Raw genomic sequence first — 576,716 nt, forward strand, 5'->3', positions numbered from 1 at the left:
CTTGTACCCCAATGTTTATAGCAGCACTCTCAACAATAGCCAAATTATGGAAAGAGCCTAAATGTCCATCAATTGATGAATGGATAAAGAAATTGTGGTTTATATACACAATGGAGTACTATGTGGCAATGAGAAAGAATGAAATACGGCCCTTTGTAGCAACGTGGATGGAACTGGAGAGTGTGATGCTAAGTGAAATAAGCCATACAGAGAAAAACAGATACCATATGTTTTCAGTCTTACGTGGATCCTGAGAAACTTAACAGAAACCCATGGGGGAGGGGAAAGAAAAAAAAAAAAAGAGGTTAGAGTGGGAGAGACCCAAAGCATAAGAGACTCTTAAAAACTGAGAACAGGGGCGCCTGGGTGGCGCAGTCGGTTAAGCGTCCGACTTCAGCCAGGTCACGATCTCGCGGTCCGTGAGTTCGAGCCCCGGTCGGGCTCTGGGCCGATGGCTCGGAGCCTGGAGCCTGTTTCCGATTCTGTATCTCCCTCTCTCTCTGCCCCTCCCCCGTTCATGCTCTGTCTCTCTCTGTCCCAAAAATAAAATTAAAAAAAAAAAAAAACAAACAAAAAAAAAAACTGAGAACAAACTGAGGGTTGATGGGGGATGGGAGGGAGGGGAGGATAGGTGATGGGCACTGAGGAGGGTATCTTTTGGAATGAGCACTGGGTGTTGTATGGAAACCAATTTGACAATAAATTTCATATATTAAAAAAATAAAAATAAAAAATAAAATAAAGTACACAATAGGTTAGAGATAATTAGAAGCTGGTCAACATTATCTAGCTTATGAAATGTTTTGATTTTTAGTATTGTCAAATCTTATCTCCCTAGATAGGTTAACAATCGTTCAGCTAATGCGGTTTTAGAACTCATTTAATCCTCACAACAACTAGAAGATGAGAATTATGATCTTAATTTTACAAATGAGGACACTTGGGCTCCAAGAAGTAAACCAAATTCCCAGGGGACAGAGTCATCATTTGGACTTAGGTGTATCTTTCCCAAGGTTTGACCTCCTAAACAGTCCAAGGCTTTTTATGTGCCTTCTTCTTCCTACCAAAGCACAAGCCTTACACATAATCTGACTTTATATGTCTCCAAGCAGTGCTGGGGGTATCCAAGTCTAGACACAGACCAGTTTCTGTCACAGATGAACAACAATACCAGACATTCAGCAAAAGGCACTCACAGAAGAGATGAATACTTAGACCATCACTTTGACAATCCAAAAACATTTTAAATATTAAGTGCATTCTGATGCGCAGATGAATCATACTCTTGGCTTCGTATTAAAGTTAAATATCTTATCTTTGCATGATTTGTTCCAAAATTAATATGCTGATGATTCACAATCCTTTATAATATCACCTCTGGCCTACCATTTTTCACCACTGTATTATAATAGAAATGGTCTCTCTGGGTTAAATCATGTAAGTGTGGAGGAAGATTGTTATGGTCTGCATAAATAGCACTCAGTTATTTTTGAAGAATTATTTTTCTCCATCTGTTCAAATCTATGTTTGTTACTCTCAAAGAGGTAACATTACCTACCAGAATTCCTGCCTTTAAGGGACTTACTTAGTTCCCTCCCTGACCCTTTATTAAATGATCTGGATCTGTTTTACTGCTTTAACAAGTTTTGTCTGACTGTTGTTTTAGTCACCCAAAAAATTATAAACGAAGATTTTTTTAAATACTGTACAGATTGCACATGGGGAGGCTGGCAGTCTTCCACACAGTGTTCATTCTCTGCAGCACAAATTGTCACCACAATAGAGAGCCTAAAACAAAAGCCAAATGCTGCATGAGGAGTGCTTTTCCTCCTGAAAAAATTCCAACATTGGGGAGCATACTTTCCTATGGATGCACACATATAATTTCCATTATTGTTAATGGGAGCTATACATGCATAACACCCATTACTGCTAATGGGAGCTAAGTGCACACACAAGGGTAGAATACAGTGAAATCTGTCTTAGAAAATCACCCAAGAGACTAGCAAAAATCAGTTGCCTGGTAGAGAATGGTTTTAAATTAAAAGCAGAACAGAACTGAACTTGAAACCACAGGGGAACTATTTAAACTTCAGGGAGCAGTGGGAATTGGCTTCTCTCTCTCTTGCTCTATTCCAGTATCTTGTTTTCTTCATCCATGTTCTTGATGAGAGCCAATGACCTTGTGATCTCCTAAAGAGATTATCTGAAAATGAATTTCACACCTCCATTGATTCAAATGGTAGACTTGGGAATCTTTTGGTGGGGGAAAGAATACAGCTTCTAGATGATTACATCACAGCACATGCAAAATACAAGTCACATGGTATCTTTAATGACAGTTAATGAACCAGGATGAAAACAGTAAAGCAATATTATTATGGAAATTTATATCGATCATTCATTAAACATCAAAAACATCTGTTCTACTATAATGCTATTGTAAAAGTCAATGAAAGATAAACCAGAAAGTGATTTCCATCTACCCAAGTGGCCTTACCACATTGCAGGGCTTTGGAAACAGACTATTCCTATGGTATCTTAAAATCAAAGGATTTTTTCCTAGTCTAGTCTCTTCATTTTGCAGATAAGGAAATTGCAGAAGAAGCAAGTGTTTTTCCCAAGGTCACAGAGTACTAAAGACAGATCTTAGACCCAGAATTCAGAATTTTTCTGACTCCAGATCCAGTGGTTTTAATGTTCAGTAGCCTAAAGATTCCCAAAAACTTTCATCTCTTTTGGTTTTGCATTCATCTCTGGGGACCAAATGCACAGATGGGTAGATGAGTTGCAAACCCCAAAAGGGATGATTGGGAGCTCTGGAGAGATGGGGACTAAATGTTCTTCTGCATGTTACTCAAGTGATTGTATGCTCCAGTTATTTCCAAAAATAGTTTCAAATACAACTCTCAACAAGTGCTTTATTTTAAAGAGGGAGAAACAAAATAGGCAGAAGTGGAAGGTTCATTACTTCATGTTTAGAAAAGAAGAATGGGGGGCGCCTGGGTGGCGCAGTCGGTTAAGCGTCCGACTTCAGCCAGGTCACGATCTCGCGGTCCGTGAGTTCGAGCCCCGCGTCAGGCTCTGGGCTGATGGCTCGGAGCCTGGAGCCTGTTTCCGATTCTGTGTCTCCCTCTCTCTCTGCCCCTCCCCCGTTCATGCTCTGTCTCTCTCTGTCCCAAAAATAAAAAAAAAATAAATAAAAAATGTTGAAAAAAAAAAATTTAAGAAAAGAAGAATGGGAATATTGTGCTTAGAATGACTTCTGTTCAATCTCCCACTTCCTAGCTATTCTTCTAAGACTGTAATTACAGAGCATCAGCAGTAAAGTCATTCTCACATCATCTGTGTCCCATACGAGACACATATAATTTTTGTTATTCTTCCTACACAGATGTTCCCAGTTGGCCTTGTTTTGACCTGATTCTCCCACAAATGGGCAGGAGCAGATAGAAAACAACATTGGGAACTGCTTGCAAGAGCTGTCAATTTATAAAGACACATAACTTCTCTCCTGCTCTCTCCCAATGAGGGTGTTCTCTGCTGCCTTGGCTGCCAGTCCCCTGCCCCTCACAGTTTGCATATTAGGCGTAAGAAAATCAACTGCCCAGTGTAAGACCCAGAAATTATTGAATTTCCATTCCAACCCAGATATTCTACATACACTGGTTTATGATTTTACAATGAATACAATCTTTTCTGTATACTTCTTTCAGATCAAGAGCCCTGCTGATCTAAGCCACTAAAGAGGGGCAGCTTGATCAGGGGGGTCTTCCCACAGCTGGCTAGTGTCAGTCTAGTGATAAATTTCAAGCAGGAGGGATAAAAAAGAGGCAGAAGAGGATGAAAGAAAAAGGAAGGGCAGGCAAAGAATGTGAAATGGAGAGTGGAGGGAGGAAGGAAAAGATGGGGCAGGAAGACAAAGGATAAAGAGAAAGAAAGGAGAATAGAAAAAAGGGAAAGCAGAGAGCAAGGCACCATAGTGTTTGAGATGGCCCTGCATGAAGCTGGTGGGCGGGAGTGAAAACAGCAAAGATTTTGGAGCCTGAAATGACTGGGTTTTACTCTCAGCTTGGCCTTTATTCTACATGTGATGTTGAACAATCTAAGTAAACATGCTGTTTCTCAGCTTCCCCATCTGTCAGAGAAGGACAAAAGGCTGCCCATCCTATTTTGCAGGGTTGTTGTATGATGAAATAATGTATGAAAATGCTTCATAAACCATAAAGAGCTGTGATACAGGAATCCTATGATTCTGACTGTTTAATAAAACAGATGATCAGAGAAAAAAGTCATACTAAAGGGACCACCTTTGTCCAAGTATGAGAATATATCTTGATGGTCTTTGAATATCAGCCTAACTTTCTCTGAGCACCTTCACCCCTACTCTGTCTTTATTCTATGACAAAAGCAACCAAATGGAGACTGAAAACTTGATGCAAAAAAAAAAAAAATCAGTCCACCCTACCATGCTAATGGCATGCAATTTGACAGAACTCTTTCAAAAGTCATATGGAAGGAAAGATCCTCAGCTAAAACTAAGGGTCTTGGATATGAATAGAAGCTATTTCTGATGACTCTACAAGAAACCAATTTTAGTTCTACGGAGACATGATTACAGGCAGGGACATACAAAGGGCCATGACTCAACCCAGTAGTTGATGCAGAGAACCAAAAAGCTGTTCTAAAGGTGCATAATTCTCACTGACTTCCTTCAGATCTTTGCAGAAAAAGAAGAAAGGTAATTCATTCTCTGGAATCCTGAAATGATATGTTTTTGTTATATTTGTGACCTATATTATAAACTAAATTTTATTGAAATTCTTTTGTGTACACGATATATTTTCATTGTGTATTCATTTTCTTTTCCCTCCAGCTAACTGTAATCTCTCTGAGGGCAATAACTGTGTCTTTTTTTGTTGTTGTTGTTGCTATTAATCTCTGGGTCCTCACATAGTACAAGGCATATAAGGAGTTCAATAAATATTTCCTTAATTTTTACATATGTATTTATTTACCTACCTTCAATAGATTACAAAATCATGTAGACATAAACCAACTTATATATGCATAAACCTGCACATAGCTTACATATTAAAAGAGTTGTATAGGGGCGCCTGGGTGGCGCAGTCGGTTAAGCGTCCGACTTCAGCCAGGTCACGATCTCACGGTCTGTGAGTTCGAGCCCCGCGTCAGGCTCTGGGCTGATGGCTCGGAGCCTGGAGCCTGTTTCCGATTCTGTGTCTCCCTCTCTCTCTGTCCCTCCCCCGTTCATGCTCTGTCTCTCTCTGTCCCAAAAAATAAAATAAACGTTGAAAAAAAAAATTAAAAAAAAAAAAAGAGTTGTATAATTGATTGGTTGTATAATTAATTAATCTGAGTATAAAAAAATGTCCACAAAGCCAACTACAAAGAATAATTTATGCTAAACAAGCACAAATTCAGGCCAAACAGTTCTAGAACATCTAATAATCATGTTCCTAAAATTCATCTTATAACTCTTCAAAAAGACAAAGAAACAGTGGTTTGGTCTTTACACACATATTTGGGGATAATATCTTGTGAAGAAATGTTGAGATAATTGTCTTGTTTCTAAGAAACATTGTTTCTTGCGATTCTGTTTAATGGTTTACTTTCCATAATTTGAAGTTGACATTTTTCCTTTCATTAATATTAACACTGCATAAACTATGTGACTGCTATTTATTCACCTATTTTAGAGAAATTAAAAATAAATGTTCTCTTCTTGTAGGAAGACAGCATTATTGCTTCGCTCTTAGCTTAACATGGTTTAGTGAAAGGACTACTAGTTAAAAATCAAAAAACTTGGATTTGGGTCCCAGCTTTAATGTTTTGTTCACATGTAACTTGACAAGTTGTCAATTTTGCTAATCTTGCTGACCCTCCACTTCTTATCTGTAAAATGGTGGAGGGGGAGGTTGCAAGAATCTAATCAAATATCTGATGTGACTGTTTTCCACCACAAAATACCACGAAAAGGTTCATTAGTAATGGTTATTAGCAAAGATACTATTTGCATATACTTACTGGAAAGTTAGGAATTCAGCATCCAATATTTCTCATGCTTATAAAAATTATGCATTTTAGGTGTTTTTATTCCCCATTCAATAGATGAGGAAAATGAGGTTTAAGGAAATTAGTTAAGTAACTTGTCCAGGATCAAACAGCGATAAAAGGGAGGAACCAGCGAGCTATTCACAGAAATTTGCAGTCAATTTGCTTACATTTGTGCCCTGCCCTTATTTTTTCCCTTATCAATATGGTCTCTAATAAAGTTCATTTTTCTAACTTTGGTGAGGGCCATCTGGCGATAATCTGCATTGATTTGTGCCTCATCTTTTAAGGTTTATCTTCATTCTTCCCTCATGTGATACATAGTATTTACATAATGTTGCTGTTCATCTCATCTACTTTCCATTTACTGGACATTGGGAAGGACACATACAGATACTAGCAATATGGAAAGTGACAAGAGGTTAGGAATGCTCAGATCCATGAGGGGAATTTCCCAAGTATTTTGGTTAGACACTGTCATAAAATGACAAAAGGCCACAATAAGAAGATAAAATTACTGGATGCTACTTCTAAGGACAAACATTTGCAAGTTGAGAATGAACGTCACATTTACAAGTTCACTTTCCCCAGATCTTTTGATAAAGTTCTTATCATTTGTCATGGGATGTGACTTAGTAAGGTGTGGGGAAATAAGCTGAAGTGTAAAAGATAAAGAAATAATTTAGCTGGGTAAGGAGTTTTAGTGTACATAAATCTCTATTCAAAGTTGCTTCTTCAAAAAGGGTCTTTACAATAAAGAAATCTGATAGATACAAATATCAACAATGGGACAAATCGGCATAATATAGCTCCTTATATAATATACCTTGAAGGATGCACCATCTATGTAATATTAACTAATTGTGAAGAAACATTTAGGCAAATCTAAATTGAATATCACTCTATGGAACAACTGGACTTGGCACTTCGAAAATGAGAATTCCGTAAAAGACCAAAAAGGGTGGGGGTGAGGGGTGCAGGGGAAATAATTAAAGAATACTAAAGAGACAAGCAGCAAAATTCAGTGTATTTTTTATTAGATCTCAAATTTTTTAAAAAAGGATATTTTGAGACAATTGGGGAAACTTGAAGGTGGATTGTATATTAGAGATACTATAACAATATTAAATATTTGGAGTATCATAATTATGTGGTGCTTTGCTGTTATTAAGTGAAAATTATTGTACTTGGGAAATACATGGTAAAGTATTTTAGGGTGAGCTATCTGGAGATCTGCAACTAGCTTTCAAATAGCTGAGTTAAAAATATATACATCTGACCCGTGAACAACACTGGGGTTAGGGACACTGATCCACCTACCACCCCATGCATTCATATAGAAATCCATACGTAGGGGCACCTGGGAGGCTCAGTCGGTTGAGTATCTGATGTCAGCTCAGGCTATGAACTCGCAGGTTGTGAATTTGAGCCCCACGTCAGGCTTGCTGCTGGCAGCACAGAGCCCGCTTTGGATCCTCTATCCCCTTCTCTCTCTGTCCTTCCCCCACTCGTTCTCTCTCTCTCTCTCTCTCCTTCTCTCTTTTTCTCTCTCTCAAAAATAAACATTAAAAAAAAGAAATCCATATACAACTTGTGACTATATAAAACTGAACTACTAACAGCCTGCTGTTGACGAGAAGCCTTACTAAGAAAATAAACAGTTAACACATATTTTGTATGTTGTATATATACTACATTCTTACAAAAAGCAAGCTAGAGAATGTATACACACACACACACACACACACACACACACACACACACATATGCACATATATATGTGGAAACATACAAACAGGCACACCAGGGTGGCTCAGTTTGTTAAACAACCAACTCTTTATATCAGCTCAAGTCATGATCCCAGGGTTGTGGGATTGAGCCCCATGTCGGGCTCTGCACTGACAGCATGGAGCCTGCTTGGGATTCTCTCTTTCCCTCTCTCTCTCTACCCCCACTCATTCTCTATCTATGTCTCTCAAAATAAAGAAATAAAGTTAAAAAAAAAAAGCCTTCCAAACAAATATGTGTGTGTGTCTCACACACACACACACACACAAATGGATATGTATAAAATGATCCAATTTTACAAAAATTGTACATACACACATTTGCACACAAAGAAAACAAACAATAGAAATCCTTGGAAACAGTGGTGGTCAAATGAATCAGGCTGTAAAGTTAGTTGTCAATATACATAAAGGCATCTCATTCCTTTGCTTTTGATTATGCTTTATAAAAATTCTAAACAGATGAGTCAGAAGTAGCAGGATCATAACCTGTTGTAGGTCAGGTTCTTCAGGAAACAGATTTGGAGATGAGGTATAGGGTGCAGGATGTTTATGGTGGTATGCCACGGATTAACACCCATAGAACACAGGAGAAGGAAGCCAGACTGTGGACCCAAAGACAGCTTCAGCCAATGCCACAGAGAACTCTGGAGTTAAAATGACCCATGGGAGCTGTCACATGCTGTGTTGAAATGGCAATCACTTAATATCCTTACCCCAATCAGTCTTTGGGTATTGCCTGCTTTGGGAAGCATATAACCTTGGGCATCGGGCTCTCTATGGCCAAAGCAGTACCTGCAGGGGCAGACCTCTGAAGTTCGCCTGCAAAAAGTATTCCCAGCAGCGTGGCGACAAGCTCTTCCTTGTAAGAGGAGAGATGGCACATCTCTATGTTCATCACACAATTTACCTTCTTTGGCTTCACCAGTTATATATTTGTTTTTTTTAAATTTGGTTTAGGGACACCAGGGTGGCTCAGTCAGTTAAGCAACCAACTCTTGATTTTCATGCAGTTCATAATCCCATTGTGGTCAGATCAAGCCCCACATGGGGCTTGAGAGTCTCTCCCTCTGTTTTCCTCTGCCCCTCCTCTGCTTGTGCATGCACACGTGCACACACACACACACACACACACACACACATTCTCTCTCTCAAAAAACAATTAAAATTAAAATTAAATAAAATTTGGTTTAGTTGGATTTGGGATTCTAATTTCAACCACTCAGTAACAAAATCTGTAGGTTTATATGAGCTCCACCCTCTTCATTCATTCCCCCGTTATTGCAACAGGCTGTACATTTATTCTTAAGTTCTAATAATACCTCCTAGTCTTTCTTAGGGCCTGCTTTGAACTGAAGTCTGTCTCCCCAAAATTCATATGTTGAAGCCCTAATCCCCCAATGTGACTGTATTTGGAGATAGAGACTTAAGGAGGTAATTAAGATTAAATGAGGTCATAAAAGTGAGACTCTAACCCAAAAGGACTGGTGGACTTATAGAAAAAGAGACAGATCTCTCTCTCTCTCTCTCTCTCTCTCTCTCTCTCTCTCTCTCTCTCTCTTTCTTTCTTTCTCAGAACATTCAAAGGAAAGTCCAAGTAAGGACAAAGCTGTCATCTACAAGCCAGGAAAAAAAAGCTCTCACCAGAAACCAAACCCTTCCAGAAACTTGATTGTGGACTTTCCAGCCTTCAGAACTATGTGAAAATAAATTTCTGTTGTTTAAGACATGTTTTCTGTGGTATGTATACGTGTGTGTGTGTGTGTGTGTGTGTGTGTGTGTGTGTGTGTGTGTGTGTAAATGACAGTCCAAGCAGAATACAGGGCCAAAATTGAAGGTCAGATCTAAAACCTACCAAGGAATTAGGCTCTGTAATTTATAGTTCTTTGATTGGCATAGTTTAATGCATGGCACCATTGAATTCCAATAATAAGAATCTGTGCTATATAGAAGACATATCATGTTCCTCCTCCTCTCTCTTTCTCTGTCCCTAAGTACTCCCATAACTGTCCTACTTGTACTTTACATTTAGTTATTGTTTAATTTTGCATTCTTTTCTATTTAAGTAAATCATTGAAAATATCTTATGGAAAAAATGTTTGCCTTTGAATTAGGTTTAATTTGTTTTATGTTGCTTGTTTTTGTGATCCTGGTGTCATCATGAACACTATAAAGTTCTCTAGGATTCTATGAGCCAGAGTGGTCCATTTTTCTTTACCTAACCCTGGGTCTAAGGAAACTAAGAAAGGGTTTTGGTGGTAGTAATAATTCTCTCGGCCAGGCTGCTTTGCTTCATTATTATTATTATTTTTTTTCAGAAGGAAAAAAATGGCCTGGAAGAAAAAAAAAAATCTATCCATGCTCAGTTTTGTTTTTTTGTCTTTCTTTCTTTTCTTTTTTTACCACAATTGAAAAAGGGCTAGCCAAAGTGTGGACATGGACAAGACATATCTTTTATGTTCTGTTCAGTGAATACCAATTGTCTTTTATGGGATCACATCCATGGTTTGGGGTTTATTATCATTGGGCCTTAAGGAGGAGAGCTAACCAGCCCAAGAGAGTAAATTTGGGAGATGTCATTAATTGAAGGGTATAAAGCAAAAGCATGTCCAAATGTAAGTTAATGTATTACATCCTTAGGCAGAAATCAGAATATGTGCTTTTTCAGATGTAACATTTTAATTGGCCTACCTGATAGAAGGTTACATAAAATGTACACTAAACCTCATTATTACTCAATTGTCAAATACCCTCCGTGAAACCTGACTAAAACTAGTAGTTAGTGGGTACAACGCGGAATTATGAGAGACCTAAAAGTTCTCTTTAGCAACAGTATTTGCAGCACAGAATTGTAAATGACCCCATTAGACAAACTATACTCTTACTACTTTATCCAAGAGTTTAAGTACAGAAATGAGTATCTGAAAATTTCTTTTCCATATAATAATCCATATCAAATGCCCTCCTGGAAATTATCTGTGATAGTACATTTCTTTTTTTTTTTTTTTTAATTTTTTTTTTCAACATTTTTTATTTATTTTTGGGACAGAGAGAGACAGAGCATGAACGGGGGAGGGGCAGAGAGAGAGGGAGACACAGAATCGGAAACAGGCTCCAGGCTCCGAGCCATCAGCCCAGAGCCTGACGCGGGGCTCGAACTCACGGACCGCGAGATCGTGACCTGGCTGAAGTCGGACGCTTAACCGACTGCGCCACCCAGGCGCCCCTGTGATAGTACATTTCTAATAAAACACCACTGTTGAATGAAGCCTAAACACCTGGCACAAAAACAAAATACTACATGATATTTGAATATCTTTCTGGCATAAAATGATTTCAGAAACAAGAGATTATCTTCCCTTACCCATCCCCCTCCAAAAAAAAAAAAAAAAAAGACCAATACCATAAAACAATCATGTAAAGAATCATCCCATTCATAACAAAGATAGGTGTACAAAGATGAATGTCATAGAATATCAGAAGCTATTAAAACTCCTCAAAATAAAGATGATATTCAAATGAAGGTAAAATTTGCCATGATTATATTTCTTGATTCTCTTCCATGTTATGGTAAATGAGTTGCCCATATTTCTTCTTTATTTCTTCAAGTTAATTATCTGCCAACTGGTGGTTCCAACCATCTATGCCTCTCTACAATCAGTAAAGAGAAAAACCATAGCAATTGTCACTGTGCTAGTGAAATGCCTTACATCAACAACTATTTATTGAGACTCTACTTTAGGGATAACCCAAGTATCTCTAGGGTCCTCTAGGGATAACCCAGTGAAAAAGACAACTCTTGTCCTTAACAAACTCATTGTCTAGTGTGGTAGAGCACAGAAACAAACAATGCCAATAGAGTGTGGTAAGAATTAAAATGATGGAAATCCAAGATGCAATGGAAAAATATAAAAGGGATATCTGACTGAGTCTTGAAGGAAAGGTCAAGTTACAAGTTCATAGAGGAGCAACTAAATTAAAACCTGAAATGGAGGAAAGAACAGGTTTTAAAAAGGTAAAAGCTATAGCAAGTGCAAGGACTGTGTGGTAGGACCAGGTGTAGCAAATCTGTGGAAATTCAATTGACTCCCACCTTAGTTTTCAAGATGAGATGGTAAGCATTGATGAGAAATAAATCAAGAAAGGTAAGCTTACAAGATAATGGAAAACTTGCAAGCTGCTTTACAGACTCTGAGCTTTATTTTAAAGGCAATGTGGAGCACGAAAAGATTTTAAACTGGGAAGTCATGTTGGCATTTGGAAAAATCATTCTGGCTGAGATACAAAGAACAGATTGGATTGAGGTACAACTGGAGGCCAAATGGCTGGTTATAAAAAGACTATTGCAACAACCCAGTGGCAGTAGGATGAAAAAAAAGAGATGAATTTGAGAAATATTTAGGTGGTAGTTTTGACAGGTCCTCGTGATTGTCTAATGTGGAAAATGAGGAAAAATGACAAATCAGAGAATGAAATTTCTATTATAAGAAATTGGATACATTGGGTAAGAAAACGATGAGAGGGAAGGGGCATGGAATCATGGAGGATTGGCTTTAAAACAGGATTTGCTTTTCTACTTTCACTGAAAGATACAAGAACAAAGAATAACTAGTTGACTGCAGGAAGTCTGTCGGTGAGGTGGCAGAACTTTGAAGTGGAGTCTCTTTTTTTTTTATGAAGTCAGAGGCAGAGTCATCTGCTGAAAGGAAGAGACAGGAAATATGGATGTTTGAAGAGAGTGGAAACATTTTGAAAAGTTGGTGTTCAGAATGGAAGAAAAAATGAAGAGGCATCCATAGAGGAAATTTTAGGTGGTATTGATCCATTTGAATTTGTAGATCATGAAATTAATTGGTATCAATACCAATTAAATAGCATTAACTTTCAGAATTGTGTGATGAATATTTTTTCTTAGTAATGCTCAGCATCTTGGATAAGGAGAAGAGGCAAAAAAAAGAAAGAAAGACAGACAGACAGACAGAAAGAAAGAAAGAAAGAAAGAGAAAGAAAGAGAAAAAAAGAAAAGAGAGAAAAATTAGATTGATCAAAAATTGAAGATTTTCCAGATGGCTGAGACCTAAGAAAACAGGACAAGGGATTTGAGATCACAGCCCTCTTCCCTCTGCCCCCAAAATGCTTGAAGTAATAGACAATAGGATTTAAGCTAGGGACGGAAGTGACCATGGGAGGGAGCTGACAGAGGAAAAGTAAAAGGATCAACGGATTAGCAGTGCTAGGAATTTGGGCAAATCTAATGATGATAACAGAGGAAGAGACAAAGACAGGAAGAGATGGAAAGATGTGGTCAGAGGTTAGAGTGTTTTAAATTAATATTTCAGAATTGAGGCAGTGAATGACAGCAGGTGCTGCCAAGCTCTAGAATGAGGAAATGAAGGTAAAGTTCCCCGAAGTTGAGAGAGGCTGAAACGGATATACTATCTTTGAGTATATTGAAGTTACTCGGAAAGGTGGAGAGAAAGACTAAAAAGCCAATGTTGATTTCTTCAAGGAGTGAGGGGAAGTAACTGTTAGGTGATGACGCTGACAGTTTGGGGTAAAGGATGGAGTGAGCCTCAGTGAACAGATTTTGTCTGAAAGTGAGAGTAATGTTCTGGAATAAAAATTGAGAAGTGAAAACTATCTATGCACCAGAAACCCTGAGGCATGTCAGGGACAGGATGTAGAGGGCAGTGGCCTTCTTTTCTGTGACTACCTCTCAATCCCCTTCTCTACAATTCTAAAGAGGACTGCTCTCTGTGGATTCATTCAAATTTAATCACCATTTTGAATTGAGCTTATTGTATTTATATTCATGGATAACACATCCTTTTCTCTCTCTCTTTTCAAGACTAGCTGGATTTCCATGGCAAGAATATTTGGGACCCTACATCACAGCTGTTGCACATCAATCTTTCATGAACCCTAACAAAAAAAAAGTGCATGTGCCAGCAGAAGGTAAGGACCACACTGGGTTTTCCCATCCAGGGATGGTCACCCTGATGTGTAATCAATCAACAGGAAAGGTGTGCCTTTTGCAAAGAAACTCTACGAGGTCACTTTCCTAGGTGTGATCAATCTCCCCCATGCTGATCATGTTACAGTGATTACCACTCCACTCTAACAGCTTCTTCTCGAGGGAGAAACAAAACTGTGTCTGTGAATGTTTAGTATGGTTGTCTTGTCAGGTTAAATTACCTTGTAACATAACTCACAAATTCACCTCATAAGTAAAAAGCAATTGGAGATTTTTTAAAACACCATCAAAAAGCATTCTTTTGGGGGGTAGAATTATGTTGTGCAATTACAAATGAACCATGCCTATGACCCTCATCATCAGCAAGAGACTCAGAATTTCTTTAGTTCAGCACATAAGGAGAAAAAAAAAATCCCCCATGTTCATGGCCTGGAACGTTCTTGGTAGGCCCAGAAAGTAATATTTGTTTTTATGACCTTTGAAAGAGTGAGAAAGAAAGCTGGAATTTAATGAGCATCTAATATATGTTAGGCTAATGCTTTATGCATGTTGTGTTACCTCCTCTGGGAAGCCTTCCTTGACCACCTTCAAAATCAGCATATGATGGTTAATTTTTATGTGTCAACTTGACTGTGCCAAGGGATGCCTAGATTTTTGATAAACATTGTACTGAGTGTGTCTGTCACAATATTTCTGGGTAAGATTAACAGATATATCGGGAGACTGATGAAGCACCTTGCCCTCCCAAATGTGGGTGGGCCCCATCCAAACTGGTGAAGGCATGAATAGAATGAAAAGGCTGAATAGGGGAGAATTAATTCTCTCTGCCTGTTTTTGAGCTGAGCTGGAACATCTGTCTTATCCTGCCTTCAGACTCAGACTCAGACTACAACTTATACTGTTGGCTCTCCTGCTTCTCAGGCCTTTGAACTCAGAGTGGAACTATACTGTCAGCTCTTTTCCAGCTTACTGGCTACAGGTCTTGAACTTCTTATCCTCCACAATCAGATGAGTCAATTCCTTATAATAATAAATCTTATAATAGTTATTGTAAATATTATATATAATATTTAATATAACTAATATATAAATATTACAATGTTCATTATAATAAGTCTTATAACAAATAGGGTAACATATATCCTATTGGTTTTGTTTCTCTGGAGCACCCTAATACACGAGGTTAGGACCCCATTATCTGTGGTCTTTATCTGTCCTGTGCCATATAGTTACAATCTCCTTTGTCTTACTGTATACCAGCTGTTTTTGCTTCTAGACTATAGCTATTTAAGTATTACTTATTTCAATATTGTGAGTATCCAGAATAGTATCTAGTACAGAATAGGTGTTCAATGAATGGGATTAATTAAGTGAAGAATACTCACTACTATTATTTTTCTTAGGAAACTAAAATTCAGGGTCATCAGATAATTTACACAAAGCTACACAGCTAGTCAGTGGCAGAGTTGAGATTTGAACCTGGGAATGTCTAACTTCAAAATTTTCTCAGATTTTTTTTATACTGCCTTTTGTGTTTCCCCTTTCAAACCAGAATTCCTGAATAATTCAAATATCCTTTGAGAATTACTCCCATTAGAATATTAGAAAGGCAGTGCATGGGATTAAAGAACTTCTGCTATGGAAATAGACTGCCTGACTTTGAATTCTAGATCCTCTGCTTACTTAGCAACACTTAACAAATTACCTAGCCTTTCTGTGCCTCAATTTCCTTATCCATTAAATAGGAATAACACATAATATTACCTATGCATATCAGTAGCCCTTTGCCACAATAATGCTGCCAAAGGAACCACTCTTAAACTTAGTAGCTTAGAGAAAAATCATTCTTACAGATCTGCATATAGGCTGGGGTCTAGCTGATCTGTGCTGGGCTCGGCTTGAAGGTAAGAGTGGTTCTTTATTTCTCTTTCATCAATGGGGGCAGCTCTGCTTTTGACTGTAAGTCTCTTCATCGACAGGGGCAGCTATGCCTGGAGCATTCTTCCTCCTTGCCACACAAGCTTCTCTTATGGCAATGGCAGAGGTGCAGGAGGAAGAATAGAAACATATAAGGCCTTGTAAGGCCTATGTTTGGGGACAGCACACTGGTCCACATATAAATGGGCAAATAGGTTACATGGCCAAGCTAAGGAGTGGAGGAATAGGTTTCTCCCACGATGAGGCCATGGCAAAGACATGAAGAAGCAGACAGGGAGGAGACAAGAATCAGGACAAAATTTCAGCCTACCATCCTACTTCTGAGGGTTGTCATAAAGATGTAATAAATTAATATATGTATCATACATAGAAGAGACCCTGGCATATGTTAAGAGCTGAAGAAATGTTCTGAATGTTCTGTCTATATATTAAAAATGAGGTAGCTCTGTCATTAACTAGCTGTGAGATTATGCAAAGTCACAATGCTTCCCTGGGACTTTTTTTTTTTTTTCTTTAAACCTACCACTTGAGCTTATAATAGCTGCCTCACTTTCTTCATTGTGTTCCTAAAAGGATCAAATAACATATGGTGGCTGATCATGTTTCAAAAAAGCATAAAACATCCTAGGAATGCAAAGTATAATACGTGGCTAATTCTAGATAACCATTTGGTTAAGGTCAGTAAATCCCTCCAATTTTAAGTTATAGGAAGCAATAGTTCTTATTTTATAAGATGAAGTAAATGCTTCAAGGAACTAAAGTACTTCTTTTCTGGCCATAAATCCAAATCTTGGCTGAAAAGGGATAGAATTAATGTTTCCTAACTTCCAGATGTTAGCTGGGTCAGAAACTGAACACTGATGCTAAAGTTTATCATCTTGCAACATGAGGTGGTTCACATTCAAATTCTAGAGGTTTGGAGGGGTGGGGGGAGGAAATCTCCAAGCAGTTATGTAGTCTTCTCCACTTATTCAGCTAATAAATCCCTAGGAGCTAGGGATACAAGGATAAAAAGTCCCAGTGCCTGTCCTTAGAGACTTAACAACTAAGGACTAAGAGACATGAGAACCACCATGGATCTCTGAGTACAAACTAATTATCCTGGTTTCATCAGATGTCCACAGCCCATATTCTGTCCTCTGTCTACCCCCACTGATGGGTAGAAGAAGAGGAAATAAGATAATTATCATGGAAATCATATTCAGAGAGAATGGGGTGGGCTGAAGGTGGCAGGAGAAGGGGTTTCTGAGCAGGGAATGAAGACAAGTTCTGAGACCACATGTACACTTGATTCTAAATCCAGGGCCAAAGCTCTGGAGTACTGAAAGCACTTCCTCCTTTGTGCATACTATTTAGAGGCACAAGTAACTGATTGCTCAAGCACTTTCTTGACAGTTCTTTCTCCATAGAACCTTGGAGTCATGACAGAATCCACAGGAATGATGGAGACCGCTGAGGCACAGAGCTGAAAAGAGCCCCCATTAACAGCCCAGAGGGCAAATAGGCACAAACACGGTGTTACAATACAATGCAGAGTACTTTCTATACAGTGCGAACACCAGAAGAGAGTGCCCTAATCAGATGCTTCATAGAGGGCAGCGAGTCTTCTGAGATTTAACAATGAATAGGAGTTGGCCAAGCAGACTAGCAGATCTAAGGCATCTCAAACAGAGGTAACAGGTATAAAGGCACAGCACATGAGAAAATAGAAGCTGTGTGAGAAAGGATTGCCATAACTTGTTTATGGACAGTATCTGCGTACAATGTAGAAAGCAATTCAAGGGTCCTGTTAGCTCTCTCACTAGAGCCTAGGATCTGGAGCACTTATTAGTGTAAGAATAGAGAGCTGGACCCACAAAAAATAATGATAATACCACTTAATACATGCTAAAGTGAAAATATATACAAAAGGTGGTAGCATAGAGAGAAGAGGCCTTGAAGTATGCCTGGGCAATCAGAAATGCTCCTTCCGTCTCTCAGCACTGTTGCTGACTTTTCCATCACAGCACATTCCTCTTAACTCATACAAACCTTTCTTTCCATGAGCCTGACACTACCTTCCATTTAGCTTTCCCTCCCCCTGTTATTCTACCACATTAAATACCTCTGAAACCCATTTCCTATGGACAGGTATCAAGGTCTTTCCCATGGGACTCATAGAACTTGGAAACCAGGGAGTTTGACTAGATATCAGGAAGGAAATCACCTTAATAGATCCACTATTTATTCTTTCCATACATAGTTGTGTATTGATCACATGATCTGTGTCAGGTATTAAGCTAGGAATTGGGGACACAGCAGTAGCATAACGAACTTTTCAAGCTCTATGAGGTATACATTACAACATCTCAGTATCTCAGCTCTACTCCTCTAATCCAGCTAAAGACTCAGATAAAAGAGGTATGATTGAAAAAAAATCCAGAGTTAAGAACAGTGGGGGTTATTAGGAGGTTAGGAGAGAAAAGTACACCTCCTAGAGAACCACCATTTAGAATGTATTTCCAGATAACGGGCCAATGAGGTGTAATCATGTGGATTAGGATATTTGCATTGTCTTTCTCTCCTCATTTTCTCTGTTCCGACTCCTCATCTCTTGATTTGTTTTCCCCTAATCCCTGTTCAAGAAAGTAAGAAGTGAATTAAGACCTGTGCTTTCTTCCACATTTTATTGTAAAATAGCATTGTTTACATTCTTATCCCTGGTGTTTTATCTTGGAAAGCAGAGTCTGTTTGGTAGCTAATTCTTTGTGTCTGTTTAGTTTCTGAATTTATCATATTAATCATCAAAAGAGCTTTAGCTGATTGCTAGGAAATGTGGTTGTAATCCATTCCAGGTCCCAAGCATACCACACCTCCCAATATATGCCCATAAAGTGGAACCGTTTATGACTCCATTACATTTGGTCTTTACATACAAATAGAGTCACATCTTATGCATATTTAAGTTGCACTTACTTAACTTCAGTCCCAACAGAGAAAGACAGAGAGAAGTTAACCAGTGCAGGTAATTCCACTTACAATTCCACTCAAGGAGCACATGCCCTAAATTAATTGTGAAAACAGGAGTTATGTTCTTTTCTCAGTCTCAGGTCTCATGTGCTTCTCAAAGAATGAATGTGATTCCAATGTTTAAAGACAGCATGTTTTCATACAACATCACCCCCCAAATGCAAGCCAACCACTTCATCTGCTCAACTGCAGAGACAGCTCTTTCCAATGCTTAACATAAACCTGGGAGTTGGATCTATTGAGAAACTGTATGCCAGTGTACAAAATGACATCGTCCTAATGTATTTCCAAAGGAAATCCTTCTTTCTGTAACATTTGCCCTATATTCTGTGTTAACCTCAGTCTAAAATATTATTTCATGCTACTGCCAAAGTAAGATTGATCCAAGATCTTTGAACTGTATATCTCTGACCTCTTGTAGCAGATGCCATTAGTGTCCTCCCATAAGCTCTCTGCATTCACCATTTCTGTATACACCTTCCAAACACCACTGTCAGCAGCTGCAAATAACTGAGAGCTTTCTCTGGCTACTAAGGCCTGTTCTTTACATGCATTCAGCAGGCCAGAAGTGTATGGATATTAATAAGCTCTAGAAGCAGCCTATAACCAATGACTGACAAGAGTATACAAGGGAGACCTAACTCTGAAGTGCCCATTTCAGCGTCTCCCAGAGACGACCAACTAGATTAAGGTAGAGTTGCTCAGAGGAGTAACTGGCTTAATGAATGAAGCAATTTATTGACTGTCTCTCATTCCCTGTCCTTTCCCACTCTTACATACGTGTTTCCTGGAATCCCTCCTGAGAAACTAATTGCCCTTGAAGCCTCAGGGTCTACTTCTGAAGGAACCCAAACCATGACACCCAAAATCCTTGCCCTCAGCATCAGACTCTAAAAAATAATCATAATGAATATGGGTGAAGAATGTCCAATTTCTGAAGACACATCTCATGCCATCTTATACATGCCGCTTGAGCTGGTCTCTGTTCCAGTGAATACAGCCTGAAATGTGTTTCTTGTATGGATCTCACTCCTACACAGCTCCAATCATCAGTTCTTTGGGAATAAGATCCTAGTTTTACATAATCTTTGCAACATTCCCAACCTCTATGCCTAGAAAAATAGGTACATGTGAGAGTGTTTGGTACAAAATTTGATCTGAACCAAATGAACCAATTCTAATTGGATACTTGATACCATTTACTCACATGAAGAAAAAAAGGCAACCTACTGAATGGGAGAAGATATTTGCAAATGGTATATCCATTAATATCCAAAATATATAAAGAACTTACACAACTCAACACCAAAACCAAACAATCCAATTAAAAAATGAGCAGAGGACCTATATAAACATTTTTCCAAAGAAGACATACAGATGACTAACAGACACATGAAAAGATGCTGAACATCACTCATCACCAGGGAAATGCAAATTAAAACCACAATGAGATATTACTTTATACCTGTCAGAATGGCCAAAATAAAAAACACAAGAAATAACAAGTGTTGGTGAGGAGATGGATAAAAAGGAACCCTCATGCACAGTTGGTAGGAATACAAATTGGTACAGTCACTGTGGAAAACAGTATGGAGGTTTTTTCAAAAAATTAAAAATAGAATTAGCATATGATTCACTAACTCAAAAAGATATATGCACCCCTATGTTCACTGCAGCATTATTTACAATAGTCAAGATACAGAAGCAACCCAAGTGCCCATCTATAGATGAATGGATAAAGAGGTGGTGTGTGTGTATGTGTGTGTGTGTGTGTGTGTGTGTGTGTGTGTGTGTGTGTATATATATATATATATATATATATATATATATATATATATAGGAATATTACTCAGCCATAAGAAAAGAATGAAATCTTGCCATTTGTAACAACATGGATGGAGCTAGTGAATATAATGCTAAGTGAAATAAATCAGTCAGAGGAAGATAAATACCATATGATTTCAGTACTATGTAGAATTTAAGAAACAAAACCAACCAACCAACCAACCAAGAAAAAAGGAGACAAACAAAAAAATAGACTCTTAAATACAGAGAAAAAACTGGTGATTACCAGAGGGCAGGTGAGTGGGATGATGGGTGAAATACACAAAAGACATTAAGAGTGCACGTATCTTGATGAGCACTGAGAAATGTATAGAATTGTTGAATCATTATACTGTACACCTGACACTAATATAGCACTGTTAATTACACTTGAAGATTCATTTTTTTTTATTTTTTAAAAAGAAAATTCTGGAGCTTCCTTAGCTATATCTCTGTGCTTAGGGAGATACTTGGACCTTTCAGCAAGAGCATTACTGTCTATGCTGACTCTTTATCCCAAAGTTTATCCCTTGGTATTGAGTTTGAATAACAGTTGATAGAATTCACCTGTATGAACTAAATTATTTTAAGTTAATACTTGTGACTTCCATTGGGGCTGGGGACCTTCAAATATTGTGCATATACTCACATAAACCAAAGAGATAAATTAGTAAACCTCTATATTAAATGAAGAAAATAGTTTCTGTTATTCCTAAATAGGACAAATCCATGATTGCATAAAATTTCACTCTCAAAAAGACAGGTATTTTCATAGTTATCTTCCTGGAATAAAACCTGAGACTAAAAGGTTGAGGCAGAAATACAGAGGAAATATATTACATTTTAGGGCAAGCAGAAATATAATACTCTCCTATAATGCTGTTAAATGTTGTCTGAGAGTCTGTGTATTTTTATTGTAAAGGAAAAAGATTAAAGAAGTGTATTTCTCAACAGTGCTTTTGACCACGTTTCCCCTTGAGTTGTATTTGAAGGCAAATTTTCCAGTGGAAGTTTAAGATTTTAAGATGTGTACATGTTCATTTCGAAATGTTGTAGCGAATTGAGGTGAAACAGTATTTGCTGCCTCTCTTTATGGTTCTTAACAAATATTTCATTAATGGGTGGGAGTCTCTAAAATCTGTATATTTTATAAGAGCTATCTCCTTTTGTCCCTGATGGGGTGGGAAAGCTCTTCCCTTACCCCTCCTCCGTGCTGAAACATTTTCTATGCCAACTGACGTGGAGTGTTCTTGGCAGCCTCAGGACCCCGAATGACTGACTCTGGAATACATTGTATTTTTCCAGCAGTGACATTGGGCCTCTAGCTTGTTCCCTGGCTGGGGTCTGAGAGCAGTCCACACACAGGGATGCCTTAGGCTGAGACAGAGTTGGCTTGTTGAGTTTGTACCTCTAAACGTTATTTATCACAGATTCTCTATGGATGACCAGCAATTGTTCATTTTCATTTAAAAAAAAATGAAACAAAATCATCTGCTCTGTGTATTTCAGGAAAATAATAAAAACACTAAAGTCTGACCACATTGATTTTATGCAGACTCTAAATCCTTTTTTCTAGAAAGGAATTATTTCATGGTCAGATTAATATGATGCAAAAAATAATCTGTAATACTCATACTCAGTGGAGACATAACCTGTCTCATTAAAATTACAGAAAATAATTTCTAAATCATGGTAAATCATATGATTATATGCATAGAAAACACTGAAAAGGTCTTTCTCTATTCTCTAACGTTTCACCCATGCAGGATTGGATCTCATTTCTTTGAGAACAACCCTTTGGTGCTTATTACTGTGCTGTCTTTGAGAGCCAGATCTCCTGATTTCTGTTATAATGAGCCCTAAAGAGAGAGAGAGACACACACACACAAAGGATTTTAATGGGAGGATATCTTGTTGTTAGAACAATAAAGCTAAAACAGCCCTAGAATGATAAATTATTTTAAGTTTCATCATTTTCAGAACAACATTTGAAGAATATGCCAACATCTTCTTAAAACGCAGTTCTTTCTTTCTGCTTATAATGCCAAGCAGAAGTCTTCAGATATTGTGAAAGCACATTCACATTTCATTACCACAGCTGCCCAGGCAGCTGTATAGAAACCTATCAGTTGTTGATGTTTTTGAAGCACTGACAGGCAGTCTGCAGGGAAAATCAAGTAAAAAGAGCTAACCCTGAATTAAAAGGTATGCAGATCACTCTCATTTTTATGATGAATAAAATTCAAATAAAATTCAAACAAAAGTACCAATAAGACACACACACACACACACGTACACACTCACACACATGTTTTTCAGTGAATACTAGCAAAAGTACAGTAAAACTCTCTGAGACTAGTTTGGTACACTGGCAAAAATAAATAGACTGGCCCTAGAGATTATACAACAGCAGCATGGCACCAGAATATTTGTTTCTCTGACTGGCAAAGAGTCAGTTGAACCCTAAATTTGCAGTCTCCTCATGGGATTATGGTCCATTAGAGCCTATTATTTTTTAAATATAATTTATTGTCAAATTGGCTTCCATACAACACCCAGGGCTCATCCCAACAAGTGCCCTCCTCAATGCCCATCACCCACTTTCCCCTCTCCCCCACACCCCATCAACCCTCAGTTTGTTCTCTGTATTTAAGAGTCTCGTATGGTTTGCCTCCCTCCCTCTCTGTAATTTTTTCCCCTTCCCCTCCCCCACGGTTTTCTGTTAAGTTTCTCAAGATCCACATATGAGTGAAAACATATGGTATCTGTCTTTCTCTGGCTGACTTACTTCACTTAGCATAATACCCTCCAGTTCCATCCATGTTGCTACAAATGGCAGGATTTCATTCTTCCTCATTGCCAAGTAATATTCCATTGTATCTATAAACGGCATCTTCTTTACCCATTCATTTTAATTAACTTCATAGTCAATATCCATCAGTGAGATGGCATTTGGTGTAATGATCAAAGTCTAGTCATTAAAACCAAAATACATGGCCTCAAGTAAAAAAAGATTAGATTTCTAGGATACTCATGGGGAAAAAAAATACTCCCTCTCCAATATTGTGCCCCATTTCTTGGGTCTCCAACTTCAAAGAAAATGCCTTACTCACATGGCAGAAAGGAGTGAGGTCAAATGGCAACTGATTGATAAAACAAGCTAAAGTATCAAGAGTAATGAACCAAGATTGATGAATAGGCTACAATAATTCATCTTAGAAAGAGATAAATGAAAATCTTAGTAAAGAAAACCTATGCTTTAAATGTTTAAACCTATAAATTAAGTCTGTGAAAAGAATAAATCTACATAAGATGAGTGAATTCATATGCAAACTTTGACTTTTGTTTCCAAACACCTTTACACCAAGGGAGAGTAAGAACTGCTATGCCCAGTCTCTGAAGAAATGCACTCTCATAACTATCTCCCCATGCCCTGCTCCCAATCCCCTTTTTTCCTCTACATACAGAAACAGGGAGTGTTGAATATACACCAAAGGTATTATTTAGAATGTTTGTGACTTAATCCAAATGAAAAGCTATTGGAGTATTAAAGCACATTTTCTTTCCAAGAATGTGAATAATTCTGGCTCAAATAAATCCAGGGAATGCATAATGATTTTTGTCACTGATCATGACACCAAGTATTCTATGAATTGAGAAACTGGGTAATTGTTATTTCCTAGAATAACAATTTCCTAGTCCATACTCCTACTGTTCCACTTGTTCTCTGGAGAGGACTATCTCTCCAATGATTTGGATTAAGTGTATGATAGGGTTTTGTGTTCTGGTACACAAAACTGAAATATGGTCTTCAATCTCACACATAGTGATTGCATATGGCAGATTAATGTCAAAGATGCTTTGAACAACCTAGGTTCATCATCAGAATTTTCCTCCAGTACTGAGTTATGACCTAATGTGTTTCCCTGCAGTGTCCCAAAGAGATGAGAAAAAATGGTTGGAAATATTATATAGTGCTCATAAAAGAGGTGTTCTTTCCCATCATTCAGGAAAAAGCAAGGAAAAGATTTGCTAAACCATCATCTCCAGATAGCAGTCTATTGTGTGACCACTGAAACTCACCTAAATTATTTTAAAGTAGTTCATACTTTGAATGTCATGTTAACATATTGATATGATCAGATATACATATTAGCAAGGCCTCAAACCACTTACTCACTTTGTATGTAGCCATCACATATAGTGACCTAAGAGTTTTGTGGGTAAGAACAGAATATAAGTGATGCCACAGTTATGGTTTTGATTTCTATATGAACCATATAGCTCAGTTTTCTCACAGGACCAAAGACTATATTCATTATAGTGACAAATTTCATGCTGTTGATGTCAAGATGAACCAATGTAGGTGGCTTAGTATAGGCTCAATATGTGGTTCCTTCATCTGGTTGTGCCTCAAATTTGCTGTTATTTTTATTTTTCCTTTTCTGTTCTTTAGTCCATCTACTCTTCTGAATTTTAATCTCTGAGATGACTCTAAAACAGACATTTATGAACACTTGAGAAATGTTGGACTAGACTGATCCTCAACTAGGTAGGGGGAAAAACCCAAATACTACAGTGCGGTAAGTCAGTGAAGCTATCTTCAGACCCCATGTGCTGCCCCATCAAATAATGATGCTTTCTGTTCCTAGGTTAGTAACACAGCTCCTGGGAGAATTTTCAAGCAAGAAATAGCTCATTGTTAAGAAATCATTAAGACCCTCCCTAACTAAGCTAAGTGGCCCTTATCTGCACCCTGAGCATAATTCTATCATTAAATTTGTTAAAATGCATTATAATATTCTATTAATGTTTCTGATTCTTCAACGATCTTCCAAAATCCTTGAGAATAAGGATATTTTTTAATTTTATTTGGGGTCTACCACAGAATTTTGTACATGTTCTCTAGATGGATATATAATAGATAAATAGATAGATAATAGATAGATAGATAGACAGATAGATGATAGATTTGTTGTTTTTATTCTAAAACGAGCTAGAATACTGAAATAAGACTCATGTTCACACGCTAGCTTTTCTACCTGAAGCAAAACTTCTTTGGTCATCAATTTCTGAAGGTGATGTGCTAAAGGATTTCTCTCACTTTTTCCAGGTTTATTCCCTTGGGTACTGTATATTTACATATAATGAATTGATAAAGGCTGGACGAGTAAGACTCTATTCTTAAGGAAACAAGGATGTCTTGACTTGTTAATCCATTTGTTTGATACAAGGTCTGATCTACTTAGTTCAGCCACAGAACTGACCAATTTCCTAGGAAACTTGTGTTCCATATGCCAGGAATCTCAAATACTTGTGTCAACTTTAGAATCTGTTGGAAGCATGAATTATACATATTATCTTCCACTTAATGTTGATCAACCATCCATTTGGTTTTATTGGTGTGCATCTTACCAGAAGTGTTCCAAAGGATCTGGAATCTTAATATTGAGAAGAAAAAAAGGGTAATTCAAAAAACCTTGCCAAAAACTTTATGGCTGAAATTATATCCTAATGAGATTTTTAAAAACCCTTCAGTGTCCCTTTCTGATTTTAAGCAGATGCAACCTAAAATTGCTCAAATATTTACATTTATGTCAATGACTTTAATCCATTTTGTCACTTAATTGTATAAAGCTATCTTCTACAAAATAGTATACTGGTATTTTGAAATAAATTGATTTTTAAAAATGGACATGGATAAAAAAGCTACAGATGGGGTTTTTATATACAGTTGTTTGCTCGGTAGATGGAATATTGAATCCTTCACCCATTAAATGTATCCTCACCACAGATTTGCTGCACCTGCTATTTTACATCTCAGTATATTTCATACTGAATATTTATGGTCCTTTCAAAATAATATGGAGACAGATTGAACAGTCAGAAACAGCCCAATGCTGACATCTACTGGATACACAAAAGGATGCATTTGACTATCAAAAAAAAAAAAAAAATCCCTATATTCTACTTTTAAAGTAGAAAGTAAAAGTATAATAAACAAACAAAAAAAACTTATTTTGCTTTACTTAATAAAAATATCACTGGTTCTCTCTAAATTCATGTTCATATTCTAAATTAAAATACCACTTTATTTCAAAATGGCCAATATTGGGAGGTTGACACTATTGGACTCAGAGACCTAAGAAGAAGGGGGAAGAAACTGTGATGTTCCGAAGGGGGGTGAGCTCAGGAATAATGCTTTTCAGCCACTGATAATGTCCCTCAATCCCTAATTTACCTTTTCAGTAAATGGTGCTTTCCCTGTGTGTAAACAGGAAAGGTAGCTCCAACTCTCTCCTCTTTGGTCTTGAAGAATTGTGCGAATCCTGCTTTGTTCTTTTCCACACCAGTGTGGCTTCTTTGGCAGATTTTTCTTGGCATCTATGAGCCTATTATGAATTATATCTTTCTTTCGCCAAGATATATTCAATTGCTAGATAAGTTGTTACAATGGGGAGTCACACACCCTTGGGCTCAATTTCTGACTCAGCGTTTTATATATGTATCTGAGTCAATTGGGGGAATTTATTAAAATGCAAATAAATTATTGCACTATTATCAAAAAAATTGATGGCAGTATATGTAAAACACACAGCCTTGTCTGAAAAGTAGATGTTAAGTAGTGGTTATTGTTATTATTTTCACTAACCTTATAGAATATATCCCAAACTGAGATGCCACTATAATGTGAAATCCTTGAAGACAGGGGCCATGGCTTATTTATATTTGTATCCACTGCACCTGATATAGGACAAACACAAATAGGTTCAATAAATATTTGTTAATCTGAGCTCTATTTCTGAAATGAGTTTTATTAGGAGTTTGCCTTGCATTCCACAAAGATTGCACAAGACTAAAATATGTGGCTATACACTTAGTTAAAAATATCACAAACAGGGAACAGTAATAAATTGGGAGAGAGGATAACCAGAAAACCACTGTCAATTTCCTGAGCTAATACGATGAGAACCCGCTGTCTCTATCATACTGCAGGAGGGCTTAAACTCGTGGTATTTTGATGTATCATTATCCTAGCCAATTGCATAGCAAGAGGGTTGGTGCAGGGAAGCTTCTACCATACTGGAGCAGAGAAACTGGTATCCAGGCACAGAACTGCCCGCTAGAAGACATAACACATTTACAGTTCATGACCTTTGCCCTGCATGGTTTCCTATTCACAGTTGTTCCTGCCAGTAATCACTGACTGTCTCCCATTTCAGCCCTGATATGTGTTCTAGACACTAAAATTTATAAATTTTACACCTGCAAAAATTTGTAAAACTGAGCCTTAAAAATAAAATTAAGACCCTTTGGGGCGCCTGGGTGGCTCAATCGGTTAAGCATCTGACTCTTGATTTTGGCTCAGGTCATGATCTCACAGTTTGTGAGATTGACCCCTTGTTGGTCTCTGTGCCAACAGCTTGGAGCCTACTTAGGACTGTCTCTCTCCCTCTCTCTCTGCCCCTCCCCATGTATGTGCTGTCTCTTCCTCTCTCAAAATAAAAAAGAAAACATTAAAAAAGTTTTTTTTGATAAAGTTAAGAACCTCAGAATTAGGGCTGTTTCTCCAAATCACATAATCAAAGCACACATATCAAGACCCAGTGATAAGAGGAATTTGATGGAGAAGGATCATCAAGGAGAGGCACCCTGTCACATGCCATGTATTACAAGCTTGCAATTTAATTGCATCATAGGGGCTAATAATTAACATATTATAAATCCAGCTACATGAAAAATATGGGTTCTTTATTTTTTATGACTGACCTTATCTTGCTCTCAAGTCCCCCATTTTACTGGGCAGTGGGAAAATTTAAGCTTCTCATGTTAAATAACTCAGTCATGTTTACATTAAATGACCTGACTAACCTAATCTCCTGTGGTACTTGCAAAATCATTCAAGGGTTCTTTAATCTTGCTTTCTCCAAGCCAACATTGCCTCTGGATATAAATAATATCACAAAATCTTAAATGTCCTAATGGCAGAGGGAATAAAGATCCCTAAATCAGAGAGCTGTCTCTTGTTCCTTCCTCTAGAACATTGTTGGCCTCCTTAAAAATGTTCCTTGACCCTTATGGTTATATATATCCCTCTGGTATATGCTACTGAAATTCATGGCTGGTGAATCTTGGTTATTTTCTTAGCATGATTGGTAAATCTCCATGCCCACTCTGATGACTTGGCCCATGCTGGCTTCCATTCATAGTTCAGATTATCTAAAATCTCAGTTACATTCTCCATTTGGCCCCTGCCCAAAGCAGGCCTTCTGGCTCTCTACTCTTAGCTCTCTCTGCGTCATCTCCTCTGACTATACAAGGACATTCTGCATCTTTCCTATATGGGAGCTAAGGGAAACTTCTGGTAGCAGAGTTCTCTCTTCATAAACATATCATACCATCATTCTCTTCAGCCCAGCACCCATACAAATACCAGTGCTAATGTTGGTGATTCTGTTAGCTCATAGAAACTCAAAGAGGAAGTGGGCACAGACTCTTCTTATTTCCATTTCTTCCTCTACATTTTGTGTTTATATACTTTGTCCCCACCTTTCAAGGATGACCTGGGTGAGGCAGGTGGGGCACATACATAGAAATGAATAACATCTGGGGATGCCTGTGGCTACTCGGCTACGTGTCTAACTCTTGATTTCAGTTCAGGTTATAACCTCATGGTTCGTGAGTTTGAGCCCATGTCAGGCTCTGTGCTGATGGCACAGAGTCTGCTTGGGATTGTCTCTCTTCCTCTTTCTCTCTGCCCCTCCCCTGCTCGTGCTCTCACGCTCTCTCTCAAAAATAAACACTTAAAAAGATAAATTATTAATATCTGATCTATTCCCTCTCATCTTCCATCTATCCCTCTGTCTCCCATTCCTGTCTGGCAGACACTTTCTCTATATCATAACATACCTTTCTATTTTCTTTCCTAAGGTCTTAAAACTAAAAGTCTATAGTCGAAGAAGCCATGGTATTGAGGAGGAAGAACACATAGGGAAGCATTTTCAAATGATAACACCCATTACCTGAGGAAAACCTTTTCTCTCAGAGGCAGTTAAGATGGTTACTTTGATTTTAGTCATTAGATGAAAATTTGTCTACATAGTCCTGGAAAGAATGTGTTAACTTAAAAAGGACATAAGGATTAAGGCTTAACTCTTTGAAAATTCCACCCAGCTTGTACCCCTATTCAGAAAGAAAGGGCTAAGGAGAGAATCTAGTAATTCTTCAAGAAAAAGTTCCTTTACTAAGATTTCTTCTTTGTCAAGAGCTTAAATTGAGCACACCTATATTCACACTTCTCTTTCCCAATACCATAATTTAAAGTTGTCAGATGTCCTGGAGTTCAAATTCCTGTACCTTCTCAAATGGACCAAGACAATGATTAATTAATTCTAGATCCTACCTTTCAGTAAGTCTGAGGCTGTTCATATTGGACTACCTACTCAGAATTAGATTGAAAATTCAGTGGGGCAAAGGGCATACAAGTAAAAGACATTAGGTAGGGAAAGCAGGACTTACATGAGAACTTCCACAATGGATGAACCAAAGGGAGAAAGGAAAAGCCCTGTTCACGATTGGCAGCCTTTTGTCTTTTGCTCCTCATCTTCATGGTCAAAATATGTCCATCACTTAGAAGCAACACAGTCAACACTGAGCCAAGAGAAGAGGGACTTCCACATGTCATAGTCAAAGGACAGGTCAGGTTAGTGCAGCATTAATCCATTATTTAGCACTAGGGACTCTCAGAGTGAGCACTGTTAAGCCATGAAATCTCTGCCTAGTGTAAATGCACATAATGCACTAAATGTTAACATTTACTACAACCTCTTTCAGGAGAGTTGAGAAGTCCTTTTCAGCTGACAATGTTTTTACTCCACCAGCTTTTATTTTATTTTATTTATTTATTTTAACATTTATTTTATTTTGAGACAGAGAGAAAGCATGAACAGGGGAGGGTCAGAGAAAGAGGGAGACACAGAATCCGAAACAGGCTCCAGGCTCTGAGCTGTCAGCACAGAGCTCGACGCGGGGCTCGAACCCACGGACCGCGAGATCATGACCTGAGCCAAAGTTGGACGCTTAACCGACTGAGCCACCCAGGTGTCCCTCCACCAGATTTTAAACAGGCATCTATAAGTGAGATATAAAGTAGCACAAAATAAAAAATGTTTTACCCAGAATATCAACCACATCCAACTATATTCTGCCATTAGAGTTTTACTCTTTGCTCAGAAGTTTGCTCAGAAGTTTGAATGGCAGTGTTAGAAGAACATGAAAAAGTGACATCAGCAACATGGCGACATAGGAATTTCCAAGCCTTGTCCCGTCACAGAAACATCAACAACAACTATCCATGAATGAAAATATCTTCACAAGCACTAAGGATTCCAGGTGAGAACTTACAGAAGCTGAGTAGAACACAAAAGTAAGAAAAGATGCATTAAAGACAATAGGAAAGACAGGGGCACCTGTGTGGCTCAGTTGGTTAAGCATCCGACTTCTGCTCAGGTCATGATTTCATGGTTGGTGGGTTCGAGCCCCGAGTTGGGCTCTGTGCTGACAGCTCAGAGCCTGGAGCCTGCTTCGGATTCTGTGTGTGTGTGTCTCTCTCTCTGCCCCTCCCCTGCTCATGCTCTGTCTCTCTCTGTCTCAAAAATAAATAAAACATTAAAAAAAAAAAAAAGACAATAGGAAAGACAGTTTCACATTACCCCTGTCACTCTTCTCCCAAGTCTGTTTAGCCTAGTGCAGAGAGAGATACCCTCTTTGTAGGGGAGACAGAGTGAAATGAGTACCCCACTTCACCATAGATCCTAGTACCAGGCCCACCCCAGCACCAGGCTGGCCCCACCGACCCATTAGCCAAGGCCCCCAGTGGTCCCTGGCACCTGGCTGGCCAGATTCAGGATCAGGGCCCACCAGAATAGACCCAGGTCTCAGGCCCACTCAGTCACCAGGTCTGCCCTATGGATGTAGGCACCAGGCTGCCCACTTGCTGACACAGGTACCAGGTCTATCTGCCCAAGGACATTAGTGGCAAGTCTGCCCATGGACACCACAAGACAGCCCACCCAGAATCTCTGGACAGGCTAACTAGTAAATGACATTCCCTTTGTTTCCCAGAAACAAGACTGTTTTCATTATGTTAGAGGAATGGTGAGAAATACATGAAGCAAGGCAGGCAAGGAGGAAATGAGGAGAAGCTGAGATTAGAGAAGAAACAGTTCTAGATCCAAAATTTGTTTTGTTGGCAACATGAAGGATTTGGGGGTTTACTCTAAGAGGGGAAACCATCTTATTTAGAGCAGAGCAATAATATGATTTTGAATTCTGTTTTTAAAGGGTCACTCTGGCGAATGTGTTGAGAACAGACAATGGGGGAGGGGAAAAAACAGAAGCTAGGAAAATAATTTATAAGCTATTGAAATGATCCAGGCAAGAAATAGTCCAGGGCAGTAATTGTGGAGTTGGTGAGAAGTTATCAAATTCTGGATATGTTTTAAAAGCAGAGCTGACAAGAGTTGCTAATGTCAAGTGTGAGAGGAAGAGAAGAATCAAAGATAAGGCCAAGGTTTTGACCTATACGACAGGAAGTTTAGAGTTGTCATTTACTGAGATGAGTTAGATTATAGTGGAAACTGATTTTAGAAACTGGGGAGTGATGTTTTAGGCATGTTATATTTGAGATGCCTCTAGGATATTCAAGTAAAGATGTTACATAGGCAGCTAGACACAGTTGGTCGGGCAATAGAAGGAGGGTGGGTTAGAAATATTAACTGAAGAGTCATCAGCTTAGAAGCTATTTAAAGCCAGGAGACCAGCTGACATTACAAACAGAGTGATGGAACATATACAAGAGGACAAAGAAGTAAAATGTGAAACACTAACAACAGCCTTATGAATTGATTATTGTCCCAATTTTACTGTTGAGGAAACAGAGGCTTAGGCATGGTAAATAGCCTAACAAGATCATATAAGCTTCAGAGACAAATAAGGAACAAGGACTGCCCAAAGCCATTGTACTACAATGTAGATGGTGGTGAAAGATCTGAAATCTGGCAATGAAAGTAGCAACCCCAGCAATACATTCCCCAATGATACTCTAGGTCACTGTATCCCAAATGCCTTTAAACACACCAAATGCTTCCTGGAGAATTTGTAAAAATTAGAGTTTGAGTCCCCACTTCCTAAGCTTTCTCATTTGGTCGATCTAAAGACGAATCCATGAAAGATTTTTTTAAAGTTACCTAAAATGATTTCACAGCCAGGTTTGAGACAATTCATTTGAAAGATATCAGACAAAAAAAAAGTGTAAATCAAAGGGGGAAATTAAATCTGCATATCTCCCCAAAGCCTCACGTAGAGACACCATCAACTCTGAGCTGAGTAAGTGGACAGAGCTGAGGAAAAGGCTGGGCTGGCTCCAACTCCACACCAGTCCAAGAATAGAAGGAATGTAGTTTCTCAAAAAAACATAATTTATGGATTATTCACATAGAAGAAGATCCTTCTGCTAATGCTACCTAAAATCAAATGACCTTTTCTATTGCCACAGGTGCCAACTATTGAGCCTATTGCCAGTAGTTCCCAGCCTGCAATGCACCTAGAAATAATCAGAGTTCTTTTATAAAATATACATTCCTAAGCTCAGCCCAGACCGAATGATACAGAATCTCAGAGATCTAGGAATCTGTCTTTTTGCAAGTTTCCTAGAAGATACTTAAGTACCCAGTCAGTATCAGTTTCTAAAGCCATATATTAAGACCACTGTTGTAGAGAATTAGATTCCACAGGTCTTTTTCATGTGTCCTTATGTTAAGCTGTAAATCCCTCGTTGAATGGTGCACATATGCTTTAAGTCTTTTTGGACATAAATACAGATTTATCATTACATGGTTCAGGATGATAGCCACTAGGAATTTGTGGCCACTAAGTCCTTGAACTGTAGCTAGTCCAAACTGGTATGTGCTGTAAGTGTAAAACACACACTTCAAAACTCAGTAGAAAAAAAGAAGTGTTAATAACCTCTTTAATAGCTTTATATCTATTAAATGTTGAAATAATATTTTACATATATTGGATTAAATAAAATGTTATTAAAGTTATGTTCACCTGTTTCTTTTTACTCTTTTCTATGCACTTCCTAAAATGCTAAAATTATATATTTTAATTATTACTTGCATTATTTATTATTGGATAACACTGATTATCATGTATCCCTATTGATTTTCTCATTGTTTGTTAATCACACTACCTTCTGAATTCCCACAGCCCTGGGGCACCTGGGTGGTTCATTTGGTTAAGTGTCTGACTTGGGCTCAGGCCGTGATCTCATGGTTTGTGAGCCTGAGCCCTGCCTCAGGCTCTGTACTGACAGCTCAGAGCCTGGAGCCTGCTTCATTAAAAAAATTTTTTTTCAAAAGATGATTGGAATATCTTATGAAACATCTCTTATACAGTTATAAGCAAAGGGCGGTGATAATTCATTTTTTTCAATAGAAATTTTTTATATAATTTATTGTCAAATTGGTTTCCATACAACACCCAGTGCTCATCCCAACAGGTGCCTTCCGCAATGCCCATCACCCACTTTCCCCACTCCCCCAACCTCCATCAACCCTCAGTTTGTTCTCAATATATAAGAGTCTCTTATGGTTTGCCTCCTTCCCTCTCTGTAACTCCCCTCCCTTTCTCTCCCCCCTGGTCTTCTGTTAAGTTTCTCAGGATCCACATATGAGTGAAAACATATGGTATCTGTCTTTCTCTGCCTGACTTATTTCACTTAGCATAATACCCTCCAGTTCCATCCACATTGCTACAAATGACCAGATTTCATTCTTCCTCATTGCCAAGTAGTATTCCATTGTATGTATAAACCACATCTTCTTTATCCATTCATCAGTTAATGGACATTTAGGCTCTTTCCATAATCTGGCTATTGTTGAAAGTGCTGCTATAAACATTGGAGTATAAATGCCCCTATGTATCAGCACTCCTGTATCCCTTGGCTAAATTCCTAGCAGTGCTATTGCTGGGTTATAAGGTAGATCTATTTTTAATTTTTTGAGGAACCTCCACACTGTTTTCCAAAGCAGCTGCACCAGTTTGCATTCCCACCAACAGTGTAAGAGGGTTCCCGTTTCTCCACATCCTTACCAGCATCTATACTCTCCTGATTTGTTCATTTTAGCCACTCTGACCCTTGTGAGGTGGTATCTCAGCATGGTTTTGATCTGTATTTCCCTGATGAGGACTGACGTCGAGCATCTTTTCAAGTGCCTGTTGGCCATCTGGATGTCTTCTTTAGAAAAGTGTCTATTCATGTCTTCTGCCCATTTCTTCTTCTTGGATTATTTGTTTTTTGGGTGTGGAGTTTGGTGAGTTCTTTAGAGATTTTAGATGCTAGGGCTGTAAGAATTCAAATTTTTTTTTAATGTTTATTCATTTTTGAAAGAGAGAGAGACAGAGTGCTAGCAGGGGAGTGGCAGAGAGAGAGGGAGACACAGAATCCAAAGCAGGCTCCAGGCTCTGAGCTGTCAGCACAGAGACCGAAGTGAGGCTGGAACTCACAAACCGTGAGATCATGACCTGAGCTGAAGTTGGATGCTTAACCAACTGAGCCACCCAGGCACCCCCCAATGCTATTTTTATACATCAGTCTCTGCCACTAGACTGTGAGTGGTTACAGGACACAGCTGCACCAATATGCACCTGTCTCCTCTGGATCTAGCACCATGCATGGCACCCGATGTTCACAAACAGCTGATTTCTTCACCTTCCTTGCCCAGAGCCACACAGCTTGTTGATTGCAGAGCAGGGACTCTAACTCAGGTCACTTGACTTCTGCTCTAATCTCCTGCTCTAGTGCTATCTATGACATCTCGCTGTCTTACACCCTTTCTCAAAAGATTAGCACACGAAGCAAATTGAAGTTAAACTCAAATCAGTCCAATTTACTACTCATTAACAGTTTTTATGAAGACTGGTTATAGAAGAGATTGAAACTCAAAGCTAATGTGACATTTTGAATTATCTCAAGTTGTCACTTTTCCATGCTGTGCTTCACTCTCATTAGGAAAAGTAATCAAGAGCTGGGCCTATTATTATACTATGTCCCTCCCTGTTATTAAAGCTTAGCACTTGGAGGTATCTAATACTCAGGTTAATGCTACACTTTCTTACTGGCACAAAATGTTATCTGTTCATTTTTCCCTGATTAATGTTTTGGGGAGTTTCCCCTTTTTCAGACCACTTCTTCAGCCTGCCAATTAGATATACATATTAATTTTCTCTGGAAGCATTTGCTGCATAATTTGATAGATACATTTAGGTTCCTTGCAAGGGAGATATCCTGTGATGCCTTTAGTTTCCTATGCTAACACCAGGGAAGACCTAGATTATTCAGGGTCTCTAAAGAAAAAAGTTTTATATATAGTATAAACAATTTGACTCTAGAATGTATTTAAAAATTCACAAGCCCATGTTAGCTATAGTGAAATACCTGAATAAAGATTCAGAATAGTGAGTAGAGAAGAAATATTTATATATTTTATTATCTATCTAATCAGTGCATGTTAAGATTCTTTTTTTTTTTAATGTTTATTTTTGAGAGAGAGAGAGAGAGAGCGTGAGCAGGGGAGGGGCAGAAAGAGAGCAAGACACAGAATCTGTAGTAGGCTCCAGGCTCTGAGCTGTCAGTGCAGAGCCCAACGCAGGGCTCAAACTCTAAACCGCCAGATCATGACCTGAGCCAAAGTCAGATGCTTAACCAACTGAGCCACCCAGGCGCCCCAAGATTCCTTATAGTGTCCAACTATCGTCTCTTTCTCTTCAGGTCCAGAAATCATCTGTTTGTGTTCTTTGTTGTCAAGTGCTCTATTTCTGGTTAATTTCATATCTCTTGCTAAGAGAAAAATGTAGCAGTGCTGTTATTACTCACAATGCTATGGTTCTTTGAAACCTGTTGTAATGAAACATGATAGATATTCTTGCCTCTGTGGTTCTTTAACACCATTTGTTTAATGCTGGTTGCATCATTATTTATATAATAGTGTAATCATTCATTGTGCCACCCGTGAATATTGGCTTCCGATGGCTGTTTCAAAGGTTGTTGCCGTGTTTCATTGATGATAACCCCAAATGCAGGTCTTATCCAAAGTATTGAGAAAAAATATGACTAATAATTCATTTTATGATTGCTAATATTTATCATTTAAATTTTTATAACCTAAATGTAGGAAAATACCCTACATTTCCAACCCTCTCTTCTTTTGAACTCTGTCATATTCTGTTTGGGCTGCTAAAATAGCATGTAATAGACCAGGTGGTTTATAAACACCAGAAATTGATTTCATCAGTGTAATAAATACTCTTGCACATCCACTTGAATTCTTGTGCTGAAATCTGTTTTGGGGATTTGAAATGTTTTCTCTTCCCAAAAGCACCTTAGGCTCTCATGAAAATTTGTACACACCTACTCCAATAACCTCCAGGGTTCTAAAGGTGGGGCTAGTACTTGTCAAAATGCATCTTATTTTACATTAGATTCTATGAATACTCCTTATACTCAGCCTAATAAAAGTATATAATGCTGGGCAAGCATTAATAAAAAAATTGTAATGTTGCCAAATTTGTATCAACTTTTTCTCTCCTAGGCAATATGGTAGAGCAGTAAAAGCATGAATTTTGAGCTCTTTTAGAACAAGGTTCAAATCCTGTCCTCATGATGTATAAACTTTCAAACATTAGCAAGTTATTTTATCTCTCCAAGTTTTGATTTTTTTCTCCTACAAAATAGGGTTAACAACATCTGCTTAGTAGGGTAAATGTAAAGATTAAATAGCCTAATGCATGTAAAGTCTTTGGCTAATGAAAGGCAAGAGGTACACACTGGTTAACTGCCATCTTACTCTACTCTGTCAGTGGCTTGTGGTTCCTAGGTCTAAGCAAGTATGCACCTGACCACCTTGTGCCCATTGATTCAGTGTCTTAGCTCCAGATGAGTCCGTGCTCACATTTCTGACTTCATACTCTTCCCTTCCAAAGGAATTTGCTGCATTTGATTCTGTTGGGAATTTTCCGTTCATGACAATGGCAAGAATAAAGGGTTCATTGAGAGGTTAGCCAGATTCCAACCTAGGCTGGAAGTAAGGTCTGGCTGTACCACTGATAGGTGGAAAAGCAGGCATATAAAAAAGGCACCACTCTATATTAATCCCATCCTATTTTCACATAGCTTCCTCTAATAGCTTTAGATCATAGTCTTCAGTGTCAAGTCACCATTCTACCTTTAAAATATTGTTGTCAAGCTTTTTCTGAAAGTTTACAGAGCAATACTTTCCTTATACCATGGAAGATCTTTCCTACACTTTTAAACTTTAGACTTTTACATACCAATGTTGGCTAAATTTTGTTACAAATGGTCATTGTGGGTATATAATCCAATACTGTGACCAAATCTAAGGCTTTGAGCATACAGCTTTGTTCAGTTACAGAATCTAGAGATAAATGAACATTTTGCATTGGCAAAAATAAATCAGTAAGATAAAAAATGCAAAGATTGAAAATAGAAATAACTTCAAAAAGAAAGTAGTTAAGGTTTTACCATGTAATTGCTTCTTCTTAATGAGTAAAATTTTAACGCATTAATTTGCTTGTTAGTGGTTAAACACCTGTGTGCATATGTATGTATGTATGTGCACATATGACCTTTAATTAAAAGCAACTTTTAGTCCATATAAGAGTTCAAAAACAAAATTAATCATTGTAGAGGATGATGAAATGAAGAATTTGGGCTACTTTCTAAAGACAACAATTCTTGCATTCTTGCATTTCTCATTTCATAACAGATATCCATTCATTCATTCAACAAATATTGCACACTTACTATATATCATAAGCTAAAACGGCTCTTGTGATATTTACAAGTTGTGGGGAGGGGCAGATTTAAAAAGGTATCTAATAAAATGTCAAGTAGAAACCAGTTCTGTGAAGAAAAATAAAGCAGCATAAGAAATGCCTTATTTTCAATAGGATAATAAGGGAGCGTTTCACTGAGAAGGTGGCACTGAACAGACTTGAAAAACAGTGAGGGAGTTCAAGTGGTTATTTGGAGGAAGCCATCAAAAGCCTGAAGCAGGAGCATGGGGTCTGAGGGACATTCAGGATGGCATTGCTGATTCAGAGAGGCAAGGCAGAGAGTGGTCAGAGAGTAGATCAAAGAGGTAGCCAGAACCTACTTCTTGTGAACAGTGATTCCCAACAAAAGGGAAGGAGAGACTTCACTCCTCTCCCCCCTACTCAGGACATCTGGCAGTGTGTGGAGATATTTTTGTTTGTTAAAACTTGCAGGAAGTGCTATTGGCATCTAGAGGCCAGGGATCCTGCTAAATATCCTACAGCGGACAGGACAGCACCCCTCCAACAAATTATCCCACGAGAATGTCAATAGTGCAGAGACTGAGAAAACCTGATTTGGAACAATGATTCCCAATCCTGCATGCACAATAGAATGATCTGGAGAGTTTCTAAAAATACAATGCCTATGGCTTTACCTAGAAAGTCTAGTTGGCTTTAGGGCTTAGGCATCAGTAATTTTTCAAATGTAGGGAAAGATTTAGAACTGATGTTGGATATGATAAGTACTCCTCTTACTCACAGACCGTGAAGTGTCTAAATGCTCCTTCCTTCTAGACTGTAAGTTGCATGGGGCCAGGGACCCTGATAACCTTGTTCTCAGTGGTGTCTCTGTCTAGCCTAGCAACTGACACACAGGAAGAACTTAAAAAAAAAAAAAAAAGGAAATTCAAACTGAAATGTGAACTTGAACCACCACAAATGATAGTTTTACGATCCTCATCATCAGCCTTGTGAATAACTTTAATCAGAATGGCCAAAGGGGGAGTTACTTAGAATTTCTTACTTAAGCCACCAAAAAATTTTGGCATCCAAATCATTCCAGTTAAAACTTATTACCTATTTTCTCCCAGGACAAAGCAATGTCACAACCCTACACCAGCTCCAAGTTCTTATACTTAGTAAACATGGTCTCCTGACTATATCTAGCACTCCTTCTATCCTAAAATGTTTTGCCTTCATGGTTCCCTTAGTTGCTATAAAGGATATGATATTTATGGATTTGTTAAATCATTGATGTGGGGAACCAAGCAATATCTTTGAAGCAAGATTTCAAGTAAAGCTTCAAGAAGCATGAGAGGGTATAAAAAGTCCAAAGAACGTAAGAATGCACAAGAAAAAGAGGAAAAGGAAGACCTCCAAGGGAAAGCATCCACTAATTAGCCAGCCTTCTTCCTCTGTCTCCTTCTTGTGGGTTTTTAGCAAGTTTTGACCTTTCATATAGCAGCCAATGTGATCATTTTAAAATAGTACTACCCTGCAAAAAAGCTCTGATTACTTCCCATAGAATTACAATAAAATCCAAGCTCTTTAACATGCCTTGCAAAGCCTTAGAGGATGTGACTGCTGCCTATCTCTCTCATATCAACTCTTATCTTTCTTCCTCTTGCCCAGAACTCTTCAGTCATCCTGGTCGTCTTAGGTCCTCTAGTCTAACAACACATGTTCATTCTAGCCCTTAGGGACTCTGCCCTGCCAGGAATCTGTCCCTCTACGACACACATTGCTCACTGCTGTTTGTTATTCAGCTAGAATTTAAATATTGCCTCCTTGAAGAAGCCTTACTGATCATCTAAAGTAGGTCCAGTCACTCCCTATTACATCATTCCATTTTAACCCTGTGCATAACACTTAACTTGATATTTTTCTTCTTTACTTGCAAAGATTTTTGTGTGTCTTCCCACCCCATCAGAATATACACTTCACGAGAGTCTGGACTTTGTCTGCCCTGTTCATCATCATCTCCCCTGTGCCTCAAAGAATTCCTATCACATAGTAGGCACTCAGTTAAATTTATTAGATGCATGAATTAAGACTGAATCTATAATTCTGAATCTGGTTCCCAAAGTCACTTTCCAAACCACAGAGAGAAGAGCCTATAAAAACTAAAGTTGAGTTTACTATCAGGTTATCAAGCAAGAAACCAATCATTGGCCTTCAGAAAAAATATGGATATCTTTGTTTTTAAAAAGACAAGGCCAGAGATATGCTAATAAGGCAAAAAATTTTCCTTCGAGTTTAAACTACATTGTATTGAATTAAAGTTAATGTTTTCTTTTTTTGTTTTGTTTTGTTTTGGAGGGTTCACTGGTAGCCTGAAGTTCTCATGATTGATAAGGCTGAGCTAGAATTGGAGGGCTCAGGGATATCGTTGCTCTCGGCCCCTCCCGGGCTCCAGCAAGAAGGAGTCCTCAACCATTTCAGAAGGAACAGTCATGATTTTTGATGATGAAGTAGAGATCTATATTCCTCAAGACATAGAAGACATGTACAAGACAGGAAAGGCAAAAGGCCATCCCAAGGACAGCGCACAATAGAGGGACACACAAAATAAGAAGTTTTAACTGAGGCCAAATTTCATTAAGTTTCAAATTTTATTTGGAGGCAGTCCTAAATTATTATTTAGCTTTTTAATCTACCTCCTAATATAGGCATCTCTTCATTCCCAATATATCTCAAGAAATTTAAAAAAAATCCCCAAATTACTATTCAGGGATTTAAATGAAAAGATTAAAATACCATAAATGTGCAAGCTGGAGAGAATACTATGCCAATTTTTGCATGGAATTTATTTGCAAAAGTAAATGTCAACTTTAAGATCCCAAAATGGAATATAAGACGATACTACTGTATTTAATTCATAATCACATTCAAAAATGCTACAGTGAGACACATTACCAAATTGCAAATGATTTCAGGTTTTGTACATATAGATGGATCTTGCCTAAGGTGTTTAAGTGCTAAGAGTCAATAGGTTAAAACAAATATACTCTACATGACATTAATTCAAGTTAAAAGTTTTAAAACGGAAAGTGCTCTTCCACTAAATGGTAATGTTGTTCCTTCACAAACTGCCAAAGCATGCCCTTGTCAAGAGAAATAAGTGGAATAACAAAAGATGTGCCCCCAAGTGCCTGAGAGGCAGAGTGTAGCATATTAACTAAGTCAGGTCTTTCAAACTATGTGGTTCCTCCCTCCTTCAAGGCAGCACAGATGAGCATCACGGTGCCATCCATGCAGTCCCTATACCTACACAGCTCAGCACAGGTACAAGGCTACAACAGGAGGGGCCAGAGCTCCGCACATGTACACAGGAACAAAAGGTCATACAGCATCTCCTCCTCTGAAGATAGCAGGGATGCCTCTTAAGTCCTTTAAGATACAACCTGATCTACTGCATTGAACTCCTAAGAGTGAGAATAGAAGAGAATGGAAAAGAGTGCAGTGCCCAGACTTCTTGTTCACTGTATATCAATCACGTAAGAGCATTGTCCTTACAGGAGACGTTCCTAGAGTACATTTCTTTCATCGCCATCATGGAATATTTCCATTATTAATTGGCCCTCTTTCTGATTTAAGCTACAAACATACACCTTCCTTAAAGACCCAGTGCTTCCCCAGCATTGCAGACCTCTTCCCTGCCCCCACAGAAGGCTTATCAAATGGATAAAAATGATATCAAAACTGATGCTTGATCTTATTACAGGTGGATTTCCAATGAAAACTTCAAGATGTGGAGAGTTTCTCTAAGAAGAAAAGAAAGGTGTTAATTAATATTCATATTCAAGGAGGAAGCCCAGTCAGGAACATTCTGGTTTTCACTTCTAAGAATGGCAAAGGCTTTAGAATGACTTCTCTAACAAGCTTCCAGGAGGATGTTTGTGACTTGTTTTGTTTGGTGGCTGAGATCAGCATAAACAGAACCTTCCTTTGAGCACCAGGCATATTGACACAGCCATGAGATCTTTAATGTGACATGGAGGAAGTAAAAATGGGTGGTGCAGAAAAATTTATATTGAGTCAGAAGACCTGCATTCTAGTTGTGCTATTAATCAGTCATCTTCTTTAGCCTCAATTACTTAATATCTATAAGCCCCATTTACATCCCCTATAAAGCTAAGATGTTAATGCCTAGCTTACAAAGGTGTTGTATTGTTTTATTTTCTTTTGTTTTCACACAACAGTTAGTGTCTGTGTTCTAAGTGCTGGAAATGAAAAAAAAAAAAAAAAAAAAAAAGGAACCTAGGCATTGTTAACCTTTACCCATAGGAATGAGACCAAACATGGAAACAGATAATTGAGTAGTAAGATAATATGTCACCCTGACAGATTCTGACAACTGAGACCAGATGGACACAATCCCTCAGGACACTGCAGAAACATTACCACCACTAGGACCATTCAACCAGAACTTGTAGAGAAGAAGGAAGAGATGTGATGGTAAAAATCCCAAATTGGTTGAGATTAAATCTGAAGTTTCAACGTTTACTCAGAATTCAATTAGACAAATGTTTTTGTAATCAAACAAAATGGACTTGAAAGGGAGATTAAGTAAGTCTTAGGCCGAGATCCTCAGTAGATCCTGAGGCAAGGAGTCCTATGCAAGTGAATTATTGGGGAAGTACTCCTGAGAGAAACCAAGAAGGGAGAAGGGCAGGCAGAGTATGGAGGGGAAAAAAAGGCAAGTAAGAGTTCAAGCAAAGTCCCACAGACTTCAGCCTACCTCTCAGGGTGGAGAGTGCTCCTGTCCTTGGGTGCACTCCCTGGCCATTCAGGCTTTGGCTGAGAGCCACCCTGGAGGGATGTGATTCCCAGGCACCTCCAGCTCTCTGGCCTTCTGGGAGAAGCAGCTCCATAGTCTGAAGGTAGTCCCCCAAAGAAGAATCACAGATGTAGCCTGAGGGAAGCAAAGGCACACTGACATCAGGTGAAGAATACACAAAAGTCATAAAAGGGATATGAAAGGGCTCTGGGAGCGACACTGACAGTGTCTGATAGAAGGTCCAATAGACATGGAGTAATAGAAGTGCTAGGTTATACTCCTCACACCCGAGAATGTGCTCTGAAATATTATAGTATCTATAACTGCAATATAGAAATACTATAATAGAGGTACGCATACAGAATGACCACAGGAGCCTCAAGAGATAGTGACCAATTCTGTCTGAGAAAAAAATAGGAAGATATTTAACAGAATGTATGATCCCTCCTTTGAGGGACATCAGATGTATAGGGGTTTCCTGAAAGCTGACTGAGTCTGGGGTCAAGGCTTCATCCTGTGTGGTAGTTGCATGGCAAGCTTAGGGACAAAGTCAGAGGTAAAACCCGATCTAAAAACTAGTAGTAAGAACCAAGTCATAGAATCTAACTCCATTTTTAGAAAGAAAACATTGGGAGCTAAATAAGAAACATGTCAGTGGCCAGGAGCCAGATGAAAATTAGGCACAAGAGTCCTAGTCTGTTTCATCATGAGCAGGACAGAGTTGTCCTGGGTGACACAATGGTAGACGGTTACGGACACTGTAAGAGTGTAAGAGTGTAAGGAATCATGTCAGGGTCAGGTCTTAATGGAATGTATGGGTTTGTAAATATGGAAGGAGGAAGTGACATTGAGGAAAGAGCCACAAACATGTGCAGAGGTGTGGAGGCCAAAAAGTTGCTGTGATGTGAATTGAGAGGACATGGTGAATTGATGAGAGAGGGAGATGAAGCAGAGAGGTTGTTCTCAGCTAACTTGTCGAAAGCTCTGTAAGCCATTCGGAAACAATTTTCATTTAATCCAGTGGCCACTATTTTTTTTTTTTTTCAATTTTTGGAAGGTCATGTAGAGAGAGGATAAATTAGAGTGAAGACAGAGAGAGAGGAAGAGAGACAAGTCTGAAGGTTGCAAGGACCAGGTGAGAGATAATGTACAATGTAATTAATATACACCCCAAAGAGATTTTGTAGACCAGGGAACTAGCCCAGAGAAAAATATACCACGTTTTTCTTAAAAGATCTGTATCTCTTTGCATGCTATTTATGCAATGGTAATTGCTAAGAAAAAAAAGAAAAAGACAAAAAAATAAATAAATAAACCTCCTCTATTTTTTAAAACTCTGAAAAAGACTTGATCCTGAAAGCATCTTGTTCTTGCAGAAGAATATTACTGCAATAAAATAGGAACTGGATTTTTTCCTAGCAAATAGAAGACAGAAAGCTAGCTCAAGAAACAAAATCCTGGCTCAGGCCTGGGATATTGGTGAAATAACAGTAATGAAATGATTGAAACATCTCCAACTGCAGAGAATGCTGGTTGGTATAAGCTACCAGCAGCCTGTTCAAAGAGTAACTTTTAGCAAGTGAAAATCCTTAAAGGATGATAAGACAATAGAAAATGAACACCTACTTACAGATGTTAAACTAAAGCAGTGAAAGTGAGATTAGACATCAGAGACAAGAGTAGAGAGCCATCAAAGGCTAGAATCAGGAGAACTGCGTGCAGATCAGACATGGGAGAAGAAGAAGCCTGGAGAATCCGCCACTGGGCTTAGAGATTGCAACTGGAGCAACTGGGGATTAGTGAGGCAGATGGGGAATTCCATGTTGCCTGTGCTCAACATCTGAGTTGGAGGTGCCCGGTAGGTGGTTGGAAATATGTATTCAACTCAGGGAAAAGGTAGCCATGGAGATACAGATGTAAGATCCATTTCTATCTAGATTGAGGACGAGCCCTAGAAATAAGTGAGAGAGATTTTAAAGGGAGAAAACAAGCATTTCAAGAATAAAACCCTGGGAAACCAATATTCAAGAACCAACCCATGCAAAGAAGAAGCTCTAAGAAAGCATATTAGGAAGGAGTGAGCAGAAAGATTAGGAGGAGTTTCCCATCTTTTTGGGACTAGTGTGCTCTAAGTCCAAAGAGAAAAGAGTGCTCAGAATGAAAATACGACCATGATTACCTTGGCCTGCCTACCTTGATGTGTGACTACTCACTTTGTACCTCAGTTTCCTCACCTGTCAATTGGGGATAATAGCATCCACTTCATGGAGCTGTTGTTAGGACTGAATAATTTAATATATGAAAAGTGATTAGAGCAGGGCTTGGCAGAGAGCAAATGCTATATTCATGTTTAAAAAAAGAACAAAGTTCTACAGAGACATCCCTTTGGGTAAGTTGGTTGATGCCTGAAAACAGTTCATTGGTCATTGTTATTGGTGACAAGTGCTGTCTATGAAAGCACAACACATAATAATTATCATTTAAAACTTTTTTTCCTACTTGCTATTATTTAGAGTTTGCGAATATAAGAGAGAAAATGATGCCAATGTCTTTATAGGAACAAATACAAAGGCTAATATGTGCACCAAAAATATACCAAAGACTAGATTAATGGTGAATGTAGCACAGCAAACTAAAGTATGGAATTATCACCCACACGAAAGGAAAAGACACATGGAGTTTTTATTAATAACAATATTAGGTGTCTGAAATCTCACTAGAATTATTTTAGAAACACAGATGATCAAACAGATGTATGCTGTATATGAATATGTGAATAGTAAGTGACACAAATTGTAGCTGGGATAGTCACCTTAAGCTTATACATCTTTCTGATTATGACATTTGATGAAAAATGAGTTTCAGCTCCAAAGAATACAAATTTTTTATTTATTAGCACTGGTATGTGTAAGTATCATATTGCACAATTTTATACCCAGAAATTATTGCTATCCTTTATATTTTACACCTATTGAGTGTTTATTATGTGCCAGGCACTACTGAGTATGTTATATTATTCATCCATTTAAACTTCACAGAAACCCAATGGGGTAGTTATTAACATCTTCATTTCACATGCGAGGAAGCCAAGATACAGAGGAATCAAAGCAACGTGCCTTCGGTTACACATCCAGTGAGTAGCATAGCAAAGATTGGATTCAAGTGGGCTGATTCCAGAGCCCTTGCTCTTGGTTGTTATGCTACATTACTTCTTACTTAAGAAGGAGAAAATGAAGATAAATAAGATGGAAAGGAAAAGCCTATTCTGCCTTTTGGAGAACTGTAACATTTTGTTATAGACTAAATTGTGTTCCCTTAAAATTTGTATGTGGATGCTCTAGCCCCCAGTACTCAGAATGTGACTGTGCTTGGAGATGGGGTCTTTAAAAATAAAGGTTAGGGGCGCCTGGGTGGCGCAGTCGGTTAAGCGTCCGACTTCAGCCAGGTCACGATCTCGCGGTCCCTGAGTTCGAGCCCCACGTCAGGCTCTGGGCTGATGGCTCGGAGCCTGGAGCCTGTTTCCGATTCTGTGTCTCCCTCTCTCTCTGCCCCTCCCCCGTTCATGCTCTGTCTCTCTCTGTCCCAAAAATAAATAATAAAAATAAAAAAAACGTTAAAAAAAAAAAAATAAATAATAAATAAAGGTTAAATGAGGTCATATGGGTGGGCCTTAATCCAATCTGACTAGTGTCCTTAGAAGAGGAAATTGGACGCACAGACATCAGGGACAGGAATGAATGGAGGAAAGCCGTCCTGAGGACACAGCAAGTAGGCAACCATTTGAAAGTCAAGGAAAGTGGCCTCAGAAGAAACCCAAACCTGCCAGACATCTTGATCTCGGGCTTCTAGTTTTGAGAACTGTGCAGAAATTCATTTCTGTTGGTTAAGCCACCCAGTCTGTTGTATTTTGTTATGGCAGCCCTAGCAAACTAATACACATTTTAAATATCAGAGGTGAGTTATTAAAACTACATGCTCAGGCATTATTTCCTCTAGGAAGTCCTCCTGAGCTTATTTGAATCCTGTTTCTACACTTAGCTGTTCTTATGGAGGCCTGTTTATGTAAATGTATTCCCCATCCACCTAGTTTCGGGCAGGAACTATTTCTTCATCATCTTTACATCCCTACAAGGCACATAGGTGCCTAGCTCAACACACTTTGTTTACTTTCTTACTTGGCACCTAATATTGCTACTGTTTCTGTGCGTTTGTTTTCAAGACCAATCCTTATCTCTCCCTTATTCCTACAGCTGCCACCCAAGTCCCTCCATCCAGAGATTATCTCTGATTCACATATATACACTCCAAGAATTTTATCTATCTTCCTTAAATAAATAGTAAATACTTTTCAAAACAAAAGTTTTTCATGCAATGATGAAACAGAGCCTGGGGGAAAAAAAAGTGGTGTTCCTCTTTAAAATACTGGGGGTCAGAATGGGGTGCCTGAGTGGCTCAGTTGGTTAAGCATCTGACTGGCTCAGGTCATGATCTCATGGTCCATGGGTTCAAGCCCCACACTGGGCTCTGTGCTGACAGCTCGGAGCCTGGAGCCTGCTTCAGATTCTGTGTTTCCTTTTCTCTCTGCCCCTCCCCCACTTGCACTCTGTGTGTGTCTCTCTCTCTCTCTCTCTCTCTCTCAAAAATGAATGAACATTAAAAAAAAAATTTTTAATATTGGGGGTCAGGCTTTTGAAATTCCAGGAATTCTGCAACAAGTCATATGTTCATATCCTAATTAAATTCTGGATAAAGAGGCCATCATGTACTGGAGAGTGTGATGCTAAGTGAAATAAGCCATACAGAGAAAGACAGATACCATATGGTTTCACTCTTATGTGGATCCTGAAAAACTTAACAGAAACCCATGGGGGAGGGGAAGAAAAAAAAAAAAAAGAGAGAGGTTAGAGCAGGAGAGAGCCAAAGCATAAGAGACTGTTAAAAACTGAGAACAAACTGAGGGTTGATGGGGGGTGGGAGGGAGGAGAGGGTGGGTGATGGTATTGAGGAGGGCACCTTTTGGGATGAGCACTGGGTGTTGTATGGAAACCAATTTGACAATAAATTTCATATATTAAAAAAAAAAAAGAAGAAGCCATCATGTGTTTGTGTTAGCTGGGGGCGGTTAATCAGGATTCCTAGGAGCTTCTGTTTTCAGGTGAGTAAACTCTCTTCTGGCTCCCTGAAAGCTCTGTCTAATCACCCCTCACAAAGCCTCAAAAACATCTTTACAATGAGACTTATTACCTCTTCATGCTTTCTGAGGTGAGTGGAAATGATCAAGCCCTTTGTAGACCTTAATAGCAGTCTATTTGGTTTGGGTTGGCCTACAAAGAAGTAAATCATGATGGTGGCTTCATAGTAAATACAATTCTAGTGAATGAAAAAAAGGGGGGGATATAAAATGAAAGAAAGTGGAATCCATCTCAAGACAAACCATTTCAATTCATGACATTTTTGGAAACAACATTGCCAAGATAGAGATGGATAGAAAGTTATAATTCAAGGATGTTCTGCCTAAATGAAGCAAGTTTATATAAAGAACACAGTATTTACAGTATAACTTCTGATTTGTTAGCTATTTGAGGTGGTACAAAGCAACATTAGTTTCCCCATTTTCCTTTTGAAGGGTACAGTGTGTGGTTGGCTACATAGAACTTACCTATGAGAAAAGCTGTTTTGACACCTATTTGATTGTTTTCTATTACTGCAAAGCTATACATTGTAAGACTCAGCATATTTTAAGAATTCTCCTACCTCCCTATCTTATGTCATTTAAAAATATATTATTTTATGGTACGTTTGCCATACTCTGAAAAAATTGTAACACTGCAAATTTGGCCAGGCAGAAAAGCACTTCAGGTATGAACTACAGAAATGATATTGGCATACAGGATAGACTTCTGCCAACTAAGAAGGAAATGAGGTCAGCAGCCTATTGACAGCAGAGCAGAGTGATGGCATTGCACATCTGGTGAGCCTGGGAGTCAAGAGACTTGGACTGTATCTCAGCCAGGCTATTGGTTCACAGAGTGACCTTGAGCAAGTCAATTAGCCTCTGTGCCAAGTTCCCCACCTGTAGAGTTGAGATAAGAATATTCTTAATTCATAGGAATGTGTCAGGATTAATGGTTTGTTATGATGGAAACTGGTGAAATAAGAATCTGGCCAGGTAGAAGCCGGCAAAGAACACCCCCCACCCACACCAGAAGTTTTTTCTATCTGATATAATATTTCAGGAGAATCCAGTTTTTTAAAAATTACAATGGAGTCTAATTAATATACTTGCCTCAGAAATTCTAATAGTACAAGGGGCCCAAGACCATCCAAATAACTTGTAGATCAAGCAATGTTGAGTTAATGAAACCCTACCACAACAAGGAACAAAATAACCTTGAGAATTTTAGCAGGGCTCAGAAGGGGAAGGTGAGAGGAGAATATAAATATAGTTACAGATATGTGGGGCGCCTGGATGACTCAGTCAGTTAAGCATCCAACTTCGGCTCAGGTCATGATCTCATGGTTTATGAGTTCAAGCCCTGTGTTGGGCTCTGTGCTGACAGCTCAGAGCCTGAAGCCTGCTTAGGATTCTGTGTCTCCCTCTCTCTCTTCCCTCTCCCACTCACACTATTTCCGTCTCTGTCTCTGTCTCTCAAAAAATGAATAAACATTGAAATGATTTTAAATGTAATTATAGATATAGAGGATATATATGATTTGGAGGTCAAGGTTTAAATCAGCAAGGCTTTCAAGGTAAGGAACTGATTAGGATTGGGCAAATTAACTAATAGTAGTCCGTGATTGACAAACATATCAAGACAAGAGTTCTAAAGCAAATCTTCATAAGAAAGTTCTTGTTGCATAAGCAAGCTCTTTGCCTAGGTAGGACATCAGTTTTCCAGTTAGGAATTTCCTGAAACAGTGAAGTCACTTACTAGTTTATAAGCCATATCTTCCTAGATAAGCATTTCCTAGTACAAATAGATAAATCATTTTAAGACAGGCATTCTCAAATCTTGGTCCTGATAGTTAAGATTTGTGGCTACAGAGGATCTTAATTGTCACAGAAATTGATTCTAAAAAGTGGAGATGCTGCTGTAAAAATAATAATAATAATGATGATAATACCTTCAAATGTGGAAATGGCTTTGTAACTGGGTAAGGGCAGAGGCTGGAAGAGTTTTGAAGTACATGCTAGAAAAAGCTTACATTGTCATAAATGGATCATTAATGGTGATTCTGGGGTATGTTTAGAAAGAAAAGAGGAGAGCCGTATAGAAAACCTCCATCTTAGAGAGTAAATCACTATGAACAGAATCTTGGTAGAATTAGGAACAAGGCCATTCTGAGGTCTCAGACAGAAGTGAGGACCATGGTATTGGACAATGGAGATCCTTGTTACAAAGTGGCAGAGAACTTGGCTCAATTGTGTTCATGTTCTAGTGTATTGTGGAAGTTACAACTTAGGAGCAATGAAATGGGATATTTACCTAAGGAAATTCCTAAGCAAAGGTACAGCCTGGTCTGACTGCTTATATTAAAAATGTGAGAAGAAAGAAAAGATTTGAAGATGGAATTTTATCAACCAAAAGAAACTAGAAATGAAAGATTTGGAAAATTCCCAGCCTATCCATTTTACAAAAAATGAGAAAGCATATTGGAAAGAGAACTAAGGATGTAACAAAGTGACCATGAACATTTAATAGATTAGGATAGCTGTGAACAATGAACTTAATCAGCCACCCTGGCAGTAAAACTGCTAGTTTGAACTGAAGAGGAAAAGACAGGAAGGAGTGAAAGAAGGTATTGAGCTTGGATTTTATAGGATAGGATAGTAAAACTATTCTGCTGTGAACACACACCAGTAAAGACCCTCAAGGCAATCTCAAGATCATCAGGGCTGCCTCCTTAGGTTCAAAAGGGTGGACCATCACCTTGCTTTTAACAGGACAGATAACCTCTGTCCAAAACTGTAGGGATAGGGCCACCAAAAGCCTTGGGGGGCCAACCCCTGCCTAGCAAAACTGCAGGGGCAGGACTTCCCACCACAGGTGGGCCCTTTGCATCAATGGGTTTAGAAGATAGGACTTGGAGGCCAGAAGGGCAGAACATTGAACCAAAGAGGATTATTCTAGAGCCTTAAAATCTCATGGAGTTTAAGCCTTGAAATTTGGACTACTTAGAACCTACTACCCCTTTCTTTTGTATTTCTCTCCTTTGGAATGGAAATATCTGCCTCATGCCTGTCCCACTGCCATATTTTGGAAGCCTGTAACAGGTTGAGAGCTAGTGAGGAATTTCCCTAAGGATGAATTGTACCTTGAGTTTCATCCATATCTAATGTCAATGATATTTAGAAAAGACTTTGGATTTGAGATTTCAGAGCTGTGCTGGAATGAGTTAAGACTTTTTGGGGCTATCGGGACATAAGTGTATGAAGGGAAGGAAAAATTCTTCTCTCACCCCTCAAGGTCCTCCAGCTGGACTAAGAATTAAATTTACATGAGACAGATTAGCAGGAGGGAAAAAAACCCACAAAATTTTATTATGTGTACACAGAGGCCCAATAATAAAATTGAGACCAAGGAAATGACCAAGACAGGCAGTTATATATTTTAGGCAAAGAGATAATTTGTGAGGAGTTTATAGGATAAGGAAAATAACAAGGTTCATTTCTGCAGCTTTTTGGACTTTAAAGTCACTCTCTGGTGATAAAAAATGTTCTTTTACTTCTTACTATAGGGAGGATATTTTTCATATAGGATACTTGTTTCCTGCTTTTAGATATACAGAGGAGGGTTTGAGTATCATTGCACTGGCTGTTTCTTAAGTAACTTTTTTTAAAAATTTCTTTATTTTTGAGAAAGAGATACAGAGGAAGCAGGGGAGGGGCAGAGGAAGAGGGAGACAGAATCCCAAGCAGGCTCCACGCTGCCAGTACAGAGCCCGATCAGGGGCCTGAACTCACAAACTGTGAGACAATGACCTGAGCCAAAATCAAGAGTCAGACACCCAATCAACTGAGCCACCCAGGTGCCCCTTTTAAGTAACTTTTAAAAAAATAATCAGTATGCCAAGGTGGCACATTTTGGGAGCCTTCCCTTTGCCCCTACATGTATTCTGCATGCAAGAAGGAGATGAACTGGGGAGGGGGCAGGAACGCGATGCTATAGATGGAATGTTTGTGTTCCCCCAAATTAATATGTTGAATTCTAACCCAAATTTGGTGGTATTTGGAGATGGGGCTATTGGGAGTTCATGAGAGCAGTCTTCATAAATGGGATTAATGCCCTTTCATGAAGACAGACCTTACAAAAGAGACCCCAGAGAGCTCCCTAGCTCCTTCCACCATGTGAGGACAGAGTGAAAAGTAGTCCATCTATGAACTAGGAAGGAGGCTCTTACCAGACAAATCTGCTTGCATCTGATCTTGGAATTCCCAGCCTCCAGAAATGTGAGAAATAAATTCCTTTGTTTATAAGCCACCCAGGCTATGGAGTTCTGTTATAGAAGCCCAAATAGAATAAAATAGTCATATTAAGAGGGGTATTCTCAAATCGTGGTTCTGATAGTTAACATATATGGTCGCACAGAATCTTAGTTTTCACAATATAACATATTCTAGTCACCTTAATGGGAGTCTCTGAGAAAGCAACAAACATTTTAAAATATGCTGAAAAAGGAGAGATACTGAGAAAGGAAAGAAAATGAAAAAATAGTGTATGGTTTTCCAATAACAAAACTGAATGGGTGCAGGAGCCAAATACAACTGCCTCTGTCAGAGAAGTCTTTCATTATTACCAAGGGTGTTGTAGCAAGGTGGAGATTACATTTTTTCCATGCAAATCGAGAAACATATAATAATGAATGGGGGTGGTCAAATAAGGCTTTAACTTATTTACAGCTGGTATACCAGGATTCCAGGCAAACCTATGGTCATCCAAGTTAGAGTTTAACAAGCAAGCTCTAGTATAAAACTTAGCACAATAGATGAAATTACTGTGTGGACTTCAGTTTCAGATCTGACGTGTAAAGAGCTTGAAAGTCACTCCCATTCTTACCACAAGAAAAAAGGTGAACAAATAAAAAATCAACAACTTCTCTTGGATTTTCTTATCAAAGAATTGAGATCTCAGGGCAAACCACCAGTGTAAAATCTGGAGAGACAATTGAATAGAGGGAATCACAGCTCTGTGGGTTTTTGCCTACGTTGAGCAGTTCTCCAGCACCAGCTGTGTGTCCTACAATTCAATTCAATTCTCACCATTAAACTGGAGTTAGCATCAAATCTCTCTTTTTTTTTATTTTTAAAAAATTTTAAATGTCTATTTATCTTTGAGAGAGAGAGAAGAGAGAGAAGGAGCATGCACACACATGAGTGAGGGAGAGGCAGAGAGAGGGAGAAAGAGGATCTGAAGCAGGCTCTATGCTGACATCAGAGAGCCTGATGTGGGGCTTGAACTCACAGAACTGTGAGATCTGACCTGAGCTGAAGTCAGACACTTAACTGACTGAGCCACCCAGGTGCCCCAGGATCTCTTAAGTCAAGGGCTCAGTTCCACAAGAGGGCTCCTACCTCATTCATAAAACCAGGCCTTCCATACTTCTGACCAAGGTTCCCCAGGACCACTATTCACATTCAGTATTTGCTAGAATGACTTGCAGAACTCAGGAATACACTTAGCTACATTTACCAGTTTATTCTATAATAGAAGATATGATAAAGGATACAAACAGCCAGATAAAGAGGTATGTAAAACAAGGTCTGAAGAAGTCCTGAGTGTAGAAGCTTCTGTCCCCTTGGAGTTGAAGTATGCCATCCTTCCAACATGCAATGTGTCCATTAAACTGGAAACTCTCCAAACCCCTTCAGTTAGGGTTTTTTTATGAACGTTTTATCACATAGGCATGATAGATTATCAACTCAATCCCTCGCCCCTCTCTCTTCTCTGGAGGACAGGGGTGGAACTGGAAGTTCTAACCCTCTAACCAAGCTTTGGTCTTTTTGGCAACCAGACCCCATCCTGAAGCTACCTATGGGCCCCCAACTACCAGTCATCTCATTAGTATACAAAAAGACACCCTTGTCGCTCCAGAGATCCCAAGGGTCTTAGAAGGTCTTTGTCAAGACCAGGGGCAGAGACCAAAGATAAATTTGTTATTATGTCATAGTCCACCCCCTGATCACTGGTCATGGACCCTTTATGGCAAAAAGATCATAAAAGTCAAAAGGTAATGTCTCATTACTAGAACTCCACTCAGTCATTAATAATTAGTCCAGTCCATCACCATATTATGCGAAAATGTCTCTCAGGACAAGAACATTCAGGTTTTCAGGCTTCTATTCAATCTTGTCAGGTTCCAAAAGCAGGAGTGGTCTCAGCAATATATGAGTTCACCATTTATGAAATCTGGAATAATTGAGCTAAAAGATAATATCATCTGCTCTGAGCCTCTTCTAAAGCATGAATATATCTGATTTCCCTCATTAATTAACTCATTTATTCATTTCTTTATCCTCAGCTGCTATACCTCCTTCTCTTCATTTTGTAGTCAAATGTTTCCACCCTTGGGGGGTACATGAGATTCAGCCACTGTGTTGGTCTGAATGCAGGCAACAATACTAGCCTGGCAAGGATCTCCCCTTCAGTCTACTCTCATCCACACAGATAGGTTTACAGAGGTGCAGATCTAGGGGGCTGTTTTTACCATGAGGCAATACAGCCATGCCCATTGTTAACCCTAATTTTACCAGATGGGGTGAAGGCACAACCCACCCATCAGGCCCAGGCTCTTAGGAATTCTGACATAAAGGTTTAAAAATATAGTTATAGTTTCTCACTTAGGAATCACCCCTGCTTCCAACATTTTTAATTGAAGCCTTGGTCCTGTGACTACTGCATGAAGGAAAAAACAAAATTGAGATGATGTGGGGAAGAAAGAAAAGTATAGTCATTATACAAGCATCCTCCAAGTTTGGCAAGAATTGTATAGTCATACAAGCATCCTCCTCCACTCACTCTTCCCCGGATCGACCAGAAACACAGAGGGATCTATCCAGTGGCAACACTCCTACAGACCCCCTTCTGTTGATTGTGAGCACTCCTCTTGATTGTGAGCACACTAGGAAGGTGTGTAAGCTAGCCCTTCATGTCTAGATCTTCCCCCCCCCCCATCTTAGATGACTGATGTTTTAATTGCCCATCCCAATTCTCTATTAAACTATTACTCAGAAGAAAATATTTATCTGCTGATTGTTGGTGATTTTAAGCTGTAAAGTGTATTCCTTGGGCTGAAGAATATGACTCAGAGGTCCAAATCAGTGCAGTATCTTCTGTTCCAGTTCTTTTATAGCACTCTGAGCATTTGCATCTACCACCCGGTGAGCAAAGCCCCATCCAGAGTCAGTGTCTATTCTTGTCAAAACCCATTTGTAGCCCCCAGGACTACTAGCATCAATCTGACTCGCCAGGAATGTTCAGGGTCTTCCTACCAGGGAATCTGCCACATAGCCATCTGCAGTCTCTATCTCTTCTGCTGGCAGACAGAACACTTCTTATTGGCATTTTGTGCCTCACGGGGTACAAGAGGACTATGTCTAGATCCAACCCATCTTTGCATTGCTGCAATACTCTCACATCCACTCATTCCATGTACCTTGGTAGCCTTCTTAAGCAAGCACATGAGAATACTGCTTAATGATTTCAATCACTTTCCGACCCTGGAAAGGAGTTCTGATGGGCATCAATATGTCCTACATTAATACACCGCTCAGATACCCATTATGATTTCCATAGGGATGGGACTCATGTGGGAATTCCTTGAAAAGGCTAGGTTTCCATTGCCCTCCTGTCTGCTCATATGGCCAGACCAGTGAGTCTGGCCCAAGCATAGAGATTTTTACCACAGTTCAATCCTTCCATCACTGCTAGGAAAACAGCATGGAATTCAGCCCATCAAGCTAATTCATTTTACCGAATTCTTTGATCAGTGTGGCAGCTTTGCCAAGCAAGATGTTGTCTGTTTACTTTGGAACTGCCATCCATAAACCAAGCAGTTCTTTGTTGGTCAGTCAAGAGCCGTTTATAGGACACTAAACAAATGACAATAGAATCCAGCAACTCTTCACGGTCAGTCCTAGGGGAAAAGAGGTTCCCGGCTTTCGAGTGTCTCTTCCTTGCATTCCCTGGTTAACATGATCTTGCATCCACCACTGTCATCCCCATTAGAGTGTTTCTTCTGACATCACTTAAGACGTCATGGGTGTTTCAGGTTTCAAGTTTATTTTATGTCTTTGAGTTACAGTGGCAGTTTCAATTAATGCCCAATAGCAAGCTAGTCATTGCTCTCAAATGGAAATTCTCTAGTCCAAAACCCCGGTTGTCACCACAGGAGGGCACTCACAGTCTCTTGCCATAATCCCCATCTATGATCCATATGGGGGTATGACACAAAGTATTTGTCCATACCAGTACTCCAGCTTCTAGTCCATACTGTGTGGGCTCATGGAATCTTACTAGTTCCCATTTAGCATGTCCAAGTAATACTGCTTGAAAGGCAGATTTGCATAGCTTCTGTTTTATAGTACTAGGTAGGGGGAAAGTTTCCCAGTCAGATACAGTGTCCATCTCCATAATACGATCAAGTCAAGTAGATGCAGTCACTTCACAAAGCCTGTTCAAACATACCAATTCTTCCACAAACTTTTACCTTGACTCCATCAACCTCTGCATTCCAAACTATAGCCTCCATTAGGATTCCACCAACAGATTGTGGTTTTACAATACTAGGCAGCAGAATTATTCCCCAGCTAGATGTAATATCCATCCCCATAAAACATTAAGGTAAAGGAGACACAACTTTACATAAAGTCTGTTTAAAGGTTCCAACTTTCAAAGTCCTGTCAACCTTTACATTTTTATGTTCACTGAGCCTCACTGTAGCCTGAGTCATGGCTTCACTGGTGGGTTTTGGTGTCACAGTGGGAGTGGGGGGCTCTTCTATCAAGGAGGCCCAAGAATTTCCCTTCTTTACCCTCCCCAACCATTTTGTCCACTTGTGTGTGTGAGAAAGGCTTGGGATCCCCAGCAGGGAGTCTAGTCAAAGAACCCCAATCCTTTTGTCAGTCCTTAAGTTGACTAAATTATCAGCCTGTTGACCCAAGGGATTGTAGTTTAGGTTTCTCATTGCAATCTTTGTCTTCTGGATTTTTAACTTTTTCCAAATTGTGATAAATTTTGTGGGGCTAGCTGGGGGTCCCTTTGGCCCACTCAACTTTAAGAATGTTGTATTTAGACTTTTATTTTAATAACATTTTAAAATTAATTTAGCAAAGAGGCCATTAGACTGAGGTGGATTTAATGCCTTGGTAGTAAGCAAACCAAAATCCAAGGCTATAATGCTTCAAAGGTTAAGAAATTAAAACCTGAGGACAACTAATCGTCAACAGTCCATCAGCCTTTCCCAAATAAGGCAGTCACTTAGGCTGTAGCCAATCAAATAATTTCCTTGCTTTGCTTCTGCACCTTCTCTATAAAAGTTTTTCCCCTAAAAAAAAAAAAAAAAAAAAAAAAAAAAAGCCTTTCCCCTAGCTCTTGTCAGTGGAGCAGTGGAGTGCTCCTAACATTTCTGGCTTGGGACTGATCAATTCAAATCAGGTTTTGCTCATATAAACTTGAAATTTTTGATATGTCTCAGTTTATCTTTTAACACCTCAAGGCCCATTTTATTCAACGCATTCTTTTTTTTTTTTTAAGGTATATTTATTTATTTATTTTGAGAGAGGTCGGGGGGGGGGGGGGGGAGGGGCAGAGAGAGATGGAGCAAGAGAATCCCAAGCAGGCTCCACACTGTCCACATGAAGCCTGATGCAGGGCTGGATCTCACCAACCCTGAGATCATGACCTGAGCTGAAATCAAGAGTCAGACACTTAACCAACTGAGACACCCATTCTTAATACCCATCCACCTGTTGGGACAAGTCCTGTGACTCTCACTCCCTTTATTTTCCCTCTTTTTTTCCCTTCTATCAACATTTGCTCTACCCCATTTCTTAATAACAGTTTAAAATTTTTCACTTTCCTGGGAGGAGTCCCTTGATTCTCCCTCCTGCCTCCCTGAATTCTCTTGTTAATTGACCTAATTTTTTTTTTTTTAAGCATCTGTAAGACCCATAAGAGGAAACTGAGTAAATTCTATAAGGCTGTTGCTTGACTTTGCAGCAGTAAAGTTATATTGGGTGCCCATCCAAAAGAGCCCCCTTTATCACAGCATTAACCATAACCTGGGTAACAGGGATATTCGGTAGGTAAATATCGTAACTATCACAAAGCCAGTCTTCCATGACTTGTATATGAAGTATATCAACTACTTCATCTGCAGCATTCCACTTTGCATTTAGGGGGCAATTGGGCAGACCCCTCCTCAATGTAAACAGACCTTACAGTGGCTTTTACCCAGGTCACCAGGCTAGTTGTTCCCTCAGGAATAACTTCCTGTGTATCTGAATTATGAACAGTCATCTGTGATTGTTCAGCTGTGAGCTGTGGGTCCTGTATCGATCCAAACATCCTCTCCCACCCTGCAGTATTCACATCCAAAGACAAGGTCCCTAAATTAGTTACTCTCACATCCATTTTAGTAAAAGTTCTCAGGGAACTGATGATAACAATCTACAAAATGAAATACCCCCTTCACACTATAGCATTCAGTAGTTTTTTTGGTTTTGCCCTCCTCCCATGGTAACTACCTTCTTGGTGACCAAAAGTCTTAGAGGTGCTTTCTGCTGTCCAAGCATAATGTTTACCTTCGTGGGCAGCTTTGAAGCTAGTGGCAGAAATTAGGTAGGACTCAAATCTGAGCTTCATCTAGCATCAAGGTCCAACCCGGCATTTTCTTTCACTGTAACTATTACAGGTAACAATAATCAATATTTCATTTTTTTCTTGTTAATTTGCACTTCCTTACGCATTCAGTGAACCAACTCCTCATTGATTGGTTGTCTACCATTGGTAATTTTTATCTTTAGTAACTGACCACAATACAGCTATTGCTCCATACCATGGGTGATTATGTAGCTACCCAGCAATCAAAAGTTCATCATGCCCTACTCTTTCATACTTTCCCTTCCTAAACTACATATTTACATTAAAAAAAAACATAGAGTAAGTTTAATGAGTAGTAAATAGTTTAAAAGCATTAGTGGATACTGATTCAACTACATCATAATCTTTAAATGTGAATGATATTCACTTTAAATGTGATATTCACTTTAAATGTGAATAACATATTTACCTCATTAATGTATTTATATCATTAATATATGATTCAAAAGACAGTTTATCAGAATAGATAAAAAATAACAGGATCCAACTCTATATTATCTACAAGAAATCCACTCTAAGTATAAACAGATTAAAAGTAAAAGGATGGAGAAAACGCTAACACTAAATAAAAGAAAGCTGGAATAGCTATATGAAAACAGACTTCATACAAGGAAAATTATCATGAATAAATAGGAATATTACATAATGAGTAAGGGGTCAATTCTCCAAGAAGAATTGTATATACAATCTTGTATGCATCTAACAACAGAGCACCAAAATACATAAAGACCAATAAAACTGCAAGTAGAAATAGATCCACTATTAAAATTGAAGACTTCAACACCCCTCTTTCATCATATAGTAAGTAGATCAAGAAGGCAAAAAATCTTTTAGGATATACTTGACCTGAATGGCACCATTAATTATATCTAATTAATGTTTATATAATCCTCATCCAACAGCAATAGAATACACATTCTTTTCAAGCTCTCATGAAACATTCACCAAGATAGACCACATTCTTGGCCATAAAAATTTTAAAAAGAAGTCATACAAAGTGTGTTCTCAGACCATAACTCCAAATTAATAACAGAAAAATAGCTGGAGAATCACAAAATATTTGAAGACTAAAAAACATACTACCAAGTAGCACATGGATCAAAGAATAATTCTCAACAGAAATTTAAATAACTAAATTTAAATAAATGAAAAAAAATGCAATTAATAAAAATTTGTGGGTGCAGCAAAAGCAGGGCTTAAAGGGAAATTTATAGCATTAAATTAATATATGAGAAACAATGTCTGTATAAATAATCTAAGTTTCCATTTTATAAAACTAGAAAAAGGAGCTCAACTTAATCTTATATCAAGAAAAAAGAAAGAAAGAAAGAAAGAAAGAAAGAAAGAAAGAAAGAAAGAAAACAATAAAAATTAGAGCAGAAAGCAATGAAATCTAAAACAGGAAGACAATAGTGAAAATTAACAAAGACAAAAAATGGTTCTTTGAAAAGATCAATAAAATTGATAAACCTCTAGCCATACTAGGATAAAAAGAGAGATCACAAATTACTAATATCAGAAATTAAAGGGAGATCATCATGACAGATACCACGGGCATCTAAAGGATAATAATGGAATACCTTGAACAACTCTATGCCCACAGATTTGATAACTTAGGTGAAATACATTAATTCCTTGAAGGACACAAGCTACCAAAACTCAGATAAGAAAAAATAGATAATCTTAATAGGCCTATCTACACCTATTAATAGAAATTGAATCAATAATAATCCTTCCAAAAATGCAAGCACATAGGCCAGATGGTTTCATTGGTGAATCTACCAAGCATTTCATAAAGGAATTATATCAATTCTCTACAATCTCTTCCAAAAAAACAGAAGCAGATGGAACACTTCCTCACTTATTCTATGAAGCCAGCCTTTCCCTAATACCAAAATCAAATAAAGACATTACAATAAAGGAAAATTTCATGCCAATATCTCCCACAGATGCTAAAATCCTCAACAAAATATTAGCAAATTTAATCCAACAATGAATAAAAAAAAATTTAACCATAATCAAGGTTTGCAAAGGTTTCTTCCAGGTATGCAAAGGTTTTTTCAACATTTGAAAATCAGTTAATGTAATCCATCACATAAACAGGTTACAGAAGAAAATTATATGATCATACCAATTGATGCAGAAAAAGTATTTGACATAATCCAACACCAATTCATTGTAAAGCCCTCAACACAGTAGGGATAGAAGAGAACTTCCTCAACCTGATAAAGAACATCCACAGCTAACATCTGACAACTTAATGGTGAGAAACTGGATGTTTTCCCTGCTAAGACTGGAATAAAGGCAATCATGTTCCCTCTCACCATTCCTACCAACATCATACTTGAAGACCCAACTAGTGCAACCAGACAAGAAAAGAGATTTTCTTGTGTACAAATTGAGAAGAAAAAATAAAATTGCCTTTATTCAGGGGTGATGTAATTTTCTGTGAAGAAAATCTCAAAGAATCAGCAACAACAACAGCCTCCTAGAACTAATAAGTGGTGGTTACATACAGCAAGGTTACAGGTTAATACACAAAAATCAATTGCTTTCCTACATACCAGCAAAAAACAATTGGAATTTAAAGTTAAAAACACATTGCACTTAGACTAACACCCCCTAAAATGATGTATTCAAGGCTCAGTCTAACAAATCTGTATGGAGAAAACTGTAAAACTCTAATAAAAGAAATTAAAGGTCTACTTACTATATTTGAATTATTCTCTTCCATTAAGGAAGATGAATACAATGCTGGAACTAATTGTTTGAACATCTATCATATGCCAAATATTATGTAAAGCACTACTTAGATCATTACTTTTACATTTACAAAAAACCCTCTACCTGGATATGACTATTACTTTTGGATGGTTGAAGAAACTAAAATTCAGACAATCGTTCAGACAACTTCTCCCTGAAGTTCAGGGAGATAGTAACAACCTTATAAGAAAATATTATGCAGCCATTAACAATAATCTTTCAGGAAAACATGGTTAATAACATGGTTATGTTATATGGTTAAGTAAAAAGAAATTCAAAGAGCAAATTTCAAGTTTCTGAATACCATGAGACAAATTTTATTAAGAATTATAAAATTTTTGGGGCGCCTGGGTGGCGCAGTCGGTTAAGCGTCCAACTTCAGCCAGGTCACGATCTCGCGGTCCGTGAGTTCGAGCCCCGCGTCAGGCTCTGGGCTGATGGCTCGGAGCCTGGAGCCTGTTTCCGATTCTGTGTCTCCCTCTCTCTCTGCCCCTCCCCCGTTCATGCTCTGTCTCTCTCTGTCCCAAAAATAAAATAAAAAATGTTGAAAAAAAATTTTTAAAAAAAGAATTATAAAATTTTTAAAATAAAATGGGAGATATTGCTGCATAATTCTGTGAACAATATTAGTATGTGGATCAACAGGAATGCTCATACACTGCTGTTGAGAGTTTAATTGGTACAACCACACTGGGAAACTATTTGAAAATATCTATAAATTTGCACATATCCATGTTCTAAAGCCTGGCAATCCCATTCCTAGGTATGTATCTGACAGGCATATATATTCTGTTCATCAAAAGACATATACAAGAATGTTTATAGCAATCCTATTTTTAATAACCCAATGCTAGAAATAACTCGATAACCATACATAGTAAAACAGACAAATGAATGTTGGCATATTCATACAATAGGAAACTGTAAAACAATAATGATGAATGAACTAGAACTGCATGCAACATGGATGAAACTTGCAAAGGTATTTTTGAACTGAAGGAACTAGATGCAAAGTAAATAGTTCCATCTATGAATTTCAAAAATGGACAAACTAAGTGCTGGTGTTACTGACTAGAGAGGCTTACTGCTTATAAAGGGGGAGAAGACATGCTTCTGGAGTGCTAACTAATGTTCTGGTTCATTAGCTCAGTTATAGTTGTATGGGTATATTCACTTTGTGAAAATTCATTGTCTTGTACAACTATGATTTTGCATTTTCTGCAGTATTCAATTCTTCAAATAAAAGTTTACGAAAAATATCGTGGTTACATTGATAAGAAATGAATTTTCATCTTTATAGCTTTTTGTATATTCCAAATTATTTACGATAAATAAGCATTCCTTTTTTTAAAATAGCTTTATTAAAGCATAACTTACATAGATAAAATTAACTTGTTTTTTTTTTTTTTTTTTTAATTTTTTTTTTTCAACGTTTTTTTATTTATTTTTTTTTGGGACAGAGAGAGACAGAGCATGAACGGGGGAGGGGCAGAGAGAGAGGGAGACACAGAATCGGAAGCAGGCTCCAGGCTCTGAGCCATGGGCCCAGAGCCTGACGCGGGGCTCGAACTCACGGACCGCGAGATCGTGACCTGGCTGAAGTTGGACGCTTAACCGACTGCGCCACCCAGGCGCCCCAAAATTAACTTGTTTTAAGAGTACAGCTCAGTGAAGTTTGGCAAATGTATATAAAGCTGTGTAACTACCACCATACTCAAGATAGGGAATATTTTCCATTTCCCCAAAAGTTCCCTAAGACCCTTTTGAAGTAAATGCCCAACCCAGTTTGATCTCGGGTCTGCTTTCTGTTACTATAGCTTTGCCTTTTCTGAACATTTTATATAAATGAGCTCATACAAAATGAAGTTTATTGCATCTCTCTTTTTTCAGCTGGAGTGGTGTTTTTAAGATGGAGCCATATTATTGTGTATATCAGTAGATCCCCCCCCCCCTTTCTGTTGCTGAGTAGGACCCCATTGTATGGAAATGACACAATTTGTTTATCTATGCAGTAGCTAATGGCCATTTGGGTTCTTTTCTTTTCTTTTCTTTTCTTTTCTTTTCTTTTCTTTTCTTTTCTTTTTGATATTTTGAATAAAGTGGCTAAGAGCATTTGCATACACTTATCTTTCTCTTGGGTAAATAACTAGGAGTGGAATTTCTAAGCTTTATGGTAAGTAAATGTTTAATTTTATAAGAAATTGCCAGACGCTTTCCCAAATGGTTGTGCTCTTTCGTATCCCAGCAGCAGGCCTGTGAGAGCTCCAGGTGCTCTGCCTCCTCACCAACAGTTAGTATTATTGGTCATTTTCATTGTATGTAGTAGTATCTCATTGTGATTTTCATTTGCATTATCCTAATGACTAGTAATCCATTTGCATATTTTTTCAGTGAAGTATCTGATCTAACATCTTGCTCATTTTTTTATTGTATTGTGTGTCTTTGCATTGCTGAGATGTAATGGATCTTTATATATTTTGGACACAAGTCCTTCGTCAGATATACGTGGCCTGCCTTTTCAGCTTCTTAATGATATCTTTCAATGAGCAAATGTGTTTTCATTTGGTGAAGTTCAATTTATCACTTTTTTAATGATCTGTGCCATTTGTACAACATTCTCCTTATAGAAAAAACACATACAAAAAGGAGCCGACAATAACCAAAAGGTTAATGAGATAGAATCAATCAGTCTAACTAAAGCAATTCAAATCTAGAGATTTAAACCATCTATTTCTATGGTTGAAATGGGCTGAAGAATAATTAGTGTGAATACAAAAAAGGTCGTACAACCTTGCTCGTCATGCATGACTGAAATAGTATTTGGTTTAAGGTATAGGGGGAAAGAAAAAGATCAATTCTATAATAAAACTTACTATTTTAAGATAGTTTACGTTCAGTTTAGAGAAGTGAAGCCAAACATGCTTATCTTTGGTAAAATCCTCCTTAAAAATAAGTCCAAAGCTACAGGGAATCAGCTTTTAATGAATTAAGAGTACTAATGGGAGAAAAATTATTTCTAAAGAAAAAAGTAGGGGAAATAATAGGAAGTGGAAGTTGGAGAATGGCTTAGCTGAAATATTAAGGCATATTCTGGATAAGAATAGAAAAAGATGTGTTTTTAAAATGAAAACACAAATTTAATTCCAACACAAAATCAAGTTTGGATTATATGTAAAATAAACAAAAATACCTAACTACTGTTAGAGGGAGACAACTTTCAAGAATGGGTTTTTCTATGTTGTATCTTTTAATACCCTGTATTAGTCAATAAGCCAACATTCCACATCCCCCTGGAGGTCCCACGGAGATCTCCCCTGAGCCCACCAGACTTCTGGTCAACGGGTCGTATCTGATTCCGATCGATCGGTAAGCCGGCTCTAACGTTCTTCCTTTTCTCTGATCTGTGTTTCTTCTCTGGAGAACCGGTTCTGTCTGGAAGCTGGTGTGACCCTGGCGGACGCGCTATAGGGCACCCAGCCAGGGTCAGTTGGAGACGTCCACTGACACAGGGGGCCTTTCTGGCCCATCGGGGGGGGCCTTTTTGGCCCATCAGGACTCTTTTCTGTGGGCCACTCACGCCCAACGCGCTTGCGAGTTAACCACTTTCACTTTCTCTATGGACTTCCAGTTTCTCTGTATAAATTAGTCCAGAGTGCTAAATCTCTAGGCGCCTGAAAAACCAGTAGGCATGCCCATTGTTACCCATGTTCTGATGTGATGTGTGTCTGTGTGTCTGTCTGTTAAATTGACTGGAATGATTGTTGGGAGTCAGGGGCACGCGCCTGACTTACCCTATGTGTAGTCCCACGGCGTAAGCTTCGGGATTCGAGTGGGCTCTAACCCGATTTCCGCGGTGATCCTCATATGGCTTAAGGCGGTCAAAATTTTTGATCCAAGCAGGGGGTTTATACCTGCCCGCCTATGCTAAGAGGCACCGAAGTTCCCGCGAGGGACGCGGACGGGCGAGTACGAGAGTACTTCTGTGTCAGTCTAAATGTATTGTCACCCCTGGGCCCTTGTAATTACCGCCATCCTAATCATAATTTTCTCTGTGGGGATGGCCGAAACGGCACCAGAAAGTTGGAACCGCTGCGAAAGATTCTTGTTAGTTTGTGTTTTTCTTTCATGGGTCGGATGCTTTATTGGAATTAAGTGTTTTCTCGGCTAATCAGAATTAATTATTCCATCCTTTGTTCCTCTCTTCTCCTTTGTTCCTCTCAGCTCCCTGCGGCTTTTCCTCCCACCCCTCCGCCCCGGGGCCCAGCCAAGCCGCCGGGAGTCTCACCCTCAAAGGTCGCCTGCATGAACTCCTCCACTGCTAGTTTCAGCCGCTTCAGGGCCCCCTCCGTGCCACCCCTGGCCAGCGGCAACCCCCCCCCCCCGCATCCGTGCTGCCCGTGCCCCCTTCCCTTCTCCTCTTCCTCAGAATCATAACATGGGCCAAACGCAGAGCACCCCTCTTTCCCTCCTCCTCACCAACTTCAAGGATGTAAGAGCTAGAGGACACAGCTTAAGCCTAGACATTCACAAAAGAAAATTGATCACCTACTGCCACTCTGAATAGCCCACCTTTGGGGTCAATTGGCCTACAGAGGGAACCTTCTGCCTCCCTGTGGTCCTTAAAGTAAAATCAAGGATTTTCCTACCAGGGAAAGAAGGTCATCCGGATCAGATTCCCTATATTCTGGTATGGCAAGATTTAGTGGAAAATCCACCTGTTTGGATGGCCTTTTTCTTAACAGCAGGGTCATGCCAAATCCTAGCGGCTAAACCTATCAACCCTCCCAAGCCGCTAACTCCAACTGCACCCCCTGTCCTCCCCGACAGCCAAGATTTACTTTCTCTCGACCCTCCCCCTTACCAGATTCCCCCCCTTATTCCACAAGCTGCCCCCATCCCTGCTCCTGACCCCACTCCCCCTGCGCCGGCAGAGCCTCCCATAGCCCAGCCGATGGAAGAACTAGAGAATAGGGAAGCTCAACCCGGGCTCATGCCTAATGGGGGCGAAATCCAAGGGCCAGCTGGACGCACCCGTAGGCGGGCCCCACATGAGCCAGGACTCTGCCTTCCTGACTCCACCGTAGCTTTACCCTTACGGGAAATAGGGCCTCCCGATGATACGGGGAACCCCCGACTTCAATACTGGCCCTTCTCTCTACCAGTGACCTGTATAACTGGAAAACCCAGAATGCCCGATTTTCTGATAACCCTAAAGATTTAATAGCTCTCCTGGACAGCATTATGTTCACCCACCAACCCACCTGAGATGATTGTCAGCAACTCCTCCGAATCCTGTTCACCACCGAGGAGCGAGAAAGAATTCAATTGGAAGCAAGAAAGCTGGTGCCTGGAGATGACAGCCAACCCACTGCTAACCTTGATCTCATTAATGCAGCTTTTCCCTTGACCCGACCCCCACAGGATGGCTGGGACTACAACACGGCAGAAGGTAGGGGACGGCTGTGCATTTATCGCCAGACTCTAATGGCGGGTCTCCGGGCTGCTGCACGCAAGCCCACTAATTTGGCAAAAGTGTATTCAGTAATACAAGGTAAGACAGAGAGCCCTGCCACTTATTTAGAAAGATTAATGGAAACCTTCAGACAGTATACCCCCATGAACCCCGAGGCCCCCGAGAATCAAGCTGCTGTTGTAATGGCCTTTGTAAATCAGGCAGCCACTGATATTAAAAAGAAACTCCAGAAACTAGAGGACCTGGAGGGAAAACAGATTCAGGACTTACTCCGCATTGCCCAGCGTGTCTATAATAATAGAGAGACTCCAGAGGACAGGCAACTTAAAGCTACCGAAAAAATGACCAAAGTCCTGGCCACTGTTGTCCAAAAGCCCCTAGATAAAGACCAATGTGCCTATTGCAAAGAAAAAGGCCATTGGGCCCGAGAATGCCCTAAAAAGAAAAAGCCACGTCATAATCAAAAACTGTGGCAGCCAAAAACCACACCCGCCCTCGTCACTCAAGATGCAGAATAGGGAAGACGGGGTTCGGATCCCCTCCCCGAACCTAGGGTAACGCTACAAGTGGAGGGGAACCCAGTGCAATTCCTAGTCGACACAGGGGCACAACATTCGGTCTTGATCAGACCCCATGGAAAAATTTCTGAAAAATCTTCCTGGGTCCAAGGGGCTACCGGAATAAAAAAATATCCCTGGACCACCCAGAGGACTGTGGACCTAGGAAATGGAAAGGTCACCCATTCCTTCCTAGTCATCCCCGACAGCCCCTGCCCCTTATTAGGAAGAGACTTACTCACTAAAATGGGGGCCCAGATTCATTTTACGCCAGGGGGCCCCCAAGTGACTAGCCCTCACAACCAACCCATGACCATACTTACTCTAAGATTAGAAGATGAATATCAACTCCATCAGGAGCCACCCTCGCAAAGTCAAACCATAGAGCCCTGGCTCCAGCAGTTTCCAGAAGCATGGGCTGAAACCGGGGGTTTGGGGTTGGCTAAACATCGCCCAGCTCTATTCATAGAGCTGAAACCGGGGGCAGATCCAGTTCGGGTCCGACAATACCCGACGTCAATGGAGGCCAGAAATGGCATCATGCCACATATCCGTCGCCTCCTAGACTTAGGCATCTTGCGTCCCTGCCATTCAGCCTGGAACACCCCCCTGCTGCCTGTACGAAAACCTAACAGTGCGGACTACCATCCAGTACAAGATCTAAGAGAAGTTAACCACTGAGTCATGGACATACACCCAACAGTACCCAACCCCTATACCCTCCTAAGTGCCCTCAGCCCAGAAAGACAATGGTATACTGTCCTTGATTTAAAAGATGCTTTTTTCAGCCTGCCTATGGCCCCCAAAAGCCAAGAGCTCTTCGCCTTCGAGTGGTCCAACCCTGAGAGGGGCATAAATGGACAACTCACCTGGACCCGGCTCCCCCAAGGATTTAAAAACTCACCCACCTTATTCGATGAGGCACTTCACAAGGATCTGGGTGAGTACCGGAATCAAAACCCCGAAGTGACTCTCTTGCAGTACATCGACGATCTTTTAATTGCCGCTGAAACTGCCGAAGCTTGCTTGCAAGGCACCAGGAACCTCCTCCGGACACTTGGTGCCCTGGGGTACCGGGCTTCAGCAAAGAAGGCCCAAATTTGCAGGTCCGAGGTAACCTACTTGGGGTATCTGTTAAGAGGAGGCCAGCGGTGGCTCACTGGTGCACGGAAGGAAACCGTCCTCTGCATCCCCTGACCCACAACGCGAAGGCAGGTGAGAGAATTCCTGGGATCGGCCGGGTTCTGCCGCATGTGGATACCTCGGTTCGCCGAGATGGCTAAGCCTCTTTACCTGGTCACCCGAGAACAGGCGCCCTTTGAATGGACCGAGGAAACTGAGCAGGCTTTCCAACAAATTAAACTCGCCCTGTTGTCAGCACCAGCCTTAGGGCTCCCCGATGTCTCCAAACCCTTCCATCTCTTCGTAGATGAAAACAAGGGGGTAGCCAAAGCAGTGCTGACGCAACTCCTTGGCCCACGGCCCAGGCCCGTTGCCTATCTTTCAAAAAGACTAGACCCAGTAGCGGCTGGCTGGCCCCCTTGCCTCCGTATGATCACTGCTATAGCTCTAATGGTAAAGGATGCTGATAAGTTAACTATGGGACAAGAGTTACATGTTACAACCCCTCATGCCATCGAAGGGGTCCTCAAACAACCTCCTGACCGATGGATAAGTAACGCCCGACTAGTTCACTACCAGGGACTATTATTAAATCCCCTCAGAATCATTTATGCCCCCCCCCAAACACTGAACCCTGCCTCCCTGCTACCAGACCCGGACTTAGATACCCCTCTCCATGACTGCGCTGAGATATTGGCACAGGTTCATGGAGTTCGGGAAGATTTACAGGATCACCCTCTACCAGACGCTGAGGTTACCTGGTTCACTGACGGTAGTAGCTTTGTACATCAGGGTCAAAGGTACGCAGGGGCAGCAGTCACAACTGAAACTGAGACTGTTTGGGCAGAGCCTTTGCCAGCTGGCACCTCTGCCCATTGGGCTGAACTTGTGGCCTTAACCAAAGCACTGACTCTGGGAAAAGACAAGAGACTAAACGTGTATACCGATAGCAGATATGCTTTTGCTACGGCCCACATACATGGAGCTATATAGAGAGAGAGGGGACTGTTAACTGCAGAGGGGAAAACTATCAAAAACAAAGAAGAAATATTGGCTCTTTTAAAGGCACTCTGGCTGCCTAAACAGCCATCATACATTGCCCAGGCCACCAAAAATTGATCACACCGGAGGCCATAGGAAATAATTTGGCTGACCAGGTGGCTCGAGAGGCAGCCTTACAGGTGGACTGTGCTTTAATTACCACCCTACCAGACCCCAGTTCAGCTAGTTTACCAGAAAATCCCGCCTACACTAAGGAAGACCTAAACTGGATCCAAAAATTACCTTTAACTCAGTGCCTTAACGGATGGTGGAGAGCAGCAGACTGTAGCATAATTCTCCCAGAAGAAATGGGAAATAAAGTCTTATCCAAGATGCACCGAGCCACTCATATGGGCACCAGAAAAATGCAGGACTTAATAAGACATGCTAGGATCACCATTAGAGACTCCAGGACAAAAATTGAACAGATAGTTGCTAGCTGTAAAGCTTGCCAACTAACTAACACTACCAACCACAGGAAAAACCCTGGCTCCAGAACCCGCGGAACCAGGCTGGGAGCCTATTGGGAAGTAGACTTCACCGAGGTAAAGCCTGGAAAATATGGATATAAATATTTGTTAGTGTTTATAGATACCTTTTCAGGATGGACAGAGGCCTTCCCCACCAAGCATGAAACTGCGCAGGTAGCAGCAAAGAAAATGTTGGAAGACATCATGCCCAGGTACGGATTCCCTACCCTAATAGGATCAGACAACGGACCAGCATTCATTTCAAAGGTAATATAAGGGATAGCTCAGTTTATTGGGGCTGATTGGAAACTACATTGTGCATATAGACCCCAAAGCTCAGGGCAGGTAGAAAGAATGAATAGAACTCTAAAAGAGACCTTAACTAAATTGACCATGGAAACTGGCGCTAATTGGGTAGTCTTACTCCCCTACGCTCTGTTCAGGGTGTGGAACTCCCCTTACAAACTGGGATTAACCCCCTTTGAAATCATGTATGGAGTGCCCCCCTCCTATAATTCCCAACCTACAGTCTAATGTGTTAACTGAATTTGATGATCATAAACTTCTTATTTCCCTGAGGGAACTCCAGCACACCCACAAGGAAGTTTGGCCCAGACTGAGAGCCATTTATGAGACCGCCCCCTGAGCCCCATCACTACCAACCCGGAGACTGGGTATACGTGCGGAGACATAAGCAAGAGACCCTCCAGCCACGGTGGAAGGGACCCTACATTGTGATCCTGACTACGCCCACCGCTCTCAAGGTCGACGGGATTGCTACCTGGATCCCGCCCGACCAGCTGATCCCTTTGCAGTTCGAGAAGACTTCGTGCCGGAAGCCAACACAGCCTGGACAGTTGACCAGAGTAAGACCCATCCTTTAAAATTAACTCTGCGCCGAAGACCCAGGCCAGCTCCTGACCCATAATGACCAAAAAAAGAACACTCATCAGCATACTCCTACTCACTTTCTACGGACTGATAAGTATTGCGGGCAACCCTCATATCCCCTATACCTTAACGTGGGAAATTATTAATTTAGAAACTCATGAAGTCTATAATACCACCACTAAATCAGATACCCCCTTAAATTCTTGGTGGCCCGACCTATATTTCAACCTAGAAGATGTAGCTGTCTCCATGGGATTACTCCCTCCTCCCCCAGGGAAACACCAAAGCCAAGCCCCTACACGCGTATATGGGTATACACCTGGGGAACGAGGAACTCTAAGCCAGAGGGGATTTTATGCATGCCCAGGGTTCGGATCAAACGCTGACACCACATGTGGAGGAATTTTAAGCTACTACTGTAAGTCCTGGAGTTGCATCACTACCAATGACGGAAACTCGAAATGGAACGTAAAACCCCATTATATTGACATGAAATTTGCTAGCCCCTGCCCCAAACGTAAGCTAGCGGGCCTAACATTTGGAACAGGTCCCTGTAACCTTGTCTGCATTAAATTTCTAGAAGACGGAAGAAAAGATACTAGATGGACCTCTGGATTTAGTTGGGGAATCTATTTATATCGAGGGCCACCCTACTATGCAACTGTTATTCAGATAAAACTAAAAGTAAAACCCAAGGTTCCACCAATGCTAGTAGGACCGAATCCAGTAGTAAGGGCCACAAGTAAGCCTACTACTAGGGCCACAAGTAAGCCTACTACTACTACTCCAGGGCCCACAAATAAGCCTACTAATACCACAAGCAAGAGTACTAGCTCTTCGGCCACTCAGGTGACCACAGTAACCAGGACCCCAAGAAAACCCCAAAAAATCCAAATCCCATTCAAAGATGACCCCTTATGGGTAATGATAAATTCCACTTATCAGGCCTTAAACCATACTAACCCTAAGGAGACAGAAGCTTGTTGGTTACGCTATTCTATACAACCTCCATTTTACGAGTCAGTAGCAATAGTAGGAAACTATAGCACCGCAGACAACTCAGACTCTTGCAATTGGGGACAGAGGAAACCCGGCCTCACACTACCTGTACTTTCAGGAAATGGGACATGTATAGGAACAGTGCCAACAAAATATAGCAACTTATGCATAGATAACAGAAATACATTCAATACTTCAAAAAATTGGATTATTCCACCAGATAACTCATGGTGGCTTTGTTCTCATGCGGGATTAACTCCTTGCCTCTATAAAGATACGTTCAGTCAGTCAGAATTCTGTATAATGGTAATTGTGTTCCCAGAAATCATATACCACACAACTGAGTATGTAGACCAGACATGGATAGCACCCAAAAGAGTAACTAAGAGAGAACTCATCACTGCAGGGGCTCTAACTCTAGCCACCATATTTGGACTCGGGGCCATCGGAACAGGGACAGGGATCTCAGCCTTAACAATACAAAACAAGGGATTTAGTATACTTAGAGAAGCAGTTGATAAAGATATAGAAAGAATAGAGACTGCCATCACTTCCCTTGAAAAGTCCCTAACCTCCCTCTCGGAAGTAGTTTTACAAAACAGGAGAGGATTAGACCTGCTGTTCCTACAGCAAGGTGGTCTCTGTGCAGCACTAGGAGAAGAGTGTTGCTTCTATGCTGACCACACAGGAATAGTAAGAGATTCTATGGCCAAGGTCCGAGAAGGGCTAGCCAAATGAAAAAGAGAAAGAGAACGGGAGGCAGGGTGGTTTGAATCCTGGTTCAATGCGTCCCCATGGTTAACTACCCTGCTCTCCGCTTTACTCGGGCCTCTGGCCATCCTGCTTCTCGCTCTCACATTAGGCCCCTGCATCATAAACAAAATTATTAATTTTATCCAAGACAGTTTCAATGCTATACAATTAATGGTCTTACGAACTCAGTACCAACCGCTCGAGACATTACAAATAGAAAACTAAAGATCCAAGATTGGCTCTTTAGGCACAAGAGAAAGGGGGGAATGAAAAGAACAGCCCTGCCTTAGTTTAAAGCTAAGTTCTCTTTTCTGCTTATTATGGATCTTTGATAAAAAATACAATTGCTGAGAAGTCTGTTTTGCTTGCTGTTTGCTACAAGCATTGTGAAACCTTTCCTGAACGTAACTCACTATGTAATAAAGTTGTAAAACTTCCTAAATGTAGTCTGGTGTGTAATAGAATAAGTGACTGTACATGAACTAACCGGCATTTCTCGCTTCTGTAAACCTGCTTTCTTAACACATCCCTCCCCTTCCCCCTTTCCCCTTTTTCTTCCCGCCACAAGTAACGGACAAAGCCTTCCTGCCAAAGGACAGACAAAGGACGCCCAATCAGAGAACAACAAATGTCCTTACTTTAAAACCAACTAATCAGGCCCCTCATAATTTGAAACCTCCCCTGTGCTATTTGTCTCTGTCTATAAAAACGCTGTACCAACCCTGATCGGGGCCTCTTAGCGACACCGGCAACGAGTGCGCAGAGGTCCAGGTTCGAACCTGCAATAAACGACCCTTGCCACTTGGCTTTGACTTACGACTCTGGTGGTCTTTTGTGGGAGGTTTCAGAACTTCGGGCATAACACCCCCAAACATGTGTAGGCAAAGTAACTGCGTCCTTCATTGCTATTAATTCATGTTGTAAAATCCAAGGAAATATAATTTCTAAAACCATAAAACATTAGTAGGCTTTACAAATAAATTAAAAATAAATGAAAGGCTGATGTTTTTCTAGTATTCTTACTGTGTTCAAAAATACTGTATTATATCACAAGTACAAAACCAATTGCCCAAATTTAAAGATAGATAAGATTTAAAATAAGCCCCCCTCCCATAAATAAATAAACAAACAAACTCCCCCTTGAAATTGTAACTTCAATAAAAAATTGAGGGTTTCCCCCTCCTTCAGCTAGGAACTGTATAAGGATAATGTATTCATCTCTAAGAGAGAAATTAATTGGCTTAATGCATGTGGTAATGTTATTTCATAGGAAAAGTAGATGCTAAAAGAAAATGCCTACAAACTCAATATTTGATACTTTCAATGTAGTTGTGATTCAGATAGGGAATGCATTTTTAATGTTGCCTTTTCAACATATTGAGTTGTTTTTTTTTTTTTTTTTAAGACAGAAAAGCTTTCCTAAATTAGATTTTCTTTTAATTCTCCAGGATACTAAGAAAACAAGGGAACAGCTTGCCTTCGATAAGAATCTTTCTTTTAAATGTGACAGAGAGAGATCCAATTTTCCTAGCTAACCAGATTAGAGTAATCCTAAATAATTTAGCCTCCATTTACAGTTTGGGCAAGTTCATTACATGTGAACTCCCAGCATCTCTTTCCTTTAAACTCTTTTTGATCAATTAATGCACACTTTTAAGTAGGAAATGTACAAAATCTCCATAGACTTGCTCCAAGTATTTTTCCTTATAATTTTATTCATGTCTTTATGCTAAGAAAGAGAACTAAGTTTATTGAGGGCGGGAATATAAACTCCTCAAGAGTATGTCAGTGTCTTACTAGACATAAGTTCCTCAGTAGAATGGAACCTTCCTGAGGGCAAGAATTTTGTGAATTTTGTCTTGTTCATTATTATAGCCCCAGATCTAAGAACAGAAGCTGGGATATAGTAGGCATGTTCAATAAAAGTGTATGTATCTGTCTGCCTGCTACACAACAGAAGAGTATTAAGCACTCCAATACATCATTTAGTACACTAATAGCCACAAAAGAATGAAGAAATTAGTACTACTCCTTTTCTTGGATGAAAAACTGATTCTCAAAGAAATAGGTAACTTACCCAAAATTTTTCAACTGTTAAGTAATGTTAACTTATCCAAATCCAGGCCTTATAAACTCCCAAGCATGGTTCTGACAGCTGGGTTATATAAACCAAATGCAAATTCAGCTAGCTCTCAGAGATATATTTTGTTGATCTTTCTCTCCATGCCCACCATATTTTTGGCTCCATACTCTTTGAATGCTTCTTCAAATAACAACGATTTTTCTAATGCTATTTTATAGAAAGAAAATAGAATGGTAATTCAGATTTGCCTCCAGCAGAGCTGACTTAATTTTTTATTATTGATAGCTTAATGATCTCTTTCATATTCACAACTTGGTATCATTATGTTAATGTTTGAAATTTTTGTCAAAGTGGGAAATCTTACATGGTAGACTGCAAAGTGACCGTAAATTCTTTGTGGCAACTCTCACCTCAAGGTGATGCCTAGCTCCTCACTTTTTTTTTTAATGATTATTTTTCAGGGGGTGGAGGGGCAGAGACAGAGGGAGACAAAGAATCGGACGCAGGTGCTAGGTTCTGACCTGTCAAGCACAGAGCCTGAAGTGGACAAACCACAGGGTCATGACCTGAGCCAAAGTCAGATGCTTAACCGACTGAGGTGCCCCGTCTCCCCACTTCTTGAATCTGGGCTGGCCTTGTATCTTTCTTTGATTAATAGAAACACATTGTCTGAGTTATGAGCCTAAGCCTCAAGAGACCATGCTTATGCTCTCACTCTGAAATCGAACAAACCTTTGCCTTGTGGAGGATGCAGTATTGTGAGGGGAGAAGAAAAAGCACCAGCCACCACAGCTGAGATCTCAGGCTTAAGCGCACGTCCAGCAAAAACCATGTGGAGTAAGATAAGCCATCTTAGAAAAGCCCAAGCCAAATTGCCAACAATGGAATAGTGATTTTTGTTTTAGGCCAGTAAGCTTGGGGAAGTTTGATATGTGATAGTAAATAGCTGATGTACCCCCTCTAAAGTTTCTTTTGTATATGGTTATTATAATCATCATTTGTGGAAATACCACACATGTGCCCTACAAATACAGCATTCTGACAAATTCTTTTTCATATAATTTCCACCCAAAAAAGACAAAAATGTGACTAATTTACATGCTGTATCATTAAATATATTCCTGACTGGTAAGAATATTGATAGAAACCAAATCTTCCAATTACAAAAATTTTCTACATACTAGCTTCTGGCTCCATGTACTTCAAGCCTAGTTTTTGTTCCACTACACATACACTTCAGATGCTAGGCACCTTAAAACATATTCATATTGCTTTGGCCACATAGCCATGAGTCATAACATCAGTCAGATTGGTAGAATGGACAAAAGGAAGATTCCTGGAAGCTATTCTTATTCTAGAACAAGGCAGTAGTACTAACTTAAATATATGGGAAGTGATGATATGCACTACATAAATATATTTCACTAAACTAAAACAAAATGTATTATACATTCAAATTTTCTTAGCTAGATCTCCAACAATGTCTGGGGTCTCTCCAAAACCACCAAAAGAAGGAAGAATTTAATGGAAGAGAAGTCAGAGTAGGAACAGACAGCAGAATTAATTGACTGCAGTTAAATATCATGCACAAATTTTACAAAAGCAGGCTGTGTGAACATATTGCTAGGGTCCCTATCAAGGCCTTGGAATGATCTTCATCCTGTAAGGAACACTGAAGCTTAAGCGTCATTAGCTTCAGGTGGATCCACATCCTATCTACCCCCTTCTGCCTGGTTTCCTTCCCTCTCTCAGTCTTAGAAGTAGCAGCTGATTCTCCCACCCCCCCATCCCAATTCAAGTCCCTTTGGAATCTTACATTTCTAACCTAAGCACTTTTCCAATTTATGGTTACATCCATATTGCTTTCTCTTTCTCTTTGCCTCCCCACTCAAAAACCTGAATTTCAGGGCAGTGCAAGCCACCAGAAAAGATAATTGCTTGAGTGTGATAATGGTGACTGACAATTTCATCTCCAAACTATTTATCAGTTCACACTCCATGTATCAGGAATCAAGAGAACATGACACTTCTTGTCAGTAAAACAAAAGAATCTTGTGACAGCATTTCAATTGAATTTTTCACCTGGTACTCACCACATTAGCACTCAGTTAAAATAACTCCATTCATTATTCCAAAACAAGAAAAAAGCAAAACACAAAAATGGATGCTCTGGGCAAGGTAAATGAAATTATATGCATATATAAAAAACCTGATACTTCACCTGATCCCAGATTTTTGCTGCCTTCAAATAACCTGTCTTGGTTTATTATAACTTTTTTTGTTTCTGACAATAAGCCAATCCCAGGTCATTCTTTTATACAAGTGAATTATTCTTTTCAGCAGAGAATGACTATTGTGCAGAACAGTAAACAAAATATGTCAATCTCAAAGTTCAACCTAGAGTGTCTCTTAGTTACTTCTAAACCTCAGTAAAGGTGTCAGTCCAAAACTCTAGGTAAATGCTCAATTGACCTGCCACTATCATAAAATCTTAAGCTCATATTTCAGATCATTTGGGTAACCTCCCAAAAATTGTCTGTAATGTAGGCCATCCCAGGTCCCCAAGGTTCCCTGCTTTTTTATTCTGAAGAACATTTCTTAGCTTTCAGGAGACAATGGAGTGTAGTGGTCAAGGTCATAGGCTAGACTAGGGAGTGTTCTGTTCCCATTTCAGCTCTGCAGTTACTGGTGGCGGGACTTAGGCAAATTGCTGAAATCCTCTGAGCTTGTTTCTAGTTTATAAATTGCAGATAATAATACTGTATTTTATATACAGTAATTGTGTGGATAAAATGAACTGATATACATAACTTAGCACGTTGACTGGCAAGAAAGTACAATCCCTTCCCATTATTTTTTCCCATTTGTACTTCTCATTATAATTGTCATTTTGCTCTGAGAAAGAGCATTGGAGAGGGGCATAATGAGAATGGGAAAACAGTTCAACCTGTCCTAAGATTGATCCGAGTTTCCTATTTCATCCAGCTAGGATGGGTCACTCCAAAGCAAGTGCTTTCTATCACTCTTCCTTGGGTACCACTTTAGTTCGAAAGACATGGCCTCTGTCTCTGCAGTTCTTCATATATATCTTCTTCCAAATACATGTTCTTCTAAAAGAATAAGTGCAAAGGCAAAAAATAAATTTAGCCCATCAAGCTGTATTGAAAATGCTAAATCAATTTTTTAAGAAAGAAAAATACTGAGAAAAACTTTCAAAATACAGATCTGAAGATAGTTTTCATTTAAAAAAATGTATTCTGGTAAAGCCCTAATGAATCTAAATAATATCCTTCATACACTATGCAACTTCTTCCTCATCATCAAACATTTATTGAACGCCTACTCAATGCCAAACACTGTTGGATTCTGGAAATACAAAAAGGTAATTGACCTGCTCCACAGGAGTACATTGTCCGATTGAGGACACAGGGCTAAGCATGAAAAGATACCCAAAAGTCTAGAAAATATGAAATGAACAAGACAGACAAAAAGTGCCTCAGCAGATGAGAAGGTAAAACAATTCCAGGGCCATCAGTATAATTTTTACACAGCAAGTATAAAACATGAAGATTCAAAACCTCAGACTTTTAAAGTATCCATAGTGACCACTTCCAAGACTGACATCAGTCCAATGGTCTTGGGGGCCTCTTGGAGGAGTTGAAGGTTTCATTCACTCCTGCTATCTCCCCCTCCCCCCACCCCCCCACCCCCACCGCCTACCTCATCCCAGTACTGACCTGGATGGTCAGACTGGTCTCTAAACTGGATCACAATGGAGCATTCACAGAGGTAAATTTTACCCACTTGTGTGATCTTACCCTTCTACTTCTTCTTCTAAGATGTGTTAATGGTAGTAAGGGAAGGAAAAGGTTAGCTAACTCTCCCTCAATGTTTGCCTCTCTGGACTTTCTCACTTGCAAGAGTGTGGTGAAATAAGGCTAAGCTTGGGACCTGCTTTCCCCAGGAGAAAGCTTGTCCATCTCTCTTCTCTTCCTTCTCTTTTCTTTCTTTATCTGTTCTCTCTGTCTTCCACAAGGCAGCTTACAGACAGTCCAGGCAGGTCCAGGGAGGGCACATTTAAGGCATTGGGTCAGACCATCTATCTCCAGCTGTCCTTGTGGTCCTGCCCTTGGCTCTAGTAAGTGGAATTTTCACCACATGAGAATGGTGCGATTCAAATATGGATTGGGTATTAGGGTAGAAATGATCAGAACACGTTTTTTGGCCTTCTTTGCTTCCAGACCATATTAAGCCAGCCCAGTGCACATAGATTGGAGATTTTCTGTGGAGTCCTGGTTAGTTCCCTCTTGTCCTGCTTTGGAGTTTGGGAGCAAAGTCCTAGCAGCTGTTATAGTATGATGCCACTATGCTATATTGGTCAGTATATCCTGCACATACACTTTCTTTGAGGATTTCTCAGGAAAGGATGGCCAAGGCAGGAAAGAATTTGAACCTTTATGAATCCCCTGGCCAAATGACATCCAAATATCATATTGACATCAATTCTTAACAGCACGCATTTCTTTATTTTGAATAGCTCTGCTTAGATGGCATAAAAACAACTAAATAGGAATACTATATTCTGTCATAAATGTGTCTTTTCTTTGACTTTTCAAAACATGAGCAAATAGTTGGGGGTTGATTCCCAGTTGAATTCCCAGTCTCTCTGATAGGAGGAGCACAGGAGCCAACAGACAGACACATTTTTATTTTCAATGATTACACATTGGCCAAACAGGAATTTCTTCACCTTCAATTTTAGCAACAAAAATAGCCAGGTTCCCCTGAAAGACCATGTTTGCTTTAATATACAAGCTAAAAAAAGAAAAAGAAAAGTGTCTAGTCATTCATTCTAGTCAGGACAAAAAGAAAAGTGAGAAGCAGGGGTAGGTTGGTGGTCATAGATCCAGTCTAGCTCTATCTTAGCTGTCCCTGGGGGTGGTTTCTGAACCAATTCTGGCTGCCTTCACAGCAGTCTTTAGAATGTGAGGAATTTAACATCTCTTGTGCTCAGTTTTTGGCCTAAACTGGAAATCTGAGACAATGGGAAAAGTCTTATTAACAACCTATTAAATTTGTGCACTTGCTCCAAATTCTGTAAAATGTCAGCAAAACCAGCAATGTCTAAGATAAGCGCTGGAAATGCCAAAATAATCAATGAAATATCATAATCATTAAAGTTTTCTTCACAGTTAGAAAATTATCAAACCTTTTTGCCACAAGCAGTTCTGACTTTATTCTCAAAGGCCTTTGACTATTAGAAATATGTATAGAGAATATATTTGTAGCCGTGCATCACGCTCAGAGGATATGCCAAATAGATAATATGCCTCCCCAGAAAAATGATAAGATTCACAAGTCAGTTATTGACTTTCCCTTTAAACCCTCTGGGCTGGCTATTTGTCATTTGGCTCTCAGCATTCTGGAATCTCCTCTGTATGGCAGGATGGCTGGGAGCCTGTACACCACATCTCACAGACTTCCTTGCCAGCTGCTTTCTAGTGGGTTCTGCCAATGGGAGGCACTGTTGGGGGCCTGATTTTTTTTTTTTTTTCTGTTTCTGATGGTGCAAGGAAGCATCAAGGAGAGGGGCAGGGCAAGTGCAGGCTGTGGAGTCCCACTCAGGCAGTGCAATCGTTCAGCCCAGGCAGTGATGGCGCTGCCCGTGCCTCAGCAGTGCAGTGTTCATGAGCTATGGCTCCGGTAGCAGCAGCTGCTACAGCCTCTGAAGCAGGAGACTGTGGGCCCCTGGGTTCCTGCAGCATCTGCGCCGTGTGGGCTCCTAGCTGCCCACAAAGGGTGGTGACTGATGGTTGTAACACCAGAGCACCAGTAGTACCACAACATGCTTCTCAGCACAGGAATCCTGGGCTCTGGGCAACCCCATTTCCTCTGCCGCTCCTCCAGCCAGCTGGGTGGTAGGTGGATAACTGTACCCTTCCCTTTTCACTCCTTCTGTCTTTCCAACAATTTCATAACCAGTTCTTTTTTTTTTTTAATGTTTATTCATCTTTGAGAGAGAAAGGGTGAGCAGGGGAGGGGTGCAGAGAGGAGGAACAGAGGATCCGAAGCAGGCTCAACACACTGACAGAAAGGAGCCCAAGCCCAAGCCTGATATGGAGCTGGAACTCACAAACCATGAGATCATGACTTGACCCACAGTCTGATGCTCAACTGACTGAGCCACCCAGAAGCCCCCATAGCCAATTCTTTATGTTTTCCTAGTTCTCCTGAATGAACACTTAATAATACACTTCCAACTCTCTTAATACCAAAGAATAAAAAGAAAACAGAAACATGTATTTCTATTAATTTCTGTTAATGTATCTGACGAATGCTGAAAAATCATACAATTTAAAAATAACTTAAGAGGGCAGAAGTAGTACCTCTGAAGTGAAAAACATTAGAAAGTTGTAGAATTCAGGTTAAACATGATTGAGTAAACACATACATTATGCCCTGACGTACCACCAAAACAAGAGTAAGGAAGTAAAAAATGTATAAAACCACAAGGACAAAAAAAAAAAAAAAAACAGAGGAGGGAATGAGACAGCGAGGACTGTAGACAAAGATGAAAAACACCATTTTATAAGATGGAAGAGACATGACTAGTGGAACCTGATTAACAGCACTCAGAAAGCTGAAACCAAAGATTCAGGTAGCAAATCATCAAAAAGTCTCAGCAATATATAAAAAACCAGAAATCCAAGTAGCTTTAGACGTAAAATTGTAACAACGAATCAACAGAAATCAGAAATTTAGAAATGCTTTCTAAATTCTAAGGGAAAGTTATTTCTAACCTAAAACTCTACCTTCAGCTATAATTTAATCAAATGTAAAGGTAGAATTAAAATATTCTTGACATGTAAGATCTCCAAAAAATTTTTTGCATGTAGCCTTTGTTAAGAAAGAAAGAAAGAAAGAAAGAAAGAAAGAAAGAAAGAAAGAAAGAAAGAAAGAGAAAGAAAGAGAGAAAGTCAGTCAGTCCTGGAAAATGTGCTCCATCAAGACAAAAATAAAAAAAAAAAAATAGACCAAGAAAAAGGAAGACAAAATCTAAGAAAAAAGAAATTTAATTCAGGGGGAAAGAAAAAGAAAGAAAATTCCCAGCAATGATTGCCTGGGATATCAGCTAGGGTCCTTGGCCTAGAAAACAATGAATCAGATTGGCACAGGAGGATAGTGGGTTCCAGAACAGAAGGGGATGGTGGGGGGAGAGAGAGAAAAGGAGGAAAGAGAGAGGGAGATGGAGAGGGGGAGGGAGAGGAAGGAAGAAAGGAAAGAAGGAAGGAAAGAAGGAAGGAAGGATGGGAGGGAGAAAGGAACCTAGAAATTATATGTTCAAAGCCGTGAGCTTTATTGAAAGCTGTTTTATAGTTCTGCAAAAAAGTTTAGGGCTAAGTCATAGGGCCCTAGATAACAAAGCAAATGACATAACACAAATTTGTAAAAGAAGAGAAATGTAATCATAGTATAATACAAATTTAAACTATAAGTACTGATGTATCAGAAAGCATGATATATCTACGGTGGAAGAATAGGAAGAAAAACAGGTGTATGCATTGATATTAGGGCTGAGGAGGCAGTATAAAAGAGATAATCCTAAACTTTCATAGAAGGAAGCTAATAGATATTATCTAAAATTAAAAACGAAAATACAGAACTACCAATAAAGTATAGTATTAGAGATTGGGATATAAATACCAGAATAAACAGCTAAAAAAGATTGAAAACAAATGTTTGCCTAAATAGAATGAGAAGGGGACAGGGGTTTGTTTCTAGCTGTTTGCTTGTTTGTTTGTTTTTAGCCTTGTAGTACTATTGAGATTTCAAATTGAAGCACAAGTATTACTTTAAGAATATAATTAAATTTTTAAAAGTTAAATAAAAGATAAGGGCTTGGGTAATGTCATTTACATGCAGTACTCTAAACAACGATAAATTGGAACATATGAGAATCAAGCTATATTTTCTTTAATGAAATTAAACATTAACTGTTCAATATATTCCCTGCCATCTTTATGCACTATTAATGTACTTTGCGATTTTCACCACATGAAAAAATAAATTTCATTAGATATCAGGGAACACTTCTGTAAATTTTGAATTGACTAGACATCAAATTATTTTTGTTACTAAGGTATTCTCTTAGGTCTTGTTCTGATAATTATTACCACATAATTAATCATCCCAAAACATAGTAGCTTAAAGCAATGATAATAATTTTGTTATTATCTTTCTTGGTTTTGGGGGTCTTGCTTGAGGTCTTTCATGCGGTCACATTCAGATAACCAGGGTGTCTGAAGTTAGAGTAATCTGAAAGGCTCCCTCACACACAGACGTGTGGCTGTTGATGTTGGCTGTTGTCTGGGACCTCAAACAAGGCTGTCAGCCAAAATACCTACTCACAGCCTTTCCATGTCGTCAGGCTTCCTCACAGCATGGAAACTGGGTTTTAAGAGTGAACATTCCAAGGTGACAGACAGAAACTTTATCAACTTTTATGACCTAGCCTCAGAAATCACAGAGCATTATTTCCTCAATAGTCGCAATCCTCCCAAAATCCAAAGGAATGGAAAATAGATCCCCACTTCTCAATAACAGGAGTGTCAATGTCAGATTGTAAGAAGATCTTGTGGGAAAGGGGATTTTTTTTTTGCAGCTATTTTAGAATACACAATCTACCATAGGTCTCTTTGTTCCAATATAGAAAAATCTACATTCACATAATATTGAATAACCAGTAACTGTCTTCAAAAGGAGACATGCTTACACCATCAGATTTTTAACTGGGACATGTGTGCTTTGGGGGTATGAATAATTTTCAGGAAATAATTTTCAAATACCAAGCATCACATGTACTCTTTCCAAAATTTGACTGCCTGAGACTATTCATGCTAGTTGTTCCTTTTAAAAAAGAGAGGCATGCCATCATCCATCTTACGTCTTACTATATAGTACATTGACCCTGAGTGTAAAAATCTCCAGGGTTCCAAACAATAGGACAATTCAAAATATTGGTGTTGGTATTGAGAAAGTAAATGACTAATAACTGAGTCATAAAATCTGGAATCGGTTTCAATTCTTTGCCTTTAACAAAACTGAAAGAAGACCTAATTAAGATGACAGCTGGTAGATCATTAAAAATAATTTTTGATGATAGATAACTATGTGATTTTGGCATATATCTTGGAAGGAGTTCAAATATTTGAATGACATTGCTAAAACAAAACTCTTTCCATTCTCATCTACTTATTTATGGGAATATGTTTTCTCAGATCTTACATCCATAAAAACAGAAATAGAACAGACTGATCCTGAGTTTTGTCTTATTCCAGCAATAAGTAATATGCATCCACAGATACATACACTTATTGAACAAAAAATAGCCCAACCATTTGAATAATTGATATATTTTTAATAAATTTCATCTATATCTAAATAAATAATTGTTTATGTTGTTTAGGTTAATTTTGCATTTATTTGTATAATGAAATATCAACTCAGAATAAATGTTAACACTTGGAGTCTTATGGTCACAAATTTTTAATTACTTTTCAATCGATATAACTGTTTTTATGGCAGGAAAAAGTGATCACTAAAAGACTTTCAGGCAGAGAAAAATGTATTAAAGCAGATAAAATTTTATTGGAAAAGTGGCATAGAAATAGGAGTTCAGAGAGGAAAAAATAAATGAAGAATTTCTGACTGCTAAAATGAGTTTGTTCATGTATTTTTATGTGGATTATGACAGGAATCAAACTGATACATTTCAAAGACTAATGAAATTTTTATGTCAGTGTTCACAATTTTCTGTAAACTATGTATTTTACAACTATTTAAGCTTATGATGAGAAATTTTAGAGGTCAACAAAAATTTGTGAGAAGGATATGTTTCATTAATTGTAATCTTAAAATAGCCTCCAAAATAATATGAAAGCTGAAGCTAACTTAACAGCAGGTATTTTACAGAGTAATTTTTGTTAGCTGAAAGGAGCCTCTGAGCATTTTCATATTCTATTCAACTACACCATTGTTTTTATTGTACATTATGTATGTAACTATGAGGCAAGTCTGTAGCAACACAAAAGAAGAAAATCTTGTTTTATTAAATTGGTATGGTTGAACTTTATTATTATGTCAAAGACTAATCAATTAGAGGTGAGATTTCTGGTTTACCAAGAACTTTTTTTTATCTACATGAAGGAACATACCTAGAATTAAACATCTACATTGTTACATTTTTGAAAGGTATGGAGCAGATAGAAATACAGAAATAAATGCTTGTCCATTTCTTTTGAGGATTATTGGTGATATGTATTGAATATAGGATGTGGAAATCCAGATATGTACTCCTTGCTCTTTTTCCAGTGCCTCAGTACCCACCAATAGCAAGTCTGAAATAATCTTAATGGTATCATATATCCTAATGCTCATCATGGTGCCTGGCACAGTATAGATGTTCAATATCTGTTTGTTGAATTATTGAGTGGATGAAAGAACTGGGATTCCTTCATTTAATGAGTTGGTCAGCAAGCCTTTTCCAATTTCAGAAATTTTTTATTGAAGTGCAAATTTACATTTGAGTTGTTCCCAAAAGTCAGCCTGTAATCTGACTGCGTCAGTGTCACCCAGAGGATGTGTTATAAATTTAACTTCCTGTACCCCCAACTCATATTACTAAATTACATACTTGAGGGTGGTGAGGTCTGGGATTCTTCATTTTTAATAGGCTCCCCAGTTGATTGTCATATACATAACTGACAGGACGTGGGAGAATCAGTTTTGGAAACAAGAAAAACCCAGGTAGATTCATTCAGAGAATAAGAAAGCAGGAAACACAGGCAGTCTCAGGGGGAAAAAAATGGTCTGGTCAGGGCACCAGTGCTAGAAATGAAACAACAAACATTTGTCACCGTGCTCAACATTGAAATTTGAGGGAGAGAGTGACTGCAGGTCTACCTTGGGTCATGCTGGTATCCCATATAGGGTGGAGTCAGTCAGGGCTATGATTAGTAGTTCCATTAGGCTGCATATAATAGAGAAGAGAGTTTTTCATAAACATAAATCAAAACACTGCTAGAAATCAGGAAAGTTGTTTTGGCAGCCAAAAAAAATTTACAAATGCAAGGTACTACACAATAGAATGGGGTGGCTCATAAAGTAACATTACCATGTCAACGGAGAACCAAACACTAGATTAACACTCAACCTGAACATTATAGAAATAATTCCTATTATCACAAGCAACTGGATAACTTTGAAATTTTTTCCCATTCTGAGTTTGTGGCTCTGTAGTACTAATTGAATTCCAAAATCATCCAACTCAGCTTTTAAAAATCAAACACTGTTTAGAATCTTCTAGAAAAATTAATAACTCACTACCTTTGTAACTTTTTGATGTTACATATTTTAAATTGTGTTTAATGACAGAATACTAGGTAAAGTCAATTGTAGGGAAGAATAATCAATAATCACCCTTAGCTCCTGGCTAAGGCTAATCATGCTTAGCTCCTGGCCCCTTTAGCCATCCTGACCCCTTCCACTCATGTGTCCACTGTTCTATAAAGAAGAACCTCAATCATCTTATTCCCTAGCTATGGCAAATGAAGTTGTCAAGGAACCTCCTGCTCATTACCAATGGCTTTTGCTTTTTTCCGATCTTATTTTTTGGCTAAACATCTTTTGGCCGAATTTTTGGCTGTGCAAATCTAATGTTCTTTCTTTCCCTTGACCTCTATAGATTTAAAGTTTATATCTGCCAATTCCTTTGGCTCACAGAATCCTTATAGTCTTCAGTAAGAACTGCCTACTTCTCATCATTCTGTAACCTAATTAATAACTCTCTTCTCCAACTTTGTTCATGTTGGCTGGATCACTCTCCAATGCCTGCAGAAGCAGGGAAGTTTATGTTCATAAATCTGTTACACGGCTGAATATAAAGATGCTCACTGGTTAGCCAGGAAGTAAGCATTGACAAAATATCCAAATAATTAAATAAATGCACACCCACATCATTTTTCAGGAATTTAAATGTATATGTGTTCAGCTTTTCTGACTCATGTCATTATTCTCTCAGTGATAGAATGGACAGGGTACACTGCTCTGTGAAGAATACCTCATTACCTTTCACAGTTCTCTGAATTTCATAGTGTTGCCTAAAAATATCTTTTCACTAAAAAGTCTAGAAGAACAGCACTCAGGAGAGTTGTGTTTTCCATTACATTGATCTTAGTCAGTAGACTCCAATGCGTGATTGAGTTGCATGCTGCTAATAAATTAACAAACATTACATCTGTTCTCACCTGCATTTTAGTCTTTCCTCTGGGTGCAGACTGATACTTAACATTAAGTTAATACAAGAGTTGCTTTTTCTCTCTTTGGTCTATTTTGGATTATTTTCTTTAATACATTTACCAATGACCAATCCGTTCAAAAATTCAGACATTCTGATGAGCTATATAATATAACCAGGAAAATAAATTTATTTCTATCAAGAAAAATATTATATACACAGTGACTCAGTTCTTAGACTATGAAAACCAACTTTTTGACAATATAATCAGGCTATCATTGACTGCTTTGATTAGTACCCCAAAGAAGTCAAATGTAAGATAGATCCATGATAAAAGTTTACTGGCTATTCATCTAAACCCTATTCACACAGCAGGAAGATATTGGTTAAAGCAAATGAAAAAAGATAAAAGGTAAATTCTCATGCCTGAAGATTAACTCCTGAATTTACGCTGGTTCTGATGCAGGCTGGCTGAGTCCAAGAACCCAGAGGGGGTCCCACTGGACCAGCCATGAGGATTCTTGGCTTCAGTGCAGGATAGAAATCAAACTTGAGCTGAGAGGAAATGAAAGCAGAGTTTATCGAAGATGTAGAGAGAGTGCAGATACAGACAGAGCATCTGGAGATTTGGAAAAGGAAAGAAGAGTGAGTCTTGTCTTTGCCTGGGTTCTGGAGTTTTTATTGAGGATGGTGGTCTGGTGTACATGTCCTCTCAGGCATCCAAGAAGTGGTCAGAGCAAGGACAAGTGCTTGAGTGTCCTCCAAAAGTCACTTATGCCCTGGAGCCAGGGGTCTGGAGTCAGTGGCATTAGAAAACATACATGACTACATGACAACCCTGCCTGGTTGTTTATTAAATGTTTCTATTGTGCTGGAAGACTCCAAAGAAATCATTAACTACTTGACCTTTACAAAGAGGACACACATTAAAGCATGTGTAAGGTGGAAGTGCAGGTCCCAGCAAAAACAGAGGCAGCAAAAGAGCTGTCTTCATAGGGTCCCTTCATGGGATCCCTTCAGTTCCCCTATCTCAGTTCCAGGCAGTAAATTAACCCGGTAATTTTGAGAATTGCTGATGTTTTAATGCTAACGTCTATTTATGCAATATACAGATAATCCTCACCTGGCAAGAATATATTTCATGACTAACAGTTGAAGGATAACAGGAAAATCGATAGCTAGACACAAAAGGTAATCAGGGCAGAGGCACTGCAAAAGGTCACTGTATTGGTCAGGGTTCTTCAGAGAAGCTAAATCAAGAAGATAATGAGATGTATTACAAGGAATAGGCTCACATGATAATGGAGGCTAAGAAGCCCCACCATTTGCAGTTTATAAACTGGAGACCCAGGAAAGCCAGTGGTATGAATTCTAGCATGAGTCTAAAGGCCTGCTGAGAACCAGGAGCACTGATGGTGTAAGTCTCAGTCAGTCCAAGAGCAGGAGATGACTGATGACTCAGCCCCAACAGGCAGAGAGTGAATTTGCCCTTCTTCCATCCTTTTGATCTATTCAGGCCCTCAGCAGATTGGATGATGCCCCCCCACATTAGGAATGGCAATCTACTTTACTCAGTCCTCCAATTCAAATGCTGATCTCTTCCAGGCACACCCAGAAGCAATGTTTAAGCAGATATCTGGGCATCCTATGGTCCAGTCAAATTGACACACAAAATTAATTAACCATCACAGGCACTGATCTGATTTAAAGTCCTGGCTGTGACACTATGTATGACCTTGAGCCTAGTTTTCTTCATCTGAAAAATGAAAATAACACCTCACTCACAAGATGGTGGGTAAAGGAAAATAAAGTATATGCAAATGCTCCTTGAAAATTTTAAAGTGGTCTAGAAATATAAGGTACTATTACTTCTGTTTCCTGTTAGTGCCACACTGTAAGCTATTGAGATACAGTAACAGGCTTGGAAAGTACACGTTTAAGACAAATCCTTTGTGAAGTGATTTCACTGAAGGAAACACTATAAATAAACTTAATAAGTCATCTTAAGCTTTTGGATACAATGGCCGGTAAAATATTACCAAAGATATAAAATAAAAACCTCTGCTAAAGAAGCTGTGTGCAAACACACATACAGCCTATGAGATCCATTCAGTAGCAATGCATATAGATAGGCCAACACAGCAATGCCTGAACTGTTATGCAAGCAAACTGTCTCAAATTTTTAAATAATCTGGAGCACCTGGGTGGCTCAGCTGGTTGAGCATCTGGCTCTTGATTTCGGTGGCTCAGGTCATGATATTGAGGTTCATAAGATCAAGCCCTGCATCGGGCTCTGAGCTGACATCCTGGAGCCAGTTTGAGTTTCTCTCTCTCCAGATCTCTCTGCCTCTCCCCCACTCACACACACACCCACACACCCACATACACACACTCTCTCTCTCTCAAAATAAATAAATAAACTTTAAAAACTTTTAAATAATCAATTGGAGTTACTACCTCAATACCAGTACACGTGAATGTAGTGGAGTGCTGGTCCTGGAGCATTTACATGTTTGCCATATCTCTGTGAATACCCAATTAAACAGAGAATTGTATTGCAAAAACAGAAGAAGCAATTGCTTATGTCAGTGATAGAAACAAATGTCTAGAGAGAAAGAAAGAATTAGTGATGGAAGTGAGCACACAGAATAGCTCCTGCTTTAAAAGCTATGTGGACTTAGGCTTCCCAGAAGTCCCAGACCTGTCACTTTCCTAGCTACTATCACTCCTTACACCAAAGCTGTCAGGTTTGAATAATAGAAAACCTTCTGTTGCTTCCTCTGGATACTGAGTTCACAGAGGAGGCAATTTAACTATCCCACCACAGCCCTGGTTCTTTCTTGCCCGACAGAGCCAACTTCTACTGAGAGGGATCTTCCAATGATAAGAAATGAGAGTTGGGAAAAAAGTTCATCATAGCTTTAAACTACGAGTCTGGTAAAGACCTCAATAAGGTAAATGATAGATTTTGAGTAAAAATGATCTCCCCCAAACCATAATTGTCTCCCAATCCTTCTTGAGTTGGTTAAGATTCTACCAATGTTTTGTCAGTCGCTTAAGCTCAAGCATGTGCTCCTCTTCAGCCACCCTGCCTTTGCCTGCACTGTTTATTAATTGCCAAATCTTACTGTTTATAGGCACACACTACAGTAGTATCTCTCGTCTCTTCCAATTTAGCCCCTCTATTAATACTCCAGTTTATTTTCACATTGTTTTTATGAAATCACTAAAACAGCGTTCCAACTGGCCTCCCTCTTCATGTCTTTCTCTTGCTCACTAATCTATGCAATGCTACCAGTGTAGCTCTCCTCTTCACACCACTTTCCAGCTGAAAATCCTTCAGTGGCTCACCCCTGCATACAAAATTAAGTTTAGATGTCCTAGGCTAAGGATTAAAAGTCTGAAAATAACCAAGTGCTGGAGAGGTTATGAAGCAACGAGAACTCTTATATTCCGCTGGTGGAAGTGTATGGATAGAACCATTTTGGGAAGTTGATTCTCAGAATTTGCTAGAGCTAAACACATGGACATCCTATAACCCCCAAATTCCACATAAACAGTCACTTTGAAAAATAAATAGTGGTGTATTCATACACTGGAGTACTTATAAAGCAATGAAAATTAATAAACTATAGATGCATTCAACAGCATGTACAAATCTCATCAATAATACTTAATGAAAGAGGTTAGACACAAAGTAATTTATGCAATCTAATGACATTTATACAGAATGCAAAAACAGGCAGCACTAATCCATGGTGTTAGAAGTCAGTGTAGTTTTCTTCAGGGAGAAAGAAAGGTATCGTGTTAGATCTTTCCCAACTTTCCTCCAATCCTCATGTCTCCATTCAATCCCCTAGAGCCTCATGTTCTGTGTCTTTTTACCTCTGTTCCCTTCTTTTTTCAGAGGTCAATACTGATACAGAACCAAAAAGATGTGTGTGTGTGTTGGGCAGGAGGAATTTATTATAAGAAACTGGCTTGTGTGATTATGGATGCTAACAAGTCCCAAGATCAGCAGTTGGCAAACTGGAGGCCCAGGAGAGCTGATGGTGTAAGTCCCAGCCCCAAAGCTGGCAAGCTCAAGACCCTATAAGGGAAAAAATTCATAACAGATGTAGAAATTGATACCAGAAGTAGGGTGTTATAAGTGACAAATCCTACAATGTAAAAGTGACTGACTCTAGGTAGGTAGATAGTGGGAAACTGAGAATCCCCTGAGGACACAGTAATCGGATTAAGGATGTGCATACAGATACTGACATGTGAGGAGACAGAGCTAAAGCTTATGGAGAAAAGCTTTGCGTCTTCAAATAGATTTGATAGTATAAAAATACAATATGTGAATCCACAAAAAGAAAGCCTGGCTGAGGTGGAGACACCCCAAGGGAAGCATAGCCACGAGATTGCTCCCGATAATAAATTTTGAGCCCTGAGAAAAATTATATCAGTCTGGTCCAATGAGGTGATAGAAACTACATAGAAACATAAACAATGGAAAATTTAATATCAAGGAGTATTAAACTGTGACAAGAGAGGCACTATGATATATAAGGAAATTTTATATAGTACCCTAGGGCTGAGGAAGGATACCCTAAGAAGGACAAACTTGGAAGGAGACCCCCTTACCAATGCTGGTGTTCAGACTTCCTTGGAGAAGGTGGAGTTTATCTCCACCATTGGAGAGTCCAGAAATTTAATTTAATTGGTTTCCCAGACATAGGCTGTTCTGTAGTTGCTAGGCCATTAGGAAGCAACCCCGTGGACTGCAGGTGGGGAGCAGGCAATCAGCAATCTGTACTAGGTAGAAACCTTCTGGATGGCAGGCAAAGCATGCGAGGCTTTTACAGGTAGTGGAAGTGGGCTTGGTGGGGATTCTCTGGGACATAGGCAGCTTGCACAGGGATCTACAAAAGGGAAATGGGGCACTGGTGCAGACAGAAAGACTCTGGAGTGCTAATCTATGTCAAGTATATAGCACAGTGGTCACTTCCAGCCTGAAAAGTTGCCCAAGGACCACGTTCCGGGGCACAAGGTCACCAGATGGCCTTACACCTGCACTGCTGGCCCACCAAGCAGCAGCCAGACAAGTAAGGAAAGCTCCTTCCTCCTCCAAGTTCCATCCAGCAGCCTCCACTAAGAATGCTTTAATGTGAAAGTCTCACGTCAAAGGAAAAACACTAAACAGATTGTCTGTTACCATGGAACATATACTGAAGGGTGAATTTGGAGCCCAGAGGCAATAAGCTGATAAATGCCTCACAAGCTATAAGTACTGGTCATGAGAACCAATAAATTCCCTTCTGGTTTTAGATATTTTCTGCTGGATTTTCTGAATGTTGTAACTGAAAAATCGTTAACTGATACAAGACCTGGCCCACATACCATCTGTAGGCAAGTGGTATTGCTTTTTAATTTTTTTAATGTTTATTTTTATTTTTGAGAGAGAGTGCACAGACAAATGGGGGAATGACAGAGAGAAGGAGAAAGAGAATCCAAAGCAGGCTCCAGGCTCTGAGCTGTCAGCACAGAGCCCAACGTGGGGCTTGAATTCACAAACTGTGAGATCACGACCTGAACTGAAGTTGGATGCTCAACCTACTGTGCCACCCAGGCACCTCTAAGCAAAGTCTTTCATTGAGCATCACTTGCTTCCTTGACAGCCTGTCTGCCACATTTGCCATCCAAAATCTTTCTGTCCATATCTCTCTCTTTTAATTAAAAAACAATATTTTTAATGTTTATTTTTGAGAGAGAGAGAGAGAGCACAAGCAGGGGAGGGGCAGAGAGAGAGAAGGAGACAGAGAATCCAAAGCAGGCTCCAGACTCTGAGCTGTCAGCACAGAGCCCATCGCAGGGCTTCAACTCACAAACTGTGAGATCGTGACCTGAGCCGAAGTAGAATGCTTAACTGACTGAGCCACCCAGGTGCCCCTCCTCCATTTTTTTTTTTCAATTTTATTAGAATCGTACTTATTACTTCAAAGAGCCAATGTTTCAGTTCAAGTCCAAAGTCAGGAAAAGACTGATATCCCATCTCAGCAGTCAGGCAGGACGTGACTCTCCTTATCCATGGAGAGTCATCCCATTTGTCTTCATTTGGGCCTTCAACTGATGAAATAAGACTCACCCACATTAGGGAGAGTCTACTGATTGAAATGTTAATATTCTCCAAAATTACCCTCACAGATACACCCAGAATAATGTTTGACCAAATATCTGGGCACCTCATGGCCCACTCAGATCAATACATAAAATGAACCACCACAATTGACTTGCCAGCTTTTCACCTTTATTTCTGGCAAAAAGTACTCTATTGATCCTTTAGAGAATTTACATATCTTTATTCTCAAATATATGATTTGTATGGGATTGAACACCTTCCCCTAAAACTCTACAAGAGGGTTTAAACTATCCAGATACTCTGTTTGACCACAATGCTTGGTATAGAGATGGACAAGTAGCACAAACTTAAGGGGATAGTAATAATAGCTAACATAACAAATACTACTGCACTTAACCATCACAGTAGCCCATTCGAACATATGCTCCTGGAGAAGATAAGCTTGGACTTTCAAGTGGAATTAATAAAGATGTGATGAACTGGAATTGCCTTATCCATTATGCTCGCAAGGAAAGTCAACCTGATAATGGAAGCAACCCAGAGAGGTCTCTTAATGATGTGAGCTCTACAGTAAGCTGCATGTGAAGCTAAGGCTCACCTGTGGACTTTTCCGTTACGAGTTAGAGATTTCTTATTTTGAGTTAAGCTAGTTTGAGTTGGGTTTATGTCACTTGCAACAGCAAAACTGGGGGGCTATCAAACCTGCCTGGTCATTCTAGAATTCTCCATCATCAGGGCACCTGAATGGCTCAGTCGGTTAAGCGCCTAACTGGTTCAGATCAAGAGATCACAGTTTGTGAGTTTCGAGCCCCACATTGTGCTCACTGCTCTCAGCTCAGAGCCCACTTCAGACCCTCACTCTGCCGCTCCCCACCCCCAAATAAACTAAAGCATTTTTTTAAAAAAGAGAATTCTCCATTGGCAACAAAACATGGCTTAACAAGGAAAGGTTTGTTTTCAGTAAGAGAAAATAGAAATCTAATCAAGAAACCATAATAGTCATAGAATAGGTAAAAACACAATTGCTTTAGAGGCTTTTTTTTCTCTCTCTTTTTAAAGAAACAGAACTATCAGGGAGTGGAATTAAGGAAGTGAAAATTTTACTCAATACTCTTGGTGATTAAAGCAATTACTTTATGGAGTAGATTCGTAAGGAATTTATAAATTATAAAATTCCCCAATTAGATGATACTGCCCCTTTGAAAAGTTTTACTTTTTAAGATTTAGGCTAATATCTTTTCTAAACTCCTCACTAGTCTTGTCTATACAATGGTAAAGCTGTTCATTTTTATTTGTTTATAAGTGTTTCCTAGTCCTAGGGCTTTATAACCACAAAGTTTATTATTAAAAAGTTTTAGTTCACTTCAAATACTTTCTGTGCTATTTGGAAAAAGTATCTAGGGGAAAATTCATGTAAGAAGAGTAAATCCAATTTAACGGAAAACATGAAAAATTGTTGATGAAGTGCTTTATGTGTGCGTGTGTTTGGCCCAAAGGAAGCATCGGACTGGCTCTGGGAGTGGGAGGCAGAGTGAAAAGATACAGTATCTCCTCCTTTGCCTGCTTGTGTTGGATAAATGGATCATTTTATTGTCAGGCTGGTTGAGACTGAATGTCAACATTATACAGGAAGGTCCCAAAGGTATGCAGTACACGGGATGCTATTCTAGCTTCTTTCGCTTGATGCCATTAAATGAGCTCACATTCCATAAGATAAAAGTCAGATGAATTGAAGGCCAATAAGTACCTAGTTTTATAGCAGTGGTTTAAGTTCAAACTCGTCAGGAGTTTATGTGTGTTTCCATGGAAAGACCACATCCAAAACAGCACTTTAACAGATGAAATTTCCAGAGAAAACAAACAAAATTTACCTGTGAATTGCAGTACTAATTTGTGGAGTTTTTTTTTTTCTTTCAATAACAATAGCGCAGCAGTCATTTAGAATGTGTAAACACTCTGAGCCCTAACAATGGATGGTATTTTTAATTTGAAATATCAGAAATACACTCTATGTTCATTTATAAAATTCTGGCTGGGTTACATATAAGAAACATTCATCCATTCATTTCATAAAAATATATTGATTATTCTGGGCCAAGAAACTCTGATTCCTATCTTCCTAAATATACTATCTTCCTAGTATATGAGAAAGTTTTGTTGTTCTAAAAATCTGTGATTATCATGTATTAAATGGGCACCATAATTCAAGAGAGATGTAATAAAAAGTAATTTTATATGGTATAATATAATATAGTATATAATTTTTTATCTATTTTATATATGCAATATCAATAATACTAATAACACTCAGTATGTTTAGCCATTGGTACAACACAGGCTCCAACAAACTAAAATGCAAATAGAGTAACATTGATTTTGTAAGAAATCTGTGGAGTACAGAATCAGCCATTATGTCCACTTGCATGTGTGGTTTGCAAGTTCCATTATGCCAGTGGCAGAACCTTAAAATGGAATCTGTCCCTCACCTCTTACTATAAGTAAAATGAGGGCTAAAAAGAGAACATAATATCGGCAATTAGAAATTGATCATCAACACATATGTTACATGCATATCTAACACATGCATACCATGTGTTAGAAACTGCTAGGCATTTGATCAAGACATAAGTCAAATTGCAGGCTGCTGAGGAGTAAATTTGAAATAAGAAAGAATCATCAGGGAGTACAGTGAGAGATTATGGATTGCAGAGGCAGCAAGGCTGAAGAAAATGATAGGATTAAGAACATTTATTTTCATGTGTTAGGCTGAGGAGAAAGTTTTGGGAAGAGACAGATTGAAAAAGCAAGTAAGGACATAGTTATTAGAGCAAGAGCTTGCAAGAGGTAGAAGGCTTGGGGTATGAGCATAGGTGAAGGAAAGGAGGAAACATGAGTGTGGAAGGAAGGAAGGAAGGAAGGAAGGAAGGAAGGAAGGAAGCAAGGAAGGAAGGAAGGAAGATAAAAGTGGATGAGAACTGTAAACCAATTCAGAGGTGTAGGAGAAGTAAAAGAAGTCCCAGGAAGATGACAGGAATTTGGAAGGAAAGGAAGGGGCTGATCCAGGAGAAAGAATAAGTGAACTTCAAAGAGATGACATGAAAAAAGTTTTTCACAGCTATAACAGCTATTTCCTCTGTGAAATAGTCAAGGTAATCTGCTAAGGGGAGCTAGTGCAGCATTAAATGCAAAACTTAAAAAGACTGGTAAGGAATGACCAGCATAAGGAATGGGCAAGGGTATATAAAAATTGCTAGGCAATATTAAGAGCCCAACAGAGGTTAGAAATCATAAATGTATAAGGCAGGCCATCAACATGGCTATGTGATTTGCTCTAGTATTATTCAATACCTGGTACTAAGATCAGAACAAATGGATAGGTTATTCTAAAATTGAAGTTTAGGAAAATAGAATGAAAAGAAGGTCATGAGAGTGTTGGGCTGGTAACAGAGGTTTAAGTGAATACTATGAGTTGTAGGTTGGATTGAATGAGGAAAGAAAGCCAAAGGCTTATTGATCAAGAACACACAAAGCCTGCAAAGTAGAAGAATCAATGAGAGTAAAGAGCAGCTGCTCCCCTATATAAAACCTCTTTAAGGGCATTCTGCAGACTTTATCTGGAAGGTAAATTTCAATTTACTTCTTACAACAAGGCTTTCCATAATCTTGGTTGTATTTCTCATTCCTTCCCACAAATGCTCATGGGCATTCCACATATCCTGGCAAGCCAAATGACTATGTTGCTTCCTGCCTTCATGTCACTGCTGTTCTTCCTGAAGAGATCCTCTTCTAACCCCCCATTAACCTGATGAACTTCTCAGCTTTTGAGACTCATCTCAAGCATCTCTTCCGTTTTAAAGTCTCCTGTGGTAATTTGTCTGTTAAAAACAAAATTGGCTGCTGAATTTTTATCCCATCCTTACAACACTTATGCCATTACTCCCGCAAAAAGAGCCTTGATTCAGAGCAAGCCAACAGAATGCTATAGAATTGGCACCGTGCCGGTTCCAATGTAACCCAACTACCATGCCCTAAAGAAGTTTGAGCTATTGTGTCTGAAGTGTATCATGTGGAGAGAAAGGCCACAGGGAGTGAGAATTAGCCTACAGCACCTATACCCCATAGTGTGGGTAAAACCTTCTTGGCTCTTCCTACCTACCCCAACCATGAGTTGAATGTAGGGGGAGCCCAGTCAACCCACAGAATTGTGAGAAATAATAAATCGTGGCCATTTTAAGCCTCTAAGTTTAAGAGTATAGTTAGGCAATTATTGATAAATAACATGTCTCCCATTTCCAACTCAAGTGCAACTGCTCAAAGTTTCCATCATACACGCTACTGTTCCTATAATACACCTCTGTCTTTTTAGTTATCGCACCCAGATGGCAAAAAAATGTTTACATATCTGCTACCTTCCTATTTAGTGAAATTCTTAAGATTAAGGGCAATGTCTCAGTGCTAAGATCTATAGCTACAGATACAGATCTAGATACAGATGGAGATAGAAAGATAGATATAGACATAGATATAGATATATATCCTGATATAGACATAGATAGATATAGATATAGATATAGATATAGATATAGATATAGATATAGATCCTAAATCCTAGCACACAACATATGATACATACTCAATAAGTGATGTGAACAAAGTTGAATCTGAATTCAGTTAGTGGGAAAGAGACAGGAAGACCCTATGCTCAGTCATTGGAATTTCATGGTTAAATATTTCACAAGCAGAGCAATCCCTGGAACAATATGCAAACATATTGGAGGTAAAGTTGGCTCAAGCACAGTCTAGAAATTGAGGTGAGAGCAGGCACATCCATCATCGTCAAAGATGTGGATTCACAGTCTAGTATGATGATGGGAATTTGTGTGAGGTAGAAGATGGTGACCCTGAATCGGAAGAGATTGTGAACTTCAGGAAAAAAAAAGAGACTACGAGTGACAATTTTTCAGTTGTAAGGATGCTCTTAATGCAATAATGGACAATTAAGTAGACAATGGTTCAACCTTCTATCCAATGTATACTCAAAGGAAAACAGTTAGGTCTTCACTTAACAGACTTATGTGGAAGATGTATTATGCTAGTTTCCCTTTAGGTCACTTGAGTGCTCCTTCTCAGTCTCCTTCCCTGACTCTTTGTTCCACTGCCACTGTAAGCTTTTTGCTCAATCCTCTTCCCTATGCCTATTCATTGGGCCATTGAGTCACTCTTATACTCTTAGTCACTGATATCTCCCAAATCTGAACTTTCTGACTCCACATCTTTCATGAGCTTCAGGACTGTAATTTCCAATACTCTTGGGAATATCTCCACTGTCTGGCCTTTCAAACTCAAGGTGTTAAAGGTCAAACTGATTATCTTCTATTCACAACTTTTTCTTTTTTATTTCCCAGTCTGGTAAATGGTATCACTGCCCACTCAATAAGTACAGGAAGAAATAGTCAGCATGGTGGTTAAGAAGTTGGCTTCTGGGATTAGTTGCACAGAATATGCTCGAATCTGGTCTCCATAAATTACTACCTATATGGTAACCTTATCAAATTAGTTAACTTTTTAAAACTTCAGTATTTCTCATCTGCTATAACCTTCAAAAGTTTGTGAAGAGGATTAATAAGTGCCTGTCCAAATCCTCAAACCTAATCCTGCCAGCTACACTTCTTAAAGTCATCCACTTTTCCCTTTCCTGTAGCACCTGCCTCTCCCAAGCAACTGACCACCAAGTTCAATGTCTTTCTCTCTTTCTTTGTCTTTCTTTCTTTTTCTTTCTTTCTTTCTTTCTTTCTTTCTTTCTTTCTTTCTTTCTTTCTTTCTTTCTTTCTTTCTTTTCCTTCCTTCCTTCCTTCCTTCCTTCCTTCCTTCCTTCCTTCCTTCCTTCCTTCCTTCCTTCCTTTTGAGAGTGAGCAGGGGAGGGACAGAGGGAGAGAGAGAGAGAGAGAGAGAGAGAGAGAGAGAGAGAGAGAGAATCTTAAGCAGGCTCCATGAGCATGCAGTGTGATGTGAGACTCAGTCCTAGGACTGTGAGATCAAGACCTGAGCCAAAATCAAGAGTTGAAGCTTAATTGACTGAGCCATCCAAGTGCCCTGAGTTCAGTCAATTTCTAAAACATATCTTAATATATATACCTTTGTCCATTGTCACTTCCACTGTCCAAGTAAAACACCAAAACATACTTCAACATATCTATTACAAACCTAGTTTTTAAAAAATATAAATCAGATCATATCCTTATCTTCACTTTCACATTTTTTCAATTGTCCTATTTAGAATCTGATATTTGCAGTCTTTCCTTTAATTAACTTTCCAAGTCTGACTATCACTTCCCAACATTCCCTACATTTCACACACTCACCCTCCAAACATACTTTTCTGCCTTCATGCCTATTTCCTTTCTTAGATCCTCAGCCTCCACTTCTCCTCTGAGAACTCCTGCTCCAGCTCAAATGTGATTTCCTGTCTGTTGTCTTTGAAAAACCCTCAGGTGACACAGATTGCTCCCTCATCTGTTTTCCCACACAATTGTCTACCTATCATAGCCTTTATCACACTACAATATAGTTATTAATTTGTCTATCTTCCCAGCTATACTCTGACTTCCTCCTCAGGGACAGAAATAGCAAAATATTTATTCTTGCATTAACAGTCTCTAACATAATTCCTGGAACATACCAGTTATGTGTGATGCTCAATAAATATCTGTTGAGAGAATGAATGAGTGAAGAAACCATGTTCATTACATTCACAACCTGCTTGTTATTTATTATTTGAATGGTGCTTGCTATTTATTATTTGAATATTAATTAAATTAAAATCTTACAGGGATATATATATAGAAAGAAAATCCTTAAAAGTAGGTATTAATTTGAAACAGGAGACCTCACAGTCTCCCTCCCAACTTCAAAATTCTATGATCCTAGTGTAAACTAAACTAATGCTTTTCTCCAGGCACGTAGGGTTAGAATCTTGTCTGCAGACAAATTTGTAGAACAGGACCTAGTGGGTTGTTTGGGGTATATTTCCAATTAATTCTGTCATATTAACTTTAATAAATTATATTTTGTGAAGTTTATACTTTTCAATTAAGCAAAATTGAATTATGTGCAATTATGTGCAGTTCATTTTTCAAAATGGTAACATGGTGACAAAAGTGTTTTTTCCTAGAACCTTGTCAGCTTGAGTGACATGTGAGTACCCAGCACTAAGCATCTGTTAGGGAAATCTTATTACTCTGTGTCTGTCACTAGAAAATTAGAACAAACGTTACAAGACCTACACACTTACAATGTTATGATGTGTTTTTAAAACTGCTTTCCACAGAAGGCCCTTTATTTTATTAGAAAATTATAAGCAAACAAGTCTTGTTTAATGGCTTTCAAAGTATAAGCACATTTCATGTCAAAATTGTATCATTCTCAACTGCTTAGTTGTGTGAGAAATCTGTCAAGCCCTGGTGCCCAAGAAAATAGGGTACCATGGCAGAAGATTTCTTGCTGAAGGATATAATGTATGCTCAATTAAACCAATAGAGCGCGTGTAATGGTCTGATTCCATTGTAGGAAGAACTGTCAGCTTTCCATTCTGGGATCAGAATTTTTTAAATGCCTGGACTTTTGGTGAATTCCATGTGACAGACAAGTGATACAATCTTGAACTTGTAACTCAGGAAAGGTTGGGTTCTTATTTCTTCTCCTTTTCACATTCAAAAATTTTTGGAAATTTTACCTTCCCTTCCTAATATCTTCTCTGTCTCTGCTCCCTTTCCACACCTCTCTTAGTTTCCTAAATATTTTAACTAACAATTAAAGAACCATCCATGAAATGCTAAAATTACATCCGGGTTTTCAGAGGAATCAATTGTTGGTTGTGGTGTTATTTTACTTGAGAGTAATTCCCAAGTTTTATTGCTTCAAATAAAAAAAAAAAATCTTTATGTGCTCCAAAATGAATGAGATGCTAATAAAATGTGGTGTAAAAATCCCAGAGCACCCCAATGTCCCTTTTATATTCTGTACTATTTGACAAGTTTATAAGAATTCTGTTTCTCTAAGCCAACAGAGATCACACACAGAACTTTTCCCAGAAAAGATGACAATAAATATATAAAACAGAAGATGCATATTTTTTACATATTCTTTTAAAAAAAAATGACTTCTAAACATGACAAAACGATATTGGATGTTACTAAACTGCCATCTACTGTACTTGTTCACCCAGTACACAATATCATTGTTTATAGGCTTGCCTTTTTCAATGAATACATGATTTCTTTTTTCCAGCTGTTTCTCGACGTTTTCTTTCCCTTGTTCTAGCCATGTGTACTCCTAAAGACCAAGAAAAAAATAGTTTCAACTAATTATAGTCCTACCAAAGCCTTTCACATCATTTAAGGCTTAGATTGATTATTCACAGTGCCATGAAGACGTGTCAGTTTGAGACAAGAAGAGGTTTAGAGAGGTTTACGCTTTGCAGAGTGCCACCTGTCTCCAAAGGGCACATTCATTAAAAAGCTCCAGGTGCAAGTTGTGGGAGCAAAACAGCATAATGAAGTCCTTTGCCTCCTCATGCACCTTTTGATTAATAACATTCTCCTTCAGTTCTAGCAGATTGTGCACCATGTTCGCTGTAAGAAACTTGAAATACCAGCCCACTTTTCTATCCTTCTCTGAACAGAGCAAATCGCCATTTATCTGTGACCTGAATCAAACGAATATACAAAAACAGGGTATTTCTGGCACAATCTTCTTTAATAAGAAAGAACAGCTAATAAGCCAACTGAATGGTCTAAATGATATTTATTCAATAAACAACACTTAGTATGTGTCACTGATCAAATTTTACCTGATCCTCTCTGTCCTATAACCGCACATGTAGAAATCCAATTGATATTTATACTGATAACCTTAAGGCATTGTAAAGTTCTGAGTTGTCTCCTGAATCATAAAAATGGGAAAGAAAAGTGGCATTTATGAAATATCTCCTATTTACTAGACATTTTCACTGGCATTATCACATTTTATCCACATACCAGTCTGATCAGGTAGACACTTACATCCTCATTTTTACCATTGAAAGTGATTGAGGCTCACAGCAATAATAAGCTAATGTTTATTGCCTGCTTACTATTTTTCTGGCATCGTGTTTATTATTTTAGAGGCATCGCCTCAATTAATCCTCAGAGCTACATTATCAAGCAGACACTGTCATTAATCTCATTTTATTAGAGGCGACCCATAGAAGTTAAGTAACTTGCCCAAGATCACACAAGTAATATGTAGTAGAGCTGAGATCTGAACCCAGGCAAACTGGTTTCCATGCCTATGACATTAACTCCAACATTACACTACTTAAGAGTGTGCAAGTACACTTTAATGAGTCCTATTATTGTTTTGTTTTTGAAAGTTGGTAACACATGTTTGGTGCACATGCTAACTTCCAATTAATCTAACTACATCCTAATAATAGCTATTAATACTTGCTCTGTATTGTGCATTTACTGTCAACAATTTTACATGCATTATCTTATTTGCAATTTACCCACAGATGTAATTTTATACCCATTTTACCATTATAAAAGTGAGGCTTGGAGAACAACAATAAGAATAATCACAGCAAACACATGGCACTTACTGTGTGCTAGACACTCTTTTTCCACAGTTTTAAACATAGTACTTATTTAATATTGACAACAACCTTATGATATATTTTTATTCCTATTACACAGATGAGGAAACTGAGACACAGCACTTTGACCTAGGTTACAAAGCTAGCAGACAACAGAGCAGGAATTCTAGTTCCAAAGCCTGTGATTTTAACCACTACTCTAAACTGTGGAACAATTTAGGGTAGTTACTCCTTGCTCACCAGCATGCCTTAACTATGAAAGTATTCATCATAAGCTAACAGTTTGGTGCATACCAAGTAATATAATTATGCACATTTGGTAGGGAGTGGGAAGGAACCAAGCCCATGCAATTTCCCCTTGGTCACGCCTGTGCATAGTTTCAATGATGGCAAAAATAAAACCCCTCTCTTCCTTTGTTCTACAAATACTGAGCACTAACTGTGTTTCAGGTGCTGAGGTTGAGGAAATAAATAAGACTTATCTCCTATCTGTAAGGAATTGGGAATATATAAAACAAATAGGTAGTTACAACATAAAGCGACAATTTCTAAAACAGAGCTTTGCTTCCTAAGCCAAAGCCAAAGCTGGAAAACACTGTCTTACTTGGTCACGGTGAACAGCTGGGAAAAGAAAAGGAAGGCAGAAGAGTGTGCCTCCATACTGCTCAGGATAAAGTGGTTAAAAATATTGTTGTAAGAGTTGCAATCTTATTTAGTCCTTCAATAATGTTTATGTGTGAACCAGGGGTGGAAGTTCTCAATAGTTTTATGATATGTATTTTGTTTCTTATCCGATTTTTATCTCTGAGAACTACTCTTTCCTGGAAGACTCATCTGTTTCTGAGCTCTCAGTTCTTCCTCCTAGTCTGGTCCGTACCAAATTCCAGCTAGAATATTAGTCAGAATTTGTGGGTGCAAGTGGCAGAAGCCCAGTATAATCTAGTTTAAGTAAAAGAAGAATGTATTGACTTGGCTTATGTAGGAAGTCCAGGGGATTCAGGAGTTTCGAACAGAAAAAATTCAGAGATTCAAATGCTATATTTAGAATTCACTCTCTCTTCCTATCTCTTACTACTGCTTTTTTTAATCTTTATTTATTTTTTGAGAGAGAGACAGACAGAGACAGAGCATGAGCAAGAGAGGGGCAGAGAGAGAGGGAGACACAGAATCGGAAGCAGGCTCCAGGCTCCCAGCTGTCAGCACAGAGCCCGATGTGGGGCTCGAACTCCCGGACCGCGAGATCATGACCTGAGCCGAAGTCGGATGCCCAACCGACTGAACCACCCAGGAGCCCCCTCTCTCTTTAAGTGTCTCCATCCATCAGTTCTTAGTGTGTCTGTTTGGCTTCCTTTTGTGGGTGAGCTCTCTCTCTGCGTTGTGTCTCACTCCCACATTTACAAGCTTAAGAACTCCAATAGAGAGAGAACTTTTCTCTCCCAAATGAATTCCTAAATGAATCCTAGGGAACATTCTGATCAGTCTTTCCTGGTTCGCATATTCATTCATTCTTCAACCAATTACCATGGCCAGTCGAAATAACACACAGAATTGGATTACCAAATCAGTCTCACAACAATCAGATTTTTCCCAGCATCAAGCTTTACTAAAAATTAAAAGGGCATAGGAAATCAAGAGACAAAGACAAAGCAGAGAAAGGTCTGGAACATTTTTACAAGGCCCTTTTTATCCACCAGCCCAGAGCAATAGATGACGTTTCTGTGTGAGGTTTTGTCGATTGTTACCTCACAGAATGGGAAGTATTTTATTTATAAAACATCTTCATTTTATACCTCCAAGAGTTGTGTAGTTTATATGAAATTCTCCTGGGAAGCTATGTCCCATAAATCAATAGATTCCAGGTTTATTTACTGTAAGCAGTTTTTATCAAGGGACACCTGCTAAAGGGCATTCTGTATGAAAGGCTTCCTCCTCCTGTCTAAAATCATTATTCTATTTACCTGAAGTTCAGTTGACAAGGAATTAGACCACATCACTTCTCTTCTTCTCTTTCCCCTAGTGGTGTCCTTCTGATAAAGGAAGTGAATGGATCACAGCCTGGCTGCTTTACTCCTTCCTCCCTTTCAAGGGACTGGGTATTCTGATTGGACAGCCTGGGACAAGATCCCAAACTGTGCTGGAGTTAAGGGGAGCACCATGATTGACAGTCCCTTCAGAGGCACCTGCAGTTTCCTGGTAAAAGGAAAGCACACTGGGTATATTTGACTACTCTTATCTACTATACACTTCGGTCTAGACAAGAGACTCTTAAGAGTTCTAGGGATATGGTAACTTTCCTTTTCCCTAAATGTTATCTATTTCTCTCTAGTTTCTAGCTGTGAAAAACTTTCCAGCTATGTCTTGTGGCTCATGAAATACAGGTAAGACAATAAGCTGCGGCAGCAGAGTAGGATAACTAGGCCAGATCTTGGGGTCTGTGGGAAAGAAAGCCAAAGAAATGTTTAATAAGGCCTCACAAGGAAAGTTTAATTGAAGAAAGAATACCCCCCCCCAGTAGGTATTTTCCATCCAATTCTCGTTATGTCCTTACACCATTTGCCTAAAGAAATTCTAACATAGCAACTAAATTTCTTTAACCTTTGGCAGGAGACACAAACAGCTACTCTACTGATCTAATAATCCAGCAGGTACTTTCTGTTTGTCCAAAACAGTATATATTTTTAGGTTGAATTTGAAGGTCCTTGAATAGCCCATCACAATCTCCCTCATTGCCTGGCATCTTATGCAGGCCTGCTACTCTCTGGCCCTGCAAACATTTGAGGTTTTGAACCATGGTTTAAGGGCTTGATGATATTTCTGCTAAACTGAAAATTCTTTTAAAGAATGTGTAGTTTAAATTTTTAGTTATTTACATCAGTGTGAATGAGTTTCTCAATTGTTTTTCATTAGGAAGAAAACTAGGGGAAAAAGTGTTGACTAAGGATAAGACCAAAGGGAAAAACAGGACCAAGGCTTCAGTGTGCAGCTGCCTACCCCCAAAATTTAAGGAGACACTCTCAGGTGACACACCCAGGCCCAGCAACTGTGACAACACCCCTTGAAATTTCATGCCCCATGTGACCGGCTTGCCTCCCTCTGGTCCTAGCACTGAAGGATAAAGTTTTACTATATTTGGTTTCTGTGACTTGTGATGAACTAACCCGGATGGATTTCCCTTCCCTACCTGTGAACTGGGAGAGCTGTTCCACCTAGAAATGCCCACAATATTCTCTGATTATGACTGTCCTACACTTATGACATTTTTCTTTTTCTATCTCTTTACACATCCATATTCACCAGCATTCTGTGAGCACTAGGCTAGGATATTGTCCTCTTTGTAGCTATAATATCTAGCCTGGTCCTGTTGTGTGAGTGCGTGAATGAGTGAATGAATGTGCTATTAGCATCAAGCATCTCATTCCTCCTGTGGCATGGGACACCTGTGCAGTTTCATGTCAGCTAAAATATTTTGTCTTTGCCATAGATTGATGGCAAATTTCAATAAATGTGTATGCTAATTATGTGATTTTTCCATAAATATGCAGGTAATTTCAGTATTGTTCCCTTTTCTAACATACGTGTTCAAAAAAGCACTGCATTAGATTTGCAACTGACACCTTATACATGCTTCACCTTTCAGTCTCCAGCAGAACCAGCCTCCTTGACCCAATTAGACTTCTCCACTCCCACAGGGCTAGTAAATACAATAATTAATTTATAAAGAACTCTGAAACACCAGCTGGCAAAAATTCCCTATTAATAGTTTGCACTGAAAAAAGGAGAATTTAAGTTGTAGGCAATATGTGAACTGTATGTGTGTATATATACTCACATCATTTAATCCACTGAATTTCTAAGAATGTCAAACTGTAAGTGTACTAAATAAATGTTTAATAATTTCTTGTCCCTGAATTGTAGAAAAAGAATTCTGTGTGACAAAATATTCCCAGAGATGTATATTTCCGGTACCTGAGACTTGAATGTCTATGAATATTCATATATTCATAGTTTACAATGAATATATTGTAAACTATGTTGTTCTTTTTTTTTCTAAGTTTATTTATTTTGAGAAACAGCAAGAGTGTGAGGCAGGGAGGGGTAGACAGTGAGGGAGAGAGAATCCCAGGCAGGCTCTGTCCTGTCAGCACAGAGCCTAACATGGAGCTAGCTCTATCTCATAAACCCTGAGATCATGACCTGAGCCGAAATCAAGAGTCGGATGCTCAGCTGACTGAGCCACCCAGGTGCCCCTTAAACTATGTTTTTCTTTCTTTCTTTCTTCTTTCTTTCTTTCTTTCTTTCTTTCTTTCTTTCTTTCTTTCTTTCTTTCTTTCTTTCTTTCTTTCTTTTTTTCTTTCTATGTCTATTTATTCTGGAAGGAGAGAAATACAGAGTGTGATTGAGGAGGAGCAGAGAAACAGACACAGAATCCAAAGCAGGTCCCAGGCTCCAAGCTGTCAGCACAGAGCCCAATGCAGGACTCAAACCCACAAACTGCAAGATCATGACCTGAGGTGAAGTAGGACACTTAACTGACTGAGCCACCCAGGCACCACTAAACTGCTGTTCTTAAGAGAATAAGGAGGACAGACAGTTTAAATATTTCTCAGTGCTTTAAGATAGAGGCAACTGTAGTGGCCATCTTTAAGAGCCATGGTAGACAGAATTTTAGGATGGCTCCTAAGATTCTTCCTCCTGGTGTACATGTATTATGCCCTCCCTTTGAGTGTGGGCAGGACCTGTGAATATGATGGGATGCCACTCTTTTGATCTGGTTCCATTACGTGACAAAGGTGATGGATTAATTTCTCCTTTGATTCCATTACGTTATATAAGCCTACAGTAGTGGTAGTGGTGGTGGTAGTAAATAATAATAAAAGTAACGGTGATAGCAGCAGCAGCAGCAGCAGGAATAGACTGTAGAGAAATTCTCTTTCAGGCTTTGGAGAAGTAAACTCCATGCTGTAAGAAGAGAGTCATATGATTAGGACCTAAGGGCAGTCTCTAGGAGCTGGCCCTGGCTGACATCTGGCAAGAAAATGAGACTCTGAGTTGCAAGGAACTGAATTCTGTCAATAGCCTGTATGAGCTTGGAAGATGATTCAGAGCCTCAGATGGAATTGTCTCCCCAGTGGATAACTTAATTGTTGTCTGGTGAGATGCTAGGCAGAAAATAAACCATGCTCAGACCTCTGACCAACAGATACTGAGAGATAATAAAATACATTGCTTTAAGCTGCTAGGTTTGTGGTCATTTGTTACATAGCACTAGAAAACTAACACAAAAAACAACTGTGTTTTCTTTTCTCTGGGTGCTATCCTTTTCCCTTTTCATCCTAGCAGTCAGGGTTGTACATTACATCATGCCCTTGACCACCTGACATGGCTGATTGGACCAAGTTAGCACAGCCAGAGCCTTTGTCTGAAAATTTGAAGTTGGGGCCAAGAGATTCCAGTTGAGAATCTCTGGAATGGAAAAGAGATACAAAGGTAGAAGCTTTCTTAACACTATCTTCTGTCCAGTACTCCCTCTAAGGTATACAAGGCCCTGGGAAAATATGTGGGCGTGTGCAGGGTAGAAGCCATCAATAGCAACAATTTGATTTTAAAAGTAATTACAAAAATCATGGGCTCATGTGAGGTATAGTGGTTTATTGATTAAAATTTAGGGCAAGAAAAAGGTACCAACACAGATGTTTATTGTCCAATCAATGCACATGAAAACTTTTCCTAGTTTGCAGGATCCACTTCTTTGTGTTATTTATTGTCAAAGATACCATTCTTGGCTAATTTCATATATCCCACTGTAAGGAAAATGTACCCACACTATTACTATTCACAATGCTATGGCTCTTTGGAACCTTTTAAAATTGAAACAGTATAGATCTTCTGGCCTCTGCACTTTCCTAATGTCATTTATTGAATTCTGATACATCATCACTCATCTCATGGCAACACCCATTGTAATGTCCTTGAATAATGGTTTCCAATGACTCTCAAATATTGTTAATGTGCTTTGTTGATGATGACCACAAATGCAAGTCTTACCCAGAGGATGCAGGAAAATGAAAACAATTATTCTGTTTTATGGTCATGTTAAATTTATCATTTAGAAGTTTATAGTGTTTATTTATGGAATTTAAAGCATTAACATAGAACAACACATCTTCCAACCATGTCTTCTCTTGAACTAAGCCTTGATCACACTGCACTGCTAGAACATGACTTTTTTAATGTTGATCTCTACCCTGCCTTCCACATACCAGTTACCAGTAGTGGGGATTGATGAGGGGCCCTGGGCAGAGCAAGAAGAGAAGTCCCATTCAGGTAAGCCATATCTATCACATGCTCCACAGGGCTTGAGACCAATCCAGGACAACAAAATGTTACCACATTGATAAAAGGCAAAAAATGACTGACAGAAAGGGGACATTGACTTTGCAGTACTACAGTCTGGAAAGTTCTGGGAGGGGACAAGAATGGCCATGACCAGAATTACCTGACATATAACACATAGCTTGCAAAAGGGTGGTGTGACTGCCCTGGGCACCAACGCCGGGGTGGTGGGGAGGACCCCAGTATAAAAGACACGTGGGCTACCCGTACTTCTCTCAGTAGCTCCTCAGGAGGAGGCTCCTGGATCTGAACACAGACAGGTAAGGTGCCCATGTACCAGCTCACACAGGCAGCCCAAAGAGGACAGTGGGTAGCCACGGTCCTCAACTTGTCCTCTGTCGGTGTTACTGAAAATCATCCCCAAATCAGTGAATCAGCCCTGTTCTGGCAGCTAAATTTGGTGCAGTCTCATGAAAGAAATACTGCCCTGGCCAGTGGGAGCTTTGGCTCACCAGCAACAGGCAAAGGGCCATGCAACCTGAGCCCATACCCACTGGTGTTAGTCCCAGTCCTCAGCACCTGGTGGACCCCGGGCAGTGTGAGTGGGTTATTGTCGAGAGGACTCTGCAAGGGAGAAACAGGGACTGAGGCCAATAAGGTCCAGGTCCAGGTTTAGAGCATCCCACCCAGAAGGGCCTGTTGACCAGGCCAAACCCCACCACCAGCAACAACAGAACATTCCAGGGCTTCCATTGCCAAGATCCACACAGGACTAAGTTCCGGCTCCAGGGCACCAGAGGGGACCTAGAACATTTGAAGAAGTTTCTCCAAAGGGCGGGCCTCCCAGGGGTACAGGGTTCATTGAGAGCCCCACTTACTCAGGTCTAAAGTCAGTATGTACTACTTCTGTTTGTCCTATGAATGTCCTATGATAGGGAAAGCCGGTCTATAGATAGAAAAGAATGATGTGTAAGCAGAGAGGTAGTGGCAAGAGACTGCCGAAAGAGTGCAAGCATGCTTCTTTCAGTCTCCTGAATCTGCTTTGCACTCTTGCCCTGCTATTCCATCAAACGCCTTCTCTTTATAATATTAACTCCCTCCCCTTCTTGCTGTTTAAGACATTTTATTGTGATTTTTGTTACTTGTAAGCATAAAGAGCTGTAGTACAATATCCAAAGCCAGATTCTTAGCTTTGTAGGTTCAGGGACTCAACTTTATCATTTCCACCAGTGTTAATTAACCTCTTGGGGATCAACATGTTAAGAGGACCCATACGAAAGTGATATGCACCTCAGAATGTCAATTTATCAATCTACAAAGACAGCTAAATCTAAAAGAATACTGAGTATGGAGAATTCATTCTGGGTATTTTGCTGTGGTGGTTTAAATGTACTCAGGAGAGAAAATGATCAGTCAGAGGTTGTCTGGTGAGTGTGTAATTAGAAGAAAGAGAATGGGTAGTCTTAAGGGAGTTTTCTTTCAAGTTGGATAGAAATTCCTTTTCTATTTTAGAACTACTTCTCTTTGAAAATTAGTTGTAATCCTTGAACTCAAATAGCCTTCTCTTTTGGTCATTACCAGATATATTCTTATGTTTTGTTCACTGTTACCAAACCATTTTTCTGACGACATATGATTCTCCCAGAAAATTTTTACTAACTACAGTTGATTGAATTTGGTACATTAACTGGATATTATTCACTAGCTCTAACATCCATTACTGTGAGCCTCTAATTTAATAATAACCATTATTTATTGACTTCTGTTTATCAAGCACCTTAAGTGAGTTATTTCGCTTAATCCTTTGAGCAATTCTAAAGTACAGGTACTATTATCATCATCTTTATTTCCTCCGTGAAAAAACAAAACACAGATTAAGTAATTTGTCTGAGGTCACATAGTTGACAGGCAATAGAACTGGGACTGGAAACCAAGAAATCTGACTCCAGAGTCACCGTATGTTACATTTTATAGCATTTCACAAGGTACTTACACTTTCTAAACCTTGATTTCTTATCTGTAAACAAAGCTAACAATATCTTTCCTAAAGATTGATGGGATTCTAAATGTGATAATGGATGTAAAGCTCTTAGCACACTACTGAATATATAGTGATTAATAAATGGTAGCTATTATTACCTGTTACAAGAATTCCTTCAAAAACACAGACTGGATATAGGAGATTTTTGTGCACCTTACAAATCAGATGTTAGCATGAGTTAATTCTATTTTCAGATGGCTGATCTACTTAATTGCATGCTAATCCTTCCAACCTCAAATGACGGTATTTTATTACCATTTCCAAATTCCGAGTACCTTTCTGGAGGTTATCGCCACCCTGACCCTCCATCCTGGAATATCTGCACATATTGCACTAAGCACTGCCACAAATTCAGACTCCACAACATTGCCTAAGGTCACTACTGTCCTCATGACCTAAGAAGTAAATTTTACTTTCCACAAGCTCCTAGATTAAAACTAGGGAATTTCTGGGGCGCCTGGGTGGCGCAGTCGGTTAGGCGTCCGACTTCAGCCAGGTCACGATCTCGCAGTCCGTGAGTTCGAGCCCCGCATCAGGCTCTGGGCTGATGGCTCGGAGCCTGGAGCCTGTTTCTGATTCTGTGTCTCCCTCTCTCTCTGCCCCTCCCCCGTTCATGCTCTGTCTCTCTCTGTCCCAAAAATAAATAAAAAATGTTGAAAAAAAAAATTAAAAAAAAAAAAATAAATAAATAAAACTAGGGAATTTCTTAGGCATGAGTGTTAAATTCACTGACTACCTTATTTATTTATTTAAATTCCTTGTTCTTTTGTTTAAAACTATTTATTTCAAGAGCAAACTTTTTTATGGTTGCTTGTTAAGTCACAATTTCACATATTTTATAATACAAGGATTTATGTACCATAATTAGGGAAACAATTCTGATCAACTAAAAAAAAATACTATATCTCAATGATGACTCTTGCAGTGAATTTATGATTTGGAACTTTATAAAAAGTTATTTTTCATTGTTTTTGAGTAGCGAGGTTTCTTTTTTTTTTTCCCCGAATGTGACTGAACATGCAAAAACAAAATGTGCTTGATTTATCTGTACTTTAAGAAAATTCTCCTTGAATCTACAAATGTAAACCTCAGAGACTGGATCATTGCCACCTTAAACTCTCAGTTAACTCTAGAACCAACAAAAGATTTTTTTTCTTAATAGCCATGTAATATGCCTTAATATGAGTTATGGTAGACTCAATATCACAACTATAAGAAAGCTCATTCACCATTAGGGCCACAAGGTATTCACTAGTGATACTCACCATGTCATAAGCAGGTCTGTGATCACTCTCTTTGTCCCTGAAGTTGGTATAATATTTAGCAAGCATCTATTGAATGAGGGGATAGGTGGGATATGGTGAGATGGATAAATATAAGTATTTTTAAAACTTCTTCTTTTAAAAAATGCCCAAATCAAAGTGTGCAGCTCAATGAAATTTTATAAAATGAAGATCATCTATGTAGCCAGAACCCAAATCATGACAAAGAATATTACCAGGATCCCAAAAGACCCCCATGTTGCTATTTTCTCTCCATGTCCTAAGGTAACTATTATCCTAGATTAGTTATGCCTGCTTTTGAACTTCATGTAAATGTACTAGTTTGTGTCTGGCCTTTTCTTTTTTTTTAATGTTTATTTATTTATTTATTTTGAGAGAGAGAGAGAGAAAGAGAGAGAGAGAGAGAGCATGCAAGCTAAGAAGGAACAGAGAGAAAGAGGGAAAGAGAATCCCAAGCAGGCTCTGTGCTGTCGGTACAGAGCCCAACATGGGGCTCAATCTAATGAACAGTGAGATCATGACCTGAGCCAAAATCAAGAGTTAGATGCTTAAGCAACTGACTCACCCAGGCATCCTGTATCTGGCTTTTTCAATTCAATATTACACTTTTGAGTGACAGCCACACTGTTTAATGTGGTTGCAATTTATTTTCATTACTATATATGGTATTCCAGTGTATGAATATATGACAATTTATTTATCCAGGCTATCATATATAAGCAATGGGGAATTTCTAGTTTGGAGCCATTAGGAATGTGTAGTGATGAACATTATTATATACATCTTTGGTGAACATATGTGCATTTCTGTTGGGAGTATACTCAGGAGTGGATTTTCAGCATCATAAGGTATGCAGGTGTTCAGATTTAATAGACTCTGACAAAATGTTCTCCAAAGAAGATACATCAATTGACACTTCCACTATGTATAAGAATATATAAGAATTTGTTGTACCACACCCTGTCCAACACTTGAAATTGTCTGAACTTTTCATTTTAATCATTCTGATGGATATGTAGCAGTAATTTGCATTCCTTGGATTTGCACTGCCAGTCAAGATGATTACACTACTCTTTCCTACTGATTACAACTAAAAGTTCAGGACAAAATACAAAAAAGCAACTACCTGAGGGCTCTGAAAAGTAAATTAAAAATGGCAGATTGGTGAGAATCAAAAGTTGGAGAAATGCCCTGTTTGTTTTTCCTATTTTCTCTCACAGCTTTGACGTGAGGCCTGACATCTAGTAAAACTAATGGTAGCACAGGCATTAAAAATTAAGAGAAATCCTATGTTTCTAGCAAGATGAATGGAGAAAAGGAGCTTCTGTGGGAGAATACCTGGCTTTTTTCCCCCTCCTTTTCTCCCTCTGGGCTTTGACCTGAGAGTTGAGGCCTAGGCTTGGACCAAGAGAACGCCTATGTTTCTAAAGAAGGGAGCTGGGAAAGGAGGCCTCTGTGATCTGAAGAGTACAGAGGGAATCACATTTTTTTCTCTCACCTCTTTGCCCCAGTGCGGGCCCTAGTCAGCTATTGCAACTATGGAAGGCAGCTAAAACTCCCAAGAAAAACCTCTTATTTCTGGCAGAAGGATTAATAAAAGGGGACACTGCAAAAAAGAGCATGAATGGAATATCACAAGGGGAGAATGTAGAAGGGGATCCCCCTAATTCTATGCAGAAACCCACATAAATTCTGTTCTCACACATGAACTAAGCATCTTTAGCAAAGACACAAGCTCTATGGCAAAAGACATGTGAACGGAACTGCAATTTAAACTACAGTAGTCTCTCTCCCCTTATCCATAGGAAATATGACCAAGACCTCCAGTGGATGCCTGAGACTACAGATAAAACCCAATATATACTGTTTTTTCCTATACATACATTCCTATAATTTATAGCTTAACTTATAAATTAGGCAACAAGACCTAATAGTGAAATAGAACAATTACAACAATATACTGTAATAAATGTTGTTAATGTGGTCTCTCCCTCACTCTCAAAATATATTTTTGTACTGTGATGTTGTGAGATGGTAAAATGCTTACAGGACGAGATGAAGTGAGGTGAACGACAGGCATTTATAACACTGTTAAGCTAATGACCTTCTGAGGATAAGGAGGATCATCTGCTTCTCACAGTTGATCACAGGTAACTGAAACAAGGCAAAACTGCAGATAAGGGGGACTACTGTACTGCCCAAGTTCTAAAGTAATCGCTGAGGGTTGTATGTACAGGACAGACTCAAAGCAGAATAACAAAGCCTTTGAAAACTGAACTCATAGGGACCAGCACCCACAGAAGGTGAGACTGAACTTGTGTATCTGAATCAAACTGGACTGATTGACTCCTGAAACAAAACAAAATGATCAACTTACCCCAAAGGCTTTGAATAGGACCCAGAGTCTATGCAACATAACAATATACAAAGAAGTGGGAAAATATAACCAGTTTTCGAGGAAAAACAAAATCACCAGCTGCCAAATCCTAGATGACTAAGATGTTATAATTATTAAAGACTTTAAGACAGATATCATAACTAGAAAGTAGTTGAAAAATGGTCTTTCTAGATATATATTGTACTCTGAAAAATCCTTACATTCTGGTAACTGAATCCGTGCATTCTAAGAAGGTTCATACCGACGTTGTTTGTAATGACAAACCTGCTAAATAAAAGGGATAAACTGTCACACATAGAAATTTTACCAGTATATTGCAGTGAAATTGGGGAACTACAGCTACATGCAAATATATGTGACACCCTAAAACGAATTTGGAAGCATACTGTTGAGGGGGTAGGGGGGAAGCTGCAAATTACTTAACAACCAACTATCCCTGTAAAGCTCAACAGTTTTTAAGTTAAACATACATAAACTAAATTTTCAAAAAGCAAAAGATTAAACCTCAAACAGAGGAGAATGTTACCGCTGGAGGAATGCAAGGGGTAAAAGGCACAGGTAATTTTTTAACAATATTGGCAATACCCTACTTCTAAAATTACTGGTTTCCCACGTGTACATTGCCTATTTGTTACATCTAAGTATGTATCAAAAAAGAGTACGTTTCTAAATGACACCCGTGTACCAAGTGCATAATTAAAGAACAGAGTTCCCAATCCTTTATTAAAATAACTTCTACAGGGGCACCTGGATGGCTCAGTCGGTTAAGCGGCCGACTTCGGCTCAGGTCATGATTTCGCGGCCTGTGAGTTCGAGACCCCCGTCGGGCTCTGTGCTGACAGCTCAGAGCCTGGAGCCTGTTTCAGATTCTGTGTCTCCCTCTCTCTGACCCTCCCCCTTCATGCTCTGTCTCCCTGTGTCTCAAAAATAAATAAGCGTTAAAAAAAATTTTTTTTAAATAAAATAAAATAAAATAACTTCTACAAATACTTCACTAGTCCACCATACCTCACCCCCTAAACCTAGCCTAAGCAGCGCGCCATCCCAAACTCAAACCTGATTACAGCCACTTCCCCCTCGGCTCCCTAGCTCCGCCCACCTGAGCGGAAGTATTTTCTTTTCGGGTCCTCCCGCCTGTAGGGGGCTCTCCGAGGCTTCCAGTGCCACGAAGGCCTCCCGCTTTGGCTGTCCCTGCGGCGCCTGTTAGTTTAGCTCCAGAGAATACATTTGTACTATAATTCCTTCGGCCAGGAAACAGTCGCACAAGCATTTTACTTTAGACAATAACGTTGACACTCAATCCCGGCCGAGTGTCCTCATTATCAAGCCTGGTGCAGTGGTGCGTCAGAATCAGGCGTCTTGGAGACAGCCCCAGAGTGCCGAAAGTCCCCTGCCCGCTTCCTCCTGCGAAGACGTAGCTGCGGGTGGCTGTGGTGGCGGCGTCCAAGATGTCGACTAAGAATTTCCGAGTCAGTGACGGTGACTGGATTTGCCCTGACAAAAAGTGAGTTCATGAAGGGTCCCGAATTGGGGCAGGGTTTAACGGTGGAGGCTTTCTCGGGTTGTTTCGGCGTTTTCCGTTTTTATGGTCTCCAGTACCTCAGGCCGGGTTGAGAAGGCGAACCGCCGGCCCCCAGGCGGGAAGGAGGCTCCAGCCTCTTCTCGATGAGGTATTTCGGGAGCCTTTGTTTTGAGAATGTCTCCCAAGTTTCCTCGACATTAACTCTCCAAGACAGCCCCTCTTTTTCGAGAGCGAGATGGCCTACCTTTTGCCCCCACACCCCACCCCCGCCTCGGCCAGGTTTCAGCGATAAGGAAATCTACAGAGTCGTACCCAGCTTGCTATTGGATCTGCCCCACGTGACTTTTTCCTGCAGAACTTTTACTTTTGTTCGCGGGAAGCTGCTTTCTCGAACTCGTTTTTTGTTTTTTCATAATTCGCCTTGTTGTGGTTTTTTTGTTTGTTTGTTTGTTTGCTTTTTAATTTCCGTTTTCTCCCGTACTGTTTATACTTGCCCCTAAACGCTACCCTTCTTGGATTTAGGAGATTCTGACTTTTTTCTCTAGTAATCTTTAATTTCCCCACGAGAATCGAACGTTTCGCCTGCTTAGAGCCGAAAGGCAGGAGGCCTGTGTTTCTGCTTGCCTGGAGATGCCTGCAGCAGAGAAGCACGTGTTTAGTGGCTCAGCCTTTTGACATTGCTGAAGTCTGTGTGCTCTATTAAATTGCTAGATTATTTTGGAGGGTGCTCAGATACATGTACCTGTTTGGAAATACATGGAAAGTAGTTGTCCAAAAATTGAATGCACAACTCACGTTCAAATAAAAGTCTCAGATTTCTTGTCCTTAGGCTAGCCAAAGATAAAAATTCACAGAGAAACTTTTAAGCAAACAAATGTGGGTTTAATTCCAGTTCCCTTGCTTACAGATATGTAACTTTAAGTAGGTTATTTAACTGTACTAAAAAAAAAAATGGTATAGAATAGCTCCCTTTCAATGAATATAGGATAGCATAGTGTGTAGAGCAATGAAATACAGCAGATACTCTTAATTGGTAGCTATTGGTTTTAGTTTAAGAGAATTAAATCATCTAATGTCTGTAACGGAGATTAAGTCCACATTTCCTCGGTATTTGACTTCTGACCACCTTGTAAGTAGTTTAAATGAAATACTGTGTTTATTTCATAACAAATTGATCGCCTATTTGCATAAAGATTAGGATGTTCTGAAGGATCAGGTGTATCTGACAGTATTGAATGGGACCAATTCATATGCTATGAATACCATTGCTCAGTGGTAAATACTGTTGAAACCATTCAAAAGGTATAGCACAACTTCTGATTTTAATGTTACTGATTGATTACTTGTACAATGATTTACCTTTGACAGTGTCATTAATGACAGCATACACAAATATTTGAAGTAGGTGTCTAAGTGCATTCAACTCAATTACAAAGATATGGATACAATATTTCTACAATGTGTATATTCAGATATGTATTTTCAAAGAAAAGTAATCAATTTTTTAAAATTTAAGCTTTGTATATCACTCAGCATTTAACATGGTTTTACCAATATGCAGATGCACTATCAAGACCATGTAAATGAACTTGATAAGTTTTTTGTTTACTTAAGTTTGCTGAATATAAACATAAAGTGACACTGTGTTACTCCATATGTTGTGTTTATTGGTTGTGGTTGTTACTTTTTTCAACTAGGTTTCAGAGGTTTGGTAAATGCCCCTACACAACTCCCATTTCCTTATAGTTATTGAACCTGTGTATGTTTTTAGTCCATATAACCTATCATCTTTCCTTACCATTCTATCTTCTGCTTGTAAAAAGAGCATTTTATCAAGACCCATGAAGCTATATTCTCCCCACTGGTCCATCCTTAGGATTATGTATTTCTTATCATACTTAACACATTTTTGTATGTATTTCCTTATTTTCTATACTAGGAATTACTTTGAAGTTGTTTTGGTTTTGTTTCTAACTCTCTGGTGCCTCCTCAGTAATTGCTAAAGTGGATATCTCACTTCAGCTTTGCCAAGGGGATTTTGTTGTGATCGATCACATGTGCTAATAGAACACTGAAACACAGAAATCTTAAGCGACTTACTAGGATCACGTAACTAGATAGTGAAAGATTGGAGTTTCTTATCCTGGACTTTTGACTTAAATTTTATATTTATCTTTCATTTTTTCCACCTAAATTGTGATGATTTTTTTTTTCGTAGTTAACATTGACATAACATGACTGAGATGGTGTTAGAGAAGTTCTGGATGTAGGTGTATAGTAAGGAATCATTAAAAAGTTGTGTATAGAGAATTTTAAAAATTCTTCAGTTTTAAATCTCTTTCTAAATATTTTTTACTTTATTTTCAGATGTGGAAATGTAAACTTTGCTAGAAGAACCAGCTGTAATAGATGTGGTCGGGGTAAGCATTTAAGGAAGCTTCTTTTAAGACTGTATACAGATCATTTTTAAAATTTCCCCAGATTAATCATGTATCATTTTCCTGTTTTCAGAGAAAACAACTGAGGCTAAGATGATGAAAGCTGGGGGTACTGAAATAGGAAAGACACTTGCAGAAAAGAGCCGGGGCCTTTTTAGTGCTAATGACTGGCAGTGCAAAACGTATGTGTTTTAAATTATCCACTTTTTCTTCCATAATAACATATCTAGCCACTACTTATTAATATTTCCGATTCTTTGTCACATTGGCAAACTTGAGGAAACCTAAGTCAAAGATCTGTGTACTGTTTAGTCTGTATCTGAAGTATAGAAGTTTAGTCTGTATAGAAGTATAAAGAACTTTTAAAAATTCTATTTTTTTAATGGTAGTATTAGTTTATACTATGATGGATTATGTATACCAGAAATGAATGCTTAAGGTGAGCTTGCATTTCAAAAAAAGGATGAAGGGCTATTTAAAATCATCAAAGCCTACTTCTTTCTATTAAAAAATATGAAAACTTTTAGCTTCTATCATTAATGTGAAATACACTTAAAATTCATTTTACCTGTTTACAGAGTAATTTTAGAATCATAAGTTGTGTGTCATAAATATCTGTAATTAGGCATTCTTAATATGTTTGATTTTCAAGTTCTGTATAGATATTTTTTTCCAACTTCCATCTTTTCTGTTGTGCAGATGAATCAAATATATAAAAAAGGACTGAATCAGAAGAGGGTCATAAAATAAATTTCTGATCCTATATGGATTAAAATTGTACTGGAAAATTTTTTGTCAACAGATTAGGTCACTGGATTTGGTATGCTGTGAAATTTTGTGCTTGAACTGATTCCTCAAAAAAAATATTTTTTTTTGATGTTATTTGGAAGGTATAACTTTGCTGTCTTTTGAGGTAAATTTGGAGACTGAGAAATTAGTAAAACCTTTAATTTAAAAGGTGATTTTTCCCTCTAAGACATCAAAATCTGTGTATATATAATTTGTCTCCTATTTTTGAAAAAATGACAAAGGCACTCTTCATACTGTTTAGCTTTTGCTTCTGCTTAAATAGTTGTCTTTTGTTGGAATCCATATTTTCTCTTAGAAAATGTGCACTAATACATTTTCTTTGTTTACATTACCCTTAATAAATATTTCTTTATGGCAGTGGTTTTATCCTAGTTTTTATTTTAAAATTCTAAACTATCTAGAAATTAACTCTCTTTCTTGTGTTATAGTCTACTAATTTGGTATTTTTCCCTTCCAAAGGTGCAGTAACGTGAATTGGGCCAGAAGATCAGAGTGTAACATGTGTAATACTCCAAAGTATGCTAAGTTAGAAGAAAGAACAGGTAAAATTCAATCACATTCTAACGAAGTGACTTTAATATTTTTAATGTTTATTTATTTTGAGAAAGAGAAAGAATCCCAAGCAGTCTCCGTGCTGCCAGCACAGAGCCCAATCTGGTACTCCATCTCATGAACCTGGAGATCATAACCTGTGCCAAATCAAGAGTCAGATGCTTAACACACTGAGCTACTCAGGTGCCCCTAAGTGATCTTAAAAGAAATAAAATTTGAATTAGCAGTTCTGTCACCTTCTTATAAGAGTACAGTAATTGAGGATTCTGTCTGTTCTGCCCTTAGGTTTTTTTACCTTAATGTTTTTCTGCCATACACAAAGTCATTTTCTGTTTAACAGTATCACAGTTTACAGAGTATAGCATTAGAGAGCTCTGTGCTAACAAATAGTGAACATTAATAAGGGCAGAGGGAAGACTCACTAGCCCTTTAAGAATCATCTGGACTTGGCCCTTCTAGACTTTAGCAAATTCTTGTTTTCTTCCCCTCGTTCTTTTTTTAATTTTAATTTTTTGTGATACTGTCACATGTGAGAACATTATAACCTAATGTCCTAGATATTTTTCCTTTTGTAATCCTCAAATCCCACCCTACTCTTCTCATTCTGAGCCTTTGTACTTATTGGACAGGTTGAGGCCTTCTGATAAGAGTCTCCTTTCTTTCATTCACCTCTTAAGGTATATATCTTATGTTTTTTTCATCTTTTTTCTGATAGTTTATTTTGTGTCCTTTTTAGAGCCATCCCCTTCTACCTGACCACAGAATGTTGGGGTTCTTCAAGACCCAGTCCCTCAGTTTTCTTTCTAAGTCCTAACTTTAAGTAACTTCAGCACACCATGATACCCAAATGTGTGTCTTCAGCTGAGACTTCTTTGACCCATATATCCAGCTGTCTATTCAACATCACCAAGTAAATGTCAAACTTATTATATCCAAACCGAACTCATGAGTTTCCCCCAGGACCTGGCCCTCTTCTACTGATCTCTTTCTCATGATTAGTACCACGCACCATATGCTTGTTGCATAAGACAGAAACGTAAATGTCCTTCTTAGTAACTCCTTATCTCTCCTCTACTCCCCTCAAAATTCTTTTCCATGACTACCCTAGATAAGGATACCACTATATCTTGTCTTAGTTTCTGTCTGTACATATTCCCCTCCTGCCCAGTTGCAGCCAGAGATATTTTATTTTGTTTTCCAAACTAAAAGCTCCATATGTTTAAAACAGTTTTCGGGTGCCTGGGAGGCTTAGTCGGTTGAGTGTTCAGCTCTTAATTTCGTTTTAGGTAATGATCCCAGGGTCCTGGCATCTGGCTCCACATCACGCTCTATGCTGAGCGTGGGCCCTGCTTAAGATTGTCTGTCTCTCCCTCTGCCCTTCTCCCCTGCTTGCTTGCTCACTCTCTAAAATAAAAATAAATAAAACTTTTGTTTTTAGGATAAAGTCCAGAATCTTTAAGTTTTTTAAATTGTATTTCCAAAAAGCCTTTTATCTACTCATATTCTCTGTCCTATTTTGTGATTTCTTCTTTAAAGTTGCACTATTGTAAGAGCAGTAGTGTAATAACTAAAGTCCTCGAAGTTTGATGCCTTCTCACTTTTTCTTTACTCATTCTTTTTTTTTTTTTTTTTTTTTTCTCTCTGTGATTCTGTTGTCTTGAGCCATTCCCACTTCCCTGGCTATAACCAGTTGTCTTTGCTGGTCGCAGTTGAAGTTGTGAAATAACCTAGTGTCTCTACTATTTTTAGTAAGGAAGTCCAGGGTTCTGGAGAACATTTCCTAAGCGTGGGATAGTTTGTGAATAAAAGAAAACTTGATGCACTACTGAAAGATTGCTGACTTTGCATTATCACATTAAATATTGTACAGATAATTTTGTACAATTCTTTTTTTTTTTTTTAATGTTTATTTTGAGAGAGATCATGTGCACAAATGGGGGAGGGGCAGAGATAGAGGGAAAGAGAATCCTAAGCAGGCTCCATGCTGTGAGCTTGGAGCTCCAGGCAGGGCTCAAACCCGGGAACTGAACCGTGAGATCCTGACTTGAGCTGAAATCAGGAATTGGACACTTAACCAACTGAGCCACCCAAACGCACCTCTTCTCCTATTTTTTGAATAGTTATATGTTAGCAACGTCCTTGTTAAATTACTAGGTTTTTTTTTTTTTTTTCTGTAGCCCGTATGAGATGAGAATAGCTTTATATTTGCTATGATATTTATTTTAAAGTAATTGTCCTTACGTACCTATGCAAAATTATGTGTAACAGTTAACGTCAAAATCTTGCCATAATTTATTTGCTGTATCATTTTTCAAGTATAGATTACTAAATGTGAACAGAGAACTCTTAAAAGTCTGTTGGTGTTAAGTAGGGTTGTTTTAATATTTTCACATGTTCCGCATATTAACAGTCTAGTTTATTCAGGCATTTTTCTGTACTACTGGCCTAAGGACAATCATGCTGTTGCATTGTATTTGTTCACTTTGCTTTTTTTTTTTCGCTATGTGAATTATTTTCCATCTAGATCCTGTGGATTTTTTTTTTAAGTTTTTCTCCTACTTTTAAGTATTTTGATGCTTATTAGATCTTTAGTTATCTCTTAAAATTTGTTGTTTGTCAGAGTATTCATATCTTAATCTCAGGACATGTTGATGTAATAACTTTCCACAGAGTTTCTAATCTATAATTAGCGTTAAATGTGTGAGCTGTTTTCTTGAGGTTCAGCGTATACCCATTTGTACTTGTTTTTGGTTTTTTATATTTGATTTCTGAAAAACTGGAGCCAAGATTTTGCTAAAGAAAGTTGTAACTGTATTTAATACATTTCTCATTCGTATGTCATCCTTACAGAAACAAAAGAAAATTCTTGTATATTACAATTAAAATCCATATGGTCTCTGAAATAAGGTAGGAGGAGCAGGCAAGGAGTCGTATTGCAGTTATTTGAGAGATAAATACCGACACATTGCAGTTTTCGCTGGTACAAAGTATAGTGAAAACAAGATTAATGTGATTTTTTTTTAAGTTAAATTTATTACATTATTTTGTTCAGACAGTTAATGTGCTTTCTATTTGTGACTGTCAGAAAAAGATGATAGGGTAAGTGATCATTTTTTAAATGCCTGTGATTAGTAAATTTAAAGTCATACATCCTAAATTCTTTAAGAATACTTTTTTGTTTATAAATGTATTTAGCATTTTGCTGGTTCATGAAATCCTTAAATCCCAGAAACACTGACTTTATGTGCTGGTACTGCTCTGCAGTATGTGCAATAGTTAGATTATGTTGCTTTTGCCCACATACCTCTCTATTTTTTCAGTGGGAGATTTAGTTCAAAATTCCCTCACTTTCTCTAAAATTAACTTCACCTTCTCTTAAGCTTATATGAAAAATCGCAATCCTAATTGTAGATGTTGGTTGTGACGTGAAAGAATAGTGGTTTGCTGAACTTGATTATTTTTTAATAGAATATTTTCACTTTAAAAGTTTACTGGTTGGGGCGCCTGGGTGGCCAGTCGGTTAAGCGTCCGACTTTGGCTCAGGTCATGATCTCGCAGTCTGTGAGTTCAAGCCCTGTGTCGGGCTCTGTGCTGACTGCTCAGATCCTGGAGCCTGTTTCAGATTCTGTGTCTCCCTCTCTCTCTGACCCTCCCCCGTTCATGTTCTGTCTCTCTCTGTCTCAAAAATAAATAAACATTAAAAAAAATTTTTTAAATAAAAAAATAAAAGTTTACTGGTTAATTCAGAGAACCTGAGTGACTTTTAACAATAGATTAAAAACAATTGTATTAAAACCAATTTGGATGCCCTCTATTATGTCATTGTATTTGTATAATTAGGAATATTCCAAGCCCTAGCTACATTTTAGCCCAGCAAAATTTCAATACATCAAAAGATTTCAGACTATCTGCAACTGGTAATCTGTGAAATTTTGAGTCTGTGTTCTTAGCACACTCTTCCCGGAAGAATTTTGATGAACTACAGAAGAAAGTCATTATGAAACTTGGTTATGGCAGAGATATGAATAGATGTTTTCCACCCATGTATTCCATGCATAAGCTAAGTAATACAGGACATTTTGAAATTGAGAATGAGAAGAACTAGAAGTGTAGCAATAGGGCTTTTTCAGCTAAGGTATCTAACTTTGACACTGTTTTCTGTAGTGAGGTTTTTTAATACGCTTTTTTTTAAACTAGTAATTTATTAGATAGGCAAATGTCATTGATGAGATTTTTCTTTTTCTCTGTTGCTTGGAGGTGATGTTGGATATATATATTTTCGTTATTTTAATGAATTGTCCTAGGATAATAGTTTATGCCCCTCCCCTTTTAGGTTATGGTGGTGGTTTTAATGAAAGAGAAAATGTTGAATATATAGAAAGAGAAGAATCTGATGGTGAATATGATGAGGTAAGCTATACATTAATGTGCAGGTTGAACACAAATTAGAAAACCTGTTCAAAAATATTTTAACTGAGAAGGAATAATACTAAATGTGTCTTATTTTTTATAAGTGTACTTTGAATCTTCTAAAGCAGCTTACCATTTTTTAAGTCATAATTGACTTAAATATATAATTGTTGTTAAAATTAACTTAAAAAAATACATATTGACCTAAACATATAAAAGTAACTTCTTAGGAAAAAATAGTGATTTTAAACATTTTCAGCTGACAGCAATATCATGAAATTTTTTTCTCTAGTTTGGACGTAAAAAGAAAAAATACAGGGGGAAGGCAGTTGGTCCTGCATCTATTTTAAAGGAAGTTGAAGATAAAGAATCTGAGGGAGAAGAAGAGGATGAGGATGAAGATCTTTCTAAATATAAATTAGATGAGGTAAATGATTTCCTTGTCTTATTTGTTCTTAGTCTTATTGGAGCTATGTTATAACATGAATCCTTTTGACGATCTTTGTCCCATAGTGAAGATTATGTTCTGTGTATTCATTAGTTCTCACAAGGGTTTTGAGCATCCACTCTGCCAAGCACTATTCTAGCTCTGGAGATAGAGTAATAATTAAGAGCCACCCTTCTTTTAATGGAACTTAAATTCTAGAGGGGAAAGACATAAATGAACAAGATAATTTAGAAAGCAGTTATGTTATAAAGACACGTGGTAACGGATCATGAAAAGAGCTCCTTTGGTTTCAGTGGATGGGGGATTTTTGAGGAGGTGAAATTTGAGCTGAGATTTGAATGATAGAATGATATTAGTTGCTGGCTACAAGAGCTGTGGTCAGAACACTTTCAGGCAGAGAACGTAAATACAGGTCACTTAATAGGAAACAAACCAGCAATGTTAAAAAAAATCATACATAAGCCAGTGTGGTTAGAGCAGAGGGGAGAATGGTAAGGGGCACCACCATCAGGTGGTATTTATTCTCTGAGTCCAAAGTGTAAAGTTTTATGGCCTTATGTGTAGATCCAGATTGAGGGTACACACTTTGAGGTCTGATCATAAGAGGCCCTCAAATGCAACTAAACAAATCAGCGTGGAACAATTTTGAAAGCTTGTAAGAAACAAATGAGGTATGTTTATCTGACCTGGTTCAGGGGGGTGACTGTCAATATGTTGAGATGTAGGGGAGGCAGAATGGATTTCTAGAGTTAGGAAGACCACCTAAAGGTTATACTGTAATACATGGTAAAGGGGTTAAAATGGAAAATTCTTGACTGCTTACCTGGTAATACATTGTGACAGAAAAAGAGGAAATAAGTGTGATTTCTAGGATTACTTCTTTGGAATGTCTGAAATAACCAGTCTATTTAGTTGAGATGAGGAATATAGTAGGCAGATTTTTAGGATTGAGGATTTGCTGAGATGTTGATGACATCACATATCCATATGGAGGTGTCCAATACACAGGACTGTTTATCATTCCTCGTAGATAGCATTAATATCCAAATGTCTAAATAATTGACTGAATTTTTGTTAGGATGAGGATGAAGATGATGCTGATCTCTCAAAGTATAATCTTGATGCCAGTGAAGAAGAAGATAGTAATAAAAAGAAATCTAACAGACGAAGTCGCTCAAAGTCTCGATCTTCACATTCACGATCTTCATCACGCTCATCCTCCCCCTCAAGTTCAAGGTCTAGGTCCAGGTAAACGGGTACAGGTCAAGGGTAACACCAGTCAAAATGTCAGTATCTAACTTCTTTATTTATAAATTTTGTTTTTCTTGACTGAATAAGCTTTCCTTTTTATTTGAGATTTCATTCAAGTCAACTTTTATAAAATAATTTTTTCTTAGTGCCATGAAGTTATTGTCCAATATTTTCAGAAATGCAGAGTTTTAATATGAACCTTCCCTTGGTCCATTTTTATCACCATGCTTTTTATTAAAATAGATTTTAAAAAATTCATTTAAATTATATATAGTGCTACTTGATTAAATAGGTAGTTTACATTTAGAAATTTGTAAGTAAATTTAAGATTTATATTTTTACTAATGATGTTAAAGGCTAGTGTAGGAATTTTCTAGACCCTAATTAAATCATTGCTTGCTATACAATATTTTAATGATTTAATAGAGGTATTCCGAATAAAGGAGCCGATTCAGCCATATTAGTTATATTGGCTTAATGCTCATTATCTTGAGATGTCCAGGAAAAAGAAGATTTAGTTGGTGTTGTACTTGAATATTATTTTGTTAGTAATGTAAAATTTTCATATTACCTGGTTGTGTAGTCCACAATGAAAATTCAAGTGAGCAAAAGCAGTATCCTTGTGTAAACAATGTTCCCATGAACAATTCCTGTTCATGATCCAGTGAAATCATGGGCAGTGGATTTTAATGGTTTTTAAGGGTCAAAATATTAGCTAATTGAGCACTTAACAGTTAGATAATTTGGGGGACACCTGGGTGTCTTAGTCCGCTGAATGTCTGACTCTTGATTTTGGCTCAGGTCATAATCCCAGGGTTGTGGGATGGAGCCCTGCGTTGGGCTCTACACTTAGAGCCTGCTTAAGATATTCTCATTCTCATTCATTCATTCATTCTCTCTCTCTCCCCCCCTCTCTCCCCCTCCCTCCCTCCTCCTCCCCCTCCCCTCCCTTATCTCCCCCTCCCCCCATCTCCCTGCCCCCCGCCCCTATCCTGCACCATCCCCCGCTTGAGTGCACATGCATACCCATTCTCTAGAAAAGAAAAATTAGATAATTTTTTATTTGAGCACTATAAAGCCTGAAAGCTTACAAAAGTAATTATAAAGATAGTAATTTTAAGATGTCAATAGTAATCTTTTTCTACAAAGTATTATTTTAAGGGGTAAGTTAAAGGTAATATAATTACCTCCTAAGACAGGATTGTTAATGTATTTTCTCTTTAATTCTTTAACCTTTGAGTAGATAGAAAAACAGTTAAACATATACATGTCATCATACTTACAGTATCATACTAGCTAGAGACTGAGGAAACAAGGAATTTTCTAAGGGAAATTGATAGAGATGTATCAGAGAAGTTAAATTATAAACAGCATTCAAAATTCCTGGATGTGTAAGTCCTAGGTTGCTTTAAAAATTGTGAACAGAAAGTATTCAGTGTTAATGAAGTGAGATAATGCTTAGTGTTTTTATTTGTACAATTTTGAGTGATTTTTAGAGCAATTTAGTCAAACTTGGGAAGTGATGGTTTTCTTTTTAAATGTTAGTTTAAGTTTTGGCATAAGTATTTAAGTAATATTACCTTAAAATATTTTGTTCTGAAAATGTGTATCTCAAATAGTTGTCTTTTTATATGAAAATGAACTCTAATATACATTTTTCTTTCAGTGTTCATATCACAAAGTTCATTTAAGTGGTCCTGGAAAAAAAAATCCTTCCATGTTGTTCCAGGTCCCGTTCAAGAAGCTCTTCCAGTTCGCAGTCAAGATCTCGTTCCAGTTCCAGAGAACGTTCGAGATCTCGTGGGTCGAAATCAAGGTGAATGAGGTAGCATCTCTCTGTAAAGCAGAGAGAAAAAATATTTAAGGCTGCAGAAGGCGTTGCTGCTTTTTTTCCTCTTATTTTGCTTCTACTTGTCAATTTTATTTTAGCATTAGAAACTAATGCACTTGCCTCGGCTTAATTTTCTCACCATGAGATGTTTCCATTGCCAGCAGTGTGCCAAGACATTCCCATGATTGAATTAAGGCTGCTATTTTGCATTATGCAAGGTTTGTTATTTTTGTACTAGCTAAAATGTGATGAAATAGGAAGATGGAGCAGAGTCTTATCACCAGATCTCTAATAAAGTTATGTTTGCAGTAATTCAAATAAAATTACAGATATGCAGAGAAAAAGTTCACTGTGTTTTTGAAAGGAAGAAAATTAACCTTGCCTCAAAACAGATTGTTTTGTAGGGCAGTTGTTTCAATATTTGCAGAAACTATTTTGTCATTTATATCAGATAAAGTTTCTGGAATGTCTTGTACCCATTTCTATTTTTTTGTAATATTAACACTATTATAAAAATTATAAATATAAAATTTTACACAAACACTATGTCTAGAACAAGCACTCCTCTTGAATTCTACAGACTAAATAAGGAAGTATGGTTGGTTAGGTAGGATGTGGTCTTAGGTAATCGTTACTGTTAACTTCAGGTTGCATTTAGTTTGACCGGTAGAGGGAAGCAGTTTGTGAAGAAGCAAATGAGACACTAGTCTACTTCCTTAAAAGTGTTTTTTTAACCTTAGTAAAAATATGCTGCCTTTTTTTTAAGTTTTGATTTATTATTTAAAGCATCTAACAAGAATAAGAAAATGACTAAAATTCCACTTCTGTGGAAATTTACCCTGAATCATAATGGTAGTTCTTTTGGTAAAAATGCTATTTAATAGAGCCAAATCTGTAGCATTAGAGCACAACTGCAGTTTAACATTAAAGGAAGAATGATATGCAAACTTGTATTAAGCCAGTACAAAATGGAGAGCAAATGAGTTTATTGTTATTGTGTATTATCATTGTGTTAGTACGTTTATTTGAGTGCTTCTTAGGTGAAGATCTTTAAGTCCTAGTTCCATTTGGGAAGTACTAGAATTAAGATTTACAGAACAGCCTTCATATTCTTCCCAAACATTTTTTTCATTGCTTATAACTTTCCAAAGAATTCTCCTTTTGGGCTTTCTGATTTTATTTTAAGCCCAAAGGTGAATTTTTTGGGAAGTTTGAGCTAAATTCCTTCAACCAAAATATGTAAACGAAGAAAAAAATTTGCATTTAAACATTTGCACATTTACTTCTACCTGAAACATGTGAATGTCAACACTTCATACTTCATGAATAGTATTTCTTCATAAAAATATTGTTAATATAAATCAAAGTTTTAAAGTTACTCATTTTATTTTATTTTTTTGATTATTTGGCAATTGAATACTGTTTTCTCATTTCTGTCCCCTATCCTTGCCTTTTCTAGAGCAACTTAATAAGTTGCTTAATTCCACAAGGAATTGTAATGTTTATTTTCCTCGGGAATTTGTATATAACCTACATATTTTTTTCCCAAATGGGAGAATGTGTTTTCTAGTCATAAAGTCATGCAAATGCAATTACCTTTTGGTTTTGCTATTTATGTATACTTTAAAATGATAGCCTCGAGTTAAAAAAATTCTGCTTTAGTTGTAAGTGATAAACACTTAGAATGTTAAAAAAATGATGTTAAAGTAATTGTACTTAAGTAGAATTGTTTTCGTGATTGAACCAGAAGTCTTCTGTTGAGTATGCAGTAAGTATTCCTTCTTACAAAATTTTCAGTTATAAATCCTATTTGTTTATTTTTGGAGCTGTTAGCTGAACGATCTGCCTCATTTCTTCTTTTAATGAAATGTTTGATTTGTTTCTCAATCAATGAAGATCCAGCTCCAGGTCCCACAGGGGCTCTTCTTCCCCACGAAAAAGATCTTATTCAAGTTCATCATCTTCTCCTGAGAGGAACAGAAAGAGAAGTCGTTCTAGATCTTCTTCACCTGGTGATCGCAAAAAAAGACGAACAAGATCACGGTCACCCGAAAGGTTTGGGTTTCTGTAGAAATAAGAATGGGTGTTCTTAAGTGTGTTTAATAGATTAAACTTTCTAGTCAAGGATTAGATTTTCATTAACTCCTTTGTTCCAATTTTAAATTACACTTTTCAACTTTGAACTTCAAAACATTGATTACTTTGTTTATCGTGTGTGCTTTGATCAGGTTGCTTAGAAAAGTTGTAGATCAAACCACTCTTCCACTATCTGATTATTTTATTGTTTAAATTTTTATTTTTGCATATGATTATTATAGCCAACTCTCGGTTATTTCTGTCTTTTAAGATTATAATTCAGAGGCTGTATGTTGAAGTAATTTAGAAGTTAACTTTTAAACGTATTTATGATTTTGATTTTTCATTAAATATAAATAGAAATCTGGGGCCTCTAGTAAAAAAAATTAACCTTGTCAGATCATTGGAAATCTATTCTCAAATATGTATAAATGCGTTTCCACGGCAAATTATTGTTTTATGCCCTTTATAAAGATATAAGGAAGTTGTTCTTGTAGCTAATACATTTTTCATCTTGGCATTCCAAATCTTTTCTACCTTTTTTTAAGAGAAAGACCTCTACTAGATCACTTTATCGGTATTGACATCTTTAAAATTTGTAGAGTGCAGATGTCACCTGTCCGCCTTTTTTGCAACAGGCTAATTACTCAGTTTTTAACTTTCTCTACATTCTCAGTATCTAATTATGTAGGCACTTAACGATTTATTTTTGTAATCTTTGCCAATTTTCCATATCCTTTCAACTTGTGAAAATAAGGATTAAGTAGTCTCATTATTGCTGGGTTCAGTGGTAGGATTACCTCATGATTCCTTCTTGTACAGAATTATTAATTCTCCACATTTTGAAGTTTAGATATTAAGGTTACACACAACTAGTGTTGTTTATGTGCGTTTGTTCTTTTGTAAGACAATTATTCTGTACTTGAGTGAAACTCATTCTGTTGCTTTCTTACCACTCTGCAAATTTTTATCTTAGCCACATATAATCCCCCTAGTTTGTTGTCATCTAAACTTAATGAACATGTTCTCTATTCCATAAGCCAGGTGATTGGTGAAAACACTAAACAACCCTGAGCCCAGGGCCAACCCCTCGGAACACCACTACTTTACCCAGGTTGATATATTGACTTATTCATATTAGCTGCATGAATATAACCCTATAACTAATTGTACAATCATCTTGTGTGACCTAGATTTCCAAAACGTAATTATTTATGAATATATAGTCTCATACACAGAAGCCTTGCTGTATTTGTTTTACATATAGACTTACCACACTATATAGTGTATCACAAGGATTGATTTTAGTCACACTTCCATTACCAAGTTTATATGCCTTTGTTATATATTATCTGTAATTTTACACATTTTTGCAAGGCTTTCCTTCATTATCTTAAATAATTGAGAGGTGGCTATATCTTGAAGGGAGAAGATACTTGTAAAATATAGAGAATTTTAAATTACAGTTATGCTATTACTGGGCTCACATCCAACGTCTGAACACTAGTTAATTTTATGTGTATAAGTTTGTATCTTATATTTTAATTATTCTTTCTGTCAGCATAATGAGGTTTTATTTTTTATATTCTCACAGTTTTATGAATGAATGCTGATAACAGCTCTAGCTTACTAGATTATCTGCTTTTTCCATTATGTCTTACAGGCACCACAGGTCATCTTCTGGATCATCCCATTCTGGTTCCCGTTCAAGTTCAAAAAAGAAATAATGTATTAAAATTTACATCTAAAAAAAAAAAAACAGTACAGTGCATGAAGCATATTTTTTAAGGAGTTGGTGTCTTACTTGGTCAGAAGTGCTAAAACTGCTAGTAGAGGTGCATGCCTTTCATTGCTTTTCACAACAATGCAGCTGTGTTTATTTGTGAAATTAAAAGTAAATAGTATTTTAAGCCATAATGTCCTAAAATAGATACTCTATTTATCATTCATTATTTACAACTATTTCATTTAAAACCATTTCAGCTGTGACAGAGTACTGTGTTTCCTAATTTGAACTCTAATTTTTTCATTTCGGAATATGAACTGTCTATTGACTGAAGACAGGATAACCTAGGCTTGTCTGAACTTTGGGCATGGAGGCAAGACTGTGGTAAAGTAGTTGGAAACAATCTGTTTATGTTAATTGGGAAAAGGAGTCAACCTGTTCCTATGAATCTATGTCAAAGGGATTCCTATCACAAAAAGTAAAACTAGTTGAAAACAGCCAACCGGAAACTTTCTCATTTTGAAATTCCCTATGTTGAGGGTGCCTTAGAATCTTTGTCTCTCTTTTATCCAGTTTTACTTTTTTGTACCACCACATTTAATGAAGAAAACAAATCTTGTGAATTGCAGAAGGAAAGGGGTGTTATTCATTTTCCCTTTACTGACAATAATTTTGAGCAAAAATGTCAAACAGGTTCCTCTCTTTACTGATATTGATGAGAAAAACATCCGTTTCAAAATGTTTTTATCTTAATATTTTAAGAAGCTTCATGTGATATCTTTTAAAAACCCGGTTATCACATATGGTAGTATCGATGAAGTTAAGTCGTAGTTAATGAGGAACAAATTGAAGTATATTTCTTTGGGTGAAAGATCAGCAGAGAGATTGTGAATTTAAATGAACATTTATTTGCCTTGAGATGTTCAAACACTGCATAAAATTTTCTTCTGAGTAACAAATGAATGCTTATTTCTGCATGACATGCAGAAATACTTATTGTTCCTATTCACTTGAAATTACTTATGGCTTAAAATACAGAGTTCGTTTTATTTCTCAAAATCTGGTCACTTGAGCTACATTTTGTCCTCTGGTTTAAAAACAAAAAGGTTTCTTCTCTTAACAGTATCTTCAGTGACAATGCAAGGTAAGTATGTTAAGGGAAATCGACAAATTGTGCTTGGGGACTTTTTGTCATGGGGATCAGTACCCACATTTTGTTTTTGTTTTCCTTAATTTTAAATTATTGTCTACTGCAATTAAAAATTTTAAAGTTTTAAGGTTATCTAGTAGACAGACCAAACAAAATTATTTGTTTTTTACTTTAAAATGAGTGATTTTTCTCTTCAGCTGATCTAAAGATGAAAGCAAAATATCTTATGTAGAAGTATTTTGATAATATTTTTACAATGAACTTCCCCTTGTTTGTTTTTTTATGTCTTAATTTTCTTTGCTGCGTTTACTGTAGGTTGCACAAGAACTTTTACTCTCTTGTATTGTGCCTCAGACTTCTTGAAAGTCCACCTTCTAAATTTGCCCAGATGATCTTCTAGAGTCTACATGTTACCATTGGTTTATTCTTGTGCTTTCTGTATTTGAAACTTTGGCTGTACTAAGCAAATGCAAGGTTATAAATTTAGCTGATAGTTTACAGACAATTCAGATGATTATGATTTCATTTGGTTTAACTAAGCTGTACTAGTTCATTTCATGAAGAAATGATGCTGTAGACAAATGTAAATAAAGCTGTGAATCAAGCATCAAGTGGCATTTGTGAGAAATAAATTAGAATTTTTAAGCTCTGAGTTAATCTTTATTTTTAAGCAGATCAGTCTTGTTACATTTGAGTATGCATTGTAAATTCTTTATATTCACTTATCTTTCTGTAACATCACGTTATATTTAGGAGTTCTTGGTTTAAAACATTCCAAAGCTATGATCAGTTATAGCCATGGATACTCGAAATTCTTGTGACTTTTTTTAATTGAGAATACCCAAATTGAATGTTTCCTATCAACAACATCCCACACTTCATTTCATGTGGTAAAATAACACTCCATAGTGTGCTTCTTGAATTCTTTGTAAAACTGTGACTTTATAACACTCAGTAACTTTTAATTAGTAAGTTTTCTTAAGTTCTCATTTAGAATCCTTTCATTTAAATAATATGTGCATGGTATCTGGTAATGTTTACCTTCAGGGCAAGCTCTAAAATGTAAGAAAAACCATCTCTTGGTGCAATTATAAAGGTAAAAAAGTCTTTGTTTCACATCTCATCTTTTGTATTCTGGCATCCACAGCCATTGTTGTAGATAGATATTGATAAGAAGGCAGGGAATTTCTCCACTCAGCCCTGTTTTTTGATACAGTCCTGAGATGTTTTCACATTACCTTTTAGCATTCCTGAACTCAAAATTTTATTATTTCTGGAAAATAGAGTGGATGGTTTCAGTTAAGACAGTTTAGGGTATGTAATAAATGTACAGGCATTATATGATTCTTCCTGCCACTTTTAGACATGGTTGTGTATCTTGTATTTTACAAAAAGGAAGGTTACAACTTAAGGACATTTAAAACTTGCCCATGGGAACCGCAGAAGTTGCTAAATAGGAATTTACTTTCAAGTCTGATGGCAAATTTCAGTATTCTCTCTCATAACCAAAGCCAAAATGGTTAGATGTTTTTTAATCTAGTGATGTGGTAAGATGGTATTAATTTCAGTCATTATTTGTAGGTAGGCAGATCAGATAGACACCAATTTTATAACTAGATTTACAGAAAAAAGCTGCAGAAATTGTACAGTTCCAATATACCCCCACCCAGTTTTCACCATCATTAACACATTACCACACACTTTTGACAAAACTAAGAAACCAATATTGAATTATTACTATTAATTACAATCCAGATTTCATGTGAATTTCACCATTTCCCATTACTCTGTTTAGGATTCAGTCCAGGGTACCACAATGCACTTAGTTGTCCTATCTCTGCAGTCACCTGTGGTTTGACAGCTTTTCATTCTAACTTGACAGTCTTGAGGAGTATTGGCTGGATGTCCTGGTGAATATTCCCCTATTCTAAATTAGTCTGGTTTTTTTCTTGTGATTAGAATGGGGGAGTTGGAAAGAATATCAGGGAAAGTTACTTTCTCATCAAATATCTGGTACATAATATCCAGATTTGCCCAAATTCATCATTGTAGTTAGTATTTTTCCCTTACCTACTCCATCCTTTGGAAGCAAGTTACCAGGTACAGCCCACCTTCAGAGTAGGGATCAGGGAACTGAACTCCACATCCTGTTGGGGAGGGCTGTCCTCTCACTTGGAATTTGTTTGTAAAAAAAAAAAAAAAACCTCATTTATATTTGTATGGATTCATGCATATTTCTTTTATACTTTAGGTCATAGGCTAATGCTATGTTATTGCTCAAATCGTTCCAAGCTTTGGCCTTGGGAAGTTTTTTGAGACTGGGTTTTTGTTGGTATGCTTCCATTCTCCAATAGAACAGAAAGTAAATGATGGAGGAGGGAGGGAAGAAGTGTTGGAAAGGTATCATCAAATAGGTGAGGGGATGGGATCTAGATCCATCATGGTGGGGTGAGGGTGGGAGGACTTGACCTTAAAAAAGAGTTTTGACAATTATAGTATCAGGAGGGATGGATCCAGGTAACATTAAGGCAAATTTGTAGTCATTGAGAGTGACTAGTAAACAGTATGGTTTCTTTTCATAACATTTGCACACATTTGTAAAAAACATTTATAATAAGTAATAGTTCTTAAATGTATGTATTTAGCAAAATAAAAGGTACTAGTGTAAGAAAAATATTTACAATAACTAGGTAAATTCCTAAGTACTTGAATGATTAAAATATATCTAGGAAGCTTAGGAGGAAAGTTACATAGTATTCAAGGATGTAAAAATACCTGGGTTTGAAGCTAAAAGGATATAGGACAGCCCTTTTCCCATTACCTTAATTTAGTGGGGGAGTACTTATAAAATATTTTATGGTAGAAATAAAGTCTGATAAAAATGGGAAGAATCAGTCTTGCCTGGATGAAAGCAAAATGCTTTACAGGAATTGACTTCAGTAGTCCTGAAGGAAGGAGATGGTTTGTAGATGAATGTGAGCTAAATGGTGAAGGCTCAAGTTTTGATCATGTTTTTAGAGGACCAAAAGTAACCATGGCTGTGAGAAACCTTGGAGAGAAGGAACCTCTTGATCTGTCAGGATTAAACTGGACCACATTGAACATTGACTGAAAACAGTGAGTTACAGTGATGTACTGAGAGCAAGGATTTTGTATTTACCCCCAAAGATGAAACAGTCATAGCCTATTATCAACCTCATCACAAAGGCTGGGTATCTCCCACCTGGATGTAATAGGAAGTAAAGTTGAATGGGTGTGATCCAGGGGTAGAATTGACAATGAGATTTGATGTTTATCTTCTGGAGTGAAACTTCCTGATTTGAATTTTTACTTTATGGTAGCTGTATCACCCTGGGAATGTTCATTGTGCCTGGTACATGAGTACACAGCGAATACTGGCATTTGTGAGTCTGGTAAGCCAATTAGGTAGCAAATAAGTAGCAACTGTTTCCTCTGCATTTGAAAGATTTGATGTCTTATATGAGCAAAAGTGGAAAGAAAAGGAAATGTCAGGATTTATAAGGAATTTACATGTAAAAAATCTTGTTCAAGGATTACAAAGACTGATATTTAACACATTGAAAATTTTAGGCACACCATTAGACTTTTGTCATTAGTGCCATTTTGATTGCATTTGCTGGGACTTTTTGAATCAATATGATCTCTTCATTTTAAGGTCCCTAATTTTTTTTCATCATTGGATGAGTTAGCACAGACCTTTTAGAGGGTAATTTGTCAGTATCAATATTTAGAATATAGCCAAAGAATTGTGTTATTCAGTTATTTACATATGTTGATTGAGTCTGCTGCATGCCTGACAGTGAACTAACTAGTTAATGACTAGATGGTAAAACAGCAAGGTATTCTAGTGAATCTATCAAAACTAAGAAAACAGAATAATTACAAATTTTGATGAGTACCATAAAGTAAATGAGTGGTGGGTAGAAGACCTAAAGGTCAGAGAGAATTGGGAGAATAATTCCTGAAAGATCTATACCAGAGTTGCTAAGTCTGTGCTAAGATGATAACCTTAAGGCTGGTGTAAGGCATAATGAGTAAAAAAAATGAAGTGGTAGGGGTAGACACTCTTATCATGCAAAGCCGCTAGGCCATAGAAGATAATTTAAAGAGATTCTACAAACAGTTGGGAAATACTGAAAGGTTTGAAATAGTTCTAGTTAGCTTTAAGCAAATTTGGCTACTTCTTGGAGAACGGATTAGAAAGACCTACTTTATGGGAAAAGAATAGAAGGCTTGCTTAAGCAGATTACAGCATTTGTGTAATCAGTGTAGTCCTAAATTTGGAGTTACGTGAGCAATGTATTGGGGTTAGAACATGGAAGTAAGATTACAACATTAACACAAAAGGAAGACGGTAAGTGATTTATTTATTTTTTTATATTAGACTGTGCATGCACATGAGTAGGGGAGGGGCAGAAAGAAAGGGAGGGAATCCTAAGCAGGCCCTGTGCTATCAGTGAGGAGCTTAATCTGCGTTTTGATCTCGAGCTAAAATCAAAAGCGGGATGCTTAACTGAACCATCCAGGTGCCCCCAAGAAGGTAAGTGATTTAAACCATTAAAAGATTCATTCCTCAAGAAATAGTAAAAGTACTAATTTAAGGTAAACTTTCACAGTCAAGAAAGCATTTCAATTTCCACAATAACCCCAAAAGGTACAAGAAGTTAGTAACAGGATAATAAAACTTTAATAATTCTAAAAGAGGTTTTCTTAAAGAGAAAAACATGAAATACAACAATAGGCTAGCTAAACTACCTGTAGTTAATTGAAAATGGATTATACACCCCAATTATATGTTGTCACACTGGATTAAAATCCACAAAAACCCCATTATAGCTATAAGTTATGCATTCAGAGTAAGAACACAGGTTGAAAATAAGGTGGAAAAAAGTTACCAAGCAAATACCAGTATGTGGCAATATTAATACAAACACAACAGACTAAGCTAGTGAGTATTAGAACAGGAACTGTATAGTGGTAAGAGTCCATATAACACTAATGTCATAAACTTGGAAGTGCACTTCAGCCCTGGTTTCTCTAAAAGCATTCCATATCAACGTCTAATAACTTCAAAATGTTAGGACTGACAGGGTGAGTAGATCTGTGTATTTGAAAATCATAATACCTTTCTCTCTGAAGAAAAAGGTATGAATAAACATGATCAAGTAGACCTACTTGGTAATTGTAAAACCTCACATCTGACAACTGCACATAGAATATTTACACGTAGGCTATTGAGCCATACAACAGTTCTCAAAGGATTTATAGTACAAAATGCATTCATTGACCAGTGGAATTAAACGAACTCAATAGCAAAACCAGAAAATAATTAGGATTTAACATCCCCATATAGCAAGGAACAAGTGATGGAAATTTAAGATATTCTGAATGGTAATGAAAATATCCTCGAGATTCAGCTAAAGCACTACTTAGAGGGAAATGTGTAATTTTGAAACCATGTATTAGGAAAGAAGCTACACCAATATCTACTACGTTTCCATGTCAAGAACATAAAAAACATCAAACATAAAGTAGAAAACAAAACTAAGCAGAGAACTTTTGCTTCATGACAAGATTTATCCTTCTACCCAAAACCACACAATATATTAAAACAGGGTTTTTCAGTACACTGAACTAGGAAGACAGTGATAATCTGATAAAGGGAAACAAGGCTAACCCTATTGAATGCGACCTTACTCCCTTGAGAAGATTTCTGAGATACATCACAGGAGTTCCCTAGATGGAGATTTGCAATTTTCCCTGAGTTGAGATGGAGTAGGAAGGACAAGGCCACTAAGATATGGCAAGTAACAGGAGAGGTGTATGCATGTGGAGATCCTTGGTTGGTCCTCCAAGTCTTCAGGTGAGTCATGGTCAGCATATGTCTGAAAGGAGACTGCGATGAGTCCAAGAAGCTCTTAAGAACCCCAAGCATAGAAACAAAATTACAGCAAATCTACCCCATATGATAGCCCATCAAAAAGTAAGTTAAACTTCAACCTTGTTACCATCTGCTAAAAAGTAAAAAAGTAATCTATTTTAAAGATAATACTGGAGGGAAAATATTTCAGAATGTAACTTAGGTGTATGAATCAAGGGGAGACCTTAACTTTAAGAATTCCCAAAAACAAAAAGGAAAAGTTTATTATTTTTTTCTGAATAAATGGTTTACGTAAGATAATCCAGACACAAAAAGTAAAAAAGGCAAATAACAAGGTAGGAAAATGAGAAATCGGTGGTATCTCTAACAGTACAAAGAGCTCCTACAAATTAATAGCATATGACAATCCAATAAAAGTACAAAGCAAAGAGGAAGTTAATCCAATAGAAAATGTAAAAGCAATTAAAGAAGTTAATACACATGGAAATAGATTTAACTTCCTTAATGAAGTTGGATTTAAGTTCACTAGTATTTATGGAAATCCAATTTAACAAAATATATTTTACCCATCAGATTGTAAATATTCTAAACAGCAATACTAGTTCAGGGCTGGCAAATGCAGAAGCAGAAATTCATGGACTTTGAGTGGAAATATCTTTGTGTAAGCATAGAAAAAAATTGGAAAAAATATACCTCAATCTGTTAATACTGGTTTTGGGAGTGAAAGGAGAAGTGAAGATACTATTAGCATCTTAAAATATAATTAAAGGCTTTAAACTTGTTTTAGCTCAATTTGTGATAATAAAATTTTTAATTACAAAATCCAGGCAATTTAAAAACTATTGTGGTAGATTAAGTAAAAGGTGGTAGTGATCTGAACCAGGTGGTAGATGTGGAGATGGAGACAAGTGAATGTAGATGAAATGTATTTTGAATTAGAATGTTACTGGATGATACGCTGGAAAACATGGTAGAGAGGGAAGACTCAAGGATGGTTATTGGAATTCTGGCTTCAGTAAGTGGATGGTATATTGTATTCTGAGATGGGGAAGACGAGTAGAACAAGGAGTGGGGAAAATTTGAAGTTCCATTTAAATGGGATGAAGTTCTATCTAAATGGCATGACAGTCAATTGGATATATGAAACGAGTTCAAAAAAGACGTAGACTGCAGATGTAAATTTGGGGGTCATCAGTGTACAGCAGCTCACTTCTGAGGATCTGTCATGTAAAATAAGTCTTACAAGTATGCACACCAATATACACAAGAATATTTGTTGCACCATTGCTTCTGACAGCAAAAATTACAAATAGTCCAAAGAGAAAGAATTTGGATTATTCATGGTATTTAAGAAGAATGAAGAATTTATATGCATACTGACAGAGAATCATGTTAAATGTTAAAAGACAAGTTGGAGAGTACTTCCAGTAATGATGGGAGACTAAAGAAATCATTAATTTTTCTCCCATTTTAATCTAGAATATTAAGCATAATTACATGTAATCTACAGTCCATTTTGTGTGGTATGAGAAGGTTTATGTCCATTTTTATTTTCATACAGGTATCCATTTTTTTCAGTGCCTTTGTTGAAAAGACTTTATTATCTTAACATTTGCTGAAAATTAATTGAACATGTATGGACGGATGTGTGTGTATACCTATCTTTTATCTGTATATCTGTAACCCCCCCCCCCGCTGTGTGTCTGTATAGCCATAAATATCTACCTATTTAGATATAAGTAGATATAGTATTCTGTTCCATTGAACAGATATGTCTGTCTATGCTATTATCACACTGCCCTACAGATAACAATGAAAATCTGGTTAAAAATTAAAAAAAAAAAACTAAAACTCACTGGAAAGCATTCAAAAGCATAACAGAAATTGGCGAAGAGTTTAATCTCAAAACTACAACTAAAAGGGGTAAGAATTAAGGGTTACTGGCCTTTTGGACTGAGAGAGATGCCCAACCCTCATGACTATATCTGTGGGAAATCAGTGATGGGAAAAATCAGTCTCACTGGCAAAAAGTGCCAGAGATTGGAGTTCAAGGCTGAAAAGACCACTGCAAATTTAAATAGGAAATCCAGGTGATAAGAACCTTAAAAAGAATGAGATAGAATTTCTGCCCAAATATATGTTTGACAGCTAAACCGTGCGTGAAAGAGAATCCCCCTGAAGCCTGGTGAAAAAGCAAGCAGAGACCAGAGTGGAACCTAGTCTTAGAAGATAAAACTACTCAAGACCTATGTCCATGACTTTGATGCTTTCCTTAAACGAGTTTATTCTCCACCCTGAGCACCTTAGGTGGCAAATAGTTGAAATTTGACAAGCTTGAAATGTAGGGCACAACCCAAAGCTGGCAGAGCAGCTGGAAATTAGAGGAGAATCCGCAGAAGAAAACCACAGACATGGTGGTCCCCATCACTGACCAACAAATTATGCAGTATAGGGTAGATCCATCCACAGAGCAGCCATGAGAAATCATGACAACAGAGCAGAGATAGAAAAGCAGCTGTATACCACAAAAGGAAATGTTGGCAGTCTGAATCCAGGCAAGTTAACTACCTGGTGGATGACCACATCACCTGCACCCCCAGCCCCCACCTGGCCCCAGGCCAAATCAATAATCCTCATGGAAAATAATAGAAACCATAGTCACTACAGTATATTAACTAGTCCAGTTTTCAACTAAAGACTATCAGGCATGCAAAGAAACAGGAAGAAAAGTTTGAAGAAAATGCAATCAATACAAAGGGATTCAGTATACCCAGATGTTTGATTTAGCAAAAACTTCAAGCATCTCCTTTATTTCGTTGAAATACTAATTATATTGGTTGATGTTTGGGTGTTTAAATCTACTTTGGGTTCCTGAAATAAATCCCATTTGATAAAACTACGTATTTTTCCATTTTTCATGAAAATTGTACATGAATTTTTAAATTGGATTTTATATAAGAACTTGCCTCCATGGCAAATAACAAAAGCCACTGAAATTAGCATTCCTTTCTTCTGTTATTTCAGATTTTAAAAATCAAGAATTTTGCACTAAAACATAAGCTCCATAAATGTAGGGATATCTGTGTGTTTCTTTTATATCTCTAACAACTAGCACAGTATCTGACAGAATAGATGCTCAATAAATATTTTTTGAATGAATGGATGGATGACTAAGAAATATGCTGGGGGCACCTGGGTGGCTCCTCTCAGGTCATGATCTTGTGGTCTGTGAGTTCGAGCCCTACGTCGGGCTCTGACAGCTCAAAGCCTGGAGCCTGCTTTGGATTCTGTGCCTCCCTCTCTCTGTCCCTCCCCCTCTTGCGTTCTCTCTCTCTCTCTCTCTCTCTCTCTCTCTCTCTCTCTCAAAAACAAACATTTTTAAAAATATGCTGAAATTAGCAATTGGATCAATGGAATAAGAATTATAGATATTTTCCATCCATAATGAAGGAATGCAAAATAGTTACTGATCTTGTTTTGTAACCAAGTCTATTTTAAGATTTCTTAATGCAAGTTCAATAGAAGTGGCAGAATATATTCATCAATGCTAGCTAAATATTGATATATGTTGTGAATTTTAAAAGGTAAGATATTTACATATTAAAATGTAAATTATTTTTAGAGAATAGTTTAAGGTAAGAATAGATCATGGGTGAGGGGCGCCTAGGTGGCTCAGTCAGTTAAGCCTCTGACTTTCTCTCAGGTCATAATCATGGTTTGTGGGTTTGTGGGTTCGAGCCCCGCATTGGGCTCTGCACTGACAGCTCAGAGCCTGGAGCCTGCTTCGGATTCTGTGTCTCCCTCTCTCTCTGCCCTTCCCCCGCTCACGCGTGGTTTCTCTGTGTCTCCCAAAAATGAATAAACATTAATTTTTTTAATTAAATAGATAATGGGTGATTATATACTTTTAAATTTTTAAAAAAAACATTTGAATATGTGGTCTTTTCAATGATCTGACTCTAATACTCCACTGGTCTGTTGATTAGACATGATAGTTTGTGCACTCCAAGGAAAACAAAATGACCATAGTTATGTATTAATTATTACACCCCTAAGAAAGATATCAGAGTTTCCTTAAGCAAAACATATTTGTCATTTAGAAATTCTCTTTAATATACTGTACAGCATGTTATTAGGTTGGTCACTAGAGGGTGCTGGTGTTTCAGACCAACACAATTCAGGCTATTTCTGCCTTGACACTAAAAAGTGCCAACCAGAATCCATCTGGCAGCATCCTATTCCATGGCTCCTCAGATTCCCTAAATCATTGTTTACAAGGTAAGTAACTAAAAAGCTGACAACTTAGAATAAGATGAAGCAAATCACTGAAAGGAGGAAAATGGTATACAAAAGATCTGAAATGCAACATATTTAGTGCATTGGTATAGAGGTGAGTAAAGAGTCTAACATTAACTCTGTTACTGTTACAAAGTCAAGTTAGCTACAGCATACACTGCAATGGCGGAAGTAAAATTTCAAAGAAGTCAAATATTCATAAAAATGAGAATAATTTTTGATATAACTGGAGAGACATTCAGCTTTGATGTTTGCTGTATGAATCATGACAAATTAAGTTTTTAAATAAAATACATAATTACATTAGAGTCTCATTACTGAAAAATTTAATTTGATAAATACTTTCATCCAATATCCATTAAAGTATATATATGATAATATTAAATATTATCTTTTAAATGAGATTTTAGAAAAAACTTTCATAAGTATGAGTTTCAGATTAATTCAAATTAATAAGACAAAAGTTTGGAGAAGATTTAAAAAGTAAACCACTTGAGTATTCCTTCCTAGCTGTCATTCTCATTAGAAACATGACATTTTAAAAGAAAATTCAAAAGTGTAAAAAAATTTTAATGACTGCAAAACAATGTCATTAATGCATGTTAAAATGGAGTTGAAATTACATTTTTGCTCTTTCTCCTTTAAAAACTATATAAGGCTTATAAGCATTTTTTTTTTCAAGCTCTCATACAGAGAGTTAATACAACAGCACAGAAAGAATGTGGGATCATCTCCTGCCACTCATTTACACCCCCAAAAGATACCAACTAAGCTAGGAAAGGTAAAGAAACTAAGTACAGGACTTCCTCCTGAAGTCAATCTGAAGCCTGAGTAATGGTATTCATACTGCTATATGATCAGGTTTAATTTCTTAAATGAGGGGAAAAAACGAAGTCTACAAATTATTTTCAAAACCTTTTCATTTCCTGGACAATGTGAAGAGGCAGAAAAGCCAGACCCTTCCAAAATGTGGGAACAAAGTTACTGTTGTTTCTCAACTGCTAAGAGTAATTATGGTATGGACGCAAACAAGACTAAAGATGCAGACTGCAGAATTGCTGGAAGAACTTGGGCACATCCTTTAACTTCAAGGATCCTCAGCTCACCGTCAAAGGGGAGTAATAGGAACAAGACCTTGGAGGATCTGATAAAACGGGAAACTGTGAAAAAACACTAAATATTCGCTTAGTAAAAGATATTAGGCAATTTTGCCCATTTTCACTAAGTATGAAGACCTTCCTAACATCTAACTACAGTTTCTAGTCCTAATTGAGAATAGGCTGGCGGCAGTTTTTCATTATCTCAGATATGCAAGCGGCTGCCACCTGCCTCTAGCCACTTTAGCCGTAGCTTTTTTTTCTTTCTTTCTTTTTTTTTTTTCTTTTACGGGGAGACGGATAGAATTTAGGTGGAGAGCGGTAGTTGAGATTTCATCTTCGAATTCGGCACTCTGATTTTACTTTGTTTCCTTTATACGTATTCCCTTAAGTCTCTATGAGGCAGTATGAGTATTATATTATCAGGGTGACCCCCGGGAACAGAGCTGCTTGGTCCCAAAGTATAAAAAGGGAGAAAAGTTCACATTCAGCAATGCAAAGGAGTGTGGTTGACCCGGATTGCTTAGAAACAGGTGAGTTGCACTTGCCAGGGTTACAGAAGAGCTACGGAAGGAGGATCCGGCCCCTGCATTAAGCGTTGGCGGATGGGTAAGGAGCGGGGCGGCCGTTCGGGTCTGCCTTGGCGACTTGCCTGTGGTCGGGAAGCACGGGGAGACATTTTAGCCCGGGCCGCCCACGCTCCTCTGGCAGAGGAGAGGAGGAGGCGCGGCTCAGCGAAGGGCGGACTGGCTGGGCGTCCCGTCTGGCCAGGAGTCGGGGCAAGAGAAGTCCTCCTGAGAGTTTCCAGCCCTGGCGGCCAGGGCAGCGGTCACGCAGCAGCCGGGGGACGCGCGCAGTTGCTACTCCAGCCCCCCGCCCCCGCCCCGGCGCGCTTCGGCCCACACCCCCGGGCGCCCCGCCCTCCGCGGCCTTATAGAAGGGGCCGGCACCTCGCGCGCCTCGGAGCTGCAGGCTTCCCAGAGCCGACGGCGCGGCTGCCTGAAAGCCCAGGCGCCGTGGCCAGAGGAGAGAAGTGAGGCGGCGGCTACGCCCCGCATCATGGAGGGCAGCCCGGCCCCAGCCTCAGTCCGCGTGGACACCGACCTTCGCCGCCGCCCGCGCCCCTTCCGCCAGCTCCCGCTGCTGCTCTCCGGGCGCCGTCCTCTCCTCACCTCGAAGCCAACATGAAGGAGACCCGGGGCGACGGGAGCGCCCCTTTCTGCACCCGCCTCAACCACTCGTACCCGGGCATGTGGGCGCCCGAGCGCTCCGCCGCGGCGCGGGGCAACCTCACGCGTCCCCGCGAGCCCGGCGAGGACTGCGGCTCGGTGTCCGTAGCCTTCCCGATCACCATGCTCATCACGGGCTTCGTGGGCAACGCGCTGGCCATGCTGCTCGTGTCGCGGAGCTACCGGCGCCGGGAGAGCAAGCGCAAGAAGTCGTTCCTGCTGTGCATCGGCTGGCTGGCGCTCACAGACCTGGTCGGGCAACTGCTCACCAGCCCGGTGGTCATCGTCGTGTACCTGTCCAAGCAGCGCTGGGAGCAGCTCGACCCGTCGGGGAGGCTGTGCACCTTCTTCGGTCTGACCATGACTGTCTTTGGGCTCTCCTCGCTCTTCATCGCCAGCGCCATGGCCGTCGAGCGGGCGCTGGCCATCCGGGCGCCGCACTGGTACGCGAGCCACATGAAGACGCGCGCCACCCGCGCCGTGCTGCTCGGCGTGTGGCTCGCGGTGCTCGCCTTCGCCCTGCTGCCGGTGCTGGGCGTAGGCCAGTACACTATCCAGTGGCCCGGGACGTGGTGCTTCATTAGCACCGGGGGAGGGGGCAACGGGACTAGCTCTTCGCACAACTGGGGCAACCTCTTCTTCGCCTCCACCTTTGCCTTCCTGGGGCTCTCAGCGCTGGCCGTCACCTTCGCCTGCAACCTGGCCACCATCAAGGCCCTGGTGTCCCGCTGCCGGGCCAAGGCCACGGCGTCACAGTCCGGCGCCCAGTGGGGTCGGATCACCACCGAGACGGCCATCCAACTCATGGGGATCATGTGCGTGCTGTCTGTCTGCTGGTCGCCCTTACTGGTACGTAGTTCCTGCGTGTGTGCAGAGGTCTGGGCGGGCGGGCGCACCGGCGGGCCAGGAAGGCCTCTTGATGCGGCAGCACTTGCAGGGGTGTGTTGGCAACCACAGAGGACTGGAGAGGCCTGTGGCCCGCTATCTTGGTTGTGGCTTCAGAGTTGAGCTCCTCCTTTACTTGCTGGGCACCTTCCAAGTGCCAGGCATCGCGTTAGGCTTTGTTTATGCAAGCGTGGAGGCCACGGGGCTGCTCCCATCCTAATTGGAGGGAGTAGGAGGATGCCCAGGTGTCATTCCAGTGCGTGTACAGAGACACAGATTTCTAGTGGGTGCACTAGGGGCAGAATGGCTGTGACAACTGTAGCCTGCTGCTGTGCGTTTTCTCATTTCAGGCATCTCTTGCATGTTGAGATGATTTTCAGTCTGTAGAAATATTCTACCTGCAACAGCAGGCGGGCACAGCCCTCTTGCAGCTTCTGACACACTGCGTGCCCTCCCAGCACAGCCAGGCTAACCTTCCCTGCAGGTTCACTCTTGATGGAAGCAAGAGAGTGAAGGAAGACCCCTTTTGCCGCTGCAGCCTGCCTCAGCCCTTTGGAATGGTGCTGTACCCTCTAGGGAGTGCTTGAACCCACATTCAGTCAATGGGACCCCAAGGCCTGGGAACTCTGACCGGCCTTTGGACTGGAGCAAGACCGTCCTGAGATAGGAAGATAGGGGTTCCTGCACTGCCTAGCTCCTCGCAGAGGGGCACAGCCTGGGAGCAAGTGATGTTTACACATGCTCCTTGTGTGGCACCACACACTAACCTGGTGCTTTCCAGATTTTCCTCTGTGGTACTTTTAGCTGGAGATTTCTATGAGTAAGTGTTGTTTATGAGTACCTGATGAATGGGTGTTCATTTAGGTTCCAAGCAGCCTGGCTTAATAGGAAGCATTGCAGCAAGCGTGACCTGGTCACTGGCAGAGTTATAGCAGATTATATACTGGACTTGGACATTTAACAGACCGTCGTGCAAAACTTCTGAAATCCATGAACACAGTTTTCAGAACCCACTCCCACATGGTTTTTCTTTTAGTTTTTTTATGTTCTACATCACATGAAATTTACCATTTTTAAGTGTGCAGTTCAGTGGTGTTAAGTATATTGCCATTGCTGTGCACCATGTTTACTTTTAATCCCTTGTATTTAAAAACAGAACCTTGGTGCCTTTCCCCGTCCCACACTCCCCTGCATTTGACAAAGCAGATAGCCTAGAATACCTGTGTTTAACTGGTACAGTATATTTAGAGCACAGGTCTTGGCTCCAAATCAGTGACATGTGGGCACAAGGAGTTATGCTGGGACCTCGCTGCCCATAAGTGGCTGTGTGGTCACAGATCTCTGTTCCAGGAACTAGAACTCAGGCTAATGTCATCACCGTACCTTATCAAACCCAGCATCAATTTTAGACACCTTTACTCCTGTGGTTGAAGAATGAGGTATACAGGTGGTCAAACAGAAGGGGAAAAGAGTTCTAAAAAAATAAACACTTAATTAAAGTGTGGTAATTAACATAACTTTAAAGGCAAACAGAATATCTGAATTTTTCATAGTTGACATTTAAGACCCACATCTTTGAGTCTGCTCTTACCACACACTTTATATCCTAAAAGAAATGCAGTTAAATCGTATGAATAAAATGCTTACCTATACAGTTAACCGGATGAAGAGAAACCGTGTAGTGTTTTTATTTCAAAACTTTGATTCTAATGTGACGGGCCTGGTAGCCTTAAGAATTGAGATCAGTTTTGAAAATTGTAAGCTAGGATGGTCAAACTCACTCTCTTAAAAAAGACATATTTGGAACTAGTCTTATTTAGTTCCTGCATTCAAAAAATATTAACTGGTTTGCATCATTTTATCGGACACTGTGTTGATTCAGTTCTTATAAAAACATTGCATTTAAAATGAAGTAAATTTAACACATGGTCATATCAAAGAGGAGAGATTCACGGTTTCCAAAGTAGGTACTTGATAAACTTGATAAAGAAGTGCTTCTGTCTTCTGTTTTGTGCACCATCGAAGTTAAATCTTCAGATATCTTCAGAAAGATCTGCAGTAAAAAGTTGGAATTATCTCAAAGAAACTGGCAAAACAGCTCTTTTAATAAGTTAGGGAACTATAAGAATAAAGACACTAGAACTTAGTGACTTGTATTTTCAGTGTATTAATGTTGAAGTGAGAGAACCTTTTTACACCTGTTTTCTAACTACAGGTAAAATATAGATTCCCTATTAGCCTTTGTTGAGTTGGGCATAGGATACCAATGTAATTATTCAAACTCCTTACTTAAAAGGACCCTGAATATATCTTATTTTGGAGACTATCACAATTATAATAATATTCAGTTGTTGCTGCCAGAAAATTTAGCAGAGATACCATAATAAGAAAATGACTGGCAACAAGTTCCTGCTACAAAATACTTACAGGTTTATCTATGGTGCAAAACAAAACCTTCTTTACATTTTCTCTTTCCCAGAAACTTTACAAAACACAACGTGAGGGGTGCCTGGGTGGCTCAGTTGGTTAAGCGTCTGACCTCAGCTCTGGTCATGGTCTCACGGTTCGTGTTTTCGAGCCCTGCATCATGTTCTGAGCTGACAGTGTGGAGCCTGCTTGGGATTCTTTCTGTTTCCTTCTCTCTCTGCCCCTCCCCCACTTGCGCTTTCTCTCTCTCTTTCTCTCTCTTTCTCTCTCTCAAAAACAAGTAAAAACAAACTTAAAAAAATATGATGTGAGATGTGAAATTGAGAATACAGTGGAAAGTGATGTCACCATGATAGACGATCTAAAATTTGTAGTCACCGTAGGTTTATGAGGCATCAAATCCTATTGGAATCCACCAGTTGACTCAGCAGTGCAAATCTGTTAGACTTTTTATTATTATTTCATTTTTTATGGACCAAATTCACCGAATCATCCAGTTATTATACCTGATAGCCAAGTTTCCAGAAATAGGAATAACCTTAGGCTGTTGTTCACAAAAAGCCATGAGTACCTTTTGTATTTTTGTAAACCTTACACTCCCCAGACAGGTGGAGTGTGGCTAACATTGTAGCTATCTTAAAAATAGCAACTATAAGGCTAACATTGTGAAAAGTAAGGTCTGAGGAACAGAATTCCTCATCTACAACTTCGGACTTGGATAAAAGCAGCCTTAGAAACTTTTGCCTTTAAGCTTGAACCAGCAAATTCTGCTCAATATCCACAAATGCAAAGAGAGATGCTTCAATTCAAGAAGATATTTCCCGGGGCACCTGGGTGGCTCAGTCAGTTAAGCATCCGACTTCAGCTCGGGTCATGACCTCATGGTTTGTGAGTTCGGGCCCCACATCGGGCTCTGTGCTGACAGCTCAGAGCCTGGAGCCTACTTCAGATTCTGTGTCTCCTTCTTTCTCTGCCCCTCCTCCACTTGTGCTCTGTCTCACTCTATCTCTCAAAAATAAATAAATGTAAAAAAAAATATAAAAAGATATTTCACAATGTGGATGTGACTTTATTTAAATCTAAGGAATCCCTGATATATCTTGACAAATGAGACTTGCCTTAAGTACACTACATGTGGTAAAAATATGCAATAGATTGTTTTACAGAGGTAATCCTGTTTCACGGTATAAAAAAGTATTAGGCAATTGGTGATCTTCTCTGCCTATAAATTTCTGCCTTATTTAGGATGTTGCTCCAAGGAAAATGATTATATAAAAACCTTCCATAATTTGTTTTTATGAGAATTGAGATTACTTGGAATTCTTTACTTTTTATTGTTTACTACTTTATTTGTTTAGGCACTGTGGAAGGGATATTAAGTAGACTTTTTAAAAGCTGGGGGCGCCTGGGTGGCGCAGTCGGTTAAGCGTCCGACTTCAGCCAGGTCACGATCTCGCGGTCCGTGAGTTTGAGCCCCGCGTCAGGCTCTGGGCTGATGGCTCGGAGCCTGGAGCCTGTTTCCGATTCTGTGTCTCCCTCTCTCTCTGCCCCTCCCCCGTTCATGCTCTGTCTCTCTCTGTCCCAAAAAATAAAAAAAATAAAAAAAATAAAAAAAATAAAAGCTGGTCAAAGGGGCGCCTGGGTGGCTCAGTCAGTTAAGCGTCCGACTTCAGCTCAGGTCACGATCTCGCGGTCCGTGAGTTTGAGCCCCGCGTCGGGCTCTGGGCTGATGGCTCAGAGCCTGGAGCCTGCTTCTGATTCTGTGTCTCCCTCTCTCTCTGTCCCTTCCCCGTTCATGCTCTGTCTCTGTCTCAAAAATAAATAAAACGTTAAAATAAATAAATAAATAAATAGCTGGTCAAAGAATTATAATCTGCTCAGTGGAGCCCCACATTTATGAGTGAAACAATTGGAGAACAATACCAGATTTGATATAATTAGTATTGCCTTGGGCTCTGGGAAGACCATCCACCTGACTTTACCAGAGTGGACTTCAGGGAAGAGGTGGGATGGCATAGCTTGACCTTGTGGCTGAGCATGAGCGTGTCCAGGAACCAGAACAGAGCGTGTACACTAGAACCATGGGAAAATTCTTTGAAAAGGTGTATGGAATCAGATCGAGGTTGTTAGGACGAACGTGGGATAAGGACCATGTTCTTTGCCAGTAGACTACAGATCTCTATTTTGAGTTTTAGAATAGGGGGAGGGTTTTTAAAAGATTGACAAGGCTATGGTTTACAGATAGATTTGGGCTGGAAAATGGGAAAGTGAGATTGGTTATGACTTACTTTCATGAGTCATTTAGGACTTTGGGTAAGACAGTGGGAAGAGATGAGTCAGGAAGAAAGGTGATAAAGAACTGAAGTTATTAGAAATGGTTGATTTAAGGGTGATGGCTTAACAAACATTTCTTGTGCCTCTATCCTCTTCACCATGTAAATATTTTCACATCTGTTATCTCATTTAATTGCATCCTGTAAATTTGCCACTATTTTCTACATCATTCAGACAAAGAACTCAAGTGTAAAGACTATTAGAACCAGATTTATAATTCAGGGTGTGTGATCGCATTTATTTTCAGTTTTGTTGTTGTTGTTGATTTGTTTATTTTGCTTAAATATAGGCCAGGAATTATCGCTCTAATAATGGGCCTTGGGCAAGTTAAATATCCTCTTATCTGTAAAGTATGGAGGTAGGACTACTAGACATTTAAGGGCTTTTTTTTTTTTTCCAATTTATGTTATTCTCAGGTTCTCTTATTGGTGAGAATGATGGTTCAATGATGATTTCAACCGTGAAAGTTTCCAAGGGTTCAGGAAATTTGGAAAGGAGACTGTGTGGCTGAATTTATTTATTTATTTATTTATTTATTTATTTATTTATTTATTTATTTTTTGCAACAACAAGGCTCCTGAGTGACTGGGGCTTTTGGACAGAGTACATATGGTGATGGTGGATTATCTAAATGATATATTCAGAAGCCAATATAACTTGAAGATTAATGAGATAAATCAAGGTTAAAAGAATGCAGATTTTTTTATTTTGGGTTTAACAGAGAGAGCCAAGAATTAAACAGTTCTTAAACTGTTCTATTTAAAGAAGTTCAGATGGTCTAGAATTGTAGAATAATTGTGACTCATTGGCCTTTCTCTTTTGAAAAAGGTGTAAAGGTCAAGAATTCAATTATGAAAGTTTCCACGGGTTCAGTTTTCTGGGAATAACATTCAGGAGTATATGCTGCACACATTTGTAATAGACGTGATTCATCTGAGGGTGCTGAAGGGTGGTAGTGAGGGATTCTGGGTCATATTGTCATTTTCCAGTTCTGGCCTTGCATTGCAAGGAAGCTGGGAGGGAAGTCCTCCCTAAAACTCATTATATTTGTGTAGTATTTTTATTTTATTTTATTTTTTTTTAATTTTTTTATTTTATTTATTTTATTTTTTTTTCAACTTTTTTTTGTTTTTTTTTTGTTTTTTTTTTTGTTATTTTTGGGACAGAGAGAGACAGAGCATGAACGGGGGAGGGGCAGAGAGAGAGGGAGACACAGAATCGGAAACAGGCTCCAGGCTCCCAGCCATCAGCCCAGAGCCTGACGCGGGGCTCGAACTCACAGACCGCGAGATTGTGACCTGGCTGAAGTCGGACGCTTAACCGACTGCGCCACCCAGGCGCCCCTTGTGTAGTATTTTTTATAATTCACCAGTGTTCTGCAGTTATCTCATTCATGCCTTAAGATCCAGAGGTCTACAACTGTAACATGTCAAATTTTGAATCCCCCATTTTTCTCAATTCTCAATCATAGACAGAAGTAGGAAATTTGTATTTCAACTCCCACCATACTTCTTGAAGACTATTAGATGGCCTCTCAAGTACCCCTTTTCCTTAGAAAATTCCAACTCTCATAGGTTAAAGAAGATAACCAAAGAAGAAGCCTGGTTGTCCTTGGGGTTCTCCTTCTATCCTGACCCCTAGTATATGTCAATATTTTACAGTAAGCATGGTATCAGAAATGACAGGTGGACGATGTGTGACTTCTTTAGCAAGAAGGACACACACACAAACTAAGGAATAGCACTATGGAGTGGAAGAAATTATCTCTGCTCTTTATTGAGAACGTTTGTCTCTCCATTTTTTCATTTGCCACTTCACCCTCAGTCACTCAACAATAACTACAGAGCAATCACCCCTCCTGGATTGCCTCAGGTCTCAAGTTAGAAGTCACTTTATTTGAGAAGACTTCCTTGATTCTCTCTCTCTAGGCCAGATTGCGTGCTCTGGCCCTTTGGTTCCATAGCACCTACCTTGCATTTCCCAGTCATAGTCTGAGTCACACTTCATTGGACATATTGCTTAATTGACCTCCTGAGGCCAGGTACAGTGTCTGTCTTGTGCATTGTTCTTCCGAGGAATGGTCATGATTTCATGCCATATAAGGTATACCCAATACATGGTTCTTGTTTGAGTATCTAAGCACCCAAATCAGAAGACACTATCTGGTCCCCATTACATAAGCAATTAATTGTGTGATTTTAGACAATTCACTTGATATCCTTGTGAACTATTTGCTTTTCTTTTGTAAAGTAGGAATAAAAACACCTACCCAACCCATTTCACAGCGTGGTAATGAAAACCAACATAAATCTATGTGGGAATAATTGGGAATATCCTTCAATAGTAGGGACACTACTAGGATGTTTTACTGGATGATAGTGTTGACTTCTTAGTGTTCAGATAGACCTTTTCCTTAGGAAACTGAAGAAAAGACACAAGTGATGTTTCACAGCTTGATTAGTTATAGTTTACTGGGGGCAAAAATGTGTGGTGGAGAGTGGAACTTTTCAGAAAAAAATAAAACATTAAAAATTATAAATCTCAAGTGCATAAATTTTTACAAGGTGTTATAATTCATCCCTCCCCCCTGCCACCATCTCTCTTCTGCATTCTTTCAGCTCTGGAATCCTTTCTGCCTCATGGCTGCCAGTGAATTAACTCTCTAAATCTAAAACCTGCTGGGTCCCATTTCCCTTTCCCTAAACCTGGAGGAGTAAGCATGACCTCATCTTCTGAAGACCACTGCCACAGGTAGAGAATGTGTTGCCTGTTTCTCCAGTCAGGGGCTTCATTGTGTACTCAGACCTATCCTCGCATAAATGTGTAAGTCAAATTAATTTTGCATCTAGTTATTGTCATTGGTCAGACTTCTTAAGGGTGGAGCTCATTACTCAGTTGTCCTCATCAGAACAGGGGATCACCAATGTTGAGGCTGAATAGAATTTCTACCACTGACTCCAAGCCTAAAACTGAACTTATGTTATCCTTAGATGAGACCCAAGAGTGAGAATCACAGAGTTGTAAATCGCCTCACAATTTGGCCAGCTCCTGACAGAACATTAATATCATTTGTAGTCTACAGATAACACAGAGTGATTTTCCCATCCAGTGACCCTCCTAGGCAGTCTCCTGGGCAACATTCACAAGGAAGACATTTCATCGGGTGATCTTGGCACTTATTAAAATGTATATACAGTATTACTTTTATAAGTACTGATTTTTATGATAGGCATTTGAAGAACCATAGATCTAAAAATGAAATATAGTGGCAGAGATGAAGGGGAGGCTTGATTTTTCGCACCTTAATTCTGCTAGAAAGAAGATTAGCTACTAGTTTAGGTAAAAGTTATGTAACAGAAGTACAAATAGCATTACTATTTTTAAAAATCTTGAAAACACAAAAACAGGAGGTCAAGTTAGAGCTGGAATCCTCCTTGTTTTAAGCAATTATTGACCCTCCAGGAAATCAAGTGTAACTTAAAAAAAATATACTTTTCGCCAATCTTTTGATATTTCTGAAAAGTATTTGATTCCTGAAAGTAGATTTGATCTTTCTGTCCTACTTTCTGAATATTTTATAAGTGTCGCTTTCTGTGGTTGAGAATATGCTGCTGTTGGTGTGATTCATGCAAATTTAGAAAAAGAAATATGTTGTTAATGTTGAAAATGCTGAAAGGAAAAAAAAGAAGGAAAAGAAAAAGAAAGATTGTAAAACATAAGATGCATTTGGGGGAATTCACCAGACAATAGGGTGGAGCTTTCACCACGGTCTTGATGTCTGTGCAATTACCCCGATAATGTCTCACTACCAACCACCTTGTGTGGGGTTGGGAGAACACGCACGTCTGCATTCCTGTGCCTCAGCTGTCCTAAGGTAAGAGTGGCAGTTAGTGATGAAGTAACCCCTGACTTGTGAGCACTCCTCTCTGCTCCATGAGAACAAAAGAAATTGACGGGAGAAGGAAGTGAGGGCCACAGAGAAAAGAAGGCACTGGGAAGCGAAAGACGGGGATTCTCATCTAGGCTCTGCCACCACGTGATAGAAGTCACTTTATCTTTTTTTTTTTTTCCAATATATGAAATTTATTGTCAGATTGGTTTCAATATTTCACCCAGTGCTCATCCCAAAAGGTGCCCTCCTCAATACCCATCACCCACCCTCCCCTCCCTCCCACCCCCCATCAACCCTCAGTTTGTTCTCAGTTTTTAACAGTCTCTTATGCTTTGGCTCTCTCCCACTCTAACCTCTTTTTATTTTTTTCTTCCCCTCCCCCATGGGTTTCTGTTAAGTTTCTCAGGATCCACATAAGAGTGAAACCATATGGTATCTGTCTTTCTCTGTATGGCTTATTTTACTTAGCATCACACTCTCCAGTTCCATCCACGTTGCTACAAAAGGCCATATTTCATTCTTTCTCATTGCCACGTAGTATTCCATTGTGTATATAAACCACAATTTCTTTATCCATTCATCAGTTGATGGACATTTAGGCTCTTTCCATAATTTGACTATTGTTGACAGTGCTGCTATAAACGAAGTCACTTTATCTTTATGGTTTTCCTTTCCTCGTCAACAAATTTAAACAATTATCACCTCTAAGCTTCCTTTCAGTTCCGACTTCCTGTAGCTTGAAATAGATAAAATCGTCCCTGGTGGACGTACTATACTAGATGCATGAGGGAAAACACCCAAAGACTTCCTCAAAAGGGGCATAGAAATGTATGCAAATGGACCAAGTAGACCACACATTCTTTTATACAATCATCTATAAATATCATTTGAGGGCTTGCTATATACCCGCTACTCTGCTCACCCTGGTGGTGCAGTGGTGATGAGCGCTGACTCATGACTGCACGTGTTGGGCAGTTATGGGCTCATTCTAGGGGGCGCACTGCACTGTTCACATTATATTCTATGTGAATGACACTTTTTGTTGAGCAGTGTGCAATCTGTGCTCTGCAGTCTTCTTTCATGAAGCTTTCAACCTACTGAGGTAGCAGTCAGTGAACACTCATTCCGATAAACAAATGTCACCAGTCTGACAGGTCATTACCATGGTTGCTCTCACTGGCACATGGTGCCTGCTGCGGATGGACCTTGTCTGGGCAGAAGGGCAGTGCTGCTCTTCTACTGCTGCTGTGAGGCCCTGCGGTAGCGTGTCCCTGTCCAGGCTATAGTAGGTCTGTACTTGGGCACTATCATTAGAAAGCACATTAATTCATACCCATAACTCTAGCCATAGAACTCAGCAGTAATTACCCAGAGGACAACCACTGTGCTACAGTTTATGGACACAGAGGGCAGCTGGCCTCAGATCACATACTGTCTGGAATCAGCCTTCCTGGGCCCTTAGTCTCTATGTTGTACTCACATCACCTCCTGACAGGTTTGCCTTTCTCTTCCAATGAATTTTCTTCTAAGACTTTCCATGTCTTCTCCCTCTACTGAATGTAGCCAGAGTCACTCTACTCCAAGTTTATTAGCTTTAAATCTTGGGAGAAGAGGTTAGGTTTCTCAGCCACCTCCCTTTTTCCCCCAGAAAGCATGATGGTCTACCTCTTCCGAAGTGATCAGTGGCATGTACCAGGAGTGTTGTGTGAATTTTCTTATGATACCACACCGATTTCCACTATGTAAACCTACTCATTCTACATTTACCAAAGTCATTGCTTCTTATTATTCCGTGACGTCTGCTCCAATGTGGCTTGCTCTGTCCACCTGAGTAGAGAAGGGGGATGGCTCCTGCACCCCATTATGTACATCACTAAAACAATGAGCATGTTATGAAGGGAAGATAAAAATGCTTTGAGAGATGTCAAAGAGTACCCCCTCCTGATTCCATGGTGAGGTGTGGGGTGTTAAGGAGGGTCTGTTCAGAAAATGTCACTTAATGATGAATCTTGAGGGATGATACTTTGAGGAAGAAATCAGCATGTGAAGCCATCAATGTGGGAAAGAGCAGAAGCATCAGAGTAACTGACAGAAAGCCAGTGGACAGACCGGAGTGAGTAGGAGGGAGAGTGCCTTCAAGGTGAGGCCAAGGATGTGGGCGGGGCCAACTGTGCAGAACCCTGTCGTTTTTGTTTGGGAGTTTATATTTTTATCTTAAGTATGATGGAAAGCAACTAAAAGCAGTGTGTGAGGGCACAGTGAGTTGATCAGCTTTATGTATGAAGAATATTCTGCAGGTTGTTGCTTCCTGAATTAGAGAGGTGGGGCATCAGAGTCTGTGAATGCTGAGGTCTGATGGAGTTGTAGAGTTGTTAGTGAAGAAAAAATTTTCCCCCTGTGTATTGCTTGAAGAGAAGGGAGAGACATAGTTTGGCACAGTGGGGAGGGAGTGTGTGCAGACACACAGAGGAAAAAATTGAAGCAGGTGTGCTGGGAATGGCGTGCAAATCTGTTTCTGTTGAAGTATGTTTGAGAATGCTGAGCAATGTTATGAGTCAAATAGGGATTGAAGGATGAGGGAAAGGGTGCAGAGTGCATTGATAGATTGCCTTGAAGATTAGAAATAAGAATTTCCTTTTTATCTTGGGCAAGTTGTATTGCTTTTCTACACTCCTGTTCTGTATTTGTAAAATAAGACAGTTCACATTATAAAATCTCTTGGCTTCTGAGGGTCATTTAGTAAAACAACCCATTTAGTGTTTGATATCTTTTTAGAATATTCTTGGTGAGATTGTTTAAGCTTACTTACAGGAAATTTGTTGCTTTTCATGGGGCACAAAGAATTCTCTTAGAGCCAAGTACTGTGTTGGCCTCTATCTTACAATTAGTTGTGTGTGTGTGCATTTTTTTTTTAATTTACTAAAATAACCCTAAGAGGAAGGCATTGTTGGCTCCAATTTATAGATAATGAAGAAACTAAAGTTGAAAGAAGTTGACTGATTCATTTAAGGTAACAGAGCTAGTAAGAGGCCAAGCTGGGAGTCAAAGGCCAAGCTCTTTTCTCTAAGCCACGGTGCCTCTGAGTCACCCAATTCATCTTGAGTTGGTGTTTCTAATATAAAAATTTCAGTTCTCTTATGTTGGTTGATAATGCTCATCCTTGGTTTATGTGGAACAATACTTAATTTAACTAGAGACAGTTTTTTTTTTAAGTTTTATGATACTATACTTCTGTATAAAGTATCAAGAACTTCCACTAAATTTATGAACAACAAAATTACATGCAGTTATCTTGACAATGTGAGGGGCAGGAGTCATGATGTATCAACTCATTTAAGTGACACTTAATTGAATATCAGTTGTACGCCAGGCACTATTAAAACCTGACAGAATGATGACATGGCCTTTTCCTCAAGGAACGTGATATGTAGTGAGTGATTCCCTGGAGAGACTTGAGGTTGTGACTAAAAAAAACAATATTATTTTCCATTGTCAGTACTGAACATAGGATCACACCTGAGGGCCATTTAGAATTTATTTACCCATTCATGCTTTCAGTGGTTGGTTATTGAGTATCTACTATCCATCAGGCACAGTTCCAGATGCTGGAAATATAGTAATGACATAGACTAGTTTCCTGTTCTCAGGGAACATGCATTCTAGTAGAAGAAGATAGCCTACAAATCAGATTGTCATGAACACTGTTAAGAAAATAAAGCAGTGTGATGTGATAGAGGAAGCCTCAGAAACTGTTGTAGATTGAGTTGTCAGGGAAAAACGCCTCAGAGAGGTAACATTTAAGTTGAGACCTGAGTGAAGGAAAGAACCAGGTATAGATAACCTATAGGAACGGCATTCTAGGCAGAGGGAACAGCAAAGGGCTCACCAAGTGTGTTCAAGGGAGAGAGAGAAGGCTTGTGTGGCTGAAGTGAAGTGAGAAGGAAAGAGTGGAGTGCTGTGAAGTGAGGTCAGAGACAGTGCTGGGGGCCAGATTGTATTTGTATAAGGCCATACTAAGGAGTTTCAATGTTGTTTTAAGAGAACACTGGAAGGTTTGAATCAGGGGAGTAACATTATTGGATTTATGTTTTTAAAAGATCCTGGATTGCAGAAAGGCAAGACTAGGTGCAGGGAGAACAGATAGAAGGTGCTGAAGTTTTCCAGGTGAGAGACAATGACGGCTGGTATTAGGGTGGAGAAGTGGATGTATTCACACAAAGAGATTTGAAGACCGAGTTCATAAGACGTTCTGAAATATCTCTAATCCCTGCCCTGCGATTATGACAAGAAATAGGGTCCTCCCTCTCTGGGCCTCTGGTAGTAAGGTGGCTAGCTGTCCACCAAAGGCATTCCCTTGGTTCCTTAACAAGGAAGTGACTGCTGCAAGCTTACACAGCTAATAATGGGCAGAGCCAGGATTAAGTTCTATCTAATGGGTGCTATTTTTTTCTCTGAGACATAAACTGGGACAGTCACCCAGAGAAAGAGAAGTAAGCAAGTTTGTTTATGAAATAATAGGATGTCCTAAGAATCATGATGCCCAGGAGAAGATCCAGACCAAGCTAAGCTTAAAAGTAGAGGGGTAGGGGAGGGGGAGGGGGAGGTTTGCTTGATTTACATAAATTGCAGGAGTGTCAAGGTTGGAGGTGGCCCTCTGGAAGACTAAAGCCAGGACTCTCTCTTTCTGTATCTCTCACTTTGATTTCTTGCCATATGTCAGTTCAGGCTCTTCTTCTAAGCAATCAGTTTATGACATAGCTTTGCAGCTCATTGCAGATCCTATGGTGTTTTTGTTGTTGTTGCTGTTGTTGTTGTTGTTTTTGTTGTTTCCCAAAGCTTTTGGTTAATAGGTTTATATTTACAATGGGTTTTAATTTTGCTCTTATAACAATACAATATTTCAGTGATGATGTCATCTTGAAGCAGTTTCAACATCTTTCTTTCTTCTTTATTGTAACTTTTTTGTTCTGTGAATACAAGAAACCGTTATACACGACATTGACTCCGGGGACCCCATTTCATTTTCAAAGACTAATGTGAATTTTAAGCCACAATTAAAGATTTAGGGTCAGAGGATTGTCCAGAAGTGAGTTAAGAGTGTGATGTAAGGTTTACAATGGAACAGAGGTAGCCATATGAGGCCCTGTAAGCTCACAAATACTATTAACACCATAGTGAGATGACCAGAGAAGAAAACTCCATAAAGGGCGAGTTGTAGTCTGGGTTTGATGTTAATCTGACAATTTTCTCTGTATAAATCAGTGGATGTGCTAACAGCCAACACGCTGGGTAGCAGATTTTTGAATTTATTAATGGTAGTAATTTCCTCCAAGAATAGACTGAGGATTTGCCTGGATCCAGAAGTAAATTTTTCTTTCTTTCTTTCTTTCTTTCTTTCTTTCTTTCTTTCTTTCTTTCTTCCTTCCTTCCTTCCTTCCTTCCTTCCTTCCTTCCTTCCTTCCTCCAACCCTCCCTCTTTTGTTCTTTTTTAATTTTTTTAATGTTTATTTATTTTTGAGAGAGAGAGACAGAGACAGAGACAGAGACAGAGCATGAGCAAGAGAGGGGGCTGAGAGAGAGTGAGACACAGAATCCAAAGCAGGCTTCAGGCCCTGAGCTATCAGCACAAAGCCCAATTTGGGGCTTGAACTCACAAACTGTGAGATCATGACCTCAGCAGAAGTCGGATGTTTAACTGACTGAGCCACCCAGGTGCCCCAAAAGTAAATTTCTAAAAAGTAGCTTTTGTTCTATAAAAGACATTAGGGAACATTAAAAAAAAATACTTTTTCTCTAGTATTTATTTCTAATTAAGTTATGTTGTAGATCAGTTTCAGGAAGTATAGGAATATCTTCTGACTTCAGAGCTCTAATCTCCTCCCTCAACTTGGTTCTTGGTCACAAACAACAGAATCTGACTCCAAGCCTATAGGGCATATGTCAAAAGGATATCAGTGGTTCACAGGGTCCATAAGAAGCTACCAGGCCAGGTTTAAAAGACAGACAGGGCCCAGGCTTTTCTGAAAGCTGGCCACACTGCAAGATAGTTTGCATGTCGCTGAGATGAAACTGCCATCTCAGAGCTCCCTTCTTTGTGTCACTCTCTCAAGATTCAAAGTCCTGGGTGCAGATGACCACTTTAGCTTGGGGTTTTTACCCCCTGGCTATATCAAGGGGTCACCAGAAGAAGGATCTTATTCCTGCAGCATCTTATTATATTTTTTAATGTTTATTTATTTTTAATTTTTTTGTTTGAGAGAGAGAGAAAGAGAGAGACTGCAAGCAGGGGATGGGCAGAGAGAGAGAGATTGAGAGAGAGATGGAGACATAGAATCCAAAGCAGACTCCAGGCTCCGAGATGCCAGCACAGAGCCCAACACAGAGCTTGAACTCATGAGCCACAAGAGCCCTAGGTGAGACTCAAACCCATAAACCATGAGATCATGACCTGAGCCAAAGTCAGATGCTTAATGACTGAGCCACCCAGGTGCTCCTGCAGCATCTTATTTTTGAGGTAGGGGGTAATAGTGGGAAATAAGTGCTGGAATTTCTCTCCCACCTAGAATATGAAGAAATAGTTCTACAAACTCGAGGTGATAGTTATAAGAGGTGGGAGTTCGTTGTTACCACCAAATTCAGTTTTAGAAACATTACAACAGTAATGTGTGTGTGTATGTCTGCATGCACATGCGTTCACATCCCTTATTGAGTTGGAGTGGAAACGAGACTCAAGGAGAGGAAGCTAAAGAGATGCACAAAACAAAAAGACATCTTTCCTGAATGCCTACTACATGCATGTACTTGAGAATTGCTGTGTGAAGCCCTTTAATAGATCATCTAGTTTAATCTTCACAACAGTTTATCAGTTTGGTGTTTTTCATCCCTGTTTTTCAGTTCCACATTCTAAGATTCAAAAAATTATACAACTTCCCCCAGTCACACCCCTAGAGAGTGGCATCCATGAAGCTTTTTTATGCCATAACGTTCAGTTTCATAGTGGTTGTCTCTACTTTTCTTGGTTTACTAAAGCGCTGTCATATTACTTTATTGAAAATGTACAAAAAGAACAGATTGAGTGAAAATACCTAAAAATAACACAAACTGGCTGGGTCAGATAATCACATGGGTTAAAGAAGATTTCCTGCAGAATCTCATTGATCCATTCAATGACAGGCCTTAATAGGACCTTGGGTTTATAGAGAATATGTCATGTAAATCCCTGTAGAAGGTGACAAGAATTTTCACTTGTCCTACAATAAACCGTTAAAGGATTCCATTCAACATGATACCTACAATTTAGGAGGTATTTTCTGTAAAGGTGGGACCTCCATTTCATCCAGTTGTCTGTCTTTTCAGGCGTAGAACACTCACATACAGTGGTAAAAAGTTTTATTAGGCAAACATTTTCCAGCTAGTACAATTCACAAATATTATTCTTTTCACTGAACTATTTATAAAACAAATAAAACTGTTTATTGAGTTCTCTTTGCCTAGTGGGAAAGTGTTTGACTACAGTCAAAATTAGAAAATTTGTTTTGACAGTTTTAAAACTTGCAGCATGATATAGTACAATTGGGATTCTTGCAGACCTGCTTTCATCTTTTTTTTCTTATAACTGTAGAGAAAGAGCTGTAGTGAACAAACCTCAGTGTGCTGACAGTGACTCTCTCACAAAGAATTCAGGCATGTTACTATCTAGCGCCCTCTCACCCAGGCTTCAGATTCCTTAGTTTAATTCTTAAGATCCTGGATTTGGCCACATGTCCTACTCATTTTCCATCCTTCCCCCAGCATCCTTACCTTCTGTCATAAAGATCAATTTGTAGCTCCTAGGATGATTCACACAATTTCCCACTCAGCAGTAGGAACTCTTTGTCTTCCAAAACTTTCCAGAAACATCCGCTATTTAGGGGGCCATGCTTTCCTGATCCTGGAGACAGATTTGAAAGCCCTCCCTTATACTCCACAGTGCCTGTGTATACCCTGATCACTTAATTATGCACAGTTGTATTTACGGTTGTCATAATATTTATTATGGCAATGAGGACGATGGTCCACAGTAGACAAATGCTTACTTTATAGTAGGCACTATGCTAAGCATTTCACAGACATAATCTCATTTCATTCTGTCAACAACACTCTGAAAGGATACTGCTATCTCCTTTTTCAGCTGAGGAAATTAGTTTTGGTATGTTAAGTAGCTTTCCCAAATCACAAGGCTAACACAAAGCAGAGCTGACTTTCAAATCCAGATTTGTCTGATTTTATGGCCTATGTGATAAATGGTTAAACTGTATGGCCTCCCTCTGGTTAATATTCATTTGTTTGTCTGATTCACTGTGCACTGTAAACTGCTTAAGAACAGAGACTTTGCCTTATTAGTCTATGAGTTTTCCTGGCCCATAGAAGCCACTCACTAAGTGACTATGGGACGAATGAAAAAAAAAAAAATGTTGTAATAAAGTGAAAAAGACACTAGATTTGGAACCACAAAATTGATGTATAAATCCTGGCCTTAAGAGTTTTACATATATTACATGGTTTTTAATCTTCACATAAACATTGGAGGTGGATGATATCTTTTATTTTCCTTTACTTTTTCATTTGCTGGGTAAGCAACTTGCTTTAAGGTTCAGAGTTTGTAAATGATATTGAGCAAATCAAACCCAAATGTTTTGTTTTTAATGTTTATTTTTGAGAGAGAGAGAGAAAGAGAGAGAGAGACAGAGTGCTAGCGGGGGAGGGGCAGAGAGAGAAGGAGGCATAGAATCTGAAGCAGGCTCCAGGCTCTGAGCTGTCAGTACAGAGCCCGACATGGGGCTCGGACTCAAGAACCACGAGATCACCACCTGAGCTGAAATTGGACACTTAACCAACTGAGCCACCCAGACGCCCCAAACCCAAATGTTTTTGATGCCAAAGCCACCAATATAGCTTGTGTCTAATGAATACTGTGTACTATGTATGCAGTCAAACTTGTGACCATTTTTAAAAACATTTCTTTTCCTTTGTTACTTTTATTGTTTCCATGTTGTTGTTAGTAATAAAAATTCTCAGATTAAAAAATACTTTTAGTGTAGACAAGAATGGGAGACACAACATTGTTTCTGTAATGGAAGAAAAGTTAATTGGAAGCAGAGGGTGGAAACACTAGAAAACAGCTACTCCAATGCCTGGTGTTCAAAGAAACAAACAAACAAGATGTTTAGGAAGGTGCCCTGGGGATAACAATTAAACAATGAGGGATTTTAGCAACAATAGGGAAACAGTAAAAATAACAAAGAGAAAAACAGTGCTTCGAAAGATGCTCAAAAGTTTCAGTATAATTATGTTTCCCTCAGTTGTTATTAGAGATGATATAGTATATTGGCTTCAGAGTAAAAAAAAAAAAACCACATAACTGCAAATCCAGAGTTAGGACAGCCTTCAGGGCTGGTTAATCCCCAAGTTTAGCATTGTCATCAAGGACCAAAGCTTGTCCTGTCTTTTGCAGTCTACTGTGTTGGCCTCATCCTATCAATGGCTTGTTCCCCTCAGATTTTGGGATGGTTGGTAGTATAGAAACCTTTCCCTGACCTCCATCCACAGATTCACTTTCCACAGTTCCAGTTACTTGGCGGTCAACCATGGTCCAGAAGCAGATGATCCTCCTTCTGATGTATTGTCAGAAGGTCCGTAGTAGCCTGTCACCATGCTTACATCATTTACCTCACTTCATCTCGTCATGTAGGCACTTTATCACCTCACATCATCACAAGAAGGGTGAGTAAGGTGTAGTAGATATTTTGAGAGACCACATTCACATTACTTTTATTATAATATGTTGTGATAATTGTTGCATTTCATTATTAGTTATTGTTAATCTCTTACTGTGCCTAGTTTACAAATTAAATTTTATCATAGGTATGTATACATAAGAAAAAAGATAGTATATGTGGGGTTTGGTACTATCTGTGGTTTCAGATATTCACTGGGTGTCTCAGAATGTACCCCTTATTTATTATTGGAGACTAGTATACATGCTTCCTAGTTCACGTCTAGCTGTGTAAGAAGCTGTGTTTTTCTCTGGTTCCCTCCAGAGGAGGGAGAGAAACTTTCCCCCAGATATCAAGGGAAGGGAACTTCCTCTTGTTGCTTCATATGAGATCTTGTTGCTTCATATGGGATCACATCATCACCCCTGATCCAGACACGTTCTAGTATTTAGGGATGAGATCAGCTCTGGGGTGCTTAGACTCCCATGAAAATAGATGTATGGATGAGAAGGGGAGATGGAAGAATGGGTGTTGGGTAGGCAGCCAACAGCTGACACTATAGTGATGATATGTATGCAGTTTAATTGAGGAAATATATGCGATAGGCCCTCAAAAAGTGTAAAGCCCGAGACCTTTGTCCGGTGTGGTAGCCACTAGCCACATGTGGTTACATGTGGTTACATTTGAAAGGTGATAATTCCAAATTAAGAGTGTAAAATACATATATAAGTGTAAAATACTCATCAGATTTTGGGCATTATGTAAAAAAATAATGTAAAATATCTCAATCTTTATATTGATAACATGTTGAAATAGTATTTCAGATATATTTGGTAAATTAAAATGTATTACTAATATCAATTCTACATGTTTCTTTGCTTCTTTTAAGTGTAGTTACTATAAACCTTAAAAGCATACATATGGCTCTCATTTGTGGCTTGAATTATATTTCTTTTGGACAGAGCTGCATTAAACCAATGACTTTCAAATCGTTTTAACTGGAGAAACTATTTCAATAAATATTTTTAGAGAAATGGACAAAAACAGAAGTGTTTTGGCCCAGTGGGGTAGGAACTGGATATTTACAAATCCTAATGACATCTATTCACCAATTCCTGCAAAAACATTTATGAAAATGCTAACATTAAATATAGATTTAAAAATGAAATCAATAAAATTCTCTAAGATAGTAATAGGAATAATTTTATAAATTACTCACTTAAGGTCCTCCTTGGGAAGCCATATAGTGCAGTAAAAATGCCTTCAGGGAACTCACACCTTAAGGAGAGAGGAGCTAATGGATTCAGTTGTTGGGATTTGACTATCTTCTCTTAGGAGCCTATAGTCTTTATAGGAGTTTGGCTTCTGAGTCATGGGAAAAATCGGTTTCTTCCTCGTGTTTGCTTTCTTCTAGCTCCTATTAGTTAATCTGCTGTTGGACCAAATGGTATGAATCCAACTAAACCAACAGATGAGACAAAAAGCAGCCTAAGGGGAAAAACATAGAATATGAATAGGTTACAAGTTTCCATTTTCCTACATCCCATGTTGTGTGAATTCGATCTTGTTTAAACTTTCTTCAAACCTGGTACAAAATTGTAACTGCTAACTGTAATTTAAGTGGTTTTGTAAAGTCTGATTTTCTGAAAATGAAAAGCACAATCTTTTCAGAAGAGCATTTTGAAAACTAAAGTTTATCATTTGCAATGTAAATAACACAAGGCACTCAATAGTTTTCACCTGCTGCATATGTGGTACATGAAAGGAAGGCATGATTGTGAAGGCGTTTTACAAAGCTGCTACATAAATTTTAAGGGATAAATTACAAAGGGACCTGTGTCTCTATGGACATAGCAAGTTACAATTCTGTGGTAAGTCATAGCCACAGTCTATTAGAATCTGTGTACTGAGGAGGCAACAGTGAGGGGATCTTTTTTTAAATATATAATGACTTTTTTAAAAAGTTTATTTATTTTGAGAGAGACAGCATGCACACACACAAGTGGGGGGAGGAGCAGAGAGAAAGGGAAAAAGAGAGAGAGAGAGAGAGAGAGAGAGAGAGAGAGAGAGAGAGAGAGAGAATCCCAAGCAGGCTCCATGCTGTCAGTGCAGAACCAGTTGCAGGGCTGGATCTCAGGAACCGTGAGATCATGATCTGTGCTGAACATGACCAAGAGTTGGACGCTCAGCTAACTGAGCCACCCAGGTGCCCCATTGAGAGGATCTTTTATGCTTCCTTTTGTTATACTTAACGTCTGAAGAAGAACAAAAATAAAAACAAATAATATTTACATAAGTCTGAGTATTTTACTGTTTACTATAAACTTTTGTACCTGTTAAAACAGCACAGTGAGCTGAGTGGGATGCAGGAATCAATGTCTTCAGTGCGGCTACTTGGTAGACCCAAAAGGTGAAAGAGTCAGCAGAAGTGTTTAATTGCGGCTTTCTCACACGAGCAGCAAAAATGCAGGTTTAACTTAGTGAACACAGTTCTCTTCAGAAAGGTTGAGGCATTGGAGACTGACCATCCTGTCATGATTGGGAAATCACAGAATGTTCTTCTTAATGTCAAAGAAAAAAGTGACACCAACGCAAGACACCTTAACCCCCTCCCATTGTGGGTTTGGCACTGCACAATTACTTAGCCCCTATTTACAGTCCACACAACAAGAGTTAACTATAGAAAAAGCTGGTGAATTTTACGAGGATGTGTTTTGTATTGGGAAAAAGAAAATGAATTACGTGAAATGTTAGGAAGTTCCTATGCTAACGCTGACTAGAAGCCTAACATTGACAGAGAATTTTACAAATAAATTAAACTATTATTTATGTGTTATCTGTTATACTCTGAAGGGTATTTTAAATGTTTAATAAAATATAGGTATAAGATATCATTTCATACTTGTGGGCAAGAATTGTTTAAGCAAGGAACACTAGAATCCTATATAACATTTTTTTTTTAACAATGGAAGAACTTTTGACTTACTATAAATTATAAATTTGATAGTAAATATCCTTCTTAAAGACCGTGTTGTTATGCACGTCTTATTGTGGGTTTTGTCTTGAGCTATATTTCTGGAAAAAAAATGTTATTAAATACATAAGAGTTCTTTCTTTCTTATTGATTCAACATGTTTTACTTTAAATATTTGCTTCTCCTATTGATTCTCCAGCGCAGCTTTCCAGTTTCTTCCAGGTTACTACTGTAGCTGTGAACATTCTACTTAAAATCATGAGTGATGAGAAGATGTATGTACCTAAAGTCCTTTAGCACCTAAATTGAAGCTGTTATTCTGAGTAATTATAATAGCAGAAACACAACAACAACAACAACAACAAAAACAAGACCAGAGTCTTGAATAGGGATAGATATTGGTGGATTTGTACATTAGGTAAAAAGTCTAAAATCCTGTACCCCCATATGGGTAGGGGGTACTCGTCCTACCATTCATTCATTGGTTAATTCAAAATTATTTATGAATATACACTGTAATGTATTCTGTGCTAGCTGCTTCCTCAGGTAAACCTAAAAGGACAGAAATAATCCCTGCTCTTGTAATAATGTTAATGTATTAAGAGAGACTGATAATTAAAAACAAGCAACAATACGAAATGTTTAGTGGTGATAAAGCAAGTAGAGAATTTGGGGAGTCCATATTAAAACTTTTCTCCTGGGCTTTCGTCAAGGGAGACACCAAATAAATTGACATTTCAAGCCTACACAAAAAAAATAAATTGGGACTGGTCAAGTAAAGATGGGAATGGCAGTTGAAGGACCTGGGGGTCCATATTGTAAAAGTACAGAAGCAAGAGGGACTGGCCCTTTTAAAGAACTCAAAGAGGTTCAAGATGATTGGAATATAAATGTGAGGGTAAAGAGTGGTGATGTGAGCTCAACAGGGGCTGAGTGGTGATGGGCCTTGCACGTTCATTTAAAGACTTCAGACTTTGCTATTGCAGAACTTTTCAAAGGGAAATAGCAGTAACATTCCCGTTTTAGGAGTATCCTGTGTAAGCAGGATGGAGGGACTCGGAATGGAAGCTAACAAATCCTGTAATAGACTTTTATGGTAGTTCAGACAGGAGATGGTGGTGGTCTGGGTTTAGGGTCAATAGGAATGAAGATGAAAGAAGTGAAAGATTAAACAAATATTAGGAAGTTAATGGGAGACTTCGTGATTGGATGTAAGGAATATGGATAATGAGGTGGCATGGAGGGAGAAGCAGACAGGAATGAATCGAGATGAATCACGGATAACTCTTAGGTTTCTGTTTTAGGGAATTGGGTTCACTGAAATAAGGAAGATTGGTGGAGAAGCAGCTTTGAAGAAGATAATAATATTACTTTTGAGCCTGTTGAGTTTGAAGTAAGACGTCTAGGCAGAGCTGTGCTACAGGCAGATAATCGGTCTGGAGCTCAGAGAAGAGGTATAGCCTATAGCGCATAGATGGATTCTGAAGTCATCAGGGTAGAAGAGGTCACCCACTGAGTTTATGCACAGCAAGAAGAGGAGGCAGCCTCCCATTATTTAAGATAAGACCCCAAAATGCTAACATTTTCAGGATGGGTAGGGAAACGGGAGCCATAAAAGAGACTGCAAAGGATCACCCAGAGAGGTAGCAGGAAAATAAGTAAGAAAATCAAATCAACTCAAATGGCAACTTGAATATTTGGGCATATTTGGGAAATGCCAACCAGTACATTTGGGAACCTGAATCTTAGAGAAGAGAGTGTTTCAAGAAAGACTTGTAAGTGTCTGGTGGATTTTGAAGCCTTGTTGGTAGACTTGGGAACAGTGCTTCTTGAGTATTTGTGGGCACTAAGGCCAGGCTATTATAGGTTTAAGAATAAACGTAAGGAAGATAGACACTCTTTTGAGAAGTTCAACTGTAACTTCAGCAGTATGTGCAGGGATGTGAGAATTCTGCAGAAGGTTTTATTTTCTCAAGGTAGGAGAAATTTAGATATGTTAATATGATACTGGGAAAAAGCCAAAAGTTAAAGGTAAAGAAGAAGGAGATAATTGAAGAAGTAAGGTCTTTGACATTCATGATGGATAAGATCCGGGGCACAGATAGAACGTTAGTCTTAGGTAGGAGATGGAACACCTCTTCTCTTTGAACAAGAGGAAAGGAGGAATGGTTAGCAAAAGATGCTGAACTTGATGGCAAGAAGGTGAAAGGCCTCCAAAGAGCTGTTTCCTCTGTGAGGTGAAGGACAGTGGAAGATGTGTGAATGATTCTGTATCACAGAATTATTCTCATTCACTGTGGAGAATGAGAGAGAGAGAGAGAGAGAGAGAGAGAGAGAGAGGTGACTAGGGAGTGAAATAAGTTTGGGGACCATGAATTCAGAGAGACCCCAATATGTCCATATTCACCCAGTGTCCATCCCACATACAAGATGTGTCTCTGTGGACACCCTGTGAGATGAAGTGCTCTCACAGCATGGATCGAGAAGACAGTATCATTTTGACATGAAATAAAGTTAAATGAGAATTTATCATATCAGGTTAGAACCACAGTCAGTCTGCATTGCATACAGGCTGTGTGACACAAGGAGGGATATGTTTACATGTACTGTCCATGAATCACAGAAGCCAGTAATTGACCACTAAACATCACATTCTCTCTAATAAGCCGTAATGAATTTGATGATTAAGTTAAATGTTTTGATCAATTATAGAGTGTCACACTGTTTACCTATTGGTTGTTAAATTATGCACATATCGACTACCTAAGAATTCAAACTGAAATGACCATGTGGTGGTTCCAGGATGGATTATGACACTAACATCTTATCAATAAATTATTTAATATGTTATTATTTATACAGAAGCTACCAACTACTCTAAATTCAATGCTTTTCTTTTGCGAGTGTGCAAATAACACATTTATTGCAGAGACTTTGGAAAACAAAGAAAAAAATAGAGAAGAAAATATAAATCTCCGTAATTCCCACCTGGAGATATTTTTGTTTTACTTTTATTTTTAGTTAAGCATTTATTCATTTTTGAGAGACAGAGCCTAAGTGAGGGAGGGGCAGAGAGAGAGGGAGACACAGAATCTGAAGCAGAATCCAGGCTCTGAGCTGTCAGAAGCCGACATGGGGCTCGAACTCATGGACCATAAGCTCATGACCTGAGCCAAAGTTGGACACTTAACCGACTGAGCCACCCAGGCACCCCACCACTTGGAGATGTTTTGAAAATTCGATTATACTATGTAATAAACATTTGTTTTTACTTTTAACATCCTGAATATTTCCTCATTATTACATTTTTTTCAAAAACATCATTTTAAATGGCAGCATTGAAATACATATGTATTATGCATATCTCATATATAGTATGCAAATCAGTGGATATCACAGACTTTAAACTGTGCCTTACTGTTGGCCTTTTAAGTTTTCCTAATTTTCTTTTGAGGTAAATATCCCTGCACACAAAATTTAGTCCACGTCTCTGATTCCTTCTTTAATCAGTTGACTGCTGTTTAAAAAATTTTAGTAGGATTGACACACAACGTTGCATTAGTTTCAGATGTACACCATAGTGATTAGACAAGTTTATATGTTATGCTGTGCTCACTACAAGTATAGGTACTGTCACCATACACCACTATAATTGTCATTAATACTGTGGTTCTCTGAGTGGGTAATAGGACTCAGCAATTCTGGGTTTAAATGCAACACCGTATTTTGGCAGAAAAAAGGAAACTGTTTTAGATCTAAATATTTGCAAGGATGAATGTTTTTAAAACCTTGACAAAGACATATTTTCTAGACTTTTCTCTTGACAACTGAGATGTAAAGGTTTGAAATGTAATGAAGGTAGCTCTTCTGACATGTGTATCACAAAGTTAATTTATCACCCATAATCTAAGGAATACATACTTTTAGTGCAGAGTTTGCTTTTCCCTTTTCAGCCAGAATTTGAATACTTAGTTACCGACATGTTTTTTACTGTTCTAATAGAAAGGTATTTATCTAGACATAACATATGCAATGGGCTATACTGACCCAAATCACACAGAATTTACAATTCATGCAACTTGACAGGAAATGGTAATTCTTAGGTACCAAATAAAGTGGTGACAGAATGCAGCCTTCTTTAAGATTTGGAGGTCTTCCTGTGCAGTGATTTGTTAATGGTTCTGCATTACCAAACACCTTTGAAGTTCAAATTTTTTTCCTTCAAAAAAAAACAAAAACAAAAAACAAACCACTCAGGTAGAAATGTAAGGAAAGCAGACATACAGATAATGCATTCATTTCCTAGTATTCCTCAAGCATCCACTCTTCTATCCCTGATCGTCAGAGGATTCTCTTCTGGAAGCATATGCAATAGTGCAATAGCGTGGGGCTTGGGAAGAGGTATTCATTATAAATCAAAGACCTTAATTATTCTCATCTCATTTTAATTTTTGCAACTGCACTACTAGATGGAGAAGATCTTCAGCAAGCATGTATTAATCATGTTTTAGAGAAGGGAGAACTTAAGACCCAAAGTTAGTTAACTGGTCCCCAACCTAGACACAGAGCTGAGTCAGATTCATGGCGGGTCTCTAACTCTTGGTCAGTGTTTGACAAAGTCAGTTACTTCTAAAAAAATCTTCCCCTAAAGCTTTATGAATCTAGTTCCTTGTACTATTCAGTTGTCCATTTTCTAACTTTGTAATTTTCCTCTCTCCGCTGTTTTCCAAAAGACACATATGGGGTTTTCCTGAAGAGTAATTTTATCTTTTGTTTACATATTTTACCTTTTGGCTTCTTTTCTTCTTCACATTAACTCCTTATTCATGTTCCAGCTCTGCCGCAGAACTGCTAAGAAAAAACTTAACCATGGAGGTATATGGAAGATGCCTTCCAGGCCAGCCCTTTGGTTTCCTAGTGAGTTTATTAAAGCATAGAGAGTAAATGGCTTGCCTAAAATCACACATGGTGGCCAGGCCAGCAGTAGAATTTATTTCTTCTGATTCTTCATTTGTCATTATTTTGAAGAATTTTATAAAATTACATAATAGTAAAGATGCAATAACCTGACTTCTAGTAACTTTTTAAACATTTATGAGCTCTTTGTTTTCAGTTTTCAGATTAGATAAGGCAGGAGAAACTTCTGAAACAGTAGAGTCTAGAATGCTGAGGAGATTTGGCAACTGGAGAACAGAGTTGTAACCAGACTGGAAAGTCTGCAATTATTTCTTAAGTCTCTAGTGAAGCTTCTTCCCATGATAATCCTTCAAATTATTTAATTAAGTGATTTAAAGGGCCCAGACAGGTTTCACTGTATTATAACGTAGTACATTTATTAAACGATAGAGGGAATTTCCAGTAGAGCAGGTTATCCTCCATAGCCTAACAACAGAGGATTATGGAAAACAAAACATCATAGATAAAAATTGGCTGTGAGGAAAGTTCTCTCACACAATTTTATTCCCTCCCCTACAAGTTAATTTTTCTGGGTTTACTCATTTATCATCTTCAATAGATATTTATGACCTATAACCCAAGGCATTTTTGAATCAAGCAGTGAAGTATCAAAGATTTTTAAACGTGTAGTTATAAATCCTGCTTCAATAAAACAAAATCCAAATGCAGCATATTAAAAACCGTCTCCTTGGTTAGTGCTTTACACATTGAAAAGGTCATTATCACTGGGAAAGAGATTTTTTTTTATTTAGATGGAGCAAAGCAGTTGCCCTTGACCCTAGGCAGGGATGGAGAAATTAGGGGATGCTGATATAGTTGGGTTTCTGGTTATTGCGGGCACAAAAAGAGCGCTCTATTCCTGCTGATAAACGGGGAGATGCAAGAAGCCTGGGAGGGTCACGTGGAGCCTGGGGAAGATGCTGGCAGAAAAGCTGCTCTCAGGGCCCCCAGAATTAGTCTTAACCGCTCCCTTGACCAGATCATTACAAGAGGCTGTTCAGACAGAGCAGTCTTGCAGATTATCCATGCATTTGCCAAAAAAAGTAGACTGTGCTGTCTAAGCACCCTGGTTTTTATTTGTCCCTTTTTCCTTGTAAGGAATTGAATTGGACTAATAGGAAAAATGAATTCTACTAGAAATCTACATATTCATGTCAAAGGTTTTCTTCCAAAGTCTGAATGTCTGAAAAATATTTGCAAAAATTGTAATCACTGTTTAGCTCCTGAAATACAGGGAAATCAACAGATGGATGCTAATTTGCATTTGTGTTCAAAATAAGATGGATTTGGGAGTCCTACTTCCATCCCTGCTGCCATTTGGAAATGACAATATCATGCTTTCTGTCCCTAATTGTAGTTATTGTCATATTGCGCATCTCATGATTTCTGGGAAAAGCTGGAGTGTCTCTCCCCATGCGCCAGCTATTGCTTACAGAGCTTGGTTTCATAATTTCATAATCACTGAATTGTCCGTAGTAAATTAAGGGAAATTACAGGGGACTAACCAATATAAGGCATATGAAACCTATAATAGTCTAATAATAATTTATATTTTTAAGCCCCATAAAAACTTAAAATAATCAAGGAGGGCTGTGTAAAATGACTGAAATCCCACTTTAATGAGTAATTTTGTAAATTTTCCTGATTATAAGAAGTTGGACAATTTCTATTTTATATTAAAATATATTTTATTTTATATTTGAAAAAATGAAAATGTAATTGAAGTGAATTTTTAGATCATTCTAGATCAGGCCCAGAGAACTTCCTGAAAGATGGTAGGTGGTCAAATATATTTAATTATTGGATGAGGTGAGGGGTTAAAAGAGCTAGATATAACCTTTCCAGTAGTTTATAAAGGGAGAAAAAAGAAATAGTAGATGTAAGTTTTTCTTAAAAACAACCTAATTGAAAATAAAATTTTATCCCTTTTAATCAAACACATTGAAATCTGATAGAATAACAAGAATTCATTTTTACATGTTACAGTCTTAGAAATTTAGGTAATTTAAATAAGAGGATGAAGTTTACTTTTACTTTATGTTAAAAAAAAGTTTCCTAATAAAAGTGAACAAAGTAAACAAGCTTGCTGAGATGTTTTATCTATCAGAGACAGTAAATCATTTTCAAGCAACTTCCTCCCCATCCCTTCTCCACCTCTTTTGAGAGCTCACTCTGTGGGTGTATTAGATTTCTACTGCAGTACTCTAACAAATTAATATAAACTTAGGGGCTTAAAACAAGACCGACTTCTCTTACAATTCTGTATGTTAGAACCCTGACATGAGTCTTACTGGGTTACTCTCAAGGTGTCCATTGGGCTCCATTCCTTTCTAGAAGCTCTGAAGGAGCTCGGAGAATTATGTCCTTACCTTTTTCAGTTTCTAGAAGCCATCCCCATTCCTTAACTCACCTCATGGCTCCCTTCCTCTATGTTCAAAACTGGCAATGTTGTATCTCACTGACAATTCTCTGTACACACATCTCCCTCTCCCCACAGCTGGATAAAATTCTCAGATTTTAAGGACCGTGTGATTACACTGAACACACCCAGGTAGTCCCAGAGAATCTCCCCATCTCAAGACCCTTATCATGAATCACATCTGCAAAGTCCTTTTGTCATGTGTGAAAACATATTTGCAGGTTCTAGGAAATGGGACATAGATATCTTTGGGGGACATCTGTGTATGCAGTGAGAGGTAGTGTTCAGTTCACAAGACTATGAGCCAGCATCAGAAGACACTGACATAGATTTACTTATTTAAAAAAAAAATTGGTGTATAATAATTCCTGCTTATTAATGAAGGCAGTTATCATCAACTTCCTTTAAAAGAATTTCATAAATTGTTTGAAATGTTTTTATGTACATACAACTTTTAAAATAATTTAATAATTATTTAATGGTAAATTATTGCTTAATAGTAATAATTCCATTGCCTTCCACAAGTCTATGTATTTCACAGAATCTAATTATAATAACAATATAGCTTTATATACATAATCTACTTTATATTCTGTTTTCACCTAATTCTTACATATACTTGTATACAAATAATATTTTATTAAACTTTACTCCTGATGTTAGAAATTTATGTGTTTAGTTTCTTACTAATATAGATAATGCTTCGCTAAATATTGACTTATTTATACAGCTGTTTTTGCTTTTATTGTATAAATCCCTTGGAAACAAATCCTTTGAAAGAAATTACAGAGTAAGAATATATGACTATCTGTGGGTTGTCTACCCATTCCCCTGTTCTTATTTGCTTATATCACCATAATTTGCTCAGGTATTAGGTGGTAATGTGGTCAAGGACCATGATTTAAGCCCCAGGGGATGAATTTGTCCTAAACAAAACCTGGAAGTTTCTGTCTCTTTTGCCAGTGATTGGTTTAAGAATCTGTGGGTCAAATTTGTCCACTTAAACCAAGTTGAAGTTTTTATAGCTGGTGCGGGTTTGATCGGAGCTAGAATTTAGTTAAGATGATGAATCTGTCATGTGCTGACATTTGTATGCACCATCTGGGTGTCTATTGTTACCATAGTTCAGATGACAGAAGGAGCTGAAGTAGGATGAGATTGGAACAAGAGCAAAAGGCACTAAAGAGGATGAGACAAAGGAAAGATTTGAAGAAAACTGACATGACTGTATAAGGGAGCAGGTGCCGTTGCTGGGATTGTGGGTTTGTGGTCCAGAGTGTTTTAGATGTTCAGAGATGTTGACCTCAATTTGAGATATATGACCTAAGGACAGACATCCAAATAAGTGTGGGCTTCACAAGAAACCTTGGGTCCAATAGAATGGACTGTGAGCAACAAATGAAAGCCTCATATATAATTTTAAATTTTCTAGTAGTGACATTTTTAAAAAGTAAAAAAAAAGTAATGTTGATTTTAATACATTTTATTTGACACAATATAGCAAAATGTTATCATTTCACTATAAAATCATTACATATTCCAACATCTCAGTTTGTCCTGGCCGCATTTCAAGTGCTTAAGAGTCGTGCAGCACAATTAGAAAGATGAATTCAGGAGTCACTTATAAAGTCAGCACCTTTCTTTGTCTGCTAATGTGAACCTGTGTTTGGGTTGTTTCTGTGTTTTGTTTGTTCGTTTGTTTGTTTGTTTTTTGCTGTTGTGAATAACACTGTAATGAACAGTCCTATGCACAACTCCCGGGGCAGGAATTCAGGATGGTATATCCCTAGGAGTAGGATTGCTTGCAGGTAGCGGAGGAAATAGTGCTTGTTTCTTCAGGAAACAAGATTCTTCAAATCTTTCGTTTGTCTCATCCTCTTCAGTGCCTTTATTTTCCACAGTGGGTGTTCCAGTTCACTTTTCCAGATAATGGTTTGTAAAAGCGTCCTCATTTCTCCACATCCATACTAACATTTGTGAAAGTCTCATTTTTTCATTTTTGTCAAACTAGTGGGTGTAAAATGGTTCTTATATTCTCATTATTTGCACTTTTCTGATTATTAATGAGCTTGAATATCTTTTCAGAGGTATATGAACCTTCATTCTTTTCTCTTCTATGGAAATCACAAATATCTATTCATTCATATATAAATATATTTATATGATATATGTCATATAATATTATATTCATATATATGTCATATTACCTATTTATTCGCAAATATTTATTGAGCACTGTTTATTAAGTATTGGTTTAGGTACTGGCAATATATTAGTGGGGAAAACAATAGTCCCAAATCCTGCCCTCCGGAAGTTTACATTCCAGTGTGTGTATATGGTGAGACGGGAGAGATAAAAAAAACAAAGCCCTATAGGTCAAGTGGTATTAGGAAACCTCGTTGAAGTCTGGCTCAGCCATTTTACATCGTTAAACCTTGGCAGCAACTGTAAAAAGGAAACTGTAATGCTATCTCTCTTAATTTTTTATTAAATGCATATAAAGAACTTGATGGAGTCCTGGCAAATTGTATGGATTCAGAAAATGCTAAGAATAAGTATTATTTCCTCCTTTCTTGCTTCTACTTTTTTTTTCTGTAATTTGCTTCAGTTAGGACTACTGAAGTTTAAGAGTAAATTTGTTTTGGTTTGTTGAAGTGTTGGCTTTCATTAGGGTGTCAACCCATTGGTACTTTCTGCATCAAGACAGATGACTTTGGCTAATTTTGAGATGTGTTTTTGAGATTTCAAGCTTCTTAAATACCAAGGATCAAGATCCTGAGAACATGTACTTTTTAAAAGGCTGCATTAGGTCAAATGCCAAAAATGAGGGGAAATCTGTAGGAATGTCTTGTATTCATTCAGGGCTGTGTCCTGTGAATATAAATTTTTCCTGAATTAATCATTTCAGTCCAACAACCAATTTGCTGTAAGCTATGTGCAAAGTATTGTGCAGAGGAGATACATGTGACTTTGTTAATCTTTGGAACAATTATTTGTCCCTCTTTCTTAGATAATGATGTTGAAAATGATCTTCAATCAGACATCTGTTGAGCACTGCAAGACACACACTGAAAAGCTGAAAGAATGCAACTTCTTCTTAATAGCTGTTCGCCTGGCTTCACTGAACCAGATCTTGGATCCCTGGGTTTATCTGCTGCTAAGAAAGATCCTTCTTCGAAAGTTTTGCCAGGTAGCAAATGCTGTCTCCAGCTGCTCTAATGATGGACAGAAAGGGCAGCCTATCTCATTATCCAATGAAATAATACAGACAGGAGCATGAAAGAGAACACCTAATCAACTTGCATGTTCACAGCTTTTGGCAACAAATAGCCCTAAACCTTACTGTGAATTTAGGCATCTCTGGCATGCCACCATTTATGCATTGAAGGAGAATTTTGATATAAGGCTAAATGGTCTCAGAAGCATAGATAATCCCCCTGTGTGCCAAAAGTATTGAAATACAAACAAAGGAAAATATATTAGTGACAGTCTAATGTTTTTGGGTCTCTGCCATTTGTAGCTGAATATGTGATTATTTATGAGATGAACACATTTTTTATAAATGATCTTGGTCTGTGGTGGGGATGGGATAGGAAAAGTTAATATTCCAGTATACTGAGTACTTGGGGGATTGAATGCATAGATCGTCAAAGATAGGCAAAGATTTGCTTTTGTTCAAAGACCTTGGTCTTCTGTATTCTCTTTCTTTCTCTCCATGTCACTCTTTTCCCCGTATATTTTTTTAAAAAGTTGCATTAGGATAAAAACATATAATGTGTACAATATTTGGTGGTACTGATGTAAATATTGCTCAATCTATAAATTACCTGCTGAACGTATAAAGTTTAAGTTTTGGTTGTATTGGTAATTAGGTTTACTCATTATCTAAATGACAGCCAATTCCATTTATTTCAAATATGGTGGGATTTGTGACTATCCAAATACTAAATGTTCTTCTTTTTTAATACATTTTTAATTCCTACAAGCCTGGATAAGATTCATGAATCTGATCTTGAGAATCAATGTAGTAGTTTTTCAAAATGCTATTTAAGAACTGATTGGAGAACTAAATATAGGTACTGTGCTTAATTATCTTCCTTGATTTTTCCACCAAAAGTATTCTCTAGTCTTTTGGAATATCTAAATACTAACTCTGATTCTAAGACCAATAAATATTTTGAAGGGTCCATAAATAATTTGGCCTATTTATAGAATAAGAAAATTAATAAGGTTGACCCCTCACAGCGCTTTCTCTGTTCCTCTTTACCTGAATATTTATTATTAATATATTTTTCTTATAGTCTACATGTGTACAAACCTTGATGGCTAAGGTTGATATATTTTTTGGCACAAGTAGATCATTACGTTAAGTTTTGAGAGTTGCACTTAAAAAAAAGAATCTCCCCAACAAACACAATAATCTTTTAATTTGGACCCGCACAAAATGCTCTTTGTTTTCTTTGGAGCATTCATTTTGCAAACTCATTAACATTTTCTCATGAAGATCTTAATTTACAGCTTACCTTATTGTATTCCTAGTTAAAAAAGATTAAAATTTATTTTATACTTCTTTATAGTACTACTTTTTCCCCTGTGTTTAGTAAGCATTTGAGAAGAATTGATTTCAACAGGTACAATATATGCATTAGGTTAATATGTAAACCATCCCAGGTCAATCAGGAATAATCAATTTAAAGCAAAGTGTTAAGCTGAGTGAGAAACAAGATCTGCTGAGAGTGCCTATGTAATTCATGGCGGTTGTACTGCCTATGTTTTAGAAAAAATGATGGTAAATAACCTAATACTAAAGCCCCATTGTAAAATCTCTCTATGGTATAGAATTGGGTTTCCCACAGGTCACCTCATGAAGAATTAGACAAAACTACCTCCTTTTTCAAGAAAAAAAAGTGCACTTAAATGACCTTATAGTAAAGAAGCTTTACCTCTTGAGTGGTCCTCTGGTCCTGGGTTATAATCAGATACACACACACGCACACACAGAATGAATTTAACTGGTATGAGTGTCATTGGGCTATTCCTTCCAGCACCTAGTCCAACACTTGAAACATAGAAAGCGTTCAGAATGTATTCAGTGAATGAATGAATAAATGTCTGCCAAAACTCAGTGCATATCGGTGAGGCACCTGCCATATGATTGAAGTGCTTCATGCCATTACAGTCCATAAAACTGATAAAGTGAATGATCTCTGCCTATTTAATTACAGAAATATGAATTTATCTTCAAATGTGTAGTATCATATTGCTGTACAACAAAGTGCTTTATTTGTGTTAATAATTTAAGAGACTGATACTTCCAAATGGTAATGGAGATTACTGTCAAAGAAATATCACTTTTCTTCAAAGCACAGAAATACATAAAGACAAAACAGCCTCAAACTTATCCTTAATGACAAAATAAATATCTTCCCAGCGATACATGGTAGGAGTGGACAAATGGCAGCTTTTGAACAAGGTTGAAAAGGAAGTAGAGAAGGAAAAATTACATAAGTGGTGTGTTTTTGTTATCTAGGCAACCATTTGTTCATCCAGAGAAAACCAGATAAGAAATGTAAGTCCCAAATGATTTCAGCCTTTGGATGGTAGTTGAGATTAGATTTCAGAGATGTGTGCAAAGGCCCTAGATGTGGTTAGGAAGCAGGCATCTAAAGTCACTGTAGAAAAACCTCTGTTTCCAAATTTAAGTTTATTGACCTTTAAATTCATTCTCATATACTTAATTGATCTATATATATATCTGAGCAGGAAAAGAAAATGTGTGCATAAATTGTGACAATTCCTAACTTGACAATATTGGTTAAAAATAATAGAGGTCTAGAAAACCACATGGGAAGAAGTGACTGAGTGCAATGTAGAAATATATGTAAAATCGTCTATTGTAGATTTTATAAAGCAGTGCTGATTTTCTAAACGATGAGTTTATACAGTATTCTGTGTTGTAGAAGAAAATGATGGCATGCTATCTGGTAAGAACATTTTACTTTTCAGATAAAATTAGTGTGGTGGATATCTTAAAACTATTTAAATGGAGGAAACAAAATGTGTTAATATTTATGAAATTTACGTAATGCTGTATCTCAAGATATTCTAAGTAACTGTGTTTAATTGTGACAGTTTTAAATGGCTATGAATCAAAAAGTGAACATATATTTCTACTTAACACTTCTTTATTGCATAAAAGATCTCTTGACCACGTTATAGAATAGAATTGAGTAAGCTCATGTAAAAGTTAGCTGAAAGAGACCCCGGGGCCATGTTGATGTTGAGTAATGGACTGACTAGAAACTCTGACAAATCACTGTTTTTAAAAGGTGGTCAATCTGTGGCAATATTCTAATAATAGATTTTCAAGTGAATTAGACCTTTTATTTATTGATACTTTTTATATTTTTGTTGTTTTTGACTCCTAATTTGTGATTAACTTTCAATCTCCCCATGTCAACAATCACTTAATAGTTCTTTGGTATTGGGATTAAACCAGAGACATAAAGTAGAAACATTTTGATCTTTGAAACTGTAGGCATATATATTGCCTGTTTATTTTTTAATCCTTTAACCTTGAAAGCTTTTCTTGAGATAAACAGGATACCAGAAGATGAGTGACACAGAAAGACTACAGAGTAATTATTCGTACGAACAGATAAAAGTTTAATGTGGAAAAACTAAAATTTCTACGATTTACCCATGTGAAACGTTCAGATGATCAATCATGCCAAATATGCAGTGATGCTGTTTCTTGCTGGTTTTGTGCTTGCATATTTCTCAAAGTCTGCTAAAATTGAGGTTTAAATAAAAGTGCAGAATTATTCAATGAATGAGATTATATCATTTTAAAAAATGAAGACTCTTTAATACTGTGGCTACATCCAGAGGACTGTTTTCTGAGTTGCAATAAAATTCTCATAAGAGGTGGTACATAGCTGTGATGTTTCCTAACATAGGTTTTGATAGAGCCAATTTACAAACTTTGAGAATCAGCCTAAAGCTCACATGCACATTTGTTAAAAACTGTATCAGCTCAGTATTCTATTCTAACGAACAGGCAGTGATTACTGAAGCATGAAACAGAGAATTGGGGGAAATTGTAAAATTAAAACTCCATTATATTGGCATTTACGTGGATACTAATTTCATGAGAAAGTTCATATTCAGCTGAATTACTCCTACCCAAAAAGTTTCAGTTTCGATGTTACAAGGAATTCGTATCTACAGTGATCAAGTAAAACCTTTCACATGTCCTCCCTGAATGCCTCTTTTGGATTGAGTCCACCTTGAATAAAACTGAAGAAAGTAAAAAGAATAGTGCAGGGTGGCCTTACTCTCAAAGTGAAAAAAGAGAAAACTGAGACTATGCCTATCTCTGAAAGACTTGAACAAGTCTAGAATCAAAGAATTTTTGTCTCACAAGGAGATCAACAATTCATTTTAAAGTCAGATGGAAAGATATCTTCACTCCACACTACTTAACACGTCCTTTCTCACTGTCCCTGTTCTCTACTCTTTTAAGGAATGAAATAAAACAGCATTTTTACTTTATATATTCTCTATTTTATAATTCCTTAAACAAAGATTCTATTTAAAGGTTTATAATTCATACAAGGTGAATTGTAAACCATTACATTATGATACCATAAGCTGAGTATATTTTGATTCTCTAGAAAAACAATTCAATCAGATACAAACCATATTCATTTATATGTCTCTCATTTTCTTCATTGAGAATGAAAATTATTTGATTTTCATAAGTTTTAAATCAATGAGTTGCATATTCTCAACAACCCAAATATTTACTGGATTCTATATTTTTTCATTAAGAATGAGACTGTCACCCTAAGCCTTGCCTCCAGTTTATTCATTTTCTCAGCAGAAGGAATGTAACAAATATTTACTGTTGGTAAAACTGGGATTGTTTTTAAGAGGACAGAGAACAGGTGTGTACTTTTAGTATGCTTCTGCCCTAATACATGAAATGGATCTGAGTCTCTTTTTTACTAAGTCTGTTTTGATGGAAAAATGTTATTATGGGAGTAAAGGTAGGAAGGAAAGAGATCATCATGAGAAACAAAATCAGATTTTTCAAGCTTTTTGAACATTTGGGAGATGATTCTACCTCTAAAGTTATTTTCATAAGTGCAGCTCTTAAATTCCTTTGTCAATTGCTTTAGAAACAAAGTATGTTGGCCTTTTAAATTAAAGTGAATCAGATATCTAGACAAAAGGCAGCCAATCACCAAACTTTAATAGTTATTTAAAAATAGTTTCTTGATATGTTTTCAGTTTGTGTAGAAATAAAAGCTGCAATGTTAGGCAGAGAAAAATGCACATGACTTATACTCCAGTGTTCTTTTGACTACTGAAAAGGTACTTATGTGGAGTAGGGAAGGATTGGAGGTGGGGTAGAGAACGTAAGGAAAGACATGGAGGAAACATACATTTCCAACTTGTTAAAATCCTTCATTCTTTTAGTCCATTCCTCAGAATCAACGAAAGGAAGGGACTGCATTTATCTTCATACAGTTGAGTGTCAGTAAGACAAAGCAAAGATGGCCAGTGTTCTTTTCTGTAAGAGCAGGTGTTCAGTTCACTTAGTCAGTCATCACTGACAGCTAAATTCTCTTCCTTTCATATATATATATATATATATATATATATATATATATATATATATGAAATATATTTATACATATTTATTCATATAAATATATGAAATATTTTATTTTCTCCCTCTTTTACCAAATGTTCATGTACAGATAAAGTTGAACATTTCTTTACACAAACAAATTAAAAATAGGCACTGATTATCTTTATCTGTTTACAATAAATGAGTGTAAGTACTACTTATGTGGTATATTTAAGTAAGAACTGAAATCATTGGCACTTTTAATCATAATGGGAAGCTCAGTATAGAAAGCATATGTTTCTCCATCTGTCCTACTCAGCATCCTATCCCTACACACTTGGTTAAGTGGGAACATATACTTTTGTCATCTCTGTGTAAAGTTTTTTGGAGATACCTAAGTATAGTTAAACATATCTTCCAGTATATTTTAAAGGCTGGTATTCAGTATTGTGGAGAGTAAAAGAGACTATGAAAACTACATCAAAGTTTTGATGGCATTCAAGTCATAGTTAGTCTGTGTATTTAATAAATGTATGTTTTTTATGTTGTGTTTGTCAATGAAAAATAAAGTGGAATGTTCTGAAATGTTCCTGTCTTTTTTTCCTGATGCCAACTCATGTCAGGAATATTTTATTTATAATTGTGTTAAGTGTTTTTCTGAAATCCTATTTGATGTGCTTTGTCAAATAAAAGCACAATGTAATATGCAACAGCATTATGCTAACTGGATGATTATACCATTTTGTTTTATATTCCATAATCACGTACAGTACAGAGTATCATTGATTTACTGTAGATCTGAGGTGCTCTTTTCCCACTTTCAACATGATATCCATTCATGTTATAATCCCAGATTTTTTGTCTTTAATACAAAAGCATATTTATAAATTATTCTCAATTTAGTTCATCCCCTTTTTGTGTGTATTCTAGTGTAATCTACACATAGCCAACCAAAGAATTGTCTTTGTAGTCAGACCCTTTGATAGATTTGTACCTGGGTATTGGTGTCAGCTGATTATTGGTAGAAACAAATGTTGGGCTGCCCCTGTGCTATGTGCTAATTCAGGTCAATCACCTCATCCTTCTTGAGTGAAGGGAGATGTTCTGTGGAATATAGGCTGTTAAGCCAAACTCATAAAAGTAGCGCATCAGATTTGCCTTCCTTCCTCTTAGGAAAGGTATTTAGGGAGAGCTCTGTCCATGATTTCTCCCAGGGGGTCCTAGGCTTCCAACCAGGTCTTATGGTCTCTATAGTCTTTACTCTGTTACCTTCTGTTAATCAAGAAATTAACCACCAGAAATTAAACCATCACAATGTAGAACCTCATGCCATAAAATGAGTCATTGCCCAGTCAGACATGGGGTCAGACATCCTTAGATATCCTTGGAGGTTGTTGTGTTCACCATAACAGTTTTGAATAAACCCAGTTTGGAGGTTGGGTACTCAGAATCCAAGCCAGTCCTCTGGTCTTATTCCTTCCTTCAACACATGTTTGTTGTTGTACCAGTTATGTGCCAAGAATTCTGGTAGGTGTTAAGACACAAGGATTTTTTTTTCTGAAAAATCAGCTATCAATGAGTTTATAATATAGTAGAGAAATAGGAAATAATTTGATCAGAGCTGCTATTAGAGTAAGCATAAGAGGGAGGTGATGCTAAAATAGGAGATCATGTCCTGTAGGAGATGACATTTAACTTGTGTTTTGGAGAAAGGAGTTGATGTTAGTTGGGAAGGGGAGGGCATTTTGCCCCAAATTGCAATTTCCAAAGCATTCAAACTAACTAAATTCTAGTGGCCCTGTGAGTAGTATAGGTCTAAATAGAGCATAAGTCTATAACTTCCTCTCAGAATGGGCAAAAGTGGCATGAGCTTATGACAGGATTTCTCCACCTCAGCCTCTCAGCACATTGGACCAAATAATTCTTTGTTTTGGGGGCTGTCCTGTGCATTGCAGGGTGTTTGGCAGTATCCCTGCCCTCTACCCACTAGATACTAGGAATACTTTTCTAGCTGTGACAATCAGAAATCAGGCATTGCCAAATACACTAATTGCTCCCAGATGAGAACCTCTGCTTTAGGGCAAGGGCCATGACCATTGAGACACATGGCTATGGATCTGAGGGTTTGCAGGACAAGGCCATCTGTGGGATCTTGGATCTGAAAGGCATCGTTCGGGCATTTCCCAAAGTGGCAGGCACTGGAATGCCAGTTTGTGTCTGACTGCACAAAAATGTGGTGCTACCACTACAACAATGCCTGGATCACCATGGGCCCTGATCCACTTCCATAATCGCATAAACCTATTCACAAATAAGGAGGTACAATTTCTTAGAAAGTATCATCTTTCTATTGATGCCTCCAATCCTTATTTTGCTCTTGATAAGAGGCCCTGGGGTTGTATGTCTCTCAAAGGGCTATCTAAAGAGAATGAGTCCATTTCTCCCAAGACCTTTAAAGTCTGTGATAATTCCTCTTAAGTTCACACTTCCAGACACTTGCCTTGGTAAGAAAGAACTAATTTACCAAACTCTGTCTTTTATGGGATTTTTGCATATTTGGTCTGTGTACAGAGCCGTAGCAGCTTTATTTAATCTGAAAATGATTTTTATCAAAAAAGCAGTCCAGCTCTGGGCAAATGTCTCTTTGTTGGCCTGTGTTTTTTCTGAGTTCATGCCAGTCTGTAGTACCCCAATCATAGAGCTATTACCACACATTTTGAAGACAAAGTTCAGGTCATACTCTCTATGACTAACACTTAACCCTTTGGTTTGTATGGAATGGGAGGTTGAAAATCTTAAAGTCCAAATCTGAGCAAAAAAAAAAAAAAATTAGAACAAGAGTACTCATTAGTCTACTGGAAATTTCTGAGGCCAAGTAAAGGAGGTCTGTAGATAATCAGTGTTTATGTCTAATATTCTTACACAATATTGGAAAGAAGGCTTTGAATATAATATATAAGATTTTTTCAATTTTATTTCGAAAAGAACATTGGAGGAACATAATTCTGAAACCATTACCACCGATTAGAGCCTTTAAAAATAAGATTTAAGTAGAGTATAGCTGATAGAACACTGGCTTTTAACCACTTTGGGATCAGAGGCCCCTCTGATAATAAGATGAAAGGAATGGATCCCCTCCTCACAAAAAGCACAGAGAATTTTTACATTGTGTCAGAGACTGTACAGCCCTCCTGAATTCTGTCCGTGGACATCTTGGAAATTTATGGACACAGGTTAGGAATTCTCACTGTGAGAGAGTCTTTATGATTCAAGGAACCTCATGACTTTCCATGTTTGGTTAGAAAGCTAAAATCTAACACTGGAGCTAAGTCAATAGAATTACTTCCCTGTGAATGCCAAAATTGCCTGACATCTCATTATATGCCCGTAATAGTGAAACAACATAATAAGGGATAGAATTACTAAAAGAGGAGCTGCAGTCATTTTAAAATATTGCCATCACATGGGTAAAAGAAAATAACCCAATCCTGACCGGAAGAGGGGCAGCACAGACTACTCACCAAAACCAGGTTGAAAGTAAAAGGATTATTATTATTTTAATTACAAGCAATTCATTCAGTGATGCATTTGTCTTACAACAAAGATCTTGCTTCTGTTTTCCTTTGTGCTGACCCAGCAAGAAAGATTTAAAATGAAGCTATTTAAAAGTCAATAAAAGGATTTACTCCACCTGAAAAGTACAATATGCTATACACAAATGAGCTAAATGGTTAGAATATACCTTTCTGTTATTTTCTATTATGTAACTTTATGTTATTATGTTACATATGTGTGTGGATGCATACATATTTACACTTCTGCATGTACTACACCTTTGCCTTGCAACTTAGAACCAAAGCAGCAAGGATGACCTTAATGATTGAATCTTTTCAGTGAAAATGCAAGGCATACACTCACAGATCTTGTTACAAATGTAAAATTAATGATGCTTTAAGCCAACACTTTAAGCTATTAGTAAAATGCTCTATTGATGTTTATAGCTTGTATTTCTCTACAGGGAAAAGTCTGGAGCAACTAATGACATTTATCTTTGCATTTTTCTAGCCTTATTGAGGAAGATGGAAATGAGATCTTAAAACACTAAAGTATTTGTCTGTTGGAAGCCACTCTTTCATACCAAACCAGCCTCCATTCTGGATGTGTGTACATGAATTGGATAGCAGTATGAGGTGTATAAAATTGCAAGTGGATTTTCATGAATCAGTGGTTTGGAATCTTCTCCCTTAGAAGATCCTTTGAAAGCCATTTTTAGAGGAAAAGCTATTTATATTTTCAACAATCCTTGACTATTGAAACATTTTTTTTTTTTTGCCTAGAATTTTCAAGAATTGTTGTGACAAAATCAATTTTTAGTTCAAAATTTTGGAGAAGTAATATTGATTCATTGACAAGCTCTGAAGAGGAATCACTGCCTTAAAGGTTGTGTAGCCCTAATTAGATACGCATGGCCTTATCCTTATCCCAGATTTTGTCTTCACCATGGTAATTTTGAATATTCCTGTTACTCTCCCTTCAGCAGGATTTTCATTGAAAACTGAAATAACTAATTTGCTAATTTTATTAATATTTACCACTGCTAAGATATTAGATATGTAATTTGAAATATTTTAAAGTATATTTTAAACAAAATCATTTCACCAAAATGCTCTACAAAAAATTTTAAGTCATAATGAAAAAGAAAAATTTCCAACATTAAGAAAGGAGTCAGAACACTTAAGCCTAATTATCTGATATGCTATTCACTGGTTATTTGCCCTTGACAATTCAGTAAACGTCTCTGAATTGAATTTTCTCATCAGCACAACATTAGTAGGATTAAATAAGATAAGGACACTTTTGAAAGCACTATACAAGTAGTTGATGGTTACTATTACTTTATTATCCCCATTCATTGATGAAACATTGAAAATATACTCTCATCTCAAGCAACTTTAGTACCATCTTGCTAATTTAGTATTGGGCATTCACCAGAACACACAAGTGATATTAGAAGACTAGCTCTGGTCCCACATAGGGTGTGTGTGTTTGAGAAAAACATATGGCTTCTTTTAAGTTTAGTTGCCTCATCTGTACGATCAGAGTTGGTCTATCTATGTGGTATCTTCTAACTGAAAAACATGATTCTCCTTTTTCTATAGAATGTCATGCAGCTAATTTTGTCAGCTAAACACACGCAAGTTTTTTTCTTCTGAATCTTGAAAAATAGCTCATAGGAAACCTCTAGGAGACATAGGTAGGAAGGCCCATACAATGTTTCTGTTCCCTTTTTCTCTAAAAAGAATTTTTAGGTTCCTGTTCTCCCTCTCCTTTAAGATTGTTCTCTTTTTCTCAACCAAATCACGAGTTCCTTGAATACAGGGGCCAAGTCTTCCTTTTATTAAGGTTTTCTGCTTGCTTTCACCTTGCTCTTCATTCAAACTACCAAATCCTAGTTTGTGTTGTTAGGTATCTTATTTACTTCTTTATTTTTGGCTCATGAGATATCACAAAGATTAAGTCATGTAGATTTTCATACACGGGCTTATCAGTGTGTGTTTGTGTGTGTCTATGTATGTGATATCCCTTACATCTCAAATGTGTATTTCCTTTTTAAAAATTTTTGTTAAGTGTTTTGTTTTAATTCCAGGATAGTTAACATACAGTATTATCTTAGTTTCAGGTGTACAATATAATGATTCAACAATTCTACATATCATTCAGTGCTCATCATCATAAGTGTACTCTTAATCCCCATCACCTATTTCACCCATCCCCTCGCCTACCTCCCGTCTGATAACCGTCAGTTTATTCTCTATAGTTAAGAGTCTGTTTCTTGGTTTGTCTCTCTCTTTTTTCTCCTTTGTTGTTGTTTTAATTTGTTTTGTTTCTTAAACTTCACAGATGAGTGAAATCATATGGCATTTGTCTTTCTCTGACCGACTTACTTCGCTTAGCATAATACCCTCTAGCTCTATCCATGATGTTGTAAATGGCAAGATTTCATTCTTTTTTTATGGCTGAATAATATTCCATTGTGTATATGTATATATATATATATATATATATATATATATATATATATATAAATGGACACTTGGGCTGCTCCCATAATTAGGTTTTTGTAAATAATGTTGCAATAAACATAAAGATGTGTATATCTGCTTGAAGTAGCGTTCTGTATTCTTTGGGTAAATACCTAGTAGTGGAATTACTGGATCATGGGGTAGTTCTATTTTTTAATTTTTTGAGGAATGTTCATACTGTTTTCCACAATGGCTGCATTAGTTTGCATTCCTACCGACGGTGCACAAGGGTTCCTTTTCTCCACATCATCCCTAACACTTGCTTCTTTTGTTGTTGATTTTAGTCATTCTGACAGGTGTGAGGTGGTATCTCATTGTAACCTATCTGGTAGTCTTTACCCCCTTTAGAATCCTGGGTTTCTCTGCCATTGATCCTTTTGCCTCTTTTTTTTTTTTTTTTTTTTTTTTTTTTTTAGATATCCTGTTTTCTAGATCCTATATCTGGAATTATTTCTGGAGTTATTCACTCATTTTGAACACACCTTTTTAAAAACGGGCTTCTGATAGATTCTTCTAGGAATCAAATTAGGAAAGGAAAGAGAATGATTTTAAGTAAACATGAATACTAACAATAATGGTGATAATAACAATAGGGGCAGATGTCATTTTATGAGCTACTATACTTTGCATATGATATCAGATGCTCATGCCAATACCACATGGTAGGTGTTCTTATCACCACTCAGCAGATGAAAAGACGGCTCAGGAAGGGTGAATCACTCCACCAAGTCCACAGAGTTAGTGAGAAGTGAAGCTGGGGTTCTTACCTGCTTTCAGGTTAGAATACATTTGGCAAACATATTCTGAGCAAAGAATTACTACTGTGATTATTTTCCAAAGCTTCAAGTTTACCTTTGAGGGCTCCGCTAAGGCCCCGTGAGAGAAAGATTTTGACTGTCATGATGCCTGGGCATTTTCAAACAGCCACAAACAATTTTGGGCAGCAGTGGACAGGCAGCTTTTCCAACAGGACCGATTAGAATCAGCTCACAAGATTCTTAGCAAACATTTGGAAGTCTATATGCCCCACCTGGGCGTTCACACACTACTGTAAATATTCTGACCCTTCCTTGTTGGATACAGAATTGCTTCTGCAGAGGAGTGGGTGTCAGCAGCCCAGCCATACATGGTTTCACACAAAGGCCACATTGCCACTTCCTGTCCAGGTCTAGGGGTTTGCAGGATGCTGAGTTTATCACGATTCAGGTTACTAACTGTACATCTCTTTTCAGCCCCTTTGTTTTTTGTTGTTGGTGCTGTTGTTGCTTTTCCTTTCACACTTCCTCTCCTGCTTAACGCAGGAGCAGGTTTACTGAGAACTGAAAAGCAGTTAAGTACTTTTGCTAATTACAGAGGGACTCCTGGGAGAAAATGCAAAATTCAAGATGGAAGAGAGGGAGAACAGGCCTTTAACAGCAAGAAAACCCTTCTGTCTATTGTCTCCCCTGCTTAATTTTGAAATTTGCTCAAACTTCTTGCAAAATACAGTTCAGTTCTAGAATGGAGAATATTTTATCTTTAAGAAACAGAAAAACTGTTCCCTGTTTTTGAGTCTTTCTTTCCTTGTTGCTAGCAGGTAGAATCGGTTATGTATATCTGACATTTTATTCATTCACCAGTATTCTCTTTTCAACTAGCTGCTCTGTTTTCCACAGAACTTATCAGACTGATAAGAACAGTGAGGAACATATTGTTCAAGGGAATAACATCTTGGCATCTCCAAAACTTGAATTCTGTTATCAGGAAATGGATTCAAATGACAAGCCACCAATAGCTGTATAACATGAAAAATCGATACATCTTAGAGTTTAGCTTTGGTCTAATTTTGCATATTATCTCTACTATTTCAATATAATTACAGGAGTCAACAATTCTCAGGTATCTCAGGGATCAATTAACATTTATTCAGAATGGGCTCAACCCAATTACATGTAAATCTTTTCTTAATTTTTTTTTTTTTTTACTAATCAGCAGTTAATTAAGCCAAATCAAATGAGTCAATGCTTAGGGCAAATGTTTGAAAGGCAAATTTCCATTTGTCTGCTGGCTCCTATGTAATTTGCATGAGAAATGGAGTCTGAAGATTTTCATAATGGTTTATTAATAATAATAATATAATTTAAAAAAATAATGTAGTAATTTATGGACCTAATTTTATGGGAGTAAGTTTTAATATGAGAACATGTTCAGAAAAAAATTAAAATAACAATGAATGATTATACGTGTTACTTGATGTTCCTTAATGAGAAACACCATTCTCCATTCACTGGATGAAGAATGGTCCTCTCAAACTTAGGGGCTCTTTTTCAACTGCCCAACACAACCATTTGGAAGGGAGGGAGGGATATTCTTGGAGAAAGGAAAGAAGCAACTGATGTGCCAGGTAGATAAGCAGTATCTTTTTTTGGGGAAAAGTGTCATGGTCAGGTTATCATTAAGGATGTGAAAATATGTGTTTTGGAGTCAGACCTGGGATCAAACTTTGGCGTAAAAGCTGTGGACCTTGAAGATAATTCCTTCAACTCTTTAAGATTTTTGTATATGAAGAATTGGGATTTTTGCACTTACTTTATAGGGTAGCCATGAGGATTAAATATGTAAATATTCTAGAAGAGTTACGGGTACAATAAATATGTAGGAGGTATTGTTATTAGTGTTGTATTAGTAGTGATATCAGTAGCCACAGTAGCAATATTGATTGCTTCAGGAGTCCATAACCATATTGGTAAAGTGGCAAGAGACATCCTGATCTCTGTATTCATTTATCTATTTCACTTAGCATAATGTTTGCAAGGTTCATCCATGTTGTCGCAAGTGGCAGGATTTCCTGCTTTTAGGTATGAATAAACTCTTCCATTATATATATGGAAACAACACTTAAATGGTTTGTAAATAATGCTGCCATGAACATGGGCATGCAAATCCTATCACTTTGTGATAGTGACTTTGTTTCCTTCAGATATAAACCCAGAAATGGAATTGCTGGATTACATGGGAGTTCTGTTTATTTATTTTTTCTGAGGAACCCAGAAGAGGTATTTTGAAAAGTCCCTATAACAACTTTGTCAAGTGAAATCCGGGAAAAATAAATAATAAGGCATATAAGCAAATAGGCGAATTTCAGTATGGCAGTTCTTGTCTGAAAAGCAATAAATAGGATCTGGTCAAATTAGTCAATGCTTTCTACCACTATCTAATAGAGACTAGTATAACACATTCCTGCTCCCTCAATTTCCTGATCTATAAAGGACTATGGGGATAATAATTTCTAGTTTATAGGGTAGCTGCAAATCTTAGAAGAGGTAACATATGCAAACCACTTGGTATTGTTGACCTTAAAAATGAAACGGTCAGCTATTTACCAGCAAAAAATGGGTTTATTTGGGAATAGCAGAGATTTGCAATTCAGGGCAAGCAAGGGATGGCAAAACCATAGCATACTCTAACAAAGGAGAGGAATGTTATTTTATGGAAAAGTTGGGAGGGGTTTCTTTGAAGAAAAGTCCATTAGACAAAGGCAAGAGTTCAGGGTGGTGATGGTTCTTCATTCTCTGAATTGCTGGGGTAGTCAGATTTTTGTAGGAGACGCAAAGTACGTCTCTTCCTGTTGGGACCTGTGACTGTTGATTCTTTCCTGTTGACCTCTCTTCAGTTGGGGTCCCTAATGGACAATTCTTGACCCTGAGTGGTATGGCCTGAGAGTTCTCCCTTCTGGCCTCCCTACTCCATTTTAGTGAGGCTTCCCCTTATTAATTTTCACAGTATGCATGCCATGTTCCATCATCATTATCACCATATTATTTAATGTACAAAATTCTCAGAGATTTACCATGGTTCAAACAGAACAGTAATTTACTTCTGGGTGCCTTAATGTCCTTTGTTTTTCTCTAGCTATAAAATCAGCAGAAAACAGAACTACTAGAGACTTTTTGGAAATCTGATACATTGAGGAACACACAGAATTGAAAAAGACATTAAATCAGTTTAAATTAGGATGCAGGTGTTCTTTTTCCTCTTAGTACTTGGATTGAGAACAATAACAACTTGGTTGTTAGTACCATGACTGCTCTGGTGATGACTATATCTCCAAGAAAGATATGAGAATCAGACTATTTGTGTTGGATTTTGATAGTTTGATCACTGATTAAATGAATAATTTCTGCATTTATTTAGTCACTGATGCATCTTTAATGAATCCCTACGATGTAGGTCCGGAGGAGACTGAGGTTTATCACGCACAGATTCCAGATTTAAGATTCTCTGATTCTTCAAAGCGAAGTATCAATTTATATCCATTACATTTAGGACTTTAATGTTTTTCCCAAAATGTAAATGGCTTTACTTTTTCTTTTCATTCTAATTAGAATATGTATTCATGTGTAAAATTCAAGCAATGAAGAACACAAAAACCAAAGAAAAATTCCTTATATTCTACCACTCAAAGTTAAACACTATAAATGTTTTGATTATTATTCTTTCAAATATTTGTCTTGGCAAGTTTCTCCTCATCTCTGGCTTCATCCAAGGATAATGATGCGATTCTCTCAAATGCTTCAAGGAGTACCACATGAAATATGATGGTATGTCCTATAGGCTGGAACTAAGGTTTATGGGGAGAAGCTACAGAGAGAAAAATTTTGACCCCATGTAAAAAGAAGCAAAATCGGTGGTGCCTAAGGTGGAAAGGCCTATCTTAGAAAGTAATGAGTTTTCTGTGACTGCAAATGCTCGGGCAAATACTAAGAAACCACAAGGGAGTTTGCTGTAAAAGCAGGAACTGCAAATATCTTTTGGAAGACTTCTTCCAACCCATGATTCTATGGTTTTATACATAAAACCAGTTGTAAAAATGGCCACAGTATTTGAAATGGTGTGTAAAGATGGCTGAATTTAAAGGTTGAACTTAGTTCCCTGCTTTAAAACCCTTTATATGTGGTTTATATTCTGCGCCATGTGACACTAACTGAATTGTTGTTGGATCTAATCTCAAAGCTAACCTTCAAGGTCTCTATGTTCATCTTACCAGTTTACAACTTTTTTGGAAAACTCTTCTCAAAAAAACACCAAAAATGTTATCAAAAAGAGCTACAGCAATTATTTTCCAGCAATTAAATCAGAATAGCTGGTGTCCATTAATATCAATGACTTTATTAGCTGCCATCATTGAATATAAAAGGCCACCAAGAATGTGAATTTGGTCAAACTCAGATCACTTTTAACTATGCATAAAGCATATATTGTAGGAGAATAAACCAAATATGAATAATATTTATCAAATTTTTATACATTACCCACCCTATTTTTTAAATTTTATGAACAAGAGGGGCGCCTGGGTGGCGCAGTCGGTTAAGCGTCCGACTTCAGCCAGGTCACTATCTCGCGGTCCGTGAGTTCGAGCCCCGCGTCAGGCTCTGGGCTGATGGCTCGGAGCCTGGAGACTGTTTCCGATTCTGTGTCTCCCTCTCTCTCTGCCCCTCCCCCGTTCATGCTCTGTCTCTCTCTGTCCCAAAAATAAATTAAAAACGTTGAAAAAAAAATTAAATTTTATGAACAAGAGAAATGTACTTTAAAATATGGAAACAAATGATTCAGTAAATGTTTAAGGAAGCTTTTAAAATTTCAAATAACTGTAAGGAACCAATACCATTACATAAATAGTGAGGGGCTTTTATTTGTTTTTGTTTTTGTTTTTTTAATCAATAGTGCAATTACTCTTTAAGAAAGACATTTTTTTTCATTTCACTGGGTGGGGCAAAATAGGTCATGTTTTCCAGTTAAAGTAAGCCTAAAGAAAACATACGACGTATTTATACAACATGATCCTTAACAGGGTTAGATATAGTTACATCTCTTCTAAGACACAGAATCAGATACTGACATCCTTGTTGGAAGTGTTGAAATCGTTGGCATCATTCATTGCTCTCTGACGAGCAACCATTATTACCAGAGAGGTTTTAACATCATCAGTGGGAAGGCCACGTGGGGTAGCCTTGTGGAAGAGTCTGGGGGATTTAAAGACATAGATTTGCAACCTGGTTCTTGACTTACTAGCTGTATGAGTGGGAAGTTTTTAAATCTTTTTCTGCCTCTGTTTACTGATTTATAAATTGATGCTAATGATACCTATTTCACCAGTAAGTGAAAGGAAATAATACATGTACAAATCACAGTAGAAACTTCATCATTTATAGCCAGTATTAAAATTAAATAACTCTACTTCCCTTTGCAAAAATACATTTATACCACCTTCAGGAGTAACATTAGTTGTAAACGTGATAAATTAAAATCTAAACAATCAACACTTATAGAATTATTTTATAATTTCCAAGGCATTTTAGTATCTGTAGTTTTATTTGATCAAACTGTTCAAGTAGGGAGGGAAGAATTGTTATTATCCAAATTTTGTAGATAAAAAGCTAAGGCTAAGATTAGGTGGATGCAAACTTGCAATTGTCAAATAAGAAAGTTGTATGGATGTCACGGACAGCATGGTGACTACAGTTAATAATACTGTATTGCCTCTTTGAAACTTGCTAAGACAGTAGATCTCAAAAATTCTCATCACAAGAAAAAAAAAACTTGTAACTATACATGGATGGTGGATGTTAACTGGATTTACTGTGGTGATCATTTCACAATATGTATATATCAAATCATTATGTTGTACACCCAAAACTAATATAATAGTATGTGCTAATTATATCTCAAAAAGAAAAAGAAAACTAGGTATAACATTTGGACTTTGGTGTTAAACTTTAGCTCTACGCTTGGCCTAGAAATGAGTTTCTTCTCTTTCTAAGCCTCAGTTATCTCCTTTGGAGAGTGGAGATAGTAATGGTGTCCCCAGAAATGCCTGGTGTTTTCCCAGTGCCCATCGTGCAAACCCTGAATGCTTCACATATTCAAAACTGTACCATTCCAGTGTTATCTGACAATAAGATACCAGCCTTTGGGAAATTTCTTTCCTCAAACACCTTATGCACATTCACAATTCTGTTCCTACTGTTTTCTTTGCTTGAATGTTCTTCTTAATTGAGAAAGTCCCACTTTCTCATTAAGGTGCATTGTAATTATACCTATTTAAGAATTCTTAACTGATGCCCGATTCGGAATTAACAACTACCCCCTTTGTGCATCCATGATAATTTATTTATGCCTCTGTGATTACCTCTCATTGTTTGAGCTATATGATAGTCAGCTGCACTTGTTTCTGGCTCCCCCACTAGATTCCTTGAATGAGACCACATCTTTTTAATCTTAGTGTCCCATACCCTCCCATTTCCTCTCCTTCCCCCAGCCTCCAAGACAGTGAAGACTGTAATATAGACACATAGTAGACATACAAACATGGTTTAAATTTATTTTAATGACTGCAGTACAAATGAGATGAATAAAAAATGTGAGGATATCCAAGAAGGGGTTTTAGTTGAAAAAGAAATTAAGCCTTACAGAGCTTACCACAATGCTAGATATACAGTACATGTTTCAGCAAATAGTTGTTAACTACAATTAGGGACTGAAATTAGAGATGATGGTATCCAAACTTTTGCACATACATGTCACTCAGAATGCCTCTAATCCCTTCCCAGTGAAGGTTCCTTGGTGCCATCATTGGAAAAAGTATTAAATTGGATGGAATATTAAATTAGTAATTGAAAAGTATTATATTAGTCTCATTGAGTGCAACGCTTCTTACAGTCATGTTAAGTTTCTAAGGTAATGTGAAGGGAAAACCTTGTCTGTGTTGATTCATATGTCTATGGAATGGCCTTAGGTAGAGGATGGGTAGTCCCGGAGGTGACCTTCCAGGCTGGCAGGGAGGAGAGCAGCTGTGGTTAGCAGGATGGTGTGAGGAGCAGAACAGCCTTTGGCCACAAGGTCTGAATAGTGTGAACTTGGGATCTAGCATGCTTTCTCCAGGGCCCCTTCAGCAACCCTGCTATGGAGTCAGAGGCTGATAGAGTAGAAAAAATACTTCCCTTCCCAAAGCTGAGAACATTCAAGAGAAGCAAATTCTGACACCTCCTTTTGACATGTAAGGAAGCTGAACAGAGAACTATCAGCCAGCACAGCTCCAGTGCTTTGATAGGTTAATATTTGGTATCACTTTTCTGCTTCCTGTCAGGTGCTCTTATCACTGGACCACAGTTACCCCATTAGTTGTAGTTATCGTTCACTCAATCTTCCACTCACTCACTCAACCCATTTGTGTTTGGCTGCTCTGTCTGCCTGTTACTGTGCTGAGCCACACAGGGATACAAAGTGCCCTCCAGGAGCAAAGCATGCAACGTAACACATTTCAAAGACCGAAAAACTCAAAAGCACACCTGAGCAGGCCTCCCCAAGTCACTCTGACTCTCCTCTGAGCCCTTCAGAGCCTACAGATCTTACTTTCACAAATGGCCCTGAGCATCACCCCAGGTTTAATGCACTGCAGAAGGAGGGGAATCTAACATGTGGGATATTTTAGACTAAGTTACAAAATGTAGATTTCTGCCTACATCAGTTCACTTTTTGGCATATAGTGAATTTCTAAGAAAGTGAGCAGAGCAATAGGATCCTCTAGCTCAGGTACCCAGAGTCCCCTGTCACAGAAGAATGTTCACCAGTGTCCCGTGTGCAGGCAGGTGCATTACAGAGGAGGCCAAAGACTGGAGGATCTTTCTTGGTCTCTCTAGACCCTTAAGAAGGACATCATCTCTTATCCCTTGTACTTTGGAGGGGAATGCATATCAAAGGTGGGACAATAATGTGGAAAAGTAAATGAATTAAAAATGAATGTGTTCCACTGTGCAGAAAAGAGAGGATGAGGTTTTTAAGAGATTATCTGGAGGTGGGAAGGAAGTAAGCATGTCTAACTCTACTACCCGCATCCAGTGTTAGAAGAGGGAAGAATTTAACATTGAGTAACCTCAAATAAAACTGACTTTTATTTAAGTCAGAGGGAAAATAAGGTCCATGGAATTTATTTTTCAAGTATATAATGGGATTAGTCTCAAAGAGTTCTGCCCAGGATAAAGTAGTTATATACATTGTGAGTCTCAGACATTTTTTGCTATTATATTCAATTCAGCCTCAATGATCATTCATCAGATGCTTCCGAGATGCCAGTCACTGTGCTAAGTGCTTAGAACCTGTACTTCTCATTTCTGCTTGTCTGAGGGAGAGTCACAGCATAGGGTGAGGATTTTAAATAGTATTTCCATATTTGCTTGAGCCCTAAAAGAAATCAAGTGCAAGGATGACTTGTTTCCTTGCTCTTTTTGTCTGACTCTAAGCTTAGCTATTTCCACTTGAGAGCATAGACGAGAGGAGAGCATATTTTGATATTTTATCCCTGGGTGTCTCTAAACAACTGATTATGTAGAATCCTACTGCTGGAAGAGGCTGTAGGGACCATTGAGTCAAGAGGTCTATTGGGTTCAATAGAGCCTTATCTGCAGGAGCTGCTGCTGCTGCTGCTGCTGCTGGTGTGTGTGTGTGTAGTGGAATTAGGGACAAGGATAATGGGTTGGATTTTGAACAGCTCAAGGCCAGCTATTATTATAGCCTCAGCTCAAGATCTCTCTTTTATCTGTCCTGTATATCAGGCTTCTAACTGGAATTTCATTGAAAGTAATGGTTCTGCTTTTAAAAGAAAAACACTATTTCTTCGACACCCTACTCTTCACACTTCTGACATAAAACATGTGGGGTTTTTCCCACACCCACCAATCCTTCAACAACAGCTGGATGCCCTACAATTCAATTAGATGCTGACTATTCAGAGTTAATGCAGACCCCCCAGGTTACTGACTCAGTTACTGCCCCCACCCCACTTCAGATGCCAATCATAAGTGCATGCTTCCCAGACTTCTGACAAACAGACCATATATCAGAGGTTCCCAGGACCTTCATCTTGGGTTCAGTAATTTGCATGAATGACTCACAAAACTCAGGAAAACAATTTACTTACTAGATACCAGTTTATTATAAAAAGATACAATTCAGGAACAGCCAGATGGAAGAGGTGTGTAGGACAAGGTGTGTGGAAGAGGTGCAGAGTGTCTGTGTCCTCTGTGGGTACACCTCCCTCAAAGTACCTCAATGTGTTCATTAGTCTGGAAGCCCTCTGATCCCCCCTCTGATCCCCCCTCTGAACCCCCATAAGGGTTTCATATGGAGGCTTCAGTACATAGGCATGATTGATTACATCATTGACCATTAGTGATTGACTCATCTCCAGTTCCTCTTTTCTCCCCAGAGGTCAGAGGGTGGGATTAAAAGTGCCAAGCCTCTAATCATATGGTTAGTTTCCCTGGCAACAAGACCCCCCATCTTAGGGGTTTTTCAAAAGTCACCTCATTAACATAAACTCAGTTGAGGTTGAAAGGGGCTTCTTATGAATAACAAAAGATGCTCCTTTCACCTCTATCCTTCCTGAGCTTTTTCAGGAACTGAGGACAAAAACCAAATATCATAATGACACCTTTATCATTCAGAACTATTTCAGTAGGTAGGGATGAAGACTAAAATATATGTATTTTTTATTATATCACAATATCACTGTATCCAAAAATTATAAGAACATAAACCACAAATTTAGTTCAGCTGATACTCAGAGTTGAAGTAACTTGTCCAAGGTCACACAAGTCCTTAGAGGGAGAGCCAAGACTAGCTAGCATTCGTGCCTTCTTCCCAAGCTAATTTCAACCGTGGTGGTTTTTCAGACTGCCATCTAGATTGTTGGAAGCAAGGTTTCTGGAGCCACACTACTTGGGTTCAAATCCTAGTTCAACTACTTACTAGCTGCATGACTGTAGGTAAAGTTCTTGCCCTCTTTGTACCTCAGTATCTTCATCTGTAAAGTCAAGATATTAGTAGACCCTTTCCTCTAGGATTGTTATGAGCAGCAAATGAGCTAAAATATGTAAAGCACCTAGAAAGGTGCTTGACATTTAGTAAAAAATTGTGTGTGAGCTATTATTATTATTTTTTAAAGATTTAAAAAATCTATAGCAACCCCCCTAAGATCTAAAATTCTAGAATTGGTATTCCTTTAAGTACGGACTTTCTCATAGAAAGTAAATGCATTATGTGGGTAAAAAATAACACAGTAAAGCACTGCCAGTCTCTAATATCCCCAAAATAATTATTACCATTAGCTCTAGCCACTTAGTAGGGCCTTATAAGAATGGGACATAGAATAATAGTTCAGCTTTGGTGATGAATTGGGATAGGATTTATTTATAGAAGCCAAGGAAAAACGTGAAAGCTGAAAGAGGGACAAATCTGAAAGGACGGTACTGGTAGGATAAAACATACCTGAAACAAAAGTGGCCCCATTCAAAATTCTCTTCGGTGCCCATGTCAGAGGCTGAGGCATGGAATGAATCTCCACTCCGTCCCTGGAAAGAACTGATACCAGGGTCTCCTCATACTCCTGTCCTATGCATTTCTTTCCTCCCTTCTTACTCCATGTACATACTGATTCTCTCGCCTTCTGGCTAAGATAATATGTTGAAGGGGCGCCTGGGTGGCGCAGTCGGTTAAGTGTCCGACTTCAGCCAGGTCACGATCTCGCGGTCCGTGAGTTCGAGCCCCGCGTCAGGCTCTGGGCTGATGGCTCGGAGCCTGGAGCCTGTTTCCGATTCTGTGTCTCCCTCTCTCTCTGCCCCTCCCCCGTTCATGCTCTGTCTCTCTCTGTCCCAAAAATAAATAAAAAATGTTAAAAAAAAAAAAAAAAAAAAAAAGATAATATGTTGAAAATGGCAGTGAAAAGGAAGAAAAATCAAGCAAGTGTATAAGGGAAGACTGAGACTGTAGAAGGGACAGAAGAGAGGATGTCCCGCCAGTCAGCCTTGCTGACAAGAGCTGCAGGTGAGTGGGGTTGTTAAGAAGGGAGCAGTGAGAAAAGAGTCTGGCATCCATCAAGACAGTTTCTCTTCTCCCACAGGTTTCCTTGTACCATCAGCTCTACAATGTGAGGCCAGAGCCAAGCCTCACGTTCACGTCCTTGTAGAGCATCTCATTTTAGAATCATACTGGAGAAGCAAGTTCTAATGGTGCATGTGTGTGCATGTAAGTGAGAGAGAGAGAGAGAGAGAGAGAGAGAGAGAGAATCGAGTGAGAATGACAGAGAGAGAGGGAGAAAGAGAACTTTCACTACTAACCACATGGCAGCTCCTGGTCACTTAGATATGAGTCAGAAGGTTGCCTATGAAATGAATCCCAACCCAGAAGGCAATTCTTATCTATCTATCTATCTATCTATCTATTTGTTTATTTATTTATATTTATTTATTTTTTAAGTGAACTCTACCCCCCAACATGGGACTTGAGCTCCTGACCCCGAGATCAAGAGTTGCATTCTCGGGGTACCTGGGTGGCTTGTCGGTTAAGCGTCCGACTTCAGCTCAGGTCATGATCTCACGGTCCGTGAGTTCGAGCCCCGCGTCGGGCTCTGTGCTGACAGCTCAGAGCCTGGAGCCTGTTTCAGATTCTGTGTCTCCCTCTCTCTCTGACCCTCCCCTGTTCATGCTCTGTCTCTCTCTGTCTCAAAAATAAATAAACGCTAAAAAAAATTTTTAAAAAAAGAAAAAAGAGTTGCATTCTCTACCAGTTGAGCCAGCCAGGTGCCCCAGAAAGCCATTCTTTTTTTCATTACTTTGAGAGAGGCTGAGAGAGTACCAGCAGGGTGTGGGGGCTGGGGGTACAGGAAGAGGGAAAGAAAGAGAGAATCCAGCATAGAGCCCAACATGGGGCTTGATCCCATGACTGTGAGATCATGACCTGAGCTGAAATCAAGACTCACATCCTTAACCGACTGAGCCATCCAAGTGCCCCTAGAAAGCCATCTTACCAATGAAATTCAAATAACCTACTTTCTTTTGAGCAAGAAGTTCAATCTCACCTTTGCTATCTGTAAAATGTAATTACAGCCTTTGTTGTTCTGTTCCAGGTAGACATTTCTCAGCTAATCTAGTGTTTTTATTGCTATGAACCTACCTGTTATAAAGAAGACTGTGATATGGTACACTGCCGTTAGTGAAATAATTTGGTTCCATTACTGATGATATGTCTTTGATAATTTAGAATATGCAACAGTGCTGTGTAGGTCCAGAGTCATTTTTATGACCACTGATAATTGTTCAATTCTGTGAAAATAAATTCTGCTGGATCCTTAATTCCAGGTTAAAGGAATTTGCTACACACAGCATTTATAGTTCAGTCAGTGAGTAACATATTCCAACAGTATAATCTAACATAGTTAATAAGTTTATTTTCAGGGTCTGTCCACATGTTTCTCCTATGCTGGTTACAAAAGAAGCAGCTGTAATTTAGCCAAATACCCATTTCCAATGGTATTCTTTTAGCCTAAATACTTGAATACATGTAGCTCATAAAAACTCAGAAAACTGAAAACTAAGTGCCTCTCCCAGTGAAACATAAGTGGAGACACCAAAATGATGTTAACAACATTGGTAACACTTTGATATATATTTACTTCATTTGATTATCCTCACTTCCTTATGAAAGGAAATGGAGCGAAATGCTATCATTTTCCGCGTATCATAGACAAAGTAATTGAAATTTATAAAATTTAAACAAGCTTGTCCAGGTTTAAAGTGAATTAAGATTCAAGTCCAGCTTTAAGATCAATTTCTGAGCTGTGTTGTAAACCCAGTATGGGGAGAAAGCAGATTTGTATTATACAGTGGTTTGATGCTATTACACTTCTCTTTGATCATGTGGAAATGCTGTACAAATTTTGAGAAAATTATATGCAGACAATTTGAAGTCATCTTCAACTTTTGGGCATGATCTATGTAAGGGCCCCCAAACCAGTCTCCTTATGTCAAATCCTAAAGCCTCAAGGATTGTGCTTTTTTGTTACTTGATTCATTTTAAGCTAGACATGATGAAAACACCATTAGTTTCCTTTTATCAGTATGGTTTTCTCTGTATTACTTTAGGTGTTCTCTTGACAACTGCCCAGAATTTATTCTAGCTTGATGGGACGATTTATCAGTGTGTTAGGTTTGGTCAGATGCCAAAAAAAATCCAAAATGACAACGGCTACAAGATGATAGAAGGCCATTTCTTTCCAACTTATACAAATTCTACATGTAGGCGGTCCATGGCTGATCTGGGCCATTTCTGATCATAAGAGTTTGAAGCTATTGTTAGCCATTCTTAATGTACCGCTTCATGGTCCAGTATGGCTGCTTGAGATCCAGCCATTAATTTGGCTCCGTTCAGGGGAAGGAGAATGGATTAAATAAAGAAGAATGTTCTCCTTCCCTTTCAGCAATTTTCCAGAAGTGTCATCACTTTTCTTTTATATATAATTGGCCAGAATTTAGTCACACAGCCACACGTAACTGGGAGAGTGCTGGAAATGCGGTGTTTTAATTGGAATCAGCTAATAATCAGATAAAGAAAGACAGAATGGGTACTAGAAAGCAAATGGCAATCTCTGCTGTAGTCAAAGAATAGTTCCTTATTTTATGTACCGTTTTTAGTATTGAAATATATTTCACATATAACATTATGTAAATTTAAAGTACATAACATGTTAATTTGATACATTTATATTTTCATATGATTGCCATTGAAGTGATAATTAGCACCCCTATCACATTACATAATTATCATTTCCTTTTAGTGGTTGGAATAATTAAATTCTAGTCTCTCAGCAAGTTTGTCTTTCAACAGAATTGCTGTCTAGAGTCACTCTACTGTGCATGAGCTCTCTAGGGTTTACCTACTACTTGTTGCCAGTTTGTACTCTAAACAGCATCTTCCCTATACCTCCAACCCCCATCCCCTGGTGCACCACCGTTCCACTCTCTGTTTCTATGAGTTTGGCTTTTTTAGATTACACATATAACTGATATTATATCCCATTTGTCTTTCTCTGTCTGACATCCCACTTAGCATAATGTCTTCAAGTGCCATCCATGTTGTTGCAAATGGCAGGTTGTCCTTTCTCATAGCTGTATTGCATGACATTTTAAATGTCTTTTATGGGTAAGGGGCTATTTTATGTCAGAGAATCTATTCAGTTTTTGCCTGAGGATCATAGTTATTATATTATTACACACTGTATTACTATTATATTACTAAGAATAAGGGAACCTGAATAATATATGTTTTGCTACATTATTTCGTATTTAAATAACTGACTTCTAAATTTTTGTAGAAAATCTAGACTCCAAAATGTGAGTAATGGGACTATCATCATTATTCTTTGTCCTTGTCACTTACAGAAATGGGAATGCATTGAGGATTTAGATTTTTCATTACCATTAAATATATATACAACATAACGAATACTATTTAATTGTATACAGTTTATAACATTTTTACTGGTGATGAGTCAAGATTTTGTGCTAATGCCTCGCACAGTGTCTTCCACATAAAAGATAGGTAATCAATGAATGCTAAATTGAATTGACCTCCGCTACTCAGGTTAATCTATTTGCCTGATAAAGGACCCTTGATAGCTGCTGCTAGTATTCAACCATTAATCTGATGACAGTGTTACACTGGCTCTGATTCAGTCTGATTATATGGGTGGTTGTGGGTTATTGGTAAGGATAGATGGGATGACAGGGAATCAAGTTACCTCCTAGCTATGGAAGCCTTTTGCCTCAGACAGTGGTCACAGCTGTGCCCTCAGGGACGAGGAAATCCTCCAGCAACCAATGTGCATACAGATCAGAAAAATCAGCTCTGAGTTGGAGGATAAGGATTAATTTATCATGAAATTCATTACTCAGTGCAATTACTATATTTACCATAATCTTTAATCTTACTCAGTCCTCCAACTATTGATTTGGTAATATACTATAAGAGTGCATTTGATCATTTTCTTGTTATCTGAGCTGTATGTCCTGTGTTAACCTTTTAAAGCCTGGACATAAAATCACAGTAAGACCCTCCACTGACTGTCTCTGACTATAAGTTATACAACAGAACAAATCTTACACCTATTATAAGGTTTAATTTGTTCTTAGACACATACTCCTAACTTGTTTGCTATTAGGATGGCCTTCTTTTATTAGTCATCTTGGGCACTGTCTCATTTTCCTTCCTGGTCACTTTTATAATGTATTGAACTGAAAAATTAAAAGCTCATATTCAGATTTATAAAGGTAGTCCCCACATTTATTTAGTGCTATTAGCATCTGTTTGGCTATTAAGAGTCTCCACTTTTGTTAATGGCTGGGGTGAAAACTGTACAGTGTACAACTTAGGTATTTTTAAATTTTCTTTTTAAAAATTTTGTATGTAGAACAAAAATTCATCATGAATCTATGTTCTCTGATGGCTGGGACAGAGGCTGTGAGGTAGAGCAGTAGAGGATGGGTTTTTAAACTTACGCTTGAAAGTATGTTGTCTATCTATTGTTTTTTGGGGTGTTTTTTTTTCCCACTTTGCATTAACCAGTCTCTTTGAGGGAAATGCTCTGACTTCATGGTTTCTCCCACCTCCCCCCTTCTCTTAGCCAAGATGGCATCTGAAGGAGAAAGCTTATGTCCTGTCATGATAATGGGGCAGACAAGGAGAGGTCACTTGTCTACACAGAGTCCTGATCCTGTCTGTGGGATCCTCCCCATTCTCCCTAGAGTTGATTTTGATCTTCCTTGTTGCTAGGTAGCTGCTGGCATCCCCGTTGACTCAAGGATGTGAATCTGGTGTTTTCAGAGCACATTTTGAGCATTGTGGTTCTTCTTTGCTGACTTGGTCCCGTTATTTTCTCTCTGACACAACAGACTCTTAAGGCTTTGCCACTTCTTTTCTCTAGACACTGGCTTTGGCTGTCTAACCGTAGGGAAGACTCTGGCCCTAAACATAGCAGCTCCATTGCAATCCTTCTGGCGTTCAGCTTTCCTTTCTCTTCCATGGACCCCAGGGCGACTCTGGGGGGCCTTCTCCACCATGTGGAGTCTGGGGATACTCCGAGAATTATGAGGGCCTCCTCTCTGCCATTTCCCTGCTCTGGAAGTGTCCACACGTAAGTGCCGGGCCAACCGGTGAGGCCGTGTCCTCAAAAGCTCGTAGCCATTTGTTTTTTCTATTTGGGCTTTCTATTTTTTTGTCATCCTCCCACATGTGGGATTTGATGCTGAGGCATTTGTGGAGCACTAAGGACATTGTCCACTCCTTCCAGCACTAGAACGGCTTTTGTCTGCTGTGGTCCCTCCGTGCATTTCTTCCTTCTAGTTGGGCCTCACTCTCCCATTTCCCTGGGGCTATAATGATAGGTGGGTTGCCGTGGGTGTGGGGAGGGGACCAAAACAATACTATTAGCAATCCAAAAAGTATTTAGGAGGTGTTTAGATATTTAAAGAATATGGGGCACCTGGATGGCTCAGTCGGTTAAATGTCTGACTTTTGATCTCAGGTCTTGACCTCAGGGTAGTGCGTTAAAGCCCTGTGTTGGGCCCTGTGTTGGGCCCTGTGCTGGGCGTGAAGCCTATTTAAAAAAAAATATTTTTTTTCCTCTAAATTGATAAGTAGTGTGTGAGTTCTTAAACTACCCTTATTCTTTTACTAGTAGCGTAATTTTGAATAGTTGAAATAATTTTGTTATTTTGATCCATCCAAAGAATATTATTGAAATCAATGTAAGCAGCATAACAAATAGCTACAATAGCTAAGCCATATGTGCTGTACATCTAGTAACAACACGTATTCATTACTCAGCCCACTAATTATGGACACTAATAGGCATCTGGCTAGTTCAAGTTTTCCATGATGATAATCCCTGCTGTGCAGGATTTTTTTTTTTTTAAGTAGGCTTCACACCCAGAGTGGACCCCAGTGTGAGGCTCAGACTCACGACCATGAGATCGAGACCTGAGCCAAGATCAAGAGTCGGATGCTCAACTGACTGTGCTGCTTAGGTGCCCTTATAGATCTCTTAGGAACTAGGCTAAGGCTAAAGTCCACTTCTGGGGATAGGGCTGCACCCTCCTGGTTCTGAGATCCAGGAAACTCCAGATGTGGAACAAACCAACCAAATCCAGTGAGTCAGACAGCAGCAAAGATGGTGCAGGAAAGGGTTGGTCTCTAGTGTGCTTCTCTGTTGATACCAATCAACTATTCTTTCTTTTGCATGGTTTACTTTTACACAGAGGGAGTGCTTAAAAGATAAGGCAGGCTGCGAATTTGACCAGGGGTGCATGGTTATCACTAAGATTAAAAAAATCTCCCTTCTCACTCTATATATAGTACATCATAAATCCCAGCCCCCAAATACTAACTGGTGCCATTCTGTATCAGACATCGTTCTGGGCTCTTTGGAGTTAGAGAGTATTTACAATACGGTCCCTGATTTTAAAGCTAGAGTCTTGCTGGAAAGATCATTCATTCATTTGGAAATATGTATTAAGTTCATCCTTTGTGCCAGGCACTGTAATATTTGGGCATAGGGCAGAAATGAAATAGATAGGAACCCTGCTTCCACAGAGCTTACAATCAGGTGATATTCATATTCAGTAAGTGAGTCTGGCTGTAACCAAATATCCCCAATTCTAGCCTCATGGTGTTCCTTTCCTTTCCTATCAAATAAAAGAATTCAAGCACATTCTTGGGGCACCTGCGTGGCTCAGTTGGTTGGGCGGCCGACTTCGGCTCATGTCATGATCTCGCAGTCTGTGAGTTCGAGCCCCTTCTTGGGCTCTATGACAGCTCAGAGCCTGGAGCCTGCTTCGCATTCTGTTTCTCCCTCTGTCTCTGCCCCTCCCCCATTCGGACTCTCTTTCTCTCTCAAAAATAAAATAAACATTAAAAAAGAAAAAGAAAAAATAAAAAAATAGAAGAATTCAAGCACATTCTCGGTAGCCTCAGCAGACACAGTCCCTCCTGAACCCTCTATGACTCCAAGTGTCCTTCATGCTCCACTGTCATTTGGCAGGTCTCACTCTGGACAGGTGCCCTGCATTCCTAATGAGCCCTTCCGCTTTCTCTGTTCTGCTTGTCTAGGCAGTTTCCTCTCCCCGTGGTGTTCATCTCCAGACTGTGATCCTCTCCCTTCTTTCTCTGAGGCCTCACCCTCATAATTCTTTATAAGACTCTCTACTGAGAGCTTCACCTGAGGCTGGGGTGAGTGGGGAGGGAGGAAGTGAAAAGAAAAAAAAACAAAGTAAAATTTAAAATCACAGATGTGAAATGCTTAATGCACAGGAACAGTGGTATGTACTGATATTTTCCCACACATTTAAAACTACTCCCTAACGTTCATTGGCTGTTCCAGTTCCTAGCTGTTCACAAATGGATGCCATCTACCTCAGCTTCACTGATGTTTCTTACGTCGGTCATATTCAGACTATTCAGAGTCCCAGGACTATAAATCCCCAGACCTGCTCTAGCTCTCAACCAATCCTTCCTCACAAAAAAAGGAAGCCAAGAAAAAACATTACCTCTCAGCTCCCTCTTTCCACCAGGAAGGCAGTCCTTGACAGTGGTCTGCTGAGCAACTTGGTGCCTCTATACAAACCATTCCCTTCCTAGGCCATGGGCTTCACCTTCACAAAATCCAAAGGGCTCATTAAAGTATTTCCCCAAACAAAAACAGCTGAATTCCCCCAAAGGTGAATTCCACTGCTACCTCTGTATCACAGAAATGCCTTCACTTTGCTGTGTTCCGCTCACAAGTAAGGGGAGGCCAGGAATGATGTGGGAACATATAATGTGGTACCCTCCTTCTGTGGGGGCCAATACCAGAAGGATGAATGAAGTCTTCTAGAGGAATAAGTAGCTGGATGGTGCGAGGTAGGCATATGAGGAGCAGCATTCAGACATAGGGAACAACATGGGCAGAATCCCCGAGTTTCCAGGAGGCACAACATTCAAAGAACAACAATGCAGGTACTGGTGAGGCATGGAGAAGGAAGGAGAGAGATGAATGAAGTCTGAGAGGTAGATTAGAGTCTTGTATGCCATGAAATCGATTTTGGTCTTTACTCTAAAGATCATATAAAAATTTGCATATGCAATTTAATAAAGCATATGTGTGGGCATATCTGTGAATGTATGTGGATAGTGACAAGGTTTGCTTTATCAGCATCTGTATTGAGAATGGCTTAGTTAGCAATATCAAGTGGCATTTGCTAGATGCTAACTGAGCAGGAGCAGTGGTTGGTACTGACATTTATCCATGCAATTGTAGATCTCTTAGACATCAAAAATTTCTTCCCAAGGCCCCAGGAAGAAGGAATACTGCAGCCCAGTCACAGATGATGTTCCCAAAGTGGGAGGCAAAATATAATACTGTGATAATTTATCTAGCAGGTCTGTGTGATTATACACATTGCTATAAAAGTACCTGGTAGGGGCGCCTGGGTGGCTCAGTCGGTTAAGCATCCGACTTCGGCTCAGGTCATGATCTCGCGGTTCGTGAGTTCAAGCCCTGCGTCGGGCTCTGTGCTGACAGCTCAGAACCTGGAGCCTGTTTCAGATTCTGTGTCTCCCTCTCTCTCTGACCCTCCCCCATTCATGCTCTGTCTCTCTCTGTCTCAAAAATAAATAAACGTTAAAAAAATAAAAAATAAAAAAAAAGTACCTGGTAGGATAATTTTATGGAGGAAAAGTTCCTCCTGAGTTGGCATCAAAGGCAGATAGACATAGGGTGATGCTAATGAAACTCAAGCTTCAAAGCCCCTCCCTCGCACAGATCTTTCCTAGACCTTCGCCCTGCTTTCATATTCACTTTATTAAAGAAAGTTTTGTACTTTTCAGGTTCCTCAAAACCTGGATCCACTTCTGGTGGATACCACTGGTATGATACCCAGGCATTCATGGAGAAAGTGGGATCTGAACTAGCCCTTGAAAGAAAATTAAGCTGGGCATATGCCAATAGAAGTGGAGCTCATTTGGGATGAGGAGGTCTGTAGGGACAGTGTTTGGGGTGAATTGTAGGGCAGTGAGTTGATTGGTCAATGGCATCCAGTTCCCCAACTCATCATCTAGGGTGTCCACAGAGCCATTGTTTAGTTATTAGGGATAACTAAACATTATTAGCTAAACATTAATAACTAAATATTATTACCTAAATGCTGTTTACGTTCTTTGGGATATAAGAAATGGAGTACCTCTCAGGTTAGCTCAAGCAAGTGGTTTATTGTAATGGAATATTGCGGGCTGGAACATGTAGTCTGGAGTTAAAGGATAGATCAGAATCAAGAGAATCAACACTTGGAACAAATAGAATTCCACACTAGTCTTCCACCAACATTGGACCTAGCTATTTTCTACCTGCCTGACTGTGTTTCCATTATCAACTACCAAGTTTCTCTCTCTGCTGTCAATATAAGTTCTTAACTTAATGATTTGTGCTTGCATACAATATCTGCTTCTCTACGGCTCTGGCCCCGCTCTGGTCCTCATTTGCTCAACATTTCAAAATTCAGGTTCTTAAGAGAAATCTCTGTCATGTCACCTCATTGTTCCTTGACTGGCAAAGTCAGACATCAGTGGCCAGCCTATGCCTTGGGATGGCATACTTTTTCCAATTGGGTATGCCTGGGATGTATAGAATCTTTGTACAAAATATGGCAGCCCATAGCTTCCCCTTCAGCAGGGGTCGTGCAGAGGAATTTCTCTTACAAACGTCTATAGATGTGACTGGCTATTCAGTATAGCTGAAATAGTACTAGCTAATAAGTCCCGAAAGCTCCCTCTGTGTCCCTGTTTCTGTTCTAAGTGTTTCCTATATATTAACCCTTTTAATCCTACCAACAGTCTTATGGGGTATTAACTACCATTGTCCCCATTTAGCTGAGGAGGAAACTGATGCCCAGTAAGTTCCAGTAACTTACTCAGGATCACACAGCTAATAACTAGTGGAACCAGGATTCTAGCCAGGTAGTAGTTTTAAAGTCCATTGTCTTCTACACCACATGTGAGATTTTCTGTGAGATTTTCGGAAGGCTGGCGTGTAGCAGAGACTAGAGGCAGAGAAATCACTTAGGGGACTAATTTGGGTTGCACTGATGAAGTGCGTGGACAATACAGGAGGAACTAAGAAAAATGCAGAAAGGATAGGGAAGAAAGGATTTTCCAGACACACACACACAAATAAGAGTCATTTGGATTTGATGATAAGTGGGAACAGGGATTTCAAAATAAATATTCAAGTGAAACACATTGTACATCCCCTGCTAATGAAAAAACAGGTTGGAGAATACATTTTAAATTTCTTAGCAGTGGGAAAATGACTAATTGGTTATCTGAAAATACAGTGTTTAAAGGCTTTTATCAAATGCTATGTAAGAAACTGTTATATTCTTTCTTACAGAGAAGTATTATACAGTGAAAATTTCCCTGCCTCTAGATATCCCCCACAAAAGGCTGGTTAGACTTCTAGGTTACTGGGAAACGCTGGTTTTTCTAATTTTGCACAGCGTTTTGAAGGGAAAACATTTCCCCCTTAGGGTGTAGCATGAAATAAAGAAAATTTGTGGGTGAGCTATATCTTCAGTGTTGGTATTCAAGCTTCTCAGAGTCCCCTGGGGAGCTGCATGTGAGAGCAAATATGCCAGGCACTGTAAAAGATGTGGTAAAAGTGTGGACAATAGTCCATGAGAGCCAGCGAATAAAGCCCTTTTTGCTGTCTGTGGAGCCTTGGACACTGTTCCCCAGAAGACAGTGTTTAACATTTGATCCTTCGTCCTGCGTTTGGTTGCTGGCTGCCAGTCATCCGTTTGTAATTCCAAAAATTGTGTCAAAGCTTAGACTTCTTGGAGTGGATAGCTGTCCAGGCTCCCCAACTGCTGTGCAGCTCTACCCAATATTAGCCCCACAGTGAGCTGCACATTACAGCCAGCTGAGTTTGCTCTTTCTTACTCTTGTAAATTCAGGCCTGTGTTCAAGCTTTCCCCTCCTCCCCACCAGTTCTTTTCACACCTGATATCTCTTGATGAAAAGTCAAACCCCTCCTGATTCACTTTAATTTCCCTTTTCTCTGAATTCTTGGGGTGTTTACAACCTGTGCTATTGCGAGGAAGCTAGTGTTACCTGCATTTAAGTTATCTTGTCTTTAGAATATATTTTATTTTATTTTTTAACTTTTTAAAGTTTATTTATTTATTTTGAGAGAGAGAAAGAGAGAGAGAAATAGCGTATGCACAAGAGTGAGCAAGAGGGAAGGGCAGAGAGAGAGAGGGAGAGAGAGAATCCCAAGCAGGCTCTGTGATGTCAGCACACAGCCCAATGTGGGGCTCAAACTCACGAACTTGTGAGATCATGACCTGAGCCGAAATCAAGAGTTGGAGGCTTAACCAGTTGAGCCACCCAGGCGCCCCTCCACCCTATTTCTTTATTTTTCAACTGGTATAACCACTTTTTAATGGTTTTTATGACATTATTTTTTAATTTAAATCCAAGTTAGTTAACATATCGTATAATAATGATTTCAGGAATAGAATTTAGTGATTCATCACTTACATATAATACCCACTGTAGAATATATTTTAATGTTTTAGACAGGAAAAGAGATAGAATGCCTCCAACAGGCCAGGTTTAAATCAAAGCATTAGAGGTCACCTAGCCTAGTTACAGTGTAATTTTTTGTTGGCCAGTGAGGCTCCAAAAACCCAAAAGATGTAGGTCCTCTGATGAGAAGATCATAAGACGTTAGAGCCTTTAGTATAGTTCTAGCTGCTCAAGATCTCATGGAGAGCCATGAAAACAATCATTAGAAGAAGAGATGCTGGGTCTACCTCTTTTGTTTCTCTGAGAAAAGAGCAGGAAAGGAAGGAAAGCTTTGGAGAGTAAGAAGAGAGAACTGTTTCTTCTTGTTGGTAGTGTGAAATAGCAGGACAAGGAGTAGACACGACTACGACCAGCATGCACATGACACTAGATAATCCACCAGCTGTATGCATTTCTTTAGAATTTTACTGAAGGTTATGGGGGCACTTAGTTGACTCAGTTGGTTGAGTGTCTGGCTCTTAATTTTGGTTCAGGTCATGATCTCGCGGTTGTGAGATCGAGCCCCGCATTGGGCTCTGTGCTGAGCATGGAGTCTACTTGGGATTCTCTCCCTCCCTCTCCTTCTGCCTCTCCCCAGCTTGCATGCATTCTCTCTCAAAAATAAATAAACAGGGGCGCCTGGGTGGCGCAGTCGGTTAAGCGTCCGACTTCAGCCAGGTCACGATCTCGCGGTCCGTGAGTTCGAGCCCCGCGTCAGGCTCTGGGCTGATGGCTCGGAGCCTGGAGCCTGTTTCCGATTCTGTGTCTCCCTCTCTCTCTGCCCCTCCCCCGTTCATGCTCTGTCTCTCTCTGTCCCAAAAAATAAATAAAAAACGTTGAAAAAAAATTAAAAAAAAATAAATAAATAAACATTAAAAAAAAAAGATTTGCTGGTTTATGTATCTACATTTCTTATACAAAATAATTAACTAATTGATTTATCAGAAAGCAATATTTTTATAGTCAGGTAATGAATTAAAAGCAAAAGGTCTAGTTTCTAGTCCTAGTCTACACTTGAGCAAGTCACATTACTGAGCTTTAATTTTTTTCACCTATGAAATGGAAATAATGTCAATCTACTTAGAGACACTCTATGTAAATCATTCATTTAGACATCAAATAGTAATTAAGCTGCACTGTGGAAACCTCTAGACTAGTCACTAGGAGCGCACCAATGAACAAAAGCAGATAAAAATCTCTGTGGGGCTCATTGACTAGTATAACGGGCCAGACTTCCTTCCTTCCTTCCTTCCTTCCTTCCTTCCTTCCTTCCTTCCTTCCTTCCTTCTTTCCTTCCTTCCCTCCTTCCTTCCTTCTTTCCTTCCTTCCTTCCTTCATTCCTTCCTTCCTTCCTTCCCTCCCTCCTTCCTTCCTTCCTTCCTTCCTTCCTTCCTTCCTTCTTTCCTTCCTTCCCTCCTTCTTTCTTTCCTTCCTTCCTTCCCTCCTTCTTTCTTTCCTTCCTTCCTTCCTTCCTTCCTTCCTTCCTTCCTTCCCTCCTTCTTTCTTTCCTTCCTTCCTTCCTTCCTTCCTTCCTTCCTTCCTTCCTTCCTTCTTTCCTTCCTTCCTTCCTTCCTTCCTTCCTTCCTTCCTTCCTTTCTTTATTCCTCTTTCTCTCTCTCTCTCTTTCTTTCTTAGTTATTTGCTGAATAACTGTTATATACTATAGTGATATTTACAAGTGGATCAAATCTGCAAATTAATTATCGGGCTTTGTGATGGAACAGAAACAAGGAAGCTGAATTTTAGGTGAGACATGGCTGCAAACTAGCTCTGTGACTATAAAAAGTAATGTTCCCTCATATCTTCATCTGTAAATAAGAGGGTTGGACTGTGTGATCTCTTTAGCTTTAAAATGTGCAGTTTTGTTTATTTCTTCAGGGATCACTACCATGCTTGCCTAAGAAGAACTCCCGTATCAAGATATGTGTTACAAATTACAACAAATAAGATGATGGCAGAAGTCACCAGGTTATACTCTGGAGTGTGATTTTATGCTGTTTTCTGTAATTTTCTTGTTATTTCAATTGTCTCTGTACCAGATTATGCCAAGGCAGTAATCAAGAAATGCATAACATATCTTATTGCCTCGATTAGGTAAAACCCATTTGATATCAGAAGCCTAGAATTACATTTCATCATTCTAAAATTATCTCCATTTTCCCCTCTCAAGTAGGTCAAATTCTGCCCCTATTGACTTACATGCTTTACTTTTTACTTTGACCAATGACTCCCTTTTTATCTATCATAAAAATATAAAATTTGGAAAAAATTACATTTAGTGCAGCTCCCATCAGAATAATTTATTCATTCTAGATCTATGACATTTTATTATACTTGTGTAACAAGAGAGGGACAATCTTGTAAATATTAAGTCTTACTATGCGGTACAGGTAGATGTAGCCCAAGTATTACCATACCAGAGATTATGATAAATAACCAAAATTTCCAAGACGCTACTTTCACTGTCATGGGGGTTGGACTCAGTGAGGCAGTGTAGGTTGTAGTTAGCATGTATTCTGGAACCAGACTATCTGCATTTGAGTCCAAACTCTGCCACTGACTGGTGGGTGACCTTGAACAAGTTGCTTAATGTCTCGGTGCCTCAGTTTTCTCATTTGTCAAGAGAAGATGATAATAGTGCCAACTTCGAAGAATGAAATACATTAATATTTATAAAATGTTTAGAACAGTGCCTGACAAAACAGAAAGTACTTTATAACTGTGGGCTATTATTTAGGAGACCTTTGAAGGGAGAGGAAGTACAAGTAGTAGATGTACCACATAGAAAGCTGGTGGTGAAAGGGGAGGTGACAAATTGGACCACACGTACAGAAAGGGGAAAGTTCAGGCAGTCAAGCACATGTGTTTCTGTGTGTTTTATTTCTAGAGATAAGGGAAGTTTAGGAATATCTGAAGATGGATGAAACATAGCCAGTGAACAGAAAGATGGGAGAAAAGAGGGCTAGCTGTGGGGGAGGATGATCTGTACCAAGGACACAGGTCATTAGAAGTGATAGGAGATAAGTACTTATTGAACAGTTTTCTACATCCTTCAGAAAGCCAGAGGGCCTTTACAATATGTTTTGAATCTGGCGTTGCAATTCTGAAGAAAACAATGCAGATTACCATACCTCTCAGCTCTTCAGGATCAGGCAGCGGATGAGAAGTTAGTGAGCTAATGTGGAGTTCAGCCGGGTTATTCTGGAAGGAGCCTCCCAGACAAACACAGTATTCAACAGACAGAGGCAGAGTGGCTCTGGGAACACAGGCGTCAGGCATCTGCAGCTAAACCACAGATGGCCCAGGGGCCACCAACAAGCTATGGCAGTAGACAAAACAACCCGGCTGTGTTCAGGTGTCTGTCGAGTGGCCACTTATGCATCAATATTTCTACCACAATTTCCACAAGGAAAATAATTTGGTCCAAAAGTCAAATTCAGATTCAAGATCACACACACACACACACACACACACACACACACACACCGAGTCTTTTCTGTTTTCTATCTTAACTGGAATATTTAAAAATTTTCTGTAGTATGGCTTAGAAAATAAGTTTGCTTTAACTGAAATCTTTGGGCTGTCATATCCAGAGAGGACCAGCAATGTGGGCAAAGGGGGTATTGTACATGTTTGGCAATTTGGGGGTAAAAAACCCCCAAATTGAGCTTAGCTCAAACGAGAGAAAGAGGACTTATCTTGAGCAGGAAGATGTTGGGCAGCATAAAGGATACCATCTTCATGGTGACAAGCAGTAAAATGTCTAAGAGAGGCCCTTCAGTGCCTGCACATCCTACACTCTCAGAAGGACCCATACTTGAGTGCGTATGGAAGCCAAGGTACAAAATATTACACTTAATTACACCTACAAATTTGGCCCTGCCTGACCTATGGTGGGTTCTACATAAGTGTTTTTTACCTCTTCTCTCTTCCACACAAGGTAATTCTCTTTTTAAATATAGTTTCTCCATATAGATTTAAAAGTTTTGACCCAGCTAAAGGGATCCTAGGCATCAGTAGCAGGAGTGGAGAAGACAATTGTCTATAGGACACCTTCCCAGAGTTCTCCAATCTCTGCATATGGCAGCCCCCGCCATATGCTAAGTGTGTGGCTGGTAGTACATCCCACATAATTGGAGTCCTACCCAGAACCTCTTAGATCCCATACAGCAGTTCTATATATTCACCCCCAACTTCTGCTTGTTTTGCTGATAACTGCTCACACTCTCACCTTCAAAGGCAAGGGAAAAGCCAGAGGGCCTGGGGGTCTCGTTCCCCCAAAGAAGCACTGACTGATGGATGTGGGAGTAGAGAAGCCCAGATTCTTTGTTTATAAATGAGACAAACTTTGAAATTGTAATTTATACTCCAGAGTTTCCCACAAGTTCAGGCTGAGGCTGGAATCACTTAAAATTGCACTCCTTGCCTGGTTTCTTCCGTGTCCTACTTTCCCACTTCCTTACTGGTTTTTCTCTGGGAGTACATTCTTAATAAGTCACTTGAATACAAATCCTTGGCTTAGGTTCTGCTTCTGGGAGTACTCAGCCTAAGACAGTTCTTACTTATTATTCATTCATTCATTTAAAAATGTGCACTGAGTGTCTGAGTGCTTTCTTCCCAGTTCTGGGAAGAAAAGCCGTACACAGGTAAAATGTAAGGATAGATATTCTCAGGGGAAATGTGAAGCATATGGAGACTATGTGTTTCTAAACCAAGGGAATCTTTTAAAGTATGAGCATACCATCACACCTGAAAAAGTGACTTACACGTAGTAGGTTCTTTGTGTGCTGAAAAATTTGATCAGTCCTTGTCTCACAATGTTGATCAAGAGGAAAGCCAATCATTTACTTAGAAATCAATTTATTCACAAAGTTATTGAGTTCCTACTGTGAATCAGAGTGAGAAACTGACAAAGTACAATTTAAATAATGTGTACAATGGTATAGAAGGACAATAATAGGACCAATACTTTGCCAAGAAAATGAAAGGCTGGGTCTTGAAGGAGAAGTAGAATTAATTCTGGACGGAAATAGAGAGAGGCATTTTAGAAAGGCAATAGCAAACTCCACAGTAAGGGCGAAAAAGCATTGGCCAGTCTCAGACTGCATAGTTTAGGGACTGAAGCAAGGCTCTGGTGAAAGGCAAGAGATTAACCTGGAGATGCAAGTTGGGAGTCACTCAGTGGTGGGTCTTCAGAACTTTATCCTGTAGCCATGGGGAACATTCAAAGATATTTAGGATTGGCCAAGGTTTGCTTTAGAAATAATATGAAGGATGCGTTCAAGAGGAGAAAAATTTGGGTCAGAACACTGGTTAGTTAAAAGGCTGTTACTAAGTTAAATCATAAATAATTTCCAACATCCAACCATTTTTGATCCAACAAAACTGTCAGTTTCATATAGGTCAAACTGATTCACTAACCAGGAAGACAAGGGCACAAAGACTGGAGAGACCGGGTAAAATAAGAGATACATAGGAACGAAAATAGACATGAAATGAATGAGCCACTGGCTGCTGGGCCAGAGTAAGTTGCAGAAATTAGGTGTGACAGAAAGGCAAAGTTTTCTGAGAATGATGGAGCGAATCATGGAGTGTTTGTAAGGGAAATAGGGCTCAATGGAGAGGAGTGGTTTAGAGAGTGCAACAGGGAACCATACCATGCTTCCAAGCTCCCAGTTCTTCCCATGTTACCTTGCGGTGCCTCATTTCTTCAGTTCCTCCTCCTTCTCCTCCTCCTCTTTCTTCTTTTTTAATGTTTGTTTATTTTTGAGAGACACAGCATGAGCAGGGGAGGGACAGAGAGAGAGGGGAACAGAGAATCTGAAGCGGTCTCCATGCTGACATGGTTCAAACCCACAAACCATGACCTGAGCCAAAACCAAGTGGGGCACTCAACCGACTGAGTCACCCAGGCACCCCTTCCGTTCTTTCTTTTTAAAAATGGTTTTTTAAAATAATCTCTACACCCAATATGAGGCTTGAATTTACAACCCCAGATCAAGAGTCACATGCTCCACTGACTGAGCCAGCCAGGTACCCCATCAGTTCCTTCTTTTTCTGTTACTTGACATTGGACAAACATGATATTCAAACGCCTACAGTTGTATCTTTTCCTCAAGTTAAGCCAACAAATAACGCAACCCCAAGTACTTTACTTAGTTAAAGCAGGCTTCCAAACAATAAACTATGTAGTATAAGAGCAGGAAGAAAAAACCTAGGGGTCCAGTAGTTAGGTATCCAATCTAACTGGATTGATTATTCTTTACAAAGGCACATAGGCAATTCTGAAAGGCTCAGAAAATAAATAGAAAATCCTGTACTTTTTTCTCTACTCTGACCTCAACTCTGACCACTCTTCCAGAGCCACAATATTTCTATTACAAGTGCCATTAAACTTCTATTTGTGCTGAAATAGATATTGGTCAAAGTGTTTATTCGGTTTGCAAAGAAGACATATCTTTTTATTGTCCTTCAAATAATACTGCCTTCCTAAAACAGAAATTATATATTTGCTTAACACAGTCAGGAATTGGAGAACTACATGTCTGTAATAAAGAGAATTACATCTTATGTAGTTTATGCTACATGAAATGGGCATGCTGTTTAAAATGATCTTAACTAAACCTTTGAGAAAAAAATACCTAAGGAACACAATAAAAAATACTGACTAAGGAAACACTGGATTTCATTTATTTCTTCTTTTCTTGTAATACTATTTTTGGTAAGAATTTAATTTTTCAGCCATTTCTTATAAGAGAATTACTAACAAATGTATACAGAGGAAGTATTTCTTTCTTAGTAGTTTTTATTGAATCCAGTGAATTTAAGCTATTATTTGTAGAACATTGTTCAGCTATTATTTGGAGAATCCAGTGAATTTAAGCTATTATTTGGAGAATCCTATTTAATCGTGCCACAAATACTTAACTGTCCATGACCTATGTGTCAGGCACTGTGGTAGCTGGTGGAGACACAGGGGTAAGGAAAACTAGGCATGAAACTTGTAGCCTAGAGATAGCAACAAATATTAAACAATACTCACAAAAGTGACTTTTGTTTCCAAGCTACAATGAGCTCTTGAAAAAAAGATAGTGGGTATCACATAGTGGGGGACCAGTCCTGGTCAATATTCAGAATATTCTCTGAAGAAGTGATTTTCCAAGTTGAGATCTGAAGGACAAGTAGGAATCAGCCAGATGATGAGGGAATTGGAAGAGCATTCTAGGCAGAGGAAGCTTCAAGTGCAAAGGCCCTGAGGTAGGAAGGAGGATGATGCTATTCATGATATTCACAGATGGCTAGTGTGGTCTCAACAGGCAAAGCTGGAGTTGCAGACAGAGGCTAGATCAAAAAGGACCTTTGAGGTCATGTGAAGAATTATGGTCTGTCCTAGGAGTAACAGAAAGTCACGGAAAGCTAGAAAGTGGTAGAATTGGATTTACCTACACCAATCATTTGAGTCCAGTGGGGTTTTTCTTTTTTTAAGTTTATTTTTTTCTTTTTTTCTTTTTTCTTTTTTTGAGTTGAGGAGGGGCAGAGAGAGAGGGAGAAAGAGAATTCCAAGCTGGGCTGGCAGCACGAAGCCTGATGTGGGGCTTGATCCCACAAATCATGAGATCATGACCTCAGCAGAAATCAAGAGTTGGACACTTAACCGAATGAGCCATCCAGGCACCCTCGAAGCCAGTGAGTTTTCATTCAGCATTTAACAAGTGGTATGATAGCTGCTCTATGGATTTAGAAGTCGTATTAGGTGTGGTCTCTACTCAAGTAATATATGGTGTGAAACTATAGGAGGAAATAGAAGGTGGGTCAAAGCTTGGAGGCAGAAATGAAGCAGTCTTGGGAAGATAAGATCTAAAATATTTTTGTTTAGTTGGCTACAGCTAAGCAAATTGATGTATAGATTTTTGGGTCTGCTTTTCTATAAAATGTTCAAGGAACAGTCATCTGACAAAAGGGATCATCATCAATGATTCTGTCCACTGAAACCCTCTGTCTGTTCACAGATCAGGCACCACACAAACAACTATGCATCCAGCTCCACCTCCTTACCCCACCAGTGCTCCTCAACCTTGATGTGGAGTGACCAGTTGGAAAGGTGAGATGTAGAAGCTGTCTAGATTACAGTATAGCCTTCCCCTATCTCTGTTCTGATCGCGTTCATGCTACGAGGACGAAATATCCCTAAGAATTAAAGTGCAGTTTAAGCACACACATCTGACTAAGGAGGACTAGATTCCTTAGAGGAGCTGTTGCTGTTTTTACAACTTCACTTAAATTTCCTCCAACTAAGAACTTTCTGAGACTGGTTCCAAGCTGATCTTGTGACTAGTCAACTCTCATGCAGTAAAAGAGCCTGCATGTCACTGATTTTTCACACTAAGAACACCCTCTAGGAGTATTTTAAGGCTAAGCCACTCTGTTTTGATTAGACATCAGAACTCAGTGTGCTCGCCACATGGTTAGCACACCCCTGCTTGCCCTTTTGAATAGATTTATTTTGTATAAAACACGTACTTCAAAGAATGGATACTCTAGAAAGCAGATCATAATGCCGAATACAATGCATAGTCATATTAAATTTCAAGCATTAGCTTCCTTCCTAAAACACCTTATTTCAATATTTCAATATTTCTGACTGTAGGGTTAAATGAATGAATAATCTTCTGGGTATTACTCCATTATGTGATCTTTTTTGTTTTAATGAAAGAATGTGAAAAGTTTTAATTTTTTTTTTCAAACATAGCACACTTGGCTTTTCAAATAAGTTGAACTCGCTATTGTAATGGAAAGTCAGCACGTTCATTTTATTTCATTCCCTGGGTGAGGCTGGGTACAATGACTCCATCATTCCATGTAAGTTGTTAGGATGGATATGGACCTTTAAGCAGCTCAAAGTCTTTGGCCATTTGTTCTCTCATGGCTGAAGTTACTGAAAGGTAATCACTTCTGTTCCTCAGGGGAAGATCAAAATGTGTTTTCCAATAGAGATATAGTGTGCAACAATGCCTAAAGTATACCAATAAGCTGGTTCATTCTGGAATGTAGCTTCAAAGTCAATAAAGTTTTTATTCAACTCATCTTCATCGTCCTACAGCCTTTCCTTAAATATCTGCATGTAATACATCTATTCTGGGCACTTTTTTTTTTTGCCATAAATGCAGAATTCTTTGGAAAACAAGTGAAGGGAAAAGAAGGGAGATCCCCAGTTCCCATCTCTTTATTAGTAGGCTCACTCTAATTTCATTTTTAATTTTTTAAAGTAAATCCCATTGTCCTTTCCCTTCATTATGAAAATAAACCAAGCTTTCTGTAGAAACTTAGAAAAACACAGAAAATTAGAAAGAAAAGCAGCTTGCTAAACTTTACTTCCACTCCCCAGGAAAAATTCGCCGTCATTTTAGTAAATTTCTTTCTCATCTTTTCCCCCTGTCCTTTCCTTGATTTTGTTTTACATACTTAGGATAATATTACATGTGCTCTACCATATTTTGTTGTTTTTTTTTTTACCATATCTTGTTTTTATCTAACTTAACATAAAATAAACATTCCCCAGACTATTTACAAATTATTTTAAAAGTAATTTTAATATTTATGATAGTCTATTAAAAGGTGCACTGTAGTTTACTTATCATAATCTGTGTTCAAATTTGGCCCCACAATGAATAGAACTATATCATTACCTAAAGACAGAAATATAGTTCTAAAAAATTTGTGATTGTTTTATCATAACTATACTTTAAGAAATAATTAATATGCCAATTTTTAATATTCTTTAAAGATGCACATAGTCTGACTGCTTTTCAAAAAAATTATAAAGATTCAAAATTTCATCAGCAGTGTGGTAGAGTTTCTGCTTTACTTCATCCTAACCAGCACTGTATATTATTTTAAAACATACACACACACACACACACACACACACACACACACAAATACTTTGTTGGTTTGATAGGAGAAAAATTGTATTTCATGGTTATTTAGATTTGCATTCATCCTTATATCTTTTTAGGGTATTGTTAGACACTGATTGGGACTTGTTTTTACAACAAGATTATTCAATGTGACTACAACTGATACAGTGTTATGATTTGATTATTCTACTGGACTTATAAACTTGGGAACCAGAAAAATTACTCATAAAAAGCATATACTTAGCATAATTAAATCATTCAGAAGCTTAAGTGATCCAAAATCCCAGAGTTATTTAAATTGTTTTTATTTACAAAACACACATGTAATTACTTCAAATAGGAATGTTTCATGCAGAGTGAGTGACTCTGCAGCCGGCCAAGATACAATTATGGAAACATTTATAAAGGTTGTGTGACCTACAAAATAAACTTCCTAAATATTTTTTAAAAACTCAAAAAAAAAAAGAATGTTTCAAAGTCTAAATATTTCTCACTTATACCCTCTCTTCATGCCAGACAAAAACAGTCCCCCTACCCATGCTTATTACATCTTTCTCTCTCTATTCTAACAGATAATGAAAGAACGGAGCTGAACTTTTTTTTGAAATTCCTGCTTCCCTGAGTTTGTGTATTTCTTCCCACCTGAGAAGGAGAATTTATGTTTGATTTGGATTATTTCTTCATTTTCATCTTTAAAAAAAATTAATGTTTTTTTGTCGTCAGTAATACCCACTGAAACCAGGTTTATTATCGTAAAGTGTGCCTGTGAGTGCTAAATTGCATCCTGGAACTGGATTTTGGGTACATATTTAAGAAGTTGAGCCCGATTTCACAGAGAATGATTGGTGAAAAAGTGAGAAAATGAAAAACCCATTTTTCAGTGTTCCCCCAACTTCAAGCCATTGCCTGAGTCTCAACCAGTATGGACATCTTTACATTTTATGGTAGTTTTGATTTGATGAGTTTGAAAAATCAGTGTAAGTTTTCAAAAGTCAAAAGTCAACATTTTGAGGACAGGAATTCAATTACTAGGACATAAACTTTAATGAGATAGAAGAGGGTGCCAAATGGAGGCAGGAAGGCACCATGGCAAAAGATATTTATGCCAAATGTGTGATGAATGTGTTGGAGATGTGTTCCTCTGCACTAAGCTTGGAACTAAAAGTCCTTAGGTCTGTATTCTGGTTATATGCCACTTTGTAACTCAGGAATCAGTTTAAGTGCTATTTCTCTGTCTTTGAAGATTAAAAGGAGTGGGTGCAGCTAAGGGCTCTTCTGAGGTGTCACAGAAAACAATAGTGAGGCTACATGATTAACCATAGTGTTAGAGCAATAAAAAATCCGGGCATAGCCTTTTGATTTACCACTATCGGTTCAGGATTTCTTAAAATTTCTTCCCAGGTGACATACAAAAGGCAAAATTAGTAAGTGATATAGCTACCAAATATCAAATTTTGTTACTTTTTATGAAATAAAGGAATCTATTTTGTCTGAATTGAAATTAGAAATTCTATGAGCTTTTAAAAAATACTTTTGAAGGGCACCTGGGTGGCTCAGTTGTTTAAGCATCTGACTCTTGATTTCGGCTCAGGGCATGATCTCACGGTTTGTGAGTTCGAGCCCTGCATTAAGCTCTGTGCTGATATGGAGTCTGCTTGGGATTCTTTCTCTCTCCCTCTTTCTTTGCACCCCCTCTGACCTGTGCTTTGTGAGTCTTCCTCTGTCTCAAAATAAATAAATAAACTAAAAAAAAAAAAACACTTCTGAGTCACTGAATATCTTTCAGCTTATGTCCTTACCTGCTTGTAAATTCAACCAGTCTTTCTTTCTCTCATACTTTCCCCCTCTCTTCCTCTTTCCCTTCCCCCCTCATTCACTCAGTTCAAAACATATTTATTGAGTGTCCCTCCTTTAGCCACTGTGCTAAGGATTATGATTTCACCTACTAGGACATCTAAGGAAGCCATGATAAAATGTATCAGCAGTTTTGTCTTAGGAGCCTATACTGTGACTCCATTGTCCTCTCTGTCGACTAAATTAAACCAAAGCAGTGAGTCATTCCTTTAAATAGTTGAACCAGTTGTGGATTAGCTGTAAAACACAATTATTTTCATTCACACTTGTATTTTAAATGGCTTTATGTAACTTGCTGTACACACAGAGAAAAATATGAAATTATTTTATTTTTGCAAAAGAGGCCCAAGTTTACAGAGGGCTTGCCCAATGTCTCATGGGTAATATAAGTAAGAATTTAGATCCAACTGTAAGTTCTTTGATTCCAAGTTTATTGTTCTTCTTACAGTAGAGTGGGATGTGAGATTGGTTTCCATGATATTCCATTTACAAGACAATAATAGAAGCATGGGTTTTGGAATCAAATTTGGATTTAAATGTGGCTGTGCCATGCACTAGCTCTGTGAGCTTGACACATTTAATTAATTTCATTGAATTTCAATGAATTAATCTACAAATTAAAGAAAATGATACTTACCTGTAATGGGGTATTGTGATAATGTATGTAAAGTGAGCCTTACACAGTAGATACTCAACAAGTATTAACTGTGATTAATTCTTTATCCAGACTTATCTCCAGCTCTAGAATATGACTTCTCAGTTTCAACTATACAAACTGTATTCCTGACTATGTAGGTTTAAATGTCATGGACAGAATAAACTTCAAATCTCTTCGTGCTATTCTCGTTTATAATACTTCATGATTATTTTTCCCCACGCAAAACCTACCCATCTCCCAAATGTGCAATCTCACCTTGTCCTTAGGCCTTGAAATTTAAGTTTCTTTGTTTTCTTCCTATCCCACTCTGAAGTTATATAGTGTTCTTTTTGATGATTTCTATATTATTCTTGAAATATTTTCATTATATATGTCTTTTCCCCTTAACAAAATTCTATTTCATGGTGGACAGGATCCTTTTCTTACATTTTCTCCATAGGTCTCTTAACACTAGTGCAGTATTTGAGACCAAGAAAGATGGTCCTTAATTGGTAAATTCTCAACAAAGGCAACGTTTACGTACAATATTAGCAGTTGCAAATATAAATGAATGTTATAGAAAGAAAGCTCTTTGTTTCCATGTTGCTATTCAACTCGGGAAATTTTATGTTAAACTTTCCTGATTTAAAAACGCTACATTCAGGGGCGCCTGGGTGGTTCAGTTGGTTGAGCATCTGACTCCTGGTTTCCACTCAGGTTGTGATGCCACGGTCATGGAATCAGCCCTGCGTCAGGCTCCATGCTGAGCGTGGAACCTGCTTAAGACTCTCTCTCTCTCTCTCTCTCTCTCTCTCTCTCTCTCTCTCTCTCTCTCTCCCTCTGCCTCTCCCTTGCTTGCACACTCTACTCTCCCCTCCCCTCCCCCAAGCTACATCCAGGCAGAATAATCACATGCAGTTTAATACAATAATGTTTATTAAAACGCTATATGTGAAAGTCATCAAGTAATAAAATGATTGGAAAAGTTTGAAAAATCATGACTATTTGGTAAAGAGTTCTCACACAATTAGAAATGATTTCTGTCAAATTAGTTTGAAATCTAATGGAGAGATGGTATATGCCAGTGTAAAAATACTTTTGATACTTTCATTTTTAATCCACAGAAATATATCCATTTCATACTAAATTCACCCTAAATAAGTTCTGTAACAGATGTTCTCAAATATTCTGGATCATGATTCAGCAACACACTTACTGACTTTTAACAAGGGCTTTCATCTTCCTTTTTAAAATTATCTTCCAGAAACATGGATTCTCATAATTATGTAATGAGATTACGCTGAGAATAGAATTAGCCTTCAGAATAAAATAAATTTCTGCCAAAGAGGTCACGTGTGGAGAAATGGAGCTTGATCTACAGTTTTATTGTAATTATAGTACCTACTGTGAAGCTCTGTGGAAAACATATGCAAACAAACCTGTGATGTTAAAATGCTTTACAGGTGACTTGTATAGACTTGGTTCCTGACTACGTATAATATATTCTGTGTAATTTTAGACCTATGACGTTTGCTTTGGAACAATGAACTCGTGCCTATGCCCGCCTCCATCCTATTGCAGAACCAGTGCTTTAGTACAGCACCACTGCAGCCCAGTGTGAAACAAACAAACAAACAAACAAACAAACAAAAACAAGCAAACACCCAGCTCTTCTGCTCCAGAAGGGGTTGGGCTCGGTAGTCTGAAGAGGAATGGCATAGGGCCAGGGTGAGCTATGGAAACAGGGCATGTTAGGATTAGATGATTGGGCTTCCATCAGAAGCTATGTTTATCCAAATTCTCCCAAGGAAGGAGGAGAAAATTAGAGTCATTATCTTTTATATGTAAATGTGTATATGTGTCTTATAGTTATAAGGGGACTTTGGTCCATAAAAGATATGAAAATTCAGTAAGAGTTGAATTAATCCACATTTTTACTGTCTATAAGAATGATTTTTAAAAATGAAATAAATAATAAAACCCAGGTTATAAAGGAACCATATAAACCAAGAGAACAAAAGTTTTTTTCAACATTCTCAGTAGTTGGAAGGACATTCAAAAGAAATGTATTGTAAAGATAATGGTAATTATTCAGGTACTTTAAACATCTGTATAAAATATACCTAGCTTGATATACTCTTAATTACTATCATTACTTAAATGTTTAATTGTTGTCCTAAAAATATTTGTGCTTATATTTTCATTAATCTAGCATTTACTGAATATTTTGTTAATTCAAAATATCTCTAGGCTCATCCATGGATAAAAATGTGGCTGCATTTCATTCAGGTTCTAAGGCTTTTCTTTTTAATTATCTGAAGTGCTTTTTTATGTAAAAATAGTTTGTACAAAATGTATTTTTAAGAGCTTTTATAGTTTGTTTAACAAAACTCCCAACCACATTGTAAGCTCCTTGTGGGCAGGACCCGTGTTTTATGTATCTCTTGTATCTACAGAGCCTAGCACAGAGCAAAGCTCATAGAATTTACTCAATAAAAACTTGATGGAGAGGCTAAGTGACGAGACTGCAATCTGTGTAAGTAATGCTTAGGACAACTAGGTATGCACACTATGGGTAAGGGTGGCATTTAGCAGACAGTTGTTTCTCCATTTACTTTTCCTCTTTGATGTTATGCCATTCAAAAATAATTAATCCCAATATAGGTAACATATAGTGTTATATTAGTTTCAGGTGTACAATATAGTGATTCAACAATTCTATACATTACTCCATGCTCATTATTTTAAGTGTACTCTTAATCCCATTGACTTTTTTCGCCCATCCCCTCACCACCCCTCTGGTAACCACAGTTTGTTCTCTATAGTTAAAAGTCTATGTTATGCCATTTGAGGTAGTCTTTAAATTTGAGTGATACAAGGGAGTCTTTTAGATTTCTTGAAGAAAACAACTATAAATATTTAAAAATATTTATTTATTTTATTTTTGAGACAGAGAGAGAGAGAGAGAGAGAGAGAGAGAGAGAAAGAATCTGAAGCAGGCTCCAGGCTCTAAGCTGTTCAGCACAGAGCTTGACAAAGGGCTCAAACTCATGAACTGCAAGATCATGACCTGAGCCAAAGTCAGGTGCTTAACTGACTGAGCCACCCAGGTGCCCTGAAAACAACTGTAAATATTTGTTGAGTGTAGAATTATTACTTTTAGAAAAAGAATAAATAAGATAAATATAAGCCTGCATTTAAAATAACTTGTCTTGGGATGCCTGGATTGCTCAGTCGGTTGAGCATCCGACTTTGGCTCAGGTCATGATCTTGGGGTTCTTGAGTTCAAGTCCCACATTGGGCTCTCTGCTGTCAGTACAGAGCCCACTTCAGATCTTCTGTCCCCCTCTCTTTCTCTACGCAGCCCCTGCTGGTGAGGGGGAGGGGTAGAGAAAAGGAGAGAGAAAGAATCCCAAGTAGGCTTCAAGTTGTCAGCAGGGGAGCCCAATGTGGGACTCAAACTCACAAACTGTGAGTTCATGACCTGAGTCACCCATGTGTCCCAAAATAACTTCCCTTCTAGTTAACTATGTCATTTCTTACCGTGGTACAGGAGCTGAATTTTAACTTTGTATCTTGAGATATATAGCCTGTGGAATAAAATGAGTATAATTTACACATATGAGGATCTAAAAAAATTCATCTTGTGAATTCTTTGAGCAAAGTATAGTGCTATTTATTTATTTATTGGAAATAAGTACACCAGAGCCTAAGCAAATGAATAACAATCTTTAGTCGCTTTCTTAATGAAAGTTAAGTAGTTAATGTTTTCTTAATGAAAGTTAAGTTAACTTACTAATGAAAGTAGTTGCCGATTATGGTTTTTATCAGTTTATTGATTTAACTTACAACTTAAATGTTAAATCCTTTTAAATGCTTTAAAAATGGACTAGAAATATTTGTGCAGCATTGTCTTGAGTAAATAATTTTTAAAAATGTGGGTGTACAGAGAAAATTTAAGCACTGAAATACTATGGCACAGGAAGGGAAGAAAAAATTACACACTAAGAAAACACAATGCCTTTGGGGCACCTGGGTGGCTTAGTCAATTGAGCATCTGACTTTTGACTTTGGCTCAAGTTATGATTCCAGGGTCATTGATTGGAGCCTTGCACTGGGCTCCACGTTGAGTTTGGCGCCTGCTTAAGATTCTCTCTCTCTCTCTCTCTCTCTCCCACTTCCCCTCTCCCTCTCTCACATGCTATCTCAAATTAAAAAGAAAAAAAGAGGGGCGCCTGGGTGGCGCAGTCGGTTAAGCGTCCAACTTCAGCCAGGTCACGATCTCGCGGTCCGTGAGTTCGAGCCCCGCGTCAGGCTCTGGGCTGATGGCTCGGAGCCTGGAGCCTGTTTCCGATTCTGTGTCTCCCTCTGTCTCTGCCCCTCCCCCGTTCATGCTCTGTCTCTCTCTGTCCCAAAAATAAATTAAAAACGTTGAAAAAAAAAATTTTAAAGAAAAAAAGAAAGGAAAACACAGTCCACTAAAAATACAGGATTAAACCAAACAGAGACTACTAATAGAAATTCAGGAATAAAAGAGAGGATTATAAATTTGTTACAAGATTGGACAAAGTATGATTTAGTAATATGTGCTCCATAAATACTTGCTGACTGCTGGGTTGGTGGTAGTGGGTGATAATGCTTCTGGTAGTTGTGAAGAATAAGAGATATTCAAGCAAAATTAAGTGAACATTATACCAAGAAAATAAACAGAGAATGGGGAAAAGACAGTAATATATTCTTAGTAAGACTTTGGAATAAAGGAAAACAAATGGCTGAGTTAACCTCCTTTCTGTAAGTTTTGTTTTGTTTTGTTTTCATTTTATTTCTTTTAGAGAGTGAGAGGGAGCATGAGCTAAGCGGAGGGGTAGAGGGAGAATCTATTTTTTTTAATGTTTATTTATTTAAAAAAATTTTTAATCTTTATTTATTTTTGAGAGAGAGAGAGAGACAGAGCATGAGCAGGGGAGGAGCAGAGAGAGAGGGAGACACAGAATCCTAAGCAAGCTCCAGGCTCTGAGCTGTCAGCACAGAACCCGACGTGGGGCTTGAACTCACAAACTGTGAGATCATGACCTGAGCCGAAGTCGGACCCTCAACCAACTGAGCCACCCAGGCACCCCAAGTGTTTATTTTTGAGAGAGAGAGAGAATGAGAGAGAGGGAAACACAGAATGTGAAGCAGGCTCCAAGCTCTGAGCTGTCAGCACAGAGCCCAATGTGGGGCTTGAACCCACAAACCATGAGATCATGACCTGAGCTGAAGTCAGACGTTTAAACAACTGAGCCACCCAGGTGCCCAACCTCTTTATAGATCTAACCATCCTTTAAGGTCTGTTAGTTCAACAAGTATTTCTTAATTCTGTCTCTCCATCTTCACACCCATGGTCTAAATCTAGGCTTCCATCATTTCCCATCTTACTTACCCCAGTAACTGGTGTCCTGTGTCCGGTCTTGGGACCTCCAGTTATCCTCCACATTTTCTGTCACTGTGAAATTTTGTTAATGAAATGAAAATCTGTTCATGTTGTTTTCATTCTTAACATCCTTAATGTTTTCCTATGGCCTTCAGGGTAAGGTTAAGAAAACTTAACTTAGTCCAGAGAACTTTCTACAATCTAGTCTCTGCTGAGCCTCTGTTGTCTTCTTCCACATCAGCCTATTTTCCAGCAATGCTAAACTAAAATCCCATGCCTTTATGCTTTGCCCATGCTGTTCCTTCTATGCTAGATATTCCCTTCTCTTCTCAATATGATTAACCATAACTCGGCTTTCATGAGTTTCAGCTCAAGTTTCACTTCTTGTAGGACATCTTAATGATAAAATAATTGTCTGTGCTTTAATTTGTTGGTTTATTTGCCCATCTTCTTTGCATAGCCAAGGCAGGGAATATGTTTTTCATCTCCATGTCTGGTGTATGACATAGACTTGGCATTCAACAAGTCCTTGCTGGTGAAAGAAAGTTTCAGCAAAGTTTGAGCTGAGTTTGAGCAAAAGCAATCATTCAAGATTATTCAAGGCCCAAACTGTCTATATGTTACTTAAGGCAGGCAGTTAGCCACACTTTCAGAATAACCATTCAGTGGTTGGCTTTCTAGGCACATAACTAGTTTAAATTTACACTTGGCATTGGCAGAGATTCTGTGGAGGTAACAGACAAAGCTGAGAAAGAGTGCCACAACCTTATCTCACTTGACAAAAATTTAAATGCAATCTTAGAAACTCAAGGAGAAATAACAAACTGAAATATTGCTCTCTAACTGGATCCAGCATTTCTTCAAAGGCAGAATAGTGCAAGCTTGTAGAGATAGCTCAGACTTTAAGGTTGGACAGTCCTAGATTTGAATCCTGACTTACACTAGGTAATTATGTGACCTTGGAGACTCTATATTTAATTTCCCTTAGCCTCAGTTTCATTATTTATAAATCAGGGTAAGTAACACCTACCTTGTAGGGTTGCTGCAAAGATTAGAGATGATACATGTGAAGCCATTATTCCTAAGACCACTATAAATCCCCAGAGGTAAAATATGGCCCCAAGAAAGGCATTTTTGAGTAAGTGGCTGGAATCTGGATCTGATAAGAATTACATGTGTGCCAAAGCAACACATGATCGTAATAGGTTCCCAAGAAAGGCATTTACAGGATGCTTCAATTTTGAGTAAGTGGCTGGAATCTGGATCTGATAGGAATTACATGTGTGCCAAAGCAACACACGATCGTAATAGGGCCCCAAGAAATTTTGCTACAAGCTCTTTGCAAATCTCCAACTGTCCTCTAAGAAGTTAACTTGAATTGCCATCAGTAGTTTGACAACTACACATATCAAATGTGGCTCAAAGATCTGGAAGCTGGGAATGTAGTGGTAGTAGGAAATTTGCCTAGTCCAAATTCTTCTAGGACTAGGAAAGTCAAGGTTTCAATCCAGGTGCTGACTACTGATCTTCCCTTGATATTACTACCTCCTTTTCTATTTTATAAGCAGTAGTTTGTTTTTGTGGATCTTATTTGGTTTCCCAAATGATGAAAGCCATGGCCTTCTCTCCTTCTTGATAGCAAAGATACTTCATTGTTTATTTTCTTACTTGAAATCCTTCCGTTGCTTAGCTCCCACCTTAAAGACGTTAGTTGAATGCCCAATTGGCTGCACTTATGATTGATGCTCATAGTTCTATCAGAATGTTTTTCACTATTAGTATGTACCCAGTGGGCTGCTACAATATTTTTTAAAGGAAGGTATAAGAAGAAGACAAAGTGTCTTGCTTTCCTTCCAAGTCTCACCATTTTTCATCTTTTGGAAGGTCAAAGGAATGCTTAGAGATATCCATTTTAAAAATAGCCATCATTTTGAAGATAACTCCTGGGATCACTGGTAACATGCACATATTCCCGTTTAATACACAGGAGCAGGGGTGAAAAAGGAGTCACTAATGAGATTATTCACTGGCACACTAGTGAAGAAGGTGTGTTAGTTTCCTAGGCTTCCATAACAAAGAACCACTGACTGGGTGGCTTACACAACAGACATTTATTTCTTGCAGTTTTGGAGACTGAAAGACCAAGGAGTTGGTAGGGTTGGTTCCTTCTCTGAGCATCAGGGAGAATCTGTTCCATGCTACCCTCCCAGTTTCTGGTGGTTTGCTAACTATGTTTGGCATTCCCTGGCTTGTAGACATATCACCCCACATAGTGTGTGTCTTATATCCAATTTTCTCCTTTTTATAAGAACACCAGTCATAGTGGACCAGTCTATTCCAGTATGACCTCATGTTAACTAACTGCATCTGCAATGACCCTATTTTCAAATAAGATCACATTTTGATATACTGGGGGTTAGAACTGCAACATAGGAATTTGATTGGGGTAAAGGACACAATTCAACCCATAACAGATGTGTTGGTTGATTTAGAGAGGAGGCTACATGTAAACTCCAAAATAATAAGACCTAAAATGATGCAGCTTCTGTATGTAATGGGTTTAGGGACTGAATCAAAATCTCAATGATGCATGCCAGCCCTGGCTCCAGTTAGGAAAGACAATTCAAAAGTGATCATATTTCTGACATTAAAATACCTGGAAATTTTTCCAGTAAATAAATAAACAACATAAAGCTCATAAACAAGTGTTGGGAAAGATATTTGTGTTGTTTGTAGCAGATTATAAATGCCCCAATTAGACTAAAGTTAAATTGCTCTATGTTGGAAAGAGTAGGAGGTTGTAGGAATTCCTGTACATAAGTTATCAACTTAAGTTGATTTCACTGTTTTGAACAGTCAGGTTTCTTCCCTGGTAGTTTCCAAATAAAAGCAATATATTCACTTAGAGGTTGAAGGTTTAAGGAATGCTAGATGCTACCCATTTAAAAGAAGATAATGAAGGATTTACAAAGTCATTTGAAGGAGGCATTCAAACAGCAATATGATGCTAGTAGTGAGCACTGAGGGTAATAGTAGTCCAGCCATTGCCTTCTTGAGTTAGATTTGGTTATTTGGAGATTTTTAATTACAATTTTGTGTTGTACATGGATAAGCCTTCAAAAAAACATAACAAGCATTTGCATCTCTGTTTTGTCTGCTAATTAAAGTCTCATCTTGGGGGTGCCTGAATGGCTCAGTTGGTTAAGCATCCCAACTCTTGGTTTGGTTCAGGTCATGATCTCATGGTTTGTGAGATCAAGCCCCAAGACAGGCTCTGCGCTGATAGCATGGAGCCTGCTTGGGATTCTCTCTCTGCCTCTTCTTCTCTCTCTCTCTCTCTCTCTCTCTCTCTATATATATATATATATGTAAATAAACATAAAAAAAAAAACTTCTTTAAAGTCTCATCTTGGGGCGCCTGGGTGGCTTGGTCGGTTAAGCGTCTGACTTCGGCTCAGGTCATGATCTCACGGTCCGTGAGTTCGAGCCCCGCATCGGGCTCTGTGCTGACAGCTCAGAGCCTGGAGCCTGTTTCAGATTCTGTGTCTCCCTCTCTCTCTGCCCCTCCCCTGTTCATGCTCTGTCTCTCTCGGTCTCAAAAATAAAAAAAATAAAAAAAAAATAAAGTCTCATCTTGGGTTGAGGGTCAAATGCCTCTCTAGTCTTTTTAATGTCAATGTCCAACGGTTGACACCAGTTCATGTTGGAACTTTGGAGGCCTCTAAATGCTATTCATGATCACACAGAACATTGCCCAGCCTTTGCTTTTGATGCACATATTGTGACTCTGATCCTGAGCTACAGGTTGTGCCAATAAAATCCCATTGGCTGTACTTTTTTAAAAGAAAAATAGAGGTTCATGAGACATGTAATTATGTTCCTAGGAAGTGATGCAATTGTTTTTGGCAAAATAATGGAACTTTCAGCATAGTTCTAAAGTTCTCTTTGTATCAACATGCCTTGCTGTGTTTTCATTTGGGTGGGAGATTTGGCCAACAATCTGGTTCACAGCTGACTAAATCATTTTCTTGAAATGGTTCCCCATCAAAACCTAATTATAAATGCCTACAATTACCCAGGGTATCTGTCCAAATACTAATGGTTGTAGGAAATAGAGGAACTGCATTGATATGTTCCATTTGACAACACCTACCATGTACTTAATCTCACATTTCACATTTAAGACTCTGAAACTATAAAAGAAACTAGTCCTTCTTTAGGGTGGAGACAGCTGCCCAAACCTATAGATGTTCTCCTCCAAGATGAGGAAGAAATCGCTACCGGAAGTAGCACAAAGAGCAAGGGTTTAGTTAAGACCAATCTTAGACTGGGCATTGGAAAATTCCTCTGTCTCTTAGATTTACATTAGAAACCTGGTCAGTTGTCTGAAACATAAATGTATAATTTTGTACAGGGATGAGATCAGTGGCCCTAAAATATATTTCTGTAACAATTCCAGTGGTGAATAAATGACAAAATCAAACGGAGCTAAAAGTCTTTCAAGCAGGATGTTCTGCTTCATGAACAAATGACCAATTTCTCATGATATTATCAGAAGCGTTACAAAAAGTTTTTATATCTCTTACTTATGTGACTACTGGGGAAAGAGGACAAGGGCAGGATAACTCCAAGTGCTTCCAATCTCTGCTGACAGAACAATAACAGACCATTCAGAGAAGGAAAATATCTCCACTTCATTTTAGAACTGTTGTCCTTAAAGATTTTTCTTTCTCTTCCTCCCTCCCTTCTTCCCTCCTTAAGGTGATCATACGATTTTTATCTTTTCATTTTGTCAGTGTGGTGCATTTCATTGATTGGCTTGCAGATATTAAACCCTCTTGCATCCCTAGAATAAATCTCACTTTTTCATGGTGCATGATTCTTTTAATGTACTGTTGAATTTGGTCTGCTAATATTTTGTTGAGGATTTTTGCATCTATGTTAATCAGGGATATTGGCCTGCAATTTTCCTTTCTTCCTTCCATCTTTCCTTTCCTCTTTCTTTCTTCCTCTTTCTTTCTTTCTTTCTCTCCTTCTTTCAAATATCTATTAAATCAATAAAATCCACTTGATTGTGTGTTACTTGGGAATAAAAATTACAGAACTATATGATGCAAAAGGAAAGGAGAAGTAACATTTAAAAATTTTTCAATATATAAGTGATTTATACTCACTATCTCATACAATACTCACTGCTGTTCTATGAGATTGTTACTGTAAACTTCTATTTTAGAGATGAGAAGCTTGAGGCCCATCTCTAGAGTGGGGCTTAATTAACTCACTTTCCCAAGGTCTATAACTTTAGATGATGGAATTAGTATTCAAACCCAGGTTTGTTTGGCTACAAATCTTGTCTTTTCACTGTAACCTTTAAGATGTTTCCAATGTTTAAAACAGTTTGCAAATAGATAAGATGTTAGAAATTATATTAGCTACCAGAAAACAATGATAGTTTCTTAGAAAAATGATGGGACTTAAAAATGTAGTATCCTTCCCCATTTCCTTCTGTCTTTCTTCATGTAGGAGAAGATGAAAATGACCTGAAGCAGTGGGATTTTTTTTTTTTTTTTTTTTTTTAGCTAGAACACGTGGCTGTACAGGATACCTCAACTTAATTTCATATTCAAGAGTACATTTGTAGTTTTTTTTTTAACTCTCATTCTTTTCCCCCCTCTCTTTTAGTTATCTTATAAATGTAGAAAACATAATTTCATGTTACCATCTACTACTAAAAAGAGATATCTGCATTCTGTGATAGCATATGCTATTAAGATCAAGAGACAACATTGCATTTACTCCTCCAGAGGCAGAAAGCTGTGTTGGTTAAGGGAAAGAGGGGATTAGCCTGGAAATCAGAGTTGCTGGTTTGGGATACATCTTCCTCTACTCTCCATCTATGTGAACTTGGGAAATGACTGTAAAAGTTTACGCTTCAGTTCATCATCTGTAACAAAGTTCTTAACACCCTTTTGCAGAATTGCTGTGAGGCTTAGTATGAAGACAATACAGAAGGCCCCTGTCCATTTCAAGAGTCATGCAAACACAGTGCTAGCACTGCTGGTCCTGAGACCACAGAAGACCCTGCCAAACTGTCGTACTTTTCCCAGCACACTCTGGACAGCTTCATGAAAGTCTTGTCTAAAGACTAACCAGGAAACCCACCCAGCTTAGTGGACCTAACAAGCTAGAGGCATCCTCTCTGTCGTCCTGGGTTCAGGTGAAAAGTTTCCCATTGCTGTCTTTCACCTAAGGCCAAAAATACTATGTTGGAGCTTTAGTCTTGTAACAAAAGTTAAGTCTTGGGGAAACGTGGTTACTTTAATGAACGATTTGACGAGTGGTGTGCATTGTTCCCTGGGAGCAGTTTGTGACAGAGGAGTTGGAGGAGGGCAGAGAGCATCAGGTACACAGAAAGGGACAAAAAGGTGCACTTGTGACTAGGGAGAAGCTTCCAGGGATAGGAGGGGAATGAGGGGATAAATGGCCATTTTTCTGCCATTTTTGCAGTCTCTTCAGATTCAGTCGGAAGTACATGGGTATATATCCCTCTAGATTTTTAGTCTATTAACCACTACTCTTCTCAAGGATGCCTATTCTCATTTTAACCATCATCTATGGTTTGACATCCTGCTAGGCACTTGACAAACCATCATACCGCACTTACATGATGGTAAGTGCGCTTACCATCGCTTTTTACAGCTGAGAAAAAAGAGGGGTCAGTGAGCAGGCAAAGTGCAAAGAATGATTAAAAACAGATTATCTGAATGCAGACTTCCTGACTTTCTGCCAACTATACTGCCTGTCAAACTTCCCTAATTTGGAGATTTGTATTTCCTTCACCTAAAGAATGTGAAGAAAACGAGGGCATCCATTAGCAGCAGCAACAACAATAAAACCCAAAATCTTAGTTTCTTGAAACAACAAAAGTTTGTTTGCCCTCACCTAGCCTGCCTGTGGGGGGTTGGGTGTGGAGACCGGGCCTCAGGTCATCTCCATCAGAGACTCGGGCTAACCGAGGCTCCCAACATGGCTGGGCCCGTGGTAGCAAAAGGCAGAGCCTTAGAGAGGCACCCACTCGCTTCTAGAGCAAGTAGCATGCTGAGCCAATTGAAGAGGAAAATAATCTCACCACATTCTGAGAAAAAGGAGAAATGGAAGTACTAGCAATCAGCACTAATATATCCCCCAGAATCTCAACAGTAAGGACAGAATAAAAATGAAGAAATTAAGTGCAGAAGTACTGAGTTTAGAGAGCAAAGTCCTTTTCGGCTCAATTTTTTAGACCAAATGCTTATTTTAAACCTTTTTCTTGTGTTGACTTACTTGGCATGGTCGGAGATTTTCAGCAACCAGGGCCATTTTAAATATGGGAGGATACAGGCGTATTTTTAGCAAAGATGAAAAAATGGGTTGGTCACTGAAATTACCCAGTTTAGACTTAACAGCATATGGTTCACAATTGCTACAAATTGCTGCTTTAGTCAATGGAAAAATTTTCATATACATGGTGTTAACACTGCACATCCCTGGAAGAAATGCAAAGTGTTTTGGTATTTTGTGCAGAACAACTATATCTGGAGAGCTTGTAGAACTTGGTGCCTTTTTTAGATGAAATGAAGTTATGGATTTGTGAACTAAAAATCTGTATGCTGTCCAGGTTATTAAAGCATATTTGAACTCAGAATCATTAGACTGGCAAAAGCTTCTACTTTTAGGATTCTGTAAACCTGCATTGACCTTGAATTAATAAAGCTAGGAAGTACGATGCATGGAAAGGACTTTAAGGAAGGCAGCGTTCATAACCCCCATCCTGAAGTTATTTCCTGTAAGACCCATGGTTAATCTCCTAACTTTTTAGGTTATTTCTCATCTGTTAAAGTAGGGGATATTAAGAAGCCCATGTGGTTGGGGCGCCTGGGTGTCTCAGTCGGTTAAGCGGCCGACTTCGGCTCAGGTCATGATCTCGCGGTCCGCGAGTTCAAGCCCCGCGTCGGGCTCTGTGCTGACAGCTCGGAGCCTGGGGCCTGTTGCGGATTCTGTGTCTCCCTCTCTCTGATCCTCCCCCATTCATGCTCTGTCTCTCTCTGTCTCAAAAATAAATAAACATTAAAAAAATTTTTTTTAAATAAAAAAAATAAAAAAAAAGAAGCCCATGTGACAAGTACTACTGTAAAATATATCTTACCTCCAAAATATGTCTCGATACTGTTCACTATACTTCATCTTGAGTACTGCTATTCTAATCCACACAAAACTTGTCTCTCAGCAAGGTCACTACTGATGGCCTCCTAATGATTTTTCTTCTTCTTTCCCCAGCTTATTCATTTCTCAGTAGACATAGGGTTCTTTCTCACCCCAGGACTTTTGTACATGCTATTCCACTTTTTTTTTCTCAATTTCCTGCATATATAGTTCTGTTTCTTCCTTTGGTTACCGGCTTAAATACTTTTTCAAAGCTCTCTTTCTTATGCTTCCTATCTGTGGTAGTTTTCTCTTATTATTTTCTACCTTATCTAATTTGTTTCCTTTACAGTGCCTATCCTAATTTGTAACTTGTTTTTGCTTCTTTGTTTACTTCTTTCTTTGTTTTCTGAATTAGAATATGAGTTTCACCAGAGCAGAGACTGGCTTGATCTTATCCATCCTTGTCTTTACCAAGCACAGAACCTGGCACATTGCAGATGCCGAAGAAATACTTTTGTGATGAGCCAAGGGGCTGTTGTGAAGAGTGAGATAATTCACTGCATCTTTAAGCACATAGGCGGTGCTCAGTAAATATCAGTATTCTGCTACTTTTCTTTACCAGAGCTGCCCAATCATCTTCAACTCTTCTCTACATCTCCCTGCTCAAGGTACACTGGTGTGATTCTCCATCACATAGAAATATTCAAGGAATCTAAACTAAAGGGCAAATTGTAGTGAAATAGAGTGAACGGAAGGGGCTACTCTTGGCTTTGATACATTTGTCTTTTCTATGTCTGTGTTTTTGTGAATTATGCATTGGCACCATTATTATGCATGTCCTTTCCTATGCCAAATTTGGAGATTTATAATCAGCTAATAAACATTTATTTCTTACTATGTCTTCCTATAGGCTATGGAGTATCTCTAAATTTGTCTTGAGCAAATGTAGTTTTGCAAAATTTTTTGACCATTTTATTGTGATTTTCTCTTATTATTTAAAAAATGAGACTGGGTGGCTCAGTAGGTTAAGCATCTGACTTTGGCTCAGGTCATGATCTTACCACTTGTGTGTTTGAGCCCCGTGTCAGGCTCTGTGCTGACAGTTCAGAGGCTGGAGCCTGCTTTAGATTCTGTATCTTCCTCTCTCTGCCCCTCCCTTACTCACACTGTCTATCTCTCTGTCCTTCAAAAAAAATAACCACTAAAAGAATAAAAAATGAGTGGAAAATGAAAATATAAATATGCATAAACTAGTGGAAAAAAGGGTGAAAATAAGACAAAGGTGAAAACAATTAAGCGTGTAATGGATGGTTAACATTTAGTTGTTTGGGGCACACTGACATTAAATTAATTGTATCTTTATGAAAGAAAAGAATAAATTTAAAGAACAGCATGAAGTGCTAGAATTTATTATCCAGTATTATGTGTGAAAGGTTAGGCATAATTATCAAATTTATATCAGTTCCTCTCTGTGGAACAGAATTCCACTCTAAAATACATCTCTTGCATGTTTGACTTTCTTATGTGTTTTCAGTCTGATTTTGTCTGAAGTAGTGGCTCACTAATGGAGCATGCTCATTTCCCGCCTGGAAGAGGGACACTCCCTGAATTTACTTACGAGGAACTTCTGAGTCAGTGAGGTGAAGAAACTAGTCCCACAAACCTGCTTCAGTCCTTCCTCATCAGTTGCCTGAATAATTTTAGAGTCTAGGTCTGCAGACAAAGAAACCAGTATTTATTTAAAAGTAACTCTTCATAGGGGTGCCTGGGTGGCTTGGATGGTTAAGCGTCCAACTTTGGCTCAGGTCATGATCTCACGGTTCATGAGTTCGAGCCCCACATCAGGCTCTGTGCTGACACTTCAGAGCCTGGAGCCTGCTTCAGATTCTGTGTCTCCCTCTCTCTTGCCCCTCTTCCACTCATGTTCTGTCTCTCTCAAAAATAAAAATAAACATTAAAGAAAAAAATAACTCTTCATAGTTTTGGACTAATATTCATTTATAAATGGTGGCCATTTTGTGATGGCAAATATTTACATTTCTAGAAGCCCAAGAAGAAAGACCTTCAAGGCGTCTTTTGCTTTGTTTCTTCTTGGTTAATTAATTAATCTCTCCACAGACTGTAGGGTGTTGATTTCAGTCTGTTTCTTTTTAAGAACAATGAACATCAACCTGGGGAGACCACACCTTATGTTTCTAAGGCAAGGCTACTTCAGTGAATCAGGTCCAGAAGAATTTTTCTGACTCTCCTACAACCCTGCTCTGCTCCTTAACTCTTGCCAAACTATTCAGGAATATGCCTCTGCACTTCGACACACTCAGTCTTCAGATTTGGTTGTCCTGATGTCACTGAATTTGGCCATGTTCTTAATATTGCTCTTGATTTGCAGAATGGATTTTGGAGTTCTTCCCATATCTCCTAGCATTTAACCCCCAAAAAGCCTATCCCTATTTTTCCTTTATTACCCACTGAGCTAAAGGCAATTACCATCCTCACTGCACAAGCCTTATCTCAAATTCTCAGTAGCCATATGTGTATAGTGGTTACCTGATCGTACAGAATACTCTATTGAACAGCACTGCTCTGGAGTATCCATATCTTTACTAGCCTTCCCACCAGTATCTCTCAACAGATGACAAACTGATCAAAATATGAGCAGCCCAGGTTGGAATGCATCAATGACCACACAACTCAAGTCTTAGCACAAATGTCCTTGACGTTTTTCTCTTTTCGGTTAATGGTGCGTATCGTTGTTTTCCAAACTCTTTCACAAGGCTTACAAAATCCATCATGACCTTTACCATTTGCTTAACTTAATCATTCCTTTCCCTTGAACTATACTCTTCTGAACTACTTTGTTTCTTGACTCCAATTTTAAACTTGCCATTTCTTGTCTGGAATATTCTTCCCTTCTCAACACTGCCTCAAGTATTCTCTGGTTTTGTGGGACACTTTAAAAGGAGATGCTCAATCACTTTGGACAACTTAGAGATGTGTGGCTAATTTAATGTTGCTTGACTATTAATAACATTCAACATCAGAAAGCAAATTCGAGCATAGGAGAATATGGAACTATATTTTGTACCTGGAAAATGATGAAATGCCAAACTTCTTAAGTGAAGAGTCTCAACCCTAGGGACTTAAACTGTTCCAAGTGTTTTGTAAGAAACAAACCTTTTGTATCTCTATTTGTAGGCGTGTGTGTGTGTGTGTGTGTGTGTGTGTGTGTATGTGTAATTCACTCCCCATCGCTAAAAACTTTTCTCTTGACCTCTTTACCCCACACATGAAGAGACAACAGAGGAGCTCTGTGGATAAGGTGCAAACTATATATTTTTTTTTTTATTTTTTAATATATGAAATTTACTGTCAAATTGGTTTCCATACAACACCCAGTGCTCATCCCAAAAGGTGCCCTCCTCAATACCCATCACCCACCCTGCCCTCCCTCCCACCCCCCATCAACCCTCAGTTTGTTCTCAGTTTTTAACAGTCTCTTATGCTTTGGCTCTCTCCCACTCTAACCTCTTTTTTTTTTTTTTTTTTTCCCCTTCCCCTCCCCCATGGGTTTCTGTTACGTTTCTCAGGATCCACATAAGAGTGAAACCATATGGTATCTGTCTTTCTCTGTATGGCTTATTTCACTTAGCATCACACTCTCCAGTTCCATCCACGTTGCTACAAAAGGCCATATTTCATTCTTTCTCATTGCCACGTAGTATTCCATTGTGTATATAAACCACAATTTCTTTATCCATTCATCAGTTGATGGACATTTAGGCTCTTTCCATAATTTGGCGATTGTTGAGAGTGCTGCTATAAACATTGGGGTACAAGTGCCCCTATGCATCAGTACTCCTGTATCCCTTGGATAAATTCCTAGCAGTGCTATTGCTGGGTCATAGGGTAGGTCTATTTTTAATTTTCTGAGGAACCTCCACACTGCTTTCCAGAGCGGCTGCACCAATTTGCATTCCCACCAACAGTGCAAGAGGGTTCCCGTCTCTCCACATCCTCTCCAGCATCTATAGTCTCCTGATTTCTTCATTTTGGCCACTCTGACTGGCGTGAGGTGGTATCTGAGTGTGGTTTTGATTTGTATTTCCCTGATGAGGAGCGACGTTGAACATCTTTTCATGTGCCTGTTGGCCATCCGGATGTCTTCTTTAGAGAAGTGTCTATTCATGTTTTCTGCCCATTTCTTCACTGGGTTATTTGTTTTTCGGGTGTGGAGTTTGATGAGCTCTTTATAGATTTTGGATACTAGCCCTTTGTCCGATGTGTCATTTGCAAATATCTTTTCCCATTCCGTTGGTTGCCTTTTAGTTTTGTTGGTTGTTTCCTTTGCTGTGCAGAAGCTTTTTATCTTCATAAGGTCCCAGTAATTCACTTTTGCTTTTAATTCCCTTGCCTTTGGGGATGTGCCGAGTAAGAGATTGCTACGGCTGAGGTCAGAGAGGTCTTTTCCTGCTTTCTCCTCTAAGGTTTTGATGGTTTCCTGTCTCACATTCAGGTCCTTTATCCATTTTGAGTTTATTTTTGTGAATGGTGTGAGAAAGTGGTCTAGTTTCAACCTTCTGCATGTTGCTGTCCAGTTCTCCCAGCACCATTTGTTAAAGAGACTGTCTTTTTTCCATTGGATGTTCTTTCCTGCTTTGTCAAAAATGAGTTGGCCATACATTTGTGGGTCTAGTTCTGGGGTTTCTATTCGATTCCATTGGTCTATGTGTCTGTTTTTATGCCAATACCATGCTGTCTTGATGATGACAGCTTTGTAGTAGAGGCTAAAGTCTGGGATTGTGATGCCTCCTGCTTTGGTCTTCTTCTTCCAAATTACTTTGGCTATTCGGGGCCTTTTGTGGTTCCATATGAATTTTAGGATTGCTTGCTCTAGTTTCGAGAAGAATGCTGGTGCAATTTTGATTGGGATTGCATTGAATGTGTAGATAGCTTTGGGTAGTATTGACATTTTCACAATATTTATTCTTCCAATCCATGAGCAGGGAATGTCTTTCCATTTCTTTATATCTTCTTCAATTACCTGCATAAGCTTTCTATAGTTTTCAGCATACAGATCTTTTACATCTTTGGTTAGATTTATTCCTAGGTATTTTATGCTTCTTGGTGCAATTGTGAATGGGATCAGTTTCTTTATTTGTCTTTCTGTTGCTTCATTGTTAGTGTATAAGAATGCAACTGATTTCTGTACATTGATTTTGTATCCGGCAACTTTGCTGAATTCATGTATCAGTTCTAGCAGACTTTTGGTGGAGTCTGTCGGATTTTCCATGTATAATATCATGTCATCTGCAAAAAGCGAAAGCTTGACTTCATCTTTGCCAATTTGGATGCCTTTGATTTCCTTTTGTTGTCTGATTGCTGATGCTAGAACTTCCAGCACTATATTAGACAGCAGCGGTGAGAGTGGGCATCCCTGTCGTGTTCCTGATCTCAGGGAAAAAGCTCTCAGTTTTTCCCCATTGAGGATGATGTTAGCTGTGGGCTTTTCATAAATGGCTTTTATGATCTTTAAGTATGTTCCTTCTATCCCGACTTTCTCAAGGGTTTTTATTAAGAAAGGGTGCTGGATTTTGTCAAAGGTCTTTTCTGCATCGATTGACAGGATCATATGGTTCTTCTCTTTTTTTTTGTTAATGTGATGTATCACGTTGATCGATTTGCGAATGTTGAACCAGCCCTGCATCCCAGGAATGAATCCCACTTGATCATGGTGAATAATTCTTTTTATATGCTGTTGAATTCGATTTGCTAGTATCTTATTGAGAATTTTTGCATCCATATTCATCAGGGATATTGGCCTGTAGTTCTCTTTTTTTACTGGGTCTCTGTCTGGTTTAGGAATCAAAGTAATACTGGCTTCATAGAATGAGTCTGGAAGTTTTCCTTCCCTTTCTATTTCTTGGAATAGCTTGAGAAGGATAGGTATTATCTCTGCTTTAAACGTCTGGTAGAACTCCCCTGGGAAGCCATCTGGTCCTGGACTCTTATTTGTTGGGAGATTTTTGATAACCGATTCAATTTCTTCGCTGGTTATGGGTCTATTCAAGCTTTCTATTTCCTCCTGATTGAGTTTTGGAAGAGTGTGGGTGTTTAGGAATTTGTCCATTTCTTCCAGGTTGTCCAATTTGTTGGCATATAATTTTTCATAGTATTCCCTGATAATTGTTTGTATCTCTGAGGGATTGGTTGTAATATTTCCATTTTCATTCATGATTTTATCTATTTGGGTCATCTCCCTTTTCTTTTTGAGAAGCCTGGCTAGAGGTTTGTCAATTTTGTTTATTTTTTCAAAAAACCAACTCTTGGTTTCGTTGATCTGCTCTACAGTTTTTTTAGATTCTATATTGTTTATTTCTGCTCTGATCTTTATGATTTCTCTTCTTCTGCTGGGTTTAGGCTGCCTTTGCTGTTCTGCTTCTATTTCCTTTAGGTGTGCTGTTAGATTTTGTATTTGGGATTTTTCTTGTTTCTTGAGATAGGCCTGGATTGCAATGTATTTTCCTCTCAGGACTGCCTTCGCTGCGTCCCAAAGCGTTTGGATTGTTGTATTTTCATTTTCGTTTGTTTCCATATATTTTTTAATTTCTTCTCTAATTGCCTGGTTGACCCACTCATTCGTTAGTAGGGTGTTCTTTAACCTCCATGCTTTTGGAGGTTTTCCAGACTTTTTCCTGTGGTTGATTTCAAGCTTCATAGCATTGTGGTCTGAAAGTATGCATGGTATAATTTCAATTCTTGTAAACTTATGAAGGGCTGTTTTGTGACCCAGTATATGATCTATCTTGGAGAATGTTCCATGTGCACTCGAGAAGAAAGTATATTCTGTTGCTTTGGGATGCAGAGTTCTAAATAGATCTGTCAAGTCCATCTGATCCAATGTATCATTCAGGGCCCTTGTTTCTTTATTGACTGTGTGTCTAGATGATCTATCCATTTCTGTAAGTGGTGTGTTAAAGTCCCCTGCAATGACCACATTCTTATCAATAAGGTTGCTTATGTTTATGAGTAACTGTTTTATATATCTGGGGGCTCCGGTATTTGGCGCATAGACATTTATAATTGTTAGCTCTTCCTGATGGATAGACCCTGTAATTATTATATAATGCCCTTCTTCATCTCTTGTTACAGCCTTTAATTTAAAGTCTAGTTTGTCTGATATAAGTATGGCTACTCCAGCTTTCTTTTGGCTTCCAGTAGCATGATAAATAGTTCTCCATCCCCTCACTCTCAATCTAAAGGTGTCCTCAGATCTAAAATGAGTCTCTTGTAGACAGCAAATAGATGGGTCTTGTTTTTTTATCCATTCTGATACCCTATGTCTTTTGGTTGGCGCATTTAATCCATTTACATTCAGTGTTATTATAGAAAGATACGGGTTTAGAGTCATTGTGATGTCTGTATGTTTTATGCTTGTAGTGATGTCTCTGGTACTTTGTCTCACAGGATCCCCCTTAGGATCTCTTGTAGGGCTGGTTTCGTGGTGACAAATTCCTTCAGTTTTTGTTTGTTTGGGAAGACCTTTATCTCTCCTTCTATTCTAAATGACAGACTTGCTGGATAAAGGATTCTCGGCTGCATATTTTTTCTGTTTAGCACACTGAAGATATCGTGCCAAGCCTTTCTGGCCTGCCAAGTTTCAAAGGAGAGATCAGTCACGAGTCTTATAGGTCTCCCTTTATATGTGAGGGCACGTTTATCCCTTGCTGCTTTCAGAATTTTCTCTTTATCCTTGTATTTTGCCAGTTTCACTATGATATGTCGTGCAGAAGATCGATTCAAGTTACGTCTGAAGGGAGTTCTCTGTGCCTCTTGGATTTCAATGCCTTTTTCCTTCCCCAGTTCAGGGAAGTTCTCAGCTATAATTTCTTCAAGTACCCCTTCAGCACCTTTCCCTCTCTCTTCCTCCTCTGGGATACCAATTATGCGTATATTATTTCTTTTTAGTGTATCACTTAGTTCTCTAATTTTCCCCTCATACTCCTGGATTTTTTTATCTCTCTTTCTTTCAGCTTCCTCTTTCTCCATAACTTTATCTTCTAGTTCACCTATTCTCTCCTCTGCCTCTTCAATCCGAGCCGTCGTGGTTTCCATTTTGTTTTGCATTTCGTTTAAAGCGTTTTTCAGCTCCTCGTGACTGTGCCTTAGTCCCTTGATCTCTGTAGCAAGAGATTCTCTGCTGTCCTGTATACTGTTTTCAAGCCCAGCGATTAATTTTATGACTATTATTCTAAATTCACTTTCTGTTATATTATTTAAATCCTTTTTGATCAGTTCATTAGCTGTTGTTATTTCCTGGAGATTCTTCTGAGGGGAATTCTTCCGTTTGGTCATTTTGGATAGTCCCTGGAGCGGTGAGGACCCGCAGGGCACTTCCCCCGTGCTGTGGTGTATAACTGGAGTTGGTGGGCGGGGCCGCAGTCCGACCTGATGTCTGCCCCCAGCCCACCGCTGGGGCCACAGTCAGACTGGTGTGTGCCTTCTCTTCCCCTCTCCTAGGGGCGGGATTCACTGTGGGGTGGTGTGGCCCGTCTGGTCTACTTGCACACTGCCAGGCTTGTGGTGCTGGGGAGCTGGCGTATTAGCTGGGGTGGGTAGGCAAGGTGCACGGGGGCGGGAGGGGCAGGCTTAGCTCGCTTCTCCTTAGGTAATCCACTTCAGGAGGGGCCCTGTGGCAGCGGGAGGGAGTCAGATCCGCTGCCGGAGGTTTGGCTCCGCAGAAGCACAGAGTTGGGTGTTTGCGCGGAGCGAGCAAGTTCCCTGGCAGGAACTGGTTCTCTTTGGGATTTTGGCTGGGGGATGGGCGGGGGAGATGGCGCTGGCGAGCGCCTTTGTTCCCCGCCAAGCTGAGCTCTGCCGTCCGGGGGCTCAGCAGCTCTCCCTCCCTTTGTCCTCCAGCCTTCCCGCTTTCTGAGCAGAGCTGTTAACTTCTGACCTCCCAGACGCTAAGTCGAGCTTGCTGTCAGAACACAGTCTGTCCGGCCCCTCCGCTTTTGCCAGCTCGACTCGGGGGCTCTGCTTGGCCGGCGAGCCGCCCCTCCGCCCCGGCTCCCTCCCGCCAGTCCGTGGAGCGCGCACCGCCTCGCCGCCCTTCCTACCCTCTTCCGTGGGCCTCTCGTCTGCGCTTGGCTCCGGAGACTCCGTTCTGCTAATCCTCTGGCGGTTTTCTGGGTTCTTTAGGCAGGTGTAGGTGGAATCTAAGTGATCAGCAGAACGCGCGGTGAGCCCAGTGTCCTCCTACGCCGCCATCTTCCGGAACTCCCTCTGCAAACTATATTTGAATCTATTCCAATAGTTAACTCTAAGAAAATTTTTTTTTTTAATTTTTTTTTCAACGTTTTTTATTTATTTTTGGGACAGAGAGAGACAGAGCATGAACGGGGGAAGGGCAGAGAGAGAGGGAGACACAGAATCGGAAACAGGCTCCAGGCTCCGAGCCATCAGCCCAGAGCCTGACGCGGGGCTCGAACTCACGGAGCGCGAGATCGTGACCTGGCTGAAGTCGGACGCTTAACCGACTGCGCCACCCAGGCGCCCCTCTAAGAAAATATTTTAATGCTAGCAGAGCCTTTGAGAAACATTCTCTAAACATCCTTGCTTATCGTTTGTGATCTCTATCTACAGGAAACATTTGGGAAGGAGAACCATCCACAGCAAGAGTAGACTTGTCAGGAGCAACACATCAGACCCCTACCTGGTTAGGAGCATTTAACGATGAGGTCAGATTATAGCAAAGAATGCCAGAAAGTTGGAGTACTCCCACTGAAGATACCCTCTAGTACTAAAATACATTATTACTAACATTTGAATGGATATCAAAAGTGAGCTTGCACCGCACCTACACTGTCTTTTCATTGTCTTTCCTCAGTCTCCCTGTCTCCATGTTTAGGGTGCTGAAATTGAGGACAAAGGTCTCTGCAGGAAATATCTTCACTTTGTAACAGTAAATACAAGGGTTTTTTTCTGACATTTTTACCCAAGACTGGAGAATTTGCTCTGATGCACATCCCTCAGAATGATAAGAAAATGGAAACAAAATTTAGATTTTATTATATACCTATAGTTGCAATATCATCCTGAAAATGCAGAAACTATAACAAAGATTTCACAAATCCCATTCAATAGATCCCAGTTTGACCATGATCAGAATATTCATCTTAATTTTCAGACACATGAACCATGAACTCATAATCTTAATTAAGCCAGGAATGTAGACAGACTTGAGAAATTATTCCCAATTCAGATGAAATGTCACTGATCATTTTTTCTTTCTCAGTTCTTGCAAGGTCTGCTCCATCTGTTTCTGTATAATTAAAAAAATCCTGTACAGGAATGAAGTACATAAAAAAATATCAGACATACTTGCTAAACTACTTGTATATGGAATTATACCAGTTCCCAGTCTCAGTGATTAGATTATCTCTCTCCATTTTCTTTGAATATCAGAAAATGAATGTAAATTAGTGTGCAGCTATTTTCAAATTAATGGCAACATGTAAAGCTCAAAGATTCATGTTCAATTATGCAGGGAGTGCTGATTTTGTATAACAGCCATTACTGGATCCCCCAGGCAGTGAAGCGTGGTCCAGAGTCTGTCTCAGGCATTACAGGAAAACCCTACTATTCCATTACACTCACTATGTCTATAGCCCCGATGAAATCCATGATTGTGTTCTCTGGCACTTAACTTATGTTTTGATTACTATGAACATTTTATAAAAATATTTTGTTTCTTAGGATTTCTAAGCACAAACAATCACCCATCCTATCAAAACAAAACAAGCCATAGCATGTGTAAATATAAATTTTTAGAACATGTATACACAGATAAATAAACAAGAGTGTATGGAGTGTAACTGCTTCTAAATGATATCATGCTGCTTATTTTGGTTGCAAATTCTCAACAATGATGTAAGCAATGCATGACACATCAGCTGTCATGAGTCCCAGCAATGCAACCTGAAGTTCAACAATCCCAGTCTACAGCAGTGTGAGACACTGAGTTTGGGTATTGCCTAATGCAGAAGTTAACTTGAGTTCTTTTTCTAAACATATGAATCTCTTTTTTACTTTCAGAAGGTGAGAAAAAATAGATTTCTTGAGCATCTACTTTAGCTTAAACACAGTGTTAGATATATCTACATATGATATCATGGTTAATTCTAACAAAAGCCCTGAGAATAAAAATGGCTATCCCCATTTTCACCAATGAGGAAACCAAGTCATACAGCAGATAATTGACTTTGCCAAGAACATACTACCGAGGCAATGAAGCAAACCCAGGTCTGAGGCCCTGGAATTTATTCTTTTTCTAATTTATCTTGCTACTTCTGGTCACTGAAATCCTTCTTAGGTAGTTATATTTGCAATGATATAAACCTCTCAAGGACACACAGGGGCAAATCAATGAATGAAAGTAAAATGTAGGAGGGGCTGAAACCTAAGACCTGTGACCACTCATAACTGATTCCTGAAGCAAAAATAGTCAGGACCCTAGCCAAGTGCGCTGGGACTCAGGTCTGGGCCTCAGTCCTATTGGAGTAGGAATGTCAAAAGGGAAAACTAAACTAGAAGTCTAAGTGTGTGAACTACGTCAGTAGGGTGGACTGCCGGCCAAGTCTCTGTGAGCACCCCAACCCCATACAACAGGAAATGTGACTTTCAAAGGGCCACTGATACGTTTTCTTCATGCACTTCCATAAGTCAAGGACTTTATTGATTTATTTATTTATTTATTTATTTAATGTTTTATTTATTTTTGAGAGAGAGAGTGCAAGTGGGGGAGGGACAGACAGAAGGGTGAACAGAAGATCTGAAGCAGGCTATGCACTGAGAGCAGCAAACCCTATGTGGCCTTGAACTCACCAAATGCAAGATCGTGACCCAAAGTCAGACGCTCAACCAACTGAGCCACCCAGGCACCCCAATAAGTCAAGGACTTTAAAAGATAAAGATAGTTTTTCTTTGAAGAAGGAATTCCTGCTTTGTGATTTGTTTCTTTTTAATTTAACATGAAGAAAATAACAGCAATACTTAGCTGGATCTGTTCAGTATATGGGAGTGTAAACTCTTTGTAAAAAACAACATTTTTATGCCAAAACAAGTCAGATTAGATTGTATAAGATCTGTTGTCCCATGACTCCAAGTCCTTGGAAAGCATCCCATTTTAGTCTATTAGAGTCACTCTCTCTGGTTTTCATATGCACAGACACACACTGGTGGGTAGGGACGCAGTCTGAATTTGAGAGCAGGTGTTCTGTCCTAAAGGCCACATCCCACGCTAGGAGCAAAACCTCTCATGTGCTGCTTTTCACAAAACTGCAAAGCTGTAAGGAAAACATGAAGTGAAGGATCTGCAGCAGGGCATTAGGGTGTATTTTCTTTTTTTAATATTTATTTTTGATAGAGAGAGAGAAACAGAGCGTAAGCAGGGGAAGGGCAGAGAAAGAGGGAGACACAGAACTTGAAGCAGGCTCCAGGCTCCGAGCTGTCAACACAGAGTCAGAAGAATGGCTCGAACTCACAAAACATGAGATCATGATCTGAACTGAAGTCCCACACTTAACCACTTCAACGACTGAGCCACCCAGGCTCCCGAGGGTGCATTTTCTAAGATCAGCTTTTGTGTCTCATTGTTATCAGCTTCTCCAAGTTAGAAGGGGCCACGTTTGATTTGTTTTTCTGCTTAGAAAGTATAAAAATTATATAGTAGAGAGATGTAATAGATAGTAGGGAAATTAAGCAAAGACTTTGAAGTCAGTCACCCCCGGTTTGAATATAATCTCAACCACTCTCTAAATTTGTGTTTTTTAAGCTCTCTGAGTTTTGGGGTTTTCACCTGCAAAAGTACCTCAAAGAGTTAATGTAAAGGATAAATGAAAAAAAAAAAAGAGGTTAGAGAGGGAGAGAGCCAAAGCATAAGAGACTCTTAAAAACTGAGAACAAACTAAGGGTAGATGGGGGCGGGAGGGAGCGGAGGGTGGTGATGGGTATTGAGGAACTGGGTGTTGTATGGAAACCAATTTGACAATAAATTTGATATTAAAAAAAAAGGATAAATGAGATAAAGCACCAGGTAGACAGTTAATACTAAAAAATAATTACCTGTTAATATTCCAGGGTTATCTTTATAGTTGTAGACATTTTAATATTAGTCGATATGCCATGCACAGTGTTAGTTCCCTTATATACATTATCTGTAATTTGTATAACAGCCATGGCCCCAAACTGTGACTAGATAGATGTTTCTCATTACACTCTGTTAAGTGGATTTGAGAGAGAAGAGTGTAGAGATTTGGAGATGCATCACGAGGCTATTAGACTGGTTCAGATCAGGAGTTCTCACAAAGCTGGTGGTAGTGAGATGGAAAGGGGTAACTACTTAGGATTCAGCATTTGGAGAACAAACACAAATGGTTTGTTGTGATGGCAAGGAATAACAAGGACTTAAATAGTAACCCTTCTTAATTAATCTAACTAAAATCCACTGATGATAGAGCACTGATTTGGCAGAATAGTCAAATGAAGAGGTAAGGCTGTAAAAAGACACCCCCAAAATGATATGCTAGGTACCATTTGTCTTCATAATTCAGTACCAGCAGTTATTTTTTCTAGCATCTACTATATTTCAAATACAGAGCTAGGCATTTGGTGCTACATAATAAAACTTGGTGTACATAATAAAACTTCACCAACTCAAAGAAGTGCAAGGAAGTTATATTCATACTGGATGCTTTGGTTGTAAATAACAACAACAAAAAAACCCTCAAACTGACTTTAAAAAAGAACAATTTATTGGTGAAATAACTTAAGAGTCTAGGATCTTGATGCCTAGATGACATTTGGAGAATCTGGGTTTTTCTGGTTTTGTTCTTTGCCTTCTCCTGCACTGGTTTTATTCTCAGGAATGTTCTCTTTTCATGCAGGCAAGATGAACAGGAAAAGCTACAGGCTATCATCCTTACTAGTTAGGCAACCTTAGTAGAAAAAAATTCTTCAGCTCCTCACAACTTCTTAGTTCTAGCAAATGGAGATATTAGCCCAGTTTGGATCGTGTTTCCCTTCTTGAACTAATTATTATGGCCTGGGGTTGGCCCTAATGAACCTTATGTGCTAGAATAAAGGGAAGTCACTCTAAATAGGATGGTTTAAGTGTTACTACCCAAATCCAGGAAGAATGAATTGGGTGATCAAAAATTACAAATGTTAACTATGCTATCTAGTTGATTGAAGCAAGAGACCCTTTTGTTGCAAATAACAGAAGTCAATCTCAAGGTGGCTTAAATCAAAATGGAATTTGTTTTAAAATCTCATGGAACCCAAGAGCAAAGAGTGTAATAGGACTTCCCAAGGAACTGAAATGAAGAAATAAAATTGATTGGCATTACAGCTGCTTCTCCCATTTCTCTGTCTCTCTCTCAACCCTTCTCTCTCTCCTTCTCTCTGTCTTTCTGTCATTCTCTCTTTGTGGCCATGTGTTAGTCTTTTTTTTTTCTACACAACTTCTGTATTTGGGATATATCTCATTCTTCAGTCAAATGTCTGTTTCTCAATGCACACGACTATCTCACAGTTCTGGAGTTTTACATCTCTTTGGTTTCAACCACTCAAAAGAGACCAAGATTACCTTCTCTCATTCTCAATTCAACATGTACGAATCAAACTGTATTACTCAGACTTGGAACTGGTGACCACTCTGGTCCAACCAAGTGAGGCACACAGCCTGGATTAAGCCCACCTCTGCATAAAGGGGTAGTTCTTGGAAAAAAGAGGCTATTGTAATGTGGATAAAATACTAAAAGCAGTTCACTACAGCAACTCCACCAACTTTCCTGAAAGATCTTGTTCTTGTTCTAAAACCCATCTTCATCTTCCGGACCTTAGTATATATGCAAAATGATACCAACCTAACAATATTAAAAAATGGCAAGGCAGAGTCTTCAATAATGAAATCCTGTATCAAAATCAATGCCGCATGTTTGGCAGCCTGGCCAGGTATGTCAGGGGGATACACAGCAAGCGAAAACCCCAACGACTACTTATTTACTTACTTACTGGTAAGCTGCAAGTTGTGGAGAAAAAAAGTAATCCATTCTAAAGAACGATTATCCACTTCCCACAGTAGTTTTCCAACATATCATCAGGGGGCAATGAAGCAGATAAATAAGGCAGAGTTCCTTCCTTCAAAGATTCACAGAGACTTAGGGAGACAGACAAGTACACCAATGATTTAAAAATAGCTACGATAATTGGGGTGCCTGGGTGGCTCAGTCGGTTGAGCGTCCAGCTTCAGCTCAGGTCATGGTCTCACGGTTTGTGAGTTCGAGCCCTGCATCGGGTTCTGTCCTGACAGCTATGAGCCTGGAGCCTGTTTCAGATTCTGTGTCTCCCTCTCTCTCTCTGCTCCTCCCCCACTCATGCTTTGTCTCTCTCTCTCTCTCTCTCTCAAAAATAAATAAACATTAAAAAAATTTTTTTTTAAAAAGCTACGATAAGTGCTAAAAGGGTGGGCATCTCAGAATGCTCCCGAATTTCAGAGGGACAAACATCCTGCTACAAGGAGTGTATACTAGTTTATTAGGGCCCGCCCTAACAAGATACCACAGAATGGATGGTTTAAACAACAGAAATTTAGTTTTTCACAGTTGTGGAAGCCAGACTTCCAAGATCAAGGTGTTGGCAACTTTGCTTTTTCCTGTGTCCTCTCTCCTTGGCTTGCAGACAGCTACCTTCTTGTTGTGTCCTCACATGGTCTTTTCTCAGTATGAATGTCTCTCTGTGTGTCCAAATCTCCTCTTAAGTACACCAGTCAGATTGGGCTCACCGTAAAGACCTCATTTAACCTTAATGACTTCTGTAAAGTTCCTGTCTCCAAATACAGTCACATTCTGAGGTATTGGGGGTTAGGGCTGCAACTTCTGAATTTAGGGGAGGGCAAATACAGTTCAGTCCACAACAGAGAGAAAGAAAAATTTCTTTCTCTTTCTCTGCAGAGGAGCATTGTCCACTTCAGTCTTAAAGGATAAGGCAGGAAAGGTATAACCGTGCAGGAGCAAAGGTATAAAAGCAAGAGTGAGCATGACTTATCTACGGAATTTTAAGTAATTTGGTATAGGTAAAACTTAGGATACATATGAGAAGTTGGAAATAAGTATAAAAGATAAAGTTGTACACACAGTTAGGGATGGAATTATATTTATAATATAATTTATAATAAATATATATTATATTTTTTATTTATATTGGGGTGTATTACATGGAGGTGGGTTAAACTATGGTAACAAATATGCTTTAAATGTAATAGCTCAAACACAACAAAAGTTTATTTCTAACTCTAATAACAGTCCAGTGTGGATGTTACAGATCCACTAAGAGTTCTTTTTTACACAGTGCTGCAGGGACCTGATTCCTTTTGTGTTAAGGCTCTCAACTGTGTGTCAAGATTGGGGTTCTATGTCCAGCTAGTAGCTTTCCCTTTAAGGTCTGAATTGCCAAGTAGCACACTTTACTTTTGCCTTTGTTGAGAACTAGTCATATGACCTCTTCTGGTTGCTGGGTTATGGAACTTATAATATCATAAGGGAGGCCTTCGTGGATATAATTCAATTATGGAAAGCATTTTGTACAGAGGAACTCTATCAATCTTGTAAGTCATACTAAAGAATCTGGGTTTTAGGTTCTCTGCTCCTCCCCATTCAGCAGACAGCTGCATCTTCTGATGCAGTGTCAGCCGTGTCCCTGAGACACGATGGCGGAAGTGAGAAAAATATGGATTTGGCTGTACTGGGCACCGGATCAACAGGGCTGCTTTTAACCTGGCAAAGTAGATATTGTCACCATCAGTGATCCCTTCATCAACCCAATTACTTGGAATACATGTTCCAGTATGATTCTACCCATGGTAAATTCCACAGCACAGTCAAGGCTGAGAATGGGAAACTTGTCATCAATGGAAAGTTCATCTCCATCTTCCAGGAATGAGATCCCACCAACATCAAATGAGATGATGCTGGTGCTGAGTATGTTGTGGAGTCCAGTGGGGTCTTTGTCACCATGGATAAAGCTTAGGCTCACTTGAAGGGTGGGCCAAGGGAGTCATCATCTCTGCCCCTTCTGCTGATGCCCTCATGTTTGTGATGGGAGTGAATGATGAGAAGTATGACAACTCCGTCAAGATTGTCAGCAATGCCTCCTGTACCACCAACTGCTTGGCCACTATGTCCAAGGTCATCCATGACAACTTCAGCATCATGGAGGGACTCATGACCACAGTCCATGCCATCACTGCCACCCAGAAGACAATGGATGACTCCTCTGGAAAGCAGTGGCATGATGACCAAGAGTCTGCCCAGAACATCATTCCTACTTCTACTGGTGCCACCAAGGCTGTAGGCAAGGTTATCCCTGAATTGAATAGGAAGTTCATTGGCATGGCCTTCAGTGTCCTTGCCCCCAACATGTCAATCATGGATCTGACCTGCCACCTAGAGAAAACTGCCAAATACAATGACATCAAGGTGGTGAAGTAGGCATTAGAGGGTCCCTCAAGGGCATTCTGGGCTCTACTGAGGACCAAGTTGTTTCCTTCAACTTTAACAGTGGCACTCATTCTTCCATCTTCAAGGCTGGGGTTGGCATTGTTCTCAATGACACTCTGTCAAGCTCATTTCCTTGTATGACAATGAATCTGGCTACAGCAATCAGGTGATGGGATGTACGGTCCACACAGCCTCCAAGGAGTAAGAGCCCCCTGGATCACCACCCAAGGCCAGAACAAGAGGAAAAGAGAGGCCCTCAGCTGTTGAGGAATTCTTGTCCCAACTCATCCACCAACACACTGAGAATCTCCTGACATCCACAGTTTCCAACCCAGACACCCTGAGTAAGGAGAGGGGCTTGGGAAGTCCTACCTTGTCATGTCCCATTAATAAACTATATTGAACCTAGGCCAAAAAAAAAAAAAAAAAAAAAAGGAATCTGAGAAAGAGGGCATGACTGGGAATTTTAAAGCAGAAATAACATGACGGAATTTTCATTTTTTTCAAGTTTTTAAATTTTCATTTTAAACTGTAATGCTGGTAGCACTATAATGAAAGGACTCATGGGGCAATATGAGAAACAGATATAATATTAAGGAGGCTCTTTTGGTAATTCTGGAAAGTGGTCCTAAATTAAGTAGTGCTGGCAAGAGTGGAAAAGATGGGTCAGATTCCAGTGATATTTCAGAAATAGATTAATCATGAATCCTGACTGATTTCTTATGAGGAGAGAAGAGGAAGAAAATTCTAGGTATCTCATGATTTCTGGGTTGGGTGAATGATGAAATTTTGGTAACATTAAACAAGGAGGAATGGGTGGAGGAAAGCCTCAGTCTGAAACATACTGATTTTGAGACTTCTGTAGGATATCCAAATGGCAGTATCCAGTGAGTTATTGTATACATAAATTAAATTTTTCAGGAGAGAATCTGAGGCTTAAAATAGATTTTATAGTTATTACAGTAATGATGAGAGGTAGGTGAAATCACATATAAATGGAGTCACCAATAGTAATCATAGATTTATGCAATGACACAAGAATGTTGATTTTCAACTTCCACTTTAAAGGAAAAATGGGTTTAGGTAAAAAAAAAAAAAAGCTTAAATAATGCCAAGTTATGAAAGTAGTAGGTTGTCTATTTTATAAGTAGTTAATGGCAAAACGAAAATAAAAAGTTCCTGCCAAGTATCAGAGATTCATATACTACAAGAAATTATCATAAAACAGAAAATCATTACAAGTAAGTGGGGTTTTCTGAACTTGAGAAGTCTTTCTGCAGGAGTACTGCCATTATTATATGTACATTCAATGAAGTACACATTTAATTAATAACCCTATGTTCTTGCAAGTATCCATCAAGTATGTTGATAAAACAAGAGGTGGCCAATTTTATCCTTCCTGGTAAATAACCAGGTCCCTTCTGGAAACTCTGAATCATTTATATTTATATTTTCTGTTCACTTAAGGGTAGTCCCAATGTAATTACTAGTGGATTAAAAATGATCATGTGACTCCTGGGTAAGAAATCTGAATCAAAGACCCCAATGAAACATCCTATTAGGTGATTGTTAAAAAATGCCAAATAAACACCTAAATAATAACCAGATGTTAGAAAATGCTTGGAATTCCTCCTTTTTCTACTTTTAAAAAGTTTATTTAAAAAATTTTTTTTTGAAAGAGAGAGAGAAAGAATCCCAAGCAGGATCCATCCTGTCAGCACAGAGCCCTGATGCTGGGCTTAAACTCACAAACTGTGAGATCATGACCCTGGGCCAAAATCAAGAGTCTGACACTTAACTGACTGAGCCACCCAGGCACCCCCAGAAAATGCTTGAAATTTCTTTAGATGATTATTACTAAATTCAGGAAATGAGAATGTAAAATGTTTTTAAAATATGGCATCATCATGGAGTACTTCCCAAAATACTGATATTTCCTTTCAGTTAGGATCATTAGGGTAAATTTTGTAAATCATCACCATAATTTTAGTAGGGTCACTTATAAATTGCACTTGAATTAATTGTACTGAAAAACTTCAGAGTAATTTGACCTTTGCCCTGCCTAACCTTGGTGCTCAGGCTCAAATGCGATGTTTGGGCACGGACTCTCACATTTGATGTGTTATCTTTTCATCTTCTTCTGAGGTCTGATTTCTATTTTAACTTCTATATCACAAAAAGTTTTAAAGAAGCCTTTTGCTAAAATGCCTCAAAGTCTTCCCCTATTCTCTTTAAAAAAGAGGAGGGGTAAATAGTATTTCAAAGTAGTTACCTGTAATCCAGACTGTAGAGCCTTTTAGCTACAGAATTTAAGTTTGGCTCAAAATGTCATCTTTTACCTCTAAGTTAAAAGCTGATACTTTGAATAAGAGTTAAACTCTTACCTGCTTTTGATAAGATGAAATTATAGAACTAGCCTGCTATTCTTTGGGATAATATAAAAGTGAAATACACTTGACATCAAAACTAGCCAATTGATTTAAATGATGTGTAAATATAATAAACAATGATTAACTTTCAAGTCTTTAAAGGTACCCTTCATTTTCAGGTTTTATATTTAATTAACCATGTAAAATAATGAAGAAACACCATGGACTACTTTAGTGGACATAGATAATCACTAAGCTGTCTAAATAGGTTTTTTTGGGAGGTGTAGGGGGGTGGCCAACTTCAAATTGGACTGAAGATACCTAAAAGGCAATCTCAAATACATTCACATTTGCAAGATCCTCTTCACCTAATTATTCCTTTTGATGTTCTCCAGCAATTTAACTGATCCCTTTTGTACAACATACTCGTTATGGATTACATAGCTTAAATTGACATCCAAATGCTATAAGGACTTCCAAGTCTGTGCTATTCAGACTTCTCACCTTTATAGCCAGTGTCTGGCTGGACATCACATTTAACTGAACTTCACTCAGGACCTGCTTCCCAAAGCCTGCTTCTTTCCGGGGGCTCTAGGCTCTGGCTATCAACACTGGAATTATCCTGGATGACCTGCCCCTCCTGTCATTATAGTCACATGTGTCAATTCTGCTTCTATGTAATGTTCTTGAATCTGTCCATTTGTCTCTTTCCCCAGTTCAGCTAAATTAGTTCCAGCACTCTTATCTGATGGCTTACTCTAATGCTTTCTTGTTGCCCCCAGCTTTGTTTCTCCCACCAACCCTCAGCTTCCCTCACCAAATCTATTCACTGTGTAGCCAGAGTGACCTCTCCTCCACATCAGTTCCCCACACTGCAGCCAGAGAAATATTTCTAAGGCATAGAAATAACCTTGGCACTTTTTTGATTAGAAGTTTGGAGAATTTCTTATTTCTCCCAGAATAAATTCCAAACTTATTAACACCACATATATGGTCCTTAATAATTGGGGCCCTTTATACCTCTATTCTATTATTCATTTAGTTCCTAAATGTACCATGCCCCTCTAATAGTCTGAGAGAGAGAGAAAATCCCAAGCAGGCTCCCAGCCGTCAGCCCAGAACCTGACGCGGTCTCAAACCCACGAACCGTGAGATCATGACCTGCCTGAGCCAAATCAAGAGTCAAAAGCTTAACTGACTGGGTTACCCAGGTGCCCCAATAGAATCTGGAATTTTGCCTTAATAGGAGGGTCTGTCTGAATTGATCCAACTGATTTTTCAATTTCATGCATGACAATTCAGTATAAAAGTTTTATCTTTAGCACATTCCTTTCTTTGTTTTCCTTTCGACCCTGAGCCTCCCCTTGGTTTCGGTGTCAGTTGGGTTACCCAGTTAACCACCAGCCCACTTTCATCAGAGAATCTGGTATATAGTGAATAAGATCCCTCTATTGAACTACTTGAGGTTAGGGGTGCCTGGGTGGCTCAGTTGATTAAGCATCGGACTCTTGATTCTGGCTCAGGTCATGATCTCCTGGTGATGAGATGAGGCTCTGCCTGGGGCCCAAGTCTGTGTAGCGCTCCTTGTGGGGCTCCATGCTGAGTATGGAGTCTGCTTAAGGTTCTCTCTTAAGCCCCTCCCCTGTTCATGTGTGTGCTCTCTCTCTCAAAAACAAAAAAATACCATCTGGGGTTTAAAAAAATGATAATAATTTAGGCTAAAATCATGCCAAATGACAGAATGATATATTTGTTGTTGTTTCTGCTTATAGTAATAGCTGAGCAGAAAGAGTAGATAAAAAGAAATGAGAAATGCCCCTCTTACTCTAAATTAGACTACCTACATGAAAATTAGAGGTGGGAATTAAGAAATACGTAGATTTTCTTGTGTATTATAAATATGTGCCAACAAAAGTACATCCCTGATGTCACCTACAGTTAGAAATGTCTGAAATTAACTCCAATAGCCTCTTATTAATCCATTCTGTCTTTAATGTGCTTTCTTCCAATGTTTTCATTCTTTTTCTCAAATTTACTAGATGCTTTCTTACACTTGACTTTAGGATCAAGGCATCTTGGTGGGCTCACTATAGACATAGTCTTCTCCCTTTACATCTGGTTTAAAATATAAACCATATGTAACATCAGTGATATTTACAAGGTGGTTATGTTTAGATTTGGTGATCAACAAGTATCTTAAAAAGTGGAGAAAAGAAAGTTGAGAGCTGGTAGGTCACAGGAGGTCAATTTGAGGAAGCAATTATTATGACATCTGACATTATGGCTTGTAATAAGCTTGGCCATCTGTTTCTTATAGAAGTTTTATTGTTTCTGTTGTTATTGCTGCTTCTGTCAGGAAAGAAGATCTGGAGAGTGTTTTAGAAAGCACATTTTTCATAATTCAAATGATAAATCATCTTATGTAACTATTAACTTTAGTTATATCTTTACATTGATGTAGGCAAATTCTCTGGGTAATATTACATGTATTGCCTGTATTCACATATTTGGAGACATCTAATTTTCCTTAGAGTCAATCCATGAGCATTTTTGTTGTTCAATACTTTAAAAATCTATGCTGGTGATGGATGGGCCAATTTTGCTAATGCGGGAACTAAGCAGGGAGAAACTGAGTTTCCCAAACACAGAGTCAATGTGAAGCTTCAGAGTCAGAGGATGTAGAAGATTAAAGAAATTAAGCTTTGCCAAACTAAGTTTCCTCAACTGAAGTAGCTGAATTCCTGAATCGAAGCCAGTCACTCTGAGCTCTGTGTTTTATTTACAGTGCAGCACGTTCACAATGATGTATATTACTCATGCGTATGCTTGGAGACATGTGACTGTGAAAGAAAAAAAGGAGTAGAATTCAATGGGCCAATTTTGTTGTTTAACTTTGGTCAAAGTCTTGGCTGACATTGTTGAGATAGTTTTGCCTTGTAGATAGTTTAGTGTGTGGTGTAATGTGTCCCCCTTTCCAGGTAATTAAGAATTAAGGTTTATCTGTGCTTCTGATGAACGAAAATTCTGATGAAATAAAATTCAGTTCTTAAGTCACAGAAAAATGTATGGGTCACTTAGTAGACCAAATAAGATCCTGAATGAAAGTCAGTAAAGATTTTTTTCTTACCCTGATTTTCTATCAGAATTGAATTACATCCTGTGTTAAGGCAGAATACCTACATAATGGTAGGTAAACCAATGAACATTTCTAAGCCTCACTTTTCTCTTCTGTAGAAAGAGGGGTAATGATACTTGGTCTATAGTATTGTCAGGAGAATAAAATGAGAATATATGTGAAGAGGTTAGCACAAGAATGGGAATAAAAGTTTTCAATAAATGGAGCTAGAACAATGTCAGAGCAATGAAGTCTTTGAAGATTTTATTTTCAGCAAATAGACCCATCCTATTCCTCCTTGTGGCTATTGATTTGTGTGCTTAGAGCATCCTGTAACATCTCAATCAGCTTCCATGAAAGAGACTGCCTCACCTATTTCTAGCTGCTTGCAGTGTTGTTACCATTTCGAAGGATATGGCAACAAGGCCAAAAGTTAACACTTCCCTAACTTCTGAGTCAAAACAAACAAACAAACAAACAAACAAACAAACAAACAAAAAACAACCCTACCATTATTCTTCTGAAGTCATTTTTTTTCCAAGAATATCTAAGCACTGAAAGAAAAAGTGCTCTTTTCTCTCCTTTCATGTTCTTAACACCTGTTTATTTGGCATTTGTTACATGCTGGTCCCAGGCAAATAAAAATGAATCTGAGATCATCTCTGCTCTGCAAAAGAATATACTGCATTGTTCACTGATATATATTTGGGAAATTACTGTAAATATATACATTTATTTCAGCAAACATCGAGGAGAATATTTTGGGGAAAGATAATCAAAGGCATGATGTTTTTCTGATAAGCTAGATGATAGGGAGGATTCCATTAAAATCCAGGAAAATTATGAGACAGAGTGTGAGCAGGGGAGGATTAGAGAGGGAGACACAGAAACCAAAGAAGGCTCCAGGCTCTCAGCTGTCAGCACAGAGCCTGATGCGGGGCTCAGACCCACGAACCACAAGATCATGACCTGAGCTGAAGTCGGACACTTAACTGACTGAGCCACCCAGGTGTCCCACCCATTAAGCATTTATAAAACCATTGGTCAGTACTAGGCACTATGGCAAGTGACTGAGTTAGAAAATGCAGTTTTGCCCTTCAGAAGCTCATGGTTTAATTACAGAAGAGAGAGATATGTAAGCAAATAATTACAATTAGTGGATTTATAACATTACAATATTAATAATATGTTATATATGGTTCTAAACTAAACTAATCTAGTCTAGTTACTCAGGGAGTCTCTGACTCTACCTTAGGTCTACAATCATGTGTTTCTCTGTGTGTGTGTCTATATGTGTGTCTAGATGGGGAATCTAGAAAGTCTTCATAAATAAGACATTTGAGTTAAGTCTTGGGGAAGGGTAAGACTTCAGCAAGCTGCCTGGGGGGTTGGGGACACAGGAGCATTATAGGTGAAGAAGGAAGGAAACTAAATTTCCTTAGAAAACTGCAAAGAAGGTGTCTGTTTTTCCAAAGAAGACATCCAGATGGCCAACAGATGCATGAAAAGATATTCAACATCACTTATGACCAGGGAAATACAAATCAAAACTATAATAAGATATCACCTCACACTAGTCAGAATGGCTAAAATAAACAACAAAGGAAACAACAGGTGTTGGCAAAGATGCAGAAATATTGGAAGCCCTCTTACACTTTTGGTGGGAATGCAAACTGGTGTAGCCACTCTGGAAAACAGTATAGAGGTTCCTCAAAAAGTTAAAAAAAATAGAACTCCAGCAATCGCACTACTGGGTATTTACCCAAAGGATACAAACATACTAATTTGAAGGTATACATGCACCCTGATGTTTACAGCAGTGCTATCAATAGCCATATTAAGGAAAGAGCCCAAATGTCCTTCAACTGATGAAAGGATGAAGATGATAAAGATATAGATATATAGATACATATAGATGGTATAGATATAGATAGATATATAGATACATATCAATTTTATATCTATATATAATATAGATATCATATATATATAATGAAATATTACTTAGCCATAAAAAATAATGAAATCTTGTCATTTGGAATGACATGGATAGAGCTAGAGTGTACTATGTTAAGCAAGATAAGTTGGCCAGAGAAAGGCAAATACCATATGATTTCACTCATGTGGAACTTAAGAAACAAAACAAATGAATACAGAGGTGAGAAAAGAGAGGAAAACCAAGAAACAGACTCTTAACTATAGGAAACAAACCGATGGTTACCAGAGGGGAAGTGGGCGGGGAATGGGGAAAATAGGTGATGGGGATTAAGGGGCGCACTTCTTGTGATGAGCACCGGGGGTTATATGTAAATAATGAATCACTAAATTCTATACCTGAAACTATTAAACTAAATGGAATTTAAATAAAAACCTGAAAAAATAAAAGAAAGTGAGTGTCTGAAGTATAGTGTGTGGAGATGGGGAAGGCGATCTGGGAGCGTGAATTGCGATTTAGACATGAAAGAGAAGCGAACACTCTGGGAAAGACCAGATAATGAAAGGCTTTGTCCGAAGCAACAGGGAGTCCCTGAGGTAGCTACAATTGCTTGCTGGCTAGAGGCTGCCATGGGGGTCTGGGTCAATGTGTTGTACGTAGTCTGGTTCAGTGCTGCCGGAGCTTTGGCCACCCCGTATCCCACTCCCAGCCAGCTATTTTGTTAATTTATGCCCTCAATTTCAGAAGCCTTGAAACCAAAGTCCATTGGTATTTCTTGAAATACTGTGGGAACATAAAATAACACTTTTATTTGGTTTGGAACCATTAGCTTCATCTTTGGATATAAACATAATTTAGGTCTGAAAATCAGAGACATTAAAATAGGACTATATAGGTGGAAGCATATTTCAAACTGATAAGAGATTTCTATTTTTTGAGTAATAGTTCAAGACTGGTTTCCTCTACCTTGAGTTGCTGTGAACAGTTAGCTTCCTTTGTTCTTGGAACATTAGCATGTTTGTCCATATTTCATTTACTCATTCACTAATCTCCCCCCACTGGTTGTAGAAGTTGAACAAGGGGGCACCTCGGTGGCTGTCGGTTAAGCGTCCGACTTCAGCTCAGGTCACAGTGAGTTCGAGCCCCATGTCCGCCTCTGTGCTGATAAGCTCAGAGCCTGGAGCCTGCTTCGGATTCTGTGTCTCCCTCTCTCTCTGCCCCTACCCCTCTCATGCTCTGTCTCTCTCTGTCTCAAAAATAAATAAATTTAAAAAAACATTAAAAAAAAAAAAAAAAGAAGTTGAATAAGAACCCTTCCTGGGTGGCTAGTTGGTTAAGCATCTGACTCTTGATCTCAGGTCAGGTCATGATCTCACAGTTCATGAGCTTGAGCCCTGCATCAGGCTCTGTGCTGACAGTGTGGAGCCTGCTTAGGATTCTCTCTCTCTCTGCCCCTCCCCTGTGTGTTCTATCTCTCTTTCTCTCTCTCTCTTTCTCTGTCTCTCTCTCTCTCAAAATAAATACATAAACTTAAAAAAAAAGAGCCCTTCTGGGAATTTGATAAAGAATTACCTTTCCACCTGTTTCCCAGTTCACCACTCTGACATAAACACTGTTTAGAAAAACACTGTTTAGGGTGAAAGCAATGTCATTTCATACAGAGTGATGTGTGTCACAAAGTATTTGATTAACCAGGGTGGCCAAAGACAAAGTTAATTATTTGGTCAATATTTTACTAGGTCTTTCAGTTATTACCCATTTTATTCTTAATTACTATTTTCTATTCTCTCCATCTACACATCTGATGTTTTACCTGAATGTACATAAATTATAAGGTCAAATTAAAAAGCTATAAGAAAGATTAAATCATATTTTATCAGAAATCTGTACCTGGCATCATTCTTGGAAGGCATGTTTACAATTAAAAAAAAAAAAAAGACAACTTTAGGGAGAAGAATTGCTTTTGTTTTAACTTCACTAAGTTTCTGTCAAGTTACTTTTTATAAAACCACATCAAGATGTGACAACAGGATGATAGATAAGAACTACACAGCTTTTACATTTTGAAGGTACAAGAGGCCTCTGAAAATAGATTTCATATGAAAAGTGCAGAATCAAAGCACAGCTATGTCTATTAGTCTTTATTGTTACTTCATTTCATAACTTTGGATTAGTCATTAAAAATGCCAAAGGAGTTATAGGTTTTCTGGAACACAACAGAGTATTATATACAAGGGCAGTTTACAAAGCTCTAGTTTATTCCTATCTTGAGGAATGGAGCTGCCCAAAAACTCTGTTCTGGGGACTTCCTCAGTTCAAAGCAACTAGCAGGAGTTTTGCTTAAATCAAACCTTAGAACTGGACTCCCTGGTTCCCAGATTGTTACGATGTGTGTTTAAAAAAAACAAAAACAAAGAACTTGGGGCACTTGGGTGGCTCAGTCAGTTAAACGTCGAACTTTGGCTTCTTCCCAGAAGTTTTGAAAGGATCAAATGAGATAATCTGAGGATGAGAACATTCTACACTTCTAAAAACTTTACGCATTTAACAAATATTTAGTTAGCACTTAGCACACATAGCACATGTGGTAGACACCAAAAAAAAATATGATGAATTATAAAGTTAGCATTTGGAGGATCTTGAGGTCTTGGAGAGGAGACACAGATATCTGTAAATGACAGTAACACCATAGTGACTACTTTTCCCCTGGGGTGGAAGTTGGGGAATATTTCACAAAAGAGATGCCAATGAACTCTAACATATTAAAAGATGGCTAGGAGTTTTCCAGGCAGAAACTGTGTTAAAGGATATACAAAACAGTGGAAACAGCCTGAGTAAAGACAGAGGAGGTAAAACACATGATATAGAAGAAATGGTAAGTAGGTCATTATAGTAAAGCACAGGATGTGGGGCAGCATGTAGCAGGAAATAAAGCCAGAAAGAAGCATATGTTGGAGTCAGATTATAAAAAACTTGGGAGTTATGGGTTCTTTTATCAAGTTAATGGTTAGCATAGAGATGCTTTAACTGGGCAAGTACTATGACGATGACAATAAGAATAGTAATAATCATTACTATTTTTATAACAATAATAATGGATAATATTTACAGAACTTCACTCTTTTTGATTGTTGAGTCGAGTAATATTCTATTGTAAATATATACCACATCTTCTTTATCCATTCATCAGTCGATGGACATTGGGATCTTTCTATGGTTTGACTATTATTGATAGTGTTGCTATAAACATTGGGGTGCATGTGCCCCCCTCAAATCAGCATTTTTGTATCCTTTGGATAAATACCTAGTAGTGCAATTGCTGGGTTGTAGGGGGCTTTTTTCCAGAGCTGTTTTCCAGAGTGGCTGCACCAATTTGCATTCCCACACTTGCAATACACTTGCAAAAGTGTTCTTCTTTCTCTACCAACATCCTCACCAACATCTGTTGTTTCCTGAGTTGTTAATTTTAGCCACTCTGACTGGTATGAGGTAGTATCTCATTGTGGTTTTGATTTGTATTTCCATGATGATGAGTGAGGTTGAGCATCTTTTCATGTGTCCATTAGCCATCTGGATATCTTCTTTTGAAAAGTGTCTCTTTATGTCTTTTGCCTATTTCTTCACTGGATTATTTGTTTTTTGGGTGTTGAGTTTGGTAAATTCTTTATAGAATTTGGATACTAACCCTTTATCCAATATGCCATTTGCAAATATCTTCTCCCATTACATCAGTTGTCTTTTAATTTCTTGATTGTTTCCTTCTCTGTGCAGAAGCATTTTATCTTGATGAGGTCCCAATAGTTCATTTTTGCTTTTGTTTCCCTTGCCCCCAGAGACATGTCTAGTAAGAAGTTGCTACAGCCGAGGTCAAACAAGTTGTTGCCTGTGTTGCCTGTGTTCTCCTCTAGGATATTGATGGCTTCTTGTATTACATTTAGGTCTTTCATTCATCTCAGATTTATTTTTGTGTATGGTGTAAGGAAGTGGTCCAGGTTCTTCTTCTGCATGTCTCTGTCCACTTTTCCCATCATCATTTGCTGAAGAGAATGTCTTTTTTCCATTGGATGCTCTTTTCTGCTTTGTCAAGGATTAGTTAGCCATACATCTGTGGGTCCATTTCTGGGTTCTCTATTCTGTTCATTGATCAATGTGTCTATTTTTGTGCCAACACTCTTGTACTTAGCATTAGTACTTACAACGTAATAAATTCTTTATAAACATCTCTTTCACTCCTTTTTAAATAAGTATTAAGCACCTATCATTTATTTACAATTTAAATGAATAAGTGAATGAGTGTGTGAATTAAAAAGCAGATGAACTAACAATAATTGTAATGCATATACCTAAACTTTACAAGCTTCCTTAATAGCCTTATCTGTCACCAGTATACTTGTGAGAGTTAGCCTTGTATAGAACTTGTGTAGCATCAACAACACACAAAAGATGTCAGGATTCTTGATTTCTCCTTTAGTGCTTCATGCCCTTCTATATCTAACCACAGTTAACAAGATAATAAAATATGAACAACAGATACCAAATTCAGGATCCTTGTATCAGAAGATAGAACAGAAACTAACATTTACTGTTTTTAGGGTGTGCTATGTTCTTTCACAAGTCATTTCATTTAATTCTTTTTAAAAAAATTTTGTAAAACATTTATTCATTTTTGAAAGACAGAGACAGAGCGTGAGCAGGGGAGGGGCAGAGAGAGAGGGAGACACAGAATCTGAAGCAGGCTCCAGGCTCTGAGCTGTCAGCACAGAGTCCAATGCTGGGCCCGAACCCATGAACCATGGGATCATGACCTGAGCCTAAGTCGGACGCTCAACAGACTGAGCCACCCAGGTGCCCCTATTTCATTTAATTCTTAACTCTGAAGTGGTGGTATTATCCCCATTTTATATCTATGAAGAAACTAAATTCAACATCTATTGAGAAACAGAGGCAGCGTTTTTCCTATTTTATATAATTGTTCATATATTTGTTTTGCCTTCTTGACTAGGATTGTTGAAAAAAGTTTCTTAAACAAAAAAAACAAAAAAAAAACAAAAAAAAACCCAAAAAAACAAAACCAAAAAAAAACTATTGGCTTTGTACCTATCTCTAAAATTCCCATCATACTTATACCGGGGCTATGGACATTGATACTATATGTCAACATGCAAACATAATCTGGGGGAAAAACTATGTAAACCATAATTAATCATTAACACCTTGGTTCAGTTTGGTTTCTGAGATTTCCTATAGCAAGCAGAACCCTGAGAAAGTGAAATCTTGGTTGAAATTATTTTGAGGCACTGCCTAGTCACAGTGAAGCTTTGGCGTCTTAATCATCTGAATTATAGGAGGGGAAGAAATCTGCCAGTCCTCCATTTTCTCTAAGGTATTGAGAAGGCTGTCATTAAAAACACAAAATCAACCAAAAGGTTGGAAAAAGTGTCAATGACAAGCTTAGTTTGGAGTAGAAAACTGATCCTCAACCTCTAAAGTTCCTCCAGAGACTGTTAGTCTGTTTCCTTTTCACTTTGCATTGTCACTCATTTCCTTTTGAAAGACTTGCAGCAGTTTCTACATACAACAGAGAAATTGAAACAAATGTTAGGATTAATCAGTTTACCAACTTTTAGCCCCAGGAATTGCTGCCATCAACAGAGCCTCTGTAAAGGTCTAGGAGATGACTGGGAGCCAGCCCTGACTTAGTAAAGTCTAGGGCTCCTTTGTCATTTGTGAAGATACATTTTATCACCCTCGGCTTGTGGAATTTATAATTTCTGATGCCATTCCTGACTTTGAGCCCTGAGTCAGGCTCTGTGCTGACAGCTCAGAGCCTGGAGACTGTTTCGGATTCTGTGTTTCCCTCTCAGTCTCTGCCCCTACCCTACTTGCGCTCTGTGTTTCTCTCTCAGAAATAAATAAACATTTAAAAAAAAATTTGGATATTTTAAATGGTAATTCCTTACCAACTTTTCTGGCTTCTAATTATTTTTCTCTCTACTGCACAGAGTATAAAATAACACTTCCATTAAATGTAGACTCAGCAGGGCGCCTGAGTGGCTCAGTGGGTTGGGCGACCCACTTCAGCTGAAGTCATGATCTCACAGTTTGTGAGTTTGAGCCCCGCGACGGGCTCTGTGCTGACAGCTCAGAGCCCAGAGCCTGCTTTAGATTCTGTGTCTCCCTCTCTCTCTGCCCCTTCTTTGCTCACGTTCTGTCTCTGTCTCTCAATAACAAATAAATGTTAAAAAAAAAAAAATTAAATGTAGACTCAGCAGGCAATAGCTGTATCCTTTCATTTTCTTTTACACACGAACTATAGCAAAACTCAAAGTTAAAAATAAATAAATAAAAGGATTTTTCTTCAGTAAAAGCAGAGATTTAAAAATGCCTATTTAATCCTAAATTTTAGCTATAGTAAATGATATGGTGGTTGAATAATTTGATGCCTGAATTGAAATGGTATCTAGTCACTTAAATACATATAAGTCAACATACCAGGCAGGTGGTGAAAATCTAAATGGTGTTTTACTTAGGTAAATATATTCTGTAAGATATGTTTTCCATTCTTTGTGTTTACCGACCAGCTGTGTTCCTGACTTTCTCAGCTTCTCTCGGGTTACTAGAAGAGAAAGGTATTTCATTATAGGTTCTGAGAAGTACAAAAAATTAAGGATCAGATTCTTTATAGCATGAGACAAAAGACCAACACCTGAATACACAGACGAGAGAAATTTCCTTTTTTAGAAAGGGAAGAACTGGCAAAATTATTCCTGTCTCACCATTTCAGAACTCAAGATTGCTTTGGGTCAGGTTAGATCCCTGCAGACTAAATTACAGGGCAGAATTAAGCCCATGGTTCAAATGATTAGAGAAATAAATTGCTGGCATGTGTGGATGAATGGAAATAAGGATGTGGAACCCATGTTTTACAGATGGTCTTCTTGAACACAATGTAGTGTCATTCTAAATGAGCCCAGAGAGCAGTTCTAGCCTGTGTTATTCATCATTCATATTTTATTTTTGATTTATATATTTTTTTCAGGTATGGTATTTATTATTCAGCTTCTTGTTGCTGAAAACCAGAGCCTCTATTTTTATCTCTGAATAAGTGTCCAAGAAACCATACCTGTTTCCTCGATGCAGATATCTTAAATTTAAATGTAATAGCAAAATTGTTCTTTTTCTCTGTTTCATTTTGCTTGGGCATTTGTGTCCCATATATCCAGTATCAAAGGATATTATATATTAGCTACATATTAGCTATCATTATTTGTTTCAGGAACTACAATAAGAAGTGTACCACAAATTAGAATCTTATGTTCATGTTCAAAACCCAACCACAGAATCAGCATGCTAGTGCAGGCAGAAGCCACAGGAATGCCCATCTGATGTTCCTTGTTTTTGATGAGGAGAGAGAGGACCCATAATTTTTAAGGGACTTGCCCAAAACTATACAAAAAGTTTAAGTACAGCCAGGTTGAGGATTGAGATTTCTGACCCCTAGTTCCTAAAATATAAGTCCAGAATGATCAGTGCAGAATCAAAATACTAGCGATGCTATACAGAAAAGGCAAATCCTTGTTTGGGAACAAAGTGAACAGCTTCCAAAGGTCAGCTTTGAGTTTTGGCAGAAATTGGCCAAATAAACAATTATATTCAAGGCTCTTAATAACTGCTAACGTATCTGGGGACTCAATAACTATTAAATTTATTCTGACTTTTTTTAAGTTTATTTATTTATTTTGAGAGAGAGCGTGTGAGAGTGGGGGAGAGGCAGACAGAGAGAGAGAGGGAGAGAGAGAGAGAGAGAGAGAATCCCAAGCAGCTATCTCTATGCTGATAGCACAGAGCCCAACGTGAGGCTTGATCTCACGAACCATGAGATCATGACCTGAGCCAAAATCTAGAGTCAGATGCTTAACTGACTGAGCCACCTAGGTGCCCCAAATTTATTCTGACTTTTAAGATTGTTACCAAATTGGCAGAAGTCAATCAGGCTCTCCAAATTATCTAAATTGATACAACCTGACTCCAAATCCTATGTTCTTACCCAGATGCTGCATTTGTACCCATATCTCCTCCTTCTCAGTTATTTTATAAGAAAAACAATTCTTTTAAGGTCTTTGTAATTCTTAATCAGTATAATTTCTTTCCAAACTCTACATTCAAGCATTTGTTCACTAACTCATTTCTTCAACAGGCATACAGAAGTTATCACATACCAGGACACAAAGATATATATGACAATTTTTCTCCTCAGAGTTCATAGCCTAGTGAGGGGAACTTAGACTGTAAGTTTGAAGTTCATATACCTTAAGAATCATCTGCACAGTTCTGTGGTTTTCTCTAGTAAGGCACATCCCAATGTGCTGTTATTTCAATGCTTCTTACCCTAATCTCATGAGGTAGACAGAATAAACAAAGGTCCCAAAGAGGTTAAAGTGATGTCAGGAAATCTCAGGGACCATATCTGTCTTGTTTACCACTGTGACTTATGCCTAGGTTGCTGACATACACTGGGAGCTCAATGAATATTTGACTGAAAGGTTGAACATAGCAAGTAAATGTTGAAACTGGGCCTTAAACTCAGGTGTCCTAATATTGAGTCCAGAATTTATTCTGTTGCATCCATTTTTCAATGTCAGCTGTGGTCATTACCTTTCTTTGTTCCTCAGAGAAAGGGCTCTCATCTACTTTGGGTCCCATCTACTGGAGATGAGGCATCCCAATTAATTAATGCTTATGAAGCTATTAATCAATATATTAACAAACTTAAAAACAATCTCAGTGAAAACAGAAGATGATTCGTTCTCCAGGTTTTGCATTCTGTTGAGTAGGTAATTTTTATCAAGGGGTCCATCAGATCATATCAGAGAGGTGATCGCATTGCTCCTTGTAGAATGCCAGCCTTGAGAGTCCCGTGGCAAGTATATGAGAACAGTGAGGAGCAAGAGATGTGACATTTTCTAATGGCAAAAAGCTATAAATTTGTTCCTGAAATGACAATGTTTTTCATCATTAAATGATGGACATTATATATGATGATATCAAAAATGACAATAATGAAGTTGATAATAATAAGAAAAAATGGCTATCGTTTATTGAGATTCAACTATGTTCCAGCAGTGTGGCAAATCATTTGCATGTTATCTCAAACAAATTCTAACAATTCCATGACATGGATAATATTGTCAATTCCAGTTTACAGGTGATGGAGGCACAATAGCTTCCACTAACTCTAAACATTCAGTAAGGACGATTCATTCTTAAAAAGATGTACTGCTGTCACTCTCTTTAACTCACAGCCACATCCAACTATTCCCCATTCCATACATACATAATATTACATTGAATATAGGTGTATTAGTTGTAACCAGTGCCAAATGAACAGTCAATTAAGCAAAATATTGAAAAACCATGGAATTTGCCCCAATTCATTCTGTGAAGCTGACATTACTCTGATACCAAAACCAGAAAGAGACATTGCAAGAATACATACTATATACCAATATTTCTCATGGTCACAGACACAAAAATTATTTTAAAAGTTTCTGTCAGTCAAATCCAATGATATACAAAAAGCATTAACACATGACTGAGTGGAGTGGTCCTATAAAAACAAAGTGGCTTAACATTCAAAAATTGATTAATTTTTGACACTCATCGTGTCAATGGACTAAAGAATAACCACAGAATCATCTCCGTACATGCAGAAAAATCATTTGAAAAAAACACAACATTCATTCCTGATAAAATCTCTCAGCAAACTAGAAGTTAAAGGGAACTTCTTTAATCTGGTAACTGACATTAATGAAATTCTGTAGTTTAGTATCATCCTTAGTGGTTAAAAACTGAGTGCTTTCCTCCCAAGATATAGAATAAGACAAAGATGTCTTTTCTGTATTCCATATTGTATTGGTGACCCAGCTGGAGAGACAAGGCAAGAAAAAGAAATAAAAGAAATATGAATCAGAAATAAAGATATAAAACTTTCTTTATTCACAGATGAATTCATTGTTTATGTTAACAATCCTAAAGAGTTTTTAAAAAGCTATTTCAACTAACCAGTGAGCTTAGCAAGGTTGTCGTAGAGTACAAGGTTGAATTTTATTCTTTTTATTTTATTTTATTTTTCTTATAATTCCAGTATCATTAACATACAGTATTATGTTAGTTTTAGGTGCACAATATAGCAATTCAACAATTCTACACATTACTCAGTGCTCATCAGAATAAGTATACTCTTAATCCCCTTCACCTATTTCATCCATCCCTCTCCCACCTCCTCTTTGGCAACCACCAGTTTGTTCTCTGTAGTTAAGAGTCTGTTTTTTGGATTGTCTCTTCTTTTCTTTCCTTGTTTGTTTTGTTTCATAAGTTCCACATATGAGTGAAATCATATGGTATTTGTCTTTCTCTGACTGACTTATTTCACTTAACATTATACTCTATAGCTCCATCCACGTTGTTGCAAATGGCAAGATTTCATTCTTTTTATGGCTAATAGTCCACCATATATATATATATATATATATATATATATATATATGCCACATCTTCTTTATCCATTCACCTATCAGTGGACCCTAAGGCTGCTTCTGTAACTTGGCTATTTTAAATAATGCTGCAATAAACATGGGGAGGCATATATCTGTTCAAATTGGTTTTTTCATATTGTTCGGGTAAATACCCAGGAGTGGAATTACTGGATCATATGATAATTATATTTTTAATTTTTTGAGAAACCTGTATTCCGTTTTCCACAGTGGCTACATCAGTTTGCATTCCCACCAATGGTGCACAAGTGTTCATTTTTCTCCACGTCTTCACTAACACTTGTTGAGTTTTGTGTTTTTGATTTTAGTCATTCTGACAGGTGTGAGGTGATGTCTCATTGTGGTTTTGACTTGCATTTCCTTGATGATGAGTAATGTTGAGCATCTTTTCACATGTCTGTTGGCCATATAGATGTCTTCTTTGGAGAAATGTCTCATGTCTTCTGCCCATTTTTAAATTGGATTATTTGAGGGTTTTGGTGCTATATTATATGTTATTATATATTTTGTATCTTATAATCCTTTATAAGACATGGCATTTACAAATATCTTCTCCAAATCCATAGGTTGTCTTTTAGTTTTGTTGATTATTTCCTTTACTGTGCAGAAGTTTTTATTTAGATGTAGTCCTAATAATTTATTTTTGCTTTTGTTCCCTTGCCTCAGGAGACATATCCAAAAATATGTAGCTATGGCTGATACCAGAGAAATTGCTGCCTATGTTCTCTTCTAGGATTTTTATGGTTTCAGTTCTCATATTTAGGTCCTTAACTTATTTTGAGTTTATTTTTTTGTATTATGTAAGAAAGTGGTCCAGTTTCATTGTTCTGCATGTAGCTGTCCGGTTTTCCCAACACGATTTGTTGAAGAGACTTTTTTTCCCATTCATATTCTTGCCTCCTTTGTCAAAGATTAATTAACCATATACATGTGAGTTTATTTCTGGGGTTTCTATCCTGTTCCATTTATCAGCATGTCTAGTCTTGTGCCAGTACCATATTCTTTTTATTAATACAGCTTTGTAGTATGTCTTGAAATTTGGATTGTGATACCTCCAGTTTTGCTCTTTTTCAAGATTGCTTTGGCTATTCCAGGTCTTTTGTAGTTCTATACAAATTTTAGGATTATTTTTTCTAGTTTTGTGAAAAATGCTCTTGGTATTTTGATAGGGATTGCATTAAATCTGTAGATTGTCTTGGGGTTATGGACATTTTAATAATATTTGTTCTTCCACTCCATGAGCATGGAATATCTTTCCATTTGTTTGTATTGTCTTCAATTTCTTCATCAATATTTTATAGTTCTCATAGTATAGGTCTTTTACCTCCTTGATTAAGTTTATTCCTAGGTATTTTATTATTTTTGGTGCAACTGTAAATGGAATTGTTTTCTTAATTTCTCTTTCTGCTACTTCATTTATTAGTGAATAGAAATGCACCAGATTTCTGTATATTGATTTGTATCCTGCAACCTTACTAAACTCATTCATCAGTTTTAGTAGATTTTTGGTGGAGTCTTTAGGGTTTTCTACATATAGTGTCATGTTACCTGTAAATAGTGAAAATTTTACTTCTTCTTTACCAATTTGGATATTTTATTTTTCTTTTGCTTGTCTGGTTGCTGTGGCTAGTATATCTAGTGCTATGCTGAGTAAAAGTGGTAACAGTGGACATCTTGTCTTCTTCCTGATCTTAGGGGGGAAAGCTGTCAGTTTTTCACCATTGAGTATGATGTTAGCTGGGTTTTTCATATATTACCTTTATTATGTTGGCATGTTCCTTCTAACCTACTTTGTTGAGGGTTTTGTTTTTTTTTTTATCATGAATAGGTGTTGTACTTTGCTGCATGCTTTTTTCTTCATCTATTGAAATGATCATATGTTTTCTATCCTTTCTTTTGATGTGATGTATCACACTGGTTGATTTTCAAATACTGAACCACCTTTGTATCCCATAAGTAAATCAAGGTTAAATTTTAAAAATAAATAGTTCTGTATACTATCAATAAACAGTTAAAAGGAAATTAAAAGGCAATACCACTTACAATAGCATCAAAAATACAAAATCTGGATATATTTGATAAAAGTATGCACAAAACATTCTGAGAGAAATTAAAGAAGACCTAAATGGAGAGATATATTGTGTTCACAGAATGAAGACTCAACATTGTTAAAATGGCAGCCCTCCCCAAATTTATCTACAGATTTAAGGCAATTCTAATCAAATCCCAAGAGTGTTTTTTAATAAAATGATAAGCTGATAGTGAAATTTGTAAGAAAATACTAAAAACCTATAATAGCCAAGTGACTTTGAAAAAAGAGTAAAATTAAAGGATTTTATATATACCTGACCTCAAAAGTTATTATAAAGCTAAATTAATCAAGACAGCATGAGAGTGACATAAAGATAAAAATACAGATCAATGGAACAAATTAGGAATTCAGAAATAGTCCTACACATCTATGGTCAATTTATTTTTGACAAAGGTGCCAAAGCAGTTAAATGGTGAAAGAATAGTCTTTCCAACAATAGTGCTAGAACAATTGAATAGCCATATGCAAAACAAAATAAAACAAAAATAAATGAAAACTCTCTACTCTTACCTCATGCCATAAGTAAAAATTGCCTCAAAATGGGTCATGGACTTAATTATGTAAGAATTAAAACTATAAAACTCCAGGAAAAAACACAGCATAAGATCTGGGTCACCTTGGGTTTGGCAAAGGTTTTTTAAAATTGGAAACAAAAAAGTATATGCTACTAAATTTTAAAATTAGAATTTTTACTTCATTGGAATTAAAACTTTTTGCTTTTCTAAAGATACTGTTAAGTGAAAAGGTAAGCCACACCATGAGAGAAAAGATGTGTAAACTATATAACCATATAGAGAAAGGATCTGTGTCTGTAATACAAAACAAAAAATTCTTACAATTCAATAACGAGAAGAGGAACATTATAATAAACAATGAGCAAAAGATTTTAATAAACAACTCACCTAAGAAATTTTATGAATGGAAAATAAACATCTGATAATATGCACAGCACCATTAGTTATTAGGAAAGTGAAAATTAACTACACACCCATTATAGTTGCCAAAAATAAAGAATGATCATACAAAGAGGACAAGAGATTTAGTTTTTTAACTGTGATATCATGTATCCTGGTAAAATTCATACAATTACTAAGCAATTAGCGTCTAGAAGTCTCTACCCCCCAAAAAATATAAATGTATTATATAACATTTCACTTGAACCAATCCAATAAACTCTTGATTATTAGTTTTTAAAGGTCATAGACCAGAAACAGTCTCTGTTTCTCTTTCTTTCTTTCTTTTTCTTCCTTTCTTCCTTTCTTCTTTCTTTTTTTTTTTTTTTTTTTTTTGTTACAAGATGGAAAGAGCTAAGTGTTACAGTGAGGAAGAAAGGAATGGCCTCCAGGATCTTATACTCTGAGGTCAAAGCTGTGTCGATGTTAAGATGTGAAAATTGCCTACGATTTTGTAGCATCTTGTAATTATGTTATCGCTTCAAGAACATCCAAAGTCACTGAAACCTCAAGTTCTTTGATCCATGGCCAACCAAGTCCACCAATATTTCTTCAAGTCTGCACAATGTGTTTAGATCTCAGTGAAACGTTAGAGCAATTTTTGATATTACCATTATCTATTTTCTGAGGACTGATTCTCTTTTCTAACCATGGTTGTGAATATCTAGGTTCATGAAAGTACTAAGAAACTTTATAGCTCTGCTAAAAAGAAAGTAGGAGTCTCTTTCCTTTCTTAAATTTCCTTAATAAAAAAAAACAATGTTAATTTAATGAAAGTGAAAAATAACAATAAATGTCATTCATCTGGTTCCTATTCATTGCAGAATAAAAACAAATTTTCATTTCCATTTCAATTATAACACTACTGCCCTTTTGAGTTTTGCAGTTTCATTAAATCTAACCTCATCTAAACTTCTGATAAAATTGGCTAAAAAAGGGGCGCCTGGTGGCTCAATCGGTTGGGTGTCCGACTTTGTCTCAGGTCATGATATCACGGCTTGGGAGTTTGAGCCCTGCGTTGGGCTCTGTGCCGACACCTCAGAGCCTGGAGCCTGCTTCAGATTCTGTGTCTCCCTCTCTCTCTGCCCCTCCCCTGTTCACACTCTGTCTCTTAAAAATAAATAAATGTTAAAAAAATAATAATAAAAGAAATTATAGTCAGTTTCTGCTATCCTACATTTGTTGTCTTCTCCCAGTTTATTTTTCCTCCCTTTTTATGGAACTCACGCTTTCCAAGTTTTTAAAAAAAATTTTAACATTTATGTACTTTTTAGAGAGAGAGAGAGAGAGAGAGAGCATGAGTTGGGGAGGAACAGAGAGAGAGGGAGACACAGAATCCGAAGTAGGCTCCAGGCTCTGAACTGTCAGCACACAGCCGGATGCCGGCTTGAACCTACGAACTGTGAGATTATGACCTGAGCCAAAGTCAGATGCTTAACTAACTGAGCCACCCAGGTGCCCCACACTTTCCAAGTATTTTCAATTAAAAGCTTAATATATACCATTTTCAGGGTATATATCTTAAAAGGTATATACCAGATCTCTAGAATTTAGGGAGAAAACAGTCTTAAGATATTCTGTTCCCTTGGCCTCATAAGAGTATTTGATGTTATAAAAACGTGTGTTCAAAATTTTGGTTTGGAAAACAAGAACTGTCACTGTAATTATGCAGGAGGAACTTCCCAGGTGACTGAGTGTAACAGAAAAGTCAGAAAATAGGTACAGTGAGTCACTAAAATATTAGATACAACTATCTCTAATCTAGCTTCTTTGATGTATCTCTATAGTTCTAGCAGTCTGATGTTTTGTTTAGGTTAAGCACATTTGGGTTTCAATCTAGAGCAAAAAATGTGATACCTTTGGCATCCTTTTGTGGTGGCTTTTGTGATAGCCAAGTAGGATCTATTGCCAGTACATTGTCACATTAGTGACAGTTTTTTAAACCAGTGTTTGTTTGATTTTTTTTTCTATTTTGTAAATGTCACCTTTTTGCTAGCATGCTCAGCAGAAAGGATGGTTGCAATACTTTTTTAACATGAAGTTAGGTCTAATGACTTTTAGATCTTGGTATTTCCCTGGGTAGACTGATGTTCTGAATTTTTAAGAATTCATTTCAAGTCGTAGTCAAACACTTCCAGCCATTGTTTAGCATTCTGGGTGTAACTGGTTGAACCAGAGGACATGGCCCATGTTTTGGGGATATGCTGACAGATCCCACAGCTGCAACACTGTCAGTCAGCCATATGCTTTTAGGCAGAACACAAATGTCATTTAGGGTTTGGCAGCAGAAAAGGCAAATGAGATAATTTTGAGCACAGGAGATTCTTTTGAATTAAAACTGCAGACCTTAATTTTCCTAGAGAAGTGCTTTCCTTTCATTGTTTTCAGTTTCTAACAAAATCAATAAGGTAATAAGGTTGTGATCATGTTGAAATTATTTAGTAGTCCTTATTAATAATAATAAGCCACAATTATAGAATGCCTGATAAACATTAGGCAATATATTAATTGTTACATGAATTATCTCAATTGATCCTCACATTAATTCTATGAAGCTTGTACTATAATGATCTGTGTTTACAGATGAAGACATTGAATTTACAGTTTGTAAGTGGTGCAGTTGGCACTTCAATTCAATTCTCTGATTTTTTTTCGTGGTTACCAAACATATTTAATGAATGAATTAATAAATACATTCTATAAATCCATCCAGATTCTCATAAGCTAGATTCTAAAGTAAGTTCAGATCCATAAACTTTCTAGTTTGGGAGTTCTGAATGTGGACTACACATTAAAATTATTTAGGAGAGGTTTTAAAACCACTGATTTTATTAGTATCATGTGGGGATCCAGGGAATTTGTTTTTTTAAAAACCTTCATAGACGATTCTAATGTGCAGCCATTATTCAGAACAACTGCCCAATCCCTCCGATTTTTTTTTAAGTTTATTTATTTACTTTGAGAGAGGGTGCGGAGGGGCAGAGAGAGAGGGGGAAACAGAGAGAATCCCTAGCAGTCTCCTTCCTGTCAGCACAGAGCCCAATGCAGGGCTCAATCTCACGAAATCAAGTCACATGCTTAACTGACTGAGCCACCCAGGTGCCCCCAGTCCTCTGATTGTTAATAGATATATTTCCTTGCGAAACTCTCTTCAATAAGAGAAAATGAAGAACACTAATACTCTTTATAGGAACCCTTTTTTAACTTGATACATTTTTCTTTTCCCAATTTGTAATACCATATAACGGTATTCAAAGATATCTTTAAAAGCCTACAAGAAAAACATCTTTGTCAAGTAGCTATTGATTGGTCTGAATAATTGCATTTCTCCTGTGAATTAATACATCTACAGACGATCTGATATCTACCTCTCTTCCTAGCTTCATTTTATGCAAACTCTACACATCAAACTGTAACTCTGTATGCTCTCATATTTCTGGAACTTCCCTTGTGCTTCTACCAGGAGTGATCTGCATTTACCCATATGGTAGGACCTTCTCATGGGACCTTTGGAGACTCATCCAAGTAGAATGAAGTTCTCCTTCCTCTGTGATTCCATGTCAATTTGTATATATTTTGATTATACATATTTTTAGTATAGCTTTTTAAAGAGTAATATATACTTAAGTTAAAGATTAAAACAGTAAAAAATGGTTTACAGTGTAAAATCTGTCTCCCATTCATGCTTTGACATACAGACCTTTCATAAGGCAATAGCTATTCCCACCATAATTAATACAGAGAGAAACACACACATATATATACATAGCTCTTTGGGTTTTGCAAGATTGAAAGCCTCTCTAGCAAACACAGTGTTCTGCACCTTGCTTTCTTCACGTAACAATATCTTAGGCTTCTTTCTATATTAATATACAAACCTTATTATTTTAATAGCTCTGACTATTTTAATATGACATATCATAGTTTACCTAACTGGCTTCTCATTATGGACACTTTGGCTGTTACTAGCTATTACAAACAATGTTGCTAGGGGCGTCTGGGTGGCTTAGTCAGTTGAGTGTCCCACTCTTGATTTTGGCTCAGGCCATGATCCCAGGGCCATGGGATCAAGCCCTGCCTCCATGCTCAGTGTATAGCCTTCTTAGGATTCTCTCTCTCTCTCTCTCTCTCTCTCTCTCTCTCTTTCTCTCTCTCCCTCTGCCCCTCTCCCCTGTTTGTGCGCTCTCTCTCTCTGTCTCTAAAAATAAAATAAATCTTAAAAAAACCCGTTGCTATAAGTATCTTTGCTGGTACATTTATATAGAGTGGATAAGGCTGGGCCTTTGAAGTTAGATCTCCTGGGTTTGAACCTTGGCTCTGTATCACTAGCTCTTACTGTTTTAATCAAGTATTTAACCTCTGTATGCCCCAGTTTCCTCTTATGGAAAATGGGAATTTGGTAATAATTTCAGAAGGGTTTTTTGAGGATTGAGAAAACTGCTACTTGAAAAGAACTTTAATGTTTAGTATAGAGTAAACACTCAGTGGTATTTACTACTATAATTGTAAAGACCTCATGTCTTTCGGCACATGTGTGAGTATATCTTCAGGATATTTTCCTGGAAGTGGAATTCTTGGGGCAAAGGGTGTGTGCATTTATAAGCTTAATAGATACCCATCTTGACTGGGCCCTTTAGAAACAGACCCTGAGACAAGGACCCAAAGACACATAGTTTACTCAGGTGATGAGGGAAAGTCAAACAGGGAAGTGGGAAAGTGAGGCAGGGAAGGAAAGGAGTCAGTAATGGGCATATCAGCAAGCCATTCACGACTTTGAGTACGCGGAGCTCAGGATTTCTGAAACCCTAGGGAATTCTAGGAGCCAGTATTGACACAAATCTCAGGGTAACCCTATTCAGAGGGTGAAGGAACTGGGCTATTGGTGCATTGACTTCCATCCTGTCATGTCAGTCATTGTCTGAAGGCCACTGTATGATCCTGGGAATAAGGACTTCTGAGGACAGAGCAGCACTCTGCCTTAGGTTCTGGTAATAATGGGATTGTCTGTAGATAATTTAAAAGGAGTAACAAAATTGACTAAACGTCATTCTAAATTTATCATTATGGTGTGCTAGGAATTCTCTATAACCTCAGTTATAAAATACTCCTCTCCTCACAGGTACTTCCCACTGTGCTTCCCTACGTTCCACTGCCTGGGAGGGATTAACTCCCTAACACTTCTGGCCTATTTCACAGGCAGGCACAGCGGGGTTTATGAGCCAGAGAAGAAAAGAAACACAGGTGCTGCCAGCTGGAAGCCTGAACAGCATGAACTAAAGGGCAAGGAAGAGAGAATATGGTCAGAGCACCAACAGTATCTGCTAGAGTTGAACCCGCCCCACTTAGACCATCTACACAAGTGCTTGAACATTTGTCTTGTTTCAAGTCTTGCCCATGGTAATGAGAATTACCCCTCACTGCTGTCTCTTATGACCACCCCTGAGTGGAGCTGTGTTTCATAAGTCTATTTTTAGCTTATGGGATACATTGAGCAACCCATTCGTGAATCAGACCTGGGTTTTATCATCCTCTGACAACTGGTATTGGGGTTACTCTCTGTAAAATCTTGGGCATGACCTGAGGGAGATATATTGGTTAAACAAGTTAGGTAATATGGGGGGCTGGGCCACCAGTTCATGTAACTTAGTTGTTCCTCTGGACATACTCATGCTTGATCACTAATGTACAATGTATCATTGTATGATGGGTTCTTGCTGTGCCCACCCAAGCTAATGACTTGGAGGATCTGATGGTAACCGGCTGGTGATGAGCAGCTCCTGTCAAATTATCAGGAGATGTCTCATGTTTAGGCTAAGTTTCTACTAGGTCCAGTAGTACCAAAAGCTGCTTTTTAAATGGTAAACAGTTCTTTGAAGACTTCTGGCTTTCATATTGTATCCTGATTGATAGTTGAGCCTGCCATTTTTTTTTTCTCTGAATGCTTATGACACTAACAGCAACCAGCCAATTCTATTGTCCTTATAATTCTCATTATCCCCTTATCTGTCAAGTTCTAGAAATATTGCGTAAGCCAGTGCATGCTCTTCACGCCAACCCATTTTAGTAGGGGGTGATGGCATTTGGAAACTGGGCCACTAACACTGAAATGTATGGACACAGGGATACAGGCAGGGTGCCATCAGCTTCTGCTACAATGTCACTAAAATATCTTCCAAAGAAGGCATTTCATTTCACATGCTCATCAACAAACTGGAAGATACCTGTTTTTATGCATCCTTACCATCTCAATATATTATGAAATATTTAGTCTTTACTAATCTGATGGGTTTTTAAATGGTACTTCAGGGGCGCCTGGGTGGCGCAGTCGGTTAAGCGTCCGACTTCAGCCAGGTCACGATCTCGCGGTCCGTGAGTTCGAGCCCCGCGTCAGGCTCTGGGCTGATGGCTCGGAGCCTGGAGCCTGTTTCCGATTCTGTGTCTCCCTCTCTCTCTGCCCCTCCCCCGTTCATGCTCTGTCTCTCTCTGTCCCAAAAATAAATAAAAAATGTTGAAAAAAAAATTAAAAAAAAAAATAAATAAATGGTACTTCATTGTTGTTTTATATGTATTTCTTTATTGTGAAGTTACATCTATTCGCACATATTAAAACTATTGATATGCCTTTCACTTTGAAAAATCCATTGGCAATCTCTTTTTATATGTTTTTCTCATTTTCAGGAATTGAGGACAAGGACCAAATATTATAACAAAAGACGTTCCCATTTCTCTTATCACTCAGGAAATCCCAAGGGTTTGGGAACTGTGATCCAGGAACTGTGGACACAGACCGAACATGTCTGAGAAATATGTTTTGGTCATCTGAATGACTAAATATATATATTCCTTATAAATCACAATATCATAATATACTTCATTTGTTACAATTAATGAATCAGCATCAATACGTTATAATTAACTGAGGTCCATACTTTATTCTGATTTCTTTAGTTTTTATCTAATGCCCTTTTTCTGTTCTAGGCTTCCACCAGGATATCACATTATATTTAGTTATCATGTCTCCTTAGGTCCCTTTTTGCTGTGACAGTTTCTCAGATGTTTCTGGTCAGGTATTTTGTAGACTGTCTTTGTATTTGGAATTGCCTGATGTTTCTCTCATAATTGGACTGGGACTATGGGTTTCTGGGAGAAAGATGACAGAGGTAAAATGCCATTGTCATCACATCACATCAAAAGCACATACTATCAACATTATTTATCATTGTTGATATTGACCTTGATTAGCTGATAAGGTAGTTTTTTTCAGACTTCTCCACTTTAAAGTTACTCTTTGTGATAGTTAATTTTATGTATCAACTTAAGTGGGCTAAGGGATGCCCAAATAGCCAATAACACTATTTCTGGTATGTCTGTGAGGGTGCTTCTGGAAGATACCAGCATTTGGATCAGTAGACCTAGTAAAGAAGATCTGCCCTCACTGGTGTGGGTAGGCATTATCTAATGCATTGAGAGCCCAAATAGAACAAAAAGGGGAAGGATGAATGCTCTCTCTTCTTGAACCAGCATCCCTCTGTACCCATGCACTCCTGTAATCTCAGTTCTCAGGCCTATGGCCTCAAACTGGGAATTACACCACTGACTCACCTGATTCTTAGTTCTTCAGGCTTTGATTTATGCCACCAGCTTTCCTGGTTACCCAGCTTGCTGATAGCTGATTACATATATAATTAATTATATAATGTATATTTCCCATTGGTTCTGTTTCTCTAGAGAAACATGACTAATACACTCCTCCCCTCCCCCTTGTCCTTTTCATACTGTACTCTTGGAGAAAAAAATTGCTATGTGCAGCTCACACTAAGAAGAAGTGGGGAAGGACGCCTGGGTGGCTCAGTTACGTGTCTGACTTCAGCTCAGGTCATGACTTCACAGTTCGTGGATTTGAGCCCTGAGTCAGGGTCTGTGCTGACAGCTCGAATCCTAGAGCCTGCTTCGGTTTCTGTGTCTCCTTCTGTCTCTGGCCCTCTCCCATTCTGTCTGTCTGTCTGTCTGTCTGTCTCTCTATCTAGAATGAATAAATTTAAGAAAAAAGAAAAAGGAGTGGGAAATTGTGCTCAGCCTCCTTGAGGATGAAGGATCTACATAAAATTAAATTATTTGGGATTCCTCTATATGGAAGATTTGTCTGTTCTCTCCCACTTATTTATTCAATCATTTATTTATATCAGTATGGACAAATGGGTATTTATTTATTTTATACTTTGGATTATAATCTAATAAGATTTTATTTTGTTGCTTAAAATGTTTCTTCCTTGGCCACTGGGAGTTCCTTTAGTTGGTTTCTGTGTCCTTTTGACATATCTCCATTATTGTATGCTTTGATTTGTTCTTTACACGTCCTTACTTTTTGGCCCTCGAAGATGGTGTAGGTTTATTTTGTGTAATCCTTACCACAATCCTGAGTCAGCCATTCCTCTGAGGAACCCTGGTTCTTTTTATTGGAAACAGGATTAGAAGCCAAAATCTGGGCTCTAGATATGCCTATTACTACTGGGGTTAGACTCAGTAAACCAGTACAATATGGTTTATTTAATAAACAAGTTTCTAATGTAATTCACAATATGCTGAAATATTCTCTTCTTAGCTATAATTGCAAATTAAAGGCATGTATCCTCAAGGTTATTACAGCATGTCCAATTATGTACTGGATGTAGAATATTTTAGAGCTTTTTAAGTGTGTGCAGACACTGTACATTTCTAAGAGAAAAGAAACATCTTTCTGACATCCACATGCTCTGGGTTTTTCAGACTAGAAAAGAAAGACCAAAATGCCAGTTTGGACTCTAAAATGCCTCGCAGTACAGAGATCTTCCATAACTAAAATAAAAATAACCACAAAATCTGTGACCATCATCCTATCTTATTACCAATTTTTGAACACCTCCACTATTGGTGAACAGAATGACATTTGGTTATTACAGGTGACCTAACGTTCAATGACCATAAATGCCCTTGACAATGAAAGTGCTGTCTTGTGACTCTAATCTAATCGACTTGCTAAGCACAGGAAAAAGTTGGCACCTTCCTATGGCATTTATTAATGAGGAAACACTTGGTTTCACAGTTAATGTGAATTATTATAACCCCTGGGTACCTATTATTTTTATAAGAAACAGCTCTGTGTGATGTTTACATTTAGTGATGTCTGCATTCATAACACAAGAGCCACACCTCTGTATGACTTCACTTCATTGAGAAAATGCAACTTGGGGTTAATTTTTGGAAATGCATGTCATGTGCTAAATGTGACTCCCTCATTCCCTTCTTCCCTTTTAGTTTGCCATTGACTTTATTGATGCAAAAGGGATGGGGGAAATCAAACTAACCTGAACCAACTGTCTCATTCATACATACATTTAATTCAATTCTTAAAGCAGCATCAAGAGCTAAGTATTCTTAACACCTGTTGGAAAGTTGAAAAAACAGAGATTTGGAAAGGTCAAGTAACCTACTCAAGATTACACAATTATAAGTAGTGATTGTAAAGTTATTATATGGAATATATGCTTGGATCAATTTGACCCCAGAGCTCATCTTTTCCCACTCTGGCAGGAAACTGGCAGCATGTATAAGAATAATTTAAGATGATTTTTAAAATAATATGCCTGAGTTCCACTCTAAGAGATTCTGATTTCATACTTCCAGGGGAGAATCTAGGCATCAGCAAGTTTTAAAAGTTCCTCCCGTGATACTAATGAGCAATCCCATCTGAACCAGAGCACTGCACCATTCTGATTTAACTGTCATAATTACACCTAACATTTAGGCTGTGTCCTTAGGGTTTGCAAAGTTATTTTTTAAATACACAGTTTGTTTACTCTTTAAACCAACCCAGCTAGAGATTATTATGCCCATTTTTTCTAGAATTGGAAGCAGAGACTCAAGGAGTTTAAACATTTCACACAATATTACAGCATCAGTAGCTAAAACCCAAGAAAATTTGAAGAGGGCCACCTAATTGTTTTTAATCCTTATTTAGAATATCCTAATCTTGGTCCCATTTGGATCCCTCCATCTCTTTCCCTCCTTCTCTGGTCTATTCTCCAGCCTAGGACTTCAAGAGCTACTTAGATGCCATTTGAAGCTATCAACTACATGTGGATGAGGAGTGGTGGCTATGAGAGCTGACTCATTACTAAAGCAACATAGGTTAGTAGTAAAAACAGAGCTGAGGGTACAAGTTGGACACCTTAGGGAAGTGATTTTATTTCTTGAAGCTTAGGTTCAACAATATAATGGGGGAAATAATAATACTACTCCCACACAGTTTTATCATGAAAATAAGATAAAATAATGTGTAGAAAAGAGGTTTGTAAATTGAAAGGCATGATACTTAATGCTAGTCATTGTTATTTCATTTGTACCGATTAGTTTTGAAGAGTGGTATTAATTTCCCAGGGCTGTTCCAACAAATTATCACAACCTTGTTAACTTCAAACTATAGAAAAATTATTCTCTCCCAATTCAGGAGACTGGAAGTCTGAAATTAAGGTGTCAGCAGGGCAAAATGCCTTCTGAAGGCTTTACGAGAAAATCCTCTTCCAGCTTCTAATAAGTGTTGGCATTCCCTGGTGTTCCTTGGTTTGAAGCCACATCATTCCAATCCTTGCTTCTGTCTTCCCATCGCTTTCTCCTGTGTGTTTGTCTCAAATATCCCTCTACTTTTCTCTTACAAGAATATTTGTCATTGGATTTAGGACCCACCCAGATAATTCAGCATTACCTTCTCGTCTCAAAATCCTTAACTGCATGACTTCTGCAAAGAACCTTTTTCCAAATAAGGTAACATTCATAGGCTTCAGGAATTAATACATGAACATATCTTTTTGGGAGCCACCATTCAACCCACTACAGACATTACAAGTATTTCTCTTAAACTAAACATGCCACTGTCTGATTAACTACTGATTACCAATACATTTAATTTCCAAACCTTTTACATGGTAAATAAGGTCTTCATTCCCTCAAGTCAGCCCTGCCCATCCCCCAGACAACTGCACAGAACTCCCTGCCATTTCCTGGATATTCCTTGCACTCTCCTACCCCTGTGCCTTTATACATGCTATTTCTGTTACTTGCCTTCCCTCTCCTTCTGGACCTCATCACTATTTTTTGCCTTCTTCTGTGAAGTATTTACCGATTATCAAAAAAGACTGCTCATTTTCTTTCCAAATCTGCTAGCTTTCTTGGCTTTCTACCTCTGATCTGGCATTTACTACAGGTTGAACTTTACCACTGGAGCGGAGCACCTGTTCACTTTCCCAGTAGATTGAGCTTGTTTTTGTTATGTCCTCAGGATACAGAAGTGACTCATTCATCTTTGTACTGCCCAGTGCATGAGGCCCATGACCAGGCACATGGCTGGTTCTCACCAAAGCTGGTGAACCACAGGGGATGGTGAATAACACTTCTCTTGGGTTCCTCAGCCTACTACCGTGTGGAGGCAGCTGAAGGGCCCTGGAATCCCATTTCCCTTTCAGTGGTGCAAATTATATTATTACATTTGTCTTATTCTCTTTATTTGGCTTATTATTATCATCATCATTATTCTTTCCATAAGGGCCCCTTTTCTCCCTTTTCTCACTTGCTAGTTTATTTTTTCGTGATCAACTTTTGTGTGTTGTAGGGTTTCTTCTATAAAAGTATTATTCTTTGACGGAGTTATAGTTTTCCCGTCAGTGATAAGTGATATTACTCACATCATCTTAGTTTAGTAAACACTTTGTATGAGGGAGGGGAAGGCAGAGAGAAGCTGTGAGTCTCCGTTCTCCTCAGATCTCAGCTCTGTGCTTTGACTTTGGTTTTATCTTTTTGAAGTTCAACACATTTGTTTTTCTATTTGTTTTTTCTCATCCTTTTTATGGCTAAATCCTTGTTCAGTCTTAGATTCAAAATCCAAAATTAGGTTTGGGAAAAAGTAAACAGATGATTGAATGTTGTCCTACTTCCTGAATACTACCAATACTGCATGTGCTGTGTATACTCCACATAATTTATTAAAAGATTTTCCTTTGGAAGGGAACACTTCTCAGATTCTCCTAGATTGAATAGTGGTCCTCACATGCTTCCTGGACTGTAAATCCTTTGCAAGTAGAAACTGTCTGTGGCCCATCTCTAGTCATGTTATCAACACAGTGCCAGGCACGTACTAGGTAATCAAAAAAGTTTCACAAATCATTGAATGCAAATATCTGTCTTGGGAACTGGCAAAACTTCAGTAGCCAATGGATACCTTTGATTTCTCTTTCCTACTATAATACCTATTCAATGTTGTGATGGCAATCTACTTGAAATAATCTGGTTTTTTACTAACAGAACATCTAGAGAAGCCCAATGAAAGTCTTGGTCAAACCAATGCCTTTCACAAATCCTGTTCTATACGACACAACTCCATACAAAAGCAATGCTGACGACTATTCATTTTCTTACAGCTCCTCCAATCCTAAGTTGGGAATTTAAACTCCATTTAGGACTATGGGGATCTGAATAACAAGACAGAAGGCTACCACACTCCAAAGCAATCTTCTCCAACAATCGACATCTGTCAGTGTTTCAAGTTTCAGCTTTGGCACTTGAGCCTCTAAGTTCAAGGTGAGATCTCTGGGGATTGCCAAGGAAATTTATGAGCCCGTTTCTCTCAGCTTTACTTGTAAATCTTTCCCCAAAATCTTGGGCATCAGTCTCATCACATGTGTCACTGTTTCTCCTAAGAGGAGATGATTAGAACTTCACTAAGCTGTAATTCCTGGTATACATCCTTTCAGTGTGTCTAAGCTCCTCCTATCTGTTTCCTCCTGCTGGTCCAACATATATTGCAACTAACAGTCGAATATCAAACCACTTAGGTTGAGACCATCAGCACCTTGTCACTTGGGCTTGGAGAGGCCCATGCAAGATAAATTGGTCATGAATTTCAATTACCTTCCCTTCCAGTACAGGCTTGTCACTCTTCCTGGAGCATACAAAGTTCCATATGGCAGTGGTCTCCTACAGAAAACTGTGCTTGTGTCTTTCACTCTTCTTCTTTCTTAAAATTGAAATATAATCTGGAAGGCAATTCCCATATTAACGTATGCACCATACTGCATGCTTAACATTTCGTGTCTCACCTCAGACAGGATACGAATAGGATCTTAATAGAAATGCTTAATGCAATATGTTCACAGTCTCTTTCCTCCATCAATTTATCACTTATACACAGTTACAATATAAAATTATCAACAGAAGGGATATAAAAACAAACTTAAGGAGTCTCTGGTGGTTCAGTCTACATTTAGCATTACTCAGAGCTGTGGACACTCGGTCATTGGTTCCTGTACACTACAAGAGCCTGATACCCAGGATGAGGATACAAAGCAGCCACGCTTCAAGGTCCAGCCATGTTATATGTATATATATATATATATATATATATATATACACACACATATATATGTATAAGTATATATATATATACTATATATATATACTTATACATATATATATAAGTACTTATAAGTATATATATATGTATGTATAAGTATATATACATATATATATGTGTGTGTGTATATGTTATATACATATACACACACATATATATGTATAAGTACATATATATATGTATGTATAAGTATATATACATATATATATGTGTGTATATATATATATGTATATGTGTGTATATATATATATGTATATGTGTGTGTATATATATATATATATATATATAGCAGAAAACATCTCCTTCTCCCTTTAGCTCCAGCAGCCTGCCCGCCCACAAAGAAGGAAACAGTTACTGTGCATGATAGGAGCTTGGGGTTTGGCAGTGATCCAGCAAAGAAATAGGGACAGAGGTCTGTAAGATAAGAAATAAAATTAAAGTTAATCTGAAACAGGCTCTGTATCTAAATAAATGTGCCAAAGAAAATTAGGGATAAAATTGGTAGCTTTGGGTTATTTTTGCAACCCAAGGCTGCACCTCCATGGGAAAGACTGTTGCCACTGAGATGTGGGTGAGGCACCCTCCAAAGTCCTTACCGTTCAAAGACCACCTGGGATGCACTCAAAATTCCTACCATTACACTCGCTGCATCTAGAAAGTCTGTTAAAATGTTGAGGAATCTGACATTGAATCACTGAAAGATATAGTACAGTTACACCCCAAAAAAACTGGTGTGAACTTTATGTATTTTCTCTCCTAGGTTATTTGTTTAATTTTGCCTTTTTTACCTCTGGTCTTTTCATCCACATCCCTTAGTTCAGGTCCTTAAGCATTTTCTCATGAAGGTTATTGGAATAACCCCACAAAACCCTGTTTGGTTTCTACCACAGTCTTCTGCAACTTACTGTTCACACTACTGCCAGTATAAACCCAGATTTGGTGCTATTAATCCCCTGCCTAATGCAAAGTGCTCCCCCTTGCCTGCAGGGTAAAATCCAGGCAGAAGCATAAAACCCCTTTATAATCTGGTCCATGCTTATCTCTTCCCACTCCTCAATCACTCAGAACTTCTTGTAGTAGTTCCAAAACACAGCGGGGCTCTGGGCCTCTCTGTCTTCTCCCCTGTGGTTATCCTTTAGCCTGGGAGACTTCCCTTCTTCCAAGGCTGATTGGTTCCCATTCCATCTTTGAGACTCAGCCTGGGTGCTCTTTCTTCAGGAAGCCTTCTTCTACTTTTGGAGACAATTATATGCACTGTGGGTTATGATAGCATCCGGTTTCGTCCCTTCATCACAACTAATCACATCGCATCCCAACTGTAGATAGAGTTGTCTGTATCCTTCACTAAACAGAGACAACATGAATCAAGGACTGTATTCCCAGGATCTGGTGGCACATGCTAAGTACAGAAAAGGTGCTTAATGAACATTCTTTGAACGAATCTACATGTTCAGGCATTTTCACATATATTATGTCTTTCCATCTTTCCAACAACAAGCCTCACCCTGTCCTATTATACAGGAATGGTCTAATTTGTGGTGCATTACTTAAATATCAGGCAGAGGGGCAGGTCAACATTATTACCTCAGACAATTGAAGGAGAGAGGATACCAGGATGTGAAGTGGTTGATGAAAAGGGAGATTTAAAAGAAAGAAAAGGAGATCTTATGACTTTACAAATCTGATGTTATAACAAATTAGTTCTTTTCTTATTTGAAATCCTAGAGGGAAAAAGAGATAGGGGGTGGTATTCGTGCATAGTGTTAACTCAATAATATGTTCACTATTCTATGTGCTTTCATGCATTAACTCATCAATCCTTAAAAACATTCCAGGTGATAAATACTATTGTTATCCTCATTCAACAGATGAGGAAACTGAGGTGCAGAGCAATAATTTGTCCAGGGCAAATAGCTAGTAAGTGGCACAGTGATGATTATAAAGGTAGGCAGTCTGAAACCAAGACAACTATGCTCATAAGCATTTCACTATGTTATTTCTATATGATGCAGTTAAAATGCAGAGGGACAAATATTTTTAAATGCTACAGCAGTTGCACAGATTCTGATGGCAGATTGGTGGTCAGCAAAGCCTTCACGGAATAGGTGAGGAATGACCATGTCTTATAGGAGTAGGGATGGACCGAGGAAGCAGGAAGTGTAAACGTACTTTAGGAAGGTGAGATGGTGTCTGTAAAGATGAGGAGGATGTGGAGAAGAATCTGTCATCTTGGTCTGGAGCAGTATTTATGACTATGGCAAATGAAAGGGAGAGGAGAGAAACAGGAAGATCAGGTTAGGCGGCAGTGTGGGCTGCCTGAGTCTACACTCAGTAGTGTTGCCCAGCAGAGATGTGGGGGTGGTCTACGCTGATAAGACCAGAGTAGCCTTCACATGAGCAAATATGGCCATGAGCCTCAACTGGGCAATTCTCAGAGCCAGCAAAGGACAAGGATGCTTGGGAGACCTATATACACACTACCAGGGTAAGAGATGTTGATAGACTCCATCTTCCCACCACCCTCTTTTTATATCAATTGGGACATGGAGGTTCAAATAGATTATGTGATATAACTAATATTGTCTGTCTCTTTAGCAACGAGGGTAGGACTAGAAACTAGGGGATACAGTATTTTCCTTTAAAGAGCAGATGATCTTCCAGGGAGATAAAATCAAATACACAGACATGCTGATATCAAACACAGCACAGCATTCCAATAAATGCAAAACAAACAAACAAACAAACAGAAGTTACACAGTTAAAAATCTAAGTGCTGGGAGGCTAGCTGACCAAGGATGGAGACCAGGAATTCTGGAAGTTTTTCTGGAGACCAGTTTTTTTGTGAGGTGATAGACTGGTTAGAGGTGCGTAGAGACTGGGAGAAGCCAGTTCCTGAGTGAAGGCATGTCTTAGGGTACAGTGATGTGTATACACCAGTCTGGTGGGTTGTAAGGGCAGGTATCTTGATATAGAGGAGACATGGAGAGGAGACATACAGAATGAAGGTCAAACTACTGCATTCATCAGTGGTAGAACCAAGGACAAGTTCAATTATTTTAGCTCATCTATAAAATGAAGGTAGAGATTTTTAACACATACTAGTTATTATAATTATAGAGTCATTTTATGACAGTGTGATATATAGCATGGATTGGTGTCCCTGGGTCTCCTCTTTTTCTTTTTTTTTTATTCATTGGATAAATGCATGAGTGAATAAATGGATGAATTCCCAGCTGAATTTTTTTCAAACCCATCTGAGCAACGGAAATGGGGCACTCGTCAGTACATTCAAGCATGATCTGGTAAAGCATACCTCACTGCCCCTAATCTCCTCTTGTGTAGCTTGCTGAGGAGGAGAAAGGAAAGGAGAAAGAGTTACCATGACCCATGAGAGATGAGGACTGTCTGATGAACCAAATAGAAGATGCCATAGATTTTTGGGTACCCTTCTCTAACTTTCTGAGAAACATACACCTTCATCAGATCCATGGCCAGAGCAGTGTTGGATCCTTATATATTATACCAGGAGCATCGAGTTTTATTTCTACTCAAACTACAGGGAAAGAAATCAATTGAGCATCCACATTCAATGTTTCAAGCCATATGCTGAGATATTTTCTCAGGTTTGGCCCTGTAACACCTAAATGTTGTTCCTGTTTGTACTCTGCTTTCTTAAGGAAAATCTGGATGTCTCCAATCCTGTGGGCACTTAATGACTAATCAGAAAAATTAGGAAAAATGTTCAACAGTGTAAAACATCACAAAATCTTAAGATTGGATGGGATTTTAAGGTAATTTGGTTTAAGGGTTTCCAGAATTTGAGATTTCAAGAACTAGTAAAATTTCAAAAAGCAAAACAAAATAAAAGAAAAATCGATAATTGGTCTAGGATGGCTACATTAATTTCCTAGAGCAGCCACACAAGTCATCACAAACTAGGAGGTTTAAATAATAGAAATGTATTGTGTCAAGATTCTGGAGGCTAGAAACAGAGATCAGGGTGTGGGCACATTTGGTTCCTTCTGAGGGTTGTGAGGAAAAATTTGTTCCATGCCTCTACCCTAGGTTCTGGGGGGTTGCTAGCATTCTTTGGCATTCCCTGGCTTGTAGATGGCATTCTCCCATTATCTCCACTTCATCTTTCCTTTGTATGTATCTGTCTCTGTGTCCAAATTTCCCCTTTTTATAAAGACACGGTCATATTGGAGTAGGGCCCACCCTAATGACTTCATCTTGACTTGATCATCTCCAAAGACTGTATTTCTAAATAAGGTCACATTCACAGGTACTGGAGATTAAAACTTCAGCTAGGGGACTAAATTCAATCCCTAACAATGGCCAACTTGTAATTTAATTAAGGATAAAAAAAATACAAACAAACCTGAAATCTATTATCTTATTCTTTTCAAACAGGAGATATTTTAATGCCAAAACTTTTAGGAATGTTATCATTTCATTGCAAAGGGCAGTCTTTCCCAGAAGAATCAGGTGCAGCCTTCTACCAAACAGCATGAGAGCAAGGACTGCATTGCTCTTACTTCCTGATCTTACTCTGGTTTTACAGGGACTTTGTCACCGACTGCCAAGATCTGTGGAAAGCATTTATTTGGCACCCTTGGTCTAGTACAACTGCTTGACCACTGCTGAAAGTCCCTTTGTGAAATTAGCTTGAGCTTTGAAACTCTCGTTGTCTTCTATGATGACAGATGCAAACAAAACAGTCTGTCAAGAGGATACAGTGTCAACTTGATGTCACAGTCCTGTACATAACATTATGTGAGACCTGGCTCCTTTCCTGTTCTCTATATTTTCTTCCTCAAGTATGCTCTGAGCTCTTTCTGTGAAACAGAACTTTGTTTTTGTGAAATCTTCACTGCAGGGACTGAGCAGAGCATTCTAAAACGTCTTTGCAGAATCTGGAATCCAAATTTCAGCTTTGCATCTCCCAAACTCGTTTATAAAGTGATGCTGATTCAATTAGCCCTTGTGTTGGATTTTTCATGATTTTGTAGTTGCATGGAATAAGGAGTTACTGCTATTCATAAGCAACTAGTTGAATCCTGGAACCACTCATCTTATTTAGGGATAGAGACAAGCTTGTTCAAACCTTTAGACTACTAACCACATTGAGGCCCTTGGATGGCTCAACCTGTTGAGTGTCTGACTCTTGATTTCAGCTCAAGTCATGATCTCACAGTTTGTGAGATGGAGCCCTGCGTGGGGCTCTGTGCTGACAGCCCAGAGTCTGTTTGGGGTTCTCTCTCTCTCCCTCTTTCTCTGCCCTTCCCCTTGCAGATGCTCTGTCTCTCTCTCTTTCAAAATAAATAAATAAACTTTAGAAGAAAAGGGTACTAACCACATTAACCTTAGATTGTTAGCTTTGTTATTCATGCCCAGCAAAAGACTTGCTCAGAAAGCCCTATACACACAGAGGGTGAACTATCAACTATCAAGTAGTTTTGAGAAAATAAAAAAAGGAGAGGTAAAGATCATGACCTATAAATTACTTATTCATGTCTTCTAGTTGTCATTTCTGTGTCAGAATTCTGTCCTCTCACTATGGTGCTGAGGGAGTATTCAAAGTTAAAATATCAAGAGACAAACTTTAAGGAGAGAAAAACAAGGGAATGCTAACAAAGTCATGTTCAGGTTAAAAGATTGGACCTGGTATCAGACCCAGTGGTTTGAGCCCTGCCTCTGCCCCTTTACAGTCACATTTTCTGGGGCACAAAATGTACATTCTTTGAGTCTCATTTTCATCATTTATAAAGTGGAATTAATAACATCTACTCCAGGGGCACCTGGGTGAGTCAGTTGGTTAAGCATCTGGCTCTTGATTTAGACTCAGATCATGATCTCTCTGTCCATAGGTTTGGGCTCCACGTTGGGCTCTGTGCTGATAACGCAGAATCTGCTTGGGATTCTCTCTCTCCCTCTCTCTCTGCTCTTTCCCCACCTTCATGCATGCATGCTCTCTCTCTCAAAATAATTAAATAATACCTTTAAAAAATAACATCTACTCTATAAGTCTCTCATAAAGATGAGTAGATCTCTGAAGGGGATAGGAGTGGCTTTCAAGGGAGAGATTTCAAAAAACAGAGTAACTTTAATGTTCTTTTGCTTAAAGGTGAGCTTTCAATCAAATGGCACAGGAATTTAAAAATCCACAGTATTTTTAAAAATTCTAATTTTCCTCCATGGGTTGAACAAATTATGTAACACATTTTTTTAAGACATATTAAGTTTGCCTTCAACAAGGCAATGAAAATAACCAAATATGCTTCATATCAGACAACCAGAAAGATACTGAAATGTGTTAAGCTATTCAAGGTCACTTAAGACACTGGGAATTCAATGTAGTTTTCTGGCAGACTTGCAGTCTTAAAATGCCACTTGGTATTTAACAGAGTTAAACTGATGATTATCAGAAAACTACATAAGAAATCAAATTTATCAGGCCCTTCAAAAGGTTACTTTCCATTCTGCTGGAAGCAAAATGTGCTTCTTGGCATTTTTAATTTCATTTTACAGCAAGGAAAAAAGATAATGCATTAATTTTACTATTACATGTGGATTAAACATTTTTATTTTGAGAATAAAATTGTTACATCGAGGAAAAAAACAGAATTTGGAGAGTATAATTAAAATATCAGGGAAGCTATCAACAAATGAATTTTCTCTGTTGTTTGTATTCCTAGCAGCAAACGTACTTTCGACTGGAACATTTAGAGAATTTCATTTTGGCAGTAGTTTTCAAAGGAATTTTTCCTGACCTATTTGAACATCTTGTATTATAAAATTCTATCCATTCATGGAAAAGTCTTGACTATTCAGGGAAGAGATTTTAGTCATGTAAAAGGCATTTCACATTCCTGCCTGAACACTGACATATGAACTCAGGGAGCTGGATTTTAGTGACAAAAAATGGTTTCTCTCTATGATCTTGACACCTACCAGGATAAGACAGATGTTGGGGAAAGTCCTGGTGAGGTAGCCTCATCAGGAAATAACAATGTCACAAGAAAAGATGCTTTCTTAGCAGAGCGACCAATATTCTACACTCCATGCACAGCATGTTGGCCCTGTTCCGATATCATTCTTTAAACCACTGTCACTGCTGAATCAATAGGCTGTGTGCTGTGGGAGAAAGCATCAGGCTCTTCTAGATTAAGTCGAGGTGCTGCCTACTTAGCTGCCTGGCTTTGGAAAAGTCTTCACTGCTCTGAGCCTTGGCTTCCTCTATACCATGGGGAAATGTATATCTACCTCATGTGGCTTAGCATGAAAATTAGGTTTGGTAACATAAGGTATTTGGCAAATGATGGGTACCTTCCCTCAGGCTACATTAGGACATTGATCTGGGAACTTTTGGATGGAGCTAGTAAATTAGATCCAATCTGAGCTGTCCTGTTTTGTCCTTAGTTCCCCTCTAGTTTGTACTCAGTAGTAACAGCATAAAAAAAAAGACGAATAGTGGACCTTGTTTCTGCTTTCCAAGAGCCAATCACCTAACCGCAGAAAGGATATTGATGAAATCTTGTTCAATATATACTTCAAGATATGCTGTGGGGATGGTGTTTGGTTTGGTGTGGGAATGGTTTCTTTCTAGAAAGCTAGAAAGGAAAATGAAGAAATGTTCTTGCTTTAATGGAGGTTATAATTACTGGCGGAGGACAGAGAGTAGGGTTGTGTTTATCCTTGGAGGGCCTGGTATAATTTATGAGCACACAAAGGCTAGAGACGTACTTTCACTTGTAACAGATTTTCTCTGTATGCTTCTCATTTGAGATTGATTGTGCTTGGTACCAGCCATGTTAAATACATGTCAGCAGGTGATAGCCACCGTTTACTAAGTGCCACTCGGTGCCAGGCACTTAGCTAAGCTCTCTGAATACACGATCTTGTTTAAGCGTCAGAACAAAGCCGAGGTAGGGTTATTATCAGCATGTTATAGACAAGGAATCACAGGTTAAGAGAGGCTCACTAACAAGCCTCAAAGCAACAGTGAATAAGTGAGAGAACTGGGACTGAAATACAGGTCTGTCTGCCCCCAGTCTTTTTCCCCCTGAAACTCCACATTTTACTACCTCACTTCTGGGTATTTCACACCAGAGATCGTATGGTAGGTGCTCCATAATACTTGTTCATGGGATGATTATAAAGAAATACATTTCTGTCCTGGAGGAAGCCCTTTCAAAACTGACTCAGACCTATTTCGGGTTTGCCCTTCTCAGTTGAGTGAGAATTTCACGGCAAAGACTGTGTTGATTTGCTGCATTCCCACTTTTAAGGGCAACCTCAAATGTCTTTTTCTAAGACTCATAGCATATGTCTCTCTTACTTAGTTCTTGAAATTATAAAAAGTATTTGCCAAGTATTGTTAGGACCTTTTGGGATCTCAGCTGATGCTCTTATGCTGCAATAATTTTGTAATCTTCCTTTCCTTAGGCTATGAGTAAGGTTGCAAAAAAGACCATGCTATTTTTATGATTGTTGTTGTTAGAGAAAAAGAATTTTGTGCAAGTCCGCAAGCTGTAAAACAAACAGCATGACTCGAGAGCACAGTTCTGGCTCGGCGTTGGGGGTGGGGGGGGGCAACCACTGTGGAAGGATAAGACACTGACCTTGTTTTCATTCCGTCAAGCAGTTGGGACTGTCATTTGATGTTCCCACATTTTAAAACTGGAGGTGCTTTTTTTTGCTCGTTTTATTTCTTAAGATTCGCCTTTATCAGTTAGAGAAGAGGAGAGAACCTCTACAAAGAGTAACAAGGAGTGAAGGAAAGAGCAGCACTAGAGGTATTAAACATTTAAATTTCATGGAAATGTTTCTGGCTGTTTTATCAATATTTAACCGTAAGTCCCTGGGTGACATCTCCCGTTGTGGGTGATTGTATTTATAGCAAACTGGAGTACAGGAAATGCGTTCCAAAATCAAAGAGGAATAATTTTTGGATTATTGTTTCTTCATTCTTTTGTTAAACAATCATCAGTTGGGCATCAGTGATAAATGAGAGTCCCTGCCTGTTAGCAGCTCATGGCCTAGGATCAGAAATAGACAAAGGAGTGGGGTAAGTTTTGTGTGACTGGATTTGCTGGTTGTAGATGAAATCCAAAGATGAGCCACTTAATGCCCCCCCAAGGGGGAATGTGTCAGGAAAGCCCAGCTTGGGGAAGCTAAAAGTGAGTTTTACAAGATGAGTAGAAGTCACTGTGGCCAAGAAGCAGGTTCCAGAGAGGATAGCATTGAAATAAATAATGAAGAAAGTAAGAGGGCTTACTGTGCTTAAGGTAGGAAAGAAATAGAACAGAACTCCTGTGAATGTATGTGGTGCACAAGATGGAGTCACTCACATCCAGCAGTGTGGAGTTGTATAAGTTCTTTATATATTTTGGGTATTAACCCCTTATCAGATCTATCATTTTCAAATATTTTCTCCCATTTGGTGGATTGTTTTTTTGTTTTGTTTATGGTTTCCTTTGCTGTGCAAGAACTTTTATTTTGATGTAGTCCCAATAGTTTATTTTTGCTTTTGTTTCCCTTGCCTCCGGAGATGTATCTAGAAAAATGTGCTATGGCTGTCAGAGAAATTACTGCATGGGTTCTCTTCTAGGATTTTTATCATCAGGTCTCTTGTTTAGGTCTTTAATCCATTTTGAGTTGCTTTTTGTGTATGCTGTTAAAAGTGGTCCAGTTTTATTCTTTTGCATGTAGCTGCCCAGCTTTCCCAACACAATTTGTTGAAAAGACTATCTTTCCCCCATTGTATATTGTTGCCTCCTTTGTCATAGATTAATTGACATTATATATGTGCGTTATCTCTGAGGTGTCTATCCTGTTCCATTGACCTAGGTGTCTATTTTTGTGCCAGTACCATACTGTTTCGATTACTACAGATTTGTAGTATATATTGAAATGTGGGATTGTGATATATCCGGACTTGTTCTTCTTTCTTAAGATTGCTTTGGCTACCTGGAGTTTTCTGTAGTTCCATACAAATTTTAGGATTATTTGTTCCAGTTTTGTGAAAAATGATGTTGGTACTTTGATAGGGATTGCATTAAATGTGTAGACTGCTTTAGGTAATATGGACATTTTGATAATATTAATTCTTTCAGTCCATCAGCATGGAATATCTTTCCATTTGTTTGTGTCATCTTCAATTTCTTTCATTAGGATTTTATAGTTTTCAGAGTACGAGGCCTTTCACCTCTTTGGTTAAGTTTATTACTGGGTAGTTTATTCTTTTTGGTGCAATTGTTAACGGTGTTGTTTTTAAAATTTCTCTTTCTGTGACGTTGTTTGTATATAGAAACACCACCAATTCCTGGGTATTAATTTTGCGTCTTGCCCCTTTACTGTTTCGGTTTATTACTTCTAGTAGTTTTTTGGTGGAATTGTTAAGATTTTCTATTATCAGGGCACTTGAGTGGCTCAGTTCATTAAGCATCTGGCGCTTGATCTCAGCTCAGGTCATGATCTCATGGTTTGTGGAACTGAGTTCCACATCATGCTCTGCATCGACAGCACAGAGCCTGCTTGAGATTCTCTCTGCTCCTCCCCTACTCTCTCTCTCTCTCTCTCTCAAAATAAATACATTTTAAAAATAATTTTAAAAGACTTTTTTTTTACATATAGTATCATGTCACCTACAAATAGCGACAGTTTAACTTTGCAATATGAATACTTCTTATTTCTTTTTCTTGGCTGACTGCTGTGGCTAGGACTTCTAGGTCTACACTGAATAAAAGTTAAATGCCAGTTGTTATTACTGTTGTTGCTATTGCCTATTGAATGCTGAGTGCAAGGTCTATCTTTCCTTCAACTTGATGTCCCCCGAAGTCCTTGTCTAGTGTCTGTACATAATAGTCTATCAAGAAATAATTGTTGAATTGAGCTGAATTGAAATGCTATAACATAGAAGCACCAAATGAAGTTTCTGAAAGAGGTGAAGAAGAATTCATGCATGCTTAATGTACAACTTCAAGTAGTCACACAGTAAAGGTCAAATGTCCCAAAGGTGACATTTGGGAATGAAAGACAGGAAAAGAGCTATGGTATAAAGTAAAATGGAAGGTAACTCCTAAAAGTAAAGAAAGAAAACTGACCCAAGAGAAGGAGCCTAAGAAGGAGTCTTCACAGATACCTGGGGCTTTCAAGAGGAAGTTAGTAATCTGACATTTTTCCTTCTTGTCTCAAGTTTTTATCAAGATATAACATGAAGAACCATCTAATAGATTGTCACTGCAAGAAAAAAACTATCAAGCATAAACTTTATAAAAAGAATTATATATTGCCTAGAATGGAAACCTGATCTTAACACCTAATTTCAAATATTATTCAACTGGTATCATGATTCTTGTCTTAATTTTTTGTAGTAATTTAATTTTTTCTGAATGCAAGATATGTTAATCTTTATATACAAACAAAAAATAATTGCCTTTCCATCTTCAAACTAAACTTCTCCAAAAGAGAAATAAGATAATCATATTTATTATTAACAGAACCTAAATATAAATCAACAAGTGGAGCACAACCTTAAGTGGAAATTCTTTTGGTGCACTGGATTTAGATTTGGGGGCATTAATTTGCATGTTGCAAAGGAGCTATTTAGCATAGATCTAGCTACAGTAGTTCAGCAGCATGGAAATCTAAGTGAAGATGGCATTAAAGAGGGGAAAGACTTCTTTGAACACGAGATAAATTCAGCAGCTCTCAAGCATTTTACTTTCCAAATAAACCTCCCAAACCTGCAATGTGCTGTGGCTCACTCTGTCTCCGATGGCTGCAAACTATATGCAATACCGTACTGCATGGCGTTCACAGCACAAGGGTGCCAGGCAGAGAGAAGAAGAATCTCTAAGGAAGATGGATCTTTTTCTCATCTGCACAAATGCATGAAGTAAACATCACTGCTATATCCCATGTCTTTCCATCAGAAGAAAAAAAAATCCCGAGTACACAAATCAAGGCCTACTTTCTTACTACCGAAGATTTGCATGTCCTTTTCCCAGCATCTCTGGTGATGTTTAATTCTTGGAGGGCTGACTGGAAAATGAGGATCGACATAGATACATACATTTATGTGTTCCTGAACTTCCCTACCCTTGTCTGTGGTTCCCTTTGGTGTTTATTATTTATTCTTTGAATGGTGGCTTTCCAGAAGCTTTGAATCTGCCTGAGAGCATAAAAACACTATCTCTCTGGTGCATTTCATGCCTCTTCAGCATCTCCCGCAAAAAAAACCATGCGGTGCTTTCTCTGCTCAGTCAGGGGGCTTGTTGGAGCTGTTCTCTACTCAGCTTGGAAAAGGCCAGGGTGAGACTAGCAAGCATACATGGTAGCATTCCGCTGATTTTCAAAGAGTCAACACCCACAGCTTTGCTTGCTTTGATTACCACCAAAACGAAAGAGACAGAGTTGTTGCTTCATTGCTTTCCAGCCAGGATTAAACCCATATGAAGCTGTCTTTTCCCATCCTTATTTTGAATTGCTCAGTGGAATAAAAAAAAAAATATTTCTCTGCCTCTTGTTTACATGCTGGTCTATAGTTTGTATTTGAATATAAGCTTTGGCATATTATGAAACCTAGCATAACCACCCAGCTAGAAAATGATAGCTGACATAAATCAGGCAGCTCCCATGTAAAACAGATTTGTAAAATCTGCTTTATATTTCCTAATGTACCACAGAAAGGATAACAAAACTTTGGAAATTTAAAAACAGAGAGAAATTATTTAAGGACTTCATTGGAAAATAAGTACAAAGAGCAATAAACAAAATCCATCATATAAAGAAGCTTGAATTGAACTGAAAAGACGCCAACTTCAATTATTTCTCTGGCCATAAGAAATATCAGGAAGTAGGCTTCAGAAACCTGAGACTCACCTCCCCCCTTGCCTACCCCACCATATACACACGAACAGAAATAATACTGAAATAAAAATAAAAAGATGCTGCTCAACAGAGACAGGGACAACATATACACATTTTTATAAAAAATAATTCTAATAATTATGATTAATAATATGCAGAATGATCTCCAAAAGAGACTAGGAATCAAAGCTAACCATAACTCAAAGCTTCAGCATTTAAAAGTCTATACCAGGTCAGGTGTGAAAAATACTAGGAAGGAATCTATTTGCTAAATTCTCCACTTAGTCCCTTAGAGAGTGCAGTGTTCTGTAGAATTCTAATGGAAATGAAAAGAGATCTGAAGTGTCATTAAATTGTATATAAATGCCCTTTCCCCAGGTCAGATGGTCTCAAGCTCTCACCACTCACATTTAGAGGGGCTCTTAACACCATGCTGCAAGTCTCCTCTCCATGCTCACAGGGGAAATTATAAGCTTCTTTTCCAAGACTTCCAAATCTTTCACGATATGTCCCAAACCATCTTCCTAGTTTTATATCAGCTCCCTCATTCTCACATCCTCTATGCTGCAGCTTTCCCCAGTGTCAATGTATTTTCCCCCTCTTCCTCAGTAGTAAGAAGTATTTAAGGGGCGCCTGGGTGGCGCAGTCGGTTAAGCGTCCGACTTCAGCCAGGTCACGATCTCGCGGTCCGTGAGTTCGAGCCCCGCGTCAGGCTCTGGGCTGATGGCTAGGAGCCTGGAGCCTGTTTCCGATTCTGTGTCTCCCTCTCTCTCTCTGCCCCTCCCCCGTTCATGCTCTGTCTCTCTCTGTCCCAAAAATTAAAAAAAAAAAAAAACCAAAACAAAAAAAAAAAAAAACAAAAAAAAAACGTTGGAAAAAAAATTAAAAAAAAAAAAAAGAAGTATTTAAGAACTTGGAGTCTAGAGTTAGACAAAGGCCGACCCTGCCACACACCCAGAATGTGGCCATTGACAAATCACTTTATTTATTAATGAATACACAGATTCAACACCACTTACTGAGCCTCTAGTGCCAGCTTTGTGTTGCGTGTTGGGGTAAAGTAAAGAGGAGTATAAAGTTCAAAGACGTTATTCTCATTGATGAAGACAGAAAATATCTGATTAGTGTCACAATGAAAAATAAAGCAGGGTAAGGATTCAGAGTGAAGTGGGAACAGAGAGGCGAGTGCGTTGTGTTTTCCACAGCTGGTCAGGAAGGCTTTTCTGAGAAGATGACATTTGATCAGAGACCTGAATTGAGGTCTGGAAGTGAGGCATGCCGATATCTGGGGGACAGTGTCCCAGACAGGGGGATCAGCAAGGAGCATTCTTGGTGCATTCAAGGAGCAGCAAAGAGGGAGAAGGGTGGCTGTAGAATGATGGATTCAGGAGAGAGTGGTACGTAATGATGTCACAGAAGTTGAGGGCAAAATCATGCAGGATCTTGAAAGCTGTGCTAAGAACCTTAGGTTTTAATGCAAGTGAGATGGGAAGCTGTTGGAAAGTTTGTTCAGAGCACTGACATTATCTGATTTGTGTTTTTGAAAGATCACAAAGAGACCAGGTGTGAGGCAATGGCAGCAGCAGAGAGACCAGAGTCTGCAAAAGTCTGAGAGAGACGAGAATAGCTTTGATTGGAGATTGGAGCCGTGCTGGAGGAGATGTGACCGAATGACCTCAGTGTCATTTTTGGAAATTACTCCACACTGCCGTTATATCCTTGATCAAATGAAGTCATTGGGAGGATTATATGAGTTTCATTAGAATACAGTGCTTGGCGTAGTTCTTGGCATGGCTGAAATGGTTAACAAAAAGACAAGTGTTATTTCTGCCAGAAGGCTCAACGAAATGTCACCTCTTGAAAGGCTCCCTCACCACTGACTTCCACCCATCTTTATCGTCAGCCTAATCCCTCTCTCCACTTCCTTTGCATTATGTATTATATACACCATCATAATAGTGTTTGTCATAGTGTGTGTCCTCATACTTATCTTATGCTTTTGTTTTCTCAGCTATGATGTTAGCTTGATGAAGAGGGTGACTGTGCCTTATTCTTGGCCCCTCAGTGCCTAACATAGCACCTGACACATCAGAGACTCTAAATATATGCTTGTTGAATGAATAAATGAACTTAAATTCTACTTGCTCTGTGTTTTTTAACTTACTCTAATCTGTACCTCCACTTAGTATTTTTACCAGTCATGTCACTTAACATGTATCAGTTAAACTTTACGATTTTGTATGCAAAATTATTGATTTTTTTGTATCCATATCTTGTTTCCAAATAGACCATAAAGTCTTATGGAATAAGAATTGTTATCTTTTATTCTTTGTATGTCTCAGAGTATTATGTATTATGGTCAACTATCATTGTACTGTTAAGAGAAAAGCTTAATGAATAAATGCACAAGTGGACTTCAGGATCATTGGAGAGAAGGCTCATTATACATTTTTGAGGGACTAAGTAAGTGATGATGTCAGAATATAATTACTAGTGTTTTAGAGAAAGCAGAGAGAACCCAAGAACACTAGCCAGAGAAATTTTGGAATGCTCTCAGAATGACGAGGGAAAGTAGGAATCCCAATATCATTTCAACACTCAAGACTGTTCATCAAAACTTAGCTTATGCCTGCTTATTAAAGGGAAGAATAGAAGGAGTCTGATTCTAGAATCAGATGTGGGCTCTAGTGTTTTCCAGAAACTGAGATTGGAATAGTTAGGCAAAATGATGAAAGATATAAAGAATTCAATGGGATGTCATTATAATGTCTAGATGAGTTATGACCCAAATACAGGAAGAATATAACAAACGGAGAGGAGCTCCTTCAAGTTCCTATATACAGGAACTTAGATATTTGACAAAGCTCTTATACATGGGAAGACATTTAAATATCTCACCTGGCAAATGATGCAAAATCCTATCAAGGAACAACAGCCTGGAGTTGGGGGTGATGGTGCATTCAGGTCTCTGTTAGTGGACAAAAGATTTAGGTATGTATAACTTGAACTTGAAGCACACAAGTGGTAAGACCACCCCTGTTGGAGAATGTATTCATTTTTTAAATTGATTTCTAACAAATCACCACAAACTTAGCAAGTTAAAGCAAAACAAATTTATTATCTGGCAATTCCTAAGGGGGACTCTGGATGTGGGTTAGCTGGATCTTCTGCTCAGAGTTTTATCAGACTGAAATCAAGACTGAAATCAAGGTGTCATCCAGGGTTATGACCTCCTTTCAGACTTGAAGGTCCCTTTCCAAGGCCAGCAGGAGAGTACTCTCACTGCTCCTTGCTTCTTTTAAGGCTCACCTGATTAAATCAGACCTGCCTGGGAAATTCCCCCCCTTTGATTAACTTAAATTCATTACATCTGGAAATTCGTCACATCTGGGAAATTCCTTTTGCCATGTAATGTAACAATTGTAAGAGTAATAACTCCTCATATTTACAAATTCTACCCATACCCAAGGGGAGGTGGTTATACAGGTTGTGCACACTAGGGGGCAGAAATCTTAAAAGTCATCTTGGAATGCTGTCTACCACAGAGAGAACTGACTTAGGTAAATAGGTCTCAATGTGTCCCAACAGACACATTGTCCCAACAGATAAGGGTCCAGTCATGTCCTGTTGATAATTCTGGTATTTAAGAAACCCCAGAAAATTGAGAAGGCATCTCCTAAAATTACTTTAGGAAAGGAACATCAAAATTAATGGGGAGATAGCAGTGTCCTTATCTTTTAATGATAGCAAAATTTTGTTTTATGAATAAGAAAACCAAAATATAAAAGCATTAAAATATTTGTCTTTAGGAATCTGTGCTTATTTTGAAGTTTAATTATTTGTACTGCTCAAGAAAATTAGACCTACTAGAATAAGAGGTCAATCTTATAATTCCAAGTTAAAATAAGTAATTGATTCATTGCTTTAGACTTAACATTTCAGATTGAAATTTCATTTGAAATATTTAAGAGAAACTGAAGTTCACCATATCTAAAAACTTAATTTATTAGATTTATAAGAATTAATTAAGTTATTGGAAAGATTGTTAAGTCACACAATGTACTTAAAAGGAAATAAAAATATATCACATTAATAAATGTGGCTGGATATTCAAAGAATTTAATTAAGTTGTAAAGTATTCCTTCAAAGTAATTATTAAACTTGCTAGATTGATAAGTTTCTTAATTCAATTTATAAACTAGCATACAAGCTTAAGAAAAACAAGGGTTTCAAATTAATTGAATACTAATTCTGCACCAAAATAATCTTGAATAGCTCTTTTCTAGGCACAAAAATTGATTTCAATAACGTGAAAATACACACAACAAGTTTCAGTTCTGCTATGATTTTTGTCAAGTCACTTAACTTCTCTTAGCCTCAGTTCCTCATCTGCAAGACGAGGACGTGGGTCATCTTGTTAACTTGCAGAGTTGCTGTAAAGAGTAAATGAGATATTTTGCATAAAGTGGTTGGCACATGTTAAGCTCTCAATATTGAGAGCTTAAGGGGAAAAACATATGATTTTTCTCCTAAATATAAGGGCAAAGGTTTTGTTTAGTCTATCCGTACCAGGGACCTTTAAAGTTTAATCCTCCATATACCTTCTTCGATAACAATTAGTTTGTTATTTTATCAATAACGTTTGGAGGATTAATTTTAATGCCCAAGGCAATACAGTTACTTGTGTGAAACCCCAGAGGTGGTTGACCACACCCTTCAAATCTTCACCAGAAAGTCAATGTAGGAAAGTAATAGCAAACCAGTGTCCCATTTCAGTTTTTAAAATTGGAGGCACAGAGGACAAAAAGTAAGTATCAGGCTCCAGGGACTTTATGCAACCAGTGTTTCTGTGCCAGTATCTGGGGCCAAATTACTGGAATGGGATATAAACTCTAGGGGAAGGGGGAAGTTAGTATTCCCTCTAGGCTAATAGTCGCCTGGTGAAATGCCGTATTTGTGTCAGAAGGAACAGAGGAATGCAGTGCTGTCTGGGCAGAGTGCAAACAGAAAATCCAGAGGAGAGTTGACACAATCACTCTACATGACTTAGAATGTATTGTAGTTGATACAGACCAATCCACTGTTACTGCATTCCCATATTTAGGGGCTAAACAAGCTATTTCAAGGGGGGAAAAGCATAAAATTAATTATTCTGAGCACTTATAAAAATCTTCAAATATGTCTAATCTCTTGGGAAAAAAAGGCAACTATTTTTGATGTGTAGGGGAGGAAAATTTTTTCTTTTACCCTTCTAGGTTCCTTTGGCTGGTCTATTAATTAAATTGACATAGGAAAACTTAGCAGGAGAAAGACAAATTTAATTGCATATGGGAGTGCCATAACAATATGAGACCCCCAGACAGTCAGGCAACTAAGGCTTATTGACATCTTGAGCTAAGAAGGGGGTAGGTGTCTGAGACTTCAAAGGGGAGAAAGATAATTCACAGGAAAATGGGAAGAGCAAATGTGTGGTAAACAGATGTTTGCCATGCAAAGTAAAGATAATAGGACACAGAAAGTTTACCATACCTGTCCCATATTCCTTGTAGTTTCATCTGGTGATTGTTCTCTTCTGGGACAAGGCCCTCTATCTAAATTCTTTTAGGCAGCTAAGGGGATGGTAAAAACTCTTCCTTGAGTCTTTTGGGACATCATTGACTACAGCTCAAAGAATCTACCTGACTATGTAGCACATTTTGGGGAGGCTTGTTGTGAACCGCTTCAGATGATAACTCCAGGGGGAGAACAAACACAAATACAGAAAGGTACATCTGTGAGAGAGAGACAGGCAGAGAGACAGAGAGATGGGAGGAGTAGAGGAACAGAGAGAGACAGTCTCAGAAAAAGAAAGCAGAGAGAGAACAGATTCCAAGAGAAACTGAGAGAAGACACACAGAGAAAACAAACACAAAGAGGTGATATTAAAATAGAGAGGCCTCACACTGAGAGCTGATGAGACAAAAAGAATCTGAAAAATACATATATATATATAATTTTCAAGGCCCCAAGAAAGCAGTCAGAGGACCAGGGAAGGAAAAAGAAAGAAAGGAAGATAACACAGGGCAACATTCAATTTAGTCAATATTTATTGAGTGCCCATGGGGAACATGGCAACCTCCTGGAACTTAAGTGGAAATAAATTCAATTTTCTCCTGTTCTGAAGGGTGGGGAGGTTCAAGTCTGTGGAATTGCCTTGGGGCAGAGGAGGTATAAATACGGACAGGTCCATATTGTGCTTTGCTTCTAGATGGCTGGCCCAGCAATTCTGTGCCTTCTGGGGTGACCTGAAACTTTCTCTTCTCCCAGTTCCACGAAGGAAAAACAAATATTTAAGGAGAAACAAAGATGAAAGCATTATATTGTTGGTTTTCTTTTATACTTGTGATATCAGGTCTAAACAAGTGTTACTTAGTAGTAACACCATATTTGCTGGTTAAACATAAAAATCTAGAATCTATATATTTAAAAAGAGAAATGTTAAAAATTATTTTAAAAGACTGAATCAGAGGCCACTTTCATTAGTCTCCTTCCTTACCATGTCCTGACATATATGATAATGTGAAGTATTTCTTTTTATAAAATTTTTTTCAATGTTTTCATTTATTTTTGAGACAGAGTGAGACAGAGCATGAGCAGGGGAGGGGCAGAGAGAGAGAGAGAGAGAGAGAGAGACAGAATCTGAAGCAGGCTCCAGATTCTGAGCTGTCAGCACAGAGCCTGACGCGAGCTCAAACTCATGGACTATGAGATAATGACCTGAGCCGAAGTCAGATGCTTAACTGACTGAGCCACCCAGGTGCCCCTGTGAAGTATTTTTAAAACAAATTTTTCTTTATTTCAAACATCTCAGCCTAGAAAATATTTCTTAGGAATATCAGAATACACAGACACATATCTGATCAAAATGTCTCCAAAAGACCTGCGGAGAGGGAAATGTCTGTCACATGACTCATGGTATCCATCACACAAAAATAAACCAGAGGTTTAAGAGAAATACTACTATTCCTGGCAGTGGGTTCTATAAAATAGACTTTCAAGGAAAAGACACAGTCATCAAAACTCATTATACCTTATCAGCAAACCCACACCCATTCAGACTAACCCATCTGAAAAACCTAAAAAACAAAACAAAACAAAACACATGTGGCAGAACAATTTATGGGAATATTAGCTTACCTTTATTCTTCTTATATTTTCCTACCTCACAGCTAAACATTTGTTATTTCTTAGCCTCTGGTATTTTTTCACAGTGGAAAACAGAAGGTGCTTAAAGTAAAGGGCTCTTTGTGATGTGAAGTGAGAGCTTATTCAAGAAATTATGCTACTATTACCCTGAAGATGACAGTAGACAGGATTTTGAGAAACTCAGGAAGAGGTCAAAGTCAAGACCCACACATTGTTCAGTAGCAAAAATAGCATTCCAGGGAGGTGGCCCATGGCAGTAGGAATGTCTCTTCGATGTACCACGAGAGTGGCACCCTGGGCACCAGATTCCAAACTTCCAAACTCCAAAGATGCCCTTTGATGCCTCAAATGTGAGATGGAGCAAGAGAATGGCCAGATCAGAAGGATTGGATTCCAGTCTGGAACAGTGAAGATCACACTGGGACTCAGTAAGTAGACAAATGACTGTATCTCAGATGATGTAGTACTAACTACAACTAACTCTAGGACCACGCAGCACAGCTTCATGGTATGGTGTGTTCCAGTAGTGACTCGAATTGAATTTTCTACCACCCTGGCAAAACAAGCTTAGAGAACAATTTGGGTTAATTTTATAAAAATAAACAAATGAGGTATTTTATATGTATCTGTATTTGTGATCTGGGTGTCATACCTGCCATGCAAACTTTGGCATCACATAGAACTAGGGCTGGGTAACCCTTGGGCACTTTACTCAATTTCTCCAAGTCTCAGTTTTCTCCATCTGTAAAATGGAGATAACAGTAGAACTTAATTTATAAATTACTATAAGCAGTGAGGATTAAGTGCACATAAGGTTCGGTGCCTGGAACATAATAAGTATTCAATAATGGTTGTTATTTTTATTCAGTTTGAAAAATGAGTCCATCAGAAGTGAGACACAAAGCTTTCAGCCATTGTACAAACACAACTATTGCAAAGAGGGAAGCACCATCGGTTAGGCACACTGTTCACAAGATGAAAACAAGTTATTAATAGTTCTTCAAGAGAAATACACTATCCCTTGCTGGAAAAACAATATGAACACATGGCCAAGAAAAACAACCATTCCTCACAACTTTACCAACATGAGGCCATACCCACTCATAGCAGCATGTCCAATAAACTTCAAACCCATGGAAAAGAACAATCGAAGCAATTCAAAATACTTAATATGGCAATGGCTTTTCAAAAGTCAACTGCTACCCTTTTCCTCTTCATTTTTTCCCCTCCCTTCCTCCAACACAACCACATCAGAGGCTACAGATATTTATAATTCTCTGAGTGACTAACTGTGACAAACTTTTAGCAAGAAGGCTGTGGAACTTGATAGAAGTATCTTAATATGACAGGTATACTTCTCCAATGGAACATGGGAGTAGAGAGCATATCTAATTTTTGATAAACTAAAATAGCACCTTAAAAATTGAATGACTCCACACAGGGACTTAAGAGTAGAGCCAGTTTCAGGTCAGATAAGGCTCCAGCTACTAGGTAATCAGGTGTGCATTTATGTTAGAAATCTTAGCTTGACCTCACTGTCTATTCATTTTTGCGTGCCTCTATCCTCCCCAGATCATTTGGAACTAATCACTCGTCTCCGGTCTGTGACTTAATGGGCCCTGGTGGAAAAACCATTACTTTACAGTTCAAAAAACATTTCTTGAGCTTTTGTAGGATGAGGGAGGATCAGGACCAGTGGCAGACATACAATTGCAAAGGCAGGTTGGGCAACTGCACAGGGCTTTGAACAATATGCTAAAAAGAGGTGATGTGAATAGAGTTGTTCCTTAGACATACCTGATGAGGTAAGGAGAACGCATGTATGTGAGAGAGCATGGAGGATGAAAAGGTAACTAGAAATCCAATAAGCTATTCAGAACAGAGACACTGAGGCAGAAATAAGCGCAACCACCTTCGTCCTGTTGCCAGGGTGAAATAAAAAAGTCCAAGTTTGAGTTCTGGTGCCTTCACAAAGGGCCCTGTCCTGGAGTCTCAGCCTATGGGAACACCTTAAGTACTGCCAGCTTGATTGAGCTGCTAGTGCCCTCTAGTGGTGGCCCACATGATGGCCATAAGCTTGTGAACCATCCAATTCCTGACCCATTTCCCAAGTACCCACCACCATGTGCTGGCTTCTGTGATAGCTGCTGGAGCCCCAGATCTTCATGACATTGGTTTTCCACTGAAGAAGCTCAAAGTTTACGATGCGGGACACAGAGATGAACACATCAGAATCATAGTGCATAGTCAGGGCAAAAAAAAAAAAATGTGGAATCACAAACTACATAAAACAGAGTTCCTACAGAAGAGAGATGATTAACTTTTGGGTCTGGGGGCTTTGATGGTGGTTTGATGTCTGGGTTGGCAGTGACAAAGTCCTCCTGGAAGATGTGATTGAGCTCTGAAAGATTAGTAGGACTTCATTAGGCAATTAATATGAGATGAGTTTTCTAGGAACAGAGATCAACAGGGGTTACTTGGAGAACTGCGAGTAATTGTAATTAGGAACATCGAATGGGAATACAGTTAGATAGATTTTCTACTGGCCCATTCTGAGGGAATCTAAATGGTACTCAGTGTTCCCAAACTGTTCCATTCAACAAACATTTATTAAGCATCTTCTGTAGGCAATGGATTCAATATTATTCTAGTCCTCAGGATGCTTACAGTCAAGCATTAAGACAAATTCAGACAGAAATATGAAGGGATAGTTTCTATAAAGAGCAAATTATACACAAGTAGCAGTTGGTAGCAAAGAACAGAAGGATTTATATTGAAAGAGGCAATCAAGGAAGCCTTTCCAAGTAGGAAACACAACGTGAGCATGAAATGAAAGAACACACAAGCAGGAATTTGCCAGATGGTAGTCCATGGGGAGGTTGTTTCTGGAATGTGTGATGCACTGGCTGAATGTCTTCCTGCCTCTCTGGTCATGTTTACTTTACTTCCCTGGCTCCCCTTCTTCTCACCCTTCTGTGACCAATCCCTCAAGGTTCTGTGCTCAGCACTCAGCTCTTTGCTTTGTTCTTTCTCAATGACTTTATTCGCACCCATGGTGTCCACTGTGAACTTCAAACATTTTATTTAATGGAGACCCCACATTACTGAGTGCATTCCTTTTTACCTAGAAAGTCAGACTATCCCTAATGACATGAGCTGCAAATGGAATCCACCATCTTGAATGTCTGAGATCCTCTCCCTTGGTTGGTTGTCCCATCTACGCTTTAGTTTTCTGGTGTAAGTCAAGAACCTTGAAAAGACCTTATTTTCTTCTTTTCTTTCCCCAACATCCAGTGCCTTTCCAAGCTCTGCAGAATTCATACATCCTTTTCTTTTTGTGTCCACTATTACTGCCTTATATTAGTCCCATAATCTCTTACCTGGCTGATTGCAGTGGTCTCCTAATCGGTCTTTCTGCTTCTAGCTTACCCCTCAGTTTATCTGCTTCACGATATTTCTAATAAGCAAGTCTGATCTTGTATTATATACCATCCACTCCTCCTGCTTACAATGCTTCTGTGTTTCCTACAGCCTTCAGAATCAGGTCTCAGCTCCTTAGGGTAGTAGACAAATCTCTCCTTCTAACCTCTTTAGCACCATTTGCTGTCCTCTGCTTCAAGGAATTTTCCAGGAATTCCAAACTTATTGTAGGCCCTCCTAAACATCATGTTATTTCATACTTTCCTGCCTTGAAAAGCTGTCATCTAGAGTGGTCTCCCCATCATGTTTCCCACATGGAAAACTCCAATTTAATCCCCCCAAACTCAGTTTCATGTCACTTCCCCTCATTGAGCCTTTCCTGGACCCTCCCTTTTAGATAGATAACCACTTTCTTCTTTGGGCTACTTCCTGGACCATGTGTGTGCGTATATTATGATGTCGTTTTGTGACCGTCTGTTTACCTGTCTGTGTTCCTTGCTTCAGGCTGAAGCAGCAGTACAGCAGGGTAATTAAGAAACTGGAACTGAATCCTAGCTCTGCCACTTATCAGAGTGAATTTAGTCTTGTGAAGTTGTTTTCAGGTTAATGTGCCTCAAGTGCTTTGAACAGTGTCTGCCATAGAGTAAGTGTTATGCAAAAGTTTGCTTTAATTTTTTTTTTAATTTTTAATTTTTATTTTTTTCAAGTGGCTGTCTGCCCAGTGTGGAGCCCAACATGGGGCTTGAACTCACAACCCTGAGGTCAAGACCTGAGTTGAGATAAAGATTGGACACTTAAGCCATTCAGACATCTGAGCCACCCAGACACCCCTGCTCTGATTTTTGCCCATGAAACTATGTCTTATTCATCTCCATTTTCCTAAAGTCTAACACAGTATATGGGACAAATGTTTGTTGAGAGAAAGAATGACAATCTTTGGTTCTTTCCTTTTCCTTGCTCAATTATCTAATGAATCCCTAAGTCCTGCTGGGTTTTCCTTTACAATGTCTTCTGCATTTAATTTTCTTTCTGTAGTTACTATCAACATTCTTTCATTTATTCAACAGAAAGTTATCAGTAATCAACAGTTTAAAAGGCACCACTCTGCTGAGAATACTGCTTTGAACAAGACAAAGTCCCTCTGCTATGGAGTCCCTCTGCTTACATTCTAGCAGATGGTACAGACACTAAATAATAGCACATTAATTATTTGATTGTAAGTGTGATATGTATCTTAACCTAGTGTTGAAGGTCAGAAAGTTTCCCTCAGAGAGGAAATTTCACTGATATATGAAAACCTAGAAGTAAATAGCTTAAGCATAAGGTGGTAGCAGCTGTGGTAGAGAGCATCCAGGCAAAAGAAACATCCTGTGGAAATCCCGGAGTCAGGAAGAAATTTGACACACATAGATTTTGAGTTCCTTATGTCTGGATTATTACTACAAATGCTACCTGATCTCTGTACAAGATGACCTTCCATACAGTTCTAGAATTACACTTTCTATCATGTTGATTCACTGCTCAGAAAACTTCCATGATTCTCTGTTGCCTCCTGAATAACATATTAATTCCCCAGTTGTTTCTCATGACCCAGTGCAATATGGGCTCTAGTAATGGTCCAGTTTTTTCTCTCATAAGTCATCTACGTTTATATTCAGCAATAACCATCATGAACTATTTGATAATCCTGCACATTCCTTATTTTTTGTTACTTTCCCACATTTATCCATGTTGTTATAGTCACTAAAATGCCTTTCTTTTCTATTCCTATCCATGCTTTTATTTCTACAAAACAATATTTACTTGTTCTTTGTGTGATATGCTTTGGTATTTTCTATTCTAGTCTATTTTATTCTATTTCAGTTTTTAAAACAATCAAGTAGTAACCTACCAAAGTGATTTCATAACCCACTAATGGATCTTAACCCACAGTTGAAAACTGCCCTAAATAGACTTAAAGATTTTTCCATGAATCTTGAATGAGGTTGGCTTTAGTAGATTCTAAGTTTTCTTCCAGCAATAGAATCCTCTAACTCAGTTACATCTTGAATTTTGGGCACCTGTATTCTCTCAAGACGGCATGGTAAAATTCTGCATGAACACATGATGAATGGGGGAGCTAATCATACAGATCCAAGGAACCCTGAAGATACTTGGCAGTGCATTTTAATTTGTAGGACATGTCACACTTTGCTTTTCCAATACTGGCAATGTTCTGAACTGAAATTGCTAATTGTATTGAGCTGTTCCAAATCATATACTGGGCAAAGATGAACATGGGGGAGAATTTCCAGTTGTAACTGAGAAAACAAACAAACAAAAGCCACCATTAGCAAGTAAATCCATGGCAATTAGATGCAACTGTAGTTCATATTATGTACTAAATATACTTTTGTGGATAGATTGCTCTATAACAGCCCAAGGGGAATACTTGAAGCTTTTGTAATAACCACTCCTCAAATAATCTGTTTTTCTTTTTTTTTTTTAATTTTTTTAACGTTTATTTATTTTTGAGACAGAGCATGAACAGGGGAGGGGCAGAGAGAGAGGGAGACACAGAATCCGAAACAGGCTCCAGACTCTGAGCTGTCAGCACAATGCCTGACACGGGGCTCGAACTCACGGACCATGAGATCATGACCTGAGCCGAAGTCGGACGCCCAACCGACCGAGCCACCCAGGCGCCCCAAGAATCTGTTTTTCAAAATCATTTTTATATCGTGTTAACTTTCAGTAGACAATTTCAGTTTTTCAGTATCTCTTCTATTTTAGATTTTGCAATGTCAACACCTGGATCAACCTGTCATCTTGTTAATGTTCTTCAAATCTTTGTCTCCAGCCCAGAGTATATTTGTGTTTCATTTTTTCTATATAGCCTACTGCCAACTGGATGTGGCTATAATAATGACCCCCAAACACCCCAAACTCATCAATCTAAATTTGAATTCATTATCATCACCCTAAATCACACCCCTCCATCCCCCCCATCTTACTTTGATTAGAGAATGACAAACCATCTTTCCACTTAAGCGAGAGATCAGTGGCATCAGGCTTGACTTCTTCTTCAACTAACTTGCCATAATTCTTCCTGATGTTGCATCCTATATGCTCCTTAAATCTGTCTACTTCTCTCCAACCTTCCTGCCTCTACTGATGTTCAAGTTTCCCAAATGGTCCTCCTGCCATCTTTCTTAACATATTTCACAAAGTGGCGATTGTCACATGTCATTCTCTAGCTGGAAACCATTCAGTTAACTATTATTCCATTTAGGAAAGATTCTAATGGAAAGTACCTAAAATTGCTTGCAAAGCCCCCCTGAACTGTCCTCTACCAACTGTTCTTGTCTTGTTTTCATTCTCCTTTTCTCTTCTTTCTTCCTTCTCTATATCTCTCTGTCCATTCTTATTCTACCCACCAATTACTTTTAAAATGTTCTTTATGTTTCAGATACTTTTTTTTTGGGGGGGGGTCTGCAACACTCCTTTTTTACTAGAGAGCTATTATTACTCTTCCCTCAAGCCACATCTTAGATATCCCATAGAAAACATTCCTGGAGTTTTCTAAGTCCAGGCTTTGGGGTCTTCCTGTCCTCCCTTAGTTCCCTATTGCTCACCATTATGCTATATTGAAATAACATGTTCACTTCAGTCCAACATTGTGATCACAGAAATTATTCAACATCATATCTCTATTGCCTAGTGCATAACAGGTGTATGATTAATATTTCTAGCATGAACAAATATCTTCTGATTTCCTCTCTGTCAAGTGGTAAAGAGACTCTCCTTTGGGAGGGCCCTGTGGTGTCAGCCATGCAGGTAACTTGGGAGATAAGTTTATGCAACCCTGGGATAAAGTATTGGAAAACTATTTTGATTGTAAATGATGACTTAAGTCATGACTTAGGTCATGATCTTTAAACAGTATCAGTAGCATAACTTACTTAAAGAAATGTCCATATATTTTATGTGTCTAACTTTACAAACTCAGGAATTGGTAAAAAGGGGAGGGTTATTTTTGGCTCCATAAAATCCCAGTATTTCAGGTAATCTCTTTTCTCTTTAAAAAAATTTTTTTAATTATTTGTTTTTTTTAAGAAAGAAAGAGAGAGCAGGGGAGGGACAGAGAGAGGAGGAGACACAGAATCTGAAGCAGGTTTCAGGCTCTGAGCTGTCAGCACAGAGCCTGACATGGGGCTCAAACACACAAGTGGTGAGATTATGACCTGAGCTGAAGTCAGATGCTCAAACGACTGAGCCACCCAGGTTCCCTCAGGTAATTTCTTTTCTTAGACAACTAAATTTTACTCCTTACCAGATTCATAATTCTCAGATCAATGGGGCTTTCACCAGTTTTATTCACTTATTCTCATTCATCTATTTCTCACTGATAGAATATCTACCAAGTGCCAGATACTGAAAATACTAAATGAGTGAGATTTCATCCCTTCCCTCAAGATCCCATCTATTCAGAGCTGGGAGGAAGGAGGAAGGAAACAGACATGGAAGCTGTTATAATATAGATGCCCTCCAACCTCATGCAAACTTGAACTTAGCCAAAGAATTCCACTGAGGCATTAAAAAAAATGTTAAGGATGAGAAAGTTTTGCTTTATGTAGGAAAAAAAAATAAGTTTTATGAGTGGCAACTCTTCTGAGAGGAGAACATACTGCAAAGAGCAAATACCATAAGGGGAAGATATTTTTGCTTATGGAACTGGAAAGATTCTCAATGCATTAGTTCACATTTAGTCAATGTCATTTGAGTTTGTTACCCTTTTATTGAATTCCATTCATAACTGAAACACAAATAGTCTGACAAAGTCTAGACATTTTTTCAAAGACATATAGGCAAAATATAGCCAATGTGATGAGAGTTTGTGCTTAGTTACAGGTGGTCAACACTTACATCTTTTGACAATTATTAAAATGTAAATGTCAATGGTGAGGCTGCTAATGCTGATACCAGAAGAGTGGGAAAGTATGCTAAAGGATTTTTGCAAAATTAAGAAAAATTTGAAATTAGCAAAACATTTCTGAACAGAATGGTTCGGCAATTTTCACAAGCTAAGCATTCTTCAAAATACATTTCTGGGGCTCTTAGATAAATATTTAGAGCCTCGTTGAATCTCTTGCTATTTTTTTTAACACACTTTGCTGTATGACATCTTATACCTTTGCTGTTCTTTCTGATTGGCACAGCCTTCAGCCCCTTAGATGACTCAAATCTCATCTCTTCTGTGGAGCACCACAGCAGAATCGATAGAAATCTCTCAGGCTGAATTAATTCCTCCCCACTCATTTTGTGCCCACAGCATTTTGTGATTTGCCTTTCAAATTGCCCTTATTACATTATATTATCCTTGTTGGTAGATGTTTCTTGGTTTCCTAACAGACTGGGAGCTACTCATTAATTCCACAACCAGAGGACCCAACAGTGTCTGATATACATTAAAGCTTCCATCTAGACAGGTTGAATGGCTGGATCATTCTAATATTTTTCTCCATCTCTTCTGTGTCACTGTAATATCAAGTTTCTCCAGTTTTGGCTAACTTCATGATGGATGTTATTAAAAATTTTGAATCTGGGGGCGCCTGGGTGGCTCAGTCGGTTGAGCGTCCAACTTCGGCTCAGGTCATGATCTCACAGTTCGTGAGTTCGAGCCCCGTGTCGGGCTCTGTGCTGACAGCTCAGAGCCTGGAGCCTGTTTCGGATTCTGTGTCTCCCTCTCTCTCTCTGACCCTCCCCGGTTCATGCTCTCTCTCTGTCTCAAAAGTAAATAAACGTTAAAAAAAAAAATTTTGAATCTGGGGTGCTTGGGTGGCTCAGTCAGTTAAGCATCTGCCTTTGGCTCAAGTCATGATCTGATGGTTTGCGGGTTCTCTGTGGGCTCTCTGCTGTCAGTGCAGAGCCCGCTTCAGATCTTCTGTCTCCCTCTCTCTCTGCTCCTCCCCTGCTCACATGTGCTCTCACTCTCTCTCTCTCTCAATAAATAAATAAATATTTAAAAAATTTTTAAGTTCAGATCTCACAATTAAGATATAATGTTTTTTGTTTTGTTTTGTTTGTTTTTTTACTTTGACACAAATTTATCTTGGAAAAAGCAAGGGATTGTAGTTTTAAAACCCATCCCTGTCATTGACAGATTATGTGGTTTGGGACAATCAATTTTCTTGCCTTGGACATTACTAAATTATCTCTATATTCCCCATCTTCTCTAATTCTATGAACCTATATCCTTTTCTGAATTCACACAAAATTAATCGTCTAGATCACACAATTGTGTATTTAATTAACAGTTTTTAACAGTTTTTATTGACCTTCACCTTGTTTCTTTGCTTTGCTTTTCCTTAAAAACACATAACCAAATTGAAGTTCTTTATAGTTTACTATAATGTTATTAGGGCCCTGAAAGTCAGATGTACGTTCAATTCTTGACTATGTCACTTACAAAACTAACTTTATATTATAGGTGAGTTTAACAAGGCCAAGCCTCAGTTTCTTCCTGTGTGAAATGAGAATAATAATACTAGTGCAGATTGTATAGTGATGCAAAAGTCTTAATAACACATACATGTTCACTGATGAGTTAATCACTAGCTTCTATTTTCTCCCATTACGTATAATGTTTTATCTGTTTCTTGCTGATTGCCAGATATTGTAAAGTCTAATGCCAATATAATGCCAAGTAAATACAGTGCCAAGTGCAATTGCAAATCTTGTCACAGACGCAAAGCTTCACGAAATCGATTAAAATAAAGTCACATAATTTCTAAACACACATGTAAAGCCATTGACAAATAAATTGAAGAAAAGAAACTAATAAAAATATAACAGACTAGGCTTCTTAAAGATACTGAATGGAATATGGGAATAAATAGGTAAGTCTCTCTAGTATTTATCACAAAAAGTGACCATATTCATGATCATGCTCTAAAAAGTTTTAAAAGGACATTTTTATTGCGATTCATTTTTTTTTTTAATGCTCAAACTTAATTATTTAGTTTCTTTGCTTTTCTAAGAAGTAACTTATGGAGACAATGAGCAAGAGGATGAAATTCAGCACGAGAATAGGGAATCTCACCCCGCAGGTGTCTTGAGGCAGACCAGGGACAGCAGCCAAGACCACATGGTCTCATTTCTGCCTCAGGTCAGCCCTGGTGGTGCTGCTTATCAGCGACATGAGAAGCAAAGGAGAATAACATAAAGACTGCTCATCCGACTGTATGTTTGACATCTAGTAATTTCTTTAAAATTTCAACCTGGGGCGCCTGGGTGGCTCAGTCGGTTAAGCATCCGACTTCAGCTCAGGTCACGATCTCGCGGTCCGTGAGTTCGAGCCCCACATCAGGCTCTGGGCTGATGGCTCAGAGCCTGGAGCCTGCTTCCGACTCTGTGTCTCCCTCTCTCTCTGCCCCTCCCCCATTCATACTCTGTCTCTCTCTGTCTCAAAAATAAATAAACGTTAAAAAAAAAAATTTAAATTTCAACCTAAGCAACTCTATTCAAATATTGAAAAATAAACTAATAATTTCAAAACTCCAGTAGCAGTTTAGTAAACATTAATTTCCCTTGTTTCTATAACATTTTACAATAAAAAAGGTAATTTCATTACTTTTTTTGTTCTATTAGTAACTGTGAAAAAACAAAAACAGGTATTATTTCACTTTTACTCCTGAAAAAGCAAAAGTTGGCAACGTCCACTTAAACAGTCAGAGATAGGACACAGGCTCCCTGACTCCAGGACATAATGGTAAAGATGTCCTATGATGTCCCTTCTCTTTCCCCAGTAATACTAAAGTCTTTACACTGTAGTTCTAATTCTCATTACAGTCTTTTCAAGGTAGATTTTGTTGACCCCAAATACAGGTAAGAAATCTGAGATTCAAAAAGATTAAATAAACTTACCCAAAGTCACTGGTAAACCTAGCTTCCTACCTCCACATCCTCACTATTTTTCACCCCTTTCTTTGCTGAAGTTCAGTGTTGAATGTATTTATTAACAATAGAAGAACTATAGAGCGTGCCCCTGGACTAGGGTATGGTGTCATGCCTCTTTGGGACTCAGTTTACCTGTCAAAAGGAGGGAGGGTAAGGGGGAGGAGGTGAATTTACCAGTGAAAATCCTGGACTTACCCAGAGTGGTAATTTTCCATGGTGGGGAAGATCAATCAGTGCCTCCTTGATCTCTCCAAATTCTGGCTGAGAGACAGTCCACCCAATTCGGGGGTCTGCATAATAATGGGTTTCAGGGATACCTGAATAAAGAGATTCCCAGGCAGGTCAGACCTGTGGCAGTGGGGTTGCTTCTTGTTTTGTAAGCCATGTTTAAAACTAGTATGTAGTTAAACCCTGAAACAACCAAGAAGCACATTGAAAAGTGTGTCTCGTACTCCCTGACTCCCCTCCTCATGAGCAACCCTTGAATATCCTTCAGGAGACTGATCTTGCCCAAAGCTGTCTCCCAGAGTGTTCAACAGACCTTTAAATCTCAAGCCACACTGAGTAGGGTGCTTTAGATACATTGCTTATTTGTAGCTAGATGGGGCACCCTAGTAAACCACCCCTTTTTTACAGATGAGGAAATCTAAGCCCAGAATGGGGGAAAAATAATAGAGAACTATACCCACAGAGAAGAGGCTTTAGAGAATAGTAGAATTTTAGAAAGTCTGTCAGGGGAAAAAAGTGATTATTTTAAACCTTTCGGTCTATTCAGTTGTAATTACTGGTACATTTGAGACATAAAATTTAAAAATGATACATTTATTTTACCTTTGTGCTCTTTTTCTATATACTTTCTAAAGGTGATACTAAAGAGCAATGAAATGACCAAAAACCATGTTGCACCAAAAAAAAAAAAAAAAAAAAAAAAAGAAAGAAATCCAAAAAAGAATCTGTAATTCGTATAAATCTCTAGACTAAACAGATCAGGTCACTGCCTCCATCACCCCATTTAGCCAACTGAGATGTGAACTATAAAGAGATTCAATAAACTCCTAAGGTCACAGAATTTAAAGTCTGCTATGAAAATATACCAGCTATTCTTGCACCGTTCACTGTTTTTGATGACTATCTTTAATCTATGCATATTATAGTACAAACATAAAATCTCATTTAATAAAGCAATAAAGAGAATACATCAGCTGAAACTATGGTCAGTAAACTGTAGATTGAATTTATGCGTTGCAAGTGACCATTTACTTCTACTTACAGTACCTCAAGTCATGGATTATTTGGGAAGGGTTTTTCATATAGGTGATAAAAATTACATAAATGAGACAAAGATGATGAACATATGCATTTTTAGGTTATAATAAAGTTGCAGCAAAACAGATGTTTTCTATCAGCTGAAGTCTAAAAATAAATAACCTATATGGAAATTTTGGAGTTAAATCTGCTGGCTTCATAAGGAGATTTTGACATCTTTTTTTTTCCTTTTTAAAATAGAAAATTTAATGCTATCAACTATTAAGCAAGACAGAAGAAGAAAACATAGTTTTCTTTCACACCACATTCTTAGAGGTATTTTTATAACTTACTATAATTATTTTAGAATACAAAATTTTAAATGGACTCTATAACGTTTCAGATGAGTTTCAGGACCAAAAGTCTCTCATTAGAAGGTGATGCATTTGTTCGTTAAAATTGTAAAGCTGAAAGGCATCTTTCTTGGAAATGCTGAATTGCCATTTAAACTAAATAATAATAACCGTAAGACAGGTTTTGTATTCTCTCTTTTATTTCACACATTCGTATTAAGATTAGCAAATGTAGAAAGCAAGTTATAAGTGCAGGCACCAATCTACAAGTGGCCTTGAAAAGGAAAGCTGTTCCCAGGGAAAAGAAACCATTAAGATTATTCAAAAGCAAATGAATTCTCAATATATTTTCACATTTGACAATGAACATCTATTGTGTCAATCACTGTGTTGTCACAGAGACATGACAGAAAAAGCAAAAGAAAATGTCCCATATTACCCTTCAACCCCGCATGAATCTCAAAATCCACTAATTCCATCTCCTATCCATTTCAGTCCCCATGTCCTTAGCTCCTCTCCTCACCTCACTAAAATTCTCTAGGGGAGCGCCTGGATGGCTCAGTCAGTAGAGCATGCAACTCTTGATCTTGGGGTTGTGAGTTTGAGCCCTATGTTGGATGCAGAGATTACTTAAAAATAAAATCTTAAAATAAATAAATAAATAAATAAATAAATAAATAAATAAATAAAATTCTCTGGTCAGTCATTATAATCACCTCCTTGCATATGTTCTTGAGGACTTCTTTTTCATAGCTGGTTCTGTTCCATACTTACCAGAACTAGACGGGTTGCAGGTTACACAGATGTAAACATTTGTCAAAAGTTATCAAGTTGTACATTTAAGAGTTATCCATTTTGTTGCATGAAATTTTACCTTTAAAAACTTTAAACAAATATTGAACTTCAGTTAGTAGGTTGGCTTTTTGCAATACTATGGGTTAGCAATATTAAAACTTGTTTAAACATATGAGTAAATATATTGAAAGTAATGGGACTAGTATTTTAGGGGGAAGCTATATATGTGGAAAGAAGAAACATTTGTATTGGATTGAAATAGGAAGTATTAATATAAACTCATGATTTTTAATATCTACCTACCTAGCTAAACACATTTAGAAGTGATTATAGATATAACCATATATGTGTATGTACATGTACATGTACTAGATATGTCCACTGAGATTATCTAAAAGTTATGACAGCATTAGCAATGAGCATACCTAATGCCTATGTCTTGATTTCTACTTATCATTTGCATTAAAAGGAACTAGACTTCTTTTTTTTTTTTTTTTTTTTTTTCAACGGTTTTTATTTATTTTTGGGACAGAGAGAGACAGAGCATGAACGGGGAAGGGGCAGAGAGAGAGGGAGACACACAGAATTGGAAACAGGCTCCAGGCTCTGAGCCATCAGCCCAGAGCCTGACGCGGGGCTCGAACTCACAGACCGCGAGATCATGACCTGGCTGAAGTCGGACGCTTAACCGACTGCGCCACCCAGGCGCCCCAAAAGGAACTAGACTTCTTAAAGAAAAAAAATGATTCCAGGTCTGTGTCAGAGGGAAAAATACAGCTATAAAGTATATTATTGGGAAAATTGATAACATTTGAATATAGGCTATGAATTTGATAACAGTGTTTATCAATATCAATTTTCCTGATTTTGTTAATTGTACTATAGTTATGTAAGAGAATGTCCTTGTTTTTAGAAAATATTCACTGAACTATTTAGTGGTAAGGGGTCACAAATGTCTCCAGTTTACTGTCAAATAGTTCAGAGAAAAATCATCTATCTATCTATCTATCCATCATCTATCTTTCTATCACCTATTGAGAGAATGCAAATGATAAAAACAATTGGGAGAAAAAGTAAACAATTGGTTAATGTAAATAAAAATATTCCTTGTTCTCTTCACTTTGCCGTAAGTTTGAAATCATATCAAAACAAAAGTTTAAACAATATCTTCAATGGCTTCTTGTGTCAGTCAGTATAAGACTTAGTTTCAAAAATGGCCAAAAAGTGTCCACATTGTCATGTGTACCTTCATTGCTTCTCTGATGCCGTCTTTTCCATCATTTTCTCTTTCAATGCTTTATCCTCAGATGTCCTTGTAACATATCCATCTTACAAGATGTCCTTGTTACATCCCTCATGTCCTTTAAGTCTATGCAAAAATCTCACCTTCTCAATTGGACCTTCTTCTTTTCCATTACATCCTGCCTTACCCCCAACCTTCACACTCTTGATCTTCTTCACCCTGTTTTACTTTTTCTCTTCCATGACACCTATTAACTTTCTAACAACCATATGACTTATATGTCTTATTTCTGTCCTTTTGCCATTCTCTAGAATGTGAGTTCTAGAGACAAGAGTTTTGTCTGCTGCCTTTTCTGGTATATCCTAAGACCTGGGACAGTACAAGTCACTCGATAAATATTTGTTGAATGGAAGAATTATTACTATCACATTGTCAGATTACCTCTGGGAAACATTTACTCTTTTGAATATTAATATTTAAGGATATTTTTTCTTTATAGTTCTTAGCTCACTGTAGTTAGTGTCTATTAGGTATTAATATCTGTCATGTTAAAGCAGTATAGTTTCAGCTATTTCTGAAGCATATATCTAACTTAATTGGAATAATTTAAGGAGTTTAGAGAAAGTACTTAAGAAAGCCATCTGAGCTTCACAAGGAGGCAGTAAAATGCTCTGGCTCCTTCTTTTTATCATCTGTTCCTCAGCTTTGAAGGTTTGGAAATAAGAAACTGGCTCACACTAATCAAAACTCATGAGATATACTGGTGAGCATACCAGTTTAAAGAATTCTAGTGAGAAATAAAATTTCTACAGATATCAGATATTTGAATCTTCTACTCAACTTATTTTCCTTAAGAACTTGACCTGCAGTTCAACAGATAAGTACAAAGTTACTTTCGTGGAATCAGAAAAAAAAGGAATGAATTAGATTATGCTAGCCCAGTGAATACATTTTTCTGTCTAAGGACGGATCATCTAGGAATATAGTATTGGAAAATCCACTCCTCTGTACAGGGCATTTTCTCACTTCGTGATGTTGAAAAGGATAGTATTATAACTGTGTTTGGAACACTCCCCCTTTTGAAGTTTCATGTTGATAATCGGTTCACACATTTCTTCCTTTAGTCATTTTAATACACACCTAAGCCACAGTCAAGCCCTATTGCTATTGGTTTCCAAAGGAAATCACATTGTTCTTTGAAGGTAATACGCTGAATTCATTAGTTTAGCTTTTAGAGGTGGTATGAGGTGATTCCTCCACTGTAACTCATGTCTCTATTGTCTTCAATTAGATAACAAAGAAAATGTTTAATAAAAGCTGCCTAATGCTTAATCAAATTAAAAAATTCCCGAACAAAGTTAGGCTTCATGAAGTTCTAAAATCTCACTAGGTCACTGGTTCTGGACCACAATACAGAAAAAGCACTTCTTCCTATTCCTTCCCATAAGTGCAGGTAAAAGTCCTGGACATGATATATAAAACAAACATAAGAAGACTGTGAAGGTATAGAGAAGACTGACCAACTATGAACCTTGGAACCCAGGAAAGACCAAGATGGCCTTCCTTTTTGATTCCTATATCCTGGACTGGGTACTGGAGAAACCATACCTGGAAAAGCTGATGGGAACTGACGAAAAAGAGCCCTCATAAAATCTAGTTCTTCCTGGCAAAGGACAAAGAAAGGAACAGCTTAACAAGATGAAAAATTTTTAAATAATAACTGCCCTACTGCAGAAGTGCACCATGGAACAAAATGCAGCTCTAGCCCCATCACTGTCAGCAAAAGCTGAGTGGGGATCCTAGACTTCTACCCTTGCCGGGCTGTAATAGAGCCCTGCAGTGTGATGTCAGAGAAGCCAAGCGGGGAGATGGGAATCCCACCCTCATCCAGTGGTAGCAATCCTCTCCCAACAGTGTCAGTGGAAGTCAGCCAGGATCCTGGGCTTCTGTCCCCACCTGGCGGTAATAATGCACCCTCCCATCTCCGCAGAAGTGATACAAGAGGAAGCCAGTGGGGAACTTTCACTACCAGCCAGCAGGAAAACAATTTCCTTCTTGCAGTGTCAGTAGAAAACATTAATACTTTTCTGACGTGGATCTCAATGTATGCAGAGGAAGTATTTAAGATAATTATATTACAAGTGAAAAGCAGTAAAGTAACTCAAAGGGAGGCAAAATTTCCACATTTGATTCTGAAAGTAGTAGACCTTTGTGGTGATGGAAGAATTCTGTATCTTGATTACAGTGCTGGCCACAGGAATCTATATACATGTGATAAAATGACATGGAACCATATACAACATTGTACCAATATAAATTTCTTGTTTTGACATCATACTATAGTTAATGCAAGATGTAACCATTGGGAGAAAGTAGATGAGGGTACCCAAGGACTTTTCATTATTGCAGCTTTTTGTAAATCTATAATTATTTCAAAATAAATAGTAAATAATAAAATTTTAAGAGATCTTTATTAGGGCATATTTGGAAACTTCTCCTAACCATGCAAAAACATAAGAAGCATACGATAAAGAGTTGGTATAAAATTATTAGAGCAGATTTCCTCAGTAATTGGTTGGGGGGGGGAGATTCATAGTTATTTATGACCTATTTGTTTCAGGGAATGCAATTTTGTTTTGATGTTGATATTATTATCAATTTCTGCTTTTTCTTTTTAAATTTGAGTATAGTTGACACAATATTATATTGGTTTCGGGTGTATGATTCGACAAGTTTTATACATTATGTTATGTTCACAACTGTAGCTACCTATCTGTCCCATGACACTGCTGTTACAAAGTCATTCAACTTCTTTTTATGTAGTCAATAATAACACTATATAAAAGCTCATGAGTCATCTTGTCTGGTCATTAATATAACTGACAAGTTTTTAGCATTTCCTAAAGAAAAGATGATTTGGGGCGCCTGGGTGGCTCAGTTGGTTAAGCATCCGACTTTGGCTCAGGTCGTGATCTCACGGTTCGTGGGTTCGAGCCCCGCGTTGGGCTCTGTGCTGACAGCTCAGAGCCTGGAGCCCACTTCAGATTCTGTGTCTTCCTCTCTCTCTGCTCCTCCCCCACTCAGGTTCTGTTTCTCTGTCTCTCAAAACTAAATAAACATTTAAAAAATTTAAAAAAAAAGAAAAGAAAAGATGATTGATTATCTTCAGCTATCAGGGAATAGCAGCAGATACCTTGGAAGCCTGCAAGGATTTTTTGTTTTGTTTTGTTTTGCTTTTTTCCTCCTTCAAGAAAGTGAAAAAAAAAAAAAAATAGAAAGGAGTCTCTGGATCTATTAGTGGCACAAGTAGATAGCAGCATCAAACTGTGATAGCCAAATACATCCGGACCTCATTGCCCATGTGTGTCTGATTTTTTATCTAAAGTGAAAATCCTTCCTGTCCTTCCAACCTATAGAAAACATTTTCTAAGTTTCTTCAAAGCCCAGATCACTTTTCTGGGAATTGATCCCATCATCCCCCTACCAGTCCCATTTGAACTATGTGATCTTCTCCACTGGTCACAATTGATTAGACTAGTAGAGGAAAGGAAATCCTATACTAATTTGGAATTGGGACACACAGACTCAAATTGAATAAACTTAAGGTCCAATGTTGCCAGTTTTCTATAGTCATTACTTCTTCTGAATCATGAAATATTCCAAACACAGGAAAAAACCTACCCAATTTCTTCCCACTGTAAGTTAACAGATATTAATGTACTACCATATTTCTTTCAAATTTCTTTTTTACTAAAAAACTTATGAACTTTAGATATAGAATTAAAATTAAAAAGGCTAGTACAAGATGTACCAACCACCAAGATATAAAAATAACCAAATTTTTGTCACATTCATTTATTTTTTAATTATGTTTTAATTGTGGTTAAGACACAGAACACAAAATTTTTAAGTGTGCAATTCAGTATTGTTAACTATATTCACATTGTTATGGAATGGATCTCTAGGACTTTTTCATCTTGCAAAACTGAAACTCTATGCCCTTTGAACTATTTCTCATTTCCTCGTCCCCCAGCCCCTGGCAACCACAATTCAACTTTCTGTTACTATGAATTTGACTACTATAGATACCACACAGAAGTGGAACTATTCACTTTGTGAATAGTGAATAGTGTGTCTTTGTGACTGGTTTATTTCGCTTAGCATAATGTCTTCAAGGTTCATCCTTGTTGTAGCATGTGACAAGATTTCGTTATTTTTTCACACTAAAAATATTACAGTGTATATATTTTCCACAACTTCTTTTTACATTCACCGATTGATAGACATTTGGGTTACTTCCACTTCTGGGCTATCGTGACTACTGCTTCAATGAACTTGGGTGTGCAAGTATCTCTCTGAGGTTCTTTCAGTTCTTTTGGATATATATACAGAAGTGGGACCACTGGATCACATGGTAATTGTAGTTTTATGTTTTGAGGAATCTCTATACTGTTTCCCACAGTGGCTGCACCATTTTACATTCTCATTCACAGAATGCAAGGCTTCTATTATCTTCACATTCTCACCAACACTAGTTATTTTCTGGGTTTTTTTTATAGTGGCCATCTTAATAGGTGTGAGGTGATCTTGCATTGGGATTTTAACTTTCATTTCTTTAATGATTTCTTTAGATGTGCATTTCTTCATATGCTTGTTGGCCATTTGTATATCTTTTTTGGAGAAACGTCCATTGAAGTTTTTTGCTCATGTTTAAATTGGGCTGCCTTTTGTTGCCATTGAGTTGTAGGGGTCCTTTACGTATTCTGGATATAACTCCGTATATAATATTTGCAAATATTTTCTCTCATCTGAAGATTGTCTTTCACCCTGCTGACTATTTTCTTTGATGTGTAGAAGTTTTGAAATTTCATGTAGTCTCATTTGTCTGTTTTTACTTCTGTACTTTTGGTGTCATACCAAAAAACCATTGCCAAATTTAATGTCATGAAACTTTCCCCCTATGTTTTCTTCTAAGGTCTTATGTCTCACATTCAGGCCTTTAATCCATTTTGATTAATTTTTGGTAAATGGTATAAGATAAGGATCCAACTTCATGCTTTTGAATGTGAATATCCAGTTCTCCCAACACCAATTGTTGAAGAGACTGTGCTTTTCTCCATTGCGTAGTCTTAACACTTTTGTTGAAGTCATTTGACCATAGGCAAAAGGTTTTATTTCTGGGCTCTCTATTCTATGCCATTAATCTATATGTCTGTTTTTATGCCAGTACCACACTGTTTTAATTAATGTAGCTTTGTATAACTTAATGTATTTTTTTAAAAAACTGTTCACAATTTTCCTTCTTTATATATTTTACAGCAAATATCAGACCACATAATTTTAGCCCTATGTGATTCAATATAAATCTCTAAAAATTGTGGACATTTTCTTTTCAGAAAGTATCATCATTACTTAATAAGATTGGCAATGTTACTTTGTTATCATCCCATACCTAGTCCAAAATCAAATTAGGAATTGTCTGGAAAATGTGTCCATTGATTTATTTGAATCAGGATCCAAACAAGGTCCCCACTTTAATTTGATTACATCTTGTAAGTCTCTTTTGATTCAGAGAAGTCCTACCCTTCCTCCTTTTCCCCTCAGGCATTGATTTATCGAAACTGGATTAGTTGTCCTATAGAATGCCTTACATTCTGGATTGTTTACATCCTTGTTCTGTCACTTAACTTGTAAATGGAAGTTAACTGGTGGCTTAATTGTATGATCATTTAACTATACATTGAAATTCACTCAGAACTTTGATTTTTTTTTTCATATCTATATACAGTTTTCTTAATTCACTTGCAAACTGGAGATTCTGGGGACTTTTCCTAGTTTCACTGGTTATTCTCAGATGCCTTCCCATGTTTCCACCCAGAATATGTAGGTCTTCTTCCCTTAGTAATGAATGTTTGTTGGCAAATTTTTTGAACCCTGAGTTGGAGTTCAACCAGTGGAGCACACCGGCTGTCCCCATTCATTTCTCACTATTCCTGCCACCCAGCTGTGTCCTTATTCTGCTACTGTAGGTAATTTATCACTTGTGTTCACAATCTGAAGTTTTTGGAAATATCTTGCCTTCTAGTTTATACAGATGTTGTCAATGGATTTCTCATTTGTTATCCTAATTCATTTGCTTATTTTTCAGGAGGAATTTTTTGGAGATTAAAAATCAACCTTGCTGCCAAGATCACATCACTGGAAGTTTCTCAACTTTCTTTTTGTTAAGGAAAGAAAATTATCACAGAAAAACCACACCTCCCAACCAATTCTTTTTCACTTTTTCCCCTATGCCCACCCCTAAAGGTAACCCCATCCAGAAGTTCCCATGCATGTTTTTTTTTTCACTTTTACTACATGTATATGCATCCATTAAATTTGTATCCTACTGTTTTGTGAGTTTAGAATATTTACATATATGTTGTCATATTATATGTATGATTTGCTACTTGGTTTTCTTCACTCATAATTGTATTTCTTGAAATTTATCCATAATGAAGCATGAAGCTCTAGATCATTAATTTTAACTGCTGTAGGGTATTCCATAGTTTGAAGAAAGCATAATTTGTCAGTTCTCTGACGAGAAAAAATTATTCTATTTCACTATAATAAGTAGCAGTACGAAAGAAAGAAAGGAAGAAAGAAAGAAAAGAAAAGATAAAAGAAAAAAGAAAAAAGAAAAGAAAAGAAAAGAAAAAAGAAAGAAAAAAAAACAGTGAACATGTTAGTTTGTGCCTATCAGCATGAGTTTCTCTAAGATAAAATTTAGGAGTGGAAGTGTCAGGTCAAAGGGCATTTGCATCTTCTTATGTTCATATGTATAAGAGTTTCCTCCATGTGTATCTATACTGAAATTTGTGATGTTTTCACTTCTTACATCCTTGTAGGCGTGAAATGGTATCTCATTGTTAATTTATTTTACATTTTCCTGATTGAAATGTGAGGTTGAGAATCTTTCTTATTGATGATTTGGTTTTCTTCTGTGACTGGCCTGTTTATGAAATTTCTCCTGGTTTACATGTCAATTTCTTAATGATTTTCGAGAGTCTTAAAAATATCTTCTAGATAATAACCCTTTTTTGGCATGTATTAAGTACAATGGATTTTCTTAGTGTCTTCTGTAAATCCTCTCTGTCTCTCTCTTTCTCACCCTCTCTTGTTTTTTCTATTTCTATCTCTGCCTCTACCAGTGTCTCTATTCCAACAACTCTTTCTCTCTCTATAGCCCAGACTTTGTCCATGAAAACATCTTGGGAAACAGGCAGCATACCAGTCTTTTCATTTTCCCAAATCTTTCTCAAAACCACGACCACCACTTACATTTCTTTCTGGAACGTCCTTTCTTTCTGAAGCATTGACACTCAGTAACCAGATATTAAGAACAAAAGAATTCTACCTTTACGGACAACCTGTTTGTCAGTTGTAATCATGTTCTGTATATTAGTTTAAGTTCAACTGGTGTTTTTCCTTTTTATAGCATTTCTCTTATTACACTTTTCCTTATTCTGGATCTTTCCTATTCCCTATCTTTATCAGGATTTTGCAAGTCTGGTGAGTGCAATAAACAAAATGTTAATTGTGTGGTGGGTGAGGATATGGATAATAGGAAAAAGAAAAATAAATTCAAATTCCTTTATAAACATAAACCATGTATTGAATGAGAATTTGATGTTATGGCAAAATAAAAGTTGAGGTGATAATGTCAATTTATTTAAATGAGTAGATGTCAAAGTCAAAATGATTTGGAAAATAAAGAAAAGTTTCTAGAACATACCAGATTATATTATCACATTGTCTCCACACACACACAAAAATGGTGTTGATGCACAAATGCCTCTCGAAGATTATGTAAGTTTGTGAGTCTGAAGTAATGCTATTTTGAATATTAACATCTAGTTAATATAACTTCTTAAAGTGAAATATATGGAGTAAAGGTTTTCTTTGCTTTGTTTTCCTTTTTTTATCTTTCTCTTTGGCTTTTCTTTAGCATAGACTAGAGAAATAAAGTCACCTGTAAATGCTTAGAGTTATTTATTTGGATTCCAATTTAAACTTTCCATTATTTTTATTTTTATTTTTAAACACAGGCATTTGTTTGGTTTCATGAGAAAGCCCTCAGTTTTGTTCTCTTCTTACCAAAGTTTTTAAAATGGAAGTATTATTTTAACATTTGACAATAATAGACCAAAGAGGGTGATAACATCCAAGTCCTAAGTAGGTATTTCATCACCTAGAATAATATTTTTAACGAGAAAATGCATTAACAAAGAATAGTAGGGGATTCTAATTATAATAATTATAACTGGAAGAAATAGCTGACCTGGGATAACACATCTAGTCCAAGTTTGTATCCAATATAAATTTTTAAATCTAAAAAAAATCTAAATAATATTTAGATTCTAAGTGATGAGTCAGATTTGGAGACAAAAATAGTAGCACGTAATGTTTAATCTGTTCAAAAATAGGAATGATTTCATTTAAAAAATGACAAACATTCTTCAGAGTTCCAGGCCTCCCAGTTATTTTAACATAACAATTTATCTTGGAGGAAGGTTCATAAACTCTGCACTGTTTAGTTTACTCCTGCACCTTGCAGGAGTTCACTTAGGAAATTGACTCTTAATTTGGTTCAAAAGGTCAGTGCCCTTAAATGAGGGTTTTGTGCAAGGCACAATACAAAAAGGTCAATAATATTATTTGAAAACATCATTATTACTTTGCACTCTATTTAAGCCTATATTACCCTCAAAAGAAATTAATTATCTTGGTGATTTTGTACCTCATTTGCCTCAAAGTTTTTTGGTTTGTTTGTTTGTTTGTTTTATTGATAAATGTAATATCTATATTAACTTCAGGTTGTACCTTGAACAAAATCTCACTCTGATTTACAGAATAATTGAAACCATTCTCAAAAATGTCCAATATAATAAAGGACAGGTAAGCTTCTTGTTTCATAACATTTTCCAAAAAGGCTTTTATTTCCAAGTAAATTTGATCTATTCTTATTTGCTATTAATTTAGCAGCCATGACCTGAATTTGATTTATTTATCTAGCTAGCTCATAAATCTTTGTATTAAGTCTTTGTATGTACTAGGCAATGATTTACCCATGACTCAAATTTTTAATTCTTTCTTCCATAAATTAAAAAAAAGTTAGAATTTCTGTTTTTATCCTCGAATATTCCTGGATAATAATTCCAGTAATTTATCTCTTACATAAGTCTGGATTAAAGAGATGATTGAAATTCATAACAAATGTCATTTTTGTCTCTCACATTATCCTACTACTTAGAACTATGAAATAAGGCAGTTTCATATTTGTAGTGCTTCACCCATATCAATAATCCTGTGAAAACTCAATGGACTCTTAGTGAAAAAGAGTAGTTCCTGCTCCAAGGTCCCTGAATGAGAATAATCTGCAACCTTGTGGTAGATTCTAGGACATAGAGCAATGCCAAGAACAAATGCTAGTTCCCACCAAAGGTAGGAGACTGCAAACTGGGTTAGGCCCAGGTTCTGGAAAGGCCTGGGAGCTAGAAGATTTTGAGATGAAAATAAAGTGATCTCTGTTACTTTCCAGCCCATCCAAGACCAATCAATAGGTCAGCAAACAGAAAAGATATTGAAATAAATATTATGTATTTAGTTCCTCCAATATGCTAGTGTTAGCATAGATCCATATTGCCAGGTTTCAGTGCTTATCATCCATGTGAACAAGAATGTAACCTCCCTGTGCTGCAGTTTTCTTATCTATAAAATAAAGACAACACATTTGCTAAAATAGTTCAGTACATTTGTTCTTAGGATAGTGCCTAACACACACAAAAAAAAGCATTCTTTAAGTATTTGCTATTATTGCTGTATTATTGTTGTTGTGATTATTAATATAATGAGTGGCACACCGATATGACACATTGTGACAGAAGCTTAGCAAAGATTCTGTTGACTTAACTTCTCTCATCATTTCGGACATCAAATCATGATCACAATTATGTGCAATGTCCTAATAGCTCAGGTATATCTCTGGAACAACACCAGATGGATTTTATTTTTTTCCCTGAAGAATGGATCCTCCAATTAAACCTAATTATGAAAGGGTGACTGGGTGACTCAGTCTGTTAAGAATCTGACTTTGGCTCAGGTCATGATCTCACAGCTTGTGAGTTGGAGCCCTGTGTCAGGCTCTGTTCTGACAGCTCAGATCCTGGAGCCTGCTTCAGTGTCTGTCTGTTTGTCTCTCTCTCAAAAATAAATAAACATTAAAAAAAATTTTTTAATTAAAAACAAACAAACCAACATAATCATGACTCATTAGGAGCCAGAGGTTTTTAAACAGTGCTTTTCAGATGGCCACCAGTTTCAGGGGAAGGATTTGCTCTATGGTAGCCTGGAGGTCCCAATGCTTTCATCCCAAGATGATTTTTATCTTCCACCTGGAGGTGGGGTGGAATGACCTGTGACCACGTTAGCCCACTTTGAGGGCCCTGATTTAATGTGAAAATCTCAGGTTCTATTTCTGAGCTTTGCAACAGACTGGGGGCTGGGTCTCTGCATCTCAGCACATGGACTTCAGCTGCCAGGTAACCAGGTAACCCATCTGCTTACCACTCATGGTTCAGTATTTGAGTTTCAGCTCATTCTTCCTCTTCTCCTCTCTTTTTCTTCTCCTTTTTTTCCTCTTTCTTCCTTTCCTTTTGTCATTGGAGATTTTTCTCACTGTCATCTGAGGAATACATTTAAAGGGTACGTTTGCAATACTTCAGACGCAATCCAGTTGTACTGCAGTGGAGGGTCACTCAGTGTTTTTAGTCCATCATCCAGGAAAAAGTGGAAATCAAGATTCCATTTTTTTTGAAAGCCTAATCAGAGTTAGATTTGTGTTTCTTCTGTTGGCAACACTGTGCTAAAACTGACCACAGGGAGGCCTAGTTTTTTCCAGGTTATAGGCTTTTCTACTTTATTCCCACAGCAGCCCAAATTCACGGGAGGAAATTAAGTGTGTGTGCCCAGGATCCTATCTATACCATGTCCTCCAAAAAACTGGTTTTAATTTTCTTTCTTTCCCATCGGTATGCAAACCTTAACAATGCAGTCAGCGGATCTGGCTTTAATCTTGTTGCATTATATTTTACACAGCCATTGTACACATTTTATCTGAAGTAAGAGCATGACTCAGTAAGCATGTGTATGTGTGTGTGGTACACTGTAATCGTAAATTTTTTATTATTTTTCAATGTAATAAGAGAGAGGGTCAAGCACAGATAATAAAGGAGCTTATCAGAAAACAGACAATTTATGTCCTCAGGGAAGGAAGGATTACAAATCTCAGACTTGGTCAGAAATGAAATTTTACAATGTAAACATTCACAATTTCATGCTAAGAACTGCATGTGGAGGTAAAATACATTATTATTACAGGTAGATTCCAATCTTTGGAATGGAGGGGGTCTGCAGGCAGAGGTTTCGTTATTGGATGTCCCAGCTGACTGCTCCAGAATACTCCAGCAGTTACACGCTGGAAAGAAGAAGCAGGTGTTATCAATGACTGCTCAGGAATGTGACCTAAAGGGGACACTAATTGGAACACAGGCTGGTCATACAGCTCTCTTTGGTGGGTTGTTTTAAATGGTTGTCTGCATCTCTTGATGTCTGTGATCTCTACCTAGGTCACCTTCAACAGCTTCTCTTCCTGTAAACAGGGAAAGGAGTGACGGGAAATAGGTGAGTGACAGAAAACAAGTGGGAGTCATAGTCACTTCTGGCCCTATTAACCAGTATGACACTACTTGCTAGGTTGGAGTTGAGTTTTAGTAATCTTTAGATATTTGTGGCTGCTTTGTTCAGAAATTGAACCTCAAAGCAATGACTACTGGTGAGTTTGGATGGTGTAGCCAAAATAATTCAGGATTCAAAGGGATCAAATCGCAGCCCCATTACTTGATCACTTTGTAACCTTGGTCTCATAACCTATCTATGTATTATTATTCCAATTTGTGAAATGGCGATTACAATAACTCCCTCTATAGATTAATGTGAAGATAAACTAAGAAAACATAAGGTACAAATACTAGGTGCTCAGTATTTTTTTGGTTCCTTTTTCATCATGCTGTAGGTTAATTGTATCCAACTCTTCCACTCACAAAAATTGGGTTGGGCTTTAGAAGACATTTACATATTCACATTGGGGATCAATTCACTCCATCCACACTAACCATTCTCATTGTTGTTCAAACACAACAGACATTCTCCTGCCTTAAGGGGATGGATCTGGCTGTTCCTTCCCCGTGAATATTTTCCCAGTTATGCACATAGCTGACTCTTTCACCTCCTTCAATTCTTTGATCAGATGTCTTCTTCTCATTGTGGTTTATCCCAACAGCCTCATTTAAAATTGCAAACTCTACATGCTTTCCTCCCTGCTCCCATATTGTTGTACTATTGATTCTCCTTACCACACTCTTTTCCTTTTAAAAAATATAATTAACACCTTCTGGCACTCTATAATATTTACTTTTCATTATGTTTTTTGTTCATACCTTGCCTTCTCCCACTAGAATGTACACTCCATAAAGGCTAAAATCTTTATTTAACTAATGTATCCCAGGTACCTGTTTCCTGATATATAGTTAGGAGACAATAATTTTTTTTAATGAATGCACACAGGCATTTCAGACTAAATTAGAGTATAGAATTACTCACTTCCATATCCCCAGAGCCTAGAGTATAGAAAGTGTGAAATGTGTAATGGAAAGGATGAAAATAATTGATACACATAAAATCAACTTCTCAAGAGGGCGAGAAATTACGTAAGCTCAGGCAAAACCCATCATCATCATTCTCTTCTTTCTGAACTTGACAAGCAAACATGCTGGTTTAGGATTTTTTTCTATGTTTGACTAGTATAAGAAAGTCAGAAGGTCAAGAAAATGTGGAGAATATTAACAGTTGCCCAAGAACTTTGTGTAATCCTGATGACCATTTATATTCCTGCTGGGTTATTTAAATTTTGAATGCTGATATTTAAACTAACACTGGATTGGGGCACCTGGGTGGCTCAGATGGTTGAGCTTCCGACTTCGGCTCAGGTCCTGATGTCACAATTTGTGAGTTCGAGCCCCGCGTCGGGCTCTGTGCTGACAGCTCGGAGCCTGGAGCCTGCTTCGGATTCTGTGTCTTCTTCTCTCTCTGCCCCTCCCCAACTTGTGCTCTGTCTCTCTCTATCAAAAATAAATAAAATTTTTAAAAAATTTAAACTAACACTGAATTAATATTAATCATTTTTGAAATAAAAGAGCAGTATGATGAAATTCAGATGCACCTCATCAGTGGATAGACCTACATTGCTACCTATGTCATTTTGAGTTTGGCTCAGCAGGATATTGGCATCTGTTCTTTTGGAGTAATCTTATCTCCCTCATCCAAGTGAAGAGACACAACTGATTAAGTCTCTTCTGAGAATCTGTCCTTTGTTATTAGAATTTTTTGCTCTACATAGTGTCAAGAAGGCATTATCTAATACAATCTTAAGAAAATACAACACCACCTTCACACTCAAAAGATGACATTATGCTCAGAGAATTTCCATAGAGTCAAACCCAAAATGAAGAATAATTTATAGTTGAGTTATTTGGAGGAATGCAAACCTCCAAATAGATGCATGTTATAAATACAAGCAAAGAAAGTTTATAGAAATCATAGTAAATTTCTGTCAAGAAAGTTGGAATTATCACCGGACCTTTTTCTGTCTCTGTTTTTAGTAGTTGAAATGATAGTCTGTCCCTTGAGATCTCTCTCTAATGGATAGTTTAGAACATATTAACCTGATTTTACACAACTGCTGTGCTCAGTCAACTGTACTCACAGTGTCATACATGCCTGAACAAGCAGGCATCATGCAAAGGCTTTATGTGATGCTAGCATTTAGTTTTGCCTCATAACTATGCATTTATAAATTAACTGTGCCTTTGTCTTGTCTCCGGATATTAACACAGTTGAGGATTGGACAGGCTTCATTGAAGAAAGATGCCCTAGAGAAGCATGGAAACCATTTATATTCTACCTCATGACTAACACAATCATTCACTTATTTTTGAACACACAGGTTAAAGGAAATATGCAATAACTCTCTGAGACAATGTGAGGACAGAGAATTAAATCAAGCATTTATACCATCAAAAATATGTTTTAATGTGTGCAGCAGGCTCAAGTACTCAAAACTCAAATGTCTCACTTTAAAGTTAGGACTCCCAGGTGGCAAATAAAACCACCAACATATTCATGATTCATTCTTACCTCTTTACATAAGCCTGCAACTGGGAACACAAATAAGGAATATGAAAGCTGACCCAGAATCTATCATTCAATATTATTCTGCTGAAAATGTTACATAAAAGCAGCCAGAAGTCAAGTAGGAAAAATCAAAATACAAGACCATAAGCCCAATTGTTATATTGTTAAAGCATGGATAAATAAAGATGGGTGGTCCTACGTACATGTTCTATATCAATCAGAAGAGATGAAAACCTATCTGCTCCTAAGACTCTGATGGCATAAGTATCACAGAATGGGAAAGGTATTAAGTGGTTAGTGCTAAAAGTAACTTTTGAGGACCAGTTGATGTAGAGAATATACCAGAAAAACAGAAGATACCATCTTTGCCTTTCAGTTATATTTCTCTTATTAAGTTCATCTAAAGATTTGGGCATCAGGTGGCATGATACCCAATAACTGAACTGGCCAGGTGTTTCACTTGGTATCCAGAATTTATAGATTAATATTTATTCTAGTTTGTCATTCCCTTTGTTTGGTAGTATATTAATTATTATTCCCTTTTTACTTCAATTGGAAAATTATTGTTTCCAGGCTTCTCTGCCTAGTCACTGGTCATTTGTTTATACAGGCTATAAAGTGGAGTCCCCAGGGTCTGTTCCTGTTTTAGCTACCCTAATTTCCACCCTGCAATTAACCAAAGGGAAGTGAATATACAACGCCAAAAAGGGAACCAACCAAGGGGCCACCATTAGGTGATTTTAGACAGTGAACATTGGCACAGCTATTAAATTCAATCAACAGGATAAGCACTAAAAAATATGGATCCAGATCACTGGTCAACTATTCAGATGCATTCTCTGGTTCCACAGTGAAAATCCAGAAGCTGTAAGGCCACAGTAGAAATTGCTGCATCCAGTTTAGTCAACAACTCACAGATAGTTATAATTAGGAGTCATCTAATACTCAACTCTTGCCCAAGGTCATAGAGGTCATTAATGACTGACCCAGAGCAAGAACCAAGAATTCCTTACTTAAGTACTGGGCTCTCTCCAACCAATCTTTAACCATGAGGATAATGTAGCTCTAAAATAAATTTGTACATATTTTTATGAGTTCTATGGCATATTTTAATAACCCCACATAATTTCAGATGAATCCCGGTTGAAGTTTCAAGGCTTTTAGTTCACTTTGAAATGACAAGTTATTTACAAATCTTAAATGTACTGAGCTATGTACTAACTTTCTTTTGTTTGTTTACTTGAGCAAAGGGAGGACAAGTAGCCCCAGACCTCAAGCCATTCATGCTGAGGAACTGGACCATATAAATCAAGAACTCAGGAAATAGCAAATACAACTTTAGTCAGTAGTAAATTTATATGCTGGAGTGGCTGAACAGTTTAAAAGTAACGTAAGGCAAGAAAGAGAACAAGGAAGAAGCAAAGTTGAGAAGATAAATTTTTCTTTAAAAACTCCTCTAAATTACCCCTTTTCAATAGCAGTCTAGCCCAATTTAGATAAGCCAGGATGACTAATTTATTCTTTCAAAACATTGCTTATGTATCAGGATGTTATTTTCTACAATCAAAAAAGTAGTTTGTAGCACATCAGAGCGCTAAGGAAATTAGCGGATGAACAATCCCTTTGAGCAGGGTGCTGCTCACTTAATTTGTTATGGGATCGAACCATCTGATACAAGACAAAACTGATCTGACCATTCACCTTATACTCAAACTAGAAGTAAAATAGAACTAACTGTCTCTTTATTGTTGTCACTTTTCAGTCTTTATGTCACAAAATGTTAGATCTTAAAGTCCCTACCTGACTGCCTGGAGTACTGACTTCCTGCCAGTTGCATTATGTTGTCAAATGAGTAAAAACAAACTTTAATTATATTAAGTCATTGGAATCTGGAGCAACTTGTTATACTAGTGTTATGCTAGTGTTATTTACCCTGACCTGTTACACAAGTAATTTTTCACATAAGTGAGTTTTTTCATGTAGTACACATTATATATAATTTTTCTTCAATACTTGATTCTCCCCTGCCTTCTGTACACCTAGAAGATGTGATTATTGGCCCTTTAAGTTGAATTAAACACTGTGATGGATTCTGACCAACAAATTGTGAGTATAAATTGTACCTAACTGAGATGGTGGAAATCTCATGTTTAATTGCCCAAGCTCTCTTTTACCATGCTGAGTGATTGAGAGGGCTTGTGTTCTAGGTGGTGCAACCACCACATGGTAGAGTCCTCATTGACCTGGCTTCCTCAGTGACTGGGGAGTTGAGTCTCAAGTCAGTCAGCAATGCATATATAATGTGAGCAGGAAATAAGTTGCAACTTTGAAATTGTTTGTTAGCCCAACACAACTCAACCTATTTTTTTTTTAATTTTTTTTTCAACATTTTTTATTTATTTTTGGGACAGAGAGAGACAGAGCATGAACGGGGAAGGGGCAGAGAGAGAGGGAGACACAGAATCGGAAACAGGCTCCAGGCTCCGAGCCATCAGCCCAGAGCCTGACGCGGGGCTTGGACTCACGGACCGCGAGATCGTGACCTGGCTGAAGTCGGACGCTTAACCGACTGTGCCACCCAGGCGCCCCATCCTATTTTGATTAATATGTGACATACAGGCTAGAATATGTATATTATAGGATGTATATGTGTATATATGCATATATGTATTTAGCCATGTATGTACATATACATATATGTATAAATTTATGCACATCTATTCATATATGTACCTACATATGTATTAACATATAATATATATACACACATAAACACATGTAAGAGGTGTATTAGGCAGAATATGTCTATATGTACACATACACGCATATATACACATATGATTAGTAAATTGTTGCATGAGGAATTTTGATGATTTAACAGTGCTTTATTTTATAGAAAGTGTTTTTAAATTACATCTTTAAAAATGATTTTTAATCAATGTAGATTATTTTTTATAACACCATGACAAAAAGCAAGCCATACACCAAATGATCTGTGCTACAAATTCTGCAAGGAGCTAATCACAACGTTTGTCCTCTCTGCATTTTAAACAGTATGAAAAATAAACATAGGAAATAGATGGAATTGTGGATCTCAGAATATTAGCTTTTTCACGCTAAAAAAAGATCCAAATGGATTTTCCTACCCTGTCCCACGTAATGTGAACTGACTCATCCATCTACTTGCAGGGAAGCAGCTAGAGGAGTGTGGTTAATATCTTTGGAATTAAAAAGAACTAGGTTTAAATACCAGACATGCCACTTTCTACCCAGCTTCTTTTAAACAATATATTTTATCTAAGTTTCAGTTTGCTTATCTGTAAAACTGTAATAATACAGCCTACTTACAAGGTGGTTGTGAGATTTAAATGACACATCATACATAACACAGTTCCTGGGATGCAGCAGGGCACCTCTACATATCATGCAGAGGCTAAAGGCTCTGGTTCCTAAGAGTTCAGTGTATGGAACAATTAGCAAACAGGAGAGTGGGTACCACTTGAAGACATGCTGGAGAGGGAAAAGAGACTACTGCTTTGGTCAACAATGATGTTCTCCTCAATCTTATCCTTTAGAGAAAAAAATAAAGGGGCAATAGGGAAGAGAGAGTCATGGTGATCTTCCAGTATTGTTTCCTCCTGGAAGGACACTCCTTTTGTCTCTGGACTTAGAGGAGTTGATTAATAAACTTTCCCTTCCACCTACAACTACCTTTTCTGAGTCTTTTGCATCGTTGCCATCATTACTACTCAACATTAAAAACTGTCTCCTCTCACTAAGAAGACATGATGATTAAGTGCAATGTGATATACTGAATTGGATCCTGGAAAAGAAAAAGGAAATTAGTGGGAAAACTGGTAAAACCTGAACAAAGTCTGGAATTTAGTTGATAGTAATGTACCAATGTTCATTTCTTAGTCTTGATAAATGTACATGGTTATATAAAATGTTAATGTTAGGGGATGATGGAGTATATATCAGATATACAAAACTCTCTGTACTACCCTTGAAACCTTTTTGTAAATCTAAAATCATTTCAAAATAAAAAACTTAAAGAAAAAAATCTGTCTTTTTCTATAAGCTTGGGGCCACAATCACTAAGAATCTAGTTCTATGAGTAAATTCATGGCAAAGCCTCCTTAAAAGAAATATGGATTAAATAGGGTGAGTCTGAGGGGTAGTTTGGGGTTCCTTTTAATATTCTGACTTAAGCATAACATTCTGTAACACTTACAACACTCTGTAGCAAAGCTGAGGCAAGATTGGCATATTTGGTATATCTGCACTAAATGCTAGTGAATAACAAGAGAGACATAAACACTTTAAAAACACACTACAATACGTAGCTGAATTCTCATAATTTTGTGAATCCTAAAAGGTATTCTTTTATTTTGCTTTCAACTTCCTTCTACCTGGGGAAATTGTTTTTAAATATCCAAGAATGATACCTACCCTTCTCAAATTCTAGATCAAGATGGGGAATGTTAGGGGCATCTGGGTGGCTCAGTTGGTTAAGCATCTGACTTTGGCTGAGGTCATGATCTTGCAGTTCGTGAGTTTGAGCCCTGCATCAGGCTCTGTGCTGACAGCTCAGACCTTGGATCCTGCTTTGGATTCTGTGTCTCCCTCTCTCTCTTTTCCTCCTCGACTTGCACTCTGTCTCACTGTCTCTCTCTCTCAAAAATAAATAAAGAATAAAAAAGAATTTTTAAAAAAATAAAGGGGAATGTTAAATGTTCATCCTCACAGTTCCTAGAGGGGTTCCATAGACATCCTTGCTGAATGCAACATTCACATGTCTACATTACAAATAACCTCAATGTTCATGGGATAATGGTAGGAGGCCATTTAATTTCAACAAACAAACAAACAAACAACCTCCTGTGAGTCAACACAGTAGAAAAGAAATGGTTAATATCTTTGGAACTAAAAAGAACTAGGTTTAAATACCAGACATGCCACTTTCTACCCAGCTTCTCTTAAGCAATATATTTTATCTAAGTCTCAGTTTGCTTATCTGTAAAACTGTAATAATACAGCCTACTTACAAGGTGGTTGTGAGATTTAAATGACACATCATACATGACACAGTTCCTGGGATGCAGCAGGGCACCTCTACATATCAGTTCCACGTTCTGTGAAGAAAGCAAGGTTTGATAAAAAAAAAGAATAGCTTGAAACTATGACTGTCAAGATGGAGACAGAAACAAGTGTCACTCGAGAAGAAAAGGCATACACCTGGCCCTTGTTGGAAGGCATATCTTTTTCATAATTGTACACAGTATGGATTGTGGTCACAACTATAGTTCCAGCTTGCCTTTCAATCAGCATATTTCCACCCTCATGTCATTGTTCATGGCATCATGGAAAGATTTACAAGATACACTATACTAGCAGTGTCAAGATCACTGGAAAACACAACTCAGCTGATTATAAATGATAACTTTTTTTCTGTTAATTGCATAGTCACAGACAATTCAGCCAAAATGTGTTTGCTGGTCATTGCTTTAATCTTTCAATACCCCCATTTGGGAGAGAACAAATTTTTTTTTTTTTTAATTTATTTATTTATTTATTTTTTAATATGTGAAATTTACTGTCAAATTGGTTTCCATACAACACCCAGTGCTCATCCCAAAAGGTGCCCTCCTCAATACCCATCACCCACCCTGCCCTCCCTCCCACCCCCCATCAACCCTCAGTTTGTTCTCAGTTTTTAACAGTCTCTTATGCTTTGGCTCTCTCCCACTCTAACCTCTTTTTTTTTTTTTTTTTTTTCCCTTCCCCTCCCCCATGGGTTTCTGTTACGTTTCTCAGGATCCACATAAGAGTGAAACCATATGGTATCTGTCTTTCTCTGTATGGCTTATTTCACTTAGCATCACACTCTCCAGTTCCATCCACGTTGCTACAAAAGGCCATATTTCATTTTTTCTCATTGCCACGTAGTATTCCATTGTGTATATAAACCACAATTTCTTTATCCATTCATCAGTTGATGGACATTTAGGCTCTTTCCATAATTTGGCTATTGTTGAGAGTGCTGCTATAAACATTGGGGTACAAGTGCCCCTATGCATCAGTACTCCTGTATCCCTTGGATAAATTCCTAGCAGTGCTATTGCTGGGTCATAGGGTAGGTCTATTTTTAATTTTCTGAGGAACCTCCACACTGCTTTCCAGAGCGGCTGCACCAATTTGCATTCCCACCAACAGTGCAAGAGGGTTCCCGTCTGGGAGAGAACAAATTTAAAAGTAAGATGATACAAAATGATGGTCATCCTCCTGGTTGAATTGGAAGCCTTCGCCCAAATCAGTGCACATTGGTGCCTTTGAGCTCAAATTCCAAGTAATTGGCAAATGTACACCTGACAACTCAGTGACCAGTAACAATTCTAGGAGCATTGATCTTAGTGGTGAAAACTTGTAATACATACTTATATGTATTAGCTCTTAGAATAGATTTCAAGGCCTTATAAAACCAACTAATGATATAATGATATTTTATTCTATTTAATTACCAGGCATAATGCAATGTAATTAAATCCAATGGTATGAGGATAACAGTACCAAGATACAATTAAGTTAATCACAACACATGTAAGATCTATTTATGTACTATATAAATCTTCAGACAAGAAGGATCTAAATCTACCTTAATGAAAATAAGCATTTTTCTTGCATTTGCACATGATAAAAAGATACCAGTTTCCAAATTCTAAACAGTATAGGATAAACAGGCAATAACAGTGTTTTGAAAAACTAGATACTAACATTAACTGATCATTAAAGAATTGGATTTAAGAGCATAAGAATTATTTCTTCTAGTTCAGATGCTTAGAGACCCTGGGTAAGAAAAAAATTAAGAATATTGAAGATGAGTATAAAGAGGTTAAATCACTATGTGGCACACCTGAAACATAGGTGTTTTGCGTCCACTGGACTCATATAGCCCTCAATGTAATGGTATTAGAAAATGGGGCCTTTGGGAGGTAATTAAGTTTAGATGAGGTCATGGAACCTTCATTATGGGATCAGTGTCCCTAAAGAAAAGACATCCCAGAGCTTTCTTCCTTTTCCTCTCTCCACCAAATGTCTGTACAGCAAGAAGGTAGCCATTTACAGGTCAGGAAGAAGGCCCTTACCAGAATCTGACCATGCTAGCACCTTGACCATAGACTTCCCAGCCTCCAGAAGTGTTATAGATAAGTGTCTTTTGTTGTAGTCCATCTAGTATATGGTATTTTGCTAAAATACTCCAAATTAAGACACTGTCATTTTGAATATTCTTCCCTATTTTTCCATATATTTAACAGTAATAAGTTTTTGGAAACTTTCTTCTTGTGCTCTTTGCCCATTCTACTGTAGTGTTTTTCTTATTGGGCTGGAGGTGATTTTTTTTTTAAGTATATGTAAACTGTGCCATATTTTTTTTTTTTGCTAAAATTTCCCCAGTTAAACATATACTTTTAAATATGATCATTTTTGGGGCGCCTGGGTGGCGCAGTCGGTTAAGCGTCCGACTTCAGCCAGGTCACGATCTCGCGGTCTGTGAGTTCGAGCCCCGCGTCAGGCTCTGGGCTGATGGCTCGAGCCTGGAGCCTGTTTCCGATTCTGTGTCTCCCTCTCTCTCTGCCCCTCCCCCGTTCGTGCTCTGTCTCTCTCTGTCCCAAAAATAAATAAAAAAAAAAAAAAGTTGGAAAAAAAAATAAATATGATCATTTTTGCACACACAGATTTTTTTTATCAAGTCCAGTGTACCAATATATACCAGTATATTTTTCATCATCTTAGAGTTAAAATTAATTCATATTTTCTGATTTTTAAATTATTTCATTTTTATATCAAATTTTTCATTCATCGGGCATTAATTTTGACATATGTTATAACAGGAAGGTCAGCTTGATTTTTGTCCCCAAACATCAATTTTCCTAGCAGAATTTATCAAATAATCTTATTCCCCATCTGTTTGTGATACCTTATTTATTATATAATAAATCCCAAAATATAATTCCTACATATTATAAGAACAGTTTTGGGGCTCTTTCTTCTGAATTCAGATCACATTCTTACTCTTGAGCCAACACTATACTATCTTAATATATTGTTGCTTTATACTATATCTTAACATTTGGTTACTGTGAATCAAGATGTAACGGAGGTACCTGGGTGGCTCAGTTGGTTAAGCATCCAACTTCCGCTCAGGTCATGATCGCACAGTTTGTGAGTTCGAGCCCCGCCTTGGGCTCTGTGCTGACAGCTTAGAGCCTGGAGCCTGCTTCGGATTCTGTCTCTGTCTCTCTGCCCCTCCCCTACTTGCTCTCTGTCTCTCTGTCTCTCTCTCAAATATAAAACATAAAAAAAAATTTTTTTTAAAAGATGCAATGTAAAGAGCTAACACTAGTTGAAAAGTAGACTTTAGAGTATGGCCTTTCTGTTTTTGCTCCTGTAGTTTTTAAATTCTTATGCAAATAAATGGAAGCATTGCCTCCTCTAAGAAGAATTTTCTAATTTTTTTTTTTAATGTTTATACTTATTTTTGAGACAGGGAGAGACGGAGCATGAGCAGGGGAGGGGCAGGGAGAGAGGGAGAGAGGGAGACACAGGATCTGAGGCAGGCTCCAGACTCTGAGGTGTCAGCTCAGAGCCCATCGCAGGGCTCGAACCCATGAACCATGAGATCATGCCCTGAGCTGAAGTCAGACGCTCAACCAACCAAGCCACCCAGGCGCCCCTAAGAAGACTTTTCTAAATCCTTTTCCTTCTCCCAGGTTGGGTTCGGTGCCTTTCCTCTATGTTGCTTCTTTACATTCTCATAACGTCGCATGAATAGCTTTGTTATGACATATATCTCACTGCATTATGAGAGCTGAGTATTTGACTCTACCAGTGGACTATAGTAAACTCTTCGAATGTAGGAGAATATGTTCTGTATCCATGAGGCCTTGAATAGTTTCTTGCCATATTAAGAGATGGAGAAATTTCCCTTCAATAAATTAATAAATGGTATCAGTTGAACTTTCCCCTAATGTGGATATAGGGGAAAAGGAAATCTAGTGTACAATTTAGGCAATGTTTTCATTAATCTAGGACTTATTACAAATATATACACTATAGTCATTTTAAATACAAATATCTAGGTATAATTCAACATTGTCTTGATTTTGAATTTTCTTATTCTGCTTCAACAAAAACATTTGAATATCACCATTGGATATTCAAAAGCTTTGGTTTGTATGCAGTTCCTAGTCATTAGCAGTTAAAGTGCCCCTTGCAGGGGTACCTGGGTGGCTCAGTCAGTTAAGCTTGGACTCTTGATTTTGGCTCAGATCATGATCTCACGGGTTCATGAGTTTGAGCCCCACACCGTGCTCTGCACAGACAGCATGGAGCCTGCTTAGGATTCTCTCAATCTCTCTCCCTCTCTCTCTCCCTCTCTTTCTGCCCCTACGACACTCATGCTCTCTTTCTCTCTCTCAAAATAAATAAATAAATTTTTAAAAAATTAGAAAAAAATGTCCCTTGCAGTTTTTCTCTGTTGTCAGCTCTATTTGCTTTTTAAGTCAAACCAATTTAAATCAAGTATCTTCCAAATATCTGGTAATCCCAGGAGGAGCTGAAAGTCTCAACACTTGTTATTTACACTTGAAAAAAAATGACTTTTTGTTGTACACCCCTAACCTCACATGCTACTAGACATTATAACCTTTAGACACATAGTCACATCCCCAGCAGACTTTTGAGGACTAAAGTTTCCAATTAGAGATTTCTTAGGAAACTAACTTGCATCCCAACAGCTACTTAAAAAAAAAGGTCATTGATTTCCTTGGTAACAGCTGTGGACTTTTGTATTTTGAATCAGACTTACACCTCAGCATCAGATGTAACTAGCTTATTAAAGAGACCATACCTTTTACAAGAATTAAATTTAAAAAAATCTGAAGAGAATATTTGTGTTTTCAAATGAAAATAGTAGAAGTTTTTGGATAGCTTCTGAGCAACCAAAATGATCATAAAATCTAGTGTCCGGTCTATTGAACTGTGTCAAAAACATTTTGGAATAAACCAATGTATAAATAAACATATAAATGCATACACTAAGAAAGGCAGATACCTTTTATAGAACAGAAATAATTGGGTATATGAGCACGAGTGAGCAGTGGAACAGACAGCCTAGAGAGAGCTAGAGTAACTATAAAAGCTTAGCTGTAAGCTACAAAACAAAGAAGGCAGTCATTTAAAAGAGATTCAAATTGGCAAAACCGATGTGAAGTGGAGCACCAATGAATCTTTTATTAATGCAGTCTAAAACAGCATGTATAATATTGACAAATGCTTCTGCATTCCATGTTTAGTTAATGAGACCATCTTGAAGAATGCATGTTGACCACTTATAACACTCAAGGCTCCCTTTAACCTCTTGCTCCTCAGAAATGTGGCTTTTGAATCATCTATTTATGGCTGGACATGACATTACAAGATTGGAAACTTCACTTTCCCCCTCAGGAGCAAATGGAAGTCACAGCAAGCATCAGCCCTTCCTGCACTCAGCAGCCACAGGGGAGCTCTGGAGCGAGAGGAAATGATGGATGGATACCACACCTAAGTAAGCCACTGCTTCCTGAAGGATCTGACTATATGGGTTAAGCACAAACTAGTAATGAAGAAAAGAATATTCAGTGTAGCCAAATCCAGGGGATTAAAAACTCATTTCTATTCTCATTTTCCAAGCAGGATTTCAAAGTTTTGATTTTCATAAAAGGGGAATAATATAAATGTTTAATTGTGTTAATAAATAAGGAATAATTATGTTCCAGCTAATACTAAACCATAGCGTAAGTTTTCCACATCATTATTAGTGCCAACATGCTTGAGATATAACTTTACCTTCAGAGGTGATTTTATATTGGGCATTAATAGTCTGCCTCATCCCTCCAACTCCTTAGAGCAAAAAGAAATTCCCAGGCAAAGGACTGAAATCTCCACTAATGGAGAAGTCACCCTTTATGAAGTAAGCATTTATGTTTAAATGCTTCTTGTTCAAATACAAATAGCCCTGAAAACAGAGTATCAAAGCTTAGAAATCTTGAACATTTCAAGTGTAGATTTGCTTATCAAGGTCTTTTTGCTTCAGGGAAACTAGGGGAAGGGAAAACCCTGAGGCTCTTGGGTGGCCTGGGTAATTAGGGTTTCACCAAATAATTACCTGTCCACTTAGAATGCTGGGAGCAGCACAGAGGGAGTGGGACACAGGGATTCTGATGGCATAGAAAAGAGAGACATAGGCCCATAGCTCCTCAAACACCAGGCCTCATCCTTCTTCTAGGCCTCTGCCCTTGAAACTCTGCTTCTCTGCCCCAGCCCCAATGTCACCTCTCTACCCAACTAGTTCCTATTCAACCTTCGAGTCTTAGCATCAATGCTACTTCCTGAGGCAAGCTTTCGTGGGCTCCTAAGATTAGCATGTTGTCATAGAATACTGAAATTTTCCAATTTTGAATATAGCAAATACCAATTAATTCTCTAATTATTTTTTAATATCAGCTTCCCAACTGGACTACAAGCATCATCACAGAAGGGCCATAGCTGTATTACTTACCATTTTTTTCCCAGCCCCTAGCACACAGTAAGGACATAAAAAATATGTGTGACAGATTGATTGGTACATTGTGAATGCATTCAGTAATTAGAGGTGGAGTGTTATAGCAGCTCCTGTTATAGCATGACAGGAGGGTGATGGATATCTGGGTGGCAATATGAGTCTGCAAAGAGAATGGATAAGGTTGAAGGAAAAAATGAATGAAGGAGGAAATAATCTTTAATTTCACAATTCGACCAAGCTTCGCCCTGTTACTTTGTATTGGCCCTTGCGTTTTCTATTTCCTATAGCCTTTGCTTCGAGGGTTTTGGTAGAAACAACAAAAAATCAGACAACAATTTAAATAGTGCCTACCATGTGTCAATGTTGTTCTAAATGCTGCACATATACTAACTCATTTGGTCATCACAGTAACCCTATGAGAGAAAAACTTTTTTATTATCCTCACTTGAAAGTGAAGCAATGAGAGATTAAGTTGTTTCCCAAATTCAACAGGTAGAATATAGTGGACCTAGTGTTAGAACTCAGCACTCCGACTTCATAATGCATGCCCTTAGATGATTTGGTAGGATTACGTACAAAGAGAGTACAGAAGACATCCTCACTTAATTAACATCTATTTCCAAACTTCTTTTCCCTTGCCTATCTCCTTTGTAGAAAAAATCGAATGTTACTGCTTTTCTTGTCTTCTTTGCACCTAGCAGTGACTTCGTAAGCCATTTCTGATAAATAAGGCATAAGCAGACTATCTTCTGGACAGAAAATCCTTCTGAGAAAGGATTACTTTTCTGAACATGTAATAGTATAAATGTGGGTGTGGCCATCTTTCCCTCTGGTTCCTGCCTGGAACACAGATAATAAGCCCTGGCAGCCATCTTGTACCCAAGAGGGAAAGACTGAAGAATCATGAAGGTGATAGCCAAAGCCTTGAAATATTGAGGCGCTGAAGCAATATCAGCATCTGATCATATTCATTCTTCTTGTATGTGATAAAAACAAACTCCAGGGGCGCCTGGGTGGCGCAGTCGGTTAAGCGTCCGACTTCAGCCAGGTCACGATCTCGCGGTCCGTGAGTTCGAGCCCCGCGTCGGGCTCTGGGCCGATGGCTCGGAGCCTCGATCCTGTTTCCGATTCTGTGTCTCCCTCTCTCTCTGCCCCTCCCCCATTCATGCTCTGTCTCTCTCTGTCCCAAAAATGAATAAACGTTGAAAAAAAAAAATTAAAAAAAAAAAAAATTAAAAAAAAAAAAAAAAAAAACAAACTCCAATTACTCACTCTTGGTAATGTTTTCTATTACTCATAACTGAAGACAAGCTTAAATGATACAAGTCACAGAAAACATTACCAATAGCAGGTAAAAAAGACTTGTAGTTTTGTTTATTTATTTGCTTATTTTACCACACAATAAAAAAGAGTGTCCAAGAGATTTCTGAAGACATGTCAACCTATAATTATAATTTAAGAAAATACTATGAACAGCTAGAATTATGCCCTATTATACCAGAGTTTCAGAAAGAAAAAAAAAAACTTTCAAAAGGGCTTACCTGAAGATCATTCAAAGGAGATTGTATACAGAGAATTATAGAGTCAAGGAACAAATGGGATAATGAAGCACCCAGAATCTAGCAACAGCAGGAAGCTGAGCAAAAAGAGAGAACAGAGTTACCAGAGGTCAGAAAGACCTGAAGCTGGGAAAGAGCCCACTACACAGGAACTTTGTCCATGGAGATACGTAGTCACTGCCAGGGCCATGGTAGTCAGGGCTGGAGCGGGAGGTGGGTGCATAACTATACCAATACTCCTCTTTTCCGATCCCCTGCCAGAGGCTCCCCTGTTGCAAACCCAACTGGAAGTCAGAGGGCAAGAAGACCCTGGGAGATCCCCTTCACAGAAATCAGTCTCCTAGGGCACTGAAAAAGCAGAGAAGGACTGAGAATAGATCTGGTAGCATTGTGGTCTGGGGCTCAAAGGGAGAGCTGGAAGGAAAAACAAGAGGTACAAATGGAGAATACAATCAAACTTGCCTTGGAACAGAGAGAAAATGGATTTCCTCCTCGTCTTTTTTCATAGGTCTCCCTAAACTAACTAAATGTTGAATATTTGGTAAAAGTAGTAAGAATACTTCTAGCCCTTACAAATGGTGTGGCCAATAGCAAGTTACTCAACCATTGTCTTAAGGAATCCCAAGTCCATCTATACCCTGATGGTTCCAGGATCCAAGAGAATGGCTCATCCAATGCCCTACTCTTTTATTTCCTGGACTGACTTAATGATCTTCATTCATACCCATTCGTGACTATACTTCAATTATATATATATTTTTTTCCACTGGGAACTGTGAACATAAACAATCTTCAATCTTGATACAGTGATGTAGGAGTTTGAAAAAAGCCCCTCTCCAACACTTTTTTTTAAAATTTTTTTTAACTTTTATTTATTTTTGAGACAGAGAGAGACAGAGTGTGAACAGGGGGAGGGACAGAGAGAGAGGGAGACACAGAATCTGAAACAGGCTCCAGGCTCTGAGCTGTCAGCACAGAGCCTGACGCGGGGCTCGAACTCACAGACCATGAGATCATGACCTGAGCCGAAGTCGGATGCTTAACTGACTGAGCCACCCAGGTGCCCCCAAAAAAGCCCCTCTCCAACACTTCTAAGCCAAACCCAGACCCTGTAAATATGCTAACTTATATGGTATAAAGAACTTTGCAGATGTAATGCAAAACAGGTGGAAACAATGAGGTAATCACAAGTGTCCTTTTAAAGATAGTGGGAGATGCTACCATAGTGGTGGAGACAACAATGTGATGACAGAAGCAGAAATTGGAATAATGCTGCCACAAGCCAAGGAATGCCAGCAGCCACCATAAATTGGAAGAGGCAAGGAATGGATTCACCCATAGATCCTCCAGAAGGAACCAGTCCTGGAAACACCTTGATTTTAGTCACATAAAACTCATTTCAGACTTCTTCTTGAGAACTTATAAGAGAACAAATTTCTATTGTTTTAACATGTTAAGTTTGTGGCAGTCAGTAGGAACCCAATACAAACACCTTTCCTTTCAGCTCCGCATACGTTTGATTCCTCAGAAAGTTCCCCTGGTTCTTTTATTTTTCTTCAACAGTGTCCTGCTGTCTTTCCTTCTCTCCATTTGCATGATTTCCTTCAACATCCTCTTTTCCCAAGTACCCCTTTTCTTCCATCACACCCACTCAGCAAACACCAACTCTAGGTCAGTCCCAGTACCTGCTTTCTCATTCCTAGACCTGGGATGCCAGGAACTTCTGAAGAAAAAAAAAAAATCACAATTTCAGGAAATTTTACCACTGAAAATATAAGTTCTCAAACTTAACTTTAGGACAGCTTTTTTCTTCTAATTTTCTTGAGTCTATTTGTCTCCATGCCTTTATCAGATTTTTCCAGAGACATTTTTAATAAATCCTTTTGGGGGGTCTGTTTCTGGAGAATCTAATCTAAGACATTAGGAAAACCAGTGCTATGTCTCCTTCCTCGTGGATAACAGTGCTTAAGATATAAAGTCAACAAGCAGGAAGATGGGTTGAATCTCTGCTTCCAATCACTCCAGCCCCTCCAACAGATAAACTGGTAAATTCTCATTCTTCCATAAGCTAGATTGAGTTTGATTTCTGTTACTTAAAATTAAGAAACACAATTCATCAAGGGGAGATAGAGTGACTCCTTTCCTTTCTCCATTTAACAACAGATTTTCTTTCTTTCTTTTTTTTAACTTTTTTTCACATTTATTCATTTTTGAGAGAAAGAAAGAGCATTAGCTGGGGAGGAGAAGAGAGAGAGAGAGACACGGAATCTAAAGCAGGCTCCAGGCTCTTACCTCTTGGCACAGAGCCCAATGTAGGGCTTGAACTCAGGAACCGTGAGATCATGACCTGAGCCGAAATTGGATGCTTAACCGACTGAGCCACCAGGCGCCCCTAACAACAGATTTTCTAAACAAGGGAGACATGTCCATGATATCACCATAGAGGGGAGTAAATCAGCAGTATTTTCTAAATAAAGTTATCACAAGATCACTGTCATATTCATTGTACTTTGGATGTCATATACTCAATTTATAATTTATATATCTTCCACTAGGGTTTAAGGGTCTGTTTCCAGTCTCTTCCACAGTAACAAGCACCTGAAAAATTCAATCTATCTTGATATGGTGCATAATACATATCATATATATGTTAAGAAAGAAAAAGAGAAAAGAGCAAAACCTTTCTAAAATGCAAATCTGATCATGTCAGACCATTGAAAGCCTTCAGTACCGCTTCTTTGTTTTCAAGATAAGGTTCATACTCATTAAAATATCCTCCAAATACTATATTTTGTGGTGGAGGCTGCAATCTCCAACTACATTCTCCCCACTCCACTTTCATATTCCCATCACAGTGAAGTCTTTCACCTCCTTGAGTGACATGCTCTTTCTTAGCCTTGGACCTTTTTCCCTCCTCTCCTTCCACATGCTCATACCTCAGCCTCTCACCTCACTTGGATTACTTCTTTTGAGGTTTCAGGACTTTGCCAAAATGTTACTTCTTCCAGGAAGACCTCTTTGATGTCCCACAATCTATGTCCCTTATGTGCTCCCATTGTTCCCTTTTACTCTCCTATAATTTCGTATATCACTCTCTAATGTGATTAAATTTGTTTGTTTGAAATAAGAATATATGAGGTAAAATAGTGTCTGTTTGTTCAATGTTATATTGCTGGAGTCTAAACCAGTACCTGACTCATAATATATTCCTATTTTTGAATGAATGGTTGAAAAAGAAAAGAGAAAGAGATGTTGAGAGAGGAGAAATGATGTCTTTTTGAACACCAGTGTAAACGGACACTGATTCCAATCAGGAAATGTCTCCTGGAGAGAAATATCTTGGTGGAAAAAAACATGCATGTATGTTTTCACGCCAGCATAATTCTCCCTGGATGTCAACTCTTTATGATAGCTAAGGTTAATAACCATAAAATACGTACTCAGATACAAGACAACTCCTGTGATTAAACAACAGGATCCAGGGGCACTTAGCCATGATATCTGGCTTCCCTCCCAGAACAAGGTACCCAAGTTCTCTTAGAAGAAAGCTGAGATTGTATACTCACTGCCAAGGAGACTTAGGCTGATCACTTAACCTCTTTATTGTTATATTAACTTAGAGATTAATAGTCAGGAGCAGCTAGCTGTAAAAACTGCTATTTAAAACAACTTTATTTCCAAATGTGTCATTTCGTAAGCAGGCATATTAAAGAATAAGGAGATACTGACTTACAGAATGAAGTGCAAGACTGAAAGTCAGAAGTTCATGCACTATGAAAGCAGAAACAGAAAGTACTAATCTACGTATTCTGTCTTATCTGGTGCAGTGAGAAACTTACCATTCTTTCAGAAGAGTTTATTTGTTTTAAACTGTCAAGTTTTACCTTGACTAAGATCATTTTGCTGAATGTTATAGCCTCAAACAACAGAGTAACCATTTTCAGAAATGGAGGATATGACCACGGTACTGCCACTCCCCTATGTAACTTCCTTGATGGTCACACTAACTCATCATGACATTCTTTTCCATGAGACAGACTCATCCTCAAAGTGTTCCTCAGTGCATTCTTTCAGCAGTCACTGCTGGCCAATTAAAGTTGCCACAGGAGATAAAATTACTGTGTCACTCTGACTTTTCTGTTGAACCAATGACAGAATTATCTTTTGGGATGTTAAACACTCATTTCCCTGCTATTACTGATTTCCCTGTCAATATTCACAGAACTGCTCACTACATGCCAAGCTCTTAGAGCACATAGGGTGACACCTATGGAACCAATGAAAATAACTGCCCACCCACATTGATTTTAAGCAGCATTTACTTCTTGGGGCTTACTCTTTGTTTCCTTTGCTATAATGTTATGGATTCCTTCAATGTTCACAGGTGGAAATAATGCCTGAAGTGTCATCTCATGGTCAACCCAATCCAGTCCAAATCTACAGATATGTGGGTAAGCCATCCACACAGGCAATAGTACCAGTAAGGCTTCTTTGTTTACATAAAAGTGTATCAATCCTACCCACATACTCCTTTCATTTTTAAATATCTTGATCCAAGTACATTTGACAAAGAATGCTTGAAAATATGATCTTTGCCTTATGCTATTTGCTTCCCATCTCATCATTGATCTTAAAATCTATTTTATCTTCCAAATTCCTTGGCCCTCCATATTTCCTCTCTTATCTCATAATCCAGCTCAGGGTTGTCTAAAATTCAATCATTTATATCATGCCTTCACAACCTTTGCCAACTGTACTCTTATAAGTGATATACAGATAGATAGATAGATAGATAGACAGATAGATAGATAGACAGACATAGATAGACATAGACATTGATAGATATATAGACAATCTATTTTTAAGTAGCTCACTTTTTATAATCTTTTGCTTGTCCTAAATAAGAATACCCACTGACTACTTATATATGTTTTTATGATACACATCAAAAACCTTCATAATTACAACTTAAAGTGATTTAGTACCAACTAAAATGATCTTAACTGTGAGTATAGCTCTCTGAGAAATAATGATTTATGACAGTGGTTGTCAATACTGGCATATCAGAATCACCTTCTCAGACTTTTTAAAAAATTCCAATTCCTAGATCTCACCCCAGAACAATTAAATCTGAATGAGAATATCTGACAACAATGGTATGTTCAAAAGGTAAAAAATTATCATGCAGAAGATTCTCACTCTAGCCTATTAACTGTGTGAAAATCTCAAGATAGACACTTTCAATTAAAAAAAGACGTGACTGATGCATCACTAACTAACTTTGGGATTTCTTCCCATCAGGAATTTAGAAACTGGCATTCAATTTCTGTCCTAATCACTGGTTCTAATTTTTAAAAAGTGAGTTGTTGTTGGCTACAAAATTTAATTTTTCAAAGTTCATTTAAACTGAACAAAATAAAATCTTTCTCGAGTAATGTAGAGTTCTTGACGTTCCTCCACCTGTATGCGTTGGACTTGGCTATGAGTTCTTTAAGAACAGGGCCTTTATATATGTGTATATATATATATACACACACACACACACACACACACACATATATATATATATATATATATATATAAATTTATTTATTTATACACACACACAGACACACATATATATACCTATAGCTCTAATATTCATAAGGTTCGAGTTATGTAAAAAATATTTTATAATTAGGGCACCTGGGTGGTTCCGTCGGTTAAGCATCCACATCAGTTTCTGCTCAGGTCATGATCTCACAGTTTGTGAGTTCAAGCCCCATGTCAGACTCTGTGCTAATAGTGTGGAGCCTTCTTGGGATTCTCTCTCTCTCCCTCTCTCTCTGCCCCTACCCCACTCACGCTCTCTCTCTCTTTCTCAAAATAAATGAATAAACTTTAAAAATGTTGTAATTACTTCCTTTCTCACTTGGACCTCATCATCTCTGTTGCAAGGTTTTCTTATAATAACTTGAAAGATAAAGACTAAAGTTTTCTAATATCTCATCCCTTGCTAAAAGGTAATAGTGAGAAATTAAATGCCATCTTAATTATCTGTTTTAACTGCACATGTTTTAGCATTTGAGATCTGAGGAGCTCCCATCAATTTCAAAAGAGGTGATTGCTTCTAACCATTACAATTGAACTGGCAGCATTTCACTCATATCCAACCACTGTCCAGTGTCCAGCACTTGCTATGTGCTCAATATATCTGAAATGGGGATTTGAACAAACATGACTTGTGGAATATAATCACAACACTTTTCAGTGGGGAAGTTTTTCCTCTATCACTTGATAAAACCCCTGGCAAGCCCCACAACTTCCTACCAAGTACATTTAACCTTCAAAAAATTCATTTTCTTCATCTGAGAAGAAAGGGCCGATACTATACACCAAGCCCTCCTTTCTGCTTTTAACATTCTTTCTCTTTTTTAAGCGTATAATTCAATGATATTAAGTACTTTCATATTGTTGCTCTATTTCTAATTTTCTGACAATATGAATTTTCTCTGTCGGATCTGGATATGTCTTAACTTTGTTTTCTCGTTCATAATTTCAGGAAATGGGATGACACCTTGCATTTCCATAGAGATCCCACTATGGTTGTAAGTATTGATTTCATGTACGCTTTTCAGCAAGGACAGGGTCTGTGCACACAGTGGATCCTGACAGAGCTAAAGTCATTGACCTACAGAGAATGGCATACAATCTGCCTGATGATTTTAACGTCTTCCTATCAGGCATTTGCCTTTTTTTTTTTTTTTGAGAAGGTTTTAGTTTCCATTTAATTGATACATGTATTCAATGTGATTTCTTCCTCTCCATCAAGCTTTTGGATAGGTGCTATCAAATCTGCAAATATGGGCACCTTTCATACACTTGTGGAGAGATATATATTGGAAACTTCCTTCACACCATTATAAATTTCTCATATAAGACCTAGGGCTCACATTTTCTTGAGCTCCAAGAGCAGTGACTGCAAATACTGGCGATTCATATTATGGTGATATCTCTCACTGAGGCATAAACAGTCACTGCAATTGCATTGTCCTTGACTGATGTTCTCATTTTCTTCAGAATTAAATCTGAGCCAATTCTACCATATGTTGCACACAAAGGACGAGATAATTTTGGTTTGTTCCCTTCTCTTTTGTATCTGAAGCCCAACCTTTTAATTTTCTTATCTTGAAGAGAGATGTCAGAAAGAAATCTTTTTTGTTCCATATTGTTGAGCCAGTAATGAAAAATGCAAACTAAAACTTGCATTCTACTTTCTAGTACCAAATGAAAGGAACACATAGTTCTAGTGAGTAACAGCCAAGAAACTGAACTGTATCCTGAGGGGCCAGGAAGGGTAAACATGGCATCGTATTGTTCAGAGCAGCACTATTATGGGATGTAGATATCACTCGTGCCCTTCCTCTCAGAGAGTACATATTATACTAGAAATAGGAATGTGTGGGTGGTGAAAAATCCTCATAAGAAACCAAGATAGAACCTATTGCCCTCTATTTCTATTTTGGGGAAAATAGCCAAGAGGTTGATGAGGAACCAAGGAAGTTGGATTACATTCTTCTTTTTATCCATATTCATTTATTTATTCTTTCTTTTGTACCATAAACTATATATGTGCTAGCTATATAGTGCTAGCTTCTGGGAACACATATATAAACTGTTAGCCATCAATAAGCTGAAATCAAGTTGGGAAATAGTAACCTATGCAGATTCTTATAATACAAGCTTTCTAGAGATCATGATTCTGAATTAAATTTTGCTTTAGTTAAACACTAAGCATAAATTTAACTAGTTGAGTAATACCACTTCACACTTGTAAAAAATTTGTTCCTTACCACATTCACACATACACACTTACCCATAATAATTATTAAATGCTGAGTGTCAGGGCACCCAGGAGGCTCAGTTGGTTGAGGGTCTGACTCTTGATTTTGGCTCAGGTCATGATCCCAGGGTTGTGGGGTTGAGTCCCATGTTGGGCTCCATGCTGAGTATGAAGCCTGCTTGGGATTCTCTCTCTTTCTTCCTCTGCCCCTCTCCCCTGTTCATGTGTGCATTCTCTCTCTCTCTCTCTCCAAAATAAAAAAAATTAAAAATGAAAGCTGAGCATAAATTAAACTTTAAAGGAAGGAGGTAAAAGGTGAAGGACTGTAGACAGGATTGTGTTTCAGTTGCAACACTCTAGCTGCTTTTGGAATATGAATTTTGAGGAGGCAGAGCTGTTAATTATAATAGAGCAAACTGGGAGCTCATGAGCTACATCTAAACTACGTGTGCGCTTGTGTGTGTGTGTGTGTGTTTAATTATTCTCTGCTTGTTCAATGCTAACATGCAATTTAACAAACCAAATTTTCAGTTTAAGTAATTAAAAAGCAGGAAATTTCACATAAAAATTTGGATTCCTGGCTTGTATTGAAAAACCGGAAACTCTGGGGTTGTAAGACCTGCTTTTCTGGATGACAGTAACTGGCAGCAGTTGAGTAGCAACTGCTCTTCAGCATGCAGAATGGACTCTCCTACTCCACTGCCTGACCTGCTTTCACCAGCACACACTAAATGCCTGGCCTGTGGCACCTGCCCCTTTACACTACCTTCAAATACACTGCCTGTTAAATATTCTTGATAGAAACGGCCAGAAGAAAACATACCTGAACTAGCAACTGCGTTCTCACCAGCTACCCCAAACTAATGGCACAAACGTGTGGACCAGACAAATGTGAAGACAAGCTTTAGATAAGCGCAGGGGTAATGCCCATTCATAGGATCATTTCAAACATTATTTTCATCTTTTGACAGCACTGCACATTTTAGGTATGATGGTAAAATGACCCAAATGTAGAACAACTGAACAATCTCTTCCTGGGATTACAAGCAGTAACTTACCAGAAGGAAATACCATTTCGATTATAGTTCATTAGCAACTCCAATATTACTAGAGCAGAGTAAGCCCACCCTCACCCTCCTCTTCCTTGGACCCAGTGCGTCCTTGAGATATGGAACACGTAGGGTTTCAAGAAGTTTCCCAAATAAAGCCCCTGGCCACTATCCTTCCCAGCCCTGACAAAAGAACTATGTGCAACACTGGTCCCTAACCTCCTCTTTTTGAAGGCCCGTGTAATTTGTGGCTTCTACTTTTCTGAGTTCCTTTACAACGGCTATACATTTCATCAAGACTTTTAGCCAGAAAGAAATCATGTTATTAGAGAAGAGAGCAGAATAAAATTAAAAGAGCATATACTTTCTGCCAATTATACCATACCTGTGAGTTTCCTCATTTGTAAATATTACAGGCCACAGGAAGAACTCCCAACTCCTTTCCATGTTTTATGAGACCTTTCATGATCTGCTTACCTCATTACCAACTCTCCCATCCCTCCAGCCCCAAACTGAGTCGCCAGTAGTATTATGTGCTTTCATTTCCTCAAACATGTCATGTTCTCCCTTCCTGATCTCAGCACACGCTCTTCCCTCAACCTTGAACACTTACATGAGACCCCTACCATTTGTTGCATATTAGTTACCTACTGTTCATGTAACAAAGTAACCAAACTTAGCAGCTTAAAACAACAAATATTTATTATCTCATAGTTTCTGTGGGTCAGGAGTCTAGAAACAGTTCAGCTGGGAGATTCTGGTTCAGGGTCTTTCATAAGATTGTGGTCAAACTGTTGGCCAGGGATACTGTCATCCAAAGCTTTTCTTGGGATGGAGAATTCACTTCCAAGATGGCTCACTCATATGACTATAGGCAGCAGGTCTCAGTCCTTTGCCTCCTTTTGGCAAAGGTACCAGCTCCTCATCACATAAGACTTTCCATGTGGTTTCCTGAACATCCCAACAACATGCCAGCTGACTTCTCCCAAAACAAAAGGTCTGAGAAGGAGCAAGGCAGAAGCCACGTGTCTTTTATGACCTAGTCTTGGAAGTGAAACACCATTACTTTGGCCATATTTTTTTTTATTAAGTCGGTAAGTCCAGTCTACACGCAAGGGAGGCAAATTAAACGCCATCTCTTGAAGGGAATGTCAAAGAACTTGTGGACACATTTTATACCACCACAGCCTTGCTAAAGCCAAATGTCAGATAGTTACTTTCTTGGCTAGTCTTTGTGACTGCCCCAAGACTGATATGGTATCTCTCTTTAGCTCACAGGAGGTACTTCTCCAAATAAGGACTACATTTTTGGAAAATACCCTAATTTGTCTGTCTTTTGCAGTAGAGAGTAAGCAACTTGAAGCTAAGGACTGAGCCTTGCTCACATGTGTATCTCCAAGCCTGGCATAGTTCTTGGCTGTTGGTAGGCATTCAACGGTCCCTGAAAAATGAATCATGCCACTCAAATAAGTTCTTTTCTAGCCTTTCCACAGGATAAGCAGAGAATGAAAGGGGAGAAATGAATTTTATACTGCACTGCCTCCTGTGTCTTGCACTTTGTATATATTATCTCATTCAGTGACAGCTGAAAACTATGATAGAAACACAACTGTGTGGTGGAAAAGAATGCATATCCTCCTGCCACTTGTTACCATAGAGTCTTGGCAGCTAACTTAGACTCTTGGCACTTTAGTTTTCTCCTGAAAAAAAAAAAAACTGAAGGATGTAATAATTCCTTTACCAACCAACATGGCTTTAATAGCATCAAATAAAACAACATAAATGAATGTTAAATACAAACCATAAAACATCATACAATATATGAATATCACTATTTCTCAAATTTCTATGGAGTATGGATGATATTGCTAAACATGGAGAAGATGTTTCCATTTTTGGAAACTTAATCAAATGTGAAATTCTTATCCCAACATTTTAATTAATTCATTCATACTAGTATCATTTTTAAGTTTACTTATTTATTTTGAGAGAAAGAGAGCATATGTGCACACATGGGGGGAGGGAGGAGCAGAGACGGGGAGAGAGAGAATCTTAAGCAGGCTCCGTACTATTAGTGTGGAGCCCAAGTAGGGCTCGATCTCAATGAACTGTGAAATCATCACCTGAGCCAAAATCCAGAGTTGGTCGCTTAACTGACTGAGCCATCTAGGTGTCTCCATTCATTCTAGCATTGGTTGAACTCCTACCATGTGCATATTCCAAGCATAGCCCAAGTGCTCAGATACCTTAGATCCTTCAGTTCAGTCCAAAAGCTTCTGCAAGTTCTCAAAATCTTTTTATACAATTAGGTTCCATTTGCAATACCTAGCACTTTTTAAATGACGGCGAAGCTTGCCAAAACAACAATGCAAACAGTGGGCTAGAGGACTTAGTTGACTATTTCTGGAGTCAGATCTCTAGTAGTGCCTGCTGCTTGCTGCTAAAGCCTTGGGTCTCCTCTCAGGGCAGGAAATGTTGGTGCCCGGCATTCAGCAAGTGCTTGATCTTGGTTAAACAGAATGACATAAATTGCTATCCCTTGTACAAGGGTCATTAGATGTGATGGCTAGATGGAATGGCTCAAGTTTCCAATCAAGCTGCCATATTTTGCAGAGTAGGAAGTAGAAGCTCACTAAGGTTAAGTCCCAAGATCATACACGGAGTCAATCGCAGAGTTTAGATTCCAAATAAATATTCTGACTTCCAGCTGTATGCACATTACCTTTATTAAATACTGGACTCTATTTTAACAGTTTATCAATAATAGGGTTCCTGGGTCCTGGGTGGCTCAGTCGGCTAAGAGTCCCACTCTCAATTTCAACTAAGGTCATGATCCCCCAGATTGTGAGATCGAGCCCTGGGTCAGGCTCTTCATTGGGCATGGAGCCTGCTCAAGATTCTCTCTCTCCCTCTCACTCTGCCCCTCCTCCTGCTCACACTCACTCTGTCTCTCTCTCTCTCTCTCTCTCTCAAAAAAAAAAAAAAGTTTAAGAGATTATCAATAGAAATAGATGACAAAAATGACTTGTCTCACAGGCTTTGCCCAAAGGACTATAGAGTAATGATGTCAATAAAGTACTTCACATATGTCCTTAATTATGCCAATGATAGCAATTGTGGCCAAAGTTTATGGACAAGCAGCACAGGCACATTAAATCTTCTGGACACCGGGGTAGCATTTAACACAAAGCAAATTGTGCATGAAAGGTATCCTGCAAAATGTTAATGTTAGAGCCGTCTTTTTGGCATAATAATAACATACAATGAAGTGTCAACAGCACCACAGAAGTAAACTAGCACAAATTGTGCCTTTGTTTTATTTCTCCTCTCATCTGTATTTTCCTGATTATTAAAGGTCAATAGTATTTCCCTTAAAGAAAATAAGTGCTTTGTATCAATCGCGAGGCTGTGTGTCAGTTTTCCAATCAAGGTGATTCTGATGATGCTAAAGGCAGATTATTCACGCTCTGCCTTAGTTTTCTTGAGGAAGAGGGACTCATCCATAGGCTAATCTCACTAGCTGTTGAAAGCTAGAACGATTTCAATCACTTCCCAATATCTTCTTCCAGAAGTACTCTCATTACTTTCCCTTAACTACTGGTTTTGGACTTGTGGCTTTTACAAACATGCTGATCTTCCTCATGGAGTGTGATTACCCTCAAATCATCCATGACACCTCTGGCAGGTTGTGAGCCAGGCTGGGCCTGCATAAACTCCTTTTAAGGAATTTGACCCTGAAGCAAAAACTTGAGAGTTTCACTGCTGGACCCATCAGTCAATATAAAATGTGAGTCATTTTAGGCAGAAAAATATTCACTGTTCCATTTTCCCTAGTGCCTTGGAGGAATGCATGTGGCCTGTTTGTCTAAGTTCCAAGTGAGCAAAGCTTCAATATGCCTGGCATTTGGGGAAAGAAGTTGTAACTCTGAGTGAAAGAAAGTAAAGGGGCTTATTTGTGAGGGCCTTGCTAGCAGTCATCTCATGCTGTAAAGCAAAAGCAACACACAAATTGGTGAGAAGTGCAGTGCGGTGGTTAAAATGTATGCTTTCACATAACAACTTGGTTTACAATCAAGCTCTGCACTTGGCAATTGTGTGAACCACGGCGAAAATTAAAACTTATTTATAAATTGGAGATAAAATACCTGAGAGCAATGTTGTGAGGATAAGAGAAATAATGACTCTAGATCATTTATTCGGTGCCTGTAACATACTCAGTGTTGAATGAATTGGAGCTCTTATTATTACAAATAGTAAAACCAAACAAAGGTGACTTATTCTCTAAATAGTGTTCTCTGCTCTTTAAGAATTCAAGAGGCTTTGCAATGTACACTTGCTTTCACCATAAATATGTGATAGATCACTAAACTGACCTAAATTCCCTGAGCCAATTAATGAAATGAGAACATTTATTCCTGTAAAGATGCAAAGCTCTGAACTTCCAGGATCTAAGTGGAGGTAAATCTAAGCTGTCTCCTCTCTTTCATTGGGAATTTTCAAGCACTAGAATGAAAATCTATGGCTGGTCAAAATGAGGCCTCACAGGTGTAGAGAATTTCTTTTGAGACGGTTCCCATTTACAAAATCTTGGGCTACACCACCCTAAAGTACTTCACAACAAATCCTCTTCTCCAACTAATACAGATCTCAGCATTAGCAAAGGAAAACGTTGATAGAGTAAAAATCCAGAGTAATCTCATTCAGTGATATTTTGCTATCCAATTAAATTTGCTTTCCTCTCTTATAAATAAGACTAATGGTATAAATATAATGCAGAATGAAAAATTACAATAGTACTTTTAGTGCCATGGCAAGCAGCCCGTTCCTCCAAATTAGGATTGCCAAATAAAATACAGGATGCTCATTAAATTTGAATTTATGATGAACAACAAATAATTTTTTTTTTTTTAATTTATTTTTGGGACAGAGAGAGACAGAGCATGAACGGGGGAGGGGCAGAGAGAGAGGGAGACACAGAATCGGAAACAGGCTCCAGGCTCCGAGCCATCAGCCCAGAGCCTGACGCGGGGCTCGAACTCACGGACCGCGAGATCGTGACCTGGCTGAAGTCGGACGCTTAACCGACTGCGCCACCCAGGCGCCCCAACAAATAATTTTTTTAACATAAGTATGTTAGAGATTGGTCCTGGCCTTTGGAGGTGGACTTAGAAAAATCATCAGGGTCACCCTTCATGACCAAACTCTATGTCAGATGTCATTTGAGACATAAAAATTTAACTGTGTGTCCTATATTTTATTTGCGAAGTCTGGCAACTCTCTTACAAATGAACTGAATCTGAGGTGCCTGAGTGACTCAGTCAGTTAAGCATCTGACTTCAGCTCAGGTCATGATATCACAGCTTGTGGGTTCGAGCCCCACATCGGACTCTCTGCTGACAGTTCAGAGCCTAAAGTGTGTCTCCCTCTCTCTCTCTGCTCCTCCCCAGCTCACACTCTGTCTCTCTCTTTCTCTCTCTCTCTCCCTCAAAAAACAAATAAACATTAAAAAAAAAAACAAAAACAAATGAACAAACTCTACAGTTACTTGTCATGCAATTACTTGATCACCTTTCAAAAAATCATATTCTAAGATCCCTTCAGACATTTTCCAGTACTTGTTTATTTTGAGGGGATAACAAAAATTCTAGGTTAGAAATTTATTGAGTGTGGTCACTTTTTATAATTTAATTTTACATAATGATAACTTCATAAGAAGAAAGTTAACATGCATAAAAATAGTACTTCACTCTCCATAGACAATCATGAAATAAATAGACAAGTGTAGGCTTCTGGGAACTGGAGACAGTTTTACTCTTATGATCAGAACCAGCTGGATAATTTTTTATACTAAGTCCATGACATTTGGTCACAAAGAAATTTCCAATTTCAAATTCTGGACAGTTTTCGCCAATGATATCATAGCCGAGAACTGGGTATTTTGGACTTGAAATGATATCAATATCATGTATTCGTAGACTGAAAGTTCAAAGTTCACCTGGGTTGATTTTGGACATTGTCATATTCCTGCCATCAAGGTTTTAATGCTGTTGAACTACCTTCTGGTGGCTGATAAGTGATAAAATCTGGAAAAAATCATTCCAAATCCCAGTGAATAGTCGTAGTGCAGTTTCTCAACACATCCCTACAGGGTTTTGTGGAATTTCCTCTCATAAGGAGACCTCGTTCATCTAATTGTTCAGTGTGTTGAGAGAAGCTTTGCAAGGATGTAGCAATGACAGCCTCAATGTGTGACCTTTGTTTGCTGAGGTCCCTCAAGCCTCTTATGGGTAGTTAATCTTGATGACCTGTGGCCCTTGAACTCGTCACAAGAGGATTCCAAGTCTTTTGCATTTCCCGTACAGTCTCTGGTGGATTTTGATCCAAAATGAGTAAGGACCGAATCTAGACCTCAAGAGTGCTGTGGGGTCAACAGAGCTGCTGTCTCAGCCATTACCACCTCTCCATGTGCTCTGCTCCCACCACCTTGTGGCCCTTTAACTGGAAAATGAACACCCCACCCCCACTTCTGGCCAGTCCTGCAGTGTTTATTTGAGAGAAAATACATCTTCTCATATGGAGTCCCTGGCAAGCTGCTCTTTTTGATTTCCACAACCTCCCTCCTCAAGGAACTTAGGACAAATTCCCAATGTTGGGTCAGACGATATTTCAGTGGCTCCTGCTTTGCCTCACTGTCCTCTGACGTTGCCACTTTGCACAGGCTTCTGTGCATCTCGATTCCTTTCCTTCACTGGAGTGAACTTCTTGTCCACCCAGAGCACTTTGTCACCCTTTTATTTTTGGAGAAAAAACTTTAGAATGTTGGATCCTATTGTAAATTTGAATGTATTCCCTGTTTTATCCAAAATACTGATGTACTTTTGCTTGTTCATTTATTCCTCTGTTTATTCAAATAATATTTTGCTTCAACAATGTCGAGTCAAACAATTTGCTTCCTGCCTTCATGAATCTTGTAGCTTAGAGGAGATATAGGTACAGAAGAAATAACTTACCTTATGAAGACATAAGACTATCTTATGTCTTCTCAATTCTCTCTAAATCTTGTTGTCTTGTAATTTGTCAAACTTCAAAAGAATAGCGTTTGTTTGTTTTTTTTCCTGAGGAAAATGCAGTTCTTGCCTAGAACAAAAGGAACATTACTCAGGTTTGGGTTTCAAATCAGACTTCTTTCTAGGTATATTTAGAGCAGTACTCTTGGAAGCTTGGTTTTCTGGAGAGAGAAAGAGGTGTTCTGAATCCTGAAAAATTCCCTTAAATATCGGTCTAAAGTTTGAAGAATTGACTAGGGCATTGATCATAGAATAGGGAAGGGTGTATGTAGGCAAGAATATAATTTTTGGCTTCAGGGATGCCTCCAGCTCCCATGAAGGAAGTAAAATAAAAAGTTTTTCCAGGGCTTTGGGAGGAATAATAGGAAGGTTGAGAGAAGGGAAATCTAGGTTAGATACTGCCTGGGCCTTCTCTAGACCCAGTGCGCATCACCTCCCAGACCTCAGCACAGAATGGAGATGGGGAGCAAGATCACAGGTGCGGGAAACACGAAAGTCCAATGGATCAAACCAAGTAAAAAGAATGAAACAGGTTAAGTTTCTTCTTGTGGAAGAAATTCTAGTTATCACCAGCTTTCCCATTCATTCTTCCTTCTGGGCATATGGCTCCCTGGAATCAGGCATGGCCATGTGATCTACTTTGAGCAATAAAATGTGAACGAAAGTGAAAAGTTTCACTTCTAGGTAGAAACACTAGAGTTTTCATGTGTTCCTCTCCTGCTAGGCAACTCAGAAGGACCCAGACAGCACAGTTATAAGATATCAGAGATTCTGTCAGCCTGGATTCCTGAGTATGTGCAGCAGTGATATTTGGATTGTATCTTACATTTCCTTATTATATTTCTCAATTTATCCTGAACTCAAGGGGAAACAACAAATGTTTTGAGATGGAAATCATGGACTCAATTTTGGATATGTGAATATGTGATACCAGAGACATCTAAGAAAAGATGTTAAGACAAATGGATATGTGGATATAAATTGATATAAAGAAAGATATATAAATTGATATATATAAATACAATCTTCCAGCCAAAGTACATGTCCCTCATTAGAAAAGATATTTTGAATTCAAGAAGGACTTAACTTATGATGATCTTATTTAACTGGTCCTAAGTACTTAGAAGAAAATTGTACACATAAGCCACATTATTTTAAAAACATATAAAATATTTTCATTTATACGTGTATAGAGAGAAAATAAATGGTGCTACCATTTCCCTTTCTTGAAATTCCACTATATTTCTGTTTCAGTCTCAGATGAATCCATTTATTCCTAGCAGTGATACCAAATACAAATTGAAACTAATGAATTTCATTCCTTAATTGATTTATTTCTGGATATTTTTAAAGTTTTAAAGATTATTTTAAATCTTTTCAAAGTTTATTTATTTTTGAGACAGAGAAACAGACAGAACATGAGTGGGGAGGGGCAGAGAGAGAGAGGGACACAGAATCAGAAGCAGGCTCCAGGCTCTGAGCCGTCAGCACAGACCCCAATGTGGGGCTCAAACCCACAAACTGTGAGATCATGACCTGAGCCAAAGTCAGACCCTTAACCTACTGAGCCACCCAGGCGCCCCTAACGGTGACTTTAAAGCCAAGGTTTGAGAACACTGAAAATTAGAAACATTTAAAAATACATGAATTAAGCAAATACTTCCCTATGTGCACCTAAATTTTGGACTCCATTGTTTATCTTTCATAAAGAGATAAGTCCAAGTTATGAAGTAGGTGAGGTGAACCAGTAAGAGGCATATAGGTACATGTGTGTACACAACAGATAAGGCAAAAGTGAGTGCACAATGCCACAAAACAATGTGTTCCTCTTTGAAGTGAAAAGAACTAAGTTATTGCATGTTTTTTAGCTTACTACTAAGATTAGACCATTGACTAGTGACTTTTGCCTTACCATAGAAAGAGAAGAGATTAATGAAAGCAGCCATGATAGGGAAGAGACTTGAATTTGGGCCATCCATGGAGTGGTGGTAGCAATACGGTGCAGAGGGGAATGCCAGGGAGGAGGAGAATAGCTATTTGAAATATTATAATGACTTTTATATGTAATTGGATGGGTGTTTGATTTGGCACAGTTTCAGAAGATAGAAGATACAGAGGTAGATTTCGCTCCAAAAGAAGTGAAGGTTTAAAACTATTTTTCTTCTATTTCTGATTCTTTTTTTTTTAAATGTTTTTATTTCTTTTGAGAGAGAGAGACAGAGTGCAGGCAGGGGAGTGGCAGAGAGAGAGGGAGAAACAGAATCTGAAACAGGCTCCAGGCTCTGAGCTGTCAACACAGAGCACTACGTGGGGCTCAAACTCAAGAGCCATGAGAGCGTGACCTGAGCTGAAGTCAGGAGCTCAGTTGACTGAGCCACCCAGCTGCTCCATCTGTTTCTGATTCTTAAAGTAATATGTATGCACTGTAAACATTTTTGAAAAGTACAAAAAAAGACATGTTAAAAAGAAAGCACTCATAAGCCCTTCACCCAGAGATAATCATTAATATTTTGTATATTTATATATTCATTTCAGCGATCATGTGCTGAGTCCTAATTATGTGTCAGCTCCTCCTTTAGGCAGTGGAATACAGTAGTGAACAGAAAATGTCCCTGCGTTTAGGAAACCTGCATTCAAGCGAAGGGGAGATAGGTAATAAAGCATATAATATGTCCATTAGTGAGATATTCAATAAACAAAAAATAGAGCCAAGATAAACCGGGTGCCTGGATGGCTCAGTCAGTTAAGCGTCTGACTTCAGCGCAGGTCATAATCTCACAGCTTGTGAGTTTGAGCCCCGCATCGGGCTCTGTGCTGACAGCTTGAAGCCTGGAGCCTGCTTCGGATTCTGTGTCTCGCTGTCTCTCTCTGCCCCTCCCCCGCTCACACTCTGTCTCTCTCTCTTTCAAAAAATAAACAAACATTAAAAAAAAAAGAGAGAGAGATAAACCATGATGACATGAGGTAGGGAAGATATATTGTATGATTATGATGCTATTTCAGCAAAAACTTAAAGGAAGGAACCCAGCTATAGAGATATGTGGGAGAAGAGCTTTCTAAATATACACAACATAAGACTTACATAGCTTTGTAACCTACAGTTTTATTTAACAATAAATAAGGAACCTATTTCATGCATTAAGTATGTTTCACAAATGCTATTTTTAATGTATACATAGTCTATTGCATGGATATATGTAACATATGCAATTTTCCACTGTTGGACACTTGGGTTGGGTTAACTATCTTGCTACTATACTGAATATCTTCATATAAATTATGTGCAGCTCTGATTAATTTGTTTGGATAATTTTAAAATAGACTTTCTGAATCAAAGGATATTCTTTCAGTGGGGCCCAGGGGTAGGCAGAGGCAGAGGGAGAGAGAGAATCCCATAGTGGGCATGGAGCCCAGCACAGAGCTCAAACCCACAAACTGTGAGCTCATGACCTGAGCTGAAATCAAAAGTTGGATGCTTACCTGACTGAGCCACTCAGGAGCCCCTGTCTACTCCTTTATATAGGAGTGAGCTGCATTTTGTGTTTGTTTTACGGCCCTCCTAGAAACCATGTCACTCTTTGAATCTCTGGAACTCACAGAACCTGTCTAGAAAACTGTTAATTAAGCCCAATTCCATATTTTATGAACAAGGAAATTAAATGACAGAATAGGTATGTGACATCTCCAAAGTCATGCTAGTTGATACCAGAGTCTGGACCAGATGCCATATCTTCTTGATTTCTGTTCTCATGTGGTTCGCACATACTACAGCCTCTCCTCTTCCCACAAAGTTGTTTTTTTTTAACGTTTTATTTAATTTTGAGAGTAAGAGCATAAGAAGGAGCAGGAGAGGGACACAGAGAGAGAGGGGAACAGAAGATCTGAAGCGAGCTCTGCACAGAGAGTAGCAAGCCCGATGTGGGGCTCAAACTCAGAAGCTGTGAGATCATGACCTAAGCTGGTGTCGGACGCTCAACCAACGGAGCCACCCAGGCGCCCCTTCCCACAAAGCTTTGTTCTTCCCACTCATTCATCTCCCTTCCTTCCATCAGAAGTCCTCCATCTGTCCCTCCCTATTTCTGAGGCTCCACGATGTGATAAAAGAAAAGCAGTGCCTTAGAGCATAAGCGGCTCTGAAATCAAACAGACCTGGGTTCAAATCCTAACTCAGTCACCCAACCCCTGTGTGAATTTGGACAAGTTCCTTACTCCACTGAGCCTGTTTCCACACCCATTATACGATGTAGTATTGTAAATATGAACCGAAACTACATGTCAAACAAGTATCCACGTAAGAGCTGGAACAATCTAATGCTTAGAAACTGTTAATCTGTATCATTAATTATTTGTATTATGCTACACATGAGTATGTATTTATTTGCCCTGACACTCTGTTTGTAATGCACAGGCACATCCATAGAGAAGGTTTGGGTTCAAACCCCGTACAATTAATATTGCACCGAACGCTGAGATTGTCTTTAATACTCTGACACAGAGAAGTCAAAACAATCTCTGAAAAAAAGCCTGTCTCCAGAATTCTTGAAGCTGCAATCGTTGCTGCAAACACAAGAAAATCAATCCTGAACTCAATCTTTTAATTTCTTTTCATGATTACTGTTCTCAAATGGAGAACACAATTAAAACTAATGTTATATTAGTGCACTCTCCTCAAAATAAACATTGATCAGATTCTGTGTGAAGGGTCTGTAACATCTCTTCTGTAATTATTTTAAAATATATTAACAGGGATCTGTGTATTGTAGGACAGAGGACACCGTTTCTGCAAGAGAGGAGCTCGGAGTTCTGGCACTAGTTCCTCCATTCACCAACCATGTGACCTATGGAAAGTCATTTCTTCTGGCTGACTCTCCATCTCCTCTGTAAAACGAGTACATTCCTACCTCACAGAATTGTCCAAGGATCACACAGGTCATGAATGTTAAAGCCAAAATTGTAATATATTTATAATAAACCATTATGATTACTACCCACATTCCTGAAAATATGATTAACACAAGCCACACAGAAAGCAGAATCATTGGGACTCAATACAAATAAGTTCCAATGCTTATTATCATTATGATATGAAACAAATATTACCCAGAGTGCTCAGTGGGCTAACTAGCTTATATAATAAGAAAGGTTATTTCTTTCATTCTTAGATGACAGTCAAAGGTAGGAACATGGCTGAGGCTCACTACTGAACACTGAATTTATTTATTAAGTAATTATGCCTCCAGCCGACCCAAAGTGATCAGGAACTGAGATACAATATACATAGTTTTGCATTCTTTTCAAAAGCAGCCTACTGCTAGTGTGGAATACCAATCCAGGCTAACTGTTTGTCATAAATACTCTTTAGACTTTACTTTTTCCCTCAACAACTCTGATGTCTCAATATGCTGTTACCTAGGAAATGCTTCACTAATGCAAACGTTAGCTTAGCTCTTGTCAAAACCTGTTAACCATGAACTCTGACACTGTTTTGGAACTTCTAGATTTTCGTGTAGATGGAAATTTTGAAAATTCTATTGCTACCTTTAATAGCCCACATGTTGGATTAATTGTGGCTATCCAATAAAGCATTGTTGTGCACACGAGTAATACTACTTAAACAGACACATAACTATGTCAGGATACGTTGTTATCAGCCATCATGGATTTCACAACACTATAAAACTTAGTCTTTCTTCCAGGTCTGATTGGGGTAAACAAAATGTTGACCCCCTATTTCATATCATAAAACTGACAACATTTATATCCAGACTTGATGCCAGAGGAGATAAAATTTTCCTGAAGACAGGAAATAAACCATCTGCTATGCTCATAGAAGGGCTGGACCAACTGCAAGCTCTTAATTGTCATCTGTAATTACTAGATGAAAGGGAAATGAGAAATTACCTTTTCGACAGAGGCATGAAACATCAGCAGGACCATGTTTTGTTGAGAGCTGCTACTCCAGAGGTTAACATTCCTCAGAGCCATCAGAGGGTTATCTAGAACAAAAAGGAAAGTGCAATTGAGGATATACAAGATATCCTTATGAAAATAAACCCAAGTTCCTTTTGACAAAAATTTCTTTATCTCATTTCTTTCTTTAATAGTTAAGCTAAATGTTTTTCATTTGACATTCAACAAATATTTATTGATCAATTAGCAATCTTCTTTCATTATTCAAGGCACAGATAGAGGTGGAAATGGCACAATACCTACATTCAGGGAGCACAATGTCTTTAGGAAAGAAAAGTGTGTTCCCAAGCAATCAGAAAACAATAGGATATTATAGAAAAGGCATTCTAAATGCTGTGGAAGCACAGAAGCATGGCAGATCCATGTTGTTAGTTAGCGTTTCAATAAAGAGGAAGCAACATTTAGCTGGAGTCTTGAAACTTACATAAAAGACAAGGTGATGATATTCTAGGAAAAAGGAATCAATAGTACAAAAGCACAAACTATGAGAAAGTATAATACCTTCAAGAAATAACAAGTAATTAATTACATTTGTGTGGATAATCGTTTTCATACAAGAGATTATTGACTTCCAACTTTCTGAAAAGAACAGTGAAATAACCTGTTTGATTGATCAAGCAAAGACAAGTTTCTTGCTTACTGCGGTAAGAGGAGCCATTTACGACTGTGACAGAATCGTAGTAGCATCTTGGAAGCAGGGAGCAAAACCGCATTTGTAAGGTTTTGGGATCTAATTTAACGCATATCTTTCAATGAGGGAGTCTGATTGGTCCTGAACAATGTTCATAATATAACAGCATAAGATTAATGGATAAAATAAGGTGGGGACTTTGAAGAGAATCTTTGAAGATTAAACATAATTTGACGAGCCCAGTTGAGTGATCTATTCTTCTAACAAGAAGGTATTTATCTAATGAGAACAAATTGAGTAGGTAAATAAATTCAAGAGGGTCTGAAATAGATAATAGTTTCAACTTAATCTTTCTGGGCAAACATGTCCTGGAATATAAAGTTAGGTAAGGCAGAAGTTGAAAAGTAAAATTATGTTAATGTGGAGAGCAAGCTGTATGGGTATAGATGGTTTCACTTATCAAGAAACAGATAGTTTGAAATAGAACTTGGGGCTGAATTGTGACAGTCCTCCTATGCCATTTTGAAGAATTCAAAATGGGCAGAAAGAGAGCAGTCTAGACCCCATGCTAAAGTGCTCTCTGAAAAAAAAAAAAAAAAACACCGAAATTCATTTAATTTTTATAGCAATCCTGTAAGACAGATATTATCATCCCCTTATTCCAGATGATACTGAGGCTTAGAGAAGTCATACTTTAAAAATAATCCTCGCCCAACATCTTTTAAGGAATTAGTGGAGCCAGATTTCAAATCCAGTTCTAGCTGATTCCAAATTCATCTTGCTCTTTCTCTTACATAATGCTGTTTTAAAGCAGGGGTACAAACTGAAAAGATTTCTCTTTAGAGATTGACTAAAACATGGACCCATGGACCACCTGGCTGCTTTTAAGAAGTGCAGACTCTTGAGACCCACACTGGAACTCCTGAATCAAAATTTACAAACAATATTCAGGTGATTACTATGCACATTAAAATTTAAAAAGCACTATTTTAAAGGACTCAAGAGTTCTTGAGTTGCCATCCCTATGAGATCAGCTCATGTCACACAGTGGGGTTTTCTTTTTTTTTTTTTCTTTTTATTTATTTATTTTTTATTTTTTAATATATGAAATTTATTGTCAAATTGGTTTCCATACAACACCCAGTGCTCATCCCAAAAGGTGCCCTCCTCAATACCCATCACCCACCATCCCCTCCCTCCCACCCCCCATCAACCCTCAGTTTGTTCTCAGTTTTTAACAGTCTCTTATGCTTTGGCTCTCTCCCACTCTAACCTCTTTTTTTTTTTTTCCTTCCCCTCCCCCATGGGTTTCTGTTAAGTTTCTCAGGATCCACATAAGAGTGAAACCATATGGTATCTGTCTTTCTCTGTATGGCTTATTTCACTTAGCATCACACTCTCCTCCAGTTCCATCCACGTTGCTACAAAAGGCCATATTTCACTCTTTCTCATTGCCACGTAGTATTCCACACAGTGGGGTTTTCTATACCCCTCCAGCTTCCAGCCCTTTCCTTTTACCCCTTATCTTCCTCACCTGTGATTTAAAGAAAAGTAACGACACTGTTAGCATAATATCCTATGGAAATTGCTATGGAAGTGCAATGAACAGAGCAAGAAAAATTCTTTCTTTAGTTATTTCTACCTTAAGGCTGAAAGACTTGAGCCTACTTCTAGTTGGGAAATTAGGACCAACCATTGTCTGTCCCTGATGGAAGCTGGAACTCATCTCCAGGCTACAAATGAGACTATTGATTTGGTGGTGAGGGAAAGGGCAAAAGGATGCAAAGACAGGAGGAAAGATGGGAGGAGGAGGAAAAGGGGGTAAAATAAGGATGGAGACTAGACTTCAACGAGATTAGTAGCTACCCACAGAGAGGCATCACTGTGGAATTTTGGGGAAAACAAATGTTTTATATCATCTGAATCCATCCATGCATGTTGACAATCATAAGATCATATCATTTCCTTTTGGGTAATTGTCTGTACCTGCACTGTAACCAAATATTGTCACTTTCTTCATTTATTCACTCATCATTTTTTTTTAATGCCTATGATGCGTTAGACACTGCTCTAGGCAATGAATATACACTGTCAAGATAAGTCTGTAGCTTCTTGGTGATTATATTCTAGTGGGAAGGAGAGATAGAAAATAAGCGGAGAAAGATGATTTCGCTGTTTAAAGAACTTCTCTAAGTATAATTATAAATAGATGTCTAGACTATGAGGACAGGTGACATTTGAAATCAGTATTTTGGAGGGGAAAGAGTGGAAAAACTGCAATTTGCAGAGGGGAAAGCTGCAATTGAGCAGAATGGTGCATCATCTCTCATCCTTCTTTTCAAAGCACGGCAGTAGTGTGATCATCATGGCTCTGATGGTAGGAGACAAGGAGTGGTCTCTGTACCATATGAGCATTTTATATTATTTCTCAATTTATTACCACAACATTCTCTTGAGAGACTCTTTGCAAAAGGAATAGACACTCTTGCTTCTAGTTCCCTGCCTTTGAATCCCATCGTCCAAAGCCCTCACATAGATTTTTTTTCTCATTATGAACAACACTAGAAAGTATGCCATCAATAGCTGCTCAATCATCACCTAAGAAAGCCTCCCAAACAGACATAGCTTGCTCTCCCCGGGGCATTTCCTGTGTGACACGTGTGTTTTAGCAGCTTTGGTGTGACTTTCCTCCAGAGTGGCCGGGTTGTTCATCTGCATCTGGGTGATGTGACTCAGTGATGTCGCAGAGGTCTGACTCCCTTCTCTTAGCACAAAGGTTTTCACATTCTCTCTGCAAGTCTGAAGAATGGTAACTGTCATTTGTATAGTGTTTGATGGTTTACAAAGGCTTTTGTCACACTGTCTTATATTTTTATATCTTACAGCTAGGAAAATTGATATTCAGAGACCATAAGCATCCTCTCCAAACATCTCTGTGCCCAAGAATTAAGTGCCATGCCTTCTAATTCCAAAGTCCCTACTCTTTCCACTATTCCAATGCTCATAATCCATCGTAGCTGGTCTCTCCCTCTCCCTTCCTTCTCTTTCCTTCTCCCTCTCCCTTTCTCTCTCTCCCTCTCTCTTCCTTATGGTTTAGATATTTTTAAGGCTCAAGAAAAATAAAAGTGAAGTAGGCATTCTTTTTTAAAAATTTTTTGAAATATTTATTTATTCTTTGAGGGAGAGAGGGCACAAGCAGGTGAGGGGCAGAGAGAGGGAGATACAGAATCTGAAGCAGGTTCCAGCGCTTGGACTCACGAACTATGAGATCATGGCCTGAGCCAGAGTTAGACACTTAACCAACTGAGCCACCCAGACATCCCTGAAATAACCATTCTTAAGTAACCTCTTACATTAACTCACTTCTTATTTTCATTGTCTTCTTTTTTTAAGATCGTATTTTTAAGGAATCTCTACACCCAACGTGGGGCTCAAACTTACAACCCTGAGATCAAGAGTCTTATGCTCCACTGACTGAGCCAGCCAGGCGCCCCTTCATTGTCTTCTTTACAGGAATAAAATGTTTAACATTCTTCCATCATCATTTTTTATAAAAACATTATTAGTTATTATCCTTATCATGAATTATAAACTCCATTGTTAGTCCTACTGGCACTAAAAAGAAATGGTTGAATGATGACTGTAGGTCTTAAACTAGGTCTTGGTTTTTTGTTTTTTGTTTTTTGTTTTTTTTTTTTTACTTTTTATTATCACAATGTGTTAGCATTATTCATTAAGGCCATAACAAGGACATAAATTTGGCATTGATGGAGAAAATACCCACACATATCTCTTGGAGCACTTTGAAGTATACCACCACCAACAACAAAAAAGTCATTCAAAAAGGAAAAACAATTCCTTCATAGGAAAATTTTCTTTTGTATATAAGGCACTGATTATTTAGCCAGTTACTGAAACTTGAAACAAACTTCCCACTGAAGTGTGTATATAAAACAATCTATAAACTAATTGTGGCAAGGATGAAAAATAAAAGTATGAGCAGTAATGTATGTAGAGATTTTAAAGAAAATCCTTAATGGATTATTATCACCTCTTCTCTTTTCAGTACCAATGTCTTACTGAATAGAAAATATTTGACTTCCTCTATGGTTGTTTCTTTTTAATTCAGAAGCACATTTACTTTGCACACTAAAAGTAAATTCGGGAATGCCTCAGTTTTGAAATTTTACCCTGATGCTCAAGTGTACTCAGTTTATAGATCATACTTTATCTGCCTCCATAAAGTGTTTACAAGAAAATTAAAGCAATTGTGTTGATTCCTAAACAAGAATCATGTGGGTCCAAGAATTTATATTTTTTTAACCAACTTACCAAAATGGGATGAAAAGGCATTTAGCAAAGTTCCAGAATAAATGTCTACATTCTAGAAAGGTTCCAACAAATATCCTCAAATCCCAGAGAAACTTAAACTGAACAGACTACCTTCAAAAATTGTATTTTTTTCATACAGTTGTAATAAATAATATGACAGAGTCAAATTATCCATGAACAGAGGAAGAAACCATGGCATTTATGTTTGCGTTTATAGACCTAGAGTAGCAACTGGTTTAGATATGTAATATACATGATACTGAATTGAATATATGCTAATGTATTGAGCTCTATTCTTTCCAACATACCCAGGAGGGCAGAAACAACTAAATATGAAGAGAAGTTTCCCTCTTCCCCACCTTGTGTGTGTGCATGCACACATGCAGCTGTTTGGATTCTCTAGTCCTACATTTGCCTTCTATGGCTAGATGAGAGGTTCGCAAGCCACTGTGTAGCCTGACTGTAGCCAAAGTGAAGTTGAGATGGAGGTATTGCCCCTCTCACTCTGAAAGTAGCTTTTTTGCTCCTGTTTCTGCCCTTTCTTCGGGCCCTATAGAATTACTCCAGGATTAAACTCACAAGCTCTCTTTCTGTTCTGATAAGTTTTAAGATATTTCTTAGTATCATTGATGTTCTGCCATCTCACTATGATATTCCTGGGTGTTTTTTTCTTTTTTTTTTTTAATCCTCCTCCACAGTCAGTAAGACTTTTCAATTTGATAGCTTAAATATTACTTCTAGAAAATGTTGAACAGTATGTGCTTAAACAACAGAAATTTACTGTCTTACAGCTCTGAAAGCTATAAATCTGAGACCAAGGTGTCTCGGGGTCAGTTCCTTCTGAGAGCAGTGAGGGAAAATCCTTCCCATGCCTCTCTCTTAGCTTTTGGTGGTTTGCTGGTGATCTTTGATGTTCTTCGACTTCTCCAGCATCACCGCCATCTCTGCCTCCATCTTCACATGGCATTTCCCTTTTGTGTGTCTATGTGCAAATTTCCCCTCCAAGGACACCAGTCATATTGGATTAGGGGCCCACCCTAGTATGACCTCATCTTAACTAATTACCTCTCCAATCATCCTATTTCCAAATAATGTAACATTCTGAGGTAATAGGGGTTAAGACTTCAATATATGAAGTTGATGGCAGGGTGGAGTTCACAATTCAACCCAAATTCAACCCATAATAGACACCAACAATGTCTTCTGCACTATCCTTAGTCTGGTGTCCATGTCTCCAGTCTCCGAATTCCCCATCTTCACAATATGAAGCCTAGATCACACCTGCCTGCACCCTGGCTATAATGAAGATTAGAAATAAAGTGTCTGGAGTTTAATTTGGGAAGGTGAGACTCATATTGTGTGATCCTAGTAGAATGTAGGGAGGGTGTTAAAAATACGAAGATCCATAGCTAGGGTTTATTTTGGACCCTTCCCCTTCTTGACTTGAGTTACTTAATCTTACTGATTCTTCAATTTCCTCATTTTTAAAATGGGGTGCTGTGTGTGCTAAATGTTAAGGTGTTAGCATAGTGTATGGTGTTCCATATATGAGTGTGTGTGTGTGTGTGTGTGTGTGTGTGTGTGTGTTCCATATAAACAGGTGTTCCATAAATGCCAGGTCATTCTATTTTCACTTCTCCAAACCCTCAAAACTCCTCAATTCTTGTCCAACACATTCTGTCTTGTGTTTTTATGTTTGCTTGTCACATTTATTCAATTTTATTGTGTTTCAAGAGCCAGGGACAGTTCTTCTCAAATCATTTGTGATAAAGGACCATTAATATATATCCAGACTGTCAAAGACCAAGATTTTTGTAAAATATAATAAAAATTTTTCTTTTTTTAAAGTTGATTTATTTATTTTGAGACACAGAACAAGCAGGGTAGGGGCAGAGAGAGAGGGAAGAGAGAAAGAATCACAAGCAGGCTCCACACAAAGCCTAAAGTGGGGCTTGAACTCACGAACCATGAGATCATGACCTGAGCTGAGATCATGAGTCAGACACAACCGACTGAGCCACCCAGGAGCCCCTCTAATAAAAATTTCTAATGAAATTAAGAAAAACAAAAACATATAAATTACAAGCTCCAATTTTATTTTATCATATTCAGTAGACATAAAATTACTCTGTCAAAATGAATTTTAAATGCGTACTTCAAGTTTCTGTATTTAATCCATTGTATACCAGTAACCAACATTTCACTGGTCTACAGACCACATTTTGATTGGCATGTCCCTTACTCCCGGAATGTGGCCCCAACACCAGCAGTTTGGGTCTTACCCATGACAGTAGTGCAAATGCAGAATTCTGGACCTTATCTCAGACCTATTGAATCAAAACTGGCACACTGAAGTTTGAGAAACACGGTCCTGGCTCATTTTGAATACCTTTTGTTACTGAGGCTCAAGAGTTCAATCAAAAATCTATTAAAAGTGTTTGAGAGTAGAGACATTCACAAGAGGACCCAGTATGTAACTTTAAGTGCATCTGTCAGGGAATTTTCATTTTATTGGGATCCTGTAACTATTTATTGATGAATAATTGAAGGATTTTTGGAGGTCTTCTCCTACTACTGAAAACACCAATTTTTACATGAATAGATGATTTTATATTTTTAAATTACAGTATTATTACAACTTATATTCTTAATGCATGTGTATAGGGGTGTGTGTGTGTGTGTGTGTGTGTGTGTGTTTACTTCTGTCTTGTGTCTAGGTTTCAGTTTGTGAAGTATGTAAAGGAGGAACATAATTAACTAATTATGGTAACTCCACTGGATAATTTGCTGTTTGTGTTGCATTAAGTCAAGATTAAGATTGATAGAGACAGATTTCAAACCTGCAGTACATCATAGTGAAAGGAGATAGGCTTTGAAGTCAGAAATGCCTCCATCTGAATGCTGGGTTTTTGTCCATTGTTTCACTTCTTTTCTTTAATCAAAATTTGTAAAGTGAGATTAGTATTCTGATTCTGTGGGACTGATAAGGTTAAAAGACTTCGTATTAGGCACCAGTAAGATGCTTCTTCTGCTGTTAGTACCCAGTGAACTTTGACTTTTCTCAATGAAGAAAGGAGCTTAGATTAGCATTTTTACTCATTCTTTTATGAGGCCATTGGAAGAACTGAAATGCATACAATGAAGTGAAGGACTCACAAAGTATATAAAACAAACAAATAAATAAATTTGTCAGAGAAATATATGGTAGTCATTTCTTGGATACTTGTAAGCTTACCAGTGTTGCTATATGCCACAAGTTATAAGTCCTTAACGTGGTTTCCTCCATGGTAAAACTGATATTCTGCCAGTATGAATCTGTCACATACCCCTAGTACCTATTAAAGTGCCTTGCTCATAGAAGATTCCCCATAGATGTTTCTGGAAGAAATTGTGACTTCTTTGCTGTCATGTTTTATCTCTCCTTATCCTGTGGTCCTCTCTTCGGTCTGTGGCAGCATACCAGTGTGCTGCTGTGCCCTGGTGAGCCACAGAGGGTTTTCAAGTGCCCAGAGATCCTGACCCTCTATGCATGCCCAGCAGCCCTGAGGAGCCTGGAAAACTACAGCAGCTTCCTTCCGTTTAGCCCAGCAGTATAGTGTTCTGACGTGAGAAAGATTAAGAGAAATGGGCCCATCCTATCTTCTTTCCAAACTGGAATTATTGCTATACATGGGTCTCTCCTATAAAGAAAATCCTTTGAAATGCCATCTGAATTTTATTCACCTCCCTTCCTTCCTCCTAGACAAACACAATTCATCTTTAGATGATTTGGAGTGACATTCTTACCAGTTATTTTTAATTACAATTTACAATTACTTTTTGGTAAACTTGGCCTTGTCTCTAACTCGATGTCTTTTCTTATGTTACTTTTTCAGATACACCATGCTATAAGTCGGTGCCTGACAGCATGCTCACTGAAATAATTTTACATAGTGTATTGCTCAAGTTTTCCATGTTCAATTTCTTTTCAGTCCTCCAAGAGACTGCTCCAGTTCGGTGTTTGTGTGACTTTAATATCTTCTTAATCTCATGCTATTTTCCCTTTTTAACAGCAGGAATATGAGACCTCAAGTGTTTTAGTAGGCAACGGTCTCTTACCAGAATTTAATAACTTTGTTTTATGTTTACTGTCTTTATTTTTATAGTTTGTTTTAAAGCAAAATAAAACTCTATTATTACTACATTATTCCTTTAAACTATAGTAATACCAAGCTACTTTTCAATATACACTTATTTAAGTAACAAAATAAAACGTTTACATTCATGGATATAGCACACTCAAGTACATAGACATAGTAAATACATTAAAATTATATGCAAATAACTGAAATGTGCAAAACACCAATAGGGCAGAAAGGGTACTAGGTTTTGAATCTGAATACCTGTGATTGAGATGCAGCTTTGTCAGTTACTCCAGAAACTTGCCTCAATTACTCAAGACACAATTTTCCCCCTCATCTGTAAAATAGGGATTACAACTGTCTGAAAGAGCATTTCTTGTGAATTAAGTGAAACTATATCTATGAAAGAACTTTCTGACTAGAGACTGACACAAATGTTAGTTATTTTTATGAATATATGACAACTGCCATTTCACATTTTACCACAGTGTTCTAAGAGTCTTATGAATGATATGAGTGTATTACATTTTTATCTTTTATTTATTTTTTTATTTGAAAGGAAGAGAGAGAAAGAGAGAGAGAATCTTAAGCAGGCTCCACTCTCAGCGCAGAGCCTGATGTGGGGCTCGATCTCACGACCCTGGGATCATGACCTGAGCCAAAAGAGTCAGATGCTCAACTGACTGAGCCACCCAGGTGCCCCAAGTGTATTAAAATTTTTTAATTTAATTTTAAAATTTTTAATTTTTTAATTTAATTTGAGGCATAACATCAAAAATAATGAGTTTTAGGGGCGCCTGGGTAACTCAGTCAGTTAAGTATCCGACTTCAGCTCAGGTCATGATCTGACAGTTTGTGAGGTCGAGCTCCGCATCGGGCTCTGTGCTCACAGCTCAGAGCCTGGAGCCCGCTTCAGATTCTGTGTCTCTTTTCATCTCTCTGCCTCTCCCCCGCTCGTTCTCTGTCTCTGAAAAATAAATAAACGTTAAAAATTTTAAAATAATGAGTTTTAAGGATTTTGTAAAATCCTATCAATATTGGCAACACTGGTATCACATTTATTTTCAAGGTTTATTATGTGCCAAACTAGCTTCAGGGGTAGCCAAATACGACTAACAGAGACTATTGTGAATGAGCTGCACCAGGCAATTAAGGAACTCCTTGGGCAGAGGATAAGAGAAAACCAAGTGGGGTAGAAGAAAGCAGGTTGTACTCTGAGGAGAGGTGATTAGGCGACTGTGTTCCTGGGTGGGTGGATTGGGGTGGGGTGGGGGGGTGGATCTGGCCTACTTTGAGCCTCAACAATGTTTCCATGGGAACCTAACGAGTCTGATGGGAAGCAGGAAAGGAAGAGTGCCCAGGGATACTGTGGGACTTTCACACTGGTGGCAAGCCAGGCTATGTGCTCTCAAGAAGCCTGCCAAAATACACAGTCTACAATAAACTAAGGCTTCAAGAAACTTGGAGTACACCACTCTCCTAACCGTCACAATCCACATACTTCAAATAGCAAGCAGAGAAAAGGGGGGAGATTTGGACTCTCTGGAAACCTCTAGAAGAGAAAGCCAGTTAGACTCCAATAGATTCATTTACATACTAAACACCTGATGGGTTTGTTGAGGCTGAAAACCAGAAAGGAATATATATTTGAATCTCACAACAATCACTCTGTTAAATGGCTTATGGAAGCAATCAGATAAGGCTCCAAGTGAAAAAAATCAGGAGAAAGGACTATAATTATTTCTTATCTCTGCATGTCAGTAGTGACAAAGGTCCCTGACCTTTCCCACAGCTTGTGTGAAAGTTTTAGAACTTATAAATCTAAATGGATATTTAGGCATTCCAATACCTTATGCTACTAAATAGTCTATTTTCTTTAAGCTTGGATCATCTTAGCCACGAATACTATTGTGCTATCAACCAGACAAACAGCATTGATAGGACATTCCTTGTGCCATTAAGTTTATTGACCAACCCAGCCATTCTCAAATGTAGTCCTGAGACCCCTAGAAGTCCCCAAGACCCACTCAGGCGATCTGTAAGTCAAAACTGTCTTAATAATAATTCTAAAATGGTATCTTCCTTTCTTTTTCATTCTCTCATGAGTGAACAGCGCTGTTATGCAGAGTCAATATTAAATGCAGTGATGTAACAGAATGAATGCAAAAGCAGATACAAGACTCTAGCTGTCTTCTATTAAGCCATCAAAAGACCTGCACAAATGTTAAACAACGCCACTTTCCTCCTAATTTTTTTTTGTTTTGGAAAATATAATTAGTTTTCAGTAAAAATAGGTCATTTCTGTTGACACTGATTTCCATTATTGTGTAATGGGTTTATTATTATTGTTTTCAAATGAAAAATTTCTCAGTTTTAATTTTTAACATAGAACCCAGCAATAGATATGTAACAGACAAGCAGCAACACACATAGCACGTATTTTGGGTCCCATAAAGGCATCCTCTGGCCAAAAACGTTGAGACCCATTAGACTAAGCTATTAAGCTGCCAGTTGCAGAGCTAATTTTCTTTGGTTTGGATTTTCTGGTATTGCTTTGAAGAAAGATAACTCGTTATAACTCTATTAGCCATTTCAATTAGGTGGCAGCTGGATTACCATTTGTGAATATAACTACAGAACACCCAGAGAGGAATCTTCTTCTATCAGCTACTAATCTGCTGTGCCCATCCTGAGCTGTAGAACCTTCACTGCAACTATCCTTAAGGATTTATCTGTCAGCGGTCAGACTATTGCAACACTTGAAGAGATGTTGTGAGTTTAGATCTGTGAGTTTAAACGAATCACCAATGTTTTGATAAGAAATGGCTGAACCTCTAGTATGGTATAAAAACTGGAGACAGGTTTGTATGCAATCAAGTTAGGCCAAATGACATACATCACAAATACAAAGACTACGCAGCAGAGTTCTGGCAGTGACTTAAATCCTCTCTCACTAGAAACTACTGAATTCTTACAAAGGAGTATTGTGCAGTGAAGGATGAGGGCCCTAGTGTCAAGCAGAGCTGGGTCTGAACCACATCCCACACTTGTTAACAGCATGACCTTGGGAATTTGAATTTTAATTATTTCTGGAAGGTTCAGCTTCCTCATCTGTAGGATGAGAATAGTACTAAGCTTCACTTCGTGGGATGAATTGCAAACTAAATGAGGCAATATGCAACATGCTTTGTGTACATCACTTCATTTAGCCCTCACAGTGATCTTAAGACATAGATGCTGCTATGTTTTCATTTTACAGAGAGGGAAACTGACATTTAGAAAAGCCAAATAACTTTCCAAAGATCATGCTACTATAAATGGTAAAGCAGGGATTTGCTTTTGATGGCTCTAAATACAAACAGCCACATTACTGTGTTTTCTTAACAGCAAAGATTAGAAAATGGCATGCTTCTCTTTCTCTTGTCCACTGTTTTTAGCCCAACACCTCACTTTGTGTGAAATACACACAAACCAGAGCTTCCTGGAACACAGGGCAGGAAAATGGCAAGGAGGCTCAGGATAGGGTAGAGAGGGAAGAAGAATTTTATAATTCCCCAAGATATGGGAGAATTCACACAGCATATACGTATTTCCCTAGTTCCTTTTAATATGCTCTGGAATAGGGTTGAGCATTTGTGACAGATACATAGAAATATTGGTTTATACACTAAGTGATAAATGATCTTAAGAAAGGGGAAAAATTACTTCCTCATAAAAGAGCTCTTACTGAAGCGTTCTAGACAAAAGGGCTTGAAGCAGTGCAGGCTCACTCTTCCTGTACCTTCGGGTTCACATGCTGAGGACCGGATGCCCTACAGCTGAAATTTTCTGTGTCTTAATATTGTAATGGAGATGTAGAGTAGCTGTGAATGTCTCCCAGATCTTGCTGTTTAAGAAACAATTCTATTGGGAGCAGTGTTGTTCCATTTATATACCAGACAAGTTAAAAAAAAAAAAAATCCCACATTGATGCTTTTTAAAAGAAAATGTTTATTATAAATTCAGAGTAATAGACTAGTGATTACACAGTTAATAATCTATGCATCTATTTATATTATGTGGATATCTATAGCCAGGAACCTTCTCTGTTTCCGGGCTGGCCATGTAAAATTGTAAGTAAATTTTTACATTTGATCTCAGTGGTTACTGTTTTCTCTTAGGTGACTAACAGGAACTGCTCACAACTCAAATCATCTGACATCTCTGGGAGGCACCTACCCATCTCCTAGTACTCAGTTGTAAATGTGACTGCTGCATGAATTAGTGGTGAACCTGATTAGGTCATGCTCTAGCCTTGAAGAAAGATCTCACCGAATGAATCGTGGCCATAACCCATGAGTCAGAGTCTTCTTTAGCTCCGTAAACCATAATTTTGATTTCACTTTTCCACTAGGATAGAGATAAGAAATGGCATCTGCTCATGTAAAAGTTGGTAGTTTTATGTTCGCCTTGTTATTGCGTAGATTGATATCAGGAGTTATCATATGCCTCTTATTCAGATTATTTCTATTTGAATTAATTCTACTTGAAGTTATTTGTGGATCAAAGGAGGCCAGTGGCAATAAGTTCCAGCTTCAGTTTTCCATCTGGTATCCTGAGGACAGCCCAGTTAGGGCTATGGGAATGATAGGCCAGTGCTCGGCATATAACATCTTTCACCTGTATCTTTCTTTCACTTCACTTTTTAAAAGTAAGAGAAATTATATATGATGGTTTTCTTCTTTTTTAATTGTTTTTTAATTTTTTTAACTTTTATTTATTTCTGAGAGACAGAGAGAAACAGAGCACGAGTGGGGGAAAGGCAGAGAGAGAGGGAGACAAAGAATCTGAAGCAGACTCCAGGCTCTGAGCTGTCAGCACAGAGCCTGACGGGGGTGCTCAACTCACATACACCATGAGATCATGACCTGAGCTGAAGTCAGTCGCTTAACCCACTGAGCCACCCAAGCACCCCTAGATGATGGTTTTCTAAGATTAGATCCCAAACTATGACATCACACTTTCTAGTTCATTCACACATACTTCCTCCTTAGAAAAAATAATTACCAAGGTATTTTATGTATGTGTAGGCAAATACTCTTCAAGGTCTAAAAACAACAACAGCAAAAGGTCCAAGATGTCATAGAATTCATTCAGGAGAAACCTTTTGATACACAGGCCATTGGACACAACAAACAATAAATGCCTCATCCTTTAGGATTCCTTTGAATAATCACCTCCACTGCACAAATGCCATGTAAAAAGTAGAACTTAGGTATTCTCTCGTCCCCAAAACTTCAATTTGTCCTGACTTATTCCTCTGACATTGCTTTACTCTTGATATCCCATAGCTTCTAACTTTCCTATTTTCATACATACTTCACTTTTTTAGAATTGACCCTCAACACTGTCTTCCCCCAACTTTGAACTTGATTTTAATTTTGATTCTTCCTCTAGCAATGTCCTCCATGTCATATTGAATAAATCTTCGTACTTAGTACAATAAATTTTACTTTTAACATTTCATTTATTTCAAAATCAATTTTATTGCAGCCAAAAATGTGGAATTAACTGTAAATAGTAAACTATTTCATATATATATAGACACACATTTTAAGTTATAAGTTACTCTGGCAGATAGTGTTAAACAAGATGAATTAAATTACTAACTACTTTCAGTGAGTTTCCCACTTCAGTAGGGGCCCTGCAGTCCCTCTCTTAAGACCATCCCTGTGAGTGGTAGTCTTATCCAGTTGATGCTGGCTTTGAAGCCAGCAAAACTTCCTACAAGAAGAAAAGGAGAAGGAGTGCCTGGGTGGCTCAGTCAAACATCTTTGGTTTGGACTCAGGTCATGATCTAATGGTTTGTGGGATGGAGCCCTGCATGGAGCTCTGTGCTGACAGCACGCAGCCTGTTTGGAATTCTGTCTTTCCCTTTCTCTCTGCCCCTCCCCAACTCATGCTCGTGCTCTCTCTCTCTCTCTCTCTCTCTCAAAACAAATAAACATTTTTTAAAAAGTTAAAAGAAAGAAAGGGAAAGAAATACAGATCAAACATAAACTGGTCAAATAAGTGCCTTCTTAGGTAAAATTTCTTTGGGGTTCCTAAGGAGCCAAAAACAAAACAAAACAAAACAAAACAAAACCAAGGGCTTAGTTAACAAATTCAGAGGTATCAGGGTAGCTTCCATCTGGTTTTGTTCATGAAATTCCAACTGTACTATCACCACTGGTATTTCTCTCCAGCCCACATTTGTCAGGTACTGTTTTATGGTAGATGGAAATGCAGGGTTGATTGAAAAGTTTCCCAACTCCTTTCACTTCCCATAGGATCTGGGACGCTCACAGCAGTAACTTTATTCTGAGCCTCAATATTCTGCTGAAAGACACAGTTCTTTTTACCTCAAGTAAAGGGAACTATATCAGGTAGCAGTTGGTAGAAACCCTGTTCTCAAACATCATGCTCTATCACTTCTTGTTAACAGAAAAGATTTTACAAAAGTGTAGGTGTAGATTCAAATTCCAGGCCCAGTTCTTACTACATGGTATGGGAAACATTTCTTCACCTGTAAAAATGGCAATGATAACACTTGTAGATTTTTTTTATGAGATTAAAATAGGAAGAGTTAAGTGTGAACGCACCCATCAAAATGCCTGTCATTTAGCATATGCCAAATATACATAATATACTCTGTCTCTAAGTAACTAAAGGAGGGACCAAATTCACTATCAATATGCTATTGGTGTCTTCTGTATTCAGCTTTTATTAAACCAGTGCATCATCTTTCTTTTTTTTTTTTTTCCAGTGCATCGTATTTCTATAGGAACTGAAAACTCACTTCACTTTAGAGTCAAATAAACACTCTCAACTGTGATAGAGTCCAAAATTAAAGCATATCATAGTTTCTACCCAAACATTCTAGAGGGGCCAACTTAAATGGAAATGCTTGTGCCTTTCTTCAGCAGATATCTCAGCTCCCTACATTGTATTTATTATCTCTATAACCAAGATGGAAAGTTTAGTAATCCCATCAAAAATTATTCCTGGATATGTTTCCTGCTCTTCCAAGTCATCTTGCGTGGGTTTAACTGATATGAGATCAAAAACTCAATACAAAATATCATTTTTCCAATGCTCAGTAATCCAAAGAAGGTTTTTTTCCTAAACACATGATAAATCTGACCATAATGCTGCCTCTCTGGAACCAATCTGACAGTAACCAAAAACAGACTCTCAGGGAACTAGATTGCACAAGGGGAAGAAACATGAGCAAACCTTCATACTTCTCTGTTTCTATCTCCTCTTTTGGAAAGCTGCCAATAAATGAGTCAGAGTCTTAATAATACAGCTCACATTTCCATCTGTAATGACTTGGACTGTATCTGAAAATCTCTGATTCAGTAGGACTTGTTAGGAAATTAAAAAAAAAGCCATTTGTGTAAGATGCCTTATTTTATTCTTCAAGTCATTAAATATAAATAGAACAATGACAGTAAATGTTTATGAAATCAGGTTTTCATGCGTGTTTGGGTTAAAGAAACATTTCACTTCAAAGGGGGAGTCATCCACCTTCCTTTATCATCTTTAATATTTCATACCTAAATTCCACAGTCTATACTGCAATCATTTGTTACTTCTGCTGAGAATATTCCTTTGGCCTTGGTATTTTTTCTCGCCACCATGCCTCCTGCACAGAACATTACAAAGAATGGAATATTGCCGTTGTGTATAACTCACCTCTATTTTCTTTATCCTGCTATTGATCCTGTCGAACCCTGGTCCCTGCTTCTGGAAGGAGTAGAGTAGATCTTACTTGCAAATTACTGAGTAGATTTGTTCTAACTTGTCTAAGGGCTACCTGAAGGATTGTTACAAAATACTTATTTCCTTTTGGCTAACTCAGAACTGAGGCCTCAAAAGCAGGAGGCATTGCTTTAAAATGCTTTATGGTGTGGGGAATAAGCTTAGGAATTCCCTGAGCCTGCATTGATGGGTTAACAAGGCATAAAGAATTAGATAGGCATAGGATGTACACACCCAAGTTTGGGTAAACAAGATTAGGTAAATAAGAATAGGTAAAGTGGACCAAGGTCCCAGTATAAGACAAAGATATAGGAATAGGGAATCTCAGTATGAAAACTTCCAAGATGAGGTAAACAAGACTAGGTATTCAGGGTGGAAACGCCCCCTAACTTAGTGCAATAGCAGAAAGCTACTTTCTCAGGAAGGAAGGAGCAAATTAGGTAAGCAACCACAGCAGGCTGAAGTTGCCCAGAGTGGAGCTAATTAACAAAAGAAAGGTACCTTGTTGACTCTGAGGTAGCATGCTCTGTCTTTCTTGTCCCCCAGTCCAGTTTAGGTAAACAGAGGTAGCATCTCATGTCTGCTGTAAACAATCTTCTGCCAGGAGCCAGGATTTTGTTTTGTATTAACTCAAACCCCTAACACCACATGTTTTCAAAACCCCCTTTCTCTCGTGTCCATAAGTTAACATTCACAGTTTCATTGTCTCTTTGTGCACATCCATCACCAAGTTTGTAAGCCTTCTGATCCTAATAAAAATGGAGCAAGGACCCTTAATCAAGGCTCTTGTCTTCTCCTGTACATTAGCCTCTCTTGCACTTTTAATCTTGTGTCCTGCTTTCTTGCTGGACAAGAAAGAACTCCAGACCCAGAGTCTATGACATCATGGCAAACTAGCAATGTACAGACCCATACTACAAAAGATTACAGTACAGATATATAAAAGAAGCCTGTGGTACAGGAAGAAAAGCTGGGGAAAATTATTTGAGAAATTAGGATATTGAAAAGAACTATTTATATGGAAGGTTTAGAAAACCACACATTTTCCCAGGGCAAGATACATGCTTAGAAAATACCCCAGGCTTTCACTTCAAACGGACCACCAGGCTTATTGAAAGCCTGGCTAAGTGTTGCACCCCAGCGCAGAGCCAATCTGCAAAAATGGGAAAAGTTGTTTTCTTTTTTGGTTTTGGTTTCTAGCTTCTAGCATTCAAGGAAATCTCTTTTAAAATATTAGAGCAATAACTAAAGCTACTGAAGTCTTCAGTTACCAACAGGATAAGGAAGATAGTCTTTGCAAAAATAGTTTTTTAAAAAAAGCAAATCTTGGGAATGGGAATAATTTGACTTCAAGATGACTACACTGTAATATTCAAATGTTCAGTTTTCAACAATAACAATAACAAAACAAAAACAACAGAACACAAGACATAAAAGAAACAAGAAAGCATGAGCCACTCAAAGGTACAAAACTGAAAGAAATCATCCCTTGGGAAGCCCAGACATCAAAATTACTAAGAAAAGACTGAGAATAATTGTCTTAAATATGTTCAAAGATCAAAAAGAAAACATGGACAAAGTACTAATGAAAATCATGAAAGTGATGTCTTATCAAGATGAGAATATTGTAAAGGGAAATATAAAAAGCAACCAAAGAAAAAATCTGTAGCTGAAAAGTACAATAACTCAAATGACAAGTTTAAGAGAGTTTCAAGAGCAGATTTGAGCAAGCAGAAGAAAGAATCAGACAACTTAAATATAGATAATTGAAATTGTCAGGTCTTAGTTGCAGAAAGAAAAAATAATAAAGAAAAGTGAGCAGGGGCACCTGGGTGGCTCAGTCGGTGAAGAATCCTACTCTGGATTTTGGCTCAGGTCATGATCTCAAGCCCTGCATTGGACTCTGCACTGGCAGCATTGAGACTGCTTGAGATTCTTTCTCTATCTCCCTCTCTCTCTGCCCTCCACCCCATAAAATAAATAAATAAACATTAATTTTTTTTAAAAACTGAACAGAACCTAAGGGACCTATATATTGGAAGAAATAATAACTGTTGTAATAAATGTAGAGTTGTGTATAAAGACTCACATAAAATAGAAAAAAAATGACTGAAAACTTCACAAATTTTAAGGAGACATGAATTAACAAAGAAGTAAACTGGATCTTTAGATCAGAGTTTTCAAAATATTTTAGAGAAGGTATGCCACTCTACTTGGCATTGATAACATTCTTGTTCATCTTGTCATTCATGTTTTTTTATACATATATTGCTTACTTAACCTGATTATAAATCCCTAAAGAGTAATAATTGCTTTGTCTCAGAAAGTGACTGTACATTATTATAGAATCCATGACATGGAATGAGCCACCATCACTGGGCTGGGGGATATATTCAGGCTCAGGACCTAAGAATAACAGAGAATTCAAGAGTAAGATAGTAGAAAACACAGCGATTTACATGGAGGGGTTCAGAGGTTGGGGGTGTTCAGAAATTGGGAGAGAACATCCAAGTACATGGTCAGAGTAAAGTGAAAGAAAAATGTGAAGCAAAAATTTAGTGTCTCCCAAATTTAGGAAAACAGTTGTTACCAAGAAAATCTAGTAGTGGGGTGAGCCATGAGGTATGGTTTAGTCTTAAGTGGTAAATATTGTTTTTCATGCCTTAAGGAAATAAGAACCAACAGGGAAAAACAGGTAAGATATTGATTATATGGTTCCTAGGGAAGCTACCAAGACCTAAACACATCACTGGAGCTTCAGGTCAAAATCTCGTTAACAGAATTAGAGCAGAAGAAACTTAATTAGCAGCAAGAGTACTTCAAAGTTGAGCCCCAACAATGAGAAAGAATGAAATATGGCCCTTTGTAGCAACATGGACGGAACTGGAGAGTGTTATGCTAAGTGAAATAAGTCATAGAGAGAAAGACAGATACCATATGGTTTCACTCTTATGTGGATCCTGAGAAACGTAACAGAAACCCATGGGGGAGGGGAAGGGAAAAAAAAAAAAAAAAAGAGGTTAGAGTGGGAGAGAGCCAAAGCATAAGAGACTCTTAAAAACTGAGAACAAACTGAGGGTTGATGGGGAGTGGGAGGGAGGGGAGGGTGGGTGAGGGGTATTGAAGAGGGTATCTTTGGGGATGAGCACTGGGTGTTGTATGGAAACCAATTTGACAATAAATTTCATATATTAAAAAAAATAAAAAATAAAAAATAAAAAAAATAAAAAAAGTTGAGGCCCCAAATAATGAAATCAAGCTCCTTAAAAGTTTCCAGTCTAATTTTCAAGATTAGCTAGAGATTAATATGGGAATAAGCCTATGCATTTAGTGTTCTTATGCCTGGACAAGAGGTATGTAGCATTAAAAAGCCAGCTGGATCCTGATAGGAATTTTTGCTCCTTGAACTCCTCCTGAGTACCCAACACAGATCCCTAAGTTAAGTGGCTGTCCAATAAATGTAAATGGGATAATAAAAGTGATCTGTACTTCACTGGCATATCCTCACTTTGAGAATTTCTAATTAGAAAGCTCTGCAACTTCTTGTGAGAAAATAGAAGAGCCAGTTTTGTATTAACAAGAGCACTTAACCTTACTCCAAAATAACATTAAAAAGAAGGAATTTAGTTTTTATATGGTGTCCGGGTTTAAAAGCCCATTCAAGATATATCCTCTGATTGTCACAAACAGATGACTTTTTATGGGGAAAAAAAAAGCTCCAAGTAAATGCAAAATAAGTAATAATTTCTATGTAGCACAATGTCTTTACAAAAGTTATGGGACTTTAAAACTGGGATTTTAGTCTTGTTAAATACATGAATGAGTTTAAATAATATAACTCAAGGAAACAGTAATGATATTACAGGCACTGCAAAAACATGTGAGACATAAACTTTCCCATCATGGTAATTAAAATCTTAATAAGGAAATAAGACATGACAAACATGTATCCCAGAGATGAAATGCAAACTGCATATCCTAGACAATTTTATCTATTTCTGGCCATGTCAATAGGACTATTTGAGCTCTTCCCAAAGTTTGTTTATTCATATAATAAAGAAACTGGATAAGAAGTGAAAATGATCAATCACTTTAAGATTGTCAGCCACAGGACTTTCTGTATAAATATTGTGGATTAAATGCATCTATTTCCTTTGGCTCCCTCCCAAAAATCCCACTAAAATAATAGTAACATGATTCAGTTTAAAGGTATAAACACATAAATTAGGGAAAATGGAAGATAAGACTACAGTAGCAAAATTTGTGTGAGCTGAAAATAAACTTGAAAAAAAATGCTGAATCCTAAGATAACAGTGAGAAATGCTACAAAGTAACATGATATACAATTTGAAATGTCCTCTAAATCTCAGGAATGGTTGGCACAACAAAGTAGAGAGGAAATGGCTAAAATGAAAGGATTTTTGAAAAATTTCTTGGAAAGTTAGATCCAATTTCTTTCTCCACTCTGATCATCTATATGACTGTATCTCCCTTACTCTCACAGAAGCCTGGAGAGATTTTTATTTTGCTCTGTTTCTCTCAAGAAATTTCAAAAAAGAGGGTCTTTAAATTATAGCATGATACTGTAACAAAAACAGAGAAAATAAGCAAATGAACGTAAACTAGATGCTGAACTTCCCTGGCCTCTTACCCCTACTTAGTTGCAAAATGTTGGAAACAAGACATTTACCTTCCAAGTATGAAATGGAAATGACTTGGAGGAACTTCTCTGCACTCCATCACCAGGCAAACAAGTAGCAAAAACAATCAATAGCAGCCTACCATTGTGGAAGGGATAAGAGCCTGGAAAGACACCAGAGAAATCCTAAAACTTAGAGTAAAGGACAAGAACTGAGAAAAAGGCCTAAACAACAAACATCATGATAAGAACAAGGCAATAATAAAGAAATGTAGAGCTGGTGGTGCATTAAAGTTCACCATAGCAATGAGCGCTAAACCTAATTAAAATCCTTACTATATGGATACAATATCCCACATCAATGGCCTAGCAGAAGGAAGGGTATATCCATTGTCAGTCATGAATACTGGTTAACTCAGCCTCTGCTCCTCTACACGCTATGTCCAATAATCAATTAGACCTTGTAAGACATGCAACATTGGAGAAAAAAACAGCGCATTGTCAAGGATAAGTCTATCAATAGAACAAGATTCAGAGATAACCTAGATAATGTATTTATTAGAGAGGGAATTTAAAGTGATTAGGATTAATATGTTATCTAATGAAAGGAGTAGACAGCATGCACGAATTAGTGGGGAATTTCAGGATGAACAGATGGGGAAGGTAAAGGGTAAGAAAAAATCAAATAGCAATGCTAAGAAATAAAAATCACAGTTACAAAGATAAAGAATGCCTTCAACTGGCTTATCAGCACACTTGACACAACCAAGGATAGTTACTAGATATCACCCAAACTAAAACACACAAAGAAAGAGCTAGAAAGGGAAAGCAAAACAGAGGATGCAAGAGTTTTAAGACTCCAACATACATGTAATAGTAATTCCAGAAGAAAACAAAGAAAAAGAGTTGAAGAAATATTTAAAGACATAATGGCTGAAAATTCTCCAAAAAGATTAAAGGTATCAAACCACAAGCCTTGGAAGCTCAGAAAAACAGAAAGGATGTAAAAATTACTAATTAAATTAAATTAACACATCTAGACACATGATACTGAAAATGCTAAGCACAAAAGATAAAAAGAAAATCTTGAAATCATCCAGAGAAAAGGCACATTATATAGAGAAAAAAAAGATAAAAAACACACCAGACATCTTGTCAGAAACTTACCATGTCAGAAAAAGATAGAGTGACATTTTTAAAAAATATTTATGTCTTTATTTTGAGGGGTGTCTGGGTGGCTCAGTTAGTTAAGCATCCGACTTCTGCTCAGGTCATGATCTCATGGTTCTTGAATTTGAGCCCCTGTGGGTCTTTGTGCTGACAGCTCAGAGTCTGGAGCCTGCTTGCGATTCTGTGTCTCCATCTCTTTCTGCCCCTCCTCCACTCGTGCTCTGTCTCTTTCTCTTTCAAGAATAAACATCAAACGGGGCGCCTGGGTGGCGCAGTCGGTTAAGCGTCCGACTTCAGCCAGGTCACGATCTCGCGGTCCGTGAACGATCTTGCGGTCCGTGAGTTTGAGCCCCGCGTCAGGCTCTGGGCTGATGGCTCGGAGCCTGGAGCCTGTTTCCGATTCTGTGTCTCCCTCTCTCTCTCTGCCCCTCCCCCGTTCATGCTCTGTCTCTCTCTGTCCCAAAAATAAATAAAAAATGTTGAAAAAAAAAAAATTAAAAAAAAAAAAAGAATAAACATCAAACAAAAAATAAATAAAGAGATAAATAAGTAAATACATAAAATGTATATTTATTTATTTTGAGAGAGAGAGTGAGCAGGGATGAAGGGGGCAGAGATAGGGAAATAGAGAATCCAAGCAGGCTCCACACTGTTAGTGCAGAGCCCAATGTGAGGCTCAAACTCACAAATTGTCAGATCATGATCTGAGTCGAAACTGACAGACGCTTAAGTGACATTTTTAAAAGGCGGAAAGAAACTGTCAATCTTCTATATCATGAAAATATCGTTCAAAAATAATAAGGAAACAAAGACTCCAACAAACAGCAACTTAGAAAACTCATTAAAAGCATACTGAAAGACAAGAAATGTTAAAGAAAATTCTTCAGGAAAAAAGACTACAAAACAGAAGTTCAGATCTACACAAAGAAATGAAGATTCCTGGAAATGGTTAAAATAAAGATAAATATAAAAGCCATTATTTTTCTTTCTCTTTTAATTCGTCTAAAATATCATTGACTCTCCAAAGTAAAAACAAGCAATGTATTTTGAGTTTAAAACACATGTGAAATCAAAGTATATGAGACAACAATAGCACAAAAGGTGAACAGGAGATATTGATAAAGTAGACTGCGATTAATTTAAGATGTATATTGTAAACCCAAAGGTAATTATTCAAATAAATTAACATGAGATGTAGAAAAAATAAGTCAATAGTAGAGATAAAATATAATCTTAAAAAATACTTAATTCATACATAAACCAAAACAGAAGAAAAAGAGCAAAAATATATGAAAACAACAGCGATATGGTAAATATTAATGAGACCATAACAATACTTATAGTATATAAGTAATAGGATACATATGACATAAACACAAAAATTCAAATCAGATATTGTCTGATTGTGTTAAAAAACAAAACACACTATGTATAAGGAACCCATTATTAAATATAAATACTTAGAAATATTACAAGTAAAGGCATATTAAAACATATAGTATGCACACACTAACCAAGAGAAAGCAACAGTAACTATATTAATATCATACAATGCACAATTCTGAGCAAAGACTGTTACGAGGGATGAAGAGGAGTCTTACATAATGATAAAGGGCTCAATTCACCAAAAAAGACATAATAATCCTATAATTACGCACCTAACAGTAAAGCTTCAAAATACATGAAGGAAAGAATGAAAGGAGACATGAACAAATCTACATTTATCATTGGAGAGTTCAGTACTCTTCTCTAAATAACTGACAAAACAGGACAATGGAAAATCAGAAAGGATATGGAACATCTGAATATCACTAAAAATCCACTTGACCTAATTGCCATTTATAGAACATAAAACCAAAAAGCAACAGAATACACATTCTTCTCAAATACACATAGAACATTCACCATGTTAGCCCATATTTGGGTAGATAAACCAAACCTCAACGAATTTAGAAGAATTTAAATCATACAAAATATGTGTCCTGATCATAATAGAAATAAACCAGAAATCAATGACAGAAAGATATCTGGAAAATTCCCAGCTACTTAGAAATTAAGCAACATTCATCTATATAAGCCACATGTCAAGGGAGAAGTCACAAAGACTAAAGAATATTTAGAGATGTACAATAGAAACATCAATAACAGCTGCAAGATGTGACAAAGCAGTGCTTGGGGTATGTTTATAGCATTAGATTCTAGAAAAGATGAAGAGGAATAATTACATCGAACCAGACCAACCAAAAAATATATATATAACACAAATCTTAGTTGCATTTGGTGCCATTGCATTTTTGTTTAATTTTCCTTGAATGATTTTCTGCTCCCTGCCATCAAATATCCTTAACCAGAATAAGGATAGACACATAATATAAACAACCCTGGAAAAATACAATCCCATGGGAATATTAGGATTCATGTTTAGTTGAAACGATTTAGGGAGAATACATATTCAGTTAACTTAATTTGTTTCATTTAAAACAAATTAGTCTCCACGGGGAAAATGTGCCTATATGAATATACTTCTTTTTGTTTAATGCTTATTTTATTTTTGAGGGGTTGGGGGAGGGACAGAAAGAGAGAGACACAGACTCTGAAGCAGGCTCCAGGCTCCGAGGTGTCCGCACAGAGCCCGATGCAGGTCCGGAACTCACAAACCAGGAGATCATGACCTGAGCTGAAGTGGGATGCTTAACCAACTAAGCCACCCAGGCGCCCCAATGAATATACTTCTTAATGAACTGGTATTACATTTTAAATTAATACTGTTTAAAGTAATGTTACTAGAGAATAATTGAAATAGAAGAGGCCATTTTTTTATTTCATAAATTCTGCAGATGAAATCATTTTACACAAAACTACATATTTCTATAATTTTTAAGTTATTTGACTGCTCTAAGGGGAGAAATAGCTAGTAAAGAGAAAATGAGTGGTGTTTGGAAATGATAGGGGAAGCTAAAATAATCCTAATATGCTAATCAGTCACCAAGATGTGACAGTCTTTGTACCATATCTTAGCAAGGAATATGAACAAGACCAAAAAACAGTTTCTTCAATCTAGAGATACCAATCTAATTAAAAAGACAGGAATGCTTCATGTAGATAAAACCAGAGAACAGAGACAACATTAGTAGGGGATTTTTGAGAAAACAAAAAAACAGGGGGAAAAAACTTGTATGAAGAGATAATACTAGAAAAGTAGGTTATGATCATTAAATGTTAATTTAAAGTTTTGAACAATAATCTGTAACAAGGATAGATTGTTTAGACTGAAAATTCTAGCCACTTTCCTGTGGGCCTATATGATGGTTAACTTTATGTGTCATTTTGACTGCACAACAGGAGACCCAGATCAAACATAATTTCTGGGTATGTCTGTAAGGGTGTTTCTGGAGAAGATTAGCATTTGAATTGCTGGACTCAATAAAGAAGACTGCCCTTCACAAAGTCTCTAGGCATCATACAACCCTTTGAGGGCCTAAATACAACACAAGGTGGAGGAAGAAGGGATACATCCCTTTTCCCGCCAGCCTGCTTGAGCTGAGATCTCATTCTTCTACCCTTGGACTGGAATTTACACCATCAGCTTCAGGCCTCGGAGTTGGACTAAAATTCAGCAACTGTCTTTCCTGTATCTCTAAGTGGTAGATGGCAAATTGTGACACTTCTTGCCTCCATGATCCTGTAAGCCGATTTCACATAATAAATTGCATTTTCTCTCTCTCTCTCTCTCGATATCTATATCTATATCTATATCTATATCTATATCTATATCTATATATAGATAGATATATGAGTGGTATCTATAGATAGATAGATAGATAGATAGATATCTAGATCTAGATATCACCAAATCTGTATCTATGTCTATATCTTTGCCTATGTCTCAGTCCTGTTTTCTAGAGAACTCTGACTAATACAGCCTTTTTTATCCACTTGCCTCTTAGTGGCTGCTCTTTTGAATATACTTGAACAATAGCCTCACAAGGAAAGACACTATCCCAATCCAGTGTTTTTCCTGAGACTCACTTCTACATTAAATAAGATTTTTGAGAAAGACCTAGCACCTCACTGTTCTCTCCTTCAAGGCTGTCAATTAAATTTTCTTGCTTCAGCTTGGGGGTATACTAACATTAGCCTAACATTTCCATTTCTTTAAGATTCAAGGTTGTGAGATTCAGTCAATTTGAATTTCAGGCCATTGGCAGAGAGCACCTCTCATACCAAATTGTATATATAGTAGATGAAGTGCAAAAAGAAAAAAGTCTCATAAGTTGGTGACTTTCTTTGTTATAAGACTAACAAAATGATTGATTTGACCTGCACAGCTAGACCACTGGACGTTCTATGGGTCCAACAACATGGTAGAGGTCTGTCCCAGTCTAGATATGGTTTAGTACCATGTACTGGTCAATTGTGACTTCTAGGACAGCCCCAGTTACCTGGTAAGATTAGGCTTGGAAAATACTGGGATGCAGGGATCTACCTTCTACCTGTTACCTTCCTGCTTCCCAAAGAGAGCTGCTTGCTAGTGTTCCATTTTCCTTACCTCCCTTCTTTACCACCCATTTTTCCAAGAAGATAAGTACTTTCTCCCACCCTGTTTGAGAACTTTTGTGAAAGGCAGGAGCCAATTGCCAATAGCATTATTTCTGAATTCGTGTTAGCGACATAAATTATAATATATATCATCAACAAGGTGGATTTAACCAATAATGCAAGTATGATTAATATTGGGCAAAAAAATTCTGAATATATTCATCATGTAAATAGATTAAAGTAAAATAAAACATTTGACACAAAATGCTAAAATGATGAAGAAAGACCTTCACCTTCAATAAAATCCAATACTTACTCATGATAGAAACTCTTAGGGAGCAAGAGATGAAGTGTCTTTTTTTTTTAAAACTGTATAAAAATATCTTCTAAAAATACAGAACAAGCATCATGTTTTATGGTAAAAGATTGGAAGTATACTCCTTAGTAACGGTAGCAAGATAAAAATGTTATTTACACCACCACTACTAAACAATTCAAATTGGAAACCCAGTCAGAAGAATGAGCTAAAGAAAAGAAATATAAATTTAGGAAAGCAAAGAAAGCAATTATTCTTTGTAGATGATATTATCTATAAAGAGTGTTCAAGAGACTCTACAGAGAATCTACGAAAACTAACAAAGAGTTCAGAAAGCTATTGGATTCAATATATATAAAACCTGTAAATAAATGGTGATATACCACATGTATAGGTGAGAAGAATCAATATGTTTTTAAAAAGCCAGGCCAACAATATTTTTAGCAAAATTACCAAGCTGATAATGAAACTCATACGATGAGAGGAAGACAAAGAATAGAGAAGTACATTATGAACAGCAACAACAAAGAATAGGGAAGAGGTGTGGGGAGGACTTGTAGCAGCAAAGATCAAGAAAGAGAATTCCTAAGGTAATTGGAGCACAGCAATTTTGGTGTAGAGATAGAAATATAGAATACAGGTCTCAGAAAAGAGCCAAGCATTTATGAAAACCTGTGAGAGATATGGTATTATAAATCATAAGAAGAAAAGGTGCATGTATGTGGGGGGAAATTATATAAATGGAAAAAAATAGAGTTAAATGCTTATTTCATATCCCACATGAAAATAAAACATAGAGTCAATAACTATATACAGAAAGACAAACCTTTGAAACTATTATAAGGAAACCGAGGGGTGAAGTTCAAAGGAAGACTGTAGAGGAACAGGATAGTTTTTGACTTTCCAAACTCCCCTACAAAAGAAACAAAGCAAAGAGTATAGCAAAACAAAGCAGCCAAATCTAAACAAAACTAAAACAGCAAAACTAAACAAGTTCTCTCTAACAACCTCAACATTGAGGAACTGAGAGCAAACTGACTACAACGGTTGTACTGGAGACTGTGAGGGAGTAAGCAGAGAAGGTGAAAATTTTCTGACAGCTGAGAAAGCAGAAGGACTCAGAAATTGAATTGTCCAAGAACCCCAGATTGAGGGATCCATTCTGGAAAGCTCATGGGTCCTTCTTAGAACAACACCAAAAGTGGGAACTGGTTTCACAGACTCCAAGCCGTGGGTGAGTGCAAAGGGACAGCAAAAGGTCAGATGGTATGGGTCAGTTTGTACCCTATAAAATTTTTAAATAAAACAACTAAAGTTCCTTTGTAGGACAAAGACCAGCCTCCCGGAGAGTCTTCTGGGAGTAGAATGCAAACTGAGCAGGATAAAGACACTAGGACTAAATGAAAGAAAAGATCTAGGTAAAAGTACGGGAGGAGAACAAAGAAGGTGGGTCATAGAAGTGTAAATCATGTATTTGACCACTCTGCAATAATAAGATGTCGTTTTACAACTGTGAAGCTAGGAAGATGCTGGCCAACACTCCTCTTCTGAGAAAAAAAAAATGATTTCACTTAAACATGGACAAGAGAAAACACTGTGATCAAGAGAGATAAAAGAAAATAATGCACAGAATCAAATAGGAAAACATATTTTGAAGAACATAGAATTAAACATCATGTATTCACATAAGAATAGATAGGCAAAATTTAAAAATACAAAATAGATCCAATTTCATATGAAAATTTAGTATATGCCAAAAGCAGCATCTGAAATCAGTGGGAAAGATAAACTTTTTAATAAATGGTATTAGAACACCTACAGGTCTATATGGGGGGAAAGATTTGGTGCCTTTTTCATACGTTGCAAAGGGTAAATTCCAGTTAAAATAGATATTAAAATTTTAAAAAATAAAACCACACAAATACTAGAAGACATTCTTAGAGAAGAATGCACACTTACAAAATGAGAACATCCAGTATATTATCTATATTATATGCAAGTTCATTATAAAAACTATATAAAATTTGTTTTGCACCTTGCAATTACAGAATGACTTCATGTTTGTTAACTGATGACACTTTTTGCATTCATCTTTTGAGGTAAGTAGAGACATGGTATCATCCCTTGCAAAATATAGGAGGTGAGATTCAAGGAAACTGTCCCTGGTTATATAGCCAGGAATTAATGGAGCTGAAAAAAAAAAGTACATTGTGAATCCAGAAATACGTGTTTCTCCTATTTCATCATGCTGATTTTCCTTTTCTTTATGTTCTATTTGCCTCTTAAAAATATTATTTTCTTCCCTTTACTTTCCTTCCTCTTTCTTCTTATTTTACTTTTTTCTGGTTAGAGAGAAAGGTACTGTGAAAGATAGGTGGGGGTGCCTGGGTGGCTCAGTCATTTAAGTGTCTGTCTCTTGATTTTGGCTCAGGTCATGATCTCATGGCTCATGAGATTGAGCCCCGCATAGGGGCTAAGTGTGCTAAGTGTGGATCCAGCTTGGGATTCTCTCTCTCCTTCTCTCTCTGCCCCTCCCCTACTCATGCACGCATTCTCTAAATACATACGTACAGGGGCGCCTGGGTGGGGCAGTCGGTTAAGCGTCCGACTTCAGCCAGGTCACGATCTCGCGGTCCGTGAGTTCGAGCCCCGCGTCAGGCTCTGGGCTGATGGCTCGGAGCCTGGAGCCTGTTTCTGATTCTGTGTCTCCCTCTCTCTCTGCCCCTCCCCCGTTCATGCTCTGTCTCTCTCTGTCCCAAAAATAAATAAAAAACGTTGAAAAAAAAAAAATTTAAAAATAAATAAATAAATAAATAAATACATACGTACATATATACATACATACATACATAATTTTAAAAAAGAAAGATAAGTGGATGGGTACAAAGGAGGGTCAATGAATAGCGGCATAAATTACTAGATATAAAGACAGAAGAATAGAAAGATAAAGGGCTCAAAGACGAGTATGTAGTATGTAAGTGATATGTCATGGAAAAGAAACAATAAACTTATCTATTCTTAACCTGGACTATGAGGTGTTAAGGAGAGCCATGTTCTACCACTAACATTATCTGGGAAAATAATGATTAGAGTAGGCTTTTGTGCATTCCCACATAATCTTCATGCTTCCATAGTATGTCCAGAGAAGTAAAGGATGTTTTCCAAACAAAATTATATCATGGCTGCTGGTTTGTAGGAAAACAGAAAATAACAATTACTATTACTATTACTATTACTATTACTATTACTATTACTATTACTATTATTTCATTTCTGCTATACTATTTTATGATCAAACCATGACCATTAGTGAAGTATGGCTGTGGCCCCCACTTGTCAAAATGCTAGGGATGATTTCCTAACTTGGGTATGAACTGTGAATGATTGTTTCTGGCAATGACACATTATTGATCACTTGTTGCCAAGAGTAATTTGCCATTTATTGAAGTTACCAGGAATAATTTGCTTTTACTAACAAGTTTTGTGAGATTTAATTCTTTGGTCTTGGCTCCTTCAGTTAAAACATGTTATCTATTGTTATTCCCAGGATCTTTTTGAGAGGCCCATAAACAATTTCAATAACCATTATGGCTGGTGGGACGATTGCACCCGCCAGCCTGATAATCAGGCACTGATTTTGTGTGGTCTGCTGAGGAAGAAAATGTGTTTCTTCCATTCATTCAAACTATCAAATGTTGTCTTTGCCAATTGCATTTTGAGTCATTAACAGACACTGATTGTTATTATAGAACAGTTACTTAGCTGTGCAATTGCCAGATTACTGTGTCTACAATATTGAGTACAGAACATGACTTCCAGCTAGAATTGTGGTACTTGGCTGTGCTGTAGAGATGAGGCAGTTACTTCATGAAGTGATTGCCTGAGTCTGTGGATAGCCTCAGGAACTCAGCAAACAAACCTATAACTCAATAAGCGTTAAGTTTACACAATAGAAGTGCATCAGGTTCATAATCACTGGGCTCTACTTTTTATTCTCCTACTGTTCAGATGTATCTAAACAACAAAGTCAAGCTAAATATCCAGATAATTTATCTGTGACATGAGCGAAGAACCACTAGTTTTTCTTCGCCCCATAAAGAACATTTGGGCCTGAAAATAAATAGGGCAATTTTCTCAAAACTGCATTTCTTTTTTTTTTTAAGTTTATTTATTTATGTTGAGAAAGAGAACATGCAAGTGGGGAAGAAGTGAAGAGAGAGAGGGAGAGAGAAAGAATCCCAACCAGGGCTGCACCACTAGGGCAAAGCCCAATGCAGGGCTCAAATTCATGAACACAAAGATCATGACATGAGCTTAAGTTGGATGTTTAATTGATTGAGGCACCCAGGTGCCCCCAAAACTGCATTTCTTAAATCTCTTAAACCCATAGTGACCAAGAGAACTTGAAAGTAAATAGAGAGGCAAATTTATGGTAGGAGTCCCTAGAATTTTTCTTTTTTTGTTAGATAATGCAAAAACAAGATTTCAATATGGGGAAAAAATAGCCTTTATGTATCTCTGCATCAATCATTGAGTGTTAACTCTGTCCTCAGTACACATATATCATCATTTCTTATATTGATAAACATAAAGATTGGTTATTATCAATCAGTCAGTTAATCAGTGAGTCTGTCAGCTGGTCAGGATGTTATTCCCAGAAACAAGGATGGCTGGAGAAAGCTTAAAAGAACCTTATATTTAGAGGCACCTGGGTGGCTCAGTTGGTTAAGCGTCCAACTTCAGCTCAGGTCATGATTTCATGGTTGGTGAGTCTGAACCCTGCATTGGGCTCTGTGCTGACAGCCAAGAGCCTGGAGACTGCTTCGGATTCTGTGTCTCCCTCTCTCTCCGTACCACTCCTGCTTGTGCTCTGTCCCTCTTTGTCTTTTAAAAATGAATAAACAGGGGCGCCTGGGTGGCTCAGTCGGTTAAGCGGCCGACTTCGGCTCAGGTCATAATCTCGCGGTCCGTGAGTTCGAGCCCCGCGTCGGGCTCTGTGCTGACAGCTCAGAGCCTGGAGCCTGCTTCAGATTCTGTGTCTCCCTCTCTCTGACCCTCCCCCGTTCATGCTCTGTCTCTCTCTGTCTCAAAAATAAATAAACATTAAAAAAAATTTTTTTTAAATGAATAAACATTAAAAAAAAACTTTAAAAGAAAAAAAAGAGGGGCAGAGAGAGAGGGAGAGAGAATCCCAAGCAGGCTCCACACGATTAGCACAGAGCCTGATATGGGGATCAATAGAACCATGAGATCATGACCTGAACTGAAATGAAGAGTTGGATGCTTAACAAAGTGAGTCACCCAGATTCCCCAAAGATCTTCTAAATTGTATGTTTCCTGAGACCTCTTTTTCCAGGAAAATGGATAGATAAGTTTTTCCTTTTCCTCCCACCAAGTAGATGGACCACATATGAAAATGACCATAAGAAGACTCTAAAAAGTACAGAGAAGAGGAGAGAAGAGGCAGACTGGTTAAGAACCTTGAGGCCCATGGAATAACACCATGATGTGTTTCCCTTTCTACCTCATATATCCCAAACCTGAAGTTGAAGAAGTCAGCAACCTGGAAAAACCAATAGACAGACACATACAAAAAGCCCCAACTTTTTTTGGTCTACTCTTTTAGCAAAAAGACCAGGAAAGTCACAGTCAAGCAGGACAGAAAACTTTTAGACAACAACTGCTTTACTACAGCCAAATCACAGAAGAGCCATGGATCCATCCACACCCACACCACCAAAGGCTGAGTGGGGAGCCTAGACTTCCATCCATGATAGGCTATCACAAGATGTCTCACCACTCCTACAAGGGTAGTGTCAAAGAAGACCAAGTAAGGAGTCAGGAACTTCATCCCTGATCATCAATAACAAGCATACTTCCTCTTCCTTTCCCCTCCACTATCAGTGAAGACCATGCAGTGAACCAGAACTCCCATTTCCAATCAGCGATAATGAGAAGCTCTCTCTTCTGGTATCATTAGAGGGTAACAGTAAACCTCTATGTGGTAGTAATGAGGTGGCACAGCCCCTCCACAGCTTGAACAATGCCAGAGAAAGCCAGCTAAAACTGAATGCTTAAACAATAACCACAGTCTCATAGTACAACACAGATTCAGGTTTCAAAAAAAAATTACTTCTCACACCAAAAAACAGAAAAATCTCAAACTGAATAAAAAAAAAAAAAAAACATTAGATGCTGATACCAAAATGACAGAAAGTAGAATGATCTGACAAAAATTTTAAGCAGCCATGTTAACCATGCATTAATCAACAATTATGAACCTACTGAAAACAAGTGAAAAAAAAAATAGAAAACCTCAGCAAAGACATAAAAGATATAAAGACAAATCAAATGGAAATTTTAGAACAAAAAAGTATAATTGTTTAAGTACAAAGTGTAGGGGTGCTTGGGTGGCTCAGTTGGTTAAGTGTCCAAATCTTGATTTTGGCTCAGGTCATGATTTCATGGTTCGTGAGTTCAAGTCCCATGTCAGGCTCTGTATTAACAGCACAGAGCCTATATGAGATTCTCTATCCCATTCTCTCTCTGCCCCTTCTTCTCCCCCACTCATGTGCATGTGTGCACACACACTCTCTCTCAAAAATAAATACAATTTAAAAAAAGAAGAAATACAAAGTGTAGTGAATAGACTAGCCAACAGAGTGAATATGACAAAGGAAAGAATCCATGAACTAGAAGACAGAACAATAACAACTATCTAAGCTGAAAAAAAGAAAAAGTAGGCTAAAGTTAAAAAAAAAAATTGACAGAGCCTAGAGACCTGTGGGACAAAATATCTAACATTCACATTTTCAGGGTCCTGAAAAGAGAGGAGACAGGGGACAGAGCTGAACAGTGCTTGAAGAAATGATGGCCATAAACATGCCAAATTTGGAAAGGACCATAAACCTATACATTCAAGAAGCTGAGTGTACCCCCAAATAGTATAAATTTAAAGAAATTCAAGCCAAAAAATACCATGATTAAATTTCTGAACAATAAGCAAAGAAAAAAAAAATCTTGTAAGCAACCAGAGGGGGAAAACACCTTCCCTATAGGAGAGTAATTAGAAAAATAAGAAATATGTCATTAGAAACCAGAGTAATGAATGAAAAGAAGTGTCAGCACATGATCCTATACCTACAGAAAATGTCCTTCAGGACAAATCAAGACAGTGTCTGATGAAGGAAAACAAAGAATTTGTCACTAGCAGATACATCCTAAAAGAACGCCTAAAAGAACTTCTGTAAAAGAAAGGAAATGATAAAAGAACTTTGGGACATCAGGAAGAAAGAACACAGTAAGCAAACGTATGAGTAAATATAGGGTTTTTTTTTCTCCTCTTGAGTTATCTAAATTATGTTTGACATCTAGAGCCAAAATTGTTAACACCCTCTGTTGTCGTTCTAAATATATAAAAAGAGGAAACATGTTAGATGATTAGAAATGGAGAGGGTAAAGAGATATAAAGGAAGATAAGATTTCTGTACTTCACCCAAACTTGTAAAATGATGACATCCATAGACTGTGGTAAGTTACGTATATATATAGTGTAATACATAATGCAAGTATTAAAAAAGCTTTACAAGAAGATATGCTCAAAGACATATAGGCAAACCTATATGAATCTATAGAATTCTAAACAATGTTCAAGCAACCCATCACAGATTGGAAAGCGAAAACAGAGAAATAAAAAAAAACCAGTACAAACAAAATTAAAATTAAAATGGCAGACATAAGCCCTGGCGCAACAATAATTACATTACAATACATGATCTGAATACATTAAAAGAGATTGACAGGGTAAATTAAAAAATACCCAACTATATGCTATCTACAAGAACCTCTCTTTAAAGTAACAATGTAAGTAAAACCTTGGTTTGCAAGCATAATGCATTCCATAAACATGCTTGTAATCCAAAGCACTTATATGTCAAAGAGAATTTCAAGAACCATTGGCTCAGTTGTGATCATGTGATGTTCGGCATCACGTGTTACTCATATTGCAAGCCATCGCCCATTTATCAAGTTAAAATTTGTTAGAGATGTTTGCTTGTCCTGCAGAACACTCACAGAACAAGTTACTTGCAATGCAAGCTTTTACTATAGTCAGGTTGAAAATAAAAGGATGGGAAAAAAACAAACACTAATCAAAGGGGGAAAAAAGGAGCTGGATAACATCAGATAAAGTAGACTTCAGAGCAAAGAAAATTACCAGAGACAAAGAAAGATGTAATATAATGATAAAAGGCTCAATCTATCAAGAAGACATAAGAATCCAAGATGTATTTTCTCTACATCAAACATCAAAGCTACAAAATACATGAAACAGAAACTGAAAGAATTTAAAGGAGAAATAGATAAATCACACATATAGCTGTAGACTTCAATACCTCAGCAATGGTACAATAGCTAGACAGAAAATCAGCAAGGATATTCAACAACACAACAACGCCATAAACCAATGGATTTGGTCAGCATTTATAGAAACCCTCCCCCAAAAACAGAAAATGAAGTATTCTTTTCAAATAACCACAGAACATACACCAACATAGACCATAACCTGGAGCATAGAACAAAGCTTAACAAATTTTTAAAAATTAAAATCATACAGCGTGTGTTCTCTGGTAACAAGAGAATCAAATTAGAAATCAGTGACAAAAGATAACAGGAGAAGAACTATATATTGTAAACTAAATAACATACTTCTAGATAAAACATTGGTCAAATAGGAAGTCTCAAAGAAAATCAAATACATTTAACTGAAAGAACACAAAAACATAGCATTCGGGGTTTGTAAGATACAACTAAAGCAGTGCTGAGAGAGAAATTTATATCATTTAAATGCATATATTAGAAAAGAGAGTTTCAAATAAACAATCTAGCCTCTACCTCAAGAACCTAAAAAACAAAGTTGAAACAAACTCCAGAAGAAGGAAATAACAAAGATAAGGGCAGAAATTAATGAAGTTGAAACCAGAAAAAAAGCAACAGAGAAAATCAATGCAACAAAGACTTGGTTTTTTGAAAAGATCATTTAAGTTGACAAACTTCTAGCAAGTGTGACAAAGAAAAAATGAAAAGATACAAATTGCCCCTACTGGGTAATCAACAGGGGATATCACTACAGGTCTTAGAGAATCAAAAGGATAATTTAAAATGGTACAAACAGCTCTGCACTCAAAATTTTGACAACCATGAATAAATGGGTCACTTCTTCAAAAAACACAAACTACCACAACTTCCCAGTATGAGATAGATCATTAGAAAGGGCCTCAAACTATTAAGGAAATTGAGTTCATAGTTTAAAAACTTTCCCCCCAAATCTCTGGGCACAGATGGTTGCACTGGAAAATTTTATTGAAAGTTTAAAGAATTAACACTATATAGTCTCTTCCAGAAGATACAACAGGTGAAAATATCTCCAAATTCATCTTAGGAAGCTAGTATTGCCCTGATACCAAACCAGACTAAGACACTACAAAAAAAGAAAACTATAGACCAAGATCCAAGTTCTGGTACCACGGTTGTTATCATGTTGTTCTGCATTGTACTACTACTAGATGCTACCAGTGGGAAACTGGTAATATGTAGAGATCTTCTTCATTATTTCTTATAACATGTGAACCTAAAGTATCTCAAAATAAAAAAAATTTCACATACAAAAAATTGCTTTTTCTGGGCCTCATATTCTGAAATATTTTTAATGAATAAAATTATAAGTAATCATTCTTTTTCCAATTTTAATTAAACAAACAAATTTCTCAGTTGGAACCAACAATCTTTTCCAATATCAATACCAAGATGAAGAAACTGAGATCCAGAAAAGTTGCATGTCTTGATCAAGTTTAATGACACCTTCACTACTGAATTATGACAGAAGTCCATGATGCCCAATTCACACTTTCTACCAAAATATCAGATTGAACTATATAAAATGACCAATATTGAGTCATTATTATCTATAAAAAGGTGCAACCCAGTGTATAATCTCTCATCATGGAAAAGACTTCAAATGTTGCTGTATTTTCAAATAAGCATTTATTTAGTATCCACTCCATATTTAATTAAGTATAAGATATTTCACTCTAGGGGCCCCTAGGTGGCTCAGTCGGTTAAGCATCTGACTCAATTTCAGCTCAGTTCATGAACTCACCATTCATGAGTCAAGCCCTGCCTTGGGCTCTGTACTCATAGCTCAGAGCCTGCTTGGGATTCTCTCTCTCCCTCAGTCTCTACTCATACCCCACCCCAACTCATGCTCACTCTCTTTCTCTCAAAATAAATAAATAAACTTAAAAAAAAATTAAGATATTTCACCCTAAGGAATATGTCATTTAACTTTCCTCTGATATTATTGTGGTAGAATCCACTCCCTATGGAAAGAAAAAAAAAAAAGAAAGAAAAGGAAAAAAACAAAAACAAACAAACAAAAAACTTCAAGGTAACCTGGCTATGCACCTACATGACGACATCCCTCATGACCCTGTAAACTGAGACTACTTAATCAGACTACATGTTTGTGTGTGTTACCATATATAGGAGACAAAAAAATAGAAAATGTATTTAAAAACAAAACTATGCCACGGGATATTCAGGGCTCAATTCTGATATTCAGGGCTCAACCCAACTGAGTGGTGCCGGCAGGAATAACGTTGCTTCCTGGAAAGAAAAGCCTTGGTGTCATGACTCTCTGTGTGAGAATCCTGCTACATTACTAGTATTGTTTCCAGGACCTGAAATCCCTCAGGAATGACCCAAAGTTTCATTTCCCCCATCCTACCCTGAAGTCCTCCATATCTCTTGTGTCCTACCATGTTGATAGATTTGATGTCACTGGATGGGTTTCTCAAAGCACCAAAGAAGCTGAAGGACTACCACTTGACCTATGCTCATCCAGAGGCTTGGCCCCTGGTCCAATCCAAAGTCTTCTAAGAAGCTCTAGGTCTAAATAAGTGTAAGACTCCCCAGGGCTTCTGAGAACCTCCCAGACTGAAAATTATTCCTAGTGCTCCTTTTTGTTTCAGAGTAGGATTAACTCTAAGTGGCCAGGGACGGGTGTTTGAGAGGATGAGGCCCCAGTATCAACCTGTCCTGGGAGTTATTCACAATGGGGGGCATTTAGGGCATTTAAAGAAAGAGTCCAGGGCCTTTCCATTAGGCAGTCTCAATGCCACCACAATGCATTGCTTCCTGGTGATCCTGAGAACACACTTCTACCTACCTACTTAGGTTCTTATTTGGCAGCTGCCTCTTCGTGGGCCATAATAAATACAGACCAGAACAAATAACCTGGGTGCTCATCCCAGCTGTGTTTGTGAGCAACAGTGTGACCTTAAGCACCAACTTAATTTTTCTTAGCCTTTCTTGCTTGGCCGATAAAGTAGTGAAAATACTGATATAATAATCTAATAAGATAATGCTATGTTTTCCAAACCAGAGTATGTTCATTATTCATGATATATGAGATGATTTTAGGTGGTCTGTGATCAATATATTTATCTTAAGTACTTTTACCTTCCATTTAGGAGAAGACAAATGGTTTCCTATTTACAGTAAATTCCCTTTAAAAAAATAAATGTGTATACATTTTTCAAAATTTAAAGTCATTTAAAGGAAAATATTAAGTACATAATATTATAGGAAACACATGGATGTGACAAAAATAACTTGTGTTATTAGAAATACCAAGTTAACAAATGTTGCACGTGTCAATGTATGAGAGCTTCTCTGGTCATTCCAACACTGTGATCAAAAGCAGTGGTGCATGCCTGAATTATCCATATGTCCACTCATCTTGACAAAATTTATGAGTTAATTGCTTCACTTTCCCTTTCTCTTTGCCAATGTATACAGTCCTAGAGCCTGCACTCACCAGAAACTTCCCTAGACTTCAAGATACATCACATCATATCACATCATTGGCTTCCTGTGACTTTCAGTGTCCAACATAAAGTCGTCACCTTTATCATCACCTGAACTATTATCACCTCATGTCACCCCCTTTAACCACTCAAGACCCATGTCATCCTGGTTAGCACTCTGCTCACTGACCTTGTCTACCATGCTGCTGCTACTCTGCACATGCCCAATTCATTCTGCAAGGTGCATTTCAAAACAGACTTGTGTCTAGAAATCTAGCAAACCACATCACTTTCATATGATTTATTAATTTCATAAGTTCCCTCACCCCGGCAGTGAAGAAAATAAACTATATTTAATTACAGGGTTAACTGAAGACTACACTGCTCACAGCCATCTCCCACATTCTATTTCTGTCAAGTGAGTAATAAAGTTGAAGGTCATGGTAGAAAGACAGAGATAAAGATGAACATCATTTCTTTTTCTTGTTTTCTTCCAGTTATAATGCCTCTCTCTGAATACCTTGCCAGACAGAGATGTAGCAACAGCTTCCTGGATGCCAGAGGGCAAACACTACATTCACCCTGGACGTGATCAAAAGAATATTTATTGACTGACTGATTGCTATTACTCAAAATATCCAACTTATAAACGGCCTTCACATAAATTGCTTTTATCTCCTTCGGTTTTCATGAAAACTCTGGGAAATAGCTAACGTCACCTTCCTTTAATAGAGAAGGGAAAAGAAGCTTAAACAAGGCAACGATGTAGCTAATTATGGCAGGACTTGGGTTTGGGTATGCTGCCTCCGGGTCCAGCAGGTTTATACTTCTTACATATCTCTACTGAGAGGGTCTCTGACATAAGCCATGGCCATAAAAGAGATATTAGTTAGTTTCACTATTCTTTGAGCCTCTTGAAACGAGGCAGCGAAGTTGATGTAAAGGTGCTTACTTGTAGATCAGATGGCTGACATCATTTGGCTTCTCTTATCCTCATTCTGTGGCTTTACTCCCCCATCCACTGTTCTCAGTGCCCTGGGCCTCCTTGCTATTCCTCAAACAGGTTAAAGCCAACTGTGCTCCCCACTGGCTGTCACCCCATCTGGAAATCTCCTCATGACCCCCTTTCTAAGAAGGACCTTATTGAAATAGCATCATTCCCTTCTCTTCTTATCACTTTCTCACCCTTCCCTGCTGTATTTTTTCCCATAGCTTTTATCACCATCTGGCATAGCATAAATTTTATTGATTTATTTGTTTGTTAATATGCCCTTCCCCACTAACATAAACTCCATTATGGCAAGGATTTTTTATTGCATTTACTACACTGTATTCCCACTCCCCAGTGACTGACACATAGCAGACATATAAATGCTGGCAGAGGGGGAAAAAAGAGATCAAGAAGAGCAAGAAGGGGGAGAGTGAGGGGAGGGAGGAAAGGATTTGAGTTCTGACTCCATCACCTAATTCACAGCTGGGTGAACATAAGTCACTTTACTTCTGGGACAGTTTCTTCCTCTGACAATGAAGTGTTTAGATTCAGTCACCTCTAAGATCACTTCTGACATAATGCTCCATAATTCTGTGCATTACGATTCTGTTTCCCTTGCTTACTGATTAGGTACAGGAAGATAAATAGTCATCACAAGGCAAAAGGCTGCACACATCAGTGAACTCCCCTTCCTGCTATTATCACTTATTAGTGTGCTGAACACAGCTAGCCTGATTCTAGGGTATGAGAGACCTTTCTATGTGGCAGTTTTTGAGAAATTTCAGGAAAGCTACCACTTGATAAAAAGTATCTTTCCCCCACAAGTTTCTGTTGATGTTTAAAATTCTAAGGTGAACAGCATTTCTGTGGACACCATCTCTTACCAAACTATAAAGGTCCCTCTAAAACCCTTATCAGTCTCTGATACATGTTAGGCAGCTCTGCAAAAAAGACTAGGACTTTTGGAATCAAGAAAACCTGGATGGGAAGCCTGGTCTGCCACTTAGAACAGACTACCAGAACATGACTACCAAAACTTGAGCAAATGATTTATTTCTCTAAAACTTAGCTTTGTAATCTATAAAATGGGGATAATGATAGTACTTGTTTTATATAGATTTTCTGAGGATTAAGTGACATTAAGTTTTTATAGAACTTAAGAAATGATCAATAAATTATAATTAGTATATTGCTTTTAATAGTATAAGAATAATTTTATCTAATCCCAGTGATCAGTTAACTTCTGGTGTTGGGTTTGTAAATAGGCACACTCTGGACAAAAGGAGGACATATAGATTCAGAATACAAGAGAAAATATTTCTTTCAGGATTCAAAAGTGCTAAAGGGCACCTGGGTGGCTCAGTCAGTTAAGCATCTGACTTCATGTCAGGTCATGATCTCATAGCCCGTGGATTCGAGCCCTGTATCGGGCTCTGTGCTGACAGCTCAGAGCCTGGAGCCTGCTTCAGATTCTTTGTCTCCCCCTCTCTCTGTCCTTGCCCCACTTGTGCTCTCTCTCTTTCTCTCAATAATAAATAAACATAAAAATTTTTTTTTAAATAGTGCTGGTATACTGGGAGGGGAGGCTGGGCAGTCTGGAGTCACAGAGATTCCATAAGGGAGAAAGGGATCAAAAGCAAATTGCAGTAATCACAGTCAGAATTATCACTTTTCCACTGATGTTTTAAACTTTTTGAAAATTACTGCCTTTTTGGTTAATCATGACCACAGATCACTGTAACTCAGGAGATGTCACATATCACCTCACAACAACTCAATGCAGCAGTAGCAGACAGAAAAGAATCCGGTTCTCCCTGAGGCAGACATGACAATCAATCAGTGGCCCTGAGTTCATGGTTCTGCCAGGAAACTTATCAACAAAGGTCAAAGTTGTTTGGGAAAGACCAAAAAAAGAAAAAGCACTGAAATCCTAGGCAGTGCCCACTCATTAATCAAGACTAAATGAAAACATTGTTTCTATGCCTAAAGCACTGACATCTTCTGTATAAACTACAACACTTTTATTTTAGTGATTACGTTATGTTTCAAAACTGATAGAATACCAAGGAAAAGGAGCGGGAAGTGTCCAGAAAAATAGCTTTGTCTCCAAAATAAAAAAGAACCAGTATAATTGGAAACTAAGGATCACTCTGAATTTCTGTCTCCTTATTAAGCCAGTTCCTGTTTTACTAAATATCATGAAAGTTTTTTTTCCATATTTTCTCAATGTTTTGCATCAGTTATCTGAGATGTGTAATATTCTATATTAGAAAACTATAACTGCACTTATAAATAATAAAAACCTTTAGGGCAGTAGAAACAGAAAATGACAGTCTTAAATGTCTTATCACTTGATAAACTGCAAATTTATGATGTGACCTCCTTCTAAAGAACTCATATTTGGGTTAGAACAATTCCTGATTCAATGTTTGACTTATGAATGGTTTTAACAATTTGAGGACTATTTTTCTCTGCCATAAAATAATTGCTTCATAGAATGAATATACAAATAACAATCATTTGGCAATTTACATAATGCTAATGACAGACATAGGCACTCTTACCTCTCAGGTCCTGCTGTACCCTATATGGGTGGTGGTACATTTCACATTGCATTTAAGCCCTTGAGAGCTGAAAGTTCTTAATTTCATCACTATCACGGTGCCTAGCACATATTAAGTACTCCATTGAATATCTTTTAAATTAATAATGAATAATGGATAAATTAGTCACTGGGAATGTGAAATTGTGTAAGGCTCAACTGATCTTGCAAGTTAGTTGGATAGTTAAGATACGCAAAATTAAATTACAATCCAAAGGTTGAATTAACCCAGAGGCTAAACTGTTCCAGGGAAGAGTACCTGGGCAGTAGCTACTGTGGAATGAGGAGAGGCAGATTAGTGTGCTAAGTAAGAATTTAGGCTCTGAAATCAAATGGAATAGGTTTGTTGCTTGACTTTACCATTTTCCAGCTGTGCAAATGTGGATAAATTACTCTCAAAAGACCATGAAACCATCGCACATTCTCTGAAATAAAAAGACAAAGGCTGAAGATATTCTTACTACAGCAAGAAAGAGTGAGACTGGCTAGGCACAGGCTCAGCTGGTCTTCCATAAAATTTGGGGAGGCATGCAGTTCATAGAGACTTTTAGGGGCATCTGTAGAAACCTGATTACTAGGTGTAAAAACTGCTGTTGATGGGTTAAAACTCAGCAATGTGTTTACTGGTGCAAGTCCTGAATGGCTAACTTTCAGAAGCAGAGGACTGGCCTTGATAAGTTGGCTTATGAAAGTGCATTCACTGTAAGTGACAAATTTAAAAACAGTTCTGTTGACTAATTGTTGCCATGGCTACAGAACAATTAATCTTACCTTTGTGAAAACTAAACCTTTCTAAATTTGAGTTTCTTTATCAATAAACTTCACAGAGGTTTCATAAGAATTGTAAAAGGTGATGCTCATAAAGAACATACGTTGTACTTGCCACATACTGAGTAGTCAATAAACTTATGTTTATATTTTCAAGATAGATGGAAGGCAATTTGTCTAGAATATATATAGAATTCCTATGAAATATGGTCTAAATGCTTTTGCCAGAACACCATAAAATACTGCTTTCTTCCCTCTCTACACTCTTGGTTAAAAAAAACAAAACAAAACAAAACAAAACAAAACAAAACTAACATGGTATTTTATTTGCAAGGTCTAACACTAAGGTTAAATGGGTTTGTATTGTGTAGGATTCTGCTTTCCTTCTGTTCTTAAGCTCACCTTAGATTCTGAAGGCATGAGATAAATAGAATGGATATATGCCAGGCTCTAGGAGAACATAGGGAGATGTGGACCGGATTATGGTTTCTAATTCTTCCCTCCCACCTTGCTATAAAATTGAACACAACCTTACAGTATCACTCACCAAGTAAAGAGTATGTTGCCCACCCCCATTGGCACTAATGTTGGTCATGTGAATTACTTTGGCCAACACACTGTAGCAGCTATGATATAAGCAGAGGTTTTAGGTTGCTTTCAGGATTTGGTTCAGAAGTTTGCATCTCTGCCATCCACCACGAAAGTAACATATGCTATCAAAGAAGCAAGGAGATCCATGGAGCAGATCTGCACCCAACATTCAGGCTGAGGCCAAACTCAGCTCATCAACAGATCCATGAGTGAAAAAAAAATTTGTTTTGGTGCTAAGTCACTGAGATTTTGAAGTTTGTTTTACCGAGAAAATTGACTACATAAGGGAAAGACATAAGGCAGAGCCTGGATTGTTATAGAATGGAAAAGAGAAATGGAGCAAACATGGGGAATGAAGAATCAGAGAAATAGATTAGCCTAAAAAAAATAATGCCATTATTTGGTTTTGCTTCAGCTGTAAAGGGAACATCAATAAATTAGTACTTTCTCTCTTCCTAGGTACAAAATAAAACTAAGATAGAGTAGTCACAAAGACTACAGTATAAGGCTTTCCAGGAAAGAAAGATACTCAGAGTAAAAACGAAAGGTGAGTACTCAGTGCCTGACATATAACAAGCTAGAGCACCAACAACTAAGAAGGATATGAGCTGGAAAACCAATCCCAAGATTGAGGAGGTTCTGAAAGAATAGAGAAGACCAAGAATCTAGGTTCTAGGACAGTCCTCTTATAAAGCATCTTAGCACACTACAGATTGGATTCAGTGCAGGATTAAACTCAATTTGTTATGTACATATATGGGAACAAAGGAGCAGATATTAAGTAAAAGCATAGATCTCTAATGCACTGCTAGAAAATATCAACAGATCGTAATTAGATGGGATGAATTTGGTAAGTATGAATGTCAAGGCTTGTCTGTTAAAAGCAAGCTAACTCTGGCAGAAACTATAAAGAAAATTTAAAACCACACTCCGTGATACCAATGTTTTCTTAGAAACAGATTCCAAGACTTCTGGGGATGAGTGATGTCACACTTTCAAAGTTTCTAAGTTAAGTTTCTTTGGTTGAAAGCAATATAATCTGACATTGGTTAACCTAAGGAAGGGGGAAATATATATACGGAGACATAGAGAGAAAGAGAGAATCTTACCCACATTATAGCATCAGATAATCAGGGCTTAAGTTAGAGCAGCTCTGAGCATCTTTACATGGACTAATGGAAGGCGTCATCTGGGCTGAACAAGCTGCAATTCTTTTTATCCTTGTGTCCTTCCCCATAAGTTTCCAAAACCCAGGCTACTGAGACTGGCTGCCTTAGTTTATGCCATGTCCCTTTGTACCATCAAGGTTGCAAACAATAAGGGAAGGATAAGTTTTCCAGAAAGAAATTGTAAATTGCACAAAAAGGGGGTTGGTGTGACCACATACTAGGTCACAAAAATAACGGACAATTCTTGTTTTGATTCTTTCATTAATTTGTATCTTGGAGTGCCTTGCTCAGTGTTTGGTCCATAGTGGACACTCAATAAATATTTTTTGAGTAAATATTGAATGAATGAACATAAAATGAATGATCTCAGGCCTGCTGACAATCCCTTTTTACAACTTCTATAAAATGGTTATGTTAATATCTGTCTTATCTTTTCATTTGTCTCAGAATAAATTGGGATGATATAAGAAATAATTTAGAAAATTTAATGATCTACACAAACAGAAGGGAGTTGAGTATTTTTGTCTACAATAACTTATATTTTGGAGGCACTTTTAATGGGTCAGCCACCATGCTAAGTACCTTACATAATTTCATTTGTTCTTCAAATCCTATGAAGTAGACGTTATTCATATAACACTCCACTGCTTCCGTTTTATACTTGCAGAAACTAAGGCTGGAGGGCCATAATATGATTTGTGCAAGATGTCAAAGTAAATGAGAGTAGGTGTTTGAATCCAAAAGCACATGACCTCAAACACCACACTCTTGACCATTGCATTCAGTAGGCATTCAGACTTTTCTGGTCCAGAAGGAACGTGCAGATTTCATAATCATCAATGTAAGCATGCGTTATCTTTTTTTAAACATGAATGTACAATACGAGAAAGTGGCAAATGATATAATTTAAGCCTCCCAGTTTAAGTTATGAAAATTAAATTACTATATGATGAAATAAAATACTATGTGCTTTATTTAGAGAGTGTTACCTCTGATTAAACTAATATTAAAACTCTGATCAAAACTCCAGCAGAATAGCTTTGATTATCTAGGTCAGATCCATTTCCATGAGAGTCCTGTTAATTTATAAGTGTTGAGCTAATTTCTTTTGTGAATAAGATTTTAATTTCAGATCCCAAGTGTTTGACAATGATAGACAAAACAAAAATGACCCTTTGAAAACAAAATATAAACTTAGTATAAATTATGCATGCCAGACAACATCTCATAAGTTTAGAACACTTTGCTCAAAAGCTTAGAATGCAATGAAATTAAACTGTTTATATTTGGGAATTCTGAACTTTTAGAAGAAAGGCTAAACTGGTCTCCATCAGCTCATCACTCTCTAAAACAGTTGATGTGCATTAAATGGCTATGAGATTTTTTTTTTTCCTTCACACTGTGTGATGGTGTTGTAATAGTTACAACTTAGGAAAAAGAGTACAAAGATATCCCCTGCTTTTCAGAATTTTTGCATTATGCCACTTCCCTTTTACAGAAAACCTATGTTAGTACCTATTTTCACTAATAGAAATCTGAAGAGGATTTTCACTCTTAGGAGAAAAGGTAAAAATTGAAAATAACATTCCTCATTTGTTTCAGAGAGAACCTGTTAGGCAGCGCACCTTGAACAGCGAGAATGGCGCCACCAAGCTCTTTCCCTGGGAACTACACTCAGCACCTCAGCAATAGCTGCCATAGTTCTGAACTGAGTCTGTGAGTCTGTGTTTATCTCAATTTATTTTGTGCTAGTGTTAGCAAAATGTGTCCTAGGTATCAGAAAAACCTAAAGGAGGTTATTTTGGGGGCCTGGAAGTGCTGAAAATTTTTTCCACATAAATTAATGGTGATTGCTTCTTCACTTTATACCATTTCAGCTTACAAAATTTTTCATCGGAACATTCTCCTGTTAGCGGGGGGAAACCTGTACTTTGTTCTCACTTCTGCATTTTTTTATAACATTCTCAACTTACCTCCACAGTCAAAGAAAAAGCAAATTTAGGACCCACTCTTCCCCCCGCTTAAACTTCTATTGCTAAAAGAAGACTTTGAAGCCTGCTTTAGAGGTTCTCTACATAATCTGAATTTGTTGGATAATAATTGAAACTTTCACTTTGGTTTGGCAAAATAGGATTTGTAGGATACGTTAATATGGCTTTTGAAACTGAGGAAGTGCTCCGAACTAGTAACTATTGATCAACTAGACTGCTTCCAGTTACCATTAACCAAAACACCAGTAAAAGTTCCTTAAACAGTCAAGACCTTTGTAACTCTTTTAACAAGAAGTCCAGAGGTAGGGAATCTCCAGAGTTGGTTAGTTCAGCAGCTGATTGAGCTCTGGCATCTTCCATACACTGATTTTCATCCTTGGGCATATGTCTTCTTGGTTACAAGGGAATAGCAACCGCTCCAGACAGCACACCTTCACAGCGCAGCCCCTGCCTGGAGGAAACAAAAATGTTCCTGACTTCTGCCTGCTCCCTTTTTCCAAATTCCCTCAGGCAGTGTGGAGCCTGCTTGGGATTCTCCGCCTCCCTCTGCCCCTCCCCTGCTTGCTCTCTCTGTCTCAAAACAAATAATTAAAAAAAAAAATAGTAAAAAAAAAAAAAGTAAGTTAGTCACAAGTGATTCTTTAAATTAATATTATCCTTCATGATTTTCAAAAGTATGTTACTTCTAGGAATCCATTTTCTAGAAATACATGCACATGTACACCTGTGTGTGTGTGTGTGTGTGTGTGTGTGTATAGGACCATTCACTGTCAAGTTATTGTAATCCTGAAATTTTAAGAGCAGTATAAACTCATCAGTAGAAGCAGAGTTAAATTAATTGCTATATATTCATAACGTAGAATTGTGGGCAGTTCTTTAAGAAAATTGGTAAATTTATATGCAGTGATGGAGAAGATGTATATCATAAATTATTCTGTTTTAAAGGAAAAATGTGGAACAATACTTACCCTATATTACATTTTTGCTTTAAAAAATACATGTGATATGAGCATAGAAAATCTCTGAAAGGATACACAGCAAACTGTTAACAAATTTGTAGAATTGGTATTAAGGAATAAAATATCTTAATTTTAACTTTATAAACTATGTAACTGGCTAAGTACTATGTTTATAATTTTAAATAGTCTAAAAAGAACCAAAAGGAAAATTTCAGAATATTGTAGCCATTATCCCACTGTTTTTTTCATTAGAGTGATTTAATAAAAGGTATTGTAGGGAAGCAGTACAGTGTAGTGATAAACAAACTGCCTGGGTTTGAACACCAGCTCCTCTACTTCTAACTGTACATGCTTGGGCAAGTTACTTAATAGCCCTGTTCCCCACTCATCTGTAAAGTGGGGATAATCACAGTACCAATAGAGATTGTTGTAAGAATAAAAGAAGGTACTGGGTGTCATATGTAAGAGATGAATCACTGGATTCTACTCCGGAAGCCAAAACTACACTGCGTGTTAACTAACTTGAATTTAAATTAAATACACACACACACACACACACACACACACACACACACACACACACATATAGGGAATAAAAGGAGCTAGCACATGAAACATTCTAAAACAGTTACCTGGAACATAGTAAGAGTTCAATAAATGCTAGCAACTAATAGAGAAGAGGTATAGAAAGGACACATATCTTAATGAAAATGGTCTATCTCTTTGGTCCCAGAGTTGGGATTAGAACTTAAGTTGTTTAGTTCCTTGTTCAGTTGCCTTTGAACAACAGACTTTGTTCTTTCTCTTTTAAGCCTTTGAGATCAGTCTAGTTTCCTCCATTCTTTATTCTAGAGGACACTGTCTCCAGCATTCAAATGGAATATGTAGAAAATGATAAAAAAAAAAAAAGAAAAAACAAGGCATCAAGAAAATATTCAAACTACAAGGACAGTAAATCACTCAATAAGTTTAACAATTTCCTGAAAACTTGTTTTCTTAAATTCAATATCCTGCAATTGTCAACAAGGTGCATGTGTGTGATTAACTGAGGAAATAAGGATCTGCCAGCAAAATTTAACCTGAAAAAAAAAAGTGTTATGAAGAAAAATCCCTCAAAATATGACCAACGTGTCATGTCAATTTCATAGAAGAGCCTAATGGCTCAAGCAACTGTTCATCACGGGCTAAATATAACATACATTTATATTCTCAAAAGATGCCACAGTACACCATCAAATGCAATTAGTACATATGAATACCAAAGCTCTTCCATGAATGGCCTGAGTTTTGGAAAGCCGTATAACTGTTTGTCACATATTAGGTATTCAAGAGATATCTGCTGAATGGATTAATGAATGTACACTTCAAATCTGATTACATAATTATCCAGCTGCTAGCTGTCCATCTCTGATGTACTTGAAAAAGCTTCTTTCTTTTTTAATATCTTACAAAGTAGAACAAATTTTATGTTTTCATAAAATTTCATGAATACGTCAAAAAAGAAAGGGAAATGGATATATATGTATATATATAGAGAGAGAAAGACAGAGACAGAGAGACAGAGACAGAGAGACAGGGTTGGGGGAGAAAAGAGGAGAAAAAGGGGAAAAGGAGAAGGATTGAGATATTTCTACAATGTGATTACTCTAATTTTGGCTCTCGGGTCTCAACAGCTTCATTTCCCCCCTATTTCTTTTAAGGTAGACAAGTAGTTTAGTTTACTGGATGGATTGCTGACTTCCACAGTCCCTGAACATCACTTTTCCTTCCATTTAAATTACCTTTACTGGCATGCCTGTTTTTCACACAACCCAAGTCTGGGAGACAGTGCCTTCTTTAACCCATACTGAAAACAGGAAGCAAAGCACTGGGTTTGCTTTGAATGACTGGGTTTGCTTTGTTTTCTTCTTTTAGCCTGAAGCATGAAGCAGAGTGTACCTTTTGGTTTTTTAACTTGTTTCAACTAAACACTACCATTTTTGTTACATCCACTAGACAAAATCTATGGAAGTTCCACACAATCACAAGGGAACTGGGAAATTCCACAGAAGACACACAGCTATTTGTAGCTCCATTCTTGGCAGTGTTGAGATTTGAAATTAAGAGGAAGAAAACTAAATACAAGACCGGAAGCTACTATTTCTAGAATCAGTTGGTTTTCAAATGCATTAATTAAGAATGTCCAATTACCTAGCTTTACCATGTTTGTGATTTGCACTCTTTTCTTCAGTTCTATCATCAGAAAATCATTTCAGACCCTGCCATCATTGCCACAATGTTATTTTGGTATGTTTTGAGTATGAAATCTCCATTTCAGTGTTTTTTACATGCGTTGCTTATGCTTTCAAATTCTGATTCCTTTAATCTCTTTTATACTTTATCATTTATTTTAAAGCCTGTACTATATTCTAGTTGATTCACAACTGTCTCTGAGTAAAAGTGTAAAGGTTTGATGAGCTTATTATGAACTGTGTGTCCTGTCCTTCTTTATTGGAACGAGAGGCTCTTCAGAATCTCAGTGGCTACATTCATAGCTCCTCAGAGCCTTGACACCAGCTTGGGGACACAGCCTACGGGTTTACCTGCTGTTTTCATGTTGTACTCAGAGCAAGGTGATATTGTTACTTGGCTTCTTGCATTATTTACAAGATAAATATTTTTGTTTACTACAAGCCTCCTAGACCAATACTTCAAAGAAATACAATCCAGGGCAGCAAATATTTACTTTAAGATAATAGTGAAAAACAGTAGGATCTGGAACCAAAGAGATGGTAAAGGAAGCTCCCTCCCCCACTGATTTTATATCTAATTAGGAAAACTAAGATGTCCTGAATGAAAAAAAAAAAATGGTGAGTAGATAACCTTAATTTTTTTTTTCAGCTCTAGGATTCTGATTCCATCAGGAATAAAAGATAAATGAATAATTTTAAATGCAGGAGCAAATTAGACTGAACTCATTATATTATGAATAAAGGATTTATGGCATGTAGTCTCAGTACTAGAAAAGAGGAAAGGAGATATCTGCTACTGTCTGTTTCGAGAGGAATATGAGCCTTCTCATTCTTGGTGGGCCCACGAGGCCATGCATGATTTACCTCAGTATTTTATTATTTTTGCTTCCTCATGTGTCAGGCATCCCTCAGCACCCTGGAAATCTTCCTCTAAGAAACATTGAGTCAGATACCTGTGCTATGTGACCTACAACCTTAAGCATATATCCCTGCTGTTGCCTTGTTACCCCCACTTTACTACAAATTCTTACAGGACACGGATATTGGAATCAATCATCACATCAATGAAGAGTTCTTCTTTATTAGATAGAAGAGATGTGGGTATGCGTATATCCTTGGAAGAATAAATAATTCAGAATTCTGTGAATGGCTATGCTGCATTTCTACAGTGCCTCTTTCCCTCTATCTCCTTATTCTCCTCTGGTGTACATACCTCCCGAGAATTCTGGCAGGAGAGAGGAAGGATATGGAGCCAAGAACACTCAAGCATAGCAAGCCAGTTACACTGCTTCCTCAACCAAAAGTCCACCTTACATCCATATTGTCATCAAACAAATGAATATTACAGTGAAGCATGGACCAGTGCAGACCCATCATTATTTCTCTAAGCCAGTATTTCATTTAAAAGTTGTACATGGTTCTTCAGTGAAGAACATGAGCTCTAGAATCAGGAAGACCTGAATTCAAGTTTGTCTCTCACTCCTGGCTACGTGAGTTTGGGCAAGAAACTTAGTTTTTATGCTTCCTTTTTTCAACCTATAAAATGATGATACTCATAACAAGCAACCTTGCAGAGTTATTGTGAAGGGTAAATAAACCAATATGTACAAGAATAGCTCACACGGTGCCTAACAGTAAATATGTGCTTGACAAAAATTAAGTATGATGATTTATTCAGACCTTCACTTATTTGTGCTTTCAACAAATATCAGTGCTGAAAATACACAGGGAAGAAAAGGGATAAAAATTCTTATTTTTACAAGCTTTCATTCTAGTAATAGAGACCACAGATTCATAAATATAATACATTATGTGTTAAAGCAATGCTAGGGAGGAAAAATATAGCAGGGAAAGAAGAAAACTGAATGGGCATAACAGTGGTAGTGGTTGCACTTTTAAGTTGGGTGATCAAGGAAGGCTTCACTCTGAAGATGATTACATAAAGTCATTACAACTCTTCCAATCTCCTGTGCCTAAGTAAGATCATACATAGAAACAAAAAATTTCAGAATGTAAGCTCCACAAGATCATGAGTTGTGTTTATTTGATTTTTATTACCATATCTGTAGTAATAGTGCTTGACAGGTAGGTGTCTAATGAATGTCTGATGAATGCTGATGAATAAATATTAACAGTATATAAAGTGCTATGTGGCATGTATTATAAACATCTTGGTTGACAAAAGAAAATACAATCATTTGGGGCAAATAAGTATTAAAAATAAATGATAGAGTAAAATCAGTGTTCAATTGTTAGGAGCAGTGAATACTGCATTAGAAATCCTAGAAATATTTTATGGTAGCTGCTCCCCAGCTTTCTTCCACTAGGGTCTCTCTCTCTTAGGGAATCTGTCATTCCTTTCTCCCATATGGCAAATGGCAAACTACAAAGTGACCAGGTAACAAATGGGTGGGAAGGGCTGGCCCCTGGCAGAGATGGCCCATTCTAGGCAGGACACCAATTTTGGTGATCTCATTTGAAGAGAAGCCAAAGCCAATTAGACCCTCTGCTTGAGGAATTTGAACTGAAAGAACAAGATAGTTAGCTGTAATTTGGATGCTTGAGCTGAAGGTTCATCTAGAGTTTGGGCTGCAGTGACCATTTCTGAGCCATGTTATGAGGAAATTGAGACTCAGAGAAGCTGGCTGGCAGTGAGAGATCAGAGTAACTGCAGAGAGGAAACAGGATGCCATGCGACAGAAAGACAAAGATGGGGAAGTGGCTGGCACTTAAGATTGCCTCAATTCCCACTGACTCTGCAGCCCGGTTGTTTAGTCTGTCCTGGATTATTGTGAGACATCCTCATGTCTTTAAGAGAACCTCATTTTTACTTAGAGTAAGTTACTTTTCCTTCTAACCAAGAGAACACAGGCTCTTGGTCATCAACTATATGCTTTGTACTTCAAACACAGAGTCTAATTTAATTATTAACACAATCCTTTTACTCATTTACTTTTGCAAGAAAATAAATGAAGTTTCAGAAAAATTAACCAATTCAACCAAAGTTGAATGGCTGTCAAATTAAAGATCTCACATTTGAGCCAAAGTTTGTCCAAGACCAAGGCCAATAATTCTCATCCTATTCTGGAGGATAGATAGAATATAAGCATTATGGGAAATAATAAAAAACAGACTCCTTTTGATTAGAGTATAGAGATAAAACTTCATTATGAGAGGAAGGACTTGAGCAGACCTTAAAAGAGGAATAGAATTGAGAAGCATAGAGAATATTTTGGACTAGTGATTGAATGCTATTCCAGGTATAAATAAAACATAACCAAAATCGTAGTGAGGATGACGAGAACATCAGGCAAGACCACAGAGACACAAAGAAGCTTTGCATCAGTGAGAACAGGCTTAACTTTAGAGGATGGTGTGAAATCAAGTTAGATGGTTAACTCTTGTAAATCCTGAATTCTTGACCTTGCATATTTAATACTGCTTGATGAATATTTTTTGAATGTGTGAGTGGCCTTATTTCTGCAATTCAAGAGTTGGAACTGGAGACAAAGATACTATTTTAGAAGGAAACAAAGACTACCCCCAATACTTTTATGTCTCTTCCCGAGGATCATCCTCCCCCACCCCCTTGCCACAAAAATAGAACTCTCCCTGACTCTAGGGAAACTACAACATTTCCAACTTTGGAATTGCTGATATCATCACTATAAGAGTAAATACCATGGCTCACCCTGTGGTCATGAGAGAGATTCAGCTATGACACTCAAGTACCGATAAGGTAATTTCTCTACATGGTATTTTAAAATCATTTGATTATAAAAATAAATCTTAAAGAAAGCAAAAACTGTATAAATCTCAAAGTCACTTAGAAGAAACTATCCCCACAGTAACCAAATCCTCTGGGGAAAAATCATGGTATATTTTCAACCCCCTAAAAATCCATTACTTTTCCAATAGCTTCTAATTCCTTGCCGTCCACTCATCATTAACTTATTGCATTATGACTATTATGACTATATATAACTATTGCATTACCTACTCTCTTTGAATGTAACAGTATGGACTAGTTTTATAGGACTGCCATAACAAAATATCAGAGACCAGGGGATTAAACAACAGAAATTCATTTTCTCACAGTTCTAGAGGCTAGACTTCCAAGAACAATGTGTCAGCAGGTTTATTTCTTCAGAGATATCTTTCTATTTGGTTTGCAGATAGCTGTTTCCTCATCGTGCCCTCACATGGGCTTTGGTCTTTTTTGTGTGTGTCACATCCCTCTCTTTTGGTGAGTCTAAATTTCCTCTTCCAATAAGCACATGAGTCAGGTGGGATTAGTGCCCACCCTAATGGACTCATTTTAACTTAATCACCCATTTCAAGGTCCTATCTTCAAATTCAGTCACATTCTGAGGTGCACTGTTAAGCTTTCAACGTATGAAGTTTGAGGAGACACAATTCAGCCCATAACACTGTGGCTTCCTAATCAATAAATCCAAAGTTCTTTCTCTGCCCTCACTGTCCTCCAACTCTCTGGCATTTAATCCTGTTGTTCACTTCTTCCTCAAAATTGTCCTCCCTTTCCTCCTTCTTCTGGAGGGAGATGTTACTGTAGTAGGACCTCTGACCTTAGTGCCTTTGCACATGCTAATTTTTTCTAATTAGAGTAATTTCCATGCTCTTTTTACTTCCATCCCCAGTTGAACATCATTCCTTTGGGATGCCCTCCATTACCACCCTCATCAGTTTATATGTACCTTATCCTCTCCTATAATAGTAATGACAAAAATAATAAAAGGAGAAGGAGTCACTGACATTTATTGAGTAGTTTCTTTTTAAATTTTTTTTAACGTTTATTTATTTATTTATTTATTTATTTATTTATTTATTTTTTTGAGACAGAGAGAGACAGAGCATGAACAGGGGAAGGTCAGAGAGAGGGAGACACAGAATCTGAAACAGGCTCCAGGCTCTGAGCTGTCAGCACAGAGCCCGACGCGGGGCTCAAACTCACAGACCGCGAGATCATGACCTGAGCTGAAGTCGGACGCTTAACCGACTGAGCCACCCAGGCGCCCCTATTGAGTAGTTTCTGTGTGGCTGGCACTGTTCAAAGTGCCTTGCATGTATTAATCTTTTACAACAACCCATAAAGAAGTAATAAAATATTAGTTCCATGGTATAGAGAATGATATTGAGGCATAGCAAGGTAGGCTGTAGTCCATAATATTTCTGATAATGTTTAAAATATCATCGTATACATAACAAATCTCTTGTGAGAGTTATTTTAATAATGGTGACAAAAAAGATTTATTGTCTGAACTCATTTGTTAGAGTTCAAGCCATTCCGCTCCTTCTTTGCACATAATTTGTACATTTTGGATCCATCCTGATTGATTTGCTCTGTCATACAACAACCTGCCATTCCTTTGAAGCCTGCAGCCAGGGTATCTGATCTCTCTTTCTCTCCACTGTGTGAGAAAGTACTTCCTCTATTTCTAGCCCCCATTAACGTAATTTCCTCTTAACTTTCCATCAGAATGCTTTACCAAGAACTATTCTGACTAGATGAAGAAAGAAATGAAAAGAAGGAAAAGAGGATAGAGAACATGGATAAGTAACCATACAAAAGCAGAAGGGAGATAACAGAGAATAGAAGACAAATATCCTGGCCTGCAACCATTTCATTGCAAATGGTTCTAGTTGCCTGGAACCTCCACACAGAGCCCTTCCTGAACAACCTGCCAACTATAGGGGACATTTGGATCTTCAAAACCCCTGCGTCCCTTTCCGAAACCCTTGACAAGCTAATGGCCACAAATAGTTTCATTAAAGATGGAAAGAAGAAATATGGTATAGGAAAAGAGAAAGATATGTGTAATAATGTGACTGATCAGTAAGGGGGAATATACAGATGATACTGAATTCAGAACAAATGTAAAGAACTGGCATGAGTGGTGCGCCTGGGTGGCTCAGTTGGTTGAGCATCCGACTCTTGGTTTCAGCTCAGGTCATGATCTCAACTGTTTGTGAGTTCAAGCCCCATATCTGTCTCTGTGCTGACAGTGCAGGACCTGCTTGGGATTTCTCTCCCCGCCCCCGCTCTCTCTGTCACTCCCTGGCTCTCTCTCTCTATCTCTCTCAAAATAAATCAATAAATAAACATAAAGCAATTATATATATATATATATATATATATATATATATATATATGAAAGAACTGGCATGAATTTGGACCCTTTGTGTGATTACCTGGTACAATCCCTTTCCATCAATATTCCAATTGTTCTCATCAGACCCAGGTGTCCCTGGCAGTTAAATTTAACTTGACATTCCTTTTGGTTTCTTGGTCTAATCTAAATGATAAGTCTTTATAGTTTATTACTTGTGTCATGTATTTTCAAGCTTACTTTTATCCCTTTAAATAATTTCAAACCTATTTCTAATAATTTAAATTTTAATTCCAGTATAGTTAACATACAGTGTCATATTAGTTTCAGGTGTACAATATACTGATTCAACAATTCTATTCATTACCTAGTGTTTATTGTGATAAATACACTCTTAATTCCCTTCACCTATTTCACCCATCCCCCACTGACCTTCCCTCTGTTAAACATCCATTTGTAACAACCTATAAGACCTATAAGACCCTCCCCAATGTTTACCCCCCTACTCCTCACTTCCTCTCTGATTTCACTTCCTTCAACTCTCCCTTTTGCTCATTCAGCTCTAAGCACACAGATAGTCTTTGCAGTGTCTCCAAGGTCTTCACATTTGCTGTTCCCTGTGCATGCATTGTTCTTCAGATATCTCTCTAGCTCACTAAACTTCAAGACTTTGCTCCAATATTACCTTCTAAGATCTTCTCTGACCATGCTATCTAAAATTGAGCCTATGCTTTTCATACTCCCTGCTTCCCTCTCTGCTTGAAACTTTTCCCCATGGTGTTTATCCCCATCAATCTTACTATTTAATTTACTCGTTTATTTTATTTTCTCTTTTCTGTTATTGGAAGATAAGTTCCAAGAGAGTGGAAAATTTTGTCCACTATTCACTGTCCTATCCCCAGTATCTAAAAAATTCCTGGAACATAAGAAATATTTGATACACATTTGGGAATGAGTATGCTTTCTCTCTTCACATATATCTTATGAAGGTAATACTTCATTGTGAACATTTTAAAAATCTGAAATTTTTTCTCACTTTAACTTTTTTTAATGTTTATTTATTTTGAGAGACAGAGAGAGAGATAATAAGTGGGGGAGGGACAGAGAGAGAGATAATAAGTGGAGGAGGGACAGAGAGAGAGGCTCTCACAAACTGTGAGATCATGACCTGAGCCAAAGTTGGATGCTTAACCAACTGAGCCACCCAGGTGCCCCTATTTTTTGTCACTTTAAAAACAACTATCCTACCTGCACACAGAAAGGCTTCAAAAGTATCTGTAGTTTGAATTTCTCAAATAGGAGCTCCTGTTGTGTTCATGTTCTTAGGTAAGTACTGACGGAAGCCCTGTAATTTTTTGGTAAGAAATGCCTAGAAAACATTTCTCAAATCAGCTAGAGCAGAGAACACTACATCTGGGACCTCAAAATACTTCTCTTTTAATTTGGAGAGAGAGAGAGGGAGCACCAAGGAGGAGAAGAGAGAGAGGAAGAGAGAGCCTAAGCAGGCCCCATGCTGAGTGGGGCTTGATCCCACAACCCTGAGTTCACCACCTGAGCCAAAATCAAGAGTCAGATGTTCAAACAACTGAGAGACCCAGGCACCCCTCAAAATATTTATTAATGTCCAAGAGGCTTTTCTCATGTTAATTCTTCTCAACTCTTTGATCACCATTATTTTTCTAATATACATGAAAATCACCTGGGGTGGGGAAGGGCAGGCAATGATATACAGGAGGAGAGCAGATTCTTCATTTGAGGGGAAAATGATCACTTTGAACCTGCCCCAAAATTTCAACTCCAACATATAGAGTTATGTAGGGTAGGTCTCGTTATTAAGTAATAAATAATACTGGTCCTTAGTCAAGTGAGTCAACTTTATTCTCTATTTAGTCCACTGGATGACATTTAATGATGATAATATACAGTTGAGGATAAGTTTGCTTAGCTTTTGTTTTTCTACTAGAGGTGTCCTTCCATAGAGGTCAGCACACAGTGCAATTGCCTTAATAATGCAAATCATCTATAATTAAAATTATATTAGCCATTCTCTAGGGGCACCTGGGTGGCTCAGTCGGTTAAGCGTCCAACTTCTGCTCAGGTCATGATCTCACGGTTCGTGAGTTCGAGCCCCATGTCGGGCTCTGTGCTGGCAGCTTGGAGCCTGGAGCCTGCTTCGGATTCTGTGTGCCCCTCTCTCTCTGCCCCACCCCTGCTTGTGCTCTGTCTCTCTCCGTCTTTCAAAAATGAATAAACATTTAAAAAAAAAATTTTTTTAATTATATTAGTCATTCTCAATCCAGGTACCTAATTCTCCTGCAGTTATTAAATAACTAAGTTTCAAAAGGTCCACAAAGGAGGAAATAAATTAATATGTATTGCTTGCCTACTTTGTGTCAGTCACTAAACGGCAATTGTGTGTAGGTGTGTGCATGCATGGTTCTTCATAAGAGTCCCATGAGATTAGCATTGTCATCTCTATTTCCACCGGTGAAATAATTTGACCAAGGTGTTGTAGCTCAGTGAATTAGCATTTCTAATTCAAACATCTGTGACCCTTTCTTGCTCTGGTGTTTTCACATAAGATTTAGAAGATTTATGGCAAATAGGTATAAGGCTAACTATTTCAGTCAGCTTAAGCCAACCAAACACATTCTTTCGTGTCCCATGATTTGGAAGTGTGCATATTACATAAGACGGGAAGAGCTGTGTCCTTATTCAGCCAACAGCTCAGCTGCCAATTTTCTTGAAATCTACAGAAGTTAATAATCATTTGGAGTCTGGAAGAGGAAGCTTCAGTTTTAGGTTGTGGTCTATTTTCAACACAGCGTCTAGAGTAATCTTTTTTAAAATAGAAGAAGCTAGATTCTGTGTCTCCTCTGTTCAAAACTCTCCAGTGGCTCCTTGCGTAGAAGCAGCAGCACTTGATATAGTCTTCAAGGCTCCAGGTAATCTGGTACCTCTCCAATCCAATCTCTCATTATTCTCCCCCTTGCTCCTGCTTCTCTAGCCAGAGCTCCTATCACACATGCTCCCATCTTTCATTTGTTCTTTTTCACTTGTTCCTCTATCTAGAATGTTCTTCCCCCAAACAATCACATGGCTCATTCCATCACTTTCTTCAGGACTTTACTCAAATATCACTTTGGGAGAAACTCCCTGGCACCATATCTTGGTCATGTCCACCATCACCCAGTGCACACACCGTCCCCCGCTGCATCCACACAGGCACCCTCACTACCCTCAGCACTTTCTATTCTTACCTGTCCCTCTTCTCCCCACATTAGAATGTGAAATTCACAGGGTACCTGGGTTCCTCATTTGAGCGTCCAACTCTTGATTTCAGCTCAGGTCATAATCTTACAGTCGTGAGATTGAGCCCCCACGTTGGGCTCCACACTAATCATGGAGCCTCTTAAGATTCTCTCTCCCTCTCCCTCTGCCCTTCTGCTCAATGTGACTCTGCCAATGCAGAGTGTATTATCATTGCAGGTGGTTTTTTTCCTTGCTCAATTTATCCATATGAGCAAATCTACTGGGGCCTTGTTTTTGTTTTCTTCTGAATTTCCCTGAAATCATTCTTGTTTTCTCCTGAAATGTGGAGGATTTTCTGATAATTTTTGATAGCTATTTGCTAGATCAGAAAATAATATTTCATATAGAAAATTCCCAGGGTAGGGGCGCCTGGGTGGCGCAGTCGGTTAAGCGTCCGACTTCAGCCAGGTCACGATCTCACGGTCCGTGAGTTCGAGCCCGGCGTCAGGCTCTGGGCTGATGGCTCGGAGCCTGGAGCCTGTTTCCGATTCTGTGTCTCCCTCTCTCTCTGCCCCTCCCCCGTTCATGCTCTGTCTCTCTCTGTCCCAAAAATTAAAAAAAAAAAAAAAAAAAGAAAATTCCCAGGGTAATAAAAAGAAATATTCTCTCTTCTTATGACAGAATAACTCTAAAAATATAGAGAAATATATTGGGGCTCCTGTGGGTATATTAGATTGCTAAGCAGCAGCTAATTTATTGTCAATATGAGGCCTTCACAGTCTATTTCAACTGTATCTCAAAACTCTCTACATCACCTGAATTTCTTCATATCTACTTATTTCATTTCTAGATTTATTGGTTTTCATTTTTACAAAGGAATTTTATTTTGCCTTATTTACAGTTACATAGCATTTGCAGAACCTTAACATCAAATTAAAGCCCTAAAGCAGATATGGCTTTGGGGACAGGGTGTTGTGTAATGGTGAAAAGTTCATTACCAACCTTGCACATATTTCCATATGCGTGATTTCGCTAGCCACGAAGTACTGTGTAAGTAACTAGATTTGAGCCAGCATGAGAAGACAGAATAAACTTAAGTATATGTTGGAGAAATAGAATTCTTGTAGAAAAAAATATTTCCAACAGGAACATAAAACACAGGTAGAAGTTTATGGACCAACCAACCAATGTTTCCAGACCAAAAAAAAAAAAAAAAAAAAAAAGCAATCCCTTAGGCAAATAGACTTATATTGCCTTTAGGAATGCAGTTCAGTTCAACGTCCATATTTGCAACAATGCCCTGAATATTCCCATCCTTATCCCTGATTCTAATAATACATTCTGTTTAGTTCCATTACCTGTACATGCAGCAAATTTACTTTTGTATATAAAATTCCATGAAAAGATGCAAAAAGATGCAATTTAAGGGGTGCCTGGGTGGTTCAGTAGGTTAAGTGTCCGACTTTGGCTCAGGTCATGATCTCACAGTTAATGGGTTCAAGCCCCCGCATCAGGCTCTGTGCTAACGCCCCGGAGCCTGGAGCCTGCTTCATATTCTGTGTCTCCCTCTCTCTCTGCCCCTCCCTCCACTGGTGCACACGCTCTCTCTCCCTCAAAAACAAAATACACATTAAAAAATAAATAAATAAAGTAACTTAAAATCATTGGCATTTGTCTCATCTTGCTTTTACAAGGAAAATTAATACTGATCAGGCTGAACTGTATACTATGTGCTCGGTGAGTGTCTGAAGCTATATAAACATTGTTATTAACACTTGTGATCAAGTAACAAGTGTAGCATTCTTATGTTCTCTTACCTGAATTTTTTGGAGTAGATTGATTTTTAAAGCATTTTGTTCATTTGCATCTTTTTTGAAATCCTTAAGAAAACTTGTATACTTACAACATGCATGTAAAAAAATATAGTAGATTACCAAAGTGATTTTTCAAATTCTTCCTCTTGGTCTTCAAATGGTGATTGCAACCTAACAAGAAGAGCTACTACTTAACAAGTGTTCATGTCATGCTGGGTGATTTTTTTATATTCTCTCTAATGCTACCAATGATCTTACAAAGAAAACATGAATTTTGGCCTATTTTACAAGTGGAGAAACTGAGGCTTGCAGAAATGAAGGTGACACAACTAAAAATTGGTAAAGTCAGAATTTGAACCCAGTTCTCTGGGTATATGTTCCATTTATTCCATGGCATAACTTCTGTAAAATATATCTCAATAAGTATAATCATTTTATTTCCTTTCATTTCCCAGCATCCCCTTTTCCCCATTCACCTCTAAACATCATCTGGCATAATTTTTAGTTTAAATAAATTTACATTTTATGTATTTTCAAAGATTTTACAAAAATCTCATTAGGAAATTGAAAACACTGCTATGTTGCAAACATGGATAAAATTTCTGACTTACAGAAATTAATATTTTAAAAATTTAGTCTCTTCCACTTCAAAAACCATCATTTGGGTTGTGTATATTTTCTGATTTATTAATAAGAAAATTTATTCTTCCTTCAATATAACTCTGTGTTTCAGATAATAACCTTTTTTAATTTTAGCTAACCAATATGGTAATAATTTTATTATTCATGCTATGCTTCGCTCATAGAATGTATTCATAAGTAATAACTAATATATTGATAAGTAATTCTTGAGAAGTTAAACAAATTATACACATTATTTTAATTTTTCAGTTTATAACTGATATTATACTTTATTCTATGATTTTTTTACTCAATTAGTTTTATTTAGATGTTTCTACTTAAAGCTAAAATCTTTCAAATTATGCTCTATGCTTCTCTTCCTAGAGTCTTTTATGGGGAAAATATTATCATTTTTGAGGTTTGTGAAATGCCTAAAATGAGCTTTGGAAAGTTCAGCTTGGTCCTTGGCCTTTGACAGTTTACAATAGACGGCAACATGATTCATCTTTTATTCACTGTACATATATCACTGAAATATGTAATCAGGAGGTCATTTATCTTGGCACCTCAACTATCTGAAATAGATCTGAAAATTAACAATTATGCTACAACCCATGGCTATGCTCCTGGTCACCTCAGAATCGATTTAACTTTTCAGTAGGCATAATTTAAATTAGCTTGCTCATCCCCCTCACTGTTTCATTTCCCTCTCTCCTCCCCCACATAGTCATTTGGTATTATTTAGTTTTACTACCCTGCACCTGGGCATCTTCAGTGCTTCTATGGAAGCTCAGGTCTTCATTTGTTTCTTCTGACCATGGTAACCACCTCCCCAGTAGCTCCAGTCTCAATTCTCCTCTCCGATATCCTTCACCAAGGTGATCCTGCTATAAAGCTAATGGAATCATATCCAAACCTTCTGGCCTAAATCTTTAATGGATTCCCAATTACTTCAGAATTGAATAATTGCTCCTGAGAATGGCATATAAGGCTCTTCACTCACCGGCGCCTTCTACCTACAGACCAAGTGAAAGAGAGCAACTAAGGGCTGAGAGCGCCGCTTAGACATGTTCACAAGGTATTGTCCAGAGAGAAGGCCTCTGGCTTTGCACAGAGGTCTAATGTGCCCAGTGATCTTCCTAGATTTCTTAATGTCTAGTCTTCTCAGACCTTTGAGAAGGTGAAAAGTCAGCAAGATTAGGAAAAGCTGTTCTTTCTTGGCCTGTTCTTGAATTGGTTGAATAAATTGATTAAATGTTTTTATCATTTTCAGAGCATTTTCTATTCAGTGAAAATTCATGACATTTTTTTTCAGTTTCCAAAATCCAATAACTTCCATTGCTTTAGTAGAAAAGATATTGCAACAAATCAAAACCACACTCAGATATCACCTCACGCCAGTCAGAGTGGCCAAAATGAACAAATCAGGAGACCATAGATGCTGGAGAGGATGTGGAGAAACCGGAACCCTCTTGCACTGTTGGTGGGAATGCAAATTGGTGCAGCCACTCTGGAAAGCAGTGTGGAGGTTCCTCAGAAAATTAAAAATAGACCTACCCTACGACCCAGCAGTAGCACTGCTAGGAATTGACCCAAGGGATATAGGAGTACTGATGCATAGGGGCACTTGTACCCCAATGTTTATAGGAGCACTCTCAACCATAGCCAAATTATGGAAAGAGCCTAAATGTCCATCAACTGATGAATGGATAAAGAAATTGTGGTTTATATACACAATGGAGTACTACGTGGCAATGAGAAAGAATGAAATATGACCCTTTGTAGCAACGTGGATGGAACTGGAGAGTGTGATGCTAAGTGAAATAAGCCATACAGAGAAAGACAGATACCATATGTGTTTACTCTTATGTGGATCCTGAGAAACTTAACAGGAACCCATGGGGAGGGGAAGGAAAACAAAAAAAGAGGTTAGAATGGGAAAGAGCCAAAGCATAAGAGACTGTTAAAAACTGAGAACAAACTGAGGGTTGATGGGGTGTGGGAGGGAGGGGAGGGTGGGTGATGGGTATTGAGGAGGGCACCTTTTGGGATGAGCACTGGGTGTTGTATGGAAACCAACTTAATAAATTTCATATATTAAAAAAAAATAAAAATAAATAAAAAAGAAAAGATATTGCATTATGAGTATTTTAAAAATTGTATTCCAATACCTAAAACTGGTATATTGTTTTCTTAAGCTTTTACTAAAAACTCATTAGAAGTCATTTGGTAATAATCTTGGTAATAACCAAACTGTTCCATTTTCCTACAAAAGTATAACATCATTCATTTTTTATTGCTTATTTTTATTAAATATATAAATTCAAAGAAGATAAGAATCTGAAATTGGTCATCCATTATTCTAGAACATGGTCCTTATTTTATTTTTGGCTTATTTTGTCACATTTCTAAGGTAGATAACTTATTTTAACTATAAATTTGCCATGGACTGCAAAATAGGTGAAAAACAAGATATACGGATGCCCTATCTTGTTTAAAGTCATATATAACCGGGGTGCCTAGGTGGCTCAGTTGGTTAAGCATGTGACTTTGGCTCAGGTTATGATCTCACAATTTGAGGGTTTGAGCCCCACATCGGACTCGCTGCTGTCAGTGTAGAGCCCGCTTTGGATCCTCTGTCCCTCTCTCTCTGCCCCTGCCCTGCTGTGCTTGCTGTCTCTCAAACATAAATAAACATTTAAAAAATTAAAAAATAAAAAAAAAAAAGGCACATATAAGGTAGTCTGAAGGTACTCAATGGCCTAGGAGTAAATTTATATGTTAGGGATGACTAAGTAATTAGTAATGACTTAAATTTTGTGAAAATTTTGTTTAAGAGTCAAATAAAAGTCAGATTCTCTTTTAAGGTGGGCAGCAGGCTGACGAACTCAATAGCTTTCCATTGGTTTTCTCTCTGATTTTTCTAGTCTTTCAACTTGGTCCAGGAGGGACTCTACACCATCCTTATAGCATAGCCATAACTAATACAATACAATCACCATATTAGTCACGGAAAAGACATTACATAAGACATATATAAAATCACAGGAAAAGTGTCCCCAGCAGATAATAGAAGCATCTATCACTCCACGTCAGGATATTTCAACTACAAGGGGCAGAATAACAGACTAAAAGTAGTTCAACAGTAGAGGTTTATTGTCATATAAAAAAGGTCTGGTAGTAAAAGATTTCAAGGGAGGTTTAGCAACTTCAAAGAATCCATCAGGGACCCAGTCTTGGTCTCTCTTTTTCTCCCCCATCCTTGGAATATCCACAATGTTTCTTTTCATGGTTGCAAAATTGATGTTATGTTTCTAACTACAACCATCATGTTCACACATGACCATATCCGAAGAGAAGAAAGAGTGGCTCTCCCTCTTCTCTCTCTCTGTTTCTCCCTCTGCCCATCCCCACCTCTCTCAAGTCAGTAGGGTGCATGGCCTAAAATTAAGGCCAAATATTATGTACTGTCTTGACATCTGGAAAAACTAGGAGGGTATCCTATGACCTAAAAGTCCCCTCTCCAGGATGTGGAGAAATGGGAACACTCTTGCACTGTTGGTAGGAATGCAAACTGGTGCAGCCACTCTGGAAAACAGTGTGGAGGTTCCTCAAAAAATTAAAAATAAACCTACCCTATGACCCAGCAGTAGCACTGCTAGGAATTTACCCAAGGGGTACAGGAGTACTGATGCATAGGGGCACTTGTACCCCAATGTTTATAGCAGCACTCTCAGCAATAGCCAAATTGTGGAAAAAGCCTAAATGTCCATCAACTGATGAATGGATAAAGAAATTGTGGTTTACAAAAGGCCCCGAATAGCCAAAGTAATTTTGAAGAAAAAGACCAAAGCAGGAGGCATCACAATCCCAGACTTTAGCCTCTACTACAAAGCTGTAATCACCAAGACAGCATGGTATTGGCACAAAAACAGACACGTAGACCAATGGAATAGAATAGAAACCCCAGAACTAGACCCACAAACGTATGGCCAACTCATCTTTGACAAAGCAGGAAAGAACATCCAATGGAAAAAAGACAGTCTCTTTAACAAATGGTGCGGGGAGAACTGGACAGCAACATGCAGAAGGTTGAAACTAGACCACTTTCTCACACCATTCACAAAAATAAACTCAAAATGGATAAAAGACCTGAATGTGAGACAGGAAACCATCAAAACCCTAGAGAAGAAAGCAGGAAAAGACCTCTCTGACTTCAGCCGTAGCAATCTCTTACTTGACACATCCCCAAAGGCAAGGGAATTAAAAGCAAAAATGAATTACTGGGACCTCATGAAGATAAAAAGCTTCTGCACAGCAAAGGGAACAACCAACAAAACTAAAAGGCAACCAACGGAATGGGAAAAGATATTTGCAAATGACACATCGGACAAAGGGCTAGTATCCAAAATCTATAAAGAGCTCATCAAACTCCACACCCGAAAAACAAATAACCCAGTGAAGAAATGGGCAGAAAACATGAATAGACACTTCTCTAAAGAAGACATCCAGATGGCCAACAGGCACATGAAAAGATGCTCAACGTTGCTCCTCATCAGGGAAATACAAATCAAAACTGCACTCAGATATCACCTCACGCCAGTCAGAGTGGCCAAAATGAACAAATCAGGAGACCATAGATGCTGGAGAGGATGTGGAGAAACCGGAACCCTCTTGCACTGTTGGTGGGAATGCAAATTGGTGCAGCCACTCTGGAAAGCAGTGTGGAGGTTCCTTAGAAAATTAAAAATAGACCTACCCTACGACCCAGCAGTAGCACTGCTAGGAATTTACCCAAGGGATACAGGAGTACTGATGCATAGGGGCACTTGTACCCCAATGTTTATAGCAGCACTCTCAACAATAGCCAAGTTATGGAAAGAGCCTAAATGTCCATCAACTGATGAATGGATAAAGAAATTGTGGTTTATATACACAATGGAGTACTACGTGGCAATGAGAAAGAATGAAATATGGCCCTTTGTAGCAACGTGGATGGAACTGGAGAGTGTGATGCTAAGTGAAATAAGCCATACAGAGAAAGACAGATACCATATGGTTTCACTCTTATGTGGATCCTGAGACACTTAACAGAAACCCATGGGGGAGGGGAAGGAAAAAAAAAAAAGAGGTTAGAGTAGGAGAGAGCCAAAGCATAAGAGACTGTTAAAAACTGAGAACAAACTGAGGGTTGATGGGGTGTGGGAGGGAGGGGAGGGTGGGTGATGGGTATTGAGGAGGGCATCTTTTGGGATGAGCACTGGGTGTTGTATGGAAACCAATTTGGCAATAAATTTCATTAAAAAATAAATAAATAAATAAATAAATAAATAATAATTAAAAAATAATAAAAATAAATAAATAAAAGTCCCCTCTCCACACTTTTCCCACAGATAAGGTCCTGTAGCCAAACAATCCTCCTTTTCAAGGTGATCAGTGCAATTCCCGATTATCCTTAAGTAACAAGTTTCAGTTCCCTGACAGCCAGAAGAATTATTCAAACAATCCAATCACGTCTCCCCACAGGAAAGGGGGAGCATCCCCACTCCCTTGAAACTACAATGCCTGTCCCCAGAGGCCCTTGTTGTCCACTCTGTTCCCTAGTGCAATTCCCATGTGGTCCTGCAGGGCACGGTGTCCTCCTTCCTACATGTAACTAATAAATTGCTATCAATCTCATCTGTCCAGTGTCTGGTGTCATGTGTTCAGCCATCCCCATAACCCTAGGATGGGACTCCCACCCTACCCCCTTTCATCACCAAAGAAATGAATTGGAGGTGATTAAGACAATCAAGGAAGGAAACCTTTCCCTGAATTTCCTCAGGAAAGTTCCCTGAGGTTCCCTTATGTCTCATCCACCAGAAACAATTCACACGGCCACCTCTGAACTAATCACTGACAAAAATGACTGTAGTGATCACGATTGGCCTAGAAGAGTGGGTGGGCACTCATCCTCTGCAGGCTGCCCAGGGCTGCCCAGTGTCAGGACAAAACTGGGGTTCTATTAGCCTAGAAGAGGCGATGGCTGCTGGGGAGGAAAGCACTGCGCTATCGCAACCATTCTGTCAACACCTCTAAGGCACCTTCAGCACTGCTAGCCTGTCTCTGCAAAGAAGAGCAGCACTATCAGGGCTGCTTCTAAATATAGACCATCTGGTACTTTTCATTCTGCCTGTAACGCTAGGAGGCGCAGTAATAGGTCAACGGTTAATGGCTGCTTCACAATAGGCAATCACAATAGCTTTGCTTTCATTCAATCCTTGGAAGCAAACTCTATGTGCGAAAATATTATTATCCACATTCCTCTGGCGGAGAGTTAAAGTTTTACGTGAAGTTCAAGGACATCACATACTGAGTGGTGGATTTGGGATTCAAATGTGGGTCTCTCTAAACACAAAGCTCAAGCTCTCTTGTCACTGCACAATTCGTCCTGGCTGAGGCATGCATGACCCCCAGGAGGCTGCTGAAGCAGAGAGAATAAGCTGCTGACACCAGAAAACTTGCTTTATGGGTATGAGATCTGAGTAACTGAGGCCCTGGGGGGCTTCTTCAGGATGAAGGAAATAAGAACCCATAGGAACAAAGTGAGTTTTGATGCATCGGATTTAGTCAGCTCTCAGTCATCTGGGAACTGATTAAAAGTCTGAGGATTCGAGTTATGTCTGCTTCCTTTCCTACCAGAGTCCTACATTTCAGTTGTTCTTCTAAATGGAAGGGATACTCATCAGTTACCTTTGCAGTTAATTAATAGATTTGATAAACTTTCCTGAGGGAGAAAGTTTAATGTATAGGCTCTGAGGATGTCTATAGACTCTAAACCATAATTTTTGAGAATAGATGTAATGTGTTTTTCTAATTCAACAATTCTATATCTTTTGTTCTAATATTTCTAATCACTCCTGCTCAGAGCCCTCATTTGAATGTATTTCATAATAGAATTAACAAGGTAAATGAGAAAGGAAAGGAAAAGTAAGCATATTTTTGTAATCAAACTAAAACTAACTGATATATTACAGAGAGAGAGAGAGAAATGGAAAGAAATCTGAGAGTGGTAGGCTGAATAACGGCCCCTAAAATACCCAAGTCCTAATCCCTGAAACATGTGAATGTTACTTTATACAGCTAAAGAGCCTTTGCAGATATGATAAAAATGAAGACCTTGAGAGGCGCCTGGGTGGCTCAGTTGGTTAAGTGTCTGACTCTTGATTTCAACTCAGATCATGATCTCATGGTTCATGGATTCGAGCCCTGTGTCAGGCTCTGCACTGACAGCACAGAGCCTGTTTGGGATTCTCTCTCTCCCTCTCTGTCTCTGCCCCTCCACTCCTCTATCCGCCTCTCATAATAAGTAAGTAAACAAACTTTAAAATAAGGACCTTGAGATGGGGAAATTATCCTGGATTATCCAGGTGAGTCAGATGTAATCACAGTGTCCTAAGAGGGAGGAAAGGGGAGAGTTGACCACAGACAAGAGAAAGACAAGGTGATGTGGGAAACAGAGACTGGAGTAATATGCTTTGAAGATGGAGAAAGAGATCACAAGTCAAGGAAAACATAGAGCCACTGGAAGCAGAAAAGGACAAGGAAATCAATTCTTCTCCCGGAGGCTCCATCAAGCCCTGCCCACACCTTGACTTCAGTTCAGTGAAACTGATTTTAGACCTAAAGCCCCTAGAACTATAACAGAACAAATTTGTGTTATTTTAAGTCACCAAGTTTGTGGTAATTTGTTAGAGTAACCATAGAAACTTATAAACTGAGCTTTACTGTGTATTCTTTTTTAAAGAATAATTTCAAAAAACATAGGAAAAATATAGGCTTGAGATGAATGAACTGATTTCAAGTATTAGGTCCTCCATTTATTACCTGTACGATCTTGGAGAGTTCACCAGTTTAAGAGGAGAATTATTAAACCTTTCTGAAGCTCTTTACACATCCTCAGCAGGGGTAATAATGACTATTGTATTAGAGTTCTTCAGAGAAACAGAATCAACAGGATGTATACATACAGAAAGAGAGAAATTTTTTTCTGTATACATACAGAAAGAGAGAAATATTTTAAGGAATCAGTACACACAGTTGGGAAGGCTTGGCAAGTCCAAAATCAGCAGGGTAGGCTGGAAGGCTGGAGGCTCAAAGAAGAGTTGCAGTTCAAGTCCAAAGACAGTCTGTAAGCAGATGTGCCCCTTCCCCTGGAGAGGTCTGTCTTTTTCCATCAAGGCCTTCAACTGATTGGATGAGGCCAACTCGTGTTATCTGCGCTACTCAAAGTCTACTGATTTAAATGTTAATCTAATCTAAAAATGCCTCTATTGAAACATCTAGAATAATGTTTAACCAAATTCCTGGGCACTGTGGCCTAGCCAAATTGAAATAAAATTAACTATCACAACTGTATTATGAAATTATTATGAAAGTACATGAGAGAATATATGTAAAATAAAAACTAAGATAAAAACAGGCAATGCTATTAATATCACTGCTCACAAATAGGTAACATGATATACTACAAAGGGCATGAGTTTTGGAATCAGACAACTCTGAATTCAAATCTTTACCTGATCGTTCTTTGTACCTATGATTTCATTGACTTTACTCTCTGACAATCAACTTCTCCATTAATAAAATATGATTTTATTTATTTAAATTTTATTTTATTTTATTTTATTTTAAAATTTTAAAATTTTATTTTATTTATTTAAATTTATGTACTTAGCCAATAGGGTATGTGAAGGTTAAATAAAGTATTCATTGAAATTAGATAGTGACAACATGCATTGTGCTAGGTGGAAATATATGTGAATGTTCCTACCATCTCTCTTTTTCTTCCACCCTCCTCCTTCCTGCCCCTTGCAGCCTTCACTGTATCTTGCACGTCTCTGGTTTCCATTGTTGCTACTGCTCATCTGATAGGACCTCAGGAGAGGGTGAGCAGAGAGGTGGGCAGGGTCTAATTATTTACCATTGAGTGTTTCTGTTGGGAAAATGAATAAAATTTTACACCCTAAGATGGCCAATGGGACTAAAACAAGCTCTGGTCTCTGGCTTAGAAACCCCTCTTCCGGGTTCTTCTTGCCCTGTTTGCTACCCATGCAGCACAAATATGGAGGCTGACAACTATAAATTACCCTTCCCGTTTGCATTCAGGATCAGATCTTTGGAGAAATTGTCTCCTCTGAGCCCGCCAGCGTTAAATAAATCTCTGATCCACCAAGATCTCTGAGTGCCGCTTGGTTTTTCTGCCAGTGTTCTAGCATGGTTCTGTAACATAGTCACTTAAAACACAACCCTCTGGCAACATCCTACTTTCATAAACACTCATTTCATGAAGTGATTCCCATATCCTGGCCAATGACCCCACTAGCAAGGATGTGCTGATCTGGTTTCAACAAATTCTATTAAGAAAAAAATGTTGTAGACAGATGGATTCCCAAGGCTGTGTATGCTAAAGTCAGCCAATTTGGCAATTACACTGTAATTTTCAATCCATATTTATACTTTCTACTGTAATTGTGTCCAGCAAGATCTCAGTGGAGTTTAAGAGCAGGCGAAGTGGAAAGAACACTGGCTCTGGGATCGTCCTGAGCCTGGTCTGGATCCAAACTTAGCCACTTTTGAACTCTGTGATCCTGAGCAAGGTTCCAGGGCTTGATTTCCTCCTTTTTAAATGGGGATAATAATAGCGCCACTGTTCCGGATGGCCACAAGGGTTAGAAATAATTACCCTAAGGTATGCAGCACATAACAAAATAAATGTTTAGACAATATACTATTGTCACTATAGGGAGTTTTCTAGAGCCTGGAAAGGACTCTAAGGGATAGATTTGAGGGTAAAGGATATCAGAAAGTCTCGGTGAGCTATAGAGTGAAGGATAAAATGTCAAGCTCAGCAGACAGCCAGAATGAAAATGAAATAAGCGGGATCTCTCCTGCTGAGAGATATTCATCTCCCTTAAAACAAAAATTAGTAAAGCATTTGGAAGACTTTCTCAAGTGTGTTATGATACAAAGCCCCTGATATCTAAAGAAATGAAAGAAAATGTCAGTAATTACTAACTTTTCCAAGATGAGTAGAAAAAAGACTTTCCTCTGCCTCCGTGGAATCTATGTGATGGGGGAGAAACAGACAGGAATCAAAGACTTTCCCTTTCAACCCTGCCAGTGAGTTACCCTGGGGTATGACAATTTCAGAGAGAGAGTAAACAAAAGACAGGTTGAATCACTTTCCCAAGGATACACGTATCAGAATTAGCTTGACTATAAATAACCCAAAGTAATATTGGTTTCAGCAAGATAGACTAAGACGTAGTTTAGGGCTTGTTTGGTGATTCCACAATCATCATCTTTTCCATTTTTGTGCTTTCTATATTTCATTGTCAAGATGGCTCATGGTCTAGGAGGTGTTGGAGAGCCCCCCATCACGTTCACATTCCAAAGAGCAGGAAGGTGGAAAGGACAGGAGTATAAAAAGAGTTCACCTCCTATTGAGTCAGCAGCTTCCCAGAACCTTATCACATGGCCAAATCAAACTGCAAAGAGGCAGAAAATATGGTATTTTAGATGAGCATATTGCTTCTCCAAATAATATTGGGGTATGATTACTAAGGAAAAGAAGATAAGAAATATGTGATGGCAGTCCTAGAAAGATGGGAAATAGGACTGCAGCTTTTTTCACCCCATGCTTTCATGAAGTTGGTTTTTAAGTGGATGTCCAAAAGTTATTTGATTTTCCTCTCTTCAAAAAGCTAATTCCTTTGGGGCACCTGGGTGGCTCAGTTGGTTGAGTGTCCAACTCTTGATTTCAGCTCAGGGTGGTGGGATTGAGCCCTGTGCCAGGCTCTGTACTGAGAGTAGAGCCTGACTGGGATCCTCTCTCTGTCTCCCTCTGCCCCTCTCCCCGACTCATGGGCTCTCTTTCTCTCTCTCAAATAAAAAATGAAATCTTTTTTTTTAAGACTAATTCCCCTCCTCTTGAGTGTGAGCAGTGCTTAGTGATTCTAATGAACAGAATGTGATAGAAGTGGGTATGTTAGACTTCTGAGACTAGGTCATAAAAGACATTGTAACCTCCCCCCCCCCCACTGTCTTTCTCTCTCTCTCTCTCTCTCTCTCTCTCTCTCTCTCTCTCTCTCTCCCCCCCCCCCACCTCTCTCTCTCTCTCATTACTTCTCAGGGAAAGAAGTCAGCACCCATACGATGAGATCACTCAAGCAATCTATGTAGAGACTTGCATGGCAAGAAACTGAGACTTCCTGCCAGCAGCTATGTAAGTGGGCTATCTTGGAAGCAAACCTTCGAGCTCCAGTCAAGCCATCAAGCAACTGCAGCCCCTCCCAACACCTTCATAGAAACTCTAAGCCAAAACCATTCAGCTAAGCCATTCCCAGATTCTTGACCCATAGTAACTGTGTGATGTGATAAATATTTGTAAGTTTAAGCCACTATCATCTGGGGTAATTATGTAATAAGAGACAACTAATACTGATAGCTAAAATATCTATGAATCAAAAGGGGATCTTTCATGTTTATCCCATTTTTCTCATCATCAAATATTTATTGAACACCTTCTAGGAATCAGGGCACTGTTCTAGGTACCTGGGATACATTCTAGTAGACAGTAAGCACCACAATCAAGTAAATAATATGTGGGATGCCATGAGGAAAAATAAATGCATGTTGTTATAATTCAGAGTCTTAAATGCAGGCAATAAAGGGGTGCCTGGGTTACTCAGTTGGTTAAGCGTCCGACTTCAGCTCAGATCATGAACTTGAGTTCATCATTCATGAGTTTGAGCCCCGCATCAGGCTCTGCATTGACAAGAGACGCCTGTTTCAGATTCTCTCTCTCTTTCTCTCTGCCACTCCCCCACTCACACTTTCTTTCTCTCTCAAATAAATAAATAAACTTTAAAAAAAAATCAGGTAATAGAAGCTACTAGTTGTCTCTGCAGGAAGGAATTTATTAAGAGCTAACAGAAAGTTCACACAACAGCGACCTCCAGAACTTTATTACAAAGCTCACCTCAGGAAGCTGCTATGGCTGCTGTTACTGTTGCTAACTTTTGTATTTTGCACTATCAACAAGGCTGTTTTCTCTCCTGCCAACCCAAGGACTCATGGCTTCTGCTGACATTTGCATTAGCATGAGTGAGTACCCACACTCAGCCTGTTTGTGACACTGCTGCCTTCCAACTCAAAACCTTCCATGTGATTAGTGGTATCTGTACTCCATTGTCAAGAAATGCTTTTCTTTTTTAACTTCTACATTAGAAAAATTGGAGTCTACTGGATTCACAATATGAGGCACTGTCAAAAGGAGGAGAGGAAGCATAAAATATTAGGGGAGATCCATGAGTGCTATATATCCACTATGCAGAGAAAAACAGGCTGGAGAGTAAGGGGGGCCATCAGGGAAGACTTCCCTGAGAAGGTGATATTTGAATGGGGACCTGGAAAAAAATAAAGGAGCAAGTGAAAAGACTTTGAGTATGAAATAGCACATTCAGTGTTTGAGAAACAGAAAATTCATCATTGAACCTAAAGCAGAGAGAGCAAGGGAAAGAAGAGGAATTTAAGACAGCTAACAGAGGGGGACCTAGTGGAGGATTTGTAGGGATTAGTTGACTATGAAGAGGGTCATTTAAAGCCAGTTTCTCCAAACTTCTGGGTTTTTTTTTTTTAAGTACATGTCATTAACTTATAAGTTGGGAGCAGGAGAAATAGTTCCTGAATTAAGCTTAACATTAATGGTCTTTCCTAACCTTGCTCATCACTGCACAAGTTGCTTGGGCCAGTGAGCTCTCATTTTGTACCAGTGTAGGTCTTTGAGTATTTCACTCTTTTTTATTATAATTGTTTGCTGCAATGTAGGCAAGTCCTAGGTGATTCAATCTACAAAGGATCTGTGTGTTTGACATGGTGGTATCCACCTTGCCTATGTTTCTCTGAATCTAACTAGAATGCACGACTCTCTCTCCTTAGAATGAATTTCCCTTCTGGAGATTTCTTGGCATCTTCTGTAAATAGGTCTCTAGCATCCTGTCCCAAATCAACTAGTTTCTTAACTCAAGCATAAGCCTGTGATATAGCAAAGAAAATAAAAGGGGTAAAAAAGACCTCAAAAGAAAGAAAACTGGGAATCAAATTAAGGTAGATAATATGTAAATATATTTACTTTGGGGTGGAGGAGACAGCTAGTAAAAGACAAGCCAATACTGAAAACCATCAATACTCTTGAGAGCCACCTACCTCACTGTTGTGGGTGGGGTAGTTGATAGGAGCTTCCCAGAAGTTGTGGAAAATTATACTTTCTGATGAATTCTAAAAAACCATACACAGTCTGGTCACCTAGGCTAAGAACACTGGTGGCAATTTTAATAAATTGATTCCCCGTTTCTTTCAAAAATATAAAGCTTCTAATTCCTTGACTTGATTTTTTACAACTGGAATATTGGAGTAACTTTAATTTTTCTGACTGAACCTTGACTGATAGACCCAGGAAAAAGTGACCATTCATGTTTATGCCCACACTGTAACATATAGTGATATTGATCATAGTATTTATAACAGTGTATTGTATTTATTTATTAAAGTATCCACCTATACACCTCCTCCCCACCTCTATGCAGCACACTTAAGAGAGATGGTGTTCTTTTACTTTTTGTACCCTCAACATCTTAGCATGATCTCTAGAATAACAGGAGTAAAAATAGGCTGTTTATTTTTAATGTTATGAACCATAATTGTTAATCGGGTCAAGGATTTTTTTCTTCAAGATGCTAGGGAAATGGAAGACAGGACATTGCCCACTTCCCACAAGTGACGCAGTAGTTAGCTTTAAATTTTTCCTCATGCCTAGTTGCTCCTATTTCCAAGGTTTGTCCTGCCCTCGAAGCAACAGCAAAAGGGAAAATTATACCTAAGTCTACTGCGGTGTCTGGAGAATCTATCTCCTTCTCAAATAAACAAACAAACATTCATACACACAAACATGCTATTGTTATCCATAGTTAGCAATCACATTTCATCAATCACTCAGGCTATAGGCTCAGTTCACTACTTAACCTACCATCCCAAAATTCAGTTTTTTATCTTTCCCTGGCATGTGTATAAAAATTTGATACACAGGGGCGTCTGGGTGGCCCAGTCAGTTAAGCGGCCGACTTCGGCTCAGGTCACGATCTCGCGGTCCGTGAGTTCGAGCCCCGCGTTGGGCTCTGTGCTGACAGCTCAGAGCCTGGAGCCTATTTCAGATTCTGTGTCTCCCTCTCTCTCTGCCCCTCCCCTGTTCATGCTTTGTCTCTCTCTGTCTCAAAAATAAATAAACGTTAAAAAAATTTAAAAAAAAATTTTGATATACAAGTGTTTTACATACATCTTTTAAATGTTGAAAAATCAAACTGAGAGGATCATTTTAATGTATTCCCCTATTAATGAATAAGCATATCTGTTCATTCAGTCCTGCCTACAATAAAAATGTCAGCTGCTGCAACCTTCCCACCACTTGGTGGACAGCAATGCCCAGCTCCTGTCTGGCTGTACTGGATGGCATTGATTCAGATGTCACGATGAATCAGAGTCACGATGCTGGAGCAGAGTAGGTCATCTTGCAGTGTGGACATTCAACTGTCCATATATTCTACCTCATTGGGATTACTCAAAAATTGTCTGTTGAATAAATGAAATAATAAATGGATAAAAATCAAACACGTCCATATCTATACTTAAAAGTGTCTTTTGTGGTGCCAAGAGGAACAGAAAGAAAATGAACATTTATTGATCGCTACTGAGTGGTAGTAGTTTTAGCTACCTTATTTCATCCAATCGTTATGAACTAGATACTATCCTTGTCTTTTTACCAATGAGGAAAGTGGCGTACAGAGAGGTCATTTATATAGCTAATAAATAAAAGAATTAAGATTTGGACCTAGATCTGTCTGGCTCCAAACTTCCAACTTTTTCAAACCTCCAATTGCTTCATACTGCTTCTCTAATTTTCATGTTTTTTTAAATATTTCTAATGAAGAATGACCCATCAAATAAAACATGTTACTTGTAGACTCTAGGTTGTAAAGTTATCAGATATACCCTATTTGTCAGATAAAGCTCAGAATTTTCAGTGAAAGTTTGACCCAGAGTAAACATTCTAAATATTTATCAAATATACTGAATAAATAAGAAAATAAACGTTTTGCTTTTATATATAAACTGGAAGTGAGGATCATAAAATGGAAAAATAAAGCACATATGATATCCAACTTCTTATTGTTAGAGCATTTTAGTTATTGATGCAAACTGCACCTTCATGTATATTATAGCTCCTTGTCCAGATTCTACCAAGTAATCACAGTATCAGATGTGTCAGTGACTTCACGCAGGCACAAGGCACACTACTGAGAGATAAATAAGCCATCCAGTCGACAGTACCGGCTACACTTTTTATACAGCGTCCCTTACATTATCAAATAACAAAAGTGAACTTCGCTAGACTTCATTTGATCTGTGCATAACTGTAAAGGTATTTATTTTGTTTTAATTTATTTATTTTTGAGACAGGGAGAGACAGAGCATGAACAGGGGAGGGTCAGAGAGAGGGAGACACAGAATCTGAAACAGGCTCCAGGCTCTGAGCTGTCAGCACAGAGCCCAACGCAGGGCTCGAACTCATGGACCGAGAGATCATGACCTGAGCCGAAGTCGGCCGCTTAACTGACTGAGCCACCCAGGCGCCCCTGATCTGTGCATAACTGTAAAGTCAAAACATATATCCTAAACTTTGCCTGCAACAAAATCCTGTTATGAGTCAGCAATCAGTAAGTAGTTTAAAAGACAAGGCACCAGAACTTTCTCCATATTGTGCCCGCTAAGACACCCTACTCTCTTTGTTCTTGAGTGTAAATAGACTAATATTTAATGAAAATGGTAATAGCAGCTAAGATTTGTGGAGCACTAACCCAGTTGTACTACACCCACATTATCTCATTCAATCGTTATTTTTCAATGTTCTCTCATGTCCACTTTACAGATGGAGAAAAGTGAGCTTGTGACTTTACTAAAGTGAGACATAAGTGTCCCAAAGAGACTGAAGCTGAAGCAGTCTTACTCTTATGGAACTAGCCTCTCATAGTTTCATTAGTAAGCTGAGCAATTTTCAACACCCTGTGAAAAATTCGTAGAGAGAATATTAGAATTATGAGAGCTAAGGGCCAAGGGCCCTCGTGCAAATAACTTGATGCAATGATAACAAGATATTAAATATGATTTTTTCATTTATTGCCTATCTCTTTCACTGGGATATGAGTTGCATAAGTGAAGAGATCTAGTCTTTCCTGTTTAGAACTGATTTAAATCCCTACAATCGTGCCAGCCATAGAATATGTGCCCAATAGTTGTTGAGTGAGAGAGTAAATGAATGAATGATGTACTATCAATAATTAAAAATTTTTAGAACTATTTTGAATTTTTATTTTAAATCATTAATTATATCCCTTGCAAATAAATGGCTTTATTAATGTCAGAGAATAGTAAACACATCTTAAATATATCTTTAAAATGAGAATTCACGTTTACTTAAAGAAGGTAGCATTATGTTAAACCTCACTTATCATAAAGAAAATATTCTTATTCAATGGTTGCCATAATTTTACATTTTAGTAAAAATTTTTAAAAATGTTAAATTTTTAAAATATTTATATGACAAGCATATTACTGCTAACTTCATATTTTATAAGGTATGGACATTATTTTTCAAATCAATCAATCAACCATCTCCTTAATCAGCCTTTCATAAAATGAAGCATATTTTCTAGCCAAATAACTGCACAAGGCTTAATCTCAGAATAAAAAACAATGCTTCCCCCAAAATAATAATAATTCATCTGACATTAACACAACTATGTGACTTTATTCTAATTTTTCTCAGTTTCCTGAAGATAGTTGTAATCTCTGACATGTACTGGCACTGATCCACCAAAAGCTTTTTGTGCTAAAGCCTTTAAAAATTACTTATCATTATCAATGCAAAATCCATTAGTCTATTTCTTAAAAGTGTAGTTGTCATTCAGGAAATTATCCTGCATCCAACATTGCCCAAAATGCTTGGAGGCAAGTATTAGCTCCATTGTGTGGATTACAAAAGTGGCCCTGGAAGAAAAAGCAAATTACACAAATTCACACATGGACATCAATCATGAAGAAAACAGTTTTACAAATTCACACATAGACATCAACCAATTATACAAATTCACACATGGACATCGACTGTGAAAAAAACAGTTGTATAAATTCACACATAGACAATGACCACATCCACTCTTTCTACAATGTCATGTCTATCTTACCTTTCAAGATATATATTCGGTTAGATATTTTTTAACTATCCTTATCCTCACCTCAATCTCTACCAAAAGGGAGACATTTATCTCTTCCTCCTTTCTGCCTTTGTGCTACCTGGTATTTACTTCTACCATGACAATTTATCCTGGCCTTGCATTTGACATGTCTTTCTCCCACGACCAGACCATGAGTTCCTTGAAGGGCAGAGACAATCTTACTATAGTCATTTAGGATCTCCAAAAGCAAACATATTTATACCTGGAAATTATCCCAATAATTATGGTTGAATGAATAAGCAAATATCTCATTTTGCAGGAAAAATGAAGTTTAAAGCACAAATATCAAAACTAATATTTAAGTTTATACTTGCCAAAAACCTGCCCACATAGTTCTCTAACCATAGCAAAATACACAACATCATTTTAACAGATGCTTTATCATCTAAGATATGTATATTTTCAATATATAGTAAAGGAGATTTTAGCTTTAAAGAATTTTAGAAATTAAGGAGTCAAACACCATTAATTTATGGATAAAGGAACGGAGCCCAGCATGGTCTTGCGACACAACCACTCATGTGTCTGAGTTGATAATCAGAGGCCACAAACTGCATCTCCAGACTCCCAATCTACTCTTTCTCTTCTGCATCACTCCATTTAAATAATATTTGCATTGCTAGCTGATTTTCCTTTCTATAAATAATTCAGTCCTGATATTTATAATTAATTAAATATATTCTGCCTAGATTAAAACCCTTCAGTATTATGTTCTTGAATTTTAGTTATACAGAGCTATAGATGATTCTTCTAATAGTTTTCATGTTATCCAAATAGCACATTTCAAAAATCTACCCCTAAATGGACCTGTTTGCTAGCATCTCAAAATACAGACCTAAGGACAGAGGAGATGTTCATTTACAAATTCAGTTAGTTGTCAAGCATTTGAATGCCTACTGTATAAAAAAGATTGATTTTTATAGATGTGATGGTTACTAGTATTTAACAAATATTAGATAGTTTGAGCTTATTCAAGGTTAATAATTCACAGGCTTGCCAGACAAAATATAGACAATATTTAGGAAATGCTTATACTAAAAAAAATTTGCTTTTCATTTGAAATTTAAATTTAACTAGACAACTTGTATTTTTATTTGCTAATTTTGGCAACCCCATTAGTCTGACACATATTTCTCAGGGCCTTACTATGTGCCAGGCCCTTAGAATATAATAATGAGCCAAACAGAATAAGCACCTGCTCTCCTGGAGCTTATATTCTAATTGGAGGGTTTTTATTATTGGTAAATAATGCATCAGAGAAAGATGAGTAATATGAAGAATATGAGGAGGTAAGACATGCAAACAGGGCAACTGCTTATCATAAAAGTAAGAGACATAGTTTGTATTTCAGGAAAGTAGCATGGCAGTCCTACAAGCAAATGGCTTGTACCAGGGAGATAAAATAACAAGTGTAAAATCCCTGGAGTGTATATAATCTGGAGATACTTAAGAAGCAGGATATAGAGAAATGATTGAGAGAAGCGGGAGGAAATGAGATTGGAGAAGTAGTCAGGAGACAGATCATGCAGTTTTGTAACCCATGGTAATGTCTTTGGATTTTAGTCTAAATGTTATGGGGAACCATTGGATACTCAGAGGACAGTGACACAATCTGGCTACAGAACCAGGGAGACCAATAGGGAGGCAGGCAGTCAACCAAGAGATGGTGGTAGTTTGAACACTAAGAGGTAAGACATGGCCAGCTTTAGGACATCATTCCTAATTAAGTCTGGGGCATCAGAAAAAGAGAGGAGTGAAAATGATTCCAAGATTTTTGAGCAACTCAGTAAATGAAGTGCTATTTGCTATGATGGGGACAGTATAGGAGGAATAGTATTGGAAGAGAGAAATCGGGAGTTAACTTTTTAGACACTTTAAATTTGAGACGCTACAGAGACATCCAGTCAGATATTAGGAGTAGCCTATGATTCAGAGGCAATTCAGGGGTGAAAACATAATTTGTGCATAATCAGCATGTATTTATTCAAGCCTTGGGATATGATCTATGGTGTGAGTATAGGTAGAGAAAAGAAGATAACTGAGGATGGAGTCCTGAGTTCTCCAACATTTGAAAGAATGGAAAACGAAGACAATATAGGAAAGAAGGATGAGTGCTAGTGGTCCATGAGGTAATTCATGTGGAATATCTCCAAAGCCAAGTAAAGAAAGGGTTTCAAGAGGTAAAAGTAAAATCTCTATCATATGCTCTTAGAAATGAGGGCTAAATATTAACATTGACTTCAGCAGTATGGAGGTCTTTGCTAATCTTTGCAAGAGTCATTAGAGAAGGATGATGAGGATGGGAACTTCATTGCAATGATTCCACTAGAGATTGAGAGGCAAGGAAAGCAAGATAGCATCTATAAAAAACTTCTTCAGGAAGTTTTCTATAAAAGGAAAACATGGGATCATGGCTAGAAAGAGACATGGCATCTTGGGATGGTTTTTTTTTAAGATTAGAGATGTTGTATCATGTTTTTATGCTGATGGTAAAAACTGATAATTTCAGAATGACTGTGGATAATTATAGAAGCAAACTCCATGAATAGGCAGATAGGATTAGATCCAGTGTTCGAGGAGATGGATTGACCTAAGATAGGCACTCTGACAGCTCCAGAACAATTGGAAGGGAGGCAGTGGATATGAGGTCAGAAGCATGCAGGTTAGTGAATTCAGTGGTAGGATAAGGGAATTTTCTTTGTATTACTTCTATTTTTCTCAATGAAATGTGAAGCAAGCTCACTGACTGAGAATGTCAGGGGAAAAGCAATGGTTTAAAAACAGAAAAAGTATTCTCTGGAAGATGAAAGAGTGATTGAAAAAAAGATAGGAAATGGTAGGGGTAAATGTAGAAAAATGTATTCTTAAAAAACATAGCAGGATTCACATTTCAATGTTTTGTCCAAATCATTAACCTTATATAAGACCTATGTATTTAGCAAAAAGGTGAAAACACCTGAGAAGGAACTAAACTTTCTGTTCCAATTTCTGAATAAACTAAAATTTGAGTTCTATGAGGGCAGGAACTGTTGTCTGCTTTGCTCACAGCTAAATCACTGTGTATAGAACATTGTCTGTACATCGTAGACAGAAGGCAGAGTTCAAAATATTAAGCTCTCAACAAAAAAGAATACAAAACTTGGAGTTTTATTTTGTCATATTCTGCTATTATTCTGTTTTAATTTCTCATATTCTAGACTTCAATAGTCCAGGTTGGATTAAAGGAACAAAACTTTTAGGACAAACTTCAAAGTATGTTACATACTGAAAGACTCTTCAACCAAAATCCCCCTAAGGAGTCTGGCTTGCAACCATAATTTTTTTTATCATAATCTGTTTATTTATTTACAGCAACAACAGTAGAAATTTTAACTATTTCTAATTATTTCACAGAAATGGATGGCTTTGTGCATTTATTGAACAGAGAAGAACAGAACATCTGCTACTCTTCAACCACTGGAGGATATTAATCTTATTCTTTCCCACAAATTGGTCAATAAGTATGTGAAAAATATATCATTTTTCTAAGCAAACATAGCAATAAAAATAAAAGCAATAGGAAAGCATTTTCATTTATTAAAAAGATGATAAACATCCACTAGCATATGGGTTTCCCATATTTTTAAACTATTTTCTTAGGGTAAAGCTTTTAGAATGGGATTATTGGATGAAAAGCAATGAGCAAGATTATGGCTTTGGAAATATAGAGCTAAATCACTTCTGAAAAATATAACAAATTACTATAGTGAAAGTATAAATTTTATAACATTCTGCCGGTGTCAGCTTCTTGGGATTAAAATGTTTTTTTTAAATTTAATATACAGCGAAAATGCACTTTCTTGATATATGTTCTATGAGTATAAACAAATGTATGTAGGCATGTAACAATGCCAAAATTAAGATACAGAACAGGTCCACCACCCCCAAAACTGTCTTATCTTTACCCACTCCAACTTCTGGAAACACTGATCTCTTCTCTGTTCTTGCAATTTGCCTTTTCCAGAATGTCATATCTTTGAACATAAACTCCATGAAGTCTTTTGAAGCTGCCTTATTTCATTTAGCATAGGCATTCATTGAATGAATCAATAGTCTATTCCTTTTATAGTGGAGTAGTATACTGTTCTGTGGACATACCACAGTTCACTTATTCATTGACTGGTTGGGTTGTTTGCAATTTTTGGTGACTATGTCTGAATCTGTTATAAACAGTTCTGTACAAGTTTTTATGTGAATCAGAGATTTATTTCTGTTGAGTCGGTTGGTTGGTTGTTCTTTGTTTTTTGGGGATTTTTTTAATTTTTATTTTTTTACAATGAGTTATCCCATATTTATTCTGAGGTTTTTAAGTTCCCTTGTTACAAATTCAAGTTCTCTCAGGGAATTCTCGTGCCCCAATTTGAGCAACATAGGCTTAAGTAAAGAATAAGTAAAGTAGTAAAGTACTTTACTTTAAGTAAAGTAAAGGCTTAAGTATACAAGGCTATGTACATAATGCCCCTAGCCCTTAGTTGAAGTTTGGAAAGTGCTAGAGGTACAAAGATACTTTCATAAGTAAAATTGTAAGACTTAAAATATTCATACTAGGTAATGTGTTGCTGTTGTTGTTTTTAAATAATGTTTTCAACTTTCAAAACCTACTCTGAATGCTTCTTTTGGTTATGAGGAAACATGTAAGACACAAAAACTTCTCAAATTATAAAATTTCCCTAAACAACTTCAAATTTGAATGATCCACATCAATTTCCAACAATCTTTGTAATTCTAAAATTAAAATACTAATAATTTTCCCTGCCTGCAAGGAGTTTACAGATTCTCTAGAGAGTTACCTTGTGTCTGGAGAAACACCCCACAATCCAGGACAGAAGGTTCAGAATAAGCAAGGAATGTAATAGTTAGTAAGTACTAATGAGTTCAGAGTTGGGACTGGGGGAAAGACTTGTGGGAGATAAAGCTAAGGGTAAAATCTGCTGTATCTTGAGGGGAGACAGGACATTTCATTTGAAGTTGTAGCCTTCTCCTATCACTGGTCCATACTGGAGTGTAAAGGCAATTTAGACAGGCTCCTAGCACGGATTCTTCTCCCTGTCCTTGTACAGAGCTATAATGAATCACAATGCCACCTAAAATAATTAGAAAGCCCTTTTGACACCCAAATAGCAGAATATAGTTACCTGCATATCCAGAATACTTGTTAAATGTCTTCTTCTACAACTGTCTGATAATACCCGTACAATAGATTACACAACACTGCTGTTACATGTGGAGAACATCAACAAAGCAGGAAAGACTAATGAGTCATTCCAAGTAAAGTGGTCTGATCCCATTTGCATGACAAACTGATCAGAGTCAGATGCAGCTAAGTCTCAATTCACATATAATTTTGCAGACAGAAAATAATAGTGTTTTCTGTTTAATACCAAGGAGAATACACTTCCAGCACGTTTTCCAAAATGTGCCCACCTAGCACATCATATAAAAAAATCACGAGTTCATATAAAAATATTTCTGCACAAAAAAGTACATGAACAACCACTTTCCCTTTCTGCTTTCCATCTGTTGTTCTCTTTTACATTATTATTCCTTCCTGCTTCTTCATCTCCCCCCCCCCAATAGTGGCAGTCAAGGAGTCTTCCCCCAAGAGGCCCTCCCTTAAGAGAGCCTGCAGGAGTTCATCAACATTCTTTCTCTCCTTTGCTTCCTGGGCACACAGCTAAATTCCATTTCCTTGCCTCCTTGCTGATTGGTTGGTATCACAAAACCAAGTTCTGGGAAAATGGAAGGTGATATATTCTACTGGCTTGTAAAAAATCTTCCATAACCAAAGCTCCATTCTCAATCTTCCCATTCTATAGTGATTAAGATATTGGAAGTGCCAGTACCCAAGATGAAAGGAACCTGTGTTTCAGAATAGCTGCTTGCAGTAGAGTCCCTCTACCAACCAACACTGGACTGGGACATGAGCACAAAATAAACCTTTACTGTGTTAAGTCACTGAGATTTTAGGATTGTGTCATTACAGCAATTACCCTGAGCTTAGAGTGTTTCTTCTATACACTAACCCTCTACTCACCAGTGTATATATTTTTGACTTGGCTTTTTATCAGTATACTGCATATTATTAGAGTGTATCAGTATACTAAGCAGCGTGATTAATTTTTACCACCTTCATTGAAGCCTGTTTCACCCACAACTCTATACTAACTATTTGGTACTGAATTTCTGTGTCCAGTTGTACATCTGCTCTAGACAAGAAAATCTCTTAGTTTCAAGACTTAGGGCCTTTCAGGAGGAAAAAAAAACCTCCTAAAACTGTGTTGACATTTATGCATACTGCTAGAGACTTCTTCCTGGATACTGTTTACCATTTTCCTTAGTCATTTGGGTATTTTTCTCATCTTTCTTTTCCTCTCCATTACTGTGACTTCCTTCAATCAGAAAGCAAGTTTTCATTTCACAGTTAGCAAAATAAGCAATCATAATACATCACTCTAGTGTTTAACACAGGTTATTTTTAGCAAGAAAAGTACCATATTAAACTCTTATCTTAAAATTGTTTTATAAGAACGGGTACCTGGGTGGCTCAGTCGGTTAAGCATCTGACTTCAGCTCAGGTCATGATCTCACGGTTCATGAGTTCGAGCCCCACTTCGGGCTCTGTGCTGCCATCTCAGAACCTGGAGCCTGCTTCGGATTCTGTGCCTCTCTCTCTCTCACTCTCTCTCTCTCTCTCTCTCTCTCTGCCCCTCCCTCACTCATGATCTGTCTCTCTCTCAAAAATAAATAAGCATTAAAAAAGAACTTAAAAATATAAGAATACATTTAACAAAAACATCAACGCTTACTGTAAAACTTGAAAAAAAATACAAACAGATTTAAAGAGAAAATAATCTCTTCTTTATTCGCCCTAATTCCAGCCATAACCAACTTAAACATAGTATTTTGTAGCTTCACAAGGAACTTGATTAGATTTTTATTACAAAAGTTAAACGTGCTTCCTGAAACAAGGGAAATGATTCAACCACATACAAAGATAATAATCTTTCTTTGATTCTCCTTCTAATGCCATCTCCTGGGATAAGCCATGTTTGATAGTGTAGCATATATCCTCCAAACTTTCCCCATGCTCAAACAGCAGAATACAAACCTTTTTTTTTTTCACTTTTTATGAAATATTTTTTTATTATATAGCTGACATACACCATTATTTATGTTTCAGGTGTATAACACAGCAATTCAATAATCTTATACACTACTCAATCCTATACCACAATAAATGTAGTCACTATCTGTGATTATATTGTTATTACAATATTATTGACTATATTCCCTATATTGTCCTTTTCATCTCTGTGACTTATTTTATAACTAGACACTTGTACCTCTTGGGGAGGGGAAGGAAAAAAAAAAAAAGAGGTTAGAGTGGGAGAGAGCCAAAGCATAGGAGACTGTTAAAAACTGAGAACAAACTGAGGGTTGATGGGGGGTGGGAGGGAGGGGAGGGTGGGTGATGGGTATTGAGGAAGGCACCTTTTGGGATGAGCACTGGGTGTTGTATGGAAACCAATTGGACAATAAATTTCATATATTGAAAAAAAAAAAAAAGAAACTTGTACCTCTTAATCCTCTTTACCTATTTCACCCATCCCCCACCTTTCTCCTCTATGGCAACCACCAGTTTGTCTGGTGAGTCTGTTTCTGGTTTTTTGTTTGTTTGTTCATTTGTTTTGCTTTTTAGAGTCCACATATAAGTTAAATTATATGATACTTGTCTTTGTCTGTCTGACTTATTTCACTTAACATTATATCTTCTAGGTCCAACCATGTTGTTGCAAATGGCAAGATTTCATTCTTTTTTATGTCTAAGTAAAGTGGGTGTTGGGGTTTTTTAATGGTTTTTTAATGTTTTTTTAAAAAGCTGTGCAAAAGCTTTTTACTTTGTTGTTGTTCCAATAGTATATTTTTGTTCCTGTTTCCTTTGCCTAGGAAGATATAGCCATAAATATGTTGCTAAAGCTGATGTCCAAGAGATCACTACTTATGTTTTCTTCTAGAATTTTTATGGTTTCAAGTCTTACATTTAGGTCCTTAATCTAAAGGACCTGAATGTGGTTATTTTCATGTCTGGTGTTAGTGAGTAGTCCAGTTTCACTTCTTACATTTAGCAATCCAGTTTTCCCAACACCATTTGTTGATGAGACTGACTTTTCCCCATTGTATATTCTTGCCCTATTGTATATTTCCCTATTGCATATCTAGATCAATTGATCATATAAGTATGGATTTATTTCTGGGTTCTGTATCTTCTTCCATTGATCTATGTGCCTATTTTGATTACTATAATTTTGTAGTATATCTTGAAATCTGAGATTGTCACACATCTGACTTTGTTCTTCTTTCTCAAGATAAATGTGGTAGATATTTTTACATAGAATTTTCTTTTGTTACTTAAGTGTAGATCCTGGATATCCCTCAAGGACAGAAGATATAGCTGTAATTCATTCTTTAAATAGTGACCTCAATTTCATAGTAGGAGTGAAACAAATGTTTTCAACCATCTCCCTATTGATATATATTGACTTTCTTTTATAGTTTCCTGGGGGGGGGGGGGGAAGGAGGCAGTGTATCAGTGAGTGAAGAGAAAAAGGTCATCAGTGCAAACTGTACTGCCATAAACATAGTTACATATAGGAGTTATATTAAAAATATATAACAACCAGCATGGCAAAGACACTAATCAGAAGTGATATCCAATCAATATGCTGGTACTCTATGCCATGCATAATTTGATTATCAGCTATACTTTTGCATTCCTTCTTTTATATTGCTGCTTGTATTTCTATAGATTAGCTTCCCCCAAGATGATTGTACAGGTTCCATTTTTCTTTTCTTTTTTTTAATGTTTATTTATTTATTTTGAGAGAGAGAAAGAAATAAAGAGCAAGCAGGAGAGAGGCAGAGAGAGAGGGAGACAGAGAATCCCAAGCAAGCTTTGCATTGTCAGCACAAAGCCCAATGTGGGGTTTGAACCCACAAACTGTGAGATCATGACCTGAGCTGAAATCAAGAGGTGAACCCTTAACCAACTGAGCCACCCAGGAGCCCCAAGTTTCCATTTTTCTACTATTGCATAATAAACCATTCCACATGCAAAGTATGCTTATCCTCTCCAAAATTCTTCTAAAGTTTCATCCTATTTTAGCATCAGTTTCAAGATCTGAGATCTTATCATCTAAGTTCAATCCAGGTAAATGAGGTTACTTGTGTGTCATTCTTCAAATGTAGATTGTTTAGTATTCTTCCTCTCTATTTGAAGACCTGTGACCTAAGTAAGGATGACACAGCTATCATCAGGCAGAGTGACAGTAATAAGATATTACAGATGGAATCAGACACAGAAAAGGATACAGAAGTACTATAAAAAGAAAAAGAATAACAACTCATGCATTAACTTGAGCTATTTAATTTTTCCATAATTAATACTATACTTCTCAAATGTACTGAGATCATGAAAGCCTCAATGGATCACAGAGGGATTGGTTGACATTAATTTTGACACTGTAGTTTGGAGCACAGCTCGGAAGTAGGCTCTGGGTTTTAATCCCACCTCTAATCTTCCCTGATTGTACAACCTTAGTTATTAATAACACAAGGTTATTTTATGGCTGTGCCTCAAATTTTTTATATTTGAAATGAAGAAAATAATAGGATCTATCTTACAACATTATTTTAGGATTACATGGTATGATATACATAAAATGCTTAGAAAGTTACTTGGGACACAGTAAAAATCCAATAAGTATTAGCTATTGTTATTGTTTTTGTTATTTGTATTTTGTTATTTTGTTATTGTTATTGTTATTATTTAGTTTAGTCTAGTTTCCTTTAGAAGATAAAATATTTAGAAAGAATTTTATCACAAGTGGCTAAAATAAATATCACTCGGGGCTTAAAGAAGTGTGCTCCAGTTATCTGAAAAATCTGCTTATATGGAATTTTCTCATTCTAGTAAAGCCAGATAATAATACATTAGTGTCCATATTTCATAGACAAGGAAACAGACACAGCTGAAAGGATGAGCTGAAAGCCCTCAGAAGTCAATCCTAAATTCCAGTTCTAATAAAATCCAGGAAAAGATTTTATTGTTCTGTTTGCCCTTCTGCACCATTCTTTCTTGAATGGTGTCTTTGAGTATTGCTTGCCAATCTGGTCTGCCTGTTGCTGTCTTCTAATATCCCTAGGGCAGAAAAAATTTCCTTTTGTGGTTTAAAATGTCCTGACATTTCTTCCACTCACTATTTGTGGGGCATTAAAATAAAAAAGCATCCTCATGCCTGGGTGGCTCAGTCAGTTAGGCCTCTGACTTTGGCTCAGGTCATGGTCTCACAGCTCCTGGGTTCAAGCCCTGCATCGGGCTCTGTGCTGACAGCTCAGAGCCTAGAGCCTGCTTCTGCCCCTTCTGTGCTCTCTGCCCCTTTCTCTGCTCACACTCTGTCTGTCTGTCTCTCTCTCTCTCTCTCAAAATAAATAAATATTTAAAAAATGTTTTTAAATCAAAAATCATCCCTTACAAATACAAATCAAAACCACAATAAGATACCACCTTACACCAGTCAGAACGGCTAAAATTAACAATTCAGGCAACAACAGATATTGGCAAGATATTGGCAGAGAAAGAGGATCTCTTTTGCACTGCTAGTGGGAACGCAAACTGGTGCAGCCACTCTGGGAAACAGTATGGAGGTTCTTCAAAAAATTAAAAATAGAACTACCCTATGACCCAGCAATTGCACTATTAGGTATTTACCCAAGGGATGCAGGTGTGCTGTTTTGAAGGGACACATGCACCCCAATGGTTATAGCAGCACTGTGGACAATAGCCAAAGTATGGAAAGAACCCAAATGTCCATTGACAGATGAATGGATAAAGAAGATACACACACACACACACACACACACACACACACACACTGGAGTATTATTCAGCAATCAATCAAAAAGAATGAAATCTTGCCATTTGCAATAACATGGATGGAACTAGAGGGTATTATGCTAAGTGAAATTAGTCTGTCAGAGAAAGACAATTATGACTTCACTCATATGTGGAATGTAAGATACAAAACAGATAAACATAAGGGAAGGGAATCAAAAACAATATAAAAACAGGGATGGGGACAAACCATAAGAGACTCAAATACAGAGAACAAAGTGAGGGTTACTGGAGAGGTTATGGGCAGGGCGGGATGAGCTAAATGGGTATGGGGCATTAAGGAAGATACTTGTTGGGATGAACACTGGGTGTTATACATAGGGGATGAATCACTGGAATCTACCCCTGAAATCATTATTGCACTATATGCTAACTAACTTGAATGTAAATAAAAAAAGGAAATGAAAAAAGGGGGGAAAAGCATCCTTTACAATCTAAAGATATGAACAACTTTCTAAATAACCTTTTGGGAGCAGTTTCTTGAACTTTGGAGGATCATAAATTTCTTTAAGAATCTATTGAAACTATTGATCATTTCTCCATAAAAAATGCATGTATGCATTTGTGTATAATTTCGGGGAATCATGTGGATTTCCCCTAAGTTATTGATATATCAGAGAATCCATGATTCATAGTTTAAGAACTTCTGATCTAAAGACATTCGTAAGGTATGGCTTCCTAGAGAAGCCAAGTGTATTTTTTCTAATAGGGTCATTTGTCTTCTTTCTAAAAATTATAAGCAGAAATAATTGCTAATACAGCACATCCAGTTTATCTCCCCAAGAACTGAGCCAGAATCATCATCATATGCACTTGTTTCCTCTAATCTATATGTTTCTAGAGCTATTCTCGAATTGTCAAAGCATTCCTAGATTTGAACCTCATGTAATTGTAGAATCTGTCTTCCACGATTATTTTCCAAAATGTAATTTCTGTTTTGGATTCAATTTTTAGCCAACAACCAAATATTCAAAATATAATACTCTCACAAAAATTTCTCAGATTCTTTCTGTTTTGCCTCTAGCCTTGCCTTCTCTTTGGTGTTCCTGGGGAAAGAAACGCCCTTCACCTGAATCCAAGTTTTGCCTGCTTAGAAGAATCTATGATTGTATGCCATGCATCAGAAGAAACACAGAAGATCTTATAAGTAGCTAGACTGATCTATCCATTAAAAGGATGTCAGTTACACATCTTCCCATAAAGTGAATTTATATCCCCCATCCTTAAGTTTTCTAAACTTGCCATAAATATTATTTATTTGTTATATTTTATTTCTAAAATAAGTTTATTTATTTATTTAATTTTCCCTAAAACATTGACAAAATGCCTTAAGAGATAGAAATGGAAAAACATATGATCTATGGAGGGCCCATAAACGTTAGAGCTTAAAGATACATTAAAGGTTGTTAGTCAAAGAAGACATCCGGATGGCCAACAGGCACATGAAAAGATGCTCAACGTCGCTCCTTATCAGGGAAATACAAATCAAAACTGCACTCAGATATCACCTCACGCCAGTCAGAGTGGCCAAAATGAAGAAATCAGGAGACTATAGATGCTGGAGAGGATGTGGAGAAACGGGAATCCTCTTGCACTGTTGGTGGGAATGCAAATTGGTGCAGTCGCTATGGAAAGCAGTGTGGAGGTTCCTCAGAAAATTAAAAATAGACCTACCCTATGACCCAGCGATAGCACTGCTAGGAATTTATCCAAGGGATACAGGAGTACTGATGCATAGGGGCACTTGTACCCCAATGTTTATAGCAGCACTCCCAACAATAGCCAAATTATGGAAAGAGCCTAAATGTCCATCAACTGATGAATGGATAAAGAAATTGTGGTTTATATACACAATGGAATACTACGTGGCAATGAGAAAAAATGAAATATGGCCTTTTGTAGCAACGTGGATGGAACTGGAGAGTGTGATGCTAAGTGAAATAAGCCATACAGAGAAAGACAGATATCATATGGTTTCACTCTTATGTGGATCCTGAGAAACGTAACAGAAACCCATGGGGGAGGGGAAGGAAAAAAAAAAAAAAGAGGTTAGAGTGAGAGAGAGCCAAAGCATAAGAGACTCTTAAAAACTAAGAACAAACTGAGGGTTGATGGGGGGTGGGAGGGAGGGGAGGGTGGGTGATGGGTATTGAGGAGGACACCTTTTGGGATGAGCATTGGGTGTTGTATGGAAACCAATTTGACAGTAATTTTCATATATTAAAAAATAATAATAATAAAAAAAAATAAAGGTTGTTAGTCAACACCCTCATTTATATATAAGGAAACTGGGGCCTAAGGAATTTCAACAGCTTATTGAGGTAAAGACTTCATGTAAGAATTGTGATGGACAGAATTGTTACAAATAAAGATGCATTGAAATACTTGGTTTGCCAGTTTTTCTTAATGATGAATACAAAAGTTTTTCACACCTGAATCTTTAGTGTGACAAATAGTTTCTTCCTAAATTCATTGTCTCAAAGTCCATTTAGTTATTCTACACTTTGGAGAGGGTGGAGGAAATATGATTAAAACTTCCCCATCTGTAAGAGTCTTACTGCATTCTTTAAGATTCCTAGTTAAGTCTCTTAACATACTGTTGCCTGAGGGGAGGTGGGTAGGGGAATGGGTAAAATAGATGAAGGGGATTAAGATTTATAAACTTCCAATTATAAAATAAGTCACAGGTATGTAAAGTACAGCATAAGGAATATAGTCAATGATATTGTAATAACTTTGTATGGTGACATATGTAACTACAATTATGGCAGTGATCATTTTGTAATGTATGTAAATGGAGAATCACTATGTTGTACAACTGAAACTAACATAATATTGTATGTCAGCTATACTTCAGTTAAAAAAAAAAGTCTCTTAACATGCTAATAACAGCAATCTTAAAATTGGACTAAATACAGTCATTCATTGGGGAGAGTCAAAAAGCTGGTTTTTCTTTATGCAGTCTACAAAAATTCAACTTTCCTGTGTGAGTTGAAAGCAGGGATAGAGATGACAGTTTTACACTCCAGTATGACTTAAAATTCCTGATTGTTTAATCTCAACTCTTTATTTCTTACTTCCTCTATCTTCTTTTCAATCATCATCTGAATCTTTGAAGAATTCAGTGAAATTTTTCCTTCTTCCATAAGCCTGTATCAACTGCTGTTTTGATAGTGATGTGGCATGCTACATAATGGAGAAGATTTAGCAAAAGTTTTTTAGTAGAAAGTTGTTTTACTAGAACATAAAGTTGTTTTACTAGAAAGTTGTTTTTGGTTGTTTTGTTGTTGCTGCTGTTGTTGTTGTTGTTGTTGTTTGGGTGGGGGTTTAGAGAAAGAGAATGAGAGCACGAATAGGGGAGGGGGCAGAGGGAGAGAAAATCATTAGCAGGCTCCGCACTCAGCGTTGAGCCTGACGTGGGGCTCCATCCCACGACCGTGGAATCATGACCTGAGCGGAAATCAAGTCGGAGGCTCAACCAACTGAGCCACCCAGGCCCCCCTAGAAAGTTGTTTTTATCCAGCACAATTAACCACCCCACCGTCTGGAACCTCCACGCCCTTAACGTTAAGTTACCGCAAACATTAGACTTGCGATCCCATGCCTTTGAGTCACAGCCATATCTAAATATATTTGCTCATTTTCTTTTTTCTTTCAAGTTTATTTATTTATTGTGGAGAGAGAGAGAGAGAGAGAGATAATCCCAAGCAGGCTCCATACTGTCATTATGGAGCCCAACGCAAGGCTCGAATTTACGAATCTGAGCCGAAATCAACAGTTGGATGTTTAACCAACTGAGCCACCCAGACACCCCTATTCGCTCACTTTCTTGAGGGTAGATGCAAAGCAATAAATTTTTTTCAAAATCTTTTAAGATTAAAATGTATATATCACAGGTTAAACAGCTTAGGCACACAAAGGACTAGCATTAGACTTTACACTGCAGTGTTAGACATTTATTGAGCAGTTTCTCTCCCCGGATGATAGGAAAAGGGTTTCTTTTCTAATGTTGACAAACTGTGAGTGCCATTATTACTTTCCCCTGGAGTAACTACGATTTTTACCCTTCCTACAGTAGCAAGGACAGTGAATAGCCTTCTCTAATGGTAGCAGCTTGTAAACACTGAGTTGCTAAGAACTTGAAAATCCACTATCCAAAGGTTGCACTCCTATTATGTCCTACTATCAGCCTAAAATAAAACACCCATAGCTTTGATAATAACTTTAATGCATATCATCTATCTCCCTATAACAGTTTCCGAGAAGCCCTTCCAAAAGAATTCTTAATTAGCACCATTGTCACCTTTTTTTAGAACACACAAAACCTGTGCAATATTTGCCTCCATTCATCTATAATAATCTTAAATAAGGCCATTTAACACCTGGCTTCTGGGGGAAGTTAAAATATCCTGCCTGGCATCTGGCTGAAACATAAAACCATTACAAGGTATCAAGCATGTGATTAACTGGGGAACTGCTCTCAGACCTTCAGCAAATGACAGGAAGCCATTAACTGCACAGCAACAAATTAAGGTTAGCAAGGGTGGGACCAGAACTAAGGAATATTCAAGTGCAATGGCCCCTTCCACTGGCTTGGAGTTGGGCCAGATGGGAAACAAATCTTCCAAGGACCATTTGCCTCCTGTAAGAAGCACAAATCACCATCTCCTACCAACAGCAGAAGAGGACATTTTCAAAGACCAGCTGTCATGGCAGAACTGAAAATCTTAAACAACACAAGGGCTACATATCAAGCTTGACTCTCCCTGAATGTGCAGAATGTTTTCAGCTTTTGGTTTGTTTGTTTTTTTTTTAATTCTGGTGGGAAATTGATCATTTGAATGTCTTCAGAAAGACATGTACTCTACCTCAGGAACAAATAAGATATTTATTTCTTTTACACCTGGTAATGTGGTTATTTTAAGGAAGAGATTTGATAAACAAAACAGTAAAAGAAAGAATAAGAGTTTGGTTCAACAAACTCTTTCCATGTCATAATTTATAAATAAATATAATGAATGGAATAAGGCCGTGGTTTGTTGGATCTCTAAATCTAAATCCCATCATTCATAAAGGGTCCAAAAGACAGCTGTGAAAACCTCAGGCAATAAAAAATGTGGGCAGGACCAATCCTCCTCCATCTATTGGTGGAGTAGGTGCAATATTTGCCTTTCCTTTCTGAACAGTTGGCTTTTTTCATCTGAGCACCTGTTACTCAGGATGCAGAGAAAAGAGAACGTTTATGCACTGTTGGTGGGAATGCAAACTGGTGCAGGCACCAGGAAAACAGTGTGGAGGTTCCTCAAAAAGTTAAAAATAGAACTACCCTATGACACAACAATTGCACTACTAGGTATTTATCCCAAAGGACACAAAAATGCTGATTCAAGAGGGCACATGCACCCTGTTGTTTATAGCAGCACTATCGACAATAGACAAAGTATGGAAAGAGCCAAAATGTCCGATTGATGAATGGATAAAAAAAAAAAGTGGTATTTATATGCAATGGAATATTACTCAGCAACCAAAAAGAATGAAATCTTGCCATTTACAACAATGTGAATGGAACTAGAATGTACTATGCTAAGCAATAAGTCAGTCTGAGAAAGACAAATATCATATGATTTCACTCATATGTAGAATTTAAGAAACAAAACAGATTGGGGCACCTGGGTGGCTCAGTCGGTTGAGCGTCCGACTTTGGCTCAGGTCATGATCTCACGGTCTGTGAGTTCGAGCCCCGTGTCAGGCTCTTTGCTGACAGCTCGGAGCCTGGAGCCTTCTTTGGATTCTGTGTCTCCCTCTCTTTCTGATCCTCCCCCATTCATGCTCTGTCTCTCTCTGTCTCAAAAATAAAAATTAAAAAAATTTTTTTTTAAAAAGAAACAAAACAGATGAACATAGGGAAAGGAAAAGAAAAATAAGATAAAAACAGAGAGGGAAGCAAACTCTAAGAGTCTCTTAAATACAGAGAACAAACTGAGGGTTGCTAGAGGGGAAGTGTGGGGGGGATGTGCTAAAAGGGTGATGAGCATTCAGGAGGGTACTTGTTGGGATGAGCACTCAGTGTTATATGTAAGTGCTGAATCACTAAATTCTACTCCTGAAAACATTATTGTACTATATGTTTACTAACTTGGATTGAAATAAATAATTTTTTAAAGAAGAATGAATGAACTTGACTGAGTCATGAGTCATGAGTGGCTTTGAAAGCAGAAGTACAGGGCACCTGGGTGGCTCAGTCGGTTAAGCGTCTGACTTCAGCTCAGGTTATGATCTCGCGGTCTGTGAGTTCGAGCCCCTCATCAGGCTCTGGGCTGATGGCTCAGAGCCTGGAGCCTGCTTCCGATTCTGTGTCTCCCTCTCTCTCTGCCCCTCCCCTGTTCATGCTCTGTCTCTCTCTGTCTCAAAAATAAACATTCAAAAAAAAATTGAAAGCAGAAGTCCTATCTTAAATAAATAGGAAAATAGATGATGATGATGTTGATGATGATGATGATGATCTTGGATCATCTACTAATGTCTGGATTGCTATGAGATAGAGACTCTTGTTTTAGCCATTGTATTTTTGGGTCTCTATTGCTACAGCTTAGCAGTGATAAACTAATATAAACGTCATTGAAATGTCTTTACCTCACTTGAGATTCCAGAGAACAGTTTCTTCCTATGCACCTTCCTTATTCTCTAATGGAAACATTAAAATGGCAAGCAAGTAAAACTTTGGACATAGAATTTTCTAGTACTACATGTTCCCTTACCTTATTTTATTTTATTGCAATATGTATAGCTATATTCCTTTTGGAAAAATATGTTTGGAGTAGAAGACTGGATATACAAACAGGCAATGTCCAGAACATATAGCTAGAAAGTAGAACTCTGACCCACAACCTGTAGCAAACCACCCAAGTTATCCCCCTTATCTACAATAAACAGCCCAGGAATCCAGCCCCCTATTTCAGACTTGTGTGAAGTCAGATTTCAATCTCTAGTAATAATTCAGAAAGCCAAACAATGAATTCTGTAACAATCATCCCCAATTGGCCAGGACTTGATCAATAACTGACAGCTTCTCTAATTCTTGTCTCTGCTGCCAATGTAGGACAAACCAGAGAAAGACAAACATGCAAACATCAATCACATAGGACACCCCACTTCTACTTAGCTCCCCACAGCTTCCCCATGCAAACAACTCTAATCAGGGCATACCTGAAGCCTTCCCTTTTTTTCCCCTATAAAACTTTCTAACTCCTTTGCCTGCCTTTGAGTCTCTACCAGAACACAGGGAAGATGGCTGACTTCCTTGCTATAGCAAGCTCTGAATAAACAGCTGTGGCTATTCTCATTTCATTGGTCTTCATTTATTTCCCCAAGAGGCTTACTGAATCATGCTGGTAAAACATTCGTAGCCAAAAATATAAAAACTCCAGAAGAGTTTTCCAAGGGTCTTCTGACTGTTCTTGACATGTTTCCTGGAACTTGGGGATTCTTCTAGTCCTGATCTAATCATAGTTCCAGCTTCTAGAATTTGAATCAGCAATGATGAGAGTAAGCTCTCTGGATTCACAGTGAGGACCTTTTGATTTCCTGGTCTTGTCCCCATTGTTGCTGACCAGGGCAACTTTCACTAAAAAATCACTTTAGGTACAACAAAACTATGTTTCCAGACTCATAAGCTATGTACACATAGTTCTAAGTGGAAAGTTGGCATAAATCCTGTTAATTTGATCAATATAGACAGACAACAGGATAATTTAAGCCAAAATCAAAATAGACTTTGGCAGTCTTATTTGAATTTGACTTTTTAATTTATTTATCTAGTACCAGATCTCTATTTTCCTTTGTGCTGACTAGCCACAGACTCAAGATTTTTACTAGATTTGATGGTATTCAGAGTGGTAAAATGAATTTCTGTTATACTATAATTTAATTGTGTTCCTCTTTCTTTTGATGGAATTATAATGCTATTATAAATTCCGCCATCACCACCACCACCATAATTCATCACTTACTGATGGATATGCAAAATCCAAGGACAGAAACTAAGATGAATATACAGTGAGGACAGATGTTTTGATTATAGTTAGATTGGGATGGATAAAATATTAATTTATAAGCTAAACTTTGTCCGCTTGGTCCCATTAAGGGTTTTTTTTTCTGGATTTTAATGGAAAATTACATACTACTTACCCTAGAGTAATTCAGACTAGTGTTGTAGATGACATATATGTTCTACAAAACAAAGAAAGTATTTGAGTAAGGGATCTGGAATCTTTAGTGTAGGAAAAATGGCTCAAATTGATGTGGTTCATTATTGAGTCAAATTAAACAAAAATGATGCAGAAATGGAGGGACACACAGCATCCTTTGCAGAGGAGAGACCCATCAATAGGTATGATTGCGGAGAGAAAATATTGTTTGTGTATCTTGTGCATAAGGGAAATAATGATTATAATCTAGGTTGACAGTATATAAGGTTCTTTTTATTTTATTCTCACTGCCTCTCAGGAAACATCACAGAGCCTTCTAGAGAAAATTTTTAGAATAAAAATAAATGGCTAAAACTAATTTAAATGCTATGTGCCAAGTTACAGTCATTGCTGAAGATTGTTATTTTATTCAGATTATTATTAACTTGCTGAATGCTTTTGGTTGCACTGTATAAAATGTCATTTCAGGCTGATTATATGATCTCTATTCTAGAAGTCAGGTCTTGGCCACCCACCTCTCTGTGCATGGCCTTCTCATTGCCCTTCTCCTCACAGGTGGTCAGTGTTTATAGAAATCATCACTTTGACTTGATTTATTTATATTAGAGTTGTTTTATTTACCACTGAATGCAAAGGCTAAAGTGACTGAGTAGCTTAAACCCCCGACCTCCCATCTTAATGGTCAATTTATACACTCATATATAAATATAGTTGCTGTCTCATATACTGCAGCAACTGAAACTTTTTTTTACTGAATGATTAACTGGAGTTAGCATATATGTTCTTTTAAAATAAATTTGGATAACTCTAGGAGTGTTAAGAGAAGATACCAGTTGTTTTAAGCTCCTTATGAATTAAATGATTTCATATGCTTACATAAATTTTCTTTGTGCCAACTGCTGTTATAATAGTCCATTTATATATGAATTTGTTTAATCCTGTGACAAGTAAATGAGATTAAATCGATAATTATCATCCCTATTTTACAGATACTGAAACTGAGACCCAGAGATGCTTGGGACCTTGTCTAAGTTTAGACGACTACCAATTACAGAGTTTTTATTTCAGTTCAGAAGACACATTCTTTTTTTTTTAATATTTTTTAATTTAAATTCAAGTCAGTTAACATATAGCGTAGTATTGAGTTCAGGAGTAGAATTACATATGATACTCAGTGCTCATCCCAATAAGTGCTCCCCTTAATGCCCATCACCCACTCAGCCAATTTCCCCACCCATCTCCCCTCCAGCAACCCTCAGTTTGTCTCTGAATTTAAGAGTTTCTTATGTTTGCCTCCCTCTCTGTTTTTATCTTATTTTTCCTTCCTTTCCCCTATGTTCATCTGTTTTGCTTCTTAAATTCCACATGAGTGAAATTATATGATATTTGTCTTTCTCCAAATGACTTATTTCCCTTAGCATAACACATTCTAGTTCCATTCACATTGTTGCAAATGTCAAGATTTCATTATTTTTGGTTGCTGAGTGACATTGTATTACATATAAATACCATATTTTCTTTATCCATTCATCAATAGATGGACATTTGGGCTTTTTCCATAATTTGGCTATTGTTGATAGTACCACCATAAATGTTGGGGTGCATGTGTCCCTTCGAATCAGCATTTTTATATCCTTTGCATAAATATCTAGTAGTGCAATTGCTGTGTCATAGGGTAGTTCTATTTTTAACTTTTTGAGGAACCTCCATACTGTTTTCCAGAGTGGCTGCACTAGTTTACATTCCCACCAACAGTGCAAAAGTATTCTCCCTTCTATACATCTTCGTCAACATCTGTTGTTCCCTGAGTTGTTAATTTTAGCCATTCTGACAGGTGTAAAGTGATGTCTCATTGTGGTTTTGATTTGTAGTTCACAAATGGTGAGTGATGCTGAACATCTTTTCATGTGTCTGTTAGCCATCTGGATGTCTTCTTTGGAAAAGTGTCTATTTGTGTCTTTTGCCCATTTCTTCACTGGATTATTTGTTTTGGGGGTGTTGAGTGATAAGTTCTTTATAGATTTTGGAAACTAGCCCTTTATCTGATGTGTCTTTTGCAAATATCTTCTCCTATTCTGTCAGTTAGTTGCCTTTTAGTTTTGCTGATTGTTTCCTTCACTGTGCAGAAGTTTTTATCTTGATGAGGTCCCAATAGTTCACATTTGTTTTTGTTTCCTTTGCCTCCAGAGACATGTCTAGTAAGAAGTTGCTGTGGCCAAGGTCAAACAGGTTGCTTCCTGTGTTCTCCTCTAGGGTTTTGATGGTTTCCTGTATACATTTACATCTTTCATCCATTTTGAATTTATTTTTGTGTATGCTGTATGAAAGTGGTCCAGGTTCATTCTCCTGCATGTTTCTGTCTAGTTTTCCCAGCACCATTTGCTGAAGAGACTGTCTTTCTCCATTGGATGTTTTTTCCTGTTTTATTGAAGATTAGCTGGCCATACATTCATGGGTCCATTTCTAGGTTGTCTATTCAGAAGCACTGATATATGTGTTTCTTTTTGTGCCAGTACTGCACTGTCTTGATGATTAATTACAGCTTTGTAATACAGCTTGAAGTCCGGGATTGTGATGCCTCCAGCTTTGTTTTTCTTTTTTAACATTACTCTGGCTATTTGGGGGTCTTTTCTGATTCCATACAAATTTTAGAATTGCTTGTTCTTGCTCTGTGAAGACTTCTGGTGTTATTTTGATAGGGATTGCATTGAATGTGCAGATTGCTTTGGGTAGTACAGGCATTTTAACAATATTTGTTCTTCCAATCCTTGAGCATGGAATATTTTTCCATTTCTTTGTGTCTTCTTCAATATCTTTCATAAGCTTTCTATAGTTTTCAGTGAATAGATCTTTTACCTCTTTGGTTAGGTTTATTCCTAAGTATTTTGTGATTTTTGTTGAAATTATAAATGGGATCAATTCCTTGATTTATTTTTCTGCTTCTTCATTATTGGTGTATAGAAAAGGAACTGATTTCTGTACATTGGTTTTATATCCTGAAACTTTGCTGAATTCATATATCAGTTTCAACAGTTTTTTGGTGGAGTCTTTCAGGTTTTCCATGTAGAGTAGCATGCCGTCCATGAAGAATGAAACTTTGACTTTGTCCTTGACAATTTATATGCCTTTTATTTCTTTGTGTTGTCTGATTCTTGAGGCTAAGACTTCTCTCTCTGTGTCCCTCTTTCTCTCTGCCTCTCTCTCATGTGTGCACATTTCTTCTCACACTCTCGCTCACTCTCTGTCTCCTCTCTCTTTCAAAATAAACATTAAAAAAGAATATTGTTTGGAGGTTCTACTCACACGTACATCTTACTGTATATAACACGGTCACATGGCCACACATAGGTAAAGAAGAGCTTGATAAAGGTAATGTCCAGTGCACTGCCAATTTGAGGAAGAAGAATTAATCACCAAAAGGCAGAAGGGAAAAATAAATACAAGGAAAATAAACATCTTTGCCACAGATATTATAACAGCTATGCAGCAAATGCTGAGAAAGTTACAAAAGAGCACAGAATACCTCTCTTTCTTTGAAGCATTGTCCTGTCAAGCCCATGAGGCTTGGTAATGGGTTACAGACAAATCCACATCTGTTTTTTATCTTGGGGATTCCAAACTTTCTCAGGCATTTGATATAGAAAACTTACCACCAAAGGGCTAAGAAGTAGTGCAGATGTTATCTAAATATTATTTAATGCTTTTTGGGTTGTAGAAAGAAAACAATAGAAAAAAATCTTCACTTGTTCTCTCTTCCTAACAATTATTTCAGAGCTAGCAAAGAGACAAATCATGTCAGATTTTTACAAGGTCCTGAATTGTACCTTTCTTAGATATTTTAACTTTTTCTTTTCTCCTTTGTATCTAAAATTCAAATAATAATCTGTCTAGTGAATTTTGAAATACTTAGAAAAATGTAAGTATAAAAGATACAAAGTGCTATTCATAGTTACGCCAAAGAATTTGGATGATTTCAGTATAATAAATTATTTGGTTCTCACTTAAGCACCTGATCTCTGGAATTAAGGCCGTCCCAGGATTAAGAATGCTATTTCTGTGCAGTTTAGACTTACCTATCAAGTGTAACCACCTCCACATCTATTGTCCTAAATGTTTTTCATCTTTCTGGTAAGTGACACATAGAATTTATTTCATTTTATTGTGCATGTGGACATGGGTGGGAGATCCAGATGTCAATATATGAGTAAAACCCTGATCCCCAGTGCTTTAGGGAAGAATCTATTATGGGGAAAGAGCTACAAGAGGGAGATACTCTGAGCCTCACATGTATAAGAGGGCTTAATCTTAGACTTTTGAAATTATCTAAAAATGAAGTCATGCATATGGATATTTTATCTGTATTTAGACATATAAATAGTTTCAAATAACATTTTTTCTAACTTTGACTTTTTTTAATTTTTCAACTCCCTGGAAGCCACAAATGTTTATTGAGTAAAATATTATAAGATCCCATAAGCATACAGAAACTCCCTAGAACAGAGTAAAGTTTGCAGAGGTACAGTGTGATTTACCCTCTCTTCTAAAATGTTCCCTAGAGGCACTTGGATGGCTCAGTCGGTTAAGCATCAGACTCTTGATCTCAATTCAGGTCTTGATCTCAGATAAGTGAGTTCAAGCCCTGCTTTGAGCTCCATACTGGGTGTAGAGCCTACTTAATAAAAAAAATAAAATAAAATAAAATAAAATAAAATAAAATAAAATATTCTCTAAACCACTATCAAAAAATATAGGTAACAACCATATTATATTTGGAGAAAACTAAAGATGGGAAAATACCGGTAATGTTGTGCTACAAGGTAGGGGTTTGTTTGAAATTTAAAAAATTATTTTTAAAAATGTATACATTTGATACAGGTTAAAACATCACATTGTCTTCATCCTACATAGCTCTTGCAAAATATATTGATTCTTGTCTTTTTTCAAATTACTCTGGAAAACTAAAGGACCATAAATGTAGTTATCAATGAGAATATTCTGAGCTGAGGCCAGACATTTAAAATCTTTGAAAAAAAATATTTGTTTACCTGGAGGATACCAGAAGGGAGAATCTATCATCTACCACATAAAATGAGCAAATTGCAAGAGCAACATGTTTCAAAAATATACCATTTTCTTTCTTTCTTTCTTTCTTTCTTTCTTTCTTTCTTTCTTTCTTTCTTTCTTCTTTTTAGAGAGTGAGAGAGAGAGTGTGAGCACAAGCTGGGGCAGAGAGAGAGAGAGAGAGAGAGAGACAGAAAGAGAGAGAAAATCTTAAGCAAGCTCCACACTCAGCATGGTGCCCAACACAAGGCTCAATCCCATGACCCTGGGATCATGACCTGAGCCAAAATCAAGAGTCAGATGCTCAACCCACATTGAGCCCCCCATGAGCCCCTCATTTTTTTTATTTAACTCTTCTATATTTTCTCTCAAATATCTGCTAAGCCTGCTTTGGGAACCAAAATCTTACTCATGCAACCTCTTTCTCAAAAAAAGCTGATTTCCAGCCATACAGAGAAAGACAGATACCATATGTTTTCACTCTTATGTGGATCCTGAGAAATTTAACAGAAACGCATGGGGGAGGGGAAGGAAAAAAAAATGAGGTTAGAGTTGGAGAGAGCCAAAGCATAAGAGACTCTTAAAAACTGAGAACAAACTGAGGGTTGATGGGGGGGTGGGAGGGAGGGAAGTGTAGGTGATGGGCTTTGAAGAGGGCATCTTTTGGGATGAGCACTGGATGTTGTATGGAAACCAATTTGACAATAAATTTCATATATTAAAAAAAATAAATAGCTTATTTCCAAGGCACCTAGGTGGCTCAGTTGGTTAAGCATCCAGCTTCAGCTCAGGTCATGATCTCACGATTTGTGAGTTCGATCCCCACATTGGGCTCTATGCTGACAGCTCAGAGCCTGGAGCCTACTTCGCATTCTGTGTCTCCCTCTCTCTCTGCCCCTCCCCCGCTCATGCTCTGTTTCTCTCTCTCTCTCTCTCTCTCTCTCTCTCTCTCTCTCTCTCTCAAAAATAAATAAACATTAAAAAAGTATTTTAAAAGAATAAAATAAAACCTTTTAAAAAAGTAGCTTATTTCCTAATCCAATTCAAGACCACAGATTCCTGAAGTAGTCATTCCTGCAAGAAAAGTGAAGTGATTGCAGTTATGATTAATGAATTTGAAGATGAAATTAAGACATGCAAGTAAACAATATAATCAAGGAAATCTGAAATCAAGAGTGAAGTACAGTCATACTGTTTCAAGTTCTTGTGTAGCTAATAAGCTCAGGATCTTTTTATTTTATTTTATTTTATTTTATTTTAGAAAGTTTCTTTCTTTCTTTCTTTCTTTCTTTCTTTCTTTCTTTCTTTTCTTTCTTTCTTTAATATAATTCATTGTCAGATTGGCTTCCATACAATACCCAGTGCTCATCCCAACAAGTGCCCTCCTCAATGCCCATTACCCACTTTCCCCTCTCCCCACCCCCCCATCAACCCTCAGTTTGTTCTCTGTATTTAAGAAGACTCAGGATCTTTAAAATCAGGATAATTCCATAACAGAAGTAAGGGAAGATTATATATTTAAGATTAAGAGTTCCTGAAAACAGATAGGAAGCACGACCAAAAGGATGGTATACATGAGCAATACAAATATGATTTTTTTAAGTTAAAGAAAAAAGAAAAAAGGAAGGGAAGAAGGAGTGGAAAGAGGGAGAGAAGAAAGGAAGAAGAAAAGCAAGGAAGGAGGACGACAGGTGCACGATGGAATGAATGGAAAGTGTATAAACACTTCCAAATAATATTACAAACACATACCTGGGATCAACAACTTTCATATGTGCAGAGCTTCACATCTATACTTATCAATAAATAACAACTCAATTCTTGTTTTCTAGGCATTATTTTTTTTGTTATAAAAGTGACAGCTAGAACTCATCCAATCCTACCTGGGGTGTTATGTTGAATAATATAGGAATATTGCATTCTAGTTTGGAACAGAACAGTGAGAGCGGAGGTGGAACTGATGCACACCACCTGTATTCCATCACTTTGCCTTCTTGTGATGGGACACACGTGCAAGATGACTGACCACTATGAGAAATTCAGTCTATAGTCATGATTGGGTGATTCTATGTGAAGATAAATGGTCACCATGGTAAATGTCCCTTTGTCCTCATACACATAATAGAAATAATGATGAGCAGATTTAGAGAAATATTAAGTCAGCCACATTCCAGAAATAAACTCCCTTATGTGCATCAGAACAGGGATTACCAACTTGGGATGACACATGGAAGAAAGATCTATAAGAATTATCTGGAGAACTGTTTAAATGTGTACATTATCACCATTACCTAGGATTGAGAACTGTTCCTATCCCCCTAAATGCCTAGAGATTGAAGCTCTTCCATGTGCATGACTGCATTAAGGCAAAGTACACTCAAGAAAACTGCAAAACATAATACTCAAAGCAAGCATTCTTCTTTCTGTTTTAAAAATACAGGAGAATATGCTTTAGCTATATTAGCTATTATAATGAGAAAAAGTTCTACAATTTCGTTAAGGGGCTCTCTACCTCACCACACATTAAAGTATCCTAAATAGCCTTCAAAAATATGCATGCCCAGGCCCATCCCAAACCAACTTAATCAAATCTCTGGGGCATGAGTTCAAGTCCTTGACAGTTTTTTAAACTCCCAAATTGTTCTAATACCCTGGCAATCATAGGGAGTATTGAAACCACTAAATTAGATCAAATAGCATAAGGAAATCAGCACTTGATCAGAAATGTGACCTAAATTTTAATCCCAGCTCTGCTATGAGTTTGATGTGTGGCCTTTAGTAAGTTACCCAACCTCTTAGATTCTTACTTTTCTCAAAGTTAAAGTGAGAACTGGATTCAATCATTCAACAAATAGTAGCTTTCTAAAGGTACATCAGACACGCATCTTAACATGCCTTAAATAATCCTTGCCGCCTTCCCCCAAGTGTGCTACTTTCAACCTCCAATTCTTCACTTCTGCCCTAGTGAACCTATTTTAGCTCCTTGATCACTTGTAATGTCTCCTTTGCTTCCCAATCCGCATACATTATAGCCTCTCATTAGGAAACACTCTGGGTGCTCCCCCTCTTTTCTTAACCCAGTTATTATTACCTATCTAATCACATACACTTCTGACATAGGGCTGTTCTTGGGGCCATAAGTATCCTTAAAAGTGCAGAAAATTAACATTGATGGAGCCCTGCACAATAAGGCAATGTAATCATGTAATAAAGAACACTCAGAGAGAAAAGTTCCAAAATTTGAGTTCTATCACCAGGCCCTGCTCTATTTAGAAAGTTAACCAAACACAGCCCAGTAACTTCAATAACAACCTCTCTAAGTCTCAGGTACTCCTTTATCTGATTCATCAAGGTGTTTCCAGAATAAAAGGCAATCATAGATAAGGAAACACTTTAAAAGATTTTTAAATTATGAACCTAAAATATCATTAACACATACTGGAGGAGCTGAGATAGAATGCAGATCTTTCTAAGCAGTTCTTTGCAAAGAATTATGGTAGCCATGAATTTCCTGAGGTGGATGAACCTGTCATGAGAAGTCTTCTAAGGGATGACCATGAGGTCAATTTTAAAACAGAATATGGTAGAAAGTTTGAGTCGTCCATATTATTTCCCATTCTCAATAACCACTGCTTCTGAAAGGTCATTTTTGGAAAGGTCAGGAAATGGAAATACATGCATCAGAAGAAACTGAAAAACAGAGGATCTTCTTTCCCATAAACTCTGCAAATGAGTGCTTCAAGGTCCCAGTGAGAAAGACCTTTAAACTTTCCTTGCCTTCTACATCAGGATAATGACTGTGGGAAGTAGAGGAAGTGCAGAGCATATTTTAAAGAGACAATAGGGGGGATGTAGAATCAAGGAGAAGAATTTTGTTATACTTTCCCACAAATGCTAGACAATTTTACTAAGAAAGCATGTTATATAATCATAATATAGATGCAGGGCCAGCTCTCAGAACATTTAAGAATTAAAAGTGTATTCTGTTTTGTTTTGTTTTGTTTTTTGAGATTTTATTTTTAAGTAATCTCTACACCCAACATGAGGCTTGAATTCACAACCTCAAGATCAGGAGTCACATGCTCTACCAACTGAGCCAGTCAGGCACTCCTAGAAGTATACAGTGTATTCTTATTCATTCCCCCTCTTTTTCTATCTATTTAGGCCTTTATAGAGCATCAACAGACACAAAATGGCATTTGGTTATTCCTAATTGCTCATGGCAACATATTGTGATACCCCATCCAGCCTATCCCAGGCTTCCTCAATTTATTCAATCCTCTTCCTATTATACCCTGCAAGTCATGAAGCATGAAGAATGACAACAACAAAGCCAAAAACAAACAGTGTTTTCCCCAGCTAGAGTATTTTGATCTGTTTGTGACTAAGAAGCAGAGAAATAAAGGGCAAGTAGGGGAAATTCACAGGCAATATCTCAGGTGGTAAGTGGGAGGGTTGGCTTTAGTGAGAGCAGGCTATTGTTACAGAACACATGGGTAGGAATGAAAGTATGGTGGGAATTTAGAAGTGGAGAGATGACTTAGTTGCATTGTAATGGTTCTTCATCAGGAAATGAGTAAGTTCCCTTATTCATTAGAGATTAGAGGGATTAGAGAAGGAATAGCTGATATTGGAAGTTAACAGAGAGAGAAGGTATGAAAGCACCTCATAGTTAGAAAGCAGATTTATTAGGGAATTGTAGGAAGATGAACAGATAGCTCTGAGGCCTCACTTGAGATTTGTAATCATAAATGCAAAGTGAGACCACTTCGCAAAAGTATGTTTCCAGAACTGCAGCCACATTCCCTGATGGGGTCCAGTGTGGAGTGGGCAGGTCATTGGTTTTGCCAGTTAAGCGAGTTGGAAGGAAAGGGTAACAGAGCATTGAGACCATGGAGTCTAACCTGGGCAATGAGAAAAGAGAGAAGGGGAAACACTGGACAGTAAAGGGTGTTGGGGTGGATTGGAGGTCTGCATGGGGTGATAGAATGTTCAAAGCTAGTGGAGCAAAAAGGAACGTGGTAGTGAGAAAAGATTAGGCTGCTTAAAATTGAGGTTCCAGAGTTTCAGTAGTTATTGATGATGATGACGATGAGGTCTATACTAGTACTTTACAAACTTTTTTGGACAATAACCCTCAAAAAGAAAAAAATTTTACATAGATGTTTACTACACATCTACAAATTTTCACAGCATAATACTTAAATGCACCATATTTTAAATTCCATTCCATCCCATTTTTTAAAAATTCTAGTTACTAAATTAATTTTCAGCCCCACCAATATGTCACAATCTGCATTCTGAAAAACACTAGTCTAGGATAGGTTCAAAAGGAGTAGTAAAGTGGGATAGAATAAAATACAGAATTAAGGAAATCATGGACTCCAGAGGCCAGAGTATAGAACTACTCATCTTAATTGGTATTGCAGTTGCCAAGAATAATAACAAAAGTAGTAGTGAAAAGAAACAACTAATCAGATGTAAAAACTTTATATTAATTAATCTTTTCAATAAAAATAAAGTTGTAATGGGGTGCCTGAGTGGCTCAGTCTGTTGAGCTTCTGACTTAAGCTCAGGTTATGATTTCACCATTCATGAGTTTGAGCCCCGTATCGGGATCTCTGCTGTCAGCACAGAGCCTGCTTTAGATCCTCTGCCCCCATCTCTTTCTTCCCCTCCCCCACTCATGCTTTCTCTCAAAAATAAATATTTATTAAAAAATAAAATAATAAAATAAAATTGTAATAAATGGGTAAATGAATAAATAAATGAATGGATAATACATTACCCTTTATGCACTTGAATCCTTTCTGTAAGTTGGCATGAGTAAATACATTAATTAATAAATAATTATTTAAAATTAATTAATTATTACATAATTGACCAATTAATCTGGCATCTGTTTATTGAACAAACATTTGAGAACCTTCTCTGAGCCAAGAACTGTGTGCTAGTCTCTGGATGGCTATAGATTATGGCAAAAAAAAGACTTTAGCTTCTAGCCTCATGTAGTTTGTAATCTAGTGTGGGATGAGGACATTGAATAGATAATCACATAAATAATAGATAATCACATAAATACTGAGTTACAACTTATGATAAGAGCAATGGAGTACTAAGAGAGAGAATATGGATTAAGGGAAGTAATATTTGGGACATTTTCTTTGAAGAGATGATGTTTTATCCGAATCCCAAAAGATGAGTAAAACATAGTCATATGGAAATTCCTTTAGCTTTCTGTACCTTACCTTCTTCATTTATGAAATGACAATTAAAATAGAGAATCTCAGGATGGCAAGGAGCCTAATAATCCATCTATTTCAACAACTCTTCTGATTCTTGAATCCCTTATAAAATATCTCTGCCCAGAGGTGCCTGGGTGGCTCAACCAGTTAAGTGTCCAACTCTTGGATTTGGCTCAGGTCACGATCTCACAGTTCATGACTTCAAGCCCCACACTGGGCTCTGTGCTGACAGTACAGAGCCTGCTTGGGATTCTCTCTTTTTCCCTCTGTCTGCTCCTCCCTCTCTTTCTCTCTGAAAATAAATGAATAAAATATCTCTGCCCAAATGTCAATATTGTGGCAAATGTGCTCTCTTTCAAAGGCAGTTAGTGAAACTTCCCTAAATATTATCTTATGTTTTTTCACACATTAATTCATTCAGTCCTCACAACTACCCTGTAAGAAGTAATGTGCTCTAATTTGTAGAGGAGAAAATAAATGGAGTCTTTCTTGATACACATTGTCTCTAGTAGCCACCATATCTAGAACTTGTCCTTGAGGTTTAATAGTGGCCAGATTTTTCTCTGAAGCACCAACATATGCTAAGCAGCTACCTAGGTTTAAGTCAGTCACAAGGTCATGGGACAGTTTCTTTGAGTAACCATCTGCCCATGAGCCAGCATGAATTTACATCCACGATCTTATTTGCATCATGCTGTAGTGAAATCTAGCCAAATGATTGATGTTTCATTCCCTATTGGCCCTCATTCTTTCTAACCAACCAACTCTATTAAGAGTCATTAGGCACTAAACTTGGGGATAAAGAGAATTATATTCCTGCCCCCCCCCACCTCAAGTGCTTGCAAATTAATGGGGAGAAAGAGAAACAGAAGTTCCACACTAAGCACAGTGAGAAATGCAGATAAAGGTAAATAGAGGCTGCTAAGGGAGCACAGAGAAGAAGCACATACATACTTTTCTAACTCTAGTGGGAAATGCAGAGTTTTACAGTTTTTTAAACACATGCTGCCTTCTGATAAACATTCACATTTCAAGTCTCTCCCACAAAAAAAAACAAAAGTTTTAAAAAACTCCCAAAGGAGACTCTATTGAGAACTGCAGTATTTTGTTTTCTTACTAGCATTTATGTTTCATACTCTGAATTACACAAACAATAGAATTTTCTTCTTTTTCCAAATTAAAAAAAAAAAGATCGTACTGAATACATTTTTTAAACTAGCTAACCTGTGATCATCCCATATCTTTCACACAAAATCCCATTCAGCCTCCTTGGCAGGAGGATCTCATGCGTCCTCCTACTAACTATACCTCCTGAAGAATCCCTGGGCTTGGGAGGATGTCAAAGAACCAGCAAGTAACCCCGAGCACTTAAACTGAGGATTCTCAACTTTGGCTGCTCCTTGGAGGCTTTAGGAGTACATTTAAAATATTCTAATGTCCTTCCTTACAACAGTCCAAATTAAATAAGAGTGGTAGGGTGAGGTTAGCACCCAGGAAGATGGCACTGGATTTTTTAAAACATCCTAGCTTATTTTAATATGCAGCCAGGGTTGAAAACCACTAATAGAAATATAAGGCTGCCTTTTCTCTTTAATTCGTTCCAGAAATGTTCCCAATGGTACTTAGACTCTCCTGATTTGATTAATCTTGGGGGAAGCAACTCATTTCTATTTACTAATGCTCATTATCCCATTGATAAACAATAGCAATGGTCTTCTCTCTTATGTCCTTACAGTAAGTCTCTCTACTTGCACTTGCTTGTACATGTATTCGTTCATGAAGTGCAACAGTCAACAATTCGACATCATTGAGCACCCACTCTATGTTCAAGGTAGTGTTAAGAATATACAGTGATGAAAGTTAATGGCCACTGCCCTTAGGAACTCTCAGTCTAACAGCAAGATCACACTCTGATAGAGTATGGGAAGTATGTTAGGAAGGTATAGGTGCACAGGAGAAGAGCATTAACTGTGTCTGGGCATGGAATTAAAGGGGACATCTCAGGTCTACCAAAGGAAATACCTCAGCTGAGTACTATGAAAAATGGACATGAACTGTCAACTGTCAGCTCCCTAAAAGTCCATCAGAAAAATCTGGAGATCAGAACTAAACTTACGAGACTTACTGCAGTAATGGATAACACCACCTTGTCTCAGAAGAGTGAAGACATGGGATGATAGAGGACGTTGAGATCCAGGCTCAGTGCCTTTAAGGTGGGTTTTACTAGACCCATTTAGTCAGGGAGTTAGATGTGAATGGGCAGAGCTTATGACATAACTGTGAGTTGGTTTTGAGGCCACTCTGGACAATGAATCAGTTGTCTCAGTCAGTAAAGTATTTTAACTAGTTCATTGTCTTACCTTCCAGGAACATGTCTTTCCTAGAGCAAGTAGCTAAGTTATTTGTGCTTATTCTCAGCATTATTTAATATAAGGACAAGAAAATATGTCCAGACCCAGTATTGTTTAACCAGGAATACAAAATGTTATTTTCAGTACTCACTAAAGGAGATGAAGCAGTGGAGAGAAGGCGACTGAGCAATGAGATCAGTATGTGCAAAGACAAAGCAATAAAAGCAGCATATTCTCTATAAATCTGCCTCTTCTGCTTTTTGAATCAAGTCCAAGCTTTTCCACTTGATGTTTCAGAACTTCTAGAATGTAAAGCAACTTCCATCTAAAGCATTACAGTAACACCTTACATTGTAACTTGTTTTGTGAGTGTTCCACAAGGCGAGTAAACATTTCTAATAAATTTTAACTTGATAAATGAGCAACATCTTGCAATGCGAGTAATACATGACATCAAACATCACATGATCACAACTGAGACAATGGTTCTTGAAATTCGCTTTGATATACAAGTGCTTTGGATTATATGCATGTTTTTGGAATGAATTATGCTCGCAAATGAAGGTTTTACTGTGTTTCCTATTAATTACCTACAGTGCAACCAAAAAGAATTAGTCACCTTTCCTAATCTGCTGTTTCATTGCAGCACTGTTTGTGCGCCTTCATAACAGGGATCAAATCCCAGCCCTAACATTTCCTCAACCGTGTGACTTTGAGCAAATAACTTGAACATTCTGTGCCTATTTCCTAAACTGTAAAAAGCTGGCAGTAAAATATCTACCTTGTAGATCAATACTAGTAAGATAATCTGTCAATAAACAGATATCTACTCAATATCTTCTAGTGGCAAGCCCTTGTTCTAGGAGAAAAGACTACCTGCATTCAAGTAACATATATTCTTAGGTAGGTCATCAGGAAAAATACTGAAAATGTGACAGAGGATGACTGTGTTGAAGAGGCAGTCTACTTCAGCTGGGAGATTTAAAATGATCTCCATGCTCTTTGAGGAAAGGGACCATGATTATGCCTTTTTTGTGACACACACAACATTCTTCCACACTGTTGGCACTGAAAACCAATGAGTGAATGAGTGAACAAGTAAGATTCTCACATTATTACTGTAGAAAACGTAACAAGTGGTTTTTATACAGAAGCTTTTCCATGACCTTTAAAAATCATCTTGATGAAGGTTTTAAGAAGGAAAGTTGGGTTCAGCATAAGTTGTTAATTGATAAGTATCATTGTTAATATAATTGTATAATTAATATAGTTAATATAATTGAATATAACTGTTAATAAAATATGCAGTTATAATTTTGTAGGCAAAAATTAGATGCAGCAATGAGGTTTTTGTGTTTGAGAAGTAGGGCCTATAAAAAGTAGGACCTATAAGGCCTTATCGTGCTAATAGAGGGAGGTTTTTTGTTCCTGAAATCAAACAAAAATTATGCAGTATTTAATACATTGCCCCCAAATTGATGAAATTTAAACCCTCTCTCTCAGGATTACACTAAAAATTAACAGTGTCTTCACAGAGCAATAAGCTCATTACCTCAGCTGCTTTTTCTAGCCATTGGGAAGAATGATAGAACAATTACATTTTCCAAAAAATAATACATGATGAAGACATTTTTGCATGGAGAAACTATCTGGACAAATGACATCAAACTAACAGAACCTAGTTTCAATTATCTGAATTCAACTCTACCAATTCTTGCTTCAGCTCTATCCTTACAATATGCTTTTAAAGAAAAAAAATACATTTAGGGGCTCCTGGGTGGCTCAGTCAGTTAAGCCTCCAACTCTTGATTTCAGCTCAGGTCATGATTCTAGGGTCGTGAGACGGAGCCCCATATTGGTCTCTGTGCTGAGTGCTGAGCATGGAGCCTGCCTGGCATTCTCTCCCTCTCCCTCTGCCCCTCGCACATATGTGTGCTCTCACTCTTTCTCAAAAAATAAAAACTAGGGGCGCCTGAGTGGCTCAGTCAGTTGAGCATCCAGCTTCAGCTCAGGTCATGATCTCATGGTTCGTGGGTTTGAGCCCCACGTCGGGCTCTGTGCTGACAGCTTAGAGCCTCGAGCCTGCTTCAGATTCTGTGTCTCTCTCTCTGTGCCCCTCCCCCACTTGTGCTCTGTCTCTCTCTCTCAAAAATAAACATTAAAAAAATGTTTTTAAATAAATAAAAAGATAAAGAAAAATACATTTATAATTACTGAATAATAACTATGTGCCAGGCACTATTCTAAACACTTTATGTTCACTATCTCATTTCATTCTCACAATAGCCTTAAGGGGTAGGTACTGTTTTATCCCCTATTACATGTAAGAAAACAGGTCCAATAAAATTAATTGTCACATAGGCCTGGATATAAGACAACCCAGAATATAAGATGATCTTTCAATATCCAAATAAGAATACAAACACAATTGCAATGAGGGTAAAATCCTGATTGAATATATGCAAACTAATAAGAATATAAATTTTAAAAGTCAAATAGCTCCATATTTGATTTAATTAGTTACATACTGGTTTTAAATCACCTATTCTGTAAATTAATGCATTACATTAAAAATATTACTTTCGGGGCACCTGGGTGGCTCAGTCGGTTGAGCGTCCGACTGCGGCTCAGGTCATGATCTTGCGGTCCGTGGGTTCGAGCCCCACATCGGGCTCTGTGCTGACAGCTCGGAGCCTGGAGCCTGCTTCAGATTCTGTGTCCCCCTCTCTCTTTGCCCCTCCCCTGCTCATGCTCTCTGTCTCTCTGTCAAAAATAAAATAAACATTAAAACTTAAAAAAAATATATTACTTTCTTCCACCCTCAAATTTCATGAAACAACTTTATTCAAACTCTTCCATGCCTCTCAGTATCAAAATCCTACTCGTCAGTGGAGCCACTTTTCTGAGACAAGTCAACAGTTTCATAGAAATAACATTTGTATTAATCAAGTTCTCTGAAGAACTAATAATACACACACATGCAGACACACACACACACACACACACACTATAAAAAATATAAAATTACACACTCACATACTGAGGGAGAGAGAGGAGACTTATTATAAGGACCTGATTCACACAATTATAAAGGCTCGTAAGTCCAAAATCTGCAGAGCATTCCAATGGTGTGCAAGACCCACAGAGAGATGATCCAGCTGGAAGGCCATCAGGCAGGAAGAGCCAATGTTGCAGGTAAAATCAGGAGGCAGTTGGTTGGAGAATTTTCTCGTGGAGGGAAGGATCGTTCTTTTTGTTCTATTCACCCTTTCGACTGATTGGATGAAGTCCACCCACATTACAAAGGATAATCTGCTTTACTCTACAATTAAAATGTAATGTAATCTAATGTTAAAATCTACTAATTTGAATGCTGATCTCATCCAAAAATACCCTTGCAGAAACATTCAGAAAAATGTTTAACCAAATATTCAGGCACCATGGCCCAGTCAAGTTGACATATAAATTTAACCATCCCACCATCCTAACTTCTAAGTTGATTGAGATGTAGCATTTTTTGAATATGAGTGTTATATAGTCACAATAAATTCTATTATGGGACAAAAACACACTTGCATAATATTACTTTTTTCTACTAAATGTAGGTATATGTTTGTGATTTCCAAAAGGTTAACTACTCAGAGTATTATTTTTAAGCAGTTATTTTCAAATGTGGTTGCATATTGAAATGGCCTGGGAAGTTTTTAAACATATATTGCCTGGTGTCAGCCCCAGAGAATCAGACTTAATTGATACAGAGTTGGACCTGGGCCTGAGAATTTTAAAAGCTCCGCAGATGATCCCAATCACTGTTCTTAAAGTAATCTTTAAAAGACTTTTTAAAAAACATCCACCACCTGCCATTATGAGGTCGTCCCCTAAAAAGAATCTGAATTTGAGCTATTTCTGTAGCTCCTCTTGGCCATTCCCACTGGGTAAACTCCAGAAGCTTCCTAAACTAGCATTTACTGGGATCATTTGGGGTCAATGTGCCTCAATCCAACGGCAGCAGAAGCACTGATACTTTTGATGCTTTGCCATCTTTGGGTCCCACCAAATTCATAATGAAATAGTTTTTTTTTTATCTTTGTTGACTCATTAACTACCCTGGGCAAGTCTTCTCACCCAAGGGACTATAAGCCCAAGACATGTATCACAGTTTATTTATCCATTCATCTATTGAAGGACATCTTGGTTGCTTCCAAGTCTGGGTAATTATGTATAACACTGCTATAAACACCCATGTGCAGGTTTTTGTGTAGACATAAGTTTCAACTCTTTGGAGTAAATACCAGGGAATGTGATTCCTGAGTGGTAGGTAAAAGTATATTTAGTATATTTAGTCTATATATATTTAGTATAAAAACAATGGTTTTTTTTAAATGTTTATTTATTTTTGAGACAGAAAGAGACAGAGCATGAATGGGGGAGGGTCAGAGAAACAGACACAGAATCTGAAACAGGCTACAGGCTCCAGGCTCTGACCTGTCAGCTCAGAGCCCGACGTGGGGCTCGAACTCACGGACCGCGAGATCATGACCCCAGCCGAAGCCAGATGCTTAACCAACTGAGCCACCCAGGCGCCCCCAAACAGTGGTTTTTATACAGAAGCTTTTCCATGACCTTTAAAAATCATCTTGATGAAGGTTTTAAGAGGGAAAGTTGGGTTCAGCATAAGTCATTAATTGATAAGTATCATTCTTAATATAATTGTATAATTAATATAGTTAATATAATTGACAAACTGTCTTCCAAAGTGGCTGTACCATTTTGCATTGCCACCAGCACTAAATGAGAAAGCTTATTACTCCACATCCTTAACAGCATTTGGTGTTGTCAGTGTTCTGTATTTTGGCCATTCTAATAGGTATGTAGTAGTATCTCACTATCATTTTAATTTGCCATTTCCTAATGACAGATGATGCTGAACATCTTTTTATCTGTAGGTCTTCTTTGGTGAGGTTTCTATTAAGGTCTTTGTCCCATTTTCTAATGGTTTGTTTTCTTATTTTGAGTTTTAAGAGTTCTTTGTGTATCTTGGATAATAATCCTTTCTCAGATATGTATTTTGCAAATATTTTCTCTCAGTCTGTGGTTTGTCTTATTATCATCTTGATATTTCACAGAGCAGTTTTTAATTGTAACAAAGTCTACCTAATCAATTATTTCTTTCATGGTTTGTGCCTTTGGTATTATATCTAAAAAGTCATTGTCATACCCGAGGCTAACTAGCTTTTTCCCTATGTTATCTCCTAGGAGTTTTATAGTTTTGCAATCTGTTTTGAGTCAATTTTTGTGGTGGATAGAAGGTCTTTGTCTACGTTTTTTTTTTAGCATGTGGATTGTCCAGTTGCTCCGGCACCATTTGTTGAGAAGAGTGTCTTTGCTCCCTTGTTGTTGCCTTGGCCCATTTATGAAAGAGCTATTGATATTTATGTGGATCTATTATTGGACTTTCTCTTCTGTTCCACTGATGCATTTGCTTATTCTTTCACCAATACCACACTGTCTTGATTACTATGACTTAATAATAGGTTTTGAAGTCAGGTAGTGTCAGTCCTCTGACTTTGTTCTTCCCCTTCAGTTTTGTGTTGGCTATTTTGGATCTTTGCCTCTCTATTTAAACTTTAGAATCCGTTTCTCTATATCCACAAGGCTATGGAATTTTTTTATTGATAAATAAGACATATCAATGGGCTATAGAATTTTCACTGCATTTGTAAGCAATGGAGCACCACTACAATTGGTAGATGGAAGGGTGGCATGTACATTGTGAGCTTTAAAAAGTAATTTTGGAATTGGGGCCCCTGGTCGGTTAAACGTCAGACTTCAGCTCTGGTCATGATCTCACAGTTGGTGAGTTCGAGCCCCACATTGGGACTCTCTCTCTCTCTCTCTCTGTCCCTCCCCCACTTGTGCGCTCTCTCTCTCTCTCTCTCTCAAAATAAATAAATAAACTTTTAAACCAAGTAATTTTGGAACTGTATTGCTTTAGAAGAGTAATACAGTAAGGGTGGAAAGGTGGTCCTATTTCCCTCCCTCCCTCTCTCCCTTGCTCTGCACTTCCTCCCCTCAATTTCCTTTTCCTTAATCTAGGCCTAACCAATGTTAACTTTCATCCCCTACATGGGACCTCTCTGTCAAGACTGGGAAGTGGTTGTTTTATATATGCAGAAAACACAATGCGGAAGGAGTATTGTAAAAATGTAGAGCTTTTGTATACATTTGAAGTGAAGCTGTTGTCAGCTTAATACAGACAGTTATAAATATAAGACATTTTATGTAAGCTTCATCATAACCACACAAAAGATAAAGGAAAAGGATCAAAGCATACCACTACAGAATATCATCAAATCAAAAAAGAGACACAAAGAGGAGAAATGAACAAAATAATTATAAAAATAAACAGAACTCAATTAACAAAATGGTAATATAACCCCATATCTATCAATAATTACTTTAAATGTCTCGATACTACCCAAAGCAATCTACATATTCAATGCAATTCTTATCAAAATAACACCAGAATTCTTCACAGAGCAAGAACAAATCATCCTAAAATTTGTATGGAACCAGAAAAGACTCCGAATAGTCAAAGCAATCTTGAAAAAGAAAACCAAAGCAGGAAGCATCACAATCCCAGACTTCAAGCGATACTACAAAGCTGTAATCACCAAGACAGTATGGTACTGGAACAACAACAGACACTCAGATCAATGGAACAGAATAGAGAACCCAGAAATGGACCCACAAATGTATGGCAAACTAATCTTTGACAATGCAGTAAAGAATATCCAATGGAATAAAGACAGTCTCTTCAGCAAGTGGTGCTGGGACAACTGGACAGTGACATGCAGAAGAATGAACCTGGACCACTTTCTTACGCCATGCACAAAGATAAACTCAAAATGGATGAAAGACCTAAATGTAATACAGGAAGCCATCAAAATCCTCGAGGAGAAAGCAGGCAAAAACCTCTTTGATCTCGGTGGCAACAACTTCTTACTCAACACATCTCCCCAGGCAAGGGAAACAAAAGCAAAAATGAACTACTGGGACCTCATCAAAATAAAAAGCTTCTGCACAGCGAAGGAAACAGTCAGAAAAACTAAAAGGCAACTGACAGAATGGGAGAAGATATTTGCAAATGACATATCAGATAAAGGGTTAGTATCCAAAATCTATAAAGAACTTATTAAACTCAACACCCAAAAAACAAATAATCCAGTGAAGAAATGGGCAAAAGACATGAATAGACACTTCTCCAAACAAGACATCCAGATGGCCAACTGACACATGAAAAAATGCTCAACATCACTCATCATCAGGGAAACACAAATCAAAACCGCAATGAGATACTACCTCACACCTGTCAGAATGGCTAACATGAACAACTCAGGCAACAACAGATGTTGGAGAGGATGTAGAGAAAGAGGATCTCTTTTGCATTGTTGGTGGGAATGCAAGCTGGTGCAGCCACCCTGGAAAACAGTATGGAGTTTCCTCAAAAAACTAAAAATAGAACTACCTTACGATCCAGCAATTGCACTACTAGGCATTTATCCGCGGGATACAGGTGTGCTATTTCGAAGGGACACATGCACCCCCATGTTTATAGCAGCACTATCAACAATAGCCAAAGTATGGAAAGAACCCAAATGTCCATCGATGGATGAATGGATAAAGAAGAAGTGGTATATAGATACAATGGAGTATTACTCAGCAATCAAAATGAATGAAATGTTGCCATTTGCAACTACATGGATGGAACAGGAGGGTATTATGCTAAGTGAAATTAGTCAGTCAGAGAAAGACAAAAATCATGACTTGACTCATATGAGGACTTTAAGAGACAAAACAGATGAACATAAAGGAAGGGAAACAAAAATAATATAAACACAGGGAGAGGGACAAAACAGAAGAGACTCATAAATATGGAGAACAAACTGAAGGTTACTGGAGGGGTTGTGGGAGGGGGGGTTGGCTAAATGGATAAGGAGCATTAAGGAATCTACTCCCGAAATCATTGTTTCACTATATGCTAACTAATTTGTATGTAATTTTTTTAAATAAAAAAGAAAATTAAAAAAATAATAATAAAAAGAAATGCAAAAGAGCAATAGGAAAATCAAATTTATATTTTCACCCTTCAGGTAACAAGTAAATCTTAATTTCATTATGTTCGTAGTGTTTTCATGAATAGGCACAGGTTATTTTGTCTTTATGGATATATAAATTTCATTTGAAAAGAAGAGAATTAAAAATCAGAACATCCAGGTAAATTTGGATTTCAAAAACAAACACAACAAATCACGTTTAATGTAAGTATGTTGCCAATATTGCATTGGGCATACTTATACTAAAAAATCATTTGTTACAGAGAACAAACTGAGGGTGGATAGGGGGGCTGGGGGAGAGGGGAAAACAGGTGATGGGCACTGAGGAGGGCACTTGTTGGGATGAGCACTGGGTGTTGTATGTAAGCCAACTTGACAATAAATTATATTCATAAAAAATAAAAATTACTTTAAATGTAAGTCAATTAACTCTCCAATTAAAAGGCATAGAGTGGCTGAATGCACTGAAAGAAAAGAAAACGAAAAGGAAAAAAAGAACAAACTACATGCTGCCAAACTTTAATTTAAGGACACACATAGACTGCAAGTGAAAAGATGGGCAAATATATTCTATGCAAACGGAAATCAAAAGAAAGCAGTGTAGCTATACTTATATGAAACAAAATAGACTTTCAGCCAAAGATTGTAACAAGAGACACAGGTCATTATGTAATGATAAAAGGATCACTACATCAAAAGGATATAACATTTATAAATATTTATGCACCCAATATAGAAGCACCTAAATATATAAACAAATATTAACAGATCTGAAGAGAGAGATGGACAGCAATACAATAATAGTAGGGAACTTTAATACCCCACTTTAAACAATGGCTAGATCATCCAGACAAAATAAATAAGGAAACATTGGACTTAAACTACACATTAGACCAGATGGACTTAATGGACATATATAGAACACTCCATCCAACAGCAGCAGAATACATATCATTCTCAAGTGCATATGGAACATTCTCCAGGATTGATCAAATGTTAGGCCACAAAACACATCTGATAAAGTGTCACTATTTAAAATATATTTGAAAACTTATACAACTCAGCAACAACAACAAAAAAATCCAATTAGAAAGTGGGCAGAGGAATTGAATAGACACTTTTCTCCAAAGAAGACATAAAAGTGGACAACAAATACATTAAAAGGTGCTCAATATCACTCATCATCAGAGAAATGCAAATAAAAACCACAATGAGCAATTACCTCCCACGTGTTAGAATGGCACTCACCAAAAAGACAAGAGTGAACAAGTGCTGACTTGAATATGGGGAAGAGGGAAACTTTGTGCACTGTTGGTGCACTGTTGGAATTGAAATTGGTACCACCACTATAAAAAACAGAACTGAAGTGCCTCAACAAACTAAAATAGAATTAACATGTGATCCCACTTCTGGGTGTATATCCAAAGGAAATGAAAACAGGATCTTGAAGAGATATCTACACACCCTTGTTTATTGCATCATTATTCACAATAACCAATATACAGAAACAATCTTAGTGTTCATTGATGGAAAAATGGATAAAGATGCAAGATACACACACACACACAAATGGAATATTGTTCAGACATGAGAATGAAGGAAATTCTTCCATTTGCAACAACATGGGTGATCCTTGGAGGCATTATTTTAAGTTAAATAAGTCAGAGAAATACAAATACTGTATATTATTTATATGTAGAATCTTTAAAAGATGAACTTGTAAAAACTGGGGTGGAATAGTGGTTACAAGGGACTAGGAGGTGGGGCAAAACAGGAAACATTGGTCAAAGTATACACACCTCCAGTTATAAAATTAATAAGTCTTGGGGGTCTAATGTACAGCATGGTGATTATAGTTAATAATAAGGTATTACATACTTAAAAGTTGCTTAGAGAATAGATCTTAAATGTTCTCAATACCCCCCCCACACACACACAGAAATTATAATTATGTGACATGTTACATATTACACAAAAAAAAGATATGTTACACAAAAAAAGAAAGGATAATTATATGATGTAATAGAGATGTTAGCTAATGCTATGGTGATAATCATTTTGCAACATGTAAGTGTACCAAATCAACACATGTACATCTTAAACTTATCAATGTTATATATCAAGTATATCACAATAAAACTGGAAAAAATAAAATCAAATGTTCTGGGCTGCTTTTAAGTTTTTCTGTTTATCTCTGATTTTAAGTAATTTGATTATGATCATCCTTGGTGTGACTTTCTTCATGTTTCTTGTGATTTAGTTTCATTGAGCTTCTTGGACCAGAAGCAATTTGGAAATAATTACAACTAATATTTATTCAAGCATTATTTTCACCTCCCACTCCCATTGCCCATCAGTTCTGGTATCTCAACTACACAAATGTCAGACTGTTCAGTATTATCCTCCAGGCAGAACCAGCTAGATAATTTGAAGAGATCAGTGCAAAATTAAAATGATGGATACCTTATTCAAAAATTGCCAAGAATTCCAAAAGGTAACAGTCGAGCATAAACTAAATGAGGGCTCCTTCTGAATGCAGGGAGAATGTGAAAAGAAAGGTGGCATACCTATGAAACCTGCCTCATAGGTAATCTAGTCTCTTTTCATATTATTTCAGTCTTTTTCTCATCCTTCATCTTGGATACCTTATGTTGCTATGCTTTTAAGATCACTCATCTCTTTCTTCTGCTGTGGTGTCTAAACTGCTGTTAAGTTCATCCAATACATGTTTTCATTTTGGGTACGGCATCCTTAGCTCTACAAGTACCATTTGGTTATTTTGTGTTTCTTCCATTTCTCATGATGTTCCTGTATTCCTACACATCCTTAATCATAGATTAAGAACAATTAATGGTTGAGATATTCTGTCTAGTCAGAAAGCCAATGTTTCTCAGCACCATGTAATCTCCAGAATCTCAGTTCAGCTCCCCACCCACCAAGAGAAAGAAAGAAAGAAAGAAAGAAAGAAAGAAAGAAAGAAAGGAAGGAAGGAAGGAAGGAAGGAAGGAAGGAAGGAAGGAAGGAAGGAAGGAAGGAAGAAAAAGGAAAAGAAAAAGAAAAGGAAAAGGAAAAAAGAAAAAACCTGTAGCTGTTCTTTGCAAGACCTCATACAGTCATCCTGCTCCTGTGCGGTTTAACATTCAGCCAAAACTCAAGGATCCCTCTGAAGATTCTTTGTTCCTCAAGTTCGCTTTGCTCTCTCTCCCTGAACACCTATAGCATTTATTACTTTGTTTGACATTTATTATATTATAGGGGACAGGAATACGGAGAGTAAGTAAAATGGTTTACAGCATTACTATTTTTTTTTAGAATGCATTCTCTAAAACTTTTTCCCCAAATTACACAAAATTATCTACATCTTATTTATAATAAATATCATTCCCTGGCAAAGCAAAAAGAACATGCTATATATCTATGAAAATGACCGTTCAAGTCAGGCATAATGTATGTAATACTTTTTGTCTTCACCGGATATACAAATATTTGATTAGATTTCACTTAGATACACAGTATAATCATGTATTTGCAAACTCTGTTAAAGATTGGAATAAACTCCAACATGCTTATTCATATGTGTTATGACAAAATTTCTAACATATCTGAGAAAACCAACTTAACAAGAGCTACAAGCTAACTTGCCTTTATTTAGCGGACAGAATTCAGAACCTCCTGCCAACTATAGGCACAGATCTAATCTTCTTTAAGTGTTAAGTTAGTCTTTGTTCTATTCTTTTTATGAATTTTATAATTTGTTTCTATTAAACTCTACAAGAGTGTCAGTATTATTCATTGGAATGAATCAAAAGTTTCTTCATACCCTACAGCCAAAACAAACTAAAGAAATAAACAAAAGATGGTTACTGTTTCCAAAAAACCTAATTTCAGGTTATTGAGCTCATCCAAACTGTCTCAATGTTCTTATTAATTAACTTATTTTAAGTAAGTGCTAAAAGTTGGAATTTTCAAATAAATTATTAATGAAATATTGTTTATATATTTTATAAGTTGTATATATGAGAAATCCACAGAAGATATAATTTTTTATCAAAAATATTTCCCCTTCTAAAAATCAGTTTTGAAAATCACTATTTAAGATGAACAAATAGCTTTGATGTTCAGAGAAATCCTATATTGATTCTGGCTTAAATACTTTGCTTTTTTCTGGGCCTTCCTGCCTTTTTCTTTCTTGTCTTTCTGTAGTCTCTTCCTCCCATTTCTACCTCCTATGACATCCAAAAAAGCTACTTTTTATGTTTTCATAACCACGCTAATAGTAGCATGGATGCAACAAAATTTAATGAACATTATTTTATTGATAAACATTTACTTTGTTTCCAATACTCCATTATAATGAACACTATCATTAAGATATTCAAGATTATAAACCATTTCATATTTTAGATTATTTCCTTAGGACAGACTCAAAGTAATGGAGTATTAGATAAAAACTATTATTTATTTCTTAAAAGACTTTTAGCAAATCATTTCAGTGGATAGTGAGAGCCTCTTCATATTGGAAAGTAAATACTGTCTTGTGTTATCTGCTCAAATTTAATTTCACAGAACCTCTGCCTATTAAGTCATAGATGTTAACCTGTTAGATATTTGTTTTGCATCCCTTGCTCCAGGAAGACTTCCCTCATTCATCCCCTCTACCACCCAAGACTGAGGATATGTTCCTTTCTGTGGGCCCTCAGGGACCCCTTTGTTTTTATCTTTTATAGCACTAACACTGTTTCATAATTGCTGTTTCATATGTCTGCCTCACCCCGAGATTTTATGTACATGCCAACAGGGCTTTGCCTTGTTCACAGATATATTTCCCAGAACCTGAAACAGTGACTGGCACTTAGCAGGGATGCTATAATTTATGCTGAATTAATTAGTTATCTTTATTATGGAAGTAGTTACATATCTGTAGAGGACTAATTACTATCCATGCTCCCACAGCCAGCTTCCTCCACTCCAAATACAGACAATGACAAAGGAAGGTGATGAACAAAAACTACTAAACAAATTCATATAAAAGAAACCTTGAGAATATACATCAGGCCACTTGGAAATGCTCACTTTCCCATCCTAAATATGCCTCCAACACACATTCCCTGGCAGCATCCCACTTATAATTAACTTTTTCCCCTTAATTTCTACAATGAGGAAATAAACATGATGTCTCTAGAGCAATGGCATGAACAGTGTTCTCTGAAATGTCACCCAGAGGGAGAGGTCGGCAAGGGAAAATTGTTTTCCAAAGACTTATATGCTAGTCACTTCTTATTTTATGGTCGCTATTATTTTCCCAAAGTAGGTTATGTAGGGAAAAGAAAAATGCCTTTTTAAAAGTTAATATCAAACAACACTGATATGCTTTTTTGCATCATTACAGGCAAAGGGCTAAATTGTTACCTGCTGGCTTGGAAGCTCTTTTAGCTGCTGTTAATAAGAAAGTCACAGAAAGAGACGTCTGTATCAGGTCCAGGGAGGACCATGGTGAAGAGGTGCCCCACTTGCAGTGATCAGATCCATTGTTCTTGTAAGTGTAGTTTCACTCGTGTACTGTATTCAGGCTCACGGAAGTGTGGTCAAGGGCAACAAGGAAAATGAGAATCTGGGGACCGGTCCTGGACAAAGTTTTCTTTCATTTGAATTAGTCTACAACACTAATTCATTTTTTACAAAAGATTATTTTGATGCCTGAAGTGCCTGGTGGCTCAGTTGGCTTTAGCATCCAACTCTTGGTTTCCACTCAGGTCTCATGAGTTCATGTTCATCTCACCGTTCATGAGTTTGAGCCCTACGTGGGGTTCCGTGCTGACAGTGTGGAGCCTGCTTGGGATTCTCTCTCTCTCCTTTTCTCTGCCCATCCGCTGCTTACTCTCTCTCTCTCTCTCTCTCTCTCTCTCTCTCTCAAAATAAACAAACTTAAAAAATTTTTTAAAGATTATTTTGTGCCCTCAATCAATTCCGAGTGACAATATATTCCCATAGGCAGGTTTACTAATGTTGCCATAATGTTGCTGTAATGGAGTTTTAGAAAGGAAGTGCTACTTGCTTCATTGTATATTAATAAAGGTTGATGCATGTCTCAACTGTTTCCTAATAAAATATGCCTAAGAGTGAGCTTAAGTAGGCAGCAAATTTAAATTATACACTGCCTTCAGGGACATAAACATCAGTTTTCTAGCATCTCATATTTATCAGTGAAATTATATTAAATTGTGAAACAGAAGTTCTCTTGGCTTTTGCTTACTTCCTACAGTGTAGTACTGAAGCACTATATCACTCAGTAGGCTTCGTCCTTCTCTGCCAAATCTATTTCTCAGAGTTTCTGGCAGCACAAAAAGAAGGCACCAGAGATGATTACTAATGTGTTAGATTATTAAAAATTAAGTTACCCAGAGTTCTCTTTTAAATTCATTTTCCAGGAAGGTAGTTCAGGACACTTGAATGAAAGGGTACTCCTTGACCAATTTAACTTTGAATTGCTTCATTCAGAAGGCTGAAGCTCCCTTTCACAATCTGGGCATTTTAATGACAATGTAAATTGCTGACTAAAAAAAAAACAATCAACAAGGGACAGCCAACCAAATACCTGAAATAAATTAAGCTCAATGTTAACAATATTAGGTAGCAGACAACCAAAATGACTCAGAATTCACCCTCTGCATCACGTATATCATCAACACAGGTGTTTTTTTGTCATGGTAATTTGTCTGGGATGTACGAACAGATTTTAGGACAGATGGGTAAAAACTATAACAAAAATAAGAAATTGCAAAGCTTCCCTAAACCTAAACATCAGCAGGTTAGCCCTTTTGTTATGCCCCAGGAAAGGCAGAAGATTCCAAGGCAAATATATAAAGACCTTTAGTATTCTTCCACATTCATAGCAAGAACTGGTGATAAGATGCTGTAGTAGAAATCATCAAACAACTTCTAGTTAGTATTCTGACATTAATCAGGTGACCTTGGAAGTTTCTTAGCTTTCTGACATAAGCCTATTTAGTTGTAAAATCAGTGGATTTGGCTATATCTTTTACATCCTCTTACAGCTATAGAACCACAAAGTTCTACAATTATAGAAGCCTTATTTCATTCACTGCTAAACTTCAGCGCTTAGAATCATGCCCAGCACATGGTAAATTTTCCATAACTGTTTCTTGAATGAATATAGGCATAAATGTTTGTTGAATGAATGCATATACAAATATGTATCCTTTCAATTTCTTACTAACTACATTATTATTTACATTCAGGGAATATGTTGTGAATAATTTGTTGAAAACTCCCAAAGTACTATGAGCTAAAATACATGGGATAAAAAAAGTTACAGAATAAAGATAATATTTTCTAACATTTTTTACTCTATTAAATATCTGGAGATTAATATATGAGCAATACATGAAGTGCAACAGATCAAGATCAATGAAACTGGTTAGTGTTTGGGGAAAAGATAAAAGTATACAAAATCCTTTTTTCAAATCTTTGAATTTTTTTCTTTTAATGTCTATTTTTTTTGAGAGAGAGAAAGAAAAAGACAGAGCATGAGCGGGGGAGGGGAAGGGGCAGAGAGAGAGAAGGAGACTCAGACTCCCAAGCAGGCTCCAGGCTCCCAGTGATCAGCACAGAGCCTGATGTGGGGCTTGAACTCACAAACCATAAGCTCATGACCTGAGCTGAAGTCAGATACTTAACCAACTGAGCCACCAGGCACCCCTAAATCCTTGAATCTTTTGAACAAATGTTTCCCAGACTTCTGAGTTATAAAACATGAAATTAACAAATTTTTAGACTAGATATTCAGACATCTAAACTGCCAAAGCAATTTTATCATGGCCTTGAGTATACCTGTTTGACTTCTATTGTCCATGTGTCTCATATGTGCCTTTCAATTTGAAACTAAGAATACATGGCTACTGCAGGAGAAATACATCTTGTTCAAGCTGATATAATGAGTTAACTGCTAGCTAATGAAGTTTTTCTTTTTAGTGAAATCATTTATATTTGTCTATTTAAACATTGGAACATGCATTCTAAATGTAGATTTAGGTAGAATTAATGCCAAGCTCTTATTGTTGACAATAAAGAACCATACATTCAACTTCTACTTAGAGTCATTTCTCTTTTCTATGATTTTAAAGTCATTTCATCTGTATCAAAGAGAAAATTTAAGGGAGAGCAATAGAAATAATGCAAGTTAAAAAAAGGGAAAATCTTGTAGAATTCAGTGTGCACAGACCTCATAGAGTTTAGAAAGGCAAATGAGGAGACAGAAAATAATTTTAATAAACTATCATCCATTGAGTGACTACTACGAGCAATAAATTACATAATACTCATAACATTCATTAAAAAGTAGGTATCATCACCATCTTACAGATGAAGAAGTAGAGGTGCAGAGAGATAAAGTAGCTTGCCAAAGGGCAAATAGTTAAAAAGTAAGATTTAAATTAAATTCTATTTGACTCCACAGTCCACACTTTTGACCACGTCAAACTTCCAAAAGAGAACTTTTGATACATCAGTAATGTATTTACAGTGTCTCTGTACAGTGACATTACATGTATGTAATGACATACACATGTAATGCAGTGTATTACAGTGAGAAGTCATGAATGTGATTTTTATTTACACTTCAGTTGTCAGGACTGATCACTTGGTTCTTTTATTACATACACTGCCCTTATAAGGCCTTAAATTAAAATGTGCTTAAATTTCCATATATTTTAATACTTCAGAGCAGGTAAAGCTTTAAAGAATGAATTCCAGTTTTCAGAGCTGAGCTAAAAATGTGCCTTTGACTTCCCTTCTCTGCCTTTCTAATCACATCAGTCACAATATTAAATCCATACTTCTCAGAACTCTCTTCTCATAAGCTTTGTTTCACAATACAGCACCACGCCATGTGTGTGCTTGGGCGTGTGTATACACTTTAAATGTGGGATCGATCAATCTAGATCTATGTTTCTACTTATGTCTATGTTATATTTATATAGATACAGATTGATGGATCTCACATTTCAGAAATAAGAACTCGACTCCATTCTTTTGAGGAATCTATAGTTTTTATTTCTGATTTGTCTTTAATCTTTTCCTTCCTTCCAACAGAATTGAGGTCCCAGGACTTTTCAAATGGTTTCCTCTGTGTTTCTCGCATCTACAGCCTCTTAACTGTGGCCTTTCTTCCTCTCTTCATTCCCTACATCCCTCCCCCTTCCCTACTCAACTGAAGCACCCCAGGCTCCATGCTGCTCCTCAAACATGCCAGGGAACGCCAGCCTGACAGTTTTGCATTTATTGTTTGGCTTTTGCTTTTTCCTGGGATATTCTTCTCTTTCTCACCAGATATCACACAACTCACTATCTTACCTCTGTAAGCCTTATGTCAAATGGAAACAGCTCAATGCGCTTTCACTAAAAACTTTTAACAAACTGCTCCCACAGCCTACACTTAACCCTGCTCTACTTGTCTGTAGCATCGATCACCTTCAAACATACTAAGTCATTTGCTTTTTGTTTTGTTCATTGTTTATTGCCTGTCTATCCCCTATGCCGTGAAAGCTCCATGAGGACAGGGGACTTAGTTTTCTTTACTGATATATTCCCCAGAGCCCAATGCATAATAGGCTGTCAATAAATATTAGCTAAATGAGTGAGTATTTCATTAATATAAATTCTTAGGGTGAAATTTCTTAGTCAAAGAATGGGTAGATTTTAAAATTCAAATGCTTACTAGTAAACTCAACAGTTTATACTTATTATAAAAATTACCTAAGCCAGGGGTGCCTGAGTGACTCAGTAAGTTAAGCGTCTGACTCTTGATTTAGGCTCAGGTCATGATCTCACAGTTCATGAATTCGAGACCCACTTCAGGCTCTGCACTGACTGTGCGGAGCCTGCTTGGGGCTCTCTCTCTTTCTCTCTTTCTGCCTCACCCCAGCTCTCTCTCTCTCTCTCTCTCTCTCTCTCTCTCTTTCTCTAAAAAATAAAAATAAAAGTTTAAAAAAGATTTTAACAAAACAAAAATTATCTAAGCCAATAAAAATTATGACCTTAAGATAGAAGTGCTTAAAACTCTGCCGTCTTCACAGAGGACTCACTTCCTTAGTTCTTCCTCCTCCTGTGACCACCAGCCACAATTATCTACAAAACCCCATCACTGAGGAGCAGCAAACATTTCTAACTCTGATCTACTCACCCAACAAAGGTGCTTAAAAACTAAAGTGCAGACAACCACTGTTCTAGACACAACAGTCATGATCCAGGTGCTTTGTTTTATGGACCTTCTTTTATATGCAGACCCCAGAGATACTGTTCTCACTTTCCTTCTCTAGATTTTATTCTTTGCTGGTTTTGACAGACCTAGCTCCAACCCAGGATCCTAATTCTTATCCTAGAGCCACACCTCTACTAACCCATCTTCTTGACCTGGCTTGGACTCCTCTTCTTGCCTATTTCTTCCATTTCCATCACCCAAGAGATAGGCTGCCAAATTCATAGTACCCATGCTTTCACTTTCTATAGAATACATGCTGTGTCATTTATCATGCTAGCTGGACCTGCCCTCCATTGTACTCCACATTCAAACAAATATAAATCAAATATAAATGGGAAAAAATATACATGTAGAATTATAAATATATATATAATGTGTATGTGTTCCAACTATTCTTCTCTGTAGGGTCCTTAACATATTATTAATGCATGTATTTATATCTCCTTCTACTTGTTTTTCCTAAGCCTGGCTCCCATTTAATGTTCATATTTCAGAGTACTTTGTCTCCTTTGGCATCTCACTTATTACTGAGAAAAGTTAAGCTTGCTCTTAATTGTTGCTCATTTGTTTTGACTTCTGAATAATAATAATTCATGATAGCAGTACTTTCTGTTTCATGGAGGAAAGCTGTATTAATTATAACGAAAAGGGAATATAGGGAATTGAACAATTATAGTAAACATAAAGAGAGAGAAGTATAGAGAAGAACAAAGAAGAGTTAATACATCAAGTCGGGTATTCATACCATCCAGCCTTCTGATTGGGGAAGCCCCATGGTGAACAGCCCAGTTGAAGTCCCCATTGAGGGTCCTGGGCAGAATGTCCTCCCCTCAGGTGAGGCTTTCCCACCAGGGCAATATATATACTACCATTGCCTGATCTACAGTTAGTCATCAAACTTGTCTAAGTACAATCCGGGGCACCTGGGTGGCTCAGTCGGTTAAGCGGCCGACTTCAGCTCAGGTCATGATCTCACGGTCCGTGAAGGCTGTGAGTTCGAGCCCCACATCGGGCTCTGTGCTGACAGCTCAGAGCCTGGAGCCTGTTTCAGATTTGTGTCTCCCTCTCTCTGACCCTCCCCCATTCATGCTCTGTCTCTCTCTGTCTCAAAAATAAATAAATGTTATAAAAAAAAATTATAAACTTGTCTAAGTACAATCCTAAGCAAGCTGGGTGTTTTTCTGTTTCTTTTATCATATCTCACAATCTTAGGATCCTGGACGTTGGCATATTTCTCTTCCCTCCTTGATCCATATTTCTCTTCCATCTTGAGCCTGGTCGGGCTCAAGAAGGTGAAGCAAGTTAATCCCTCTTGGCTGCAGTAACAGAAGGACCAATTCTGATCCCAAGGCCAGATATGGAGCACAAGCCAACAAAGCCCCATGATTGTTTGTGTATGTGCAGGCCTGGGCAGAAATGCATGACAAGTCACACCAACAAGTCCTATACAGAACATTGCCCCTTTGAATAAATGGAAGTAACACTTGGCTTTCTGTTTTACATGCCTTGTGGTTTTCTACCCTGCACTACCAAATGCTAATCCACTTGGGCATGCCTCCATCCATATTGTGTTCCATCATTCAGGGAAGAGCTCAAAGTGAGACCCACATTCTTCTGTCACACTCTCTAATGACACAATCAGCAAAAGTGCCACATTAACCCAATTAGATGCAAATATATTCAGGTTTATCTTTAAATCCCTTGTGTGCTATAATGCAGCATGTGTGCATTTTTCTCAAAATTTTCACACATTAAGTATTTACGATCCTAGTCTTTTACTAATTCCATCCTTGCAAGTTCCATTCCAATTTCCCTTTTCTCCAGCAGGGGGCACAGACTGAGGCTGACTTAATGGACTTTTAGATTTCCTTGCTATTTTCACTTCTCTGTCTTTCTAAACAAGGTCTTTTTTTTTTTTTGTCTTATATCCATGGTGTTTCCATGTGTCCATTCCCTGTTAATTCTTGATGAGCTTTTCAGAAAGGTCTCAAAGCCAAGACTAAATGATAGAGCTGTTTTCATTGTTCCCATTTCCCTTACCTCTTCTGGCTTCCAGACTAGACTCAGCACTCTCGTGTGGGCCACCATTCCAGGCTCCCACTCACCTGTCTCATATCCATTATAGCTGGCATTATTTTCCACCTTAAAACATAATGCGACCACAATAAAACCCTTGTTGAAACACCTCTGTCCACATCACCACCACTGTCAATCCATCAACCTGTGGCCTCATAACCAAAGACAGAAACCTCAGACCAGGGAAAAAGTAAAGATCACACATTACAAAACCAACAGGGGTCTTTTCGGAATAGATGAGTAAGGCTGTGTTCTGCAAATCATATTAGAACATCTGCTTGATATATTCAAATTTGGCTATTTTTCTTTCTTTTCAGATATATTTCAAGTCTCCCTACTGCCACCTTTATCTAAAATGTGAGACTTTTTAATTTATTTTGAGAGAGAGAGAGAGAAAAACAGAAACGTGAGTGGGGAAGGGGCAGAGAAAGAGGGAGAGAATCCCAAGCAGGCTGCTCAGTGCTGTCAGCTGGGAGCCAAGCCAGAAATGCTGAGGTCATGATCTCATGGTTCTCCAGCCCCATGTCTGGCTTGGCTCCCAGCTGACATCATGGAGCCTGCTTGGGATTTTCTCTCTCTCTCTCTCTCTCTCTCTCTCTCTCTCTCTCTTTTTCTCTCTCTGCCCCTTCCCCACTCACACTAGTGCTTTCTCTTTCTCTCTCAAAATAAATAAATAAACTTTAAAGTGAGATTTTTGAATGCCAGTAAATTATCTTTTCAAACTTTTCTCCTGGTGGACAATATGGGCCGCAGTAATCAGGATTGATGCCATTTACTTAGCATCAGGTTGTAGTCATCTGGATGCAAATCATATTTCCACAATTACTTATTTCCACAGCTCACTATTTTTGAAAACTTGTGCAAATAACTTAGGCTTTCTCATTCTTAGTTTCCTAGTCTGTTAAATGAAAATAATAATTGTAGCCTTTGAGGATCCAGCAGGGTTTAACAAAAGAAGTATTTACAAATGAGTGGGCAGACTTTAGAGAAGGCAACAAAGAGGTGCCCAGTGTTCTCAATGGCAAGAGTCCTTTCTAACCCTAGACCTGAGAGACAAATGATGTAGCAGTTACCAGAACCAGAGAGCTCAGAGGAAAGCAGCCAACCCAGTGTAACACCTCAGGCAGAGAGCTAGGCAGTAAACACACTGACATCACCCTCTTCCCTTTTTCCAATGTCTCCTCAGTATCTCCCATTGGCAGAACCCAACTGGAAGGCAGAGGGCAAAGGGACCCACTAGCTGCTGTCCACAAAAGTCAGCCTCAAGCACCTGAGAAGGAGGCAAAGGGTGAGAAGTGGATCTGGAGGGGCAGCAGAAGATATTCTACTCTACCCATTTTGCTCCTCAACATCCATTCTGATCATTTATCTGGTGAAAAATAAATCTGTGTCCCTGCTATAAATGGCAAACAAATCATTAGCTATTACTTTAGTGCAGAGTCAGACCATAATCCCACTTAAAGTCTAAAACATTAGGTATGACCAGCACTCTAAATACAAGGCAGCAGGGGGAAGCAGCAACAATTAATTAACATGCAACTTAGGTGCTGTGGTCACTGGCTTTGTAAATACAAAGCCTCAGTTGATAACCACAACTTGCTTTTGCTACAACCAAGTTGTTTACCTTACCCTCTTCATTTCTATAGGACCTGAGTCCTTATCGGTTCAGTCTTTACTGAGTTGCCACAGTTTACTGAACTACCAGTTACCAGAACTATTGGACCAGAGAGTACTAAAGGATGTTCTAAAAAATTGCCTAGTTCCCAGGCATAGTCCTCCTTACCTTGACCATGGAGCAACAACCCATTTTTCCCTTGGCATTTGGGCTTATTCATGTTGGCAAACAGTGACTCCTTTCTCTGCCTGTTGATTTAGTGGTATGAGAAGCCCAGAATAGCCAGAGTGCAGTCTGAACTTTCAGACTATGACTAGTTTCCCTGATTAAATCATTGCTCTCTTGGGCACTTAGACTTCCAAATCTACCAAGCCCAGGAATACACGTATAAGAGGCAAAAACAATTTTAATATGTCATTTGGCATAAAAGAAAGTATTCCTCTCAGGACACCTGAGTGGCTCAGTTCTTAAGCATCTGACTTCACCTCAGGTCATGATCTCACCATTCGTGAGTTGAAGTCCCGCATCTGGTGAGCACAAGCTCTGCTTTGGGTGAGCCCCGCTTCTCTCTCTATGTATCCATCTCTCTCCACCCCTCGCTCTCTCTCTCTCTCAATATAAAGTGTTCCTCTTTCTACTATAAGAAGGTGGTCATCTGTAAACCAAGAAGAGAGAACTCACCAAAACCCAACTATGCTGGCACCATGGTGACCTTAGACTTCCAACCTCCAGAACGGTTGAAACTCTGGAAAATTAATAAAAGGAAATCTCATTTAGAATACAGTATGGAGGCTGGCAGGAGATGCATTAATGCCCTTTCACTCATCAACTACAGACCCAACAGGAAGAGAAGCACTTTGAACATAGACATTTCTTTACTATCCCAGCGTGGAAAAAGAAAGGCTTTCCTTCTCACTTAGCAACAGCCCAGCCAATGAGAGACAGCCACAACATAGCTAATGAAAAACCACTATACCTAGAACTCTAAATTTACTCCAATGGATTTTTGTTTATAACAGACTTCCCAACTCCTCATTTTCTCTGTAAAAAAGCATTCCTCTCCTTTGTTTGGGAGACTAGCCTGTGGTTTTGCCATAGCTTGTTTATCCATCAGTGCTATTCCCAAACAACCCCATTTTTGCTGGTAAAAAGAAAGAAAGAAAGAAAGAAAGAAAGAAAGAAAGAAAGAAAGAAAGAAAGAAAGAAAAAAATAAGAAGTTCTAGTCTCCATTTTTTATCCCAGACCCTCATATTCTGACTAAGGGGGAGACTAACACATGTGGGCTGATGGTTTAAGGCATACACCACAATCTGTACAATAGCTCGTAATCTTACGGCATGTCATCTCATAGCTGGTACTGTGTGACTGCTCCCGGCTCCCTGAAGTAAAGCAAAATCAGTGAATGTTGTGGGAATGAACCTATTGCTGCCCTTTCCTTGATGTAACATGTGCCCCAGTGGTGGAGGAAATGCTTTGTGAAACAGCTTGGTGATAGATAATACAGCACTTTCTGTAAGTCTATGACCGCTCGTGCCAACCGAACCACTGTGGGCAGAGAGACAAATCTGTACCCAGACCACGTGTCTATTCTGATGGGAACAAAGCACAGCCTCTGCAGTGTTGAAAGAACTTTGATGTGATCAGTACATCACCAGATGACTGTCAGGTCCCCCTGGAGAATGATACATGTCCCGGATCAGATTTGGTGAAGGGAAACCCATGTTTATGGGCTCATGCAGAGATTCTGACACTGCTGCCATAGCTATATGTGTATGAAGGCCTAATACACATGCTGTGAGAAAAAGGCAAATGGAGAGACGTCTTGTCAACCTGATTACTGGAGCCTGCTTCACAGGGGATACCCTCTGGCAACACGTAAGTGAGGCGCAAACATTTTCCCACTTGCTACCCACCATGAAAGGAACATCACACACGTCTCTCCCATACCTCCTGACTATCAGAATCCAGCCTGGTCTTGAGTCATCTCTGTCCTGTGACTACAGAAGTTGGGAACCCTTTAAAGCTGCTACTGAGCCCTTCTGATTTTATACTCATTTCAGAGGTAGACATTTGGGCACTTTAACTTTTCCTTTACCACTATCCTTGAAAAGAAGTGTATTTGTGACCATACAATCTCAGAATTTAACTTTAGGGATGTAACTTCTAAGGCTACTCTTGAAACCAATTACTTTGTCAGTAGGGCACAACCAAGCTGGGTAACTACAGGGAATTAAAGAGTTAAGGTTGTGGGCAGGGTTTAAGGAAAGCAACAAGGAATGAATAGATATTAATATAACCAAAGGAAGTGGGAGCCAAGAGGAAGAGTTTTCAGGGAAAGACAAGAACACTTGTTAAAAACTACTTTATGCCACTCTTTTTATTTATATTGCCTTATATAAATAATCCTCACAACAACCTTGCAAAGTACTATTTGTATTTTTTTACAGGTAGAAGCCTCAGAAAGTCAAGGAGCTTGCCCAAAGTCACACAGAAATTGAGCAGTAAAGCCAGAACTTGAGAACAGGAATTTCTCACACTCCAGGCTGTGTCCTTCCCACTGCCTTCTGTCACACCAGACATGCTAGAAATCTCTTCTCTCCTGACGCACACTTACAGCCTACCCCTTTGCTTCCTCTGACCTTCATTCCATTAAATTGGTCCAATTTAAACCACTCAGCTAAACACTGATTCATGTCAATTCTGTTCCTTTCCTCCTTATTTTGTTCTGCCCTAGGCTTTGAAGAAGACACAGAAAATAGAAGTCTCAGACAGAAGCTTTGCTTATGAACATCGATAATTATTATTAAAGGGGCACCTGGGTGGCTCAGTTGGGTAAGCGTCTGACTTCAGTTCAGGTCATGATCTCACAGTGTGTGAGTTCGAGCCCCATGTCGGGCTCTGTGCTGACAGCTCAGAGCCTGGAGCCTGCTTAGGATTCTGTGTCTCCCTCTCTCTCTGCCCCTCCCTTGTTCTCACTCTGTCTCGCTCTCTCTCTCTCTCTTTCTCTCAAAAAAAAAAAAACAATTAAAAAAATTTTAATTAAAAAATTAAAAAAAAATTTTTTAATAAAAATATTATTAAAGACCACACACACATATTGATTTTGTCATTCACTGAACCAGTATTTCTTGAGGTGCTACTATGTGCCATGTATATATTCTGAGCAAAGAAGAATTAGAGAATAACGATGTATTAAAACCCCCGCCTTCGGAGTTTATATTCTATTAGTTTGGAGAGACGTTAGGGAAGAGGAAGACAATAAACAAAATAAATACAAGTAAATATATAATGTGTTAGATGATAATAAAAGGGATAGGAAATGGTTGGGGGTTGGGGAGATGGCCAAGAAAGCCCTCACGGAGGAGGTGACATTTCAGCAAAGACTAAAAAGAAAGAGGGAGTCTTTATATATTTAGGTGGGAAGAGCATTTCAAGCAGATTGAAGAGCAATTGTAAAGACCCTGAGGGGCAATGCTGCCAAGCATCTATGAGAATCAACAAGTGTGGCCGGAGAAGAATGAGTGAAGTGAAGGTCAGATTAGATGAAGTGAGAGTGGTAACAAACGCCAGACTGCAATGCTTTAGAGCTTTAGTTCAGCTTTTACTCTGAGTGAAATGGGAAGCCATAAAGGCTTTATACGAAGGAGGGACATGATCTGACTTCTGTGTAAACAGAAGCAGAAGGATCACTCTGGCTGCTTATGTAGAATGGACTATGGGAGACAAAGGCAAAAGCAGAAAGATCAGTTCAGAGGTGACTGGAAACACACACACACAACACACACACACACACACACACACACACACACACTCCAATCAACTTATAAGAGTTTCATTCATTCATTCTTTCTTTTTGTCACTTAATAAACATTTATTGAGAGCCCACTATGTACAAAGAACTATAAATGATATTATAGAAACCCTCTAGCCCACTTCCACCCCTAACCAAGAACTTGAAAAGAGGACTGCTACAGACTGTCTGTAATCCCCTGAAAGTCATATGTTGAAACCTAATCCCCAGTGTGATGGCATCTGGACATGGGTCCTTTGGGAGATGATTATGGCCTGAGAACAGAAGCCTCATCAACACAATTTGTGCCCTTATAAAAGAGGCCTCAGGGAGGTCTCCTGCATCTTCCACCACATGAGGACACAATGAAAAGACTATGAACTAAGAAACAGGCTCTCGCCAGACATCAATCCACCACGGCCTTGATCTTGGAGCTCCCAAGCCTCCAGAACTGTGAGAAATGAATTTCTGTTGTTTGTAAGCCACTTGGTCCATGGTATTCTGCTATAGTGGCCCAAACAGACTAAAACAGGGCCCCTTTGCAAGTATTGCAGCCCCACCTTGCCTTCCAGGAAGACCTGACAGAGCTTTGAAGAGTTTCATATCTTTAATGCTTACTAAAGTAAAGACACACAACAAGACAGACGAACTTTCTGGATCACCACATAATCAGCTTATTTCACTTGATATTGTTCTCAGAACTGTTGCATGTTTCCAAAGAAAAACTGTATTGTTCATAGAAATACAACCGGGGCCCTTAAAAAAAGACACAGATAATATCAGCAATTATTTTTATTACAAGAAGAGATTTCCTCGTAATTCAAGAAAGAACTGCAGTCATTTTTGCTATTTGGAAAGCATTATTCAAAGTTTCTACTTCTTAAGATTCCAGGAAAAGGAACTTTGTTTTTAAATACCATTGAGATGATCTGAGGGCCCAAAGCTCTGCAGTAATCCTGATGCTGTCCAGGATTGGGGTTATATAACAAGTCTCTAATCAGCAAGCCAGCAATCAGAGAAGCATGGGGCAAAGTCACTGGACTTCTTAGCTTTAATAGGTTTCTTGTACTGAAGCATTGACTTAAAGAGCATTGACCTTAGAAATCGTATACACTATTACTGTTCCTGGGATCTTAAGAATATGAAACAGATCATCACTTCTGTTATGGCATCCTCTAGCTTGAAGTATAAGGTTGTGGGAAAGGGGGGCACCTGAGTGGCTCAGTCGGTTGAGTGTCCGACTTCAACTCAGGTCATGATCTCACACTCCGTGAGTTCGAGGCCCACATCAGGCTCTGTGCTGACAGCTCAGAGCCTGGAGCCTGCTTCAGATTCTGTGTCTCCCTCTCTTTCTGCCCCTCCCCTGCTCATGCTCTGTCTCTCTCTGTCTCAAAAATAAATAAAAACATTGAAAAGAGTTTTTAAAAATTAAAAAAAAAGGTTGTGGAAAAGGAAGAAATAAACAAGGTTTGGGGAAAAAGTATGATGTTGGAGTTTGAGTACCATCTGTCTTACACCTGAATGCCTTATTAATGCAGTTTTCTTTCCCATCTCTCTTCAATTGGCTTGCTCTCATTCATCCCTCAGTTTCTCCCTGGGCACATCTCTTGCAGAAGTCTTCACTCAACATGAACCTCTCTATTATTTGTGTGTACATCTCATCACTTACCATGTACAGTGAGTATCTTATCCATGAGACTATAAACCCCTTGATGAAAGGGATCCTGTATTATTCATATTTGTACCCATAGACTTTGCATGGTATTTAACAAATAATGTGTTCAATAAATGTTGGTAACTTGAAATGGATTAAAGACTTAAACATAAGACCTGACATCATAAAACTCCTAAAAGAAAACACAGGAAAGAAGCTCCTTGATATTGGTCTTAGCAATGGTTTCTTAAACATGACACCAAAGGCACAAGCATTAAAAGCAAAAATCTAGACAGTATAATGCTAAGCAAGGTAAGTCAGTCAGAGAAAGACAAAACCACAAGATTTCACTCATATGTGGAATTTAAGAACCAAAACAAATGAACAAAGGAAAAAAAGAGAAAAAAAAAAAAACAGATTCTTAACACAGAGAACAAACAGATGGTTACCAGAGGGGAGATGGGTGGGAAGATGGGTGAAAAAGATGAAGGGGATTAGGAGCACACTTACCTGATGAGCATTAAGTGATGCATACTATTGTTCATGATACTATGCACATGAAACTAATATAACACTGTATGTTAATTATACTGGAATTTTAAAAATAGACTAGTAATGATAATTTTAAAAATAATAAAATAAAACTTTCAAAGAAAAAGAGAAAGCTATCGTTACATTTAGCATGGTTATTTTACTATAATTTCTTATGGGCCACATTTCTTAATAATATCATTTTCTTATTCCCTCGACCCCTCTCCTCAAGATTCCCAATTTGGTACATTTCCTATTCCTTTAAGTTCAAGATCTGGAAGCTGCCATTGACTTCCCCTTTCTCTTTTACCTAGTCCCTGGCATGTGCAATCCATTTCCAAATCCTGCATTTCTCCCTTCACAGACTCCCTCGTATCTAGCTTTTCCTTTACATTTTTTTTTTTTTTTTGAGAGAGAGAGAGAGGGAGAGAGAGAGAGAAGTGGGGCTTACCCGAAGCAGGGCTGGTGCTCACCCCATGCAGAACTCGTGCTCACCACATGTGGGGCTTGTGTTCACCCAAAGCAGGGCTTGAACTCACTCAATGTGGAACTCGAATTCACAATCCATGTTCTGTGTCAGTTTGCAAAGTGGGGACAACCCGGGTGAAATTTGAAGCTGGCCCGTGCACATGGAGGGCAAGGAGAGACAGTGGAAGAAAGAGGCAGGCCACTTCAGAATGGTAGGAGGCGGGTTTCACAAGGAAGGCAAGTTACCTAGAAGGCTTGTTGTCCTCATTTCCACAAGATGTGTGGATCTCTGCACTCGCACACCAGCATTTTAAAAGTTTATAAAGAAGCATTAACTGGGTTCAGTCATATATACAGTCCTGATCTCAACAACACCTTATAGTTCAAGGCTGTGTCCTTGAAAATGTCTCCCACGGTGGGAACAGTAGCAGCAGAACGTGCATTCCAAGAACAAGGGAGGCCTAGAGAGAGGAGCCTCGAATTGCCCAGAGCCAGCTTCAGGGTCAAGCTGGGGTCAAGCCCTCTCAGTGACCTCCTCCAACAACGTGGTGCTGCCTATTTCTCCCTCTTTTCCTCACTCACTCTGCCCTACTTGCTGTGCGTGCTCCAGCCAATTACACCCGTTTAAGTTCTGCACACTCACCTATCTCTTTCCCAACAGGATGTGGGTCTCAACTGCTCCTTTTGTCTTTATGATCTCCCCTGGGATCTTTATGGAGCCGTTTCTTTTTCATTCTCTAGCTTTGAGATCAGATATCGCCTTTTGAGAATAGCCTTTCCTGAACACCTCTAATGAAGTGATTCTCATTCACTGGATATTCTCCATCCCATTACCCTGGATTTTGTCTTTGCAACAATTGTATCACTCTCTGATTATCTTGCTCATTTACTTCTTTACTTGTTTATTGTCTATTTCCCTCCACAAAAATAGGAATTTATCTCTCTTATTTATTGCTATACATATGGTTCATTGCATAATTCCAGCCTCACAGGATGTGTCAATAAATACTATTGAATAAATTAATGAATTAATTCATACATAAATACCTGAACTCTGGGGTCAAGGTCAATCACACTGAGGTCAAATTCCAGCTATACTTTACCAACTGTATGATCCACAAAGTTATCTAAAATCTCTAAGCCTTCATATCCTAACATGTAAAATAAGTCTAAGAGAACTTCTCCATATTTCAATTATAAATATTCAATCAGATAACATTTGTAAAATTTCTACATAGACACTGGTTTATATTAGATTCTCAGTAAATGCGGCTTTATTTCTCCATCTTATTTCTGAGTTCCTCTTCTGGTAAACTACCTATTCCCCCAGAACCCCCTTTCCTCTTTGCCCCTATGGATTATAGTGAATCCCCTGTTGAATGGGATAAAACAATACTTACCTTGTGGTAGGATCCCCTCCCTAAGGAAAGGGAAAAAAACAAAAAAAAAAAACCTTCAAGGCAACCTGGCTATCCACTTACATGACAACATCCCTCATGACCTTGTAACATGAGACCACTTAATCAGACTGCATGTTTGTGTGTTACCATATATGGGAGACAAAGAAGTAAAAAATGTATATATAAAAAACTACACCATGTGGCATTCGGGGCTCAGCTCTTTGGGTACGAACCCAGCTGAGCGGTGCCAGCAGGAATAAAGTTGCTTCCCGGAAAGAAAAGCCTCGGTGTCACGACTCTGTGCGAGAATCCTGCTACAACCTCACAGAGCTGTTCTAAAACAGTGATAATAGTGGTTAAAACATTTAACTAATACTGTTACTGCAACATCAGACACTAGATTATTGAAATATCCTGAAGAAAGATGCAAGGATGATAGGCATTATTAGTGTTTCCAATATCCAATATTTTTCATATTTCCTGACTGTTGTGAGGACATACCTCTCCATCTCTTTGCAATTGACCACAGTTTTAATAAATGAGCTATGAAGTGACATGTGTCACTTTCAGACTGTGGTGGTGAAAATCCCATGCAGGATTTTCCAGTCTGTTTTCCTCTCCAGCGTGACAAGCCTTCTGTTGAGAAGTTTGAAACAAGTTATATGACTGAGTTGCCACTTGGAAGGCAGTTGTCTACCAGATATCCCAACAGATTTTGTATAAATAAGACAAAACCCTGGGGCGCCTGGGTGGCTCAGTCGATTAAGCTTCAGATGCTTGATTTTATTTCAGGTCATGATCTCACAATCTGTGAGATCAAGACCCGTGTCAGCACAGAGCGTGCTTGGGATTCTCTCTCTCCTAGCTCTCCACCCCTCCCTCACACCCTGTCTCTCTCATTCAAAATAAATAAATAAATAAACAAACAAACAAACAAACATTTAAAAAAATGAGACAAAACCTTTTTTTGAACTGAGATTGGGATTTGGAGGGTTGCTTGCTACCACAGCCCACTTTATCCTATGCTGACTAATATATCCTATCCTATCCTATGCTGACTAATACACAGAGTCAGGGGATAGTTCATTTCCTGGGGTAGCCATAAGCAGGACTTCTCTGAAGGTGACAAGGAATCCACTGACTTCATTGTTTCACGTTTTATAAGGGGACCAAATGAATTTTAGGATGTGGGAATAACCATAGCACTGTGACCTCAAGAAAATAACTAGATGCAAATGTTTTGATATATGCAGCAAAAGACTGACCCAGGTTATCTCTAAGGCTATAAAGTTATCTGATGTTATCAAAAAAGTCTGAAATTTCACATCCTTTTATAAAAACATTTGCTTAAAAAAATGCAGACAGCAATCAGTTGAAAGGTGACTATGGACAACTCATTTTTATAAAATCATTTGTGTAAGGTCAAGAAGTCAGTTCTACAGAAACAAAGTCTTCTATATGAAAATTGAAAATCTTTTATATTCCTGTAAAAGTCAACTAAGAGGCTAAAAGTTTTGCAATATCAAAAGTATTATTTGTGCTTTTTGCATAAAATATTTGAGCAAAATACTGGTCTTTGGGTTAAAAAATTAATATCAGCATAACTCGTAAAATAACTTCTCTTAAAAACCAGTAAATCCCCTGGAATTATGTCTCTAATAAGAAGTCTCAGGGAAAAAGACTACTGCATCTAGCTGAGTTTTAGGGCACCCCATCTTTCCTTCACATGTGTAGCCAAGGAGATATATTCCTCTTAATGAGAAACTGCCTTGGAAGGTATTTTTCAGAAGCCTCTTTTGCAGTTTTAATCTCCACATAGCAATAAGGCTTTTAGCTGCATCTAACAAATTGACCTATAAATTTTTGTCCTTTAAAAAATGTTGCACATACATTTCAAATTGGCTAAAATGCAACTAATTTTCCAAAGTAATAACCACCTAATTTAAACCAATTATTAAAAAGAAACACAATGGTTCACTTTCTTACCTATTTCAGTTCTTTACTCAAATGCCACCTTTTCAATGAGTCCCTCCCTGAGCACACTAGTTAAAAATTGAATCCTACTGCCACAAGCACACACAATCTCTGTCTTCTGCTTCTTTTTTCTCCATAGCATTTATAATGGTCTAAGAACATACTGTGTATTTTATTTATTTATTGCCTATCTCAATCTCACTAGAATGTAAGTTCCCCGAGGGTCGGAATCTTGGTCTATTCACTATTGTATCTTAAAAACCCAGAAGAATATCTGGCACATGGAAGATATTCAATAAATATTGTGAATATTATGAATTATGAATAAGTGAACAAATGAATTCTCTTCCAGGAGACCTTTATTTTTTTATTTCTTATTTTTATATTTTAATGTTTATTTTTGAGAGAGAGTCAGAGCATGAACAGTGGAGGGAGACACAGAATCTAAAGCAGGGTCCAAGCTGTGAGCTGTCAGCACAGAGCCCAACGTGGGGCTCGAATCCACAAACCGGGAGATCATGATCTGAGCCAAAGTCTGACGCTTAACCAACTGAGACACTCAAGCGCCCCTTTTAATTTTTTTTTAATGTGAGGAGACCTTTAAACACTAACTAGACAAACCACTGTGTAAATCAATTTCTGCCTGCTAAATGATATAAACCCAGAAAATATGCTGGTGCACCTCTCCTCACATTCTAACTCCTCCATACAAACTGTAGCAGGAAGCAGTGCAGATACACACAAATATAGGCTGATATTATCAGGAAAATGGTTTTGTTTTATCTACAAGTAGAACTTGGAATAAGAAAAGAGAGATGGCAGATTAGCCAAAGCCTTGTCCAACACTGTATACTCAACAACAACAAGAAACATTACCCAGAATTCAACATGAGCACAGTATTTCATAAGCTGGTCCTTCTTTCTCAAAAGAACCATATCTAACATTTTCCAAATTGTACTTGGCATAAATTATTTGGATAACCTAACCACAAGGTTAATATAATAGAACTGCCAATACTGTAGCACTCTAGAAGAAACAACAAAGAAAACAGTGACGTGATCATGGTTAAGCTTTAAACAACCTGCTTTGCCTTAGCAACCTCTAAAGGCCTGTTTTCAAGAACTTAAAAATAATTTGTAACAAACTGGGCTCTGTGGCTTCATCTGGTCTTACCTATTACCAACAGTTAGATTATAAGAGATTCATAAGGTCCTATGATTCATAAGGTCCCATGGTTTAGGTTATTGCTTTTAGAGGACTGACAGAGCAAAAGTAGGGTAGGTCAGATATATTACTTAGAACTGCAAGATGTTAGGTCAGAATTGATTTCAAACAACAAACGTATATAGCCTAAAACCAAATGCAAAGCCTTAAGATTGAGGGTTCAACAAACAAAATTAGATTTACAAAGCCTATTTTATTATAATTTACAAAACTTTTCATCCATTTATTCAATCAAGTACTTATTTAGTGCCTCTTATGTACTATGCCCTGGTAATACAGTCATGAACACTGCATTCTTGGTCATGTTTCTTAAAGAATAATCTGCTCAGATAAGCCTTAATTACAGGTAAAATTCAAATCAGATATATAAATTCCAGATAATCCAAAAGCATAATCATTGAAATTGGAAAGGGATTACACAGATTAAGGCAGAATGAGGACCTGCAATCTTGTCCCTAAATCAAAAGAAGATGATTCATAGAAAAAAAAATCAAATTAATAGCAAAAGTACTAAAGAATAATATGTCTTAACAAGCAAAAAACTTATGACAATTAGTACTGGTCTCTTTTAACAAGTACAGTATTTAGCATAGTATCTTCCTTTGAGGACGCTTGACAGTCTGTATCTCAGCCTTTCTTTCTCTTATTAGTTCAAAACAAATGCTTTTTACCATTCATGATACAAACAAACAAAAAAGCTATGTCTAAAGTGAAACAATACAGGGATCCTCAGACTTTTCTCATCCTACAGTTCTCTTTTCTCATCCACCGACATCACCCCACCCTTGTGTTCTACTGGATAGTATAACAGCAAAGAGCTTTGGACCAGGAATCATCATGTCTGAATTTTAGTTCTGGATCTACCACTAATTATCTGTCAACTTTGTGTGAACTGTGACAAGTTACTTAGCATACACTGACCTCATTTTTCTCATCTGCAAAATTGAGTAATACCTGCCCTAACTACCACACAGGTTGATTATAAAGAACAAATGACATAATGTATTTGATAATTACCTATACAACTATGATGGGGCAAATACAAGTCCAGTACCTATATTTTCCTTAAAAGTTATATTGACATTCAACAATGTGAACAAGGAGAACATGTGATTAATAAGATATTACCATATGTAATTAAGATCTCAGTCATATCTCTTTTTAGGTCATTATGGTGGACTTGAGCAAAAGGATTGTTTAGTTAACATTCTATCAAGACCTCCAGAAGTTAAAAACTGTTGGATGTGTATTATCTATCAAGTTATTTAAAAACAAAAAACAACAAACAAACAAAACCTCACCCTACTTCGCAGTGTTAAATTAATTGGACAAGCAGGCCATTAGCTTGAGATGGTTCTTTTTTTTTTTTTCTTTAAAAAAAAAAAAACAAATGGAGATCGTTCTACTGCCTTGGCAAATTACATAAGCAAACCCAGATCTAGCCTGTAAATACTTCAAGGTTAAGAAATCAAAACTTAAAGACAACTGATTGCAAATAGCTAATGAGGCTTTCCAAATAAGACAACCATTTAAGCTATAACCAATCAAATAATTTCCTTGCTTTCCTTCTATGTCTTCTCTATAAAAGTCTTACCCCTACCTCCTGTCAGTGGAGCACTATGAACCACTTCCAGTTTGGTGCTGCCTGATTCAAACTGACATTTGATCAAATAAACTCTTGTTTATTTGGGAGGCACCTGGGAGGCTCAATTGGTTGAGTGACTGGTTTCAGCTCAGGTCATAATCTCACAGTTCCTGGAATCAAGCCCCATGTCAGGCTCTGCACTGACAGCTCAGAGCCCACTTGGGGTTGTCTTTCTCCCTTTGTCCCTCCCCTGCTCTCTCTCTCTCTCTCTCTCTCTCTCTCTCTGACAAAATAAACTTGAAAAATATAAAATGAAATAAGTTTAAAACAAGTTAAACTCTTGTTTAACTCATGTTAAACATGCCTCAGTTTATCTTTCAATAGCAGTATGTCTCACATTTTAATACAGAAATAAATCTAGAAGTCATCCAAGACACCTACATCTCCTTTGCATCTAGCCTCCCTCTTAATTCATCACCACATCAATTGGTTTTTATTTTTAAAGTTTATTTACTTATTTTGAGAGAGACAGAGAGCATGAGTGGGAAAGGAGTAGTGAGAGAGGGACAGAGAGAGAACCCCAAGCAGGTTCCACATTGTCAGCATGGAGCCCACATAGAGCTCGAGCCCACAAACCATGAGAGCATGACCTAGAGCTGAAATCAAGAGTCCTACACTTAATCCACTAAGCCACTCATGCACCCCAACTGTTCCTTGATAAATGTGCCAAATATATTCACTTCTCTTTCTCTCCATGGTCATTATTCTTTCCAGGGCAAGACCAAGATATTTATACATCCTAGAATAGTTAATAATTTGGTGCCACTCAAAAATTATTCTTGGGGCACCTGGGAGGCTCAATTGGTTGAGTGACTGGTTTCAGCTCAGGTCATAATCTCACAGTTCCTGGAATCAAGCCCCATGTCAGGCTCTGCACTGACAGCTCAGAGCCCACTTGGGGTTGTCTTTCTCCCTTTGTCCCTCCCCTGCTCTCTCTCTCTCTCTCTCTCTCTCTCTCTGACAAAATAAACTTGAAAAATATAAAATGCATGATGTGGTATGTATATATGATGGAATAGTACAGAGCCTTAAAAAAGAATAAAATCTTGCCAGTTGCAACGACATGGATAGATCTAGAGACTACAGCGCTAAGTGAAATAAGTCCATCAGAGAAAGACAAATACCATATGATTTCACTCATATATGGGATTTAAGAAATAAAACAAATGAAAAAGGCAACCACTCAGAGAAACAGTGCAGCTTTATCTACTAGAGTGGAAGATGTCCATTTCTATGATCTAACGATTCTACTCTAAAGTGGTGAATATAGTACGACATTGTGTGCACATGTACTCTGAGAGCTAGGTACAAGGATACTTTATGTCAGTAATATGCAGGATAGTAAAACATTGGAAATGACAAAAATGTCCACTGACACTACAGCAGTTAAATAAATATGGCATATTCATACAATGGAGAATTATACAACATTGCAAATGAACAGATAACAACTACACACAACATGAATTCCACAACAATACTGAGTGAAAGACACCAGATACCAAATAAAACATTTTGTATGATTTCATTTACATTAAATTTGAAAGAGGCAGAATAATCCATAATGCTAGAAGTAAGGATAATGGTTACTTTAAGGGATAGAAGACTGATTGAGCACACATGAAATGTTCTAATATAGTGGCAGCGTTTTATTTCTTGACCAATATTTACTGAGTATTCATGGTTGTGTTCCTGAAACATTTTAAATTTCACTTGTGAACTGGAATTATGTCTATCTCAAGAGGTCATTGTAAGGATTAAATAGCAATGTATGTAAAAGACGCACATTGTACCTGATACCCGCTCAGACAGTTGTAATTGTCATTGCTGTTATTAACAATGCTGTGCATACAATAAATTTGAAAGCTTAAATAGTTAAAAAAAAAAAAAAAAAGAAATAAAACAAATTAACAAAGAAAAAAGAGGCAAACAAAAAAACCCCAGACTCTTAAATACAGATGGTTGCTAGAGAGTTGGTGGCTTAGGGAGATGAATGAAATAGATAATAGGCAATTAAAAGTACACTTATCTTGGGGCGCCTGGGTGGCGCAGTCGGTTAAGCGTCCGACTTCAGCCAGGTCACGATCTCGCGGTCTGTGAGTTCGAGCCCCGCGTCAGGCTCTGGGCTGATGGCTCGGAGCCTGGAGCCTGTTTCCAATTCTGTGTGTCTCCCTCTCTCTCTGCCCCTTCCCCGTTCATGCTCTGTCTCTCTCTGTCCCAAAAATAAATAAAAAACGTTGAAAAAAAATAAAATAAAAGTACACTTATCTTGATGAGTATTGAGTAATGTATAAAATTGTTAAATCATTATATTGTCCACTTGAAACTAATATAACACTGTATGCTCATACCCTGCGACCCACCAATTGCACTGCTAGGTATTTATCCAAAGGATGCAGGTGTGCTGTTTCGAAGGGGCACATGCACTCCAATGTTTATAGCAGCACTATCAACAATAGCCAAAGTATGCAAAGAATCCAAATGTCTATCAACAGATGAATAGATAAAGAAGATGTGGTATATATATACAATGGAGTATTACTTGTCAATCAAAAGGAATAAAATATTGCCATTTGCAACAACATGGGTGGAACTAGAGTGTATTATGCTAAGTGAAATTAGAGAAAAACAAATATCATATGACTTCACTCCTATGTGTAATTTAAGATACAAAACAGATGAACATAAGGGAAAAGAAGCAAAAATAATATAAAAACAGGGAGGGGGGAACATAAGAGACTCTTAAATATAGAAAACAAACTGAGAGTCACTGAAGGGGTTGTCGGTGGGGGAATAGACCAAATGGTCAAGGGGCATTAAGGAGGACACTTATAGGAATGAGCACTGGGTGTTACATGTAGGGTATGAATCACTGGATTCTACTCTTGAAAGCATCATTGCACTATATGCTAACTAACTTGGATATAAATTAAAAATAAATAACAAAAAGAAGGAAAGAGAAAAAGAAAGAAAGAAAGAAAGAAAGAAAGAAAGAAAGAAAGAAAGAAAGAAAGAAAGAAGGAAAGAAAGAAAGAAAGAAAAGAAAAGAAAGAAGAAAGAGATAGAGGGGAGAAAAAAAAGAAAGAAAAACAAAAACTAAACCAAAACTGTTCCCTATACTTCACTCTCAAAAGTGTTTCTAGATTTTCCTTAGGCCCTTTACATAATTTCATCACTGTGAAAATAAATGAATGAAAATGTTTTGTAAAACTTAAGTCACATCAAAAAGAGATCAAATACTATTTTGCTAATTAACAAAATTGAAAAAAACACTGTACGTTCATTGTACTTCAATAAAAAATGTGTAATTAAAAAATCTCTTAATAAACTAAATGTATGCTTTACCTAATAAATTAAAAAGAATAAAGGAAAAGTCCAGACTACATAAAGACTCCCTTTGACAGTGGGGTGTGTGGGACAGGGAGAGGAAGAAGAAAAGAGACAGTGAAAGGAAGAAGGCTATATGCTTTCGTCCCCTAAAAACGAGCCCTTGGAGTCTTGGGAGTTGGAAGCAGAGGAACCCTGGAATCTGAGAGGAGAGGGGGTCTGTATTCTCTGAGAAGATTTGACAGCTATGTTCTCCTTCTTCAGCATAGTAGGAGAGTAGTAGACAGAATATTTGCAAGGTTTGTCAAGTTGGAGACATTCCCTGTTCATCACTGTGGTCCAGGAGCAGAACCAGAGGTTTCTTATATACTACATGGGGCTCAGAGGCCATGTGATTCAGACACATATGTCTCAATGAACACATAAGTGACACACATGAAAACAGAATTACCCTATGGTCCAGCAATTGCACTATTAGGTATTTACCCAAAGGATACAAAAATACAGATTTGAAGGGGTACATGCACCCCAATGTTTATAGCAGCACTATCAACAATAACTAAACTATGAAAAGAGCCCAAATGTCCATTGACTGATGAGTGAATAAAGAAGATGGAGGAAGGTAAGAGAGGGAAACAAACCACAGGAGCCTCTTAATGATAGAGAACAAACTATGGGTTGACAGGAGATAGGTGGGAGATGGGCTAGATGGGTGATGGGTACTAAGGAGGGCACTTGTTATGATGAGTGTTGTATGTAAATGATGAATAACTGAATTCTACACCTGAAACCAATATTGCACTGTATGTTAACTAACAAAAATTTAAATTTAAAAAAGTGACACAGATGTACTGATTACTAAAAGTGAGAAAATTAACGTAGATCTCAGCTAATAATCATAGTGGATAGATGACAATAACCAAGGATGAGAAAAACACTCCCAGAGCCCCCATAACTCCTCTAGAACTTAGATACAATACAGGAGAAATATGTAGGAGGGACAGTACCCCAGAAATGATTAAATTAAGATTTGGTCTTCACCAGCAGGCAGTATAGGGGTTCAAAATCTGAATTGGTATAAAAAAAATAAGAAATTTTTTTATTTGTTCTTGTACTTCATGGCCTGAAATCTGCACTTCCTAGGCCTGCATATCTAAAACAATCAATTTTAAGGATACATTTACTGTGATTCATCATTTAGGGGGAAAAAAGGGAAAATTATGTGTTCTTTTATATTCCTTGCCAGAGTCTCCTGAATTTTTCAGCTCTCATTATTGATGGATTCCCAGAACTGCAGTGAGATTGAAATCATGATGGAGTCCACCTGACATTATTTCTACAGCAAAGAGATTTTTAGAAATTACATCTAGCTAAACAACTGAAAGTCATATAAATAATGGAAACTATTCTCCACCTCACTCTACCCTCTGGTGACTATTACTACTTTGCAGACACAGGAATTGGCAATTTCAACTTGAATTGAATTGGCAATTTCCTCTCTATAAGTGGATAAAAGAAATTTTATTTACAAGAGTGTCAATTTTACTTGCAAAATTAGTGCCTATACCATATTACTCAGAGCCTGAAGAACTTTAATATTGTGTATTTTCCAAATCTCTCTGCATTCTTTCAAAACTGTAACTTAAGGGGTCCATCTTTATCCCAATATATTTTGAAAATAAAAATGTTAAGTGAAACTAGAAAACTAGAAAATTTACAGTCTTCTGTGAAGCTTTTTCTTCTAGAAAAAAATAATCAGTTTTTATAACAACCAAGCAGCAATTCCAAAGACTAAATTATTGGAGGGTGGGGGTGGGGAAGGTGTTTGGTAACAGTAAATATTTATTTAGATAAGCGAAAGGTTAAGTTAATTTTAAAGTTTCTACCAAACCTGGACATGCTAAAGAAGTTACTTATTTAGTTAAGTCCATAAAGGAACTGAAGGTGACAAGAACAAAAGAGAGAAAAATTATATGATTTAAAATAGAGCTTGAATTCCTGGGTACCTCAGTCAGTTAAGCGTCCAACTCTTGATTTCAGCTCAGGTCATGATATAACGGTTATGAGATTGAGTCCCACTTTGGGTTCGGCTCTGGGTATGAAGTCTGCTTAAGATTCTCTCTCTCGCTCTCCCCCTCTCTCAAAAAGATAAACAGATACGAATAAAAAAATAAAAGAGAACTTGACATAAATCAGTAACAAATCCCCAGGTAAAGCTTCTGAGACAAAGTGTTGAGTAAAATTTTACTTCCCCTACACAAATCTTTCACAAACCTGCTTTGTATAATATGAACCTTTTTCCCCAATATCTATGGTATTCCTGTATCATAGTAATATTGTAATGATCTATGAAATGCTCTCTACTGTTGTTGTCCCCCATTTCTGCCCTTCTTTTCATTCATATATAAATCTTCTAATAATCTCTTAAGTCCTAATCACACACACACACACACACACACACACACACACACACACACACATCACACACACATCTCCAGTGGCCCTAACAAATATCTCCCCACTGATAAACCCAAAAGACATTTATAGCTCTTGTTGCCAGACCAGTAACACCTTTCTCATCCTCCAATTCATTTATGCCTGACCTATCCAATGGATCTTGATGTTATTTGAGGGTTGAAAATATAACTACTATAGTTTTCTTATTCCCCAAACACTCCAACCCCTTGTTGAGACTCCATAATTGAAGCAACTCTGAAAAATCTTCCAGAGTTTAATAAAAATTAAATTCCTCAATTCTACTGAGAAAGTATTGCAATCTTATGGAAAGAAGAATTTACTAGAAGAATGACCCCAGTTTATATCAATTTCACATAGTGGCTAACTTGAAGAGATGCCCATACATACCAATTCAACTTTGGATTTAGGGCTTTTGGACTCGATTTCCAATGCTTTTCCTTAAGAAAGCTAAAAGAAAACTGAATTTAGCTGCTCCTGAAGCACTCTATTTCAGAGATGATGTTGCTAATAAAATAGTTAGTTGACTAGTAAAGTGGAAATAAACCAGAAACAGATGGTTGATATTTCCTTCAAATCAGACATAATTTTAAAAGTTTAGGACAAAGGTGATTTGCAAAACAACAATAGCAACAACAAAAACATGATTCTGAGTTTAATACCTTCCAGAAACTTGGAAGATATAAGCTTATATCAAGATATAAGCTATCTTGATAGTACAAAATCATTTGGATTCATCCATCCATGACAAATAGTACGTAAATATAGCCTGTAATATCTTCTTTATTAGCCTTCAAGATATATTTCTCCTTGAGTAAATGCACATCCCTTACTTCTAATCTAATCTCTCCAATTCTTTCCCAATTGCACATTTCTTGTGCTTAGCATCATGATATCTTGGTAACCAGTTATACAGAGCAAATTTTTAAAAAGACAGAGATTTATTTTTCTTACAATGAAAAAACAAACAAAAAAAAAACCCTCACACACGCAAAACTATGCATGAAGTTCAAATCAATACACCTAACCTTATTCTGACTTCAGTTTTCAGGTAAAAGGGCTTATTTGTTGCCTAACACTTTTAAAATACATACAAGTATCAACAGGCATTTATGTTCACTGAAAATTATGTTAAGAATTATTCTCATCTTGGTAAAACACTTCAAGTGTAAACATGTTAATGAAACAAACAAATAATGCTAAAACCCTATAATGATGGTGATGATAATGATAATGATATGATGGAATGTTAAAGACCAGGTTTCATATCTAAGCACCTCTATATACCATCTGTGTAACCCTAGGCTAGTTACTTAAATTCTGAGTCTTAGTTTCCTTATTTTTGAAATGCTGTTATAAGGGTTAAATAAAATAATATATGTGAAGCTCCTTCTAGAGAACCATCTGTGAATGTTAGTTTCCTTCAGTATCAGTTATATTACTTGCAGTCATATGTTACAATTATCGTGGATCTACCCAAGTAGGGGTTTATTTTTATCACATAACAAGAAGACTAGAGGCACAAAGTCCAGGGCTGGTGCAGTGCTTAAGAAAGTCATCCAAGACCCAGGTTCCTTGCTGATCTCTGGTCGACCCACTTTAACAAGTGGCTTTAACCTTATGACCACAAGATTGCTGCTCTACTTCCAGACAACACTTCTGATTTATATTAGCACACAATCTTTTTACCTTTTAAGTGAGTTCCTTATAGACAATATAGTTGGGTCAAGTCTTTTGAATGTATACCCAGAAGATAGATTTCTGGGTCATATGATAATTCTACATTCAGTTTTTTGAGGAACCTCCATACAGTGTTCTATGGTGTTTGTACCAGTTGGCATTCCCACCAACAGTGTAGAAATGTACCCATTTATTCACATCCTTGTCAACACTTACCTTTTTTATACGTAATGGCCCTTGTACCTTGGGTGAGGAGATACTTCATTGTGGTTTTGCTTTGCATTTCCCCGATGATTAGTGGCGCTGAGCATCTTTTCATTACCCATTGGTCATTTGTATATCTTTTTTGGAAAAATGTCTGTTCAATTCCTTTGCCCATTTTTAAATCAGGTTATTTGTGAGTTTTCTGTTTTTTGCTTTTTGCTGTTGAGTTGCGGGAAGTCCTTGTTTATATTGGATATTAACTCCTTATCATAAGATATATGATTTGCAAACATTTCTCCGAATCCATAAATTGCCTTTTTATTTTGTTGATTGTTTCTTTTGCTGCACAGAAGTATTGTAGTTGATGTAGTCACACTTTATTTTTCTTTTTGTTACTTGTGTTTTGATGTCATATCCAAGAAATCTCTGACAAGACAATGTTAAAAAGCTTGTTCCATAAGTATTCTTCTGACAGCTTTCAAGTTTCTGGTCTTACGTTTAAATCTTTAATTCATTCTGAGTTTACTTTTGTGTATGATGTAAGGTAAGAATCCAATTTCATTATTTTATGTGGATATACAGTTTTCTGAGCACCATTTGTTGAAGATACTATCCTTTTCCCATTGTATATTATTGACTCCTTTGTCAAAGATCAAGAATGTATATGCATGAATTTATTTCTGGGGTCTCTAAAATGTTCCAGTGGTCTATTTTATTTATTTTTAATTTTTTAACGTTTGTTATTGACAGACAGAGCATGAACAGGGTAGGAGCAGAGAAAGGGGGAGACACAGAATCCAAACAGGCTCCAGGCTCCGAGCTGTCAGCACAGAGCCCGATGTGGGGCTCAAACTCGCAGTGGCTCAAACTCACAAACCACGAGATCATGACCTGAGCTGAAGTCAGAGGCTTAACTGACTGAGCCACCCAGGTGCCCCTCCAGTGGTCTAAATGTCTATCTTTATGGCAACACCATACTGTTTTAGCTACTGCAGCTTTGTAATATATTTTGAAATGAGGAAGTGTGATGCCTCCAGTTTTAACCTTCTTAAGATTTCTTTGGCTCTTTGAAGTCATTCCATATGATCCCAAGTGATTCCATACGGATTTTAGGATTTCTTTTTCTATTTCTGTTAAAAATGCCATTGTTGGGGCGCCTGGGTGGCTCAGTCGATTGAACACCTGACTCTTGATTTCAGCCACACTGCTAGAGCAGAGCCTGCTTGGGATTCACTCTCTCCCTCTCTCTCTGTCCCTCACTGCTCTCTCTAGCTCTCTCTCTCTCAGAATAAATAAACTTTAAATAAATAAACACATCCATCCATACATAAAATTTTGATAAGAGTCACATTGAATCTGTAGATCACTTTGGGTAGTACGGACATTTGGACAATATTAAGTCTTCCAGTCTGTAAACATAAGATGCCTTTCCATTTATTTGTGTCTTTAATTTCATTCAGCAGTGTTTTATAGTTTTCAGTACACAAGTCTTCTACTTTCTTGGTTAAGTTTAAAGTATTTTGTTATTTTTGAAGTTATTGTGAAAGATTATTTTCTTAATTTCACTTTTAGATAGTTCATTGTTGATGTATAGAAATGAAGCATTTTTGTATGTTGATTTTTGTAGCCTACAACTATACTAAATTTGTTTATTTTGAATAGCTTTTATTCTGTAGCGTTTAGGGTTTTCTACATATAGGTTCATGTTATCTGCAAACAAAGAAAATTTTACTTTTTCCTTTCTGATTTTTGTGACTTTTATATCTTTTTCTTGCCTAATTGCTCCAATAAGGACTTTCAGTACTATATCGAATAAAAGTGGTGAAAGTGTGCATTCTTGTCTTCTTTCTGATTTTGGAGGAAAAGCTTTCAGTTATTCACTGTTGAGTATAATGTTAGTTGTGGGCTTTCCACATTTGACTTTTATGACATTGTGGTAAATTACTTTTAAAACTATACCGTGGACAGTTTGTATCGTGAAAGGATGTTGAATTTTGACAAATGATTTTTCTGTATCTATTGAGGGGACCAGGAGACTTTTATCTTTCAGTTAATATGGTGTATGAAATTAATTTATTTTCCTATGTTGAACCATCCTTTCCTCCCAGGGATAAATACCACTTGATCATAGTGTATGATCCTTTTAATGTGCTGTTGAATTTGGTTCTCTATTGTTTCATTTGCAATTTTTGCATCTATCTTCATCGGAAATATTGGCCTAGAGTTTTCTTCTCATGTGGTGTCTTTGTGAAGCTTTGGCATTAGTAATGCTGGCCTCATAAAATGAGTTTGAAACTGTACTTTCTTCTTCAATTTTTTGGAAGAGATTGATAAGAATTGGTGTCATTTCTTAAAATGTTTGGTGTAATTCACCAGTGAAGCCATCTGATCCTGGGGTTTTCTTTTTAGAATGTTTTTTATTACTGATTCAAACTACTTATTTGTTATTAGTCTGCTCAGGTTTTCTGTTTCCTGTAGAGTTCAGTCTTGGTAGGTTATATGTTTCTGAGAATTTATTCATTTCTTCTAGGTCATCCAATTTATTGGTACATAATTGTGTATAATTGTTTATTATGATCCTTTTTTTTAAACTCTGACTTAAATTGTAATGTCTCCTCTTTCATTTCTGATTTTGAATCTTCTCTCCTTTTTCTTAAATAGTATAGCTAAGGTTTTGTCAGTTTTGTTTACCTTTTCCAAAAATCAGCTCTTAGTTTCATCAGTGTATTTCTAGGTTTCTATTCTCTATTTCATTTATTTCCACTCTGATATTTATTATTTTCTTCCTTCTGATAACTTTGGGCTTAATTTGTTCTTTTTCTAGAAACTTGAGGTATAAAGTTATACTGTTATTTGAAATCTTTCTTCTTATAAATGTAGGCATTTATCACTATAAATGTTCCTCTTAGTACTGTTTTTGCTACATCCCAAAAGTTTTGGTATGTTGTGTTTTTATTTTCGTTTATCTGAGATATTGTGTAATGTCTAGTTTTTCTTTTGATTTCTTCTTTGAGCAAATAGATTGTCAAGAGTGTGTTTTTAATATCTGTGGCTTTTCCAGTGTTCCTTCTTTATTAATTTCTAGTTTCATTCCACTGTAGTCAGAAAAGATATTTAGTATAATTTCAACCTTCTTAAAATTTGTTTTGTGACCTAACCTGTGATTTATTCTGAAATATATTCTGCATGTGCTTAAAAAGAACACGTATTCTCTTGTTGGTTACCATGTTTTGTATATGTGTGTTAGGTTCCTTTGGTCTATAGTGTTGTGGAAGTCCACTGTCCCCTTATTGATTTCCTGTTTGAATGTTCTGCCCTGTATTGAAAGTAGGATATCGAAGTGTCCTACTATTACTGAATTGCTATAATGTCTCCCTTCAGATCTGTCAATTTATTTTTGTTTTATATATTTAGGTGGTCTGATGTTGGGTCCGTATATGTTTATAATTATGATATATTCCTGATGAATTGACCATTTTATCATTATATAATGATTTTTTGTGACAGCTTTTAACTTAAAGACAGTTTTGTCTAATATAAGTACAGCCACCCTGCTTTCTTTTGGTTATCATTCCAATGGAATATCCCTTTCAAACTTTTTACTTTTAGCCTTATGTGTCCTTAAATCTAAAGTGAGTCTCAGGGCACCTGGTGGCTCACTCAGTTAAGTGTCCAACTTCAGCTCAGGTCATGATTTCGCAGTTGATGAGTTCAACTTCTGCATCAGGCTCTGTGCTGACAGTTCAGAGCCTGGAGCCTACTTTGGATTCTAGGTCTCCCTCTCTCTCTGTTCCTTCTCCGCTTGTGCTCTCTCTCTCTCTCTCTCTCTCTCTCTCTATCCCTCTCTCTCTCTCTGTCTCAGAAGTAAAGAAACATTAAAAAAATAAAAATAAAATAAAGTGAGTCTCTTATAGACAGCATATAATTAGATGTTATTTTTTAAATTCATCAGCCATTCTATGTCCTTTGATTGAGGAGTGTTTGTGCCCTACCCCCACCCCAAATTTGAATCTTGAAATCCTAACTTCCAAAGGTGATGATATTAGTAGGTGGGGCCTTTGGGAACTGATCAGGTCTTGAAGGGGTAGCCCTCATGAATGGGATTAGTGTTCTTGTAGAAGAGACCCCACAGAGCTTCCTAGCCCCTTCCCCATGTGAGGATACCATGAGAAGTCTGCAACCCAGAAGAGAACCTTCACCCAAACATGCTGGTACCCTGATCTTGGACTTCCAGCCTCCAGAACTATAAGAAACAAATTTCTGTTGTAAGCTACTCAGTCTGTGGTACTTTATTATATCAGCCCCAAGGGACTCAGACTGCTTCTTTAAAATGATTATTTTTAATTCTTTATCAGGAGATTCATATATCTCCATTTCTTTTTTTTTTTTTAATTTTTTTTCAACGTTTTTTATTTATTTTTGGGACAGAGAGAGACAGAGCATGAACGGGGGAGGGGCAGAGAGAGAGGGAGACACAGAATCGGAAACAGGCTCCAGGCTCCGAGCTGTCAGCACAGAGCCCGACGCGGGGCTCGAACTCATGGACCGCGAGATCGTGACCTGGCTGAAGTCGGCCGCTTAACCGACTGCGCCACCCAGGCGCCCCTATCTCCATTTCTTTAAGGTCAATTGCTAGAGATTTATTTTATTCCTTAGGATGTATCATGTTTTCCTAATTCTTCATGTTCCAGTAGCCTTAGGTTGATATCTGCACATTTGAAGAAACCATCACTTTTACCAGACTTTTTGAACTGGCTTTGACTGGGAAAGACTTTCACCAATCAATCTAGCTAGATTCTTGCTCCCTCTGGCGTCTGACTATATTGGTTCCTTTGGCATTTATTGTGAACAATCAAAAGTAACTGGCCTCCAGGGAGTGCACTAAAGCACTGGAGATGTTAGAGACATGTTCTATTTCTCTCCCTCAGTTCTGAGTCTTTTCCCAATCTCTCAGAGCTGGGCCAGATACAGAAAGCCACCTGCCCACTTTACTTGGTTCTTAGCTGCCTCAAAAGCCCAGAAGTGCCAGTATCTTCAGCTCTCCAAGGCAGGACAAAAACCAGGCCTTCAGGAAATGCACTGAAACACTAGGGACATTGGAGGCACACTCCACTCCTTTCCTTCTCTACCCGGGGAGAAGCCTCAGTTCTGTGCCTTTTCCCAATCTTGCAGATCTATGCTGGCCTCACAGAGATTCCCTCCCTTTTTCCTTTCTCGTACCTGTTCAAGGCATCCAGACAATGTCAGTTATTTCAGCACTCAGCGAGAGGTAAAATAGAAAACCAGTCCTTTGGGGTGCAACTAAAAGAGAGGGAGGTCAAGTGCATGCTTCACTCTCCTCACCCTCAACACACAACTGAGAAGTCACAGGTTGATCTCACCTCTCTTGGCACTGAGCTGTGCCAGTTTGGGGGAGGGGGTGCTAACACAGATAAAATGAAATTGCCCTTCTTACCCATTTCAGTGCAGCTGTTTTCAGTTTTATGTTTGTCTGAGGTGCTGCAACTTCTTAATTAGATTCTTGACTTCTCATAAAGATAGGCTGGGACCACCTATTCCACCATCTTCCTGACATCGCTCAGAAAAATCAGGGAAAATTAGTTTCATTTAATCCAATATATCCAAAATCTTACTTCAACTTATAATCAACATGAAGAAGTATTAATTAGATATTTTATATTCTTTTTACATACTAAGTCTTTGGGACCTAATGTATAATCTACATTTATAGCACATCTCAATTTTGGTAATGACTACAGTCACTTCATTGATAGCACAGCTCTAGATCTTCTCCCTATCCATGGCCATTCACAGAGTTTAATTCTTTTCCAAGGGGGGCATTCTCTTCATCTGTCACCCTCCAGGGCTATAAATGAGGTGAACATTATAGAGAATGTCTTTCCTGGAGTTGCAGAAGATACAAGATACCCCCTTGTATCTTATGTATGTTTGGAAGGTCTACTGATAACCTTAGAAGTTGAGTAATTGTAGTCTGTTGCTTGTTAAGTTTGTGTATCTTTGGCAGTAGAATTCACTCAAAAAATAAGTATTGCTTCTGTTCAGTTCTTTATAAAGCAATCATAATCAAAGATCTTGTGTAGACAGTTTCTTAGGATGTCTTAGGAGAGACCTGAACTTAGAAGAGAAGTAGGGCCTCAGTATGATGCTTGCATTGGCTTTGGTGATAGACATAGAAGCAGTTGGCATTTTTATCCTATCAGTCAATATAGATTGCAGGCTGAGATAAAGAGTATCTCCCATATCAAAGATGGACTTCCTTCTACCTTTGTTTGCAGTAAAGTGGCCCACCATCTGGTTTGCCTAAGACTAAGAGGGCTCCTAGAATGCAGAGCTTTCCATTTTAAGACTGAAATAGTCCCAGGCAAACACTAGTTTGCAGATAAGTCAAATCTAGACTTAGGTTGTCTCTGTTGGGATTTTTTTCCCCAAAGTCCCATCCCCACTGTATTTTAGGATTTGTATTTATAGCAATCTCTTCCAGGTTTCAGATGCTTTATTGGTTACACATTGTATTTGAATGCATACAATCAGAAACTTAATTACAGAAGTTTAACTAAATAGAAGACTATTTTTCTCAATAACTAGCAGTATGAAAGTAGATAGACCAAGTCTGCCATGGCAACTCCATAAAACTATAAAAGACTCAGGTTGGGAATAGTCCGGAAGATGGCGGCGTAGGAGGACGCTGGGCTCACCGCGCGTCCTGCTGATCACTTAGATTCCGCCTACACCTGCCTAAAGAACCCAGAAAACCGCCAGAGGATTAGCAGAACGGAGTCTCCGGAGCCAAGCGCAGACGAGAGGCCCACGGAAGAGGGTAGGAAGGGCGGCGAGGCGGTGCGCGCTCCACGGACTGGCGGGAGGGAGCTGGGGCGGAGGGGCGGCTCGCCGGCCAAGCAGAGCCCCCGAGTCCGGCTGGCAAAAGCGGAGGGGCCGGACAGACTGTGTTCCGACAGCAAGCGCGACTTAGCGTCTGGGAGGTCAGAAGTTAACAGCTCTGCTCAGAAAGCGGGAAGGCTGGAGGACAAAGGGAGGGAGAGCTGCTGAGCCCCCGGACGGCAGAGCTCAGCTTGGCGGGGAACAAAGGCGCTCGCCAGCGCCATCTCCCCCGCCCATCCCCCAGCCAAAATCCCAAAGAGAACCAGTTCCTGCCAGGGAACTTGCTCGCTCCGCGCAAACACCCAACTCTGTGCTTCTGCGGAGCCAAACCTCCGTCAGCGGATCTGACTCCCTCCCGCTGCCACAGGGCCCCTCCTGAAGTGGATCACCTAAGGAGAAGCGAGCTAAGCCTGCCCCTCCCGCCCCCATGCACCTTGCCTACCCACCCCAGCTAATACGCCAGCTCCCCAGCACCACAAGCCTGGCAGTGTGCAAGTAGACCAGACGGGCCACACCACCCCACAGTGAATCCCGCCCCTAGGAGAGGGGAAGAGAAGGCACACACCAGTCTGACTGTGGCCCCAGCGGTGGGCTGGGGGCAGACATCAGGTCGGACTGCGGCCCCGCCCACCAACTCCAGTTATACACCACAGCACGGGGGAAGTGCCCTGCGGGTCCTCACCACTCCAGGGACTGTCCAAAATGACCAAACGGAAGAATTCCCCTCAGAAGAATCTCCAGGAAATAACAACAGCTAATGAACTGATCAAAAAGGATTTAAATAATATAACAGAAAGTGAATTTAGAATAATAGTCATAAAATTAATCGCTGGGCTTGAAAACAGTATACAGGACAGCAGAGAATCTCTTGCTACAGAGATCAAGGGACTAAGGCACAGTCACGAGGAGCTGAAAAACGCTTTAAACGAAATGCAAAACAAAATGGAAACCACGACGGCTCGGATTGAAGAGGCAGAGGAGAGAATAGGTGAACTAAAAGACTCAGGTTCACTCTTTTTCCCACTTAACTTGAGCATTTGGCTTCAGTTCTTATTATCACAAAATGGCTGCTCCATCTTCAGGACCTGCATATGTATTTTAGGCAGGAAGTAAATTTAAGGTAAAGTACCAAAAAAAATAAAAAAAGAAAAAGGAGAAGGAGAAGAAGAAGAAGAAGAAGAAGAAGAAGAAGAAGAAGAAGCGTGCCAACTGAGGCTGTGCTATTAACCAAAAAAATTTTTAGAAGTCTTTCTCAGAAGCCCCATCTAGTTGAATTCTACATATATCTCATAGAGCTACTCCAAGCTGCAAAGAAGTCCGGAAGATGAGTATTTTTCAGTTTCATCGATGCTTCAAAAAACTACATCTTCTGTTAGTAAAGGAGAACTACATAGTTAGTAAAGGATACTGCATAAAGGATAAAGAATAAAGGACAAGGATAAAGGATAAATCAACTGATTTATAACTAAATCAATACCCTGCTATATAATAAAGGTAAAATTTATCTTATCTTATTTATCTTATTAAATTCAAAAGAAAAATACATAAACTTTTTAAAGATAAAGTAACAATGGAAGGGCCTACTTTTGCACATAATTCTTCACAAATGAATTTGTTCAGTGATTCAATTAAATTCATGAGTTTTATGTGAAAAACTTCAAAGAAATGCGGGTGACCCTAAAGGAATTAGACTGAATCCAAGAGAATTTTGGGAACTTGAGTCCTTGTTCTTTTTAATTAATTCTACAAAGTCTGTGACTACTCCAAAGCCAAAGTCGTAAACTCTGTCACCAGAGCGGTAACACAAATTAGTGAAAAATATTGGTATAAGACACATATTTTGATTGCTTGTTAAAAATTGCTTAATATTCTTGACAGCTAGAGAAAAATGCATTTTCTTCCATTTTTCTTGAAGCACAATGACCTTTAGGTCTATTTTTCATTTTCCCACTTTTAAGACATAGTACAGAGAAATAGTTCTCTACTGTGAGAAAATAACAGTGCAGGCACAATGGTAAATGACAACTGGCATTTGGTCTAGATTTGGAAGGCCAATTATGCGGGTTTGTGTTTGGCAAATAGGAGAGAACCTACCCTATGTAAAGGGGGACGTACTACCAAGAGCTAGGCATTCTTACCTATAGAAGTTCAGATCCAGAACATGCTGTCAGATTATGTTTAGGATCCAGATGTTTTCTATCAAATTTCCTGAGTCTTAACTATTGGTTCAAAAAACATAAAAATAATGGACAAAGTAGATATACCAGTTCTGTAAATCAGATTTGGATTATGAACCATCAGCTGAATACTTTTGCTCTCCAGAAAACCTCAGAAATTTTCCAAAATCCTACATCTTTGGAAAGCAGTACAAGAGCATTAGGTGTTCAGACATGGGGCAGAGAAAATAAAACTGGTAGACCAGAGTTGGAAAAGAGGAAAAACAGAGTTCACACATTTTATGTTCTGATGTCATAAAGATGCAATAGATGCTTTAATTATATTTTGCAAGGACTCTATGTATAGACTTCAGACTGATTTTAATCACTTTTCAAGTAATGGTAGTAACTAATGCACTTCAATGAAAACAGGGCTGGCCAAAGTGGTCAGCACCAATAAATATTAACGAGGGTCAGTAAATGTTTTGCAGACAAAGGGCTAAGTCTTAAATTTTGAACTACAAAAGTCTGCAAGGCTGTATATGAAATAGGAGCAGGAATGTTTGGGAGAAAGAAAAGGAAACTACAAACTGGATAAATAAAAACTTAAACAGTATAGCAGCGTGGTTTAAAAAAAATAGGCTTTGTGGGGCGCCTGGGTGTCTCAGTCGGTTGAGCGTCCGACTTCAGCTCAGGTCATGATCTCGCGGTCCGTGAGTTCGAGCCCGCGTCGGGCTCTGGGCTGACACCTCAGAGCCTGGAGCCTGCTTCCGATTCTGTGTCTCCCTCTCTCTCTGCCCCTCCCCCGTTCATGCTCTGTCTCTCTCTGTCTCAAAAATAAATAAATGTTAAAAAAAAAAAGATTAAAAAAAAAAAAAAAAGAAAAGAAAAAAATAGGCTTTGGAATCAGGCAGATCTGGTTTAAAAGCTAGGTCTTGGCACCTATAGTTCTATGAAATGTAATAATTACCTTACTTCTTCAAGTATCAATTTTCTCATGTACAAAATCTCACTAATGATAAGCCCTATCTTAAGCATTGCTGTAATGCTTAAATTAATGTTTGGGCAATATATGTAAAGCACTTGGCAAATTACCCAGCACAGACTGAGAACTGCTATACCTGATACTTACATTCTCTGAGGATATGCACATCTTCTTGTATATTTTTATATATACTATTCAAGAAAGCCATCACACGCAATGAAATTCCACCAGTTTTTACCAGTTTGCATTATTTTTCCTTGAAGATTCTAAGTATTTATAGCATATTCATTTTGTAGCATTTAGTTTAACAGGAGAATATTGATTTAATATATGTTTTCCCTGGTTTCACCAGCCTTTTTTTTTTCTTAAGAAGAAAAAATATGTGCCCTAAAAAACAGGGTAAGTTTTACTGTTCTTTAGCTACAGTCTCATTTTTACATGGTCTCACCAAACCAAGTGTGCTTTTCTTTCAAGCAAAAGATGAGAGTCTGAATGACAGCATTTGATAAGTATCATGTGAAATGCCTAGAAATCAATTAACCATGTTTCTCTCATTGAGCAATGCAGACAAGACAGAACATACCTGTCATCACAGGCCTCCCCTTGGGGTCCTTTTAAGTGTAGAGGAAAAGAGTACCACGTTAGTAATCATTTTTTGCAATCTCAGAAATTGCCTTTTAGTGGAACACTGTGTTCCCTCGAAAACCCTTTACAAAGTTTCTCCCAGCATTGTCCAGGCAAGACAAACTTTGTGTTATTCACAGTTATATTCCATAATATATGGAAAGTGCTCACCAAGCATTCGTGTGAATGAACCAAACTCTTTCTATGTTGATAATTCTCCTGGCAGACAAAAGAAAAGTTAAAATGTCCAAAATAGCACTTAACGTTTGCACCATTATTTTGAATGATTGATGACTCTACTCATGTCAGTTTTGAGTGACATAAGCAGTCATTTTTTATGTTTTCTTCTCCTCTCAACAACAAGCACATATTAGATGTTTAATAAATATCTACTAAACTAAACTAATATTTTCCATTTCCTTTTAACAATGACTAGGGGCACCTGGGTGGCTCAGTCAGTTAAGCATCCGACTTGGGCTCAGGTCATCATCTCGCAGTCTGTGAGTTCCAGCCCTGCATCAGGCTCTGGGCTGACAGCTCAGAGCCTGGAGCCTGCTTCAGATTCTCTCTCTCTCTCTCTCTCTCTCTCTGTCTCTCTCTCTCTCTCTCAAAAAAAGAATAAACATAGGGATGCCTGGGTGGCTCAGTCTGTTGACAGCTCAGAGCCTGGAGCCTGCTTCAGGTTCTGCGTCTCCTTCTCTCTCTGCCCCTCCCCCACTCATGCTCTGTCTCTCTCTGTCTCAGAAATAAATAAACATTAAAAAAATTTTTTTAAAGAATAAACATTTTAAAAAATTAAAAACAATGACTAGCAGTGCAAATTTTATACTAATGTAATCCAAGCTGTACACAGCTTGTTCTTGAAAATAAAATGACAATGCAATGAATTCATGAGATTGGAAATCTATAAACCACAAAATCAGAGATAATTCTATTAAAAGAAGTAGAGTACAAGTTTTGAGTTGAGAAACAATAAAACCTTCTTATTCTAGACTAATACTAATTTTTCCTTAACTATGAGGCATGTTGAAGAAATAAAGTAATGAGCCCATCTGATTTAAAGTTCAAAATGATTGTGTTAAATAAGAACACCAGGATATTCTATGACTGCAAACCTCATTTGGTTACCTGTTATAGCAACCTATTTTGAGCAATCGGAACAAGGCAATTGAGGTTTCATAGGAGAAAATGACAGCAATTCCAGTTACATAAAAGTAAGTAATTCAATAAAATAGAATTTCTTCCCTAGAATTTATTAGCATAGCAAATAGATGAAATCAGTCTGTACACAGTTCCCATTAGTAACCTCCCTGATAATAAAACAGATGGCATCATTCTGAATAATGTAAAAGGCAAGACTCCTTAAAAAGACAGATGTAGCTGCAAAATATTAAGGTACAACTAAACAAAACCTGAGCCCTGAAATTTTAGGAAAACTTTTTTCTGATTTATTGAGTGCATTCCACCAATTCTTACATGTACGTCTGAAATATTGCATGTATGTTTCAACTCGTACTAGGTAGGAATTTGGCTTTTGCCATTTACACTTTCTACTCCACTTCTCTGTGAGGAATGTGTAACTATTTTTCCCTTAAATATGTATATCTACATTTATATTTAATTTTGTCTAACATATTTTGCTTTGAATTTGTAGTGGGATGAGCAAACTTGAGAAAATGCATTAGAAAATGCATTTATTTCCTAAACCATGTGAATTCCAAAGAGGAAAATATTTCTTTATTTCTTCTAATGTAAACTAACAATAAAAAGTAAGGAAAGGAAGACATTTGTGTGGTTAAATAAGATGACAACAGAGAAAAAGTTCATTGAAAAATTCTAAAATTCTCCTCTTTGAATGAATGCCTCTTCCTTCTTTGTCTCTATGAGAGAGCAGTCATGAGAGAACATTTCACATACACCAAATTTTGTAAATACAGCCTAAATCTTAATAAACTTCTTGATCCTCTGTTTCTGTTTCTTATTTTATTCATTTCTCTTATCTTTCTTATTTCCTTTCATCAATTTTCTTTAGCTTTTCAAGTCCTTCCTTAAATAATTCGAGCTATTTTCAAATTGAGCTGTAAATGAACTTCTATGCACTTTTCTTAGCAACTTGGATGAATAGAACATTCATTGTCACTCAATTCTAAATAGATTGTAATTTTCATTTTGATTTCCCCTTAATTTCTTATGCAGTATTACTTTTTTGGTTTATAAATCTATAGAGTTTTTCTAAATAGTTTTTTATTCTTGATTCCTAATTTAATGTACTGTGTTCAGAAGACATGTTCCAACCTTACTGGAACTTCTTTTGACAACTAATACCTGACCAATGTTTATTACTGTTTCATGTATCCTTAAAAAGAATGTATATTTTCTATTTTGGGGTGTAGATCAAGCTATTTATTCAAAATCATTACTTTTTTATCTACTTGATCTATCAATTCCTTATAAGGTTTATTAAAAACCTCCCAGCGTATTTGTGAATTTGTCAGATTTACTGTGTAATTGTGTCAGCTTTATATTTTGAGACAATGTTATGTACACAGAAGTTCATAATTTTTATATCTTCTTGCTAAATTCTTCCCTTTTTATTCTGTGATAACCTTTATCTCTACTAATGCTTTTTGTCTTGGTTTCTACTTTGTACTAATTTGTTTTGCTAACTTTCTTTTAATTATAGTTTTCTTAATATGTATTTTAATAACCCTTTTATTTTTTTCATCTTTCTGTGTGGTTTAATTCCAGATTTGACTCTTGGATACATCATATAGCTAGATTTTGTAATGTTTACCCAATCTAATTATCTCTCCTTTAATAGTGAAGATTAATCAACACACATTTACTGAATCTTCATATGTACTATCACACTAGTCATAGTTTTATCATTTTCTTTTTTGTCTTCACTTTTTCTCCTTTGCCACATTCTACTGAATTGATAGTTTTGTATAATAATAATAACAGCTAAAATTGATGGGCATTTAGTATAGACTAGTTACAGTAAGGGCTTTGCATGTATGAATTCATTTAACCTTCACAATAACTCAGTAAGGGAGGAACTGTTAATATCTCGACCTTACATTTGAGGAACTTAAGGCACAGACAGGCTAAGTAACATGTTCCACATCATATGGCCAGTAAGAGGTAAGTCGGATTTGAACTTGGCAGCCAAGTTCCAAAGTTGCTCTCTGAACCACCATGTGTATTCTTCTTATAGTACCTTTTACAATGATTTTTGAATGATTTTTTGGTTTCAGAAAAAACCTACGCTTACATCTACAATAATATCCAAACTGTGAATGTTTTAGAGTCTAACATCAACAGTGGAAAATAAGCAAATGTTTTCTGAAAACCTGCTATAATGTTACTCTTCTATTGATTGCCTGAAACTGGGAGAAATAGGGGAGAAAACTCAACACATAGCCTTATGATTGTTTTAAGTTACATTTTCAAAGTCCAAACCATTTACAAATTAAATCCAAAGGAAATTTATTTTCAAAAGAAAATTATAATTTATAAATCAAAGGAAAATTATTTGGAGCAAATGATGATCTTGAACTTCATAGCCTAGGCTTTAAGAAGGTCCGGCAGCTTCTGCTTCATGCTCTTTGGTCCCGGAGGTGGCATGTAAGAAGGTTAAGTAACTAGAGAAAGTGGCCCTGAGGATGAGATGCAATTTGGAGCAAAAGTCGCATGAAGAAGCATCAAGTGCCAGAGATATGAGTGAAGAAGCCGTCCTCAATATCCCAGCCCCCAGCCGTCCCAAGCATCCCAGCTGGAGCTCCAGACGCTGTGGAGATTAAACAAACCATCCCCATGTGCCTTGCCCAAACTCTTGACAGAATTATGAGAAACATTTAAGTGATTGTTGCTTTAAACCACCTTTTCCTCTTTTCTCATTTCCACATCAAGTCCCACACTTTGCATATGATCGCTGAAGCCAATGTCACATGCCTGTGGCAGCAGCAAGGATGTCCACTAATCTGCATCCTGACTCTTCCATTAGAGGTGGGACACAACAACAAAATTTCTCCAGTACATGAAAAGATAGTAGCACCCATGAATAAGACACATGAGTACTACACATACCTTATAGCCATGATACGAAAAATATGAGCAGTTAACCATGGATCATGCATAAATCAGATGCAACTTGACAGCAGAGACTTTATCTGCCAAAGTCACCTAGAAAAGAGTCTAGCAAATGCATAGTAGACACTATTTGTTAAAAATTACAGAATTATGGAAATATACATTTAGCATATCTCTCATTCCAATAGATATTAATGTCTTTCTTGTTGACAAGAAGTTTCCTATACATTTTTTTCTTTTTGATGACTGTCACAGGGTGAGGATGGGATAAGTAGTAACAGCTTCTGGGACTCTTTGATTAAATTGTTTAAGGGAAAATGGACATAGAATAATTAATAAAACCCAGTTGAGTTATTGAATTTCAAAGACAAAGAAATAATACTTTACTTACCCAAAGGAGAAAACACATTTGATGGGTAATTTTATGTGTCAACTTAACTAGGCCATGGAGTGTCCAGACATTTGGTCATACCTGATTCTGGATTGTCTGTGAGGTGTTTCTGGATGAGATTAACATTTGAATCAGTAGACTGAGTAAGCAAACTGTTCTCTTTAATATGGATGGAACTTATCCAATCAATTGAAGACCTGAATAGAACAAAATGACTGAGTGAGAAGGAACTTTTCCTTCCTGTTGAGCTGGGACATCAGCTTTGTCCTGCCCTCGGTAAATTTACAACCCATCACCTCAAAATCTACCAATTTTTAAATATTACACAGTAACTCTTAACCCATTTCTAATCAAGCCCCTACACTGAAAGTCCAGGCTTAACCTGGACTTCAAAACTCTCATAAATATCCCAACTTTGTCCTCCCTCTAAGATGTGAAGACATTGTCAATGCAGTACTCTCCCTAACCATGGTAAGGATAAATTCAGTGTTTCCTTCTCAATGAGTTGTTTAGGTGACATTTTGAGCAAGCCAGTATTTAACAAAAATAATGACTAAATAAGAAAAACAACATAAATCATCTAAGCAAGAAAGTAATTACAAACAAGAAAATTCAATGATACCTCAGAAGGTCAGGATGGGGATGAGGAGGAATGAAGTACATAAGAGCTAGAGGCAAGTAAGACTACCAAGGACAAGAGTCCCTAACAAAGGTCTGAGGTGGGTTTAACTTCTTTAAAAATAGAGTTTTAAAGGTAGCTGCTGTATTCCTTCTTGGGAGGCTGAGGGAACAAAGATCAATATAACACCTTTGCCTTCTGTCTCAAGCAGTATTTATCAGAAATGTGAGTCATGGACTGCCTACCTCAGAATCATCTGGAATGCTTGATAGAAATGCATTCTCCTAGGTCTTATCAGGTTCTGAAAGAAGGCCTTGAAACTGGCAGGTTTAATAAGCACTGCACTTTGGTAAACTCTCACACCAAATTAGAAAGTCACTGAACTAAAGGGTACAATTATCACATTAAAATCACCCTTTCCAACATTACCATTTATTATGGGAGGTATGACTCTTTAATTAAAACTGCTGAGGGGCACCTGGGTAGCTCATTCAGTTGAGCATCCTACTCTTGACTTCAGCTCAGGTCATGATCCCAGGGTGGTGGGATCAAGCCCCACATTGGACTCCGCACTGAGCATGGAGCCTGCTTAGATCCCCTCTCTCTCTCTCTCTCTCTCTCTCTCTCCCTCTGTGCACTCTCCCACCCTCACACTCTCTCTTTCTTTAAAATAATAAAAAATAAAAAATAATTTTAAAAAAATAACTAAAAAAAAAAAAACCAGCTGAGAACTTCTGGACAGAATAAGTAGTAGTAAGGTAACGTTCAACAAATCACATGGCTAAACTTTCTCTCCCTTAACCAAGCTCCCTTCTCACTTCCATGTACCACACCCCTGACTAAGTGTTGACTTATTGGGAAAAAAGTCATTTACTAGTAACACTACAGCAACTTGACTTCTTTGGAGTAATATCATGATTCCATTCCTTTTATTGTTCAACTATTTGTTTAAAGTTTGTTTGCTGGATAGTAATCTCTATAAGAACAGAGAAAATTTGCCTGATACCCATTTTTAAAACAAAACTTATTCATGATACTTGTTAAAGAATAGTAAGGCAGATTTATTCAAGAGAACTATCATGATAGTGCTGGAGAGCACAGCAATAGAGTTTTACAGTAGGACAGAGTGATTGGACTCAACTCTAAATATAACAAGGAAAATGGAAATTTATAGCAAAGGAGTGGGGTGAGAGATGGAGGGGAGTCAATAAAATGGAAAATTACTAAGAGGAAATAGCAGGCATAAGGGCAATTCTGGCTAAACTGTCCTACTGGGATTCTTGCTGAATGTAGATCATGGTAATCAGACATCACCTGAGGGATGATGCAAGATGAAGGACCCAGTCAAGTATACCCCCAGAATACCCCAACGAGAATGGCGGATCCTGGTTAAACTGATACAGCAGTGTTCTTGCTAAAACTGGACAATGCAGAGATTAACACAAAAATCAAAAAGTCAAAGCCTAGTTGAAAAAATCTCAAAAGAACCTGACGAGAATTTGATCAAGGGAAAAATCTTTGAACAAAAAAGAGAGGGGGAAGAATTTTTGTCACTATGTCTCCAGATCCTAGCAGAGTGCTTTGCACATGGTAGATCTTCAATAAATATTTGTTAAACTAATTAGCATAATAATGAAAATGTTGGTCAAATGCATTGATTTCCGTTTTAGTGGAATCAATGGTTAGATAGTCTTTCAAACAGTAATTTGTCAACAAGTTATATTATTACGTAGGATCACTCCTCATTTGTGACAATAAAACAGTAAAAAGGATCAAATCTGAGAAGAATCAGTGCAATGAAAAGATTAATAGTTTTTGAATCTTATAAGAACTTTTTAAAATCCAAGATAATACATTTATTCTCTGTGTGACGTAGGCAAGTTATTAAACTTTTCTGAGATTCCAGTTATCTGTGGAAATTGGTGGTTGTATTAACTAGGTCACTTACCTATGAACTAGAAGTGTTGACAAACAATAATTTATGGGCCAAATCTGGGTTTTACAGTCCAATCTTGTTCAGTCTGGGAACAAAGAATGGTTTTCACATTGAATAGAAAAAGGAGAAGGAGGATAGACTCTATGTGGCCCACAAAGCCCAAAATATTTACTATCTGGGCCTTTAGAGAAACAATTTGCTAATCCCTGTATGATAATTAAATTTATGTGTCAACTTGAATGGGCCAAGGAATGCCCAGATTAAACCTTATTATGGGGTGTGTCTGTGAGGGTGATTCTGGATAGCTTAGCATTTGAATCAGTGGACTTGATAAAGTAGATTGCCTTCCCCAATGTGTGTGGGCTTCATCTGATCTATTGACAGCCTTCAAAAAGAACAAAATAGAACAAAAAGGCAAAGGAATGAGAAATTTGTTCTTTTGTGTTTCCTACCTGGCAGCCTGCTGAGTTGAGACATCAGTCTTCTGCCCTTGGAATGAAATTTACACAATGGGCTCCCTGGTTCTCAGGTCTTCAGATGTAGACTAGAATCACACCACCAGCTTTCCTGGGTCTCCAGCTGGCAAGTAGCAGATCTTGGGACTTCTCAACCTCCAAAATTGTGTGAGCTAATTCCTCATAATAAATCTCTTCCTATATTCTATGTATCCAATTGGTTTTTTATGTGAAGAACCTTGGTAATACACCCTAATAATGGTAAAATGCTAGAGAGTTGATACAGATAGTTGAGGTAGGATAATAAAGGGGCTGAGTCAAAGCAAATTGGTTTTGTTAACAATTTTATTAATTAGTATAGAGAAAAAAAGCATTCAATAGGTCAATAATTACCAAATGCCAGAAGGTGTATTGATTTTCTCCAGTGACAAAATTTCATCTGGAAAGGGAGCTGCTGGATTCACTACCAGATTAAGTTTACAGTAATCCACTTTCATTCTCCAAGATCTGCCTGTCTTCCAAACAGACCAAACAGTGAATTGAATCGAGCTGTGGTTGAAATGATTATTTCTGCATCTTCCAAGTCCTTGCAGGCTCTAATTTCTGCAATCAAGTAAACGCTGTCATAGAACACTTTAGTGAATATAAACTCTTCCTGGTTTGCCTGGGACTTTCCTTGTTTGGGCATTCTAGGATTCCTCTCAGTCCTGAACAAATCAGGAGTTTAATAGAGTGTTTTGGTTGCTTCTGAGTGACCTGGACAACTAGGGGAAAGAAAATTGTAAACTCAGAGTTTTAAGTTCCCCACTCAAAGCCTTGTTCAGGACCCAAAATTCTATAACCGCCCTGAAAGGAACCTCTGCCTTACATAGGGATTGGATTATAAGTGTCTATTGCTGACAGTTTAAGTACTATTTCGCCACTGCATGTCATGAAAAACAAGTGCTCTTTTTACCAATGGAAACAAGGTTATTACTGCCTTTAAATCTAATCACACCCAAGAACCAATTCCAAAAAACATCCAGAGCCAAGTCATGATACCAATCCTTAAGGTTCTCTTCTTCTGGAACCACATCCAACATCAACTTCTATAATAGGGTTCAATCAGAGAAAAAGAACTGCCGTGACTGATACAGAAAAAGGAATTTATTAAGAGATTAGACCTTGCAGTATTCTGGGAGTTGGTGGTGCTGAGAGCTGTATTTGAAAACAGGAAACAAAATTTTACTACTTTAAGAGTAAATTCAGGGACACCTGGGTGACTCAGTCGGTTAAGTGGCCGGCTCTTGGTTTCAGCTCAGGTCATGATCTCACAGTTCATGAGTTCAAGCCCTGCATCAGGCTCTGTGCTGACAATGCAGAGTCTGGTTGGGATTCTCTCCTCTCCCTTTCTTTAAGTCCTCACCCCCACCCCATTCGCTCTCTCTTAAAACAAATAAACTTTTTTTAAAAATATAGTTTAAAAAAAAAAGAGTAAATTCAGCCATTCCAGGTTAAATTCTACCAATTTAGAATTTGTCATCTCTGCTTTTCTCAGAGGAATAGCATATAAGTTCCCAAAGAAGGGTCATCATAAGAAGCGGGAGTAGGAATGCTTGCTTCGGCAGCACGTATACTAAAACTGGAACCATACAGAGAAGACTCGTCTGGCCCCTGCCCAAAGATGACACACAAATGCATGAGGCCTTCCATATTTTTATCCTGTTATATGCCCTGTGTCTGTTTTCCAATAAAAATAAATAAATAAATGAGAAAGAAAAGAAACTGAAGGAAAAATAAAAAGAAGCAAGGGTGGGAAGTAGGAGCTCAGAGGTGAAGGGAAGGTAGCTGATTCTCCCCTATAGATCCTGGGTCCTACACTCTGCTGCCATCTAGTGAGATTCCAGTCCCAGTCAACGCTCAGATGTGTCTTCAGTCCCCACTGGCTGGCATTCGCTGAGGTAGCCAACTTCCCACCTGGTCTTTGATTTTATGGTCCACACTTCTTTCCTCTGTAGTGTCCCTCATCAAGGATATGAGACTTTCTCAGATCTATCAAGTCTCTCTCTCTCTCTCTCTCTCTCTCTCTCTCTCTCCCTCTCACAGCTAACAGCTGTCCTCCTTAAGAATATGGAAAAAAATTAGCACACTATGCCACCTCAGTACCACTAGAGTTCCGTTAAACCCTCTGCCCCTAACTCTATTTTATGGCATTCCTGACATGGTGGCATGGGGACTCCATGATACTGAGAAGTGGCCTTCTTGTGTGACTCCAGGCAGGAAGTGAGAGAGAAAACAGACACTCATACTTCCTGGGGAGTCCATCCTCCCTCCTTCTCAGAGACCTTTTCAGAGACCTTCACACCCGTTCAGCATTACCATTATCTCCTCAACTCATCTCCTTTTTCTAGCCCACAGAAGGTTCATCATTCCTGTTTTGACTGGGTTTATTTTCGTTTGTGTGGAATTTATGTTTTACAACTTTAATAAAATATTTTAAATATTTCATACACATTGAAAACCCTACAGTACGTTACAAATGTGTGTAAGGCAAGGCATTCTCTGCATGCCCGGTGATGATGCTGATGTTCTACTAGTGCCCTGCCAACAGACTGCTGCCATACGTTTGAACATTCGGCACTTCAATCGAGAAACAGATTGTACCAAATCCAGGGCTTTCAAAGCAAAGTAAAATAGAGCAGTTGAGAAACGAAAGTATTACTGATAAAACAAGAATTTAAATTTATGGTTCAAAATGAGAAATTCATACTTTCTATTCTAAGCTTCTCAACACTAGTTGAGAAATAAAAAAAAAAAAAACTAATAAAACCTGACTCTTGGTTGCAGCCCATTTAATTTTTAACTGCAAAATCCAGCCTGTATATTATGAAAACAATTCTTCTCCTTCAATAGCTATTGGCAAGAAGATGAAGATTTTCTGCATAGGCCCCTCACAATGATTAATAGACACCATTTCCTTCTGGACCAAGTTACCAGACCTTTGGTCACAAACATAGCTTCATAAATCTTGAAGATAAGCAATAGCCTAAGTGAAAGTGCCTACAAACAAGATTTTAATATATATGAGGATGAACCCACAAAGAAGCACACAAAATCCGGTGTACCCACTTTCCCCCACTCACCCCATTCTCTGAAAAATTCAAACTGTGCAGTGTGAAAATGTAAGAAGAACATGAAATTTACTCAACTTGGCTTGTCTGGCTGGTTAGCATAAATACACATATGACGTGGTTTTTACATGAAGCAGGTTTTAGTTGCTGGAAAGAAAATGTGGAATTTTTCTAAAGAAACAAAGAATAAATTCTTTTGCTGGAGTGTTACAAAAGATTCTAAGAACCTCTGAACCACACTAGCATATTATCGTCCCTATTTGTCTAGTGGCCATTCCAACACTACAGTCTCCCCTGCCATGCCCAACCTCAAGATGGCTTCTATTAGGTCCTCCCTCAGTGCAGGGCCTGAAAAGATCACCTATGTTGGTACCCAAGCCCCTAGAAAGTGCTGTAAGAGCTTTATTTCTATTTCTGATAACATTTGAGTGACAAGCAAACTTTTAAAAGGAGGAAGGAAGTTAAAATGAAAACCATTCACTCGTAAAGAAGTTATTTGTAAACACTGTCAATAAGAATTATTGTAGCAATGACTAAATCCCCGCCTACTGAGCCTGGTGCCCTGACATATCTACTACCTGTTCAAGCTTCACAGTAGTGTACTTGCTTCTTCCTGCTGCATGCATTCAGTGGGTTGGGTAGCTTTTTTCTAGAAATGTATGAAAGATACACAGTCAAAAAATTACAATTAGGGTCAACTTCAGCATTATCCAACTTTTCCTCCTTCCTCTTTCTATAACCTATTCTTCTCCTTTCTCACCTTCCTCAAACTTATCAGTATGTCTATGGCTTCCCCAGAAAAGTAATACACAGTATGTGGAACCATGTTTTCCAGAAGTGTCTAGTTTCAAAATCCAATGTTAATGTGAATTCTGAACCTTCATCCAATGACTCTTCATCTCCAGATGCTATCTGTAGGCTGAAGAAGTTAATTTTTAAAAAAATGAATCACTCCAGAGTTGTTCAGTAATTGTTCTAACAGTGCCTAGACACCGTGTTTCTGTTTTTTCTGATTGTTTTAACTGTAACAATTTTCCTTTTTAGCAATTTTATAATCAGTATTACACCCAGCGGTCAACTATTTCAGGGCCTTTAAAACAAAAATGTTCTGCCTTATCTGGGTCTGATTTTATCCTGTAAGTTTTTGTCAGAACTTTCTTGGTAAAGTAGTCACTGGGTTCAACATGGAAATCTAAAACAATACACAGCTCAACCAGATCTGAAAATTCTACCCTGCAGGTTGTTCAAGATTTGTTCATTGTATTTCTGTGCTAATTCACTTACCTACCTAGAGGTTGGAGAATATATCTAGAGCAGGGAAACCAGAACTTTGAAATTCATTTGGGATCTGGGTTTCCTACTGTTGCTGCTTTTACTTCTGGTTTGACTTGTTTATTTTTCAGGACTGTTTTTAGATTGTTTGAGCCACTATAACAAAATATCAGAGACTGGGTGAATTATATGCAACAAACATTTATTTCTTATAGTTCTGGAAGCCTCAAAATCCAAGATCAGAATGCCACCACACTTGGGTTCTGGTGAGAGCCCTCTTCTGGGTTGTAGACTGCCAACTGCTCACTATGTTCTCACATGGTGAATGACTGCACTAGATCTCTGGAGTTTCTTTCATAAGAGTACTAATCCTATTTGAGTGCCCCCCTTCATGACCTCATCACCTCCCAAAGGCCCCAGCTTCTAATGCCATTAATTCAGGGTTTAAGATTTCAACATATAAATATTGAGAGGCCATAAACATTCAGACCATAGCAAGGACTCCAGCCAACTTATTCTCTACATCATTTTCACTGTTCCAGTCTACCTCTGCTTCTAGAAGTTCAACATTACCACAGAAATTTTTTTCCCTTGCCAAGGAAAGATTGGGTTTAATGCTGCATACTTTATTTCTAAGTATAATTTCTTCATAGATCTTGGTTTCCAAATGAGCACATTTCACCTGAAGGTATCTCAGGGCATTGGTCTTCTTACTGCTTAGGTAGAGTTTCTTTTTTTTTTTTTTTTTTTTAACATTTATTTATTTTTGAGACAGAGAGAGACAGAGTATGAGTGGGGGAGGGTCAGAGAGAGAGGGAGACACAGAATCTGAAACAGGCTCCAGGCTCTGAGCTGTCAGCACAGAGCCTGACGCGGGGCTTGAACTCACAGACTGCGAGATCATGACCTGAGCCGAAGTCAGACACTTAACCAACTGAGCCACCCAGGCGCCCCTAGGTAGAGTTTCAATGTCGCTTAAAGGAATGAAAATATGATTTTAAGTCGTTCTCAAAAAAAAATCCCAAAACGTGAAGATCCTGCATCACCAGGATTTTCATCTAATTTATACTAGATTTTCTTTATTATCTTGCACTTTTAGCAGCTTGTAAGACATCCAAAGGAACATCATTAGTTGTCAGAATGCTTTTAGCCCTCATGACTCTTCCAACAGGGCAGCACAGTGGCTGTGCTCACTCTTTGGGCATGGCCCCCAGTGACATGCTCGTGTGCCAGGGAGAGATTTTAAACACCTATTTGTCACATTAACCTAGCTTATAGTCTCCCAAAATATAATTTATATACCCATGATAGGTGCTTTTTTTTCACTTAAAAGCAATAATATTCATATACATTTACTCATGTGTACCTGTGTTCTGTTTTCAAGGGGCAATGGGGTTCTCAAAGGCCTCAAATCTAGTAGTACATGGGGAAGAATCCTGCACTTAAAAGGAGTGATTTGGGTGGAAAGGGGGACATATGCAGTCATGCTTTACAGTATCATCCCACCACACGACCTACAGTCCGGTGTCCTTTGTGCACAAGGCAGTCCATGTTCTGACCCCTGCCAAGGATTCCATCCTTATATCCTGTCACTCCTAACCCTTCTCTTCACACATGTACAAACCTGTGCCCCTACAGTACATCATCTACAGATCATCACACTCTAAGACCAGGATGTATTCTTGTTTTCTCTTCTCCACTAGAATCTTTAAGAGGAAGGTTGATAAAGTAAGTACCCCCTCTATCTAATAGTACATATAATAAGTACTTAGTAAATATAAATGAATTAATAAAACAAACGAACATTACTATCTCATACAGGATTAGTATCTCATACAGGATTTATATTAATCATTGTTTTAAAACTTTTTAATGTTTATTTTTTGAGAGAGAGAGAGAGAGAGACAGAGTGCAAGCAGGGGAGGGGCAGAGAGAGAGGGAGACACAGAATCCAAAGCAGGCCCCAGGCTCTGAGCTGTCAGCACAGAGCCCGATGCAGGGCTTGAACCCACGAATCGTGAGATCATGAGACCACGACCGGAGCTGAAGTTGGATGCTCAACCAACTGAGCCACCCAGACACCCCAGGATTTACTTTAATTATTGATTACTTACCTTACCTTGTCATTTGACAAATAGATGTCTGCTCACCTCCACCATGGCCACTGTCCAGCCTCCACTTCTATTATCAACACTTAATTGTGGGGTCTTTGAGGACAAGAAAACATGTCATTAGCTAGTGTCCTCTAAAACACATATCACACTGCCTGGCACAAAATTAGTAGTTTAACTGCACTCACAGTATTATCCCAAGCTTGCTTTTACACTTTGTATGTCACTAAATGGACACCACTTGTATCTTCCATAACAGGCTTTAAAATGCATTTTACAGTCTTCTCACTTTATCTCCTAAGATTTATTGCAAATGGAAGTCACTGTGAGTCATTCAACACTTATCATCAAGATATTATGAAGATTTCAAAATGCTTTAAAATTGATTCAGCAGTTAAATATTTCTCCATTGCTCCTTGGAGAGGCTCTAGAAGTCTTCCTCTTTTCCTTCTCCCTGTGACTTTATTTTCTTTTGATTTCTAAACATGTTTTCAGAACATTAAAACAAACCACTGAGAAAAATCTATGAGGCAGTTTAAATGAATTGGAATTTGTAAGAACTTTCCTTTTAAATCTGGGACCTCTAGGGACTAGTAAAGGCAACATTTTGCTCTTGGAATTAAATTCATTCTGTCTTTTTCTTTAGAAGCAATAGAGATTCCAGTATCATGGTTCATTATTTCAGCTTCCGTAAGAGTTTAAATACATCTGAAAAGTTGGCTAGCTTTGTGAGGAATGAGATATGAAGAACTAGGAAATCCATGACATAAAGTTGGAATTGAAGATACAAATTAAAGATAGAAATCTGATAGATAACATCCTTTTGGAAAACTACTAGAATTTAGTCAGTGATGGGGTTCAGTGTTATATTAAAAACATAATTCTTGGGGTAACTGGGTGGTCCAGTTGGTTGAGCATCCAACTCTTGGTTTTGGCTCAGGCTATGACCTCACAATTCATGAGGTCAAGCCCTGAGTTGGGCTTTGTGCTGATAGCGTGGAGCCTGCTTGGGATTCTCTCTCTCTCCCTCTCTCTCTGCCCCTCTCCCGCTCACTGTCTCTCTCTCTCTCAAAATAAATAAATAAACTTTTTAAAAATGAAGACATAATGCTTGCACAAAGGTCAAAAACTACTGTTCTTTGTTTTTTGTCCTCTCCTCCAATCTTGTCAATTTTCTCACATGGCATTTGGGTTCATTACCAAAATATACCATGATGTGGATAGGCTTCCAGAACCTTCTAACTACCAGCAGTGGCAATGAGATATTTGACTTGAAAGTACCCCCAAGAAATCAAATAACTTTAATTTGTTACTAAGGACTTCAGATTCTTAATATATAATAGCATTTCAATACTCTATGCAGGAGCTATATCAGAAATTTAGTGTAGATATTTTGTTTTTGAAGTAAAAAAAAAAGTTAAATAAGAAGATGTGAGGAACAAAATCAACTTTAATTTATCATGTTGTAGGGTTGGGGGGTGAATGAATAGGTGATGGGAATTAAGGAATGCGCTTGCTATGACGAGCACTGGGTGTTGTACGGAAGTGTTGAATCACTATGCTGTAAGTTGAAACTAACAAAACACTGTACACAAGCTACCTGAAATTAAAATAAAAACTTAAACAAAATAAGTTTACAAACACTTAGGCAAAAACTTACTGTGTCCTAAAGAAAAAATTACCACTGTATAATAAGTTACACCTCCCTCTTCTTTTACAACCAAGTCACATCTCACTAATAGGAATTTGATATTCAAACAATGTGAAAAATCAGATTGTCAAATTTTGTTGAAGAAGTAAGCACTGAAAACGTAGCTGAGGGGCACCTGGGTGGCTGAGCTGGTTGAGTGCCTGACTTTGGCTCAGGTCATGGTCTCTCAGTTTGTGAGTTCGAGCCCCACATCAGGCTCTGTGCGGACAGCTCCAAGCCCAGAGCCTGCTTTGGATTCTGTGTCTCCCTCTCTTGTTTCCCCTCTCCCACTCACGCTCTCTCTCTCAAAATAATAAACATTTAAAAAAAAAAAAAAGAAGAAAGAAAATGTAGCTGAGCCTTTTGGATTCAACTAAAGTGAAAAGTTCTACTGCTTTATTTTATTTATCAAAAAATCATATATTAGACCTTATTTGGGAATTACCTCTCAAGTTAAGCAAACATAAAACTTGTAACACACAGAAGAACTTTTATGAAAGGATTCCAGCAGAAGCAGGAAGACATTGGTACCATTACTTAACTAAAAGAAAAAGGAAGTTGCAAGGTTTCAAGCCAAATGTTTGTGGCACCCAATGTTTGAAGCTAGAGTAAACTTCTTTGTCCACCAGAGTTAACCATTTACCTCACTCCCAAAGACTCAAGTGAATCACAGCAACACAGACATCTGAGCAATATCCTTCTGGGAGATAAAAGGAATAAAAGAAAGCAAATACTAAACTTATATCGTTATTTCCAAAGGAAAAATGTGTAAAGAAGTTGCTCCAATTGGTTTTCTGGTTTGTTGTTGTTGGTTTGGTTTTTGGGAGTGGAAAATGCAACCTCATCTTTGGGATCCAGGTTCCTTCAAGCACAGAGTAATGTGTGATGTGTTCCAAATTTGCAAAGTCCTGGTGGAAATATTAAGAATCTTGGGGAATATTCACTGCTTTGTATCCCCTTTGATTTTTGTTATTTCCATTATGTATCATCAGAAAAAAATAATAAAGTTTATCATTCCATAAAACTAACTTATTAGAGATAATAGTCACAAAAGATTATAAAATTAACTTTCTCTGAAGTAGATCATTAATTTTTACATCAATCAATTAAAACGTGGTGCTGAAATACACACGACATTCGGGAGGACTTGGATCAAGCCTGAAACAGCACTTTAAGACCCAAGAACTGAGAAGTATGAGAACTCAAAATGAGTGACAATGAGCATCAAATGACACATTTATGCACCTCTTGAATCTCTGATATTCTAGTCATCTATGTTCCCTTTAATGACTTGTCACTAAAGTTTCTGTACATAAGAACCTGAAAGATACAAGTGTGTGCTTTTTATAAATATTCAATTAATGTGTATTTCATAATTTTGAAATTTTTGTGACCAAATAAGGACGCTTATCTTGCAACAATTGTTTGGTCTACCCTTTTCTTTCTTTAAGAATACAATACCAGCTTGCTTTTAAAAAGAAGAAAAAAAAAAAAAAAGCACCGTCATGGAATGAAAACACCAAAACAGAAACACTTTTGGAGGTTGGTATAACAGAATAGAAATTCTCAATATTAGAGATTAGAAATTCTCTCAATTTATCATTTTTCTCCTCTTATTCACAGGAAAAGATCCTCAATCCCAAGAATCAGTTTTAGTTTATCAAGTAGATAAACAAAAGAATCCATAATTCATAATGTAAGAATGATAATAAATTAGAATGCCATCATGTATATTCCCTGTGGCATTTTTTTATCTAGCAGCTGTCTCCTCTGTCTCTGCTAATTCTCAAAAACAAAACTAAACCTAGATAGTCCTCTTATAAATTGTGATATATTTCTGGGAACATTAGAAAATCCTCAGCTACACTGCAATTGTGTCACACTATATATAGTAAGAAAATTATTACATTTTTGTTAACTTCCTGGTAACTGTTGGAATTAAGTCAGGCTTTTATGAAAAAGCACCAAAAAAACTTTTCTAATTATGGATTTGTAAATTGAGTAACTGATCATAAATTCTATTTTTTCCAGTATCCTATAATTTTTTCTAAATATTAACCGTGTTGTTGGATAACAATAGAGGCATTTTGTAGTGCTTAGGAAAATGCCTGATACAAAATAGACAGTTAATAAATATTTTTTAATAAGTGACAGAAAGGTTACTCCTAATTTTATTATCTGCCTTCATGTCAACCAAAGTTGTATTTTCTTTGGTTACTGTAATACACAAATATAAAACATTCCATCTGATATGAACCATTAGCCCTACCTTAAAATAATCTGAATCTTTAAATTTAGCCAATGCAATTTATCCAGATCCACTATGCTCTTAGTGGACACAGACCATGCAGGGGAAAAAAAACAAAACAAAACTGGAGGGATATAACAGTCAGCCCCCTCCCCCTGCAGAGCATACAAAATAGGAAGGACAACATGTACATTAATAACTATAAGACTAGGGAAAATATAAGCATCAGAAGACAAGGGAATATACAACAGTTTAGCGGGGACCTCAGAAAAGGTGTCATGGAAAAGGTGACATTTGAAATAAATTATGAAAAAAGGTCACAAGTCTTTGGCATATGACATTATGCCTTGGGATATCTCAAGCAAAGAAAGCACAATGTTCTTTTTCAGGTCTATTCAAGGAACTATGACTAACCCACTTGTACTGGAACAAATGGTCAATGTAGGAATAAAGAACAAGAGGAGCCTGAAAGTTGATGTTCAGCTTGGGGCTGGGGAGTCTATACTTACTGTAGTAGGTAATGGTTTAGGGTTTGTATCAGACAGAGTCTAAAGCAAATAGCACATTCCAGTGGTATCAATGGGTACAGTGGGATGAAGACAATATCTACAAAGGGTATGGGCTGAGTAAGGGACACCAACAAGGGATGGGAACAACATCCTGCCACAACAGCACGGTCAGCAGCACTAGTCCCAAAAGGGGAAGTGGAAGGAAATATTACTGGAACCTGCAGAGAGAAACTATAACCATAATAAAATGCCTCCTGACATGAAGCAAGGCCTTCTGTGGAGGTGGGCAAGCAACCTATAGCTGAGCAAGGAGAAAACCAGGGGAATAAATACCCTAACTTCCTGTTTGCTCCTTCCAATCGGCTCCTGGTGCCCCCTACTGGCTAAACCCAAATGGAAGCCAGAGGCAAGAAAGCTCACTGATGCAGTCCAAATAGGTCCTCCTCCCAGGGCAGAGAAGGGAATGGATCTGGAGGGGCAGAAGGGAAATATCCAGCACAAATTTTCTGAGCATAATTCTTCTTAGAAAAATTAATCCAACAGTACTGGTATTAATCCAATAGAATCAATGGATGTGCAGATTAAGAAACTAAAAATATAATAGAGAAGACTAGTAAAAACAGTCAGAAATTGGGCCATGGCAGTGGAAAAAGAAGTGAAAAATTGTCTCTGAGAAATATTACGGTGATACATTTGGGGGCTTCTAAAGGATTAAATGTATGGGGAAAGGAAAATTAGAGGGTCAAAATTTTCAATCTCAGTTCTTGGGAGAACAGGCCATTGTTAGAAACATAAAAATTAAGTGCTGGATTTTAGAGTAAAATAGGTAGAGTTACTAAGTCCTTCTCATGGGAATGGGGTAAATGGGAGAATGTGTGCTAAGAGTAGTATCTTAGAAATCAGGCACAACCCAGGGTCATATCAAAAAGCACAAGAGAAAGAACCCAAATCAATTTTGGGCCTAATATCATATACCCTTCATGAAAAAGCTGCTTTAAAAACTAATACTGCTCGAGTGCCTGGGTGGCTCAGTCAGTTAAGTGACCAACTCTTGATTTTGGTTCAGGTCAAGATCTCACAGTTCGTGGGATGGGGCCCCGTGTGGGGCTCTGCACTGACAGGATGGAGCCTGCTTGGGATTCTCTCTCTCCCTCTCTCTCTGTCCCTCTCATGATTGTGCTCTCTCTCAAAATAAATAAACTTAAAAATAAAAATGAATACTGCTGATTCCTCTCCCAAAAAATATTCCAAAAACCATGTAAATGGGAGGACAAGTGGGAAGTACTAACATAGAATGAAAGGCAAACAACTGTACTGATTGTGGTTATAAAACAGATGGCACAGTCAAAACTCTTGAAAGGCTGCATAAAGTAAAATCAGTAATTTGGCAATAAAACAAATAAAAATCCAAGAAAATACCATCCAAAGCAAAGAGTAGAAGGACGAGAAGAAACATGACGGTCAGCAATTAAAACAGTGTGGTAGTGTCACAGGACTAAGCAAATAGATGAAGAGAAAAGAATGATGCATCAGGAAAAGGTATGTGTGCATATAAGAATTGGAACATGATTAAAATCTATTTAAATTAGGGAAAGGGAATATGGATTACTTGATAAATTGTTTGGAAACAGCCAATCTTTAAGAAAAGATACACATGAGATTTGGTATCATTTAGGAATGACATCATGTGCAAGTAGCCAAAATCCCGACTAACAGTTGCTTAAATAAATTAGGCAGGGGGTGGTTACATGGTTGGCCAACAAGAATTCTGGGGATAGGCATTTCAGAACTGACAATGACTTAACAATATCACCAAGAACCAGGTTGTTTCTCTTGCCCACTCCACCATCACTACTCTGCTGGCTTTTGTTTTCATCCATGTTGGCTGAATCTCATGACCTCAGGCCTGTGTCCCAGGCAAGCAGAAAGGGGAAAGGCAAAGAGCAAAATGGCCATACCAGTCGCACATGCACCCAAATCTTACTGTTGGTGACATCTGTAACTGGAAGATTTTATGATTGGTTTCTTTGCTTAATCTGAATCTTTCCAAATGATCATGCATTGAATTTTGCCAGAAATTCATGAACCTGTTACCATTTTGCAGAAAGATTAATTAATCAAGGAAATCATAAACTTCTTCCTAATTCAGCAAGCTTCCACTGCTCTGTGATTCTCGGTATTTTGATTCATCTTAAATTTTATTTTTAGCATAGACCATTTACTAGATTTCTTCTTCTGGAAAATGAGCTGCAGTGAAAATTTACTTTTATGTACCAAACCCTTGGGAGCACAAAAATTATAGGTTGTCAGCAATAATGCTGAGTCTCTAAGAACTTTATTTAATGCATTTAGATAAGCTGTGTATTTTCAAGTATCTAATTGCAACTTTTAAAAATCATTCCCAGCATGATCTTCCCAGAAGGGGAAGATCTGGGAATGAGAAGAGAAAAATCAACCTACAATGAACTTTTCAATACTTCTCTCCATTTTCCTATTTTGTTTAAATATTCTGTTCTGCCATAGAATATTTCATATGCCATAGAATATTTCATATGCCATAGAATATAGAAATATAAATTTATTTTTACCACACAGATGAATATAATTTTTAAGAATCCAATAATATCATATAGTACCAAAAAGATTGCTAGAATTTGGAAAGAACAGAAATGTCTGTGCTTGAATTAGAAATACACTCTCACTGTCCCCTAAACTAAAATGGTTCTTGTGATTAACTTACATGATATACTGAGGATTTAAATCAGGTTAATTATCTCATATGTGTAGGTTAATCATACTAACATTGGTGGCAGGAAAGCAGTTAAAGTCCAAAAGAAGAAAATGGTATTTAATTTGGGGTGACAGATTTTTCTTTCTTCCTGATCTTCAAATAACTCAAGAAAATCATTTTCCACATACCATTTCTTTTCCATATGCAGTCCTTTAATAACCACTTTGGTCTTCCAGTTAGGAATTTCTAGAAGTGGTGGAGAGAATGGACATCTGACCAGGCTACTTTTCAACCCTAGCATGCCACTCAGTCATTTCTTGTAAACAGAAAGAAGTTGGGAACTGGCATGTTATGTTCTCTTTTTTAAAAACATTTTATTTGACATTTGTTTTTATTTTTGGGAAAGAGAGCATGAATGGGTCAGGGGACAGAGAGAGAGGGAGACAGTATCTGAAGCAGGCTCTGTGCTGAAAGTCGAGAGCCAGTTGTGGGGCTCAAATTCACAAACCATGAGATCATGACCTGAGCTGAAGTCAGAGGCTTAACCGATTGAGCCACCCAGGTGCCCCATGGTGTTTTATGTTCTCTTTATCCTCTTCTCCATCAGTGGGATTCTGTCTGATTCATGGAAAAGGGTCAATTGCTACATTAACCAAAGCTATTTCTGATATCACTGTAATGTTAGTGTGAATCCTAGCTCTCCACTAAAGAGGTTCCTGATCTTTAACAAGTCAGTTAATAACTTTGGCTCTCAGTTTCCTTACCAGTAAAATAGGTGTCACTGGGAAGATTAAGAAAGATTATGTTTCAACAGTGCCTTGCACATAATAACCATTTAATATGTTTTAGCTGTAATATATATTATTTTATGTTATATTGCATTATATTATTAAAATCCTATCCATTTTCAATACTCTTACATTCATGTCCAGCTTTCTCAATGAAACCATCACCCCTATAAGGTAGTCTAAACAATCTGCCCTTACTGATTTTTGTAAGACATAGTATCTTCCCTATTTGAGAATTTAATTACATCCTGTCTTATAAGTCACTCTCTAATTTTCTCATGTTGTCTCAGAAGGAGACCTTGATCCTACAGGGTCTGATGTCTTGTCCTAATCCTGACCAAAGTAGGAGAAACTCACACTGTTGTCCAATATCTTTCTGAAATAATTCTGTGCCCTATACTTCATGCAAATGGATGAGCTCCATTCAATTTGCTTGTCCATTAAACAGATTTTCCTTCTTATTCAGATTTCCTTGCATGTAAGATCAGGTGTCCAGAGCCTGGCATCTTTTCTTAAACCCATTCTCCTTTGTTTGTATCTCCTGCCAATCTTCTCCCCCAAAAAGGAGTGAGGCTATTTATTTCTGCTTCCTGCTTCCATCTTCCAGTCATAGGTAAGGATTATGTTAAAAATATCGATCACATAAGGTCGGTATAATTATGCTAGCAATGCCTATTCAAGCTTTCTTCGGTTTCTAAATTCTCTTTGTCATCTCTCCCATCCTCCCTGTGAGTTCATCAACATGACTTTGAGTATGGTTTATTTAACTTGTCCACACTCCCACGTGAGGCCAGACCTGCATCTTGACAGATTCTGTGACAAAATGATTGAGATTGTCCAGACCCTTAAGGAGAAGTAAACAAGCTTATACTTTGTCATAATGAGAAGCCCTTGAGGGTTTTAAAAAGGGAAGTAACAGGATAAAATATGCCTTTTAGGAAGATCTGTCCGAGCACAGTGTGAAGACATCTGGATGATATCTTTTTATTATAAACATCAAGCCAGTTATGAAAGGAAGGAAAAACCTGGAGGACAAGAAGGCCCAAAGAGGGTGAAAGGAAAAGGTCTGGTGTTAGAAAGTGGTGTGCAGGTGGAGAGAAAAGGAAGGAAATGTTACAGATGTTGAATCAACAGAATTTGGTGACTATTTGAATATGTCATGGGGTAAGAGAAATGAGAAAAATGAAATAACTTGCTTAAGGTTGAATATCACATGCATGTTTCTTGCCTCATCAACTACAACAGGAATGATCTCAAATGTTTTCATACACACTTCAGTGCCCACTAAACATGTGTTCAGTTAACCAACAAAGAACCAATCAATCTGCCTATGTTATCTGCAGCAAGCCTTGTCTATGAGGAATTGTCTTATCGAAATCCGGAATGTAAGCTGCAAAGCAATTGTAGCCAGTTTTTCCAAGTTTGCACTGGAAAACAATGCTGACAAAAAATTGCAGAGATGCCTGGAAACTAGAATATCAGTTCACTCATTGTTTTAGAGGTAATATGCTGACCTGAGCCTTCTCAATGTGATTAATAATCATTAGAATAAATTTGGATAGGTGCTAATTAAGTTTATCTCATTTAAACTAAACTTAGGTTATCTAATTTAAGACACACCAGTGGTCCTCAAACTGCAGTGAGCATCAAAACCACCTGGAAGGCTTTGCTTTTCTTTTAATTAAAAAATCAGTTTCTGATTAAGTTGCTTTAGAATAGTATCCAAGAAATCACTTTGAGAACCACTGCCTTAGTACAGTGTTTCCAAAACTTCGATTATGAAAAACACCTACAGTACTTATTAAAAATAAAGTGCCCCAGTATCTCCTCGGATCACCTCTGAATCAGAGAGTTCAGGCGAGGTGTTCAGGTATCTGATTTTTTGTTAAATGCCTCATACGATTTTTAGAATCAGCCAAGTTTGTGAAACACTGCCTTAATGCAGCCCTGAGGTAGATTCTATTATTATTCATATTGTACAAAACAAAAAGCAGAGGATTAGCAAGCTATAATACCAATAAACGGCAAAGTTCTTAACCCTTCCAATAGAGAGCTTAAACCACTGTTCATGATCAAATACAAAAAGTTTCTTATAGGGAAGTACTATGAACACTTTGATAAAAGGAATTTTATCTTATTTATCTCGGTATCTCTAAAACCTGGCAAGGTGGATGGATACTGAATGGTTGGTTAGAGCCAAGCCCTATAAAACAACACTATGCTGATACGAAATTTAAAACACAGAGCAGGGGCGCCTGGGTGGTTCAGTCGGTTAAGCATCTGACCCTTGGCTTCACCTCAGGTCATGATCTCACAGTTCATGAGTTCAAGCCCCATACTGGGCTCCTCGCTGACAGCACAGAGCTTGCTTGGGATTCTTTCTCTCCCACTCTCTCTCTGCCCCTCCCCCACTCACTCTCTCTGTCTCTCTCTCCCTCAAAATAAATAAACTTAAAAAACAACAGAGCAGCTAACAACAAACAGACAAAGAAAAAAAAAAAAAACTCAGCTCAAACAACGAGTGAAATTCAGGAAGGCAGAATCAAGTCTTCATTTGAATGAATTGACTGAAAACTTAAAATTCTCAACTCAGTAACTCTTAGTAAGCAGAGAAAAGAACCATATATTGACTTTGATGCCATAATAAATGTATTTTTATTAAGCATTTTATAAATGGCTTGATATTTATAATAAAAAGATATTTATTACCCAGATGTTAAAAGCCTTAAAAGTGACTTATAGGGGTGCCTGGGTGGCTCAATCGGTTAAGCAGCCAACTTTTGATTTTGGCTCAGGTCCTGATCTCACAGTCATGAGTTCAAACCTTGCATCAGGCTCCACACTGGACAAGGAGCATGCTTAAGATTCTCTCCCTCCCTCACCCTGTGCCCCTCCCTCCCTTTAAAAAAAAGTGGGGGTTTTGCGCCTGGGTGACTCAGTAAGTTGAGCATCTGATTCTTGATTTCCGCTGAGGTCATGATCTTATGGTCGTGAGATCAAGCCCCAAGTCGGGCTCTGCTGAGCATGGAAACTGCTTGGAATTCTCTCTCTTCTTCTCTGTCTCTGCCCCTCCCCTATGTGCTATCTCTCTCTCTCTCTCTCAAACTAAATAAATAAGCATTTTTTTAAAAACACCTTACAAAGTGTTTTACTAGATATTTCAGGATTTTCAGAAAATGAAATATCACCGTTTGCCACAGTGGTTTACATGCGCCAACTATCCAAAAAAATTTTTCCTCTGAAATGTTCCACAATTTGATTGAATGACTTATCTTTTATTATTATTTTTAGAGAGAGAGAGAGAGAGAGTGAGAGGGGCAGAGGGAGAGAGAGAATCTTAAGCAGGCTCCATGCTCAGAGCAGAACCCAATGTGAGGCTCCATCCCACAACCGTGGGATCACGACTTGAGCCAAAATCAAGAGTCAAATGGTTAACCGATTGAGCCACCCAGACACCCCAGATTAAGTGACTTAAAAAAAATTTTTTTTTATGTTTATTCATTTTTGAAAGACAGAGAGAGACAGGGCACCAGCAGGGGTGGAGCGGAGAGAGAGAGGGACACAGAGTCTGAAGCAGGCTCCAGTCTCTGAGCTGTCAGCACCAGAGTCCGACACGGGGCTCGAACTCACGGAGGTGAAATCATGACCTGAGCTGAAGTCGGAGGCTCAACCAAATGAGCCACCCAGGTGCCCCAGATCAAGTGACTTTTAAAATATTTAGTATTTTATATTATTTGACTATAAACTTATGTAAATAATAACAGCTAATATTGATTATACTCTATGTCTTTTAACACATTTAGTTCTCACAACAAGTATTTGAAGTATGTATTATTATTTTCATCATTTACAGATGAGGAAACACAGGCCCAGAGAGGTCTGAGGCTGCCCATGGTTCGCTTAGCCAGAAAGTGGTGGAGCCAGGCAATAAAACCAGGCCGTCTGGGTCTAGAGTTCACATGCTGTTCGACCATGATGTTATGCCGTCACCTATATTTGGAATAAAGAACAGATATCCTCATTTCACTTACTTTCTGAATTTGTATCCCCCGGTGTCATTATTTGCAATAATAGAAGTATATTAGAGATGAAATGGGGACAATAAATAAACAATAATAAAGAATCATCTCTCAAAAAAAAAGTGCTTAATCTGGGCCACACCTAAAAAGACAAAGAAGGAATTAGTAGCCAATACAGTTATAGGGATTAGAACACTAGCGGCCAATTATTTTTTCAAAGAGCAGCTCTACAGGGACAAGCAAATTCTGCCAAAACATTTTGAAAATTTCTTAACACAGCCTTGCTACAATGTTTTCCTACAGGATCTAGTCAAAGAATCATGCTCCAGGTGACTTGACAGATGCTGATTTTTGGTGTTCAGTCCCACATTCACCCTCTGGGGTTATGGGATGCCAGTGTAAGCCAAAATCCCTGCCTTTCAGAATTGCAGTGGAAAATTGAACAGATCCAGACAATTGAGAAACCTAAATCCCCAAACCCATTGTGCTTCTCTTGCCGGTAAAAGCAGAACTCCCTGCCATCTCCCTTCTCCTGCCCGAAGATCCTGAAATGACCCCATTGGGAGAATTCCAGTTCTCCTCAATTTCTGATTTCCTGACTGTAAACACACTGACATAGCAGAGTCACATTTTAGACATAATGGCAATAAATCTCATTAGTTTTACAATTCAAGGTACACAGCACATGCATAATGAATATTTGTTGAGTGGAAAGTTAGACAAAGTCTTAAGCAAGCCCATCTACACTATCAAATTCTAAACTCTGATGAGGCATATTACAGCAAAAATCTAGTAGGCTCCAATATTTTCTTCCTAAGCTTATTTTTCTAAGTCCAATCTGATGAAAAGGAAGATAATTATACTAAATTTATAAATGTTGAATCTCCTTTCTGAACAAAAGAGCCCTTAACTTTCAATTAATAAAAATAAGAACAAAGACTGATTTTCCTAATAGAAGAAAAGCTTAAGGTAAAATTTATTAATTTTACCTACAGTGGCTTTTTATTTTCTAAAATATTTTTTTTATTTTTATCAAAGTAATAATACATGAATACAGTTCAGAAATAAAATAAGATCAAAAGACTTATAAGGAAAAACAATTGTCTTCTATGTTACCCCCTCCACCTATCCATTTTACTTTCTAAGGGGAGACACTTCTTTTTTTTTTTAATTTTTCTAAATTTTATTTTAAATAGGTTCCACACCCAATGTGGGGCTTGAACTCACAACCCTGAAATTAAGAGTCCCATGCTTTACCGACTGAGCCAGCCAGACACCCCAGGAGAAACATTTCTGAAGTCCTTTCAGTATATATTTTGGCAGTTAGTGTCAAATCTCCAAATATTATTAGGTTGCTGTTCGTTGTTTAGCTATTTTAGATTTTATTTATCCACTACTATAATGTATGCATATTTAAATTCTCCCACCCTCTCTCTATTCTCCATCTTTCTCCCAACACAGTTATATAAAGTTTTAGTTAAAATTGCTAAGCTCTGTTTATAATTTTAGGAATTTGTGAAGCCAAGAACTTTACAGTGATTATATTTCCTTTCCTGTACAGATTTCCTGGAGTTTCTCAGTGTTTTTCTTCTCTTCATAAAATTTATTTTTTATACTAATCTCTCTCTCTCTTTTTTTTAAGTTTCAATGGAGCAGATCCTCTGTGTAATCTCTATTTTTCCAGAGACCTCCTCCCTGGAGTCTTCTGTCTTCCTGCTGCCAACCAGGCTGTTTCTCAGATTTATTTCATGACTATCATCCCAATGATTTTTGCAGACTGAGCTTCTGGATCCCACTCTGCCTCATGTTGGTTTACTTCTCTATTTTACTAGGGCATATTTTCATAGAATTCTACTGAGAAATAAAAGTCATTCAGGTAAGATACACTTCCATACCTAAAAATGCATTTGAGCTGCCCTCCACTTGAGTTACAGTTTGAATAAAGAACAGTTAGTTAAAAGTCACTTTTCTTCTGAAAACTGTACCAGTGCTATACCCCCAGAACCTCCTAGAACAATTCCTAGTGCATATTTGGCACTCAATAAGTATTTGTTAAATGGGTGAATGAATGAATGTGATGCTTCTTCAAAGTTCCTTTTAATTCTCTTCTGTTTCCTGCCATGTTTCTTATTTTTCATTGCTCAAGGTTCTGTCCCAAAAATACAGTGATCCTTCTTTGTCTATGCATATTTAAGAAAAAAAGCTCTGAAAAACTGATTGAGAGTGCTATCCACATGAGTGGTTCTCAAAATATGGTCTTCAGCTTTACCTGGAAACTTGTTAAAAGGAAAATTCTCTAGCTTCATCCCAAACTTAGTGAATCAGAAACTCCAAAGTTGAGACCAAGAAATCTGAGTTTTAATAAGCCCTCCAACTGATCCCAATGCACACAAATGTTTGAGAACCATGTAGGTAGGACCACTGCTTTTGGGTTATCTCGGGAGGAGTGAGCATTCATATAGGGAGATCTTTTATATAGGGTTGCTAAGTTCTTCAGGGAAGAAATCTTGAGTCTCTCGCCCACAAGCTAAATATCTAACTGCTAGTGTTTTGCTGGATGGTTTAGAGTGAGACACAATGACCCACTCCTCTGATATGATGACAAGATGGACAAAGTGACTCTTGGATCCTTAGAACTGCTGTAACTTTTCAACAAAGAGCCATCGTTCCAATTCTGTAAGATATCTGTCATTTGGACCACTAATTCAGTTTCCTGTACCTCCTTTTTTGGACACGCTCTTTTCCATAAACTGTACCCACTTGAGGTAATTGAGTATGTCTCTGCTCTTGCCACTTGCAAGAACATGACAAACATAGTTGAAAATTATAAATACTTGTCATTATATGGACTATTGGAATTTCTTGCAACTCAAAAAATTTGTGTTGGGAAACAACAAAATAATTCCAGCTCTTCACTTTATTATAAAGTACATTTCACATATTTCTGTGAAAGACCACTAGGTGGCACTTTCTGCTCTTCTTATATTCACAATTTTCTCCTTTCCTTTAGGGTAAACCTTTTATGGAGTTCCTTTGCCTCTTGTGGCACCTCCTCAAGATCTCCTGAAAGAATGGTTGCACTTTGGTGACTCAGTTAGTCTTTGGTGACTCATTCAATTAGTTCTGCTGCATCAGTAAAGAGTCAAGTAATGTCTTCTAATTGTTCACCACCCTGTCACAAGTCGCATGTATTTTTACCTTGCCTGGTGGGAAATCTGAATACTAAACCCCCAATTCAACAAACTACAAAACAATTGCCTCCATCTGAAATGTAAAATGTTAGTAAGCTTATCACTCTGAGGATATTTTTGTCCTTGCAATAGGGTCCAACCAAATGAAGTTCAAAAGGGAAAAAATGGTTCCTACAAATAAACACGAGTTCCTTACACAGGGTAGTAACAATGATCCTTTGCCTTTTATAAAAATTTTTGGGGGCGCCTGGGTGGCGCAGTCGGTTAAGCGTCCGACTTCAGCCAGGTCACGATCTCGCGGTCCGTGAGTTCGAGCCCCGCGTCGGGCTCTGGGCTGATGGCTCGGAGCCTGGAGCCTGTTTCCGATTCTGTGTCTCCCTCTCTCTCTGCCCCTCCCCCGTTCATGCTCTGTCTCTGTCTGTCCCAAAAATAAATAAAAAAACATTAAAAAATAAAAAAAAAAAATTAAAAAAAAAAAAATTTTTGTCCTTCAAGTTTAAACACTGTGTAAATCAATATTTCATTGATCATCAGTGGATTTTTTTCTTATTTGAGAGGATTTCCTAAAGATTTTTCTTCAAATTTTTCCTATGCATTTAATGCTACTCATCCTTTAAGAATCTGCTCATTTGATCACGTCTGACAAATCTTTACCAAAATCTTGCTCTGTTTGAAGCTGAATTAGGGGTCCCACCTCAGTGCTCTGCATACCTCTACATGGCACTTCCCACATTGTCTTAGAATTGTCTTTTTGTGAGTTAGACCCCCTTAAAGTGCAGGGCTGTATGAGAATCATTTCGATACCCTATTTCTATGGTGCACATTGCCATAGTGCACAGTGGGGTGTCTAGTTAGATTTTCATTTGAAAAGCAAGATAGGTCCTTAATTATCTGATGAGAATCTTTTAATGTTCACTCATTTTCTTAGAAGTCAGCAATCCAGTTAATTAGCGAAGCATATTACAAAGCAATACCAGCTAATATAAAGTGAGATTGGGAAAGAAAAAATGAGATTACCGAAATGGTAGAGATGACCAGAAGGAGACGTGTATCTCGTGCAAGTGACAGGTTATTTGGTTGTGTCCTCTTCTCTAAAATGCCATGGGGTGTTAAAATATGTGAGTTCGGTCCTTTGAGGTCTTTCCTTAAAACCCTCACCTATTGTCACTTTATGTCTTACTAAATGACATATTTTTCATAAACATGAAGCAGTGCAAAACAGTCATCCAGTTGCTCCAAGTTTCCCCAAAAGTTCAGCAGCATTGAAAGGTGAAACATACAAATTATAGTCACTGGCATACAAATTATCACCTGCTGGCAGTTTCACAAAGTAAAATATAAATGTGCTTCCTCTGAACTTCAGCAGGTTATCTATTATTGGATGTGGTTTCAGTAGAATAAATGAATTTTACCATGAATGATTTGTTTTTAATTTTTGAATGTTTATTTACCTTTGAGAGAAAGAGAGAGTGTGCAACTGGAGCAGGGGCAGAGAGAGAGGGAGACAGAAAATCCAAAGTAGGTACTTTTCTGTCAGTGCCAAGCCCAACATGGGGCTTGAACCCAAAGTCAGACACTCACGACTGAGCCACCCAGGCACCCCGCCATCAATGATTTTTTAACATCTCAGGGGATGAACTGTGAAAACAAACTGACCAGATGACTAAATATAAGAGAAAATATTATTTATGACTCCTTCTATGTCTTGTCAGCTGAAAAATGCTGAGCCTTTCCAAAGAGATACTAAGGGAAGACAAGACAGTAACCAGTCTTCTTCCTCAACCAGAAAAAATCCCTGCTTTCAGTGTATAAAAATGTGTGAAACTGACCCAGAAAAGACCCTCTCGCTGGAACATAGCCCAGCTTTCCGCCTCTTGTGCTGGCTTCCAGGCAGCCTGACACTGAGACTAGACAAGAACCAGAACTGAGTTAGGGAGAAGAGAAAATGAAGAATGTGAGTGACCAAGACTTTACTTTTGTTTATGTGAAACTTCTCTTCATCAAGCTCTTCTCAACAGTTTGTTTAAGATGAACCTACAAAGAGTAAAACTGTACAAAATAAACTCCTTATTTGGTTTCATCATATATCATCTCTAAGAGGCTTAAATAGGCAGATTTAAATATAATTTTATTTCATTTTCCTGCACTGTGTTGTTTGGAGAGGAAGCAATGGACTGTGTAATCCCCATTCTGGGATGCATTGCGGTCTTCTGAATGATAGGGAACAACTTGTCTTTTAGTTTTAAGAGTCAGAAAGCCCAGAGGCCATGGATTCAAGTCCTGGTGCAGACATGACTTTGAGACTTGGGCAAGTCATTCTATGAGCTCTGATATCTCCTAAAATAGCAATGATGGGAATAATTACTTCATATGACTTCTGCATGAGTCAGAAAAGGTAATACTAATAGCCACCAAAATTTATCATCTTGGAATAAATTTCTAAAGAGTAATTGTGCATTGAGAGGTAGAATTATAGACTGCTCTATTGTAGTCAGGAGGACTCTTTGACAACAGCCTTTCTTTTTGGAGAACAGACAAAAAAAAAAGGAAGAAAGAATCTTAATTAAAATCAGTAATAAATCTAACTAGTGTACCCAAGAAAAGGTAGGCATAGCTTGCCCACAAAAGTCACTCGGGGAGGGATATACAGATCTGGGCTTTCTATTCAAAATGTTATGCCATTGGGTATGCATTCCTGAAACCTGGCTTATAGGTTTCCTCCAAAAAGTCTTGAGCCTATAATCACCCTATAGTCACATACACTATTCAGTTTACTTAACCTCCTACTGTGAGCAGAAGTGGCTCAGTTATTTCTACTGTCACCTGCCAGAGGATTAAATTCAGAGTAGAGCTAAGGACCCCTGAAACTTGAGCAATTTTTCTCCTCAGTATGACCTAAATGATACATCTTCACCATAAGAAATTATAATGCTATACAGATGAAATAAAAAAACTCACCATTTTCAAATGTTTCAGTTTTATACAAGCAACCAAAGAACAATTTTTTCAGTTTATTTCTTTGAGAGAGAGAGAGAGAGAGAGCACATGCAATTGGGGGAGGGGCAGAGAGAGAGAGTGGGAGAGAGAGAATCCCAAGCAGGCTCCACTGTCAGCACAGAGCCCAACTCAGGGCTTGAACTCACGAACCATGAAATCTTGACCTGAGCTGAAATCAAGAGTTCGATGCTTAACCCACTGAGCCACCCAGGTGCCCCCATCCAAAGAACAATTTCAAAATAACAGTTAATCCCTTTGTAGAAGCCTTTCCACAAGTACTATTTCAATTTACTACTGATGGACTTCAACAAAAAAGAAATGTCACAAGAAATCTCAGTCAGTGTGCCTATGCAATGAAATCTCCATTAAAAACCCTGAACAATGGGGTTCAGAGAGCTTCCAGTTTGGTGAACACATGGAGGGACTGGGAGAGTGATATGTCCAGAGAGAGTACCCAACCAGCCTCTCCACATCTTGCCCTATACATCTCTTCCATTTGACCGTTACTTTGTTGTATCCTTTTATAACAAACTGGTAATAGTAAGTAGTGCCTTGCTGAGTTCTATGAGCCATTTTAACAAATTATCAAATCTGAGGAGAGGGTTGTGGGAACCTATAATTTGTAGGTCGTCATTGTGGTGGGGACTTGTGAATGGCATCTAAATTGGGAGCGGTCCTGTGGGGCTAAGATCTTAACTCATGGGACCTGAAGCTAATTCCAGAGAGGTAGTGTCAGAATTGAATTGTGGGCACCCAGTTGGTGTCTGGAGAAATGGAGGATTGGTTGATATGAGAAAAAAACCCCACACATTTGGTATCACAAATGATATAAGTAAAAATAGCTTAAGTATTAAGAAAATTTTGAAAGGAAAAAAAAGTTTAATATGTTAGAGCTTAAAAATAAATAAAATGAAAATTTATGTTCACGTGGAATGTTTATAACACATGAATGTTTATAACAGCTTTATTTGTAAGAGCAAAGTACTGGAAACACAAATGTCCATCAATGGTCAAATTGTTCAATAAACTTTACGTATTGTTTGGAATAAAAATCCATACAATAGAGTACTATTTATCAATAAAAAAAGAAAGAGCTATATATAGATACCCATGACAACCTAGGAGGTCCTCAAGGGCATTATGCAGAGTGAAAAACAAGTCAATTTCAAAAAGTTGTATTCTGTATGATTCCATTTCCATAATTTTCTCAAAATACCAAGACTATGGCAATGGAGAACAGATTAGCAGTTTTCAGAGGGCAGGAGTGTCAATGGGGGGGTATTAAATACAAAGAAGTAGCATGATGAAATTCTTTTGCGATAGAATAGTTCTGTATCTTAACTGTGGTGATGGTTACATGAATCTATACATGGGATTAAATTGCACAGAGCTACACACACAAAAGAATGCAGGTTAAAATTGGTGATGGGCAAAGGAAGTCTGGTTTATTTAACCAGACTACTTAATATTCTGCTTACTAGCCTAGTTCATTTTAATAGTTTAGTTAACAGCAATTTTAATAGTTAAGATTTAACAGCCTAGTTAACAGTAATGTACCAATGTCAATTTCCTGGTTTTAATATTGTACTATAGCAATATAAGATGAAACCACTGGAGGAAGCTGGGGGAAGGGTACATGTATGAGATTCTGTGCTATTTTGTAACTTTCCATAAGTCTATAATTATTTCAAAATACACAGTTAAAATATAAAAAATAATAGTTAAAATAATACTTATATTAGGTTGTTGTTAACATTTGCTTTGAATTTCATTAATTTTTAAGAAAATAGGAATTTTTTCCCAATGTGTTAAACCAATGTCACTGTCTTCCCTTGGGCCATTTCTGATTTCACTTCATTCTGACCTGAAAGTCAGATTCAGCATTCCACTGACCTCCCCATTAAAAAAAAAAAAAAAAAAAAAAAATCCATTTCAGGAGGCATTGATGAACAATACAGATTTTATTAAAAATTTTATATAGGAGGGGCACCTGGGTGGCTCAGTCAGTTAAGCGTCTGATTTCAGCTCAGGTCATGATTTCATGGTTCGTGAGTTCAAACCCCACATCAGGCTCTGGGCTGGCAGCTCAGAGCCTGGAGCCTGCTTCGGATTCTGTGTCTCCCTCTCTCTCTGCCCCTCCCCTGCTCATGCTCTGTCTCTCTCTCAAAAATAAAATAAACATTTTTAAAAAATGTTTATATAGGAAACATTGCATAATGCACAATATTAAGTTCCCAGTCAGAAAATATAGAAGGAT

The 576,716-nt window shown here is 38.0% G+C and overlaps 3 protein-coding genes, 4 long non-coding RNA genes, 1 other non-coding gene and 1 pseudogene across 18 annotated transcripts; 5 read left to right on the forward strand and 4 right to left on the reverse strand.

Moving 5' to 3' along the window:
* The first annotated feature begins 65,596 nt into the window (after positions 1-65,596).
* LOC131504564 (uncharacterized) lies at positions 65,597-71,375 on the forward strand. The gene is given in 3 exon segments (XM_058716981.1): positions 65,597-67,081; positions 67,084-70,162; positions 70,165-71,375. Coding segments are annotated over 3 exon segments (4,500 nt in total). The 5' UTR covers positions 65,597-66,364; the 3' UTR covers positions 70,869-71,375.
* Positions 71,376-101,847: 30,472 nt separating this feature from the next.
* Positions 101,848-116,670, reverse strand: LOC131504568 (uncharacterized). Its single transcript, XR_009258060.1, has 4 exons — positions 116,480-116,670; positions 115,624-115,687; positions 113,008-113,073; positions 101,848-102,068 (listed from the first exon to the last, which is right to left on the reverse strand). It is a non-coding gene; the product is annotated as an uncharacterized LOC131504568 (long non-coding RNA).
* A 119-nt stretch (positions 116,671-116,789) lies between these two features.
* Positions 116,790-134,289, forward strand: ZRANB2 (zinc finger RANBP2-type containing 2). Of its 3 annotated transcripts, none has more exons than XR_009258057.1 (11): positions 116,790-116,927; positions 119,313-119,365; positions 119,457-119,565; positions 120,653-120,735; positions 125,079-125,155; positions 125,448-125,582; positions 126,682-126,851; positions 128,584-128,670; positions 130,582-130,740; positions 131,806-131,875; positions 132,425-132,520. XR_009258057.1 is itself a non-coding variant. In XM_058716992.1 (11 exons), exons 1-10 carry the CDS (start codon positions 116,872-116,874, stop codon positions 131,833-131,835), a joined length of 963 nt encoding a protein of 320 aa, XP_058572975.1. In that variant the 5' UTR covers positions 116,790-116,871; the 3' UTR covers positions 131,836-131,875; positions 132,425-134,289. The 3 variants fall into 3 exon arrangements, 2 of the variants coding, with proteins under 2 accessions (XP_058572975.1, XP_058572974.1); XM_058716992.1 differs by having other exon boundaries at positions 131,802-131,875; positions 132,425-134,289; XM_058716991.1 differs by lacking the exon at positions 131,806-131,875 and having other exon boundaries at positions 132,425-134,289.
* Positions 134,290-145,975: 11,686 nt separating this feature from the next.
* On the forward strand, positions 145,976-333,468 carry PTGER3 (prostaglandin E receptor 3). 8 transcript variants are annotated; one of them, XM_058716983.1, is made up of 5 exons: positions 145,976-147,010; positions 178,814-178,993; positions 221,997-222,088; positions 291,015-291,174; positions 333,210-333,341. In XM_058716983.1, the coding sequence occupies exons 1-4, from the start codon at positions 146,117-146,119 to the stop codon at positions 291,040-291,042; spliced, it is 1,194 nt and encodes a 397-aa protein (XP_058572966.1). In that variant the 5' UTR covers positions 145,976-146,116; the 3' UTR covers positions 291,043-291,174; positions 333,210-333,341. The 8 variants fall into 8 exon arrangements, with proteins under 8 accessions (XP_058572966.1, XP_058572968.1, XP_058572967.1 ...); XM_058716985.1 differs by lacking the exon at positions 333,210-333,341 and adding an exon at positions 328,510-330,133; XM_058716984.1 differs by lacking the exon at positions 333,210-333,341 and adding an exon at positions 306,430-306,549.
* Positions 148,380-219,732, reverse strand: LOC131504569 (uncharacterized). Its single transcript, XR_009258061.1, has 3 exons — positions 219,679-219,732; positions 167,788-167,983; positions 148,380-149,099 (listed from the first exon to the last, which is right to left on the reverse strand). It is a non-coding gene; the product is annotated as an uncharacterized LOC131504569 (long non-coding RNA).
* On the forward strand, positions 254,985-260,068 carry LOC131502548 (glyceraldehyde-3-phosphate dehydrogenase-like; annotated as a pseudogene).
* On the reverse strand, positions 306,564-311,439 carry LOC131504570 (uncharacterized). Its single transcript, XR_009258062.1, has 3 exons — positions 310,412-311,439; positions 309,209-309,315; positions 306,564-306,676 (listed from the first exon to the last, which is right to left on the reverse strand). It is a non-coding gene; the product is annotated as an uncharacterized LOC131504570 (long non-coding RNA).
* Positions 333,469-338,074: 4,606 nt separating the features above from the next.
* On the reverse strand, positions 338,075-424,375 carry LOC131504567 (uncharacterized). Of its 2 annotated transcripts, XR_009258058.1 has the most exons (6): positions 424,197-424,375; positions 399,092-399,327; positions 397,976-398,088; positions 376,351-376,445; positions 370,393-370,519; positions 338,075-338,576 (listed from the first exon to the last, which is right to left on the reverse strand). It is a non-coding gene; the product is annotated as an uncharacterized LOC131504567 (long non-coding RNA). The 2 variants fall into 2 exon arrangements; XR_009258059.1 differs by lacking the exons at positions 397,976-398,088; positions 399,092-399,327 and having other exon boundaries at positions 338,091-338,576; positions 424,197-424,355.
* A 127,009-nt stretch (positions 424,376-551,384) lies between these two features.
* LOC131505804 (U6 spliceosomal RNA) lies at positions 551,385-551,491 on the forward strand. Its single transcript, XR_009258577.1, has one exon. It is a non-coding gene; the product is annotated as a U6 spliceosomal RNA (small nuclear RNA).
* The last annotated feature ends 25,225 nt before the right edge of the window (positions 551,492-576,716 follow it).

The sequence above is a fragment of the Neofelis nebulosa genome, chromosome 2 (assembly GCF_028018385.1).
Source record: "Neofelis nebulosa isolate mNeoNeb1 chromosome 2, mNeoNeb1.pri, whole genome shotgun sequence".
Lineage (NCBI taxonomy): Eukaryota > Metazoa > Chordata > Mammalia > Carnivora > Felidae > Neofelis > Neofelis nebulosa.

Bases quoted from the DNA above. Each gene is read 5' to 3' on its own strand.
- ZRANB2 (XM_058716991.1), top strand. From the start codon at position 116,872: ATGTCGACTAAGAATTTCCGAGTCAGTGACGGTGACTGGATTTGCCCT. The intron at 116,928-119,312 runs GTGAGTTCATGA...CTTTATTTTCAG, and splicing joins TGGATTTGCCCTGACAAAAA to ATGTGGAAATGTAAACTTTG. The intron at 120,736-125,078 runs GTAAAATTCAAT...CTCCCCTTTTAG, and splicing joins TAAGTTAGAAGAAAGAACAG to GTTATGGTGGTGGTTTTAAT.
- PTGER3 (XM_058716982.1), top strand. From the start codon at position 146,117: ATGAAGGAGACCCGGGGCGACGGGAGCGCCCCTTTCTGCACCCGCCTC. The intron at 147,011-178,813 runs GTACGTAGTTCC...CCTCTTTCTTAG, and splicing joins TCTGCTGGTCGCCCTTACTG to ATAATGATGTTGAAAATGAT. The intron at 178,994-306,429 runs GTAGCAAATGCT...TGTTTTTGAAAG, and splicing joins TTCTTCGAAAGTTTTGCCAG to ATCACAAAGAGACCAGGTGT.